The sequence below is a fragment of the Amblyomma americanum genome, chromosome 3 (assembly GCF_052857255.1).
Source record: "Amblyomma americanum isolate KBUSLIRL-KWMA chromosome 3, ASM5285725v1, whole genome shotgun sequence".
Taxonomy (NCBI): Eukaryota; Metazoa; Arthropoda; class Arachnida; order Ixodida; family Ixodidae; genus Amblyomma; species Amblyomma americanum.
The window spans coordinates 42,185,586-42,762,301 of record NC_135499.1 but is presented as its reverse complement, the minus strand read 5'-3'; the positions used below and the strand labels follow the sequence as shown (position 1 = coordinate 42,762,301).

General features: G+C 48.0%; 5 protein-coding genes and 2 pseudogenes across 11 annotated transcripts in view; 4 read left to right on the top strand and 3 right to left on the bottom strand.

The window, feature by feature from the left end:
• Positions 1-28,721: 28,721 nt before the first annotated feature.
• On the bottom strand, positions 28,722-30,719 carry LOC144122931 (uncharacterized; annotated as a pseudogene).
• Positions 30,720-32,073: 1,354 nt separating this feature from the next.
• On the top strand, positions 32,074-56,049 carry LOC144123700 (solute carrier family 28 member 3-like). The gene is made up of 7 exons (XM_077656482.1): positions 32,074-32,082; positions 36,731-36,856; positions 38,334-38,461; positions 43,215-43,296; positions 46,478-46,534; positions 50,911-51,069; positions 55,843-56,049. The coding sequence occupies exons 1-7, from the start codon at positions 32,074-32,076 to the stop codon at positions 56,047-56,049; spliced, it is 768 nt and encodes a 255-aa protein (XP_077512608.1).
• An 83,164-nt stretch (positions 56,050-139,213) lies between these two features.
• On the top strand, positions 139,214-202,793 carry LOC144122930 (uncharacterized). Its single transcript, XM_077655886.1, has 7 exons — positions 139,214-139,335; positions 174,641-174,712; positions 176,267-176,409; positions 190,047-190,140; positions 192,226-192,253; positions 197,412-197,660; positions 201,766-202,793. Exons 1-7 carry the CDS (start codon positions 139,288-139,290, stop codon positions 202,032-202,034), a joined length of 903 nt encoding a protein of 300 aa, XP_077512012.1. The 5' UTR covers positions 139,214-139,287; the 3' UTR covers positions 202,035-202,793.
• Positions 202,794-281,765: 78,972 nt separating this feature from the next.
• faf (ubiquitin carboxyl-terminal hydrolase-like faf) lies at positions 281,766-537,753 on the bottom strand. 6 transcript variants are annotated; one of them, XM_077657295.1, is made up of 41 exons: positions 537,463-537,599; positions 532,121-532,186; positions 530,291-530,395; positions 524,366-524,492; positions 522,596-522,869; positions 521,470-521,582; positions 518,871-518,983; positions 514,168-514,273; positions 510,691-511,058; positions 505,039-505,177; positions 498,935-498,997; positions 486,942-487,388; positions 468,011-468,993; positions 453,387-453,515; positions 453,169-453,192; positions 449,547-449,658; positions 447,562-447,702; positions 445,381-445,501; positions 440,205-440,338; positions 434,052-434,203; positions 423,519-423,747; positions 417,778-417,897; positions 407,786-407,925; positions 404,493-404,601; positions 392,575-392,712; positions 381,947-382,105; positions 372,213-372,551; positions 364,682-364,783; positions 353,894-354,382; positions 348,642-348,949; positions 337,128-337,375; positions 334,148-334,317; positions 330,528-330,619; positions 325,656-325,797; positions 322,929-323,022; positions 318,841-318,989; positions 307,360-307,533; positions 306,551-306,654; positions 304,929-305,361; positions 299,386-299,532; positions 281,766-282,473 (listed from the first exon to the last, which is right to left on the bottom strand). In XM_077657295.1, exons 4-41 carry the CDS (start codon positions 524,435-524,437, stop codon positions 282,168-282,170), a joined length of 7,683 nt encoding a protein of 2,560 aa, XP_077513421.1. In that variant the 5' UTR covers positions 524,438-524,492; positions 530,291-530,395; positions 532,121-532,186; positions 537,463-537,599; the 3' UTR covers positions 281,766-282,167. The 6 variants fall into 6 exon arrangements, with proteins under 6 accessions (XP_077513421.1, XP_077513420.1, XP_077513419.1 ...); XM_077657294.1 differs by having other exon boundaries at positions 530,291-530,382; XM_077657293.1 differs by lacking the exon at positions 530,291-530,395 and having other exon boundaries at positions 537,463-537,749.
• LOC144122929 (uncharacterized) lies at positions 291,266-294,032 on the bottom strand. The gene has a single exon (XM_077655885.1). The coding sequence runs from the start codon at positions 293,870-293,872 to the stop codon at positions 292,637-292,639; it is 1,236 nt and encodes a 411-aa protein (XP_077512011.1). The 5' UTR covers positions 293,873-294,032; the 3' UTR covers positions 291,266-292,636.
• Positions 374,538-379,245, top strand: LOC144124553 (uncharacterized; annotated as a pseudogene).
• Positions 537,754-573,683: 35,930 nt separating the features above from the next.
• Positions 573,684-576,716, top strand: part of LOC144124550 (uncharacterized) — an 8,017-nt gene continuing 4,984 nt past the window's right edge. For both annotated transcript variants that reach the window (XR_013313228.1, XM_077657292.1), the window contains exon 1: positions 573,684-573,987. Coding sequence is in view for 1 of the 2 variants with exons in the window: in XM_077657292.1 (XP_077513418.1) it covers positions 573,717-573,987 (271 nt within the window). In the remaining variant the exon portion in view is untranslated. The remainder of the gene's footprint in view (positions 573,988-576,716) is intronic.

Genomic DNA, 576,716 nt, shown 5'->3' with positions numbered 1-576,716 from the left:
GACATGTGGGCAACTTTTCTTGAGAGCGTTCGAAAAACACAAATTTGCGATGCTGCGCTTCACCAGCTTCGAATGCGCCGATTCATATGGCAAAAGCGACTTTTTAGTCCTGGGCGAATATTTCCAACACACGTGCCCATCGGATAAAAAAGTCAATTCTAAATCAAGGAACCTAATGGTCTTGTCAGATGGAATCTCTTTGGTAAAAGCCAAGTTGTTAGAGCATGCGCTAAAAACCCAGAATCTGACATCCGCGCGACCTGCTCGGCCAGACTAACAACTTGGCTTTTACCAAAGATATTCCATCTGACAAGACCATTAGGTTCCTTGATTTAGAATTGACTTTTTTACCCGATGGGCACGTGTGTTGGAAATATTCGCCCAGGACTAAAAAGTCGCTTTTGCCATATGAATCGGCGCATTCGAAGCTGGTGAAGCGCAGCATCGCAAATTTGTGTTTTTCGAACGCTCTCAAGAAAAGTTGCCCACATGTCATGCAGCAAAGTCTGGCCGAGCAGGTCGCGCGGTTGTCAGATTCTGGGTTTCCCTCGCCGGTTTTGCTTGCAGTGGCTGAATCACTGGGGAATAAGATGAAGAAACTGTCGGCTAAGTCTGCTAGTCCATCGCAAGAGAACAGGAAGAAGATTGAAGTGCTTCCTTACTGCCACAAGACATCGCATGGTCTAAAAAAAGTGGCACAAAAATTCGGTGTCACTGCGGTTTTTTCTGCCCCCGGAAACTATCTGGTTTGTGCGCCCGTATGTCTGGTGGTCCGCAGAAAAAGGGGACCTGTAAAACCAAGCACCAGACGAGGTTCACTTCGTGTGAAGTAGGGGTGGTATATTGCATCCCATTGTCCTGTGGGAAAACCTACATCGGGCAAACCGGAGGGTGCATCAATGAACGTCTGAGGCAGCACCGAACAACGTTCAATTCAGGCACTGGCAGCAATTTAGCCTTGCATGTTAAGGTATGCGAGGGATGTTCTCCTTTGCTTCACCGCACGAGCATTATCGGTCGGGGGAGAACAAGACGAGAGCGTGAAATTCTTGAAGCGTTTCTAATCAGGAAAAACAAGGAAAAGTGTGTCAGCGATCCCTCGGTTTTTATCACGGATAAAGAATATAACTTTCTTTTATCTTAATACAGTTGTTCCCTTCATCCAGAGTGTGCGCTTGCGCAGGGAATCCTTTAAATGTGGTGGTTTTTCTTCGAAATAAATCAGTTGCAAGTCCAGCGGTGTGTGTGTGTACCTCCTTTTCTTGTCCTGCGTCTGTGTTCCGCTGGTTCCACCCTGACAACATTATGAACCAACTAGCCCAGCAATTTACGCTCCTGAACTATTATTCTTCTACTCTGGGCCCTTTTCTTCGTGTTCAAGCATCTTCGGATGTTTTATCTTCCTGCGTCAGCGCCATTGCTCTGACTACATGTAAGGCAAGAATTCTGTCGCATTGTCTAAAAAGCGGATTTCCGCCAGTGGAAGTTTGCCAGCTTTTCGGCGCTCTGCCACCGTCTTCAGGCCACTGGAAGCGTGTCTGTAGAATACTCAAGTCGGAGCTATATCGGCAGGTCAGACACCTGCGGGATTGGCTGCGGCATGCCTGCCTTCAGATCGGGAATCCCTGGGCGGCTTCTAGCAGGCTTCGTGAACAATTTCGCCTAGCATCCATACTTACGGAAACCTACTGGAACGACCTTCGACGACATTTGCCCAAGAAAAAGAGAGAGCCTGAAACAAGGACAGCTGTGACGTACCTAGAAGGAGCCTCCCTTCCATCGGAGTTCGACAACCTACTGAAGCTTGGCCCTAAGTACGCCCTGGAGCCGCAGGTTCGAAAGCATGAACTTCTGGCAACTGTGCACAGTATTGCTGGTAAGGCACCACCTGAGGAGAAGAGTTACTGCGTCTCGGAGGGAGTCGGCTGTCTTGCACGGACTTGGCCCAGCCGACATAAAAGAAGCAAGGATCTTCGCCCCTTGGTCAACCATTTCCAGCAGGAGGGCCTCAGCCTTCTGCAAGCAGATAAGGAAGGTGGGTTCGTGGTTTTGCCTTCTTCACTTTTTAAGACAAAAGCCACCGAGGCTATCGAGAAGAACTTCAGGAACTCAGACTTAAAACCACGAAAGGCTAAGGCTCTGGCATTGGGGCTATTAAATCGGCTGAATTTGCGTCGCCTTGAAGAAGAAGTTCGGAAGAGTGATCAAGACGTCCTGCGGGTGTTCTTCAACGCTAAAACTCATAAGCCTGGTTATCCGTTCAGGGCCATCGTTACAGAAGAAGGCTCTTGGCAGAAAGTGGTCTCCAACTACCTCAAGGTTTCCTTCGATGGTCTGGTGCCGACGGATCCCTTTAGGGTGAAGAGCTCACTGAACCTGGTGGAGTGCCTCTGTTCCGGTTTTCCCGGTGCCGATGCAGCCTTCTCTTTGGACATTGAGGACTTGTTTTACTCTGTTCCGCATGATGAACTCTTTTGTGCTGTGCGCGAATTAATTGAAAAAACGGGGACAATTTCCTTCCAGAACAAGTGTGGCATATCTCTGGAATCTTTCCTTGAGCTGTTGAAGGTGTATTTAAATTCGACAATTGTTCAATATGACAGCAAGTACGTGGTGCAAAACCGAGGTATCTGCATTGGCTCGTGTGTAGCGCCATTTCTGTGCGAAATTTTTTTAGCAAAAATTGACTCGATTCTACAGGATTCCATTCAAGACACACGTGTTATTAGGGTTTTCAGATATGTGGACGATTTTCTAGTCATTTTAAAATTAAACGAAACTGACAAGCTCACTCTTGTGGCAGACCAGCTTTTAAATGTTTTTAGCGCATGCTCTAACAACTTGGCTTTTACCAAAGAGATTCCATCTGACAAGACCATTAGGTTCCTTGATTTAGAATTGACTTTTTTACCCGATGGGCACGTGTGTTGTAAATATTCGCCCAGGACTAGAAAGTCGCTTTTGCCATATGAATCGGCGCATTCGAAGCTGGTGAAACGCAGCATCGCAAATTTGTGTTTTTCGAACGCTCTCAAGAAAAGTTGCCCACATGTCATGCAGCAAAGTCTGGCCGAGCAGGTCGCGCGGTTGTCAGATTCTGGGTTTCCCTCGCCGGTTTTGCTTGCAGTGGCTGAATCACTGGGGAATAAGATGAAGAAACTGTCGGCTAAGTCTGCTAGTCCATCGCAAGAGAACAGGAAGAAGATTGAAGTGCTTCCTTACTGCCACAAGACATCGCATGGTCTAAAAAAAGTGGCACAAAAATTCGGTGTCACTGCGGTTTTTTCTGCCCCCCGGAAACTATCTGGTTTGTGCGCCCGTACGTCTGGTGGTCCGCAGAAGAAGGGGACCTGTAAAACCAAGCACCAGACGAGGTTCACTTCGTGTGAAGTAGGGGTGGTATATTGCATCCCATTGTCCTGTGGGAAAACCTACATCGGGCAAACCGGAGGGTGCATCAATGAACGTCTGAGGCAGCACCGAACAACGTTCAATTCAGGCACTGGCAGCAATTTAGCCTTGCATGTTAAGGTATGCGAGGGATGTTCTCCTTTGCTTCACGTCACGAGCATTATCGGTCGGGGGAGAACAAGACGAGAGCGTGAAATTCTTGAAGCGTTTCTAATCAGGAAAAACAAGGAAAAGTGTGTCAGCGATCCCTCGGTTTTTATCACGGATAAAGAATATAACTTTCTTTTATCTTAATACAGTTGTTCCCTTCATCCAGAGTGTGCGCTTGCGCAGGGAATCCTTTAAATGTGGTGGTTTTTCTTCGAAATAAATCAGTTGCAAGTCCAGCGGTGTGGTGTGTGTACCTCCTTTTCTTGTCCTGCGTCTGTGTTCCGCTGGTTCCACCCTGACAACATTATGAACCAACTAGCCCAGCAATTTACGCCGCTGCTAGTAAGGTCGCCTTTTTTTGATTGTAAAACATTTTATTCGCCGGGAAGAGCTTGGCAAGAGGTCGCGTTAAGTGGTCGAGAATACATAGCCCTCGACGACTTTGTCAGCCCACTCCACCGCCAAAACTTGCGTTCTGGGGTCAGAGCTAGCCAGCACGGTCTCCCACCGCTCGAGAGAAGGAGCTGTAACTAGATCACCCGGAGGTGGCTCTATTTTGCAGTCCCACAGGATGTGATCGTAGGTAGCACGTTGGCCACAGTGTTTGCAGTTTGGGTTGTAAAGATCTGGATAAATCTGGATAGATCTGGATACAGTGAATTAATAGTCACTAAATTTGGTGTACCTCAAGGTTCTTCTCTAGGACCGTTATTATTCAACTTATACGTGAACGACCTCGGATTCCTAAATTTAAACTCCAAGTTGTACCAATTTGCTGACGACACCGCACTGGTAATGGCACATTCCAGTTTGGAAGAAGCCTCATTCGCTCTTCAATCGGATGTTCATAAGTTTATGAACTGGTACAAGAATAATTACATTTTTCCAAATAGCTCAAAAACAAAGCTCATGTGTTTTCACAATCCCCACAAAAAACTGGATGTGCTACAGCCAATATTTCTACACGTTGAAAAATGCCACAACTGTCTATGTGTCCCACTTGAATACAGTAATAATGTCCGTTACTTAGGCATTGAATTTGATCCTACCTTGTCGTGGAGTAGCCATGTGAATTTTATTTGTAAAAAGCTACGAACTGTTGCAGCACAGATGTATCATATAAAAAGCTGCACAACTGTCAACATAAGAAGAATGGTATACCAGTCCTTGGGGGAAGCACAGTTACGGTATGGCATTACACTGTACGGGTTTTGCTCAGAAACACTAAAAAAGAAAATTACCAGCGTAATTTATAAATGTGTTCAAAATGTTTTGTATGGTGTGCTATTAGAGGGTAAAGAGAAAAAAGACCTGTATAGAGCAGGAGACCTACTACCATTTGAAGAATTCAAGAGATATACTATCTATACCAGGTTCTATTACGACAATATGTTTAAGTCAGAGAAGCCTCAAAGCAAGTTCACCTTAAGAAACATAGAACGATTCAGCGTCCCCAGAATTTATACGAATTATGGCAAACGGTGCAGAGCTTACTATGTGCCTGCATTATTCAATAAACTATCCGATGTCGAGATCAGCCATACATCGATAAAAAAGGTAAAGCGAGTACTAAAGGATGTTTTCCTTAAAAATCTATAAAAAGTTTTGCACCTTAACATTACATGCTGTATATGTGTTACGTTGTATATTTCCACATTCACTATTTCATTTTCTTTATTCAAGTGTCTAGATGTGTAATTATATATATTAGCCTTTTTACTTTGTTTTTTTTATGGAATTTCCCCGTGTCGTAGAGAAGATGCAGTATCTGTGTATGCTTGCCCAATTCTTTAGTTACTAACAAAATTCAATCTGTCCACAGACTAACGAAGATGACATGTCGCGCTTGTGTACAAAAACTGTGAATGATCTTGTGCTTTAATCAAAAATTTCCGATGTCCAGATTGCGACGACGGTAACATGTTCTCTTGTTTTTTTGTTGTACTTTGATAAGATTGTCAAGCCAGTGATTTAGTTCTTGAAAGGTACCGAGAAAACATGTGTATTTCGCAGGTTGCCGGCACCGCAGACAAGCACAACAGTGCTTAAGCGGTGCGGGAATGTACGCTTTGTAAACAGTTGGACAAAACAAAACATTATTATTATTATCAAATGTGCGCGAGGAGTGATGGGGTGCGTATCGATCTCGTCTGTAGACGACGCCACGTAACCTCTTGTTCTTTAGTAAGTCTTTTGTCTGGAGGGGGGAAAATTCTCCTCTCTAGTTTAAAATGATTAGTGAGGTCATGATATGTGATCATTGAGTCCTTCGTGAAATTCAGGGAGCCAGACTCATCCACTGCCCGGTCGACGAAACCTCGGGCTTTATTGTGGGCTGCCTCGTTCCCCGGATTCCCCGAATGGGCTGGGACCCATATCAATTCGGAATAATTTGGTGAGAATTTGGTTGCGTTAAGGATTCTAAGGGAGGTGTTTGTAATTCGCCCTTTAGCGAAATTATTGATACCCATTTTGGAATCGCTGAGGATGATGCTCCCTTGGGTATGTGCTAGGGCGAGGGCTATAGCCGCCTCTTCTGCCGTTTCAGAGGATTTCGTTTTGATTGTCGCCGAGAAGATGTGGTCACCATTCTCGTTCACAACCACAACTGCAAAGGCATTGGTATTTTTGTATTCTGCCGCATCTACATAAAGTGTTGCAGCGCACTGTCTGTATTTCTTATGTAAGGCTTTGGCTCGTGCTTGTCTTCTACCCTCATGGTGTAAGGGGTGCATGTTTTTGGGGAGTGGTTTGATTAGTAGGGCCGTCCTATAGGCGCGGGGTAAGTCTACTTTAGCATCGTTATTCGTAGGTTGAAAGTTAATTCCGAGCCTGGTAAGAATACTCCTGCCAGTTCTGGAATTGGCTAATCGCGCTGTTTGAGCCATTAAATGGGCTTCTTTCAGTTCATTGTAGGTGTTATGTATTCCTAACCTCATAAGCCTTTCGGTTGAGGCATTTAGTGGAAGTCCTAACGCAGCCTTATAGGCCTGCCGTATTATGCTATCCAATTTGTCCTTTTCTGCTTTCGAAAATTTCAGATAAGGGGTGGCATAGAGTTCCTGCTCAGCGCAAAGGCCTGCACTAGGCGGCATAAATCTCTTTCCCTCACCCCTTGTCTGCGGTTAGCTATGCGGCGGAGTAATCGCGCCGTCGCTTCTACCGTGCGTTTTAGCTTAGTGAGTGTGTCAGTATTTTTCCATTTGTTTGTAAATACAACCCCAGTATTCTCATGGTCTGTACCTCTTTGACAGATCGTCCATTAACATAGACGTTTATTTGCGGGGGGGATGTCGTGGTACGCCTACCTCTTTGTTTACGACGGATCACGAAGAGTTCAGATTTTTGCTCAGAACAAGTGAGGCCGGAATCCCATGCGCATGCCTCGATGATGTCCACTGCTGCTTGGAGTGTGTCTTGTATGTAGCCTTCGCATCCTTTGGTTACCCGAAGTGTGATGTCATCTGCATAGAACGTGTGATGTAGGTCTGGTATTTGTGCCAGTTTGGGGGGAATTTTGATGAGGGAGAGGTTAAAAAGGAAAGGGGACAGGACGGAGCCCTGTGGCGTTCCTTTACTGCCTAGTTTGATTGGGGCAGACTCTATTGTTCCGACCGTTATCACTGCTGTTCTGTTAGTGAGGAAGGATCGGATGTAGTTGTACGTCCTTTCTCCGGGTTTGATTTCTGACAAGTTTGTCAAGATGGCTTTGTGGGTGACGTTGCCGAAAGCTTTAACAAGGTCTAAACCCAATATTGCTTTCGTTCCTGTTCCCTCGTCAGCTTCAATTATGTCCTTGTTAAGCTGCAAGAGAATGTCCTGGGTAGATAGTTGGGCCCTGAATCCTAACATTGTTTCAGGTAGGAGGTTCATGTCCTCCGCATAGTTTTGGAGCCTATTGAGGATGACATGCTCCATGAGTTTGCCTAGGCATGATGTTAATGAAATTGGGCGTAGATTCTCAGTGCTGAGTTTCTTACCCGCTTTAGGAATAAAAGTGATTTTCGCGTGTTTCCACTCTGGTGGTATGTTGCCTGCATGCCAGTATTTGTTCATAAGGTCTGTAACCGCCGCGATCGACGTTGCGTCTAAGTTCTTGACAGTCTTATTTGTTACTTTGTCTGGTCCTGCCGCAGATGTTGTCCGCAGTTTTCCGATTGCGTACCAGACCTCTGCGTCTGTGATGTCTGCGTCTAAATTTGGATTAGGAGTCCCCCGGTAGTCTGGTTGTGTGGTACTGTCATCCGTGTTTAGATAACGTTCTGCTAGCTCTTTGATTAGGTCTTCAGTTGTACCCTCATATTTATGTATGAGTCTGTACAGTTGACGTTGTTGCACGGGACGTGTTTGTTCTGGATCGAGCAGGTGTCTTAGAAGATGCCATGTCTTCTTATTTCCGAGCTGTCCATTGACGCTTTCACATATTTGGTTCCATTGTTGTGTTTGGAGAGTAAGTGTATGTTCCTCGATTCGCCTCTCGATTTCAGATATCTTTTTGCGTAGTCGCTTGTTGTGTTTTTGCTGCTTCCAGCGTTTTTGGAGGCCTTTTTGTGCCTGCCACAGGTGTAACAGTTCTGAGTCTGCAATCTGCTCCTCCTTCTCAACTGGCACCACAACGCTAGTGGAGCTGACATCCTCATTCAGGGAGATAACCCAGTCGCTAAGGTTAGAGATCTCCTTTGGAGCTGTTTTGTAGCGAAGTTGCCTGAACTTGTTCCAATCCGTGGTTCGTATTTCTTTTGCTTTGTTTTTAAGTTTTGTCGTGGGGAAGGTGATGCTAAGGATGAAGTGATCACTACCAAGGTTTTGCGCGGTGTTGACCCACTTTGCGTCCTTGACGTTTTTAGAGAGGGATAAGTCTGGAGATGTGTGTACACATACACTGTTACCCATGCGTGTGTGGTCGCTCGGGTTGTTTAGCGTTGTGAGCCCTAGTGACTGTATGATTTGCCAGAGCAGGTTCCCTTTCGGAGTTGCTTTGGTATATCCCCATGCTGGGTGTTGAGCGTTGAAGTCTCCCACAATTAATAGTTGAGCCCTAGCAGCCAGCTTTACTGTGTTTATCAACAAGTGTGGGAGTCCATTGCCTTTGTTTCTGGGAGGGTTGTATACATTAAGGATGAAGAGATTTGAGCCTCCTTTTTGCCTTGGTACTATTTCAAGTAGGGTGTAATCTTCTTCCGAATCATTTATAAAATGTTGAATTGCGGTGATATTTCTATGCACCAGAGTGTCTGTGAAGGAGCCGGCTGCGTTACTAGTATCATAATGAGGTGGCAGATATGCTTTATAGCCTGGCAGTGTAGCCCTGCCGCTAGCTTCTTGCAATGCAATCACGTCTGGGGTTGGAACAGACGGTGCTTGTTGGATGTGGAGCTGCAAGTGGGCCCGCTTGCGGCGGAAGCCTCTGCAGTTCCATTGCCAAATTTCAAATTTTTGGCGTGGTGCCATGTTGGGTTATAGATGGTTGTGGCGTCGTGGACAGATCCAAGGTGGGGGGTAGGCGGGCCTCGATAGTTGTAAGCCTATCCATTATTTGCTGCATGCAGGTGGCTATTTGGAATACCTGTCCCTCTAGTGTGGCAAAGCGAATATCTATCTCTGCAAATTTGGTAGTAACGAGGCCTTGGAAGGTTGCTTGTTCTGTTGATATAGCGCTAGTTCTCTCTGACAGAGTATTGATGTCTGCCCTGAGTTTGGTAGGCGCTTTCGACGGCTGCGGGGTGTCGGCTTCCGAAGCCTCGGCCTTTCTTTTGGATTCCTCGCCTTCTTTTGTAGGATGCGGTCTTTTAGTTGCTATTCTGGCGTCTGTGTCCGTCGCGTTATGGGCTGAAGACTGGGACGCGTTGGAGGGAGTGTGACAAATAGCGTCTGTTTCCATCGCATTATTGATCGAATCCTGGGACGCGGCGGGTGGCATTCTAGCCGCAGTGGCATTCTGTACCTGATGCGCTTGTAACAGGCGTTTAATGTCAGCCAACTCTTTTTTAAGGCTGGCAATTTCTCTGTCTCGGGATTGTAGTTGGATCTGAAACTCCTTCTCTCGAGCGTCAATAGATTGGGAGGCCTCTGCTGGCCAGCTCACCTTTTTATTGGAGCGGCTATCGCTGCGTCCGCGGCTTGAGCTTCTCTTGTCGTTCCCTGCAGGGTTCCCCAGGGGCGGGAAAGAGCTGGAGTTGTTCCGGCTGTGGCTTCCTCCTTTTCCGGTAGCACCGTGTTCCTTCTTCCTGGGCCTAGACTGGTGTCCGTGTAGTGATGAGTCGTTGTCCCCTTGCTTGGGTGTCTGGTTGCCATGGGGCGTTCCTTGTTTGTTCTTGTTGATCAGCCGGAATTTGCAGTTCCGGCTGCCTGTGTTGTGGCCCCCGTTGCAGACGATGCATACGGGTTGGCAGGTTGGCTGTTCTCCCTCAGGTGGAGGCGAGTGATTTTCTCCGCAGCGGCGGCAAAGGTTCGTTGTAGGTTTGTAGCAGACATCGGCCCGGTGTCCTACTCTCCTGCAGTTGTAGCATACCTCATGTTGCTCCCTGAAGGGGTGGACCCGAAAGACGCCGCACTGATAGATTACTTGGCTGGGTAGCTTCTTTCCAAAAAAGGTGATTTGTATTGTTCTGGATTTCCCGATCCTTCGGGCATCCACAACTTCTATTCCTTCGTTTCGGTTTCCGAAGCCTTGGCGAACCGCTTCGGGCGAGTCTCCCGCGTAGGCGTTGTAAATGACCCCTTTTACCGAGTCTTCGGGCGCCGCCACGTACGACGTTACGTTGTAGGTTTGATCTTGGAGGTTCAGTTTTTCAATATTGGCGTATGCAGTCGCCCGTTGACGATCGGGCGTGCATAGCGTAAAGGTGTTGTTGGCCGTATTGACTCTGATAATGTCTTCATTCTTCACCGTATCATACGGCAGCCTGGCCACCTCGCAGGCGCAGAAGAGTTGTAGACCGGGCGCAAAGTCCCTCAGATTCCAACCTTGTGGTCGGCAGACGATTTTGTAGTCGTCGGTCGGTAAGCGCGGGAGAAGGGCTTTCTTGCTGAGTGCAAGTAGCTTCTTCCCGTTCTTCCGCGATGGAAAATTGGGATTAGACTTGCCTTGGCCGTGCCCCTGCGCAGGCTCGTCGTCGGTTGATGCGTGCCCTTTATTCTTCAGGCCTCGTTGTCGGTCGCGGAACGAAGAATGGTTTCCCATTTTCCGGCCTCGAGCTCCGACGGTGATATTTTCTCGCCTTCCACGGCGTACTCCATCTGTGCGGGTCCCTGGGCGCTCAGTTCCCGGCGGAGAGGTGACGAGCTAGGTCGAGCTCGATGGCTAGGCCGGCAGTCAGCCGGCAATATGCCTAGGTGTCCGTAGATTGGCAAAATCCGGCTGCAGCAGGCACTGGACAATGGCCCGGATGTCGTCCAAAATATTCGAGCCCGAAGGCTCTAAGGTCGCCTGTCGGCCTGCACACACAAACGCTCAAACGAACCCGTCTTCGCGCGCGGGGGGGGGGGGGGGGGGAAGCACGGCGCAAACCGCAGGGAAGACTGCGGTTGCGTAGGGCACCGCGATCAGCCTCTCCTCTTTAGCCGTCTGGCGGTCTTTGCACATCTGTCTTCTGCATCGGCCGCCGCCTTCCCCACCACCGTCTTCGCCGACATGTCTGGGCCAATAAATTTGAAGGCAGGGAAAATGTCTTGGGCACTGGTCGCCTGGTTAGTTCTTTTTAGCAATGCCGGGGCCTCCCGTATGCGGCCCTTCACACTTTGATTGCAAACAATAAAAAAATAAGTTTCCATGAGCTTTTTTAAACAACTTGGAGGTGGTCGAGCGCTATGTTTGGGTCGTTTTGCATGAAATGACCCAGCAATGATTTTGAACTTGTGACATTATCACAACAAAAAAAAAATACATTTTGCTATATGCAGCCATTTATCGTTAAAATCCACCCTGTAATATAACGACTTGAATTGTGGACAGTTTTTCTGGGGACGAAAATTTTTCAAAGCATGCACGCCTTCTTAACATGGAAACTTGCTGTTTGTTCAATGGACAGGATGAAAATGCACAGAGCCCATTGGGACCTCCGTATTTTTGTCGTGTAATATGTACTGCAATTCGCCCATCTTGACTGTGGTAACCAGATATTATCACACTATGATACTATGAATGCCAGAAGTGTTTGTCGACAAATGCAGACTGAATCGTATGGCTGTTGCACCCTGGAATTGCCATCATACCACTTGTAGCATAGCGTGCAGTTTTTTTGTTTGGCCTTGAATTTCCAGGCACGCCGACTCTCTCCACTTGCACTTTCTGATTGACAAAGCACTTATCTTTCTGATGTCAAAATCATTGGCGCTGAAAGGCTTGGTGACTCGTTTCCTGGCGCACTTTGTTCACTGGACAAATTAAATTAAGCCGCTCGGTTACAGCATAACTTTCTGGTTATAATTTCACAGATGCCTACTCGCGACACTCAGTTAATGTTTCTGAACAGAACATGCGGCAAGAAGAAAAAAAAACTGCTCAAGTTCAAAGCATGTCGGCCAGAAAGAGAACTTAGCAGAGGTGCAAAGGAGGGATCTTCAAGTACAATCCAAGCAGTGAGGAAATTGGTTAAAATTTAATGTGGTCTAAGCCTCGACAGGTCGATGGCTGCACCGGCACTGTAGGACTTTAGAAATAGTTCAACGTAAGCATTGCAGAGCCAACTACAAATCGCGCATAGCACATTTTGTGCAATCAAAAGAAACCTTGTTAATGTGGTTTGGAAATATGCACGAAAATGGCCCTGTCGCGACCTTACGACAAATATGAATGGATAAGTGCCACGAGAAACCTTTATCTGATTATTGTGGAAGGTCCAATATTTAGGCATGCAGCAAATGCAAATGTGGACTAAGGAAACCTTGAAAGCATTCTACATTTCTGACAAATACATTCTGATAGGCCCACCATCGCCTTCACTCAGCAAGAAAATAATGTTCATTGCAGGCAGTCGCAGGTAAATAAACGTAGCAGATGCACGTGTGCATGCATTAGTGTGCTTACACTAGTAAAGCCGAGTTGTCGAGCAGCTCGGTGACAGCAGTGTAATGAATGCAACAAATATGTGATCAGATGCCGATTCAACGAGTACAACGTCTATCCCGCCTGTCATGGCTCATGGGGCACCTCAGTATCGCTGCATTTTACCAATAGCGATGGCAATCAAAATGATGCACTTACTATTGCCAAGCATTTGTCTAAAATCTAACTACACGCTACTAAAAAAATAAAATTTAACCGCAGTAGCTTACTGAAAATACTTTTCGTTTCTAATAACAGTTTCCTATTATGAAAAACTCTATGTTCAGTTCTGATCCAGAACCAAATGGATCGTATTAAGACACAACTGTATATGGGTTGCTTGCTTTGAGAAGCGTAAGCATCTGCTGTAGCCTTTTTTTTTTGCATCACAGCAAATGAAATGTTCATGAAAAAGAGCTGCACTTGTCAGCACATATTAGAGATTTTTGCAGTGTGAAACACCCGTGAATAAGTTCTGACAATAGCTTTTACTCGTACATAAGTGGTCCTGATCGGGTGATATTTTGTCACAACACAATCTTAACACTACTTGATGAGAGTAATAAATTGAGCAGGTTGGTTGCTATTATCAGCACTGCACGGCTCGGAAAAGCAGGCAACCCGAAGGAGACACCACATGCTCTAACTTTCAAATTCAATGGATGTACAATTCTTATACAGAGTTAAAAGTTAGCCGTTGAAAGTTAGCGCATGGGGTGTCTCCATCGTGTTGTCTGTGTATCCGAGCGCTGCAGTCTTCACAACACTACTGCTTTGGTTCAGCCCATGATGGTCACGTCGCACTCGTGGCGGTTCTCTAACACAGTACACACGAAGCACGATCAATATCGGTGATGGCTAAGCCGTAGGAACGACGACTTCGGTTCGCGATCACTGGAACCGCGCTGCAACGAATTCGACTAGCTGTAGAGATCTAAGTTCATTTCGTTGCGTCGCATGCGCGGCAGTTCACAAACAGTGCACCCGCTTGCGCAAGACCTACGACCTCCTTTACAGCTCGAAGCTCATTTCAGCATTCGGAAAACAATTAAGGCGCTCGTGGTGAGTTTTTCAAACGTAATTGTACTTGCAGGCGATGTCACTGACTGACGCAAAAGCACTCGTTCCGACCGTAATCACTTTCACTCCACTCGCACTTGTGCTGTGAAGCTTGCAGCATGCACAGGAAATTCACCCTGGGAAGCTGCTTCTCGCTGCTGCTCGTGGAGATCCTCGCGCGAATAACGAAAACATGTCGCTATAACAAACGGCGCCAAATGAACACTTCGCGACACCGGTGCAGTGTACGTCTTGCATAAACTACAGCGTTATTTTGAAGGCCGCCCAGTCAGCTCAATATAGACGGCGACAAAACAACTTGGGGGAAACTTTCGCTCGCCGCTGTTGCACACGGCGAAGTTCAAAGTCGCTGGCAACACTCGTAATAGTCGCATGCGACAAATATTATATGTTTCCCGGCATCTACTAGACCTTGTTTCTCACTTCGTAGGCGGCCATCATGCACAGGTAAAATTGAGGAGGCTGGGCCTGGCAGTTTACCGGGCCGCAGCCAATAGCCGTGATACGACCATCCGGTCCTGTGTCGGAAAGTTCAAGTTGTCCAAATTGGTGCTCCCAGGTGGATGCGCCCATTGCTCGGCCCGTGCGCAAGGGGGCGTCCGCATGCGGCTCATAAACGATCGTACAGCGGCCCTCGACCCTCTTCCGCGCGCCGCCAGTGTGCACGCGCTGGTTGGTTCCAACGGGGCAGGCGTGCAAACAGCTGGCCGGCTGCTGTCGCCTTGTAGCGCCCTCAGGGCGCTCTGCGTATGCGGAGTGGATCCCCGCGGAAGCGGATCACGCTATGCTAAATCTCTCTAACGGGAGGACGCGCGTCTCCCATGACTTCCGCGGAACGAGTCTGAGCTGACTGCAGCTGCAGCAGCTGCTCTTTTCCACGCGAAATTCAATAAAGAACCGTGACGGCGCGAGCACGAAGAGGAGCCAGCACGAGCACACGGAGATAGGTGACATTTTCCGACGCCTGACGCGGGGTGGCGCAGGACGCGCGGCACATACGCCTAGCAGGTGTCAAGGAGTCACCGCCTAAAAGCAACAGCTGCCTAACGACGCAATCGCTGTTAAGAGCAGCATTTGGGGGCCCCACATATAGGTCTCGTCCTGCACAGATACTTTGGCACTACACGTTGGACTGATTCCCCTATAGATTTTCGATGGTCTTTTTTGCAATAACTCGACGCTGAATCAATAGGCATGCCAAAACGTCAATGCATTCTCTTCTTCTTTCATGTAGTGGACTTGTGTGTTCGGAAAATAGGATTTCAAAAATGCTTATTGCGTCATTAGGCCTGTTTGTGTTCCAAAAGCATTCGTCATATTCGCTTCGAAATTATTTCAAGAAAATTACTGTTCCATTCGAATAAAAAAACCACTATTCGTACATGCCTAGCGAATACGCACATATTTTTGTTTCTTCAAAGAAATCTTCAGTTGGGTTGAGCGCTAATGTTGCCTACCCTCTTCCTCGATCGCCTCTGCGCTGCTCACTTTAGGAATATCGTGCATACCAACTGAGGTGCTGTGGTACTTGTTGTGATATCTACCGTGGCACCTAAGGAAACGCAGCAGAGGAGGTCCGACGAAGCAATGAACCCGTGTGTGGACCGTAGGGTGTCATCGTGAGCGGAGATGTTTAAAGTATCGCCGTGGCTAGAAAGTCAACATGCCACACTCTCGTGCTTGCACTGACGGCGATGAATACCGGCGTGAGGTGGAACGCAGGTCGCTTTAGCACTGGTCGCTACGGGTGGCACCGCCCACCTTAATGCTTGTTCATGAGCATAGAGCAACACTTCTGCGACGTTTGGATTCGCTGACGCTCATGCGGGCGGCGCAGCCTGTTCTGGGTGGCCTCCTTCGGCCTGCTGGTGGCACTGGCGACGGGCAACGACAGCGGCGCCTTCGAGGGACTCACGTGTGCCGTGGGCCAGCTGGTTCTGGTGAGCGCCTGCTGCATCTACTCGCGGCACCCGGAGAGCATCAACTACGACACCGCGCTGAGCGCCCTGCTGCTGCTTCACCTGCTGGCGGTGCTCTTCGTCTACTTCGAGGCCGGCCACGAGGCGCTCGCCTGCCTCTCCTTCCTGGTCGCCAGGTACGCTGATTGCACTAATGTATACGACAACAAGCAAGGAGATGCCACGTGCTGGTCGCGAGGCCGCGCCTTGCTTACAAAATCACCACACCCTTTAAAACCTTTTAGCCTGGAAGCGACTATGTTGCAAATCGTAGCTGCTTCGAATATACGTCCGGTGTCCTATGGCGCCTCGTGCTTAAAGCTGCGCTAGTTTCACCGTACCAAAATGGCGGCGCATGGCTGTAGCCTCGCAGTGGGAAGCATTTTTTTTTTCAGAAGCGCCTATGGGGCTGGCCACACGACCGCCGCCGCCCTCGGTCCACCTCCTCACCTTCCAGAAGCAGCACCCGCCATCAACCCACCTTCTTCCATACAGCCTCCACCAACTACAAGTTAACGCAACAGCCGAACGAAAAAGCGACGAAGACATCGAATCCAAAGAAGTGGGAAAGCCAGCTACCTTCCAGAAGCACCATTCGCCTGCCGCCTGTAGCTCCACCGATCACCACACTCGATCCACGTCCTCACCCTACCATCACCTTCGAGAAAGCTTCTACCGCCTGTTTGAAACCTCGGCTTAGCGTAAGCTCATTCGCTAGAGCAAAAGCATCCAAGAAGTATCAGAGGGCAAATCCAACTGCTTTCACAGAATTGTCACTCATGTACGATCGCCCCGCAATTTTTTAATCATCAACGGAATTTGACCTTTTTCAGTCAGTACGGTCTCGAGAAAATGCGTCTTATTATCCAGTTATTTCCCGGCGCAGGAAGCTAGAGCAGGTTATCAAGCGCACCTGGACAGTTATGATCTTACGACTGAAGAAATATAACAGTGTTCGGGAATCAGTGTACATGTCTAAGAAATCAAGCCATACTCGTAGCGACGATGTGGCGAAGTTTGCCGAAGCGGAAGAAAAATGCTTTTGGTAAGAACCTAAATATACGCGTACGCTATAACCGATCCAACTTCAACGACCCTAGTTAGCCTCTGTTGACATGCCTGTGGCGGTCTTTGAGGCTGCGTCATCTGGGAGTCCCAGAGAGACGTGTCATTCTCTGCGCAGGACAAGCGGCTTCTCGCAGGAAGGCGCCAAGCTCGTCCTGGGCTACATGACCGATGGAAATTTCGTCGATTCGGAATTCTCGGCCCCGCTCGGCTTCGCCTTCATGGTAACGAGCGTCCGTTTCGCGCTCTCCAGCGTCAGAGACCTAACCATCAATGCAGGGTGGGTGTCGCGCTTCCCGCTGTCACCAGCGTCGCGTTGTGCGAGCCGCCATCCTGTTGGGGCCATTGAGTTTACGTGCGCTGAAACGCACACGCTATTGCAAAAAAGCCTTCACTTGGAAGACGTTTCTACTGCTTCATCAACTGTTGCTTCATACTCATGTGTCTAATAATTAGAAAGAAACTGACGGTGGTTTAGCTTTCGTTAAACCTGGAGTGCCGCGATAGCTACAGCTGGCCGAGTGTAACCTGGTCACGTGACCACCACCTGACGAACTACGTGATCAGCCGCGGCACCACGCCGCCGGCAGCTGCTCCGCATCATGTGACCAACCGCTTGACAGCGTGGCGGCGCAGCCACGCTGAAGGCTCGAAATGCTACAGTAATGTAGCTATCACTACAAAACTTAAGAGATAAAGCATCTGCCAGCGTATGTGTCGAGAAGAATAACAACACAACTGATAAGCAAAAATTCACCAAGTTCAACGATGCGAGTATCCATACAAATGGTCATGCACCAAAATTCAGAAGCGTAGTTTTTAAAGCGCGTTTTGAAAGCCTTGTGCTGCTGTGCGTATCAGCTACTAACATCTAAGTGGTTGTGAGCATAAAACACGAGCACTGAAAAAGAAAATGCGTATTTTGAGCGGAGTGGTGTTAATGTACAGGTCGGCGCAAAAGTTTTCGGAGCACGTAAATTAGAAAAAATCCGTAGACTTAAGCTTCGCCATAATGGTATGACGCGATACCGTTAATAGGTACCTTTAGCGGCCAGGGGTCCTCATAAAATATCACTGCGCAGATACGGACACTATTATTTTGTTTCATTATTTTATTCGTTTGATTTGATCTTGATTACGAAATTAAGTTATTTTTTATGTAGTTACCTCAAGATTCGCAATGCCTCTCTATAACCAAGGCAGCCGAATGCTCCTTAGTATATCGCCGAGGGGCAGCGCGCCCGTTTCACGGCCGAAGGGGCTTCGATTCGAGTCCCGGCTCGGAAATTTTCCTTTCCAGCGCAGCTGCTTTTATTTATACAGACACCGCAGTGGTGGCCGAGTGGTTGAGCGTCCACTTCGCATGCAGGAGGTGCGGGGCTCGATCCCCAGTGCCCCCGAGTGCCCACCGGTGACACAATGGGTACAAACTTTCCCCTGGCCTGGTGCTCGGCTTCTTTAGGGTGAAATGCTTGGGAAGTTGATCTTTGACCCTACCTTCAGTAATCGAAAATACCTTGTGCCATGGCGCTCTTTGGCCATAGATGCCGTTGCACCATAAAAATCCATAATCATCGTCATAATCATCTTTACAAAGGCACTACGCAACGGTGGAGGAGTGACGCCACGATTCTGTAGAGCGATGAGGAAGTGTGTAGCGGCGCTATCACTGCTGTACTGTATAATCGTTGTGCGAGGTTTTAATTACCCGCGCTAGGTCATATAGTTGTGACGTAACGACCCTCTCGACCACTCCCAATTTTCTCTACATGCCAACGCCAACTACGACGTCAAGTTCTTAGCGCAATCGCGTTAGTAAAGTGCAATTTCTTACCAGTCTATATATGCATACCGCCCGAAGTGAAGGGTCTGCCTTTTCTTTCCCGGCATAGCTGCACAGCGAACAGCTCAATGCCCGGCCGCGTGGTTACAGCGTTGCGAGAACTCTTGTGGGCACCTCTACCAGTGCGTCATGTGCGCTTTCACATAGACCAGCAAATGCTTCTGGAATAGCCCCAGCCGTTGAAAGGGAGAGGCATCCTGCATAAGGAGAGTGTAACAGTCATAAAGGTGACAGTGTCTCAGAAGGGCGAAAAAGCATACGCCTTTCAATTTCAGGCAAAATGTGCAGTTTGAAGAGGGCGACGAGCAATGTTTGTGGGAGTCCAGACGTCCAAGAGGGCAAATTAGAAGGCAAATTTGGCAGCGGTGCTGCTTTTGCCAGCGGAACGTCCACAAAGTTCAGGAGCAAAAGCGAGGCCTAACAGGCCGAGGTACAGAGAAGGGCAAAACTAATTTGATCGCTTATGCGAGACGCACACATGTCACTGGTGAATTTCTCGCTGCCTGCGCTTTCTGCACCGTGAATGTGGCACCATAGCGCACAGCCAAGCTAGTTGCTGCACACGCTGGCACCGATGAGGCCGTGCTCGATCGATTCCCTCTACCCGAGGGACAATCGAAACCAGATCACTATCACCGCAGGGCCTCGCCAACTATCAGGACAAGCTTTTGCTGCCGACTACATCATGCAGCACTGCATTTCTTAGCGAGTGGCACCTGCGTAAGCGAGGCGGTGCTTCTTTCGAGTGCTATTCATGACAGGCAAAACAGCCTGTAATAACTCTGCAACGGCAGCTTAAGTGTGCCACTGAATGCACTGAATGCAACCGAGCCAATAGGTATTCATCGTTAGCTTTTCGATGAGGCTTTACTTTATAAAATTTCAACCAAATCCTACTACTAGCAACTCTGGAGAGGTCAGCAACGCAATGTTTGACGCCACTCTGACATAGATACCAAGCAAGCTCACATTCCTGGAAAGATTCAGGCAAAAGCAGTTATTCTTCTAAGCTCCATCTATATTAGGCTCCGTTCCTAACTCTCCTGCCAAAGCTGCACCTTGAGCACAGATTCTCACAGTGCCTTGTGGCACTATCCACACCAGTCCTTCTTAGTCCCCTTTCCGCCCTCATGGAGTGCCTGCTTAGCGTGCGCACAAGTGGGGCACAAACTGGTATTGGTTCTTCAAGCCATTTAGATTTTATTGCTTTATTCGTGGCCTGCCACTTTTGTCATCTTTCCATCAATCAGGTTGTCTCTTTGTTGGTACATTCGTCATCTTTCGCGAGTAACCTTTGGATCGAAGGGTAATGACAAACGCTGATGTAGCAAGCCAGCAAATGGGAACGATAAAAGGCAGTTTATTCCAGAGCACCGTAGTATTTATAAAGCTCTTTTAGTACTGACATGCGTAGTGTCGTGCGTATGTGCCACATTTTTCCTTTCCCGAAAAAATAGAAACGTGGAAGAAGGGGAAAATGGTTCCATTCCACAATCTTGCCAGGGTACCGTTGTGGTTCTCTGCGAGGGCTTTTATTCTTGTGAAGCCCGTCTTCAGAGGCTGTCTGAACCGATGTAGAATATGGCGGTGCTGCTTAGGAACGAAAGTGTGTGGGTGCTTCTGTGACTCGTAGGTGCTTCCTTGTGCGCCGTAGCTATTGTACGCTGGCATTATGAATTCTGTTGGAACGTGGCGAATTTGCGGGCTCAACTACGATTGCGGAGCCCAGGCCCTTTTCCCGATGCTGTGCAGTGATTCTGAAGACCCGCTTTGACTTTGATCCCTTGAGGGCTTCATTTAGTACTCTTGCTGCCTGCTACAAATTTCGTAAAGACGGCTGCGGACGGTCTCGGTAGGCGCAGCCTTTAGCTCACAGTCGAGGGCGGGAACCATCGTCCTGGAGTTCTGGCCCATTAGTCTGTTGGCTAGGGACTTAAAATTGTCATCTTTTTATAGGAAATCTGCAATCCAGGAGGACGCAGCTAAATTAAAAGCAGCCATTCGAGCATTTTGAGAGTAACTTTTTTGCTTCCTGAACAGCGCGCTCTGCCAAGCCGTTCTCGCGTGAATAGTTAAGACTGGAGGGGACAAAGCTGATGTAAAAATGATTTTAGAAGCATCTGAACGTCGCATTGTTATTATAGCACATTTTAGAAGGAAGTGTATAAGCCGCGAAAACTTGCATGCATACTTCAATAATCCCTTACGCATTTGTTTGTCGAAGTTGTATCGCGAAAAAAAAGTGTGAGCGTCTACAATGATAACGTATTCATTGCCACCGTCTAAAGCGAAACAAATACATTCCAGCAGCCTGGCACAGAAAACACGGCACCGGATGACTGAGCATTTCAAGCTTTGCATAACAGTTTTATTTTTGGCATATTGAGCAGGACTCTGCGAGGGCATGCACGATATGTCTGAATTCCTGCTCGACCATAAGATTATTTGCCTGGCCTTAGCCTTCATTTGTTTTTCCTTCCTTGGGTTGCGTGAAGCAAGAGTCGGATCATCCGGGCGCTTGGTTTGAGGAATGACCGACTTGTTGCTTCGAATCAGCAGGCCATCCTTGAAATCCAAGACGTTATGGTAGGCACAGAATGGCCGTAGCGCATCCGCTACTTGCAGAGTGTCGTCTAAGGCCACTCTGTGCTTCAATGAAGAGTCAACTGCGACATGAGCGTGACATTCTTGCTTTCGTCGCGAATTCTCTGCAGTGATGGTCTGTGACGGGCAGAGAACAGACATTTACCTCAAACTGCTCCGTATCCTCTTGCGATTGCGCCCTAGAGAGGGCATCATTTGTGCACTGCCCTTTCTCTGATTTGTACTTAACGCTGACTGAAAACTTGTTGAAGCACCGCCCTTATGCGTTGGAGGCGCATTAGGCATTCACACAGGTGCTTCTAAACTATCGTTTCGAGCGGTCTGTGAGCATACTCCACCATTACCTTCGATTGCCCCCATAAGTAATCTTTAAACCTCGTGCAGACATCCACGATTGCTAGGGTATCTTCTTCTGTTTGTGTGTAGCGCTGTTGTGGTGTGGTTAGCGAACGGGACGAGTGAGCGATAGGGTGCCCGTTTTGCACCAACTAGGCACCCCCATTGTACTGGCTGGCGTCATCTGTAAATATCAGGGGTTGGTCTCACTGAAAGTATGTAATGGCTGGTGCTTGCGTAAAACTAGCTCGAAGCTTTTGAAAATATTTTCCTGTTTGTCTGCCCAAACTCGCCCTGTGTCTTTCTTCTACAGCTCTCCAAGCGGCGCAGACATGACAATCTTATTGTGTACAAAGCGTACCACAAATTTAACTATCCCGACAAAACTTCAAGCTGCTGACAATTTTGCGCTAGTGGTACTTGTACTTAAGGAAAAATAGCGCAGATGACGGGGACAAGTGAAGAAAACAACAGGACCAGCGCTGGTCTTGTTGTTTTCTTCACTTGTCCCCGCCTTTTGCGCTATTTTCTCATCAAGTATGTATCACCAACTCGCCCTTCTCGCCATTGCATAGTGCCATTGAGTTGGTACTTGTAAGCCGTCGTCCACTCTCTCGGAGTCGAGGCAGGATCCCTCCGCGGCGAGGACATGGCCCATGTTTCGTACTCGAGGCTGCAAGAAGGGACATTTTTTATTATTTGGCTGAGTTGCGCTCTGCAACGCACTAGTAGCTTCAACAAGTTTTTGTCATGCTCCTTGCGAGTTTTTCCTCAGACTAAAACGTCGTCCATCACAGACTACACCATCCAAGCACTGTGCTACTCCGTGCATGGCTCATTGAAAAACTTCTGGAGCGAAATTAACGCGGAATAGCATACGCAAAAACCTCTGTGTGCCATACGGAGTGCTCATGGTGCACATCGCGGGCTTGGCTCGTAAAACTTGACCTGCCAGAACCTAGGTTATGCGTTTCGGGTGGGAAACACTTCGCACTTGAAAGACGCGGCACTACATCTAACCTTGGCATAGGGTAGAGTTCCTTCAGGAGAGCTTTGTGCAAGTCGGATGGGCCTAAGCATTTCAGCACCTTCTCTTTTTTAACCGCTACTACCCCCATGTGGCTTGACAAGGAAGTTTGTTCAGTTTCATTTCCGAAGAACATTTCTTTTTCCATTCTTCGAAGCTCGGCTGCCTGCCCAGAGCGGGACAGTGCGCACTATTTTGTTTTGCGAAGCCGCATCTCAAGCAGACTTCTTTTGCTTTCATTGCTACTATAGTTGCCAAACCTAATGTACTTGCTCTTTTACCAAGTATTTCAATAAAACATTCCATATCGCGCTCTTCTGCAGGGCAGATTTCAACCAGTTTGGCGTAATGCGGGTTTTCCCAAGAGTAGTTTCTGTTGCAAAGGCTTTGTCTCTAACTTCTACTGTAATCCTGCTGTGTAGGAGCCATCTTCGACCTCGCCAAATTCGCACTGCTTTTCAAGCATCGCAGCGGAGCGAGCCGATATTTTACGACTCACCGTCTTGCTGGTTTCTGGAGCCAAAGCGAAATTTGTTGAATATCGGATTTGCTGCTGGCATGAAGTGCGCTGCAAACGTTTTGGCTATAATCTTGATGTGGTTTTTGGTTCTGAAAGCTGAAAGTGCAGAATACTCATGTTGCTTCTTCATTGAGAGCCATTAAAGGTGCAGCGGCTTGAACCTCGGTTCCTTCTTGAGTAGTGCTGCCGTTGCGAACAAGTCGAACCCCTTCTTCTACACACTCAATGTGCTAAACACGTCTCCCATTATGTCGAGCGGCTTCAGTGGTGGTGACGCCAAGCTTTGCCGTTTTTGGCAGGGCGTTCTTAAATTAAATGATTAGGAGGGCGACACGACGGGCGGCACTGCTGTGTGTTGCACTTCTGCCACCATGTAGCATGCCAGCAGGTGCGAACAATACATATGGTTTATTCCACTGCGCCGTAATATTTATACAGCTCTTGTAGTATATTTTGAAATGCCCAGTGTTTAATTGTGCGCCTATACAAACGACGGTGCACTCGCCCACAACTGCAAGCAGAGTGTCGCCCTCGTAATATGCACTGAATAGCTACGCCTTGTGTGCAGATCGTGCCTCCCCTTCTGTTCCTCGGCTTCCTGGCGAACCTGCTCTTCCACTGCGGCCTGGCGCAGCTCGCTGCCGCCAAGTTTGGTTGGCTGTCGCACAGCGTGCTCGGACTCACCTCCTGCGAGGCCGTCGTCGCCGTGGCGAACGTCTTCATCGGAATGGCGAGTCAGGCACATTTATTTGCACTGGGCGCCACTGCGCACCTCCACGCACGCACCTGTCTCAGTAGGGCCACTTTCCGGTTATGCTTTCGTGGCTTTAACGGGCGACAAATTTCGGCTTGGTTTCGATGCCCGGAGGACTAAAACGCGGCAGACACTTCTCGCAATTTCTGCTGAGCTTCTCCCGACTTTTAACTTCCTTTTAGGCGCTTGTTGAGAGGCAGGATACTGCAGAAAGCTCTTTTTCTATATATGAAAATTATGCCACAACATGGGGCCGCCATCTGCTTCAGCAGGGAAGCGGCTACCATCAAAGGATTGCATGCCAACGGCTAGTTACTACTAAGTCAATTTCCAGTTGCCGGCATTTTCATCGATCACATGTCTGTTACCATCTCGGTAGTTGCTTTTATAATATCCGTAATCGCCCGTATCTACTGTATCACTCGACTAACGGTCGCAACTTTTTTATTTTCATAGTTTTGGTGATTTTGTGGTCTTTACACGAAAGAAGCGATGTTTAGCTGAGTTTTTCAGCTATATTCCGGGAAAACTTCATTATTGTATACACTATGCGGCCTGACACTGTATCGAGCACTTAGTCAGAATACAATACAGTATAATACAAGTATTATGTATGTGGACACATCAAAGTTTTTACATTGGTATTGCTGTCATCACTGCTTGGGTCCGGCTCCTCTCCATCCTCGTAAATGAGGTCATATTACAGCGAAGCTGTATACCTATACCGCCCAAGGTAATATTCGTGTCGTCGTCAGCAAAAACTGCAGGAGTGGAAATGTACCCAATAGTATAGAAATCGTATATAACACTGGTCATAAAGATGTCGTAATATTAAAAAATAAAAAAATAAAAATAATAAAAACAACGCTGCAGCTTCGTCTTTAAGAGCGGGACGCGACAGCATGTTGCAGCGTTGCCAACGGGTTCACGGAACGCCATCGTCCGTTCGGCGCGACGCCTTGCCTGTTGGAAAATTTAAGAAAAGTAAATAACGCCTGTCACTCATATCTTGGTGGACAGCCGAACCGCGCTGTAAGGCAAGGGAAATGAAATGAAAATTAGTTTTACGGGAGGAAAATGACGCCTGTCTGGCATATCTCGGTGGACACCCGAACCGCGCCGTAAGAGAACGAATATTTCAGACGCGCGGTGCCGACACTTACAACTACGCCTTCCGGTAAACATCAAGTTTGCAGCTGCTTCGAGACCCGCCGCGGTGGCTCAGTGGTTAGGGCGCTCGGCTGCTGATCCGGAGTTCCCGGGTTCGAACCCGACCGCGGCGGCTGCGTTTCGATGGCGGCGAAATGCTAAGGCGCCCGTGTGCTGTGCGATGTCAGTGCACGTTAAAGATCTCCAGGTGGTCGAAATTATTTCGGAGGCCTTCACTACGGCACCTCTTCCTACCTTTCTTCTTTTACTCACCCCTTTATCCCTTCCCTTACGGCGCGGTTCAGGTGTCCAACAATATATGAGACAGATACTGCGCCATTTCCTTTCCCCCCAAAAGAATTATTATTATTAGCTGCTTCGAAAGGGGTTGACGTCATTCGAAGCCCTCGTGTGAAGCACAAACCGAATTATGTACGATAATGGCTCCTGCAAACAATACGCAGCCCATTCCTTCTCCCCCCCCCCTCCCCCCGTGCGTTTCCCGGGAAAGAATGCGGTGGTATTTTCGTGTCGTTGTCGTAAGCAAAAAACGCCAGGCTAAATTTTGAATGCAAACAGAATTTTTTTGATGCCACACTGCACACTGGATTCGAAGTTCCTCTATCTTTGAAATTTCTTACAACGTCTGTGGATAACGCACGTCCCGAATTAAAAAAAACTCATTGAAAGGGACACTTAAGCACCGCCTTAAGGGAATGACGTGGTAGCGTTAATGGCTTAATGCCAATATATGCGGGACTGGCCATCGTCAACTTAACATTCAAAGATCCCCTGGAGTTCTCATACCGCTCCAGGCGCAGTGATGCAACGGTTAAGCGATGCGCCACTGCCTTTCTAGGGCAGGTTCAACCACCGGTGGGGCTTGTGCAACCCAGGTTGCTCTCGCCGAACAACATATCGCGTCCAATCATTAATTTAACTGCCAACTGCCACGGGGGTCAGTTCGCTCACTATCTGGTGGGCAGGAAGTGACGACGCTATAAGGTCACATGACCTAGGCCGCCCATCTAGCTTGATTCTCCGGGGACTGATGAAGGGTGGTAATTTGGGCCTGTTGGTTCAGCAGCGCTTTTGTTTGTCTTTCTTCTGTCGTCGGCGCGTTTTTTGTGCTACATATTTTCCTCTTCTCCGGGGAGTTTTCGCTGACAACGACGCCGACGACGACGCCGGAGTTTCTGCAGAACACGAGCCTTAACGCTATCGCGTTAAAATCCTCGACCAGATGAGCTGCAGTGATACTCTTAACCATCCAGTTGGCGTATCTTCACGGTCGGCTGCTGCCTTCCCCTCCAAGTACAGGCTTCTGAAATATCCTTCAATTGCGCACAGCTGCACACCAGAGCCTGCTGAAAAAGGATACAAATTATAGCAATTGTAGTGATCTGGCAGCTCCCCAGGGAGCGTGTCGCGCAAGGAAATTTCTAAACTTGTGAAACGCAGCTGCTTCTTGGTGAATTTTACTGTGTAAGCCCTATCAGTGCCACAATGCGAAATAACCGGCGTCTGGCTGAAGCCCCGGAGAGTGAAACCTCTTCCCTCAGGAAGCCCCAACCAATAGCCACCCTCCTCATTGTCACCCCGTAGCTAGAGAGCTGCCTGCCTATGCAGTCACTGTCACCCTCGACCAAACTACAACCACCTTCACCCCTACAAAAAATTGTCATATTTTTGAAACGTCGAGCTTGAGTAAACGCATTCATTAGAGCAAGAAATGACAGACAATTTAGCTTGGTTAGGCCAAATGCGACGTAGGGTGCGCTAGTACTAGTAGTTGTGCTTAGCTTAACTTATTAAGTTCTCCGCCTTAAGGGAATGACGCGATAGCGTTAATGGGTTAATGCTCATATATGCGTAGTTGGTCATTCTCGTCTTTACATCCATAAATCGCTGGAAGTCCTCATATTAATCCTGGCACAGTGGTGCAGCAGTTATGCGATGCGCCTTATTGGTCTTCGGACCAGTCGTTAATTGAACTCAGCCACGGTGGGCTGCTTGTGATGATGTCACAAGGACACCCGACCATGCTGAGCCACCTGCCAGCGAGGGGGCCACCTATGTTTCAGATGGGCCACCTAGGGCAGGCTGCCCACGACGCGGTGGGCACACAGAGAGATCTCACAGACAACGGCTTAGCGGCTCTAATGCTCTAATGCTCACGCAGTAGAACATCAAAGTAATCAGCGAGGGTAAATCAAACTGATTTCGCAGAACTGTCGCATCATATGTCGGTTCGTCCTGATCTTTACTGACATATAATCTGTAATAACGCACTTCTTTCTTCTTTATGCTTATGTTATCAAGCTCTTTAAAGTGATTACCGATCCTTTCAGGCCTTTCTGACCGGCATAAACGCCTTCGGGAAATTATGCACCAACAACAAACGTCTTTTAAGCACCGCTAAAACGGAAGCGTTAACCTACAACAGGAAAACCCACTATACTTTGAATTCATTTACAGCTCTTCACGTATCTTTGCTTCGTACATCTCATATTGTGGGCCTCGGGGTGATTATCGGTGGCACACTCAGGTTCTCGACTCAAGTTCGGTCTCTTGAACAACGAGCTTTTCGCCGATTTGTTGTCGTCTGTCGTGTATCGGAGAAGAGTAGTTTAGACCGTAGAGGAAACGTTCCATCTACGGTATAAATTCCCCTTCTGTCCGCAGGATAAATTATTGTGGCTTACCTACATTGCGATTTTAAAAGGCCGCAGATAAACTTGTTTGCATAGGTTCTTGTGTTGTCTCCATCACCACCGCCGACGACACGAAGTAGCGGATTTCTTGCAGACAACGCATAGCCTAATAAAGCTACCTTGCTGTCGCTATCTGAACACCGCTTTTGAACTGCCTAACGATCGGCCCATGTAGCTGCGGTGACGACATAATTTCGGTTCCCTACGTCATGCGTACTCAGCCACTGGGATTAAGAAATCGCGACTGTAGTCATGGCACTGTAGACCAATTTTTATTTTTCAGCCGGGCCACACACAGGCTTCTTTGCCGACACAGAGCCCCCTGGAGAGCTCATATGCCTTTAATGTTTTCTGCAGTGCGCTTGTCCGGCAGCATTTGACTCGCGGAAACCGTCGAAAGCATGCCTAGCAGTGTAGTGGCGGTAAGGGGAACCATGGCTCGAGATGCGGCGCTGAACTCCCAATTTTTTTTTTTTTTGCTCGCTAAAAGCAAAGAAGGTTTCAATAAAAATGGCTGAAAGAAGTTTCAATAAGACTAGTTATCAACTAAGCTACGTTTTATATTTTTACAAGGAACGCCTCTGTATGAAACTTATGGCCCAAAGTGGGCACAACGCTCTTTTTTATATGCCCGGTATTTTTTTCTGAAATATTTTGTGTAGTAATACAGCGTAATCCATTTAATGAAGTCGCACATATTATAGAGGAACACCGAAGCATATGATGTTGCCCACCAATGTCACGAAATAATAATAAAATGAAATTGCAATGATGATGTTTCTTGGGAAAAATAAATTAAAACAACACAAAAAATTTGCGCTAAATTTTTTTTTGGTGTGCGATAAAGAACCGCAATGCATATGCATTACCTCTAAAAAGTTTCCGGGAGCAAAAGTTGATTATTTTCTTTCCTTAATTTTTTTTCTGAAACCAACTTTTTCACTCCTCTGAGACACTCGAGGGGTTGTCACATGACCAGGAAACTTTTTTTCCCCCGGATTGGATTGGGTTGGAGCAAACTTTATTTGTGCCTGCAGTTGGGCGCTCGCGTGCCCCGACGAGGGCCTACGTCGTCTACGAGGTTGCCGTTACTCGGCGCGGGTCTCCGCTCGCCGTTGCCGGCTCGCTGGGTCCCTGCCTTTCGAGCGCCCCGAGGACCTGCTAGACGGCCCATAGCTGTTGGTCTTGGTCGTTGCTCTTCGCGGCTGCCGCCAGCCGCGGCGGGATTGTTCTTGATCTTGCTTCCTTTGGATTTTTGATGCAGTCCCACAAGATGTGCGTGTGATCTGCCGTCTCCCTCCGGCAGACTCTACACGTATCGGTCGGGTAGGCCTCGGGGTACATGCGATGCATCAGTACCGGGCTCGGTAGCGACCCAGTCTGGAGCTGTCTCAGTAGTACCGCCTCCGTTCGACTCAGCCTCGGGTGCGGGGTGGGAGAGTCCGGCGAGCCAGGCAGTGGGCCTTCGTGATTTCGCTGTAGTCCGTCATGCGGTCCTTGGCTCCGAACCACGTAGCACGGTGTGTTGCCGGGGCGCGGTTGGTTAGCGCTCGCACCGCTGCGTGTGCCGTCTCATTGTGGTTCTCACTACGTTCCGACGCGTCGCCCACGTGCGCCGGAAACCACTTGATTCTTACTCTTCTGTCTTGCAGTTTGGTCGCTCGTAGTACGCGCTCGGCCTCCCTGCAGACTTGGCCTTTGGCGAAGTTTCGCACCGCCCGTCTCGAGTCACTCAGCACCGTCTAGCAGTCTGCGTCGGCGATGGCCACCTCCTCCACTTGTTCCGCTCCGGCGCTTCTCACGCTCGCTGCCGTCCTCGTGGCGCCGGTCGACGCCTCTATGACGACCGCTGCGAAGGCGTTCCGTTGGTATTCGGCCGCGTCCACGTACCGCGCGTGCTCGTCGTTGGCGTGCAGGTCGATGAGAGCCTTGGCCCTTGCCGCTCTTCTTCCCTTGTTAAACTCGGGGTTCATGTTCTTGGGTATGGGGTCGATTCTGGTCTGGCGTCGGACCTCTTCAGGGACAGGGAGCTTCATCTCCGCCTCGTTCGAGTGTCCTATTCCCAGGTCGTCCAGTATCTTCCTCCCGGCTTTGGTCGTGGACAGCCGCTCCAGTTGAGAGGTCCGTTGCGCTTCGGCTATTTCTTCGAGCGTGTTGTGCCTCCCGAGTTGTAAGAGGCGGGTCGTGCTCGTGGACTCGAACAGGCCCAGCGCCGTCTTGTACGCTCTTCTGATGATTACATTGATTTTGTTGCGTTCGTGTTACAGCAATCTGTGGTAGGCTGCAACGTACGCGACGTGGCTGATGATGAAAGATTGGACGAGCCTGATTAGGCTCTCCTCTCTCATGCCAGCCTTCCGGGAAGTGACTCTTTTGAGGAGTCGCATAGCGTTGGCCGCTTTTGCCGTGAGACGGGCGATGGTTTCGCCGTTTCTTCCGTGCTTTTCGGTGACCATGCCTAGAATCCTGACATTGCTGACCTCGGGATTCACGTTGCCGGACTTGGTTACGATTCTGATTTTTTCGAATTTGCGTTGTCTGGTCTTGCCTCTGCCATTGTTGGTAGGTGGAAGTATGAGGAGCTCGGATTTGCTCGGCGAACATCTCAGTCCGGTGCCTTCCAGCTGGTCTTCTATCACGTCGACGGCGGCTTGCAGCGCGCTCTCGATGAGGGCGTCGCTGCCGCCGGTCACCCACAGTGTGATATCGTCCGCGTAAATGGTGTGCCTGACGTCTTCGATGTCCGCGAGCTTCTCGGCCACTCCGATCATTACCAGGTTGAACAGCATAGGCGAAATGACCGATCCCTGCGGTGTGCCGGTGCTCCCGAGCTTCTTCTCTTGCGTTTGTAGGTCGCCAGCTCGTAGCTCGGCGGTCCTGTCCGTGCGGAAGTCCTTGATGTAGTTGTAGGATCTTTCGCCCATGTTGAGCTTAGAGACTTGGGACAGAATCGCCGAGTGTTTCACATTATTGAAGGCGCTCTTTAGGTCGAGCCCCAGGATTGCCTTGTTGTCGCGGGCGCTGCCGCCATCGTCTATGATTTGGTATTTGAGCTGCAGCATCGCGTCCTGCGTGCTTAGGTGCTGTCTGAAGCCGATCACCGTGGCCGGGTACAGCCCTTCTCGTTCCAGGTAGTCTTGCCACCTGTTGAGCAGGACGTGCTCCAGCACCTTGCCCAAGCAGGACGAGAGCGAGATGGGCCGGAGGTTGTCCGTGTCCGGTGGCTTCCCCGGCTTGGGTACCAGGATAGTCTTGGCTGTCTTCCACTGCTTTGGTAGTGCGGCCGCTCTCCAGCACTTGTTGAAGTATTTTGCGAGGTTCTCAATCGAGCCATCGTCGAGGCTCTTGAGCGCCTTGTTCGTGACGAGGTCCGGGCCAGCTGCCGACCGGCTGTTGAGGTCGTGCATGGCCGCGCGGACCTCCTCGACGTCGATGTCACGATCGAGCTTCGCGTTGGGTAGGCCGCCGTACGGCGCGTGTTGTTCGGTGGGTGTAGTGGGCAGGTATTTGTCATTGATGCGCCTGGTGATTTCGTCGGCGCCGTGTACCGAGACCGCCCGATGTATGAGCTTGGCGAGTCTGTCCCTTTGGTGCGACTTGGTCTTGGTTTCGTCGAGCAGGTGCCGCAGCAGGTTCTACGTCTTCCCGCTATGCAACTGCCCGTCTGCCTCCTTGCAGATCTCGATCCACTGTTGCGTGCATAGCGCGCGGCAGTGCTCCTCGATCACTCGGTTGACCTCCGCCACCTTCTTTCTGTGTCTGTGGTTGAGCCGTTGTGTCTTCCAGCGACTGAGTATCGACTGCTTGGCTTCGATGAGATGCGCTGGCCGGCTGTCTACTTTATCAATCGCCGCGTCCGTTTCAATTTCTTTGGTCGTATCGCGTACGCTCTTGGTGATTTCGGCCGTCCACGATTCTGTATCTTCGATCTCGTCGTCAGCGTCTGTCTTCTGGCTTCTGGCGTCTCGGAAGGCATCCCAGTCTATCCATCTGTGTGTTTTGATGCTGGTGGCGTTGTGTTCCGGTATGCTGATTTCCACGATGGTGTGGTCACTGCCGAGGTCGGTTCCCGTGTTTCTCCAGGTGATCGTGCCCCGGACGTCATTCTTGACGAACGTGAGGTCCGGAGTGGTGTCCCGGGACACAGAGTTATCGATTCTCGTCGAATGCATCGGGTCCGTGATGAGGGTGAATTCGAGTTCCATGGCGTCTTGGTACAGGTCGCGGCCCTTTGCTGTGTACTTGTTGTAGCCCCGGGCTGGGTTCATCGCGTTGAAGTCGCCACAGACGATCAGCGTGTTGCGGCCTGCTGCGGTGCTGGCTCTGTGCAGTATTGTTTTGAATCTCTGTTTTGTCTGCGATGGGTTGCTGTTGATGTTGAGCAGAAATATGCTTCCTTTTCTCTTCTTGCCCGGGATGATTTCGGTGAGTGTGTGCTCGATCTTGATATTGCTTTGCAGCTCGTGCTCAACCCGGGTTTTCCCTCTGGTTATTACGGGCAATCACTTCAAAACTTTCAGTAAAGAGCCTCGAATTTTATGGACAAGGTCGGACGAGACCGAGCGCACACCCTGTTCTGTTTGGAATGGAATGAACCACGTAGATTGTGCACTGACATGACCTAGAGCTATTGGAGCTCTCACGATACACTTTCCGAAATCTATTTGTTTATTTATTTATTTATACAGGTCCCTACATTGCCCTGCGGGGCAATATTGTAGAAGAAATGCATGAAACATGATGAAATATAGGCATTCGGCGTAATATATAAAATACATAGATTATGCAAATGAAACAAACACTGTAGAACTTCCATAATAACGCTATGATGGACAGTACACAGCATGTAAAGTAGATACATAATAAAAGCGGGAAAAAATCCAACAATTCAGTTATGTCACGATCTAAAAATGTGATCATGTAATAATGTTAAAGGGTGGAGAATGTACAGTGAAGACTAAGTCCGGCAAACAGTTCCAGTCGTGTATCGTGCGGGGGAAAAACATTTAGTCGGTAGCTGGACTCTCTTGCTTTCATACTGTTGCCTACGCGGGGACACACGTAAGCGCGCTCCATTAGGTAAGTTTCGCTATTAATTCCAGTTTTATTTTTTCTTATTTTAAAAAGTGATGCTAGTCGTAAATACTAACGCCTATAAAAGAGCAAACACCATCCCAATCGTTTCACAATATTCGATGAGTGTTTCGTGAACTCACAGTCGCCCGTCACAAATCGGGCTGCAGGCTTCTGTATTAGCTCCAGTATATTCTTTTTTATTGCCAAGCCCCATAACCCAATGCGCAATTTGATTTTGGTATTGGTTTCTTAGGGAAAGAAATGGCGCAGTATCAGCCTCACGTATCTCGGTGGACACCTCAACCTCGCCGTAAGGGAAGGGATAAGGAGGGACTGAGACAAGTAAAGAAGAAAGAGGTGCCGTAGTAGAGGCCTCCGTAATAATTTCGACCACCCGGGGATTTTTAACGTGCAGTACTGACATCGCACAGCACACGGGCTCCTTTTGCGTTTCGCCTCCATAGAAACGCGGCGCCGCGGTCGTGTTCCGAGTACCCGGGTTCGAACCCAACCGCAGAGAAACGTAAAAGGCGCCCGTGTGTTGTGCGATGTTCACAATACGCCTCTGACTTGACTGCGTACATTCAAAGCAAAGCCTCTTACCTTCTGATCTGATTCGAAGATGTACCTTCTAATCTAGTTTTATTGCTCTATTGATCTCTGTAATTTTAAAGCGAAAGCTTTACTGGCCGCGAACTTGCGATTTTGCCGTGGCGGTGCTCCGAGGAGGCACATGACGTCACAAAACGCGCCTCGCCGCGGAGCCGAACCGGTCTGGCCGGGCCGGTGGCGGCTGGCGCACTCGGCGCGAAATTGAGACGTGCTCCAAGTCTCCGCCACTGCGGTCAGAGTGCGTCCAAGCCGCCGAACGCGTCGGCGGTCAAGCGCAGTTGGAGTTAGAGGGTCTCGCTTTAGCCGACGTGACGTCGCCATGCAGCGCGCGCGCGCATGATACGCCGGAGTATACACGCGCCTTTACAGACCCTGCGCTTAACCCCTCACCAATGTATTCGGTGGCGGAATCTATGGGAGCCACTGAAACACCCCACGCACTAACTGAATAAAAAATTAAAGTGGATTAGCTCAGCTAATTCAAGATATACAAAGCGAAAGATGTCAGCGTTCACTGTGTTCATTGGCGTTGGCGTTGACAATGCTCTAGGCGGCGATACCTTTGACGATAGGAAGGGCGCATCACTGGCTCCCAGGATATGCGGATGCCTCATTTCTGCTTTGATGCATGTGGCGGTGGTGAGAGAGAGATGTGGCCTTAATGCATTAGCGCTGACAGTGTTGTTGCTGATATGCGGCACTCCAGCAATAGCTAGGCCGCAGCGTTCATTTGGTTATCAATCTCTCGCGATTAAGTGCATGCCGCCTCCCAGGGTGGCAGGGAGGGCGTGCTGCCTATCCAATGTGCGAAAAGCAATCAAAACAGGCTTTTGCAGTTGGACACCGACCGCGGCGGCTGCGTTTTTATGGAGGAAAAACGCTAAGGCGCCCGTGTGCTGTGCGATGTCAGTGCACGTTAAAGATCCCCAGGTGGTCGAAATTATTCCGGAGCCCTCCACTACGGCACGTATTCTTCCTTTCTTCTTTCACTCCCTCCTTTATCCCTTCCCTTACGGCGCGGTTCAGGTGTCCAAAGATATATGAGACAGATACTGCGCCATTTCCTTTCCCCAAAAACCAATTATTATTATTATTATTGGACACCAACGCCACGTACATGAAAGCGATATTGAGGTCTCCACTGACCGACGGAGCCGGTTGCACGCCTTTCCTTTCGCGAAAATGAACGGCCTTTGCAAAGTTGTCAACTCCAATGAACTCTATGAACGCCGTGGGCTCACTTGTTTTGTTTGGTTTTTGAGGAAAGGAAATTGCACAGTAGCCGTCTCACATATCTCGGTGGACACCCGAACCGCGCCTAAAAGAAGGGCTAAAGGAGGGAGGGAAAGAAGAAAGAGAAAACTGAAAATTGAAAGTTGGATTTTGAGGAAAGGCGCGGCGCTGCGCAGCGCTGGAACACCTGTGGCTTGGTGCTACTAGTGGCGCATATGCAGTAGTGACTAGGAGGTGAGAAGGAGAGAAATATCAGCAGCGAGGCACGCATTGTGACGTCATGTGCCTCATCGGAGCACCGCCATGGTGAAATTGCAAGTTCGCGGTCAGTAAAGCTTTCGCTGTAAAAGGAAACCTGTGCCGAAGCTCGTAATCGAACTAGGGCCTTTGGCGTTTGAGGCGGAGACGCTACCACTCCGCCACGACGGCTCAAGCTTTAACCGTGAATAAAGGCGCATCTAGTGAATGCACTCTTTCGATGCAGAAGTCTCCGCGCTTTCGCTACGTACATCCTGGCCTAACAGAGCTAGGCCAGGATGTACGTTTGGAAAAAAATCGATTCCCAGCTAGAATTGAGCGTGCTCGACACGAGGACGACCTCCAAGTTTGGCCCCAGCCACCGCCGAAATATCACCTTGGCCGATTTGGAAAAAAAGTCGATTCCCAACCATAATTGAGCGTGCTCGACATGAGGGCAGCCTCCGAGTTTGGCCTCAGCCACCCCCGAAATTTCAGCTTGGCCGATTTGGAAAAGAAATCGATTCCCAGCCATGAATGAGCGTGCTCGACACGAGGCCGACCTCCAAGTTTGCCCCAGCCACCCCCGAAATTTCACCTTGGTCGATTTGGAAAAAAAATCGATTCCCAACCATAATTGAGCGTGCTCGACATGAGGGCGACCTCCAAGTTTGGCCTCAGCCACCCCCGAAATTTCACCTTGGTCGATTTGGAAAAAAGATCGATTCCAAATCATATTTTCGAGTGCGCGACATGAGGGCGACCTCCAAGTTTAGCCTCAGCCACCCCCGAAATTTTACCTTGGGCGATTCAGAAAAAAAATCGATTCCCAACCATAAATGACCCTGCTCGACACGAGGCCGACCGCCAAGTTTGCCACAGCGACCCCCGAGATTTCACCTTGGCCGATTTGAAAAAAAATTGATTCCCAGCCATTATTGAGCATGCTCGACATGAGGGCGACCTCCAAGTTTGGCCTCAGCCACCCCCGAATTTTCACTTTGGCCGATTTGAAAAAAAATTGATTCCCAACCATAACTGAGCGTGCTCGACACGAGGGCGACCTCCAAGTTTGGCCCCAGCCACCCCCGAAATTTCACCTTGGCCGATTTAGAAAAAAAAATCGATTCCCAACCATAATTGAGCGTGCTCGACATGAGGGCGACCTCCAAGTTTGGCCTCAGCCACCCCCGAAATTTCACCTTGGTCGATTTGGAAAAAAAATCGATTCCAAATCATATTTTCGAGTGCGCGACATGAGGGCGACCTCCAAGTTTAGCCTCAGCCACCCCCGAAATTTTACCTTGGGCGATTCGGAAAAAAGATCGATTCCAAATCATATTTTCGAGTGCGCGACATGAGGGCGACCTCCAAGTTTAGCCTCAGCCACCCCCGAAATTTTACCTTGGGCGATTCAGAAAAAAAATCGATTCCCAACCATAAATGACCCTGCTCGACTCGAGGCCGACCGCCAAGTTTGCCACAGCGGCCCCCGAGATTTCACCTTGGCCGACTTGAAAAAAAAATTTATTCCCAGCCATCATTGAGCATGCTCGACATGAGGGCGACCTCCAAGTTTGGCCTCAGCCACCCCCGAAATTTCACCTTGGCCGATTTAGAAAAAAATCGATTCCCAACCATGATTGAGTGTGCTCGACACGAGGGCGACCTACTAGTTTGGCCCCAACCACCCTCGAAATTTCACCTTGGCCGGTATGGAAAAAAAATCGATTCCCAGCTCATTTATGATTGGGAATCCATTTTTTCTAAATTGACCAAGGTGAAATTTCGGGGGTGTTATAAACCCCGCTTGATAATGTGAAGTGCCGGCATCGTGTCCCAATTTTCTCTAGCATATGTTTGTTACTGCAGTCTTTTTACTTTGCTTCTTTTCCTTTTGGCACCATTCCCACAGAGCGAGGCACCGTTGCTGATTCGTCCGTACGTGCAGCGGCTAACCCTGTCCGAGATGCACTGCATCATGACCGTGGGCTTCGCCAGCGTTTCAGCCGCCATGCTCCCCGTGTACTCCGACCTCGGGGTATGCGAAGCTCTCTGGCGCCGACCGTGGCTACTTTATCTATTTTGTTTCATTCTTTTCGATACGAGCACTTTAGCTCCAATGGCAAGTGCATTCACCCGGCCGGCTTAGTTACCTGCGCAATAAAGAAGAAAATTGGTTTGAAGGGAGAACTACTCTGGAGAGCCTTGACAGACATAGGTGGAAGTTCCCTGCGACAGACTGTCGTGTAGACCACATATATATAGCAGCGCGACGTGTGACTTTGTGACTTCCCTACACGAAGGAAAAGAGCAGGTGACCCTTATTCACAGTAAATTGAGGACTGAAGGCTGTTGTAGCGAGCTTTATGAGCTGGCAAGAGCGCTTAATTGGGAGGGGCCCATAGTCTAACAGTCGTTGTCTGCAAGACGTAAACAAGTTCATTATATCTCCTCGTCTAGTGCTTGCTATGAATATTTCTTTTTGCGTTTCCAGGCAATATAATCTTCTCGCGTTTGGCGAGAAAAAGCAGTTGGCAGCGCGGCGCATGGTTGTCATCAGTTGCTGTCGTCCTGTGTTCACGTGGAGTTCCCACGGCTGTTGTTACAGTTTTCAGGCTGTCATTACGTGCACCCGTACAAATTGTAATCGCAGTACTCTCAACCGCTACCTATGCTTGCTAGTATTCGAAGACGAACGCAGCCGATTCTAGGCGGCACTAAACAGGCGCCAAAAACAACTGCACCGAATTTTCGCTCTTAGTAAAATTCGATTCTTTTGGTTTTTGTGGCTTTGTTTATGTTGATTCCACAGCAAGGGACGCGTTTGTTCCTGTGAAACTTGGACTCTGAAATATTTTTTTTTCTCGGCACTGTACCCAAACTCGTGACGTTGATCATGGAATCGGGACGATCATCAGCTCCGTAATTTCTCATGCGAAGCCAATGGCGCTGCATTCAGGGACTCATAAATTCGCGAAACGTTCTTGGCGTCAATGCAGTTCTTGCAAAAAGCGTATTCTGCGGTGAAGCCAGTATTTCGGCTTCCCGCTTTTTCGACTTCAAAAAAACACCAATTTTAATGAATTTTACTTTTTATAATTAGAATGAGAAATAGAATAGAGATAAACCAATTTCATTACGTCGTGATTGTCCCTTAAATATGAGGCGCAGACAAGGAAAATGGCGGGTAGGCATTATTATTGGCGTGGGAAACTATAAATTGCATCTAGCAATATCAATATTTTTTTCCTTGGAGAGAGGTGCGCAAGATATATATGGTCATTTTTGGCGCTTGAAATGGCTTGACATTGACCATTTGTGTTATGTTCAGCTCATTATTGAGGGAGTTTTATTATGTACTCATAGACCATATAGGCATTTGTGCGGGAAGGCATCGTGCGGTTTCATTCTAAGACCTGCCAGGTGGCGAAGGCGATTTGTTATCTTTTTGTGTCGTTTAAACAAGATGCCTTTCGCTCAAAACCAATTTTTTTCTTCTCGTTTGCGATTGGCAGCTGGACTCTGTCGACGTCATGGTGGCTTCTCTGCTCTCCACAATTGCCGGCATTGTGTCCTCAAAGCTGTTACAGCCGGAGACAGAGCTCACCGCCTTGGCCTACTGCAGCGTCAAAGAACAAGACAGGTAACGGGCGCATGCGAGGTTTTATTTGGAATGGAACAAGAGGAAGAAATCTGTGCAGGGAGGAGTTTAAGGTAAAGGCAAAATGGAGCGTGAAAGATGCACGGTACATCTAATGTAATGACTGTCGTAGCCGCGCGATGCGACAAGGCTGACACACAGGCCCTCGATGCCGAGGGAACTCGTAAGTATGCGTATACACGAACATCGTGTTTACAAACAAAGCGGCGGCATTCGGTAGGCGGATCCGACTGGGATTAAAAGTAGGCTTAGCGCTCATAGGAATACATGGAAGGAGAAAGTTTCAAAGCAGTTTTCTAATCTTGCAATGCACCTATGATGTCGCTCCTTCGGGAAGAACAACGAGATTCATTATAGAACAGGTGCTGAAAGTATGAAGCGTCATTTCGGAGGCGTGCGCATGAGAGTCTCCCGCCGCTTGAGGGTGAGGCGGGAGCGCGACCCATCGAAACAAACTAAGCGAAACTTTATATTCTCGTTTCACCGAGCACCCAATGAGGCTGCCGTACGTAAACAGTTAGCGAGTTCATTACCGGAGGTGGCCGTGGGCATCGTCTGCGGCGCCGTCTGCTATAGTGCGTAGTTCAATTTCGTGCGCTTTTAATGGCACTTTTCAGGTAACGCTGTCTAGGCTGTCTACTTTGAACTACCATATTAATGAGCAAATGAAGCACACGCGGAATTATATCGGATGTAATGTCGGACTACACGAGAAACTTGGGCGATTCGGGGAAACACTCAGCGGATAAAACGCCTTTTTCGGGTATGGCCGGTTTCATAAAAAACGTTTTTCGTGGCGCTTTAAAAATAAACCTTCGCAATGACCATACTTCCTCAGCCTGTTCCTCAAACCACTCGCCAACTGTTAACCAACAGCCGCTTGAATGGCATTCTGGAAAACGAGAAAAATATTTCTCAAAGTTTTGCTTACACGTGTTTAAATCTCCCGTTCCGTAGCCCCAGCCGGCAATCATACCCACGCGCACGTAACACGGTGTTTTAAAGGTACATTTCCATCGAAATGACGCTCCGTCCTTTCTGGACCTGTTCCAGGATGAATTTCGTTGTTGTTCACGAAGAGTGGACATCACAGATGCACTGTGAAATCAGAAAACTTCTTTGTAATCTTTTGCTTCCATGTATTCTTAAAGGCGCTAAGCCTAACTTTCACTTCCAAGTTTTCCTCCAGTCGTTACAATCGGCGACAGTCGCGCCACGACATCTTCTTACGTCCCAGACCGGTGTTGGTGTATACACTTTGGCTGCAGTTGATCGCCTCGAACCGGATCAAGGAAATTCTGGAAGATAGCCTTGCACTGATGAAGGCACCGCAGGTTTGCCAGAGTTAGTCAAGAACGCTGGTGAAGGCGGAACATTCTGAAAGACGTGGTGCCGCAAGCCCGGCTGCCTAAACAATGCAATCCGAAACTACTCTGCCATCTTCGTAGAGATTAATGAGGAGGCGCAGACACGATTAAGAATTCCAAGCTGGTCTAGTTAGTTTGTCATTGCTTTGGTTAATGAACAGCCAAAGCGAGGCTAAGACGGAAGCTTTAAAGGGTCCCTGAAAATGGTGTTTGAGGGTGTTCGAAGTGTAACACGCCGAGTACAGAACCTCAAACGCGAACCGTTCATTCATATTTTTAAAAATTCGCGCTTCCCCCCTTCTGGCGGCCTGCTGTGCTGGGCTTTCGCCCGAACCCACACGCACAGCGTCATGCAGCGCTCGTTACGTCAGCAGCGAAGAGCTGTCATTGGCTCGCCGTAGCGTCTCTTTGTGACGACACGCAGCTACCATAGCCGCGGTCCGAAGCTCCGCCCTATCCCCTCCCACCCGCACGCGTGGGCAGCCGGCAGAAAGACCGAGTGAGTGGGGCCGAATTTAAGCGTGCAAAAATTTACGAGAGGAGAGAGAAAGGCGCGAAGGTGCGTGAATTCAGATTACAGATAACTGAGCTTCCACTAAACTCATCAAAAAAATTTGCTGGAGGATATTTTTGAAGCGGCATTCTTTAACACCACAGGCATACCACAAGATTACTCAGAGCCCCTTTCAGATCCCCTTTAAGAGGGAACAGAAACGATCATAATGAAATGTGCTTAATAGGAAATTGGAGTAAAACGGAGGCCAGATATAACTGTAAATTTCACCTCGTGGCAACTTGCTGTGGTCGCTACAGGTGGATAATGGCTACATGTCCGCTGCGAGCGAACCAGGAGCAGCATGAGCCGTCATGTTAGTCCATGAGTAGTGCCCTAACTTGCCACCGTCTGTCTAGTTTGTAGCAAAGAACCGTGTAATTTGGGATTATAAAAATTAATTAAAAGTGTCCACAACTTGGCACGATACATGTAATGAAGTTTGGAATATACAGAGCGAAATATGGACAACAAATCATAAATTGAAAAGTTCCAGATATTTAAATAGATAAATCTTTTTCAAGGACATGGTATACAATCATAAAAACATCAGAGCAGTTAAAATTTTGTTTTTCCAGCTTAGATATCTTCCCATGATTGCCCTTTACCTTTGTGCCAATTTCGTCAAATTCATAGATTGCCGTTTTCCCTTGCATACGTTTCTCATGCATTTTCCTTGTGTATTTAATTATCGTTTCAGATATACCTTTTTATGTTTAAGTGGGCCTTTGTTTTTGTGCATGTGATCTTCCAACAGAGGCGCTTAATATATGTTGTTGCAATTACTTGAACTTCGTATGCAAAAAACGTCCCAATGTGTTTTTTATATCCTGTTTTTACTTTTGTTCCATTTCACTAGTTTCAGTATTTTTATTTTTATGTGGCCCACAGGCGCTTGCAATGAATAGATTTAGTTATTATTTAATCCAAAATGTGATTTTTCTTTTGTCGCTCCCTCAACTGTCTGCCTTTATTGAATGTAAACGTGCATTTTTTGTGACGGGATTGGGGGTTGGAGGTGGGGGCTTTCGCGAACTAGTCAAGCGGCCTGTTCAGCATTTGTTCCTGAACCTCCCGCATCACCTTGATAGAAATAGAGCTTTTTATTACTGCTGTCGTTCAAAGGCTTAGGGTTTACTATAAAGTCGCTATCAGCGTATGTAGCTTCCACTTCAGCCTATGCGCACTCCAATGCAACCAGCCAACAGAAGCACAATACCGCTTTGATTATGCCCAGCCTACAGGACTTGTAGCAGCATTTTCGAAAGTTCGCAAACCTGACCCCAAGCCGCGTAATGGACAAGCGTCCTGGCCGATTTCAGGTCCAAGAATGTGGCTTCTTTAGGTCCGCCGAAAGAGAATCACAACACACGGGTAAACGGCCCGAACGCCCGGTTGTGTGCTCCAAAGACAATGGAACTGATCTGTAGGCGTTCTTCTGGCCCGTCACCATATGTCACAGTTAAAAAAGCAATGTTTTTGCTTCCTGTAGTGGCAGACGTCAGACATTTCACACCCATGTACAGAGAATACGATCACTTGTGTAGTTTGCGTGAGCCTTGTGTAGAATGCTGTAGCAGGGAAGTTCCCTGCGCATAACACCTCATCGTGGTTTGCAGATTTTACAGCGTACGGTTGCGCGGTAATGGAGCCACGTTTACTTGCAAGCAAGATGGTCGTGAGCACTTCGCCGGGAAACGATGGACTACATTCTAATTTCACTTTTATTGCGCTACCACTTATTGTGGCCATTCCCCGCATTTAGCCGTCAGACAGCATTTAGCTGTCTGTCTGTCTCTCTGTCTGTCTCTGTCTCTGTCTGTCTGTCTCTGTCTGTCTGTCTGTCTCTGTCTGTCTGTCTGTCTGTCTGTCTGTCTCTGTCTCTGTCTGTCTGTCTCTGTCTGTCTGTCTCTGTCTGTCTGTCTCTGTCTGTCTGTCTGTCTGTCTGTCTCTGTCTGTCTCTGTCTGTCTCTGTCTGTCTCTGTCTGTCTGTCTGTCTGTCTGTCTCTGTCTGTCTGTCTGTCTCTGTCTGTCTGTCTGTCTGTCTGTCTGTCTGTCTCTGTCTGTCTGTCTGTCTGTCTCTGTCTGTCTGTCTGTCTGTCTGTCTCTGTCTGTCTGTCTCTGTCTGTCTGTCTGTCTGTCTGTCTGTCTGTCTCTGTCTGTCTTTCTGTCTCTGTCTGTCTGTCTGTCTGTCTGTCTGTCTGTCTGTCTGTCTGTCTGTCTGTCTGTCTGTCTGTCTGTCTGTCTGTCTGTCTGTCTGTCTCTGTCTGTCTGTCTGTCTGTCTGTCTCTGTCTGTCTCTGTCTGTCTGTCTCTGTCTCTGTCTGTCTGTCTCTGTCTCTGTCTGTCTGTCTGTCTCTGTCTGTCTGTCTGTCTGTCTGTCTGTCTGTCTGTCTCTGTCTGTCTGTCTCTGTCTGTCTGTCTCTGTCTGTCTGTCTCTGTCTGTCTGTCTGTCTGTCTCTGTCTGTCTCTGTCTGTCTGTCTCTGTCTGTCTGTCTCTGTCTGTCTGTCTGTCTGTCTGTCTGTCTGTCTGTCTGTCTGTCTGTCTGTCTGTCTGTCTGTCTGTCTGTCCGGATTTGTGGCAGGTTGCTTACCTGCCCACCAAATGTCCGGCAGGTGAGCTGTCTGCCCAACATGTGACACCATGTGACGCTTTTAAGCGTGTCATCAATACAATGCGGTTATTCAAAAACAATTTCGTCGATTAAAAAAACAACCAACAGGCCAGGAAAGGGTCCTAACCAGAGCATAGGAACTCGCCTTCACTTTCTGCCTTAAGCTAACCTCCAATGTGCCATCCTTCGTGTGGGACGCAGCCTCGAAAAGCGGGACCCGGTGACTCTTCAAGACAGCATGACGACCGTGGTGGCTGTGGTTGAGGCCGTCGCTGTCTCCTTGGTGAGCGTTTTATCGGCCGATGCATTTGCTAGGGAGCTGTGTTGGAACGCCACCAAACTCCTGTCCTTGCCGGAACTCACTCCGCATGTGAGTATGCCCGAGGGAATCTGCACTAGTGGCAATTGAGCAGCACGTCCGAACACCACGTGCAATCGTGGCACAAAATATGTCAGAGCTAATAAGACACTACGCTGGAAGTATTGGACAGAAAGATTGCGTGTATACTTCAAAGCCCTCCTCCTCGACTCAACTCATGCGCCCACTCTGTCCATCGTCCGCAGTGTTAACGCTTTGTTAAGAGGGCTCACCAGCTACGAGGCAACAGATTTGAACTTCTTCGGTCGATAGATGGCAGCACTTAACTACCACAAAAAAGGAGGGAAGTTCTATTTCTCCTCCAGGTGTGTAAATTCTACCGCGACACCCCCTTGACCGCTTCACGGAAGTAGTACTTCCGCGAACAAAGTAGGGCCGAGAACTTTCTTTGTATATCCCGCCAAAGCTGGAAATAAGAATAACCCCTCTCAAGGGGTGGTGGTCAGAGAATGGACCTTTTTCCAGTAACCCACCACACAGCTGACACAACGAAAAATACGTTTTTGAGTTTGGGTCCCCCTAAGCTCCCTCGAATCTTTTCTGAGAAAATTGACTTACAATGACAGGTGACAGCTAGGATGGGGTATACAGCCTATGCTGGTTTCCCATAGCCAGAACAGATAAGTTGAGTCATCTTTTGACACACCTTGGGAACACCTCCCCTTCGGCACTTCGGCCGGCTCTTCCGTATTCCGCGTATTCCTCCGTCCCCACACACAATGCAAGCCTAGTGGCCGTGTACGAGTGTGGACGCCGATTCGGCAGCGCGGCCTCAGTGAAAAGCTTTTTGCGCTCTCATTGTTTGCGCTGCCAGTGTTTATTTCGCATTGTCTTTGCTGTTGTTGCCCTTACTTTTCGTTTAACAAGACAACTCTGATTTGAACTTTTTCTGTCGATAGATGGTAGCACTTAAGCACCCCCCAAAAAAGGTGGTAAGTTCTATCCCCCCTCCAGGTATGTAAACTACACAGCGACACGAAAGCATTCGTTCTTGCGCGTTCAAAGAGTAGAGCCCAAAACTCTCTGTAGGTACGCGGCGAAATTTCGGGGGACCGAAGCACAAAAAAGTTAATCCCTCTGAAGCCATTCAGCAAAGAAGGATGTGGGCGTCAGACAGTGGGCCATTTCGCAGTAACCCACCAATTTAGCGTTTCTGGTTTGGGCCGCCTAAGCTACCTCGACTTTTCTGAGAAAATTATTTTACAGTGGTAGGGTGGGGTTTCTGGTTTCGCTTGAGCAGACAGGTGTGCTTGATTAAAATGGCGGAAGAGACTTGGCGCATCCCCAGGACATTACTGGAAAAAGGTCCATTAGGCTGAGCACCTATGTAGCCAGCCCCAAATAAAAGGAAAGAAAGGAGCTCCTAGCACAAGGCCTCATGGCTGGTCTTCTTCCCTTTCCCGCGTAGCCTTCCTTATATAGCTACAGATGGATGTCCTCGAGTGCAGTGACAGCGTGTAGCTTACTTTTCCTAGTCTCGTACGAGCGTTCCCAGCGCCGAACACCCATGTTCCGCTTCTCAGCACCAACAAGACTTGAGTGATTGGCTTGTTCTAACGTTGGTCATCATCTTGTGGCACTTTCGTGCGCCATACTTTTGATCCCTGTCTTGACAGCAGTAGATTTGTCTCAAAGGGCTTGAATACCAGCAGGCAACAAGTCAGCAGAAAATGCCATCAAAGAATTTCAGGCACGGGAAGCGTAAGCGTGCAGGTGCACTGATTGCGAACACCAGAAAGCGGCCAGCTCTCGAAAACGAAGCTCCTACGAGCAAAAGACACTCTTCTCGCTATCGTGATGACCTTGGCCACCCTGCTGAAGGTTATTCGACGCATGAAGTCAACGAGCACAACCCAAGGCCGGCAGACGTTGAAGCCCTCATCAGAGAACCGGAGGTGCCAGGAACTGCCCTGTCATCTTCATCATCTTCAGTGATGACCGCAACAGGGTCGTGCGACGAAGATATTGCTATTGGAGGTTCCGCGACCACCTCAGTAAAGAACGGCAGTGCAAGTGCTGGAATTCAAGGGCGGCGCATTGTTAGCCTTCAGTACCTGTTGAGCAGCTTGCAAAAGACCGCCCTCCATGCTTCCTTCAACTGCACTTTAGCGGATATGGACTGTGAGTCTGAAAGAAAGCAAGGTCTTCGAAGCACGTTGACTCTCGTATGCAGGATGTGCCGAAGGAAGGATGTCATCCACACGGACCCGCCACCTGACGCACAAGCTTCTATCGGCTGCGGTGATGTAAACACATCAGCGGTATGTGGAATAGTGTGAATTGGCTGTGGCTTCTCAAACCTTAACGAACTGCTTGCGTCTATGAACATCCCAAGAATGTCATCGGACACTTGCACAAAAATAGAGGACAACGTTGGCCACATTATCAATCAAGCCGCCTGGGAGGAAATGAAAAGAGCGGGCGCAGAAGAGGCAAGGCTGGCAAGAGAATGTAGCAACATTGACAGTGACGGTACACCCACGATAGCAGTCATCGCAGATGGTGCGTGGTCAAAGAGATCCTACAAGAACAAATATGACGCCTCGTCAGGCGTGGTGAGTGTAAAAATTTATTGAATTGCCAAAGTGGTAAAAATGCTGCATTTTGTACTTGAAATATTTTACACTTGCTCCTTCAGCTAATTGAAGAGATATGGAAAAGGTCCGCGCTTTCATAACAAAGCACTGAAACTAGTTTCAGTGCTAGCATCAACGAAGAGAGAGAGCGTGCAGTGATTAGAACTGTGAACACAAATATGCTGTCAGCGATGTTATGTGTGTTTGAGTTGGTCCTTGTATACGTGCGAACGCACAGTCTTAATAATTATAATTTTTTTCCTGTTGTTCAGTGATTAATATCTTGTGAAAAACAGAGTATTTACATCACACTACGAGCAGGAAGAAAGACTATAGAATAAGCATGACAGCGGGGCTATGTACCGCTGTGATCGAAAGGCATCAATTTGCCTGGAGGTAGTTACAAAGCAGCACTTTAGTCACAAGCATGACAATACCTACATGTTCTAGCGATTAGCAGTGCAGCCAGTATGGCAGCTTCGTGACTAATATTGGTCTTACTCTTTCAGGCTGCCATCGTTGGTCACAGAACTGGAAAAATCCTGTACCTTGGCGTGAAAAACAAGGTATGCGCAATGTGTCGTCGGACTCCACAAGGTGCCACCCCGAAAGAGCATCAGTGCCACAAGAACTGGCAGGGAAGCTCAAAAAGCATGTAGCAAGCTATTGTTGTTGAAGGCTTCAAGAAAAGCGTTGAGCTACATGGCATCAACTATACAAAGCTTATAGCTGATGGTGATTCCAGCACTTACCGATCTATCGTCGCAGAAGCACCGTATGGCAACCAGCGGGTTGAAAAAATTGAGTGCAGGAACCACCTACTTCGAAACTATGCAGCAAAAATAAGAGAGATCGTTCAGAAGAAGCGGCTGGAAAAAAATTCCTCCTAAATTAAAAAAAATTTATTCTCCAAGCAGCCGTGCGCCTACGGCATGGAGTTGCAACAGCAATAAAAGTTAGGAGCAGTGAAGATGCTTCGTTTTTTGAAAAAATAGACCGTCTTGCTCATTACATAAAGGACGGCCCAAATCATGTGTTTGGAGACCACGCCAACTGCGCTGATTACTTCTGTTCCAGAAGCAAAGCGGGAGAAGAAAACATATTTCCTCAAATAGTTCAGAAAGGCAACTTTGAAGAAATTTGTGTTGCCATGAGCAGAGTGGTTGCAAACGCGGCGAGCCTAATAATAGACGTCGATAACAATGCTGCCGAGCATTACAATTCCGTTGTGGCAAAATTTGTAGGTGGAAAGAGGATAAACTATTCCTTGAAAACATCTTACGAGACAAGGTGTTTTGCAGCCTCCTTATCGCTCAACTGCCGAGGAACATACTAGGAAAAAATCGCGCGCAGGATATCGGGAGGGCAGCTTGGAGGATGCACAGCATCATTTGTGAAGGCATTAATTTCTAGGAGAGATTCGAAGCGAAAGCTACCGAAAAAGAAGATATCAATCACTCCACGCTGCCAGCATCGAGAAAAAGAGCGACATATTGGTGCCGATGCTGATTACGGCGTACCAGACATGGAGCCTGATGCTTTTCAATCTGCTTCCGACAACTTCCTGAAATCGCTCTCGCTATCAGCAACCAACATCGAAGACCTGCAGCGAGCAACGTCAAAGCAGAGTGGATCCACTGTGTGGAAACAAGAAAGGCGAAAAAGATTGACGGCATCAGTTTGGTGCTACTTGTAAAATGAAGCCAACGACGGGATGTGGGAGGACAGTTGGTGACATCCTGTACAAAGAAATAACTTCCGAAGCGATTCGGTATGGAAAGAACCACGAGTGCTTAGCACTCAAGCAAATCGAGAATGAGTGCAACGTCGTGGTGAAGGAGTGCTGCCTGTTTGTTGACCAGGAGAGCCCCTTTCTTGGCGCTTCCCCGGACGGACTCATTGGGGAGGACGTTCTTGTTGAAGTCAAGTGTCCGTACTCAGCGAGGGACCTTACTCCACTGGAAGGAGTTCGCGCCAAAAAAATAACGTGCTGTAAGGAAAACAAGAACGGGAGATTGCAGCTGAAGACAAACAGTAATTACTGGTATCAAGTGCAAGGACAGTTGAATATTGCTCGCCGTAGGAAGTGCTTGTTTGTGTTGTGGACCAAAAAAGGCATCAGCACTGAGGTGATATCCAGGAATCAATCGTTTTGGGAGGACGAGATGTTGCCGCGGCTCAAAAAATTTTATATGCACTGCTTGCTGCCTGAGCTCGTGGACCCAAGGAGGAGCCGTGGCCTTCCAATTCGTGAGCCTGATTACATTCTCGAAGCACAAAACACTCGGTCGCTCAAGTGACCATTGAAGGAAACGTCGAAAAACGACGATAACCAAGAAACCACCTAGGACACCCATTGTGACTACAGCGCGTATTTTCCTTCTTTCACTGTGTCCTGCGTGACACACAAACTGCGTTCACTGTGGGGCTAACGCAAGCCATTGTGCGCTACAGTATAGATGCCGTCGGACGACGACTGTGTTTCATCCACAGATGAGCGGCCTCACGCAGGGCTTGAACAAAACCACTGCAGACAAGCTCGCCATGATCGCCGATGCTGAACCTGGGATGTCTTCCTTCCGTACGTCATGTTCGTCTACTACACCGCAGTTGAGATGACCAGTCATATATGACACATTTTAGGCTCATTTACGGCGAAGAAGCAGCGACAACGCTTGACGCCATGCTGCCAAACGTCACCAGTGAGGACAACCTTGACGTCACCGCCTGCTTGCAGCGTGCGGGAGCTCTACGAGTCGCTCGGCTACGCATTACACACCAAGAGCGAACCTACGTCCGACGCTACAATCTCCGCCGTCGCCACGCACAATACAAGCCAAGTGACCGCGTATGGGTGTAGACGCCTATTCTGCAGCAGCCCAATAAAGAGCTTGTTTAAGTACCACGTTAATCTGCTCGTCTGTTTTTTCATGGCATTTTCACCGCCTCGTGACAATATTTATTATAAATTGTAGTAGATTTACTTCCTTGCACACCTCCTTCACTGCTTATAATTTCACAACGAAATAAGTCAAAGTTGGATAAAACTAAAAGGGCGGGAAGCGAGTTCTTGGTTAGCCCCGTTTACATGAACCAATAACGTCTGGTTGAGTAGGGGGTCGGGCTGAGCGAGGTCCACCCAACTCGACCAGTGCGTGTTTAGAGGAACTTGATTTTAGGGAGTCGAGACCGGTTCAACTGCAGCGACACCAAGCGTCGAGCGAGCAAGCAGTGGCAGCCTCCGAAATTAGGGCGGCCATCACTGCATAGGAGGCGCGACGGCGCACGTGATAAGCAAGTGATAACCTAAAGAGCAAACGACGCACTGGGTGTACAACTGTTGCCAGATTATCCTAAAGCGTTTGGCAACGCTGGTCAAACAGGTGTTTCCTCCCGACCCATGACTGTGTGATAGAATGGTGCAGGTGCGGCCCTTTGTCCAATTCCTCAATGGCGTGGGCCGTCTTGCTAACCCCCGTCGATCGCTTTGTCATGGTAGGGAACTCTGTGCAGCTTGTCAAAACAGCGCGCCAGCTCAACGTCACGCAACATAAGCTCGAGCAAAAAAGGAAAGCAGAAATCCTTTCAGAAAACAGCCCAAGCAAGAAAAAAGGGAAGAAAGAGCTCAAGTCCGTCCAAGTTCTGAGTAAAAACCTGCGCGCACGAACACAGACAACCAAGAGGTTGGTGGTAGAGTGTAGTAGCGACAAAAATATGCTGATGCCAGGTGGAGCCACGTCGCAGTGGTTACATATAGCGCGAATTTCAAATCCCCGCAGAAAATACATACACAACTTTCAGAGCCTGTAAAACGCAAACACTAGGCTCGATATGAATGAAAATTGCGGCTTAACAACCAAGAGAGAAAAAGGAAGGAAATGTTGCGGACGAAATTTTGATATCATAGTTTTTTCACAAGATGACATGAAAGACCGACATATCTAAATGTGCAATTTTTCTGAATATTTACCTCTGAATTGTAAAAAAATAAACTTAAAAAATAAAATCTGTCCGCAACATTTCCTCTGTTCACTAAAAAAGAAAACGCTGCCACAAACCTCATGAAAATCTGTCCATTTTAGACACGATACAGCTTCTGAAAGTTCCCATGTATTTCCTATGGACACTCACTGGTGAACCCTCTTAACAGAAACTATTGTGCTAAAACATTTATGGCACAGTCTGTTCACCATTCCATATGTTCCCGCAAGTTCTTTAAGACCAAAATACCGTTACTCCATTCCTCGCTCCTCAATCCGGTACGGAAAGCGCACACGTCAATAATAAGTACCTGCCTGTTTCAATAGTTTGCCGCCTAGTGTATTCCGGACGAAAACTAAATACACCCTGAAAAAAAAATTGCGGAATGTCTCTGCATTGCTTCCTGCCCCATAATTATTTCATCTAATGATACCGCCTTAATTTAAAATTACTGTCATCCCCTTGATGTTGTAATAGTTAGATCTTTATATTTGTCTCTCTGTGTTAAGTTTTTTGTTGTCAAGATCGTTGCAACGTCTCTCTTTTTCCTTTGTTCTGCCAATTTTCGCTGTCTGCCAGGCGCTGCCTCTCAAGCCCTTTGAGGCTTTGGTAGGCCTGATTTATAGTGTATGAATGTTTTTGTTTCCCGCCCGCCAAGACAATGCTATTAGGCCTTTTTGCGTTTTCTTGGCGCAGGCGTTTACCTTTGGAACCGCGAAATGTATGCCTTTTATTCTTTCGCAGCGTTGGAGTCTCTGAAGAAACACGCGTGGGTGTGTGTTCTAAACTGGATAAGCCGCGGGGACTCGATCATGTGAAATTTTTTTAATGCTTGAGCTGCTTGACACGCGAAGCGAAACGCTTTCCAAACTGAAGGACACTGAAGGTGCCTCACACTTAACGCACTCGCTATTCGAGCGCGGCGAGCGTGTCAAGTGGCGCCCTCTGTCGGCTCACGCAGGCATTGCTGACTCCGCTCCTAGAGCCCCTTGTCCTGCTTATGGGTGTGAACGCGGCCGAGGCACACGCGGGCGCCCGGCTGCTGGCCACTGGGCTGCTCGCCAACGAGGTGGTCGCCTACCGGCAGCTGACTGGACCCGCTCTCAGCGCCTCCCTATCGGTGCGGACAGGCACGACACAGTTCCTTTGAAGCTGTAAAAGAGAATCAAAATAGGCGTGATGCAGTTATGAAATCGGGATCAAAGAGTGTCATTCACAGCCGAGCAGTTTTCGAGCTGTCCGTCCTCGGAGCAATGCGCGATACTGCCAAGGACAGCGAGCGAAGGAACGCAGTGGGATTAGCATGAAAGAATGCCTTGAGTAACGCCATGCGTTTCAACGGTACAGAAATCCCTTCGAATGTCCCACCAGCCTTTGAAGAAATTTGGCCCCAGAAGCCCGATGATTAAAGCAGGAAAAGGACTTTTTAAAAGGATTTTGCAGCGTCTGCATTCTTAGCAGCATCCATCCAATGCATCTTTACTGTCCTCTAGAAGCCGTTTTGATGCGCACTCATTTCTCTTTAAAACAACTAACAAAAAGTTTATATGTGGCTCCTGAATATTGATGCACGATATACTCGATCCTGACTTTTAGAACTATGGAACGGTTTAGGTGGCCAGCGTTGCAAAAGAAGATGAAATAGACGCCACGGAATGAGTCAAGACAGCGGGAAAGCGCTTACGCTGGAAACATTAGGCGCCAGCTGCGGTACTGCCAATCGCACCACGTAGCCACTAAGAGAAACATGACGAGTACATTGACCTTGTAGAGAGGAATGTCCTCCCTCTAGAACGTTTTTGCACGCATACTAACAAGAGATGCAAGGTGGGAACATATCCGTTGTCCGTTTTGCGTAATATGGACATATTACAAGCTACACAAACCAACGGCAGCGCTTAGATTCACTGCTTAATCTAACTGACAGCGAACCGAGCGTTGTGCTTTTCGCTCCAATGGGGAAATTCTTAACACTGCAAGTAACCACATGGCCTGCTCCTTCGTTCATTGAAGGAGTACGGGCACCAAATGTTTGTTGCACGTTTTCTTTTCGAAGCTAATAATTTGCACAAATGAATCACTGCTTGCCATTTATTGGCACTCGAGGCCGCCTTGGTGGCTCAGTGGTTATGGCGCTTGGCTGCTGATCCGAAAGACGCGGGTTCGATCCCGGCCGCGGCGGTCGAACTTCGATGGAGACGAAATTCTAGAGGCCGTGTAGTGTGCGATGTCAGTGCACGTTAAAGAACCTCAGGTGCTCGAAATTTCCGGAGCCCTTCACTACGGTGTCCCTCATATCCTGAGTCGCTTTGGTATGTTAAACCCCCCTAAACCAATCACTAGCACTCGTTCAGTACTTTCTAACTTTATTTCTATTTAATGCTTAAAAGGTTTCAATTTCATGCGCTTAACTTTGGCAGTGACGTGTAAGTGCACTTCAGGTAACTTGCGCAAGCAAAAAAACACTGTACTGCGCTTGCCCCTGCTTTCTGGTTTTAATTCACTCCAACTCTTACCCCTGTCAGTCGCAAAGATCCGCAGTCGCAGTAAGAAACAGGGAAATATTAATAAGCAGTTTTTTTTTATTCCTGACTTGGCTTCAAGTTCGCTTACAGGTCACAGCCACCGTTAGGAAGTTCAAGCCGAAACAAAGAACAGAAGAGCCTAGTTGATTGTCCTGGGAGAACTATGCACTGCGAGAGCAGGTAGACTAATTGCGTGTCTGTCGTATGTAGAGAGCTCAAGCACGATAGGATGACGCTCTGCCCGCACAACCTCGGTACGTCCTGGAGCACGCTGTGGCGGAGGCGGTGGTTCATCGCCTGTTACTGAATCCCTCAGTAAAGCCACACTTATCGGGCCTATACTGAGTTGGTTGGCGCCCTTTGTCAAGACTTGCCGGCCTTGGTTGGAACCTTGCGCCAGTCGGCACAGCCAGCTTGACGTGATGGAAATGCTTCACCTCCTCCGTTGTCAGCCAAAGAAGTTGGGAATTGAGGACTAGGGATTTGCCAACAGTTGGGGAAGGGGCATTTTAAGCTTCTTGTGCCATGTGAAGAAAAGATTAAGGGGTGTTTATTTCAAGGGTACGCCTAAACATGAGCACTACCTGGCTCTCGCGATGATTAACGCAATCATGACGCCAGACATAGCGATACAGCGTTTTTTGAAGTTATGAAAGGATTACAATGGGTGTTCTTGGGTCTGAGGAATGCGCCGACACTGAGTTGCGGATCCTCTTCTTTAGCGCGTGTTCGAACACCCTACGGTGCGCGTTCTTTCAGCGTTTTAATTACCACTGTATGCTTAGGTGGTCTTATTCGTGCCACGCCCCGGAAATGCTGCTCCGCCTGGTCCTTACTTGCGTCCATGTCCCTCCTCGCCGGACACGCCGCAGTGGTCCGAACTCCACGTGGTTGAAATCAAGCCGGAATTGTATACGATGTTGTGCCCCGACAACCAGCCCGGACTCCACATTTTCAAGACGCACAACTTCTCCCGCGAACGCCCTTGAACAAGCCCGGTGCTGCGCCGCGAGGCCACAGCGCCCTAGCGCTCCCTTGACAAGCTATGATGCTGCTCCGCTAGGCAGCAGCGCTGTATGGAGAAGCATTGGTGAGCAACATGTCCAAAAGTGTTGCAACATTGCTAGACAGCCAGGTGTCGGTTCCCCTTTCCCCCTGGGAGTCACCGCGCGCAGCAAACTTGAAGCGGGTGGCCAGCGCGGTCTCTGGTTGGACCTCTAGGACGGCTGTCAAGTGCTCGATTTTTATTGGTCCGTTTGTGTGACGACCGTTTCTCGGGGCTATATAAGCCCCAACGCTGCCGGCTGGAGGAGACTCCGGACTCCGATGTTCCGAGTTCGTGCTGAGTGTGCCGCTCCCGAGTGGAGCGTGATGTGTGACGCGTTGGAGCCTCGCCGGACGTCACCGTGCGAGAACTGTCGCGTTTGCTGCTAGCTCTCGGCCCCTGTGCCGATCTCGTCCTGTATAATGCTCTGTACATAATGTATAAAATCCCTTTCGTTGTTCTCACCGACGCCTGACTCGGAGTCTTCGCTACCGACTGAGAGCTGGCGACGCTCTGTCATAAAACGGGTGGCGAGCGCTACGGGACCACCTCAAAGTCACAACAACGACCGCGCCTCTCACAGTCCATGTACCGTTCTGGGATGGCAAACATCATACGCCGTATCATTGTAGCGTGTATCTAACGCATGTTTTGTGCCACGTCGTCTTTCGCTCTGTGATCACTGCGGGGGCCACTACTGCAAGCGGAAAAACGCCTCCTCTGCGCACTGGTGGAGAAAAATGTGGAACGGCTCGCGTCACCCTTCCCTCTGCTGACACACTACTACCTTATCTACGCTACGAAACCGGCGAATGGACACTACAGCTTTCGCTGTAAAATGCAGCCGATCTAGTGTAATTGACTGTACAAGGTCCTAAGCCCGACTAAAGAACTGAATTATGTTTGCTTGATTAGGGCGTAATGAAATTACGTTCTCGCGCCTCTGACACAAGGTACGCTATAAACAGGAAGGAGTAAAAAAGGGAGTAAGCAGTCCTCTAGCGCACTCTCCATTACTATAGGGAGTGCGCTAGAGGCAGCTTGCTCTCTTTTTGCTCCCACATAGGCGTATTCGCGTTTAGAGCGAGAGTATGTGATTGCATAAATTAAAACGTTGTTCTGGTTTGAACCCTTTAAGAATTTGAAAAAGAATAAACAACTATGAAGAGCAGACATTTTTTCCCCGGAAGAAAGCAGGAGAATTTTGCCTGTCCCTTGCCGCATTTAGCAAAGGATCAGCGGCGACAGCCAAGTCGCACCACGTTCTAGTGTACGCTGTGTAGCACATATATATAGACCATACACAGGCACACTTACGGAACACACATTGCAGCGCTCAACAAAATTTATCACTCTACTTAACAGGCATATGATAATCGACGCCTGCCGCCAAGTTTAAACAGTCGACAGTGCGAAGGTCCGGCTTTTGAAACATAGAGCCCAAGAGTACGCGGCAGTTAGTGGTTGGTTTTATGTCAGCGTTATACATAGGATGCCCAAGCTCGCCAATGTCTGTTCAAGCGTCTTCATTCAGCTGAGGGGCACGAGCACGCGGGCTGAAATTCGTCCTGCTCTCCACCATAACAAGACTGGATGAAATCGCCGCCGCGGCGGCAGCGTTTCGATGGCCGCGTTTCAGTGCACGTTAAAGATCCCCAGGTGGTGCAAATTTTTCCGAATCTCTCCACAGCGGCACCTGTTTCTTTTAACGAGATACCAATTGGGTTGTTATGTAGCAAAAACCACCGCGTTTCTCGGTAACGAAATTTATTGGTAGGCAGAAAGCGTCGTGACGTCATCAGCCCTACAAAATTTGAAAATCAGAGGTCTAGAGCGCTCAACTATCTTCCACTGGATTATCATATGGGATTATACTGACTCACCCCACTAACCCATCCCATTAAGCCACCCAATAATCGTAATTAATTAGCTTAATCCGCCCAGCTATTGCACCATAATCCACGCATTAATCATCACTAACCTATCGCAAATCCTTACTAATTCACATTAATCCATCTTATTCTACCCACTAGTCTATTTTTGGGGGGTGGGCCAACTGCCAAATGCTATCGCGTTTTCCTGTTTAAAAATTTGGTTAAGAAGGCCGCCAAGTTTTTTCTTTTACTACCTCATTAATCCCTTCCCTCACGGCGTGGTTGAGGCTTTCACAGAGTAGTGTGACAGTTACTGCGCCTTTCATTTCTTCAAAACCAATTTTTCGACCTAACACTAAGAAGGATATTTTCCCTCTTGGTAACCGCATCCGGATGCCCAGTGCGCCGATGTCGCGCAGTTAACTCTCCTTCGCCGACTTCGCCCGCAGGTGCGCACCCGGCGCGTATTCACGTATGCGCTGTGCGGCTTCACCAACGTGGGCTCCCTGTGCATCACACTGGGCGTGCTGAGCGCGCTCGCACCCAGCCGCTCCGAGGACGTGGTCTCGCTCCTCTTGCGGGCCCTGGTCGCCGGCGCCGTGGCCAACGCCCTCACCGCCTGCGCCGTCGGTAAACCTCTGTCCACGTTTGAGTAACTATAGTTGCCTCGTCGAAAGTGCGCACACACTCGGGCGCTACCATTCGTGAGAACCACGCCTATAATAGCTCGCATCTGACCTGCATAATTCGTTTATTACATAGACGGCATACTTATCTGCTTGTCAGGATCTCTTTTTGAGGCTTAAGTGTCAATGCTCAAGACTGCAGCTTGATAAAGGTAACCACGCGTAGGAAGAAATTGTTATCTATGCCCCACATTTATTCGCTTCATCGGTTCAGTATCATTTTGTGCCATAGCTCAGGTACTTAAGTCCATCACTGCGGTTAATAATGTTTGCCTGCTCAGCGGCCATTGCCTGCGTACCACACTAATGTGGAGAAAAGAGCAGGTGAAGTGTGTTAGCAAAGTTTAAAAGCGTACCTGCAGAGTACGTAGGCGGGTTGGCTGCCTTTTTCTTATGATTGTGGTACGCTAGGGCTGTAGCGAGCATTATCGCCATCATGCGCATCAACATTATCATGCGAGCAGCGTTACAAAGGTGCGCGTGAAGAGGAAGCGAACCGAACGTCGCTTAGACCGACGCTCGCGACACTTCTGCTGATATGGTGACAAAGAGCGTAGTACCTTCCCGCCTATCGCAAAGGACGCAATACGAGGAGAAAATGGCCCTAACTTCTGTTTACAGGGCCGTCCATTATTAGTGCGAACACGCGAGCGCATGGCCCTGCGCTTTGGAAGGCCACCTCGTCCGACATTGCCGCACGTCGAAGCGAAATGACAGATCACGCGAAGCACCACATCCACGTCCATCTTCTCCGCCCTGTTTTGCAGCGATGAGTGGCTGTGTCCCACGCGGTGGACCTCTAAAGAGCTGGGCTACGCGCTCGCTTGTTATCACTAAGAGTGGACGACCCTGTACATTCGAAGATGAGGGATACACTACGCAGACACCCTGCACTGGTGGCACCACATCGCGGTGCATTTAACTTAAGTTCGAGCACATTCTGTGGTGCATGGTAAATTTTTCATTAACAAAAGCTCTTTTAATTACCGTTAATATAACGTGCTCAAATGCGCTAGTGCTATGGTTCAAATGCTAGGGGAGCAGCGATGGCATAGAGGTAGAGCATCCGCCACGCGTGCAAAAGGACAGTGACACGAATAGCGGTTCCGTGCAATTCTCTACCGGATAAAGAGAAAATTCGCGTGTCGATGAAATTTCATAATCAGTCCTGGTGCGAAGCCTGAATTCGGTGATCATTACTGAGGATGCACTCCCTCACCAGAACAGGATTTGGCCCCCCTGGTGTAGTACTTGGCCACAAGCCCCTATATGACTGTCCCAATTAACCGTCAGCCCTCAGCCCCCAGCGACTGCGGGGCAACTGAACAAGGCGGCGATCAGACCAGTGATCCAGTGGAGTGTGCTACGAATCTCTGGCTCCGGACAGGCCGCCATTGGAAACTGAACCTGGCAACGCTTAACGCTAGAACCTCGTCAAGTGAGGCTAGTCTAGCAGTGCTGATCTAGATAATAGCGGGTATTGAATTGCATGTCATAAGTCTTAGTGAGGTTAAAAGGACAGATGAAGCATATAAAGTGCTAAGGGTGGGCACATGCTATGTGGACCGACAAGAAATTGATGTGGGATCCCTGATCAAAAAGGATATAGGTGGCGACATAGATGAATTCGATAGCCTTATTCAGAGGCTGGGAGTTATCGTAAATACGCTTAATACGACTTACGAACTGAGGGGGGTGCAGCGACACGCCTGCACCTAGCCATGATGACCGGATAGTCGAAAGCCTGTGTGCAGACGTGCAGTCGACAATGAGTAAACTAAAAACAGCAAACAATACTGATGGGCAGACCAGGCAGTAGATGACATGGGTTCTAGGAATAGCAGAGGAAAGTTATTAGTAGGGTTCGCAGAAAGCAATTATTTACTGATCATGAACGCCTTCCTTTGCAAACAGGGGAGCCGCTAGCATACGTGGACGAGTTCTAATGACGAGGCTAATATTAGCCCATACTTGAAGTGGGAACGGAAGAAACTGGTGATTTAGAAGCCCATCAAATAGTTAGAGATAAGGAGTAGAGGAATTCGGGATCTGGCTTCAGAATAGATGTTCGGCTTTAATTGAGGGCGACGACCTTCTTGTCCAAACAAAGGAACAAAACATTATACATAGTATAACGGGTAGAAATATATTTACAAAATGGGATTTCAGATATACAGGGTGTCCAGGCTAACTTTAGCCAAAGTTTAAAAAAAGATATTTGAGGTAGGCCAGGGAAACCGCTTACATACACCTACCAACTGGCTTGAACATCAAAGACAATTTTATGTTATGCAATTAATTAGCAATTAAGATGTTTTTCTAAATACCTAAATATCGACTATAGACAGCAAATGTGAATAGCAAAGTTGGAGAGCACGTTCAGAAACCCCCAATCTTTTTATTTGCGATAACGAAAGCCTCACGTGTATCTCTTTTCCGCGCTCCAAAGCAAGCCCGCGCAATAAAAAAAAATCACGTGACTAGCGCATCCACGTGCCACGATTGTGCTGCTCTCAATCCTGGCTTGAGTGAACGGAATCAGCTGCTGATAGGGCGCGACGACCCCGTTGCTCCGGCAGGCCGATATGTCGACGGTGCCTGCGACGCCCGCGCGAGCCAGTCTGCAAGCGTGACGGTGCAACCACCGTCGATATAAAGGCCTGCCGGAGCAACTGGGTCGTCGCGCCATGCCAGCAGCTGATACCGTTCACTCAAGCCAGGATTGAGAGCAGCACAATCGTGGCGCGCGGATGCGCTTGTCACGTGAGTTTTTTGTATTGCGCGGGCTTTCTTTGGAGCTCGGAAAAAAGATACACGTAAGGCTTACGTTATCGCAAATAAGTGGAATGGTTGTTTCTGAAGGTGCTCTCCAACTTTACTATTCACATTTGCAGTCTAAAGTCGATATTTACGCATCTAGAAAAATTATCTTAATTACTACTTAATTAATAGGAATAGAAAAAATTCCCTACATGCGCAAGCCGGCTGGTAGCTGTATGTGAGCGGTTTCCGTGCCTACCTCAAATATCTTATTTTCTATCCCTTGGCAAAAGTTAGACTGGACACCCTGTATACATCAAGCGAGAGACAACCAAGGAGCCGTGCAATAAGGGCCAGTTTCCCAATACACTTCGTACTCCTCGTCAACCACACACAAGCAACATGCTTCGTCATCTTCTTTGTCCAAGCCTGCTGCCGTGACATAATCCTCGCAAGGGTGGTCAAACGGGCTAGTTGGTAGCTCATATTTGGAAAAACAGCGCACCTTTAGACACGGACAGAGGCAGATACAGCGACACAGCGCTGACTTCAACTAGTTCTTTATTGCAGAGTGACACAGTAGATAGGCGAAAAGTGGGCGGGAATACAAGGGAAGCACCTGCTATGTTTGCACGCGACAGAAAGATAACTGAGGTGAAAAGACACGCGGTGATAAAGTGCAACTGGGAGTGTATAAAAGGTAAGGGCTTTTAGAGGATGGCACCGAAAGGCAGTAACAGAATGACAAATGACGATGCGATAACAACATGAAAAATTAAGAAAAAATATATTGAAAGCCAAAAGGGCATTACAAGCAGAATTAAGATAAAATGCATTAAAAGGTCCAAACCAGGCCATTAAAAACAAAGGCAATTAAAATTGACTAAAAGAGCCAAAAAAGACAAAAACAGGAGGAAAAATTCGATGCCAGAAGGGCCAATAAGATCAAAAGGTTGAATTCAGAACCCATCCAATAAAAACGTCGAGGATAGGATGCAGAACCCACACAAAAAGACATCGAGGTTAGGAAACGACTGCCTGATTACTCCAAGGAAACCTGGTTCAAATAATCTAATTCCAGTTTTGTTAGAGCTATCGATGGTGTGCTCACACAGTCTTCTCCTAGGTTTAAAATGTGGGCGGCTTCTATGATTTCACGCGTGAGTGGATGTGCATTCTTCGCGAGAACAGTGCATTCATGAAAAAAGGGCTCACAAGAACGGGAGGGGCATTTTAAGCAGTAGACTCCCAGGTTTCTCTTTGCAGTGTTGTAGACATTATTTGAATGCTCCATAAGACGCTCATTGAGGCTGCACCCGGTTTGGCCCACGTAAACCTTGCCACAGCTCAAACCAATTTTGGACACCACACCAACTTCGCAAGGAACGAAAGGTGCCTGGTGTTTAACTGGGCAGGCTGGCCCTCGCAAGGCTGGGGCATTCACTCCACGACAGAGCTTGGATAGCTTGTCGGGCGCCGAGAAGACAACACGGACACCTGCTTTTTGCCCAATCTTTTTGAGCCTGTGCGAAAGGTTGTGCAGGTAAGGCGCCACAGCAACATTATGCTGGTGGTCTGGGCGAGCACTCCCTACTCTTCCTTTGAGTTTTTTGAAGACGGAGCCAGCTGCTGAGATTAGCAAGTGCTCAGGGTAGTCAGCTTTTGCCAACCGAAGGGTTTGCTCTTTCAAGGTTTGGCACATAGAGTGTGGGCAAGATTTTATAAGGGCATTTGCGAAGCATAGGCTGACGATACCTCGCTTAACGAGCTTTGAGTGAGCCAAACTGTACGGTAACAGGGACTTGTGAGCCCTTTTTTCAATGAATGCACTGTTCTCGCGAAGAATGCACATCAACTCACGCGTGAAATTATAGAAGCCGCCCACATTTTAAAGCTAGGAGAAGTCTATGTGAGCACACCATCGATAGCTCTAACCAAACGGGAATTAGATTATTTGAACCAGGTTTCCCTGGAGTAATTAGGCAGTCCTTTCCTAACCTCGATGTCTTTTTGGGTGGGTTCTGAATCCTATCCTCGACGTTCTTATTGGATCGGTTCTGAATTCAACCTTTTGATCTTGTTGGTTAACGAGAACAGAAAACTGGGCGAGTTGGAATGTATTCATCTTTAAGCAGCGCGAAACACAGGACAAGAGGAAGAAGCATGAGACGACACGAGCGCTTTTGGCCCTTTTGGCATCGAATTTTTCCTCCTGTTTTTGCCTGTTTTTGGCTCTTTTAGTCGATTTTAATTGTCTTTGTTTTTAACGGCCTGGTTTGAACCTTTTAATGCATTTTATCTTCATTCTGCTTGTAATGCCCTTTTGGCTTTTACTATATTTTTTTCTTATTTTTTTCATGTTGTTATTGCATTGTCATTAGTCATTCTGTTACTGCTTTTCGGTGCCATCCTCTACCAGCCCTTACCTTTTATACACTCCCAGTTGCACTTTATCACCTCGTGTCTTTTCACCTCAGTTATCTTTCTGTTGCGTGCAAACATAGCAGCTGCTTCCCTTGTATTCTCGCCCACTTTTCGCATATATATTGTGTCACTCTGCAATAAAGAACTAGTTGAAGTCAGCGCTGTGTCGCTATATCTGCCTCGGTCCGTGTCTAAAGGTGCGCTGTTTTTCCAAATACAAACATAATCCTCGTCGGCAAGAGCACCGTCCCAGTTCTGAGGTATGGTTCAGGCGTGGTATGGTTGAGGCGAGCCACATGAACAATATCAGTCGCTGGACGGATGGATGACGCTGCAGAAGAGACGGGACTAATTTCACGAGTGACATCGGTCGCCTAGCGGTGACCGCCGGTGTGTCAGGGCAGCAGGTTTTCAGACAGTCCAACACGGCGAGAGGGACAGCCCAGGAGGACGAGGGACCCGGGAGAGAAGTGGATGGCCCGATGTCGGTGGTCGTAAATGGTCTTCTGCTTGACTTGAGATGCGGATAGACTAGCATGAGTAATATGGCGCGCCATGTCGGCGCGTGCAATGGCATTATGTGCGTACTCTGTGGGCGTAGAAATGACGGGCGATAACAACGTGTTCAAAGGAAAGCGAAGATGCCGGCCGAAAAAAAGTTTACAAGAAAAAAAGCCTGAAGTGTCATGGCGGGACGAACTATAATCATAATTACAGCCGATGTGATATAAGGCAAAACTTCGTTCCAATCGCGATGGTCGGGAGAGACGTACACAATAACATATATCTGAGTTTGATTCAGGCGTTCGGTAGGTCCACTAGTCTCAGGATGGTAGGCTGTGGAGAGTTTGTGCTGGGTTCTGGGTAGAATAGCACAGAAGGATTTCGTCTGCGACTTTCGACAAGAAATAGCGGCCGCGGTCGGTGAGGAGTTGCCGTGGTGCACCATGGTGAAGGATGATGTCGTGCAGAAGAAAGTCGGCAACATCTGTAGCGAAACTCGTCAGTGACGGACGCGTGATGGGGTGTCTGGTGGCATAGTCTGTGTCGACAGCAATCCACTTATTGCCAGATCTGGTCAGCAGAAAAGGGCCGAGAAGGTCAAGACCGACGCCTTAGAAAGGAGAGGGAAGTATGTCAGTAGGCTGGAGGTGAACAGAAGCCAGCACAGGTGTTTTTTTTCGGCGTTGACAACCGTCGCAGCGGCGACATAGCGACGGACGGCGCGCTATAATCATGGCCAAAAGAAACGGCGGCGGACGCGGTCGTATGTTTGAGACACACCGAGATTTCCGGCGGTTGGCACGTCGTGAAGTTCTGACAAGACAGCTTAAAGCGTAGGCGCTGAGGCACAACAAGCAGCAGATCCCGCCCGTCAGGGTGGAGATTACGCCGGTACAGAATACCCTCTTCTAACACTAAAATATTGGCGGTAGTTTAGCTCTCGTTAAACTTGCAGTTACGCGATAGCTACAGCTGGCCGGGTAGAACTTTCTCAGTTGAATTGCAGAGCCAGTCTTCCGCCGCTTCGTTTCGCTGGCCGGTCCTCCTTCATCTTCGTCCCACTTGACACGGCGCATGCGCACAGCTATTGCAGCTCGGCTTCGCCGGCCACGTGGTTCATCACGTGGCTGGTCACGTGTCCAGCCACTTGACGAAATACGTGATCAGCCACTGCGCCGCGCCGCCGGCAGCTGCTCCGCACCACGTGTCCAACCACGTGACCGCGTGGCGGCGCAGCCACAAGGTGGCGGTGCAGCCACAGGGTGGTGGCGTCGCCACGCTGAAGGCTCGAAATGCTACCGTAATGTTGCTATCGCTACAAAACCGCATTGAGGAATCGGGGCGGGCAGCGGCGAGGCCTTGAATGATTGTGCGTAAACAAGAATCGCTTTGTACTTTGGTGACGACGATCAGCAAGTCGTAAATGGCGACGAGAGAAGGTGCTATGTCGGTGTTATTTTAAGCGGGTGGATCCACAGGGTGACGACATAAGCAATCAGCGTCCTTGTTCAGAGTTCCGGACTTGTACACTACGCTGAACGAGTACTCCTGCAGTCTCACGGACTAACGACCAAGACGTCTCGTGGGGTCCTTGATAGAAGAAAGCCAGCAAAGGACGTGGCGCTTAGCCACGACGGAGAAAGGATGGCCGAAGAGATAAGGGAGATATTTAGCAACTGCCCAAACGGGGAGAGTCAGGCATTCACGCTCAGGGATGGAGTAGTTGCGCTCGGCGGCCTAAAGAAGATGACTGGCGTATTAATGACGCGTTCGTGACCCTTCTGGCGCTGGGCTAACACAGCACCGATCCCGTGTCCACTGGCGTCGGTCCGAACTTCAGTAGGGGCGTACGGGTCAAAATGAGCTCAAGCAGATAGTGTGGTCAGCAAGATGATGAGCGTTGAAAAGGCTTTCACTTGAGCGGGGCCTCAGGTAAAAGGAAAGTCGTTCTTCAGGAGGTCTGCGAGTGGACGGGCGATAGCTGCGAAATTTTGAACAAAGCAATTGAAGTATGAGCAAAGACCAATAAAGCTGCGGATGTTCTTTGGAGACAGGGGAATAGGGAAATCTTTTACAGTGCGGATTTTATTCGCGTCCGGGCGTATACCTACGCATCGACGAGATGGCCGAGGATTATGAGCTGGCGTAGGCCGAACTGACACTCCGAAGAGTTGAGCTGACGCCCGGCTTCGCAAAAAAGAGCAAGGATCACTGAAAGCCTTTGAAAGTGAGTTTCAAAGCACGGCAGAAGATTACAACATCGTCAGGTAACACAGACATGCTCACCATTTGAATCCTCGTAGAAGAGAGTCTCATCCCTTCGAAAGTGGCCGGCTAATTACATAGACAGAACGGCATCACTTTAAACAGCTAGAGGCCTTCGGGCGTAATGACGGCTGTTTTTTCACTGTCCACGTCGTCCACAGTGATCTGCCAAATCCAGAACGAAGATCGATAGATGAGAAATAGTTGGCTCCATGAAGGCAGTCCAGGGCATTGCCTATACGAGGTAACGGGTACACGTCTTTTTGTAATTCGGTTAATGTGGCAGTAATCGACGCAAACTCGCCACGTACCGTCCTTCTTTTCAACTAAGACTACAGGAGAGGCCCACGGACTTGAGAAAGGCTCAACAATGACCTTTTTCAGTATCTCGTCAACTTTCTGTTGGATGACGGTCCGCGTTTGGCCCTGCACGGCCACCGATGAACAGGTGAGGAGTCATGTGTGTTTATTCTATGGTTAACAAAGCACGTTTGTCCCAAACGGTGGTCGTCAGAATCAAAGACGGCATGATGAGGCTCCAAAACCGGTCGAAGATCATGAGCTTTGGCAGGCGGCAGGTCGGGAGCTATCATTTTTGAGTACTCGTCGGCTGCCACGGCTACTGTAAACGACAGGCAACTAGAAGAGGACGGCAGGGACGTGGTGAGAGATGAGATGTGGTGTTTGCATGTTGGGCTAACTGTCGCTCATGCAATACCTTCAGGAAGCGGCTGCCCATAAGCGGCAGAGTTCAAAACTGGAAGATACGTATGGTTCTTGAATATGCGGACGACTGTATGCGGAAGGGCAAGATCTTTAGTCAGGGGAACGTCCTTAATATAAGAAATGATGCAGTCACCGCCAGGGACAGGCGAGGCGTAGAACAAGAACATTTCGGTCGCGGCTTCAGGTGGAAGACGAACACAATCAGCAGTACACAGGCAGTGGAAAATTGGGTTGGCGGGTTCCAGCACAGTAGGCAGGTTTAGCTGGACGACATTTTAGGCGCAATCAATGACGGCGGAATGGTCGGAGAAGTCAACCCCGATGATGAGGTCTTGAGGGAAGTGGACGAGAACAGTAAATGAAACGGAAGTATAATGTCCCATGACGGACACACGGGTAGTGCACATGCCATCTAGAGCAGCTGTTCCGCAATCGGCCACATGGACAACGGCTGAAGCATGGAAGCGACGCTGAAGCATGGAAGACATCACTGACACGTGCGTTCCAGTATTGAAGAAGGATGTTCTGGCGGGCTAGTTGGTTCATAATAAAGCGAATGAGTACGAACTGCGCGAACAAGACGGGACGTAAGGCAAACAAATGAACAGACAAAGCGCAGAGCGGAGTCTTCCGTAAAGCAAGACGACTTACGTTTCGCAGTAGGCAGTTGACAGAGTCTTTAACAGCCCGTTCCCTGAGCTGTTGAGAGGCTAACGTCCCCACACGCCGTACCGTGGCTAGTAGTTCGGAACATCCTGCTGAGGGTTTGAAGCAGAACTTCGGTCCCCTTTGCAGCGTCTTCTTGATGTTTCTTGGAAGGTCGACATTGCCCAGTACCGTTACGGGACCCACTGTAGGTGTTGTCCGGTGTGTGGACGGAAGCATGAGGCGCGCTATCTACTAGAGAAACTCGGTCGTCTGCGCTGAAAGTCGCTTGTATTCTTGAAACCGTCTTGCGGCTACCCATTCGTTAGCTTCCTGGAAGATGATGACCTTCAGCCAGTCTGAGTAGAGCCTCACTCGCCCCCAAGCTTCTGATTTATTGATCTTGAACATCCTGTGAGCGTGCCCCCAGGAAGGACCTAGGACGCCAAAGAGCCCCAGAAGTTGAGGTGGGACCATCTTCCGCTTGAGGTAGTAGGTCAGCACTCGTGACTGGTACGCAAACAGAGCAATTAGGTTCACAAAGAAGAGTGCTGCTTGTTCGCTGTTCTTGACAGGTAGAAAAGAACACAGGGGAGAAGAAATATACTGAAGAAGATCATGAAATCAGAACCTTGGAAGCGAGTGAGGCCCTACTCAGACTGGCGGAAGGTCATCATCATCCAGGAAGCTAACGAATGGGTAGCCGCAACACGGTTTCAAGAATACAAGCGACTTTCAGTGCAGACGACCGAGTTTCTCTAGTAGATAGCGCGCCTCATGCTTCCGTCCACACACCGGACAACACCTACAGTGGGTCCCGTCACGGAACTGGGCAATGTCGACCTTCCAAGAAACATCAAGGAGACGCTGCAAAGGGGACCGAAGTTCTGCTTCGAACCCTCAGCAGGACGTTCCGAACTACTAGCCACGGTACGGCGTGTGGGGACGTTAGCTTCTCTACAGGACAGGGAACAGGCTGTTAACGACTCTGTCAACTGCCTACTGCGAAACGTAAGTCGTCTTGCTTCACGGAAGACTCCGGTCTGCGCTTTGTCTGTCCATTTGTGTGCCTTACGTCCCGTGTTGTTCGCGAAGTTTGTACTCGTTCCGTATTGATCTAGACAGTGACAAGCACACCAGCCACGTACACGCCGATTATGTTACGTTTGGCGCAGAAAGTCAAAGGAGGATTTTCGGGCCGGGTCGTGAGAGGAGCATCACCTCCAGACGCTGCAGCCATCAGCTTTTCAAATGAGATCGGGCTTGCGGGGCAGCGGACGATGGGCGGCGAGGTCAAGGCGATGGACAGCGACGGCTCTGGGGTGACGCCGAGCGGTTGGTGAGAGGTATTTGGCCGTCGGGGCTACAGAAGTGCGGTTGAGACGGCGAAGAAGAGGGGCGGAAATAGATGGAACCCGGATAGCGGTGGTAGATCGATGTTGGAGGGCTTCTGCAGTGTCGAGAGACGTGGCCAACTCGTGTGCAGTTAAAACAGATGGGCCTGTCAGATGTTCTCAAATCATCTTGGTTGTGGCGGTGGCGAGGATAATATGGGAGGGGGGGGGCGAGGATTTCGGACCGTTTAAAGACGCCCGGTATCTTCGGAACTGGTGGAAAGCACTGGTTTCAGACCTCGATTTGCGAATTCTCGCTGGATGATCGCTTGAATTAGGGAGACTCAAGGAGCCTGGTCGGGTACCAGGGCTGGAAAAGCGGCAGATGAGATTGCCTACAGTTCATGACGTACAATCCGCGTCAGGCTGTCAGGTGTTGGCGTGGTGCACGGTGGGGCCGGGTCAAGGCACGATGACGTTGCAGCTGTATTCGGTAGCCGCGTGAACTGGTGGGTGATGCGGTGGCTCTTCGCCTGTTCGAAGCAGCGACATTCCTGGATGATCCCATCAACCGTCGCACAGTACTTATAAACGAAGAGGTTGAACTCGTAATCCACGATGCCCATTTTTTCACTCTCAGGCATCGTGCCGTCGACTTTCAAGCACAGCGCTAATATATCCTGGATGTATGATACGTTACACTCCGTCGGCGGGGTGAGACCCAGCATCTCCACCAATAATGTGACGGGTAGAAATGTATCTACAAAGGGGGATTGCAGATATATACATCAAGAGAGAACCAAGAAGGCATACAATAAGGGCCATACAATATCATTACAGTGTGTGTAATTGAAGTAGTCGATAGGATAGCTAGATGGAATGCCGGTAAGCTCTCTCAGGATACGAAAGATCTGATTAAGAAACACCGGGGCGTAAAAGCCTCTAGCACAACAGACAAAATATAATTGACCGAGCTATAAAAGTTAATCAGTGAGCATGAGGTACCATGGCATAATTGCACAAATGCGAATTGGCGCGAAGACACGAGGACGAACACACAGAGACAGTGCTCGTTAGAACCAACTAGCTCTAACTAAAGTATTGCTAGAACGAAAGGTAACCGACATAAGGAAATATGCGATGGTTGCCCGTAAAATGCGGTCCTAAATTATTTCTCACAATGAAAAACCAGTTTGTTGGCATCGAGTAATAAATTTTTGGAAAGCTTAGACTTTTCCCTATTTTTCGACATTATCGCCGTTGAGATCAAAGCATTTTTGCATGCAGTGTACCATCTTCGTTAAGTTCGAATCGTGAGACTCTCCCGTCTGTGCGTCCGTCTCTGAATTCACTGTACAATTTGCGCACGTTTTGTACGCTCATACACTTTTCTCCGTAGACTTCACACAGCTGGGAATGAATGTCCACCGGCGCAGTGTTTTTTTCACACAAAAAACGAATCACAGAGCGTAACACGAACCCGACGGGAGAGGACAGTTGGAGCTCAATCTCTAATGCCTGCCAAGCCAAGTCTGAGCGTCGCAGACAGCTCGCCGGGGCGGGGACTGAGAGAGGAGGAAACAAGCTACACGCCAGTGTTGCCGGATCCCACGTAACAGCGTACCTCCCGACTGGAGCTCCAGGGGAAGCCCATTTTACGGACAACCCTCACAATATGGAGGGAATCGAGCATGCTCTAACGCTCTAAACGAGAGATGCAGCCCAAAAGTGTTCAAGAGGATATTCATCATAGGCGAAAATCAGACGCATACCTTAACAGACAAGGAGGGCAATGGCAGGACAAAAGCATGAGGGGACAGTTAGGCTCGGCGATAAGGGAATGATGTGATAGCGTTAAAGAGTCCCGTCAGAGGTCCAGGGCACTTTGCGTATCATTTCATAGTCACCGTGTTGTTTCTTTCATCATCACATAACGTTTAATTAACCTACCGTTCAGAGTACAGTACGTGAGCATTAGAGATCCCTCCCGCGCAAGTACTCGTTCTCTGTCGCCTAGGTTCTTCCTACATGGCCACATATGCGAAATTAGTCATTTTCTACTTAACGTTCATAGATCGCGGGCAGTCATATTGCCACTCTGGCGCAGTAGTGCAGCGGTTAAGCGATGCGTCACTGTTCCGGCAGGTGGCTGTTTCAAACGCAATCACCGCTGGGACTCTTGAGGCCCATGTCGGTCTTCGCGAGCAAACTCTCGAGATCAATCATCAATTTAACCGCCACCTAAAACTGTGGGCAGGTTTTGATGACGTCCCAAAGTCACAAGACCTAAGTGGGCCGGCTGCTTTTCTCGGCCCACCTACGCCGCCGACGCGGGGTTGCCACTGAACAGGGCCCTTAAAGCTTTCGCTTTGATATGGATGAGAGTTGAACTATCCGAGGAGTTCTGCACAGGGTCTTTACAGTAGCCAAAGTAATGTGCACGATAATGGGAAAGGCAATAATAGTTCAGAGCAATTGAACATCCAGCCGACAACGAAAGGAGAAGCAATGCAAAGGGGGAAAGAAGCTGGCAAAGATTAGGTAACAGCAAATCTCTTGAAGGACGGTGGGAATATTATGTGAGGAAACTGGCCACCCTGTATACGCAATCCCTCGTGACCTATACCACACTGGAATCTTGAATGAACTCTAACATTATCTTGATAAATTGGAAAGTGGGTATCACTGACTTAAAAAATTACAGACCGCTCCTTTGCTTGAAAGGTATTCACTAAGGTAATTGTTCGCTCTTAGAATCAGGACAACCTTAGACTATAATTAACGAAAAGACCAGGCAGGTTTTCGCAAAAGCTGCTCGACAATAGACCACCTTCACACTATCAATCAGGTGGTGGAGAAATGCGCAGAATATAACCATCCCTAAAAAAATAGCGCCATGACGTTGTCTTCTTTCTGGTGTTTCGTACGTCTTGGCGCTATAATTCTGTTATTATGTCTGACAACCAACTACCCAGGAGCTAACCCTTTTAAAGTATATATATTGCCTTCATAGATTGCAAGAATACATTTGACTGAATCGTAACCTTGGCAGCCATTACGAACTCAGTGCGCAGAAGAGCCACATTTAAAAAAAATACTAGAAGATATCTACAGCTGCTACACAGTCACCACAGTTCTTCATAAATAAAGCAATAAAATTTCAACAAGGAAGGGTGTCCTGCAGGTGGACAACGATCGCTCCAGTGGTATTGAGCGCGTGTGTACAAGACGTATTCAGAGACCTTATGGGGTCACACTGCGTCCAGCCGGCCGGGAAGGCGAGCTTCCGTGCAAGCTACACGCAGGCGTTATTCAAGTACGCAACACGTTTCCCCAACCCGTGGCGCAGAGTCGCAGCCACGGCAGGTCCGGACGAAATAGGCAGCGGCAGGGCCCGCTAGGAAATAGTTTATTATCGTAACGCGAGGTAAAGCACACTACGGAAGAATGTTCTATCCGTAAAATAGATGTTCAGTAGCTCACCAAGTCGTCGACGTCGACCGGCGTTGGTGTTCGGGGGCCGGCGGGCAGCGAAAGGGGTCCGTGGGGCACTTAGGTAAGGTCCGGCAGCGAGAGTCGCTTCCCGCCGCGCGTTCCCCCTTTTATTCCTTCGGGCATTGCCTCCCTGGCAGCAAATCGTTGCCGTCAAGCTTAGGCGTGCCACCCTCTCCGCAGAAGGCAGCGCGCTGCCGTGACGTCACCTCAGTGCTGGGGCGGAAATGAGCAGTCGCGGGGGTGCCTTCTCTCCACATTCCTGGTGGCCAGCGCGCCCGTGTAAGTCACGGTCGCCGCTGGCGCGGGGGACGAGGAGGGGATACCAATGTATCCCACAACCTACATTGGAAATAGTTGGGGATAAGAGCGATTTGCGAATACCTTAGTAACGTGCGAGTTGCTGATGAGACTGCTGTGCAGACTAAACATGAATTACTCTATGAGGAAGTAAGCGGCCTTCCAGCGCGCTCTCTAACAGGGTCACTCAGTGCTTCCCAAGGCCTGGAGTAAATTTCTACCACTAAAGATACCGAGTACTTGCGGTTGGCTACGGAAACAAATTTTTTCTCTTCGAAACATGCGAAGTTCTTGCATTTAACAAGATTTTAACCGAGGTTTAAATCTCTTCCAAATGCCAACCTCAAGATCTCTAATGCCACGTTTAAAGCCCTCTTTTCTTTGCTAGCCATCAAGTTCTTATGCTTTTAGGTGGGAGCATGCCTCCGTGGCCAACAGTAAGCATTCCGCGCATTCAGTGATCGAAATCTACCTTAGTACTACTGCGGAGTACCCCGCCTCTTAGACTGCGCTGGAGGACAGTTCACTGCTCTTGCAATACCTTATATAATATATGCTTACAGTGCGCTAAGTTGCTCAGGGAACGAGTTGCAAAACATAATCAATCGCTTAGACAGGCAAAGCAGAACGGTAGGTCTAAAAATAATAGACAGAAATCTACGGCAATCTTCAGTAGTCTCGGAAGGGAACAGCAGTTTACACTAGACTAACTAATGGTCTTTAAGGGGAATCTGGATTCTATAAGAAGGCAAGGGCTGCAGGAGGCGGCAGGAAGTTAGGTGGGTAGGAAGTTGGGCGGGTTAATGTGGTCACAGCTGGCATAAGTCCGGATTAATTGGAGAGATACGGAAGAAACCTCTCTCCTGCACTGGGAGAGAAGCTGATGATGATGATGATAATGATCAGGCTGGTGATGATGAAGAAATGCGCTGATAGCTCAATCATTCCCCCAGTTATGTCGCCCTTTTCACACGGCGTATACTATGTAAATCCCGACTGACTACATCGACCAGTGCGCGCCTGAGCCAGTACGCATGCGTGAAAACAGCTCTGGGCGTGCATTTGATTTGAGTGCGGGTGTCGCGCCGAAATTAACGCGTGATATGAGAACTCTCAGGGAAGATTGCTTGCCTCGTTTGCACGCCGCGGGCATGCTGTGATAGATGTGTAAGTCGCCATTTGTTTTCTTTGCAGGGGCCATGATCAAGACAAAGGGGAAGCCAGTTCTCACAGTGTTCAATTCAACAGAATTTCTCGACGGCTAGGGCTGCATACGCAGTAGATACGCCTCTCTAAGTAGGCCGTCAGTTTAAGGGTCATACAGTTACTCAGGCTAATTATTCGTGACCTCCTTCCTTGCAGGTCGCAAGCTCAATAGTTTTCGCAAGCTTTGCCATCAGCTGAGCCTGCAGAAAAGATATTTTGTTTATGATTAACCGAAGCACGTTTACGTAAGCACCCGGCTAGTACTACGACAGAACGTGTCTAATCAACACCGCTGCTATTAAACAAAGTTGCTTCCTAACAAGTACATCTCGCGTTTTTGTGAGCACTTCGAAACACGAGGCTCCGAGATAAATATCAGACTTCGCATTACCTAACTTCTCCGAATAAAATAAAGTACACAAAAAATTGTTGTGATGGCGTTGTCTTTTTTTACTTATATACTTCTCTCGCAATATTTTTCAACAGAAAGCCAAACCAGACTTGGTTACTTACATTTTAGGTAGACTGACCTACAGGAGCAGCAATCTACAGGACCTTTAGGTGTGTTCTTGCGTGTACACGGGTCCCCCCCACGCTGCAAGCCATGTACACGGGGTGTTCAGGCTGTTTCAAGTGGAAGTTGTTTCCACTTTTCGCCTGAACCAACTCTCATCATTTTGTGATGAAAATAAAACGATTGATTGATTGGTGGATTGATTGATTGATTGAAGCTAAGTGAAATGGCCAACAGGCCTTCAGCTTATTGACCTGTGAGGGTTTCCAATATGCGGCTCTCTAAAACGGATACTCAAACATGACATTTCCCGCTTTAAGATGATAATCACCGACGAGACGAGTTTTCATCTAAATCTTTACTACAAAATCGATATTCCTTTTTCTTAAATGATGTAAACTTTATTTTTCGAATTTTGGGCTTTACTGAAGAGTGCGAGGTTCATTTTGTGGAGAAAGCGCTAGAATCTACCACAAGCTCTGTTGTGTGCGCAATGAGCAACCCCGATTTTTGCCATGAAAGTGGCGTTCACATCACGATTCTCAGAGACACCTGCTTTTCTTGGCTCCTCCTCAATTCCACAGCAGCCCGGACTCCATAAAGCTGCACGGAAGAACACACAGTTAAAGCAAGCACACAACGAATTCACGCAGTTGCACTCCTATGACGTGAGAAAATATTAAGCTAGCGCTCACTCCTACTAAAAGTCATATAAAATCCAACACTCTCAAAAACGAACGAGGCACAAATGCGGACCAGTTGTTCATCTATGACTAAGAATTGCAGTGCAGCAGCGCTCGTTTGTCAATTGTTCTGCGTACCGTTTTTTTCTGCGTTGCATTGCAATTCTCACATGATGGTTACGAATGTGTAGCGCGACATTCAGCGATAGCTGTTTCGGCATTTAATTTCGGGGATATTTTCCTGCCACACTGGTCACGTGATACACCCGTGCACTGGCAGGCGGCTGTCCCAAACTGAGCCACCCGTAGGCCTATTCACCCAGGTTGACCGGCGCGACCGGTTGGTGGGTTACGCCGACGCAAACCAGGGACGGGTGCCTAACAGCTATCGCTGTAAAACATTGGACATCGATATAGCAAGCCCAGTGAGTTTCACTGTCTGCATCTTGGAAGCCCTATTCTGGAATCTGGTTGAGCCCGTTCGTTGCGACCCTTTCAATTCCTTCAACGGTGTCATATCGGAGGCCTTTGAACGCGCGGTTCACCCTCGAAAACAGGAAGAATTCAAAGGGAGAGAAGTTGGGGCTGTATGGTCTCGTTTTTCCTTGTCCGTACAAAAACTCCTTTACATCTAGCGACGTGTGCGACGGAGTGCATCCCTGGTGCAGAACCTATGATGTCGCAATCTCTCGACGCACGCGCAAGATACGCTGGCTGCGTCTCTGGAGGATTTCCACGAAGAAACGCATGCATCGCAAACCAGGAGGGAAAACAATTCCTTATGAAAGATTCATTTAGTCATGCAACACGATAAACATGAAATCCACTTTGGGATTGGACATCCGCGCCTTCCTCGGATTCCTTGGGGGGGGGGGGGGGGTGGTGTAGATTCACTGGCGTGCCACTCTGAGCTCTGTCTTTTAACGCGATAGTTATAAAGGCCCCGTTCACCGGAAAATAGATATCGGCGATGTCGGCGTTGTGAGCGAAAAATCACGGGCATGAACGGACGGACGGACGGACAGTCGGACGGACGGACGGACGGATGGATGGATGGATGGATGGATGGATGGATGGATGGATGGATGGATGGATGGATGGATGGATGGATGGATGGATGGATGGACGGACGGACGGACGGACGGACGGACGGACGGATGGATGGATGGATGGATGGATGGACGGACGGACGGACGGACGGACGGACGGATGGATGGATGGATGGATGGATGGATGGATGGATGGATGGATGGACGGACGGACGGACGGACGGACGGACGGACGGACGGACGGACGGACGGACGGACGGATGGATGGATGGTGGATGGATGAAGCCCTGCTGATAATTATCAAGTCTTCAGCCGTTTCCTCCTCCTCTCCACAAGCACCGCACAACGTGTCTACCTCGTGGTACCTGACTCTATATGTCTTAGTCCGCAAAACTCCCGTCCTAGCCTCAACCAACAAAGAGAATCCCCTAAAATTACCATAGATATTTTCTTTGGCAATTTCCTGCTTAAGGAACCTGAATATTGCCAGTGCCGATTTCGTCAGCATCCCTGTTTTCCACAGAGCTCTGTTTCTTAAACCTTTTTCTTGACCGATAATTGCTGATTTGCCCCCTACTGCTGTACAGATATTTGCTTGTAAATTTTTTAGTTCGCTTTCTTGTCAATTTTATAGTTCGCTTTCTCCATTTCGTGTCAACATTCCTTATGTAAATGTATCTGAAAACTTTCCTAGCCCAACGCTTTTCCCCCATTTTTCACAATCGCTCTTCAAATGCTATCATAATGCCAGCTTCTCTGCTCTCGAACGACGCCTATCTCATATCACCCTGTACCCTCTGATTTGGTGTACTGCCTTGTGTTCCAAAAGCTAGCCTCCCTAGGCCTCGTTGTTTAATTTCTAACCTTGCTTGATGAAATAACTTTATTTGCACCCGTCAAGGAATCAGAGGGCGAAAAAGACAAGTCTTGACCGCCGTCATCTTCCTCCCCTTTCAGCAGGCTGGGATCCCTTGGGATTCAGCGGTGTCCAGGGCCAGACGGATGACTTCTTTTTGTTCTTCTTCTTTCTGGCTGGCCATTAAAGCCTCCCAGGACTCTATATTCCTGTCTGGTTCGTTGTGGCTAGGGCATGTCCACACCATGTGGATCATGTCTGCTATTTCATTACACTGTTTACACCTGGGGTCTTGGATCGCCGGATGCCATCTGCTTAGTGCGAGTGGGTTCGGAAAAACTCCCGCCTGTAACTTTCTCCATATGACCTCTTCCTTTTTGCTGAGGCCCTTGCATGCTCCAGGTAATGTCTGTCTTCCTAATCTGTAATGGTTAAGAATATCTTGGTACGTGTTCAGCTCCTCGCTCGTCTGAAGGGACTCTCTACTCGACGAGACCGCATTGGGGTCCCGGTGTGTGAGTCCTCGGGCCAATGCGTGCGCTGTCTCGTGGTCTCATGCACAGGACCACATTTCCGAAAGTCAGACTAGGAACCATCAGCCCTTTCCAGATCCCTCTTACCACTTCATACCTATTGTAATTCTACAGTGCCCTATTTTTCATGACAGCTGCATTCCTACTGGCTTTATCCATTACATATTTTTCATATTTTCATATTTTTCATATTTTTTAACGGTCATCACCAGGCCGATGCGGCTGCGCGTTCTGCTCACAACGACGGACTTCCAGTGAGCATTCCAATATCGAGACCTGACTCTGCGTGTGGGCTTCGCCCTTTGGCCCTGGAGCTCACATTTTCAGCGTGGAACACGGGAGAGTTTTGCAACCTCCAACTCAAGGCACTGGACCCTGAACTGCGCCTTCGTCTTCCTCGTAACTTAGAACGTCGCGACGCAACACTGTTATGCCGTTTATGGATCGGTGTTGCATTACCAATTACTAAGCTTTCCGGATGGGGATGGCCGATAGCCCTGCCTGTGAGAGCTGTGGTTGTGAGGGGACCATCGATCATTTTCTCTGTGAGTGCCCTGCATTTGCGAGTGCAAGACAAACACTGTGTTGTGCCCTGGACCGGCTCGATCCTCGCCCATTAACAGAACAAACGATCCTCGGTCCGTGGCCACAGCAGTCGACTGCCCTCAAGGCATACAAGGCACTCTTTGCCTACTTGAGAGCGACTGGACTCAGTGACAAATTGTGACAGCGTTGTGCGTGTGTGTGTGTGCTGTGACTTTTTTCTCTTCTCTCTTCTCCTCCTTTTAGTCCCCTAATCTCTCTTCCCCAGTGCAGGCAGCCAACCGGAACCCCTTTCTGGTTAACATCCTGCGTTTCTATCCATCCATCCATCCATCCATCCATCCATCCATCCATCCATCCATCCATCCATCCATCCATCCATCCATCCATCCATCCATCCATCCATCCATCCATCCATCCATCCATCCATCCATCCATCCATCCATCCATCCATCCATCCATCCATCCATCCATCCATCCATCCATCCATCCATCCATCCATCCATCCATCCATCCATCCATCCATCCATCCATCCATCCATCCATCCATCCATCCATCCATCCATCCATCCATCCATCCATCCATCCATCCATCCATCCATCCATCCATCCATCCATCCATCCATCCATCCATCCATCCATCCATCCATCCATCCATCCATCCATCCATCCATCTATCTATCTATCTATCTATCTATCTATCTATCTATCTATCTATCTATCTATCTATCTATCTATCTATCTATCTATCTATCTATCTATCTATCTATCTATCTATCTATCTATCTATCTATCTATCTATCTGTCTGTCTGTCTGTCTGTCTGTCTGTCTGTCTGTCTGTCTGTCTGTCTGTCTGTCTGTCTGTCTGTCTGTCTGTCTGTCTGTCTGTCTGTCTGTCTGTCTGTCTGTCTGTCTGTCTGTCTGTCTGTCTGTCTGTCTATTTTTCATGCTCTGTCATATACTCAGCACCGTTATTTAACCACACTCCAAGATACATGTATGATGTCCACTACTTCTAGCATGAACTCCTGTATTCTATGCTCGCCACCCTCATCATTAAATATCGTGACTGCAGATTTTTCCTACTAAACTTGAAACCTAATCCATCTCCCTCTGTACGGCAAATGTCTATAAACTTCTGCAAATCTCCCTTGTGGCCAGACATTAGCACTATATCATCCGCGTACATTAGTCCCGATAATGACTGTTTAATCCATTCTTCTTGCTTGAAAAAGAAAGGTTGAAGCCCAGTCCGTTCCTCTCTAGTTCGGTCTCTAACCCTTGATGGTATAACATGAACAACAAAGGAGACAGAGGACATCCTTGCCTAAGCCCCGCTGTATATCTTTAGGCCCTGTTACATTTTTTTCCCATTTTATAAGCACTTTGTTACCTTTATATACATCTTTTAGAAGATTAATTACTCCATCTTCCACATCCAAAGTGCCCAGTATGTACCACAAATCTTCTTGAATAACTTTGTCGTAGGCTCCCCTAATATCCAGAAATGCTAGCCATAGGGGCCTGTGTTCCTTTTCAGCAATCTCTATACACTGCGTCAATGAAAACAGATTGTCCTCTAAGCTCCTTTGTTTTCGGGACCCGTTTTGTAGCTCCCGTAGCCCCTTATGTTCTCCACCCAAGCCTATAGTCTGTCCTTTATAATCTACATCACCACCCTGCAAAACCACAGATGTCACTGTTATGGGACGGTAGTTGCTTATGTTAGCTGTGTTCCCTTTTCCCTTAGATCGACGGACGGATGGACGGATGGACGGATGGATGGATGGATGGATGGACGGATGGATGGATGGATGGATGGATGGATGGAATGGATGGATGGATGGATGGATGGATGGATGGTCGGATGGACGGATGGATGGTCGGATGGACGGATGGATGGGTGGATGGATACGCTGAAGCCTTTAAATCGGGCGGTGGCTCAAGCCACCTAGCCATGACTTATGAAATTTTACGTCTTGATTTTATCCACCAATCAGATAACCTTCGCTTGGCTACTTCCACCCGCTTAAATTCTACTTTCCTCCACTGTCCTTAAACCCCAATGCCTTGGATAAATCAGCCCCACTGCTTTCCACTGTAGGGTGAAAGCCCTTACAGAAAAGTATCAAGTGCTTAGCCGTTTAGTCCTCCTCTCCACACGCAACGCACAACGTGTCTACCTCGTGGTTCCTGACTCTATATGTCTTAGTCCGCAAAACTCCCGTCCTGGCCTCAAACAACAAAGAGCTTCCCCTACAGTTATCATAGATATTTTCTTTCGCAATTTGCTGCTTAAAAATCATGTATGTTCCCAGTGCTGATTTCGTCAGCATCCCTATTTTCCACAGAGCTCTCTATGTTTCTTTAACCTTTTTCTTAACCGATAATTGCGGATTTGCCCCCCCCCCCCCCCCCCCCCGCCAACTGCTGTCCAGATATTTGCTTGTCAATTTTCTAGCCCGCTTCCTCCGTTTCGTGTCAACATTCCTTATATACAGGTATCTGAAAACTTTCCTAGCCAACTGCTTTTCCAAAATTTTTCTCAATCGCTCCTCAAATGCTATCTTACTGCTAGCTTCTCTGCTCTTGAACTACGCCCATCCCATGTCACCTTGTACCTCCTGATTTGGTGTATTGCCATGAGCTCCCAAAGCTAGCCTCCCTACGCCTCGTTGTTTAATTTCTAACCTTGCGTGAACATCTGGTCTCATGCACAGGACCGCATTACCGAAAGTCAGGCTAGGAACCATCACCCCTTTCCAGAGCCCTCTTACCACTTCATACCTGTTGTCATTCCACAGTGCCGCCATTTTCAAGACAGCTGCATTCCTACTAGCTTTATTCATTACATATTTTTCATGCTCTGTCATATACTCAGCACTGTTATTTATCCACACTCCAAGATACATGTATGATGTCCACTACTTCTAGCATGAACTCCTGTATTCTATGCTCGCCACCCTCATCATTAAATATCATGACTGCAGATTTTTCCTACTAAACTTGAAACCTAATCCATATCCCTCTGTACGACAAATGTCTATAAACTTCTGCAAATCTCCCTTGTTGTCAGCCGTTAGCACTATATCATCCGCGTACATTAGTCCCGATAATGACTGTTTAATCCATTCTTCTTGCTTGAAAAAGAAAGGTTGAAGCCCAGTCCGTTCCTCCCTAGTTCGGTCTCTAACCCTTGATGGTATAACATGAACAATAAAGGAGACAGAGGACATCCTTGCCTAAGCCCCGCTTTATCTCTTTAGGCCCTGATACATTTTTTCCATTTTATAAGCACTTTGTTACCTTTATATACATCTTTTAGAAGATTAATTACTCCATCTTCCACATCCAAAGTGCCCAGTATGTACCACAAATCTTCTTTAATAACTTTGTCGTAGGCTCCCCTAATATCCAGAAATGCTAGGCATAGGGGCCTGTGTTCCTTTTCAGCAATCTCTATACACTGCGTCAATGAAAACAGATTGTCCTCTAAGCTCCTTTGTTTCCGGGACCCGTTTTGTAGCTCCCGCAGCACCCTCATGTTCTCCACCCAAGCCTACAGTCTGTCCTTTATAATCTGCATCACCACCCTGCAAAACCATAGATGTCACTGTTATGGGACGGTAGTTGCTTATGTTAGCTGTGTTCCCTTTTCCCTTAGATCGGACGGACGGATGGACGGATGGACGAATGGATGGATGGATGGATGGATGGATGGATGGATGGATGGATGGATGGATGGATGGATGGATGGATGGATGGATGGATGGATGGATGGATGGTCGGATGGATGGATGGATGGATGGATGGATGGATGGATGGATGGATGGATGGATGGATGGATGGATGGATGGATGGATGGATGGATGGATGGATGGATGGATGGATGGATGGATACGGCTGAACCCTTTAAATCGGGCGGTGGCTCAAGCCACCTAGCCATGACTTATGAAATTTTACGTCTTGATTTTATCCACCAATCAGATAACCTTCGCTTGGCTACTTCCACCCGCTTAAATTCTACTTTCCTCCACTGTCCTTAAACCCCAATGCCTTGGATAAATCAGCCCCACTGCTTTCCACTGTAGGGTGAAGCCAGCTACAGAAAAGTATCAAGTGTTCGGCCGTTTCCTCCACCTCTCCGCACGCAACGCACAACGTGTCTGTCTCGTGGTACCTGACTAGATCTATATGTCTTAGTCCGCAAAACTCCCGTCCTGGCCTCAAACAACAAAGAGCTTCCCCTACAATTATCATAGATATTTTCTTTCGCAATTTCCTGCTTAAAAATCATGTATGTTCCCAGTGCTGATTTCGTGAGCATCCCTATTTTCCACAGAGCTCTGTTTCTTTAAGCTTTTTCTTAACCGATAATTGCGGATTTGCCCCCCCCCCCCGCCCACTGCTGTCCAGATAATTGCTTGTGAATTTTCTAGTTCGCTTTCTCCATTTCGTGTCAACATTCCTTATATACAGGTATCTGAAAACTTTCCTAGCTCACTGCTTTTCCCAAATTGTTCTCAATCGCTCCTCAAATGCTATCTTACTGCTAGCTTCTCTGCTCTCGAACTACGGCCATCCCATGTCACCTTTTACCCCCTGATTTGGTGTTGCCATGGGCTCCCAAAGCTAGCCTCTCTACGCCTGGTTGTTTAATTTCTAACCTTGCTTGAACATCTGGTCTCATGCACAGGACCGCATTACCGAAAGTCAGGCTAGGAGCCATCACCCCTTTCCAGATCCATCTTACCACTTCATACCTATCGTAAATCCACAGTGCCCGATTTTTCATCACAGCTGCATTCCTACTAGCTTTATTCATTACATACTTTTCATGATCTGCGAGATACTCAGCACCGTTATTTATCCATGCCCCAAGATACTTGTACTCATCCACTAATTCTTAGATCCCCCCTGAGATCACAGCGCCATCTGTGATAGCAACTAGAAAACAACACATCTCGCATTGAGACTTGTAGCTCCATCTACAATAGCAATGTAGAAACAACCACCTGCCGCCTGCCAATGATGAGAGGTGGAACCATGGAGGAAGAAAAAAACTAGGAGGGAGCATGACGTCACGCGCTCAGCCTCTGCAAGCCAACCTCCTCTGACGCCGCTGCCGAGGGCCCCTTTCCGCACTGACCCTTGGGAAATAGGCCCTCCACAGTTGCCAGACTGCCAACCAGCGCTTGGATTGTGGTACTTTTTAGTCTGACACTACACAGCGAAAGAGCGAAACCGAAATCCGGCGAAGAGCTACCGCTGCCCTGTCACGTGAAGGACTATTTCCCATGATGCTTTCCATTATATTTTTATGACTAGGCTTAAAGATTATTATGTCACGCTCCCTCCTATTTCTTTTTTTTTCCTACATGGGTGAAACTAAGTGAGTATGACGCCAGGCGACGAAATGGCGGCATAGTTTCGGTTTCTCGAATCCAGGATGGCGGCCATTAAAATTGGTTGTGTCCTCTCATCTTTTCGCAGATCAGGACGGAATTACCGTCCTGAGTTGGAGAAAACTATCTCCTTGGGGAGTGGAAAGGACAGATTCGACAGAGAGGTGGGGGGAGCCTATTATATCAGGAAAGAAGGGAGCAGATGCGTCAGCAAGCCATCCATTACGCCTAGGAACGAGGAGTTCACTTTGCTAGAAGGATTTTTGTAGGTTTATCGTTTTGTCGTGCACTCCCTTCGGCATTCGGTGCTATTATTTCTGAGGATGTGCCGTTGGTTGCGCGGATTCCTGTTCGCATTTTACGCCTTTGACGCAGACTGAACCGAGCCGTTTTTCACTTTTTTGTCTTTTTTTTCACGTTTTTTGTTGGTCATCGGATATCATTCATATGGTTGCTGGTTCACCGGTTGCGCTTGTTAAATGTTTTTGGGCTCATCACGCTATAGCCTTTTTTACGTTTGACGCGACCCCTTTGGTCTTAATCTTTCTTCTGCACTTTTTTTCACGTTTTTTGTTGGTCATCTGGTATCACGCCTCATGCGGTTGTATAGTTTTTGGTTGTTAAGGGTTTGCGTGGTCACGATCGTTTGATTTGCATACTTGCGTAGAGCTGTTATATTTTTCTTAGCGTCGTTTGGGTTTTTCTTCCGGATTTCCACGATAAAATAGGTTACGTGGTTACTTATCGTGCTTAAGGTATTAGATCTCTTTCAGTGATCTGTTGTATGGCGTGTGTTGGCTTCGTGACTTTGCGAATGCGTGATTGCACGGTTGTTACGGCGTGTTGATTTTAAAAAAGACTGGTTTTACGCGAAATAAAATTCAGGTGTAAGTTGGCGCTGGTCCTGCCGTGCTTGTTTCTCTTTTGCCACCCTATTTCGCGGCGTTTTCTTTGTGAATCATGAACCAACAAGCCAAAACTAGAGTTCTCCTTGAACATACAGTACAGGCAGGTCTGAAGTGGCAGATTCTACTCGTATACTTAGACGCCATCGTTGTCTTCGCCTCAAACTTTAATGACCACCTGAAAAGGCTTCTAACAGTGCTCGAAGCAAATCAAACCGTCCGGGCTAATCTTGAAAGCAGAGAAGTGCCACTTCGGCTATAAAGAGCTGCTGTTTCTAGGTCACATCGTAATAGGGATGCAGCATGCCCAGAACAATAGAAAACGACCGCTATCGCACAGTTTCAGCCACCGACCTGCAGAGCTGTGCGCAGATTCTTACCCTGTGCGCGTATTACCGACGATCTGCCAAGAACTTTACGCACATGGCCGAGCCTCTGACCCATCTGACAAAAGCAGACTTGCCATTTAAGCGGGAAGTGCCGCAAGCGGAAGCCTTCAAGGAAATTCCGCGTCGTTCACAGCCCCTTCCGGTCCTCGGGCACTTCGATGAAAACGAAGACTGAAATTCCTACCGACGCAAGCCGCGTGGGCTTAGACGCCATCCTCGTTCAGAACGTTCTCTCGCTCAGGGAGAAAATAATCGCATATGTAAGCTGCTGTCTGTCGAAGGCCGAGGCTAGCTATTCGACGACCTAGAAGGAGTGCCTCGCCATTGTGTGGGTACATCGAAATTCCGCCCTATACCTGTACGGACGACCATTGAAGGTGGTCAGCGATCACCACGCTGTGTGTTGACTTGCCAATCTGAAAGACCCTTCCGGCCGCCCTGCTGGGTGGAGCCTGCGCCTACAGGACTTCCACCGCACCGTCGTCTACAAATCTGGACGCAAGCACACCGAAGCGGACTGCTTATCTAGGGCCCCTGGCGACAAGATGCCGAAAGAGGACGATGACGACGCGTTTTTGGGACCGATAAGCACCATCGACTTCGCGTAGCACCAACGCTCGGACCCCGACCGAATGCTTCTCATCCACTATCTGGAAGGCAAGGCTTCTTCACCCCCCCCCCCCCCGCAGCATTCAAGCGTGGTTTGTCCTCTTCCTGTCTGCGAAATGGCATGCTCGCGATAGAGAACTTCAGCCCCAAGAAGACCGCGTAGCACCTCGTGGTTCCGCAGCGCTTACGTGAAGAAATAATGCAGGCTTCGCACGACGAATAAACAGCTGGATACCTCGGGTTTACCCGCACCCTTCACAGCATTCAAGACAAATACTACTGGCCCCGATTATCGCTCGTCCCATGCCCGCCTGCACTTCAATACCTACTGCAATTGCTTTGTGTACAAAAAGAGTCTGAGCTGTCATACATGCGTGTGGTGCCACAATGGTCTAACATTCATGTGGCCACGATGTGACAATACTGCGTGCCTTCCGTGATGCTGCTACTAGGATTCTGTGTGCACTTCTGACTTGGGTCTACTTGTCCTGCCTTATTCTGATCGCTGAAATCACGCCAGAAATGCAGCCTGCATGATTTATGAATACGAGAGATGATATCGTCAAGGATATTAAGTTCAAAGATTAATGTTCCCGTGTCTTACTTCGCAGCCACAGTCGTTGCCATCGTTGCAAAATGGCACTTTCTTTTCCCGCTACGAGTGCGCAACGAAGGTGTCCCTTGTTTGGGCAGATAGCTCTTTTTGAAAGTGGAACTAAATTTGCCACAAGCGTGTTTAAACACGCATGCTGGTTGCAACGCAGCAAGCTGCGAGCACGTGGCTCTCACTCCACGTCCCACAGGCATCAGCCTGCAGAACCAAATCAGTCGACTTTATATAATTTCGTCCCATTAATTCGTGTTTCTTTTCCGGACGCTGTCCATACCCTACATCCGAAAAGGGGAGCTGGAGGGGCGGCAACTGTGGGCCACTGACGGTCCTGGTGCTCGCAACAGCCATGCGCGAAGAGCGCAATTTTTGTCCTTGAATTGTATTTCCATTCCTTGCCGGCAGTCATCAGAACTGCACGGTCGAACAAGCCGGAGGCCCCAAATCAGAATTAATGGCCTTTTCAGCTACCAGCGCATACCGGTCGTGCGGTCACGTCGCCGAAGCGTCCCACCCCGCAATCTCGGGTGATTTACTCAGACGTGCTTTCTAGGGGGAGGGGAAATCATCAGGCCGAGTGCCAGCGGACGTCGTGGCCGTGGAAGCCAATAGACTATGAACTTCCACTTGCGATCCGCGACGGTGCGCAGTGGGCGATTCGTTCCGGCTGGTTACGTCCACCAGCGACAGCTTTCTCGGTCTTCGCCTTTTGTTTTTGTGGGCGTTGAATCACGGTTGCCCACGGCAACTAACCACGCACACGCTTCGATGTCATCGGGAGTCGACTATCTTGAGCAGGGCGCAGTGTTTGTTTGTGGTAGTTGTGTGCAGCCATCGAGGCAAAATGACACAGAAGTTATTTGCCATGCATTGCTATATAGGTTTGGCGTTATAAGCGTTGATTTGAGGTAAAATACAGGGTGTTTAAAAGCCACTGCTTATGACCAAGATTTTCCGATGTATCTCCTATTTGATACTTTACTGGAACACACCAGAGAGCTTTGAGTAGTGTGCCATCTGCAGTCGTGTGACCTTGGTGGTGCCGGAAGAGAATTCCACCGCTGGGGTGCAGCAATCTATCGCTGTCACTGCTACGCTGTGGGGGAATCGCGATAAGTCTGATTGTTTGCTGCTTTCTCTTTCCGTAGCGAAACACCTGCCTTTCACTTCTACATAGTCAGAAGCCCACGTTGGCAAGAGTCTGGAAGATAAAGGTCACAGTTAAGAAAAGCAAGAAGATCAACTCAGAATCATTTGGCAAAGTGACCACCTCACGGCCTGCGCTTTCTTTATCGTTGCAGTAGTCTTGTTACGGGCACAGTTTCCAGACTCAGACAGCTAGTCAGGTAGTCAGCCAATCAATAAACCAATCAATCAGTCTATCAGCATCAAGACATCGAGAAGCATCCTTATGTGCCGTGTTCCATCTGTGAAGGGCTAGTATCATCATCTTTAGGTAACGTCTAGAGCCATTTATCTAACACTCCGGGTTACCTGGTTGTGGCTAGATGATCTACGAGGCCGTTCCCCCTGCAGTTGTTGAGATCATGACAACTGTAGTATCTCATCCGTTGTGTTCGCGTTAATAGCTAAATAAAGCTGACTATGCAAACTATGTCGTGTGAAACGGTCAGAGGCGTAGTAAATTTCGTAGAGGGCAAGAAAACTATGCACATACTTCGTAACAACTTCCAGATGTGGTTGCGCTCCGACTTTGCTCCTTTTGTATGACAACAAAGTATGTGGAATTAGTTCTCTTTTTATTTTATTTCTCGCAGAACACTATTTTGAAGGCGGGAAGGTTGCAGAGAAAGAAAATCTTTTTTTTTTACAGCTGTGGTCTGTTTTCTTTTACGCGCCGTCGTATTTGAAGTGCGAGGGAGGCCTCCACGGAGTGGAACATTCGCATTAGCCTTCGGCAATATGGCTAGGCACTAGCTGTCTTCAGGTACGGGAACCTTACTCATCATGTCAAATGTGGGCAAGAAACTTAAATCTCTTATTTAAGACGTGGGACCCTCATATGTCATTAGGCAGCCAGAATGCCTGAACGCACTGGTGCAGTCTAACTTTCATTTTCACCTTCTCTTGGCAGAAAAAGTGCTTAACCGGACCGACCGCGGTAAACTTTATCCGAAGCCTTGAGCCTGCTGCACGATACTACGATTGTGTGACGAAGCACTGCATGATCGCGCATGGGCCCGTAGTCCCAAACCGACGACGTGCTTCGCAGGAACTGACCTTGGAGGATGCCGTCCCGGTCGCTTTTGGAGATTGGTTCTGGAGCCTCGTGCTTCGTATTCTTCTCGCTCTGTTGGCGCTAACGGCGCTCGCCTGTTGCTACGGCGAAGACCGTCCTTCATCGGCCGCGGCGTCACTGTTGCCCGTCACGTCTGGTGCACTCAGGGCTGCCGACGTGGCAGTGGTCGTCTCGCTTCGGGAACTGCCTTTTGCAGCTGGGGGAGACGGGGTAGAAGAAGGCGCTGTGGACATGAGCCGCTTTTACCTCAGAGCTGAAACTCGCACCATGTACTACCGCTGGAAGATTTGAAACAAAATTAAACAAAACGGTATATTTCTCGTAAATAATACGCGTCTTCTGTGGTACAGATGGAACTAGGAATTACGTAAAAAGAGGTATTTTTGTCATCGAATGCTCAATTCGTGACTGTGGGGTTCCAAGCCGGCTTTAGAGCCGCTTGATGCGGTTTGCTCTGCTGGCAGAAACTGAGTGTTTCTTTTTTTTGTCATTTCCAACTGAGCAGGTCCCATGCGAGATAAAACCATTCTCGAATAATCTTTGCTTTCTCTTAGTTCGCGCCAGCGGCGGCTACACTCCTGCCAAGAACTTTCTTATATCACTCCATAAAACAATCCGCCGACCACAGCTAATCCCTGTCACTCTAAAAGGCCACCGTGTATTAATATTGCGCGCTGTGTGTACTGCTCCGAAAGTCACTTCTACCATAATATTTTTGCGGCAATACGTTGACTCGCGTTCATCCTCTAATGAACGCTGCTTTTTTTTCTGCCACCTAAAGTTACCCTTATTTTCCATTCCACCAGTCGTCACATTTTATCGCTCACAGTTAACGTTTTCTATTTTTTTCTTAATTTTAAGTGTGTAGCATATTAGTGGAAAACTGCCCTTGCTTTAAACATTTTGAGGGATGTCGATAAACACCCCCTTGCAACGAGGGAGCGCGTGAACCTGGAACACCTTTTTATTCCCTCTTAATTTATTTTTCATGGCTTGGATCTGTTTTTTCTTCTGACCTTATCAAGACGGCGCTCTCATTCTCTCAGTATATTAACTTATCTGAAAAAATCACTATCTTCGCCAAACGTTTGAATATTGGTTTCGTTTTCTTCATACAAATGGTATTATGCAAGTTATAAGGGGACGGTTTTAGGGTTGACTTTGCCACTTGCAACAAACATGGCCGATAGCGGGTCTCTTTCAATTCAGCCGCACAAATACCAACAGGCCAGGATTTTCCTTGAACTGAGATGCGCAATAGCGAAAGTGACCGAGGCTAAGGGGATGGTGTCGTCAGCAGTAGCAGAGTTCGCAGCCATTGAAAAGGTTCTTAGACGGCTTTATCTATGTGAACTTCGAAGTGTAGTGATTCTGATTCAAAGACGGGTCTCGAACGTCGCCGACACCCGACGCACTCGGACAAATTCAGCCATGAGTCGACAATCGGGTTTACGAAACTACCACACAATGGCATAAAACGCAAGAGGACGGGGGTCATGACCCCCTCCCCCTTCGCTTAGGGTGGGGGGACACAGCATGACACCGTGCCCCCCTACTACCGTCCCGGGACGAGTATTGCTAAACCATATCTTATAGGCGCACTCGAGCAGACGACCAAGGAGTACAATCACGTGACGTGACGCCGCTTCCGTCGACGGCTGCTTTATGTGGGGTTGCCGGGGCCCCGATATTTTCAAGACATTGTAAACAAGTGGTTTCAAAGGTGTATGCAAGTCGCTTTTTTGGATCCGGAAGGCATAAGTGCGTCGATTCCAAGGGCCTATGTAAACCGCGCCATTGGATGCTCGATATTCATCGTCCAACGGTGATCAAATCGAAGCGGTGGTGATGTCACGAATCGTTTAGAGCAGTTTGTGATTGCTTAAAGCGTATTGCGAAGATCATCGCGGGCAGCGGCGAGTAAGAGCTGCTCACGGCGAATTTAATATGCGTGCATAAACTGCATAGAACAGTAACAAATGCCGGCGTAGAGAAAGTGATTGCAATTGGGCGAGTGCTTTTCCATCCAGGCAGCGAAATGTGCCCCTGCTCACTACGCACGCCGTGCTTTCCGAATGCTGAAATGAACTTGGCGTTGTGCAGCTCGTCGCATTCGTTGCGATGGTTGCAGTGATCGCAACCGTAGCGAGCACATGACGTTGTCTCTGCTACGTATCCATCGCCGATTTTGATCGTGGTTCGTGTGGGTCATGTGCTTGAAAACTGCCGTGTGTGCGACGTGACACGATCTTGGCTGCATGGCCGACGGACTGCTCTCTGCCGCGACAACAGCGGCGTCGCCATCCTTATTGGGCTTGTTGCTCCGTATAGTACATTTTGTGATGAGGGTCGCTCGGGTCACGACTATAGCCGGTGTCACTGTGTAATTTGTGAAAATGGGTATGGGTTTATGATAGTTTAACCTCCCAAAGCGACTCAGGCTATTAGGGACGCCGTAGTGAAGGGCTCCGAAAATTTTGACCACCTAGGGTTGTTTAACGTGCACTGACATCGTACAGTACACAGGCCTCTAGCATTTCACCGCCATCAAAACGTAACCAGTGAAAACATCGGTGTGCAGTGTAAATGTCTCTTCGGGAGCGTCATTTTTTGTATTTCTTGCTGGGTAAGCCGACCTACGTCTCCAAAAAATGCTTGCGTGATGAATTGTTGACTGGAAAAATGTGGCTTTTGCATGATGGTGGGCTCAGCCAAGGGAGTAGTAATCGGTTTCGGTTGTGACAACATCGTATCAGAAGATTAGAAACAAGAATCAATGCAGCAGTTAAATCGCCGCTGCTTCACAGTGAACAAATCCCCAATACGTGCCAACTCATGCATATCTTTTTCATAAGCATTTCACTTGATGTTGTGCGAAAGAAAAAGTATGGCAGCAGCTGATGCTTCTCAGTGCGAGCAACCCATAAAGAGTCGTGTCAATTTGATATGGGCACTTCAGTTTCCCATCAAAGCTGTCCGCCGAGAAAGTTGTACTTAACAAGTGACGAAAAAGAAAGGTTCAATAATTCTTGTGATTCATTCCTTCTTTATTTTTGCATAGCGGTGTTAGGTCAATATTAGACAAATGCTTCGCAATGTGAAGTTGAATTGGGACCTTGGTTTTCAACAGAAAAATCCAGTGATCTTGAAGCGCCTCGTGTGCCATGACATGCTTTGTGCCGATCTAAGTCGTTCTTATGAAACTGAACCAATTTAACGATCCCGTGTTTGTTGTTCATCATTATGCTGGCTGTCCATTTTGTAGCTGGATATCAACAGTATGAAACTGGAGGAAATGTTTAAAATGATATTGTTGCGGAGCTGCTCGCTACCTCGACTTGACTGGCGTTCAGCAGTTGTTCAGCAGCGCTCTCTGGGTCGGCTGCATCAGTTTGTTTAAAGGGACACTGAGGAGAAATTGAAGTTGACTTTTATCGATAGAATACCAGCTCCTGATCACAACAACGCCGCTCTTACTGAAAACAAAGCTCTTGTAAGGTAGAAAATAGCAAGAACCAAAATACAGGTATCGCCACCACAGGCCAATCTCGCAAGTACAAGCGTGGTGACGCCATTGGACAAGAGACGCCACCTTGGAGGAATTTTCCTTCCTACATTGCGCGCGAATCTCTGAGGCTGACAAAAAAAGATTGCGCGGTTCAATATTGAAGTAAGATTTGTTTTAAAGTCGATAGTGCACTTTTATCACACAAAGAAGACAGACAAAAGGCAACCTGAATGTTGGAAGCAAAGAAAATCGATGCTTGGCGGCGCCACAGGCGGCCAAGAGAGTTTCGATTTGTTAAGGCGCTTCGCGTCTATTAGCTTTGCGTGCCCCGTGGTTTTGTTTTTCACGCGCCTCGATTTACAAGCGCCGAACAGCAGAGGAACTCCAAGTGCCGCTTCAAGTGCTAGTTTACCTTTGAAGGAGCCTGTTAAGGCTTGTCAGATGATCGCCACGGTCGATGAAAAACTATGATGGCACGATGGTCGGTAATTGTACAAGGCAGCACTTGTGTATTCGCACGCTTGCCCGGCGAAACATTCCCGGCTGTACCAGTCAACTTCAAACTACTTAACGGAGATCGTTTATTAGGGACGAGAGACAAGGTACAAGGCAGTTCAGAAAAACTGCTGATGGCCTAGCTCTGTTAGGCCAGGATATACGTAGCGAAAGCGCGGAGATTTCTGCATCGGAAGAGTGCATTCACTAGATGCGCCTCTATTGATAATTGCTACTTTAGCTGTCGTGGCGGTGTGGTAGCGTCTCCGCCTGAAACGCAAATGGCCCTCGTTCGATTCGGAACCTCGGCATAGGATTTTTCTTTTATTCAGTGAGTGGGCGGAGGGTTTCAGTGGCTCCCATAGATGCCGCCACCGAATACGTTGGTTAGCGGTTAAGCGCATGCTCTGTTAAGGCGCGTTTATGCTCCGGCGTAACACACGCGCGTGCGCGCTGCACGGCGACGTCACGTCGGCCAAAGCGAGACCCTCAATACTCCAACTGCGCTTGACCGCCGACGCGTTCGGCGGCTTGGGCGCACTCTGACCGCACTGGCGGGGAGACTTGGAGCATGTCTCTATTTCGCGCCGAGTGCGCCAGCCGCCGCCGGCACGGCCAGACTGATGGCGCGTTCACACTTGGACATTCGGCGGCGAGAGGAAGCGGAATCCGCGGCCACCGAAATGCTGTCTCGTTCACACTTCCCGGCCACCGCATCGCCGCTCATCGTGTGTGTGTCGTCTGCTCACGGCGTTCACAGACGTGGCAAGAGGTTAATCGATGCTGTCTACATACCAAAACCTTATGCACGCTTGCGTACGCTAAATGCAGCTATTTTGTCGGACGTTACGACATTTCTAACATTCTCACTTTTTAAACGCCCAGTGGCGCCATTTTGTGTTTAGGACAGGAACCATTGTTGTCAACAACTCGACGCCCCTCTTAAGCCTAAAAGGCGAAGAATCGTCACCCGAAATAAAAATTAAAGCAAATTTATCGCTCCAACGTTTTCTTATGGGCGAGATAAGACAACGCGAAAGACCGCTGGCTCTTTTATGGCCTGTGAACGTGCTGAAAAATGCAGTAACAGCGACGAATCCAGTCCGAAGCGAGGCGTCTTGCATCGAAGGGCGCCGCCATGTTTGTTGCCGCGGGTACTCGCCTTCCTATTGGCTGACGAGATTCGGCGGATTTTTTTCCGGCGGCAGAATTCGGTCCTGGACCGATCGGTCTTTCCGCTGGGTATTTCGGCAGAATCTCTGCCGCGTAAGCGGATTCCGCTCGCTCTCGCCGCCGAATGTCCAAGTGTGAACGCGCCATGAATCGGCCCCGCGGCGAGGTGCGCGTTGCGACGTAATTCAATAACTTCGGCAGCTGGGCGGAGCTGTTCTTTTCGAGCTCTCGGCTAATTTGATCCATTCACGGTACACATCTGAAGGTACATGCAAGTGGGCGAAAGAGCACGATCCAGTGGGTCCCGGACCTCCGGAAACGCGCGGAAGCCGTTGAAGCGTCGTGCGTCGGCTTTACTTTCAAGCCGCCAACTTTAAACGCGAGCGCCCTTGATCACCCACCCGTTTTTGTGGCAAAAAAAATTCCTTATTCCGTAACTTGGAAGGGAGGGCTTTGGAAACCCTACTTGATACTTTTAACGAAGTGTGGCTTTCTGGCGTCATGCCGGGAGACTCGAAGCATTCTATTGTGGTTCCAATCCCCAAGTCAGGTCAGCCTCCAGTATCTCTCTCGGCCCTTCGTCCAATTTCCCTTACCCCTACCATCTGCAAGCTTTAGGAAAACATTCTAGCCGCACGCTTATCATGGTGGCTGGAATCCCATGATTGTTACCCAGATTCCCAAATTGGTTTCCGCCCACAAATTGGAACGGAGGACGGCCTTGCTACTTTGGCTGCTTACGTGCTTGACCACTCTCCACAGAGTCACCTTGTACGAACCGTAATCGCTACAGACATAACAAAGGCATATGATAACATCCTTCACTCTGCCATTCTTGCCTCCCTTCAAACTCTTGGTCTCCCTCACTGGTTCCTCCTCTCCATTCACGCCTTTTTAGCAAATCGAACCTTCAGCGTGCGTGTCCACGGAAAGCCCTTTGGTAATTTCACTTCCAATAGAGGAGTGCCGCAGGGCTCCGTTCTCGCCCCCACATTATTTAATGTGGCTTTAATTCCTCTTGTTCGAGCCCTAGAGACCATCCCTTCTATCCGCGTGCTTGCATATGCCGATGATATGACCTTGTGGTGCTGTCATCCAGATGCGTCTATTCATCAGTCGGTCCTTCAACACGCGCTGGATGTATTGACATCTCGCCTCCCACCTTTGGGTCTACCATTCTCTCCTACTAAATCATGTTTCATTCGAATTGGAAATAAAGCCGCCTTACGGAAAGCTCCCCCTTTAAATTTTACGGTACATAATTCTCTGATTCCTCAGGTAGAAACTGTTCGTATTCTTGGACTTCTCCTCCATACATCTGGGACTGGCACCCCGTGGCTGACAGCCACCCGTAAATCGGCTCACGCTACTCTAGGTCTGATTCGTCGCATAGCTATGCGCTCTGGTGGCGCACGTGCTCATACGGCCCGCCAGCTTGTGCGCTCTATCCTTCAGCCACGGATAGTATATCAGGCTCAATTTCAACGTCTCACCCGCAGACAGTGGGACTCCCTTGAAGCTATCAATCGTGAGGCTATGCGCGTCATAACATATCTGCCTCGTTTAACACCCATACCTGTGCTACAGGAGTTCGCCCAACTTAATACACTCAGTGAAATCATCGGCCAACGGGTGGCAAATAGAGCTCGAAAACAGTCTCTCAAACTTAATCGTTTAAAGACGCTTCCACCGTGGTCCTATTGCCAGCTCACTGACAATCGCCCTACTGTTTCCCCGTCGGTATCAGCAGCGTATCTGCCTGAAGGGGGCATATTATTCACGGATGCATCTCATTCTGCAGAGAGGGGAGTTACTGCTGTGTATAGTCCATCTCATCCGCATCTCAACTCTCGCGCAGCGTATACTGCGGATACGTGCACTCCCCTGGCATTGGAACTTCAAGCCATTTACAATGCCATTGCTTCCCTTCCGCTCGTTCCAACATTCAATACAGTTCACATTTACACCGACTCCCGCGCCGCCCTTAAACAGCTGAAGGCTGTTCGACGAACGTTCCAGATTTCACAATCTATTCATGTGCTCTGCGCAAAGTATCCATGTCCTGTGCGCATACACTGGATTCGCGGCCATGCCCAGGATCCACATAACATTCAAGCGGATGCTATGACTCATCTTCATACATTAGACGATCCGCCACCTTCCCCTCTTCCCCCAGATCCGTTCCTGTCCCACGTTTCCGATTCCGAAGTTCTGCGCCACCGAACACGCGCTCTAATTCCTCCGTGTTCGCACCCTCTCCCCCGTAGTCTTACTCGGCAGGAGGAGGTATCCGTGCGCCGGATTCGGGCAGGGGCGGCTCTGACGCCATCTGTCCGTCATCGGTGGCGTGCCAAAGATCTGCCACTACCTGACAGGTGCCCTCACTGTGGCGCTGCACCGGACATATGTGATGTGCGGCACTTGTTGTGGACGTGCCCAGCGACGGCTGCTATCAGAAAACGGCTCCTCAGGGAGGTGGGCCTGCGGTGGAACCGCGAAAGTGACTTCGTGAAGTGGACAATGGACAACCGTTTCATTAACAACCTCTGCGACTACCTCAGCGCAACGGTTCTTCACTCCTTCTTTTAACTTTCAATCCCGTGCATTCCTTCCCCCCTTTCCTTTTTCAACTTATGCCTGATGGCACACTTCTCGGATAAAAAAAAAACATCGCACGCTCTGTGGGGCTGAGGTCGCTGAAATGCAGGCCGGAAATTTTGCGAGAACTACGTCGTCGGGTTCGGGAACGGGATCCATCGCAACGCTGGCAAGACGCCGGTGCAAACGTAAACAGAGCGACGGTGGCGACCCCCGATAGATGCCTTCAACGTGCGGCGGCGGTAGCTTTCATTTCGGCAGCTGCTATACCGGACCGCTAGCGGCCAGAAATCACGGAGTCTCCGTTTACGTCACGTTCACGTCACTCCGTCCTGTGACGTCATAAGAGTTCTCCGTGTCGTCATAAGAGTTCTCGAGTTTGAATCGCAGCGGCGGGAAAAACTTTTTCAACTTCGAATCCAAATTTCTTTTAAATAAATGCATCTTTCGCTCCCGGACAAGCGACAACAAAGCCATGAAATGCCGAACTATCAGATTTTGCTAAAAAAAAAAATTTGATACGGTTCTCCTCAGTGTCCCTTTAAGCAGACGTTCTTGAAGCCTTCAGAATGAGATGTCACCGATGCACATGCGCACGTCTATCTGCTACCTCCATTTTCCTATGACTGCCTGCTACAAACATGAATACTTGCCTGCTCAGCTACTGCGCTGGTGGGCCGACAACAATCTATATTTCATCAGCATGAAACAATTTCCAGATTTCCTTAATCTTCCAAGTGCCTAAACTCATTTGCTCACACATAGATGCCGATTTGCACCTTCCTCAGTGATCAGCTAGGTTTCTTGGGGCACTTATGCATCCACATTCACAATAGCATCATTCCTGTACACGTTCCCAATCTACACTAACAAGGCTTATTTCAATTCTTTGAAATGTGCTAAGCACTGTCGCATGGCGGTTGGCCCTGCAATGCCGACGTTGGTTCGTTTCTGAATGTCCTGTAATATCAATGGAACCGCTGAGCTGTTGAGGCAGCAACCACATTTAATTTGAACCAGTTTTCTTACTGTTTGGATAGAATCAAATGGTTGTTGCTGCTTGCATTCGCGGATTCCCCGCTTTGCACCAGCGTCAAGTTCTGTTCCAGCCCGTCATGCATGCCTAAAACCGGAGCATTGCATTTTTCCTTTCTTCCGCTTTGTACACTCTGCGTCACCTTTGGGTAGAGAGCTCGGGTGGTGCGCTCCACTGCAAACAATGCGAAACCTCGCCGCATCTGCTAGGTTATAAACACCACCCTGGCCGAAATGTTGAGCCCCATCGACTTTAAAGCGCTGTGGAAAGAGAACTTTCCCCGCAGACCGTCAGGCTACTGCATAATTCCAGCTTTGGTTGTCTGGTGCGCACTCCTTGAGAGCTCTACACAAGGCTGACGCACGCTGTACTGTGTTTAAAAAGCGCTAATTGAGCATTGAGGGCTGTGAAAATGCATCTGTGAAGTTATAGAGGTTATAATGTAAGCAAGCGGCGCTTTTATTCTATCTTAAGCTGCTTAATTTATTTCACGTAGTGAGCAATCTGCCCCAGGATGTGAGTCGCCGATCTGTGGGAATGATTTTAACACCAGAAAGGCAAGTGCCTTGGTAACCAGAAAGTGTGCAAGCAGGAGAAGTCTGTATGCCTGGCATTTCATGGGTTAACACAAAACTTTTTGCACACAGTGTGACAAGCAGTACGATAGCAATTCCAGCGCATAACAAAGGTATACAGGCAGTGTTTGACATGCCATTTTATCGTGCGACATAGCACACAAAAGGAAATCCAATTTTACAAAATCTGCTAGAGATAGGGTTGGCTCGAGAGAACCAGAAAGTATGGTCATCTTATCCTTTTTCTCTGACTATACGAAGTATTCTCTCCCAGCATAAGCCATGAGCCATCAATGTGAACCCTCCAAATTGGTTGTTGCATTTCCTCTACCTGTAATCCAGTTTACTGGCTCCCATATCTCATTATGCTTACATTAGTGAGGACGAAATATGTGAAGGATTTTATGTAATAATAGGCACTCACTTTGTTTTGCATTCACAGGGACATTTGAGAATGCTTTGGAGATGCGTTTCAGTTGCCCACATTATGTCCAAGCTTGTTCTGTACGTACATGTCAGCAATGACTAGCCTTCAGCAGAACTTCCCACACTGCTGCATTATGGCTTGCGCAACTGCAATGTGGGCTCAGGAAAAAAGCTAAATGATAACTGATAGCCTGTTATCGTTGTGCAGAACAAAGTCGTGCACATTATCCGAGTGATGCATGTCTTGTCCACTTTGCAGCCACGCAGTGCTATTTATATTTTGGCTTTGATAAGAGCCTGAAAAACTAGACAAAATAAATCCGTATTACTATTACACTGTCACTGTTCTGTGGAATCCAGAACTGCTTTAGTTACCACTGTTTTTGCATGTTCCAAATAGTTGGAAAATCAAAATTTTCTCATCTGCATTTGCATTCGTATTTGATAGCAGTGTGCTAAAATATGAATTTTAATGCATGCACAATACAGACACACATGCACCTTATACAGTGCATAGATAAACGTATATATTTGGCAAGAACTGTTAGTAGGAAGCCAGGGAGGAGGCCTGTTTACATACTACAGCGACAACCACTGTTCATGGCTTGGGAAACCCTGGAAAACTACTGCAGTGTGCTATTTTGAATAATAATAATAATAATAATAATAATAATAATAATAATAATAATAATAATAATAATAATAATAATAATAATAATAATAATACTTTATTGCTATGAAACAATACAGTACATATTGTACATTCAGGCCTGCCAGAGCCATTGAAGGCTTGAACGCCAGTGCCTGATAGGCAACAAAAGGATACATGGTAATTAACATAACTATAAAGCAGCGAAACGCGAGTACAGGAAACGAACAGAAAGTAAGAGCGTGATTAAAATTTATACAACTTCTATGCAGAGAAACTTCCAATGAGCATAATGAAACCCAGAACAGAGTAAATGTGTACCAGCAAATGACCGTGCCACAGGTAATCGAACACAGGCTTTCCTGGTACAATGGGATTGAGCGTGGACAAGCACAATACAAATAACCAAAGAAGCAAAATACGCCTTTAAAAAGGCGACACGCCTTAGCAGTCTCTTTAACCGGTATTTCGTTTCCATTTCAAAGGTGCTGGGAGGTAATTTATTGAAGCAATTTGGAACATAATGACCACGTGTCCCAGTGTGCCGTATCTTGTGGAACAACGAGGTCTCCAAAAACTGTTTTTTCGGCCTTAAGCAACGGCAGGAAATGTATGGAACTAAAAACTCACTCGACCAAAAATGTTTTAAAACAACCGTATGCATCAAAAGATCAATTAAATTAAGCATCGAAAGTACTTTGAAACGGTCTGCGTCAGCATTCAGGATCATATTATCGATGTTCTTTAAGAGGGAGTGCAATATAGCATTTAATCGGTTTTGCCAGCGAACAGCAGAGTGCCCGTAAACTGTTAATCCATATCACAGTACCCTGTAGCCTAAAGCTTGCGCTATCATTTTCCTTATCGATAAGGGCATGACATATCTTATATTGTACAGTAGACGCGATACGGCGCGAAGTTTTTTAGAAACGTATGCAAGGCAAGAAAGGTCGCTGTCAAGTACAAACCCTGATAATTTACGACAGATAAATACTGTAATTGTCTTTATGAGCAAGATGAAAAATCTGACCAATGCAAAGCGAGAGGATAGTCAAGGAGTACTTTCTTCAAAGGGTTATGGATTATTTGTGTTTTAGATACATTTGCACTAATTAAGTTATTTTGAAATCAGTCTAAAGCTTTTTTTGGCAGCAGACTGAGAAAAGAAATGGCATCATAGTAGCTGCTTGCAGAAGTAAAATCATCGTGTCATCGGCGTATTTATAAAGGGAAGCCGGTATCATGGAGTGGAGCTGATTTACGACAGTATTAAATAATAACTAACCAATGATGTAAAGTTTGTAATCTTAGCCACTTGAAAAATGCGCTTATCCCGGCTATAATTACAGACGGTAGTTAGCAGCCTGTACTGCAGCCTGGCTTGTTCTATTGAGTGTGCTTGGCTCGATAGAGAATTCGGAATAAAAATCGCGCCGTCGTTCTGAAATCTTTCTCTCATGTTTGGGGGCTGCGTAACTTTCAGTGAGTTTTCAAGCACATGACCCACACGAACCGCGATCAAAATCAGCGATGGATACGTAGCAGAAACAACGTAGCGTGCTTGCGTCTTATCGCGATCACTTCAACCATCGCAACGAATGGGACTAGCTGCACAACGCCAATTTCATTTCAGAGTTCGGAAAACGCGGCGTGCGTATTGAGCAGGTGCGCATTTCGCTGCCTTGACGGAAAAGCACTCGCTCCGATCGCAATCACTTTCACTACGGAGACACTTGTTACTGAGCTATGTAGCTTACTCACGCACAGGAAATTCACTGTGAGCAGGCTTCAGTCGCCGCTGTCCGTGATGATCCTCGCAATAATTAGGAAAAGGAACGCTTGCAGCAACCACAATCTGCTCCAAATAAGTGCTTCGTGACATCGCCACCATGTAAATCTTTCGTCGTGGCTTGAAGAGTGTTGGGCGACGCATATAGATCATCCCACGGCGCTGCTTGCATATGTCCTTGGAATGGACGCCGTTTAAGCATTCAGAGGCAAGTATTCAGGATCCAACGAGGCGGCTTCCATGGACCCTTGGAACCACTTGCACTTGTTTACAACCATTTACAACGGCGTGGATGTACTGCTGCCGCACATAGAGCATCCACTTTTGCTGCCGATGGATGTGATGTCAGGTCATGTGATCACACTCCTGGGCATCGTCTTCTCGAGTGCGCCTACGGGACTTGGTTTGGCAATACGCTCCCGGGACTATTCGGCCGGCATCGAGTGATACGAGCAGCACACGCAACACGGAGAACCTCTTCTCTTCCACAGAATGGCTCAGCAAAATCAGTTGTTCACAAAACAGTGCTGTCATAATTACAATATGCAATAATCAAAGAGCATGCGACGACTACGTGTGACTATTTATTTTAGCGACGAGGCTCTGCCTTTATCGAGTCAATTTGTCATTGAAACAGACATGCTAAGGGCGAATCTTTTAAAATAAGCGAGACATGCGCTGACAGATGCGAAATTCGCCTTGGCGGTATGCGTAAAGCTACTTAATCTCAACTGGCCATCTTTATTTGAATAAAGGAAATAAGTAAAACACATTGAGGGATGTCTACCGCCGACACTTTAAGCTGCATAAGATTGCCAACCCGATTAAAAAATTGCGAATGTCCCTTTCACTGTCTTGAATAAACAGCCAATAATAAAGTAATATGAAGGCAATGATTATAGAGCGAGAGAGCAATGCTCGTCAAAGACTCTAAAAATAACACAGCTGTTGAACTGGAAGGCTTAAACGTCAGCACACAGGCTCTAGATTCGAGGAAAGCTACAAAATATAACTTTACTCTCGACGCTAGAGGTCGGCACGGACTGGTATCTAGACTGGCCCCGGCCCTGCTCGCCGCTACTTTGGTCCGGACAGTGGCCCGCTGTCAATTTCTAATGACTGGCCAGGCCCGGCCCGATGCTGACTGGGCCGTGCCCGTGCAGGCCCGTTTGTTTCTGAAATGAAACTCCGCTCTTAAAAAAGGAGTACAATAAGCAGTAAACGGACGTCTGTGTAGCAGCTCAAGAAGATGCAGAAGCAAGAAGCGCGACATAGGGTTCGTACTAGCGACTAGTGGCTACTCAAGCTGGGTACAACCGAAAACACCTGGTTATATTTTAAAACAGATCACTCCATGCCATCATTTTCAGTGGCTCGTGAGGCAACACTTCTGGAGGAAAATTTCTTAAACCGACGACTTTAGCGCATACGTAACCTGTTTAAGCGCACTGGGATGTTTTGCGTCCTAGCGCATTATGAGCGCATTGTTACGGACTTAGCTTTAATTATATGGCGAGGAGTCTTCGCGCAGCAGTGATAAATACGGAATCGTTTCGTTTTGAAATCAAGAGACAGCTTCCCCTCGAGCGCGCCTGATAGCTTTATAAAATCCAAGAACTGTCCACATACCAAGAGAGGGATTCACAACCCCAAGCACCACATCCGCAAGGGTTACACTAAAGTTGTCCAAAAATACCGAGTCAATTGGTCAGCTTTTTGTAGGTCAGGAACGCAGGCGAAGATGCCATTCTACTTGAGTGAAGAGTATCCACCATTAAACAATGTGGCTCCCTGTGCCGCATTTAACTGTGCGCATAGGGTACTATGCAAGGTTTGTAGCTGGACGGTGAGGGCCTTTTGCTAGAGGATGGTTTGAAGCCTTCTTTTGCCGGCTGTCCAATTTGCTTCTCTGTTTCACCCCCGGTCGGTTAGGCTTCTGCAGAAGGCGGTGGCTTTGTCGGTAATTCGGCCTATATCCGTATCTGGGACTTGTTAGGTCGAAAAGGGGGGGGGGGGGGGGGGTAAGTGGAGAGCCGTGAAAATTCCCCCTGAAATTTGCGTGGATTTACGCCACTGGTATACTGCATAAAGGATTCGCGGTGTGTTCTCAGTGGCTCCCCTCTCACATCGCAGTCTTAGGTAACATGGCTGCAGATTCTCTCGCTCAGGCAGCTCGGTCACACGAAGCATCAGTGAGAGCGTAGAAGGCGACGATTTTGCAAATGCAGCTTGCGGCACAACACTTTGTTTCGCTTCGACCGGCTGTACACCTACCTTGTGAAACACGACGTGTCTCACCGATGAACGCCACTCTTCAGCGTCTGCGCACTGACTCTGCCTACACGCCAGCATGGCTGCACAAAATTCGTCCTGTGGAGTAAACTATTAGTGAGTGGTTTACAGAATTTTATGCTGGTGTGCACTCGTTGGGGCGCGAAACTTTTCTGCGCAGCATAAAGAGATGACTGCGCCTCTGGACATGCCTTGCGAGCGTGGTGATCCACGAACTCAGCGGCGCGCAGTGATCAGGCCTCTTGGATGTTCCGAAAACATGCAGGCCTCCTGGGGCAGCGGTAGGCATGCGTGTGTAGGTGTGTGTTCTTTCATTTTTTTGCTAGGTGCCATATGCGAAGCCATTGCAGATGCACCAACGCAACGACCAACCAACCAGGACAACTCAAGCGCTTACCTGCAAGTTCAGTATACTTTTGAGGATAAAGCTTTTAAGAAGGAACTACAGAGGACAACGAGCAAAAAATCTGTTTTTCAGAAAACAAATAACCATCAGTAGCGAAGAAAACAGACGTGCCCAGATTAAGGTCAAATGGCATCTAAGTATTCACTCTCCGTCGTCAAAAGCGTCACAGACTGTTAAGGGCTGATTCAGATATCTGCGTTCTTGTAATGTGGAGCACCTCGATTATCTTTCTCATGAACCGATACGGGTGAAAATAAAATAGCAGCCTCTAATAAGCTCCAATAATGGGTATTAGCGGCCTACTGAGGCCATAGTTTCTGTAGCGACCAAGCTACGACATTATTTTTCTACGGTTTAGACAGCACCCTGCTTGGGACGATCACCAAAGTGGTGTTCGAGTCACTTTTAATGGCGACTCAGCGCCGCGGCGTGCCCGCTCCGGTAGCTGTCGTCCACCGACACCGCTGAGCCATTCGTTGCCTCTCATGTGCGCCTCGCTTAATATTTTTTCTCAGGAAAATGCTAATCGTTCTCTACATAAAAAGGCTCTTTCGTTAATAAACTTCTGCGTGCTATTTGCAGCACAAGAACCACGTTCACATTAGTAAGACATGCGCACACACAGCAGTCCGTGCTTGTGTATGTGTCTTCCAAACCCGAATGTTGTTCTTGCGCTCTTGTTATGCATCAAGTATGCAAACTAGCTCAGAACCTAGTTTTGCTGAAATTGATTCTACTGGGCACAAGTCACCGCAGCGGCGGCCTTGTGGTTTGAGCATCCGTCTCGCATGCGGGAGGTGCGGTGTTGGATCATCAGTGCCGCCGGATACACACCGGTGTACAATGGGTACAAGCTTTCACCTGGCTTGGTGCTCGGCTTATCTCGGGTGAAATGCTTGCAAAATGAGTCTTTGACTCCGCCATGAGTAGAACGAAACATCTTGTGCCATAGCGCTCCTTGGCCAAAAGCCACCCTTGCGTCATAAAAATTCATCGTCACTCTGCACATGTCAGTGTGCTTCGATAACTTTAGTGCTTTTCATAGACATCTCCTAAGCACGTGTTTGAACTCAATGTCGGACGCCAGTGAACAGTGAACCGGGGTAAGGAGCGCTGAAGCAAAAATCAGTGCTTGACCTAAATTTGAAAAAAAAAAGCGGCCAGAATTGACCTAGCATTGCATAGAACCTGAATAGAACCTCGAACCAAAAGTATAAGAGTGCCTAAAATTAAAGAAAAAAATGCTCAATTTACCCAAGACGCAAAAATTTGGTTTAGTATATCTTAGCTTAGTTTAGTTTAGCTTAGTTTACATTCACTTAGTTTAGTCTAGATTAGTTTTATTTCAGTTTTGATTAGCTTAGTTCAGCTTAGCTTACCTTAGTTTAGCTTAGTCTAGTTCAGTTTATGAGGTCTAACGTCCCAAAGAGACTAGGACTATTAGGGGCGCCGTAGCGAAGGGCTGCGGATAATTTCGAACATCTGGGCTTCATTAACGTGCTCTCACGTCGCACAGCACACAGGTATCTATACCATTTTGCCTCCATCGAAATGCGACATCCGCGGCCGGGATCGAACATGCGCCTCTTGGGTCAGCAGCTGAGCACCATACTGACAGAGCCACCGCGGCGGCTAAAGAGGCAGAAGTTCCGACAGCTCTGTGCTGCTGTATGTATCTCAATGCTCACAGCGCCTAGCTGACATTAGTGAAGAAAGGGGGGGGGGGGGGGGGGGGCATTACTAAGAAAAATTTAGATGAACTTTGACGTCTGCAATCATAAGACCCCAATGAAGAGACTAGTTTTGCCATGGTAACATTAAATTGCACAAACTACGAACCGCGAGAATAAACTCTAAGAATAAGAAGCAAGGCAAAATCAATGAAATATACCTCACAGTCTCTACTTACTGCAAAGACATCCGTAAAATCTCCAAATTAAATAAAAATAATTTTCTTATAAGTAAATCGCACAAAATATATACCTTACAGAAGGAATAAAATAACTGAGAAACTGCATTTTAAACGTTAAAGTTTTGCACCTAATATATCTAAATTATTCGCATGATCCCTTCGTGAAGAAATGTATTCGGGAAGAAGATAACTTGTTCTCGTCGTATACATGTTCTGGGATGAGAAATATTTTTTTAAATTTTAACCCATGCTGCTCGTCTGCGTTTCTCTGACGAATACAGGCCAAGAGTTTGCTCAGCACGTGACACACTGAACTGTTGTTTGTAATTCACAAAAATCAATTTAACCGCTAAATTTTGCAGTTCTTCTACTCGTTTACTGTAAGCTTTTAGCCAGGGATACCACGTGGTGCCGGCGCAAGCAAGTACAGACTTTGTTACAAGAGCTGCTTAATTCCTAAAGGAAAACGTTTAGTATTATAACACGGTAAACCTAGCGTCTGATATGCTCTGGCTGCGTTGTGTTCAATACGGTGCTGGCATGACAAACAAGGGCTAAAACCACTCCGAGCTATATCCGAGCTAAATTCGAGCTAAATCTCACAATCCAACCTATGGACCATAGAACGGGTCCACCGGCTTGGTAATTTCAATACTGACAAGAACAGGCCCATTATTGTTAAGTTCGCGAACTTCAAACCAAGGAACTTGTTCTTTCAAACGCAAAACACTTAAAGGGTACTAATCGCAGCGTTTCCGAAGACTACTCCCGTAAACACTCGTATTGCCCATAAAAACCTTATAGAATACGCTAAAGGTCAACAAAAAAAAAATTACCCTCCGACACGACAGGATGGTAATCGGAACCACCACGTACACATTCGATCACGCAGCGCAATCAGTGTTACCCTCGAACACCATAGCTATCATCTAAAAACACCCAAAAAGGCACTCCCAACTCGCTCTCACTCCTTTACACTAACATTAGAAGCCTCCTGCCTAAACGCGATGCTCTATCTAGCCTAATCAATACCACAGAAAGCAACGTAGCCGTACTAACAGAAACATGGTTGAAAGAGAACCATAACGGATAGCGAAGTACAGACCGCATTCCACAACTGTGATGTCTTCCGCTGTGACCGCATAGGTAAACGAGGCGCTGGGCGTCCTAATAGCAGCGCACCGACAGCCTGAAATTCCATGCTATGCCGCTTGACTCTACCATTGAAATATTATTCATCTGTTCTAAAGCCTTATTTCCGCCGACAGTAATATGCACTTGCTATCGTGCTCCAGACAGTGATGCTTCGTTCATTCCTTCCTTCCACAACGCCCTTCATATGATAACTTCTGAACTTCCACACGCCTGTGTCTTTGTCCTAGGTGACTTCAACTTTCCCGAAATTATTTGGCAGAACCCGTCTGACACGACTAATTCTTATGCGCGCGGTTTCTTGAATACTTGTCACACTTTTGGTCTGACCCAACAGGGCAGAACGCTCAATAATCTAACATATTAGACCTGATACTAACGTCACATACAGAAAACTTGATATCACTCTTGAATCTGCCGGGTATCAGTGACCACTCAGTAACACACGCCACGTTTCGCAACCACTTACCGCACCCCAAAAAATAACTAAAATAATCAGACTATGACAAAGGAGACTATGAAAGCATCAACAGTGAACTTGATGCGTTCCAAACCTGTTTTTTAACCGATTTTCATGATCGCACTCCTGAAACTAATTGGCTACTGTTCAAAAACAAAATGCACGCTCTAATTGAAAAAATTATACCTACCATCACCGTAACTGAACGCCATGAATCACCTTGGTTCAATTCCGTGCTAAAACGCATGAATAACAAAATTTTTTTCCCGAATAATAATAATAATAATAATAACTGGTTTTGGGGGGAAAGGAAATGGCGCAGTATCTGTCTCATATTTCGTTGGACACCTGAACCGCGCCGTAAGGGAAGGGATAAAGGAGGGAGTGAAAGAAGAAAGGAAGAAGGGGTGACGTAGTGGAGGGCTCCGGAATAATTTCGACCACCTGGGGATCTTTAACGTGCACTGACATCGCACAGCACACGGGCGCCTTAGCGTTTTTCCTCCATAAAAACGCAGCCGCCGCGGTCGGGTTCAAACCCGGGAACTCCGGATCAGTAGTCGAGCGCCCTAACCACTGAGCCACCGCGGCGGGCTTTTTTTTTCCCAACCTCAAAAAAAAAAAACAATAACCCAAACACGTGGCAAAATTACTACGGAGCAGAAAGATCCTATAACCTACAAGTATACAAAACTAAACACTCATTTTTTTCTTCTACTCTACCCGACATGATTCTACAAACCCACGCCAATCCTAACCCCATCAGAAATGTAACACTGTGTGACGGTGATATTAATCCAATTGTAGACCATGACGTTGCGGAAGTTTTGAATTTATCATTCAGCTCAGTTTTCACTCACGAACCGGATAAAAAATTAACCCGATTTCCCTTCCTTTAACTTTCCACCTATGCCGGACTTGAGCTTCGAACCTGATGGTATTGTCAAATTAATCGACTCTTTGAAATTACCCTCTTCAGCTGGTATTGACGGAATTAATACTAAAGTGTTAAAAAATACAAAACATGCCCCTAGCGCCATATTATCTCATATCTTTCAGCAATCCCTTTCATCAGCCACCATACCCCATGACAGGAAAGTAGGCAGTCATCCCAGTCCCCAAAAAAGGGCCTTCATCTTCTCGCCATAATCATCGACCGATATCTATCACATTCATCACTTCTACACTAATGGAACATATATTTTTCTCTCAAATTATAAAATCTCTAGTGCCCGTCAACTTTTTCCACCGTAACCACTGCAGCATGCCTTTCTAAAAGGTTTATCTTGTTAAACACAATAAGCCCGCTTTATTAACGACCTTAGCTCTAGCATTGATCTTAACAATCCTATTGACGGCCTCTTCCTCGATTTTGAAAAAGCTTTTGACAAAGTTCCCCACAAGCGACTATTCCTAAAACTTGCACGTCTCAATCTTAACGAACATGTTTTTAGCTGGATATGCAGCTTTCTCACTAATCGGCAGCAGTTTGTTTTTGTTAATAAATGCTCCTGTTTTTGTTAATAAATGTTCCATCTTATTCCTTTCTTATATCTGGGGTACCTCAGGGCACCGCCTTGGGCCTCCTTATTTTTCCCATATATATTAATGATTTGCCAGCTAACATATGTTCTAACATTCGCATATGCGCTGATGATTGCGTTATCTACCGGCCTATTACTAACAGCGATTACATTTTGCTTCTTCAATCTGACATTCAGCACGTACTAACCTGGGGTAATACATGGCTAATGTCCTTAAATGTGAAAAAAACATCTCTGCTATCATTTCACCGACGCCATTCACAACCATCTTCAAGATATCCAACCGGGAATGCCGAAATCGCTTCACTATTAGCTTGCAAGTATTTAGGCATATCCATTTGACATCTGATCTAAATTGGTCTTTTCATGTATCTGAGATTATTAACGAGGCAAATCGCGTCCTTGGTTACTTTCGACGAACCCTGCGACTAGCATCCCCATCAGTGAAATCCCTTGCTTACTTAACACTTATTCGTCCCAAATTAGAATATGCATGCGCGATCTGGGACCGTCACCAAAATAACCTTTCCACTACTCCCGAATCTGTACAGAATCGCACAGCTCGTTTCATTGTCTCAGCCTATTCTTATCATGCAAGTGTAACTGAACTAAAACGCAATGCTCATCTCACTACTCTCGCGAACCGCCGAAAAATTTCCAGACTGTGTCTGTTTCATAAGTTCTATCATCATCAACATCTGAACTCCATTATCAGCCCCGCACATCGCATCTCCAGTCGCACAAACCACGGGAAGGCTGTATACCCTCCCCTGCCCGCACGTCTGCGCATCTGTCATCATTTTTCGTTCATACAGCAAGAGACTGGAATGTCCTGCCAAACGCCATCGTTGATCAGATCGACTCATCGTTATTCAGATCGTCCATAGAAGATATGTACTGCTGAAATTCCACCCCCTCATGTAATACCCCTTCAATAAGGCCTTTGACGTACTAATAAATAAACTAAATAGTAAATAAAATAAAATATTTGCTGTCTAGCACGGAAGTAGCTCGGTAGTGTTAATGGAGTAATTGTTGGTTACTCTAGGTTTATGGGGTTTAACGTCCCAAAGCGACTCACAAAATGATGGGTGCAGTACTGTAGGGCTCCTGTTAATTTCGAGCACAAAGTGTTTAGATCAAGAGGAAAGCATCATAGGAATGTTCAGATCTGTATAGCAATAAAATCTGGGATAGTGTGACAAAAACACAAACGTTGATAATGCATAAAAAGAATTATGCGAAAAAAATGGAAGGGAAATCAGAGTGTTATACCACTTAGAGATCATTGCTGTTAAGAATGAACGGCAAATTATAGGACAGCTTTTGTCTACCATAGTTAGTTCGCGTTAGAGATAAAAACCAGTTGTCTCTAGTCGCGTATTGTAGGTAAATTCTTGACATGTTAGTAAATTCAAAGATGGTTCCTTGCGTTTCTTCGGAGGGGCACAGGACCTCTCCAAACGTGAATTCGGCAGTGTTGAAGGAGCAGACGATGATTGATGCCAGATGATAAAGACAAAGAAAATATATTTACAGGATATATATTGGCACACTGCGTTACAAGTTGAGTCACACAGACAGTCGAACTGTAACTTAAAAGAAAGGATCTCACACAGAGAAACTAGACAAGACCTTACTCATCGACCCGAGGTTAGAGTCTAGGTCTGTACAATTACGTGCCACTGCATGGAGCCTCTAGCTCAACTAGACAAGGCTGCCCTCCAATGATTTTACATGCGATTTCAAAGCTTTTGCAAACAAAGAAGTTAGGGCGGTCATATTTCGAGGCTCGCCCTAAGCTTCGATAACCAAAGAAGGTAGCCACAGCCGCTGAAGGTTGGATCTAACTTCGACCCCGGAGCTTGGCTAAAAATAAAAAGAAACACATACAGAAAACATTCTGAAAACCCTCTCCCCGGGGGGGGGGGGGGAGTTCTCGCCCTTATTGCTTGATGCTTTCCCCTTCCCTGCCGCACCCGCGCGTCGCCTCTCGAAGGATGAATTGTGTTTTTTTTTTTCAGCTAATTGGTGGGACCACTAACCCACTGGCTCGCAGCAGGAATGTCAGACGACGGCGACCCGCGACGCTTCGGTTCCATCGAGCATGCCAAGAAAAAAAAGAAAAAAAGGACCCATCGCTAAATGCGAGGTGGATCGCATTCTGCCGCCGTGGGAATGCTGCCTAAAGCCAAGCGGCACCACGTGCTCGTTGCGTGCGCCTCGCATGCTTTATTGCTGCGCTTAACAAAGCCAGGTGTCTTCTGTCGTCACAGCGGTCAAGCAGCCAGTGCCTCCTGCGCCTTTGCCACTGCTTGCGGGGGTAGGGGGGGGGGGGGGGGGGGCACGCAGGTAGGGGGGAGCTCGGAGCTTCACTGACAGCTCTCCACGTAAACCGGAGGCCCGCAGTGACCGCAAGCTAAGGGAATAAAAAAAATGTGCACGTTGATGAAGCGCGGCCTTACAATGTTAGTCGACAAATTAGCGAGAAACGCAGTGCCTTCATTAATGTTCGATTTATGCCTCTTACGCATACGGACAGGGTGGAATTGCGTAATAGGTACAATGCGTAGCGCCTCAAAGACAGGCTTTGTGTGTGCACTATGTGAAATGTTGTTATATACACTGAATTTTGACTCAACAGAACGCACTTTCTTGGGCGGAATGGGAAGTTAAGAACCAGATTATTCTTATTTATCATCTGCACTCAACGTTGCCTCTATCACTTACTAACAAATGCTGCGACCGCAGACACCTCCTCAGGAGAGGCACTGTCAGTGGCACAACAGCCATATTCTTGCATGAGGCAAGCATAGTTGGCATACAGGTAGCCAAGAACGTGGTGGACGTCCCGGTAAAACCGTCACGGCATGTCCCCAGGTTCCTTCTTTGTACCACTCCTTGCCAGTAGCCTAGTATCAAAGAACAAAATGTTGCTGACCACAGGAAGATACACCGAAGGAAAAGAACGAGAATATAATTTATTTGCGGTTATGGCGAGATAAAGCCGTCTGATATCATTAATTCCGTAGCGTAAATGCTGCGAAATAAATTATTCTTGTCCCGCCACGGCTGCATTTCGATGGCGAAGTGCGAAACCTCCATGCGCTGTGCGATATCTGTGCACTTGTTAAAGCGTGCGTGAGTGAGTGAGTGAGTGAGTGAGTGAGTGAGTGAGTGAGTGAGTGAGTGAGTGAGTGAGTGAGTGAGTGAGTGAGTGAGTGAGTGAGTGAGTGAGTGAGTGAGTGAGTGAGTGAGTGAGTGAGTGAGTGAGTGAGTAAACAGCTCATGTTTAGCCTCGGGAGTCACCCCAAATACCAACCAAAGAATAACTGACAACGAAGAAATCAAACGGAACAACTCGACCGCCAAGGCCAAACAAAAGTACAGTGAGGCTTTGAAAAAGACCAGAAATCAGCATTTACCTGTCTTGTTTTTTCTCTGCATACTTGGGAGTCTCCCAGAACCCCACAGCACGAAGCCGTTCAGATGTAGTCATGCAGGCCTTAGGATTCCTTTTTTCTCCACGAATGTCCGGCAAAACGTCCTCCCAGTTATTGTTCAATGCCCGTGTCCCAGTTCAAGTTGCTCGTCCCTTGCTTTGCAGCTTTCTTCCTTCTCCGCTGCCATGTCTGTGACTGACAGGCGCGGAATACACGTCCGCTCCACGGGAGATCTTAACTGACCGATCACTCGGAGCAGGTGGGAACCACGCTGCTAAAAAAAATTAAACAAAACAAGAGTAAGCTGCTCGGCGGAAAGGATGAGTTCGCGGTGATCGGAATGCTGACCACGCCGCACAGACCCTCGACAACACGACCGGCGTGGTCAGCACGTGTTCACCCCACCAGCTAGCTCACAGACTGAATGAAAATGATGTCACCACAGAGGAGCATCGCGCCGCGCGATTTAATTTGCGTGTAGTGCTTTGCTTCTTGCTAGAACAGATAGATTTCTTAAACCTGCTCAACAACTAAAATTGATGCATTAAATTTCGTGCCATTGAAATCGCTGCCGGGGAAGCTACACACTCGGCCAGCATAGTGTGTTCCGTGAACGCACTCCTACCTGGATGCGTTCTTCTGCGAGTGACACGCCTCTTGAAGCGTTTAGGTTTGAAAGGGTGAACTTATGGCGAATGGCATTGCCCGTAAGCGCACTTGAATTGCGCGCTTGACAGGTGCATAAATTTGCCACGTCGGACACCTGTATTACACACACACATCTGATTCCGTAGCTTCTGCAATTCATTTTTTATTGATTTGAAATGCTACGTATACGTCTTAGTGTGGAGACACTGCGAATGAATACGCATCAGTGGGATGCGGATTTGGCAAAGAGTTCTGCACAAATATTTCTTTAGCAGTTCTTTCTACGGCCTGTTATGATTTGGGGGTTGTTTTCAAAACAGCATCTAAATAAAACCTTCCCTACTTATTCACAGTCCTGAAATAAATGGACTACATTCGCATTCATGCCGGTATCAACTTCTACGACTCCTCGTCATGTTACCAGCAAAGCAAGGAGGGTAGCGTACAGTTGGGCGAACTTGATATTCAGTGCAATGGCATCCGGCTGTAGAGACAGATGTGTCTCCCATTTTGCTCATATTCTCTTAATTTATATCGGTCAGAAAAAAGGGCTTGCAGTGGAGAGAGCACTTAACCGAAAATTCACCGTGCTGACGATAGGATACGTATGTCTCTTGAGTCTTTACTACGTAAGATTTTCGGCGATATCGTAGTACAAGGCATGATGCCAGCTTAGCCTGGCGAAATTTGCTCTGTGTTACGATGTGACAGATGAGAAGAAGCCTTCAAGTTTAACAGCAAAAAAAAAAATAAGTTAATAGTAGCTTACATCTGCCTTTCAAACGCGACTCACACAACGAGATGAGAAAATTGAGATGGCGTTTCCTCAATCTATTCTGCTCCCCGAAGTCATCAAGCCAACCCGTATGTGAATGCCTCTCGAATTCTAATTATAACTGACAGCAATATACGACTGCTGGACGGCTGCATTGAGCTGTGGGGACGGCAGTGACCTGGCCGTTAGCTTTGACACACCACCTAGCATTGTCGGCGTGTCTGAAACGTCGCACTGCGAAGAACTAAAAGCCGAAAACTTTCTCAGAATGTTAGGATCTCGCATCGACAATTGTTCCCTTTACTGCAGCGTAGGATGACAGTTTGGATTCCGTTTACATTTATTTCGTAAGAGATTTTCGACAATTCATTACATCTTTCTGCATTGCCTAAAGACTGGAAGGGGGAAAGGCGGTTGCAGTTCATAAATTTGGTCACATTCATTGCTCCAATAATTACCGATAAATTTCATTAACATGCATTCCAAGAAAAATATTAGAGCACGTGTTTATTCAAATATTTGTGAAGAAGTTGATGACCCAGACAAAGCAGATGACTCGTGAAAACGAAGAAGATGGCCCTGCGCGTCAGCCGTATTGCATTCGCCACGTGTGTCTGTGCCCGACCTGGTTGCCCTCGGATTGTTCTCGCCGCTGCTCCCTTCCTCCCAGCTCTTTTAAATATACCCCCGCCTTATATTTGGTGGAGGAGCCGGGTAACAGCCCTGGAATTACGTAACCGTACTTTCCCGCCACCTGCGATGCCTCACGATGTTCAACATCAAGCCGTGCAAGTGGGCCCAGCTGTTACCTGCGCCGGCTCCCTTCGCCAACGGGACCCGGCCATCTTCAGTGGGACCGATGAGCAGGATGTCGAAGATTGGCTCACTTCTTACGAGAGGATGAGCCTTTACAACAAATGGGACGATTCCACAAAACTAAATAACGTAATTTTTATCTCACCGGCGTGGCTAACCTGTGGTATCGGAACCACGAGGTGGACATTCGCACCTGGTCTGCTTTCAAGACAACCTTCTCCGAAGTGTTTGGTCGTTCTGCTGTTCGGAAACTCCGCGCCGAACAACGCTTGCGTGAACGGTCTCAGCAGGTCGGCGAAAGCTTTACCAGTTACATCGAAGACGTCATTGACCTACGCAAGCGTGTCAACCTCAACATGTCAGAAGCTGACAAGATTAAACACATTTTGAAGGGTGCTGACGACGCCGCCTTTCAGATGCTGGTAGCGCACGACTTGCGCAACGTTGCTGAAGTCGTCACCCTCTGCCAAAGCTTCGATGAGCTGCGGAAGCAGAGGCTCCTGACTCGACAGCACCCTCGACAGGTTGAGTCGCTTGCTGGACTGACACCAGCACCTGACACCTCATCGCTGCTGCAACAAATCAAAGACTTTGTTCGGGAAGAAGTGGCGCGTCAGCTTTCTCTTCTGCCGAACCCGACAGGGCAAGCTCCAGATTTGGCTCCGGCCCTTCGACACGCCATCCAAGAGCAGGTTGCCGAGGCTCTTCCGCCCGCCCATCCGCCACCACCTGTCGCCGCTCCGCTGACATACGTGGACGTTGTCGCCCAGACGCCGCCCCCTATGGCCGCCCCGCTGACATACGCGGACGTCGTCGCCAGACCTCGACCGCCTACCTATGCTTTGCCTCCAACACCTGCGCGAGCGGTGGCTCCTTCTCTTCGGCCGGCTCCGCGACTCAGCAATCCCTGGCGCACCATCGACAACCGGCCTATCTGCTACAATTGCGGCTTGCCTGGTCATGTGGCCCGGCTTTGCCGCCGCCGTCTCCCAGTCTACGCGCCACCTCCTCCAGCTCCCGCGTACTGGCCTTTCACGAGTCAGTACTCCGTATCTGCTGAGCCGCCGTCTAGTCGTCCTTTTTCTCCTGACCGTTCAGCCCTTTCTAGACCCCGTTCACCTTCACCGAGGCGCCGCTCCGTTTCTCCTATGCGACGTCACCCCAATCTCCCTCAGGAGGAAAACTAGGTGCCGCAGTTCCTGAGGCGAGAACTGCGTCCCCGTCGAACTTTCCAAGGCCTCACATATCCCCTGCTAATCTGATCGAAATTTCTGCAGAGGGCATTACTGTCTTGGCCCTTGTGGACACCGGTGCTGCGATTTCTGTTATGGCCGACAAGTTTTGTAGTTCGTTGAAGAAGGTAAAGACGCCGATTGCTGGACTGTCGCTGCGTACGGCCAGCGCTGAGCACATCAAGCCGTCCGCAGCGTGTACCGCTCGAGTTGTGATTCAGGACTCCCTCTACACGATAGAATTCGCCGGGCTGCCTTCCTGTTCCCATCCTGTTATTCTGGGCTGGGATTTCCTTTCCGTCCATGAAGCTATCATCTACTGTGCTCGAGCGGAAGTCGGGTTCTCTTCTCTGCCCAATCCTTTTCTGGACGCTACTCAACCTGTTGCCTGTGTTAAAGCCCTCACCGCCGAAGACATCGACATTCCCCCGTGCTCTTCCGTTCTTGTATACTTGTCTTGCGACTCTATCGGTGACGACACTGTCCTCTTTACTCCAGGCCATAGTTTTCTGCACCGCAAGTGTCTCCCTCTGCCATGCGCCGTACTGACTGTGTCCGCTGGCCTTTCGATACTTTTGGTTTCTAGCCCGTTTTCCTCCCCTACCGCTCTGCGCTTTGGTCAATGCCTCGGCAGTGTGCAGCCCATCGCATTTCTGCTCATCCGCGAGGAGACCGACGATACACCGCTCCTCGCCATGAACGCGCTCAGCCCTCCTGCCTCTACCCCAGATCGCTCTTCTACCGAATTGTTCTTGCGCTCCATCGACGCCGATCTTCCCCCGCCGCACAGAACACAGCTTCTCGACCTCCTTCATCAATTTCGCTCCTCCTTCGACGCTCACCAGACTTCCTTGGGCCGAACTTCCACCGTCACCCATCGCATCGACACTGGCGCCCTCGCGCCGCTGCGGCAGCGCCCCTATCATGTGTCTCCGACCGAGCACCAGACTATTACAGAGCAGGTCGACCAAATGCTTCAAAACGGCGTCATTGAGCCCTCAAGTAGTCCTTGGGCATCGCCTGTTGTCCTTGTGAAAAAGAAAGATGGCTCCATACGCTTCTGTGTCGATTACCGCCGCCTCAATAAGATAACGCGCAAGGATGTGTATCCGCTCCCCCGCATAGGTGACGCTCTGGACTGTTTGCAAGGGGCGGAGCTCTTTTCCTTCCTCGATTTACGTTCTGGGTACTGGCAGGTACCCATGGAAGCGGCCGATCGTCCCAAAACTGCTTTTGTGACACCCGACGGATTGTATGAATTTACTGTGATGCCATTCGGCCTTTGTAATGCCCCTGCAACCTTCGAACGGATGATGCACACCATTTTGCGTGGACTCCAGTGGAAAATGTGTCTATGCTATTTCGACGACATTGTCGTCTTTTCCCCCGACTTTGAAACCCATCTATCCCGCCTGAAGCACGTTTTGACCTGCCTTTCTGACGCTGGCCTGCAGCTCAACTTGAAGAAATGCCATTTTGCTGCGCGTCAGCTGACAATTTTAGGACACGTTGTCTCTAAGCAAGGCGTTCGTCCCGACCCAGCTAAACTTCGCGCTGTCGCAGACTTTCCCAAACCCACTTCCATCAAAGACTTGCGCAGCTTCTTAGGTCTGTGCTCTTACTTTCGGAGGTTTATTCGCAACTTTGCTTCGATTGCTGCACCTTTAACACAACTGTCCGGCAGTTCCGACTTATCGATGTGGTCTCCGGCGTGCGACGATGCGTATAACACCTTGCGCCGCCTCCTCACAGCGCCGCCCATACTGCGCCATTTCGACTCGACCGCTCCTACCGAGGTCCACACGGACGCCAGTAGTGTCGGCCTCGGCGCCGTACTCGCCCAGCGCATCTGTGGTTTTGATGAATACGTTGTTGCCTACGCAAGCCGCACACTTACAAAATCTGAAACTAATTACTCTGTCAGTGAAAAAGAGTGTTTGGCCATCGTATGGGCCCTTGCCAAATTCCGCCCGTACCTCTATAGCCGCTCTTTGGACGTTGTGACGGACCATCATGTGCTTTGTTGGCTTTCTTTCTTGAAAGACCCATGCGGCCGCCTTGCCAGGTGGGCTCTTCGTCTGCAAGAATATGACATCCGCGTGGCCTATCGTTCCGGCCGCAAGCATCAAGACGCTGATGCCCTGTCCCGCTGCCCACTTCCAGCCGAGATCGCCAGCCTTTCCGCCTCTGACGTCTCTCCGTCGTCCCTTCACATTAGCGACATGCCCTCAGCGCAACGTACTGACCCCTGGATCGCTTCTCTTCTCGACTTTCTCTCCAACCCCACGGCAGCTTCTCCATCCCGTGCTCTCCGCCGCCATGCTTCCCACTTCGTGATTCGCGATAACCTCCTCTATCGCCGGAACTACAGCACCGACGGCCGCAAGTGGTTACTCGTTATTCCTAGCCACCTGCGCACGAACATATGCGCCTATTTCCACGCTGACCCACAATCCGGTCACGCGGGAGTTTTCAAGGCATACACCCGCATCCGGCTGCGCTATTACTGGCGCGGCATGTACACCTTCGTACTTAAATACGTACGCGCCTGTCTCGCCTGTCAACGTCGCAAGCCATCTCCTCATCGTTCTGCTGGAGAGTTGCAGCCACTCCCTTGCCCACCACGCCCTTTTGACCGCATCGGCATTGATTTCTACGGCCCGCTTCCGTACACTGCAGCCGGCAACCGTTGGGCTATCGTTGCGGTTGATCATCTCACGAGATATGCCGAAACCGCCGCTCTTCCGTCTGCCACAGCGACAGACATTGCCTCCTTCCTTTCGCAACGTTTCGTCCTTCGTCACGGTGCACCTCGTGAACTGCTTAGCGACTGCGGACGCGCCTTTTTGTCCTATGTGGTCACCGCCCTGCTCCGCCAGTGCAACATAATCCATCGTACCACCTCCGCCTATCATCCGCAGACCAACGGCCTCACCGAGCGATTTAACCGCACCCTCGCGGGCATGCTCTCTATGTACGTCGCATCCAACCGCTCGAATTGGGATCTCATCCTCCCTTATGTGACTTTCGCCTACAACACCGCCCAGCAGTCTACTACTGGCTTCTCTCCCTTCTTTCTTCTTTACGGCCGTCATCCATCTGCTGCCATAGACCTCATTCTGCCTTACCAACCTGACGCCTCCGAATATACCCCTGTTTCCGAAGCCGCGCAACACGCAGAAGACTGTCGCCAAATCGCCACGTCACTCACAGCTGACGCCCAGTATCGCCAGAAATTCCGCCACGATACGCTTACACCGCATCGCACTTCTCTCCTGGTACGCTTGTGTGGCTCTGGATACCATCAAGTACTCCTGGACTCTCCTCGAAATTTCTCGCCAAGTATCACGGCCCCTACCATGTCATGGAGCGCACATCTCCCGCTAATTACGTCGTCGAACCGCTCACGCCATCTCCCGATCTCCGCCGCAGCGGCCGCGGGACCGTTCACATCCAGCGTCTCAAGCCTTACTACAACCCCTCCATATTGCAGTCGCCGTAAGTCGCCAGGATGGCTCCTCTTCGCCCCGGGGGTGATTGTGAAGAAGATGATGACCCAGACAAAGCAGATGACTCGTGAAAACGAAGAAGATGGCCCTGCGCGTCAGCCGTATTGCTATCGCCACGTATGTCTGTGCCCGACCTGGTTGCCCTCGGATTGTTCTCGCCGCTGCTCCTTTCGTCCCAGCTCTTTTAAATAAACCCCCGCCTTACATCTTATTCAATTTGTTGGGACCAATTATTTCTTTAGCAATTCCCAGCAAGGCTTTAGAAAATTCTTCTCCTGTGAAACCTCTTTTCTTTCGTGAACGACTTGTTTATTACTGCGGATCAGAAACCTGACACCGACGGCGTATTTCTGGCTTTCTCATGAAATTTCGATTGGGTTTCTCACGACTTCTTGACTTTCAAACTGCTTCCTTTTAATATGGTTCAAAGATTTCTTTCTTTTAGCGGGACCCACTATGTAACCGCTAATAAATATACGTCCAGATCCTGCCCCACAACCTCCGATGTACCACAAAGGTCAGTGCTTAACCCCTCCTTTTCTCACCTAATTCGACAATTGGGCCGTTCACGGAAGACTGTGCCATCTATCGCAGAATAATTAACAACTAAATCCTGTCAGCTTGAAGGCGATCTGGATAATATGTCAAATTCGTGTAACAAATAGCTGATGCAATGTATAACACTACTAAAGGCAACAGTATGCATGTGTATTCTTAATATACCCGTTCCAATATTTAGTCATGTTCTATTACTGCTACTGCATTGACGGTTGTTAGCTCTTATAAGTATCTTGGTCTGCATATATGTAACATTCTGTCATGGTGTATACATGTAGAATACGTTACTAATATTGCTAATCGAATGCTAGGCTATTTAGCCCGCAATTTTATATCAACACCCACCTCACTTCAGCTTGCCCGATATAAAACACTCGTTGGTTCAAAATTAGAATATTCTTGTGTCATTTGGGACCTTGCTCATACCAGTCTCGTCATTCTTCTTACAAGCATTCATACCCGCGCTGCCCGTTTTATTCTCTCTAATTATTCACGTCATTCAAGCATCACGTCCATGAGAGAAATAATCCATCTGCCTGACCTTTCATTATGCCACAAGTACGCTCGCCTCTGTTTCATAAAATACATTACCGTAATCATTTGCTCAAAGAAATTCTTTCACCACATCAGTTACATCTCATCTCACATTGCTCATCGACACAAAGTTAATGTTATTCTTGTCGCCCTAATAAGTGCCATTATTTCATTTTGACAAGAACTGCCACTGAATGGAGCCGCCTTGTGCCTCCACAGCCTCCACTTGTGACGGCATTAACTTCAACAGTGTGGTCCAAAGTGACTTATAGTTTCATTTTTTTTGTTCTTGGCTGTAAAATTGTCTAATTAGATCACCGCTTCTTTTTCTTGCCCATACGGGCTTTAGAACGATCTGTAATAAATAAATAAATAAATAAATAAATAAATAAATAAATAAATAAATAAATAAATAAATAAATAAATAAATAAATAAATAAATAAATAAATAATAAATAACAAGCAGACAATCAAATAGGAGCACTGTGAAACCGCGATACAAGCAACAACAACCAGGTATGCGCGCGCCGTACCAGCGTGTGCACACTAACGGCCAGCAGCCGATGCGAGGAGCGATCCATAGCACTCTTCCACCGTGATCCGTACCAAGGAGGGTTTGCTGCTGCGCCGCAAGGTGGCAACACTGCTCGATCTCGCTGCCGTTTACTGCAGTCTGCATCCAGAAGTGTGAGCTGTCCGAGCGCCAGTAATGAGCATCTGCAGTCGTACACTGTTTCTTAACAGCGAGAGCTGTATCGACGACTTCTTCAGTTTAGTGTTGGTGATGTAATTACTCTGAACGCACTAACAGTATCAGCCCTCTAACGCCTCGGCGCAGAAAACGTCCGACAAAAGTGATGAATTTCCAGGATTTCATCATTTATGGTCCCTTCGCTTCATCGTCATTATCATCAGCCTCACTACGCCCACTGCAGAGCAAAGGCCTCTCCCATTGACTCTCCAATTACAGTACTTTGCCAGCTGCGTCCACCGTAAGCCCGCAAGCTTCTTAAAATCAGAAATGTAAAAGCTGTGAGGTTTATGAGGAAAGATATGATTACAGCGACACTCAAATCAACTAATAATTTTGCCAATTTCTGAATGTCTAAGCCGATAAAACAGCGCGTTGAGCATCCGCCTCGTATGCGGGCTCGATCCTAAGTGCCGCCGAGTATCCAGCGGTGATACAATGAATAAAAGCTTTCCCCTGTCCTGATTCTCGGATTTTTTAAAGCGAAATTACTGAAAAACAGGTCTTTGAAGTTTGATCCCGACTTAGGTATGCGAAATGTCATATGCTTATGCTACTCATTTGCAAAGCTACGCTTCCGACATACAAGCTCATCATCATCAGTACTAGGCTGTCCGCAAATACGAATCGCATGCAGTACATGGAGAACAAAATTAAATTAGCTCCCTCCCCCGCCAGTGCAACAATGCTAGCACAAAACTTTTAAGCTGTTTTTGCCATCTGGGCTAGCCTGTACATGAACTTATCTTCTGAGCAATCTTGCTGCATCTCTGGCAACGGACACTTTGTCCTTGCGTTGATAAATACGCAGAGAAGATGGTCTGCGATTACGTTAGTATTTCGTGTGATCATAAATAAATATTATTAAAAATTTCAAACGATGCAATATAGGCGATATGTCGGACATTAAAGGGTTGAAGGAACAATGAATAGTAGACATACACTATATTCAGTGCAATAGCGGCATTTTAAAATGAAATTCACAACACAAGGCATGGCATGCGTTTTGCAGCCAATGAGTACAGTTCATCGGCAGGAAACTGCTGACATCTTAAAGTGCTCTCAGAATTGGGCAGTTCATGTGCATTCCGTCTGCGTCTCGTAGCCAATGGATACGTTCGACCCGTGTAGACGCGTGAAGACGGTTTCGTGCGGCAACATAAAAAAACGCATAAAAATCGAGGTCGATTTCAATGATTTCAATAGGGCAGGAAATCGAATGCTTACATGTTGCGAAGGAGTTTTCACAGCGCATGCTTCGAGGTCACTGCCTAAAGGTGTCATATCGTTTCAGCAAGGACTACACTTCTAAGATGGCCCCCTTTTTAACGTCGCTCAATAATCAGCGGTTTCACTTGTGCCTCAGTCGTTATCAACTTCCTTCACTGCCCTTAAATACTGTTATTTTATGTTATTCAATGTTGTTCAGTGTTGTTCATTGTTATTCATTACAACCGGTACGATTAGCTTTGATCATCTACAATAAGCGAAAAAAACACGAGAAGACCGGACAGAACAAGAAGTTCATCAAGAGATTAGCCAGAAAGGAAAACAGAGCACTTATAGAAAAAAAAGGTAGAAATGTGGGTCAATACTGCGTCCACGCAGCGTCATGAGGTTTAGCGAGTGCACCCATCCTCTCCGCCTAGATGGCGCTGGCACAACACGTGAACGCGCGGTGCAAAGTGGACGCCGTCCATTGCAATATTTTACGTAGGCGAGACACCCTAGCACCGGATAACCTTGTTGCGCGCTCGTTTTCCCACTATCTCTTCGAGTTTGGACTACGCCAGCGCAAGCCCTCTCTTTTTCTTTTTCAGCAGCACGGCCACGATGCAGGCCCGCTTTTCGCTTTTCTTATCTCTCAGGGCACTAACTAGAAGAGCCCAGTTGTTCACCGTGACCTAGTCTAACCGTTCCTTCACTGAGGGCGAGTCGTTTCCACCGCTAGATGGAGCGGCGCTTCGAGACGTAGTTGCGCAATGACCCGAACGCGTTGTTTGAACTGCACCGGGCGTGCTGGGCGGCTTCGTGACTAATTTGGCGTTTTTTCTGAGCGCACGCGGGCGAATTTATGTACAAATAAACACAACAGCTCACATTCATGGTGCGCTTCTCTTCAGCCGAGACAGGGCCGACCCAGCAGCCGCTCGTGACCGTGACGACACGTGAGCGCGCGTCGCCCAGGAGCTGGCCGCTGGCGACGCAGTAGCGATGTAGTCACGTTTTGCCGGTTTTTTTTTTTCTTTTTTGCTTTCCTGCTCTTTAAACGAAGAGTACCAGAGAATAACCTCATGAATCATCATCGAATGCTGCTCTCTGGCGAACGTTTCGTGCAATGAAACATTGTTCCCGTCCTGACGCTGCGGCCACAGCATGCTTCGCAGCTAACTTAGCTCCGGGTTATTTCGCCAAAGAGGCAGCGCGGAAGTTTTTCCCCAAGTAGGATGTGTTGCCTCCAAGGGTCATAGGAGCCCCCTTGGCTGCCATTACAGCATATGTCGATATGCTCCCATCTACAGCCGACGCCGAGGGAATTGCAAGCCCATTTTCATTGCCCGAGTTTCTTGCAGTAATAGACGAGGCCCGTCGGAAGACTGCGCCCGGTCCGGACTCCATTCCGTACGAGGTATACAATAACTTAAGTTCCGCTCTACTGCCTCAACTCCTCGCCACCATTAACAAGGTATGGATAGAAGGCATGGTACCAGAAACCTGGAAATCGGCTATTGTGATCCCCATACCAAAGCCCGGGAAGCAGCCGACAGACCTCGGAAATTTCCGGCCTATATTGCTTACGCCAACATTATGCAAACTTACTGAAAAAATGCTTGCCACACGACTGTTGTGGTGGCTTGAGCTCCATGGTTTCTACCATCCCGCCCAAATTGGCTTTCGTACGTCCATAGGTACAGAAGATGGACTGGCTGTCTTGGCGTCAGCAGTTCTGGCCTCAACTCGCAGCCACAATGTACGTACTGTACTGGCCATGGACGTTGAAATGGCGTACGATAATATCAGTCATGCTGCCATCCTGGAATCGCTTGACATGCTGCATTTCCCTGTTTGAGTGCGCAATTTTGTTAAATCCTTCTTTGAAGGCCGACACTTTGCCATACGCCTCAGTGGTGAGGCCATCGGATCATTTGTGCCTCTTCGCAGCGTTCCTCAGGGATCGGTTCCTCAGGGACATTATTTAATATTGCTTATATCCCCCTTGCTTGGCGCTTACATGATGTCTCCGAGATTAAGTTCTTATTGTATGCTGATGACAGAACGGTGTGGAGCACTCACAACGACCTGATGACTCAAGTAGCAGGCCTACAATCAGCCATGGACATTACGTCGACTTTTGCTTCTTCAATTGGTTTGCAGCTTTCAGTGAGCAAAACCACGTTCGTGTCAGTCGCCAACCGCTGGGGGCGCCGTAAACTGGCTGCAACACCAATTCGTCTCCATCTATCCGGACCTCAAATTCAAGAAAGTTCGACCGTAAAAATATTGGGCTTGACAATACACGAGTCAGGAGCAGGTACTGCTTTGCTTTCTCGGGCTAAAAAGCAAGCAATTCAGGCGTTGGGTCTGATTAGAAGCATTGCTCCTAAAACAGGCGGAGCCCACTCTCATGTTGCACGACAGTTGGTGCGGGCGGTTGTGCAACCGCGCCTCGTTTACCAAGCCCAATTCCAGCATTTGACGAGGGCTCAATGGAATCGTCTAGAAGCTGTTAATCGAGAGGCAATGAGGGTCATCACTTGCCTTCCTCGCATTACCCCGATCATGGCGCTCCAAGAACATGCGCAGCTGAATACACTAGATGAGCGGAGCAGCATCGACGCGATGCTCGCCGCCTACAATCAAGCCTTACACACACCACGTGTGCACTCAGGGCATATGCTTCATCGCACTCCATTCTACAGCCGCCCCCGCCAGTTCTTCCTCTCTGGCGTTTTGTGCAGCTAAGCGACAACAAGCCAGCTGATCTACGTCGGCCATCATCTACCCGCGCGGCATCGTCGTTTCGCGACCGAATTATAGAGCAAGACACCAATCTGCCGCATGGCTTCATCGTTATGGACGTTGGCGCAAGCATTCAGGCCTGCGAAACAACAACAGCAGTTTACTGTTCTTGCAAGACTGCTCTGAACAAAACATCAAGGTTTCGCCTCTAGAACCTCCTTCCTCCTTCTGTGCGGAGATGCTTACGGTTCAAGAGGCACTTTGCTCTGTGGCCGCCGTTCCCATGCTACCCACGGCCCGCATTGTCATTCGCACCGACGCCCTTCACGTCACACGCCTACTACGACGAGGCAGTCGCACCCCAGAAATCTGCCAAGACATCCATCGTCTAGCGGCACACATCCCGCAGCAAATCCGTATTGAGTGGGTCCCGCGTGACCTCCTGAGCGCACAATGCCGCGCAGATTCTGCGACCCGCCTTTCGACCCCAACCTCGTCTTTGCATCGAGTCCTCACTCTGGGTGACAGCACCCTCTTTTTGACAAGACAGGAACACCTCCGGCGCCACACACGTGCTCTAATCCCTCCGTGTGCGGTAACCCTCCCCCGTGGTCTTACCCGTGCAGAGGAGGTTGCTCTTCGGAGGATACGGATCGGGGTTGCCCTAACTCCAGCGGTGACACGCAAGTGGCCGCATTTCAAAGATTTATATCCCCGCCCCGGGTGTCCAGTCTGCAAGAACAGAGACTATGAGGCGGATATCCACCACCTGTTGTGGGACTGCCCGGCGCTGAAGCCGACGAGAATTCAGCACTTGGCGTCAGTGGAACTCTCACCGGATAATCCGGATTCATATGTTGCATAGATACAGGGTCCATATCATCGTTCACTTCTTGATTTCATCACATAAGCTCAACTTTTTTTATTTATTTAAGCATCTTACTCATCTTTCACTTCATAGTTTTTATGCCCTGAGGCAATAAACATCGCTTCAAAAAAAAAAGCTGAATAAACTGAAACATAAGTTATGGTAAAAGCCATGGCAGTAATATAACAAAAATTAATGTGGATTAGCCCACCTAATCCAGGATATACAAAGCGAAAGTGAGATTGAGGTCTCCACTGACGCACGGTGCCGGTTCTGCGCCTTTACTTTCGTGAAAATGAATGGTCTTTGCAAAGTTGTCAACGCCAATGAACTCTATAAACGCCGTCGGCTCACTTGTTTTGTTTGGTTTTTGACGAAAGGAAATGGCGCAGTAACCGTCTCACATATCTCGGTGGACACCCGAACTGCGCCTAAAGGAACGGAGAAAGGAGAGAGGAAAAGAGGAAACAGAAAATTGAAAGTTGGATTTTGATGAAAGGCGCGGCGCTGTGCAGCGGCAGAACGCTTTTGGCTCGGTGCTACTAGTGGCGCATGCGCTGTAGTGACTAGAGAGCGAGAGAGAGAGAAAATTGACAGTGGCTTAGCTCGACTACGCCAGGATGTACGTAGTGAAAGCTAAGGCATAGCATGGTTAGCCTTGGCTAATCTTGATTGCAAGTCCAGGTTAGTCTGGTTGTCTAGCTGTTTTGTTGTCCAATTAAATACGACACAACTGCAGCTGCGGCGCACGCGAGCTGCTCTTCAATCCCACGACATCTTATCAGTCATGCGACGCAGCTGGCCAAGCGAGCGGAGGCGAGCGCACGACGAGGAACGCGGTGTGACGTCATACCTAACGGCGGCGGCGGCGAGCCGCGCGTTGTTGTTCAGTTTTCTTTTTCTTCTTTCCCTCCCTTATTTATCTCTTCCTTTACGATGCGGTTCGGGTGTCCACCGAGATCTGTGAGACGTTTACTGTGCCATTTCCTTTCCTGAAAAACCAAACAAAACAAGTGAGCCGACGGCGTTTATAGACTTTATTGGCGTTGACAACTTTGGAAAGGCCGTTCATTTTCATGGAAGGAAAGGTGCACAACCGGCTCTGTGGGTCATTGGAGACCTAAATCTTGCTTTCATGTACGTGGCGTTGCTGCCCAACTGCAAAAGCCTGCTTTGATTTCGTTCCGCGCACTGGATAGGCAGCGCGGCCTCCCTGCCTCCCTGAGGGGGCATGCAGTTGATGGTTGATCTTGAGAGATTGATCATTAAATGAACGCTGCTGCCTAGCTATTCCTGCAGTGCCGCATGTCAGCCACAACGCTGTCAGCGCTAATTCATTCTGGCCACATCTCTCTCTCACCACCGCTACATGTATCAAAGCACGAATGAGGCGTCCGCATATCCAGGGAGCCAGTTATGCGCCTTCTTTTGCTCAAAGCCATCGCAGTCTAGAACATTTTCAACGCCAACGCCGATGAACGTAGTGAACGCCGACATCTTTCGCTTTGTATATCCTGGATGAGCTGAGCTAATTCACATTATCTTTTTTTACTCCTGATCGTGTTGTTTGTTGTAATACTGCTTTAGGAAAGTAATCAAAGCGAGTTTTTCCGTAATGTGTTGTTATTCGAGGTATTTAAAAACCAGCATTGGTAATTCTCTACCGATGCGGCGTCGCTGAGGGAAGTCAGTGTTCGCAATGTATTTCGGAACAGTTAATAAAGAAGAGAAAAAGAGGCAAAATCTGTAAGTTTGAAATGTTTAAACCACATAGTAATAATAATAATAATAATAATGGTAATAATAATTGGTTTTTGAGGACAGGAAATGGCGCAGTATCTGTCTCATATATCGTTGGGCACCTGAACCGTGCCGTAAGGGAAGGGATAAAGGAGGGAGTGAAAGAAGAAAGGAAGAGAGGTGCCGTAGTGGAGGGCTCCGGAATAATTTCGACCACCTGGGGATCTTTGACGTGCACTGACATCGCTGAGCACACGGGGGGCGCCTTAGCGTTTTGCCTCCGTAAAAACGCAGCCGCCGCGGTCGGATTCGAACCCGGGAACTCCGGATAAGTAGCCGAGCGCCCTAACCACTGAGCCACCGCGGCGGGTAAACCACATAGTCCCAGACGCAGGGGGATATTGCTCTTATAAACAATACTCTTAAGAATGTTCGTGAGGATTGCATTAAATTTATCTTTCTAAAGCAATGAAGACTAGAAAAAAAACAGGCTGTGCCATATCGGACGACAGGGTATGCTAAGGGATGCAGGATCATGTTTTTTTTTTTCGTTGTGGAACAAGTGATCGCGAACGGTACATTATACAAGCAGTTTGCCGAAGTCGTGTAAAGATAAAAGGCATGTGTTTCCTCCACACCAAGTCTGAATCGAAGTAGACTTCCAGATAATGTACAAAATCAATGTAGTCAACGGGGGGGGGGGGGGGGGGCACGCGTAGGGAGAGTATTTGTGGGAATGAAGATATGAAGATTAATTGATGTTTTTGTACCGACTGTTCGCAGCGGATAGTAATAACAATATTACAAATGTATTGTCTGAGAAACCGGTGCCGGGCGTCACACCCCGGTTCTGCTCACCGTCATTCCCGAGTGCCCTCACGACGTGATCCTAGGTCTGGTCTTCTTAACCACCCAATCTGTCTTTTAAGATCGTTAGCGCTTACTCATCACGTTTCGAGATTTCGTGGGGTCTGCTACCACCCTGAGATCACAGCGCCATCTGTGGCAGCAACTCCTCATCATGTTTCGAGATTTCGTGGGGTCTGCATGGATGGATGGACGGACGGACGGACGGACGGACGGACGGACGGACGGACGGACGGACGGACGGACGGACGGACGGACGGACGGACGGACGGACGGACGGACGGATAGATGGATAAGGCTGAACCCTTTAAATCGGGTGGTGGTTCAAGCCACCTAGCCATGATCGGTGAAATTTTACTCTTGTCTTGACTATAGCCTCCAATCAGGTTTACCCTTTGCTTGGTTACTTCTACCTGCTTAAAATCGCACTTGGCCACCGGCATTTAATCATCTCATTGGCATCAGTCAACCCGTCTCATTTTTCGGCTGGCCGTCACGTAACATTTAGTGTCAAGTGCAGTGTGCATCCCCATCCTGGTCCCGGAGCTTCGGCGCATGCGTCAGCAGTGGTAGTCGGCCATGAGTTCTTGGCCTGCGTCGTCCGGTCGTGCCCCAACCCTTTAGACCGAAACAATGTCGCCGTTGTTCCCCGACCCGTCCACCGCCCAGAGCACTCGACACGACGAACTGAACCTAACGCATGGCCACGACCGGCCGACCCCGCCGACCCGAGACGTTGCCCCCACGTGAAGACACGTTCCCTTGCCCATGCCGTTCCGTGAGTCCTAGGGCCTCGGCTGTCGGCTCCTGGGGCCTCGGCTGTCGGCTCCTGGTCACCTGCGGTCCGGAAGCTCCGCGGACCAGGAGTCATTCATCTCCTTCATCATGGCGGCCTGCACCTCACCACTTTCCCCTTCCTGTCCCACCATCCTCTGAAGCTCAACACCACTTCGCGCGTCTCTTTGTCACCGATCGTGACGATCGCTTGGTGGCACCGGGTAGTGTGACGAAGAAGACGAAGCTGGCAGTGGCGCGGGACGGAGCGCTCACGCTAGGCCAGCTGCCATAAATCATCTCATTGCCATCAGTCAACCCGTCTCATTCTTCGCCTGACCGTCACGTAACAATACTAAGGCTAACGAGCTACGAGTAATGAAGAAATGTTACGTTTTGGGCGAGTTATTTTATGTTTCAGGAAATATTTGCGCACACAACTGACAGGACTTAAAGGGGGACACAAACAAGAAAGAATTCTATTTATTTTGTTGTGATTGCAAATAATATTTATTTCCCAATCAAGACGATCAGTCAGACATGAAAAATACAATATCAAAGCCGCAAATGCCGCAAATCAACCGCTACCCGTTCATTCGATTTCCCCATCCAAGAACTTCAATTATTTCTTCGAGTAAAGCTACTGGTAGAGAACTCACGCAACAAAGGCCATATCTACGAATTTCTCTGGCCTCGACAACCTTTCGGGTCAGCTGATCCTGTGGAAGCACAAAATCCGGCAACCATGAAAGATAAAACTGCACACTTTGCACGAACGACAATGCTCTGCTATGTGTCCTTCAATACCTTGCTCTACCTTGGTGCAATGTTCTCCCAGACACTCCTTTAAACATCGGCCAATTTTCTAGATAGAGTAGCATTTCCCGCATGACATTGGCGCCTTATTCAGTACGCCTTTTTTGCAGTCCGCAAATTTCTTTTCATGTTTTGTCATAAATCTTGCAGCCTCGTGTTTTTCTTTTTTTGGACCACCGTTTCTGCACTGTCTGGCGAGTTTTTTGGGAGCGATAATGCGACTTTAAAAATGGATTGGGATTCTATCCTCCTGAGGTTACTGGGTACTTCCTGGATGAACGGCACGGCACAGGACAGGGTAATTGGAGCGATGTGGACGAAGCATTTGTCCTGCAGTGGGCGCAGTCAGGATGATGATTACGATGATGATGATGATGATGCGACAGCCATGTTTTTCTTTCTTTTGGCTTCGGCTTTTCTTGCAACTTCTGCATATTGTTCTTTTTGTACTCTACCTCAATTCTTCTTTCGTGGTACATCTTTTCAGCGATATAGCTGCAACAATCTGTCATAGAACAGCCCACCCTTTCCAACCGCGTCACGTATGAGTGAAAACTTTCCTGTGCTAAATAATGGCATAATTTTTCAAGCGCTTTCGAGGAACAGGGCAGTGCTAAATTTGTTTTTCTAGCTTTGAATGTGCAGATGCAAATGGCAACAGAGGCTTGTTCTGGGTTTATGCATTTAACAAGAGTGAATTGGTTTGAAAACTCCTATAAAATCAAGAAAATTGATGCTCTTGTGCTCGGGCCCCTCACGAGTTAAGGGCAACAGCGCAACACAGCTTTTGAAACGTGCTAAAATAGGTTCAAACTGTGCGGCAGTTTGCTTATCAGTTCTTTGTAAAACCACTGAAGAGTCATCCACGATACGAAAAGCACCTAGGTCATGTAAGCGTGTAGATGCCGCCCTCTCATAATGCCCTAAAAACAAGTCACTTAATACATGTGCTACACAAAAGCCAATACAAATTCCCTGCTTTTGCGGGTAAGCCCCTTTGTCAAAAGTAACAAAAGTGGAGGTTCATATTACTGTGTGTTTAACTCCTCCCCATGTCTAAGTATACGATGACATCACGCAAGACTGCACAAGGTGGCCAATAAGCAGCACGTCTTGTAAGTAGTACAGTATGTGCGCTTTAGCGTCTCGAAGCTGCATGTGGGCTATGAGCGACGCCGTATATTGAACCGAGCGCAATAAATTTTCTTTGAGTTTTTTTCGCTTGCATGGACATCGCACAACACGCGAGCTTTTGTATTTTACTACATCGAAGTTCCACCAGCGACCTGTACTCGTCAGTAGATCGCCATCGTGGCGTGTAAAGGAAACGAAATGTTACGAATTTGTTGGTGGCGAATCGACGAGAAAAATAAAAACCTGCTCCTAAAGGCTTAAAGTATTTTTAATACTAATAATTGGTTTTTTGGGGGGAAAGGAAATGGCGCAGTATCTGTCTCATATATCGTTGGACACCTGAACCGCGACGTAAGGGAAGGGATAAAGGAGGGAATGAAAGAAGAAAGGAAGAAGAGGTGCCGTAGTGGAGGGCTCCGGAATAATTTCGACCACATGGGGATCTTTAACGTGCACTGACATCGCACAGCACATGGGCGCCTTAGCGTTTTTCCTCCATAAAAACGCAGCCGCCGCGGTCGGGTTCGAACCCGGGAACTCCGGATCAGTATTAAAGTATTTTTAGTAACGCGAATATGAAGAGATATCCCAAGGTATCGCTCGCTTGCAGTCATTTTACAAAACGCACCAATAAAAGTTGCACTGTTGTGAGGTTTGCCAAAGCTGCACATGAGCTATAGGACAGACGCAGCAGTGGAGAGCGCCGGGTTAGTTTCCACTACCTGGAGGTCTTTGCCGTGCGCTTACATCCCAGAGAATGAGGGAGTTTTTGCATTTCACATTGATCGACATGTGGCCACTAAGAGCACGGCCGGGATCTGATCCCGCGACCTTGGACTAAGCAGCCGAACGCCACGGCCGCAAAGCCACCTGGGCGGGTGTAACGAAAGAAGTAGTCGACTTAAGAGGCGCGTACAACTAGCCCATAAAATATCCACATAACAGGCACACTCATAACTCCGTGCATATTTAAAACACACGGAAACCAGAGATTTGTCCTTGTCCCACCAGCAGTCGCATGCCGTGCACACACCGTTCGACCGGTTTCACATGACAAACGCGCATTGCAGCGCATCTGTTACCAGTCGATTAACAATCTTTTTAGAAGTGGATGGCCGGCGATGTAAAACTGACCAGTTCTTCATTTTCTGCCTTGCGTAACCGTTCAGGGTCAGAGTAAAATTGTATTAGCCCACCTGACCAATATCTATCAAAGGTGCGTTGCATAAAAGGCAAAATTGAGATATTTATTCGAATTAAGGCGTTCAGTTTTTGTCAACGCTGAGACTTATAATGAAATTATTCAAAGGGTGATGAAAAGGCGGTCGGAAAATTGCAATTTTTCGTCGAACTACGTGTTTACCATTAAAGCCAGCACATGCCTGCGCATTTACAAAGCCTGCGCATTGCACCACGTACGCAAAGAAACCGTACGTTTTTTTCGTTACCCAAGCTTAAAACGGGTGGCCAGGGGTAGCTATCACTCGTCGCAGGCTTTCAGCCAGGCTTCAGTGGGCCCTAGTTCGCCGGGTTATTTTACCATGAATCGATAGGAAGAGGACAGAATGGGTAAGAGAAAAAACACGGGTTAATGACATCCTAATCGAATTCGAAGGAAGAACTAGGGTTGGGCAGGGCATTTTTACAACCTTGAAAAATTCTTTTTTTCAAGGACGAAGCGAGGCCAACAAATGCTACGTCATTCTCTTCCAGCATTACTAAACAATCTTCACTGCAATCGAATTGATATCAACTGTACTAACATCTCCGAACTTGCGGCTTTCCTTGGGGAGCAAGGATGAAGTCACTGAAATTAAAAACATTGTGAAGACACTACTATTTACTTTTGCCTGAGATGATAAACCTCAGGACCTTGTGCATGTGCTTTGCTGTACTATTGCTGTACTATTTTTTTACTTTCATATTGTACTAGAATTCTACAACCAGAAAAACGACATTATCTAATTTATTTTACTTGGGACTCTCTGTACAGTTTATACTTTTTCCTTTGTTCTGTAAAATATAAATGTCATGTGCCGCGAAAAAAAAAAAGGTGGGGGAGGGGGACTTGAGCGCAATCGAGTGAACTTGCTTCACTGTTTGTTTGAGCCCCTTCGTTGATTTTGACGGAAATAAACTGAATTTGAATTTGAATGTTGTGCGAAGGCAAGATCACAGATGGCCCTTAAGGGTAACGGACCGAATTCCAAGAGAAGGGAAGCGTAGCAGGGGGCGGAAGAATGTTAGGTTCGCAATGGGATTAAGTTTGCGGGGGCACGGTGGCCGCAGCTGGCACAGGACAAGGTTAAATGGAGAGAAGGGTGCATAGTCAGGCTGATGATGATGAGGTATCTCTAGAGAAAGCACCGGTTGTGTGCACCTCGTAGAAACGAATGTACTCCAGATTTGTGATCCTACACCTCCGTTGTGAATATTATTTCCACACTTGACGAAGTCATTAATGTCAGGTGGAAACGACAAACGTCAGAAGCAAGGTGACTAAACGTGAACACTAGCCCCCAAGCAATTATATACATTGAAACTTCGGCCCCATCAGCGCTTAGAATGGCGGATGGTGACAACAAGCCAACGGAAGGGATTTCGAGAGATGTGGATATCAGGCAAGCTTTCGTAAAGGGTACTCGACAATAGACCATAGTCACACCATCAATCAGGTGAAAGAGAAATGTGCACAATATAACCAGTCCCTATATAGAGCCTTCATATATTGCGACAAAGAATTTAGCTCAGTTGAAACCTCAGCAGTGATGCCGGCACTGTAGAATCGGAGTGTATAAGAGCCTGCAAGATGTCTATAACGGCTGCACTGTTGCCATAGCCCTCCATAAAGAAAGTGGTAAATTCCAATAAAGAAAGGGTTACAGGCCGGGAAACACGATCGCGCCAAGGCTATTCATCGCCTATTTACAGGAGGTATTCACAGGCCTTTATGGGGAAAAAGGGATCAGAGTTAATAGAGAATACATAGTAATCCGAGATTCGCTGATGAGATAGATTTGCTAAGTCACTCAGGAGATTATCTGCAAAGCATGATCAATGAGTTAGTCACGCAGAGCAGAACGGTGGGTCTAAAAACGAATTTTCAGAAAACCAAAGTTGTGTTCAACAGTCTCGCAAGAGAACAGCAGTTCACAATTGGTAGCGAGGAGCTGGAAATGGTAAGGGAATACGACTACTTAGGCCAGGCAGTAAACGCAGATCCGAATCACAAAAGCGAAATAACTTGAAGGATAAGAATTGCGCGGAGCACATATGGCAGGTTCTCTCGGTTCATGAATAGCTGTTTAGGAATATCCCTCAAGAGAAAAATGTATGACAGCTGTGTCTAACCGGTACTCACATATGGGGCAGAAACGTGGATGATAACGAAAAGGGTTCAACCTAAACTGAGGGAAACGCAGCGAGCTATGCAAAGGAAATTGACAGGTGTAACGTCAAGGGGCACTTAGTGTTGGGTTAGTTGGTTTTCCATGATCTTTGGTGAACCAAAGCAAAAGTAATACGTCTGTAATGTAATATGTCTCTAAAGTAATACATCTCTAGGGAGACATTGCACCTGCATCCGACCATGGAATTCGTCTCTGCAGAATCCTAAGATATGAGTCTCAACCCCAAGCTCGTCTTCACAAGGACCACCGGCGCCTTCTGTTGATCCCGTCTCCACCAGTAGCCGGCTCAACGAACAGGTTGCGTGAGTTCGCTGGAATAATCAGCAGGACTACTGGAATTTCCTGGCACAAAGTTCTTCCTCAACTGAGAGCACAGGTTCCCAAGAAGAAACCGGTGTTCAGAAGTCCACTGCATCTCGCGGAGAGTGTTCGTCTACCTGAAGATTTGCAGCGCCTGCTCGAAGTTTCCCATTGAGCCAAGACTTTCCGCGCAGAAATTAATGGCTGCGGTCAGGATTGTTTCCACGCTTGCGCCTTAGGCGGAGGTCGATTGGTGCATATATGAAGGAGTCAACATGCTCATCTGGTGTGAAGCTAAAGGCACAAAACTTTGTTTAAAAAGAACAGTAGCCTTTTTTTAAAAGCAAGGAACCTAACTTTACTAACTTCCGACCAAGAAGGAAGCTTCTGTGTTTTTCCCAAATATGTTTACCAGTGTAATGTCCCTGACGCGATAAAATCTTTCTTTTTTTATAAGCGTTGTGTCACTTCAATTTCCAAAGGCAAAAAGAGGTAAAGAAGCTGTGTGAAAACCTGGATTAAAGTGAAGCTAGCTAGTGCAATTAGAGAAACACACAAAAAAACGACCTTAAATATGTTTTTTACGGATAAGGCTCACAAGCCAGGCTGACCCCTCGGGTAAATTGTGTCAAAAACCGGAACTTGGCAAAAATGTGGTTCAACTTTTCTGAAATATCGCTTACAGGATTAACTCTCAAAGATTCTTTCCTAGTAAAGCATGGTGATTAACTGGATAAATTGTAAAAGCACCAACAGCCACCGTGGTGGCTCAGTTGTTGTGGCGCTCGGCTGCTCACCCGAAAGAAGCAGGTTCGATCCCTGCCGCGGCGGTCGAATTTCGATGGAGGCGAAATTCTGGAGGCCCGTGTACAGTGCGATGCAATTTCACGTTAAAGGGATACTGCATTAAATTGCGACTTTCTGTAAAATTGCCGAAATTGTATTGAGAAGGAGCAATTATCTAAAGTTTCAGTCCTTATTTCATTTATTTCTGAACGGATGGCGTTGTTTTGCAGGGTTTGTGCGCGCGCGCCATTTGCCGCCCGCCCAGGCGGGAGGCGTGTATGACGTCACACGTCTCGCGGAGGCCTGCTCCCGTTGCACCGTGCTGACATCGGTTCAGCTGTCGCGCCTGAGACTTAAGAGTTGGGCGCATGGAAACATGAAACAGATCGACAGTTGCAACATGGAATAACTCTAGTTTGGGCTCGTTGATTCATGATTCACAAAGAAAACGGCGCGAAATACGGGGACAAAAGAGAAACAAGCACGACAGGACAAGTGCGAACATACAACTGAAATTTATTACGCGTAAAACCTGCCTTTTTTTAAGTCAGAACGTCGTAACAATTGCACAATCACGCATTCGCAAAGTCACGAAGCCAACACAGGCCGTACAACAGATCACTGAAAGAGATCTAATACATTAAGCACCATAATTAAGTAACCCCGTAACACATTTTATCACGGCCATCCGGAAGAAAAACACAAACGACGTGAAGAAAAATGTAACAAACAGCTCTACACAAGTAGGAAAATCCAACGATCATGACCACGCAAACCCTTAACAACCGAAAACTATACAACTGAATGAGGAGTGACGCCACGTGACCAACAAGAAACGTGGAAAAAAGTGCAGAATGAAGATTTAAGACCACAGCCGCGTCAAAGGTAAGAAAGGCGAAAGGAGTGATGAGTGCAAAAACCTTTAACAACCAGAACCGCTCAACCAGCAACCATATGAATGATATCCGATTACCAAAAATAAACATCGAAAAAGTGAAAAAAGTGGAAAAGTGATAAAAAGGAAAATTAATGGACCCGCTTCTTCGTGCCTGGACTACATAACTCAGCAACACAAGCCTATATCGGCTGAAAAAAATTGTCTCCTCTAATGCGTTGTCGAAGTACGCGTCGATATGTTCACGTCGGACTGACTATGCGCTATCGAAGGGTTAGTAAATGCATAAAACTGGAGAGAGCATTAGACAGAGCAAATACTCTGATCCATAACATAGCTTGAACGCAAAGCACCTGTAAAGTTTCGTGAAAAATCAGCACAGAAAGCGAAATGTGTGCACTGGTCAGCGTGCTAACACATGATACCTCGCGTGACATTTGGTGTTATTAAAACGTTGGCATAGAGTTAAAAAAACATTAAAAAGCGAGATGCTCAATAGTGTCTGGTTCCCGCACGCATCGTACTGTCCTTGCAGAGCGCACAACGTAGCGCAAAACTCCATCAGTATTTCACGTTTCAAATGGAGCGAAACCGTTTCGACCGAACGCTGGCTGGGCAGTGGTTTCGTTTTCTCTACCGAACCAAGATGGCGGGCCTAGTTCTCGGAGCGCCAAGAGATGGCGCTGCGCATTTCGCGTACCACGAGATAGACACTTTGTGCGTTGCGTGTGGGGAGGAGGAGGAAACGGCTGAACACTTGATACTTTTCTGTAAAGGGCTTCACCCTACAGTGGAAAGCAGCGGGGCTGATTTATCCAAGGTATTGGGGTTTAAGGACAGTGAAGGGAAAGTGGATTTTAAGAGGTTAGAAGTAACCAAGCGAAGGTTATCTGATCGGTGGCTAAAATCAAGACAAGAGTAAAAGCAAAAAAGCAGATTTACAGACTGCTTGATAGTGGCGCCCCTTGCTTTGTCACGAAAAAAAAAGAAAAATATTCTGTTTGTCACGCCGTTTTTCTGTTTTTGTGGTAATTCCTGACACGTTTTCAGGATTTTAAAAAAATGCTTCTTACCAAGCTTTCTATGTCACCGGTCTGGACTCGAATTTGTATAGCTACTTTTTCCTCGTTTCTTCTGAAATAATTTTTTTTGTTCAGCGCTTCCGTTCACGTCGTCCTTCTACTTGTCCATTGCCCTTTTGCGCTGGTTCATCAAAGGTTAAAGGAGAGGAAGAGGGAAAAGTGGGTCAAAGAACAAACGGTGCGTTAACGACATCCTGTTCGAAATCAGGAGGAAGAAATGGGCTTTGGACAGGGCATGCAATGCGAAGGAAGGATAACCGATGGTCCTTAAGGGTAACGGAATGGATTCCAAGAGAAGGCAAGCGTATACCAGGAGGCGGCAGAAAATCAGGTGGGCAGATGAGATTAAGAAGTTTGCTGGGATAAAATGGCCGCACTGGCCATTTGGAGAGATACTGGAAAGGCTTTTGCCCTGCAGTGGGCGTAGCCAGGATGATGGTGATTATGATTATTAGATGAGCTTCAGGAGCTTTCCCAGTTCTCTGAGACCTTCATGCACTGGAAACACGCTATGAACAGAAATATGGTGACAGATGTAAGATGGGCTTAACAGTCAGAGGAAATAACGTCCCGTTGCGCCTTGCATTGTAGTTACCGAGCCTGATATGTAGTGTCGAGTATTAATCGCTACAGTGTTAGAGATACCAAAGCCGAGCAGCAAATCTTTCCTCTCAAGAGGCAGTAGGAAACGGGCTTGTAAGCTGTACACCAAGGGAAAACAACACAGATGGACAGGGCGGACATGACGCTGAAAAACCCTTAGCACTGCCTATGTTAAAATTACAGACTATGTTGCTAGCACGAATCAACAGGCCCAACGCGTGTCCTGATTACGAGTGATTTTCTCGACATATGGTCATCTTTTCAAAAGCCCATTTAGGTTATCCCTAAATACTTCAGCGAATCGACCTAAGCGTTTGTGCCGATACCGGAAGGCAACTGACGTCGCGTGATTGACCGTAAAAATAAAAACGCAACACTCGCTAATATATAAAAAAAGCTGTAGGGCAATGAAGACAAACTACGGGTTCAGACATTAGGATTTCTGGAAACAATATTGAAACTGAAGGCCGGCTGAGAAAAGGCAGTGAAATATCGCCTGGCACAGAAATGTGAATATCTTAAAATAATATGTAGAGCAATTTGTAGTTAGATGCATATTCTTTTATTCAGACAACAAGGGCTCGAATACTGGGGCAAAAGGCAGATATGCTCTGCTGACGGGGCTCATGCACCTGGGACACTGTTAGCATGCAGCACAGGAAACAAGAACATCGTACATATCGTTGCAAATAGAATTCATTGTTGTACAAATTAAACAAAAACGTGAAGTGGGCACTTTTGCAATTACAAAGTAATACATTTAATGAATATATGGTACACTTAGAATGAGCAATACAGGAAAATTCACATAAATAACAGCACCAAGAACTTGGACAACTTCTGTATCCACAATGTATTAATCATTGGAAACGTGAGGAGGTAAGCTTCGGCATTATTTTGAAATTGTTCTGGGGACACAAATTTCTACATAATTTATATGCCTGTGTATTTGGTTCCATAGCTGGTGCGCACAAATGGAGTTCTGCAGATGTCGTGCCTTAATTTTTAAGGCGCATTTCTGCTAGAGTGCACTTGAAGATATTTAAAAGGATTAAGGTGGCTTCGTTAACAAATAACTGATTCACTTTTAGAACGGAATGCTCTATAAACTGCAAACGCATGTGATCACTGTATGAAAGGACAACGACCGTCGCAGAGGCGACGACATGCCGGCCGAATCCACGGGGAATTGCGGCGTGTGCGGACCTTGGCATCGTTCTCGCGCCTTTTGTTGGCTTTCATCGCGCTGTCCGCGTTTCCCTAAAGGGGACCAATGTCGCGATAAGTGGAGCAAGCGCCCGACGACCTTCACGGCGACGACATGGGGCCGCGCGTGAGCCAGCATGTGACGCGGGGCACGTCGGCACCATTAGCCACGGCCGCAGCGCGGCTCACTCCAGCACCTGGCGCGTGCCATGCGCAGCTGACCGCGCTCTTACGGCGCCATCGAGATCACTCGCTTCTAGATATCAGCCTGCCCGAGAAATAAAAAACAGAACTCGCGCTTTCCGTCGGCGTTGGCTTAGGAAAGAATCCTGCGAGGAAATTCAAACCAGTAATGGAGGAATGTAAGATTACTCTCACTCGCGCCTAATACTTGCGCGATATTTGTTCTTCGAGGTTAAAATGAAGCCAGCACGTGACTCGAGGTTACAAATACAGGGCGCCGCACTTGACGTTATCCTGAGAAACGGGCGAGAACAGAATCGGAGCACTACAGATAGTAAGGCAATAAATTGAGTGCATGTTTCCTTTGTTAGTGGCTTTACTCGCCACACTTCCGCTTTTTTTATCGCAGTACAAAAGAGAGAAAATCCGTCCAAGGTACCATCCTCTTCCACGCCGGATAGCGACTGGCATAACAGCTTGGGTCCGGCAATAGCAAAGCAACGCTGCGAGAAGCGCAGGGTTTTCAAAGCAGGCGGTGGACAATGACAGAAGACATCCGACCTTACTCGTCTTATGCAGAGCACGGAAAGCCTCAAAGAGAGTACAGTCATCCCGAGCATGGCAACATTTCTGCCTCTGGAAGTTCAACAACTTTGTAAATTCAATATATTGCGTTCCTTCGGCACAGAAAAAATTCCTAACAAACAGAGGTGGAAGGCAAGAATATGCATGTAAATTAATAAGGTAAGCTATTAGGGTAAATCTGTCAGGTTAAACTAAGCGATATTATCAGCTTGGCAGCAGCCTTGCTCGAGTCCAACTTACACGTAGCGCGCCACTTTTATTTTCACAGCCAAAACTAAAGTTTCGTACGGTGCCATGCATATAAGCGCTATTCTTTTCCCGTGAACGAGACGGTTCTCTTAAAGCGTGGCAATGACAGTTACAGTGTATCTCTTTTATGCCCACAAAAAATTAACTGTGTCGTCCTGAATGCAAACAGTAAAAAGAAATCAATTCATTTTCCACTACTGCTGAAGTATAGCTGTTTTATATCTACCTTACGATTACTAGGCTCGCAGGCACTGTGTCAGGACATTCTTCTAACGTAATACTGCGTTCAAAATGAATGGTGATAGCTGGCGCAGCATGCAGATAATAAATACAGCTTGTAATGTCTTTGCAATGCATGGCGAAATATTAAAAGAACTGTCGCTTGTACAAAGCGCCTCACCTTGCGAGGCGTTCAAAATGCCATCTTACAGTGAACGGTTACACATGGTTCGCTTCCCGGTTTTCATGTAACATAATTTTTTGTCTCGTGTTTCGCCACACGAGTGAAACAAAGCGTTAATTAAGGGTTTCTTTTTTCTGAAAGATAAAATGCAAATGCTTATATGTACTGAGTCATTCGTAAACGTTTTCAATGCTCTCACAAAAAGTGGCTGGAAGAAAAGTGAATTAAAGCTTGCTAGAACCTCTTGGGCTTGTTATGAAAACCCGTAAAGGTAGTGAAGTTGTTCACATAACTGTGAAGCTTATAGTTGAAGTTCAACATGAAAAACAGGCCTTCTAGAGCCAGAGCACTGCAGGACGCTGCGTCATTGTCATGCCATCAAAATGTCTGTTGTTACTACTGGTCCCTGGAACATTACCATAACTGATTGCAAAAGCCGCTCAAAGTGGACACATTTGACGTAATAAACAACTCCCACACGAATGAACGGTGCTTCTGTTCCATGGTACGCGACTTCATTGCAGCATGTCGTTTTTCTTCTTTTTCATTACTATCGGTTCTGCGCCGAACACCCTTTACTTAACACGTATCATTTCTCCTCAAAAACGAAAGAGCTGGGCAGCCCGCATCGGGAAAGACCACTTGACTCCGCAGTAGGCATACTGATCCGCACAACGTTCCAAGATCGACCAGTTCTCCAAACAGCGTGTTTTTCCAGTGTAGAGTGTGGCGAGCCCAGCGCGAATCCCGCTGTCTGCGCGACGCCGTCAAGCGTGGCTCCCCTCCCCATGTGCCTCGCCACTCCCCCTATGGCCTGCGGACACGGCCACGTGCTCGTCCAGTCGACGACGCAGTGCGTGTCCTCCGGCGAAGCACGTCATCGACACGGTCCGCCAGGTGCGCGGACGCCAGTTGGACGCCGTGTCCCGACCGCTGCCCGTGGGCCAATGGCGCACTAGCCGTGGGTTGGGAGGGGAGCAGGGTCGGCAGCGAGGAAAAGCACCGTCCAAGACACGAGACGGACTGCAGCTGCCCGTCTTCAGCGTCGTAAGGATGGCGTCTTTCAGGAGTAGGACACCCAGGTATCGTGTCACGAAGCCGGTGAGTATGATACTGAGCGTTTTTGGCGAGTAATAATGGATTCGTGGGAGAACGACATGCTGCTGTGTAAAGTGTTAGTGGTGAAAAGAACATTTACGTAGAATCCAGACGTAGATTTAGCGATTCCTTTCATTGCTGCACCACGGTAGAAGATGCAGTTCCTCTGAACAAAATTGTTATTCTCCGCATATAACGGTTGGGGAACGGCCTGAAACGACAGAGCTTCACCGACTTGTGAATAAAAAACTGGTCTACTAGCCCAGAAGTGCTATGCACCACCAGTGTTACAGCATAAAATTAGGCCGTCAGAACTTCTGGGAGTATGCCAACATCACGCTGTCTAATGGATGTCTTCCTGCATGCCGAACAGCATTCCTATTCTTGCGTTGTGTATGCACAGCCCATTCTGTGTTTTTCCCGTGTGTAAGCATGTACAGTTCACTCTGTCAGCAATATTGGCATTATTTTTGAAAATTTATGAACAAGAATGAAAGCCCATCCTGTCGGCACGTCACTTTACTGACACACCGTCTAAGTTGGCTTTCGGCCAAAAAAAAAACTTTATTCCGCGCAATCCCCGAACAAGAATGCTCTCGACATACCAGCAGATTGGTCATACGGCCACCGAATGGTGCACTTCCAGTTACGGTAAATAAACACCGTAAGGCGTAAACTCATAAGAGAAGGCAGAAAGCATGCGTGATATCCTTATTCGCCCGCGGCCCTCTCTCGGGGATCCCAGCAGTCACAGTCCAGCATCACAGCGATAGTCGTAGACGGGACTTCGTCCGATGCAAAGTCGCCACCTGAAACTCCCGGAAAATATCGTCCGAGTGGGCGCCAGATATGAGGGACATAGGCGACGGTAGGGAGCGCATTTAGGGAGACGGGGCTGAGCAGCGGCACAGCTACGCACCTCACTCCTTTTACCCTGGACGGGGCCCGAAAGTGTGACAGTTGATTTCTTGAGCAGTTTAAACATGGCTCAAGCTCTTTCTCGGACTGTCATTCCCGAGCACAGCCCCGCAGTGCTGTTCGCTATGTTACGAGAATAACAAAGCCCATACGTGTCGGCGGACTCAAGTCAGCCTTAGGTGCACGTGAGAGAGAGCAGGACCGTTTGCTCTCTTCTGTTACATTCGGCTTATTTTGTTCACTCATAGCCTTTCCGTCGCAAATCGAAATTTTCTGGTGGAAAAACTAGGTGAAAATATTTATTGCCCGTCATACATGATTAAAATCATATGCTATTTCGAAGACACTCGCCACTGAAGCCCTTTTCATTTCTCACTGCTCCCACATTTACTCTTTTCCAACTCCGAATGTTTCAATAGCAGAATTGCATCTCTTTTACGAGAATATGCTGCAGCAGCAACGATTTCTTACTTTGCTTGCCAACGCATGAAATATTTCTCCAAACAGTCATATTGGCAACGCGTCCTTCAACACAGTGAATAGACAACTTTTGACTCCCATATCAGTTTCTTCCTGGTTTCTAGTGTGAAATGCATCTTCAGAAAAATATATGTGATCCCACGACACCTCGAGCACATATTCGACAAATGTCAATGTTGCAGTGCTGCAGTTTCCTGCCACTGCGACGCACTGTGCAGAATTTTGAACATGCCTGCCGAAAATTAAGTTTGCTTTTCATATTGAAAACCTCAATCTTCCTTAGGCCTGTGTGTTATACTAGGCAAAAAACTATGTTTATATAAAATTGGCGAGTGACATCTGAAAAAGTTACAAACGTCTCGCTTCAAGTGGAAAAAATGCTTGCAGACTTGAAAAGCGCGAACTTCTGTTTTATATATACATTAAAAAAACAAGAACTGCTCAAAAAACAACAGGGCGTGAGAGCAGCAGCACACAGGGCGGACTAAGGTTTTCGCACACGCGAGGGAAAAGAAAGGACGCGAAATTCTTGAAACCTCGGAAATCGCGAGATTAGGGCCTGAATATATGTTAGCAAGGCGTCCACACACTTGTATCGCAAAGTGTTGAAATATCTCATGTTGATATTATTACACTTATTCGCTTTGTGTGGTTGGTGCGCATGCGCATTGTTGTTGAAGGAAGGAGGAATTGGTGCAATAAGCCAGTTGTTAGTCTACGCTCCTTCCATGTGCTTCTTATCTCTTGTCCCGTCCCTTCTTGCGCAGTTCTTGTTCTTATAATGGCGTACCAACTAGCCCCTCACCGCACTCTTCCGGATTTAATACCTAAAACACTTACACATGTATAAGAAAAGCAACAACGGCTTGAGATGCACGCGATATGCTTATGACGAAATATTCACTGAGTGGAAAACGTGATAAAGTTACGTTGCCAGCCAGGTGCCATCGTCCGCCGAAGAGCACAAGACGTTCTACTTGGTCTCACGTCCGCTGCAACCGCTCTGCGTCATCCGCTACAAGGAACCATTTTCCACGAATGAGTGCAATTCATTCCTAACGTTTCAGATATGTCGAATGAAATGCCACATTTTATATGGCACATCAAAAATTTACTGAAGAGATAACATTACAAATGCATGATTGCACTTGCAGTATAGCACGCTATCAGCAACAGCAACCTAACCACGCCCAGTGTAGGACAAAAGCCTCTGCCATATCTCTCTACTTAAGCTTTCCGTGTACCGACTGGGGCCGCCTTATCGGTGCAAACCTCATAATCTCATCCGCCCACCTAACTTTCTGCCGGCCCCTGCTGCGCTTGCCTTCTCTTGAAATCCACTCCATTACCCTTAAGGACAAGCGGCTATCTTGCCTTCCCATTGTATGCACTGCCGAAGCCTATTTCTTCCTCTTCTACTAGAATAACATTAACGCGCACTTGTGCCCTCACCCACTCTGCTCTCTTATTGTTACACCTACCATTTCCTTTCCATAGCTCGATGCGTTTCCCTTAGCCGAGTCCTTTTCGTTAGCCTCCACGTTTCAGCGCCACGCATGAGTACCCGTAAGATACAGCTGTTGTATACTTTTCTCTTGAGGGACATTGGTAAACTTCCATTCATGATCTGAGAGGACCTGCCATATGCGCTCCACCCCATCTTTATTATCCATGTTATTCCACTCTAGTGGCCCGCACCTGCGGTGATTACCTGCTCTAAGTAGATGTATTCGCTCAAATTTCTGAACGCTTCACTGCCTCTTCTAAACTGCTGTACTCTTCTGAAACTGTGGAACAATCATTTAGTCTTCTGCATATTATGACACGCCTCCAGATGCAAAAAAAAGAAACTTTCACTTGAATTTTAGCGGTTATATTTGTGCCACCTGTTCTACACATTAGGCTGATCTGAACGCCGACCGATCACTCAAGACGAAAACTCTTTCCGGGGAACCTGCATACACGGGAAGCAGACTAAGTGCTGCCTCTTCTCGAAATTCCCTCCAGTGTATGTTTTTTCTACGGGTCCGTCTTTCGTCAACACTGCGTTCAAAGGTTACGACATCTGTATACGTAGAGTACCTAATGACAGTTTTTCGCCTGATAACTATCTTTAAAGTTAGCTATAAATCAACTCTATCTCCTTCAAAACAGCCCCTTGAGAAGTGATAAAGCGCTTAAGTTGTGTCCAGTTTTCATCGTAGTACTGGAAGGCAAAAACCTGAACGGCTTGAACTTGCTCGGTTACAGCCAGTTTCATATTTTTAGTCGTGCCAAAATAATGCCTTCCGAAGTGTTGTTTCTGCCTAGGGAGGCGAAAGTGGTCGCACTGCCTCCTGTCTGGCGAATACAGCTGTTGAAGGACCACAAGGAAATTTCTTCTCGTAAAAGCTTTGTAATCAAAAGCGCCCTGTTACAAGACGCATTGTTCCAGTGCAGCATCCAGGGTTCTTTGATGTTCGGCCTAACGCGACCAACATGTATGTGAAGCCTTTCAAGAACCTGACGGTAATAAAGCTGACTAACAGTCTATCCTATAGGCACGAATTCTTGATGCACGATTCCACTGCTGTAAAACAAAGCAAATCAGCATGAGTGCGATCTTGGAATTGAATTGCTCTTTCTCGCTTTTTTCGACCGTGTGTTCGCAGTGTGCGCCGCTCATGCGTGTGTCCCTTTTTGTGTGCCACAGTTCGTCACTATGGCTTTTTATATTTCTGGATCATACTGAAATATATGTTTCACCACCAGTAACGACGTTTGTGTAAAAAATCCGATGAAAAATGAAGCACAAGAATATTATAAGCTATTATAACACATTTCATCACGACTACAGAGTGAACCCTGGTCAGTTTATTCTTTTAGCGGCTTGGCCATCGTAATTTTTGCTTTGTTCTGTTTCCCAGCTCACCATGCAAGAAATTTTGTGTCAGTAAATGCTGTGTAAGGTCTCTGACTGCTTCGCTCTTAGCTCTCCAGCAGCCCGGTAACTGCACTCTCCTGGCCGCTAAGCGGTCATGCCTGTGGCTACTGGCACCTTAGTCTTGAATACCCGCAACTTCTCCTGAGCAAACTTCGCCTTTTTTGATTATCGTAGCACTGGCCATATGCCTGCACTTGACTACTCCAACGCGGGTCCCTGAAGGCCTCAGTTTTCAATGTAGGATGAATCATTAGCTCTGTAATGTCTCCGCATATTGCGTCTGTGTCAACAGTATCAGAAGCACCTAAAATACTTCTGTAATCAGGTTGTGGTAGCTTCGTAATGGCTGCAGAAACATGGTTCTATGTTTTTAGCTGCCAAATATTGTTTCGAAGAGTTGCATCCTTTTCTTGTATGCAGCTGTTGACATAACTGTGCTCCAATATTGTGTTTTAGCGCAACGGCAGAGGCCTTCCTTAATTTTCGTTGGGCAAAAACAATTTTTTTATTCGTACAAGCAGAGAGTTTAAAAGGCTGTTCTTCTCGATATAAATATAAAGGAAGCCAACAGCCATCAAAACCAAAGAATGCAAAAGGGCATATTTTTTTTTTAATTTGGGATAATGATAAGTGACCCGCCGCGGTGGCTCAGTGGTTAGGGCGCTCGACTACTGATCCGGAGTTCCCGGGTTCGAACCCGACCGCGGCGGCTGCGTTTTTATGGAGGAAAAACGCTAAGGCGCCCGTGTGCTGTGCGATGTCAGTGCACGTTAAAGATCCCCAGGTGGTCGAAATAATTCCGGAGCCCTCCACTACGGAACCTATTATCCTTTCTTCTTTCACTCCCTCCTTTATCCCGTCCCTTACGGCGCGGTTCATGTGTCCAATGATATATGAGACAGATACTGCGCCATTTCCTTTCCCCAAAAACCAATTATTATTATTATAATGATAAGTCGGAACTCAACAGATTAATAGATCACATTAATAAGTTAAGTCCCCTAAGTTTGTCAAGACTGGTTGGCCATTACCGCTCACCGCATACCATTCTTTCAAATTCCAGGGTGTTCAAAGCACCCCTGGCGCGAAAATGTCGCCTTCTTGTATAAGCATGCACTATCAGGGACAAAAGTCGTTTTCCCATCGCCTGCAGCTGAAGTCATCGCCTACGGCAGCAGAGCTGCACGGTATTAAAGAAACCGTCTCCTATATCTCGCGCCGAAGCCCTGGCGTTGGGTAGTCTTCATGGACTCCAAAACAGCGCTACAATCTCTGTTCAGCATATGAAAGAAAAATGATCACCGGCCAGTTTCTTTCGAGATTAATTACCTGCACCACCAGGCCACGGCCGCAGGTCACTCTATTACATTTAAGTGGATTCCAGCTCACTGTGGAATCGCAGCGAACGAAAAAGCGGATGAAGCAGCCCGCAGAGGTTGTCAGCAGCAGAATTACAAGTTGATTTACTTCACGAAGTGTGAGGCATTCCAACTAGCTAAAAAAGGCGTTTACGAAGGAGAAAAAAGACGGCTGTGGAGCACGCCAAAAAATTATCACCAATTTCTGCTCTCCATTGATCCACAACTCATATCATGACAGTCACCCAAGCTAATTCGCCATTTGGAAGCTCTTTATCATCGACATTGTCTAAAAGCTGCATTTACGACCGCCTTTCAGTTCCGTTTAGGTGAAGCGAACACTCCGTGTTGCGAAAAATGTGGCTTAGCAGAAACAGTGGAAAATATTTCGTTATAATGCTCAGCGTATGCTGAGGAGTGTGCACATTATGAACATCTTTTGGAATCACTCATTCAAATGCCTCTAGCACTTGGCTGCGTATTAGGACCCTTAGCCCGCCATAGGCAGCAGAGGCGCGCTATGAACTTTTCACTTGATTATTTATATGACATTGATATTCTAGACAAACGCTCTCCGTTCAGCACTCGCACTGCGCATTCCCTATGCAGTGAACTCTGTCATCGCATTTCGTACACCTCCCTCATTCCATCTTTCTCTCCCCGAATCCCTTCCCCGCGCTGAGTAGCAAGTCAGCGAGTTTAAACCGGCTGAATTCTCTGTTTTTCGATTGAAAAGCTTCTTCCTCTCCACTGATCGACTCCTGCAAGTTCCGAACCGTGCCGTACTGCCTGGCGATGCACTCCTGGTGTCAAGGATGGCGCACTGACCAGGAGTGCATCGTCAGGCGGCGCCCGCATGCGTTGCGGCACGGTTCGGAACATGGAGGGGTGGATCAGTTGCTTTTGTCCCCGGTAGTACCTTTACCAAACAAAGCCTGTCTTCGAAAGGAAGCTCAACGCTGCTTTCTATGAGCATTCCAACTTTGAAGCTCTTCCTTCACAAGATCGCAGGTATATGAATATTTATTGGTTTTGTTTGGCCAGTACAGAGACTGCAAACAAGGGAGAGCAAGCTAAAGGCGCCTAGTAGCGCCTGACAGAGGCCTGCCCTCCCCATGTAAAAAAAAAACAAATAAAGTGGCGCTTGGCAATGGTACAAAATTTCCATAAGTAACAGAAACTAGAAAAGCAGCGGATATATTGACAACGAAACAGAAATCAGTCATGCATAGAGCTAAGCACAACAAAACTAAGAGCAAAACATAACAAAGACAAAAACTGATTAGGTAAAAACACACCACAACTAGCTATAACAAAAATATTCATGAACAGATTTCCTAAATCTGACCTCAGACATATTTTGTACTGACAATTCTGTTAAGTATGGATAGGTGTTTAATGTATGAGGAATTATGTGAGTTAGTTTCTGGAACCCATAGTTTGTACGGGATTTTGATGCATGGTATTGAGGGTGCCTTAGACTGTAAGCTGTTTGGGCAATTAAATATGTGCTCTCGAAAGTCTGCCAGTTTGCTTTCATAAGGTTTCTGATATAAACAGCAAGCTTCTTGTGGTAAGCGGCCATGATGGTTAGCAGTCTATGGTTGAGGAAGGAAGGACCCGTGCTCTCACTGTAATGTAAATTATCAATCGCTCGTACAGCTCTTTTTTGTAAAGTAAGTACTTTCACAAGATTGGTTGAGGCAGTCGTTCCCCAGATCAACAAACAATATTGTACATGCGAAAAGACTAGAGAGAAATAAATTTGTAGTTTGAATTTTCGAGGCAGTATTGTGCGAAATTTATTTAGGATACCAACAGAGCGAGCCATTTTAGTGCAAACGTAGTTTACATGATCTGTCCAGAGTAAGTGTTCTTCAAAAATGACTCCAAGGAACATTGTAGAGCTGACACGGGTTATAGGAGCTTGTTCGAAGTGAATTTGGAAGTTGTTCGGAACTTCCTTATTTTTGGCTCTAAACAGTATGTACTTTGTTTTCCTGACATTAAGTTCTAACCTATTTGATTTTAACCAAACAGACAATTGGGATAACCAACTATTGGAGGCTGCTTGCAAAATATTACTATCTTGCCCTGAAAAAAATACGTTAGTATCGTCTGCATAGATTATAATGTTGTCTGCTGGACGAAGGTTGACGATATCATTAATATATAATAAGAACAACGTTGGTCCTAGAACGGAGCCCTAGTGGCACACCAGACACAATCTGACCAATCCCAGATGAAATACCGTTAATGATAGTTGTTTGAGATCGGTTGTCAAGGTAGCTAGCAAATAAGGTTAAAGGAACGCCTCGTATTCCATAACACTGCATTTTTTCAAGCAATATCTTATGGTTAACCGAGTCAAACGCTTTCCTCATATCAAGGAATATGCCGACTGTTAGCAGTTTATTTTCTATGTTTCCAATTAGCTTTTCTTTGATTTCCAGTAAGGCGGCCTCAGTTGTTTTTTTTTTTTGAAATCCGTACTGTTGCTTGGAGATGACATGGTTTTTGTCGAGATATTGAGAAAGACGTGTGTTGATTGCAAGTTCCGCAATCTTAGAGAAAACTGAAAGAATGGAGATCGGCCGATAATTATTTAAATCATTAATGTCACCTCCTTTATGACTGGCAGTGACACGAGCTATTTTCAACTGATGTGGAAATGTGCCTGTCGTGAACATTAGGTTGACTATATGTGCTAATGGTATCGCAATGACATCTGCTACTTTCTTGATCGGGACTGGAGCTATGCCATCTACACCTGGAGCACTATTACTGCGTAAGGAATGAATAATGGTAATTATTTCTGAGTCAATGCATGGTAACAAAAACATGGAATTACTTTGTTTACTGGTTATATAGACTGAGGCATCTTGATGTGGACCATCAGTTGATTTTCGTGGAAAAACAGATAAGAAATGCCCATTAAATTCATTCGCTAGGTCAGCGCCATCATAGTTCGCACCATGAATGTGGAGTGAGACGGGTGCGTTGGTTCTGTTTTTACCTAGAAGATCGTTAAGTGTATTCCATGTTCCCTTCGAGCCATCAGACATGGAGAACTTTCTCGCGTAATAATCACTTCTTGCTTTTTTAATGTCAGCGCCTAACTTATTGCGGAACGTTTTGAATTGACGGAGAATGTCAGTGTCTCTTGTTCTCACAAAACGAGAAAAAAGTCTGTTCTTTTCCAGTATGCGGTCATATAGTTGTTTTGAAATCCACGGCTTTCTTGATTTTCTATGAGTTCTGTGCGTTGCTTGCGGAAATGCAGTATTATAGTGTTCTTGAATAGTAGATATAAAATTTGTGTACGATTGGCATGCATCCTCCTATCTTAAAATATTACTCCATTCTGTGCTAGCACAAAGACGTCGAAACTCTGCTAAGCTGTTTTCATCAATTCTTCTAAATGTAGAAGTTTCCGGTTTACTCCTGTGTTGTTTTGGTTGACTCGGAACTATACAGAATATAGGCATATGGTCACTAATGCTTAATGTCAAAACGCCAGCCGGGACAACACTAGTGCAAATATTCGTAAAGCACACATCAATAAGCGTTTCAGAGTTATCAGTAACTCGTGTTGGTGAAAAAATTAAGTTCACAAATCCATAGCTGTTGTACAAATCTAGCAGATTTCTCGTAACGGACGTTTGACCCAGAATATCAACATTTATATCACCAAGAAAAACCACTCCATAATTATTAAGAGAGACATATTCCAAAGTTTTTTCAACAAAGTTACAAAACGCAGATACCGAACCTGAAGGCGCTCTGTATATACCTATAACAACAATTTTTCCGCAGCACAAAGACAAAGCTTCTACATCTTCATTCATTTCACAGCATTCAGGTAAACAGTGATAGCCGATTTCATTCCTCAAATAAATTGATAAGCCCCCTCCTCTTTTCTGTTGTCGAGCCAAAGATACGCATTTATAATTATCAATGTTACGAGCATCATTATCATTGCTAAACCAGGTTTCAGAAAATACTAATACATCCCACTTTAACCTCAAAGTTGACAGCAAGACAACCATTTCATCTATTTTGTTTTGCAGACTTCGTGCGTTTAAATGAAAAAAAAAACTGAGAGAATTGTTGAGAGACTTTCCAGAATTCAGCATGTACTTATTGAAAGAATCAATATCAAAATAGGTCATGATAGGTTTCTTTTTTCCCGCAGAAGATCAGCGCGCATGAAAACCTAAGGCTACCGAATGTTTACCAAGTCGTCTTCGCAAGCAATGCAGATTGCATTCTCTCCGGTTCTGTTCCTGACAAATATTTTGCCACTTCTCTGCCAGGTATACTGGTAGCCACACTGCTTTGCCTTTGAACGTGCCAGCCACAAGAGTCGCCTGTTGAAGGCTGTCAGGTTGTCAAAAAGGCGTGTGTCAGATTGCTTAGCTTTCAGATCTTTTACTTTTGCTAGCCATTGATCTTTTGTTTTCCGGCTGACAAAGCGGATCAGCACAGGAGGCGTTTTGTCCTCATTTTTCCTGTGAGGAAGTCTGTGCACACCTTCAATTTCACTCTCAGTGACCGGTTCAAGGCTCAAAGACAATGCAAGGTCGTTCACAACAGCTAACACGTTTTCGTTCTCAGTGTATTTCAGACCATGGATCTCAAGATTCTGGCGTCGTCCATACTGTTCAAGGTCATTTATTTGCCTTTTCAATCGACCCACCTCAGCCTCAGATCCCACCGATTCTACGACTTCAAGCCGTTTGTTCAGATTTTGTATTTCCGTATCGTGTCGTTTTTGCGTTTCTAGAAGCTCGTCATACTTGGCTGACATCATCTGCACTGACTGTTCAAGACTTTCTATAACTTCTTTCAAGCTACTTAGAGCGTCGACTTTCTATTTCATCTGCGAGAGAACAGTTAACTTGGCGTTGATTTGCGATAGTTCAGCCTTGTGCTCACATGCCTGTTCATTTTTCGACTTTTCATTCGACTTTCCCCCTCTGGTTCTGACAAGTATGCAAGTCGGACACTTCCAAGTGGCCTTGGAGGCTTTCCCCTTTGTACTTTTTACATAACCTCCAGAACAGTTTCCATTGTGGTAACTGCAACTGCATTCGTCACAAGTGATACACTCGTCGCCATCATCAAGGTTCTCTTTACATGCAATACAAATAGTATTCTCCGGCATTGCACGGGACTACAACAGAGGATATAGTACTAAAGGCAACGAAGTAAGGTGACACTCGCACTACAGAATCATGGCAGCGGCAGCAGCAGCAAAGACGAAAACTATAGGTAGCCTTAACAGTGATAAGTATAAATGCCCACCAACCTGTAAAGTAGACGAACTCGGTCACGGAATGTCGGTACGCCGCCGCTGCCACTGCCAAATTGACTGCAGTGCACTGGAAAACGAACGCCCCCCTGATGAAGCCGATAAGCAGCACACGAAGCTCAATTCAGTGAAGACAGATGGCAGCAGGGGAGAATCCGGCCAGGACTTGAAATACGGTTGCTCTGAACGCTTGGAACAGCGATGTAGCCGATGAGTAGGCTCCGCGGTCGTTTCCAAAGCTCGGGCAGCGCTCCTGTAAAGTAGACGAACTCGGTCACGGAATGTCTGTACGCCGCCGCTGCCACTGCCAAAGTGGCAGATACCTTAAATACAGCACCCTTAAGGAATAACTGGGCAGAACGCGACAAAATTTGCAAATTGTCGGCCTTGCTTAACAATCACAGATATCGAGAAACAAATATCGCCGAATTATATGCTTCCATCCCTGACGTCACGCTCAGCAGGCCAGCTAAAGGGGGAACATAGTGAAATTCAATTGCATGAATTACCCCGCAGGACAACATGAGACAGTGCATGAGGCAAAATGAGACTGCCTTCCAAAATCAAGATATTACTCTTCCTAGCATTGAATACACACGAAGTTGAATTAATGTACCCTGGACAATATTTGCGAGCCTGTTCGCATGAAATACAATGTACCCTGACCGGCCCCGGCCCTGTTTTCTTCCACGGCCTACTACTGTCAGTGCAGTTCCACAGTGGGCTCTGCGTGTATAGTCTGTCTATGCGATGTTATATTTTTCAATTTCGTGCCTTTATCGCAACTTTTCTCTCTTTTTTCAGTGTACAGCTATTGCTCTTCCGCTCAACCCTGTTGAATGGACATGCGATATGGTTCGATTCGAAGCACGTGCATTCAAGTTTTTGAATGTGATAGTATGAGAGACCGATCAGAGAGCTTGCGCCATAACCAGAATTTGTTGTGCAGGTGGCTTTTCTTTTATTTATTACCGGGTTTAGGCATAGCACAACCTTTTCTTGCCAGCAGGACAAAGAAGAAAAGCTTTTATGCACAGAAAATGCGACACTGATGTTCGCAAGGCTTTAGTGGAGTTCCTGCCTCTAATACTTTCTCACATTCTCTGCTGTTATTTGGCGGGCTCCTTTGTGAATAGCAAAACGCTTGACAGCACCGGCGCTGCTTCTGTCTCTCTATAGAGCTTTCTTCATGTTTCTAAGCGTTAGTCGGCATTCATTGTTTTGCTTTTGGATTTCCATACCATCCCAGAGAGCGAAAAAACACAGGCAGAGAAAACAATAAGACCATTATATTTTATTTAGTCTCGGCATAACAGCACAGTCTCACGTTTTGCTCCACCTGTAGGCTGGCGCTGAAATAATTTTAGAATGAATTTTTTGCATAAAATAAGGCCAATATCTAATTCTAATCACTAACCATTTATCCTTCAACGCCCGGGCAGCAGAGCTGCACAATTGTGAACAATGTGGCATGCAGAATTTCGCGCCTTTTCGACCACTTCATGGCTGCAACGGTTCACGTCGCAAATTTTTGCTCGGAATAAAAGCAGGCAATCTTGGCAAATTTAAGCTGAATCGCAGACGGTGAGGTTATACGAGCTAAATAATAATCGCACATTTAACAGTTAAGGAACGCTAAGCATAAAAAAGTTGTGTTTTGCTCCGTGATGTGATTCGCCCCGCTCTCCCTTCCTTCACACTCGTTACAACGGATCGTTTTAGCAGCATTACAGCTGGTTTGAGTGCCTTTTTATATCTTCGAGCAGCAGTCAAGTCGTACAGACATTTTACTTGTGTTTCGAGATAGGTTAATTTATCCAGAAGCTTGCGCCATTTGCTTTAAACTCTGCTGATGCAATTTTTTTTTAAACTAAACAGTTTGCACCCAATGCTTTAACGATCATTTTTCATTCATTTTGGATGGCACACGGTCATTCCATGCAATATGATGAATGAAATACTTGCATTCATTTCATCATAGAGTGTAATAAACACTGGTTCCTTAATGCAGGTACATGCTACTGCTAGAACACCGCAACTTAACACACTGCTCCCATTTTTTTCGTGCCTCATTTCTTGTAGAATGTGACGCTTCAGCCAGTCCTCCTTATGTGACCGCAACGTTTATAAGATTTCCGCTTTCAAAGAAAAGCTTGTTGCTAGAATACAGTCTTGCTTTGTTTGTTTTTCGTCGTATTTCTGCGGGCGAACTTTACTGCCTTCATCCGCGACGCGCGTGGTCTGGTCAAGATGAGTGAGTAAACTTTTATTGAGGAGGAAGGTGAGGTAGACAAGCAGTTACATACAGCTCACCCAGCTTCACATCTAAGTACGAGTTGTTCTGCAGAAAAGACTATTTCTGTGCTTAGCTTTGCTATTGCGACACCACTAGAGATGTCGTCACACCAAAACCCTGCCGAAGTCCGGTGTCACGAAATGCGCTGACAGCCTGCCCTGCCATGACAACCTGCCCTGATGGACCACTTTGTTTGGGGCGAGAGAAGTAACGTGACTATGTGTCGTAAACGCAATCTGCCCACCGAGTGGTGAGCAACCTAGTTTCTAGACACCAACCTAATAGAGAACGAGGTATAAAATATACTCAGAAAAAAAATGTCATATGACTGCTTTCTAATCAATTATATTTAAATAATTCCCATGCTAATGTCCCTTTAATGAACACGATGAATTAAAGGGGAAAAAACACAACCTTATGCGCCTTGGTTTCGGAGACTGTTGTCTACCTCTTTTCTTTTCCCTTGTCTGCTCTACCCCTAAGCATGTCCTATTACTGGCAGTTGTTCCTGATACCCAGACATCTTCTTTGCAAGTTGACTTCATTCTTTGCCAATTTGTTCCTTGATGTTTCAGCATACCTACTCCTTCTCCCTTCCTCTCCGTTGCTGTTCTGTTGCTCCCTTTCCAGACGTAGCCGTCAATAAACGGTGGATCTTCTATAGTCGGGTACAACTTTAGAAGGCAGCGGCATTTGCCCCTCAAAGGCGGATGCACACGAGCCTCATGAGCCGGACGGCCGGTGACCCCGCCGACGGAGAACATGCCTAACATGGCCGCCCTCGCTTCGAACTGGCCGAGTCGCGTCAGCTGTGTGCGTCTCCCTTCGTCAGAGTGAATTCGAATTGTTTGTGGGCGTCTGTCATGCCGCAAATATTATTGCAAGCTTACGGTGCACAACTTGTGCCGCGTGCGTTTGTTCTGAGCCGTGAGGCGACGAAAAAAGGTTACAGTGAACATCGGTGATTGCGCTGCGCTTCGTCTGGAAACAGGATCCCGCTGCGGCACACCGCTGCAAACAAACATCGTGCGTGTTTGTTCTATGGTGTTTTGTTTTGCTCCTAAGTGAAGTTACGACGAGGAGAATTTGCCAAAGTCTGGTACCTACTGTGAGCGGCGGGTGTGTTTGTGTACTGTGCCCCTGCGTTTCACGTCGGACGTGGCGAAGTGATGGAGCAAAACCATTCTCAGGATAAATGAGAAGAGCGTGCGCGGATGAAACCAACCTACGAGTTCCTCGACCGAAAAGATTTGCGGAAGCAACCTCCAACGCAAAGATTTGTTGCTGCCAACTCAGCGCGCAAACGATCGATCGTTGGCAGCAGTATGATAAGATAGCCGAGCGTCTAGCAGGGCGTCGTTCGAGTGTTGTGTAGCACCGTCGATTGAGCACTTTCCACCAGTGCTAACAATCAGTGACTAACACGGGCTGCTTGAGCGAATGTCATTGGATTATTAAAGGCCAGGCGTGTGGGAGCGGTGTTTGTTTCCTTAATGTCAGCCTTAGTACTAATATAAAATTATGAACGATAAACTGGTGCCTTTACAAGGGAGCTTGGCATGAATTCGCGTCTCTGTATGGCTTAGAATTATTCACTCACTGCACGCGCCAGCTGTAGAATGCCTGCTGTGACACAATCGCATATCAGTTGTGCTGCCAGCGCTCGACTTGCTTTCCCACAACACAGCTTTGCACTGCATTTCGATTGTTATGATATGTTGCTACTAAAAAAAATCCAAGGCAGTGAAGGCAACAGAGCCATTATGTACATCAAATAAAAGTACGACAAAGTAGGCACAGCTGCTTGTGAACTGACTCCTAATACCTCTACTCGCGTCTGCATTAAATGTGTGTGCCTGTTTTCTTGCGTGTTTGTTTATATTTGTTATTTCCCCCTTTGTTGCATTTTAAATCTTAGTTTTCGCGCTCGCGTTTGTGTGCATGTGTGTGAATATATGAGTGCTTCTGTGCGTGTATGTGTTTATTATTCCTATTTCTTTCCTTTTATTTTTGTGTTTGTTCTTGTAAGCATGCTGCATCCACCTCTTCCTTTACAATTTCATTAACTCGTCTCATTCAAAGCACCAAGTCCTGTGAATAGCAGGGCTTGCCTCTTCGGTGTCATTAAATCCTTACACTCTTGTCTACCTTGCCTCCTCAGTCTGCCATCTTGCTGTGCTTTCTCCTACTATTCTGACCTTGCGTCTTGTGCTGTTGTCGCAACGTGATTAACCAACTTGCACTAAAGAAACTTCTATCAGCTGGGACGACAGAAACATTGACCGATACAAAATGTTAAAAGCATCACGTGGCTTGCGCAATAACTTCGTCTCTTACCCCTGTTAATGTGTTTATGCATCAGTGCATACGGCAGCTCGCCAGGAGTGCACATGAAAGGGTGCCATATTGTGCAACAGCATCTTGCGATGTTGTTGCATTCAGTCTTAATAAATAGATGGTTTCGCTGCCCGTCACATGTGGGGGTACACATAACATTGTGCAGTGGATTATCATTTCCTGTCTTGACGCTTTCATTATTACAAATGCAGTTTTCTAGTGAATGGAGTCCAGCAAAGCAGTGCTGTGAGAGCTTTTTCAGCTTTCACCATTTATTACCTCACCAATATCACTGTCTCAATCTGGCCGTCATTTTGCCTACGGCTTGTAATGAACAAAGTGACTCACTAAAACACGTTCAACCTTGCTGAGCATTTTTCCGGTACGTAAATATGACCAAAAAAATGCTAGCAAAGTTATTCACGTTAATAATTGTGCTAGCATTCGCGTTAATGCCAGAGTCAGATAAATAAATTAAAAATTGGCTATGACAAGGCTGCGCTTTTCAGTGCATACTGCTAACAGAGCCACAAAGCGTGCTCTGACTACTGTTATTTCAACATGGGGCCCGTCAAACTCGACGATGGCTGCCTGAATGAGCATTTTGGGCCTCAATAAGCTAATGATGCTTTATATTTATTCTCTTATTCTCATTACTTGTGTGAGCCAGATAACCAAAATAAACAATGCAACCACATGAATGTGCTTTGGCGTGCAAGCTGCTAACAGTGGCTGTCAGTTTCGTGTTGACTACTGGTATCGCAGCAGCACTGGCTATTACATGACTGCGATTTCCAGTGCAGACTGCTAACAGAGCTATAAAGCGTGCCTTGAATACTGTTATTTCAACATGGGGCCCGTAAAACTAGATGGTGGCTGCCTGAATGAGCATTTTGAGCCCGCCAAAGATAATCAGAGTTAACAGTTGTGTTTCAATTCAGATATACCAGCATTTAAACATGTTTCTATGCCACTTCTTAAATCGAGCACAATGTGTTCAGGACGCTGCTTATCAGAATTGAGCTTCTATTATAAGGAATACGCCATAAATGGAACTGCTCATTTATTTCAGAGGTCACGTAATGGATGGTTGTCTGTTGCGAACCAACGGGAAAAATTTTGGTAGCCCTAATAAAGGCTGTTCTTTCGTTAAAAGAAGCCGTTATGCTTCGTCGAGTGGCTCAATGCCAAACAGCTCGCAGTCGGAGTCGCTTTCTTCAGTGTCATCTTCACCCAGCTGGATGATGATGGGTTGAATGTGCTCACTCCCAGACGTGTCAAGTCTGAACTTAGCCTCCAAGTCCATCACGTGCTGAATGCTCTTCGCCCAGTCTTCCGCCGCTACATGCTTGATTTTCTCCCTCAATATGGCGTCGACTGTGGACAGCTTGAAGTCTCTGTTGTCCGCAGCGATGCCATTTTTGACCTTGGCCCACACAAGCTCAATGGGATTAAATTCGCAGTGGTACGGCGGGAGCCTGAGTACAATGCAACCGGCGCTTACAGCTGCATTGTCTACGATGTAGCTCAGAAAACGTGACTTTACAGATGCCACCAGCTCAAGCAGCAGCTTCTTTATCATCCTGTCAGCGTAGGTGATCTTCTTGCTTGTGAGCCACTTTTGTATCTTCTCCTTCTTCCAGGCCGTCGTTGGCAATTTCTCTTCTCGCCGGCTATGGTAAGGTGCATTCTCTAAAACAATGACGCTACCAGCTGGCAACTTCTGCAGAACGTCATTAAACCAGCCCTCAAAGCGATTGCCGTCCATTTCCTCGTTGTAGTCGCCTGTCTTTTGACCTCGGAATGCATCCAAGCAGCCGTCGACGAAGCCATCCTCGCTGCCGATGTGCGTGACGATCAGGCGCTGACCTTTCCCAGAAGGTTGTTTTAGACCCGTCGTTAGGCCATTTGCTCGAGCGAACAGGCGTCCGCGCTTCTGCACCACGGTGTCTGTCCACACGATCGACCGAGTGTGTCCCGTCGTCACCCATGTCTCGTCCAGGTAGAAGATCTTTCGGCCTTCCGCTCGGTAGCGCTCCACGTCACGGAGGTAGCGATTCCGCCAATCGGTGATGTCATCCCGGTCGATAAGCAGCGATTTGCGGCTTCTCTTTTCGTGCTTGAAGCCGATCTCGGCAAGCAGGCGACGCACAGTACACCGCCTTAGTGATGGGAGTTCCATACGTTCCGAGAACTCGTTAGTGATCTTCTCGACCGTCGGTATCTCGTTGCGGCGAAAGAAATCGTGCACACATGACCTCAGCGCGCACAACGTGAAGCTGTCAAACTTCGCGCTTCGTCTTCTCCGCATTGCGTGGGCGCTTTCGGGACGGCGTCGTCAGTTTTCCACCCGAAAAATGCGAAGCTTTAACTTCCTCCCTCACCCTGAACACAGTCCTTTCGCTGACACCGAGCATGTCAGCGACAAACTTGCTCGTCTCCTCTACGCTGCGTTCAGGCTCCCTGTTACGCCAAAACGTGTAACAGTGGAGGATCATGTTGCGTGAATCGCTGTTCAGGATGCGGCCGCTCTTGCTCTTGCCGAGGCTCCTTGGTGGTGTGATCATCGATGCGACACAAGGCTCGTTCGGCAACAAAGGCTCGCGCTCCGATGTCACCTCGCTGGGCTCCATGGCGGAAAAGAGGTACGAAATGCCGTGCGCGAACGTGCGTGAACTCACGAGATTGTAGGTTCGCAACCGCAAAAAAAAGAAACAAGTAGCAATTGAAAAATAAGCCTCACACATTAAAAAATAAGCTTCTGAAAACACACAAAAAGTACATATGAATCCTATGCTATTGAGCCAGACTGTTTTGTAATTACACGCCCGGTGCCGTCGATCTCGCTCCGTAGCAGACGACGCACAGCGTTGTAGAAGGCACGGAGTTATTTTTCTCTCGCGATCCGGCATGTGCTGAAGCATTTACATCATGATAGTTTTACTAAACCACTCATCAAGATACACAAATCTTATTTACACAGAGAAATACGCGTTTTAGAAGCAGTCAATTTTTTGAGCGGGACTATTTCTTTAGTCGCAGAGGCAATTGGCTGCTGCGCTTCGGTCATCTGGGCGGGGCCTCTCCTGTCTTCTAAAGTTGTACCCGACTATAGACATCTGATATGTGCCTCGCACAGAGAGTACACAACTATTACATCGTCCTTTAACTGCTGTTCCATTTCTAACCACTTTGCTCTCTATTTACCCCCTTGCATGTTGATGTCACTGATAATGGTGTTATATTTCTTTTTTTTTGTAGTTTTCTTTCTGAAATTTCTATTGGTCATTTCCTTCGACTCAGCCTCCATTATTACGCTTTCTTCTTCGCTTCCACTTACCCGTACATCCGGAGCCACCGTGGACCCCATAAAAAAGCTACTGCCCAGCCCGCCAGGCGCCAGCCGATCTATGCTGCTCTCCGTCCACTAAATTGGGTGGCCTTTTGTGCAAACCCTCTGCCAACGCCTACTCCACGCACTTCCCTGTTTGTTTCTGCCAGTTTAAAGCCTTTCTCCGTCATTAACTTCCTCCCAATTAACAGTCATCACGTCCTTGTCAACCTCTCCGTTCTGTCCTAGCAAGTCTGGTACTGTGCACATCACGATCTGCACTTGCCTCCATATAATAATAATAATAATAATAATTGGTTTTTACGGGAAAGGAAATGGCGCAGTATCTGTCTCATATATCGTTGGACACCTGAACCGCGCCGTAAGGGAAGGGATAAAGGAGGGAGTGAAAGAAGAAAGGAAGAAGAGGTGCCGTAGTGGAGGGCTCCGGAATAATTTCGACCACCTGGGGATCTTTAACGTGCACTGACATCGCACAGCACACGGGCGCCTTAGCGTTTGTCAATTCCTTGAGCTAGGCTCTCCACCGCTTGTGCAGTCACCATTCAGGACATCATTTAGCCCCGCAGCTACCACTGTAAAACCGTGCCCTGCAACTTTCTCAAAAAGTTTGCTTTTCGTCTCTCTCAGCACCGCGTCCATTGTCCTCCCTGGAAAGTCCCAGTTGGTACTCGGCTACCATCCTTTACACCTTCCATTATAGCTCCTTGCACCTCCTCATGTTTGAACACTGGCGATAAACTCCTAGGTATTCTCTCCCTCCCTCCTAACTTCATTTTATCAGTGAGTGACCTTACTTCTAGGATTAACCTTGTTACCTTCTCCTCCCTCGCCTCCATACTTCCTAGCTGCCACCTGTGAATAAGTGTCCCTTTCTAAATCTGTTTGACCTACTGTCCAATCGCTGCTCATAGCAGTGCAGGCCCCATTCACGTGACTCGCGCTGAAATGTCCGCGAATATGGCTTCCGATGGCGACGTCAGTCATTTTTGCTTCCATTTGACCAAGCTGTTCATGCTTTCGCTTCTCTGCCTTCTCTACCTCTAGTTCTCTTTATGCAGCATCCGTACGTGACGCTAGTTTGGTGTCCTCTTGGTCAACCGTGTCCAGGCGGGCGCATAATATGCAACATTTGAACATAAATTCCGCACCTTCGCCCCCCTTTGCTGATTCTAATCGAGTTTCCTTCAAATTCACCGACACCTCATATTCCTTGCATTTAACCTTCATTTGCTTGATCATCTGATCACTACCCGGTTATTGCTATCACAAAATGCACAGAATATGCACCGGCTCATAAAGAAACATTTGCAAACATGTATTCAAGTAGAATTCTGCCTACTGCAAATGTCCTTCACCTAGAAAAGGAAAAAGTTGGCAGATACACTTGACACTAATTACGTGTGAGAAAGCGTAACACTGCCTCCTCACTTTGTGAACGCAGTCACCGCGCGCTGCGGCATTATGTAATCCGATGCCACGCAGCTGGTTATCCGCCGCCGCTACCCACCGCACCTCTTCTGATATGTGCGCTAACTTAGGGAAGGCAGTCGCCGCCCTACCGCGACCCGCCCTCAGCCTTAAGGGCATGGCGCGACAGCTAATGGGTTAATGTCCATATATGCGGAATTGGTCTTTCTCCACTTAACATTCATAGATCCATGGTAGTCCTCATACCACTCCTGGCGCAGTGTCGCCCAGGCATGGCAGACGCTGCCACCGGTGGAATTTGAGCGATCCAGGTTGCTCGCGCCGAGAAACCTGGCACGACCGAGCATTAAATTAACCGCCACCCACGAGGTTATGTGGACGCCATCTTTTATGGGCACCATCGAGTGTCACAACACACACACAGATTATAGCTTATTGGGGGCAAGTAAGCCTTACGCCTTAATAACTACCTTTGTAAAACAACAAATATGCTAATAAAACAATTAGCTCATGCATGAGCGCTGAAAATTCTAGCTGCCGGTACGAATAAACCTTGGTTGCTAGTGTGATGACCCCCATAATGCGCAGGTCCACACGGGACGGAGAGGCAAAGAGACACCGTATGGCTCAGTTTAAACAAACAGGTATATTCAATAATTACACATGATTAAGGTTATACATCAGAGGCTGGGGCGTCCGAGCTTACGTGCCGACGACTTCATGGGGGCGATGGAGTGGCTCCGGAGTTGGGCTCGAGCGGTTGCTGGCAGAAGCTGCACGCCGTCGGGCTTCGGCGCTGAAGGCTCTCTTGGCGAACGATGTCGTCCTGAGCGTGTATGCAGTAGAATTTCAGTAGTCGTCCGTTTCTTCGAGGATGGTTCACAAACCCTCCCTCTAGTGTCGTTCGGCTTGGAAGATGAACAGGAGGCGAGCTTGTAGATGATGACAGCAGAGCATAATTTTACAACATACATATACAGAGAGTTAAACTGGAAAAAGCAGAACTGAATTTTCAAAAGAACAAACTTTGCACTACTTTACTCATCGACCGGGCAGGTTAGTGCCTAAGTAGCATCACATTACATGCTAAGCATGGAGCCCCAGCTCAGACTGGACTGCATCCGTTTACATGTGCTTTTAAGCACTTGATTAACAAAGGACTAAGGGCGGTCATTTCCAGTGGCCCGCCCAAAGCATCAATTCTCCAATCTAAAATAACATGCGAGATGGGGACAACCCCCTTGGGTTGGGCTTAGCCTCGAACCCAGAGTCTGTTAACAATACAAACTAAATAAACAACAAAAACGCCACCACTCTCTCTCAAGTGAGAGTATACACAGGCTCTCTCTTCGGAGCTAATTCACTAGCGCCTGTCTTTCCACATTCTTGGCGAGTACTGCCTGTCCGCCATGACAGGTGTCCGTCACGGCCCTTCTGGGAAGCTGTGGGTGCCTTCCCGGCGATAGCCCACGACAAAGGGGGGGGAGGGAAAGAATGTTGTCTTCGCGGCAGCGCATAGCGTCGGCTGTGGTACGGCGCGCTCTGGCCGGCTGACAGCTCCCTTGTCCTGGAATGTGCCCGGAAATTGGGGAGGACAAAGCCTGTTTCCCCGGGGCGGCGGCGGGTCCGGTTGTTCTGGTCGTCACTCAAAGAGTATGGCTGGGTAATTGATGATGCCGCTGTCACGGGTCTCCGTCCACGCCGCGCCGTCGAACGTGGATCCCCGCAGCACACACGGAATGTCACACTAGGACACTGAACTAAATTCTGCTCTATAGCCTGCACCTACCTAACTAGCCTCAATCTAAATGCACCTTAATGTCCAAATATTAAAGGAAAGAACTTTGTCGCTGTCACGTCGCTCGCGCAGTCGTCCGTCCGTCCAGTCCCGGTCGCTACGTGCCGAAACATGCGTCCGCACCGCTCGGCTGTCAAGCTGTGCATGGAATCAAGCCAATGCCAGACCCGAGCGCCGCCTATCAGATGCTCCACCAAGCTTTTTAAAGCGACAGGTTTACGAGCCTTGTCCAGCCAAAGTTATTTGCGCGGTACATTTGGCCATCAAGTGGAGGACTAGCAATGTGTCAGCCACGAAACTCGCCGCCACTGCGCCGACCGCCGCCTCGCCAGCTGTGTCCACGTGGCTATAACCACGTGACTCGCCATTCGCCTGAGAGGGTGACGGCGCCGCTCTCGCGTGCATGCACACTGCCGCCTCGCAGTTTTGGCCGGGGCCGTCTACGCCGTCGGGACGGTCTCGTACACGATAGGCTAAGGCTGATCGTCCGGTTGATGTTGCCAATAAGGCTAAGTATTTAGCTAGAGGTAGGGAAGTTAAACGTACCAAGCTAGCGACCGATGAAGAACGGGAGCGTCGACTGGCTCCTTCGAGGATGTCGAAAGGCGGCAGCGAAGAGCTTTGGAGGCTGCTGCCTCCGCCACGGCTTCGGCGACGGACGAAGAGGTTGAGTCTAACCTGGCTTTGCAACACAGCAAAACCACGCATAACAAAGCTTTCGCTTGCATAACAGGGCTTAGCCGAGCTAAGCTGCAGCCATTTCTTCAATGTAGCAAAATTGATCCTATCTTATCAGTGTAGTCGGCGCTCCTATCTCACTCCGTCGTTGGGAGTGACAGGATCAACCACCACTTACTTCACTATGCGCATGAGATATTCCTGCTTCATCAGTCTATCTTCCCAGCCTCAGCATTTACTGTGCCAACCGCGCCACCGCCATTATCCCTTGCGTAATCGTTTTCGAGCACATGAGGTTGGCAGAATAGAAATAATCATTTGTTCAGCATGTTTTCAGTTTCCTCACTCCGGTATCGGCAGTTTGAACAATGATAAGAGGGCAAACCGAAGCGCTTGAGGAAAGGCACCAGCTTCCGCCTTTTCATCTACAAGTGACACTGACGCTCAGTTGTATGCCTTGTTCACTTTCTAGAGTTGTTCTGAGAAAGCTATTAATGCGAAAGCATTTCTTGTCTCTAGAGTGGCGTGTACAGTATCTGTCAGCAGAGCGTGTCCGCCCGAAAATGACCACTCGAAAAAAAAAATTCGCTGGCATTTGCAACCCAGGCTCCCAGTGTGCCGGGCGGGCACGTAACCATACACCACGAAGGGTCGTTGGTTCAAGCGTGTTAGAGGGGCACGACGTGAACGTGTTGTGGTGTGTACGACGGTAAACTGTGTTGGGGATGTGTACTGATGTTAGACAACGATGACTTCCAACAAAGTTGCTGACGTCATCCAAAGGTCACGTGTTAAGTGTCAGGGGACAATGATGGCTTACAAAAAAAGGTTGCTGAAGTTCAAACGCAAATGCGCATTTCTTCAATGCATCGGACTGCAGTGCTCTCCAGTTTCTTTCTACGAAGTCCATAGACCAGAATCAAGAGCAGCTCTCGGGCGCGGCCATTTTCCGCCGACTGGCGCGCCGCGGTGCCGACGTTTCACTGGGGACTGCGGGTCTGCGGCAGCTCCGCGGGCCGCGCCTGCATATAGCCGTGAATTACTGCTCTGCGGGCGCTATAAAAACCTTGCCCAGCATAGTTCCACAGCGTGGTTGTATTGCAAGGTCTTGGCGTTATCAAAAGTATAAAAATTGATGACATTTAGTTCGGCATTCACGATAATTGTGCAGGCGCTTAGCACGCGCTAGCGCTTATATCGCTACCGTCTTGGTGCTGCATCACAAAGAAAAATTTTTTTGGTCAGTATCAAGCATTATGTGCGCGGCCAGCATGCAATTTCAGCTCTAATGCGCTCTTAATCCTTCCTGCCGGCCATAAAGCACCCACCACAAATAGGGCTTTCTTGTCGCCAGCTACGTGGTGCGCCAGTTACATCAGCAATTTATTGTTGTGAGCTCAACTGACTGGCAGGGCTAACAGAATACAGTTTTAGTCATAATTTATGTTATCTGGCGGACAAAAACGTATTTTTAATCAATATTGAATTAATTGAATTAGTATTGAAAGACTGAATCAATATCGGCAGGGATGCCAACTTTCAATAATTCTGCGGCCTGGAGTCGCGTTTATTTTATTCGGAAGCTCTCGGCGCGTGTGACAGCGTCGCGTAGCCGCTAGGCCAAGTGTCACACAATGTAATAAAATCGTGCATATATTGCTGTGGTTCAAGCAGGTACCAACAGCAGAGAGATACTATGGTCCGCCCTTTACCCACCGATCCCTCTGAGATATCTGTGGAAATAGCAACTTAAATTGGTAGCGGTCGTGCTTACATCCCCGTGCACGAAATGTGCTTAACGGAAACAAGAGCAAGCTCAGCGCACGGATGTCGAAGACGTACTGCTGATTGAAAACACGGACTTCGCCTGGACAAAACCTTCGGACTGCAGCTGGCCGATCCCGTTACAGCTTGCACAACACTGCACCATCGAGTCAAATCAATAAATATACATCCTGGTGCATAAAATTCTCACAGATGGAAGCGTACGTAAAACACGGCGACAAACGACACGCCAGCGCGAAATGTGCTTGTAAGTACCTGTTTCGAATCCGCACCCTACTGGTTGACTACCCTCGGATATGTGTGTAACAATGTGTGTCAGATAAGCGTAGAACGGCCTGGGGAAATCTGAGTAGTGATGCACAGCACACATCCACATACGTCAGGTGATAGAGCGCATCACCGACGGAAGCGAAGAACACGTAAACACGCATTCTACGCGCCGCCGGCGCGACCCGCCCGCAGTCCAACGTTCCGCGCGCGCCGACAGATGGCGACTGGTGTCGAGAGTAGGAGCGCTCCGGCAGCCTGCGTGCGAGGGCAAAAAAATTAGGTCTATATAGCTCAAAAATCACCGCCTGACTGACTGTTTCTTCAGTGTGCTGTTAGAGCAAAGCCAAGTTAGCGCTACATTCGCGTGCTGACCTTTGACGGACGGACGGACGGACGGACGGGTGGATGAATGGACGGACTGGTGGATGAATGGACGGATGGATGGATGGATGGATGGATGGATGGATGGATGGATGGATGGATGGATGGATGGATGGATGGACGGACGGACGGACGGACGGACGGTCGGACGGACCGACGCATGAATGGATGGATGGACGGACGGACGGATGGACGCATGAATGGAATGGATGGACGGACGGACGCATGAATAGAATGGATGGACGGACGGACGGACGGACGGACGGGAGCGTCTCCTTTGAAACAGGGTGGGGGCAGTTGCCACGATGCTCGGCATTATTTCATTCATTTTTATTGCGAAGCAATACTAGTTTAGGTCGCACTTCAGCCCGTTCCGTGGCGAGGCGGTGGTAGGCACCATTGACCTTTAGCGTGACCTTGCTGCGTGACGTCACACCAGCTGTGTAAAAACGGGGCCCCATCTCACGCCGTCGCGAGGCGAGGCGATAGCCACCAACGGCGGCCTAACTCCCGCTCCTCTCACCAGGGGCGCTATGGTCGGTGTGACGTCACACCAGCTGTGTAAAAACGGGGCCTCATCTCACGCCGTCGCGAGGCAAGGCGGTAGCCACCAACGGCGGCCTAACTCCCGCTCCTCACACCAGGGGCGTTACGGTCAGAGTGACGTCACACCAGCTGTATAAAACAGCTCCGCTCCTCTCGCCAAGGCAGTCAAACAGCCAGATGATACGATGGTGCCTACGAACAAGGCAGCTCGGCAGAATGCAAAGAAGAAGCATCAGCGAGCTACAGAGACGGAAGAAGAACGAGAAGAACGACTTTCTAAGCGGCGTGCCCAGTATGCAGCTCAGCGACAACGTGCAACTTCCTCTGTGGAAACAGCAGAAGCAAAGGAATAAATTATTAGTTTGCCCGACAGTGAGTCTCCTTCTACGCAAGATGGGTCTACCGCCGGACCCCGGGGCAACCAGCGACACGCCGGACACGCAGATGCACAAGTGGGGCAAACTTAAGATGACCGACGAAAGATGGGGGTGTTATGCAGACAACTTGGCCATCTACAACGTGGCCGAAACATACAAGCTACCGCTAATGCATCGTGAAGACGACGAGGAGACGTACAACAAACTGTATCGCATTTTAAACGGGGACAATAACCCCAACATTTATTACGGCGTAACGCTACCGTACTTTAACGAACGCTACTGCAAGCACCGAGTGGGCATATCGTACGACGCGGAGAAAATGGAGTGTTACCGCACCGTCGGCCGATCGATACTGGAAGATTTTGTAATGGGCACCCTGGTGAGGGAAATGTTTGTCGGCATACACGGATTCGACGGATGACTTCCTCTTAGATGATTCACTGTAAGCCGTAACACTAGCATAACCCAAGACTACCACCAGCCATACTACAAGCTGATCCGATAATAACACACTATTGCTTCGCAATCACCAGGCTTAACCAAGCTAAGCCACGGCCGTTTTTTTTCTTTATATTCCTCTAAAGGTGTTATATACCACTCTATATATTCGACATTTTCTTTGAATACATTCTTAATCCTACACTTATTAACCTTAATCCTAACCTCTCTCCTTTTGGACAACCAATGTTCCAATCGCTTTCTGCTAACTGCCACCGCAGATTCATTCACATGACCGTTGTTATCTCTTAACCTTAGGGCCCCAGGGAGAGCGACTGTGCCTGCATCGACATCCGGATAGAAAGCATCACCTTCGAGAATAATAATTGTTTCTACAGGTTTACCACACACTGCACATGCACATCTCTTGGTCCGACGGCAGAGTGCCGTCCGGCGGCAGCATGCATTGCCATCACCCCAGTACACCGCCGCGCCTCCCACAAGCCACCTTCTCTACGGCCTGGGGCCAGCGTCCCAAAAACGCGCTAATTCTTTTGTTACAGTATACCATAAGCTCTTGGACAAAAGAATGTAAAAGTAATCGTCTTTGAGGATCGCTGACCCGCTCAGAATTGCTGGTAGAAGTGATAGCTGCGATAAAATTGTGTGCACAGCCGCAGATATATCAGCTGCCGCCAGCGCCAGGTTGCTTGCACGCTAGCTCCAGTGCTAAAGCTTCGCTAAAATCGATCATATCTTCCTTTTAATATGAGACGTTCGCATTGTCTGTAAGACGGGGCCATGAGCAGACCAATTACTGCAGCTATAGCGCTGTACGATTCCAAAGCGCCGTCCGCTGTGGCTTCGATGCGAAACACACTAGGCTTAGCGATGACCAGGGAGTAACGTACTGCCCCAGCGACTTCGTCCGTCGCGCTCGCGGGCGCACCGCTGCAGTCAGTGCGGGGAATTAGGGCTGCGAGCGTTGCAAACTTGTCGCTTATACTTTCGTGATGCGGCAGGGACCGCGCTTTTTGAAGCTTCACTGCGCTAGGTAACGCCGATTTCGCCGTGCGTTGCCGGTTGACCTTCAAGTGAGCCAGAGGTCAAGTGGGGCTATAGGCCTTACGATATGTGCATGGTCCACTGTGGTTTCGCACCACTTGACCTTTCACCTTTGGATTCTCCGGTAGAGGGAGGTAGAATAGGCCGCAGTGTTCATTGGGTGACCAGCCTCCCGCTATCAACCTTAAACTACTTCCTGCCAGGTGGCAGGGTGGGCGCGCTGCCTATCCAGTGTCCGGAACGCACTCAACGTTACAGACGCCAAGCCGCGTCTACTTGCCCAACGCACCACAGCTTTCGCTCTCTAACCAGGTTCAGCCGTAGTTAAACCACAGTTAATTTTTTCGTTGTGGAGTTGCTTGAGTACCGTGGCGGACGCTGCTCAAGCGGCGCAGCAACAGCGCTTCGCGTCCAGCCGTGAGCTCACTCCAGCTCACCCAGTTTAGCTTTCTCTTGCAGTTCATAATGACCTGAGGGTTTAAGTATATAAGCACCTAACTATAAATAAATTAACATAGAAATTAATTATTTCACCTGCGCATTTCTTGCAAGCATGCCGGCGATTTGAATTCGATCACGTTTACAAGAACTTGCTGCTTCGGCTTTTTTTGCTGCAGCGAGTGCACAATAGCGCCTCGACACGATTTCCTTTTCTTTTATATCCTGTCACTTGCACATGCACCTGCACAAAACATGTGCGAACCATCTAAGATTTCCGACACGCGCAAATGTGGCAACTTCGGTTTCGCTGTCGACGCATTCCACAGTGCCGTTGATGGCTCGAACATGTACGGAAAGAGTTCAAGCTGTTCGACACTGCTTGAATAATCCATATTTTTTCTAAATCGAGTTGTCAAGCCTCTTGAAGCAACGCGCTACGCAGCAACACAGTCGGCTCCGGCCACAGATCCCGCGGACGATGTCAGGACGGTCCCGGCCAGCCACGGGCAACAGCGGTGTTTGCTCGATGTCCTGAGGCGCTGGTGAGCGTTTTCTTGTAAAAGACGGCTGTTTCCGTTTATTTCGGCCTTTTTTAAACTAGGTATTCGTGTTAAACGGATAGAAGTCTATAAAGTAAGGCAGAGAAGTGAATGTTTTCGAAAAGTGTTTCGACTTCCCTTTAAGACTGCTTACCTGTGGGAACGCGAAAACATTAATGTCTCTGGTTTCATTGCTTACGCGTAATGTTTGCACATGCATTCAAGTTCTTCCTACTAATTTATGCGATTGCGCATTGGTTGCGCACCAAACCACAAACGTTTCTCGCTGCACGGCGATGGGGTTGACCGAGTTTGTTTGTCGTGGACGCAAGACATTGACTTTAGGTTGTTAGGAAAACACAGACGCGTAGGACACCACCCGGAACGCTGTACCACGTACGGTTGCGTCACAATTTCGGTAGCAATATTGTAGGAAAAACTGGCACCACAGTGAGGTCGGCCAGTGGAGGGCGTGTATAGACTAACGGCATATATATGATTGCCTGAAATGGCGGTGCTCTGCTTGCTGTGTGGGTCATACGGCCGTTGGATGACGTCACCGTAGTTGTCATGCTATCGCTGAGATTTTCTCCGCCATCTGCGTGTACACAGACGCACACACGCCGCCAGTTCTTCTGGTAATGGCATTAGTAATGCTTTCACAATAAATTACAAAAAAGCAAGATACTGCACCAAAGCACTGCGGCGAGGCACTTGTCGCCATTGACCCAAGAACTGACGCCATTCGCTTCCAGCAGAAATTCCTCGCTAGAAAGTGGAGAGAAGTCGGAAGCAAACAGTATGCATCTGGAGTACAGCTGCTTAACCTCTCTTTGTAACATAGTTCAATTTCAAAAATTTCAATCTACTATGATATTTTTTGTTGCTGTATCGCGCTTTCTCGGATTATGACTTTACTCCGCATTTTTATTCCGTTCCTTCAGATATTTCCCCCCAATATGCTTTCTACTAACCTCAATCACCAGCGCATATTCTTCTCTTACGCTCACATTTTTATAACTTTCTATGCTGTGATGTAAACATTCTTTTGGGTGTCACTACAGGAGGTCTCAGTACAGTCCGCGGAATAGGGAGCCTCCTCCTGTATACCCACCGAGATATATGTTCTACCTCTATATACATTGAACCCCGCTTTGCTGCATGAAATTCAAACAATATACGCTCTGAATCGCTCGAGCTGCTCTCGGAGGGATCTATTGTGAAATTACTCGCGATCTTCCTCAGTGACTGAGAAAAAACTTTTAATGCATGGAATAAATCGCGGTTAGTTAGATGGGACATCATTCCAGGATCCCATTGGTTTTTGCTGCCGCTCTTGCCCGGTCCACCAGCCAAGGCTGTTCTTCTGGATGTGAGATTGACAGCGCCTCCTCTTAGTACTCATTTGTTGGGTTATTAATTCTCGCAATAACTAGATTGATTTGTGCTGCCCATACCATGCGGTATAAGTTAGCCAATTCACTGCCGAAGGCGCAATGAGGATCGTAATAATTTAGAAACATGCAGCTGAATTTGACTGGGTTGATATAAGTAACTGACTGCAATTTCCTGCAATATCAAATGTTGGAGTAAATCCCTGTAGCTTAATAGCGGTTCAGAATAATTATGTTCCTGTGAGTGTTGGGGGACCCGGACTAATGCGCGCGGGCAGCGGCGTGAGCGCCTACGTTTTCAACATCCGCAGTGTGTCCTGCGGTCCGTATGACTGTGCACATTAAATCTTAGTCTTTTCTACTTTGGAGTATTCTTTTTGCGTGTTTGCGAATCCTTCCTCTGGCATAGGTTCCACATGGGAGTCCGTAATTACACATGAGCGCTCCAAGAAACCGTTGCCAAAGCAGCCTTCCTGCTCTGAATAATTTTGTATGCAGCTGTTTTTCGTTGGGCGCAAAAGTGGTAATTTTATAGCAGTAAATGCAGCTATTACAGACTAGACCTACCTTAAGATAAAAAGATAGTCGGGGTTTAACTCCGCTTAAACCGATTTGTGACATGCGCAAGCGCGATGATGTAAATGGTGACGCCAGAAGTGACGCCATAGCAACGAGATTTTAGAAGCTCTGAACTACTTCTCCGGGGTGACCGGACCAAATTTTGGGAAATGACCCGGGTCAAATTTGGAGGTTGCTATCGTGCCTGGCATGGTCAGTTATGGTTGGACATCAATTTTGGTCCAAATTGGCCAAGGTCAAATTTAGGGGGTGGCACGGGGCGAAAATCTTGTCACTTGGCGTCACAGTTGCTATGGCAACGAGCGATGCACAAGCAAGATATTTGCTGATTTCTGACGATCGTATGAGTACTTTCGCAATAAATTTCCGCAGGCCTTAGAAACGCGCTCATATGTGTTGCAGGGCAGTTTTCGAGCGCCTTGCTTTTGTCTTCTTCCAATTTGCCTCGCCTTGTTTTCACACCCTTTCAACGAAGTGTGGCACTCTGGCCTCATGCCGAGAGTGTGGAAACATTCTAATGTGGTCATTGGTCAATACACAAGTTAGGTCAGCCTTCAGTATCTCTCTCGACCTTTCGATTTCTTGGTCTTCCTCACGTTTTTCTCATCTCCATTCACGATTTTTAAACAAATCGAACCTTCAGTGTGCGTGTCCACGGAAAGCCCTTTGGTAACTTCACTTCCAACAGAGGAGTGCCCCATGGCTCCGTTCTCCCCCCCCCCTCCCACATTATTTATTGTGGCTTTTATTCCTCTTGTTCGAGCCCTATAGAGTTCGTCCCTTATATCTGTGTGCTTGCGTAGGCCAATGATATCACTTTTTGGTGCTGTCACCCAGATGCGTTTCTCTACCAGCCGGTCCTCCAACATGCGCCTCCCACCTGTGGGTCTAACCCTCTCGCCTACTTAATCATGTTTCATTTGCATTCTAAAAATCTCCCGCTTTAAATTTTACGATAGATAATTCTCCGATTCCTACGGTAGAAACTGTTCGTATTCTTGGTCTCCTCCTCCATACATCTGGGACTGGCACCCCGTGGCTGACAGGCGCCCGTAAATCGGCTCACGGTACCCTAGGTATAATTCGCCGCATAGCTATGCTCTCTGGTGGCGCGCGTGCTCATACGGCCCGCCAGAGAGAGAGAGAGAGAAATAACATTTATTAGCACCCGTCAAAAGAATGATGGGTATCCGAGGCGCCGCTCGGTCCCAGTCATGTCCTCCCCCTCAGCTGTCGACAGGGATCTCTTGGATCTCAGCAGCGGCAAGGGCGAGACGGATGACTTCTCGTTGTTGATTGTCGTCCTCGTTGTGAAGCAGTGCCTCCCAGGACTCATTCGTTCTGTCAAGTTGTCCAAAGCTCGGACATGTCCATACCATATGGATCATGTCCGCTGTGCCGTCGCAACGTTTGCACCTGGGGCTGAAAATCTCAGGGTGCCACTTGCTATAAAGCTGAGGGTTAGGGAATACTCCGGTTTGGAGCTTGCGCCACACAACCTCTTCGTTTTTGGTTAGCTGCTTACTTGCTTTTGGAAGTACCGCTCGGCCTAATTTGTAATGGTTTAGGGTTTCCTGATACGTGTTAAGGTCGTCATCGAACTGTAGAAGCTCCTCATCGCGCGAGGGGGACGGGGTTGTGCACAAGACGCCATTGGGATCCCGGAAAGTAGCTAATCCTCGGGACAGTGCGTGCGCTTTCTCGTTTTCCCTCAACCCTTGGTGCGCGGGTGTCCAAATGAGCGCTACCAGTTCTGCCGGTGGTGGACTGCCGGCCAACAGTCGGGCTGCTGTAGCTGAAATGCAGCCCGCGTCAAAGTTTCTAATCGCTGATTTTGAGTCACTCACGATAATTTTAACCTGTTGTTGAGTTAGAGCCAGCGCAATGGCCAACTCTTCCGCCTCCGTTACTGTCGAGTGTCTGGTGCTGCAGCACGCTACCGGGCATCCGTTTTCCCTAGTGGCTACCGAAATGTGCCCCGAACTGTTTGTGCATTGTGCGGCATCCGTATATAAGACATCCTGTCTGCCCTGAAAGCGGGCTTGCAACGCTACTGCTCTTTCCTTCCTCCAGCTCTCATGGTAGATGGGATGCATGTTTTTGGGGAGTGGGGGTATCTTTAATTTGTCCCTATCCTGTCTAGGAACCGGGTCCGTACGTCTCGAGCACGCTCGAGGCTCGTGCCCCAGCTTCTCCAGAATGCTGCGACCAGTACGACTGCGTAAAAGTCTCTGATACTGCGAGGTCCTTGCAGCCTCAATGAGCTCTTCGAGGGTATTCGAAACCCCTAGACTCAAAATCTTGTTTGTTGGCGCACAGGGTGGTAAACCTAGTGCTGTTTTTATCACTTTACGGATTAAAGCATCCAGTTTGTCCTTTTCCGCCTGGTAAAGCCGCAGATAAGGTGCCACGTAGAATATCCTGCTGATTATAAAAGATTGCACTAGCCTAAGGAGGTTAGCTTCTTTCATACCCGCATGTTTGTTAGCGATTCGTTTTAGGAGTCGGCAAGTTTGACTGGTGCTAGCCTCTAGTCTCTGAATCGTTTCCGAGTTCCTGCCGTTCGCCTGAATTCGTAATCCTAGAACCCTAATGCATTCCACCGCTGGAATTACGTTACCGTTCACCCTGAGTGTGATTCCCGCGTTATACGGTCCGTCCTGCTGTATGCGCCGACGCTGTGGCGACCGCATGGGCGCGAGAAATAGCGCTTCCGATTTCTCGCCCGAGCACCTGAGACCGATTGGTTCCAAGTATTTTTCTGTTACATCTATAGCTCTTTGAAGCGTCAGTTCAATTTGGCTATCACTGCCCCTGCACATCCGCAGAGTCAGGTCATCTGCGTACAACATATGGTTCAGCCCCGAAATTTTGTCCAGTTGTGCGGGGAGGCCAAGCATGGCGATATTAAACAGGGTCGGGCACAACACCGATCCCTGCGGTGTGCCCTTGTTGCCCAGTCGAATACCCGTCAGTGTGTTACCCCCCATGCTTATAGATGCCGTTCTGTTTGTAAGGAAATCTCGTATGTAGTCGTAGGTACGAACACCCACGTCTAACGCAGCCAGACCCTCCAGAATGGCCGAGTGCTTTACGTTGTCGAAAGCTTTCGACACGTCTAGACCGACGATCACCCTGGTGTCTAGCGTTCAATTTTCTATTATCTGTTCTTTTAGTTGCAGCATGATAGCTTGTGTGCTCTATCCTTCAGCCACTGATAATATATAAGACACAATTTCAACGTCTCGCCTGCACATAGTAAGACCCCCTTGAAGCTATCAATCGTAAGGCTATGCGCACCATAACATATCTGCCCTGTTTAACATCCATACCCATGCTTCAGGAGTTCACCCAGCTTAGTACACTCAGTGAACTCATCGACCAACGAGTGGCAAACAGAGCTCGCAAACAGTCCCTACAACTTCATCGTTTTAAGACACTCCCTCTGTGGTCGTACTGTCAGCTCACAGACAATCGCCCCACTGCTTCCACGTCGGTATCAGTCGCGTATCTGCCTAAAGGTTGCATATTGTGCACCGTTGCATCACATACCACGTACCTGGGAGTTACTGCAGTGGAGGTATACACCCTCTCATCAGCTACTCAACTCTAGCACGACATATACCGCGGATACGTTCACCCCCTGGCATTGGAACTTCAAGCCATTAGCAATGCCATTGCTTCCCTTCCGCTCGTTTCCACTTTCAATACAGTTCATCTTTACACTGACTCCCTCGCTGCCCATATACAGCTTAAACGCACACGCCAGATTACACAACCGATTCATCTGCTCTGCGCAAAGTAACCATGTCCTGTGCACATACAATGGATTCGCGGCCATGCTCACGATCCACATAACATTCAAGCGGATGCTATGACTCATCTTCATACGTCAGATGACCCACCACCTTCCCTTCTTCCCTCAGATCCGTTCCTGTACCGCGTTTCTGATTCCCAAGTTCTGCGCCAGCGAACACGCGCTCTAATTCCTCCGTGTTCGCACCCTCTCCCCCGTAGTCTTACTCGGCAAGAGCAGGTATCCGTGCGTCGGATTCCGGCAGGGGTGGCACTGACGCCATCTGTCCGTCATCGGTGGCGTGAAAAACAATTGCCAGCAACTGACAGGTGCCCGCACTGTAGCGCTGCACCGGACATTTGTGATGTGTGGCACTGGTTCTGGACGTGTCCAGCGGCGGCTCCTATTAGAAAACGGTTCCTCAGGGAGGTGGGCCTGCGGTTGAACCGCCAATGTGACTGTGTGAAGTGGAGCCTGGACAGCCACTCCACCGGCGACCTCTGCGACTACCTCAGAGAAACTGGTCTTCACTCCTTCTTTTAACTTTATATCTCCTGCTTTCCATTCTACATTTCTCAACTTATGCCTCATGGCTCACTTCTCGAATAAAAAAATATAGCACACTTTAATCAAATGCAAATAAACCGGAACGTGTGCCTGCATCTGCTAAGCTGTTTTCAACTACAATCTATGCCTGAACAAAAAACAATAACATCGAAAGCCGTAGCGCAAGCCTCAAGCTGTAGTACGCTGTCCGTTCAAGTCTTAAAAAAAAATTAATGTGCTTGCTTTCACCTCGCAAACCGCAGGTCGGCAGCTGTTGTTCTCCGGAATTTCTGCTGAAGTGCGCCATCGCGACTGCAGTCATGGTCGCCTACTTTGTGAGTACTCCTCGTGTTCACACCCTGTTTTCTCTCGTTAAGTGCAGTGAACAAGGGGAATAGAAGAGGCGATTAAAAGAGATTAACTTAGAGAGATATCTTTTAATCGCCGAGTGCAGAGCTGAGAGGAGATGCAGGGGTTTTATGTGAAGCTTCAGTGGATTGTCTCCACCACGGTACTCCTCCTGTACCTCCACTATGAAGCAGGGCATCAGGATAGAGGAATTGGAGACCGCAGGGTGGACCATCACACCGGGTACAGCCGGCCCTAGTGACCCCACCACACTGGCTGCACGAGTTACTGGAAAGATGCGCTTGAGGCGCAGGGGTCCTGTTTCCAGATGGCAGAAAATCACCGCGCCAACGACGGACGGCTCCTGCCGTTCTTCGCGACGAGAGGGAAAAGAGTGCAGTGCTCGTGCCTTCATCACAAAAATGATTAGTGCATAGTCCCGTGAAAAGATGCCAACGTGGCAGGTCACTCGACATGATAACCATGATCAAGTAATATTTGTGCATTTATCTGGATATAGCTATCATCTAACACCCTTGTAGATTCTTTAATGAGCTTTATAGAGCGAATTGGTCAGCACAGCACTTGTAATTACCAATGATATTTGTAATTTACCTACTGTAGGCTATGTATTGTTTCTTGCGAAGCTTGGAAGCGTAATAACTTGTTAACGCAGGACTCCTGTTTGCAACAATCACCATTAGTGTCCGCCTTTCAATAGCATTAGCATGTTGTGAAAACATGCCCAGAGCCGTTCTTCGCAGCAACGTATCGTGATCGGCCTATGCCCGCGTGCAGCCAATCCTAAATTAACAAAGGAAACGACTTATGGCGATATAAACTTAGGGGCCTACGTGATTAGTGGAATCATCTACTTTCCTGACTTAAATCAGCACACACGCCTATAAACTAGAAGCATGTAGCACTAGTCATGGGAGATTCTAGCAATATCGCCAATGATGAGGCACACTCATACGGTCCGATGCTGCGTTGCTGCCGCCGCTAAACACGAGTTACGGTCGCCAATAGCGTTGGTTGTAGTTTTCGTCATTAGAGGCAGTTATTGTCCATGCAACCAGTTTTGCGCCTTTAAAACGTTATTATTAGTAGTAGTATTGTATTATAAAGACTTTTTTAAGCCTGACAGCAGCAATCTCTCCAGAAATCGTCAAAAAATTGGTGATTTTGGTAAAGCTTTTGTGGAATCAATTTGGCGATTATGGAGTTAAACAATTTGTGGTTCATTTATTTGTCAAAGGTAAATAACTGCTACATATGATTCGATCTAGAGGAGGGTGTCCGGGCTAATATAAACCACCCCGGAGATTTTAAACGTACACCTGCGTCTCAGTGTTAGGACATTTGGCGTTTCGTCATCGAAACGTGGCCGCCTCATTCGGTATCGAACCCGCGGCATTGGGCTAACCGTCAGAACGCCGTACCCCCAGAGCCACCTCCCCGACTACTACACGGTGATGTGTGTTAAAGGCTCGACCTGAAAGAAACGTGTGCGGTTACTTATTTTGGGAACACCTTGGCAGGCGAGCAGCGTCCTGGGCGAGGGCTACATGACCACGGCCGGTACCATCCGGCATGACAAGAAGGCAGGCCGCCTGCCCGACCGGCACAAGGTCTACGACTGCCTCAACAAGTGCGACAAGAACCCGCCCTGCGCCTGCGTCAGGTAAGTGGAACCGCGTCACGGTGCGCGCAGACACTGTCCTCTGGGCAGAAAGTGAGCGGTGTATCATCGTGGGTTATGCAAATGGAAAGGCGTCGTACAGTGGTTTATAGTTCGCAGTTACGTCAAATCAAATGACATAGAAAGTACATATCAGAAAAATGTATACGGTGCTGTCACCATGCTCAGCCTGGTCATTTGCACCTGGGGGACCGCAGCCCCGGCGTTACGTGCAGCGAAATCCGTGTGATAATTTCTCAAGGACACCAGTCTTATACGCAACCTGCCAAAATCCTGCATGCGTGAGTGTGTGCGCGAAAGCTTTCCATGAATGTGTTTCGCTTCATCTTTATCACTCTCACCTTGAGTGGTACTACGAGGTTAACATCTCCAGTAATCATGCAAGACTTTCTTCTCTTCCTAGTGATGTGGCTGGATATGGTGGCATGAAGCGTGACAAGGCAAAGCATCTCAAGTGCTGGCTCTAGACTTTCACGTTCAGGCTCCAGGCACCGTTTATGTCAAAGCTCTAGAAGCACAGGTTTCTAGGATCCCGTCTTGTTATAGCATATTTCTGACAGGAAGGGCAGCTACGACACCTTTGTTTGTTGGTGGTTGTAACAGTCTGCAGTTCTATTGTACGAATTTCTATCGCCTGAAAGCGCTAACGTTGTCGACAGAGTTCAAGATCTGCAAGGATTTTCCTAAAGCGGTTTGCCGAGGGTAGAATGCTCTCTGGAACCGCTTTATTTGCACCCATTGAGCCGTAATAAACCCAAGGTTATCTGCGTGATATGAGTGAGGCCTTCCAACGAATCGAGTAGGAATATTCATTGAATGATTCATTCATCGTTCATTAATGGATTCACTGACTGACTGACTGACTGACTGACTGACTGACTGACTGACTGACTGACTGACTGACTGACTGACTGACTGACTGACTGACTGACTGACTGACTGACTGACTGACTGACTGACTGACTGACTGACTGACTGACTGACTCACTCACTCACTCACTCACTGATTGATTCATTCATTCATTCTTTCGTTATTGGTTGAGAAATCGATCGATTGAATGAAAGCACATTAATTAAATTTGTCATCATCATTTACTCTGTCCTTAAAGACCCCTAGTGGAGCATTACATAAGCGGGGGGAGGGGAGTACACAAAAAGTAACACTGATGAGTGGGCAAACAAAATAAATAATCAAAACTGCGCAGACAACTACAGAGGAAATAGAAAGGACAATGTCATGAAAAGGAAAAGTAAACAAATCATACAGCAAGATAGGTCATCAGGCGTTCTTTAAACCTTACGGGATCACGTTCAATGACAACGAAGTCCGAAAGATGATTCCATTCTTGTATTGCGATTGGCAAAAAATATATGTTAAGGCATTAGTTGATCCATATAGAAGTTGGAAGCTCATGGAATTAAATAAACGGGAGGACGCGTGCACGGTTGCCACTGTAGATGTGACTCGCGTAGATTATGAAAGTTGTAGTATAATTTGTGGAACAGGCATAAGCGAGAAACTTTGCGTCTAAGCGCTCCCGGGTGGATAGCAAGAAATCATACTGCGTATGCTGTGATGAAAATCATAATCCGAAGTTATAAAACGTGCTGCACGATTCAGGATGGACTCAATGGTATTCATTAAGTATGTCTGATGAAGAAACCAAATTGCTGATGCGTACTCGAGTTTGGTGCCAATTAAAGTCTCGAATGCAAGTTTACGGATCGATGGCGTAGATAAGGAAAGCGACCATCTAGTGAAGCCTAGTGTTCTTGCAGTGTCAGTGGGCAGTTGATTGATGTGCTCATGCAACGTGAGTTTGCTGCTTATTGGGACACCTAGGTACTTATATGATTCAACCTGTGATATGGCAGTTCACTTCGGACGATAACGATATGTAGTATTAGAATGCTTGCGTGAAATTTGCATGGACTTGCACTTAGTGATATTAAGCTCCATCATCCATTCAGAACACCAATATACGATTATTTGTAAGTCATTTTGTAAGGTTAGCTGTTCATCATGCGAAGAAATGCGATTGTATAAAACACAGTCGGGAGACAGCGAAGAGACGAATGGATGATGGTATTCCCCAAGAAAGATCATCGCTAAAAATAATGAAAAGAGCGTTTCAAGGGCAGAACCTTACGGCACGCCTCACATTACTTCGTGAGTGGCTGAATGACACCCCTCAATCACGGTGATAATAATAATTAATAATTGTTTTTTGGGGAAAGGAAATGGCGCAGTATCTGTCTCATATATCGTTGGACACCTGAACCGCGCCGTAAGGGAAGGGATGAAGGAGGGAGTGAAAGAAGAAAGGAAGAATAGTTACCGTAGTGGAGGGCTCCGGAATAATTTCGACCACCTGGGGATCTTTAACGTGCACTGACATCGCACAGCACACGGGCGCCTTAGCGTTTTTCCTCCATAAAAACGCGGCCGCCGCGGTCGGGTTCGAACCCGGGAACTCCGGATCAGTAGCCGAGCGCCCTAACCACTGAGCCACCGCGGCGGGCCAATCACGGTGAACTGAAATCGCTTCGAGAGGAAACAGTTAATCCAGTATAATGCCAGAGGATTGAAATTGAGGCATCATTGTTTAAACACGAGACGTCGGTGCGCGGCGCCATCAAACACTTTGGAAAAAGTCCAGAAATATGACATTAGTTTGAAATAAAGATTCCAAATAAAAATGAAGGTCAGTATTGAATTAAAATGTTGCGTCTCGAATGAAAGACCAGGGTGGAACCCATGCTGTTGTGAAAAGAACATTGAGTTATTTTGAAGGCGGCTCGCGACGTGGGGCTATGTAATGTGTTCCATGTGCTTACAGGAAATGCACATACTATTACCCGCCGTGGTGGCTCAGTGGTTAGGGCGCTCGACTACTGGTTCGGAGTTCCCGGGCTCGAACCCGACCGCGGCGGCTGCGTTTTTATGGAGGCAAAACGCTAAGGCGCCCGTGTTCTGTGCGATGTCAGTGCACGTTAAAGATCCCCAGGTGGTCGAAATTATGCCGGAGCCCTCCACTACGGCAACTATTTCTGTTTCTTCTTTCACTCCCTCCTTCATCCCTTCCCTTATGGCGCGGTTCAGGTGTCCAACGATATATGAGACAGATACTGCGCCATTTCGTTTCCCCCCAAAAAAACAATTATTATTATACTGCCTCTAGAGAGTGGAAGAAAGCCGACGCGCTAGATATTTACCGCTGGTTAACAACGAGCGTACATAGCTAGTGCCTTTAATTCTGGCCGCAACTGTAGCTCCGCGGGAGCTCAGTATTCCCCAACCGCAGAGTCTGGCTCCTAAAATTGGTTTTTGAGGAAAGGAAATCGCACAATACCTGTCTCACTTATCTCGGTGGGCACCCGAACCGCACCGTAAGGGAAGAGAGGAAGGTGGGAAAGAAGAAAGAGAGAAAGCCGTAGCGGAGGAAACTGAAAATGATATATAATTATAATTGGTTTTGGGGGGATAGGAAATGGCGCAGTATCTGTCTCCCATATCGTTGGGCACCTGAACCGCGCCGTAAGGGAAGGTATAAAGGAGTAATAATAATAATTGGTTTTTGGGGAAAGGAAATGGCGCAGTATCTGTCTCATATATCTTTGGACACCGGAACCGCGCCGTAAGGGAAGGGATAAAGGAGAGAGTGAAAGAAGAAAGGAAGAATAGGTGCCGTAGTGGAGGGCTCCGGAATAATTTCGACCACCTGGGGATCTTTAACGTGCACTGACATCGCACAGCACACGGGCGCCTTAGCGTTTTTCCTCCATAAAAACGCAGCCGCCGCGGTCGGGTTCGAACCCGGGAACTGCGGATCAGTAGTCGAGCGCCCTAACCACAGAGCCACCGCGGCGGGGTGGGAGTGAAAGAAGAAAGGAAGAACGAGGTGCCGTAGTGGAGGGCTCCGGAATAATTTCGACTACCTGGGGATCTATAACGTGCACTGACATCGCACAGGACACGGGCGTCTTAGCGTTCTTCCTCCATAAAAACGCGGCCGCCACGGTCGGGTTCGAACCCGGGAACTCCGGATCCGTAGCCGAGCGCCCTAACCACTGAGCCACCGCGGAAATATGTTTTCAGAAAAATTGGTTTTGAAGGGAAGAGCTTCACTATACGCTAGGTAAAGCAGTCTTCGGGTAGGCAGCACAACGACCTTGAACGATCTTCAGCAGAACCAAGGATAGCCGTGTATATGCCGTGACCATATGTGGTACAATTATGGTTTCCAACCTTTGACCCATGACCTTTAGTTGACCTTTGACAGTGGGTGACCTTTGGGAGGACATTTGACCTTAAGAACATCTGACGTTGTGGTGTGAAGCCACGTGATGACCTCCGATGAGGGTGTCGTAAGACCATGTGATACCACGTCATAGCCACGTGGTCGTGTGGGTATATATAGAACGGCTGTCGCGAGCGTATAGCGGAGATGCCATGGACGAGCCTCAAACGCTTACTGAGCGTGCTTGCTTTTCGCTGAATTCCAGGGTTAGGCAAAGTTAAGCCACTGCCAATTTTGAGGAATAAAAATGGTGCAGTAATTGTCTCACATATCTCTGGGCACCCGAACCACGCCATATATAAGGGAAGGGTTGAAAGTGGGAGTGCAAGAAGAAAGAGAGAAAGACGAGCCGTAGTGGAGGGCTCCGGAAAAATTGCGACCACCTAGAGATTGGATTTGTTCGCATTTATTCGGCGACAGAAAGTGGTTTAAGGTGAGGTCTTGGTCGCGCTAGATGGCCATCAGCCCGTGGTGGTGGCGGTGGTAAAAACATTTATTATGTCAGAGGTGTTTGGGGCACACAGGTCCCTGGGCCCCCGCATGACCGCACTGCACTCAAACGTTCATGTTCCTACTGGTCATGACGTCGGCAGCCCGGTCTGTGGCGGTCTTCTCCCGGACCGGGTTCTCAGAGCACAGCAGAGACTCCCAGTCCTACAAGCTGGTGAGGGGCTCCAGGCCCCTCGGGAGAGGATCCGTGGGGCATTGGAATAGAATGTGGGCGAGGGTGGCGGTGGGGTGGTGGCAGAGGGGGCAAGAAGAGTTGGTGAGCGTTTGGTGGTTACGGGAGCTAGTATAAGGTGATGGGAGGGTTCGTGTCTGCAGGCGACGCCTAAGGGTTTGGTGGTAATTATCAAGTGAGTGGTGTGGTGGCGGGTAGAGCTGCCTCTCAACTCGGTGAGCCTGAGTAACCTCACTAAATGTGTGCATGCGCTCCCGGGAGAACTCCGACGCGGGGACCGCCTGTGCCCGGTGTACCAGGCCTCGGGTTAAGCTATCGGCGGCCCCGTTACCGGGGTTCCCCGAGTGCGCAGGAACCCAGAGCAGCTCCACGTGGCGCGGCGGGATGGCATCGGGCGAGGTCAGTATGCAAAAAGCAGGGACATGAAGTCACCCGCGCACGAAATTATGTAGTGCAGCTTTTGAATCTGTGAGAATATACGGACTTCTGTGTGGGCGATCACAAGGACACAGGCTGCCTCCTCAGCCACTTTCTGAGGAGGAAATTGACAGAGGGGAGAGGGAGAGTAGCAAGGGATTGAAGGGTATGGTCCACCACGGTTGCCGCCACTTCCTCGCCCGAACGTGCGGCGTCCACCCACACGCCATACTCCTCGGAGCCGGGATATTTGTGTACAGCCTTTGCCTTGCCTCGGTGGCGGGGCCCGTGGTGTTGCGGATGGGTGTTTTTGGGAAGGGGTTTTACGAGGAGGCTGGAGTGGATAGGGCGTGGGATGGAGAGAAAAGTGGGGTCGTTAATCGGGATGTGAATGCCGAGAGTGTTGAGGATGTGGCGTCCGGTGGTAGTCCGTGTTAATCGGATGTACTGGGCCTCCACAAGCTCCCCAATAGTATTGTGAAGTCTCAGCTGGACTTTTTCTGCGGAAGTATTGAGGGGTAGGTGGAGGGCTGTGGAGGTGGAGATCTCTTCACCCCTAAGTTTGAGGCACGCGAGCGCGTATAGGAATCGGCTGAGGACAAAGGCGTGAATGAGGCGACATAGCTCGTGTTCCTTCATGCCCTTATGGTGGCCCGAAACCCTGCGTATGAGGTGCGAGATCGCACCTGTCATCTGCTTAAGTTTCCTTATGGTAAGGCCTTTCTACTGTCATTTTTGATATGAAGGTCCAGAACCTCGAGAGAGTCTACCTCCGGGATGGGGCGATCGTCCACAGCAACGGTTATGGGCGTGGTGGGACAGTTACGGGTGGTGGGACGGAGGATAAGTAGCTCGGAGTTGTCTAGAGAGCATGAGTGTACGATGCTTCGGGTGAGTTCTTACGGCGACCTCACTGGCTCGCTCCACTCCCAAAGTTGGGTCACCTGGTCGGAGCTGAGAAGCACGGCCTCCCACTGCTCGGAACTTGGAGCTGAATTAGGTCCGGAGGAGGCGGATCCTCCGGACAGTTCCACAGAGTATGGTTTAGTGTGGCTCTGTCGCCGCACTTGTAACATTTGGGGGAGTATTGTCCGGGTTACATGTGCGAAAGTACCGCCGGGTTGGGGTGGGAATGGGTTTTCAAGCGACGCCAGGTGGTCTCCTGAGTCTTTGTGAGCGATTTATGCGGCGGAGGAAAGGTGCGTCTTTCGAGGCGAAAGTGGTGTGTTACGTCGGGACACGAGTTCAGGCCATCCTTTGTGGGGATTTGCCCTGCAGCCCCCTGTGTTTGCTTTCCCGCGAGGCACCGTGCAGCAGCAGTCTCACCCCGAGGATGAACGCATTTCCTTGTCAGTTACATTAACTGACAAGAGAGGGCGCCAGCGTCACTGCGCGGGAGACTGCTGAAGCCCGCGTGCGGGAGATGGCTGGGATCGTCGGCGCAAGCGGACGTGTCGCGCGCGGCTCCGCTCTTCCCCGGTGGTGCGAGGAAGCGGCGGTGAGACTGGCTCCCGTACTCGTCCCGCCCAAGGGCGCGGAGGATCCCTTGCCCTAGCGCAGGCGAATATTCGCTCGGAACCTTGCTGGTGAGTCGGACGACCTTGATTCATTAGTGTACCTTGTTGCTAGCTGGCATTATTGTTTCTGTAGCAATAAATGCCTGTTTGTGTCAGCCAATGTGTCGTCCCTTTGTTCCCTCAGAGCAAGGGCCGCCGTGGTTGGCGTGCGCTCGGTAGCGTACGCAATCACGGGGTGGGGTCCGGGCGGCTTTGAACCGTGTCAGCCGCGATTGAGTGGGGAGAACGTATTTATCTCCCCAAGCCAAACCCACATCTGGCAGCCCAACGTGGGGCCCGCTCCTGGAACATTGGACGACTGTCGGTTTGCTTCGAGGAACGCTCTTTGTCCGGACTTGACAAGTGCTAGGCCTAGAGTGAATTTTGATCTCTAGGACCTGCGGCATGCTTTCTTGAGTGCGAGGTGTATTGCGCTGCAGCATGTTTGAACTTTTCGACATGCTCAGCACATTTTTAATTAATATTTCCCTGGAGTTTCTTTATGAGAATCACTTGGTCCGCATCGAGGGAGCGCGAGGCTTAGCGCCCGCGGAGTCGCCGAGCCCGAAGCGAGTGAGTACGGAAGCCGCGTGGGTGGTCCGAGTTCCTGTATATATTTTCTCTGCTGTCTCTTTTTCGACTCTGGGAGTCGCGGCTCCGGGAGCCTGGGGCCACGGGTCCGCTACGAGCTCGCTGGTATTGCAGCTCGGCACCGGGCGCTCCGACACCGTCCGATACGGTGGGCGCCGACCGCTCAGAAGCTGCTTTGTGCAGTGAGCGGGGTAGGACCACCGCACAAAGCTGATGTCTCCTCGCGGCTGCTTGCGCGTAACCCGTTTGGGGTCTTTGTTGTGTTCACGGTCGTTGTAGGAGTGGTAGTTAGGCCTAATGCTTTTCGGAGCTGCCACTCCACTTCAGAAGAGGCACGACCACCGGACCGTGGTGTTGAAGGGGGGCGCACTGTGCTGCCCGCCCGTTTTTTTTTTGTAACCTCGCACGAACTGAGCAGCCTCGTTCAACTCAAGAAAGGGCTTTGTTCACTCGAACTTTGCGTTTGCAGAGCCGCCGACACGTTTCGCTAGCGAGTTAGGCAATGTGCCACGAGGCCCTTGCGGATGCCGTTTCCCCTCCCGTGACCTACATTAGAGGCACGCCGAGAGCGTTTCGGCTATTTTGCAGATCCGGTGGAGCCACCCAGGCTTGCTGTCCGGTGCACATCGTCTCGCTGCCACTTGCTGCGACGGTGCGGCCTGTATCCTGTTCGCCGCATCCATCCGGGGCAGCTGTGGCGAGACCAGTCAGCAGACACCCCCGGCTGCTGCTGCCCTGGCGACTACTGCAGAATCCTGGCCTGCAGTTTTCCCACCGGCCTTCTATTCGCGCCCCTGCGGACACGGTAGTCCGCGGGCCATGCGAGTCGTCTCAGCGGAGACCTTCACGCCGCCTTCGGAACACCGCGGAAGACTGCGTGGACGCTGTCGGCGTGACCTCCGCTGCAAGACGTGCCTCAAGGACACGAAGACCAGGAGACTCCTCCATAGCATGTACTTTCAGGCGCGTGGGTCTATTTAAGGTTGGGGGGATGTGGGGACCTGCCCTGCAGCAACAGTCTCACCCCGAGGATGAACGCATTCCCTTGTCAGTTACATTACTGGCAAGAGAGGGCGCCAGCGTCGCTGCTCGGGAGACTGCTGAGGCCCGCGCGCGAGAGATGGCTGGGATCGTCGGCGCGAGCGGACGTGTCGCTCGCGGCTGCGCTCTTCCCCGGTGGGGCGAGGAAGCGGCGGTGAGACTGGCTCCCGTACTCATCCCACCCAAGGGCGCGGAGGATCCCTTGCCCTAGCGCGGGCGAACATTCGCTCGGAACCTTGCTGGTGAGTCGGACGACCTTGATTCATTAGCGTACCTTGTTGCTAGCTGGCGTTATTGTTTCCGTAGCAATAAATGCCTGTTTGTGTCAGCCAATGCGTCGTTCCTTTGTTCCCTCAGAGCAAGGCCCGCCGTGGTTGGCGTGCGCTCGGTAGCGTACGCGATCACGGGGTGGGTCCGGGCCGCTTTGAACCGCGTCATCCGCGATTTAGTGGGGAGAACGTACTTATCTCCCCAATTCAACCCCACACCTTCGAGAAACTCGGGTCAGAGCCCACTGCCCGGCCGACGAAACCTCGGGCGCAATCGTGGGCTGCCTCGTTCCCCGGGTTGTTCGAGTGGGCCGGAACCCATAACAGCTCGATCTCTCTAAAAGGGGGGGGGGGGGTGCTTCTGTGGATTTGGAATAAGATGTTGAAGACGCGGCCCTTCGCAAAGTTGCGAATTGCTGCAGCTGAGGTGTTGGCTATGGCTAATGCAATTGCCGCTTCCTCCGCCGTCATGGAGGAGGGGGTGTATATCGTGGCAGCTGTTAGGGGCGAACCTGCCGCGGTCACTGCGCCTGTCGCGTACGCTTTGTACGGCGTTTGATATTCCGCCGCGTCCTTGTAAGCGGCAGCAGGGTTAACTCTGTATTTGGTGTGCAAGGCGCGGGCGGGCGGTGGTGGTGAAAAACTTTTATTGAAGTAAAGGTCTAATAACGAAAATTACGCAGCAGCGTTGCAGGCGGCCTTCAGGCTGCCGGCTGTGGCGTCCAGGCGTTGCCTAGTCGCAATGTCCTCTGCCCAGTTCACCAGCCGAAGTTGGAGATCCGGCTCGATGCCGGACAAAGCTGCCTCCCACTGCTGCAGACTAGTTAGGTGCCAAGAGGCAGGGCGGAAGTGGGCTGGGCAGACTAATCTATGAGCGTAGTGGGCTCTTGACCTGTCACATAAGCGGCAGGCCGGCGAGGACGTTCCAAGGTGGAGGAGAACAAGACGTGCGGGAGTAACAAAGGTGGGCTCGAAGGTGGCGCCACAAGCGTTGGTGGTGTTGGGAAAGGGATTTGTGCGGAGGGAGGAAAGTGTTCCGAGAGAGGCGGTAGTGCAATGTAATATCACGGTACGTGAGGAGCGCGTCGCGCGTATCCATTGCCGGCGTGGGCGGGCTTGCTCGGTCAGTCGATTCGCGAGCGATGGAATTAGCCGCCTCGTTGCCAGGACGGGCCGCGTGAGCGGGCGCCCAGAAGATTTCGATGGGGCGAGAGAGGACGGTGCCAGAACGTAAGGTGCCGCTGGCCGGGGGTGCCACCCGTCCAACCGCGTAGTTGCAGACCGCAGGCTTCGAATTCGAGTCACTGAAAATGTATTCCGCGGAGGTTTGCCGGATGGCAAGTGCAGTAGCTGCCTCCTCGGCGTCTGCAGTGTAGACTGAGACAGTAAGAATGGGTCGGAGAGAGTTGTCAGGGACTGCAAGGTTGTGGCCGAGTAACGGCGGTGAGAGGGGCGGTCGGCATCCACGTAAGCAACGGCAGCCTTCCATCCGTACTCACGCCAGAGCGCGGAGGCTCGCGGTGCTCTGCGGAGGGGTGGTGTTCAAGATGCATATTCTTAGAGAGGGGGTGAACTGTTAGGAGGGAAGAGACGTGGGAAGGGATGGGAAATGATGTGGGTAGGGGGATAAGAGGGGACAGCTTAAGGGTGGAGACAAGTGCGCGGCCCGGGCGGGTGCTGGAGAGACGGAGGAGCTGGGCCGCGCGATGGGCCTCCGCCAGCTCCGTAAAAGAGTTGTGGACGCCCACCAACAGTAGCCGAGCCGCCGAGGTTGATGTGGGGGGAAGGGATAGGGCCGACTTATACGCCTGTGTTATGAGGCTGTTGCCTTTGTCCTCCTCGGTGCAAGAAAGGAAGAGAATAGATGAGGCGGCTTAGAACAAAGGCCTGGACCACGCGGCGGAGGTCGTGTTCGCGCATGCCGTGGTGGCGACTGGCAATGCGGCGTCTTAGGCGGATGCTCTGGTGTACAGTGTTCGTGAGTCGAGTGATGAGGACGGTGTGCAAGGCGCGGTTGCTTTTTCTTTGAGAATTTTTAACTAGATAATTTTTAACCTACACTGACATCGCACAGCAAACGGTTGCTTTGCGTATCGCCTCCATCGAAACGCGGTTGCTGCGGCTGGGCTCGAATCTGGGCACTCCGTGGACTCTTTGGGTTTTCAGGAAAGGAAACTGCCTGGCTTTGTAGGTAGACACTTGAACCGCGCGGTGAGAAAATTGCGCTTTGCCCGCAACTGTTACAGCATCCACGAGGCTTTCACTGTTTCCTAACTCTCACCTGTCGCCGTGCTGCAGGATTTGTTCCTGCACAGAGTATAACGCGCGATGCTGCATGGTGTATGCTTTGCAATGTCAGTGTTAAAGATTCCCCAGGCGGTCGAAATTATTACGGAGCCCTCCACTATGGTACATCTTTTTTCTTTCCCTCCCAGCTCTCTCCCTTCCCACGCGGCGCGGTTGAGGTGTCCACCGAGATGTGGGGGTTAGTTACTCCGCCATTTCGTTTCCTCAAAAATCAATTTACTGTGTGAAATTGACCCTGTCATTGTAGCCCCTATGTTTGGCTCTGATTAAGATAATGCAGCTTTCGCTGCAATAAAGAATAAGTGTTATCATAGAGATAAAGCCGCTTTCGCTGTAATAGAGAATAAGTGTTTGTTTTCATATTTGCCGTGCATAAAAATGCGCCTCTTGTATAAGCATCCGCGATGCGTTCAGTAATCTGCATACGTACACGAGCCTCATTTTAGGAAACCTACGTGCGCGCATGCATGAATGAGAATTCACCCATATATGACGAAAGTTCAGAAATTTGAAGAAAAAAATATTCCGATATCAAACGTTTATTTCCCTTCACAGTACAGAATAACTCTTTTAAAATCACATTTTTCATCACTTGCGGTGGTTTTCTTTAGACAATGCGCATTTTTTTGTTTTTCTTTTCACAGTTACAATGTAGTCGATGGCGTCAAATTTCAAAATTGCGTCCAGAGAAGACCGGCGGATCTTTCTAAACGCATACAACGCATAAACCTTAACGCACACAACAGAAACCTTGCGCAGGAAAATTTTAGACCCTCTTGAACCTACGCTAGTGGGCGCAAGATTTTATGCAATAAACATTTAGAGTTACTGCGCAAAAAAGCGGTGTCCTACATGGAGGACACTAGACATGTATGGATTAAGTATATGGATGGATGCATTTACACGCGGCTTTGCACTCGGCCCTCATGCTTCACCATGAAATAATCACGCGCGCAACCTGTGTATATTTATTATTGCGCAAATAGTTTTTGTGTATATTGCATCTCCCCCCCCCCCCGCCCATCCTCTCTTCCTGTCCCCTCGCCTTTTTCACTTCATTTCTGCATTCTGCCTGCTATCCTTTATTTCCGCTGCCCCAGCTAAGGTACTTCAGTATCGATGGCAGATGCCGGGACTGGCAAAAATCTTTTCCTTCCCTTTTATCATTATTTTAAAAAAAAGCACTTACTACTACTACTACTCTGCCCTCAGCTCTACATTATCGAGCGAACAAGGTAGCTCGCAAACTAAACAAGATGAGAGAGAGAAGGTCACATAGGTTTTGCTGCAGACAGAACCAATCGGCGACCGGCCCATAGGAAGAAGAAATGAGAGCAAAGACGTAGATGGGCCGTAGTATGCCGACCTAGTATGGGACCCGCATACGAAAACGGATGCCACAAGTATAGAGCGTACCCAAAGAAGAGCACTACGTTTCATTTTCAACGCCTACGGAACACAGGCATCGATATCTGATCTTCTTAGCCGTTCCGGTTTACCCACCTTGGAATCTGGTCGCAAAATGCGTCGCTTGAAAATGTCTTTTGACATCGTCAATAATGACAACAGAATAGACTTTCAAACTTACATGCAGTATAACAGAACACGACAAACTCGGCACAAACACGATAAAACAACTGTAGTGCCCAAATGCAGAACCACTGCATACAAGCTGTCGTTCATCCCAAGAACGATAGCCGATTGGAATGCGTTAGCTCGCGAAGTGGTCACCTTTCTTCAACCGAAACAATTTTATCTGCAATCAACCCCAGCCGGTCAAGTTAAGGTGTTTGGTTCAATTCTCGATTGTTGCCCTTGTCGCGCTTTGTTTTTAATTTTAATGTAGAGTGTTTGTTAGTCGTCCATTATTTGAGTTGTGCACAGCAATTTTGTTGCCTACCGGCAGGCCTTTTTTCCCCTTTTGTGCAATTGTATCCCCACACCTGCCTTGGCCACCAAAAGGTGGCTGGCAGTATTGAATAAATAAATAAATAAATAAATAAATAAAGTCTTTATTCCAAAAGCGGGTATGATGAGTGAATTGAATATAACCGTAGGCGGTAACTTCCAACTGATTTTCAGAGCGCTACCTACTGTCCATTGGCCTCAAGCGCGACTCGGCACTAGTTTGTGCAAGCGCTGTATTAAGACAAGTGCGGTGCATCACATTCCGTTCAAAATGCCACGCGCACGTATCGGTTCAACGTTCAACGTACCGGCCAGTCCGCCAATCACGCCATGGAGCCGACTCATCGCGCTACGACGGGATCGCATCGGTTGGGCGTTTTGAGGAGGCGGAGCGTTTTCGAGTGCGCGATGAAGGGCGGCGTACTGGTCCGAACGGACAAAACGCGCACGCAGATTCCGCGTGATGACGAGTCCCTGCTGCTGAATTCCAATCTTTTTCGCACAGCAAAGCACTGATGCACAAAGCGATGTGTGTCCTCTTGCGCAGGGTAACCAACACCAAGAAGTACGCGTGTGACCTGATGACGCCGTTCCCGCACGGCAAGCCCCTCACGAGCAAAGGTTACGTCTACTACGCCGCGGTAAGTGGGGCCGACTTCGACCTCTTGTCCAGAACAAAGTTGCTTTCTGAGGCCGGCACAGAACACGACGGCGACAGAAGCATGCTGCATACTGTCATGCCGTTTACGCAGCTTCATTGCTGCTTTTCCGATAGCGCAGCAATGCTTTAATGGTGGCAGACAATTAAAAAAATTTTAGACCTATTTTTTATTACGAGAATTCTCTTCTAACCAACACTTGTATAACTGTGACATAAAGTGAACGAAGCACTGTGACACGCGCTACTTTTTCTGGAAGGTTGCCCCTCAAAATGTCGTCATTTTATGCTATACTTTTATACACACTCTGCAGCTCTGAACTCAAAGCGCTCAGCGAACGAGCAGATGTCACCTATAGTTCTGGGATAGAATTTTATTCCCAAGAGAACGGAATGACCGCTCCCACCCACTCGAATAAGGTCAGTAATCTCGTTGGTTGCAAAAATGTTTCTCCCCCTTTTCGGCTTCGACACAAAAAATTACATTTTGTATTTCAAAGATTTATTTATTTATTTATTTATTTATTTATTTATTTATTTATTTACTTATTACCTTACTTAACATCAGACTTTCGTGAAAACCCAACGTTCTCTCTCCCTTACTCAATGCATGCTGTGTCAGCGAAAACGTTGTCAAGTATTTGCCTCACTGCGGCAGCAGTTCAATTCCATCAATTTAATGTCAGTTTTACTTACTTTGGAACATACGTATATAAAAAGCGGGCGACGAAAGCATCTGAGCCCTTAGCAAGGCAAGAAACAACTCAGGCCCCGCATCGATTTAAGCGCAGGTAATCAGGTTCAGTGCAAAGGCTACAATAGGTATAGAAGTATGCGACTGCTGAATCTGCACTATTCGCTTGACATTCACCTTTAAGTTTCTCTGAACTCTCATGCTCACAAAAGAAACAAGTCTGCGAACCATTGCGAAACTGCAGGTGAGGATCAGCTCAATCAGGCGCCAAGGCACTCGAACATAGCAGTGGTCTCCGAAACACAGTTAACAGATTTAACATACAAGAGCCTTACGAGCGTGCCGTGCGTCCACACATGGGCACTGTGAAGTCCTTAGACAAGTGAAGACTTACACGGGCCACTGCATTAAAGTGTAAAATTGCGTGTAGTTTTGTTCTTTTTTTTAAACGAACTTTATTGCCACAGGGCATCAATGATGGGTGAAGGTGTGATGAATGATGTAGTAGAGATTAAATGAATGGAAAAGGATAGCTGATTTGATGAAGTCCAGTAGAGAACGATGGTGCGGTCCCTGCGTCCAGGCAATGTAAGAGCAGGGTTGCTTGGCGAAAGACCTGCTACCATCAGGTGCCGGATCCTTGTAGGCTTGAGAGCTGGGCAGTCCCACCGTAAGTGATGAATGTCGGCCTCAATGTCCTCGTGTCTACATATCGGACACCCTGGCCGAGGAAAGAATTCTTGGTACTGAGGCCACTTCCGAGTGATGGCTGGTGTGAGGGCAACCCCGACCCGGATCCTCCTAAGCGCAACCTCCTCTGCACGGGTAACACCGAGGAGGAGGGTTACCGCACACGGTGGGATGAGAGCACGTGTGCGTCGCCGGAGGAGTTCCTTTCTTGATGAAAGGAGGGTAAAATGGTCCAAATGAAGGAGCCGAGGCGGTGATGAGTTTGTATTCGCAAGGCGGGTCGCTAAATCTGCCTGGCTTTGATAGGTCAGCAGATCCCGTGGGACCCACTCAATACAAAGTTCAATACTCAGTTTTGTTCTTGCGTCCCATATGCCTGAATACCACTTTCTGCCCTCTGTGCAACTTCGACGTCTGCATGGCCAAACTAATGAAGCTACTTTGGAGTCGTCATTTGTCGCCTTTTTTATTCACACCTTCGACAAAGCTTGCAAGTAGTTACAGAAAGTAAATTGAAGGTTTCAAACTTTTAAATTCAAATCAAATTGTCATTGCCTCATTTTCTTATTACGGGATTTAAAGCTTGGCGATCACCCTTGCACAGCAATGGAGTGTCAGCATGAGTCAACGCAGAATTATGCCAATGTTGGTCTCTTTTCGTCCCTTGCTGAATGACGCTTCCAGAATCGCTACAAAGACACACTCTACAATGGTGAGTATCCTGCATGCTTTGCCCATCACTTACGCAAGCATCATTTCCATAACCACCTTGCTGAAGACGTGGAGGTGGAGGAACAGAAAGATGCAGTCCTCCCCAACAATCACATATTTAAGTGAGAAATGAAATGAACGTCAAAAAATTCTTACGTTTGGGAAACAAAGAAGTTCACGGGAAAAATAAGGCAGTACAATGCATACGTCAGAAAAATTAACGAAGTGAAGCGTTGTGGCGGAGCGCTGCGAGGCTTGTGGACACAGGAATGACTTTGACGAAATTACTGCGCCGATGGCGGAGCAAAACCCGCGCAGAAGGCTGCTGCTGCTTTAGTCACGGAGCATTCAGCAGACACGAGGAATTATTAATCGCTCCCTCGAAACCTTTCTCTCTTCCTACACCGGCAATTTAAGTTCAGTGACCCGACAGTCGGCTATGCATGTGTTTAAAGTTAGGCCGACACTCTCTCGCAGTGAGGCCTTGTTGAAGAAACCGAGTGGATTTAGAAACCTGTGTTTTCTTACAAGGATTTCGTTGGAGTTCATTTCATTTCTAACTTAAATGTTCAATTGGACAGAAATCTGTCAAATGTGTCCTCTGAACAATTAGATTGTCTAGTCAGCTAAGCTGGTTTCACAGGCAAATGTGGCTGCAAACAAGGCTCCCCTCTATGACTCTGCCACACAGAACGGACCTTTTAGCGCTGCCGTAGCATGTGAATGTCGTCATCATCCTCGGCCGGATTACGTTCACGGCAGGACAAATGCATCTCCCACTGTTCTCCAGTTACATTTTTCCTCCGGAAGCCTCGTCCACCCTACGACAGCAAATTTTCTTTTCACATCCCTGCAAATGGCTTTCGGCCGTCCCCGGCTGGAATCCACTCTGTTGCGCTAACCCACCATCAGATATTTGTCTGCCGCATTGCATGCTCGCTCAAGCCCATTTTTACTTTTAATTTTCGTTCGGACATTATTCTTAGTAGTTTGTTATACAACCTTGGTCTCATGTGTAGGTAAACCCTCCAAGGTGGAGTAATTTTTTAATAATGTAGTAATTACTCATTAGCATCAGCACAAGCTAGTCGTTCGGCTACGAAGGAATGCTATACAGCTTCCATAAAAACTTCGTAGCTAAAGAAAAAATCGTCCTGGTATGGCATTCGAACCCGGGACCGCTGCCTCAACGGGGCAGGCGCTCTACCAACTGAGCTAACCGGGACGGCTAGCATACGGTAGGGCCAGAGCGAATTGATCAACAACTCGAACTGGGAACGGTGTTGGTCTAATCTACTAACTCCACCTTGTATGATTTCCCTAAATATTGGCAAAATATAAAGTAGCAGCATAAATAACGGCGCAAACAGTCCGGAATACTGCAAAAATAAATGAAAAACAACTTCTCGGAACACTGCTGACGGCCAACAGGTCAAAGTGCCACATTTAGTTTTTGCCAATGAGTATTAACGGTGAAATTCATCAAAATTAGAAATTTCAAACAAATAATTTCAGAGCCATCGTTAGCACAAATGCAAGGCACTCGCCTGTCGTCCATGCTTCGCGTTGGCTCAGACAATTTCTGGAATGTAAATTAGCTGACTCATTGAAAAAAGGAACATTTGTACTGTTTTTTTTTTCATAATGGCAGTTCAGTTTTGTGAACGCTGTAATGTGAGAACTAGAGATTGTGCATATCTATGACAAATACCGCTTGCGACGATGCTGGTGGTTGTTCAAGTAATGTTCGATAATGTTGTTTCCACACCAAATCGCAATAAGAAGAACGCGTTTTAATATCGCCCGAGTACTCATCACTGCAGAATCCATTTATATGTTTGTCGAACCGAGTCCAGTTACGAGCAATGGTTTCTGCGAGTTATTGTCATTTTTCGTCTAAAAATAACGCTTTCAGAAACTGCACGCATTATTCGAAAAGCGCACGACTTTGGAATTACGTGTTAAATTGGCAGAATCCGTAGCCCTAAGGGCTCATTCATACTTGAGAGTCGCAGAAGTCGCACGACCAGCAGTCGCCTTCGACTACATCGCAGTTCGACAACACCAATGTTCACACTTCCAAGGGCGACCTGTGGGTCGCCTTCTCGTTCGATTCTCGTTTGAAATGAGAACTCTTGGGAATGGCGCCGTTCGCGCGCTTTCGAGAGTTTCGTCTGCTTTGGCCGCGTCTTCTGCGCTCGCGCTTGGCCCTCGAAAGTGATCTGGTCCCTCGATATTAGCAATGTACTGCGACGACCTGAGCGAAGAGGAAGATATAGCGGCAATGTGCACCGCGGTCGTACAAGCTTCCTGCCAGCTAACCTGGATGCCGGGCGCTAGCGTCCGAAAAATGCGCTAGTATGTTGTTTGTTCCCGTTCATGCCATGCACTGGGAAGTCGAAAATCAAAATGTAATCAGTTTTGAGCGTCGTTGGCCAATACCGAGCTGCTGGATACAAGCAAATTTCTTCTCCTAGCCGCTTTGCTGCTGTTGCCCAAAGCGGCTCGATCGCCTGGAGTCTGCTTTCTCCGCTGCTGAAGGCGTCGCGGAAATCGAGCATATTTTTATATTATCATGATACGGGGTTTACAATAAAGCCGTAACAAAAGTAGCATCTTGGTTACAGCGCTGGTCAGTTCCGAAACACCCGCAGCTGCGAGATCGATGGGAAACCGGCTAGACTTAGCGACGACTACGGCAGCCAAGGAGCAGATAGCGCAAAAGCTCGGCTCGCTCGCTGATTGGTTCAGCGGTTTGCGACTCGCAGTCGCGAGGCTGCAAAATCGAACAGCGAGCGACTGGCCCGCGACGGTCGCTTTTCGACCAAAACAGTGGCGCGACCTCTGCGACTCTCAACTATGAATGAGCCCTAACGCTAATGCACAGAGTGCAGTGCCCGTTATCAAAATTCCAGAAATTAATATGTCTATTACTAACAGTCAGTTACGATATCTTTTTACAGCCAGGCTCCAAACTGTATTAGTTAAGAAGTTAATTATTAGAATTACGTTAATGATCGGGCTAGTTGACACCATTTACATGTTTCCTTATGTGGGCCAATGCTGGCGCTACTGTGTCACAAGATAGAACTTTTTGTGCTCGGAAAGCGCTTTTTCCTTTCAAGACTGGCGTGCTTCGCTGAAACACCCGGTCAGTACGCCTCATATGGTCCAGAGCCACCGAGGTGACATTCTCTGCAAATAGCAGGTGAACGCGGGAATTCTCGGCTGACGCGGAGCAGTCGAATCCGGAGAGAGTAGCCTATACCTCGCTGTAAAACAAATATATTGTCACATGCTAAGCGGAAAAATATATGCTGTTACAAATGTGAACAGACTTGTATGCATCTCCTGCTCCGCACTAACCTGTGCGTTGAACACGTTTCATTTGAGTCAGGGAACGCGCCTAGCGAGTGCCATATCAACTACTTGCCAAAGAAGAAGCAGTGCGCATGAAAGCCTTTTTTTATCCTTTTTCGTGAACTAATAGAAGTTGAATTTTCTGCCTTAGTTGTTGTAATAGTAAATAGTAGCCGTATAGTTTGGCTTTAGTGACGCATTGACAGCTGAGGCCATTGTACGCCGGTCGTGATGAAGCACTGAGACATTAGTATTTGAGATTTTTGAGAATATAGCCCGCGAAACTCTAATTTTACCGTATGAAGTTGGTTTGGCTTGTTTTATGTGGGTTTAACATCCCAAAGCGACTCAGGCTACGAGGGACGCCGTAGGGAAGGGCTCCGGACATTTCGACCACCTGGGATTCTTTAAGGTGCACTAACATCCCAGTTTGATTCCTTAAGTGCTGTGTTGGCTGTGTCTTGTACGCATTACAGAAAATGAGTAAGCGATTACAATTACCTCACCTGAAATGTAACTAATTACAGTGGTGAATTGCAGCTCGAGAGAAGTAACTGATCAATTTAAAAATCTAATCGATTACTATTGCGTTATTTTCTTGCCAAATCTCATTGTCATAAGACAAGCTTACTCAGACTGCAATCAACTACCGCGGCTTGCTTGACATTTTGTTACACGGTAATTTCCAAGAGGAGCTGTTTTTCGAAGGTGTCGCTAATTTCCCCACATTTCCTTGTGAAGAGATCAGCAGCTACTTTAAACACTCAGTGTTTTCGCTGGCGGCAAGGGCGTTATTATAACGTATGAACAGCTTGAGCACCAGCTTGTAGCTGCGCAATGCTTCGACGCTAGTGTCCAAGTCCTCTATGAAGCGCCGGGCTTCGTTGTTGTTCCATCCTTTGTCTGGAAGCCTCCGAGTTCCGTACAGTGCTAGGGAAGTTGCGGCGCCATTTCAAAGAACGGGGGGGTCTCTACAGAATGGTCACGTGACATTTATCCGGACGAAAACTGGCGTAGAAGAGGGCGGTGACCCAGACCTGAAAGACGCGGGTTTGATCCCGACCACGGCGGTCGAATTTCGATGGAGGCGAAATTGTAGAGGCCTGTGTACTGTGTGAAGCCAGTGCACGTTAAATAACCCCAGGTGGTCGAAATTACCGAAGCCCTTCACTAAGGCATCCCTCATAGCCTGGGTCGTTTTGGGACATTAATCCCCTATAAACTAAACCAAACCCAGTTGTGCTCTGCACATGACAGTGCGCGACGCTTCTCCACAGGCCGCGTTTTACCGCACTGTCACTAAGCAAAACATCCTCGCCAGCAAAGTGTTTGCAATCAGTTGAGGTTCTCAAAGCTGTACCGTTGGTTACAGCTTGGTTTTGAAAAAAGAGTAACTGATTACCATTAACTGATTACAGAAAAAAGGAATTTAATTAGCCGGAGCGTTATCGTTTGAAAAAAGTAATTGATTTGTTACACAATGACACGAAAATGCAATTGATTGCAAGCAATAAGTCACTTGGGACACGTTACGTATAACTCTGGGGGACTTCTTATAGGTAAATTCAATCTGATACAAATATCTTACAGAGATGTTTGTATTGTGCAGGATTGACAAACATGGTTGCTCTTGTTGTTTGCGTAATTTCTGCTTACCCCATGTCGTCTGCGTTTTTTCATTTGAGCTTGTTTCTTTGTTCCCTCCTTCTCCTACGCTCCTTCCAATGTAATTCCAGCAATAGTGTGGAGGGTATACTGATAAATAAATAAATAGCATCGTTCTCGCGGCACAAACGCAGAGACCGGGACGGGCATCAACTACGCCTACAAGAAGAAGACACAGCAGAGCTCGACTTACGAGCTGTACGGCATCCAGTACACGTCAGACAAGGCGGTGGACGGTTCGCACAACACCGACGGCCTCAAGCCGCCCTACTTCGCGCACACGCTGGATTCCTACTGGAACGAGCTGTTCCCCTGGTGGATGGTCGACCTGGCGCAGGACATCACCGTCACCGGCATCCGCATTCGCAACCGCAAGGAGTGGGGTACGTGCGACGCGTGTTTTCCCGCATTATCTTCCGTGTGTGGCCCAGATCTCATGTGCATGCTGCTCACACGCATGTAGCCAGAGCTTGGGGAGGTATATTAGAGCGCTTAACTAATATCAGTTGCCAGACGCTGCATTGGGCCATGTATCGAAATTCGCCAGTCCCACTGGTCCCTACGAAAGTTATGGACCATATGAAGAAAAGTAAACACCTCCTCTTTGCTTATTAAGATGTTAGATTACAGTACCTGTGTAAGATTTTTACTATATTATGCTTCGCCTGTATGGAACCCGTACACAAAAAAGGACACCATGCATGCAGCTTCAAAGTGCGAATAAGAAAGCAGTTAGGTTTATATGTGGTAAATATAAAACATCAGATCCCCGATCTCAGTTAATACGCCTAAATAAGGTACAAATTGTAATACGCAGAAAAAAAATTGATATCTATTGCATTTCATAACAATAACTGCAATAGCATATCTGGGAAAATAAATGAAGGCATCCACAGGAGTGTATTGAGGAGTCGTAAAGTACTTGAATGTTCACTTGTTCCCATTTTCAATGCAACTAACAGATCTATGCGCAGTTTTTCTCCGAAACAGCGGAAGATTAGTATCGAAGAAAATAATTTATTTCAGCACAATGGTAGTACACGCAACACGAGTTCCATTTTAAGTCAATACTGGTAATATACAACCTTTTTCTGTAAAGTTCCGAGACTGAGTCTACTAAAAAAATGCGTTTAACATTGAAATCGGTTGTCCAGCACCCCTTCAAAATAGTTTCCCTTGCAGTCTATACACAGCTTCCAACGCTTCTTGAGGTCTTGGAAAGAGTTGGAAAACGCTTCTTTTGGCAGGGCTGTCAGCTCCCTTATCGTGGCGCCTTGAATGGCCTCCACGCTCCCCATCCAGTGACCTTTTAGGGCTCTCTTACACAAGAAAACAGGAAAGACCGCATAAGGAGAGGTCAGCCGAGCATGGCGGATGGGGAAGTACGGTAATGCTGTGTTTGGCGAGAAATTTTGTCACGCTGAGAGCAGTGTGCGGCCTTGCGTTATCGTGGAGAAGGCGTCATTGTTCAGATGCCCATAAGTCAGGGCGACGGCTTCGCAGTGCATCACGCATATGTTGGAGCACACGGATATAAAACTCCTGATTCACCGTCTGCCCTTGTGGGACGAACTCGTGGTGTATGGCATCTCTGGTATCGAACAAAAAACTATCAGCATCGTCTTTGTTTTGGCCTTCTGTCGCCGCACCTTTCTCGACGCCGGAGAGCTTGTGGACCGCCATTCGGCGCTCTGCCTCTTTGTTTGACGATCGTATTGAAAATACCATGTTTCGTCTTAAGCAATGATGCTTCCGACGAATGCAGCATCTTTCTCTGCCTCGGAGAGCAAATCAGCACTCCCTCACTAATGCCCGTGTGTCCTTCTGGTCCCGTGTGAGAGAGTGCGGCTCAAGTCTGGTATTCAGCTTTCGTTTCCCCAAGTTCTCACGCAAAATTTGGTGGCATGTTGCCTTATTAATGTCGAGAGCATCTGATAGCATGCGGACTGTAATTGTGCGGTCTTGCTGTTCGATTTCCCTGATCCGAGCCTCGTTGTTTTCATTCCATGAGGTTGAAGGGCGCCCCTGCCTTGTGTCGTCTTCCCCCGAAGTTCTCCCCGAAACGAGCCTCTTGGACCACTCGAAAACTCGCACCCGCGATAATGTCTCGGTGCCGTACGCGTCACGATGGAGCTCATACGTCTGTGTGGTCGTCATGCCAAGCTTCACGCAGAATTTTATGTTTACACGCTGTTAGAGGTGGACGTCCGTCTCTCCACATTCACTCACAGTAGAATGCGCAGACGGTTAGTGACAACGTAATTTTCTCATGTAGTTCCATCTAGCGGCTGCCATAGCAATTAACATATATAGCTAAGGTCAGCCCGAAAAGATGGCGCTACACATATGCACCAACATTTCTTTTGGGGAATCATTTCTGCAGAACATAAATCAGTCTCGAAACTTTACGGACAAAGGTTGTCTGCTGATGTACCCGAGACAAAAGGTGCCTATATGACACCGCTCAGGTGGAAAACAACGCGGCAAAGGACAGTAATGACCTTTTTCTGAACGCTTTCTTATTTTCCTCCTTAATCAGAGAAAGACAAAATTCGTAACAATGGTTCCAAGAATAACAACGTAACGCTGAAAACACAGCTCGACAAACCGCCAGTACATCAACGTAGAGATGAAGCAGAAGATCCAAACCCCACACTTGCTTTGAACAAAAATAAGCAAGCAAGGAAATATTACAAATTAAACAGAACACCAGCAAGAAACGCCAGCAATCAATAAACACATTTTCTATAATTTTTTCCACAGAGTCCGCAGGGTGCATTGATAGAAAAGAAAAAACTACAAAATGTGCCAGGTGTGGCACTGCACAATGAAATATGCAAAGGACAGCGATTACTGATAATGGACTTCCCTGCTGAAGAAAAGCTGTGTTATGCAATAACCTCATACATGTTTTGTCATACAGATGTCATACAAGCTGTATAATATTGTATAATATTGAATGAGCCACCGCGATGGCTCAGTGGTTATAGCGCTCGGCTGCTGACCTGAATGACGCGTGTCCTCGGCGGTCGAATTTCGATGGAGGCGAAATTCTAGATAGAGGTCCTTGTACCGTGCGATGTCACTGCATGTTAAGAACACCAGGTGGTCTAAAGTTCCGCAGCCCTTCACTAAGGCATCCCTCACAGCCTGTGTCGCTTTGTGACGTTAAACCCCCATAAACCAAGCCAATATCGAATAAATTTGTATGACTTATGTATGAATTTGTAAGAATATATGACACTCGCAAAGCATTGGTATGATCATTGTATGACATGTGTATGACAAACGTGTATCAGGTTATTGCATCATAGAGTTTTCTTCACTAGGGTTAGACAGCATGCATATCCAAGCAATCACTGTAGTCACTATTGAAAGGCGTGGTTGTTACGTAAAACTTACGCAAATCAACTGGTTTTGATTGCTTTCTATACAAACACGCCTATACAGAAGCAAAACGGCAGTAACCGGTCCTGCAGGGCACTACCTTTATAAAAGAGAGCGCGCTGGAGGACAGCTTGCTCCTCTTTGCTTCTTACTGTTTAGAGTGTAAAAAGAGCCATAGATGCTGCTAGCCGCACTCTGAATTGGTTCTGGCCGGGCCGCGTTTGCCAGCCTTTCTTCTTTAGCCTTAGCAACGCGTTCGGCCGCGTTCTCGCATTTCTGGGCAGCTGCATAAAGATGGCGTTGCCTATCAGAAGAGTTGTTTTTGGGCTCCGGAGTCAAACCTGCGCTCGTTCCTGATTTTGAAGACATCAGCTGTACCTCAAAGCTTCCAGCACTGTCACCCGGTTGCATAAATAACTCGCTAAAGTTGTACGGTGTGCCAAAACAGCACTAATGTCGTGGACCACGGTGTCTAGTGCAGCGAATGGCAGGCCAAACTTTCACTATGACCTAGAAAATGGCGGCGCCTCTACATGCAACACCTGGGCTGTGCACCCTTCGACTGTGCCAAGCGCACAAGCATCGACAGTGACGGCGAAACTTATTAACCGTGGGAGGGAAATTTGGCGTCGATAAGGCACCACAGGAAATGCAAAAAAAATAGTGTCACCATTACAGCAGAATTCAACGCAGGACCGCCTTCGGGTGAAGGACCCCAATTGGTGATCTTTCTGCTCGAGGCCGTCCATGTAAAAGCAAGTTCACTTGAGTACTGACCATTTAGAAAAAGAAAACTCTGCGAAGTAAAAATCTATTCTTAATATTTTATTGTATTTCTGCATTTTGCTATTTGTACACAGTATAAAAACAGAATAAAGGCATAAAAATAGAAAGCTACAATGAAAAATGCTGCGAATTCTAGTGGCCTCATTATGACGTTAATAATGGGCCGGGAGGAGAATGCTTACAGTTACCACAGGATTCGCGGTATCTTTGAGAGTCCGTCGTAGACGGAACGCGCACAGCCGAACGGTTTGGTGATGAATTGGCGCACAAACGCCCGCGCACAGACTCTCAGCGACAACTGCGTCTTCCTCGCAGGGGACAGGCTGCACGACTTTGACGTGCGCGTGGGGCCTCTGCCCATCACCTCCGAGTTCAACGACGTGCCTTTCAAGGGCAACACGCGGTGCCACTACCACGAGAAAGGCGGCATCGAGGAAGAGGCGCTCGCGTTCATCGAGTGCAAGCCATGCCCAGTGCGCGGCCGCTATGTCTCCATACAGATCACCCAGAACTGCACCGACTGCCAGGAGCCACTCAAGAACGTCCTGCAGCTAGCCGAGGTCGAGGTGTTTGGCCTGCCTTAGGCGGCGCTGGTCGTCCGCCGCGGGCTATACTTACAGGCGTTGGCCCTTCAGAGTCAGGTGCCCAGCAGTGACAAGGAAACCGAAAGGCATTTGCTGATTGGCCCAAGGTCAGCAATCGGCTAGCGTGCCCGACCTTGAATCCGTCCAGCGGACTTGGCCAGACTCAACTCTGGTGGCATCTGGGATCCTTCAAGTTGCAAGACAACGCAAATTAGCTTAGATGCGAAGGTGCCGAGGTGTGACCGGCCGTGTCGATAATCTGTTTCACTCAGGTCTAGCTTGTCAGGTCACAGCACTCCATTGTAATAGCATAAAGATGACAGCCTTGATTAGATCAAAGTCCTATACCTGAGTCCCAATACACCCTGAATGGGCCTTGAACTCGGCGCCAGAGTACGCTTACATTTTTCAGTGTGTCGAAAGCTTCAATTAGAGCCACAAAAATAAAATGTATTATTTTTTGGTAACCAGTTAGCAAGGGCCGTTTAGAAATATTTTAACAGTACAAACTTTAAATAAGATCTTAGCAGACGTGCGCCAGGAATAATCTGGCAAATGACCCAGCGCTAAAATCAAACCAGACAGGATTGGCGGTATTTTATCCCTAACGCCACAAGAAAATTAACTCGGACTAAACTGCGTCACACTCCTCCGAAACGTTTGGAATAAAATGCGCTGACATTCGGAGACTCAAGGCCATATAATTAATGGCACCTTCATTGCGGATGTTCCTCTGTATGGATGGGATGGACAATTAAATCAGCGAAGTATTTGAGATGACAACGCTCTTGCTTTTTACATGTCTCTGGGATCAGTGTACAGGTCTCTCTAATCACAAACAACCAGGTTGCACAAAAAGACTAACTTTTTAAAGTTATATTTCGTTAGTTATTTTTTAAATATAAAGTTGCCTTTTGGGTGTTGAAAGCAAGGAGGAAAACCAGTCAAAAAAACAGAAAAAGTACGCTTCATAACATACTTATGAATTACTGTATAGCATATTTAAGGAGTGATCCTTATTTAACCCTCAAACTTCGTTCCTTTTAAAAGGAGGGACCGGTGCCTTAAGACAGCTGGCGCTTTAGCATTGCTAAGCACGAAACATTGAAAAGTGAAAAAAAAAATTTCAGGAAAGCAAATGATTCAGTAATTCTCTCATATAGCTCAGTGGACACCCGAACCGCCCCGTAAGGAGAAGGAAGAAAGGTGGGAGTGAAAAATGAAAGAGAGAAAGAGGTACTGTATAGTGGTGGTCTCCGGAATAATTTCGGTCACTTGGGGATCATTAACGTGCACTGATATGCACAGCAGATGGGCGCCTTTGCGTTTCGCCTCCATCGAAACGCGGCTGCCGCGGTCGGGATCGAACCCGGCTCAGTAGCTGGCTCAGTAGCCGGAATACCCAGGTATAAACCACTGAACCACGGCCGCGGGGAAAAAAGCACGTTTCTTTCACGTGTACACCAACGTCGCGCACCTGAAAGCGCGATTGAGGTGTCCACTGACCCAAGGAGCCAGTACACTTGTTTTTTGAGGAAAGGAAACGACGCAGTAAATGTCTCACATATCTCGGTGACACCCAAACCGCACCGCAAGTGAAGGGATAAAAGAAGGAGTGAAAGAAGAAAGGAAGAGGGATTGTAGTGGAGGGCTCCGGGGTAATTTCGACCACCTGGGGATCTTTAACGTGCACTGACATTGCGCAGCACACGGGCACCTTTTGCGTTTCGCCTCCATCGAAATGCGACCACTGCGGTCGGGTCCGAATCCGAGTACTCCGGCTAGGCTTCACACAGGCCCGCTGAAACTCTGGGAGTGTGGCTAGAAGTGACTTCTCACTAAAAGATCCTCCCGGACCCCGGACGATCAGGCGCCTAACCCTGCGCAAGAGGCCCCATCGGTCCTTTCTACATATCATCAAATCACCGCATTCTACAAACTCAGCCGCATGACATTGCCACCGCTCCACACTACCCTGTCGCCCTTATCCAGCACAACATGGCGACAATTACAGACGGGCTGCTTTATTTCACCCTACCGTCTCTCATGCTTTCACCCCACCTTTCATCCTCATTGTTAGAGTCGAGACGGCCGGTGGAAACAGGTTTATTGCCGACGGCTTGTCGGTACACTCACAGAACATGAACAACACGCCCCCCTGCCAGGGCCGTGGCCCCCTGCTGGTTATAATATGCAACACATCCCCCCACCCCCTCTTATTTTGGATCGCTACCAAGCGATCAATCGTACCCATACCTTTCGGGCACTCGCCGGGTCCTAGTGGTTCGCCGCAAGGGCACTGGTCCTACTGGCTGTTGTGTGGAAGTCTGCTCGCTTACTGACCCCTCTCCTAAGGGCCCCGACGCCTGCACGGACGTGCCGACGTTTAATGTACCTTTACTCGGTGAAATTTCGGGTAGCGCCTCGCTTTGAGGCTCTGTATTCTCCGACAGCGGCATCTCGGACCAGAGAATCCTGGACGATTCCACTTCACATCTTATGTGATCTGCATGACAAAACCGAAGAATCCCGCCTACACGTACCAGGAACGTCACTTTTGACACCTTCTTAACAGTTTTTCCAAGCCACCAGTTCACCCTTTCGTTGCGAACGGTGCGGACATATACCTCTTCGCCTGGCTTAAACTCGCGGCTGTTTCCCCTTCTCGCATCTGCCGTGAGCTTATTTTTCTCACTTCTGTTTTTCAACACCCTCATTCTGCATAGTTTCAGCACGGACAGTCTGGTCCGAATTTTTCGTCCGAGAAACAGTTCGCAGGGCGCTGATTCTGTGAATGAATGAGGTGTCGGCCTGTTTGAAAACAGAAAATTATCGATGCGGGGCTGTAAGAACCGCCTTCGACTGGCTCTCATCTTCGTGGTGCAATTTCAACATACTTCTCTTTGTGGTCTGCACAAGTCTTTCTACTGCCCCGTTGGACTGAGGGTGATATCGTGGCGTGAAAATTGGCTTAACACCATTTTGCTCCAAGAAGTGTTGAAATTCACTGGATCTGAATTGTGGGCCGTTGTCTGTCACCATAACACCGGGTAGGCCATACGCCGCAAAACTGCTCCTTACCGCCCCCACCGTGACGAAGGCTGATGTGTCATGCATTACTCTTATCTCGAGCCATTTTGAGTAGGCGTCTCGGGCACGACACCGCATCGAGTATGCAGCGTACTCAGCTACTGCTATTGCAGGTGACCGTCACTTGGGCCGTTTGCTCAGCACTTCCCGGCACGTGCAGACTGCGCACCGATGATGCGACACCACCTCGGCATGCCTTGGTAATCACGGCGACGAATCAAGACCAGACTTTAGCGCACATCTGGCAACGGCGATTGGGAACTACAACGGACACCACCGAAAGAGGATTTAAAAGCCAGCCAGCAAGCGTCCACTTCGGGCACGACACCGCATCGAGTATGCAGCGTACTCAGCTACTGCTATTGCAGGTGACCGTCACTTGGGCCGTTTGCTCAGCACTTCCCGGCGCGTGCAGACTGCGCACCGATGATGCGACACCACCTCGGCATGCCTTGGTAATCACGGCGCCGAATCCAGACCAGACTTTAGCGCACATCTGGCAACGGCGATTGGGAACTACAACGGACACCACCGAAAGAGGATTTAAAAGCCAGCCAGCAAGCGTCCACTTCGGGCACGACACCGCATCGAGTATGCAGCGTACTCAGCTACTGCTATTGCAGGTGACCGTCACTTGGGCCGTTTGCTCGGCACTTCCCGGCACGTGCAGACTGCGCACCGATGATGCGACACCACCTCGGCATGCCTTGGTAATCACGGCGCCGAATCGAGACCAGACTTTAGCGCACATCTGGCAACGGCGATTGGGGACTACAACGGACACCACCGAAAGAGGATTTAAAAGCCAGCCAGCAAGCGTCCACTTCGGGCACGACACCGCATCGAGTATGCAGCGTACTCAGCTACTGCTATTGCAGGTGACCGTCACTTGGGCCGTTTGCTCAGCACTTCCCGGCGCGTGCAGACTGCGCACCGATGATGCGACACCACCTCGGCATGCCTTGGTAATCACGGCGCCGAATCCAGACCAGACTTTAGCGCACATCTGGCAACGGCGATTGGGGACTACAACGGACACCACCGAAAGAGGATTTAAAAGCCAGCCAGCAAGCGTCCACTTCGGGCACGACACCGCATCGAGTATGCAGCGTACTCAGCTACTGCTATTGCAGGTGACCGTCACTTGGGCCGTTTGCTCAGCCCTTCCCGGCACGTACAGACTGCGCTCCGATGATGCGACACCACCTCGGCATGCCTTGGTAATCACGGCGCCGAATCCAGACCAGACTTTAGCGCACATCTGGCAACGGCGATTGGGGACTACAACGGACACCACCGAAAGAGGATTTAAAAGCCAGCCAGCAAGCGTCCACTTCGGGCACGACACCGCATCGAGTATGCAGCGTACTCAGCTACTGCTATTGCAGGTTAGTTACGTACGGTGTGCTTCATGCTTTAGGAGTAACAACTGCTGTTTGATCGCGATGTCGTGCCCGCTTGAGTGGATTGATGTCTTAAAGCGTTCTAATTTACTTCTGTGTTCGCTCTACTCTGCAATGTTTGATTTGCTCCTCTTGCTTTGTGGCGACGTTGAGACGAACCCAGGTCCAATGTCAAAAGCTGAGACAGATGCGTTTGCCTCGGCTCTTGAGTCGATACAGAAACTAGAGGCCGCACAACAGGCGCTCTTGACAGAATTAAAAAGCGCAAAGGACAAACAAGCTGCCACTGATAATGAACTCATCATTCTAACAGCCAAGGTTGCGGCGCTTGAGTTGGCCACTTCCTCAGAAAACGCTGCAGATTCGAGCGTGAAGGAAAAAGGAATCAAAACTTTAAGTGATGTCTCAGATCAGCTGCAAACAATAACTTCAAGATGTGAGGACGCAGAAAACAGGCTCAAACGAAGTAATTTGCTGTTTTTCGGGATAGAAGATGACTCTGATGAGGACTGGGCTACCCCTGAAAAGGAAGTCATAAAATTCTGCTCTGAAAAACTGCAAACTGAAACAATCAGTTCGCAATTCGAACGCGCACATAGGCTTGGGAAATACCAAGAAGGAAAGAACAGACCTATAATAGCTAAAGTAACTTTTTTTAAAGACAAGCAACGCATCTTGTCATCTGCACACAAATTAAAAGGCTTAAAATATTCAATCGGTGAAGATTTGTCCGCAGCTACGCGACAAGCTAGAAAGAAGCTACTTGACTTCGCCAAACCTCAAAAAGTTCCTTTTAAACTGTCAGTAGATCGGCTGTTTATAATAAATCAGACTTACACGTACGACAAAAACACTGATACCATTGTCATGTCGCAAAGATAGCTAGACATAAGCACTTGCTCACGGGCTCTTCCACAGTCAAAGCTACCTATCAATGGGTCTTTGTTGACATTATCTTACGCAAACATACGAAGCATCATGCCCAAGCGCGAATTAGTTTGCTCTCTGCTTGACGATAACGAATCTAACATTCTTGTTCTTACCGAAACATGGCTAAATCCTGACATTACTGACGACGAAATTCTTCCTGATAACCATTCTTATAATATTTACCGCAAAGATCGAACTAGCAAGCGAGGCGGGGGCGTTCTTCTTGGTGTTAAAAAGTCATTATCTTCACTTATTATCGACTCGAACTCATCTCTTGAGATTGTGTGGGTTGAAGTAATAATAAATACGACCAAACTACTGGTAGGTGCTTGCTACCGTCCACCTGACTACAGCACTTCCTTCGTTACAGAACTACGCAATAGCATAACAACGGCCCTCCAGCTCTGTCCTGCGCGTTCTGCTTACTTATTCGGTGATTTTAACTTTCCGCTCATAAATTGGCGTAATCTATCATCATCTTGTCGAACATCTGTGGATTTTCTTAACTTAACTTTAGATCTTAACCTGTTCCAGGTCGTTAACAAACCAACCCGCGGTACTAACATTCTAGACCTTATACTCACCAACACCCCCGAAAAAATTGAATCTGTAGTTCATCTAAACGGCTTTAGCGATCACGACCTTCTTCAGGTAACAATCAGTGTTCCACTACGCTTTTCAGGGATCTCAAAGAAAATAATACGTGATTATAATAAAGCAAACTACTCTAAAATAAACGATGAACTTGAAGTATTTTTCAACCGCACGCTACTTCCTTCTTTTTATAATCACTCGGTGGAAGATAACTGGGTATGTTTCAAGAATAAAATGTCTACTCTAATTAACAAATATATCCCGTTGATCTCGATAACAAATGACAAAACAAATCCTTGGTTTACTAATGCCCTACGTAAGCTCAGGAATAAAAAGAAACGTCAGTACAGTACCGCTGAACGCGTCAATAATGCTCCTTCGTGGGAAAGGTACAGCCTTTGCTTAAAAACGTACTGTTCTGCCTTAGCTGCAGCTAAAAATAAATATTTCTCCAAAGATTTACCTTCTCTCTTAAATTCGAATCCAAAAAAGTTTTGGCGAGTTATATCACCTGACCGTGACTCTAACCAGATAGCCTTGCATAGCGATACAAATACTCCCCTCCCTGACAATGTGTGCCCCTTTGCGTTTAATACGTTTTTTTCATCGATTTTCAGCCGCGAGGATCGTACCAATGTACCTGATGTTGCTGATTTTGACTGGCAATTCATGGAAAGTATTGAAATCTCGGTGGAGGGAATTGCATGTCTTATTAATAATTTGAAGTTTTCTACTTCATCTGGTATTGACAATATTAGTTCCAAGATATTAAAAAATACCATTTCTATATCCAGTAACATTCTGTACCATATATTCAAGCAGTGTTTGTCATCGGGACAGCTGCCCAATGACTGGAAAATGGTCAAAATCATACCCATATTTAAAACTGCATGGTAATAAACACTCCCCGGAAAATTACCGTCCAATTTCATTGACCTGCATTTGCTGCAAGATGCTCCAACATATAATTGCTACTCATATTTATAATCACCTTGAGTCCAATAATTTCTTTTTTCGCCATCAACATGGTTTCAGGAAAGGATTATCATGTGAGACACAGTTACTCGAATTCACGACTGATCTGCACCTTAACATGAACAATAACCAGCAGACCGATTGCATTTTCCTTGACTTTTCCAAAGCATTTGATCGTGTAGCTCATTGTCGCCTTATTGCTAAATTAACTGCACTTCGAATTGACTCCTTCACTCTAACATGGCTTCGTAATTTTCTTTCGAATCGTCAACAGTTCACAGTAGTTAATAATATTACTTCTGGTGTGCCTCAGGGCAGTGTTTTGGGCCCTTTACTCTTCCTAATTTACATAAATGATTTGCCACTTAATGTTTCTTCTCGCTTACGTATTTTCGCTAACGACTGCATTATTTACAGATCAATTAACAGTACTGACGACCACCTGGCCCTTCAAAATGACCTTAGCCGAATTCATAGTTGGTGTAACATCTGGTTAATGGCTTTAAATGTGTCAAAATGTCAGGTAATTTCTTTTAGTCGTAAGCGTGACAACTCACATTTTTTATACAACGTCAATAATAACGAATTGTTACATACAGTATCGTATAAATATTTGGGTGTTCACCTAACCGATAATCTCTCCTGGACAGACCATATTACAGCCGTTTGCGCAAAAACTTCAAGGACATTAGGTTACCTACGTCGTAATCTGAGTAATTCACCTTCCCACATCCGCAAATTGGCCTATCAGACATTTGTTCGTCCTCAGCTCGAGTATGCATCATCCATTTGGTCCCCACATCCTACATACTTAATCGACATGCTTGAATCAGTCCAGAACCGAGCTGCTCGTTTCATTTCACGTAATTATAGCCATCACTCCAGCGTAACGCAAATGAAACTCGATCATTCCATACAGCCTTTAGTTCTTCGCCATAATATCGCTCTGTTATCCTTGTTTCACAAATATGTTTATAATGCCACACAATCCACACTACATATCCAGACCGCCTCGAACACGTCTCATCGTTTAAATAACCACTTAAGTTTTGCACGCATGTACGGTACGACACATGCTTTTAACTTTTCCGCACTCCCTACCGCCATTCGCTTGTGGAATAATCTGCCTGATCACATTGCTTCCGAGTCAGATCAAGAAAAATTTGTCATCTCCTACACGAGCATTGTTCATAATAGCACTTACAAATAACTTTATCTTGTTTCTTACACTTGGCAATCTGCTTCGAACTTCTTTTTATATTTGTGATGCATTGCTATCTCTCTCCTGTGAATTGCTATTTTATGCTGCGTCGTGTGTTCACTTGTATGACCTGTATATATTATTGCTTTTTTGCGCCTTTTTCCCTGAAAATCACTTCAAGAATGGTACTCCCTGATATGTTCATTCTTTGTGTATTTTACTCTCTAGTATTAATGCCTTACGTTAAGTTTTACTCATGTTATTTCCTTAAGTGTACCTTTGTGGCATTTCATTACTACAGTTGTTCCTGTTTCATGTTTTTATCTTGGTAGTAATGTTGATGAGCCCTGTATTGAGGTGTATCTTTTGTATACCACTTTAGAAGGCTGCTTACTCTGTAACCCCCCTTACACAATGCCCCCATGGGGCCTGTAAGGTAAAAAAAAAACAGCAACGATTTTCCTTCTACTTCCGCAAAATCCAAATGAACCCTTTCCCACGGGTTTGTAGCTATTGACCAAGGTTGAATCGGTATTTACTGAGCAGAATTCCGCACACTTTGACAGACCTCACATGTTCGTACTATGTTCTCTAGATCTGTGTCCAGATTTGGCCACCAAATCCAACTTCGGGCTAGCATTTTGAGTTTCGTCCTTCCTGGGTGGCTCTCATGCATTAAGGACAGAACACTTGGCCTGAGAGCTGTCGGAATAACAACCCGATTGTTCCACAACAAACAACCCTGCTCTATCGACAGCTCATGTCGACGATTAAAATACGGACGATATTGCTCTTCTGTTTCTCGCGGCCAACCTCACCACGTCATGTCGACTACTGCTCTCAAAACCTCATATCTGCTTGTTTCTTCGGCTACTTCTTCGGCTGTGAAGGGAACCTCCGATAATGACGAAAAAAATTTAATGCCCTGTTCGTCGCCAACAGTTGTTTCCAACGGGAGCCTTGATAAACCGTCTGCGTGGCCTACTTGTTGACCCTTCTTGTACTTGATGACATACTGATAAGAGGCTAAGAAATTTTTCCATTGCTGCACTTTTGCAATCGCTACTTGACTGTCGTGTCTCTTCGGATCGAACAACTGCGTCAGCGGCTGATGATCAGTCACTATTTCGAACTGCCTACCGAGCAAGTACTTGTTTAAAATTTTTTATGCCAAAGATTATGGCTAGACTTCGCGCTCAATTTGGTTTAGTTTCTTTGGGCCGCTGTAAGCGTGCGGGATGGGAAAGCGATGGGCCTCTTTGTGACCCTCAGTATGTGCGAGCACCGCTTCGAGGCCATATGCCGATGCGTCACACGTCAGGCGGAGCGGTTTGTTTCCGTCGTACAAAGCTAGCACTGAGTCCTCACTTTGAAGCAACCTGCACTTCTGAAAGCTGCTCTCGCACTCTTTTTTCCATTCCCACGGACAATCTTTTCTGCGCAGCTTGTAGAGTGGTTCTAAGGTTGTTGCTGTTTGGGAAAGGAACCTAGCGTAAAAATTCACCAGTCCTAAGAACGCCTTCAGCTCGGAGACGCTAGTCGGGGTTGTAGCCCTCAATATGGCTTCCACTTAATCTCTCGTGGGATAAATGCCGCCTGCGTCAATTTCGTGACCTAGGTAGCGGACGCGGTGTTTCAGAAATTGACATTTATCGGCGTTGGCACGTATGGCATGCTTCCGTAGTCTCTGTAGCACCTGTTTTGTACGTCTCAGGCACTCGTGTTCGGTCTTTCCTGTGATGAGAACATCATCGAGATAGCACACTGTGCCCTCCAAGCCACCCAATATCCGATCCATTACCGATTGGAAAATGGCAGGGGCGCTCGCGACACCAAACGGTAAACACGTGAAGCGAAAAAGGCCGAGGTGTGTGTTTATCGTTAGCAACTCTTGCGAATGGCTATCCATTTGAAGTTGCAAGTGCGCCTTCGATAAATCAAGTACACTGAAACAAGTCCCCCCTGCCAATGACGCAAACACATCTTCCGGCAATGGCAGTGGGTAATGACCTACCGTTATAAAGGGGTTTAGGGACACATAGTAGTCGCCACATAGCCGGACGGCTTCTCCGTCACTATTCAGAACTGCTACAACAGGCGTTGCCCATTGGCTTCCGCGTACCGGATACTACACACCGGCCGCTTCCAATTCCTACAACTCATTTTCAACCTTTACTTTCAGGGCGTACGGCACTAGCCTGGCTTTACAGAATACAGTTTGTGCTCCCTGCTTCAAAACAATAGAACCCTCGAACCCCTTTATAGTTCCAATTGGGCCCGTGAATACGTCCATGTACTTATCTAGCAGCCCATCCTGTTTAGTGATTGCATTCGCTCTGAAGACCTGCGACCAGTTTAGGCGAATGTGCTTCCACCAGTCTCGGCCAAGCAATGCCGGTACCGTGCGCCCTTGTTCATTCGTAGCTACCACTAGCGGCAGTGTAAAAGAAGCGCCTTCATGAGTTAGTTACAGTGACACGGCCGTTCAACGGCACACTTGAGCCATTGTATGTCCGTAAGCGAAATGTTATGCACTGATATGGCAGATGTCCAAAATGCTTATAATAATGACAATAATAATGATATTGGTTTTTGGGGAAAAGGAAGTGACACAGTATCTGTCTCATATATCGTTGGACGTCTGAACCACGCCGTAAGGGAAGGGATAAGGAGAGAGTGAAAGAAGAAAGGAAGAAATAGGAGCCATAGTGGAGGGCTCCGGAACAATTTCAACCACCTGGGGATCTTTAACGTTCCCTGACATCGCACAGCACACGGGCGCCTTAGCGTTTTGCCTCCATAAAAACGCAGCGGCCGCGGTCGGGTTCAAACCCGGGAACTCCGGATCAGTAGTCGAGCGCCCTAACCACTGAGCCACCGCGGCGGGGTCCAGATGAAAGGGATTGCGAAAAAATAGCGGACAAGATGCGATCGATGCCTTCAGATGAGTTCTTGAGTATTTTGTTATTAAAACCAAGGTGATCAGACGCTGATGTCGTTTTAAGTTTCCTTAGTAAAGATAAGATACCTGTCTCGCTAAAACTATTTCGGACATTGAGGTATTTCGGACATTGAGGTATTGAGAATGATTCGTAGTAGCAGGGACTGAATAAACCTCTTCTCGGGTAACGACTGATGTTAATGCGTCTTTAAGAACTTGTGCGCATTCAGCCACAGTAAAGCTGCCCCCATCGGCATTCGTAAGAGTCATATCAGGATGATTCGAAGGGTTGATCGTCTGCCAGAACTTACGAGGGTTGTTCTTTAACACTGATGATAAATCGTGGGTGAAGAAATGGCGACTAGACGATATAAGCGCCGTCTGATAATCTGTATCGCACTTTTTGTACCTTTTCCAAGAATTAGAATGAATGTTTTTGTCGGTCTGTCTGTAAAGACGCTTTTTCTTATTATTCAGGCGACGCATGTGTCTATTAAACCAGGGCGCGGTGTTAGTGTGTGGTATACTGATAACAGATATATATCTGTCGATAATTGCAGCAAGTTTGTTGCTGAAAAGGTTCCAGTTGTCCTCCACTGAACGTGTTAAGAAATCGAAAAGGAAGTCCTCAGCAAAAACTGTCAGCTCAGCGTTAATTTCATCGAAGTTTGCTCGGTTGTAGTACCTGATTTGTTTCTTGCGAGTTATTTTTTATATGGAGCGTGAAATTAATCTTTCCGGTGATTATGGAATGGTCCGGAAGTCCTTCTAAGAGCGTAATATCAGAACAAAGATAAGGATTATTGGTTAAGACAACATCCAGAACATTTGCAGAAGTGGCGGAACAACGGGTGAGTTCAGATATTAGTTGCTGCAATGAGAAGTCCAGGCAAGACTGGAGGAAAGCCCAAGCTTCCGGATCATTAGTTGGAGCAAATAGTGAGGACCAGTTAATTGTCGGAAAGTTAAAATCACCTAGCAACAGGAAGGTTGACTTCAGAAACCGAACAGCAAGTTTGCTTAATATTCAATAAAATTCACTTAAGAATGAAGTGCTCATTTCAGGAGGCCGGTAAACTACACCAATAATGATAACAGAAGTGCCACATTGCAAGCGAACCCACACTGACTCCAGGCACGACGCGACGTCAATAAGCAAAGCGGTGATCTAACTGCTAGAAGTACACCACCACCCCTACGGCCCACGCGGTCATAACGAAATATAAATTCACAATCGCAGGTGAAAAGGACATTGTCAGGAATCGTGCTATTTAACCAAGTCTCGGTAAGCGCGATAATCGACGAACAGCATGAATCGATTAGTGAAGAAAGAGCCACGTCTTTAGAAAGAACACCTCTTATGTTGGTGCAGAGCAAGTTCGTACCCAAAACAGCGCAGCGCTGTGCAAGTGACCGCAAGGGTGGTATGTCTGCCAATTTATGAGGACTGGAAGGTCTGCGTCACTCTTGAGACACCCACACTGCACGATTGGCTTCGTTATCCCAGAAGTAAGACAAACTATTGATATACAGTTTATCAAAAACCAAACGCACTTTGTCATCTTCTTATTTTACTGATTTTGCATACGTGAGTAGTTGGCGGCGTTTATTGCGAACAATTTGAGAGTAATCCCGTGAAATACTGAAATTCGTATTCTTGAGCTTGTAGCCCTTAATCATGACAGATTCAACTTCGTTGAACAACTTAGCAATAATAGGCCGGGTTTTGTCGTCTGAAAAGGGGCCTATGCGCTGAGCCCGGGATAATGAAGATACAGTAACAAGTCTTTCAGAACAAAATTCGTTAACAAGACGTTCGGAGTCTTCCCAAGTTTCAGCCTTATCCTTGTCAGGAACGCCATAGAAAAGAATGTTGGATCGACATGATCGCTTTTCCAGATCATCAGTTTTAACATGAATGTTAGACACATAGTGAGGGCAACTCGAGGAAGCCTCCGATGAACGTGCTGACTGATTCTTAAGTTCAAGTTCTTCCACACGTTTAGCTATAGACTTAAATTCATTTAGCAGGTCTGAACTTGTCTGGTTTTGGAGTTCAAGTTCATGTACACGTTTAGTTACAGACTGCATATCCTTTTGCAAGTCGATATGAATGGTTAGGATCTTATTAACACTTTAAAGGATGTTCGCGTGGCTAGCCTCGAGCCTTTGAACAGCGTCGTAAACAAGCTCATGCTTTTCCTCCTGAGCCTTTGTCATAGGACCCGGGTTCATTTCAATGCCCCCTCCCAGAACCAAAAGGCATCATAAATACGTTGCCATTGTGCGAAAACGGTTCAGGACTTGGGGGGGGCACGACACCGCTAAAAGGCAGACATCGTCATCATGGCGGCTGCGTTTTTATGGAGGAAGAACGCTAAGGCGCCCGTGTGCTGTGCGATGTCAGTGCACGTTAAAGATTCCCAGGTGGTCGAAATTATTCCGGAGCCCTCCACTACGGCACCTCTCTTCCTTTCTTCTTTCACTCCCTCCTTTATCCCTTCCCTTACGGCACGGTTCAGGTGTCGAACGATATATGAGACAGATACTGCCTCATTTCCTTTCCCCAAAAGCCAATTATTATTGTCATCACGGTAACAGGAATATTCGTAATAACTAACCTGAAACAGCATGAACGGTGAGTGGCATGGCATTTCGTCACCGACCCAAAGGGACGGTGAAAACCACACGCCTTATGTAAATGTCCTGATCAGCTGATATTGTTGCGTGCTGCCAGGTCAGAAGGTTAGACGCCTCCAAAAACGGCTACGGTGCGCACAGGTAATCTGTACAACGGTTGCAGATGTCAAGAATCCAGTCAGCGGCGGCAGCTTGCGGATCCGGTAGGCATCTCGGTGAAACGGGTGGCTGATAGTAGAATCCGGTCAGCAGCAGCGCCTGAAGCAGCATGGACGGTGAGCGGCGTGGCATTTCGTTAGCAGTGCCGTGGCCCAACAGGGGCATAAACACAAATCGCCACTGTACATCTAAAATTGCAAGGTCGCAGCATATATGTCGCCCGTCATACTAACCTATGCGATACGTCACGGCAGTAATCCTCGCTGTGTTGACCAGAAATAGCATGCACCGCCCAGATAAGCCTCTCTAATGGTAACTACTGAATTCTAGAAAAAAGTCTCATCAGAGGACAGCTTGGTTTTCTGTGTGGTTGCAACATTGAAACTGCATTTTGTTTAAAAGATTTCGTAACGGATGTCTTTGATTACGCGAACCCCTAACGTTAAGGGTAGCGACCTAAAAGGCTGCGACGCTCGCCGTATTCTTAATGAACGCCATCCCCTGAAATGGGTTGGCCCGCCTGCAATTCGACGGCCTATAGGGCAGACATTGCTATTCTGTTCGAAGTTGCCCCCCCCCCCCCCATTTCCACTACATCGGATGCCTTCTGCTCATCGCCACCGACACACAACTCCTCACCTGCAGGACGCTTCAAAGGTGGGCTGTTATCTTTGGCGTCTTCTGAGACAGCCAAGGCTTTGTTTGCCCCATGAGCTGCGTCGCTCGCAGCCACGCTGACAGCCGACGGGGCACCAGACACGCTAGAGGCTGAGACCTCGCTCGGCACACTGCTGAACTCCGGCGACAAAGGGGCATCATCGGTGGAGCAAGCTTGTCGCACATACATTGGTTGTAGCGCCTCCACTGCCTCCACAGAAAGGGTGTCCCGCTGGTGTGATCCCCGGCTGACAGATAGTTCCTTGGCAGCAAGCACAGGACTCCGAGTAGCACGCTCAGTCAGACCCGGATTCAGTGACTTCGGGCCTAGAGACAAAGGTCCGATGGTCAGTCCTTGCAGGCTGTCCCTTGCTGCTATTAGGTGCAGAAGACTTGGGTCTCCCTTCTGCTGGGACCTCATGACTGAGCTAACCATTGGCGTCCTCGAGGACGCCAATGGTGAGCTCAATGGATGTGACGCCAATGGATGTGACGAGTATTTATCAACACTCGTCACATCCATAATGTGCTCCGACACTGTTTCATATGTAGTTTTGTTCTTGTTTCAGTTTAGGAGATTCTCTTGTGACTTGTCTGTGTCAATGAGTACTTCATAATATGATTAATAGTGTCACGTAATTGAAGTATATATATATATATATATATATATATATATATATATATATATATATATATATATATATATATATTGTAAGATGGGGGTCTGTTTAAAAGGACTTGGACGGTGGGAGCAACGGCGGAAACACACCGAGATAATCCAGGTCAAGCACCGACGCACACGGCGATAGCAATGCTGCTGAAGCGCATGCCGCCCGTCAGCTGACCATGTGAGGCCACGTCGTCTCCAACGAAGGCGTTTCGCCCGAACTGGCGAAGCTTTGTGCGGTGGCTGCCTTTCCCAAACCTAACTCCATCAAAGACTTGCACAGCTTCTTTGGTCTGTGCTCTTACTTTCGCCGGTTTACTCACAACTTTACTTCTGTTGCTGCGCCCTTAACAGAACTTCTGTCTGGCAGTTCCATTTCATTGATATGGTCTCCAGCGTGCGACGACCCTTACAACACCTTGCGCCGCCTCCTCACATGACCACCCATAAAGCGTCATTTGGACTCGACCGCTCCTACCGAGGTCCACACAGACACCAAGGGTGTTGGCCTCGGCGCAGTAATCGCCCATCGCGTGTCTGGCTTCGATGAATACGTCGTTACCGATGCAAGCCGCACAGTCACGAAGGCTGAATCCAATTACTCTATAATTGAAAGAGTTTGGCCATCGTATGGGCTCTTGCCAAATTCCGGCCTTACCTACATGGCCGCACTTTTGCAGCCGTGACGAACCACCATGCGCTTTGTTCGTTTTCTTCCTTGAAAACCCCATCCGGCCGCTTTGCCAGATGGAATCTTCGTCTGCAAGAATACGACATCCGCGCGTCGTCTATCGCTTCGGCCACAAGCATCAATGCTCTGATACCCGGTCCGGCTGCTCACTTCCACCTGAGATTGCCAGCCTTTCCATCTCTGACTACTCCCTGCCGTCGCTTCACATCAGCGGCATGCCTTCAGCGCAACGTACAGACCCCTGGACCGCTTCTCTTTCGACTTTCTGTCCAATGCAATGGCTGATTCTGCTTCACGTGCTACCCGCCGCTATGCTTATCACTACGCGATTGGTGAAAATATTGTCTATCGCCGAAACTACAGCTCCGACGGACTCAGATGGTTACTCGTTATTCCGCGCCACTTGCGCACGCAAATATGCGCCCATTTCCGCACTGACCTACAATGTGGTCACGCGGGACTTTTGTTCAAGATTTAAGCCCGCATCGGGCAGAGCTACTACTGGCGCAGCAGGTACACATTCGTCCTCAAATACGTGCGCATCTGCCTCGCCTGTCAACGTCGCAAGACATCTCCTCACCTTTCTGCTGGAAAGATCCAGCCGCTCCCTTGCTCACCCCGCCCTTTTGACCGCATCGGCATTGATTTTTACGGCCCGCTTCCGTACACTGCGGCACATAACCATTGGGCTATCGTTGCTCTTGTTCATCTGACTAGATATGCCAAAACCGCCGCCCTTACGGCAGCCACAGCGGCAGAAGTCGCCAACTTCCATTTACAGCGCTTCGTCCTTCGTCACGGTGCACCGCGTGAACGGCTTAGTAATCGAGGCCGCGATTCATTGTCCAATTTTGTCAAAACCTTACTCACCCAGTGGAACAGAATTCATCGAAGCACCTATGCCTATCATCTTTGTTGACCTCAACCTCCATCGAAGGAAAATCTATCCAGGTACCGAAATCCGCCTGGTGCGTCCCTTGGGGTAGAGCATCAGCCTCGCTTTCGAGAGGTGCTGTGTTCGATTAACAGTGCCGCCGGGTACCCAGAGGTTTTTCAATGGGCACAAGATTTCCCCCAGCCGGGCGCTCGGCACTTCTGGGGTGAGTACTGGAAAAAGGGTCTTCGCTGACCTGAACGTACATCGAAGGAGAATCTATCTACGAGGAACCGAAATCCACCTCCTGCAGGTAAAGCCCACTGTGGCCTTTATTACCGAAGTGGTAGCCTTGTGGTAGACATTACGCCTCGCATTCCGGAGGCGCTGTGCTCGATTGCCAGTGCAGCCGGGTACCCACAGGTTTGTTAATGGGTATACGATTTCTCCCGGCGGGGCGCTCCGCTCTTCTGGGCTGAATGCTGGAAAAGCTGTCTTTGTTGACTTCAACCTCCATCGAAGGAAAATCTATCCGCGAGGGACCGAAATCCGCCTCGTGCGGTAAATTCTATGGCCTTGCAGTCAATTCCATGGCCTTGCGGTAGAGCATCCGCCTCATATTCTGGAGTAATTGCTGGGTTCTATTCCCAGCGCAACCGGGTATCCGCAGTTTTTCTAATAGACACAAGAATTCATCCAGCCAGGTGCTCGCTCTTCTGGGATGAGTGCTGCAAAAATTATCTTTGTTGGCCTCAACCTTCACCGAAGGAAGATTTTTTCTCTAGGGACCTTAATCGGCCTGGTCCGCTAAAGCCCATTCTGGCCTTTTTTCCCGAAGCGGTGGCCTTGTAGTAGACAATCCGCCTCGCATTTTGGACGTGCTGGGTTCGATTCCTAGTGCCGCCGGGTACCCAGAGGTTTTCCGATGGGGACTAGATTTCCCCCGGCCTGGTTTTCGGCTCCTCTGGGCTGAGTGCTGGAAAATCGGTCATTGTCGACATCAACCTCCATCGAAGGAAAATCTATCCATGAGGGACCGAAGTACACCTGTTACGACAAATCCCATTGATACCTTTTTTACCGAAGCGGCGGCCTTGTGGTAGTGCATCTAGCTCGCACTCGGGAGGTGCTGGGCTCGATTCCCTGTGCCACCGGGTACCGACAATTTTCTAATGGGAACAAGATTTCTCACGGCCTGGACCTCGACTCTTCTGGCGTGACTGCAGGAAAAGTGTGTTGACCGCAACCTCCATCGAAGGAAAATCTATCCGCGAGGTACCGAAATCCACCTGCAGCAGGTAGAGCCCATTGTGGCCTTTTTACCGAAGTGCGTCCTTGTGGTGGTGCATCCGCCTCGCATTCGGGAAGGGCTGCGTTCGATTCCCAGTGCCACCTGTTACCCACAGTTTTCTAATGGATCAAGACTTCCCCGGCCTGGTGCTCAGCTCTTTTGGGATGAATGTTTGAGAAGCGGTCTTTGTTGACCTCAACCTCCATTGATGGAAACTTTTTTCACGAGGGACTGAAATCTGCCTGGTGCAGAAAATCCCATTCTGGCCTTTTTTTACCGAAGCGGTGGCCTTGCGGTACTGCATCCACCTCACATTTGGGAGGTGCTAGGTTTAATGCCCGGTGCTGCCGGGTACCCACAGGTTTTCCAATGAGCACAAGATTTCGTCCGGGCTCCTCGGCTCTTCTGGGGTGACTGCTGGAAAACGGGTCTTCATTGACCTCGACCTCCATCGACGGAAAACCTATCCGTGAGGGAACGATATCCTCCTGGCGCGGTAATGCTCACTATGGCCTCTTTTACCGAAGAGGTGGCCTTGAGCAGACAATCCGCCTAGCATTGCAGAGGTACTAGGCTCAGTTCCCAACGCCGCAGGGTACCCACAGTTTTCTAATGGGAACAAGATTTCTCCATACCTGGTTCATGGCTCTCCTGAATGAATGATCGAAAAAGGGTCTTTATTGACCTAAACCTCCATCGTAGGAAAATCTATCCGTGAAAGACCGAAATCCGCCAGGTGTGGCAAACCCCGCTGCGGTATTTTTATCCTAGCGTTGGCCTTTCGGTAGTAATTCAAATTCGAGAGGTGTGGGGCTCGATTCTTAGTGCAGTCGCGTGCCCACAGTTTTCTACTGAGAAGAAGCTTTCGCCCGGCCTGGTACTCGGCTCGTCGGGGGTGACTGCTGGAAAAGCGATCTTTGTAGACCTCAACCTCCATCGAAGAAAAATGTATCCACGAGGGACCGAAATCCGCCTGGTGCGCAAATCCCACTGTGGTCTTTCTTACTGAAGCGGTGGCCTTGTGGTAGAGCATCCGCCTCGCATTCGGAAGGTGCCGTGTTCCTTTCCCAGTGCCGCCGGGTACCCACAGGTTTTTAATTGGCACAAGATCTCCCCCGACCAGGTTTTCGGCTCTTCTGGGATGGGCGCTGGAAATACCGTCTTTGTTAACCTCAACCTCCATCGAAGGAAAGTCTATCCACGCAGGACCGCAAACCTGCTGGTGCGTCAAATCCCACTGTGGCCTTTTTTACCGAAGTGGTGGCCTTGAGGTAGAGCATCCGCCTTACATTCCCGAGATGTTGTGCTCGATTGCCAGTGCAGCCGGATACCCACAGGTTTGTTAATAGGCACAAGATTTTCCCCGGACGGGCGCTCGGCTTTCTTGGGATGTGAACTGAAAAAGGGTCTTTGTTGGTCCAGTAAATATGTAGGCTCTTCTTCTTCTTCACCCAGGCTCGCGCTGGCTTCTTCATCGTCCTTGCACCAGTGGTGCCCACCGTCAGAGACGGTTGGTCGATTTTACTGACTGAAGGCTTTTTTCGCATCAGGGGTGCCCCGTCAGAGACGGTCTTGCGGCGGATTAAGGTGCAGGGATTAAGGAAGTATGACTTGTAGTTTTATGTACAAAAATTTGCATTACGTGCAATTAAGTTAATGCACAAGAGACAATTAAAGCTAAAGCGTCAAAAAGGTTAAACAACAAATGCTGAAACGGACTAATACTAGGGGAGGTCTCTACTCGGCACAGCCAAGGATGCATTACATATGACTAGCCCAGAACGCTTTTCCCGAGCTCCGGGGCTATTTTTTTAAAGGACCTACGGCCCGGCCCATATTCGGTAGCACCCATTCATGATATACTAACACATGGTTTTTTTGCAACCTGCATGGCACGCCTTCCAGTTCTGCAATGTTCAAAACCCTCTCACTAAAATACACAACATGAAAAGAACAACAAACTTGCTTTAAGAAAATGGCATTCCTGGAATGAGCCTCAAAACGATTGGCCCACTAGGTTTACTTTCCACGCCCCATACTTCCACAAAAGTACTCAAACTCTCTCTCCCTTACCAAGTAAAAAGAGAAATACATGAAAATACGCCAGAACCACTCTCACGTGTCGCGGGCCTCATCGAAACCCGTGACCCTGGCGGCTCCCAGCGTTAAGGCAATTATCGATCTCACCCGAGCCGCCACCACCGCTGGTAACAAACTACTCGTCTTCGCGACGACTTTTGACAGGCGTCCCCCAAAATATGAGAAGGGCGCCAAGGATGCCATTGCTGCCTTTGAACATGCGGCAGCATCCCTTTTGCCCGGCTACGTTTCGTTAAGCCGGCCCGTTCTCCCAAACTCTGTTGGCATACACCATCCCTGCGCGTCGGAGTCACCGTGGCGCTTGCTAGTTGCGTCCGCACCTGAAGCACGCTACGCTTAATTGCTCTCGGTCAAGCGCGACCGTCCGGACATGTCTCACGCGGCGGTGATGACCCTTCCAACCTAATAGTCTTTGTTAGGACGAGGAGGGTGGGGGCGGCCGGCGTATGGCGGCTTCGGTGGCGCCGCTAAACGCGCCCCTTCCTTCCCCTTACGTGTCTTGTGGCCCTTTCTGGTCACAGTCCGTCTACCTCACCTTGCCCGCTTCTTGCCGGCAGACCGACGGGGATTAGCAAGGAGAAACCGCCGCTTCACGGCGCCGAGCCAGCAACAAAAGCACGGATGGTTCCCACAAAGCCGTGAGCATCCACAGATACCTCACGCGCCTTCCCAAGATTCTACCAGGGGCCCAAATGGCACCTGTATAATTATAACCAAGAAGAGATTGGTCCAATTCACGAAAACCCCCTGAGGGCGACGTACGTAGCGCAGGCACGTGTACTGTGCTTCAGCGCGGGCATCAACAAAACATAAGCAAAATGCACACATTCAAAAACACGTTTTTGCATGCATGATGAGCGCCTTGACCAAAGTCCAAGTTGTCGCGCTGTGACTAGTTCATATATGCACGCACAGCTTCGTCCGGATCTCGAGCACACACACATACACACGCACTCGCAACCAGAGCGTTCACTAGCACCCATGTGAAGTCCGCGAGTTCCCACGTGAGCCTCCTCAGTCGCACTGACCGCCCACGTGTGCGTCCGAGCCACGACGTGTGTCAGTCGACACTATTAACGCCTGACGATCCCAGCTCAGACCGGGGCCACAACAGGGTGACCACTCAGCAGCTGGTGCACCCCGGGATCAAAAATGTCCGGGTCCTCAATAGGTCGAAACACCTGAACACGCGACGCCCTGGGGGGCGCGCTCTCTACGTCGAGCCTCGACAACTCCTCGTGACGAGTACGGAGAATTACCCTTGCACTGTCTAACCAGAATAGTGCGGCTGGTTTTGCTACTCTTGATCTCGCTTGACTCGACTTTGCCTTGTGGCAAGTCGCCACGCATTGCCATGTTCGCGAACGACATGGTTGGACACCCCTGGAGTTCAATAAATGTGTGGCACTCTATCCGGTCGGAGCAACTGGCCTACCTCCGTTCTCTGCCTCGGATGGAACGTTTCAGCCTTCAGAAACGCTACAGGACGCTTCATACCATCTGTCCAACACAGTGCGCAGTTGCGAAGCATTGGGTTTCCTTCTGTCACTATATTCGCCCATCGGGCGTCTTTCGTCACTGACCGTTTCATGCTGAACGAAATTCCCTTTTTCGCAGCTTGCTTGAGGCCACACTTTTGGAAAGGTCGGTCTAAATTCCAACATTTCTGTACTCGGGTCCTCGTACCTGGTCCCAGCTGGGGTACAACGAACCTGAACAGCTAGACCGGCGGAGTGCGCGATGGCAGCATCTAATACTGTGGCGCGGTGTTCCATCCGGATAATTTCTTCAGCTGAGATTCCAGTTTCGCGGAAACCTGGCTCACTTTTTAATATTGCCTGGCTGCTTTTCTTTTGCTCTTGTGACGTGCAGAAGCTCACCAACACGGTCATCGAGCCTGCTAGAATTTGACCGCTGTCCTGTTTGTTATCTGGCAATTTTGTCTCGATTGCCCTAAAGTCATCAGAAATGTTCTGCTCATTTTCACTGCTTGCCTCCTGCGGCGGCGGAAAAATTTTGATATTTTCGCGTCCTTCAGGAGCCTTGTTTTAACTTCCTGCGCTTTCTGCAGCCCTTTCTAACGAACAGGATTTCGCACTCACCGGCTGGTTGCTTACAGCTACCTGACTGCTGTTGCATTGACCTGTGCTTGGCAAGCATAAGCTTTTGCCCTCCATCACAGGTGTCCTTTCCTGCTCTCGGGACTGAGAGCATTTCACCCTCTCCAGTTCAAAACTCCTTGAGCTTAGCGAGCTCGAGCTCTAGCTGCTGTTGTTTTGCTACTGCCACCCTCAAGGCGTACTTAAAATCCTGAAATTTTTCCTCGCACGGCAGCAGCTTTCCACCATTCAGCTTTCCCAGCTGAGCCTGAAGTTCCGCTAAGCGCGCCTTCTTTAATTTCAATTTACACTCTATATCGAGTGTGGGTCGGCATAGATAACTCTCTAAGCCGCCTTGCGTACCCCTCGACTATCCAACTGGCTCGAACACATGAACCGGGGCGCGAACAGTGAGACTGAGGAAACTCAGTTTCGATGCGTCGGTCCGCATTGTCAGCTCCTTGGTGCCAGCGTTCATTGTCACTTTCAGCGCACGCTGCGATGAGCTGTCGCACGCCGCTGGTCCTATACCAGTTGCCGTCACCATGCTTCGGCCCGTCGGTGACCGTCGAGTTTCCACCTCGACGTGCTGCTTTTCCTGACCGCCTGCAGTCTCGCGTCGCTGGCCCTCTACCGTGGTCATTCCGCCGTCTCTCCGCAGGTCCTTCCTCGAACGCTGCTGCTCCCTCCTGCACCTGGCCTTTCCGAACTGCCGATGGCTGGCTGTTCCGGCCCCGTCGCCCCTTCCTTGCCATCAGTCTTCCTCCTGTGCTGTCTTCCGATAGCGACAGGATCCTTGCCGATTGCGCCAGTAAAGTCGTCTGGACTCTGCTGGCTTTTTATCTTCTCTATTAGAAAAATGGGGTCCCTGGGCTAATGCGCATGCAGGCGCCCTTTCCCTATACTTACCCCCTCCCTGTCGCCTGCTACGCTACTGGAAATATGCCCATGTTTCATTTTAACTCCACCAAATTAAAAAGAACCAAGTTCGATCAATGGGTATTGTTGTTATTATTATAAGGAAAACAACAAAACTTGCTTTAAACGCGTGCTGTTGTAAACACCAACACATATATTCACTTTGTGATTGATCTGCATTCTGTTTTCAGCAAAAGCTAGGCGTTAAGGAAAAGTTTAGTGCACTCAAGACGAACAAGAACGTAGAAAAGACAACGCAGCTCAGATGTCGATCCTTTGAAGCTAAGCTTTGTTTGCATCACTGGGTTTACTCCCGATGAAACAATAAAGAAACTGGAACGATATGCAGGGCAAGTAACTGGAATATTCAGAAGAATAGCGCTCAAAGGGAGAGGACTCAAAGAAAGGAGCCTAATAAAATTGGTGCAAGCATACATATCAGTCGACTCAGCTACGCTACACCATACCTTAACATCCGGGCCCCAGAAAGAGATAAGTTGGACTCAATAATTAGGAGGGGCTACAAACGAGCGTTAGGAATACCCATAAGCACCTCAACGGAGAGACTCCTAGCTATGGGGATACACAACACGAGGAAGGAAACGGCCGAGGCGGTCAGAACAGCTCAGCAGGAAAGACTTAAGGGCGGTTCACATGCAAGCGAATTGGCGAAGAGAGCGAACAGCGGCGCGGCGCTGCGAAGCGGTTCGCGAGCTTTCGTTGCACATGCATCGCCGCTGCGCGTTTCCCACCGCTGCGAAAACCAACGTTGCTGGCAAAAGATATGCGCCTGCAACCGGTTTTGGTGGCCTGCAACCAGTTTTGTTGGCCTGCAAACACAAAAAAAAGCGTAATATAAAAGCATTATTTTGTCAATTCTTTTCACAGTTTCTTTAAATAAATATAATTCTTGCGTTTTAAGCATTAAACAGCACTTTATACAATTTATTTTTTAAACAAAAGTTCGTACGTGCGGCGTACAAACTCGCGTGGCAACGCCGGGCCGTCATTGGTTGAGATGCGGTGCTGCCGCGTCGCCGCCGCGAAAATTTCCAACTTGCCCGAACCTCGCCGCTCCAGCCTCTGGGGCTTTCTCCGCCGCTTGAGAGAGGGTGTACTCGCCGCCGCGGCGGAGTTCGCGAGCGGTTCGCTTGCATGTGAAACGGGCTTTAGCCAGACATATACAGGCAGAGCCATTTTAGGCATGGTAGGATTGCAGGCAGACAGATGCATGCAGAAAAAAACAAGACATTCCGAAGGAGGTCAGGGAACATCTCAGAATAGACCCACTTCCGAGAAACATGCACCCCACCTTCAACAGTGAGAGGAGGGAAAAGAGAGCCGAAGCCCTCGTGAGACGCTTCAACGAAATGAATAAGGAGTCGGTAGCATTCACGGATGCGGCGAGCGGTAGACTGGGAGCAGCTGTAGCCTCATTGGTGGATGGCAAGGGTACAGCAATATCAGGAGCTACGATACGCAGCCGCAATTCGGAAGTAGCAGAAGAGGTAGCAATAGCGCTTGCTTGCGTGGGAACAGAGGCAAACTATATAATAAGTGACAGTAAAACAGCCATCTACAATTATGGAAGAGGTAGAGTCGCATCAGACGCGGTGCGGATTCTAACGGGGAAAAAGATGCATTGAAAAATTAGCCTAATATGGGCACCAGCTCATACGTCAGTACCAGGCAATGAAGCGGCGCACCTTCTAGCTCGAGATCTCTACCTCCGAGCAGAAGCGGAAGCGCCAGATTGCAAGGAACTAGACGAGAGACTACAAACATACACAGAAATCATAGAGAATTACAGACTGCAGAGAATAACTGTCCCTCCTCCGGACAAGGAGCTCGGGAACAGAGAGGCAGTAACCTGGAGAAGGCTACAGGCCGGAAATTTCATAAACCCAGTATGGGCGTCACACGTCCTACAAGACGAGGACATAGAAGATAAATGTAAAAAAATGTGGAGAGTGGGGGGCCCTCGACCATATAATTTGGCAGTGTGCACACTCCCCAGGGGTGAGTGAAGGAATAGATAGTAGAGAAGCCTTGGAAACCCTTCTGCAAAGCGCGGACCCCGCGACTCTGAAGAAAGCCATCCATCTGGCGGCAGAGGCCGCGAAGAGCCAACAACTCTTTGCCTGCATCTAGTCGCGGAGGCCCTGGCCTCTGCCCCTAGGCCTGCGCGCCAGGGGTAGGGAGTAGAGGGACTCCATTTCTGATGGAAATAAAAGTTTTTGGAACTGGAACTGGAACTCCCGTGAGTAGACGCATGGTTGTATCCAAAACATTCTTAAAATTCAAGCATCAGACCGCAACAGTCGTTATACAGGTTACTCTATAAATATGCAAGAGGTATATACAATACTTAAGGCAATACAAACACCATAAAAAAGCACTAGAATAGAGATGAAAATTACCAACTGTAATTACAAAACATTATTTTAAAATATTTTCGTTAAAGGTAACACAAGCAAGGACGACACCAAATAAACGTGGCACTATCAAAAACAACAAAAATGCAGTTCTTTATAAACACGCTAAATATCACAAGAAGAACAAACAAGAGACGAAAAACGAAGATTTGCATATCTCGAATTACCCTGCTCAGCGTTTCATTGGCAACGTGGAGGCTGGGAGGCGACACAACGAACTTATTGGAACTATTCATGTATAGCGCAAACAGCCCTCTTTTAAAATGGCATCTTTCGCGCCTTCGCTTTCGCGAAATCAGATATAATCTGTTCGAAGGATAGATCGCGGAGGAAGTCACTTTCAATGGACATGATAGCAAGCGAGTTCACCTTGTCGTCAAGGAGGCTGGAACGAAAGCGATTATTTATCAGCGACAACTTGGAAAACGATCGTTCGGTCTCACAGTTTGACACGGGTATGATTAAGTACATTCACAAAGCAATATAAAGGTCCGGAAACACATCAATAAGCTTTCTTTCGTGCAGCAGCTTCATTATTCCCAGGGGACTGTGTCCTGGCACACAGAGTTGTGCAGAAAGTTCGCAAACTGAACCATTGAAGCGGAAAATGCTGGATCCAAATCATTTTTGTGGGTTTTCACCCAACTTCTCAGCCTGCTGTGCCAGAGAGGCCTCGCTCCCCACTTCTGTCAGCAATTTTAGGAATCTGAACCTTTTGTAGAGCTCAGTGTCGGCAGCCTTTCGCACTCGCAAAGCAGAGCCTAGACTGTCAAGTACAACATTGTAGGTCTCTACGATAAACTTTTTTTCTACCTTGTACCACACTATCGCTTTTTCCGTCCGGGTGCTTACTCAAAACGATGCGTTTGCCCTCGTCCTGATAACATTGATTGGTACTTAGCGTGCGTGATCTCTCTTCGAAGGTATCAAAGAAAGGTAGCAAAGAATTAACAAAGCCTTCTAGAGAGCTCAGCAGGTCTACACCAGTTGATATGTCTAGGCCGGGTTTCAGAAGTGCTACGCTCGTTTTGTCAAATCGCTCCAAGATTTAACTCCAGAAAATCGCCATGAATGCAGTCTCTAGTTTTGTCATTTTCTTGAAGAGAGAGTGCGCTTCGTTCCCAGTGTCACCGTTTTCTTCCTCGTTCTTCGATATAGCTTCAATGCAACACAAGACTGCATTGAATTTTTTCAGATTGGCCTTACATGATTCAGCGTGTCTTGACCACCTGGTCTCAGAGAGAATTTTCAAAACAAGCTGCTGGCCAGTTCCACCCATGCTGTCCAAAAGATACCTCCATCGCTTAGGTGAGGCAGCAAAGAACACATACAGTCTCTGAATTACAGTGAAAATTTGGCTGCCTCAAGGCAACTGTCAACGCTACACGCGCCAACTAAGTTCAGTGAATGACCAGCACACGGGACGTCGACTGCCAATTCGTTCATGTGTTTGATTCGAGCTCGCAGTTCTTTGTATTTTCCTGACACTTTACTCGCATTATCATAAGCTTGGCCCCTACAATCATCAATTGAGATGTCATTGGTCGTCAAGAGGGACATCACGGTATCGAAAAGATACAAGCCGGCATGCGATTCGATTGGAACAAATCCAAGGAAGCGTTCGTACACTTTCCCATTTAAATAGTATCGTAAAACAACTGACACCTGATCAACGTGAGTAAGGTCTGGAGTCGAATCAACAATTAAAGAGACATATTTTGCGTGTTTCACTTCGTCAATAAGACGTTCCTTGACAGCATTTGCCATATATGCTCGATGAATTCTTCACAAATGGTTTTTGACAGGCGCGATGGGTGACCTTTTCCTTTGTTCCCACAGCGTTTGATGTGCTGCTCTAGAAAGGGATCAAACTCGGCAATGGCCTCAAGCACTCCCATATAATTGTCATTTCTCGGTGAACCAAACATCTCCTCACTGCCCCTAAACGATAGGTTGCGCTCACCTTGAAGCTCAACTACAACGACTACGCTTTTCAACACCTCTGTGCAGTAAGCGGTCTCAGTGACAAGATGCTTAGCCAGCTCCTTGTCAATTGTGCTGCTTGAGTTAGAGCGGGCGAGCCATGCTGCCACGCAGTTCCGGTGCTCGACGCTATTTTCATGTTCGTAAACTTTTTCTTCTGCTCTTTTCCAATCAGAAAAACCGTGTGTGGTGAAAGCACTGGGGTTGCTTGAAATCGAAAATAGTTTGCACATGAAACAGTAAACGGAACCTTTGGACTCCGAGTACATTAACTAGCGTCGCTCGTACGCCTCCCCATTTACAGCCTCTTGCACGATAAGATGAGGTGACATAAAGCGTTTCTGAGTTTTGTATTGCCTTTTGGAAGACGGAAAATTTTCTGCCCGATTTGAAAATACAATGGCCCTTTCTCAAGGCATACACTCCGAAAGTTGTCAGTAATAACGTCCGGCCATTTAGCACGGTCACATCGGAGAATCTCGCAACGTACCCCTTGCTGCGGGGGTGCCTGTACTTCTCTGTTGCCGCAACGAGAAGCCGTCTGATTCGTCCTTTAGAGGCACACTTTGTTGGTGGGAACATGATTATTTGAAGTCAAACTGACAGGAAACAAGTGAGTCAGTTTTTGGAGTGTTGTTTCCTGGCGCTCGTCAGTAGAAGGAGGCTCATCGGGGAGGTTTGGCACCTGTTGATCAGCAGTAGTAGAAATCGGGCGTGGCGGACTGGAAACCTGGAGCTCTGTGGCAGGGGTCCGGCCGAGTAGCATAGACGTTGCTGACTCAGGAACACAACAGGCCTCGATTTGCGTCGGCTGCTCAGAAATATCGACGACCGAGGTTAGCACCGCTTTCACAGGATCCAGACAACCAAGACGAGTCAAACCTTGCTTCTTGCCAGGAAACCATAGTGATGGAGTTGGAAAGTCCTCCACACAAGCACAGTCGGTACTATTGGGAGTTTGACACGAATTCTGGGTAGAGCGATCATACTGCTCCGCGGAAGCTGCATTCAGTAGGTACTTAGTCATCTTTGGCAGCTTCTTTTCACGCTCTTCTCTTTCTAACTTCGCCTTTGGTTTAGACGCACCACTTTGATGCTTCCGACCGAGCATTTTCATATGAATAGATGCTAATTGTTCACCGCATCGGGCACTTCGTCAATTCGACGCGACCGCAGGTGTCCAACGGTGACCGTCCCGATGACTGGCGCACGTTGCCTGGATGGTCCGTGGCTGGCCGAGTGGTGTGTCCACCGGGAGCTCCTCAGCGGACGGGCTTATGCAAGCTTAACCGGCAGCTCGGGGTTGAATCGCAGACCGCGATCAACTTCCTTTCATAGACGCGCGCCGTGTCTGTCTGTTACTAGCGCCAACGCAGGCGTTCACATACGCATAGAGTTCCTTGTACAAATTCCCTCATTCTCCGTACAAACTCACTCCTCCTCCCGTTCCGGTCTCGTCTTCTTAGTGGCTAGGAGCAATCGTCTGTTCTTGGAGGTTCTCGATTTTTCTTTCGCCCCGTCGACGCCAAGCGCGAGAACGAAGTGGAGAGGGCGACTCCCAACGCGGGCGAAGTTACGCGCCCTCCGTCGCCTCTGAGTATCTTTTTCTACTTCTTTCTGGAAAGTTCGGCGGCGGCCAGTCTGACCTACTTTTTCCGTCGAGCGCGCGCGAGGATGCGCAGCCACTAGGCAGGAATGGGCCCTGGAGACAGGCCTTTGTGTCCAGCTCTCCAACTTCTCCCTTCACTCTTCTACAACCCTAGCCCGAACAGTGAACATTCCATGCCCCACGGCACGCGGACAAAAGCACGTGTGACGTCTTCTTTCCTTTCCTGCCTAGCCTCTGCCATCAGACTCATCATTATCTGCTATCGGACCCGTTTGTCCTCCCCCGCCCAAATTACCATCACGGTAAAGAAAACTCCACTGTTGGGTACTGCAGCACATCCTTTCTATGAGAAGGAAAGCGGCGGAACTATTTGAGACGTGGAGGGTGGCGTGGTGGTGACGAGGGGCAAGGGAGAATTAGGTCCTCACCCCACATTAAATGTTTTAGGTGTTTCCCCTGGCCCCTCCTCTCCAGACTGCGCTGGGCAGACGGACTGACAGGAAACCACGAAAACTCTTCCAAGCAAACGCACCTCGCTTCGTAAGAAAGAGGGCCCCGGAGGGGTGGCGAGGATTCCTGTTTTTTGCGGCTCGTCAAGCTCTCCCCAAATGATCAGGCTACACGCATGATGTTACATCAGGCTGGGGGCCCCGTCTGCTCGTTCTGGTTTTCTCGCTTCATACATGTCGCTCGAAGTCCCGTTGCTCATGGTTTCATATACTATAAGCAGGTTAGAAAAAATGGGCCCCCTTCTCCTTCTGTCCGAGGTGAGGCCCTGGGCTGCAGCCTCCTTAGCCCCCCCCCCTCCCTTAATCCAGCGCTGTTCCACCAGGGGTGCCCACCGCCAGAGACCGTTGGTTGATTAGACTGACTGAAGGCTTTCATCGCACCAGGGGTGCTCCGTCAGAGAAGGTCTTGCGACGAATTAAGATGCAGATATTAAGGGAGTACGACTTCAAGTTTCATGCACAAAAATTTACATCACATACAAGTTGATTCACAAGACACGGTTTAAGCGGAAAAAAGGTTGAACAACAATATGTGGAACTGGCTAATACTAGGGGAGGCCCCTACTCGGCATAGCCGAAGATGCATTACATCTGACTGCAGCCCAGAACGCTTTTCCAGGGCTCCGGAGCCCTGTTTTAAAGACCTAAAGGCCCGGCCTACATTCGGTAGCATCCAATCATGACATACTAACACATGGTTGGTTTACAAACTGCATGGCACGCCTTCCAGTTCTACAATGTTCAAAACACTCTCCCTAAAATACAAAACACCAAAAGAACATCAAAGTTGCTTTAAGAACATGACATTCCGGGAATGAACCATCAAAATAATTGGCCCACTAGGTTTACGTGCCACGCCCCATACTTTCCCAGTATTACTCAAACTCTCCCTTACCAAGTAAAAAGAGAAATGCATGAAAATACGTCAGAACCATTCTCACGTGTCGCCGGCCTCATCGGAACCCGTGACCCTGGCGGCTCCCAGCGTTATTGCAATTATCGATCTCACCCGAGCCGCCACCACCACTGGTAACAAACTACTCGTCTTCGCGACGACTTTTGACTGGCGTCCCCCAATATATGAGAAGGGGCGCCAACGATGCCATTGCTGTCTTTGAACATACAGCAGCACCCCTTTTGTCCGGCTACGTTTCGTTAAGCCGGCCCGTTCCCCCAAAATCTGTTGGCATACACCGTCCCTGCGCGTCGGAGTCGCCGTGGCCCCTGCTAGCCACGTCTGCACCTGACGTCATCATCATCAACCTGACTACACCCATTGCAGGGCAAAGGCCTCTCCAATTAACCCTGTCCATTGCCAGCTGCGCCCACCCTATGCCTGCAAACTTCCTAATTTCATCCGCTCACCTAACCTTCTGCCGCCCCCTGCTACGCTTGCCTAAACTTGGAATCCACTCCGTTACCCTTAAGGACCAGCGGTTATCTTGCCGTCGCATTACGTGCATGCCCAAGACCATTTCTTCCTCTTGATATGGACAAAAATGTCGTTAACACGCGTTTGTTCCCTCTCCCGCTCTTCCCGCTTCCGGTCTCTTAATCTCACATCATTTTTATTTCCATAGCTCGGTGTGTTTTCCTTAACGTAAGCTTAACCCTTTTCGTTAGCCTCCACGTTTCTGCCCGGTAGGTGAGTACTGGTAAGATACAGCTATTGTACACATTCCTCTTGAGGGATATTGCTAACCTGCTATTCATGATCCGAGAGAACCTGCCATATGTGCTGCACCCCATTGCTATCCTTGCAGTTATTTCCCTCCCATGATCCGGATCAGCTGTCACTACCCGCCCTAAGTAGACGTATTCTTTTACCACTTCGAGCACCTCGCTGCCAATTGTGAAATGCTGTTCCCTTGCTAGACTGTTGAACATTCCTTTGGTTTTCTGCATGTTAATTTTTAGACCCACCGTTCTGCTGTGTCTGTCTAACTCATTGATCATGATTTGCAATTCACCTTCTGACTGACTCAGCAAGGCAATCTCAATCAGCGAATCGCAGATTATTTAGGCATTCTCCATTAACTCTTATTCCCAACTGTTCCCAATTCAGGAGTCGGAACACCTGCTGTAAACAGGCGGTGAATATTATTGGTGAGATCGTATCTCCCTGCCTGACATCATTTCTTATTGGAATTTCATTGCTTACTTTATGGAGGACAATGGCAACTGTGCAGTTCCTATACATATCTTTCAGTATTTTGGCATACGGCTCATATACACCCTGATTCCGCAATGCCTGTATGTCTGCAGAGGTTTCCACTCAGACAAATGCTTTCTCGTAATCCATGAAGGCTATATATAGTGGTCGGTTATATTCTGCGCATTTCTCTATCGCCTGATTGATAGTGTGAATATGATCTATTGTGAAATATTGTTTACGAAATCCTGCCTCATCATTCGGTTGATTAAAGTCTAAGGTTGCCCTGACTCTATAAGCAATTACTCAATATCGTGCAGGCAACGGACAGTGAGCTGATCCGTCTGTAATTTTTCAAGTCCTTGGCATCTCATTTCTTATGAATTAAGATTATAATTGCGTTCTTCCAAGCTTCTGATACGGTCGAGGTCATAAGGCATTGCGTATACAGGGTGGCTAGTTTTTCTACCACAATCTGCCCTCCATCCTTCACAGATCTGCTGTTACATCATCCTCACCAGCTGATTTTCCCCTTTCCATTGCTCCTAAGGCTTTCTTTACTTCCTCTTTCGTTACTGGCGGGGTGACGCATTGCTTTGAGCTACTAGAGAGATTTAGCTCTACCGTAAGGTAAACCCGGTAACTACGGCAATTGCTACCGTACGGTAAATGTGCCTTGGCAAGCCTGGCAACGGTAGCTACGGCAACGCGTTACCGTACTTGCCGGCGTACGGCTAACCGGCTGCGCCAAAGCTCTCTACTGTCTCTCTGGTTAACGTTCCGGTTACATTTGCTACTGTACAGATTTCTGTAGAACTCTTCGGCTACTTTAACTATCTTATCCATATCTAATGACATTGCTCTCCTTGTCTCTTAATGTATACATCTGGTTTTTACCTATGCCTAGTTTCCTCTGCACCGCTTTTGGACTACCCCCATTCTTCAGAGCATGCTCGATTACCTCCATATTAAACTCCCTTATGTCGGCTCTACTGCGCTTATTTATTAACTTCTATAGCTCTGTCAGTTCTATTCTATCGGTAGGGTTAGACGCCCTCATGCTTTGGCGCTTCTTAATCAGATCTTTCGTCTCCTGAGATAGCTTGCCGGTATCCTCTCGAACCGTACCCCCGCCTACTGGGCACTCCGTAATGATAGCTGTCAGATTATCGTTCATGGTTAGATTATCAAGATCTCCTTCCTCAGTTAAAGCTGAATACCTGTTCTGCAGCGATATCCTGAACTGCTCTATTTTCGCTCCTACTTCTAACTTGTTAAGGGCCGGCCTTCCTCTTCACTAGCTTCTTCCGTTCCCTCTTCAAGTCACATCTAATTCGAGACCTTTCCATACTGTGGTCGCTACAGCACACCTTTCCGAGGACGTCCACATCGTGAACGATGCCAGGTTCAGCGCATAGCATGAAGCAGATTTCATTTTTAGTCTGACCATTGCAGCTCTTGGCCCACTTCCTGTTCTCTTGTTTGCGGAAGAAGGTATTCATGATCCGTTAATTATTTCTTTCTGCGAATTCTACTAATAATGGAACCTGTATACGAGGGACTATAGTCCGCCAGGTGCGGCAAAGCCCACTGTGCTCTTTTATACCGAAGCGGTGGACTTGTGGTAGTGCATCCACCTCGCATTCGGGAGGTGCTGGGCTCGATTCCCAGTGCCGCTGGGTACCGACAGGTTTTTTAATGGGCACAAGATTTCCCCTGGCCTGGCGGTCGTCTCTTCTGGGGGTGAATGATGGAAAAGTCTTTCTTGACCTCAACCTCCATCGAAGGAAAATCTATCCGCGACGGACCGGAACCGCCTGCTACAGTTAGAGCCCATTGTGGCCTATTTACCGAAGCGGAGGCCATGCGGTAAAGCATCCACCTCATATTCGGGAGGTGCTGGGTTCGATTCCCAGCGCCACCGGGCACAAACAGTTTTCTAATATGGAAACAAGGTTTCCCCGGACGGGTACTCGGTTCTGCTCGGGTGAATGCTGGACAAAGAGTCTTCGTTGACCTCAACCTCCATCGAATGAAAATGTGTCCACGAGAGGCCGAAATCCCCCTGGTGCTGATAATCCCACTGTGGCCTTTTTTTACCGAAGCGGTCGCCTTGCGGTATAAAATCCGCCCCGCATTCGGGAAGTTCTGCGTTCAATTCCCAGTGCTGCTGGGAACATACATGTTTATTATGGGCACAATATTTCCTCCGGCAGGGTGCTCGGGTCTTCTGGGGAGAATGCTGAAATAACGGTCTCTGTCGGCCTCGACCTCCATCGAAGTAGAATCTCTCTACGAGGGATCGAAATCCCCCAGGTCTGGTGAAGCCAACTGTGGCCTTTTTTACCGAAGCGGTGGCCTTGTGGTAGTGCATCCACCTGGCATTCGGGAGGTGCTGACTTCGATTCCCAGTGCCGCCGGGTGCCCACAGTTTTCTAATGGGAACAAGATCTCTCCTGGAATGGTGCTAAGGTATTCTGGGGTCAATGCTTAAAAAAGTGTTTTGACATAAACCTCATTCGGAAGAACACCTCTTCGCGAGGGACCAAAATCCGCCTGCTGCAGGTAAAGTCCATTGGGGTCTTTTATACTTAAGCGGTGGCATTGCGGTAGAGCGTCGGCCTCATATTATGGAGGTGCTGGGTTCAATTCCCAGTGCAACCGGGTATGCACAAGTTTTCTAATAGACACAAGATTTCCCCCAGCCAGGTGATCGGCTCTTCTGGGCTGAGTGCTGCAAAAATTCTTTGTTGACCTCAGCCTTCACCGAAGGAACGTCTTTTCTCGAGGGACCACAATCCGCCTGGTGCGGCCAATCCCACTGTGGCCTTTTTCCTTTTTACCGAAGCGGAGTCCTTGTGGTAGAGCATCCCCTCGCATTCGGGATATGCTGTGTTCGATTCCGTGCCACCGGGTACACACAGGTTTTATTGCGAAAGCAATACTGCTCGCAGTTTCGGCCCATCGGTGGTCGTGGCGCCTCCTTACACAGCTGCGCGTCACGTGACCGTGTGACGTCACGCCAGACCGAGAGACGGGGCCCCAGCTCGCGGCATCGATGGTGGAGGCGAAGCCTTGCGCGCCGCTACTGCGGCGCTACCGAGAGAGGGCACTCGCTGGTGTGACGTCATGCCAGACCGAGAGACGGGGCCCCAGCTCGCGGCATCGATGGTGGAGGCGAAGCCTTGCGCGCCGCTGCTGCGGCGCTACCGAGAGAGGGTGCTCCCTGGTGTGACGTCACGCCAGACCGAGAGACGGGGCCCCAGCCAACCCCAGCTCGCGGCAACGATGGTGGAGGCGAAGCCTTGCGCGCCGCCGCTGCGGCGCTACCGAGAGAGGGCGCTCGCTGGTGTGACGTCACGTTAGGAGGATAAATGGGGCTACAGCTCGGCTCCTCGCAGTGGTCGGCGCGCTGTCTTGCGCTATGTCGGATGATGTGTACAAGGCGAGGCTGGAACGATCTGCTGCGGCCAAGCGACGGCGCCGTGCTGAAGAAACAGAAGGATAACGAGAAGAACGGCGAGCTAAACAACGTGCGTATGCAGCAGCGTGGCGAGCACGCCGATCAACATCGCTTGATGCGGGTGCATCTACAAGTTCTGGGCCAAGGATATCAATAGCAGAAACCAAGCAAAACAATGTATAGCCATAAGTTTAAAAGAGGGCAACCATGTCCACACTATCAACCGAACCAAGGCGCAGCCAAGGGTATTGCTTTCGCAATCTTCTAGGCTTAACCAAGCTAAGCCTTCAGCCAATTTTTTTAATGGGCAAAAGATTTCCTTCGGCCGGGCGCTAGGCTCTTCTGGGGTGCGTACTGGAAAAGGGTCTGTTTTCCTCAACCTCCATCGAAGGAAAATCTATCCGCGATGGATCGAAATCTTCCTGGTGCGGTAAATCCCATTGTGGCCTATTTTTACCGAAGCAGTGGCCTTGTAGTACAGCATCCACCTCGCATTCTCGGGGTGCTGGGTTCGATTATCAGTGCCGCCAGGTACCCACAGGTTTTCTTACGGGCACAATATTTTCCCTGGCCTGGTGCTTTTTTGTTCGTCGGTGAATTCTGGATAAGCGGGGTTTGTTGACCTTAACCTCCATCGAAAAAAAACTGTCCACGAGGGACCGAAATCAGCCTGGTGTGGAAAATCCCATTTAGGACTTTTTCACCAACGTGGTGGCCTTGCGGTAGTGCATCCTCCTTGCATTCAGGAGGTGCTATCCGCACCTCCCGCGAGGCTGCCTAGTTAACCTCCCTGCCTTTCTCTCTCTCTCTCTCTCTCTACCCGCGAGGGACCGAAATCCACCTGGCGCGGTAAAGCCCACTGTGGCCATTTTACCGAAGCGATGGCCTTGTGGTAGTGCATCCGTCTCGCATTCTGGAGTTGTTGGGCTCGTTTCCCAGTACCGCCAGTTACCCACAGTTTTCTAATGGGAACAAGGTTTTCCCCTGGCCTGGTGCTAGGCTCTTCTGGGGTGAATGCTGGAAAAAGGGTCTTTATTGACCTCAACCTCCATCGAAGCAAACTCTATCCGCGGGGGACCGGAATCCGCCTGCTGTGGGTAAAGCCCACTGTGGCCTTTTTGGCGAAAGCAGTGGCCTTGAGGTAGAGGATTCACCTCGCATTCGGGAGGTGCTAGCTTTGATACCCATTGCCGCCGGGTACCCACAGGCTTTCTAAAAGGCACGAGATTTCCCCCTGCCTTGTGCTCATCTATTGGTTTCTCTTTTCTTGAAATTCATCGACTAGCTGCTTGGATTTAATTATCCTCGCCTGGGCCTCTATTGAACGTCCGTTAACATTGTGTTTATGAAGAAAATTACTTATATGTTAATGTTTATTCACCATTTGGATAACACGTGATATTGCCTATGCGCCAAGGCAAAGGAAGGTGATTATTAGTTCTCAAGGGGCGCTGGCCCTTTTGAACGCAACATCAGTAGTATTCAATACACGATAAATGCCCTAGAATGCCTCCAGTAGTTCCCTTGCCCTAGAATGCCTCCAGTAGTTCCCTTGCCCTAGAATCTAGGGCAAGGGAACTACTGGAGGCATTTCATGTAAGGAAGAGAGGTGTATATAGTGTTAGCGATACGTCTGTGAATCTATACAAATCGGAGATGGCATATCTTGAACGATTCTGTTGATAGTAGTGTGGTGAACTGGTATCTGCACGTGATCGGGTTTTTTCTGTTTATTTGCTGCGCTGCTAGCGAATAAAGTTAGATGAAGTTTAGCGTTAGTCCTGTGTGCCCTTTCTTGTGTTCGTCTTGGTTGCGCTACTGTTCTTTTGTTACAAAATGCACCATCTAGCCCAACAAAAAGAGTTCTAAACTACCATGCTAAAGCTCTGAGGCAAACGGCAGAGACACTGCCGTACACTCTGCGAAAATCAACATGTTTTCTGTTTAGCACCAAGTCAGGAGCACGCGTGTTTACTAGGAAAAAAATGAAAAATCAACGTCGACGATGCAAGCATATTTCGCGGAAACCCACACTGAGATTCAGAAATTAAAGTGGCTATAATAGGCGCAATTCGCATGCCAACAGACCCGAATAGAACACACAGAACAATGCAATCAAATGGAAAGATTAGCGTGTCAGACGACGCACGATGATGAGCGAATGAGGCAATATTATCAGCTTCCTGATGATCTCACAAAAGGTTTTGACCATGCTTACTAGGTTAGGTACCAAGAAATGCAGAGGAAATCGCCGAGGACGGTGTGCTTTGTGGGAACAAAGTCCTTAAAGGCGATGTTGTGGGTCTTCGGCTGATGTCATTTTTTCCTCGAGCAATCGCGAACAGCACGACGTCATTTTCACACCAGCTTGTGCGCTGAAATGCGCCGCAATCGGACATAACGTGGCACTAAAAGTTGAGTTCGAATTGTCAGCGCGTAATTCAACGGAGCTGGACCCGCAGCGAGGCAAACGGCCTGCACATGGCGCCGACGGAAGAAGAAAACACAAGAAAACGATCCTTTCCAGCGCGTTGCCTGGGTGACGGCCGGGAGGGCCAATCTTCTTTCAGAAAAGCGCCGAGCAGAGAGTCGGGCAAGGAGGATGTGCGAGAGTCGAGGCGCGGCGGCAAAGTTCACAGAAATGCGCGACTTTCAATATTAAGGGGTTTTAGGAGGCGTTAGTGTTCCTGTATATGCTACCGCCCCACGTGGGAGCATATAGAGGAACACTAGGAGGCGCTGGCGTCTCGCGCCATCTGTTGGGGCAGTGGCGTACATTGCGACGAGGAGGATGAGGAGGGATTTTTCGCTCACGGCTAACGCCGCCGACGACGACACCGGCTTTTCTGGGACACGGGGCCCTTAACGTTGTCGCGTTAAAAGGCCACAGTGGGCTTTACCACACCAGACAGATTTCGGTCCCTCGCGGATATATTTTCCTTCGATGGATGTCAAGGTCAACAAAGACCCGCTTCCAGCATTTACCCCAGAAGAGCCGGTGAGGGCAGATAGTGCACAGTCATGTCGAAGCGCGACGCGGTGCATTTACTCAGCATTTTTTCGAACTACGCTGATACAGTGTAACTACGATGCGAAAACTTGCCGTATACGTGCAACAGAGAACATTTATCGTGTACTGAATACTACTGATGTTGCGTTCAAAAGGGCCAGCGCCCCTTGAGGAGAACTAATAATCACCTTCCTTTGCCTTGGCGCATAGGCAATATCACGTGTTATCCAAATGGTGAATAAACATTAACATATAAGTAATTTTCTTCATAAACACAATGTTAACGGAAGTTCAATAGAGGCCCAGGCGAGGATAATTAAATCCAAGCAGCTAGTCGATGAATTTCAAGATAAGAGAAACCAATAGATGAGCACAAGGCAGGGGAAAATCTCGTGCCTTTTAGAAAGCCTGTGGGTACCCGGCGGCAATGGGTATCAAAGCTAGCACCTCCCGAATGCGAGGTGAATCCTCTACCTCAAGGCCACTGCTTTCGCCAAAAAGGCCACAGTGGGCTTTACCTACAGCAGGCTGATTCCGGTCCCCCGCGGATAGAGTTTGCTTCGATGGAGGTTGAGGTCAATAAAGACCCTTTTTCAGCATTCACCCCAGAAGAGCCTAGCACCAGGCCAGGGGAAAACCTTGTTCCCATTAGAAAACTGTGGGTAACTGGCGGTACTGGGAAACGAGCCCCAACAACTCAGAATGCGAGACGGATGCACTACCACAAGGCCATCGCTTCGGTAAAATGGCCACCAGTGGGCTTTACCGCGCCAGGTGGATTTCGGTCCCTCGCGGGTAGAGAGAGAGAGGAGAAAGGCAGGAAGGGTTAACTAGGCAGCCTCGCGGGAGGTGCGGATAGCACCTCCTGAATGCAAGGAGGATGCACTACCGCAAGGCCACCACGTTGGTGAAAAAGTCCTAAATGGGATTTTCCACACCAGGCTGATTCGGTCCCTCGTGGACAAGTTTTCTTTCGATGGAGGTTAAGGTCAACAAACCCCGCTTATCCAGCATTCACCGACGAACAAAAAAGCACCAGGCCAGGAAAATCTTGTGCCCGTAAGAAAACTTGTGGGTACCTGGCGGCACTGATTAATCGAACCCAGCACCCCGAGAATGCGAGGCGGATGCTGTACTACAAGGCCACTGCTTCGGTAAAAATAGGCCACAATGGGATTTACCGCACCAGAGAAGATTTCGATCCATCGCGGATAGATTTTCCTTCGATGGAGGTTGAGGAAAACAGACCGTTTTCCAGTACGCACCCCAGAAGAGCCTAGCGCCCGGCCGAAGGAAATCTTTTGCCATTAAAAAAATGGCTGAAGGCTTAGCTTGGTTAAGCCTAGGAAGGATTGCGAAAGCAATACCCTTGGCTGCGCCTTGGTTCGGTTGATAGTGTGGACATGGTTGCCCCCTTTTAACTATGGCTATACATTGTTTTGCTTGGTTTCTGCTATTGATATCCTTGGCCCAGACTTGTAGATGCACCCGCATCAAGCGATGTTGATCGGCGTGCTCGCCACGCTGCTGCATACGCACGTTGTTTAGCTCGCCGTTCTTCTCGTTATCCTTCTGTTTCTTCAGCACGGCGCCGTCGCTTGGCCGCAGCAGATCGTTCCAACCTCGCCTTGCACACATCATCCGACATAGCGCAAGACAGCGCGCCGACCACTGCGAGGAGCCGAGCTGTAGCCCCATTTATCCTCCTAGCGTGACGTCACACCAGCGAGCGCCCTCTCTCGGTAGCGCCGCAGCGGCGGCGCGCAAGGCTTCGCCTCCACCATCGATGCCGCGAGCTGGGGTTGGCTGGGGCCCCGTCTCTCGGTCTGGTGTGACGTCACACCAGGGAGCACCCTCTCTCGGTAGCGCCGCAGCAGCGGCGCGCAAGGCTTCGCCTCCACCATCGATGCCGCGAGCTGGGGCCCCGTCTCTCGGTCTGGCGTGACGTCACACGGTCACGTGACGCGCAGCTGTGTAAGGAGGCGCCACGACCACCGATGGGCCGAAACTGCGAGCAGTATTGCTTTCGCAATAAAACCTGTGTGTACCCGGTGGCACGGAATCGAACACAGCATATCCCGAATGCGAGGGGATGCTCTACCACAAGGACTCCGCTTCGGTAAAAAGGAAAAAGGCCACAGTGGGATCGGCCGCACCAGGCGGATTGCGGTCCCTCGAGAAAAGACGTTCCTTCGGTGAATGCTGAGGTCAACAAAGAATTTTTGCAGCACTCAGCCCAGAAGAGCCAATCACCTGGCTGGGGGAAATCTTGTGTCTATTAGAAAACTTGTGCATACCCGGTTGCACTGGGAATTGAACCCAACACCTCCATAATATGAGGCCGACGCTCTACCGCAATGCCACCGCTTAAGTATAAAAGACCCCAATGGACTTTACCTGCAGCAGGCGGATTTTGGTCCCTCGCGAAGAGGTGTTCTTCCGAATGAGGTTTATGTCAAAACACTTTTTTAAGCATTGACCCCAGAATACCTTAGCACCATTCCAGGAGAGATCTTGTTCCCATTAGAAAACTGTGGGCACCCGGCGGCACTGGGAATCGAAGTCAGCACCTCCCGAATGCCAGGTGGATGCACTACCACAAGGCCACCGCTTCGGTAAAAAAGGCCACAGTTCGCTTCACCAGACCTGGGGGATTTCGATCCCTCGTAGAGAGATTCTACTTCGATGGAGGTCGAGGCCGACAGAGACCGTTATTTCAGCATTCTCCCCAGAAGACCCGAGCACCCTGCCGGAGGAAATATTGTGCCCATAATAAACATGTATGTTCCCAGCAGCACTGGGAATTGAACGCAGAACTTCCCGAATGCGGGGCGGATTTTATACCGCAAGGCGACCGCTTCGGTAAAAAAAAGGCCACAGTGGGATTATCAGCACCAGGGGGATTTCGGCCTCTCGTGGACACATTTTCATTCGATGGAGGTTGAGGTCAACGAAGACTCTTTGTCCAGCATTCACCCGAGAAGAACCGAGTACCCGACCGGGGAAACCTTGTTTCCATATTAGAAAACTGTTTGTGCCCGGTGGCACTGGGAATCGAACCCAGCACCTCCCGAATATGAGGTGGATGCTTTACCGCATGGCCTCCGCTTCGGTAAAAAGGCCACAATGGGCTCTAACTGTAGCAGGCGGTTCCGGTCCGTCGCGGATAGATTTTCCTTCGATGGAGGTTGAGGTCAAGAAAGACTTTTCCATCATTCACCCCCAGAAGAGACGACCGCCAGGGTAGGGGAAATCTTGTGCCCATTAAAAAACCTGTCGGTACCCAGCGGCTCTGGGAATCGAGCCCAGCACCTCCCGAATGCGAGGTGGATGCACTACCACAAGTCCACCGCTTCGGTATAAAAGAGCACAGTGGGCTTTGCCGCACCTGGCGGACTTTAGTCCCTCGTATACAGGTTCCATTATTAGTAGAATTCGCAGAAAGAAATAATTAACGGATCATGAATACCTTCTTCCGCAAACAAGAGAACAGGAAGTGGGCCAAGAGCTGCAATGGTCAGACTAAAAATGAAATCTGCTTCATGCTATGCGCTGAACCTGGCATCGTTCACGATGTGGACGTCCTCGGAAAGGTGTGCTGTAGCGACCACAGTATGGAAAGGTCTCGAATTAGATGTGACTTGAAGAGGGAACGGAAGAAGCTAGTGAAGAGGAAGGCCGGCCCTTAACAAGTTAGAAGTAGGAGCGAAAATAGAGCAGTTCAGGATATCGCTGCAGAACAGGTATTCAGCTTTAACTGAGGAAGGAGATCTTGATAATCTAACCATGAACGATAATCTGACAGCTATCATTACGGAGTGCCCAGTAGGCGGGGGTACGGTTCGAGAGGATACCGGCAAGCTATCTCAGGAGACGAAAGATCTGATTAAGAAGCGCCAAAGCATGAGGGCGTCTAACCCTACCGATAGAATAGAACTGACAGAGCTATCGAAGTTAATAAATAAGCGCAGGGTAGCCGACATAAGGGAGTTTAATATGGAGGTAATCGAGCATGCTCTGAAGAATGGAGGTAGTCCAAAAGCGGTGCAGAGGAAACTAGGCATAGGTAAAAACCAGATGTATACGTTAAGAGACAAGGAGAGCAATGTCATTAAATATGGATAAGATAGTTAAAATAGCCGAAAGAGGTTCTACAGAAATCTGTACAGTAGCAAATGTAACCGGAACGTTAACCAGAGAGACAGTAGAGAGAGCTTTAGCGTAGCCGGTTAGCCGTACGCCGGCAAGTACGGTAACGCGTTGCCGTAGCTACCGTTGCCAGGCTTGCCAAGGCACATTTACCGTACGGTAGCAATTGCCGTAGTTACCGTGTTTACCTTACGGTAGAGCTAAATCTCTCTAGTAGCTCAAAGCAATGCGTCACCCCCGCCAGTAACGAAAGAGGAAGTAAAGAAAGCCTTAGGAGCAATGGAAAGGGGAAAATCAGCTGGTAGAGGATGATGTAACAGCAGATCTGTGAAGGATGGAGGGCAGATTGTGCTAGAAAATCTAGCCACCCTGTATACGCAATGCCTTATGACCTCGACCGTATCAGAAGCTTGGAAGAACGCAATTATAATCTAATTCATAAGAAAGGAGATGCCAAGGACTTGAAAAATTACAGACGGATCAGCTCACTGTCCGTTGCCTGCACGATATTGAGTAATTGCTTATAGAGTCAGGGCAACCTTAGACTTTAATCAACCGAATGATGAGACAGGATTTCGTAAACGATATTTCACAATAGAATTATATTCACACTATCAATCAGGCGATAGAGAAATGCGCAGAATATAACCGACCACTATATATAGCCTTCATGGATTACGAGAAAGCATTTGTCTGAGTGGAAACCTCTGCAGACATACAGGCATTGCGGAATCAGGGTGTATATGAGCCTTATGTCAAAATACTAAAAGATATGTATAGGAACTGCACAGTTGCCATTGTCCTCCATAAAGTAAGCAATGAAATTCCAATAAGAAATGATGTCAGGCAGGGAGATACGATCTCACCAATAATATTCACCGCCTGTTTACAGCAGGTGTTCAGACTCCTGAATTGGGAACAGTTGGGAATAAGAGTTAATGGAGAATGCCTAAATAATCTGATTCGCTGATTGAGATTGCCTTGCTGAGTCAGTCAGAAGGTGAATTGCAAATCATGATCAATGAGTTAGACAGACACAGCAGAACGGTGGGTCTAAAAATTAACATGCAGAAAACCAAAGGAATGTTCGACAGTCTAGCAAGGGAACAGCAGTTCACAATTGGCAGCGAGGTGCTGGAAGTGGTAAAAGAATACGTCTACTTAGGGCGGGTAGTGACAGCTGATCCGGATCATGGGAGGGAAATAACTGCAAGGATAGCAGTGGGGTGCAGTACATATGGCAGGTTCTCTCGGATCATGAATAGCAGGTTAGCAATATCCCTCAAGAGGAATGTGTACAATAGCTGTATCTTACCGGTACTCACCTACCGGGCAGAAACGTGGAGGCTAACGAAAAGGGTTAAGCTTACGTTAAGGAAAACACACCGAGCTATGGAAATAAAAATGATGTGAGATTAAGAGACCGGAAGCGGGAAGAGCGGGAGAGGGAACAAACGCGTGTTAACGACATTTTTGTCCAAATCAAGAGGAAGAAATGGTCTTGGGCATGCACGTAATGCGACGGCAAGATAACCGCTGGTCCTTAAGGGTAACGGAGTGGATTCCAAGTTTAGGCAAGCGTAGCAGGGGGCGGCAGAAGGTTAGGTGAGCGGATGAAATTAGGAAGTTTGCAGGCATAGGGTGGGCGCAGCTGGCAATGGACAGGGTTAATTGGAGAGGCCTTTGCCCTGCAATGGGTGTAGTCAGGTTCATCATCATTATCATTTATTGTCCCTTAAAGGCCCCTGTCGGGGTATTACATAAGGGGGGAGCGTATACAAGGTTGATGTGGAAAAACAAAGGTCACAAAAATATAACAATGCAATAACATAAAGAGAAGCAAGGAACGCGAATAGTTAGAACGGTGCATGTAAAAAATGCCTTTAGGCCACAAGCACCACACACGTCGGCGAGAGGTTAGGGCAAAAAAAAAAAACATGTCAACCCAGGTGATCTAACAACATCGCCTTAAACCTTGTCGCATCGTGCACATTTGTTAGTGAGTCGGGCAGAAGGTTCCATTCTTCAATTGCGGTCGGAAAGAAGGACTTGTTGAAAGCATTGGTGGAGCCATGAAGTCGTTGGACGCTATTTGAATTAAAAAGGCGGCGCGATGTACGAAAGGGAGGAGATATGAGGGAACCACGGAGATAGGGGAAATTGAAGTATAACTTATGGAACAAGCAAAGGCGCGCAACTTTTCGTCTGAGAGCTAAGGAAGTGAGGTCAAGTGATGATTTAATGGAACTTACGCTGGAATGAAAGTCATATGTTGACGATATGAAGCGTGCTGCACGGTTCTGGACGGCTTCGAGCATGTTAATTAGGTAGGACTGATGAGGACTCCAGATCGCGGATGCATACTCCAGCCTACTGCGGACAAAAGTTTCATATGCCAGTTTACGTATGTTAGCGGGGGAAGAGGGAAGTGATCTTCTAATAAAACCAAGTGTACGTGAAGCGTCGGCCGTGATTTTTGTAATATGATCAACCCAAGTTAATTTGCTATTGATTGTGATGCCAAGGTAACGATAAGATTCAACTTGCAATAGGTCCTCAGAAAATAAAAAGTAAGGATAAGTTAAATTGGAGCGTTTCCGAGAAATTTGCATAAAACTGCACTTCCTAATGTTCAGTTCCATCATCCACAAAGAGCACCAATTTTCGATGAGCTTCAGATCGTTTTGGAGGGCAGCTTGATCGTCTTTAGTATTTATACGGCGGTAGATAAGGCAGTCATCTGCGAAAAGACGGATGGTGGATGAGATTTTGTGTGGGAGGTCGTTAATAAATATTAAGAAGAGAAGCGGACCCAACACAGACCCCTGTGGTACTCCGGAGGAGACGGAAGTAGAATTTGAAGGAAGTCCGCCTATTACGGTGAACTGAGAGCGAGCTGTGAGAAAATTGTGAATCCAGTCTAAAACAAGTGGGTGAAGGTGAAGACCTGAAAGTTTGAACATAAGACGTTGATGTGGGACACGGTCGAATGCTTTGGAAAAATCAAGATAGATGACATCGGTTTGGAACAAAGAATCAAGGTTTAAGTGAAGGTCCATGGTAAACTCAAATAACTGTGATTCACATGAATAGCCGTGACGAAAGCCATGCTGATTTTTGAAGAAAAAGGAGTTGGAATTGAGGTGGGATGCAATATGCGAGTATATAATATGCTCAAGAAATTTACATGGTATGCAAGTTAATGAAATAGGACGATAATTCGACGGGTCGCTCCGGCTGCCAGCCTTGAACACAGGAATGACTGTTAATTTTCCAGTCACTAGGTATGGAACTGTTCGCAAGAGATTGATCAAAGATTATTTTTAGAAAATGAGAAGATACATTTTTTGTAGCTTTTAATATTTTGGCAGTGAGGTTGTCAGGCCCGGCAGCACTGGATAACTTTAGTTTGTCTATCAGAGCACAAATGCCAGCAGTAGTGATGTTGATAGGTGCCATCGCAGAAAAGTTTAAAAAATCTTTGTGTGATGTATTCCAGGCAGGTTCATGTGTGAAGACTGATGTAAAATAAGAGTTCATGACGTCAGATCGAAGATCTGGAGGCACCTGTGAACCATCAGGATACAAAAGGGTAATGCAATGAGTGTTGCCTGATTTGGGTGATAACATCCGCCAGAATTTCTTTGGGTTTGTTAGTAGAATGCCATACAGATCATTGTGGAAAAACTTTCTTTTTGTACACCTTAGGAGACGCGTGTAATCCTGCAGGCACGAGAAATATTTTGTCCATTTATAAGCCAGTGCAGTTCTGTTAGCTTCACGAAAAAGACGCTTTTTCTTTTGAGAAAGCCTCCTTAAGGAGTTAGAGTACCAGGGCTTGTTGGAGTCACGGCGAATGCATATCAGCGGAACATAGGTTTCGACCAGATTTGAAAGTTTGTTTTTGAAAGTTAGCCAGTTTTCTTCGACAGACCTATTAGATGCAGACTGCTTGAAATGAAGAAAAAAGTTCTCAAGCTCCGAGTTGATACAGGCGAAGTCTCCCCTTTTATAATCGCGAATGAACTTAACAGAGCGCTGCCGTTGGGGAAACGGGAGTGATAGGTTGAAAATAACTGTGTTGTGGTCACTGAAACCGTCAGTGCTCGATATGTATTGGATGAGTTCGGGGCTAGATGCAAAGACTAAGTCAAGGGTGTTACTGCCACGTGTAGGGAAGTTTACTGCTTGGGTGAGGTTAAATGTCATGACAACGTCAAGGAAATCTTTCGCTTGACGAGAAGATGTGCTCAAGTTTCCCCAATCGATGTCAGGGAAATTAAAGTCACCGCAGAGGATGTAATTGGCTTTAGGAAAACGGGTATTAAGAACGAGCAGAACCGAGTAAAAATCGGCAATAAAGGAACTGTCACTGTCAGGAGGGCGATAACATGCAATAACTATGCATGTGCTTGTGGAAAGGGTAATTCTGATACAAAGAATTTCCTGGCAGGGATGAGTCATGAGAAGAGAAGAATTAAGACTGGTTTTAATAAAGACTAAAACACCCCCACCCCTGCGCGAGGCCCTATCACGTCTGTAGAGGAAAAACGGTTTATTGTTGTCAAGCAGTTCCTCGTCTGAGATATTATCGGAGAGCCACGATTCTGTAAATATGGCAATATCGGTGCCGTGATCGTCAAGAAAGGCTTCCACTGACTCTCTCTTCGGAAGATAGCTACGAATGTTTGCTAAAACAAAAGCCATAGTTTCACAAACATGTGAAGGTGACGGAGGCAAAAGTGGCTGATGGTGGGAGGGGAGCCTTGAAACAGACAGTGACCGCTATGACCGATGCTCTACCACGGAATCTGTATCCGCATCGTAGACGAACTGCTTATCGCCCATGGCTAACCTGTCATATCTTACTTTGTATTTTAAACCACTTTCCTTGCCGAACGCACGAAGTTTCTTTTGAGCTGTACGCACGCGCACTGAAAAATCTTCACAGATTGAAAAGTCAGTTTCCTTGAGCTTAGGGCCAGCAGAAAGGATTTTGCATTTATCTTTAAAATGCGAGAATTTGACCATTATTGGCCGTTGTTTCCCTTGCTCGAAGCGGCCTAAGCGATGCGCTCTTTCAATGTTGGCGGAATCGATTGATGTGCTTAACTTATCTATGCAGAAAGAAATCACGACCGTTTCAGATTGCTCCCATGTTTCATCCGCCGTATCAGGTAGTCCGAAGAACAGCAGATTATTTCGGCGAAGTCGGTTTTCCGAGTCGTCACATTTTTCTTTGAGGATTCGAATTTCAGATGAAAGGCTGTGAATAGCCGGGTTTGAATTAGGCGTTGGACTGACATCGTTGCACTGACTTGTTGCGACAATTTTTTCGAGTGCATCGACGCGCGATGAGAGGCTACTGACCAAGCTTTGGAAATTCGACTGGGAAGCACGAATCACTGCAAGTTCAGACAGAACGGAATTTTGTGCAAGTTCTAAGCGTGACAAACTTTCAGCAATAGAATCAAGAGACGGAGGAGGACCAGGATTTAACTCGATGTCGCCTGACAGGATAAGAAGCAAGGAGACAAAGTGAGCATGTACGGCGAGGGAAAGTAAGCATCGACACAAAAACGCTTGGCAACGCTTGACTGTGTCTGAGGGGCACGACACCGCAAATAAGCATGGATCGCTAGAGCGAGTACAAGATGCGCATGGCAAATAACCAACCTGCAGCAAGAAGAAGGGCATTCTCGTGACCATGCTCGTAGCGGTGCGGTGCCCCAAGTGGTCCGTGAAGGGTGGGTGGCTTTGTAGTAGAGCACCCGCGCAGATAGTGGCCTGGGGTTGCCAGGCGAAGATCCGGTCAAGAGCTGGAAAAGGCGATGACGGTCGAACGATGCTTTCATGCTGATTCCAGCCGGGCTCTTCGCAAATTCCCGCATCAGTGGTGACGTTGCAGCCAAGGCAGGATAACATCGGCAAGAGTTGCGACAGCAGGAAGGCCTGCAGCAAGAAGAAGGGCATTCTCGTGACCATGCTCGTAGCGGTGCGGTGCTGATGACGTCAGGTGCAGACGCGGCTAGCAGGGGCCACGGCGACTCCGACGCGCAGGGACGGTGTATGCCAACAGATTTTGGGGGAACGGGCCGGCTTAACGAAACGTAGCCGGACAAAAGGGGTGCTGCTGTATGTTCAAAGACAGCAATGGCATCGTTGGCGCCCCTTCTCATATTTTGGGGGACGCCAGTCAAAAGTCGTCGCGAAGACGAGTAGTTTGTTACCAGTGGTGGTGGCGGCTCGGGTGAGATCGATAATTGCAATAACGCTGGGAGCCGCCAGGGTCACGGGTTCCGATGAGGCCGGCGACACGTGAGAATGGTTCTGACGTATTTTCATGTATTTCTCTTTTTACTTGGTAAGGGAGAGTTTGAGTAATACTGGGAAAGTATGGGGCGTGGCACGTAAACCTAGTGGGCCAATTATTTTAATGGTTCATTCCCGGAATGTCATGTTCTTAAAGCAACTTTGATGTTCTTTTGGTGTTTTGTATTTTAGGGAGAGTGTTTTGAACATTGTAGAACTGGAAGGCGTGCCATGCAGTTTGTAAACCAACCATGTGTTAGTATGTCATGATTGGATGCTACCGAATGTAGGCCGGGCATTTAGGTCTTTAAAACAGGGCTCCGGAGCCCTGGAAAAGCGTTCTGGGCTGCAGTCAGATGTAATGCATCTTCGGCTATGCCGAGTAGGGGCCTCCCCTAGTATTAGCCAGTTCCACATATTGTTGTTCAACCTTTTTTCCGCTTAAACCGTGTCTTGTGAATCAACTTGTATGTGATGTAAATTTTTGTGCATGAAACTTGAAGTCGTACTCCATTAATATCTGCAACTTAATTCGTCGCAAGACCGTCTCTGACGGAGCACCCCTGGTGCGATGAAAGCCTTCACTCAGTCTAATCAACCAACGGTCTCTGGCGGTGGGCACCCCTGGTGGAACAGCGCTGGATTAAGGGAGGGGGGGGGGGGCTAAGGAGGCTGCAGCCCAGGACCTCACCTCGGACAGAAGGAGAAGGGGGCCCATTTTTTCTAACCTGCTTATAGTATATGAAACCATGAGCAACGGGACTTCGAGCGACATGTATGAAGCGAGAAAACCAGAACGAGCAGACGGGGCCCCCAGCCTGACGTAACATCATGCGTGTAGCCTGATCATTTGGGGAGAGCTTGACGAGCCGCAAAAAACAGGAATCCTCGCCACCCCTCCGGGGCCCTCTTTCTTACGAAGCGAGGTGCGTTTGCTTGGAAGAGTTTTCGTGGTTTCCTGTCAGTCCGTCTGCCCAGCGCAGTCTGGAGAGGAGGGGCCAGGGGAAACACCTAAAACATTTAATGTGGGGTGAGGACCTAATTCTCCCTTGCCCCTCGTCACCACCACGCCACCCTCCACGTCTCAAATAGTTCCGCCGCTTTCCTTCTCATAGAAAGGATGTGCTGCAGTACCCAACAGTGGAGTTTTCTTTACCGTGATGGTAATTTGGGCGGGGGAGGACAAACGGGTCCGATAGCAGATAATGATGAGTCTGATGGCAGAGGCTAGGCAGGAAAGAAAAGAAGACGTCACACGTGCTTTTGTCCGCGTGCCGTGGGGCATGGAATGTTCACTGTTCGGGCTAGGGTTGTAGAAGAGTGAAGGGAGAAGTTGGAGAGCTGGACACAAAGGCCTGTCTCCAGGGCCCATTCCTGCCTTGTGGCTGCACATCCTCGCACGCGCTCGACGGAAAAAGTAGGTCAGACTGGCCGCCGCCGAACTTTCCAGAAAGAAGTAGAAAAAGATACTCAGAGGTGACGGAGGGCGCGTAACTTCGCCCGCGTTGGGAGTCGCCCTCTCCACTTCGTTCTCGCGCTTGGCGTCGACGGGGCGCAAGAAAAATCGAGAACCTCCCAGAACAGACGATTGCTCCTAGCCACTAAGAAGACGAGACCGGAACGGGAGGAGGAGTGAGTTTGTACGGAGAATGAGGGAATTTGTACAAGGAACTCTATGCGTATGTGAACGCCTGCGTTGGCGCTAGTAACAGACAGACGCGGCGCGCGTCTATGAAAGGAAGTTGATCGCGGGCTGCGATTCAACCCCGAGCTGTCGGTTAAGCTTGCATAAGCCCGTCCGCTGAGGAGCTCCCGGTGGACACACCACTCGTCCAGCCACGGACCATCCAGGCAACGTGCGCCAGTCATCGGGACGGCCACCGTTGGACACCTGCGGTCGCGTCGAATTGACGAAGTGCCCGATGCGGTGAACAATTAGCATCCATTCATATGAAAATGCTCGGTCGGAAGCATCAAAGTGGTGCGTCTAAACCAAAGGCGAAGTTAGAAAGAGAAGAGCGTGAAAAGAAGCTGCCAAAGATGACTAAGTACCTAGTGAATGCAGCTTCCGCGGAGCAGTATGATCGCTCTACCCAAAATTCGTGTCAAACTCCCAATAGCACCGACTGTGCTTGTGTGGAGGACTTTCCAACTCCATCACTATGGTTTCCTGGCAAGAAGCAAGGTTTGACTCGTCTTGGTTGTCTGGATCCTGTGAAAGCGGTGCCAACCTCGGTCGTCGATATTTCTGAGCAACCGACGCAAATCGAGGCCTGTTGTGTTCCTGAGTCAGCAACGTCTATGCTACTCGGCCGGACCCCTGCCACAGAGCTCCAGGTGTCCAGTCCGCCACGCCCGATTTCTACTACTTATTTATTTATTTCTGATACCCTCATGGCCCACAGGGCATTGTTGAGGGGAGTGGTACATAGATATAAAATGAAACTCTTACAAAAAGGGGGTTAACGCATACATAGGCATGCCTACAAAAAAAAGAAGCTAGCTGCAAGAAAATACATGATTCAAAAAGCGAAACAATACAATAATTAGGAATACCAACACCAAGACGAATAAATTCACAAAAATTCACTACTGCTGATCAACAGGTGCCAAACCTCCCCGATGAGCCTCCTTCTACTGACGAGCGCCAGGAAACAACACTCCAAAAACTGACTCACTTGTTTCCTGTCAGTTTGACTTCAAATAATCATGTTCCCACCAACAAAGTGTGCCTCTAAAGGACGAATCAGACGGCTTCTCGTTGCGGCAACAGAGAAGTACAGGCACCCCCGCAGCAAGGGGTACGTTGCGAGATTCTCCGATGTGACCCTGCTAAATGGCCGGACCTTATTACTGACAACTTTCGGAGTGTATGCCTTGTGAAAGGGCCATTGTATTTTCAAATCGGGCAGAAAATTTTCCGTCTTCCAAAAGGCAATACAAAACTCAGAAACGCTATATGTCACCTCATCTTATCGTGCAAGAGGCTGTAAATGGGGAGGCGTACGAGCGACGCTAGTTAATGTACTCGGAGTCCAAAGGTTCCGTTTACTGTTTCATGTGCAAACTATTTTCGATTTCAAGCAACCCCAGTGCTTTCACCACACACGGTTTTTCTAATTGGAAAAGAGCAGAAGAAAAAGTTTGCGAACATGAAAACAGCGTCGAGCACCGGAACTGCGTGGCAGCATGGCTCGCCCGCTCTAACTCAAGCAGCACAATTGACAAGGAGCTGGCTAAGCATCTTGTCACTGAGACCGCTTACTGCACAGAGGTGTTGAAAAGCGTAGTCGTTGTAGTTGAGCTTCAAGGTGAGCGCAACCTATCGTTTAGGGGCAGTGAGGAGATGTTTGGTTCACCGAGAAATGACAATTATATGGGAGTGCTTGAGGCCATTGCCGAGTTTGATCCCTTTCTAGAGCAGCACATCAAACGCTGTGGGAACAAAGGAAAAGGTCACCCATCGCGCCTGTCAAAAACCATTTGTGATGAATTCATCGAGCATATATGGCAAATGCTGTCAAGGAACGTCTTATTGACGAAGTGAAACACGCAAAATACGTCTCTTTAATTGTTGATTCGACTCCAGACCTTACTCACGTTGATCAGGTGTCAGTTGTTTTACGATACTATTTAAATGGGAAAGTGTACGAACGCTTCCTTGGATTTGTTCCAATCGAATCGCATGCCGGCTTGTATCTTTTCGATACCGTGATGTCCCTCTTGACGACCAATGACATCTCAATTGATGATTGTAGGGGCCAAGCTTATGATAATGCGAGTAAAATGTCAGGAAAATACAAAGAACTGCGAGCTCGAATCAAACACATGAACGAATTGGCAGTCGACGTCCCGTGTGCTGGTCATTCACTGAACTTAGTTGGCGCGTGTAGCGTTGACAGTTGCCTTGAGGCAGCCAAATTTTCACTGTAATTCAGAGACTGTATGTGTTCTTTGCTGCCTCACCTAAGCGATGGAGGTATCTTTTGGACAGCATGGGTGGAACTGGCCAGCAGCTTGTTTTGAAAATTCTCTCTGAGACCAGGTGGTCAAGACACGCTGAATCATGTAAGGCCAATCTGAAAAAATTCAATGCAGTCTTGTGTTGCATTGAAGCTATATCGAAGAACGAGGAAGAAAACGGTGACACTGGGAACGAAGCGCACTCTCTCTTCAAGAAAATGACAAAACTAGAGGCTGCATTCATGGCGATTTTCTGGAGTTAAATCTTGGAGCGATTTGACAAAACGAGCGTAGCACTTCTGAAACCCGGCCTAGACATATCAACTGGTGTAGACCTGCTGAGCTCTCTAGAAGGCTTTGTTAATTCTTTGCTACCTTTCTTTGATACCTTCGAAGAGAGAGCACGCACGCTAAGTACCAATCAATGTTATCAGGACGAGGGCAAACGCATCGTTTTGAGTAAGCACCCGGACGGAAAAAGCGATAGTGTGGTACAAGGTAGAAAAAAAGTTTATCGTAGAGACCTACAATGTTGTACTTGACAGTCTAGGCTCTGCTTTGCGAGTGCGAAAGGCTGCCGACACTGAGCTCTACAAAAGGTTCAGATTCCTAAAATTGCTGACAGAAGTGGGGAGCGAGGCCTCTCTGGCACAGCAGGCTGAGAAGTTGGGTGAAAACCCACAAAAATGATTTGGATCCAGTATTTTCCGCTGCAATGGTTCAGTTTGCGAACTTTCTGCACAACTCTGTGTGCCAGGACACAGTCCCCTGGGAATAATGAAGTTGCTGCACGAAAGAAAGCTTATTGATGTGTTTCCGGACCTTTATATTGCTTTGTGAATGTACTTAATCATACCCGTGTCAAACTGTGAGACCGAACGATCGTTTTCCAAGTTGTCGCTGATAAATAATCGCTTTCGTTCCAGCCTCCTTGACGACAAGGTGAACTCGCTTGCTATCATGTCCATTGAAAGTGACTTCCTCCGCGATCTATCCTTCGAACAGATTATATCTGATTTCGCGAAAGCGAAGGCGCGAAAGATGCCATTTTAAAAGAGGGCTGTTTGCGCTATACATGAATAGTTCCAATAAGTTCATTGTGTCGCCTCCCAGCCTCCACGTTGCCAATGAAACGCTGAGCAGGGTAATTCGAGATATGCAAATCTTCGTTTTTCGTCTCTTGTTTGTTCTTCTTGTGATATTTAGCGTGTTTATAAAGAACTGCATTTTTGTTGTTTTTGATAGTGCCACGTTTATTTGGTGTCGTCCTTGCTTGTGTTACCTTTAACGAAAATATTTTAAAATAATGTTTTGTAATTACAGTTGGTAATTTTCATCTCTATTCTAGTGCATTTTTATGGTGTTTGTATTGCCTTAAGTATTGTATATATCTCTTGCATATTTATAGAGTAACCTGTATAACGACTGTTGCGGTCTGATGCTTGAATTTTAAGAATGTTTTGGATACAACCATGCGTCTACTCACGGGAGTTCCAGTTCCAGTTCCAAAAACTTTTATTTCCATCAGAAATGGAGGCCCTCTACTCCCTACCCCTGGCGCGCAGGCCTAGGGGCAGAGGCCAGGGCCTCCGCGACTAGATGCAGGCAAAGAGTTGTTGGCTCTTCGCGGCCTCTGCCGCCAGATGGATGGCTTTCTTCAGGGTCGCGGGGTCCGCGCTTTGCAGAAGGGTTTCCAAGGCCTCTCTACTATCTATTCCTTCCCTCACCCCTGGGGAGTGTGCACACTGCCAAATTATATGGTCGAGGGTCCCCCACTCTCCACATTTTTTTACATTTATCTTCTATGTCCTCGTCTTGAAGGACGTGTGACGCCCATACTGGGTTTATGAAATTTCCGGCCTGTAGCCTTCTCCAGGTTACTGCCTCTCTGTTCCCGAGCTCCTTGTCCGGAGGAGGGACAGTTCTTCTCTGCAGTCTGTAATTCTCTATGATTTCCGTGTATGTTTGTAGTCTCTCGTCTAGTTCCTTGCAATCTGGCGCTTCCGCTTCTGTTCGGAGGTAGAGATCTCGAGCTAGAAGGTGCGCCGCTTCATTGCCTGGTACTGACGAATGAGCTGGTGCCCATATTAGGCTAATTTTTCTATGCATCTTTTCCCCCGTTAGAATCCGCACCGCGTCTGATGCGACTCTGCCTCTTCCATAATTGTAGATGGCTGTTTTACTGTCACTTATTATATAGTTTGCCTCTGTTCCCACGCAAGCAAGCGCTATTGCTACCTCTTCTGCTACTTCCGAATTGCGGCTGCGTATCGTAGCTCCTGATATTGCTGTACCCTTGCCATCCACCAATGAGGCTACAGCTGCTCCCAGTCTACCGCTCGCCGCATCCGTGAATGCTACCGACTCCTTATTCATTTCGTTGAAGCGTCTCACGAGGGCTTCGGCTCTCTTTTCCCTCCTCTAACTGTTGAAGGTGGGGTGCATGTTTCTCGGAAGTGGGTCTATTCTGAGATGTTCCCTGACCTCCTTCGGAATGTCTTGTTTTTTTCTGCATGCCTCTGTCTGCCTGCAATCCTACCATGCCTAAAATGGCTCTGCCTGTATATGTCTGGCTAAGTCTTTCCTGCTGAGCTGTTCTGACCGCCTCGGCCGTTTCCTTCCTCGTGTTGTGTATCCCCATAGCTAGGAGTCTCTCCGTTGAGGTGCTTATGGGTATTCCTAACGCTCGTTTGTAGCCCCTCCTAATTATTGAGTCCAACTTATCTCTTTCTGGGGCCCGGATGTTAAGGTATGGTGTAGCGTAGCTGAGTCGACTGATATGTATGCTTGCACCAATTTTATTAGGCTCCTTTCTTTGAGTCCTCTCCCTTTGAGCGCTATTCTTCTGAATATTCCAGTTACTTGCCCTGCATATCGTTCCAGTTTCTTTATTGTTTCATCGGGAGTAAACCCAGTGATGCAAACAAAGCTTAGCTTCAAAGGATCGACATCTGAGCTGCGTTGTCTTTTCTACGTTCTTGTTCATCTTGAGTGCACTAAACTTTTCCTTAACGCCTAGCTTTTGCTGAAAACAGAATGCAGATCAATCACAAAGTGAATATATGTGTTGGTGTTTACAACAGCACGCGTTTAAAGCAAGTTTTGTTGTTTTCCTTATAATAATAACAACAATACCCATTGATCGAACTTGGTTCTTTTTAATTTGGTGGAGTTAAAATGAAACATGGGCATATTTCCAGTAGCGTAGCAGGCGACAGGGAGGGGGTAAGTATAGGGAAAGGGCGCCTGCATGCGCATTAGCCCAGGGACCCCATTTTTCTAATAGAGAAGATAAAAAAGCCAGCAGAGTCCAGACGACTTTACTGGCGCAATCGGCAAGGATCCTGTCGCTATCGGAAGACAGCACAGGAGGAAGACTGATGGCAAGGAAGGGGCGACGGGGCCGGAACAGCCAGCCATCGGCAGTTCGGAAAGGCCAGGTGCAGGAGGGAGCAGCAGCGTTCGAGGAAGGACCTGCGGAGAGACGGCGGAAAGACCACGGCAGAAGGCCAGCGACGCGAGACTGCATGCGGTCAGGAAAAGCAGCACGTCGAGGTGGAAACTCGACGGTCACCGACGGGCCGAAGCATGGTGACGGCAACTGGTATAGGACCAGCGGCGTGCGACAGCTCATCGCAGCGTGCGCTGAAAGTGACAATGAACGCTGGCACCAAGGAGCTGACAATGCGGACCGACGCATCGAAACTGTGAGTTTCCTCAGTCTCACTGTTCGCGCCCCGGTTCATGTGTTCGAGCCAGTAGGATAGTCGAGGGGTACGCAAGGCGGCTTGGAGAGTTATCTATGCCGACCCACACTCGATATAGAGTGTAAATTGAAATTAAAGAAGGCGCGCTTAGCGGAACTTCAGGCTCAGCTGGGAAAGCTGAATGGTGGAAAGCTGCTGCCGTGCGAGGAAAAATTTCAGGATTTTAAGTACGCCTTGAGGGTGGCAGTAGCAAAACGACAGCAGCTAGAGCTCGAGCTCGCTAAGCTCAAGGAGTTTTGAACTGGAGAGGGTGAAATGCTCTCAGTCCCGAGAGCAGGAAAGGACACCTGTGATGGAGGGCAAAAGCTTATGCTTGCCAAGCACAGGTCAATGCAACAGCAGTCAGGTAGCTGTAAGCAACCAGCCGGTGAGTGCGAAATCCTGTTCGTTAGAAAGGGCTGCAGAAAGCGCAGGAAGTTAAAACAAGGCTCCTGAAGGACGCGAAAATATCAAAATTTTTCCGCCGCCGCAGGAGGCAAGCAGTGAAAATGAGCAGAACATTTCTGATGACTTTAGGGCAATCGAGACAAAATTGCCAGATAACAAACAGGACAGCGGTCAAATTCTAGCAGGCTCGATGACCGTGTTGGTGAGCTTCTGCACGTCACAAGAGCAAAAGAAAAGCAGCCAGGCAATATTAAAAAGTGAGCCAGGTTTCCGCGAAACTGGAATCTCAGCTGAAGAAATTATCCGGATGGAACACCGCGCCACAGTATTAGATGCTGCCATCGCGCACTCCGCCGGTCTAGCTGTTCAGGTTCGTTGTACCCCAGCTGGGACCAGATACGAGGACCCGAGTACAAAAATGTTGGAATTTAGACCGACCTTTCCAAAAGTGTGGCCTCAAGCAAGCTGCAAAAAATGGAATTTCGTTAAGCATGAAACGGTCAGTGACGAAAGACGCCCGATGGGCGAATATAGTGACAGAAGGAAACCCAATGCTTCGCAACGGCGCACTGTGTTGGACAGATGGTATGAAGCGTCCTGTAGCGTTTCTGACGGCTGAAACGTTCCATCCGAGGCAGAGAACGGAGGTAGGCCAGTTGCTCCGACCGGATAGAGTGCCACACATTTATTGAACTCCAGGGGTGTCCAACCATGTCGTTCGCGAACATGGCAATGCGTGGCGACTTGCCACAAGGCAAAGTCGAGTCAAGCGAGATCAAGAGTAGCAAAACCAGCCGCACTATTCTGGTTAGACAGTGCAAGGGTAATTCTCCGTACTCGTCACGAGGAGTTGTCGAGGCTCGACGTAGAGAGCGCGCCCCCCAGGGCGTCGCGTGTTCAGGTGTTTCGACCTATTGAGGACCCGGACATTTTTTATCCCGGGGTGCACCAGCTGCTGAGTGGTCACCCTGTTGTGGCCCCGGTCTGAGCTGGGATCGTCAGGCGTTAATAGTGTCGACTGACACACGTCGTGGCTCGGACGCACACGTGGGCGGTCAGTGCGACTGAGGAGGCTCACGTGGGCACTCGCGGACTTCACATGGGTGCTAGTGAACGCTCTGGTTGCGAGTGCGTGTGTATGTGTGTGTGCTCGAGATCCGGACGAAGCTGTGCGTGCATATATGAACTAGTCACAGCGCGACAACTTGGACTTTGGTCAAGGCGCTCATCATGCATGCAAAAACGTGTTTTTGAATGTGTGCATTTTGCTTATGTTTTGTTGATGCCCGCGCTGAAGCACAGTACACGTGCCTGCGCTACGTACGTCGCCCTCAGGGGTTTTTCGTGAATTGGACCAATCTCTTCTTGGTTATAATTATACAGGTGCCATTTGGGCCCCTGGTAGAATCTTGGGAAGGCGCGTGAGGTATCTGTGGATGCTCACGGCTTTGTGGGAACCATCCGTGCTTTTGTTGCTGGCTCGGCGCCGTGAAGCGGCGGTTTCTCCTCGCTAATCCCCGTCGGTCTGCCGGCAAGAAGCGGGCAAGGTGAGGTAGACGGACTGTGACCAGAAAGGGCCACAAGACACGTAAGGGGAAGGAAGGGGCGCGTTTAGCGGCGCCACCGAAGCCGCCATACGCCGGCCGCCCCCACCCTCCTCGTCCTAACAAAGACTATTAGGTTGGAAGGGTCATCACCGCCGCGTGAGACATGTCCGGACGGTCGCGCTTGACCGAGAGCAATTAAGCGTAGCGTGCTTCAGGTGCGGACGCAACTAGCAGGCGCCACGGTGACTCCGACGCGCAGGGACGGTGTATGCCAACAGATTTTGGGAGAACGGGCCGGCTTAACGAAACGTAGCCGGGCAAAAGGGATGCTGCCGCATGTTCAAAGGCAGCAATGGCATCGTTGGCGCCCTTCTCATATTTTGGGGGACGCCTGTCAAAAGTCGTCGCGAAGACGAGTAGTTTGTTACCAGCGGTGGTGGCGGCTCGGGTGAGATCGAGAATTGCCTTAACGCTGGGAGCCGCCAGGGTCACGGGTTTCGATGAGGCCGGCGACACGTGAGAGTGGTTCTGACGTATTTTCATGTATTTCTCTTTTTACTTGGTAAGGGAGAGAGAGTTTGAGTACTTTTGTGGAAGTATGGGGCGTGGCAAGTAAACCTAGTGGGCCAATCGTTTTGAGGCTCATTCCAGGAATGCCATTTTCTTAAAGCAAGTTTGTTGTTCTTTTCATGTTGTGTATTTTAGTGAGAGGGTTTTGAACATTGCAGAACTGGAAGGCGTGCCATGCAGGTTGCAAAAAAACCATGTGTTAGTATATCATGAATGGGTGCTACCGAATATGGGCCGGGCCGTAGGTCCTTTAAAAAAAATAGCGCCGGAGCTCGGGAAAAGCGTTCTGGGCTAGTCATATGTAATGCATCCTTGGCTGTGCCGAGTAGAGACCTCCCCTAGTATTAGTCCGTTTCAGCATTTGTTGTTTAACCTTTTTGCCGCTTTAGCTTTAATTGTCTCTTGTGCATTAACTTAATTGCACGTAATGCAAATTTTTGTACATAAAACTACAAGTCATACTTCCTTAATCCCTGCACCTTAATCCGTCGCAAGACCGTCTCTGACGGGCACCCCTGATGCGAAAAAAGCCTTCAGTCAGTAAAATCGACCAACCGTCTCTGACGGTGGGCACCGCTCGTGCAAGGACGATGAAGAAGCCAGCGCGAGCCTGGGTGAAGAAGAAGAAGAGCCTACAAATTTACTGGACCAACAAAGACCCTTTTTCAGTTCACATCCCAAGAAAGCCGAGCGCCCGTCCGGTTAAAATCTTGTGCCTATTAACAAACCTGTGGGTACCCGGCTGCACTGGCAATCGAGCACAACATCTCGGGAATGTAAGGCGGATGCTCTACCTCAAGGCCACCACTTCGGTAAAAAAAGGCCACAGTGGGATTTGACGCACCAGCAGGATTGCGGTCCTGCGTGGATAGACTTTCCTTCGATGGAGGTTGAGGTTAACAAAGACGGTATTTCAAGCGCCCATCCCAGAAGAGCCGAAAACCTGGTCGGGGGAGATCTTGTGCCAATTAAAAACCTGTGGGTACCCGGCGGCGCTGGGAAAGGAACACGGCACCTTCCGAATGCGAGGCGGATGCTGTACCACAAGGCCACCGCTTCAGTAAGAAAGACCACAGTGGGATTTGCGCACCAGGCGGATTTCGGTCCCTCGTGGATACATTTTTCTTCGATGGAGGTTGAGGTCTACAAAGATCGCTTTTCCAGCAGTCACCCCCGAAGAGCCGAGTACCAGGCCGGGCGAAAGCTTCTTCTCAGTAGAAAACTGTGGGCACGCGACGGCACTAAATATCGAGCCCCACACCTCTCGAACTTGAATTACTACCGAAAGGCCAACGCTAGGATAAAAATACCGCAGCGGGGTTTGCCACACCTGGCGGATTTCGGTCTTTCACGGATAGATTTTCCTACGATGGAGATTTAGGTCAATAAAGACCCTTTTTCGATCATTCATTCAGGAGAGCCATGAACCAGGCATGGAGAAATCTTGTTCCCATTAGAAAACTGTGGGTACCCTGCGGCGTTGGGAACTGAGCCTAGTACCTCTCGAATGCTAGGCGGATTGTCTGCTACAAGGCCACCTCTTCGGTAAAAGAGGCCTTAGTGAGCTTTACCGCGCCAGGAGGATATCGTTCCCTCACGGATAGGTTTTCCGTCGATGGAGGTCGAGGTCAATGAAGACCCGTTTTCCAGCAGTCACCCCAGAAGATCCGAGGAGCCCGGGCGAAATCTTGTGCTCATTGGAAAACCTGTGGGTACCCGGCAGCACCGGGCATTAAACCTAGCACCTCCCAAATGTGAGGTGGATGCAGTACCGCAAGGCCACCGCTTCGGTAAAAAAGGCCAGAATGGGATTTTCTGCACCAGGCAGATTTCAGTCCCTCGTGAAAAAAGTTTCCATCAATGGAGGTTGAGGTCAACAAAGACCTCTTCTCAAACATTCATCCCAAAAGAGCTGAGCACCAGGCCGGGGAAGTCTTGTTCCATTAGAAAACTGTGGGTAACAGGTGGCACTGGGAATCGAACCCAGCCCTTCCCGAATTCGAGGCGGATGCACCACCACAAGGACACACTTCGGTAAAAAGGCCACAATGGGCTCTACCTGCTGCAGGTGGATTTCGGTACCTCGCGGATAGACTTTCCTTCGATGGAGGTTGCGGTCAACACACTTTTCCTGCATTCACGCCAGAAGAGTCAAGGTCCAGGCCGGAAGAAATCTTGTTCCCATTAGAAAATTGTCGGTACCCGGTGGCACAGGGAATCGAGCCCAGCACCTCCCGAGTGCGAGCTAGATGCACTACCACAAGGCCGCCGCTTCGGTAAAAAAGGTATCAATGGGATTTGTCGTAACAGGTGTACTTCGGTCCCTCCTGGATAGATTTTCCTTCGATGGAGGTTGATGTCGACAATGACCGATTTTCCAGCACTCAGCCCAGAGGAGCCGAAAACCAGGCCGGGGGAAATCTAGTCCCCATCGGAAAACCTCTGGGTACCCGGCGGCACTGGGAATCGAACCCAGCACGTCCAAAATGCGAGGCGGATTGTCTACTACAAGGCCACCGCTTCGGGAAAAAAGGCCAGAATGGGCTTTAGCGGACCAGACCGATTAAGGTCCCTAGAGAAAAATCTTCCTTCGGTGAAGGTTGAGGCCAACAAAGATAATTTTTGCAGCACTCATCCCAGAAGAGCGAGCACCTGGCTGGATGAATTCTTGTGTCTATTAGAAAAACTGTGGATACCCGGTTGCGCTGGGAATAGAACCCAGCAATCACTCCAGAATATGAGGCTGATGCTCTACCGCAAGGCCATGGAATTGACTGCAAGGCCATGGAATTTACCGCACGAGGCGGATTTCGGTTCCTCGCGGATAGATTTTCCTTCGATGGAGGTTCAAGTCAACAAAGACAGCTTTTCCAGCATTCAGCCCAGAAGAGCGGAGCGCCCCGCCGGGGGAAATCGTATACCCATTAACAAACCTGTGGGTACCCGGCTGCACTGGCAATCGAGCACAGCGCCTCCGGAATGCGAGGCGTAATGTCTACCACAAGGCTACCACTTCGGTAATAAAGACCACAGTGGGCTTTACCTGCAGGAGGTGGATTTCGGTTCCTCGTAGATAGATTCTCCTTCGATGTACGTTCAGGTCAGCGAAGACCCTTTTTCCAGTACTCACCCCAGAAGTGCCGAGCGCCCGGCTGGGGGAAATCTTGTGCCCATTGAAAAACCTCTGGGTACCCGGCGGCACTGTTAATCGAACACAGCACCTCTCGAAAGCGAGGCTGATGCTCTACCCCAAGGGACGCACCAGGCGGATTTCGGTACCTGGATAGATTTTCCTTCGATGGAGGTTGAGGTCAACAAAGATGATAGGCATAGGTGCTTCGATGAATTCTGTTCCACTGGGTGAGTAGGGTTTTGACAAAATTGGACAATGAATCGCGGCCTCGATTACTAAGCCGTTCACGCGGTGCACCGTGACGAAGGACGAAGCGCTGTAAATGGAAGTTGGCGACTTCTGCCGCTGTGGCTGCCGTAAGGGCGGCGGTTTTGGCATATCTAGTCAGATGAACAAGAGCAACGATAGCCCAATGGTTATGTGCCGCAGTGTACGGAAGCGGGCCGTAAAAATCAATGCCGATGCGGTCAAAAGGGCGGGGTGAGCAAGGGAGCGGCTGGATCTTTCCAGCAGAAAGGTGAGGAGATGTCTTGCGACGTTGACAGGCGAGGCAGATGCGCACGTATTTGAGGACGAATGTGTACCTGCTGCGCCAGTAGTAGCTCTGCCCGATGCGGGCTTAAATCTTGAACAAAAGTCCCGCGTGACCACATTGTAGGTCAGTGCGGAAATGGGCGCATATTTGCGTGCGCAAGTGGCGCGGAATAACGAGTAACCATCTGAGTCCGTCGGAGCTGTAGTTTCGGCGATAGACAATATTTTCACCAATCGCGTAGTGATAAGCATAGCGGCGGGTAGCACGTGAAGCAGAATCAGCCATTGCATTGGACAGAAAGTCGAAAGAGAAGCGGTCCAGGGGTCTGTACGTTGCGCTGAAGGCATGCCGCTGATGTGAAGCGACGGCAGGGAGTAGTCAGAGATGGAAAGGCTGGCAATCTCAGGTGGAAGTGAGCAGCCGGACCGGGTATCAGAGCATTGATGCTTGTGGCCGAAGCGATAGACGACGCGCGGATGTCGTATTCTTGCAGACGAAGATTCCATCTGGCAAAGCGGCCGGATGGGGTTTTCAAGGAAGAAAACGAACAAAGCGCATGGTGGTTCGTCACGGCTGCAAAAGTGCGGCCATGTAGGTAAGGCCGGAATTTGGCAAGAGCCCATACGATGGCCAAACTCTTTCAATTATAGAGTAATTGGATTCAGCCTTCGTGACTGTGCGGCTTGCATCGGTAACGACGTATTCATCGAAGCCAGACACGCGATGGGCGATTACTGCGCCGAGGCCAACACCCTTGGTGTCTGTGTGGACCTCGGTAGGAGCGGTCGAGTCCAAATGACGCTTTATGGGTGGTCATGTGAGGAGGCGGCGCAAGGTGTTGTAAGGGTCGTCGCACGCTGGAGACCATATCAATGAAATGGAACTGCCAGACAGAAGTTCTGTTAAGGGCGCAGCAACAGAAGTAAAGTTGTGAGTAAACCGGCGAAAGTAAGAGCACAGACCAAAGAAGCTGTGCAAGTCTTTGATGGAGTTTTTTATTTATTTTTTTATTTATTTCAATACCCTAAAGGCCCAATGCGGGCATTACATAGGGGGGGATTCATCAAGGAAAACTTAAATATACAACACAAAACATAAACGGCTGAACACAGAAATAAACAAGTTAAGAAGTAGGGTACAAGTTAATAGGAAAAAGTGGCTATGAACAGATGCTTGGAAAAATGCACATGTAACAAATCCCACAAATCAAAATAACAAAAATTACACCTTCTGAAGTTACAAAGGATGGCATCTAACATTTCGAGGAACGTTTGGGCCGACACGCACACACTGAAGCAAACAAAACGCACAAAACTAGAAACGCACATCATTCTACATTGGAATTTTCTAAGTATGACCAAAGAGCTGTTTGAAATGACGATGTTCCAGTGATATTCGCAATGCTAGACGGAAGCGAATTCCACTCTTCAATAGCCAGGGCCAAAGGTGAGTACTTGTATCGTTCTGTCCGAGCGAAAATGGGTTTAGTCTTCTTGATATGGTCTACACGAGCCGATGTGTGCGGTGCCGGGAGAAGATGTGAACTTGCAAATGGTGTGTTGCTGTGGTAAAGAGTGTGGAAAAAAGATAAGCGGCTGAATTTTCTGCGCATGACCAGAGGCGGGAGATGGAGCGATGTTTTCAGTGCTGTTACACTTTGGTATCTAGAGTAACGGGAAAGGATGAATCGAGCAGCCTTATTTTGTATGGATTCCAACATGTTAATAAGATAGGTATGATGAGGGTTCCAGATCACTGACGCGTATTCGATCGCAGGCCTGATTAGCATGTTGAATGCATTCAGTTTTGTGTCCTGGTTGCCTAGGTGTAGTCGGCGTTTAAGGAGACCAAGTTTTTTTAAGGCTTTGGCAGTGATCAGTTCAATGTGAGTGTTCCAGGATAAATTAGAGTTAAAATTTACACCGAGGTATTTTACCGACGCTGCAGTTTCAATGATAGTATTATTAACTGTGTAGGCATTAGGACTCGGGCTAGCAGTGAAAGTAAACTTAATATGTTTAGTTTTATCTGCGTTAATTACCATTTGCCACCTGTCGCACCAATGAGTTAGCTCGTCAAGATCAGTCTGGAGAGCAACGATGTCGCAAGGGCTCGATATTGCTCGGTAAATCACACAGTCGTCTGCAAATAATCGTATTGTGGATGTTATGTTCGACGTGATGTCATTAATATATATTAAGAAAAGCAGTGGACCCAGCACCGTACCCTGGGGAACTCCTGAATCAACACCTGTACGTCTTGATGAGAAGCTCCCTAACTTAACTGACTGAAAGCGATTTGTTAGAAATGCGTTAATCCACTGCGTGGTATGTTGGTCCAGCTGCAGGTTTCGTATTTTTATCATCAGGCGGTTATGAGGCACGCGATCAAAGGCTTTAGAGAAGTCAATGAAGATGGAGTCAATGTAGAGGGAAGAGTCGATTGCTTGATGAAGGTCCGTTATTAACTCAAATAACTGTGTCTGACACGATAAATGTTTGCGGAAGCCATGCTGGTTGTTATGAAGCAAGTTGTTCTGGTTAAGATGAGTCATAATGTTAGTGTATATTATGTGTTCGAGTACGTTGCAACATATCGAGGTTAGTGAAATCGGCCTGTAATTATTAGGAACGGACCTGTCTCCAGATTTAAATACCGGGATTACATAAGCGGACCTCCAATCTTCTGGCACACATGTCGTATCGAGTGACTGCTGGAAAATGAGAGATAGCAGGAAAGCTGTGTGCTGGCAGGTTATCTGTGCTGGCAGGTTTGGGAAAGGCAGCCACCGCACAAAGCTTCGCCAGTTCGGGCGAAACGCCTTCGTTGGAGACGACGTGGCCTCACATGGTCAGCTGACGGGCGGCATGCGCTTCAGCAGCATTGCTATCGCCGTGTGCGTCGGTGCTTGACCTGGATTATCTCGGTGTGTTTCCGCCGTTGCTCCCACCGTCCAAGTCCTTTTAAACAGACCCCCATCTTACAATATATATATATATATATATATATATATATATATATATATATATATATATATATATATATATATATATATATATATATATACTTCAATTACGTGACACTATTAATCATATTATGAAGTACTCATTGACACAGACAAGTCACAAGAGAATCTCCTAAACTGAAACAAGAACAAAACTACATATAAAACAGTGTCGGAGCACATTATGGATGTGACGAGTGTTGATAAATACTCGTCACATCCATTGGCGTCACATCCATTGAGCTCACCATTGGCGTCCTCGAGGACGCCAATGGTTAGCTCAGTCATGAGGTCCCAGCAGAAGGGAGACCCAAGTCTTCTGCCCCTAATAGCAGCAAGGGACAGCCTGCAAGGACTGACCATCGGACCTTTGTCTCTAGGCCCGAAGTCACTGAATCCGGGTCTGACTGAGCGTGCTACTCGGAGTCCTGTGCTTGCTGCCAAGCAACTATCTGTCAGCCGGGGTCACACCAGCGGGACACCCTTTCTGTGGAGGCAGTGGAGGCGCTACAACCAATGTATGTGCGACAAGCTTGCTCCACCGATGATGCCCCTTTGTCGCCGGAGTTCAGCAGTGTGCCGAGCGAGGTCTCAGCCTCTAGCGTGTCTGGTGCCCCGTCGGCTGTCAGCGTGGCTGCGAGCGACGCAGCTCATGGGGCAAACAATGCCTTGGCTGTCTCAGAAGACGCCAAAGATAACAGCCCACCTTTGAAGCGTCCTGCAGGTGAGGAGTTGTGTGTCGGTGGCGATGAGCAGAACGCATCCGATGTAGTGGAAATGGGGGGGGGGGGGGGGGCAACTTCGAACAGAATAGCAATGTCTGCCCTATAGGCCGTCGAATTGCAGGCGGGCCAACCCATTTCAGGGGATGGCGTTCATTAAGAATACGGCGAGCGTCACAGCCTTTTAGGTCGCTACCCTTAACGTTAGGGGTTCGCGTAATCAAAGACATCCGTTACGAAATCTTTTAAACAAAATGCAGTTTCAATGTTGCAACCACACAGAAAACCAAGCTGTCCTCTGATGAGGAGACTTTTTTCTAGAATTCAGTAGTTACCATTAGAGAGGCTTATCTGGGCGGTGCATGCTATTTCTGGTCAACACAGCGAGGATTACTGCCGTGACGTATCGCATAGGTTAGTATGACGGGCGACATATATGCTGCGACCTTGCAATTTTAGATGTACAGTGGCGATTTGTGTTTATGCCCCTGTTGGGCCACGGCACTGCTAACGAAATGCCACGCCGCTCACCGTCCATGCTGCTTCAGGCGCTGCTGCTGACCGGATTCTACTATCAGCCACCCGTTTCACCGAGATGCCTACCGGATCCGCAAGCTGCCGCCGCTGACTGGATTCTTGACATCTGCAACCGTTGTAAAGACTACCTGTGCGCACCGTAGCCGTTTTTGGAGGCGTCTAACCTTCTGACCTGGCAGCACGCAACAATATCAGCTGATCAGGACATTTACATAAGGCGTGTGGTTTTCACCGTCCCCTTGGGCCGGTGACGAAATGCCATGCCACTCACCGTTCATGCTGTTTCAGGTTAGTTATTACGAATATTCCTGTTACCGTGATGACAATAATAATTGGCTTTTGGGGAAAGGAAATGAGGCACTATCTGTCTCATATATCGTTCGACACCTGAACCGTGCCGTAAGGAAAGGGATAAAGGAGGGAGTGAAAGAAGAAAGGAAGAGAGGTGCCGTAGTGGAGGGCTCCGGAATAATTTCGACCACCTGGGGATCTTTAACGTGCACTGACATCGCACAGCACACCACTGACATCGCACAGCACACGGGCGCCTTAGCGTTCTTCCTCCATAAAAACGCAGCCGCCATGATGACGATGTCTGCCTTTTAGCGGTGTCGTGCCCCCCCCCCCCCCCCCCCCCCCCAAGTCCTGAACCGTTTTCGCACAATGGCAACGTATTTATGATGCCTTTTGGTTCTGGGAGGGGGCATTGAAATGAACCCGGGTCCTATGACAAAGGCTCAGGAGGAAAAGCATGAGCTTGTTTACGACGCTGTTCAAAGGCTCGAGGCTAGCCACGCGAACATCCTTGAAAGTGTTAATAAGATCCTCACCATTCATATCGACTTGCAAAAGGATATGCAGTCTGTAACTAAACGTGTACATGAACTTGAACTCCAAAACCAGACAAGTTCAGACCTGCTAAATGAATTTAAGTCTATAGCTAAACGTGTGGAAGAACTTGAACTTAAGAATCAGTCAGCACGTTCATCGGAGGCTTCCTCGAGTTGCCCTCACTATGTGTCTAACATTCATGTTAAAACTGATGATCTGGAAAAGCGATCGTGTCGATCCAACATTCTTTTCTATGGCGTTCCTGACAAGGATAAGGGTGAAACTTGAGAAGACTCCGAACGTCTTGTTAACGAATTTTGTTCTGAAAAACTTGTTACTGTATCTTCATTATCCCGGGCTCAGCACATAGGCCCCTTTTCAGACGACAAAACCCAGCCTATTATTGCTGAGTTGTTCAAGGAAGTTGAATCTGTCATGATTAAGGGCTACAAGCTCAAGAATACGAATTTCAGTATTTCACGGGATTACTCTCAAATTGTTCGCAATAAACGCCGCCAACTACTCACGTATGCAAAATCAGTAAAATAAGAAGATGACAAAGTGCGTTTGGTTTTTGATAAACTGTATATCAATAGTTTGTCTTACTTCTGGGATAACGAAGCCAATCGTGCAGTGTGGGTGTCTCAAGAGTGACGCAGACCTTCCAGTCCTCATAAATTGGCAGACATACCACCCTTGCGGTCACTTGCACAGCGCTGCGCTGTTTTGGGTACGAACTTGCTCTGCACCAACATAAGAGGTGTTCTTTCTAAAGACGTGGCTCTTTCTTCACTAATCGATTCATGCTGTTCGTCGATTATCGCGCTTACCGAGACTTGGTTAAATAGCATGATTCCTGACAATGTCCTTTTCACCTGTGATTCTGAATTTATATTTCGTTATGACCGCGTGGGCCGTAGGGGTGGTGGTGTACTTCTAGCAGTTAAGAGATCACCGCTTTGCTTATTGACGTCGCGTCGTGCCTGGAGTCAGTGTGGGTTCGCTTGCAATGTGGCCCTTCTGTTATCATTATTGGTGTAGTTTACCGGCCTCCTGAAATGAGCACTTCATTCTTAAGTGAATTTTATCGAATATTAAGCAAATTTGCGGTTCGGTTTCCGAAGTCAACCTTCCTGTTGCTAGGTGATTTTAACTTTCCGACAATTAACTGGTCCTCACTATTTGCTCCAACTAATGATCCGGAAGCTTGGGCTTTCCTCCAGTCTTGCCTGGACTTCTCATTGCAGCAACTAATATCTGAACTCACCCGTTGTTCCGCCACTTCTGCAAATGTTCTGGATGTTGTCTTAACCAATAATCCTTATCTTTGTTCTGATATTACGCTCTTAGAAGGACTTCCGGACCATTCCATAATCACCGGAAAGATTAATTTCACGCTCCATATAAAAAATAACTCGCAAGAAACAAATCAGGTGCTACAACCGAGCAAACTTCGATGAAATTAACGCTGAGCTGACAGTTTTTGCTGAGGACTTCCTTTTCGATTTCTTAACACGTTCAGTGGAGGACAACTGGAACCTTTTCAGCAACAAACTTGCTGCAATTATCGACAGATATATATCTGTTATCAGTATACCACACACTAACACCGCGCCCTGGTTTAATAGACACCTGCGTCGCCTGAATAATAAGAAAAAGCGTCTTTACAGACAGACCGACAAAAACAGGCATTCTAATTCTTGGAAAAGATACAAAAAGTGCGATACAGATTATCAGACGGCGCTTATATCGTCTAGTCGCCATTTCTTCACCCACGATTTATCATCAGTGTTAAAGAACAACCCTCGTAAGTTCTGGCAGACGATCAACCCTTCGAATCATCCTGATATGACTCTTACCAATGCCGATGGGGGCAGCTTTACTGTGGCTGAATGCACACAAGTTCTTAAAGACGCATTAACATCAGTCGTTACCCGAGAAGAGGTTTATTCAGTCCCTGCTACTACGAATCATTCTCAATACCTCAATGTCCGAAATAGTTTTAGCGAGACAGGTATCTTATCTTTACTAAGGAAACTTAAAACGACATCAGCGTCTGATCACCTTGGTTTTAATAACAAAATACTCAAGAACTCATCTGAAGGCATCGATCGCATCTTGTCCGCTATTTTTTCGCAATCCCTTTCATCTGGACCCCGCCGCGGTGGCTCAGTGGTTAGGGCGCTCGACTACTGATCCGGAGTTCCCGGGTTCGAACCCGACCGCGCGCGGCCGCTGCGTTTTTATGGAGGCAAAACGCTAAGGCGCCCGTGTGCTGTGCGATGTCAGGGAACGTTAAAGATCCCCAGGTGGTTGAAATTGTTCCGGAGCCCTCCACTATGGCTCCTATTTCTTCCTTTCTTCTTTCACTCTCTCCTTATCCCTTCCCTTACGGCGTGGTTCAGGCGTCCAACGATATATGAGACAGATACTGTGTCACTTCCTTTTCCCCAAAAACCAATATCATTGTTATTGTCATTATTATAAGCATTTTGGACATCTGCCATATCAGTGTATGACATTTCGCTTACGGACATACAATGGCTCAAGTGTGCCGTTGAACGGCCGTGTCACTGTAACTAACTCATGAAGGCGCTTCTTTTACACTGCCGCTAGTGGTAGCTACGAATGAACAAGGGCGCACGGTACCGGCATTGCTTTGCCGAGACTGGTGGAAGCACATTCGCCTAAACTGGTCGCAGGTCTTCAGAGCGAATGCAATCACTAAACAGGATGGGCTGCTAGATAAGTACATGGACGTATTCACGGGCCCAATTGGAACTATAAAGGGGTTCGAGGGTTCTATTGTTTTGAAGCAGGGAGCACAAACTGTATTCTGTAAAGCCAGGCTAGTGCCGTACGCCCTGAAAGATAAGGTTGAAAATGAGTTGAAGGAATTGGAAGCGGCCGGTGTGTAGTATCCGGTACGCGGAAGCCAATGGGCAACGCCTGTTGTAGCAGTTCTGAATAGTGACGGAGAAGCCGTCCGGCTATGTGGCGACTACTATGTGTCCCTAAACCCCTGTATAACGGTAGGTCATTACCCACTGCCATAGCCGGAAGATGTGTTTGCGTCATTGGCAGGGGGGACTTGTTTCAGTGTACTTGATTTATCGAAGGCGCACTTGCAACTTCAAATGGATAGCCATTCGCAAGAGTTGCTAACGATAAACACACACCTCGGCCTTTTTCGCTTCACGTGTTTACCGTTTGGTGTCGCGAGCGCCCCTGCCATTTTCCAATCGGTAATGGATCGGATATTGGGTGGCTTGGAGGGCACAGTGTGCTATCTCGATGATGTTCTCATCACAGGAAAGACCGAACACGAGTGCCTGAGACGTACAAAACAGGTGCTACAGAGACTACGGAAGCATGCCATACGTGCCAACGCCGATAAATGTCAATTTCTGAAACACCGCGTCCGCTACCTAGGTCACGAAATTGACGCAGGCGGCATTTATCCCACGAGAGATTAAGTGGAAGCCATATTGAGGGCTACAACCCCGACTAGCGTCTCCGAGCTGAAGGCGTTCTTAGGACTGGTGAATTTTTACGCTAGGTTCCTTTCCCAAACAGCAACAACCTTAGAACCACTCTACAAGCTGCGCAGAAAAGATTGTCCGTGGGAATGGAAAAAAGAGTGCGAGAGCAGCTTTCAGAAGTGCAGGTTGCTTCAAAGTGAGGACTCAGTGCTAGCTTTGTACGACGGAAACAAACCGCTCCGCCTGACGTGTGACGCATCGGCATATGGCCTCGAAGCGGTGCTCGCACATACTGAGGGTCACAAAGAGGCCCATCGCTTTCCCATCCCGCACGCTTACAGCGGCCCAAAGAAACTAAACCAAATTGAGCGCGAAGTCTAGCCATAATCTTTGGCATAAAAAATTTTAAACAAGTACTTGCTCGGTAGGCAGTTCGAAATAGTGACTGATCATCAGCCGCTGACGCAGTTGTTCGATCCGAAGAGACACGACAGTCAAGTAGCGATTGCAAAAGTGCAGCAATGGAAAAATTTCTTAGCCTCTTATCAGTATGTCATCAAGTACAAGAAGGGTCAACAAGTAGGCCACGCAGACGGTTTATCAAGGCTCCCGTTGGAAACAACTGTTGGCGACGAACAGGGCATTAAATTTTTTTCGTCATTATCGGAGGTTCCCTTCACAGCCGAAGAAGTAGCCGAAGAAACAAGCAGATATGAGGTTTTGAGAGCAGTAGTCGACATGACGTGGTGAGGTTGGCCGCGAGAAACAGAAGAGCAATATCGTCCGTATTTTAATCGTCGACATGAGCTGTCGATAGAGCAGGGTTGTTTGTTGTGGAACAATCGGGTTGTTATTCCGACAGCTCTCAGGCCAAGTGTTCTGTCCTTAATGCATGAGAGCCACCCAGGAAGGACGAAACTCAAAATGCTAGCCCGAAGTTGGATTTGGTGGCCAAATCTGGACACAGATCTAGAGAACATAGTACGAACATGTGAGGTCTGTCAAAGTGTGCGGAATTCTGCTCAGTAAATACCGATTCAACCTTGGTCAATAGCTACAAACCCGTGGGAAAGGGTTCATTTGGATTTTGCGGAAGTAGAAGGAAAATCGTTGCTGTTTTTTTTTTTACCTTACAGGCCCCATGGGGGCATTGTGTAAGGGGGGTTACAGAGTAAGCAGCCTTCTAAAGTGGTATACAAAAGATACACCTCAATACAGGGCTCATCAACATTACTACCAAGATAAAAACATGAAACAGGAACAACTGTAGTAATGAAAGGCCACAAAGGTACACTTAAGGAAATAACATGAGTAAAACTTAACGTAAGGCATTAATACTAGAGAGTAAAATACACAAAGAATGAACATATCAGGGAGTACCATTCTTGAAGTGATTTTCAGGGAAAAAGACGCAAAAAAGCAATAATATATACAGGTCATACAAGTGAACACACGACTCAGCATAAAATAGCAATTCACAGGAGCGAGATAGCAATGCATCACAAATATCACAAGAAGTTCGAAGCAGATTGCCAAGTGTAAGAAACAAGATTAAGTTATTTGTAAGTGCTATTATGAACAATGCTCGTGTAGGAGATGACAAATTTTTCTTGATCTGACTCGGAAGCAATGTGATCAGGCAGATTATTCCACAAGCGAATGGCGGTAGGGAGTGCGGAAAAGTTAAAAGCATGTGTCGTACCGTACATGCGTGCAAAACTTAAGTGGTTATTTAAACGATGAGACGTGTTCGAGGCGGTCTGGATATGTAGTGTGGATTGTGTGGCATTATAAACATATTTGTGAAACAAGGATAACAGAGCGATATTACGGCGAAGAACTAAAGGCTGTATGGAATGATCGAGTTTCATTTGCGTTACGCTGGAGTGATGGCTATAATTACGTGAAATGAAACGAGCAGCTCGGTTCTGGACTGATTCAAGCATGTCGATTAAGTATGTAGGATGTGGGGACCAAATGGATGATGCATACTCGAGCTGAGGACGAACAAATGTCTGATAGGCCAATTTGCGGATGTGGGAAGGTGAATTACTCAGATTACGACGTAGGTAACCTAATGTCCTTGAAGTTTTTGCGCAAACGGCTGTAATATGGTCTGTCCAGGAGAGGTTATCGGTTAGGTGAACACCCAAATATTTATACGATACTGTATGTAACAATTCGTTATTATTGACGTTGTATAAAAAATGTGAGTTGTCACGCTTACGACTAAAAGAAATTACCTGACATTTTGACACATTTAAAGCCATTAACCAGGTGTTACACCAACTATGAATTCGGGTAAGGTCATTTTGAAGGGCCAGGTGGTCGTCAGTACTGTTAATTGATCTGTAAATAATGCAGTCGTTAGCGAAAATACGTAAGCGAGAAGAAACATTAAGTGGCAAATCATTTATGTAAATTAGGAAGAGTAAAGGGCCCAAAAAACTGCCCTGAGGCACACCAGGAGTAATATTATTAACTACTGTGAACTGTTGACGATTCGAAAGAAAATTACGAAGCCATGTTAGAGTGAAGGAGTCAATTCGAAGTGCAGTTAATTTAGCAATAAGGCGACAATGAGCTACACGATCAAATGCTTTGGAAAAGTCACGGAAAATGCAATCGGTCTGCTGGTTATTGTTCATGTTAAGGTGCAGATCAGTCGTGAATTCGAGTAACTGTGTCTCACATGATAATCCTTTCCTGAAACCATGTTGATGGCGAAAAATGAAATCATTGGACTCAAGGTGATTATAAATATGAGTAGCAATTATATGTTGGAGCATCTTGCAGCAAATGCAGGTCAATGAAATTGGACGGTAATTTTCCGGGGAGTGTTTATTACCATGCAGTTTTAAATATGGGTATGATTTTGACCATTTTCCAGTCATTGGGCAGCTGTCCCGATGACAAACACTGCTTGAATATATGGTACAGAATGTTACTGGATATAGAAATGGTATTTTTTAATATCTTGGAACTAATATTGTCAATACCAGATGAAGTAGAAAACTTCAAATTATTAATAAGACATGCAATTCCCTCCACCGAGATTTCAATACTTTCCATGAATTGCCAGTCAAAATCAGCAACATCAGGTACATTGGCACGATCCTCGCGGCTGAAAATCGATGAAAAAAACGTATTAAACGCAAAGGGGCACACATTGTCAGGGAGGGGAGTATTTGTATCGCTATGCAAGGCTATCTGGTTAGAGTCACGGTCAGGTGATATAACTCGCCAAAACCTTTTTGGATTCGAATTTAAGAGAGAAGGTAAATCTGTGGAGAAATATTTATTTTTAGCTGCAGCTAAGGCAGAACAGTACGTTATTATCATTCTTCTGAGCTCTGGCGTGATCCATGGTTCTTATTCGTTTAGACTGCTTAATGTTCTTTATATATTTCTACAAAAGCCTTGATAAACGCTGAATATGCATTATTTGAGTCCTATATAGAATAACTAGGACTCCCACCCAAAACCCACCCAAATTAACCGAGAGCTCGAAAAGAACAGCTCCGCACAACTGCCGAAGCTTTTGAATTACGTCACAACGCGAACCTCGCCGCGGAGCCGAATCGGTGTGGCCGGGTCGGCGGCAGCTGGCGCGCTCGGCCATTAGCGCCTGAACAGCTTTCGTAATGGCTCGGCGCGAAATAGAGACATGCTCTAAGTCTCCGCCAGTGCGGTCAGTGCGCCGAAGCCACCGAATGCGTCGGCGGTCAAGCGCAGTTGGAATATCGAGGGTCTCGCTTTGGCCGACGTGACGTCGCCGTGCAACGTGCGCGCGCGTTACGCTTGAGTATGTAGGCGCCTTAACAGAGCCGTTCGAACCCGACCGCGGCGGCTGCGTTTTTATGGAGGAAAAACGCTAAGACGCCCGTGTGCTGTGCGATGTCAGTGCACGTTAAAGATCCCCAGGTGGTCGAGATTATTCCGGAGCCCTCCACTACGGCACCTCTCTTTCTTCTTTCACTCCCTCATTTACCCTTTCCTTACGGCGCGGTTCAGGTGTCCAACGATATATGAGACAGATACTGCGCCATTTCCTTTCCCCCCCAAAACCAATTATTATTATTATTAACAGAGCCTGCGGTTAACCGCTAACAAACGTATTTTGTGGCGCCATCTATGGGAGCCACTGAAACCCCCCGCCTACTCACTGAATAAAAAAAAAACCTGTGCCAAGGCTCGGAATCGAACAAGGGCCTTTGCCGTTTGAGACGGAGGCGCTACCACTCCGCCACGACGGCGTAAGGCGAAATCATCCATAAAGGCTCACCTAGTGAATGCACTATTCTGATGCAGAAGAGAGTGCGCTTTCGCTACGTATATCCTGGCCTAACAGAGCTAGGCCATCAGCAATTTTTTTAACTGCCTTGTACCTTGTCTCCCGTCCTTAATAAACGATTTCCGATAAGTAGTTGAAGTTAACTGACAAAGAGCCGGGAATGTTTCGCCGGGCGAGCGTGCGAAGACACAAGTGCTCTTTATACTGCTCTTTTACTCTATACTTGTACTATCACCGACCATCGTGCCATCATAGTTTTTCATCGACCGTGGTGATCATCTGACCAGACTTAACAGGCTCCTTCATAGGTTAACTAGCACTTGGAGTTCCTGTGCTGTTCGGCGCTGGTAAATCGAGGCGCATCAAAAACAAAACCACGGGGCACGCAAAACTCATAGACGCGAAGCGCCACAACAAATCGAAACTCGAAAGGGGAATGGATTAAACAGACATTACCGGGACTAATATACGCGGACATACATAATGATAACGGCTGACAACAAGGAAGACCTGCAGAAGTTGTTAGACATATGCAGTACAGAGGGAGATAGATTAGGCTTCAAGTAAAGTAAGGAAAAATCTGCAGTCGTGATATTTAATGAAGAGGGCGGCGAGCATAGAATACAGGCGTTCGTGCGCGTCAGTGGTAACTGTCAAGCCTTTATATTTTGCCCTTTACGCAAAGACTGCGTAGTCAGCCCCTTTCCCATGGGCGAAATCTGAAACAACGGATTAACGTTTGCGCGCTCACTCCTTGAGCCGGACTGTGTATGGTCGAACGTATGCTTCGAGCACAAACGTCAACAGGTTCCACCCTTATATTTGGCTAAAAAGCAAGGCTTTTAGCTTCTATAGTTCGTCTTCCGGCAGGTTATTTAGGAGTGTGTAGAATGATATGCGGCATGTAATACTTGGATGGCGAGTTTCAAAGAGTAAAGGATTCTGCAGAGCAAATATAGCTGCTGAAATTTCAAGTTTGCACAACAGCGGCATTAGCAAGAATTCATGGTGCTACCCAGGAAAACGCGTTATGTCATTCGCGAAAGGAACGGTTATAGACGGAACCCAACCCTGGCTACTGGAGCAGAGCACGCTGCACGCACGCGACGTCCAAGATTTCCTCTTGGAAAGGCATTTTGAAGTTTGGCGGCGTCTCACGACCGCCCATCCCACCACATGACAATGCGAAAATTAAGTCACTTGTTTACAGTAACTGCAAGCATGAACTAACTGCCAGCAAAGCAAAATTAGGAACTGCGCTCTGCCTGAATAAAATCGGCCTTTACGAGCGAGCAAACTTATCTGGGAGGCGATGACTACCAGCTTGGCATTATTCTCCTGCATATCTGTAGGCTCGTCCTTGCTTTCGATAAACCTCCCATGAGCATGAACTTTCCTCACGTCATTCAGGAAACAAAGTAGCACCACAAAAAAGAAGTTTTCCGCAACTTAACGGTGCTCCACTAAACCTCACAGCAATGCGCGTTATACCAGCTGGCTTGGCTTATAATGTAAGGAACAGAAAATGAACATTTGCAGTACTTACATGTTAGTAAAAACCACTGAATTTAAGAAAATTGAGGGCATTTGGCATTCAAGTCTATAACCTGATGTCTTTTACAATGATATTTAAACCAAATATTCTAGGAAGTTTCAGGACACGCCGCAGGCTGAATATACGTGGAGAACAAAAAATGGCGCTCTTCATGGTAGCTGAAGTCCCTTATTGGACATACATACTTACTGAATTTGCAATACTCAGTACATGTCAATATCTGTGGCAGCATACGCAGCTTGTACTGATTGGTTCTGTATGTTCCATTAATGTTAGTCAGGCCAGAATGACGGCAAGGAAGCTTGCGTCCAACTAGAAAATTGTTTATTGGGGCTAACTCGTGTCCTCAAACATAAAGCATGCAGTTCAGCGGCGTAGCGATTAAACAAGTGCTCGGTCAATGAAGGTCAGAATGACGGTCGCTCTCGGCCTTGCACAATTTAAAGGTGACCAGGAACTTGAAACATTAGACGCCTAATGCGCTTACGACCATTTTGAATATGAAGAGAGACTTGCACGCGGCTACAGACATTCCAGAGGGATCTGGTGGCTTCTTGTTTGACAACAAAAGCAGAAAGGCCGCGGGCCATTGGCTTTGAGCAGATTAAAATTCATTACAATGCTTTTTGACACTTGCTCGCACTTTAGTAATTAGCATTCTTTTGAGATATCAATACAGGCCTCTCGTTTAAGGAAGTTGTGACGTATAAGAGGGTGAAAATAAGTTCATTCAGGACTTGCGAAAAGCGATACTGGCGTAATTGAGTACTATATACACCTCCCAGCAATCTTGCAATTTATTTGACAGTTCAACGACTCAAGTATCGTCTCAAGCCACCAGCTACGGCGCTATAGAATTTATGGCTCAAGCGTCTTAGAGAATTTTTTCCCCGATATAGTACATTTTTATGGGACGAGCACAAAACGTTCATTCTCATTATCTTCCTCTTAGCACTAACTTGTCATATAATCATGGACCATGATATATAAGAGAGGAAGTGATCACAGTATTTCCTTCTGGATTGAAAACCAGAAATGCTTGACATAGTTCTGAGGAATGGCTCCCCGCCACCGCAGATGCAGGCGGGGAGCGAGCGGTGGGGTCGTCGTGCCTCTAGCAGCGGCGGGCGGCGTAACTCCTGGAGAAAAACTCGCTTTGCTTCTGTGGCGAATGCGAAGGCCGTATGAGAGCGCGCGCGCCCCCCCTCGAGACCGGCTGTGATTCAGGTTGTCTTTTGTCTGTCTTCCTTGTATGATAAAAGTGCGCTATCGGTTTTAAAACAAAACCTACTTCAATATTGAACAGCTCAACTTTCCTTAGCCAGCCTCAGAGATTCTTGATCCCATGTAGGAAAGAAAATTCCTCCAAGGTGGCGTCTCTTGTCCTATGACGTCTTCACGCTTGTACTTGCGAGATTGGCCAGTGGCGGCGATAGCTGTATTTTGGTTCTTGCTATTTCCTACGTTACAAGAGCTTTGTTTTCAGTAAGAGTGGCATTTTTGTGATCAGGATCTGGTATTCTATCGATACAAGCCAACATCAATTTCTCCTCAGTGTCCCTTTAAAGATGGGGTAAAGAGTTGACGCTTGCCACCGCCAAATTTTGATTTGCACAGCAGAGCATAAGCGTAACGAATTTGTGTGCAAGAGAGCTGTGGAAAAGCTTCTCAGACAAGCATGACGCGCACAGTCAACGCGTCGTCTGTGCCCTTTAGAGGCCTGGTCGTCAAAACGAAACGTTTCAATGTCTCTCAACCGCGCCAGCAATGCCTCCTGACCACCGGTGATCGTCATTGACAGCCTTTAAACAAGCTGTTGTTCTAACCGTGACGCTGTCGAAAAATTGCACAGCCGCAAGGTAGTTTCTTGTTATTTATCCCATTAGTAGTCCCACCACAAAGGTAGTTTCTTGTTATTTATCCCATTAGTAGTCCCACCACTCACTTTGAATTGTTGAGGTCTTCAATCATGCGCTGCCATTACCATGTTACTTAGAAGGGCAATGTCATGACAAATAGAGGTTACTATGGTGGTATAACTTTAGTCTGCGAAGAACTTCCACCCAAATTCACGAGCACTGTGCACAATTCCTCCACAGCAAGAAAATAGATGGTTGTTAAAGGTTCTCTTGTTTCCTGATGAAGCAGCTAATCATAAGACGACACCATAAGAGCAAGAATTTTAATGCTTCTGGCCTGTTTAATATAGTCCAGCATTAAAAACGTTTCTGTTACTGTTGTGTTCGGTCAGTGGAGTAATACAACACCCAGTGGGACATGGTGCATTGTTGCCACCTACTGTTCATTTTTATTTTATAAGTTGTATGTTATTCTACGACGTTCACTGACTTCCACCCCCATCTCTTCCCTATCAGGCCCTCTGAACACCTCCCGTAAACATGTGGTGAACAGATGCAGAGAGATTGTGTCACTTCACCTGACACCCTCCACTTTACTCTCTACACCTGTTGCAAAGTACCGATAAGATATAAGAAGCCAGGCATGAATAGCATGTCCTGTATTTGCATAATGCCTCAAAGTACTCAGCACTGTTTAGCGGACGTAAATAACAATTTTCTTCACTTTTATTCAGAAACAAGACGAAAAACAGGCGAGCAGAAGGCGAGTCAATCCATCCAAACTTGAGAGGTCTTGTCTCTGCAGTCACACCACGGCCCACTCCTTTGTCGCTCTATCACATCAGGTGGTGCACACGAGGGCCCAACTCGCAGTCAGTCACACCAATGGGTTTTGCCTAGCATCAACAGAACTGTTCGTAAAAAAAAAAAAAAACAGAACACAAGGAGCCCAGTAGCAGCGGCAGGAGGGGGCATCACAAAGTCCACCCCTCAGAGAAAGCGTGCGCCAGAAAGTAAGGGAACACACTGTCCAGCTACAAAGAGTCGGCGTCTAAAAAAATAACAATATTCCCGCTCCGTGTCCGCACGACGCCCTCAGGTGTCGTCAGTGGCCGACGAAGGCCTCCGCGGCAGCGGCTCCAGGGGCGCGCCGCCGGGTGCCGCCGTCGAGGTGCACTCCTTGTTCTGCTCCACCTGCTCCAGGTAGCGCAGCAGGCTCGGGTTGGGCGGCGGGAATGGGCCTGCCCCACCGCCGCCTGCTGGGCTGCCACTGGCAGCCGGCGCAGCGAAAGCGTGGTGCGGGGCCCCTGCGGCCAAAGGCACCGCTGCTGCAGGCGCACCGCCCACAGAGGAGCTGCCACTCCCCTCGCCGTCCTCCGGTAGCTCGTGCTCCTCGGGCTCCTGCGAAGAGGTCAAAGCCAGAAACACCTCAGCAGCTATTCTTAGCCCAGTCACCCGTGCTGCCCTCGTATTCTGGCTCTACTTCTTTTATCTCCTCTTTTTTCCTTTTTGTCTCTTATTTCTTAAATTCTCTCCTGATTCCTACACCAACCACTTATGTTTTCACTGGTATCGTTCAGTTGCAACAGCTGGCTGGTGCAGGTTGAGGCAACTGCATAGCATCAGCGAATGAACAAGACATACGCTCGTCAAAAAATAAATATGGTTTTAATAATGTTTTGAGACCCACGTGGGCCCCTTGATGACAATGGAGATGGATGGTATAGGGCCGCTTCTCGTAAGTGTGCACAATAGCGCACTGAGTGAATTTAGACATCAGCATAAGTTCACAAAAACCGCAGAGATGCACTCGAATAGTTAAGTGGTGCGCACTGGAAACTGAGGGTCGACCAGACGCAGCACACCACCTAGCTAGTCTCGTGAACAATATTCATTAGCTTTCAGTGTTTAGTCAAGTGATAAGCAGTTTCAGTACCTGGGTAAAGTGTGTCACCCGCCGCGGTGGCTCAGTGGTTAGGGCGCTCGACTACTGATCCGGAGTTCCCGGGTTCGAACCCGACCGCGGCGGCTGCGTTTTTATGGAGGAAAAATGCTAAGGCGCCCGTGTGCTGTGCGATGTCAGTGGTGTGCTGTGCGATGTCAGTGCACGTTAAAGATCCCCAGGTGGTCGAAATTATTCCGGAGCCCTCCACTACGGCACCTCTTCTTCCTTTCTTCTTTCACTCCCTCCTTTATCCCTTCCCTTACGGCCTGGTGTCCAACAATATATGAGACAGATACTGCGCCATTTCCTTTCCCCCAAAACCAATTATTATTATTATTAAATTGTGTATGCAAAACAGTACGTTTTTAACCAATCCAGGCCCTCACATGGCATAGTGCGGCAATCAATTTGTTAATCTTGGTCGACTGACATGGTAGGCACCGGCGCGTCCAAGCACGCACATCAGCGTTGATTCCGGGCCAAACATAGCGCTGGGTGAGAAGGCGCTGAGTAGCCCGAATGCCTGGGTGGCATATGTCATGGAGAGAATGGAAGATAGGGCGACATAGTGAAGCTGGAACAAAAGGGCGCGGAAAGTCCGTTGAAACATCGCACCACAAGGGCTCAGGCGAGCAAGGATGGGGCACAAGCCGTAATCGGAGAGAACGAGGGTTCGCTCGAAAAGCGGCGAGCTCATCGTCATTCTGCTGGGCAGAAGAGAATGCAGACCAGTCGACGGTGGAAGATGGAACGTCTACCGCGACTATACGAGAGAGGGCGTCAGCGGTGGTGTTGGCTGCACCTTTCACATGCCGGATGTCGGTAGTAAACTCCGAGATATAAGCGAGCTGACGGAGTTCACGTGACACGTACTTCGATGAGTTGGTCCGGAACACATATGCTAGCTGTTTATGATCTGTTAGCACGTGAAACTTGCATCCTGCTGCAAAATGCCGAAAGTGCTGGATAGCGGAGTAGATGGCTAGGAGCTCTCGACCGAAGACGGCGAGCTCATCGTCATTCTGCTGGGCAGAAGAGAATGCAGACCAGTCGACGGTGGAAGATGGAGCGTCTACCGCGACTATACGAGAGAGGGCGTCAGCGGTGGTGTTGGCTGCACCTTTCACATGCCGGATGTCGGTAGTAAACTCCGAGATATAAGCGAGCTGACGGAGTTCACGTGACACGTACTTCGATGAGTTGGTCCGGAACACATATGCCAGCGGTTTATGATCTGTTAGCACGTGAAACTTGCATCCTGCTGCAAAATGCCGAAAGTGCTGGATAGCGGAGTAGATGGCTAGGAGCTCTCGACCGAAGACGGCGAGCTCATCGTCATTCTGCTGGGCAGAAGAGAATGCAGACCAGTCGACGGTGGAAGATGGAGCGTCTACCGCGACTATACGAGAGAGGGCGTCAGCGGTGGTGTTGGCTGCACCTTTCACATGCCGGATGTCGGTAGTAAACTCCGAGATATAAGCGAGCTGACGGAGTTCACGTGACACGTACTTCGATGAGTTGGTCCGGAACACATATGCCAGCGGTTTATGATCTGTTAGCACGTGAAACTTGCATCCTGCTGCAAAATGCCGAAAGTGCTGGATAGCGGAGTAGATAGCTAGGAGCTCTCGACCGAAGACGGCGAGCTCATCGTCATTCTGCTGGGCAGAAGAGAATGCAGACCAGTCGACGGTGGAAGATGGAGCGTCTACCGCGACTATACGAGAGAGGGCGTCAGCGGTGGTGTTGGCTGCACCTTTCACATGCCGGATGTCGGTAGTAAATTCCGAGATATAAGCGAGCTGACGAAGTTCACGTGACACGTACTTCGATGAGTTGGTCCGGAACACATATGCCAGCGGTTTATGATCTGTTAGCACGTGAAACTTGCATCCTGCTGCAAAATGCCGAAAGTGCTGGATAGCGGAGTAGATAGCTAGGAGCTCTCGACCGAAGACGGCGAGCTCATCGTCATTCTGCTGGGCAGAAGAGAATGCAGACCAGTCGACGGTGGAAGATGGAGCGTCTACCGCGACTATACGAGAGAGGGCGTCAGCGGTGGTGTTGGCTGCACCTTTCACATGCCGGATGTCGGTAGTAAATTCCGAGATATAAGCGAGCTGACGGAGTTCACGTGACACGTACTTCGATGAGTTGGTCCGGAACACATATGCCAGCGGTTTATGATCTGTTAGCACGTGAAACTTGCATCCTGCTGCAAAATGCCGAAAGTGCTGGATAGCGGAGTAGATGGCTAGGAGCTCTCGACCGAAGACGGCGAGCTCATCGTCATTCTGCTGGGCAGAAGAGAATGCAGACCAGTCGACGGTGGAAGATGGAGCGTCTACCGCGACTATACGAGAGAGGGCGTCAGCGGTGGTGTTGGCTGCACCTTTCACATGCCGGATGTCGGTAGTAAACTCCGAGATATAAGCGAGCTGACGGAGTTCACGTGACACGTACTTCGATGAGTTGGTCCGGAACACATATGCCAGCGGTTTATGATCTGTTAGCACGTGAAACTTGCATCCTGCTGCAAAATGCCGAAAGTGCTGGATAGCGGAGTAGATGGCTAGGAGCTCTCGACCGAAGACGGCGAGCTCATCGTCATTCTGCTGGGCAGAAGAGAATGCAGACCAGTCGACGGTGGAAGATGGAGCGTCTACCGCGACTATACGAGAGGGGGCGTCAGCGGTGGTGTTGGCTGCACCTTTCACATGCCGGATGTCGGTAGTAAACTCCGAGATATAAGCGAGCTGACGGAGTTCACGTGACACGTACTTCGATGAGTTGGTCCGGAACACATATGCCAGCGGTTTATGATCTGTTAGCACGTGAAACTTCATCCTGCTGCAAAATGCCGAAAGTGCTGGATAGCGGAGTAGATGGCTAGGAGCTCTCGACCGAAGACGGCGAGCTCATCGTCATTCTGCTGGGCAGAAGAGAATGCAGACCAGTCGACGGTAGAAGATGGAGCGTCTACCGCGACTATACGAGAGAGGGCGTCAGCGGTGGTGTTGGCTGCACCTTTCACATGCCGGATGTCGGTAGTAAACTCCGAGATATAAGCGAGCTGACGGAGTTCACGTGACACGTACTTCGATGAGTTGGTCCGGAACACATATGCCAGCGGTTTATGATCTGTTAGCACGTGAAACTTGCATCCTGCTACAAAATGCCGAAAGTGCTGGATAGCGGAGTAGATGGCTAGAAGCTCTCGACCGAAGGCGCTGTAGCGGGTCTCAGCAGGAAGTAGCTTCCGAGAGTAAAAAGACAATGGTCTCCACTCGGAGTTAATGTACTGCTGTAAGACGGCTCCGATGGCCACGCTGGAGGCATCCACCATCAATCTCGTAGGGGCGTCGTTGCGCAGATGGACTAGAAGCACGGCGTTAGCGACTGCTTGCTTCGCGGCAGTAAAGGCGGCCTGGGCTTCTGATGACCAAGAGATTGCGGAGGACGGACCAGCGGTTGACCGGAGGAGGTCGGTGAGCGGGCGAAGTAGCTCTGCACAGTGCGGGATAAAGCGGCGGGAGAAATTCACCAGCCCCAGGAATTGTCGCAGGAGGCGCAGGGTTGTGGGCAGGGGAAAATTCTCGATCGTCTGGACGTGGGATGCGAGAGGGCGGATACCCACTGAGGATATGTGATGACCCAAAAACTCGAGCTCAGAAGCACCGAAAACACACTTGGAGGCATTCACAACCAACCAGGCCGTAGTGTTGTAGACGATTGAACAAAGCACGTAGGTCTTGCTCATGATCATGAGGTGTAGGGCTGGCGATGAGGACATCGTCAAGGTACGCGAATACACTCGGTAGGCCCCGCGTGACCTCAGCCATGAACCGCTGGAAGGTTTGAGCCGAATTGCGTATTCCAAAAGGCATCCGGACGCACTCAAACAAACCAAAGGGCGTAGTGATGGCGGTCTTAGGTATGTCGGCGGGTTCAATGGCAATTTGGTGATACGCCTTAACCAGGTCAACTTTGCTAAAAATGGCACAGCCAGCGAGGCGCGATGTAAAGTCCTGGATGTGGGGCAGCGGATAGCTGTCGTGGACAGTGTTGGCATTCAATGTCCGATAGTCGCCGCAGGGACGCCAGTCTCTGGGATCACGCTTGGGCACTAGATGCAGCGGAGATGCCCACGCGCTGGACGACGGGCGTATAATGCCGAGCTCCAGCATGTGGTCAAACTCACGTTTGGCGATAGCTAGACGGTCTCCAAACAAGCGGCGCGGTCGAGCAGCTGCGGGTGGACCCCGGGTGACGATGTGGTGTGTCACAGTATGTTTAGGCGCCTGAGCGAGGTTGCATGGCTTAGTGAGCTCCGGGAAATCCGCCAACACTTTTTCGAACTGAGAGGAAGGTATCAGCGTGCGAATGCCCATGGGAGCAAGGTCGGACGAGACTCCCGAGATGGAGAGATGAGTCAGACCGTTGGTAAGGCGACGATGCCGCAAGCTGACGTCTAAGTCGAAGTAGGAGAGGAAGTCTGAGCCGATGATCGGGCGAACCATGTCTGCGATGACGAAGACCCATAAAAAAGTGCGGCGTAGGCCGAAGTCAAGGGTGAGAGATCGTAGCCCATACGTGGGTATAGACGAGGCGTTGGCAGCACGGAGCGACAGTCCTGATGGCTTGGAACGATCTGCCTTAGTCGGTGGAACCACGCTGATTTCCGCGCCCATGTCGATAAGAAACCGGGTGCCGGAGAGCTTGTCAGTGACCATGAACAGGCGGCTCGAATGACTGGGGGAACCACACGCCGCCGTTAGTGATCCCGGCGGGCGTTTCCCGGCCACGAACAGGGCGATGTACACTTTGTGGCCTGGTGGCGAAAACGCCTGTGGTACCAGCAGAGAGATGTAGGGCTGGGACCCCGAGCTTGACGTGAGCGCGAAAGAGCGCGATGATCAAGACGAGACGGACGTGTCTCCAGAGGTCGGCTCCGGAGTGCGGCGACTGAGGCGGCAAGCTCCTCGAGACGGGCCTCAAGGCGCGAAATCGCTGGGTCTCTTGGCGGCAAAACAGCAGTGACGGACAAGGAGGTGGCCTCATGAACGTTATCTGCGAGCTCAGCCAGGCGGTCAAGGGTGACGTCACCGGCCGCCGCAAGGACGAGGCGGATGGGCTGGGGAAGGCATTGGAGGAAAAGCTCTCGAAGCAACGCTGAGTGGTTGGGGATGTCGCGCTCCCCGAGAAGCTGTTGCATGCGGCGCAGAAGCTGGGAGGGGCGCCGGTCGCCAAGGTCTTCCCCGGTAAGGAGCTGCTGGAGGCGGGTGCGGTCCGACGGCATAAATCTCTCCAGCACCTTGGTTTTCAGGTGCTGATATGGTGTAGCACCCATGGGTGCGGAGAGAACGTCGGAGAGCTCACTGGCAACGTCAGGAGGCAGGCTTGAGGCAACATGGTAGTAGCGCCTCAACCTGGTGGAACCAAACTTGCGGGTTCTGGGGCCAGAAAGGTGGAAGGCGAACCCGCAGCGACGAGACGTCCTGCGGATGCGAATCCTGCTGCGTGGATGTTGCTGGATCGGTCATTGCTCGTCCTAGGTCACCAATGTAGGCTTAACGCCTCAGGAGCGAAGGAAACGAGACCTCTGCTACGAGCCGACACCAGAACAGAACTGCCAGCCGTGGCTGCACGAGCCACGACCAGGTGTCGTCTTTATTCTCTTCACAGGGTGGCGCGCGCTAGCCAGGTTGTCGGTGCAGCCCAGGAGAGGGTGCTACAAGATCATTTAAAATATGGCAAATCATTCGGGCCATAAAAACATGCCACACAGCCTCCAAGAATGTCTTCACGGCACTTCCAACATGCCTGAACCTTACACAGATGGAGATTGTGTTGCATAAGTGCCCTGTCTCTTCAGCCGGGCTCGGTTGGCATGAGCCTGTAAAGCAAGCCCAAGGCTGGCTGAGATTGGGTTCCCAAGAACAAGGGTGAGCTCTTACCCAAGGCGACCCTATTGAAAATAGAGCTAATCTGTGCTCCCTAAGGAGGGCACGGCACCTCGGGGCTGATGGTTACTTGGAAGTGATAAACTGCGGCCCCAACTAGACACAGTCGAAGTCTGTGACAGGGGCTGTGGAGTCCTAGGTTTGCTCCCAGGACGACTAACACTGGGAGGGGCAGCGTCCTCCTGTAACCTAGCGGGGAGCGGGCACCGGCAATGAAGGCCCTAGGTATAACGGTAGGAGTAGTTGCGTGCTCCAATAATCCAGTGAATGGGAGGCAACGCTTATGATGAACCTGTGAAGGGCTGGTGGCAACCCATTCCCATGACCTGAAGTGAGACAGTTCATACGCCATGGCAGCCTAGGGATAGGCTGCTGCGACTAAGTCTCAAGCAGAATCGTTGCAGGGAAATCCCCACTGACTAAATCATCAGGAGTAGGGGCGTCCCTGCGTAACCGAGCCCTTTGATCACTTCGGAGCGCTGCTTGGGTCTGTCCTCGTTCCCCCTTCGGGTAAAACCAGGGCCATCTCCGGGAAACGCTGAGGCCTGTGGGCATCTCGGTAGGCTAAGAGAGTGAGGGCAAAGGGAAAGCAGAACTGGCGCTTGCATCCCTTGAGAGTCTGTGGTAGTACCACTGTGAGACCAAAGGGGTGTGGGTTGAAGCCCACACTCGTGCTTCCGGTACGTAGGCAGTAGGTCCCGACTTAGTACACCAGGGCCGGCGTAAAATCTAAGACGCTTAAGAAAACTTGGTAGGATCGGGCTCTCGCTTGAAGTGCAGCACGAAGAGGCTACCCAAAGTCAAGGGCGCCTCGGCGTCTGGCAGGAGTGTGCAGCACGGAAGTGTACCATGGGTAGTAGCGACTCCGCCTGTCTGAAGCTCGTGGATTGGACCCACGCATGACTAACGAGGTGGCAGTAGTTGAATAGTCCGCCATGCTCGGTGGGAGGGCGTTCGAGCCCGAGGATGAGAAAACCTAAATTGGAACAAGAGCATTCTCTGGTGTGGGGGTCCACCAGTTATAGGGACTCGCTCTCGGGAAGTGGTCTGGCCCTAGCCTATTCCGTGTATGGCTGGGGGAAACTCTTTTGGCAGACGGAAAATTTCTTACTGAAGTGGTGGCCTTGTGGCAGAGCATCCGCCACGCATTAGGGAGGTGCTGGGTTCGATTTCCTGCCGCCGGGCGCCCACTAGGGATTGAACCCAGCACCTCCTGAATGCAAGGTGGATGCTCTACGACACGGCCACAATTCGGCTGAAAACCGGAACCGCAGGCAACGCTGGGCCAATAGGCCCAAACAGTTGCAAGGTAGAGCATCGCAAGGCACTGTTAAATGCTTTAGGACTCCGTCAGGACACCTCCGTGCACCTGGAGCATGTCCTTGCACCATGGAGTGATGCAGCTGTGTGTGCGCACGGGGCAAAAGCATTACATTTTAGTTTTTCTTAGAGACATGGGTTTGGTGGACACTCTTTGATAATCATTTGTGTTTGTGAGTGTTCAGTATGTTTGATTTCACCCCTTCTTTTCCACCTTGTTTTATCTTCTTCTCTTCTTTTAACCTCACTTGAAGTAGCATGCTAGGCTAACAACCAGCCAGACCTCTCCTGTATTCATTAAGGTCTCTCCTCCTCCTCCTAGTAGTAGTAAAATCTCTGAAATGGCTGAAGTACACAGCACCAAAGTTGGCTATCCGATAAACTGCTGCCGGGCACTGACGAGCAGTGCATCTGGCTATTAATAATGAGAAAGTATGATGTCAGGAAGACAGTGTCAGCTACTTAAGAACAATCATTTAAGAGTGAGGAATTAAGCACAAAAAGAAGAAAGTTGCAAAAACCATGACCTAATATAAATGAGCACAACCTCAAGAGTCTTTAATATAGGTGTACGAATACCAAATTTTTGGTTGCAAAGCGAATGCAAATAATAAATTTCACAGAGACACCTAATTCCATTGTGTGTTGGCCATGCGACAGCATCAGCAGCTGTCGATGCTTTTACCAAAAAAGATCCTGTTGGGTGACGTCACTTCCCTCCAGCCAATGGGCAAATTTTATGAGCGATGAGGCATTTTAGCCCCATGGGGCTTCCAATACCATCGCATTAAATTTGGTCGCAAAGCAAACACAGTCGAGCCCACTCATAACAAACCTCACGGTCAAGGGAATTGCATCCGTTGTATCCAAAGTTTGTAGTAAGCGGACTTGTCATACTCAAGCAAAAGTGGCATTAAATTTTTAAAAAAGTCTCTTGTGCGCGTATTTTTCTTCAAACCAGACCCTATCAAGAAGTTCTAAGCTCTCCATCGCAGTCACTGCGCTCCTGGATGAGACCCTTGCTGCGCACCAGCAGCTTTCTGGGCGCAATAATACTGATAGCAATTGAGGCTTTCAGGCACCTGGTGATAGGTCGCCATACTTGCCTTAAATCCTTCAGAAAGTTGCAAGAATGCAGCGACAAACCTACCGCTGCGCATGTGCGCGCAGAATGCATAGTTTGCACCCGCTTATGTAAACAGCTCGAGCAGAGCATTCGGCTTCACATCACCTTGCAGCAGATCGTCACTTTTTGAAGCAAGAAGCAAGGTGCAAAACCCTAGAAGCCAGGTGGGAACTATTTAAGTGCAATTTCAATGCCGCTGTTATTATTGTTTTTGGGGTTTGACACTATTTCTGAAGGGATCACGGAGGCTGGAACACGCTGTTCGGTCAATGTGCTATGGGGAAAGTCTGCCTTTTTTGTCTTCGGAGGCGAGTTTATGGCGCCTACTCATTCTTTATAATCGAGTGATGCGGCCATACGATATTCAATGCCATAGCCCTAATACATAATTTGATGGTAGCTCCACCCTCGTTCGTAATAAGCAAGTGTTCATTATAACTGTGGCTGTTATGAGTGGACTCAACTGAAGAATATCTGAATAATTTCGAATGGAATATCAGCACAGGCAGTTCAATCTAAAGACAAATGTTTTTCTACACAAAACACTGCCATGAAAAGAAACCGAGCAGTGGTAAACAAATTTTAGTTTAAGGGGAGATGCTACTCAGAAAAACCTTTTCTTTAATTTCTGTCACATCTCAACGAAACTTGCACCATTTAAAGAGTTTGAGCTGCTCTTTTCAAATATGCTCTTGGTTTTTTGATAGCTCATTTGGTTCATTTCTTGCAAACCATACAATGCTAGAAACAATGCATGTTTGTGCACACTTGGGTGATTGCAGGAAGCACAGCAGAACACTAAAATTTAGCTCATATTGCCCCCAGTGAACAGTAGAATTCAATAAAGCATAAAAATACAGTCTTCCCTTGCTGTTCTCTTCTAGAAAAAATTTCAAATGTGGAGTTTCAGTTTTACCATTCCCAACAAAGAAACTTGAAATTATCTTACTGAACATGTTTGGTAAAAGCTGTGAAAGTAGTTTCTTTGAATTCAGGACATGCTAAAGCATAACCATGCCAATTTTCATTGTGATTGGACTACAAAAAGTGCTCAAAGTTTGGTGCACAAGCTCTAAAAATGGGACAAAATGAGGAACAGAGAAAAACGCGTTTGAAAGTTAAAAAACATGTTTACTAGTTTACTACTCATTCAATATTGGTTAAATTTGCACAGAGCGTTAGCAAGACTGTCTCAGAAGAGGGCACAAAGCTAGAAAGCACCAGCCCCATACGTTGGCCCCTCACAGTGTCTGCGGGCCGACTCCTCCAGAAGGCCCTTCTTCGTTACGTTGCGGCGATGGGCCCTAGCCTCTGCAGTTGCCTTTGTGGACATGCTTGATATGCGACTCTTGTCCACCTCCTTGCTTAGAGAAAGCAGTGCTTTTGATGGTAGAATGCCAAGCTCCTGTAGCACCTCCTTGAATCCTGTGTGCCCTTCATTGAACCAAAGGACGGCAATTGCCGTCGCTGTCTCAACCACAGTTCGTGTTGCGAATTTCGTCTTGGGGCACAGCAGCCAGATTTTGCTATTGAGCGACTCTGCTGCATTTTGTGTTTGTCCTTTCACACAGCGCTGCAGCAGCTTCTCATCAGTCAATCTCTTATAGATTGGCAGCACAGCCTTGCCTTGGGAAACACTCAGGATGGGAGTGTGGACTGGTGCTGGCTGACCCAAAGCTAGTGCCCGCTTGTGCTTGCACCAAGACATCTCTCCATCTCGACAAAATTTGTGGCTGCTGGCACCATCCCTTGAACAGGAATGGAAGTAGGATGCCCAGACAGCGCAGTTCATATCTCTTACATTTCCTCGGTTGCTGGTGATAGCAACTTCGAAATAACCTTGCAGTTTGGCAATTGTTTTATCTTTGAGCTTCTCTCCTCTTGTGAACTTTGCCTTCCGGAGTGCAGTGCCAAGTCTCTTTGCGACGTGGTTTGTGCAGTCTTCTTTTTGCACAGGAACACTCCCGTAGATGTCCAGCTCTGCCACGGCAGCATAGGCTTTGCTGTCCCCGTCCGACAGGAACGTTGTATACTTGAGAGGTGTGGCATACAGGTCTGTCCTCTTCCAGATTCTTAGGGCAGCCTCAGTCTCCATTGCGTGTGCCGAGCAGGTTGCGTTCTTCTCACACACAGGTGTGTGAAAGGCCTGCCAGATTTGTTCTTCTCCATCCTCTAGTGCCTTGTGCCTGCTACAGCTAAGGCAGTAGTTGGAAAGAACTTCAAAGTCTAGGCACAGCCCTGTCAGAAGAGAGATGGCTGTGCCCACACCATTGTGGCTTTTGTGGCCTCTTTTCTGCCACGTTCCATCGAACATGACTGCGACGTTCGTGGATCCTGCCTCGGCTGCAGTCAGCTGTCTGGCTTGTTCAAGGTTTTCGGCGGCAGCATGCAATTTTTTTCCAATAGCAGCAAAAGCCCTGTGGTGCACCGGTTTCGCAAAACCCATAATCGCACAAAACCGCAAAAGCTGTTCATGTCCGACGCCGATCGCACGCGCAGCGACCACGGACTTCACGTTCACGGCGAAGGCATCCCATGCACTGCCGCGGGCGGAGGTCTCGTCACTGCCTTTGCATGATCGAGATATGCGGCTCGACGAATATGTTGATGAAAGAACGGCTGTCGGACACGCGTCATTTTGGAAACTCTACACGCAGTAGAGTTCCAAGAATTCTGCGAGTCCTTTCCGTTTTGCGGCCGATTCTCTGACAGAGATTGCATCGTCCGCAGGCGGAGCACGCCGCGCCGCTGACGAGGTTGTTCAACATGCCGATCTCACAGATAAATGTGCTTCCGCGCTCGTTTTCACCCTTGTTATGGTCGTTGAACATCTTTAACTTTCGCTCAGATGCACTCACGAAGTCATCGATGCTCCGCAAGAAGAGTGAATGATCCAAATCGGGTGCATCGCCGTTGCCGCGGTTAGGCCTAACAGCAGACGAACGTCCCGCCACCGGAGCTCTACGCTTGCGCTTGGGGCGTCTTCCTTTATATTGATGCCTCGTCAGGAACTTGCGTGAACGAAAATCTCGTTTTTCGATCACATCCATGGTGTATGAAGGAGAAAAAGCCGGGCAGAAGCGTTGGTTCACGTCTCGGTGGCGGCAGAAAGAAGAGCTTCTGCGTCTGACTGCCGTGCGTTGAAATCTTCGCAGCCAATTGTAGGGCTCCGATCATGCCACGTGATTTAAAAGGCCAGTCGCGACGCTCGACTCGGACGAGAAACGATCTTTTTTTTTCGTATTTTTATCAAGAATGCGCCGCTACCGAAGTGGCTTCTGGTAGAATAGGCGCCCGTCCTGTTGTGTTCGTGCCTCTTTGTCTTTGTCGTTTTAGCGCCGTCCTAACTTCTTTCAAGATATGAACCAACTAGCCCAAATCAAAGTACTTCTTGGGTAGAATAGGGTTGGGCCTACTTCCCCGCGAAAATTCAAGAGCGGACGACGCTGTGGCGCGAAATGCCGCGTTCCCGAAATTCAGTCAAATTCACACTTTCACGAGCCGCCGCGAGTGCTTTAATTGCATTTTTTATTAACTTCCAATTGATTATCGGTGCTGATTTTTTTATACATAGAAGAAGAGGCTTGGAGGAATACAAAACACAAGAAAACACAAAATTGACTTTTTCCGAAAAAATCGCGTTTTTTTCAGTCGCATCTCCCCTTTTAACCCATCATCAGCATAATTTATTATTCTTGCAAGGCTGGCTAGGTATTAATAAAGAAAGGGGAATCATGTAGCAGCAATAGTAGCGAACGTTTTTATTTTAGCCTAAGACCTTGGATACAATTCTCTGAACAACAACTGAAAAAGCAGTCTCAATGATGTTGGCATGAAGCACTGTATGGTGGCCATGCAGATACCTCCTTGCAGGAAGAGTCATGTCAGTGCGCAACGAGACGGCTAGCAACACTGATGTGATGTAAGAGCAGCAGCCCGCGCTGCAAAGCAAGCAGGATTATCCCTTCCACGCTCCCTCGCGACACCTCAAGACAAAGTGGTGGCTGTGGAATGCTGCCCTAACCGCAGTGTTCACGATGACCACTATACCGCTTAGCCCTCGCATGCCGCTTTTTTGCCAGACCGCAAGCACCATGATGGGGCCAAATGCTGTCACGAGTGAAGGTGCGAAAATGCAACCATTCTGTTATACCCCTGTCACACGGGACGTTTAATGTCATTCGCTGCATTCACAACGAATGTCATTGCCTGCTGGCGTTCCCGTTCTACACGGGTACACAAAATGGCATTTGCAAATGATGGCGATGTCCATCGGCTAACTGCTACGACAGCAGAACGTTACAAATCATGTTTTTCATACACATATTTTATGTTTATTGCTAGTATCACACTGTTACACATTAATACACTCTTTAAAAATTTTTTGCAACGCCTTGCGGCAGCAATAGTCAACAAGCAATCCACTGAAATATCCAAAGCAAGACAGGCTCAAAGCCGCTCACGATCCCTCCCGTACATGCCGCCCGCACTTCCTCCCGAATTCTTGACGTTTCGTCGTCAGTCCAACACGCCTTCTGCTGGGCTGGCGAAGCTGCAGAGTTGTTTTCCATTGCGAGCACTGAAGGCAAATGGAGTGACGACCACGCTACTCAGGCAAGATGGAGGACGGCTTGTAAACAAACGCGGCCGTCTCTACAGTAACTGGCGGCAACTGGGAACAAGAGTGTAGTTGCGCAAATCGCTTCAAATACCTTATTTTACGTCAAAAATGATTCAAAAGTTCATTGCAGCAATTAAAATAAAGTTTTCTTTGAATACGTTTTGTTCTCGCTAATCAGTTTTGTAATTTTTCGCCAAGCCGCTGTCGTCGAGATTACACAGGTCGCGCGTGCATGAGTTCGGGAAACTCATTCAATGGGCGAATGTCGTTAGCTGTGAATGTCATTGACTGTGCCCGTGTAGCAGCGAAAAAAACGCCATTCAAACGTAATGTCATTCGCTGCGAATGACATTCAACGTCCCGTGTGACAGGGGTATTAGATGCCCCAGTACACAGGCCGTGCTGTACATCCCTACATGCTTCTGTTGTAACCCTTTCTCTTGTCCTCTGTGGCCTAACATGCGGAGTTTCTAGACCCTAACCAGCGAAGTGGTTGCCACGAAACAAAGACAGCAGCACACCCTTCCGCTGTGCGCCACACACTGGACCACTTTTGTGCATGCTGAATCTCCTAATGCAGTGATCTGAAATGAGAGGACTGCTGCTAGTCAGGATCACAGACCATTATCGATGTCCCACATAGTGCTGCGCTTGGTTTGCGACCTGCGGCCATGCGATGCGATGTTTGCTCTCGGTGGCTGTCAGCACATTGATTTTATGTCTCTTGCTGTGTGCTGGTAGTTAACTCTATGAGGAAAGAGCAAGGTAACTCATGCGACAAGTGCAAGATGCTCCCATTTGGAAATGTTGCAGCGTTTCGCCACAAGTTTAGACAAACAGGAGATTCAACAGATGCTATTCACAAATTATTTAAAGTGCCAAATACTCGCACAGCCCCTAGTCTTTAGCCGTTAGAAGATTCTTATTTACCACTGCCAAAACGTGCACACTGTTGAGCATTTTCCAAAAGTGAGAAATGCGACTAGCTGCTAAGATATGGGCAAATAGGCATGCTACAAAGGCACAATCAAACATGCCTGCTGCCTGCCACAAAAGCAAGAAGGAGGCACTTACTGCAGTGGGGAATACTGATCTGGGTTTCATGGCAAATGTGAAATAGAGTGGTCACATATTAGTAGTGGTGAGCAAACATTCGAAATTTTCTAATGGAGAATCGAATATCCTGCTACTGGATTCACTAAAAGAATCAAATAGTGAGTGTTGAAAATTGTTCAATACAAATCAGACCCGTTCTCAAGTTTTCAATACTTTTCAAATAACTGGCATGAAATTCGAACAAGGCAAGCTGTTGTTTTCTTTAACATCTGTTTCAACAACATGGCCCACTACACCACCAGACCGCATGCTGACGAGCTCGGTCTGTACAGGGAAGAGGATTTAGCTCTGTGCCAGGGTCCAATTGGGAAGCATCGTTTTTAATGCTCATGCATATGGCCTTCAGGATTGGGCAAAGGGATAGCTCACTCAGCCAAGTTTAGTAAACCCTGCCTCCATGCCCAACAGCGGAGGCCATGGCTCCAATTTTAATCCCTCTCATCAACTGAGATGTGGAGCTAGTTTACTGCCATCATCAGCAGTAATAGGTCATTTCTTCAAGCGCATGACATGGCGGTCACAGAGCTAATATACTAAGTTCATGTTTTGTACACTCTATCAGATATGATTAGTGTTGCATTTTTTGGCAGCTACAACTCCATGACTCATAGCGCCGCCGCTAGTGCTGCAGTGTTTCGCAATATTCGTTTTATATGAATATTCGCACAAGTAGCGACTAATCCCAAAAATATTCCATTCATATTTGATGCGTATTTGCTTTCATTTTTTCACTATGCGATTAGTATTCAGCTGGGTTTTTTCTATTCTTTGGTTCAATTCCTTGCATTCGATCGAGTAGCGAAGCTAGCCTAATCATATTCAATTCGGCTAAAAAAAAGTACCACCTCGCACACCCCTACATATCAGTGACAAAATCATTTTCAACTTGCTGCTGCTGTCTGCAAAGCTTTCATTTTTGGGGATATAAAGGGAGGGGGGGCGGCATTCCCCCAAGTCGGAACACAAACCTGGGTCCTGGACTGTGACCTGATGTCAAAGGGTGGTGGCAGCATTAGGAAATGCTTGCCAGAAATAAAAATGCTGCCTCTGACCAGTATTGTCACTACTGGAGTTCAGGGGAGACGCGGGTCTTAGAATGATTAAAACTGCAAAAATTCCGATTTTGCAAAAATGGCATATTCAGGATCAATACACTCTAATGTACTGCCTAAAAAGTTTCAAGGTGTAAATTTGACCTCCAACTACCAAGTTATCTATATATTTCGCACCTATGAAGCCTGGAAATGGAGATTTCGGAGCAAAATGCGGCAGGACTTCGCATTCATCGCTTCTCGTCATGTCCCCGATGGTCGCCATTCTGACTTTGTTTGAAAGCTGGGACCTTTCCCCACTACCTGGTATTACATACTACTGAGATATGTTTGAAACGTCCACATTCCGCAGTTTTTTGAGCCCTCTAAACAACCCCTGAATGGCTCGCGAGCGCACTTCAAATGCAATTTTCTCAGTTTTGCGTGTTTTGCCAACGTCCGTAGCCTTACAGAAGTTTTTATTATGTTCTTCAGGTGCAATTTAAATTATTCTTATACCACTGAATTCAGAAAGAACTAAACTGCGGAGCTATGCTGTTTCTATTTGGCTGGGTCAAATATTTCAAATGTTGTGAACCATAATGTCACCCAACTATACTTCATAATTATTGTGCTCGAACAAAATTTAACATTTTTATATGGTGATGTACTTCAACAATATAGTTAGCATAGCTCCAGATGGCAGGTCTTTGGCTACAACCCCATATCAATCGAAAACAACAAATGCAGAAAGAAAGTGTCCTAACTACCCATACGAATTTAACCATATAGGCTTGAGTTATTTCCCATAACAAAGGAACTAATTGAGACATGTAGAAAGGAAGTGTCTTAACTACCCTGGTAATTAACTATATAGGCTTGAGTTATTTTCCATAATATGGGTATGAACTAATTGAGATATTCTGAAACATTTTTGAAAACAGGAAGAAGAAACTCGCATGCACCCCTAATTTCAGTGTTAATACGTAATAGAAATGTTCATTTTAGGGCCTGCATCTCCCCTTAACTAAGAATACCAACTGGCATGTAGTAAGCTGCTCTTGCGTATGCTAGTCAAGAATGTATGTGCTAACACATTGGACTTCCATCTTCTCATACCCCACTGACAAGAAGTGTTCCCACGAAAAACCACCAGGTCCCCAAAGGAGAGGGGTGCACTGCAAGTCTCACCTCTTCAGGGCAGAGCTGGATGGCCCGCGACAGAGTGAGCCGGGCACTGTGAGATCGCTCGAGAAAGTAGCCATTAGACGTCTCATTGGATTGGGCCGGTGGCGACCACTGGCTGTAGCCATACTGACTGCCAGCTCCGTATGGACGCTGAAAGAGAAATGGGGTTGCACCTATGAGATCTTGCATCAACAACAAGCTGCTGCACAATGCGTGGACCCCGAGCGCACTCTGTTATCTTGGTCTGCAATCAGAGCAGAGTACTGGGCTCATCTCTTCTCTTTATTTTCTAGCAACAGCAGCGAAGCTGGTTGACTGCAGCAGCCGTGCTTGCTTCCGAGTCTGCATTCCCAGTTGTGAATACTTACACACCCCTAAGAGGTGCACCACCGTGGTGGCTCAGTAGTTGTGGTGCTCAGCTACTAACCCAAAAGACATCGGTTTGATCCTGGCGACGGCGGTTGCATTTCAAAGGAGGCGAAATTCTAGAGGCCCATGTACTGTGTGCCATCAGTGCACATTAAAGAACCTCAGGTGGATGAATTATCTGGACTCCTCAGGCACTATGGCGTCCCTCACAGCCCGAGTCACTTTGGGATGTTAAACTCCATAAACCAAACCCCATGAGGTGCATGATGATTCCTCAGTCAAGTGAAAAATATTGCATGTCATAAAAATTGGGTCCAAAAAATCAGCTGGAAGCTTTGAATAGCAAATATCACTCATGCAAATGATCCAGAGAAAAATGAGTGAGTTTTTAAGCCTATCTAAGTAAAGTGATTTTCTTGAACTTCATGAACTTCCGCAACTGTTAGATTGCTTGAGTCACTTTCCAGAAGCTGCCAAGCCCAAAAAATTCGCTACCAAATAACCTTAACACATATTGTAATCTGAAAGCACACCTGAAAACTTTATAAAACTGTCTAACAATATTGCTGCGCTAAGACATACCGTATAAACGCGTGTAAGGGCCGCACCCGTGTAAGGGCCGCACCCCGTATTCCCAAAGAAAATATTTGAAAAAAAAAAAAAAACATCTGTGTAAGGGCTGCACCCAAACTTTCCAGGAAACACGCAAGAATAGCCTTCGAAATACATGCACACAGGAGCTTCGAGGTGCCGCCCATGGATGGCGCCCGAGGCCGCGGGTCATCATCATCATCTTTTCTTCTGCCGCGAGCTTCTGCTACTGTACTTCCGCTATCCATATCAGCATTGGTATCGCCAGGTCTAACTTTGTTCTGTTCTGGCTGTCAAAGCATGCGTTTTTTGGTGGTTGTGTTAGGGTGGTCGCTCGGAATAGTTGTTGCTCTCGTGCGCTGTCGTTCTTCACTTTTTCATGAACTGCCTCCGAGCATTGTCACTGTTGCACGATGGGCAAGCACCTCAACAGCTACCCGGCGGGCTTTAAACTGAAAGTAGTGGAGTTCGCTCTCGAACACGGCAAGCGTGCCACGGGCAGAAAATTTGACGTGGACGAGAAGTGTGTCCGACGGTGGAGCGGACAAAGGGATTCGTTGAAGAATACCAGCTCCAAAAAGCGCGCTTTCCGAGGCAAGCCATGCAAATTTCCTGAGCTAGAAGAAGAGCTGCTATGCTATTCAATGGAAGTGCGGAACAACGGCTACGCGTTGACAACGGACATGCTGCGCGTGAGGGCACAAGCCTTGGCGCGTGCTAAAAGCATACCGCACAAGGACTTCAAGGCTAGTGCCGGCTCGGTACGAAGATTTCTGAAGAGGAAGGGCCTATCATTTCGGCGAAGGACCACGCTGTGCCAGCGGCTGCCCCCCGACTACACCGACAAGGTGCTCAGCTTTCAGAAGTATGTCATCGGTCTGCGTCGTGAGCACAACTATATATTTTCGCAAATAGCGAACGCCGACCAGACCCCCGTGTGGTCCGACTGCCCCGAGAGCTGCACAGTTGAACTGAAAGGAAAGAAGAGTGTTTTCGTGCGGACAACCGGCGCGGAGCGCCAACGGTGTACCGTTATGCTGTGCGTCACCGCGGACGGGCGGAAGCTGCCCCCCTATGTCATCCTGAAAAGAAAAACGATTCCTAAAGGCGTTTTCTTCAAGGGAATTGTAGTTCGCGCCCAAGAAAAGGGCTGGATGGACGATGAGCTTGTGCTCGACTGGGTAAAAAGCGTTTGGGAGAAGCGCCCAGGCGCCATGCTGGCCCGACGATCGCTCCTCGCCTTGGACAGCTTCCGCGGTCACTTGACGGATAGGGTTAAGGAACGCCTGCGCGGTATCCGCACAGACATGGCCGTGATACCGGGCGGCCTCACCGGAAAGCTGCAACCCCTGGATGTAAGCGTCAATCGGCCTTTCAAGGTTGAATTTCGAAGGCAGTATTCGGAATGGATGGCCAATGGCAATCACGACGAGACGCCGACAGGGCGGCTTAAGAGGGCACCGCTCGCGACTGTGCTTGGATGGATTTTGTCCGCGTGGAATTCAGTGTCGACCGACATTGTAACCCGGAGTTTCAAAGTGACCGGAATTTCAAACAGTTTAGATGGGACCGAAGACGACTTTTATGTGGGCTGAACATTTACCTAAACACAGCACCAGCTCGGAGTCTGAAGACTCCGTGAGTGATGCCTGAACGGTAAATAAAATGCATTCCAGACTGGTTTGTTCTCACTTGAAAAAAATTTTTTTTTTTCGAAAATCGCGTGTATGGGCCGCACCCCGAAATTTGCCCCCCGAATCTGGGAAAAAAAGTGCGGCCCTTACACGCGTTTATACGGTAAGTGCCACCGCCAAAAGCTCCACACAAGCTACCACTTTCATGCAGCCTTTTGATGTGGTAGTAGAAGAGGGTTAGTTTTCTTTTTGATGTCAACAAGTTGTAAGCAGCAGTTACCGTATTTACACGATTGTAAGTCGACCCCCCCAAATCACATGTCCGAAAAAAAAAAAAAGTTGACGCGAATGTAAGTCAAACCCCCAATCGCATGTCTGAGAAAAAAAAAACACCGGTGGAGCGCTTCAAAAACGAAAATTTATTGCATAGATGGGCTATTCATCCTCACTTGAGTCATCTTCAGTGGTACTGCTGTCGTCGTCGTAGTCGTCGCTGCTGCGATCCCACAGCACATCGTCCTCCATGGAAAGCCCGCACTTCCTAAATGACGTCACCACGACATCGCGTGGAACGGCCGCCCAAGCGGAAATCACCCACCCGCACACAGCCGCCAGGGAGGCTCTCTTCATGCGCCCCGTTGGCGTAAGTTCCCGCCCTTCTGCCGCCAGCCACTCGTACTCACGCCGGAGCAAGTCCTTGAATGGCTTGTTAATGCCAACGTCTAGCGGCTGCAGCTGCCCCGTCAGACCGCCGGGAATCACCACCACATCTGTACCGGTATCTTCTTTTCGGAGCTCTGCCTTCACTTTCGCGGTAAGGTGGCCGCGAAATGAGTCCAGCACGAGGAGGTTCGGATTGCGATTTTTGAGGGATGCCCCTGGCCTCAAAAGCCACACCCGATGGTACCAATCAATAACTAAGTCGTCCGTTATAAAGCCTTTTTCGTTCACTCGCACAATCGCACCTTTCGGGAACATTTCCTTTGGCATAGTTTTTCTTTTGAAGACGATGTACGGTCGGAGCTTTGTGCCATCTGCCAAGCATGATAGCATAACAGTGAACCGAAGTTTCTCGTTTCCTGTCGTGAGAAGCTTAACCTCGCGAGCTCCCCTCACGCTCACTGTTGTGTTGCTCGTCATGTCGAAGTAGACGGGAGTCTGGTCTGCATTGCCGATTTGGCCGAGCAGGTATTGCCGCGAGTAGCGGAGCTTGAGGTAGTGCCTATGGAAGGCGAGAACTTTCTCCTCTTAAGCAGCAGGCAGCTTCTGGCATACACTAGTACGCCGACTAAGAAAGAAGCCAGCCCTCTTCATAAATTTCGAAGCCCAAGCCCTGCTGGCTTTGAAGTCTGTTCGGAGTATTCCAGCTTCCACAGCAAAGACCCGGGCTTGTTGCGTGATCATTTCGCATGTCACTGGAAGGGACCGATCACGTATTTCGGTGACATAAGCTGCAAGCTTGACCTCCAGCTCCAGAAAGCGTCCCGACTTCGGCCCGTGGAAACCTCTTCGCTTGGAGTCGCAATAGAAAATTTTGTCTCGCTGCTTCCGCCACTCCCGCACCAACCGTTCAGAAACGTCGAACTTGCGGCCCGCCGTGCAGTTGGTTTCTTCGGCGTAAATGATGGCCTCCCTCTTGAACACTGCAGTGAATGAGCACCGAATGCTTTTTGAACCTGGAGAGCTCATAGCGAAGCACGCGGCCGGCAGTCGAGTCAAAAGCACCAACTCCAAGCACCACCAAACAAAGAGTGATCGGTGTCGGGGCGTCGGCTCTTCCAGCAAACATCGGCATTCCCCAGAAGCGCCGCTGTTACGTATTGCGCAACCAACTGAAATAGCGGCTCTTCCATCAGCTAGCGACACTCCCGGGCGCTGGCGCAGACTCCGCGATTGGAACAGCGGGACAGCGGCCCTTTCCGCGAGTGAAATGAAATGAAATTGGTTTTGGGGGAAAGGAAGTGGCGCAGTATTTGTCTAAAATGTCGGCGGAAACCCAGTTGTAAGGGAAGAGATAAAGGAGGGAGTGAAAGAAGAAAGGAAGAACGAGGTGCCGCAGTGAATTGCTCCCGAATAATTTCGACCACCTGGGGATCTTTAACCTGCTGCACTGACATCGCACAGCACACGGGCGCCTTTGTGTTTCGCTTCCATCGAAACGCTGCCGCCGCGGTCGGCTTCTAATCCGGGTATCCTGTTCAGTAGCACTGAACCATCGCGGTAGGTAACGGTGTGCGCAGTAAAAATAAAAAATGAAAAATCCTGGCCAAAAAGCCCGCGGAATACCTGAATGCTACGCTTGGAGCCGTAGAGCAAACAAAAACTTCTAGCATCGCAGTAGCGTCCCTGTTAGATTGTTTTTCTTGCTTTTATTGGCAGTTCAAGGTTTCGTTTCGATTGTAAGTCGACCCCCCCCCCCTTCGGAATTTTAAATTTCAAAAAAAGGGTCGACTTACAATCGTGTAAATACGGTAATAGTAGCATCCTAACCATGGCGCTAGCTTTTTTTTCTTAACAACTGAAATGCCTTCCACAAGGCCAATACAGTCCTCATATTGTGGGCTTTGCACCTGAAAAGACTTGGCGCTTTTATTCTGAGATGCACCGCCACTACAGCTGTCTTTGTCAAAAGAAACTTCCTCCATTCATGCGGTTTGGCTACCTTCAACAAATTTCAGACGTGACAAGCTAGCTGAAGATAGGTAAGGCACTGCAAGTGTAACTAAAGTGAAGTGCTGCAAAGGATGCAATGGGACATAGCAGGGGTCTAAATCTAGACTCCACGCCTGTGAGCCATGGCCTGTATGCAAAGTATGAGATTGCAAGTTGGAGGCCCCGAATCGAAAAGTCACACAACACCCTTCGATGTTGGCACATTCGCGAGTGAAGGATACAGAGTTTGTTCACAACTTGCGCAGCACCCAAACCCACTCGAGCCTCCCTCCTCCTTACCCGCTCGAGCTCGTCGTTGAGCCAGTCGACGGCGGCAGCCCACTTGCGCTTCAGCTCGCCACTCGTATGCAGCATGTGGGCGGCCGCAGGGCATGAATCGAACAGCGCCACCAGGCACTTGACACATTGGTAGGCCCGCTTCTGGTAGTGGTTCTTGGAACGCTGGATAGTGTCGAAGAGGCCCTCGCGGTCGTCAGGGATGCCCCGCAGTGCATTGTGGATGCGATGCACCTGCCACGAGTCCTCCAGAAGCAGCACCCCTAGCAAGAGGTCGACAAATGGCCGCAGCTCATAGGTGTACGTGTAGGCTACCTGCCACAGCAGTTCACCCAGCACCGCCGATGAGAACTGCGGGTTTTCCCACGAGCAGAACTGCAGCAGCTTCAGAGTCTCTTCCGAGGCACTTGCATCCTCAATGACCTTCTTCACGTAGCTGCACCATAGAGAACGACATCGCCACAGGTCACTCACACACCTGGTAACACAAGTGACTGGAACTAGAAACACGTGGACAATAGAGGACAAGAAGGTAGGGTTCTTGATAACACAAAATAAAATAAACAAAGATGGAATTGCAACCAATTGCAGACCAATTGCAACGCGGAAGTGTTCTGAACATCGACATTTTGGCCCATTGTACACAATGCAATCTGGGTGGGGAATTTTATAAAATCATATCATCACACTGAAATTCTTATCAGCCAGGTTCGTATCACTGTGATTCTACTGTATAATGAATGCCAGTACTGTAAAATTTCCGCCACAACGTCGTATTTCAGATTCCTCATTAGCAAACCATACAAGACAAGGCAATTATTTCCCCAGAAAACAATTTTGGAAGTGAGGTTGTGCTTCAATTAATTGTTTCCAAGTAAGCAGCCGATTTTTTGTGTGTGTGTGTTGTGTGTGCATCATATGCCCATATGTCATTAGGTTTTACCAAAAACAGCTGCGAAGTCAGTTTGCACTTTCAATAGCACAGATGAAAAGCTGACACTCCCTGTGGAATCAGAATTATTGCGCAGACAAGTGCACATAAAGATGCAATGCAGTGGGCGGCTGCTTGTGATGGCTTTGTTAATGGCTTGGGTCGCACTTTGCCCTTGCAAGCTGTAGCCGTTGGCGTGAGGTGGCTTTCGGCTTTTTCACTAGCTTTGATGGCGAAGGCATAATGAAAGTCAGTTGTGCGTTTATTTCAGTGCGAAGTTAATGCATCGATGGGAACCAGAGAAAACGCTAAAAGTTTTATAATAAAGCGGTGGTGTTCCAAAGCACTTGTTCTCAAGTTTCACTGTGGAATACAATAGCCCTGCCGACACCGAGCAAGTGGCGCGCAACAATCCGCTGTTGCCTGACCTGCTGGTGGGCGGCATGTCATTGCAAGAAGCCTGACGCTGGCTAGGGCATGAAAATTGCACCAATATATCAATGTCGTGGTGCAATTTCATGACAATGTTTCGACTTGAGTGAAAATTTTCGTGGGTCCCATGAATTTCGCTGTAGGGGGATTCGTCTGCACTCTGCACCTATGCTGCCCAAGTGTGTCACATGACGCAATGGCAAAAAACAAAGGCCTTGGGCCCAGCAGTGCTGAAAAAAAGAAAAGAAAGGGAACACGGTACCTGGTCTTGTTGTACAGGCAGGCGGCCACCTGAGGCTGGATGGCCATCAGGTACTCCTGGCAGAGGTGGTCCCCCATGTGCGGGTTGGGTAGGGGAACCCCGTTCTGCACACACAGTCATCACAACATGAGCTCGACACTATCAGCAAGAAATTACATGCGCATAACACGACTGAAACAGGAATAGCAAAACAACATGTTAGATGAGGAAGACTGAGAGCATTTGATTTTATTTGATGGTGTGCCGACTGCTTTGTGGAAGTGTTAATACACCACACCTGTACTACTCCTCCAGCCGCTAATGCTTTCATATTCAAATCTGCACGCACACATAGTACGTGCAGCAGTACCCCAGCAGGATATTTTCTCTCCCTTTGTGCCATGAGGCTTCAGACTTCAGGAGCCAAGTAAAGAACAATTCCATCCAATTTTCGTTCTTTGTAAAAAAAAAAAAAAAAATCAACCCTATGGCTCTTTTATGCTATGCTGTTTCTTTGGCTGCAAAAGGTGGATTTATTCGTCAGAAAGCTGGAATTTGAAATGTAGCCTCTTCTTCCTGCCCCTCAATTCAAACTTGTGGCATCAAGACAAAAAATAAACTGTGTGATCCCTGTTTGATCAAGAAGTATTTTTTTCCCTTACGGACATCACACGTTTGACTGGAGTCCATTTGAGTATTCATACACTTGCCAGCCTTCAGAATCCTGCCACTGGGGCACGCTCTACAAGTGCTCTGAGGTACTTGGGCAGTGAGCTGCTCAGTTCCTGGCACAAGGACTCTGTCCGTGAGGAAGGGGGGAAGGGCCTCACAGGCAGACAGGAGTGTGTCTTGGAAGAGACGTCGCAGCAGCGGACCAAGAGGGAGACCAGCTGGTACAGCTTGCTCAAGTCGGCATACTGGTACTTGATGGGTGGCCCCGGTCCCTCGTCCAGCGCCACCAGCATCAGGGTGCCCAGCACATTGAGCCGCAGCAGCTGCAGGCGCTGCAGGGACAAAGACGACGACAGTGGCTCCCTTCCCACTTTCTTGCTATGTGGTGCTTACTGATGGGCAGTTACCCCAACTGCTACAATATTGCAGTGAAAGCACTAGATCAACTTTTGTGCACTGTTGAAACTGCTGATAAATAAAAAGATCAGAAATACCATATATGCACGAATATTATGCAACTTTCTTTCCTTAGTTCATCCATCTAAGAACGCATCTCGCGTTATATTCGAAATCAAGGTACGAATACTGTACATACTCCCACCCCCCACTTTTGTCCGTAAAAATTGACACTTTTTTTTTAATAGTTAGCTTTTGGTACCACGTTCCTCACTTTTCAATTTGCCGCCGCCGCCGGCTATCACAATATCATCGGATTGCAGTGTGATACAACAAACACCTTAACAGTGAACGATGCAAAACACCACCGACACGAATGCGTCTTACCACGTCATTCTATTGATGATGGATGGACGGACAGAATATGGACGTATGGACTATCGGCGCATGATGAAATTTCGACTCTCCGAAAAAAATCTGTTAAAACAATTTTTCCGCGTAATGGACCCTTCCCCAAATTGATGCCAACACTTTAGAAAATAAAGTGGGTTCATTACGACAGTATATACGGCATAATGCACTTTGTTTTTTGCCACTGCTCCTCAAGATAGCTACAGCAAGCTGCTTCACCACCTGACTCTCAATCTGGTAGGAAAAACTAACTTTCTTGAAGAATTTCGAAAACACGATTACCCTTGGCACTGTGGCTCGACAAAATTTGGCTTTTTTTTTACTAGTTGCATGCACTGGAAAGGTTGTTCATTTGCCTGCATGCTTTTCGAAAGCACATGCATTTTGGCATAATGTAGCCAAATTTTGTCGAGAATAATGGCGTTTTCGAAATTATAAAAACTAAAATGGCTAATACTAACGACCGGCGACAAATCTCTAATTATAACTAGGTGCCTAACTCTACTAGTTAAAAAGTTAATTATTAAAAATTTGTTAACCAGCTTACTACTTAAGACAATTCAGCGGGTTCTCTGGTGTCTGCCAACACTGGTAATACTAAGCTGCAAAAGCCATATTTTTGCACCAGAAAGCCTATTTTTGAAAATTACTTAAAGCCTTCCCTGAAACACCTGGTATACATGAACACTGCGACGCACAGCATCTTGGCACTCTGTTAAGTTTGCGGAGTACGCCACCCACACCGGAGCTCTCATCAAAAGCTAACCATATCATGACGTTATCTGTGCACAGCACCCGTGCTGCAAACGGTGCGATACTGAGGAATGTGCTAAGAAAAGCCAATGCTTAAAAAAGTACAGTCGCCGACCGATTTTTGGAACCAGCAAGGGCTGGAAAATGGTCTGATGTCCGAAAAATCCACGAACTTCAAAAAAATAACTTTTCTGAAAAAGAAAAAAAAGACGGTTTTCAAAATGGCGAAATTCACCACTCCCCATTCTGCTTGCAAGCAATAATACCAGACCTGTATCTGAGCCACAGTCATGCTTTCGTCATGTCCACACCACCTCAAGTCACGATATGAGACAATGCGCTAAGACACTGAACTTACCGTGAAAGGGCTGTGATGCAAGCTCAAACCTTCAATAACTTTGCATGCAGAGTGGACTCGCAAAGAATTTTTTCCCTTCGAGACTAATACACAGAGTGAGCATTATTTCACATGGTCGTTGTTATAATGCAAAACAATATTTCACGATCAAAGTTTGGTTTGGTAAAGCAAACCGAACCGAATAAATAGAGGTGTGCGAATATTCGAAATTTCGAATACGAATCGAATATGTTTGACATTCGATTCGTATTCGTATTCGAAAATTGATATTTGCGAATTTCCGAATATTCGAAAATTCCCGAATACTCGCCAGCGATCGTATACTGCGCATACTTTCATAAATTAGACCATGGCAAAACCGCAGTATCTGAGAAAATTAGCCGATGATCCAGTTAAAGATTCCAGGAAAACAATACAGAGGTCCTATCCACTTCCTTCTCCGCCGTTTATCACGCGGACCGACCGCACCCCGACGCCGCAAGGCTTCACCTCGTGAGGATTTCCCCCAAGTGGGCTTTCCCTCATATCACCCGTGCTGCGAACAAGATGGCCGACGGCCCGTTTCGAGCAATAGAAACGCGAAATCGCGCTTGTTTTTTAATCCTTCCGTAATACGTTACATTTTTAATGCCCACATCCGAAGAATGCATCCTGTCGCCTTCATAACTTTCCAAGCGTGACTTCTGCCATCCCGTTTTGTAAATTACGCTATGCGGGAACGTCGCCTTGCGGAATGCCGCGGGATCCTCCTGAAGGGGCGCGTCGAGTAGTCACAATAGGGCAAGCGATCCTGTTAAAATCCCGCCTGTTGCATGGTGCATTGTAACCTGCACACCTCTTTAGCGGGCGTAACGGCAGGCGTGGCAACAATCGGAAGGCCTCTGTCGCTAGGGCAAGAAAATAGCCTGGCTGCGTAGTTTCGGTTTCTGAGCTTCACTGCTGCCCCGCGGCAACTTCAAATGTCGGCCCGTGCAGTCGCCGATAGTCCAATCCCAGCTCCGCGCGGCTTATATCTTTTTCCTTTTTATAAGCCGCCTCGCCGCTCCGACGCCGGTGTGTGTTCCCCAGCCCCTTGCTTGCATTTGTGTTGTTCTTCCAGCACTCCAAAACGGGTGGCTTGTCACGGGCTTACATGCACTAGTGCGATGGAGCCGCCTCATAAGGCCTTACAGCGTCTTTAGCATTTTCGGGAGCATTTTTTTTTTTTCGGGGGTGGGGCACGGGTAATTTTATTAACAGAGGCCTTCAAATGAACTGGGCATTTCTTCCGGTCCCTTGAACTCCGAATGAATGAGGTTTAATAGTCATCGTGTTATTTTTTTGTTGCCAGTCTTGTAATTTTATGGATTTTGTTTTGCATGACCTCATTATAGTTTGGATACTGTTATGCTGTCTAATCAAGTAGTATACATTTCTGTGCACATCATGTTTTTTATATGGTACTGAAGCAGTCTAGTTTTGTTTATTTTAGTTGCAAAAACCATACACTATTTTGAAAAAAAAATAAGGGCAACAACGTTTGCTTGCTCATCGTTTTCTGAAATTTTTTTTGTACTGAACAGATATTCGATATTCGAAGCCATTTTTTCTTCATATTCGTATTCAATTCGTATTCGAAAATTTCAATATTCGCACACCCCTACGAATAATCAAAGTGCACATGTTGCCATTGCCAATATGAGAGAACAAACTGAGACACTGAAATGTATTAAAATATACCCAATGCAAGCTTGGCTAGTGATCTAAAGCAGAGCACAGAATAGGCGGCAACAGGTGAATGCAGCTTTTTCTTGTTATGCCTCAACTCAGTGTACATGGAATCCCAAGCTGAAAAACGCAAACCATGTGGGCATTTTTGTGTTCCCCTTTTAGAGCGCAGCTCTGCAGCGTCCGTTTCTGGGTTGAATGGTGTCCCTCACTGGCGCTGTCAGCCTTGGCGTAATTGGCAGAGCGAGCGAGCAGCACAGCAAAGGATGAAAGACAGCGAACACGGAATGCAGCAAAAGATATACAGGTGAACCTCGATATAACGAACCTCGATAGAACGAAGTTCACGATTGAACAAACTTTTTTTGTTTCAGTTTCTTGCTTCCATTGAAATGCATGTTTTTTCGTCGATTTAACGAAGTGGTTCCGTGCTGCAGTTTCGATGCAACGAAGTTTTTGGGAGCACAGAAAAACTATTTTGGAAAAACTCCGCCACTTTATGAAGTACTATATTCAAATTTTATTTTGTAAGAAACATGTTAGTAGAGGAAAATGTTACACCACTGCAGCGCCCCGGGCGCACAGACGTTTAAATAGTGCCCTCTCTGACGTTTCGAAGTCTAGAGCAACATTGTCAATCCAATCCAATCAAAACCTAGAGCGTCTCTCGTTCGTTGGCACAGGAAGGCACGCTGCCACAAGAAGTCATTTCTTTCTCTGATTGTGGTGCTCTTTTGTGCAACAATAAGTGGTGCGCCCCGGAAGAGAAAAGTGCTGCCTCTTGATCTCAAAGAGAAAATGATCAAAGAAGTAGCCGCCGGCGAGAAGGAGAAGAAAGTGGCGAACAGGTACGATATAACGCTGAGTACCCTTTCGACCATTTTAAGGGCGAAGGACAACATATTGTGCGTTGTCAGCGACAGCGGCCTGAGTGGGACAAGGAAGAAGCTGAAAGCGACTACGTACCACGACGTGGAGAAAGCCACATTCATGTGGTTCATGGAAATGCGCGCAAAGAACATGCTTCTGAGTGGTGCCATACTTCAACAGAAAGACCTGGACTTTGCAAGTGTGCTTGGGTGTGACGAATTCAAGGCTAGCAGCGGGTGGCTACAACGTTTTAAAGAGCGCCACAATATCATTGGCAAAGTAATGAGCGGTGAAAGTGCGGAAGTGAATGCCATTGGAGCTGCTGGTTGGCTTCGTGACCACGTTCCAGGCATTCTCGCCCGCTATGACATCGCGGACATTTATAACGCCGATGAAACGGCATTATTCTATCGCCTTTTGCCGAAGAAGACCCTGGCTCTGAAAAATGAACGTTGCCATGGCGGCAAGCAGAGCAAGCAACGACTAACTGTGTTGCTATGTGCGAACATGGATGGAACGGATAAACGCAAGCTGCAGGTCATCGGAGTTAGTGGAAGTCCACGTTGTTTCATTGGATGGTCGATGCCCGTCAAGTACGTCAGCAACGCAAAGGCTTGGATGACACGAGCCCTGTTCAGCGACTGGCTTAAAGAGCTGGATAAGGAAATGGGGCAGCAGAAGGGAAAAATCTGCCTTCTGGACAACTGTTCAGCGCACTACATTGACGTGGAGCTGTCAAACGTCGAGCTGAAATTTCTTCCCGCAAGTTGCACATCCCTAATCCAGCCATTGGATCAAGGTGTAATAAACAGCGTAAAGTGTGCTTACAAGAAGCGCATGATCGAGAGGATTTTGCTCAACATGCGCCTTAAGGGAAAAAGAGGGTCTTAGAGAAAAATTTTTTTAATATTGGACTTAGCATAATGAAAGCTTCAGCTATTATGTATATAAGTGTGCTGATTTCAAATATGGTGTCCATTTTTGTGTATATTATGTCATTTATTATTAATTCAGGAATTTCTGTAAAATTATTCTGACAACTTTTTGAAAAAATTGGCTACTCAGATTCAAATAATTTTTATACCAGTGGATTCTACTATTATTAATGCTTGCAATAACGTTACTTTTGGTGTTTTAACCATTCTGTAACCAAAGTTACAATGTTTTGAATTTCACATAAAAGTGGCGAGGAAAAAGGTGATTTTTATTTATGCCGTTTAATATTTTCACATTTTATTAAAAGTGCTGTTAATGGTTTTATTGCAAGGTCCAATCATTCAGCCTTCAAATAAAACAAGAATGGTGAAAATCGCGCGAACCAAAGCCAGGAAAAGCTTGTCAGCAGTGTGTAGGGTGGTGCAGAAAATGAAACTGAGAATAACGCAAAAAACGAAATCAAACATTTTGAAGCTGTGTAAGCACATTACAGTGCTTAATTTTACAAAACAAACAGCTTAGAAGGCGCATAGTGAATAGTCTGAATCACATTTTTGCCGTTGCCGCCGCTTAGCAAGCTGCAAAAATGATTTCGAGGGTGCACACTGTATTGTGAAGCAGTCTGTCGATCGCCACCAAATCTACGACCACATCGGTAGCTCCGCAGGCAATGGAGGGTTGGCGTCTACACGCTCGTTCGCTAGCGTCCACATCTTGCGCTAGGTTGCAGAAATTGCTGCCAAACTGGCGATTTTATCATCGGCGTGCTTCGCAATCCTCGCGATCAGCGCTGGGCAGAAATCTGTCTAATCTGACCCGCTGCTGCCAATCTCACCCAAGCCCGCAATTTGCTCCGTGTCGAAGGCGGATGCCGAAGCTGGTAAACAAGTGCTTATCACGACCGCCGAATTGCACTCCTGTGCCTCGTTATTCCCTTATCTCTCTTCCGATCACTTTTAAGTAAAACCATCCTCCAGCTCTCCGTCATCCTCTGCAGCCGCGACATGCACCGCGCTCGGGACGAACGCCGGAACGGCTGCCAAGGTCGCGTTATCCGCCAGTTCACGCTCAGGCGCTCCGCTGCTGCTGGTTGACATCACTGCCGACGAACTTGTGTCTTCCGCTTGCTTTCTGCGGCCTTTTTTACGTTTTTTCCCAAAGTTATGCGCGCTACGAACTTCCGATACGGTTTCAAGCCACGGTGGTCTTTTTCAAAATGGCGTCACAGGACAAACGCGGAGCGTTCAAAAAAATGGCGCCGGCCAATGAGGCGCTTGAATTTCACCACATGGTGCCCAACAGCCAATAGCATTGCCGCATTTTATATTTTGTTTTCTGTCTTTTTCTCGGTGACCAATTGCAGTAGACCTTTCATTCTGGCGGGAAAGAAAGCTGAGGAGTTGCTCTTTCAAACGAGTCCAAAATCGCCTAGCTGCGCCGGCCACATTTGACGCGACACGCAACGCAAAACGGGCATTTTCTAACCTATTTTCGCGAGCTCTCTTGTCAAAATTGCATCTTTGCGTGTCAATTTCTCGTAAACTATGCGGTATTCAGCCATGAAACTTGAAATTAAGATGGAAAATGATGAGACTTATCCAACTATGACCAAATTGAAAAGTCGATTTTTTCGCGATTTTTTGGTCCCAAAGACCCGCGTCCCCCCTTAAACACGACACCAAGATTGACGTGTTTATGGGCATAGAAATGCTATCTGCGTCCTGGCAGTCTACGAGCAAGGAAACTATTGTAAACTGCTTTAGAAAGGCTGGCATAAAAGCTGTGTGCGACTCATTGGATGCGGCAGACAACGATGAAGCGAGCGAAGGAGAGGCGCCTGCACAGTAAGATTTCACTGATGCATGGCAGCAGCTGAGCGAGGAAGGCGGCATTCCCGAGGATGTAAGCCTTACAGACTTCATCACCAGTGATGAATATGCTGTCACAACAGAAGAATTGGACGACACCACAGTAATTGAAAGCGTTCAAGAAAAAACCGTTGTAGAGGACGGTGACGACACCGAGGAGGCAACGCAGACGCCTACAGTAACAGAAGTGCTCAATTCCTTTGACATTTTGCGGAGTTAGGCCGGCGTGCAAGAACATGAACAAGCATTGGTAGCGGTAGCCGCCTACGAACACCTCATTACGCCGACGCTCATGAGCAAACGTCAGGCAAAAATAACTGACTTCATGACTGCATCATGAAGTGATTTGATGCAGTCATGAAGTCACTTGCCTTTTGCAAAGATTTGAGAATAAAGGTTCTTCGTTTTTGAGCTATGCTTACTTTCTGAACTCGCGTCAATCTCGCCCGGTCGCGGTGGCTTGGTGGTCACGGCGCTGGACTGCTGATCCAGATAACGCGGCGGCTGCGTTTCGATGGAGGCGAAATGCAAGGCGCCTGTGTACTGCGTGAAGCAGCGCCGGTTAAACCCCATGTGGCCGTAATTTTCGGAGCCCTCCGCTACGCCCCGTCCTGTGAAGTTCCAGGTGACAGTAAATCACGTCCCGCCCCGCATGCGGTGCACAAAGCCAGCCTAACTACTTACGCTATTTTGCGGGGCCTCCTACTTGCACGTCCCATTCCCATCAGTCCGTGAGAGCATGTGATGGAGTGCAGTGTTGCTTGACGCCATTAATAGATTTCCGCGCCGCTTGGTTTCGTTTTCAGTGATGCCACACGCTTCGTGGCACGTCTTCGCAGCAACACGTGAAGCTCGCTTTAATTTTTCACTTGCGGCATTATCTCCATATCTCATTCAAGATTTTGAGATACCCGCAATTCGCTGAGAAAATACTGTAACGTAATGGGCAACAAAATGCACGGCGCCGCGGGCAGCAGCTCGACTCTACAGAAAATTTCAACTAAGGCAATAATTTGAGATGTGCTATTTCGAGATAACGAAGCTTGACTGAACTACTCTTGCCGCTCTATTTGCTTGTCATTTCTTCTAAAATCGGTTGTAATATCGTCACAAACGCACGTGAGCGGAATAAAACAGAACAACGATTGTTGTTTGAATGTACAATTTCATTAACGGCACTGGAAGACAAAAACCTTGTTAAAACGAAGGTCGTGATATAACGAAATTTTTCCCCGAAAAGTACTACTTCGTTATATTGAGGTTCAACTGTATATATATACAGCGATAGCGAAGAGAGTGCAAGGAAGAAAGTATGGTGGCAGTCAGAAGACTAGCTCTGCAGCTACAGCCAGAGTAACGCACACCGTCATCCGTTTGCACGAGGAGAGGTTTGTGCTGTGCCCAAGCCGAAACCCAGAGCCACCTCCCTTTGGCGCTGAATGTTCCGCATGTTCCTTGTCGCCTTTGCTTCAAATACTGCAGCCGGGAAGTGTAATCGTCGACCAATTTTTTCTCGACACTCTCTTCAACTGGCCTGATTGAAATCATCATGAATACAGTCGAACACGGATATATCGAACTCTAAGGGGATCGCGAATTAATTCGATATATTAAAAATTCGATATAAAAAAATACAGGCCCAGAGACTTTACCTGTGGCGGACGATGACCTACCGATCGGAGCATTCAAGAATGACAACTATTTCCGCACACACGGCGCAACGTAATGCTTTATTTACGTGAAAAAAAAAATCGCTTATGTTGGTCTGCTTCTTCGCCTTGCAAATGAAATTAAAGACGCCAACCTCGATCTTATCGAGGCTGTTCAGGTGCGAAAGCCCGGTTCCTTCCATGTCGCCGCAACAACGGCGAATCAAGCTGAATGCGGCCGCCACTTCAGTGGTGGAGTACGAGCGTGTAGCCGCCCCCTCGTCCGGACGATCTTTGTCGCCACTCGAGCTGTCGGCCTGGGTCCCTGCGACTGCAGCTACAATGTCCTCGTCGGCGAGGCTCGCAACAGCCTGAACACTGCTGTCAACGTTCACAAAATCGTCAGCAGACACTTCGGCTGGAACAGCAGCCGGGAAAAGGGACGACAACTCGCGGAACGCGTCATCCATGCGCTCGTTGTCGCCGTCGCAGTCTTCGCAGGTTTCGGGAAGTTTGGCCGTCACGAGGCCTGCCTTCCGGAAGCAGTTGGCCACGGTATCCTGCTTCACGTCTCTCCAGGCGCCCGTCATCATTTGAATGGCCCCCAGCAGGTCAACCTTAAGCTCGGTGCCCATGCGGAGGTTCACCAAAAGCCTATCAATGAGTCGCCTCCTGTAGCCGACTTTGAACGACTTAATGATGCCCTGGTCGAGCGGCTGCAACTTCGTTGTCGTGTTCGCCGGCAGCAACTTGAGCGCGATGTTTTCGAGCTCGCAGGTGGTGTGATGGGCCGAGCAATTATCGACGAGAAGGCAAGCGTGACGCCCCGACTTGCCCAGTTCGGCGTCCCACGCTTGCAGCCATTCTGTAAACAGCTGACGCGTCATCCACGCCTTCTTATTGAAGGCGTAGCGAACGGGGAGCTGCTTACAGTTTTTGAAGCAGCGCGGTGCCCTTGCTTTGCCGATCACAAAGGGCTGGAGCTTTTGAGAGCCATCCATGTTAGCAGCGAGCAGAACGCTCACGCGGACTTTGCTCATTTTGCCCCCGTGACACGTGCTGCCCCGGACGTCGAGCGTCTTGCTGGGCAGCATCTGCCAAAACAACCCGGTCTCGTCGGCGTTGAAGATTTGCGCGGGTGAAAACTTCGCGCAAATTTCCGGCCATTCCTTCGAAATCCACTGCTGGATATCCTGGCTGATGACGGCTCCGCTTTCCCCAGAAATGGTTTTGCCAACTATCTTATGGCGGTTCTTAAACCTCTGCAGCCACCCTGTGTTGTCGGCGAAGTTGTCATCACCGAGTGCAGCGGCAAACCATTTGGCTTTAGCCATTAGCATTGGGCCATCCACCGGAATGTTCTTAGCCCGCACCTCTAAAAACCACGCATAGAGAGCCTTTTCAACTTTCTCGTGGGCAGGAGCACGCACACGACAAGCTCCCGACGTTCGTTGCTCCGCCGCTTTCGCCTTTATGCCCGCCTTGTTTTTTAACAAAGTGCTTAGAGTGCTCACAGGAATCCCGAAGTCGTCTGCCACCGTCGCACTTTTCTCGCCCGCCTCAACACACTGAATGGCTTTCAGCTTTGTCACAAAATACAGGTTGTTGCGCTTCGCTTCTTGACGCTGCTTGTGCTTGCTGCGGCCATTGCTTCCGCGTCAGCTCACCACGATCCAGTCACACGTGTCGCGAGACGCACGCAAAACAATACTGAACACGAAACACAAGAACGTGCGCAGCCTCCGCCAACAAAGCGCTCGCGATGGCCACCTCCGAGGGCGACAGCGACGTACGAAAGGCACGAGCTGTGGTTGGCTCAGCAAAACTCGTGAAAAAGCAACAAGAAAAAAAAAAGGCAAAAGGAGGAGGCCGCCGGAGCCTTCGTTCCTGGCTACCTTTTCCGAGCCGATCACTAGGGTTACGCGGGGGAAGGATGAGAGACATTGGGAGAGAGAAAAAAAAAGCTGTTCCACAAGTCGGAGAGCGTGCACAGCGGGAGTACAGTCCGAGCCTCCCTCCCCCTCGCTCTCACATTTTCCGAGCCTTTTGGGGGAGGTGCGGAGCTCGCGGGTGCAGCGAGTGCAGAGATCGCGCGGCGTTCTATATATCCAATGGCGGGTAAAAATATCGTTCGATAATATAAACGTACGAATTTCTATACTTTTACACAGAATTTTCAGGGGGATAATTTACGAGTTCAATACAGACAATAATTCGATATATGTGGGTTCGATATATCCGTGTTCGAGTGTATAATGTCAAATAAAAGTGTGCTAAGCACAAATAATTCAATTTGCATACAATGGTTAGTATGCCCAACTCAACAAGTCTTGCCAGCCTGGAGAAGAAATGGTGTACTGCAAGCGCCTGTGCATGAGACACATAATTCGTAACACTGCCGTTAAGGTGTGATGGCTGTTTTCTCAGCACACAAAATGTTGTCGGGAGTACAGAGCAAGCCCAGCTCAGAGGTAAAATGATTAGCTGTTGCGGGGATGGCCCAAGACCATTCACTCGTTGATTATTGATGTGTGGCGGCATTCTAACAGTGCTTCTAATAAGTCACAATACTGAAAAGGAGCCGATTTCAAAGGCATGAAAACTGATTGGTACCCTAGGCTGCCAATTTCAGCACGCGACCCTGGGTTCCTGTGCTCACAGTGCGAGGGCGGGAGAAGGTTGCGCGCGTACCTCAGCCACTCCGTAGCAGGCGTACATGTAGAAAAAGCCAAAGTACTGGGCCAAGTGTCGGCCATGCTCGGACACCTCCTTGTTGACCAGGGAGAGCACCGCCACCAGTAGGTGGTCCGACAGGGTGGCGTTGGGGCTCGACAGCAGGCCTGCAACAGGGGCAACGCCACTGTCACACCAGAGACACCACAATCGTGTGGGCTTTGGTGCGCCACCACCAAAAATAAAACTCGTGCACGAGTTTTTCAAGCTCTCGAGAAAAAAGTAGAACAGAAAAATGGACAGTCACTTCACAGTACCTCAGTACCGTACACACTTGTGTAAGGGTCGCACTTTTTTTGCCATGTTTCTATGGTGTGTGTGTGTGGCCCTTGAAGGAAAACAGCCTTTGTCCACCACATACTTCTCAACTACGGTAGAACCTGCTTATGTGCCCCCCCCCCCCCCCCCCCCCCCCCCCCCCCCCGACGACCAGTGTTCTAAGACTGTCTAGTGTGGGCCTATGGGACACTTTGTGGGGCTAATGCATTGAAATTTAGGATGACACGACTACCGTATTTACTCGCGTAATCCTCGCACTTTTTTTCCCTGAAAATCAACGCAAAGTTTGGGGGTGCGATAATTATGCGGGGAAAATTTTCAAGCAAATGTTTCGGAGTGTTAAATGCAAAGATGAATGGGTGCAAGATCAGGATTGTCAGGTCCGCAATTGTAAATATAATGAAAACATTACTTTCAAGCGTAACTTACCTTCATTATGAAAGTACAAGGTGAACGTAAGCTCAAGCTGCTAAAGCACTTTATTTGCCGCGCGCAACCTCCCCGTCACTACTCGCGTTGCGTACGTCCTGCAGGCAATTCTACTCTTCATCAGAGTCCGTGTCGACACTGAAATCGATGGTTTCTTCATCTTCCGATGCTTCTTCGTCGTCCCACACCAGGTGGTCCTCGGTCGCATCCAGGGCGTTCGAAATTCCAGTTTTCTTGAAGCTTCTGGCCACCATGTTTACGTCAATCATCCCCCATGCCTCTGATACCCAGCTGCACAACAGCTCCACGGACGGTCTTTTGATCTTGCCGCCCGGCGTCAGAGCATGTTCACCTTCGGCCATCCATTCTGCGTACAGCCTCCGGACGTTATCTTTAAATGGCTTGTTCAAAGATACGTCAAGAGGCTGTAGCATTGATGTGAGGCCGCCGGGTATAACAGCTAGGTCCGTGCGCAGTTCCTTGAACTTCGCCCGAACTAACTCTTGAAGATGGCCCCGAAAGCTATCAAGCACGAGGAGCGACGGAAAAAGAAGCGCTCCCGGTCGCCAACCCCACACAGTCTTCACCCAGTCCACCATAAGGTCTGCGGTCATCCACCCCTTTTCTTGGACGCGCACGTGTATACCAGGGGGGAGCTTTCCTTTCGGGAGGGTCTTCCGCTTGAATATGACGTACGGTGGGAGCTTCCGCCCGTCCGCCGTCACGCCTAGCATGACCGTGCACCTCTGTTTTTCGGCACCTGTAGTCCTGACGTGCACAGTCCGAGCGCCTGTCTGTTCGACTGTCCTGCTGCTGGGCATATCGAAATTCAGCGGAGTTTGGTCCGCGTTCCCTATCTGGGAGAGCAAGAAGTTTTTCTCCTGCCGGATCCTGATAACAAATCGATGGAAGTCCACTATTTTCTCTTCATAGGCTGCGGGCAGGCGCTGGCAAAGCGTCGTTCGCCTCCTGAGCGAGAGTCCATTGCGCCGCATAAATCGTGTGGCCCACCCGTTACTAGCGCGGAAGTCTTGCACCGGGATGCCCTCCTTTCTTGCGATTACGAGTGCCTGGTTCCGTATCAAATCAATCGACACAGCACACCCATCCGCTCGTCGAGCCTTGATATATTCCAGTAAAGAGGATTCAACGGCAGGAAATTTCCCAGTCTTCGGTCCACGGAAGGCCCGGCGCGTCTTACCAGTCGTCTTGAGTTCGTCGTGCCGCCGTCTCCAATACCGGACGCAAAACTCGTTGATGCCGAAGTGTCTGCTGGCGGCGCAGTTGCCATGTTCCAACGCATACTCAATAGCTTTTAGCTTAAAAGCAGCTGTGTAGCTTGCGTAGCGTCCCATGGCGAAGCGGCACAAAGAGCACGGTGCAACACGCAAACAAGGCAAACGAGGCCTACGAGACACCGGAGAGCTGGAGACACCATCGCAAAATGGCGTAGCGGTGGTGAGTGAATGAGCGGTAGCGGCGGTGGCAGCGGATGATAGCACAGTACCGCCGCCTAGTAGCACGCGCGCCCAACCATGGCAGTTAGTTGTGGCCGCAGTCAATAGATAGCTATCGCTACGACAAGCAGACGGCTCGCGGCAGTAATTTTGGGGGTGCGATGATTATGCGGGGAAAAAAAAATTTTGCAATTTTTGATAGCCAATGTGGGGGGTGCGAGCATTACGCGAGTGCAAGCATTATGCGAGTAAATACGGTACTAGCAGGAACCGCTCCCTATAAGTCAAGCTAGTAGATCAAGTGTAACACCACCCAGAGTTGCTCTGAATATGAATGAACGTGGACAGAAATGAATTTAAGGGGGGAATTTAGCACGGTTTCGTTGGCAGTTTGAAATGGTGCTTCGCACGCGAGACCCACGGCTGTCAATACAAGGCCCTTTGCCTGCTTTTCTGCTCACATAACTGTTGTAAGGTTTACAGAAAACGACTGTACTTTCATATTACAGTCAATTACTGAACCCATGCTAGAGACAAGCTTCTTGAAGCAAGATACCACCTGCCGGTGTAGTGGCAGTGCACCAGTCGTGTCTCTAGGCCTAGTCTGCATTGCATCTTTGGAGTCATTGCCTACTGTAAGAGGTCTAATCCTGTTACCAGTACACCACACACAGAATAACCCCATTCAAATTACAGCACAGCTGGCTGCTGCTGCGTGGGGAGCTGCGTGCATTAAAGTACTTTGGTTCCCTCTACTTTGGCACACGCATCCAAAGCAGTGCCTCGTAAATGAAGTCGACCATGTGTTCACCTCTTCTATATCTCTGCGTGCCATCTGCGTTCCTTTGGAGGACCCTCGGCCTATTGTTGGTGTAAATAGTTTGAGATTGCATTATAACTGCAATAACATTTTAAAATTCTCCTCATTTCTCAAACTTCTATCTCGCGCTATATTCATATAAATAAGCTAAAATGGTAATTTTTCCATCATAATGCTGCTCCGTCTATTATAGCAATGGCATGAAAAATGAGAAAGTGACTGTTAACACATAATTCCAAAAAGATACCTAAATCCGTGATTTTGAAATCTCGGGAAACTAGGGGGCCTCAGTTATGATGTTAGGTTAATGTGCTGTTTGTAGCTCCCTGTCGAACATGTTCGGTGAGGATAATTATAGACGTGAAATGCAATTGATTGTAAACATTTAAAGGTGCCAAAAAACACATATGCACAAGAGAAGACAGAGACACCTGTTGCTTTTAAATATTTACAATGACCAGCTACCAAGTTGCCCAACAAAAAGTTCTCTTATGAAACACACTTGCCTTTCGCTGACCTTAAGCATTATGTTCTTAGCTCGTTCCTCACGTCTGCGCTCTTGTCAACGTCTGCAGCATAGAGTGCCTGATACAATGGGCAACCTTGGCAGCACGCCACACACTGTCATGTCAGTAGCAGCACGGAGTGTTTATGCTTCGGTGAGAGCCACAGCTGCAATGACTCGCCTGGTGAGCATGACAGTGCACCAAGATGTTGTGGGGCAATTAGCAGGCTGGCGTGTTTTTGAAAAATTCTTTGCTTTCACACCTCAACTAATGTTCAAACATTTGCATTACCAACTCATAAACATCCTGAAAGTTTTTTTTTTTATTTTCGGGTGGAAAGTTGTGGAGAGCGACCCTTACACGATCACTGCCTTTGTTTGAGTGTATACGGTAGTCTGAACTCAAAGGAAACTGAAAAATTGCTCGAGCTATGAATTAGACACAGTTTAAATCAAGGATGCACTTGAACCGAAAGCAGCTTTGAATTTGGTGACTTTGCAGACCACTGCACTGTCGCAGCCAGTTGAGGCACTGGCTGTTGTGCAGGGTACTCACTGGAGGAAGCGCAAGGGAAGAGTGGGGTGTACGGTCCGTCCCTCGCCGAGGCATGAGCCAGGAACACCACGATTTTGGCGAAGGCACTCCGAACCTGGGTGGTGACAGGACGGATGAGTGTGGGTGGATAGAAGAGCTTAAAATGCAAGACAAAAAGAAATGCACGGGTGAACATACGATGTGCCAAATTTGAATCACCAGAATTAGTTGTTGCACATTTTGCTTTTACATTCACTGCCTTCCCATTGTGGCTTTCAATGTGATTCTGCTGCTGCGTAGGCTTCTGATGGGAGGACACTTGTAGGTAGGAGATCCGCTCAATCCGCAAGGCACTCTAGGGTGGGCGCACACACAGTGGCATTTACAGCCATAAGAGCTATAAACACAGTAGAACAAAACATTTTGGCGTTGGTTCATGGCCACCGAATCAAGAAACCACGAAAAAAGTGGGGTACAAGTACGCCACAGTGTATGTGTGTGCTTTGCCTCACTTTGTTCTTAGTGAAGTTTTATTATTAGGGCCAAAAATAAAGATAGGCAACAAGCACACTGCCAAATCCTCCTAGCAGTCCCAAGCTCTTCTTATTGCCAGATGAGCCCCAAATGAGTACAGGCAAAGAGAAAAATGTGTGCAAAAAGCAATTTTAAGCCAAAGCATGGCTGCTTAACAACTGTGTCAACATGTGCTTCTGCTGCACACCGATTAGGGAATGCTGTTTGTCAAGACTTTGTAGGAGGGCTGAGGTGTCCGTTGAGTTTGAAGTGCAGGCTGGCAATCTAACTCTGCCCCCTGCTACTCGGCACGTGCCTGTCCTTTCAAACCGAGCCCTCACCCTGCCCCGCACCCTACCTCTACCAATCTCTGCAGAGATGTGAGCCTGCACAGATGAGCCCAGTGCAACAGCAATGCCCTTTCATTTCCAGTATGCAGAGTTTCCCCTCTCAGCACTGCCAGTTACTACCGATGAGCTTCCCGCAGGCAGCAGAAATGGGCTACAACTCTGCTGTGAGTGCAGACGCTACCAGCGTCCACTCGGACGATCAGTGCTGCTGAATGAAAGCACACATGGTTTCTCAGTTGACCTTGTGAACTTCCCACTACTGGCAATTTTCATGCCCCGCGCCACCACTGCCGCAAGCTAGTAGAAGAAAGATCGGCGCATGCGAAAAAGCGCCATTTTCTCTGTTGGCTGAGTGGTTTACCAGCATATCAAATGTTGCTGTCACAGTTTTCCTATGAAAATGTATCTTAGAAGCTCTGTTACATGGATATTTGCAGGATAACGAGGCAAAAGAGCTTTTAAGTTCGGGCTTACGGGGGTTTACCGTCACAGAGATACTCCGGCTAAGAGGGACGCCGTAGTGAAGGGTTCTGAAAATTTCGACCACCTGGGGTTCTTTAAAGCACACTGACATCACAAAATACACAGGCCACTAGAATTTCGCCTCCATCGAAATTCGACTGCCGCAGCCGGGATCAAACCTACTTTTAAGTGTCATCAGCTTGAGTGTGATGGTTGTAGCAATCCACAAAAAAATAAATAAAATATCATGGGAATAGGAAGTTCCCATTCTGTAGTGAAATGCTGGCAGGACACTGACAGTGTACAGTCAAACCTCACTACAGCGAACAGGTAAAAAAATATAAAATAGTTCAATATGGTTGAAATTCGTAATATACAATTTCGTCAAAAACACATGCAAGCCAGCACAGTTCAGTCAGTGAAGGGAATCCTTATAAGAGAAACCAAGAGACCTTTTCACAGGCACTTGCAGCAATTCTGGGGCACCAGTTATGTTGGCTTTCCCGCAAAGCACCGCAAGAGCACAATGTTAACCAGTTAAGTGCCAGCTAGGGTGCCCTTCACACATTATAGCGGTATGTCAGAGCATGTAAGGGCTGCACATGGGTGCAGCGCTTACATGAGATTATACTGTATAAAAGATGATTTGCCTGGACTAGAACTGCCTCTGTAAATCCATGGCACTGTTTGTCTTCAAACAGTCGTGTGCTCAGTGCACTACAAACAGGCACATTTCAAGTGTAATGTGTATTTCGCAAGAGTGTCTGGAATTTTCATTCAAATTCCATTTCATTCTGATTCTTCTGGCCCTAAACTGCCCCATGCCCTTGCTATTGCTGGAATGAGTCAAACTGATGGGCAGAGGGCAACGAGAGAATAGAATTGAACATTTGCACCATAGTGGCCTGACATTCACTGCATATATGTTCCATCCACTGATTCAAACAAACTGAGTACAAGGCATGGTTAATTGCTCCTAGAAGACAGTGCACCGAAAAAGGTGACCTTACTGTTCTTGCTTTCTACCTGCACGCACGACTACAAATCTACACTATTCACATTTATGTAGCACATGGCTAGCTATATTTATGGGCACAGAAAAGTGCAAACGGGCAAAGCTTAATAAGCTATCAATCCATCGGAATCTCTGCCACCCTTAATCATGCTTTTTTTCAGAACCCACTCTCCTGCACCTCTTACCAGCACTGTGCGGAAAAATTCGATGTGTCCTGAATTTCTACCACGCAACAAAACTACTAAGTCGAGTGAATTTTTACTTCAAAAGCGAGTTCCAGGGTGTTTTATGAGCGAAGTGAGGCTCAGCTTGGAAGCTGTCCCCATCTCCAGCAACCGACTGGATTTTCGACCTTACCCCCCTGCAACTGGAAGGAAGAAGCCGTTAGGCATGAGAAACGGGGCCCACCTCATTGGTAGGGCACTCAAGCAGGTACTCAGCCAGCCGGTGTGGGTGAGCAAACAGCACCTGGTTCGCAAACCAGAGCCGCACATTGCGAGAGTGCCGCAGGTGCACACACAGCACCTCATACCAGTCCGAGGCCGAGCCCCTGCATCAAAGGAAGGGTGCTGTTGGACATTGTTCCTACTTCCAGGCACACTGGGCTTACTTGAAATGTAAGCACCAAAAGAGGGTCGCCATTCAAAACCAAGGGAGCACAACAGCAGAGAAACACACTGTGTATTCATAGTGCTGGCAACTTCACTGCTACAGATGCCCATCTATGAGAGGGCGCAACAGCAGCGGGTAACTGCAAAAAGTAACCACAAAGAGGAATTCTGTCACGTAACAATCAGCTTGGATGCCATTTCGCTCACTTATCTGAACAGAGCTACAGCGGTCAATCCTCCTTGCAAAAAGGCACCCAGTACGTGCTTAGTGTCAATGCTCACATTACGAAACCTTCATTTTTTTTTTTGTTCAACCCTCATGCAAAGGCTATGCTGCTGTTCCATGTTATGCAGTCACTGTCTCGACTTTCAAGCTTTTCTGCAGAGTAATTGAAAGCACCATTGCTCTTGTCAGCTTTTACTAGGCACATGACATTACTACTTAAGCCCTGGCTTGCCTGCCACTTAAACTGATTTTGCATGTGACAAGAGTTCTTGTTTGGTTTGCTGGAAATAAACCAAAACCTGGAAGGGGTGGGGTTATAACATTAAACAACACCAACTAGTAGAAATAAAAATAAAGGACATGCTGCAACTTTTAGAACAAGGCACTACAGTGTTTATACACACAGAGGTTTACTGTGATGAATTTTGACTATACCTGGAACATGAATGACAAATTGTTCTCCTCAAACTTGACAGCTGCCACGCCACTTTTGACTGACTGCTCAAATTGTCTTCTTGCTCGGTTAAATGTGCTATTTTTCCCTGAACGCTTCAACCACTACAGCGTTTAATTACAAGTAGGGGTGCGCAAATATTGAAATTTCCGAATACGAATATGAAGAAAAAATGGCTTCGAATATCAAATATCTGGTCAGCACAAAAAATAAATTCAGAAAAGATAAACAAGCGAACATTGCTGCTCATATATTTTCCAAAATAGTGTATGGCCTTTGCAACTGAAATAAACGAAACTAGACTGCCTGAGCACCGTATAAAAAGAAATCATGATGTGCGCAGAAATGTATACTACTTAATTGAACAGCATAACAGTATCTGACCTGCAATGTGGTCAGGCAAAATGAAATCCATAACATGACAAGACTGGAAACAAAAATAACATGATGGCTAGTAAAACCTCATTAATTCGGAGTTCAAAAAACCGACAGAAATATCCGGGTTATTCGAAGGTCGATCTATAAAATGCCCCGCGGCCACGAAAAAACAAAAAACTACCGAAAATGCAGTAGTCTTATGAGGCGGCTCTATCGTGCAAGCACCTGCAATCATGTGACGAGCACAGAGTTTCGGCGTGCTGGAAGACATCGCGAACGTAAGCGATATGGGAACGCACATTGACGTCGGAATGACGAGACTGCTTCTAAAAAGGAAAAAAAAATTGACCAGCGACGCGTCAGTCAGCGTCTGAAAGCGGCACAGTGCTGATATTGAACTACGGGCGAATGCGCGGGCCGAAAGTTGCCATTGCCACGCACGAGTGGTGAAGCTCAGAAACCAAAACTACGTGGCTAGGTTATTTTCTTTTTTTTATCTAGTGACAGGGGCCCTCGGAACGTTGTCACGCCTGCTGTTACGCCCACTTAAGAGGAGCATGGGTTACAGTGCACCATGCAATAAATAGGCGGGATCTTTACAGGATTGCTTGCCCTATTGTGACACCTCGACTCGCCCCTTCGGAAGCCTCACGCGAAATTCCGCAAGTAGGCTTTACCGCATATGGGCCTGTCACACTAGGCCAACAGTCGGCCGATTCGGTCTGCCAAAACCATGTCGTCGTGATGTCTGGCTCTATGTCACACTGCGCCGACGAAAACAGTCGGCCGACTGTCGGCGTCGGCGCCAGGTCTCCCACAAGACGGCAGTTGGCCGATGGTCCGCCAACTCCCATGTCACACTAGCGAGACAGCGTGCGAGACCTCCCGCCGACTTGGCCCTTTCTCGTTCTCACTCTTGTTTTGTCATTTCCTGCTATGCGAATTCATGGGCCGGGACGCTTCATTTTTCACTCTTAAATAAATCCCACCATAGTAAATTAAACTCAACACTCCTGATTATGAACCTAGATTGAGTGCAGCCCATACTTATTGCTGGAACTTATTGCTGGGTCAGAAAGGCATGGCTCGAAAAATAAATCCAGTCGCTCGCGGGTAAACAAGACGGGAGAGATTATTTAAAACTAAAATAATAAAAAGAAGAAATTCTCGACCACGTGGATTCGAACTAGGAACCTCTGGAATGCGAAGCTAATGCTATACCCACGACGGCATGAACAAAGCGTGTCACTGTTTTCTGAGGTGCTGATAAGGAGCACTCAGCAGTGTGACACTCGCGACAGAAGTAAAAAGCAGGCGACCCATGTGCGAAAACTCGGCCGGCGCGCTGCACCGGTCGCTGCTTGCGAATTGCAGCCCCACTGCAAGCAGGGGCACACAGAGCAGCAAGCATCGCTGCGCCGCTCGACTCATGCACTCGAGCTCAAAGCGTACGCTTTGCCACTCGCAGCGGTCTGATTACTGCTTGGCTTGGTGTTGAAGTTCGCACCATAAAAGACAAAATAGCCGTATTATCAGAAAGACCACCTGCTATACACGAGCAGCGACAAAGCATGCTTGCGCTAGTAGCGAGATTTCGGCAACGGCACCGCCTGCGGTCGCGCCAGGCGACGAACTGCGCTGCTGCCTGGCGCAGCACACGCCGCTTCGCGAGTAGCCTGCGCTATAATATCTCTTAATATCGCTTTGCTGTTAGCACTATAATCGCATCATAAACTAAAATTATGGTCAATTTCCGCGACACCTTTGGCTGCGAAGCTAGCGGACTGCTTGGGCGACAGGCGAGCCGGACCGCAACGGCGGGCCAGCGGCACCTTGTGAGGCGATTCTGGCGAGAAGTTTTGCTCGTATCAAAGTTGCTGCTTTTACCAGCAACTCGGTGTTGATCAACGATCCTCAGAAATGATACATTTGTCACATTTTTATGTCTCAACATTTATTGCTTACGTCAAAAACAATCTTAAGCTGATTTTTATTACAGCCGCGGATGGGATCCAGGCTGGCCTGCCGGCGAGCAGGCTCGGTTTACTTCACATACGTTCGCACCAAAAAAGACAAAACAGCCATGCTATCAGAAAGGCCGCCTGTTATATGCGAGCAACGACAGCATGCCTGCGCAACAGCCGCGCTTTCGGCAACGACGCCGAATGTGGGAGCGCAAGGGCGACGAACTGCGCTGCTTCCCGGCTGCCGTACTCGTCGCTAAGCCTAGCTGGTTTCGCATCGATGCCGCAGCTCAGGGCGCTTTGGAACTAGCCAGCGCAGTAATAAAGGAACTTTTCTAGTCACCCCTTTACTGCCATCCTGTCCCATAATAAAATAAAGTTATGCTCGATTTCCTCGACGGCTTCAGCAGCGAATCTAGCAGACGTCAGGCGAGCCGCACAAAGCAGCAGCAGGCGGCTATAGGATGAAATTTGCCTGTATCGTAGTTATCACTTCAACCAGCACCTTGGCATTGGCCAACGATACTCAGTAGTGATACCTTTTTGGACATTCATCTATCCCATAGCTTGTTATGAACGTAAACAAACAGTACTATAGCAGCGGAATCGTGTTCGTGTCTCAAGAATGTTTTAGCTTGGCGACCGATCTCGCGTCGACACGGTCGGCAGACTGTGTTTGTCGGCGTCGCAGGCGTCAAAGCATGTCACACTACGAAGACATCTGGTCGTCAAACGTGTTGGTGTCGTTGTCGGCCTAGTGTGACAGCTTGGTCTGCCACAGACAAGGTCTGCCGACCGGGTTGGCCGATCTTTGGTGTCTTTGTCGGGTCGGCGTCGGCGGCGTGTCGGGCTAGTGTGACAGGGCCCATAGCATAGTTGACCAAAACAAAATGGTGGTGGTCACACTCAGAGAGTTGAGGTGGCAGAACAAATGTCATGGGTGTGAGCATTAATTAGATAACATATTACAGAAGGATAAAAAAATAAACTCGCTTTCGCGCTGCAATTGTTAGAAGCGGGTCGTCCCCCATCTTGTTCGCCGCACGTGTGGTATGTGGGAAAGCCCACTTGCGAAATTGCGCACAAGGTCAAGCCTAGCTGCCTCGGAATGCGATCGGTCCACGCGGTAAACGGTGGAGAAGAAAGAGAACAGGGCCTTTATATTGTTTTCCTAGAACTTTAAAATTTATATTCAGATAATCTGCCCAAATATTTCGCTTTTGCCACAATCAAATTTACGAAATTCGGCACGGTATACGATCGCTGCCGAGTATTTGGGAATTTTCGAATATTCGGAAATTCACGAATATCATTTCTCGAAATTGAATATGAACCGAATATGAAACAAATTCGATTCGTATTCGAAATTTTGAATATCAAACACCCCTAATTACAAGCCTTAGGAAATGTTCTTGAGCATTACAAACTGCACCACAAAGATGGCCCGACAGAGCAATGCATGCAGGCATACTCTTCCACAGAGCTTTCCCTATTGCCAGTGCCATGGTTTAAAGCAGACAAGAAAGATTATAGTTTCTGCAATGCGGCAGCATCCAATGACAACGGAATTTCAAAGAACTGCCACGTCTTTGCGGGAAGTCACCGTGCACGATAGCAATGCCCAAAGAGAGAGCTGGAGCTTCTTACCTAAGAGACTTTTTGGTATGGAAAGCAGTCTGAAATAGGAACTTGGATGCCAGCTGTACGCTCACCATGGCCAGGTCTTCTGCTTCGGGCGTCTGCACATGTGAAACAGCATGCCATGAGCGGCAGCACCCTCTCGACATCTGTGCCCTCTCACACAATCTTCACAAAACATTGAAAATTTGATGTTTGCCTAGACACTTCATGTTGCTTCAAAAATTGAGGCACAAGAAACTGAACAAGTCAGCCACGCACAAAGTGCTTTCATTCACAATATTTACAATATCCTAAGCTACCAAGGAAGGCAGACCGCAGTTACCAAGGGCATTTGACAACTCTAAGCAGTTTCTTTACTACGAAGTAAAACCCTCATTACTACGAACCTCACATTAACGGTTTTATCAGACTTACGAAATTTAAAAAACTCCTGCCAGGATGCCTATACTTTAAACATAAAAATATTTCACTAGAAAGAATTTCAAAATACTGAGCATTTCAGAATAACGTGCCCAATTTATTTGCTTACCCACAGTAAAAGCACCTCGTTATTACTGACTTGCTCCAGATTTACAGCACCGAAAACTCTACCGGCGTTCTCAATTTATGGCGTGGCTCTGTTGACAGTTGCCATCACCACGTCCCTCACTGGAAGCTGGGTACAGAACTGCCGATGGCGTGACACCAAGCCATGTGACTTCAGCCATGTTCTTTTTCTTTTAGGACATGGTTCTGCAGATGAGGCCTCACTGCCTCATTTTTGTTTAATATTTTGTAATTTTGTCATCGCTAAAAATATATGGTGTTCTATGACGCACAGTTATGAATACTGCAGTACTTCGTGACACTGAAGTTGCACTAATAAACTTTGACCACCTGGGGTTCTTTAACATGCACTAATAAACTTTGTTGAGTAGATGATAATGCGGGTATAATTCTATTAACGTCATATCTGCACTCAGTGAAAAAAAGAAATCTAATACGACAGTGCTATTATGACAAAGCAGCCTCATGAATGCTGTCATGATGCAGTGTAAGATCATCAAATACTGCATAGCTGGAGGATTGACGTCAGCAATTGATCAGCGGAAGGACCAACTACAAGGCACTGCTGGCCGAACGTAACATGGTGGCTCGAAAAAAGAACATCAGGGGCAGCTTGAGCTACAAAGTAAGCAGGAGCATCCTTCCCATGCTGCCTTGCTACTCCTAAATGCAGATCACCAGCAGTGGAATGCTGCCCCAAACGCAGTGTTTATGAACACACTAGCCTGCTTGGCTTTTGCATGTCAGTTTCATCGGACTGCAAGCCCAGTGATGAGCCTGAAAGACGTCACAAACAGGAGGTGCAAAAACAAAACTACGGTGCTAGATGTATCCAACAGCAAGGTAAGCATGCCCCCGTGCAGGCTGGTTTCAAGGTTTACGTTTCTGTCATGATTTTTCTTTGCCTCTTGTGGCCTAAGATACGCAGTTGGTAGAATCTAATGGACGAAAAATAAGTACAAAAGAGGTCACCATGAAACAACTGCAGCAGGGCACATGCAACGCAGCTTTGCCTGTTCCACTTTAACCCTGCAAGCCTCGCTTTCGTGTGCGCTGCCTCTTACCACAGAGATCAAAAAGGACAGGACAGCCGGTGCTGGTTCACTTTCGTTGCTGGTGCATTCACAGCCAGTCATAGATTGCTTTGTTAGAGTGATACGCTCACAATTCGTACGATTTTCTGGTTCATATGATCCAAATCATGAGCCATTAAAATCTTCCACAGAGATATTCTTTTTCTTCTGGCTATTAAGTTTCTGAATAATGCTATTTCCCAGCAAGCACATTCAAATTCCGTTAAAATTCTGATCACACGATACTTTAACGAGCAATAGAAGGCACGCTAACATACAGAAAGCTATGCCTAGGGGGCCTCCCTCTAATGCATAAATGCGATAAGGCAAAACATATGAACACCAATACATATACGGAATGGTCTGAGCTTGGGGACGCACGACATGAGCACGAGTACCTTTACACGATTGTAAGTTGACCCCCCCCCCCCCCCCCCCCCAACATTACATTTAAAAAAAAAACTAAAAAAACTTGGAGGTCGTTTACACTTGGGTCTTTAATAACAGAACACGACAGCACTACCCTGCGCCCTCCACTTATCGCCAGCTATTGGCTGCAGCACGCGGGAGCGCCCGTGGGCACATTCCAAAACGAAACTGTATCAGTCACTGGACTACTTGTTCACAATTGCACCATCGTCCTCACTAACGCTGCTGTCATGATCGCTGCTGCAGTTCCACAGCTCATTTTCTAAGGTTGTCGTGCAGCGAGATCCCCCAATTCGCAAACAGCCACATCATGACATCGCGTGGAACAGCTGAAAATTTTGCCTCCCTGCAGCTGCCACACCTGTATCACCCATTGCGAACGTCAAACTTGCGGCCCGGCGCGCAGTTGTTCGCTTCTTTGGCGTAAAGAATGACAGCCATCTTGAATGTAGCCGTGAACGCGTGCCGGTCGCTTGCCGGACCTGGAGCACAAATGATGACTGACGAAGCACTACATAGAAAACTTGTGAAACACGGCCGGCAGTAGTCAAATGCGTCAGAGCCAAAGAGAAACTACGCGTGAGCGGCGTCGGCTCTTTCTTCACCTACCCACACTCCCCAGCGGCGCTGCGGTTCCGAGTGGTGGTGCCAACTCCATTGGAACAGCGGCCTTTCCATCAACTATCAATGCTCCCTTGAGCGCCGAGTGCGCGGTTGAAAGTAAACAAAAAAAACTTGGACAAGGCCTTTTAAGTGTAGAACACAAATGCGTTATTGGGCCGTAGCTGCTTATCAGTAGACGCAATCTGCAGCCATGTGTTGGGAGTGGGCTGGTGCTGGTTTGCTGCTTATCAACAGCCACCATCGGCCGCCGCGCGCGGGGTGGGGATGCCGGTAATGCGCGTTGACATAGCAGCTGCTCAAGGCCAGCACCAAGAGTGATGCGACAGAGCCATGCAGCAAAAATGTAACTACGCTGTAACATGCCTGATATCTGATCTGTCTCGCCTTTATTTATGGTGGGATACCTTGGTTTCGATTTTAAGTCGAAACCCCCCCCCCCTCGGATTTTCAAATTTTGAAAAATAGGTCGACTTACAATCGTGTAAATACAGTAGATGCATGCAGTCAGCTGCCACAGTGGCTTCCCCATGAAGCACACTGAAGCATAACTGATGCGACAAAGGATTCAAAAATGACAACAGTGACAACCAAGATGATCTGGCTACTTTCAGCTTTGCCACTGCCATATGAGATACAATTTTAAGTCTCTTTTGCACTACGGGCAATGCCAATGAGGACAGGAGTCCCCAAGCAGTAGAAAAACTCTTAAGGCATTGAGTCAACAAGTGCTGACTGACCTTTTCTGGTAAGTGAGAGTATCAATAAATGCTTTGTATTAAATCACAATTTTTTAAATCTCAACGGTTTTGGATGATACGCTTTCCTAGATAGTGTGCGTTTTTTCCCCCCATGTATAAAAAAAAAATCGATGAAGTTCTACTGTATTAAGTTAGTTTCCAGCAACAACCACCGATGTTTAGAGGGAGCAAAGGCCCGACCACCACAGGCACTGACCAGCCGATCCTGGTCCGGCGCCAGTGCCACAAAGGGCGTGTTGCAGCTGACCAGCTTCTTGGTGAACTGGAAGTACTCGTGGCTGAACTGGTTGCGCGTGTGCAAAAACTTGATGTTCTGCCTCCAAACACTACGCTCGATGGCTGCTGGCATTCGGGGTACAGCACCCACTGCAAAGACAAATCGAAGGACCACTGCAGCAAACTTCTTTGCAACTGCTCATGTCTCAATGTCTATAGACCTTGCCTCAACAAAAAGAAATGGTGCCATTTAAGAAGAACATGCGAGGGATAAAAAAGGACTCCACTGTTCAAAAGAATATTAACCCATTCTGTTCCAATGATAACGATTCGCCATACTCGCTTTAAGATATTTTTGGTTTGGTTTTGGTTTACGGGGGGTTCGACGTCCCAAAGTGACTCAGGCTATGAGGGACACCGTAGTGAAGGGTTCCGGAAATTTCGCTCAACATTGGTTCTTTAATGCGCACTGACATCGCACTGTACAGCCCAAGGGGTCTACTTCTGAGCCCTGCAGCGCAGCTCCTTGTGCATACTCAGGGGCCCTAATCTCATGAAGGCGGGAGGAACGTCTTCAAGCCTCCCAAGCTTAGGACTGTCAAATGTGCTTAAATAGCCCCGCTACACGGTTTGGAAGCCAACCCCTTGGGCTGCATATATTTGAAAAGGACTACACGTGGGCCTCTAACATTTCGCCTCCGTCGAAATGCGACTGTCGAGGCCAGGATCGAACCCGCGTCTTTCTGGTCCATAGCCACTGTGGGGGCTTAGTGAGGGAATGAAACAGTCATGTTTTCCTGCTTGGGAACAGCAATGGGCTGGTTTTCTTTGTTCACTGTCTCTTTTTCACTCTCTTTTCCAAAGTGACTGCTATTTGTGTTTTTTATCCAATATGATTTTTGAGGCTACGAGTAAACTGAAGGTGCCCAGCTGGGTAGCCGTGCAGCTCTCTTGTAGCAGCGTAGGTGTGTAGCACTGCAGCTGTTATAAACTCTACGAGCAGGTGCACCATGAGCCCTTCAGTCCCCTGCAGTCAATAACCACGAGGGGCCGACATATCGCCATTTGTACGCTGCTATAACATGTATTGCAATTCCCTGTCAGCTGATAATTCAGCTCCCAACTGTTCAAGAGCCAAATCAACAATTGGGTGCATTCTATGTCTAGGCAGTGTTCAGTCCACCGGAGGCAACACGTGGCATGTGAAGTGCACACGATAGCAAGGGCTGCCATCTCTGTGCCAGGCATAGGCAGGAGCAAAGTTGCTCTAGCGCCTTTATCATACCGAAGAGTAAGCTTCCCTGCACCATTGCGTAATGTTGCACAGAAGCTAACTTGTCAAGGTGTGCTTTCTTCTGTGGAAGCGTTTCATATATTTTTCCTTCACTCGCCAATAACACACAGACATCCCAACCAAGAGTGCTGTTGTGCGGTGTTGCCGGGGTTCACAGTCGCTGTGAAAGTTTGTCTAAACTGAAGTACGTGCAAAACAGTTTTTAAGCATTTTTTTAATACTGAATTCTATGAAAAACCAAACAAATGTCTTACTATGCTCATCTCATCTGAGAAATCCTGTTAACTGAGTTTGTCTAAACGGGATTGGGTCTATCGTATTAAATTTTCTTTCTTTCTGCATCCAAATTTTTATTTCCACTTAACAAAGGTCACCACCACTACTGTCGCCATGGTGACAACTAGCAGAGCTGGATCCCCAAGCCACCCTGCACGAGTGTCAATACCGAGATGGGGTGAGAACCACCCAGCATAGTACTCTTGGCAACACTGCAAATACACTGGCTGCAACTGACATTAAAATTGTGCAGCATATAAGTCCCCTGCATTTGTGATGCACTCAACACAATTTAAATTGCATTTTGTTCCACCAAGTGCTTGCAGTAGCTCTTTACAAAACGTGGCGCAGAATTTTCCACAAACAATGGTTAGTTCATCACAATGTCGTCTACAGTGTGTGTCTGGCTGCTAAGTTGTGAATGTAGTTCAATTCACAATAGCATATTGTCACCAGAGAAGAGAAGTCCAAGGTGCACAAGATCTGCTAGCATGACAAAGCACCAGCAGTGAAACTGAGTCCACAGAAGACTGCAGAAGGTACTGCGGGATATTCTTTGAGGCCTACAAGTAGTATTCGACCCGAAAATCACATCGCTAGTGATTCTAGACGAGCCTCGCGCCACAAGCATACCCTTAGCCTGGAACCTATTTTTGCACGCACAAATACGTACAAGTTTTCTTTTTTTTTTTCCAAGAACAGTTTCTGAATGGAATGCCCTACCACAGAACTCTCCGTTGCTTTCTAATCATTCTTGATATCTTCACTGCTGCATTCGTAGCCTCACTGTAACTGCATTTTTATGTGTGTTTTTGCATTGTCTATTTTGTGGCAACTATATTGTTTGGTACTTGCTTTGCTTTTCCCCTGTATGTATTTCCCTCTCCTGCTTGGACATACAGCATGTCCGCAGTATTCAATAAATAAATAAATAAATAAAAATAAACACACAAGACATGTCACCCCTCATTTGTGGTTTTGCACAGGGAACCTGTCAGTAAATAACCAAAGCAATAACTACTGAGCAGGATAGCTTACCACAGGAGATAATCAGTACTGTCTGCGGAAATATCGCTGCGAGTTCATCAACCACAGGATGCAAGCCTCTCCCATCGGCTTCCAATTGTCCTGCAGTAACTGTGGGCACTGTATCCCAGTAAATTCACCACTTTCACCTCCCCACATAGCTCAGTGCCCCTACCCAGCTATATTCTCCCTGTCCCAGAGCATCCTGCCTCTCATCATGACAGACCATCGGTGAATCTGTTCTAAGCATGACATGCGACGGTGGGCTCAGTTGTCAGCAGGGACAGCCCTACCCTCCCAAGCAGGACGTTTAGCCCCAATGCCCCTCTGATTATTGAGCATAGGGTTGGTGGTGGCAGCTCACCCTTGGTCTGCTGCATGCTGAGGGCAGCCATGGCGTCAGCGAGGGGTGTTCTCTGGTAGAACAGGATGTAGGCATTCCACCAACGTTTTTGCCGCCGGTACGACATGCGCTTGAGCATGTGGTCGAACACCTCGCCCATGTACTCTCCCCCAAAGCACTGGTTCTTCATCTCTTCCTCCTCGTCCATGCGGCACTCGGACACCTCGCCATCGTCAAACTTGTACCACCGGTAAGCTCCACCAGGGGGCCTGCATTGTGCCAGAAGGCAGTCATGGTGATCAGTGAGGCAAGGTTTGCACAAAGCAAGAAAATGGTATATGGGGATTCAGTGGCCCCCTGAAACTCGAGGTGGGCTATGAAACCCCCCAAGGTGGAGGGCTCCGAGCTGATTAAAAATACTGACTGATAAATTAGGGACAGGCAAATAACATGAATGAAAGAACAACAAAAGAAACCCGCTGCAAACCAAAAAGTGAACTTTGGGGCAACAAGAATGGCCAATACAGCTGCGTTTCAGAAATGCGCATTTCTCAAAATTTAACTCTAAAATTTACTGCCTAAATGTCAGTGCACGTTAAAGAACCCCAGGCAGTCGAAATTTCCAGAGCCCTTCATTACGGCTTCCCTCATAGCCCGAGATGCTTTGGGACGTTAAACCCCCTGTTACATTCGGGCGCTCGCCCATCTGTGTTGGCAGCATCGTCAGCGAAGCTCACCTGCTGGAAGCCGGCACTAAGCTTCTTCGGTATGGTTCCGAGACACGCGATAAGAATCGCTCCCACATTCGAGACCCGAGTACAGACACCGTCGCCAAGATTCCGGGAACCAAGCAAAGGGAGCGAGGGCCTGCGGAACGCCGCCGCAGCGAGCGTCGAGCACCTGACAGCACCGAGTGCTGCTATACTGGACAGACTCTTGGCGAAGCAGAGATGCCGCCACAGGGATCGAGCGGCAGCTAATCCCCTATGGCCATGACTAAGCCGAGGGGACCAATGTGGCCTCATTCCCGGAATACGGCAGCGAGCTGGCGGTCGTCGTCCACTAATCTTCGCAGGCATGGCAAATGACGAAGCGACTCCTTTTGGCTACTAGACCTGACCCTGCGTTCTTGTCCGAGCATCTGACTGACATCTAAAGAACAGGTGTCGGCGATGCGTGGAATCTTTCGGCTGGGTACGAGATCACCCCCCTCCACTGTCGATGTGGACACAAGGGCATCCTCCTCTCTCCCTGGCTCGACACGTGACGAGGGCGTGTCCCTATGTACGTTAGTGCGTGTTTGTGCATGCTAATACAAGATAGGCCACTCCCACCCTGGCGGAGACGTCCTCAGCCTGGGGAATCTGGGGAACAAGAACTGTATAAAACTGGACAGCGAGTGAAGTGAAAGTCGTGCTCCTCCGGTGTGCTCCTCTTCTGTGCTCCCATGTAATGCTCAGTCGTGTTCCCTTTTGGGTGCTCCTATTGTGCGCTCCATTTAGGGATCATGCTCCCTTTTAAGGCTCCTTAAGCCTCCTTTTAAGATCCTCTCTTCGGAGAGAAGTTCCTTTTGACCTCTATGTAAATAATGTAAATAAACCCTCCAGTAAACTTCCTTCCATCATCCAACTCCTTTAACTCGTTGGCAGTCCTGTCCTGGTAGTGGTGGTGGCGGTCGGAGCAAGTGTTGTCCCGTGACAGTGGTTCTGTCGGGAGCGACTCCGAACCCCTATCCAACACCCCACAAACATATTGGCTAAACAAGGCAACAGCTCAGTTAACAGATATGGTGGGAGCTGTCATTAGTCACAAATCTTACACCTACCTGACTGCTTAGCACTCAGGCTTCCTACTCTCACTGCTGCATGGCCTTCCTAGCAAGAACCTTAGGGTCAGCTCCGACTCGAGGGTACAACTCCGGGCCGTTGAGCGGGCCAAAGAGGTTGCAAAGAGCCAGGGGCTTCCAGCCACCTAGTGCGACCAGCAACCCTTGGCGATGAATAAAGTTCTTCCTCCTTCGGCGAAGAAGCCATGGTCTTCGAGTGCTTGCACGTGCACGTATGCGGGGCCCCAGAAAGTACCTCCTCTGTAGGATGCACTGGTGGGTGTGCCAAATTCTTTAAATTTCAGCCATGCAGAGGCCCAGATTGGGCTCTGCATAAAGGCTCTCATTGTAAAATATTTCAAATCACCATTCACGAAGCGCCAAAGTTGAATGCACTTGGTCGGGTGAAAACTATGCTCCCACGCAAAGCCGCAGACTATAAAAATGCAGCAAAAAAAATGCTGAAGTAGAAGCCCAATAAAAGAGTCATTTTCCATACACTTGGCTGACAACCCTCTCTCCCCCATTAAAGAGGCCTATCTTGTAAGAGACCTCAGTTATAGAAGGCATTCGGTAATAATGGACAATTAATCTGGATTTTTCAAGAACCTTGCTTATAGTACAGCCGACACTCATTAATTCAAATTTCAAGGGACAAGAGATTTTTGTTTGAATTATCAGAAGTGCACCTTACAATGATCCCTGATTAAATGTGGTTTACTCTATGGATAGTCTATGCATACAAAATGTACTTTGGAACCTTTTTTTCGGGAAAACATTACTACAAACAAGCACAACATAGGCTATGGGTGGAAGACACTGATACTGATATGCTCACTCAACCAGCCGTCACCAAATGGTTCTGTGGTTGAGGAAATTACCAATAGTGCACTGGTTTCCAAATAAAATAAAACCACATTAATGGGACCTCAAGGGACTGGAAATAAGAGTTTGAATTATCCAAAGGTTGAATAATAAGAATAAGAAGAAATAAGAAATCAGAAGGTTGAATCATCGAATGACTAAAAAAATGTTTTGCACCACAAAAAAATGAACTGATGAAAAAAATTGGCAACAGTCGTCTGCTTCTAAGTGAAAACTGCACGATGACTACTTTTCGCAACTCCCTCATGCTGTACTGCATGTCAATTGTCGGGAATATCAGAGCAGAACTACAAAACAGTAAGGCTTTCTGCTGCCTCCTGCACACATGCGACACAGTAGCAGTAGAGCTTCCTCACAAGCTGTGGCGCCCACGTAAGGATGGCTTCACCACACAAAAGCAGCTCGTGAGGAGCACGCACTTCCGGAGCACTGGAAGAATCATGTGGACGGAAGCGTGGGGAACGCACATTTGCGCCTGAACGGCAAGACACCTTCTCAAAAGAAAAAAGAATAGCGATGCGCAAATTAGCATCTGAACCGGCGTGGAGCTGGGCTTGGCTTGGTGAAGCGCGGCAAACAGCCATAATCAACTTGGGATGGTATCAAAGCTAACAAAAATTGGAGGATGCTTAAGCTTCTTCTTTAAGAGTGCAACGCGACAGCGTGTTGCAGCACTGCCAGGGAGTCCACGGAACGCCACCGCCCGTTCGGCACGGTGCCTTGCCCGTTAAGACAAATCGCTCTGCTATCATCGGTGAAGCGGACGCACGGAGCGGCAAACCATGTAGAAACGCTGCCAGGTGCATTGCTGAAATGCGCGGGACTCAAGTTGTAGTCGTAGTTCGTCGGCACATCGTTCTAAACAAACTCGATGCCACTAACGCCAGCATAGCTTCCGCACCGAATGAACAGGCAGCAAGCCGGAAGCTTTGTGGTGAACGCGCTTTGGATTTGCGCTGCATTGTTCGCTGCTCACCGCGCGATTCGTGCGTCCCCGCACGGCCCCACTGCGCCCTAACCAGACAAGCGGGAGTCACTGCCGTCGCGCGCTATCTGTTGGGGCAGTGGGGTACATTGTGACGAGGAGGAGGAGGAGGAGGAGGAGGAGGAGGAGGAGGAGGAGGAGGAGGAGGAGGAGGAGGAGGAGGGGGGGGGGAGTGGTTTTAGTGGGCGCCGCCTGATGGCACTACGTGCGCGCTTCTGGGATGCTTCGCTCACAGCCAACGCTGCCAACGCTGGCGACACCAGCTTCTCTGCGACACGGGGCCCTTAAAGGGACTATGCAATAAATTAATTGAGATTACATAAAGCAGACGAGAGATAGGCATTTCATCATTCGTAACTCCAACGCAAGAATTTTCAAGCTAGCATCAATAACAACGAAGATATAGACGATTAAAAATTACGTTCCTCCTCTCCCCCCTCGACTCTTACACGCGGGGCACCAGACAAAAATAAAGAAAACAGGTCTGGGACTGGGCCCCGCCTTTGAATACGTCATCAGATGACGTTCGCTTTGCAACTTCCGGTTGTCGCTCCTAGCCCCCCAGCAGCAGCGTCGGCGGCGTGGCAGCACCTCTCCGGTCTCTCTTCGCCTTCCTGGATTGCGGCGCGCGTCGGGTTTCTTTGCTTGTCGTCTGTTGTAGTTAGCAGTAATAAAGCCGAACCTCGAGGTGCGACAGCTCGCACTTACGGCCGTGATGGGCATCGAGCCCTATGTGTGCCCACGAAGAGCCGTGCGAGTGGTTCCGGAACTCCCGACAGAAGGAGGCGGCAGAGGAAAATTGAAACCATATGCGCGAAGGCAATGCCCTGGCCCGCGCTTGCCCGAGACGGTCGCGCGGTGGCACGAGTAGACGATTTTCACGGCTACCGGAAGTGTGCCCATGACGTCGTGGCTGCCGTGGCTCCAGCGAATGACAGCGTGTGGTGGCCTGGCGACATCATGGTACAGTGACGTCTTTGTTCCACGATTTTAGTTCCAAAATCGGTCACTACGAGCACACCAATCGGCCCGCGAATTTTTAAAAAACACGTTTTTTTTTTTAATTTATAATAAATTGCCGGCTCAGTTCCGAAGACTTATGCTTGGTGTGAATGCTCATTAGCATCATTTCTAAACATAGAAAACATTTACAAGCAACTTTGAATTCTTTGCATAGTCCCTTTAACACTGTCGCGTTAAAACGAAACTACGCAGCGACGGGGCTACTCTGATCAACACGACCCTCCTTCGGACCGCGTCTGAGTTCAGGTGGGGTGAGACCGTTTTGTCAAAAGTTTGATTTTGAGATTTTTATTTATTGTACCCTCAGGGCCAAAGGCATTACAGAGGGGAGTGGGTTAATTAGGATAAACAACAATGAAATACAATACAGTGAAAATAGGTATTACAGAATAAATTTCCTCCAGAATAAAACAAATAACAACATCCAGAAAACGTAACTAGTATAGAAACAATGTATACAATACAGAGGAAGCAGATAAAACACACAATCAACTTTATTCAGAATAAACAATATTAGCTGCAGCGTCATGAAAGATTTTATTATCAGGAATGGCTGCAATATCGGGGGGAAGGCACTTCCATTCCAGAGATGTGCGGGGAAGATATGACTGAAAAGAAGATTTGGTGTGGCATGTTGGGATGCCAACCTTGTGGCGGTGATCGATGCGATGTTCTCTGAGAGAATTTCTTTATCTTTCAACAAATATGTTACACCTGGGCAGTTGCAATTTCAAAAATGATTTTTTGTCTTTTTTCATCGTCATGTAGAACAGAAAAGTGGGTGTTTTCAGAGATTTTATGGGAATTTTTCTCAAAACTATATCTTTGGAGGTTTGTGTACCTTTTTCTCGGGAACTCTATGGTATAAGCACATGAAATTTCTCACAGTTGTTAATCAATGCCATTTACATAACTGCCATCAGAATTAACAGCTTAAAGGGGCCATGGCAGACTATATTCACGCATACCCTGCTTATCGCCTTTAATTCCCAACAGGTTAAATTACAATTCCTCGAATTTTCAGTCGATTCTGTGCAGTAAATATTTTTAAAGAAACTTTTTTCATTTCTTCTGCAAACTGCTTGCTGGTCTGGCAACCTCCGATCGCTGACATCACAAGGGCATACAGCCCCGCGTCTTCTGCTGCGCACTCTTGGTTGAGTTGAGATGTTTGCATACACACCGTGGACGGCGGTCGTTCGGAAAGTTTTTTTTTTAGCTTAGCGAAATAAAATACATTTTCCGTATGCTCTTTTCGGGAGCCTTCAACTTAGTACGTGAGTTGGGTGATCCTTGGGAAAGCGGACTTGCTCGTGACAACCGTTTTCGGATTGTTGAGGAAACAGAAATCAATGGACCCCTGCCTTATTATTTACGCTTAGAAGCATGCTGTTCGTATGTCATGAGTGTGGTTTCATTTGAGCAGTCAAATGCTCCTGTATGTGAAAAGCAGCACATGCCGTGCATGCCTTCGCCGATGAGCGCCGTGAAAGCCATGGCGTTTGTAGCTGGCTACCAAGTTCTTGTCCGCTATTCATCGGCTCGATAATTAAACTCAAATTATCAACCGTTGGCACTAGAGTAACTTTGAGGCACGAAAGGAGCAGAGAAAAGTGCCGAGTGCGACGACTTCCCCGCTGCATGCACGTGTTTGTAAATTGAACATACATTTCCTTCGACTCGTAGAACCGTTTTGAAGGAACCAAGCCGCTTGCAAAACCCAACGCGACTCGAATGCTTTCACTGCCCTCACCGATGCATAGTCGCAGCCGTCTGTATGAGTGCTTCAAAATAATAGCAGATCATTTAGCATTTTGCTGTGCATGCGCATTGTGCCCCAAGAGTGAGACGAAACGACAACTGCAGCCCCGCGCTGAGGTTCTTCACATGGCTGTGCGCAAACAGTACTGCTCGTTTGCGTGGCATAAAACGCCAGGTGGGTTATCCTTATCTTACGTACTCTATATTACGTACTCTTGCTCACAAATTGCACTTTTACTCATTTACACACCATGATAACACTGCAATAAGCGCTGATGGTGCTATATCGCCTGCTTGGGAAACGCTTCGCGTAGGATACCGACGCTTTCTGCTAATTGTGTCTGCTTTCTCTTATGTCACCAAAATTTAATTTTAGATCGGTTTAGCTGAAAATATGTTCGGACGTTACTTGAATTAATGAAAACAACCAGATTTGTTTTCCACAGTCGACGCTGACGGCTGCTGCCGGCTGCCTTCTGCACATGCTATGCAGACCGGGCCACATATTGGCACTTCCCCTTTATTGTACTCGCATCCTGCGATGTAGGCAGTCGTCGCTCTGAGGGCACTGTAGCCAAAACTACGCTCGACAGCTATTTGCCGGCGCTAAACTTGCGAATTCGCTCTCTGCAATCGCCGAAATCGCACACACGAATCCTGCTTACTCGCTAGGCCTCGTCACGAAAGGTGCCGGTAGTCCACTGTTGACCGAAATTCAAGAATACAGCAAAAGTTCCTCACTGATTAGTATATAAGTGTGAAGATATATGTAGCCGATCGTTTTACTTTTTTTGATACGGATAAGGTACACAAGCGCAGTTTTTCCGGCCGTCGCCTCACCGGGCGTGAAGCTTTCGCTCGGCTGCACAAGCCCAGGCGACGGCGGCAAGCAACGAGCGGCACCGTGTGCGATACCGTCGTGCGGCGTTTTCTGCCCATGTCGCTTGCCTCGCCGATCGGTTCTATGCGCAGGCACCGATTGAAAGCATATCTTCACTGGTGCACGCACATCGCGTATGTTGCTGTGGCTAGCACTAGGTCCAATGAGTTTTAAAATTCTTACCGTAAAAACAGGGCTATAGGTCGGACCGAAATATAGGTCGACCCCCTAACTAACCAATTCTAAAATGAAAAAAATCTTTTTCAATAGAAAAAGTACCGAAAGACACCCTTACCTTGAAACAAATGCGCCTCGACAGGTTGCACAATGGTGACAGTATTTCATTTAAATGCTGCTCATGTGTACACCTGGCAAATTTTTTAACAATATCGCACACCCATCGACCTGCATGTTTGTTTCTGGCACATGCAAGTACGGCGCCGTATAGCAAAGCCCTTCCTCTTCATGAATAGCTGCACCCAGGATGGTGAGCCTTTGAATTGCGCCCTCGTGAGTCTAGAGGCACGCGCGATCTCTACTACTTTCACGCGGATGCATTCGGCAGACACAGGCAGCGATCTTGTACGCAGCGCAACCTTTCCTTCCAATTCCGGATACAGTGCGGTCCGCCCACGAAATGATGTTTTCTTCTGGTTGCTGCAAGTTGTAATACGCAGCCAGTACTGAATGCTCTTTTCAGACACTCCAAATTCACGCTGTGCCGCCAGTTTCCCATGAGCTTCTGCGTACTCAATCGCGTTTTTCTTGAAGGCGACGGTAAATTGCCGTTGGCTTCCGCTTTGCACCTACGGAAACGCAAAATGGCGGCACTGCTGCTGATGGCAATGGTGATGGAGGCTGTTGCCTACAGCCGCCATTGTTGCAAGAGTTCCGTAGTTTTTGGGGCAGCCAACTTTTCACCATGGTCTTTTGAAAAAAAGTTCGACCTATATTCCGGTTTTTACGGTAAGTTTATAGAATGTCATACCAACTAGTCCCCTACCACACTCTTCTGGTTCCCACTAAGCTCACTCTTAACACTACTACGATACGCGGTCGTTGATCGTGCTGGCGTCGGCATTGATCTAGCGTGACAGACCGGTGCATCAGCGACGGCATTTGCGTACCTGCCAACCCACCGACCGTCGATCGCCGTTGCACCGGCCTAGTGTGACAGGACCTTACCTATACTGAAGAAAAACTGCGTTACTGTTGTTATCACTTTTGCGGCACCAGTCACTCATATATGGGGGACGACTGCTACTTCGATCGGCCATGAAAGTACAGGGAGGAATGAGACGTCGCTGCGCATACTGCAGCAATGAGAGCAGACGACATTGCTCCTTGTATGCCCTAGTGACGTCACGAGAGCTTTCAATATGGCGGTTGCTGCCGGTGGAAGGAGTCTCCCGGTCTCAATTTCGATCCCATTTTTTTTAATATACAGCGCGTCCAGGGCAGCCATATTTCAGAAATCGAACCATAGGCTCTTGTATTAGTTACTGAAGCACAGAACTGCAATATGAAGAACGACCATGTCATGGCCCCTTTAATTTCATCTGTATTTTTCTAAAATCACTCATGGGTGGCAAGTTTATTGCATCGCCAAGAAAAAAAAGCAAAATAAATCTAGTTTTTGTTTGGAGCACTGGTTGCTACTCTCATAAAAAATTTCAACACTCTGCGGATAGATTGTTTGAAGAAGGTACATTAGTAGAATAGAAATAAAAACAAAAAACTAAGGGTTTGCGAGTATTCAAAATTTTGAACACGAATCGATTTTGTTTGATATCCGATTTGTATTCGTATGCGAGAATTCCCGAACACTCACCATATACCACGCAGGCTTTCATTAATCTGACTGAGGCAAATTCACAATATCTGGGCAAATTATTCGATGATCCTGTTCCCTCTCTTCCTGGTCGTTTATTACATGGACCGATCGCATTCCGATGCTGCTAGGCTTGACCTCACACAAAATCCCGCAAGGGGGCTGCGAACAAGATGGCCAACAACTCGCTTCGAACAATCGCAACGTAAAAGCACGCTTTTTCTTTTTTATCCTTCCGTAATATGTTACATACTTACTGCCCACACACATGGCATTCGTCCTGTCGCCTTCATAACTTTGAGTGTGACCTTAGCCTTCTAGTTTTGGTCAACTATGAAATGGGGGAAAGCCTACTTGCAGAATATCGCGTGAAGCTCCTGAAGGGACGAGTCGAGGTATCGTAACAGGGCAGGCAGTCCTGTAAAAATCCTGCCTACTACATGGTGCATTGTAACCCCTGCACTAAGTGGGCATAACGGCTGGCGTGAAAACAATCAGAGGGCCCCTGTTGCTAGGCAAAAAATTAGCCTGGCCACACAGTTTCAGTTTCTGACTTCGCTGCTCGACCACGACGACACCATCCATCGCCCCGCGCATTCGCCAGTTGTCCGAACCCAGCTCTGCGCCGATTTCAGACGCCGACTGGCGCGCCACTGGTCATTTCCTTTTCCTTTTTGGAAGCAGTCTCGCCGTTCCGACGCCAATGTGCGTTCCCTCTCTTGCATTTGCATTGTTCTTCAAGCACTCCTAAACTGGCCGCTCATCACGGTCTTATAGGCGATGCACTGTGGAGTCGCCTCATAAGGCTTTACTGCATTTTCGGTATTTTTTTGGGGCGGGGGGGCACAGTGCATTTTAGAAATCTACCTTCGATAACCTGGGCATATCTTCCAGTCCCTTGAAATCCGAGTTAACGAGTTTTTACTTGGAATCATTTTATATTTTGTTGCAGTCTTGCCATTTCATGGTTCTCATTTTGCATCACCATATAACAGGTTGGATATTGTTATCCTATCTAATCAAGTAATGTACATTTCTGTGCACATATTTTTTTTATACGTTGCTGGGTCAGTCTAGTTTTGTTTATTTCAACTGCAAAGACCATAAACTATTTTGTAGAAAATATGGGCAACATTTGCTTTTATCATTTTTGAGATATTTTTTTGCACTGATCAGATATTCGACTTTCGATATTTGAAGCCATTTTTATCTTCATAATTGCATTTGATTCGAATACCGGACACCCGTACAAAAATACTAACAAAATTTCAATCTAGTTTTGAGCTCTAATGCGAGATGCATCAATCTAAGATTCCTTGCAGATTTTATAGCCATAGCTTTTATTACAAATGCAGTACAGCCTACTTTTGAAAATCGAAGTCTCACCCAAGCTTAACAGGTTGGAGGGGCCAAATTTTCAGCTCACGTAGCACTGCAAACCTGACCTCGATCACTGCTCTTTTGCGCGCCACGAGCGTTGGAGCAGGACAAAAAGTTTGAATTAACTGAATTCAAGAGAAATCATTGTACAAATTAAGCAGCTTTAAAATGCATTGAAAATATAGCCAGCCTACCAAAATTTTGAAATTTGTTTGAATTGACCGAAAGTACGATATATCAGAGCTTGAATTATTGTGAGTCTACTGAAGCCTATTCCAACATTACTAGTCGGGGCTTGCCCAACTTCACAATATGTGGCCATGTCTGTGCTCGAGAAAGACAGAAAGGTGCAATCACTAAACCGGTATTTATTACAACCGCAACTAAACCAGAGTGGTCTGGGCAGCTACAAAGCATTGACAAGGGGCCATCAACTGCACATGCTGTATAGAGAAAACTTACTGGCGGTTGAAAGGGGCAAATGTGCGGGGCATCTGCCTGCATTGAAAATGGCGGGCAGACTCTGCAGACTCGTTTTTGTGAAAGTGAGTTTGCATGACGTTATTGGGATTCCTAGAGCAGCAAGGCAACTACTTTGCTGAAGGTCTGCAGCTACGCAGTAGAGATGCAGTGAAAAGTTACTCCAGGTTCTTGGACAATTAAGGTACTTCTTCACCACCAAGTTCTTTTCAAAACAACGAATAAAGCTGCTGCCTAACAAAAGGAACATTTATCATTGTTCCATAACCTTGTTTCGTACAGACTGTACTCAGAACACAACGAAGGGTTTTTTCTGAGTCACGAAGATTCCATTCTAATGAATTTTGACTCTATAGAAGATGAACAAATTTTCACAGTTCCTTCTAGTTTGCCTTAATGGGAGCCTTAATGACTATGCCCATGAAGGCATCATAATGGTTGCTGGGACGTGTGTGCCAGCAACTGTGTGACTGCAGTCTGCTCACCTGGTGAGAATGTAGGAGTAGTAGTGGCCCCCAGAGGCCTGCCCACTGTGGACCACAATGCCCGTGAGGCGATAGTGGGTACCCCCGAGCTCATCCGCTTCCGCCGCCTCCTCATCATCCATGAGCTCGCCCTCCATGCGAGCCAAACCCCGCACCGTATATGGCTCCATGTCCAGTTCCCGGGGAAACTCGAAGTAGTCGTTGAATTTTATGGCACACTCACGCTCCCAGTCGTAATCAAAACGCTTCAACTGGATGGCCAGGATGGGCGGCAACTTCTTGATGCACAACCGCTTCACCGTGTCCACCTGCGTGCACACAGGCACTACGTATCAACTTGTGGGCGTCGGGGTGTCAGTCTCTGGCACATGGTGCGAGCAGCACAGCATTCAACAACCCTAAACTGGTTCAATGGTTCAAGGTGCTGCACTCCTTACGCCTGTCATAACTATCTCTTATCCTGTGCAGCAATACCTTTCTGTGGCTCTCAGATGTTCTGACATTAAGGGGGGACTTGGGGATCAAATTACGAAATCGAATTTAAGAAAACACCAGATTTGGTAACTATAAAGTCTTTTTAATTATGCCCCGTAAAATCCCCCCCTCCCCACAAAAAGCCCAGAAGTGACTTTAAGAAATGTTTTTACGACCGTAAGTAGGAAAAAGTGGGCGGAAGTTTCCATGAAAATGCCAGTTTCCTCAAAGCATTGTTTGGCATGACTACCCTCCTTGCAGAAAGCATAGCATGACAATGGCTTCATAGATTTTCATGTGGCTTGTTGCACTGTTTTTTTTATAAATTCTTTATACAGTGCTGTTTCTACCTTTCCCATTTTTTCACTCTGTCAGTAATTCAAAACGATGATAATGAGTGCATTATGCAAGAATGAATATAACATTCTATGTAGAGAAAAATCACAGACTGCTAAAAATATTTGGAGAATGTCCCTGCATCAACCATTTATTCAGATAAAACTTAACAGTGACTGCAGGCTCCTACCATGTTCTCCTACCATGTCAACCTTTCTGCAAGTTTGGTATAACAATGAACCATACAAAAATTTATAATGTCAAAACTACTTCAGATAGTTCAGTGAAAATTTAAACATTTAGTGGACTTCCCAATAAGCATGCCAAATTTCAATGAAACACCAAAAATTTAAAAATTTCCCCACCAATCCCCGCGTTCCCCTTAACCCTTTAAAACCACAATTATGAAATTTTCAGGGAACATATATTTTTGCACTTATTCCAGATATTAACTTAATTTTATGTAAAACAAGCCCTTGTCTACTTATTTAAGATAAGTTAAGTAACTTTTTGCTGAGAGCTTTCAAGAAATTTTGCTGCAGGAAACTTACCAGATTGCATGCGACTGGCTTCTCCTGACACCAAGGACTGCAATAAGGGTAAAATAATCATCCTTCCTAGCATTGAAGTTAAAGCGTTTTGAAGTTGCCACTTGCGAAACAGGAAGAAAAATTTGTGTTCCTGTTTCTGAAGCGACAACCTCAAGCCCTTTAACTCAGCTTCAGTGATAGGCAGGATAATAATTTTATCCTTATTGCTTTCCTTGGTGTCAAGAGAAACCAGTCGCATGCAATCTGGCAAGTTTCCTGCAGCAAAATTTCTTGAAAGCTCTCAGAAAAAACTTACCTAGCACACTACATAACTGCACAGGGACTTGTTTTACATAAAATTGAATTACGTATTTGGAATCAGCACGCAAAAATGCATGTTCTCCGATGATTTCACAATTGTCCCTCCGTTAATAAACAATTTCTTTAAAGACCTTCTTTCCCGCCTTAGCAGCCAAATTAATTCCCAAAAAACATACCAGAATCGGCAAATTTTGACGGAGATTTTTGCCGAAATTTACTGTTATCAGGCTTCAAACACGCACTAAAGACGCATAACGCATTGCATGACCTACTGCCCTTGCTGCACCTGGCTACAGATGGCCCACTGCGAGCTTCTAAAGCGTCACGTGCAGTGTGGCTTCAGTTAGCTAGGTTGTCCTTGGTCTACACGCTGGCATGCAAAGCTGTTTGCGTGCAGCAGGGTCGGCTAAAGTCACCTACGGCTGTAACGAAGCAATGACTATAACGAAGAAATTGCGGGGCCCCTCCAATTTCAATTTAAAGTGACACTAAAGGGAAATATGAAAATAGGCAAGATGAATAGATCATTCCTTGGGAACACTACCAACGCCTTTTTATGTGGAAAAGTGGCTGCGTTGCTGAGAAAATTGCAAGTGAAAGTCCCGAAACCCCTCCATATTCAAATCATCACCTGCAAAAAATGAGCACAGTTACATAATTTCTCTGATGCATTCGCAATGCCACTTTCCGACTAATCAGAGCAGCTACTTCCAAAGAGCGGAAACATGGCTAGAAACCAGAGAAATGCAACGTGCCTCAGCACCAATAACCAACCACCCACTGAAAGGAAAATGTTCTTTTCTGAATCGCATGCAACTGCATCTTGTTGCAACCCACATGTACGGTAGGAATAAACTCCACGGGTACAAAAGAAACTAAACAAGGTTATCCGAGGGCCGATGTGGACTGCACAACAAACTGGTGATTGCACTCACTCACATTTACATCGGCAACGATGAAGCGAACAGGTGGCCTGTGATGCATTATGTGCTGTCGAGAAGTGTGCACCTAAGCTTTCAGGCTTCCTCAAAAGAATGCAAGCAGCAGTCGCACTCTAATATACCCTATTTACATGATTGAAGTCGACCCCCCCTTATCAAATTAAAAAAAAAAAAAACAACTTGGAGGTCATTTAAGTTTGGCCTTTAATAATAGAACGCAATACACGATAGCATTATCCTGTGGCTGCCGCTTATCACCACCCGCTATCGGCTGCCACACGCGGGCATGCCCGTGGGCACATTCCAAAATGAAAATGTATTAGTCACTGGACTACTTGCCCACACTTGCGCCATTGTCCTCACTAGCGCTGCCGTCGTGATAGCTGCTGCGGTCCCACAGCATGTCGTTCTAATGTCGTCATGCAGCGAAATCCCGCACTTCGCAAACAGCCACATCACGACATCGCGTGAACAGCTGAAAATTTTGCCTCGCTGCAGCTGCCACACCAGTATCACCCGTTGCGCACGTCGAACTTTCGCCCCAGCACGAAGCTGTTCGTTTCTTCAGCGTAAAGAACAACAGCAATCTTGAATGTAGCCATGAACGAGCGCTGGTCGCTTAAAGGACCAGGAGCACAAATGACGGCTGATGAAGCACTACACTAATACACTAAGAACTTATGGAGCACGGCCGGCAGTAGTCAAATGCGTCACAGCCAGAGAAACGACGCATCAGCAGCGGCGGCTACCGACACTCCCCGGTGCTGCTGTCCTTAGAGTGGCAGTGCCACCACGACTGGAACAGTGGCCCTTCCATCAACTATCGACGCTCCCTTGAGCGCTAAGTGTGGAGTTGAAAGTAAAAAAAGAAACTTGGAGAAACTAAGAGTAGAATGCAAATGCGTTAATGCATTATCGGGCCACTGCCGCTTATCAGCAGCCACAATCTACAGCCATGAGTGGGGAGTGGGGGAGGGGTCGGCTTGCTGCTTATCAACATCTGCCCTCGGCCGCCACGCGCGCGGGAGGGGATGCCAGCTTTGCGTACTCACACAGCAGCTGCTCAAGGCCAGCACCAAAAGCGATGCAACAGAGCCGTGCAGCAAAAATGCAACTGTGCTGTAACATGTCTGATATCTCGTCTCTCATGCCTATATTTATGGTGCCATGCTTTGGTTTCAATTGCAAGTCGACCCCTCCACTTCGGATTTTCAAATTTTGAAAAATAGGTAGGCTTACAATCGTGTAAACACGGTATTTTATCTGAGTGCAAAATTGCACACACACTGCTCATCAAACGGTGCGCTGTGCTGTTGATTACTGCTTGTCTATTGAGTAACTACACAGTGAGTATGATCACAGGTGACCCTTATGGTCAGCTCTGCTGTGATCGTTACAATTCTTATGTTTGTGAATTGCTTTTTGTGAGCTGTAAGCGCAAAAGAATCAGGGTATGTTCCAACCAACTGTAGCCTGCTGCCGGCTGGCTATAGCTGCTGGCAGGGATAGCATGCATAATCTTGACACACAAACATCAGCTGATTGAGCGTTTCTCTCACAGAAGTGTATAGTACCAATTCAGCTGCATATCACATCTGTATGCCACAGCTTTGCTGTAGAGAAAAAGCACTTCAACAAAAGGTGTGCAAAATACCGCTTTGCGTATCAGCACCTCATATACTGCATGCATGACGGCCTGCACTGGAAACTTTTTTCTTTAATGAGCCAAATGAGTGTGAGTGCATACATGCGATACTTCTCACACATTTTTCGGCATACCTCTTAGCTCTTTCGACAGCGCAGAAAACATGCGCTTGCATTGCACTTCATACACTGACGCCATGCATGTATGTATGCATGTCTGCATGAATGCCTATTAAGAAAACAAAAGGACAGCAATTTCGGAATGCTCGGAGCCTGCACAAAGTAACAGATTTGACAGCTGAAGTGAGAAAGAAGCCACTTCACCGGCCATCTAACAAGGAAAACCGAATGTGAATGCCACTGAGCGCTTGCAGTTTAGAATCTGCCGTGTACAACGGCCACATGGAGCCTGAGTGCACAGAATGCGAGGCGAAGGATTTAGAGCTCATTTTTGCATCTAGCCTTTAACTCTCTCCATCATGTTTTGTGCTCTTCTAATATAAGACGCTTTGCATTCTTAGATATGCTCGCTGCACTGCTCTCTTCAACAGCAACTGCCCATTGACAGCGTAAATACGTCAGCAGTCGCAAGCAATGGCACAAATCCCTGTGTGGCAGTACCATGTGTACTTCGCGTTTACGTCATTTTCTGGCTTATAAAAGCTTCGTTCCCAGTAAAATTGACATATCTGTTGTCACGCGATGCTAAGCAACCAGTGTAGCCTGACTCAGTAGTTCTTTTTTCCCTTTCGTGCTCCTTTAACTAGGTTCACCTGTAAATCCAATTTATGGCCCCACACGTTCAGTATAGAAAGTAAAAATTGCAAGTGTTTGTCCAGAAACGTTTGATACTGCCAATAATTAGTCATACTGTATTTTGAACAATTAAACAAGAGAACACGGAGATGGGCTCCATGCTAGTGATGCATACTTAGTGTGCTCAAATATTCAGTGCAAAATGGCAGAAAAGAAAAAAACCTGCCAACTGAAGGCAGCCCATTCTGACCTTCTTGTTGCACTTGTCACAGTGGTAGGCGTTGGCACCTTCCAGGAGGTCCCCCTTAACATACTGCTCGAGGGAGTCCAGGAGGTTGCTGTGGTTGCGAATGTCAATGTTGAGCGTTGTGAACGACTCTTCACGTGAGTACCGGTGCGGGCAGCCACGGCAGATCTTCTGGTCAGCGAAGGTGCCCCCAAGGGCCTTGGCCAGCAGGCAGGGGGCGCCAAGCGCCTTGAGGGCCTCGTCCAGCGAGTCCACTAGGGAGTTGAAGAACTCGAGCGCGTCATGCTGCTCGCGCAGGTTGACTGGCTCGCCCCAGAGCTTGAAGTGGCGCCAGAAGCCCCGTGGCACGTAGTACTGCAGCTGCGAGGCCGCCAGGTGCCCAAACACGGCCTGCACCTGCTTCAGCACACCCAGGTGGTAGTCTCGCCGTTGCTCCTCCTTGCCCGCCATGCCGTCCTCCTCTGTGACAGGTCGCATGCACGCCTCGCCACCCTGCACGCACAGTCCATACTGCACCTCATGGGGCCAAGCTGCCAGGCTTTGTGTGTCAACAGCCCCAACAGTGCCACCAAATCCACAGGGCATAACTAAGGCTCCAGAGAAAGCACGCATCGAAGTTATTTAGCTTCACGCCGTCCACCATGCAAACCATGACAATGCACCAAGATCCTGCACACTGATAACGGGGATGACATGCTTGGCGAACTAGGCTGAGTGCCAAGATACTGTGCACCCTTGACAGGAATGCCAGCGGTGGCGATTTGCTCGGCTCACTGCTGAACGCCGGCTGTGCCAGTGCATGCATAGAAAGCCAGCGAGTGCTCGAGCATCTGAGAGGAGCGCAGCAGCTCAAACCATAACACTATAAAACATCCTCTACACTGAAATGCTATAGAAGAAGCAGGGCCCTCACACCCCCAAGCGATTGGTGAGAGGGAGATTGGGAGTGAAAATGCCTAATCCCTCTCGCACCACAACTAACGCTTAAACATTCTCATTACACACTCGTAAAGGCCTCACGTAAAGCATGCACACCTGACCTTCAGGGCCAGCATTCAGCATGTTCGCTTTATCTCGCCTCAACTGGCTGCACCGTTGACTATCATGAATTCGTTGGATCGAGCTGTGATACAGATAAATCTGGTTATAACGAAATTAAAAAAACTCCGAGATTTTTTGCTAAATTCAGGCTTTCATTAAATGCAGTTACCGCGAGAAGAGTTGAAAGGACACAGCAGAACAGAAACCAAAATAAGAAATAAATGTAGGTGAAATAACCTTGAAAATGTGTACAGAAAACAGCGTTACTCAATGTCATAAACGCGGAGAAACGTTCTGAGATTGCGCTATCAGTGTGACTGCGCTTCCTTCCGAAAAAGCGCGCAGAATAGCCAAATGCTACTGGGTAGAGCCGTAGAATGAACAAAATTGCAAACATACTGTAGCATCGCTGATATCTCGTTTGTCTCGCCTTTATTCATGGTGCTATGCTTTGGTTTCGACTGTAAGTCGACCGCCAACTTCGGATTTACAAATTTAAAGAAACAGGTTAACTTACAATCATGTAAATACGTATTAACGCTTTGTCGCGATACAACCAAGCAGCTCAAGCAAAAGTCTTGCTGGCAACTCAAGAAATACCCGAAATCAATCAATAACGAGTGGCTGTATAGTGATACAGTCTGCAATGAAAAACTAGAGTGCGATTAGTTCCAAAATAAAGGTGGGTAAATGAAAGGTGGGGATTGAGTAATGCATGGATTAAAGTGCACGGGCAACCCAAAAAAGTGCTCAGCGAAATCCTGGGTTTCCGCAAAACAGAGTCCGGAATAAGAACTAAATGCATTCGCCAAATTTTTTATGAGACAGATATATATACAATAATTTGCTATAATATTTGTGTTTGATATGCTGAGGTTCAACTGCATTTCTTTTCCTTTATTTTTTATTTCGTAGCAAGTGCAAAAGGCTGCACACAAGGGCCTTTGAAAGGTCAATCATCATATGCAAACCGCCCCCGAATTGATCCAAAACAAGTTCTTTGGCCACTGAAAAACTCTGCGTGGTACTGGCTGACCCCTTCAAGTTTGATGGCCATTTATTTCACAAGTGGCCGCCATAGTGGCTCAGTGGCTATAGTGATCGGCTGCTGACCTGAAAGACGCGTGTTTGATCCCAGCTGGAGCAGTCGAATTTCGATGGAGGCGAAATTCTAGAGGCCCGTGTACTGTGCGATGTCAGCACACGTTAAAGAAGCCCAGGTGGTCGAAATTTCCGGAGCCCTTCACTACGGCATCCCTCATAGCCTGAGTCGCTTTGGGACGTTAAAAGCCCTATAAAGCATAAACTTATTTCACGAGTACTGAGACTGCTTTTGCAATGGGTGTACAGTCAATCCCCACTACAAGGAACGCAGCTACAGTGAAATTTCCGCCACAACGCAAAGCAGCGTCCGCACAGGAAAACTCAGGTGGTGAGTTCGCGTTCTCAGAATGGCCTGAGTCGATGTTTCCAGCAACAGTTGCAGTCGTAGTATCAGGTGACAGTACACCCTCTTCAACAGCAACAACACTGCCAGCCAGAGTGCTTGGAAAAACCGCATGCGGTGCTACTCGTACACGATCGTGGAGCCTCGTCCGCAGGCGGCCATCCGGAAGTCTCACCACTGCTGCAAACCCTTGGTCCAACTCCATCGCTGCCGGCACCCATCTCGGCCCAGGTCGGAAATTCCGCACGAATATACCTGTTTTCCTGGTTCCAGGTTAGTCACCCTGAATGACATCCAGTTCCTGCGAACATTTTCGTTTAGCTGCTTCACCATGACTGCCTTCCGGAGATCTGGCTGAAGTAAGTCGAGGGCTGTTTTCAGCTTCCTGCCCAGTAACAGCTCAGCAAGGTAGCAGCCAGTTACCTCGTGCGGTGTGGTCCTGTATGCTAGTAGGATTCTAGCCAGCTGTATATGAATATCTCCTGATCCAGCCTTCTTCAGTTCCTGCTTGATGGTCTGCACTGTCCGCTCCGCTGCGCCGTTGGACGCTGGGTGGTACGGTGGCACCAGTATCTGTTGGATGCCGTTCTTCTGTAAAACTCTTCACACGCAAACGCCGGGCCGTTGTCCGACATGACGACGTCTGGCAAGCCCTGACCTGCAAAGATCTGTCTCAGACGCTGGATTGTAATTGCTGCGGATTGAGTCGTCACCCGACAGACCTCTATCCATTTCGAAAATGCGCCCACCACGATGAACAAATGGACATTTCGCACCGGACCAGTGAAATCTACATGCAAACAAGACCACAGCTTCCCGGGAAAAGGCCATGGCCTAACAGGCGCTGGCCCAGGCATCTGCTGGTTCTCCTAACAAACACAGCATGCCTGGACCGCTGCGTAATGTCTCCATCCAGTCCCGGCCACCAAACATGGCTGCAGGCAACCGCTTTCATTTTCTTGACATCCCGGGATGACTTTCATGTAGAAGATGGGAGTACTTCAGCCTGTAGCGATGCAAAGATCACCACTCTGTTCCCTAATAAAATGCAGTTACTCTGGACACTGAGCTCCGGGAACCGAGCTTCAAATGTTTTCCAAGGCTCTCCCTAGAGAGGCCCTCTACACGCCCACAACGCTTCTCGCAACTGCACCAAACATGGGTCTTTGTTAGTGGCCGCTGCCATGACTGATGCTGATAGCACCCTTGGATAACAACCCTGGAGCATGACAACTTCTGGAGGGCATTCAACGTTAGCCTCCCTCACGGCCAAGAGACCCAACAGCGGCTTATGATCAGTCATAACTTCAAATCTACGACCCCAAGGTACTGCTTGAAGCACGTAACTCCGAATACAACACTGAGTGCCTCTTTGTCAAGCTGACTGTAGTTCCTTTCCGCCGAGGCTAGGCTTTGCGACGCAAAAGCTATCGGTTGCACCACTCCGTCTGCTCCCCTCCGGGCGAGAGCCACGCCAAGGCCATAGGGCGACGCATCCGTGGCCAACACTGTAGCCTTCCCCAGATCGAAATGTGCCAACATCGATGCTGATGCCAGTAATGCCTTACTTTGGCGGAATGCATCTTCCTGAGCTGTCTCCCAAGACCACGGTGTGCCTTTACTCAGCAGGTGATTGAGCGGGTGAAGCACTGTTGAAAGCTGGGGAATGAATTTCCTGTAGAAATAATGAGGCCGATGTAGCTTTGAAGCGTCTTGCAATCTCGTGGTTTTGAAGCCAAAAGGACCGCTTCAATGTTCTTAGGGCTCGGCTGCAGGCCTTTGCTTGTAATGACTTGGCCCAAGTACTCAACTGTCTCCTTCACGAACTCGCACTTGGACACTTTCAGGCGGAGCCTTGCTTCCTGCAGGCATCCAAGGACACTGCACACATTCTTCCAGTGATCCTCATCGATCCGGTTAGTCACCAAAATGTCATCGAAGTAAACCGCAACGTGCGGCAGATCACCCAGCAAGTTGTCCATTTCGCGCTGAAGCAACGCGGGCGCTGACATTACGCCGAATGGAAGCCTTGTGAATTGGAAAAGGCCTTTCAGCGTATTGATTGTCACCAATTCCTGTGACTCTGGTTCCAACTGTACTTGTTTATGCGCATCTTTTAGGTCAAGCTTGGTGAACTTGACACCGCCACTCAGTTTCGTTAACAGTTCTTCAATTCCGGGAATCGGATAGCTTTCGCTGACCATTACTGGTTTAATGGTGACCTTAAAATCACCACAAATGCGTACTCTGCCGTCTTGTTTGACCACAGGCACAACAGGTGCGGCCCACCTTGACATCAGGACAGGGCGTACGATGCCTCCTCTTTGCATGCGTTGCAGTTCTTCTATTACGTTCTCTCAGAGTGCATATGGCACCTGCCTCACTTTAAAAAACTTTGGTTTTGCCCTTTCCTGAAGTGAAATCTTGGCCTGTACGCCTTTTAACGTACCAAGCGACTCTGAGAAAACGTCTACAAATTCCTTGACAAGGCTTGTCGCGGAACAGACTGCATTAAGCTCCTTCGGTTTCGTTATGGTAACTGCGAACGCTCCCATCCAGTCTCTCCCTAACAACATCGGACATGGTCCTTCCACAACGAACAGTGGCAGCGTTCTCGCGGGCTACTAACTTTGCAACAGCCGTAATTTTCCCAAAGACTGCAGAGAGCTGCCCTGAATAACTTTTCAATTTGATGTCAGAGTGCTCTAACTGCGCTCCAGGAAACATGACGTTGAACTTATCCTTACCTATGATGGAGACGCTGGCTCCAGTGTCCAATTCCATCACCAGTGGTACACCATTAACGAAGACTTGGACCTTCATGGGCTCGGGTCCGGCCACTCGTAACTTCCACATGTCGTAAGGTGCATCTGTGCCGTGCGTCTGTGGCTCGGGAATCTCGTCCATTTTGTGCACTGAACGTGGTCTCATCTGGTCAACCGCCGGGCTGCTGCAGACAGACCTTTGCAAGGTGCCCTTGCTGCCCACACTTGAAACAAACACTAGTGCTGTGCCGGCACCACGTCGCAGAGTGTTTGCATGCAACCCCGCCGCTCAACCGCAACTCTTCTCGGCGGTCGTTCCACGATATTGGCCGTCCCCATCTCGCTTGTCGACGCTGCTGGCGTGCACCATACGTTTGCATCCTTCCTCACAGCTTCAATGACAGTCACCAACTGCTTGGCCGATTCCAAGGTTAAATTTTCCGCTTCCAAGAGGTGTGTCTGCATTCCTGTATCATTGATACCACAGACAATCTGATCCTTCATCATGCGGTCACGCGACACCTGTCCAAAATTGCTGTCATCCACAAGTCTGTTAAGTGCCGCAACGTAGTCGCTAACAGACTCACTTTCATGCCTCTGCCTCGAGAAAAATTTGAAACTTGCGACGACTTCAGACACCTTCGGCTTGAAGAGGGAAATCAAAACTTGAAAATTGACGTGAGCATCACATCCGCAGGCTTCGTAGGCACACGCAAGCTTCTCTGCAGTGAATATGTTGTCGGCCCGCAGGTTGTCAGGAATACCGCTTTCCGCTTTTCTTCGGTGACATTGTTGGCAGCGAAGTCAGCTGAGCGCGCTCCTGGTACTCCGCCTACTCGGTTGTGTCTGTGTCGAACAGTTCCAGCTTTCCGGTGGTCATCTTCACCTGTTAATGGCTCGTGCTTGCTCCGCAGCACACTAAACCAGTTTGTCATTGGATCCCATCTTTACGTCCAAGGAATGACACGGCAATGTCTGCTGTTCAGTGCAGGCACCCGACTGACTAGGCCGGCCGCAACACGTTTATTAATAGCCGCCAAAAACAATAGCCGTCATAAACGCCCCCTGCAGGATTGGCAGGTTGTCATAATACAACAAGCGGGGTTCCCAATACATTGGATCCCATGGGGGCTATGCTGGGACCGGATGAAAACGATGTAAGAGACGGGAAAACACAGCAGTGAGTAACGTAACAACAGGGTTCTGCTGTATTCCCCCATAACACACAATTTGTTCAAGTGAGGTTCTGCTTCAATGAATTTCTTCCGAGTAAACAACACATCTTTCTTTTTTTACACAGCCACGTATACAGTAATCCCTCGTTATAACAAAGTCAGCGGGATGGTGACAAAATTCGTTAAAAGTGGTAATTCAATATAAGCAACCACCTGAGAAAATTTGAAGCAGTCGAGCTTTTGTGCCGCAACTTCAAGGAAGTCAAAATACAATGTATTCAGTGAAGCAAAACTATATTCAGGTGCAAAAAAAGGCAGTGAGCTTTGGCTGTTTCAACTTCTTACAGGGCGCGTGCAACCCCTTCACTATAATCTGCCTAAGCATTGCATGAGGCCGCCGTCGCCGCCCATGCATTCAGCCTTCGGGGTATTTAGAATCGCGAAGGCCGCTTTTATGGGAGGGGGTCATGGAAGACTACAAGAGTATCGCGCCAGAAAGCGCCGCGAATGGCATGGCTCGAGTCTGAGGCTGTGTTCGTTGTGCTCAAAAAACGATTAACCGCTCATTGTGGGTACGGAGCGCGATCGTGAAAACTGAACGGTTTTGCACCAGGGGCTTTGCATGATTACTGGGCAATTTTTTCCTGAGGTGTGCAGCCATGAAGTCTGCAAAACGAGTTTTTCGGCGCATCGTTGAAGACACTGTGCTAATTCTACGGTTCAAGTGTCGGTGTTTGCACTGTGTCGCGTCCGCGCCGTTGACAAATGTTTAGGAACAAAATTCAACAACCCTAACACGCATTTAGGCCATTTGTCTAGCCGGATGGCGCGAATCGAGCATGACTGGTCCGAGAAAATCGCCGAGGAAACACCATGATTGTGTTGACCTGCCATGTTGACAGCCAGGCTCACCATTAGCGAAGCTCGCATTTTTTGTATTTTCGGCAAGTTATCGGTCGATTTGCACTATCAAAAGTGCAACGAAGCTAGAGGAGAAGTTTTATTGCAATGCCGGCCACTTATGGCGAGCGGCGAGCAAATTTCTAGACAGGCTTCCCCGAAGTCGTCTTCCCAATTTGTTAACGTAGCTCGTCGCGTCAAACATGGCAAAGGGCTTGCGAACAGAGAGCAGATCAACAACACCGTTGATCACACTTGCAAGAGTGACTTGTGCGTCGCCTTCTCGTCTGAAGCGAAAACTCTCAGCAATGACGTTGTTCGCACGCTGTTGAGAGTTTCATTTGCTTTGGCCGATGTGAAATGGTTAGGCTTAAGGACGACTACGGCAACCAGGGAGCAGCTCAGTTCGTTGCCCGCCGCGTCTGTGGTCGGAGTCATTGCCGAAAGCTCGGTTCACTCACTCATAGGTTCAGCGGTTTGAGACTCGCAGTCGCAATGATGGAAAATCGAGCAGTGAGCGACTGGCCTGTAACTGTCACTTTTCAAAAAATTGAAATTCTGTCGCTTTTCGACCAAAACAGTCACACAGCTTGTGCGACTTGCAAGTGTGAATGGGGCCATAATTGGAGGGACCCTTCTTTTGTGCTGTTTGGCATGTTTCAGCGCAAGAAGTGCTCTTTAGAGAGGTACAATTTTGCTCATCAAGCGCACCCCATGGAATGCTACAGCACAAGTCTGCCCGTGGTCTTCTGGCCACTTTTCGGTATCCAAGAGGCTGCAGTTTTCTGGCATCGCAAAGCGTCAGGAAAACTTTATTTTCGTGTGGATTCTGTCACAGGGGACACTAGCGGTGTGATTGCGACTGAGACTAACGGTTCGGGCAAGCTTCACCATGGAGTTTGACAGCTTCCGTTCGTTCTGCTGTAAACAGCTGAGGGTACTCGACACTCGCTTGGCACCCGTTACTAGGCGGGTCATTGGTCGTAGGTTTGGTACTTTTGTGGCCTGTTCTGTGCCCGCATGAGACTAATTCGTCGGCAGTATTAATTTGACACTACATGTGCAAAAGGGTCGCCACCGCTAGGCAGCAGCAATGCCTCCGCTCGCCACTTCGCTCTAAGCGGGTCAAGCTCTTCGTGCGCTTCGAGCAATGCAGCTTAAAGGGCGGTTCACATGCAAGCGAACTGGCGAACAGAGCGAACAGCGATGCGGCGCTGCGAAGCGGTTCGCGAGTTTTCGTTTAACATGCATCGCCGCTCCGTGTTTCCCACCGCTGCGAAAACCAATGTTGCTGGCAAAAGATATGCGCCTTCAACCGGTTTTGGTGGCCTGCAAACACGATAAAGCATGCTATATAAGCATTATTTTGTCATTTATTTAAATCAATATAATTATTGCGTATTAAGCATTAAACAGCACTTTATACAATTTCTTTCCTAAACAAAAGTTCGTACGTGCGGCGTACAAACTCGCATGGCAACGCCGGGCCGTCATTGGTTGAGATGCAGTGCTGCCGCGTCGCCGCCGTGAAAATTTCCAACTTGCCCGAACCTCGCCGCTCCAGCCGCTGGGGCTTCCTCCGCCGTTTGAGAGAGGGTGTATGCGCCATGGCGGAGGAGTTCGCGAGCGGTTCGCTTGCATGTGAAACAGGCTTAAAATGCATGCGTTTGAGTCGGGACTGGAAGAAATTTCTAATAAAACGATATTTCGAGTAAAGCGATTTCGTTACAACGAAGGATTACTGTATTTCACTTGGTTTCACAAAAATGGCTGCCGAAATCAGTTTGCACATTCAATGGAGCAGTGTCGAGTAAAGCGATTTCGTTACAACGAAGGATTACTGTATTTCACTTGGTTTCACAAAAATGGCTGCCGAAATCAGTTTGCACATTCAATGAAGCAGTGTCGAGTAAAGCGATTTCGTTACAACGAAGCATTACTGTATTTCACTTGGTTTCACAAAAATGGCTGCCGAAATCAGTTTGCACATTCAATGGAGCAGTGTCGAGTAAAGCGATTTCGTTACAACGAAGGATTACTGTATTTCACTTGGTTTCACAAAAATGGCTGCCGAAATCAGTTTGCACATTCAATGGAGCAGTGTCAAGTAAAGCGATTTCGTTACAACGAAGGATTACTGTATTTCACTTGGTTTCACAAAAATGGCTGCCGAAATCAGTTTGCACATTCAATGGAGCAGTGTCGAGTAAAGCGATTTCGTTACAACGAAGGATTACTGTATTTCACTTGGTTTCACAAAAATGGCTGCCGAAATCAGTTTGCACATTCAATGGAGCAGTGTCGAGTAAAGCGATTTCGTTACAACGAAGGATTACTGTATTTCACTTGGTTTCACAAAAATGGCTGCCGAAATCAGTTTGCACATTCAATGGAGCAGTGTCAAGTAAAGCGATTTCGTTACAACGAAGGATTACTGTATTTCACTTGGTTTCACAAAAATGGCTGCCGAAATCAGTTTGCACATTCAATGGAGCAGTGTCGAGTAAAGCGATTTCGTTACAACGAAGGATTACTGTATTTCACTTGGTTTCACAAAAATGGCTGCCGAAATCAGTTTGCACATTCAATGGAGCAGTGTCGAGTAAAGCGATTTCGTTACAACGAAGGATTACTGTATTTCACTTGGTTTCACAAAAATGGCTGCCGAAATCAGTTTGCACATTCAATGGAGCAGTGTCAAGTAAAGCGATTTCGTTACAACGAAGCATTACTGTATTTCACTTGGTTTCACAAAAATGGCTGCCGAAATCAGTTTGCACATTCAATGGAGCAGTGTCGAGTAAAGCGATTTCGTTACAACGAAGGATTACTGTATTTCACTTGGTTTCACAAAAATGGCTGCCGAAATCAGTTTGCACATTCAATGGAGCAGTGTCGAGTAAAGCGATTTCGTTACAACGAAGGATTACTGTATTTCACTTGGTTTCACAAAAATGGCTGCCGAAATCAGTTTGCACATTCAATGGAGCAGCTTACACTCCCTGCGGAATCGCAGTCAATGTGTAGACATGTGCGCATAAAGATCCTATCCAGCACATGACAGCCTGCGGCGGTTTTGCCGACAGCTCGCACTCCGCACTTACAACCGCAGCCATTGGTGCAAGGCAGCTTTCAGCTCTTCCACTCACTTACTGATGAAGGCATGGTCACTAGCACTTTGGTCACTAGTTATCTTAATCACAAAATTATGATCAGGAATTTAACTGATGTTTCCTTTCAATCTGCCTCTCATGACACAGCTGTTGCAATTATGGAGAGCACTATTTGCAGTACTACCACCTTTGATTTCTACTGTCCATAAGTGCTGAAGAACCTCTTCAGCTTCGTCAGTCAGTCAGCTGCATTCTGCTGTTCATTTTGTCCCACAAGGCCTCCTTCTCTGCAGCTTGTTTCTCAACGTTGGCCTACAGCTGGTGCATCTATTTCAATGCTAAGCACCCACCTCATGCTCAGGTCGCTCTTCCCCCGAGAAGTCCTCATTTGGGTCGGTGGCTGCCCCTTCCACAGCCAGGATGCCCTCCCGTATGCTGTCGATCATGTACAGCTGGAAGAGCACGCACACAAGTGAGATACACATGCACGTACGCATGCACATGCGCAGGCTCACACACACAGAAAGACACATACACACCATCTGCTTCGTAAAAATTGTTTTAAGACACTGCTAGACATGGCCATGCTTGTTAGCCTTGAGTCCGCACAAGCAGTGGCCCTATACAGTAAAACCTCGCTGATATGTTCCCGGTTCGTTCGCTCAAAATCGCGGACATTAAAAATGTCCCATAGAGTTAACTATTTTTTCCCGGTTAATACATTCCCGGAAAACACGATTTCCCGGCTAATACATTTAAAATTTCGACAACTTGTGGTAATATAATACGTTTATTGACCAACCACACATGTGCAAACACACATGTGGGCCAAGTGAGAGGGCACGTGACGTTTTTTGCGGCAGTCACCCGTCGTCGTGGCTTCTCTGCACTGCCTCGATGCAATGAGGCGAAGCACCACCACCACCACCACCAAAACAAAAAAAAAACTGCGCACTAGCATTCGCGACAGCCGTTTCTGCGGGGACGCGGTATGAAAAGGAGAAGCGCTGAAGTTTCTTCACGGTGAATAAGGGAAAGGAGGCGAAGCTTCTATGAACTGCAACGATGCGCTTATGTACGAACAGGCCAGGTCTGGGAAATCAGAAACACTGCAACAATCAGCCACCGCGGTGGCTTTCCCCCCGTACTTGTGTGCAAAGGGGCGAAGCATCCGAAAATGAAGAGGAAGAGATTTTGATGTACTTTCCTTACTCCCATCGACAAACCAGATGCGTTACGAATTTCCTTCCGCACTAAAAACAGCGCGAACGCGGACACAATTCAGTGAGCACTGGAATAGGATCTGTTCAGCTGTTATGCCAAGAAGTGCCAATCGGCATTTTTATAAAGTGAAATTATCAATAAATGTCTTTCAACAGTCACATTCGAAATCAGGCACTGTGGATCATACGTTTTCTCGGATAACACGTTTTCTCCCGCAATGAAAAAAAATGCATCGATAAGGTTTCACTGTATTCCATCTCACAAGCCGTCTGGAGCAACGTGACGGCTGCGGCAATCTATGCCAATCAGAACGATGCGCGCAGCAAAATGTGCTCCTCCCTGCCCCTCGTTCCGCGACTGGTGACTCCATCACTGGGAAGGAAAGTGCACCAGTGTCCAGCTGCTACGTGCAATGGGCTTGGCCAACTTGGTGGACACCATGTTTACGTATGGCGGCACACCACTTCGCAGCAAGCCTTTGCAGTGCCGTGTTCGTGCAGACTTTCTCAGCTGATTTAACCAGTGAATGAAATGCTCACTGAAATTTCAAAATGCCATCCTGAACAACCATTTTAAATTAGCACAGTAACTATTTTAAAAATAGTCACAACACTGGTAAAAAATTCGTACTGTTGTGGTCTTTCTTCGCCCCAATTATAAGAGAGAGCTCTACCTTTCACAGTGCTGCAAAACTGCTTGAAATGAAGTATAGCTAGAGGCTTGGATCAGAATAAGCTCGTGCTCAGACTGAATGAAAAGACTAAAGAAATTTGTGCAGCCTGGGCTTGTGGACATACTGCTGCACACAGATGGATGTGAGTGGGAAGGTGTGCTATCAACATGCAATAATGCTTACTCTTTTCACACATGGCAAACAGTGCAGTGTTAAGGTGCAACACACAGACTACAGTTAAAACCTTGGCTTAATGAAGTCAGTAAAATCGGCAGTTTGCTTTATAATACTGAAATATCGCTACATTGAAATTCATCTCCTATCATGCTAAGAATCCGCCATAAAACGTGCTGCAGATAACACATGGAAAAAACTTTATTTGTGATTAAAGTGGTCCTTTCCTTCTGTCTTTTCATCACAAGCAACAATGAATGATGTTACGCACGTCTTGCTTATGTTGTGAACTCGTGAGCTGCCTCAGCACATCTAACGCACCAACCGCCTCATGGATGACAGGAACAACGCGCTCGTCTAAGTTTTAGTTTTGTTGTCATCATTATCCTCTTGTACAGTCACCTCCCGATAATTCGAAGCCACCTAATTGGAATTTTCAGTTAATTAGAAGTGAAGAGCTGGTCCCGTCAGTCTTGCATGTAATCCTATGGAAGAAATCGCTCAATAATTCGAAGTCCTCATCCAGTAATATTGTTTAATTGGAAGTTAATTTTCAGCCAGGATCCTCGAGATGACCGTCATTATTTGGTAGAATGTGCAATTCTTCAAATGCTACAATAGCTTCGTGCTCCGCATTGGTGTCATCGGCATCACAGCTGTCCGCAGCGCCGCCACTCTTGCAGCGGCACGATTATTCATTGCTACGGCTGCCGTGGTCTCCGTGATCAGCTCCGGCAGGAGGCGAAGCGGCTACCGCGTGTGGCCGGAGCTGATCGCGGAGGGCATGCGGGTGTCATAGGTGCATCAGCGCTGAATACTGGCAGTGGCGAGATTGTGCGAGATTAGGCTTGCAGCATGCGCAACGTATGTCGAGGCGTGTGTTGGTCGAGCACCTTTGTTGCATTGTGCGGGCAGCTTGTTGGCTAGGTTGTTCCGCGGGTGATCCTACGCTTCCGAATTGATTGTACGTAGTTGCACCGTTGATAGCCATGGCAAACCGTGGCTCTTATCGCACACTCGACCTGGCAACAAAAGTCGAGGTGTTGAAGGAAGTTGAGAATGGAGGTGCCGCCAAACAAGACATTGCGCGGAAGTACGGAATCAAGCCGAACACGCTCTCAAACTTCATCAAGAACAACCGCACAATAATGAATGCATTTGAGAACGACAAGTTCAAGACGTCGCGGAAGCGAATGCGCACCGGTGCTTACCCAGAGTTGGAGAAGGCTCTGCTGGTTTGGATTAGGGAGGCCCGAAGCAACGAACCTCTCAGCGGAGACATCGTTGTGATGAAAGCCCGAACGCTTGCAGCAATGTTGGGGATCGATGACTTCGTTTCATCAGATGGATGGCCGACGCGCTTCAAACATCGCCATGACCTCATTTTTAAGAGCGTGTGTGGTGAAAAAGCATCTGTTAACCAGGAAACATGCGCCACGTGGAAGGACGAAAAGCAGCGTGAATATCTCACTGAATACAAGCCAGAAGACATCTTCAATGCAGATGAGACTGCACTCTTCTATCGGCTTCTACCAGAGAAGACCCTGACATTGAAGGATGACGACTGTGCTGGGGGCAAACGCAGCAAGGAGAGGGTGTCGGTGCTGATCGCGGCTAACATGACTGGCACGGAACGATGTCGCTTCCTTGTCATCGGGAAAGCCGCCAAGCCGAGATGCTTTAAAGGTGTAAAGACGCTGCCTGTGGACTATGAGTCGAACAAGAAAGCGTGGATGACGACCGAAATCTTCAAGAGCTGGATAACCAAATTGGACCGCAAGTTTGCTTCCTCGAATCGCAAGGTGTTGTTCCTTGTGGATCACTGCAGTGCTCACGTGGATATGCTAGCCTTGAGTGCAATACGCCTCGAATTTTGCCTGAAAACACAACATCTGTTTTGCAGCCAATGGACCAAGGCATTATCAAAAATGTTAAGGTCCTGTACAGGCGGCACCTCCTCAAGCGCATGATTTTGTGTATGGACAACTCCACAAAATACGAGGTGAGCCTGCTCAGTGCCATCCACATGTTAGCGCGAGCATGGGATCGTGTGAAGCGAGAAACGATCGCAAACTGCTTCAGGGCTTGCGGTTTCGTGGCAGCTTTTGCGGAGGATGCCTCTGCAATTTCATCGGAGGAAGTGTCAACAAGCGAGCTTGACGGCACTGATTTTGGTGATGCTCTCAGTGACGTCAATTTTGAAGATTACGTCACCGTAGACAAAGTGGTTGAAACGTGCGGTGCATCGACAGATAACAAGATTGTGGAGATTATTCGGCCCCAGGAAGCGACCCAGGAAAGCGGCGATGACGCTGAAGACGAGCCGCAACCTAAGGCTGCCGATGCAGCTGCGGGCCTTGCTCTCGTGGAGCGCTTCTTTGCCGCTGAAGGCAACGCGGAAGTGTTCCGCCACATCTACAGCCTGCAGAACTTGCTTTCAGCAGCGCGATTCGGCAAGAAGAAGCAGAAGAAGATGACCGACTATTTTTCTTAGAGAAAATACTCGATTTCGCTGCTCATAAAGTGCTGTTTTTGTGTTTTTTGCTTAATTGAAAGTTCGTTTAATTCGAAGTTTTTTGCGGTCCCCGCGAACTTCATATTAACGGGAGTCGACTGTAAGTGCCTGAAGCACACCGCTGACACGAAGGCATGTTCCGCCGCTGCGACCTTGTAATAAGCCACATCGTTAGCCCCTCTTCCCCTTATTCTCCTTTCTTTCTCGATGCCAATCCTTTTACCAAGCTTTGGGCATCTGTAAATGCAATAAACAAAGCATGCTACCTTTGACCACAGGCAGCGCGTCTCATTTCACGCCGATTTTAGGCGAGATAGCGAGAGCCATGGGCTGACCTGGCAGGCTGCCACGGCTGTGCAGACGCTCATGCCAGACTCGCCCGTACTACCCCTGGTGGCGCGGCCAGTGGCATGCTTGTACAGTAAAATCTCGTTACTACGAACATCAGATTAACGAAATTTTCAAATTTACGAATTTTTTTTAAATCCCCGCCAAAATGCCTATACTTTCAATGTAAAAAACTCAGTACTACGAATTTCAAATTACCGAATATTTCAGAATAACGTATGTAATTTAATCTCGCATTCGTTGCAAGATGCTTCGTTATTACGAAGTTCTGTCGAAGTTCCGTACCAAATCCCCGATGCTGACGCCTGTCATCATCATCCGAAGCATCAGCTATGCGCTGGGGAACTCGTTGCAACGGATACAGCCTCAGCGGTATCGCCATCACGCGAGTGTCGCGTTGAATGAATATAGGCTAGGCGGCGCAAGCTGCCGCCCGATACAAAGGGTAAGGCCATTATCATCCATCCAGCGTGTGGTCACATACTGCGCAGTAGTCTTATACCCCTGTCACACGGCCAGTTTCAATGCCGATCGAGTCGAGGGTCTTCAAGATTCTCAATCACCATCGAACTCGAAGGAGTTGTGTCGCTGCTACACGGCAAATCTCAATAGCCATTGAAATGGTTCTCGTGTCTCACGCTACGCTTGTGTGGCGCCACAATCGCTACTTTAGATTTTACAAAAATAACAAAAATATTTGATAAATGTATATGAAATGCTTAAATATACACATGCGCGCATGTCGTTTAAAACCCTTTTAATTGCACGCACGTGACGGACAGATGCAGACACTGCTGTAGCCACTCTAATACAAGACGAGCCAAAACCAAGCCAGTCCAACTGCGTCGGAGCGTTGCTTCGTCAGGCTTAACACATGGGAAGTCGCCTTGATATCTGAAAAACAAATGCTATTTGACTCTTGAAACTTTATGCGAGGGTAAGAATGGGCAAATCGAAGGCGAATACAACAGCTTAGAACACGATATTGCTTTGAGGGATTAGCGGCGAAGCTGTTATCGCTGCGAAGCGGGCGGACAGTGCGCCGCCATGTTGTCAACGCAAAGTACGCAAACAACGCAAAGACCGCAACGCCAAATTAATGCGCTTAATGCGCTTAAAACCAGTCGGATACAATTTTAGAATTATTATACAGACTGCTAGCATTAAAGTCTAGGCGACTAATGTTTGTTCATGCTTTTGTACCATGAATATGTCGTGTATGAAAGTGCGCTTGGCGCCGCTCGAAGCAACGCTAGCAACCTTGGGCAGCGCTCGAAGACCCTCGAAATCTCGATGGAGTTCCGTGCTGCTCCGTTGACTCGATAGGCTATTGACTCGATCGCTATTGAAGCTGCCCGTGTAGCAGCGCTCGAGCGCCTTTGAGTCGATAGACTATCGGTTCGAGGGTCCTCGAAATGCCCGTGTGACAGGGGTATTAAGCCTATTCAGCGCAGTGTCACCACGTCGACAGCGAACGTTAGGATCTGCAAAGTTATCGGCGCTGTGATTGTGTTGTGCATTAGCTTTGCTGACAATGAGTTCTCCTGGCCCCCGCGTTAAAAAGAAGCGACGCCAGTTTTCGCTTAAAGAAAAAGCGGACATTCTGTCGCAGCTGCTGGAAAAAAGCAAGCGGACTTGTGCAGGGAGCTTGACATTACGCTTTCAACAATGGCAACGATGCTCAAAGATCGGGAAAAGATCATAAAACTACATCGAGTCGCAGCTGGCTCCCTCAAAAAAAACGTCTGTGGCTGGGCAACTACCGTGGACAGCGACTTCCGAATTATGTGGATAGCGACAGCGCGGCAGCTACATCCGCGGAGCTCACCACCGAAGACATCGTGAATCAAGTGCGTGAGCAAGAAGAATGTAGTAGCGACGAAGACGATGCCGACACTGGATCAGCGCACGAAGAGGAAGGGATTGTTTCCGGCTCGGATGTCCTAGTCTTTCTAGAGAAGACCCGATCATTCCTCGGGCGCTGCAAAGATGTCCTCGATGGCGTGCACAGGAAGGTAGAGGATCTGGAGGCATTCGTCCTGCAGCGCTTGTCGTCTACTCGCCAGAAGAAGATAACAGACTTCTTCAAGCAATAAATTGTAGTTAAACTGTGCCCAGCGTTATCGTTTAGTATTTACTTACCAAAACATAAATCTACTGCAAAGGTACGTAATTTTAGTTCTTGTGATGCATTACTGACATGAAAATAATGGTTTTTCAGTACTACGATATTTCAAAATAACGATTTAAATTCGGCGGTCCCGTGAAGTTCGCTGTAACGAGATTCTACTGTATGCATTCGCCACTACAATCGTCGTCATATTTGTGTCTGCCTATGGTCTCTGCATGAGAAAGCCGAGAGCCGACCATGGTACCATACTATGAACGCACTCCGATGCACGCTTCGTCAGGCACTCTGCTCAAGCACTTGCGCCCGTGATAGTTTTCTTCCCCAGCAATGAAATTTCGTTACATTGAAAGTGCAGCAAAATTATTTCCTTATACTGAATCTAAAAAATGCATGCTGTTCTATGGATGCAAAGTTACGAAAACAGGAATGTTTCATGAATGTCACTAATAACTTAAACCTTGTTAGCCGTTTGCCATGACTGGAACCAACCACACAAAGAATGCCGGTTTTCAGCTATGAACACTACAAGCACAAAGTGCTGTGCCTGGCACTGTGGTTGGTCTTCAGCATCTTATCACCTAGAAAAGTGGGTGAGCTTGTCCATATATTTAATACAGAAATGCATGGCAAGTAATGAAGCAAAAAGACAGCTCTTGCATTGACATTCCTTCCGTCATTTCATCTTTCTCTGTGCTGTGAAAACAAGAGAACCACTCGTAGAGCACAGCTGTCGCATGATTACTTTTGGGGGTAGGCCGATGGTGCAACTTGTGCCCCCTCGTCACCCCCCCTTCCCCCCCTTTCCCCTGAACCCACCTGCTGGAGGACAGAGTTCATGTAGCAGGTGGCGCCGGCATTCTTGAGGCCCACAAAGCCACCCCGGGGTCGAGGTCCCACGGGGGGCAGGTACTCCCACTCCTGCAGCGGGGGCTGCCCCTCCGCATAGAACATGTCTGACAGAAGGGCAGCGCACGCTGCGAGGTTCTCAGGGCTCTGCGTGCAAAGGGCCACCAGCAGGTCGAGCGCCGCACGCAGCGCATCAGGGCCCGGGCACACGGCCACGGCTGAAGCCGAGCCACCCCCATCGCCTGCTGCACCGCTTCTCAGCTGCGCCTCTACCCGAGATGCTGGAAATGCAAAGTCTTCCAGCAGCTCCTGCAACCCAAGGGGAGAGGGACAGGCTTCAGTACAACAGAGACTCCCCAATGCTTGAAAGTGGGAGGAATATCACACAAACCAGAACACGAGTTGAGATTTCTATTGGAAAACAATAAGCTGCAGTCAGCACTAGTCTTATGGACCTTAGCAAACTGTAAATTTTCCAGGAATATGCATGAGGTGTCAGCCATGCCAAGTAAAATGGCCACCCCTAGAGCTCAAATCAACAACCTTCCACTTGCAAGAATGCAAGCATGAGAGCACAGCAGAGCAGAATCCTGATGATATGAACCTCACAAGGCATCAAAAAATACTTGTATCATCCATATCCATACTCGAATCAGCACGCAGAAGCTCGGGAAATGCACTCATGCAGATTTGTTTGTGGCTGATGGGATTTATTTATGGATGTGTGCCACTGCTCACAGGGTGTATCGTATATCACGAGACTGGTGATTGCACCCTCAACAATGTGCGGGCAGCGCTTAAAACACAATCACGACTGTGAGTAACGGGCGTCATAAAACTGCTTTCGGTCGGTTTTTACGATTCCAGCTTTCCCAAGGCTCTGGTGCTGTAATGAATCGACCGAAACCAGTTGCATGATGTCCGCAACTCGCGTGTGTGAATGTGCTACTAGCGCTCAGGGGTGTGGTCGCAGCTCGCACATTTGTATATCCACAGTGCTCGCAGAAGAGCATTCTAAACATCCAAATTCTTCACACTGTATATAATTCACTTTGGCCAGGGAATTTACAGATTCATAACATCCTGAAATTAGCATCAGCCATGATCTAATCATCAGAGATTCTACTGCATTACGGCAGAATGTCGATGATACGAATCTCATGGCACTGCAGAAAACATTCGTGTCAACCGAAATTGATAACACAAAAAAACGAGCAAAATTCGCATGATAGAACATAGAAAATGCATTCACAGAAATCTGCTCACGGTTGACATATGATAATTTGCAGTTAAAGGGGCTCTGAAACACCTTCCAAGGAGAGGATATCAACTTGCTCAATTACTACACTGTGTTGTCATGAAAACCTGAGCCAAATAATACACTTCTACAAGCAGCAGAGAACCCACAATCAGGCGTCAAAGTTGGCGAGCCCTTCCTGGCAACATTTTCATGCTCGCACCCTGCTCCGTCGCTCGCATCTACGTATACATGTTGAGAGGTGGCTACTGGCTAGATTCTTTCAGACATCAGGCAGCTACCGTGGCCGCAGCCAATAAGCTGCGTAGCACCGACAGGTCAGGAAGCTTTGCCCACAGAGGTGAGGCCAGCAGAGGAGCGCCAACCTTCCAGCGTGCAAAAACTGACGAGAGGAGAGGGAAAGGCGCGAAGACGCTGAGATTCGAATTTTGACTACGGATAACTCTGTTTCTACAAAGCGCATTAAAAAATTATTCCTGGACAATATTCGTGAGCGGCGTGCTTTAACATCCCCGGCATACCGCAACTTTATTAGAGCCCCTTTCAGACATCCTTTTAAGGGGGGACACGGCTCTCTGAGACGAAAAAGTCACGAAAAAAATCGATTTTTTGAAACTTACTTTTTCGAAATCTACAGCTAATAATCCCTAAATTCACTAGGTTTCCAGTCACATAGTTAGTATTTTGAGCGCACGATCAATTTATAACATCCCTGTGAGCTGAATTCTACGCAAAAACAACGCTTTTTGTCGCGACGCGTAGCTCTTTTTCCACGCGCGCGATCGCAGCCATACTGGTCTTGTTGGAAAGAGCGGATTTTTTTCTTCAATTTGCCGCCACAAACGGCTCCGACCGTTCGCTGGTGACGTCGAAATCCGCGCACAAAGAGCAGTCCCACCACGCGGCCCTATTCGTCGAGCTAGCGCACGTGACCAAAAAGCGTGCTGTGATTGGCTGCGCGAGGTTCCCTTCGGCTGCTCTACTCCGCAGGCAACACGATGACTCGTCTCTTCGTTCTTTGTGACAAGTGTGCAACGATGTCCGATCCAACGGGAAAGTTCACCACACGGCACAAGTTCGGCAGAAGAAAGAAGCGATCTCATTATAACTTCCAGAAGCGTGCCATTCCTTCGGAGGGTATCGAGAACAGTCTGCCGCCACCAGCAAGCGATGCCGAAGCTGCGGACAGTGCTGAAGTAGGCCTAGCCAGCTCGTCGACGAGTTCAAGTGTTGTGGACAGCGGCCGCATTCAGCGTGACACTGCAATGTTACAGCGTGTGGATTTGGTGCAGAGAGAGTTTGAAACACAAGAAAAACTTTAAGTTCTTGCTTCAACGCCTGCAACAATGCAAAAGCTGGATTTTCTCACTCGCGCTGACGACGATGCGGTCGCGCCAGTTGACATTGAGCCGGGCTTTGTTATCGTCAACTTGAACTCCGTGAACGCGATGATGTCGTGCGTGAAGAGCAAAGTGTGCGGCAGTAGTGTCACTGTAGGCAGAGGCGAACGAGAGTATGGCCTCGCCATAAAGATTGTTATCAGGTGTGCTTGCTGCGGTGATGTTGCGTCGGCGTGGAGTTCGCCCCGCATGTACGGCAACCAGAAGGCCAACCCTTTCGTTGTGAACATTTTTGCTGCGCGCGCGATGCAAGCCACTGGGAATCGGCAAACGGCGCTAAACAATGATTTTGCCACGATGAACATTTCACACCGCGGCCTTCACACCAAAACAAGGCAGAGGTATGTGATGACGAAGTTGGCACCCGCGGCTCTTGCTGCCGAGAAGCAGACGACGCAGTGCGCGCAATCAGTTCGGGAGCTGTACGACGACTTGAAGCTTGGGAATCCCGGAAACATTGCCGTGTCATACGATGGTTCCTGGCTGACGCGCGGCCACTTGTCGCACATTGGTGTCAGCACGGTCATCGAGCTCTTCACAGGGCTAGTTCTCGATTTTGTTGTGCTCAGCAACTTCTGTGCTGGTTGTGAGCATGGGCCAAGGGAAGATGATCAGATGTACAAGGCTTGGAAGGAGAGCCACGCCTGCCAGAAAAACACCACTAAGAAGGCTGGTGAAATGGAAGTTGAAGCCGCCCTCATCCTTTTCCAGAGGTCACTACAACGACATAACCTGAGGTACACCACCCTACTCTCAGATGGTGACAGCCGCGTTTTCCTTGCGCTGCAGGAAGCCAAAGTGTATGGTTACATTTCGGTGGAAAAAGAAGATTGTACCAACCACGTACAGAAACAGATGGGCACAAGCTTGCGAAACCTCATCACAAAACATAAAGGACCTGGCCTTGGCGGTAAAGCCTGCTGACCTAGTTGAAAAGCTAACGCGGTACAGTAAAACCTCGTTAATTCGAAATCGCTTAATTCGAACTGACGGCCGGGTCCCGGCAAAGCCCTGTGTATTTCAATGGGTCAAAACTCCTGATAATTCGAATATGCCGGTATCCACGTCGGTTAATTCGAACTAGGCGCCGATGGCTGGCATTGCTCCTCGCATATAGAAGTCACCTCGTAGCAAATACAATGCGCTGAAAATTAAAAAAAAATGCAGAATGATGAGAAAAAAAATAAGCCAGCACGCACGAGGTGAGACGTGAATTTCGTTGCCCGAACCAACCCTCCGGTGCATGCTGTAGCAGGTTTTCGCTGCCGGAGCGTCGAAGCATTGGCTTGTCTATTTTTGGCTGACGCGCGGTCACGCGGGTAGCCACCCTACCGCGGGCGCCGCCTATGCTCCGGCCACGGTGGCTCCGGCGCAAGCCGTTGCAGGTTTCCACTGCGCCGAGGCGGTCGTGACCATTGGAGACGCACACGACCATGGAGGAAGGAAGTACTCGGGAGAGGCGGTTACGTCACATTTTTTTGAAGCCGCGCTTTTTTTCTGACGGAAATAAACGTTTCAATCAAGCGGGCCTCCCCTCCCCGTTCCCCCGCTTCCCTCTACTTGGGCGCCGTCCCAGCGCGCCTGCCCATGCAGCAGACGACGCCGCTGCGCCCAGCGTTCTATTGGCTGCGCCGTCGGCTAAACTCTCCCAGTAGCCCTTGCGAGAACGCGTGACTTCCGGTACCCTTTTATTGTGCAGCTCGGGAAGCGAAGACTCTTTCCTTTCCTTCATCCTGCACGCAGCACCCGGCCCCTCTTGCGCCTAGTCTTTGTTGCCGCGGTGTCTAGTGAAGTATGTGTTGCGTGATATTCCTCGTTTGTTTGGTATCTCGCTGGTGACGTCTCATCGACTGTGGCAATCATGGCAAACCGAGGAAAGTACTCCGCAAAGGATTTGAAGACGAAGGTGGAGATATTAGAGGAGGTCGAACGTGGTCTCCTAACAAAGACAGCGATCGCAGAGAAGTTTGCAGTCAAGAAAAGCACGCTGTCCGCATACCTCAAGAACAAGGACTCGATCTTCACTGCGTATCAAAAGGAGATGGAGCCCTCGTGGAAACGACTAAGAACATCGGCTCATCCAGAGATGGAGGATGCTGTAATGGCATGGATTAAGGACGTTCGCAGCAGGAACATTCCGCTAAGTGGACCAATAATTGCCGCAAAGGCAGTGGACTTCGCCAGCCAGATGGGCATAAGTGACTTCAGCGCGTCGGAAGGCTGGCTGTCGCGTTTCAAGGCCCGTCACGGACTTACGTTTAAAAGCGTTTGTGGAGAGGCAGCCGCAGTCGATGAAGAAATGTGTCAAAATTGGATCTCAGGTCAACTAAAGGACTACCTTGCCGATTACTCGCTCAGCAATGTGTTCAATGCAGATGAAACCGCGCTTTATTTTAAGTTGCTGCCGAACAAGACTGTCAGTTACAAAGAAGAGAAGCAAGGAAAGAGTGACGGTGTTGGTGTGCGCAAACGCGACTGGCACGGAACGGTGCCGCTTGCTAGTTATAGGCAAAGCAGCGAAGCCTCGCTGCTTTAAAGGGCTAAAAACTCTCCCTGTTGATTATACTTTCAACAGAAAGTCGTGGATGACGCGAGCAATTTTCACGGATTGGCTGCGCACACTCGACAGGAAGTTCGCGGCACAGAACAGGAATGTTCTGTTGTTCGTCGACAACTGTTCAGCCCATTGCGACATCAGCGAACTGAAGGCGATCCGTCTGGCATTTCTGCCGAAAAACACTACGGCTGTGCTGCAGCCTATGGACCTTGGGGTTATTAAAAACCTCAAAACACTGTACAGGCGCCACCTCCTAGAGCGGATTCTTGTGTGTATGGACAGCGGCAAATCGTACGACGTCAATCTCCTCGGAGCCTGCCACATCCTGGCAACATCGTGGAATGCTGTCATGGCGGACACAGTCGCGAACTGTTATCGAAAGTGCGGCTTCATTGAAGGCCCAGAAGCCTGCAGCATGGCAGAGCTGGATGCTCAGTGTGATGACGCCGTCGCGCTGCACCCTGCCTACGCTGCTTTATCGGAGGGTGTTGACTTCCAGAGCTTCGTAGACGTTGACAGCGGCGTGGAGACATCGGGGCCGTTAAGCGATGCCGAGATTATTGAAGCGGCCTGCGGTGACCAGATGACCAGATGCCGCGCAACTCGGGCGCGGCGAGCACAGCTAACAGCGACGACGAGTCCGACGGAGGCGACGATCCATTGCCACCCCCGAGTGCATGTGAAACAGCGTCAGCACTCGATCTGGCTGCGCACTACTTCTCCGCCGATGATAATTCGGACGCTGCGTTGGAGCTGTTGGGCAAGTTGCAGACGATGCTTGTCGAGTCACGGCAAAGAAAACGAAAACAAATGCGCATCACCGATTATTTTTCTCTTTGATATGCTTTGCCAATCTGCTGTTAATAAACATGTTTTTGAAGCATAGTGCCATATTTAATCATTAAGCTTGCTGCTTACGCAAATGCATTTTGATGTTAGCTCCAACCGCATAAACAAATTAACTTTATTTCCTTCGACATTCGGGCTCTATGATTTTAATTCGCGCAATCGCCCGCCGCAAATGTGTAGTAGCGCGTAGTAAGAGATAACGATCTCAGATATGCCTGTTTTAGCTTCGGCCCGTGCTGCCGGGCGTGATGGCCACTTTTTTTAGCGCCCGCTCGTTAATTCAAACAATTTTCCGGTCCCCCTCGAGTTCGAATTAACGAGGTTTTACTGTACTATGGCTGGGCCCTGAAGACTCACAAGGGTGATGTGCAGGCAATGAAGAAAGCAGTGATGGCCACTTATCATCACACAACGTCAAATGACCTGGTGTCAGACCACAGCCATTGCCCACCAGGACCGAGCTCATGGTGCCGCCAAAATGCAGCAAATGCTAAGGGCGAGACAGCTCCTAAGCACCGCTACAATCTGCCTCCATACATTTGTGAGGCCCTGTTGCCCATTTATGAGCGCCTTTACGACGAGAGACTTCCTGAGCGATGCCAAAGGGGCAGTACTCAGAACAGCAATGAGTCCCTTCACTCCTTGATATGGGCATTGGCTCCGAAGGAAAAGCATGCCTTCCTGTTCACTGTACAAGCTGCAGTGGCTGAGGCTGTGATGAAATTCAATGCTGGCTTTGAGAGGACATCCGCAGCAATACTGAAAGAGCTGCACCTCAACCCTGGAGCACTGAGCACGAAGCGCATGGCGGAGAAAGACCACCGCCGAGCAGTGGCATCTGCAAAGAAGCGCAAAACCACTTTGGATATGCAGCATGCTTTCAAAAAGCGTCATTTGGGTGGCTGCAGTCAGACTGACTACATTCCTGGTGGCTTTTAGCTACATAGGATGCAATATATGGCACTATTTTTTCTGCATTTTTGATTAAAAGTGGGTTTATTTCTTTTTTCTCGTTTTCTCAAAACACACATTTTTGACTTCTTGCTCATTTGCGGAAGCGATATCTCGGCCTTCAAGGCAGGTAGAACCATAATTTTTGTTGTGGAATGTAGCTAAGAGTGCAGAGCACACAATGTTAGGAGCAGATTTTGGAATTTCGGTTTTAAAACTTAGCAGTTCTGCTCTATATCAGACAATAGGGTACCCACGTTTTGAACAGTGAACTTTGGATTGCTCTAGCATCGCTAATATTTGTTACATCAAAAAAGTACTAACATTGTATTCCCTATGCTTTCTAGTACCTGGCCATATGTTTACTATCAATTTCTGTAGTGCGGTTATATTTTCATTGTTTCTGCAAATTATGAACCATTAATTTCATATATCTTTGTAAGTAATTGACCTATTGAAAAACAAATTAGATATTTGAAATCAGTGCAAGAAATTGAATAAGACTGGCAAATTTATTCATATTTGGCCAGAAAATAAAAAAAAATAGCTTTAAGAGCCATGTCCCCCCTTAATCAAATTTGGCCAGAAAATAAAAAAAAAATAGCTTTAAGAGCAATGTCCCCCCTTAAACCTGTAAATAACGGAAGTGACAAAAGTCCCGAACTCTTCCTTAGAAGTTATCGTTACATAGAGTTTTCGTGTGAACATTCAAAAGTACTCAGCAGAACTCTAGCAAATGCTCACAATAAATTCCCCTTACTCAAAATCATAAACACGGAGAGATATTTCGCAATTATGTTGATAACGCGAGTGTGACAGCGGCTGGCACTGTCTCCGCCACCCACCTCTTTCTGCAAGCTCGTATCTCAGTCTGGCCATCCACCATTGCATTCTGAAAGTGAGTTTTCGCCTCACGTCACCGGTGTTCTCTGACATCTGCTGTTGGCACCTAAACTGCGCGAGCAACAGAGTGGTGGCGATGGGCATACACTGCTCGTCTCGTGCCTTCTTTATTGCGCTGTGTTGTTCTGGGCTGCTTTTAGACATCATGTGATGCTACAAAAGATTAAGCTGCGTAGTCCGTTGTGTTAGCCACGAAGAGGCGCCGACTGAGCTGGAGCACGGCGTGTTGTGTGAATCGTGTTCACTCGTTGCATTCGTAGACGTTCTTCTCACGATGGTTCGGGTCTTACTGTCAAGAAACTTTTGCGAGATTAGGCAATATTTCAAGCAATGCAGCACTAGTTACCATATTTACATGATTGAAAGCCGACCTACTTTATAAATTTGAAAATCCGAAGTTGAGGAGTCGACTTACAATCGAAACCAAAGCATGGCACCATCAATAAAGACGAGACAAATGAGATCAGGAGAGCTACGGCGTGCTTGCAATTTATGTTTGCTTTACGGCATTTGGCTATTCTGAGTGCTTGTTCTTTTTTTTTTTTTATCTTTTAACTGCACACTCGGTGATCATGGGAGTGTTGACAGTTGATGAAAGGGCCACTGTTCCAATCGAGGCAGCACCACCGATTGGAATGGCAGCACTTCCAGAGAGCGTCGGTGGCCGATGGAAGGGCCGACGCCACTCTCACGTAGTTTCTCTTTGGCTGTTTGATGCGTTTGACTTGACTGCCAGCCACGTTTGACGAGTTTTTACTGTTGTGCTTCGTCAATAGTTTTTAGTGCTCTGTGTCCAGTAAGCATTCTGTGCTCAATCATGGCTACATTCAAGATGACTGTCATTTTTTCCGCCACAGAAATGATCTGCGTGCTGGGCCACAAGTTCGACTTGTCGGGACCAGTGATCCCGGTGCAGCCGCTGCAGCGAGGCAACACCGTGGCTGTTCCACGCGATGCCGTGGTGTGGTTGTTTGCGAAGTGCGGGATTGCGTGAGACGAAGGAGTACTGTGGTTAGCAACGTGCGGGATTTCACTGCACAACTTTAGAACGGCAAACTGTGGGACCATGGCAGTGATGAAGACGGCAGCATTAATGAGGATGATGGCGCAAGTGTGCATGAATAGACTAGTGACTAATACATTTTTGTTGTGGAATGTGCCCTCAGGCACACCCTTCCCTTTTTTTTTCCTTACATATGATGGGGGGGGTCGACTTATATTAGAGTCGACATACAATCGTGTAAGTACAATGACAGACAGTTGGCATGGAGATGATGAGTTCATTGCATCAAGGTGAGCACCACCACAACACATTTGATAGATAAAGTTCGCAAACACGCACGTTTCAAGGGGGGCTGTTCTTGAGAATTGAGAAACTTCATATTATCGAGGAATTCGCTACATGGAGGTTCTTTATATCTAGGTTTAAATGTACTGACGACTGTATACTGCACGATTGGCAATCGTGATGTTGGAGATGTGAGGGCACTGCTTATAGTTCGCGAGTGCATTCATAGCTTGTGCATTAGTATCACACCCAGAGCTCTGGATGTGTGTTCGGATCACCTGAGATTCTGTACACAGCACAAATGCACTTCAGCGATGAAATTTTACAAATTCATATCATACTGAAATTCGTATCATCGGGACTGTACTGCAGTATGCCTTCATTGCTGTGCACCTAAACCAGCGCACATGGCTACCTGTGTGCATTCCCCTCTCTGCAATGTGACTGATCAATGCAGGGGCCAATGAACGCAGACAAGCAGGCTGTGTCCAGGCTCACCTTAACAAGGTTCCCCCGCACCGTGTTGCCAGGGTCTGAGCCAATGTGGTGTTTGTCGGTCGGCGAGAGTAGCGACACGAGCTCTCGCGCCACACCAAGGTGCCCCTCCAGCAGGGACTCCTCAGCAGCAGACAGGCCGCCAGTCTCTTGTACTTTTTCCTAGAAAGCAACAAGCGCCATTGGTTACCACGGCCAACGAGACTGGGCACAATGTTACAGAGCAGTTCTACTTGCACTGAAAACTTAAATAACTAAACAAAAAAAAAATAAGTCCCACATATTTCTGCATATACTAATACAAAGTTTTCGCATGAAAGCGACCATCTGAAATTCCAGAGTTGACCTATACGTGGAGCCAACCTATTAGCGGAGTCTAAGGTAGTTTCTGCTGGGCCGCAGGTAGTATGCACCCCGTACCGGCACCTATTCCAAGCAGGATGCATGCAAGCTGCAGCTTTGTGTGTTAAAAAAAATTGTTCATTCGTACACAAATCAAAGCTGCTAACAAAAATTCAGACTGCACGTTGTTTACCTGGCTCACTTGCACTGACAGCCACATTCCCAAATGAGGGGTAGAAAGAACCTTTTTAAGACATTTTCTTGTTAATAGGCCAGTGAAGTTGGCGAATTGGTGGGGGTCAACATGTATGCAGCAATACAGTAAAACTTCTAATTCGAACTTCAAGGTACTGGGGAAAATTGAAAATTTCTTTTTGAGAAAAGGAAATGGCACAGAAATTGTCTATTCTCCATGGACACTTGAACCGCACCTTAAAGGGAATATGCAATAAATTGAGATTACGTACAGCAGACGAGAGATAGGCATTTAATCACTCGTCACCCCAACGCAAGAATTTTTAAGCTAGCATCAATAACAACGAAGATATAGACGATTAAAAATTACGCTCCTTCTCTCCGCCCTCAACTCGTACACGCGGGGCACCAGACAAAAATAAAGAAAACAGGTCTGGGACTGGGCCCCGCCTTTGAATACGTCATCAGACGATGTTCGCTTTGCAACTTCCGGTTGTTGCTCCCAGCACCCCACCAGCAGCGTCGGCGGCGTGAAGGCATCTCTCCGGTCTCTCTTCGCCTTCCTGGATTGCGGCGCGCGTCGGGTTTCTTTGCTTGTCGTCTGTTGTAGTTAGCAATAATAAACCCTGACCTCGAGGAGCGACTGCTCACTCTTACGGCCGCGATGGGCATCGAGCCCTATGCGTGCCCACGAAGAGCCGTGCGAGTGGCTCCGGAACTCCCGACAGAAGGAGGCGGCAGAGGAAAATTGAAACCATATGCGCGAAGGCAATGCCCTGGCCCGCGCTTGCCCGAGAGGGTCGCGCGGCGGCACGAGCAGACGATTTTCACGGCTACCGGAAGTGTGCCCGTGACGTCGTGGCTTCCATGGCTCCAGCTAATGACAGCGTGTGGTGGCCTGGCGCAACATGGGTAGTGTGACGTCTTTGTTCCACGATTTTAGTTCCACAATCGGTCACTACGAGCACACCAATCGGACCGCGAATTTTAAAAAACGTTTTTTTTTTTAATTTATAATAAATTGCCGGCTCAGTTCTGAAGACTTATGCTTGGTGTGAATGCTCATTAGCAACATTTCTAAACATAGAAAACATTTACAAGCGACTTTGAATTCTTTGCATAGTCCCTTTTAAGGGAAGGGAGGAAGGTGGAAGTGAAAGAAGAGAGGAAGAGGCACCGTAGTGGAGGGCTCCGGAATACTGTATAAACTGGTGTAGTGTGTAAGGGCTGCAATGGGCTGCACCCATGTATGGGCCACACCCTGTTTTTCCAAAGGAAATATTAAAAAAATAATATCCGCCCTTCCAAACTTTCCACACCCACACAAGAATAGCCTTCAAAATGCATGCGCCATGGCCTCCGTGATCAGCTCCGGCTGCGAGCCACGGTGCACTTGATCAGGGAAGCAAAGCATGCGCACAGGAGCTTCCAGGTGCCGCTCACGGATGGCGCCCAAGGCCGCGGCTCATCACCATCATCATCGTCAACTTTTTCCTCCGCCGCGAGCTCCTGCTATCCATATCGGCATCAGTATCACCAGCTCCAGAGTTGTGGTAGCGTTAGCGTATTCGTTCACCAACCGTAGTTGTGGCTTTCGTGCGCTGCCATCGGGCGTTACAGTTTTAGCACGATGAGCAAGCACCTTAATAGTTACACGGCTGGAAGTTTGCTGTCGAGCACGGCAAGTGCGACAATGGTGCAACCAAAAAGGATGCATTGAGGAACACAAGCTGCAAAAAGCACGCTTTCCGAGGCAAGCCCTGCAAGTTTCCCGAACTGGAAGAAGAGCTGCTCTGGTATGTGATGGAAGCGCGGAACAATGGCTACGCATTGACAGCGGACGTGCTGCGCGACTTCTGGTGGGATGAGCGTGCACCAGAGCGCACCACCAGCTTTGGAGTCTGAATACACACCCCGAGTGATGATTAAACATATAATAAATGCCACTCATTCTCTGACTGGTGTGTTTTTACATCAAAAAAAAAATTTCGCACGTCACATATATAGGCCGCAGCCCAAAAATTGCCTCTCGAATCTGGAAAAAAAATTGCAACCCTTACAATCACTTATATAGTAGCACTTTAGGAAAACTGAGAGCACCCTACAAGTAATGGAACTGACCCAATCGGGTGTGCGCACCTCGATGCCTCCAAGCTAAGCACACAGCTAATAAGCATTCCTTTAAAAATAAAAAACAGCTGCCCCTGCTTGAGGAGCAGCTGTGGTTCCTTACCCCTTCAAGAACCTGAAAGAAACACAGAAAAGATAGAAGATGGTGCAACCAAAAGGATGCATTGAGAAACACAAGCTGCAAAAAGCACGCTTTCCGAGGCAAGCCGTGCAAGTTTCCAGAACTGGAAGAAGAGCTGCTCTGGTATGTGATGGAAGTGCGGAACAAACAGCTAAGAGTCGACAGCGGACTTGCTGCGCAAGTTCTTGTGGGATGAGCACGCCCCAGAGCACACCACCAGCTCGGAGTCTGAATACTCCGCAAGTGATGATTCAATGTAGTAATAGAATAAATGCTGCTCATTTGCTAATTGGTGTGTTTTTGCTTTAAACAAATTTTTTCCGCACATCGCGTGCATAGGCCGTGCCCCGAAAATTGGCCCTCAAACCAGGAAAAAAAAGTGCAGCTCTTACACACGTGTATACATTAATTTTAACCACCTGGAGATGTTTAACGTGCATTGACATTGCACAGCATACGAACACCATTGCATTTCTCCTCCAGCGAAATGCAGCCGTTGTTCGAACCCGGGAACTCCGTCTTAGAAGCCGAGCGCCCTACCCACTCAGCCACCGTGGCCGGTTAACCACTGAGCTCTTAAATTATTCGAATGCACCCCCCAAAATTTCCAACAACCGTCAGCATTATATAGCAAATTTATTTTGTGCAAACCTGCGCAGTGGTCGTCTGCTTTTGAGATAGAAACTGCACAGTTCACTCAGATGCATTACTGCTTGCATGCTGCCTGGATTTAAAAAGCCGAGGTACTCCAAGACAGCAAAGGCCTCGATGGCATCCATCACGATGTAATGCGGTGGCTGTGGAGTGTCTTCACAAGAGGAGTCGTTGCATGAAGACCATCACACCTCGTCACGTAATCTCCCTTTCTTCCACCATGATTGATACGCAAGAAATGCCATGCCGCCATTTCGTGATGCCAATGACTACAAGGTTTGCTTATACAGTTTCATTTTTGTACTTGATAACAGCATGCACTTCATTTTTAGATAATTTTTTCCGGAAAAATGGTGTGCATTGTAATCAAGTAAATATGGTAGTCTAATCACGCAACTTCAATGTGTGATCCACTTGCTTATGTCCACTTTGGTCTTCTCAAGCTCAAACTGCGTGCTCGTCATGGGCTTTTCGCTACAGTCAAATCTCGATATAGTAACAGATTTTAAGGGACCACCGAAAACCATTCATTATTTTGAAATATCGTTAAAGTGAAAATTGCGTAGAGTAGCGCCAATAATTAGAGATCACCTACCTCAGCTCTACAGCAGCGGGTACGCTTGGAAATAGTCATTTCCGGACAATAAATACACACGGTTGAACACACCGCATTTATTTGAACAAAACAGTGACCTTTTTCTGCTTCGTGGAGGACAAACGGTGCAAGACAAACGACTCGATGTTGTCGACTTTCTTGTGTACCACCTCGGGCACACTGACAGAAGCTCCAAGGAAGACATGCACCTTCCCAATGGCATTCAAGACATCAGAGCTTGAGACGCAGTCATCCGGATGATCAGCGATCGCCGAACGCTGCTCACAATGTCCTCGGTTGTTAGCTCCGCCGCAGTCCACGCAGCCGCATCGCACTTGACGTAATCCTCGAATGTCGCCGAAGGGTCTACGGAGAGCTTTTCTTGCGCCTCCTCCCACAACTCGCTTCCGTTGTCGTCGTTTTCGCATTCGCGATCTTGCGGATGGGCTGGCGTTTTCAGTAAACCTGCCTTCCTCCAGAAGTTTCGAATGGTGGTAGGAATGACCTTCCACCACGACCCGGTGAACATCCCTGTGGCCTGCTTGACGTTTATTGCTGTCGGCCAGTTCATTCGAAGGCTAGTCAGCAGCCGCTGAACTAGGCGCCTTCGAAATTCTGTCTTCATGCTATTGATTATCCCGTGATCCAGAGGCTGGAGTAGTGAAGTGCAATTCGGGGGCAGGAGCTCGAAGCGCACATTTGTCAAGCGAATGTTCACAAGATACGCCGAGCAGTTGTCAACAATCATCAGGATTTTCCTGCCTTCCTTCTTCATTTCGCTGTCAACATTGAGGAGCCACTCAGAGGAGATATCGCGCGTCATCCAAGCACGGCTGTTGGCTCGGTAGTCACACGGCAGCGACACTACATTTTTCGTGCAACGAGGTTTTAAAGATTTCCCGATGACGAGAGGCCTGAGCTTCTTCATATTAGTTGCATTACAGGTGAAAAGCACGGAAATGCGAACCTTCGATTTCTTCCCGCCTTTGCACTTCATGAACTTAAAATGCATTGTTTTCTCCTCTCCCGTAGATAATGATGCATTCTATCCGGGATTCTATCCGGGAGGATAGAATGCATCTATGCTTCTATCCGGGAAGCACGCGGTCTCATCGGCGTTAAAAATATCATCCTCGGAATAAGACTGCATGATTTCTTGAAAGTGGCCATTCGTCCATGCAGCTGCACCCTTCGCGTCCGCTGCTTTTGTAGCGATAGCTACATTACCGTAGCATTTCGAGCCTTCAGCGTGGCGGCGCCGCCACGCTGTCACGTGGTGTGGAGCAGCTGCCGGCGGCGCGGCGCCGTAGCCGATCACGTGGCTCATCACGTGACCAAGTTCCACTCAGCTAGCTGTAGCTACCGCGTCGCTCAAGGTTTAACCAAAGCTAAATCACCGCCAATTTTTCTTATCTGGAGGCCGTCTGCCAGGTGATATCATTTCTCTGACAAAAACGGTAGAGCCACCCGGCAATTGCTTCAAAACCAGCGACTTCAATCGCTGGCCCCGACACAGCATCGGCCCCGACACTGGCACACTTTGCAATCGGGCATCCTTGAACCACGTCAACATTGCTTGATCCACATTTTGAAAATTCCCGAGCAGCAGCCGTTTCCTGCTTGGAGCAAGCTGAGACCTCCGGTGAGGCTCAAATATTTTCGCACGATCCTTCCAAGATGGTCGCAATGGTCGACGGCACCACTCCAAGCTCTTTGCTGACGTCGATCTGCCTTTTCCCGGCATCAATGCCCCGAAGAATGGCGACTTTATCCTGTAGCGAAAACTGCTTTGGCTTCTCTTTGGCGGACACCGCAGAATTCAACGTCATCCGAGGGGCACAGTGATCGCGCGGCAGCCGAATATCAACACGTTCTCAACAACCTGAGAGAGAGAACGGCGCGGGCGTTCCGCAGGCTCATATGATTAGTGTGCGACACAAAGTAGGCCTAGTTATGCGTTTGACCTGCACGTTGGATTTGGATTTGGCGGCGAAACCCGTACCTCGTTTCCCCGGACATAGCCTCCGCGATTGGCTCCGGCAGCACTGCCGGAGCTGATCGCAGAGGCCACGCCCTCGTTCAGTTCAGAACTTGCCGCTTTTCTTTCTGCAGTGGATGTAAATTCATAGTAATGAGGTATTTAACTTGCGTGACAGCGATAAAATTTCAGTCGTTATTCTGAATTATTCGGTATTTTGAAATTCGTAGTACTGAAAAATTTTTTACATCGAAAGCATAGGCCTTCTGAAGGGGATTTTTGAAATGTTCATAATTCTGAAAAAATCGTTAACCTGAGGTTCGCTGTAACGAGATTTGACTGTATTTGTGTGGTGCAGCCCCCGCACAAAGCTTCATCACATTTTCGCATATTTGATTTTTTTTTGCATCGGGAAAGAGGTATCTAATAACCCGACCTTCAGATAATTAGGGCACTTCCTCCCATCCCCTAAGTCCAAATTAATGATGCTTTACTATTCATCATGTCACTTTTAGCTGCCAGTTTGTGGTAAGCCATGCATTTCATTTTTTCAGTGATTTTGCGTAACCAAATACGAGGTAACACACTGTGTTATGCAGCATGATCAGTATGATATGCAGTGTGGTCTTTTTCTTTTCTTCAGTGGTGTAATGAGAGTCTAATTTTGTTTAATTTTGGTTTCAAGGACCCTTTCAGGGGGGAAAAAAATATAAAGACAACAACATATGCCATTTTTTTCATTCCATGTTGAACAGATATTGGACTTTATATTTGAGGCCATTTTTTTTTTTCATGTTAATATTCGATTTGCACTTTTAAATTTTCAATATTCGCACACCCCCTATTGTAGGATACAACTAACAAAAAACACTGCAGTTGGCAAAACTGGATAATGGCATCCTTCTAGGCTAGTTGGTATGATTTCATCTGTGGGCCAGCGTGAACTTTGGGACGCAGGGACGTAGAGAGACATGCTGAAACACGGAACACAGCGCTGACTAACACCATGTATGAAAAAGAGCGAAACGGGCAGAATTATATGCAGTGGGTAGAGGTGGAGAGAAGGATGGAGAGAGGGCAATGCGCATGGAAAACGCGGCCGCAGCAGAAACAAAAACAACAACAAAACCTTGGAAAAGATGACAGAACAGCCGTCAATGGGAACGCGAAACCAGTGAAACCACACAATCTGAGGCCGCATTACAATACTGTGTGCGTGTGTGCTGATAACCGAAAAGCAGTCCTGAGAGGAGTGACAACATGAGAACTAGGCCACAAACCAGACACTGAAAGAACCGATAGCTGCGTCATAAAAACAAAAAAAAAGCTTGAAAGCATTGTTTCCGCGCGCTTTTGCCAGTGCTGTTCTTTTTTTTTTATGACGCGGCTATCGGTTCTTTCAGTGTCTGGTTTGTGGCCTAGATCTCATGTTGTGACTGCTCTCTGGACTGATTTTCGGTTATCAGCACACGTGCGCATAGAATTGTTATGCAGCCTGACTGTTTAGTTTCACTGGCTTCGTGTTCCCGTTGACGGCTGTTCTGTCATCTTTTCCAAGGTATTGTTGTTGTTTTTGCTCTTGTTGCGGCCCTATTTGCCATGCGCTTTGCCCTCTCTCCATCCTTCTCTCCGCCTTTACCCACTGTATATTTATTGTTTATTTATTAATACAGTGGAATCTCGTTGATACGATTCTCACGGGCACCGAAAATAAAAACGTATTATTCAAAAATCATATTATCCAAAACGGACTCCAAAAGATCGCGAATAATACATACTTGTCACAGAACTTGCTTTTATTAAAGCACTTTGAAATAATCTGTCACTTTGCGCTGCACTTTTTGCTTTTCGAGGTCCTGCAGCAAGCTTTTTTGGAACTCGTAAAAACGAGTAGCAGTTTCCTCACTGAGCTCCGCAGACGCGACAAAGCCACGAAGCCCGTCCAAAGCTTCGAGTGCACCGTCAGTATTTAATGGCCGACGATCGCTGCTGCAATCTCTGGCGTCTTGGTTGTCATCGTCGTCGCCCTCCTCTTCAGCGGTAACATCTGCAATGATGTCTTGGACGGTGCACAATTCACATGTCGCCAGTTGGTCGTCCGCCGATACAAACTCTTCCGGAGATGCGTCGACATTGAGGTCACCCCAGTCCGGGATGTCAATCTCTGCGCCGTCATCTCCATGTTCCTCAGTATCGCCAGGTGCACAAAAAAAGCCACACTTCTTGAAGCAGTTGGCGATGGTGTCGGGTTTGACGCGATACCATGACATCGCCAGAAAATGGATGGCATCAAGAAGATCCACCTTCAAGCTGGCATCTTTCCGGTCAATCTTGGCCAAAAAGCGTCTGACCAACAAGCTCCTAAAGTGAAATTTCACGTTTCTAATGATTCCTGCATCTAGGGGCTGCAAGTGGCTGGTGCAGTTGGGCGGCAGGAAAATTACTTTTACGTTTTGCAGCCACGAAGTATCGAGGGCACAATTGTCGAGAAATAGAAGAATTCTACGGTTCGCGGCACGCATCCGGGCATCCAGAAGGGTGAGGAACTCTGTGAAAAGGGCTCCGGTCATCCATGCCTTCTTATTCGCTTTGTAAATGACAGGAAGGCGTGGGTTACGCAAAAAGCAGCGTGGCTTCCAGTATTTGCCAATGACAGTAGGCTTGAGCTTCTCGGTTCCATCAGCGTTGCAGCACAACAATACGGTGACTCTTTGCTTTTTTTTTTCCGCCTTGACACGTCTCACCTTTTATGCTGAGACTTTTCTCGGGCTGAAGGTTGATGAACAACCCAGCTTCATCTGCGTTGAACACGTCCCTTGGCTGGTACTGAGCAATCACCGCCGGCAGAGTCGGAAGCCAGTTGGAGACCTGATCTTGGTTGGCAGACTTCCCTTCGCCGGAAACGGTTTTATACGACAGGCCATGCCGTGTTTTAAAACGATGGAGCCACCCGCCCGAAGCTTTAAAATCTTAGATGCCCAACGAGAGTGCTATCTCATCAGCTTTCTCGCGAACAACTGTCCCGTCCACGTTCACGCCCGCCGCCCTTACTTCCCTGAACCATGCCAGAAGAAGCTCTTCCATCTTGCCATGCTGGGCGCCCCTTGTTTGCTTCACGCCGGCGCCGAAGACTTGAATATTCTTCTGAATTTCTTCTCGCTTGCCGACGATCGTGTTCAGCGTGGAGACAGGCAAACAAAGTTCGCGTGCCAGGTCGACACGTTTCTTCTGCGGATTTTCGTCGACTTTTGCGAGGATGTCGAGTTTTTCTTTCAGCGATAACGCTTTACGCTTTCTAGACATGGTGAAGCGCACGGGTGAAACGCGGCACCAAAACAGAAGAAACGATAAGGGCGAAGTGCAAGCTGAACGCTCGAAACACCAAAATGGCAACGAGAAATGGCAAGCACAAAGCCAACAAAGCCTACAGCATCGTCAATGCATGCGCCAATCACTGCTTCTTGGTGACGTGATTTTACCGTGAGTACTATGTCTTAGGATAGATGGCGCTAAAAACCTTCGGTGCGCTTCGGTGCGTTTGGTGTGCGAGCTTGCGAAAATTGCTCCCAGAGGCCGCCACACTGCTGCAGGCGCTGTGCAGAGGCACGGCCGGACTCTAGCCGAGCCGAGCCAGGCTGAGCCTCGAGCATACAAAGCGCGCGTCGCCGCGTCTTTAGTCCGCCGTGCCTGTCGTTTCGCTCGATGTTAATTTCAGTAGCTTTGCCCACCCGCTGCAAAAGACTGGTTCTGATGTCATCATCATACAGAAGACGTTTCCGGGATCGTATTATCCAAACCGACGTGGAAATACGATCGTATTAGCCGTACAAAAATGCATTTACCTCTATAGGGCATCGGCCGGGAAAGAAAAAAAAAACGTATTATGCCGAAAAACGTATTTAGCCGAATCGTATCAACGAGATTTCACTGTACTGCAGGCCAACATACTGGCCCATGCAGGAGGAGCAATACAGTTGAGAAAGTACGGACAATGCAACAAGGGTGACAAAAAAAAAGCATATATAAACAGTGCATGACAATGATGCATGTATATAATTCCGCCCGCTTTGCTCTTTTTCACTGAAGGTGTTAGTCGGCACCGTGTTCCGTGTTTCAATGCGTCTCTCTACATCCCTGCATTACAAAGTTCACGCTGGCCCACAGGTGGCAAAATTGGACCACAGTCCACGGTGTCCTGTATTATTCAATCAGAACAGTAGATAAAACCAAGTTTTTTTAGTGCCTGACTGCATTAAACAAGCCAGAGGCATCCAAATTCTTGAGCTTATAATTTTGTCTGGTAATTAGAGTCAAAACCAAGTTTTTTTAGTGCCTGACTGCATTAAACAAGCCAGAGGCATCCAAATTCTGGAGCTTATAATTTTGTCTGGTAATTAGAGTCTTGTTTAGGCAACAAGAAAAGTTTTCACAGCGGACTACTTTTTTGTCATGGAGGAATTCTGCGCGGCGGTTCTGAATGTGGGTGGAGCTTCACTGCAGACTTAAGTTGTGTGTGACTAGAGAATGTAGGTTTCCTGTCAAGACACAGAGGTAAGCAGCTGTTTCGTGGCAAGGCTATGTACCTTTTCATTCCTCAGAAGCAAGGAAGGACGTACCCGTATCCTCTTGAGCCAGGCGATCTCGTCTTCCAGCAGCTGCTGCAGGGCCGGCAGGGGGCAGCGGCAGGCGGCTCCCAGCAGCCGACACAGCAGCCCAAACAGCTCCTGGCAGCTGCCTGCAAGTTCCTCCAGGTGCTGCCAGCAGAGAACACAGCACACAGAGTCAGGGCCCCACCATCCGATCCAGAGAGAGAGGCTCTCTCCTTTCTAAGCCAGCAGGTGTGCATTGTCAAGAATGTGCCCAGTGTGTGGTCATCAATGCTTCATCTACACAGGGAATGCTAAGAAGCAGCGCAAGCTTAGTATATGGCTTGACTAGCATTTAGCCCAAAACATGCACTGCTGTAGAAGTAAGGATGCATCTCAATTCAGACACGACACATATTTAGCTCATTATATATTTAAGACAATATTGATTAAAATCCAGAAATTATGAGCCTGCAATAGTAGGCAATCAAAAAGCCCCTGAAATATCCATGTGACTTCCTAAATCTGACAGAAAGGCAAAGCTCCGTTCCCACTCTGTGCACTAAATTTTTAAATCATACATTTCTCAGGTTTAATGCATTTTGTGCAACTCAGTACACAGTTTGTGGTGAACATTTGCAACAGACTCCATAGACTGTTTCTTGCCGATGCCCTGTGCCTTGTAATCTTTGCTGCTGGCTCTACTGTACAGGTGCCCACAAAAGTTTTCGGAATGCCGAAAACACATAAAAGCTGAATTTCCTTGCTACGTAGAGGCATAGCCAGGCATTCAGAAGTGCATTCTTCAGATAGTGCAGCACATCCTTCAGTTCGTGACTGCATGCTGATACTGGCCAGAAAGTAGTAAGCCTTCTTGTAATTTTCGTGCTCCGAAACGTGTTGTGGGCACCTGTACACTCGTCTACAGACCTGTCTAGCGAGCTAGAACAAAGCACCGGAGATTACACAGGCGTCATTTATGAGCGTCCTCTCACTGCACATGCACATTCTCATGGACCATGTTTAACTGTTCACGTCTTTAAAAGACCTATTGGGCGCGCCAGGCTCTGGCACCTTTTATAAATGCACAGCAGAGCATGCCGTCTAAGTGCTCTAGGCAGGTGCGTGGACTCTACAGCAAACTTCCTTTAAGACGGTCTTGAAGAGACCATGAAAATTTGTTCATCTTATCCGACTTTCGTCTAAACAGAAGTGCCCCCAATAAAGACATACATGAGCATGCCAAGTGTGTGCAAATATATGCTACATTGAAAGAATGAATAAAATGATCTTACAGTGATAAAATAATGGCAAAGAGAATATTACATATAAAGTTAGCTGACGAGTGGAGAGTATGAAAAAGCAAACGTTACCCTACTTGAAGACAGTACTGGACCAGTTTTTCTGCTGTCTTTTTTCTTCTCCCTTCTGCAGTGACCACTATTTGTGTGCTTATTCAGTTTTTTGCACTTTCCAACGTCTCCAAGTGCACCTAAAGTGCCCAGCTTGCTAGTCATGTGGTACATGTTCTGAAAGCGAACGACCATCTCTCTTATTCCATTCCTTCTGTAGCACGGATGTTAACAAATACCGTATTTATTCAAATCTAGGCCAATAGTTTTTTTCAAATAATCATATTCCAAACTCAAGGGTCGGCTTAGATTCGACGATTTTAAAAAACGTGCCAGTTTTTCATTGAAACTGCTAAATATGGTGCATAGCTAGCGCCATCTAGAAAAGTCAGTATCGCAGCCGCTACTAGCTGTGCCAGTAGCCAACCGTACACAAGCGAGGTTGCCATTTTGACCTGTGTCGTGTCGGCCGTATCGGTGTGCAGCATGGTGTTATCGCGATGGCACCAAGCAGGAGATGCCACTACAGTGCCGCTTTCAAGCGAAAAGTTGATAGCCGCAGAGGCATTGTCGAACCTTCAAGCCGGGCGGGATTTCGGCGTCGACGTCCGTCGTTGGAGGGGACGACAGCAGCTTTTTGCGTGTGCCGCAACGAGGATGGCATTTAGCGGACCAAAGAAAGGCCATCACCACGAAGTGGAGACAGTTGTGGCCGACTTTGTTCAAACGCAGAGAGCAGCTGCCCTTCCAGTGACAACAGAAGTGCTCCAAGCGAAAGCTGAGGAACTTTCGAGGGAGCAAGGCCTAACGCCAAAGGATTGCAAAGCCAGCCGGGGCTGGCTTCAGAAATTCATGAAGCGCTTCGGCTTCATCCTCCGACGTCGCACTTCGATCACCCAGAAGCTGCCAAGCGATTTCGAAGAAAAACCGGTAGCTTTTCAGTGCTATGTGCTGCGAAAGAGAGAAGCGGCAGGCTACAACCTTGGGCAAATCGGCAATGCCGACCAGACGGCTGTGTATTTCGATATACCAGTGGCGTGCACCGTGAATGAAAAGGGTGCCAAGGAGGTAAAGGTGCACTCTGCGGGCTACAAGAAGCAGCGCGCAACTGTGATGCTGTGCTGCACAGCTGATGGACATCAACTCCCTCCTTATATGATATTTAAAAGGAAGACACTGCCTGCTCGAGAAACTTTCCCAAGAAATGTCATTGTGCGGGAAAATGAGAACGGGTAGATGACGGCTGCGATAGTGGAAGAGTGGGTTACCACTTGCCGGTACCAAAGATAGTGCACTGTTTGAAGGTGACGGTGACAAGGAACACAGCGACGAGCCTAGCAGTGACGACGACGTTGAATGAGCTCTACACATTCAGATTCAATAAATGCTGTTTGCATTTTGTGAACGCTGTCCTTGCTTTTCTTAATCGGCCAACATTCGGGGTAATATTTTTTCTTTTTGTTGTTGGCTTCGGACTTTAGGGGGTCGGCTTAGAATCGGGGTCGCCTAGATTCGAGTAAATATGGTATGCCAGCAGGAGCACCCCGTGTCCTTCTGTCTGCCACAAACTAAACGAACTGGGCACATCTATATGGCCATGTCAGATCTCTGTGCTGCAAAAACACACGCTGCTGTGCCGCACCAATTACAAATTCGGCTAGATTTCGTCTACCGAAGGCAACACATGGCACTTGAAGCGCGTGTAACAGTTAAGTCTGGCTATGTCACATCGCTGCGCCGCGCGCAGGCTGGTGCGAAAGGAGCCCTGCCTTCCTTCCCCGCTCCCAAAAGGTAGCTCCTCTGTACCTTTGCAAAAGAAGGTGGGAAAGCTATCTTGCGGGACTGAACTACGGATGTGGGGAAGCTCTCTTGCGAGGTACATTACTGACAAGGAAGCAATTTTTTTTTTTTTTTTTCAGTTTGCTTTCAGAGTGCCTCACAGGCGCTTTGTGAGAACCATTGCACGGGGTTGCCATGGGTTACGGTCGCTGCGAAAGTTCATCTTAACCTAAGGACACGAGAACTAAGCAAATTTTTTTTTATCATTGGCGCTTGGATCATTCCTCGGGATTCCACCACTGTTGCCAACGGCGTCCATGGCACTGTGCACAGAGCATACTGTAAGAAAAACAATGAAGACTAAGCGCTAGCTACACTTCTTCTTTGCTCATTGCCCATGCGTGCAGGAGTCTCCTGCTTGAGCTGTCCGCACCCGTTGGTGGTTCCTGCCAGATCAGTCTTAGCTACTCCATGTGATTGACGTCACTTCATTTTTTAGTTGTAGCGCCGCCCAATGCAAAGACCCTGGCATTGCGCCAAGAAGCTGAACTGCACGGCATGCTTATATTTCGATGGGATCGCCGGCGGAGGTGGCTCACTCTGCGAAATTGGCAGCGTGCCAGGGTGCTGATGCAAGCTGATGCAAGCTGTTAAGAGAGCGGAAGAGACTGTGCGAAAGGGGCATAGCGCACAAGGCAACAAATGTTGTAGTACATGAAGTCAAGCATCGGAGAGGGCCCAGTGGCTTAGGCCACAACACTATGAAAATTCTTTGTTCTCACAGCACAGCCAACACTAAAATATTCACGCTACACATTCGTAACCGTCCTGTGAGATTTTTTGCGCCAAGTCTGTGAGAAACCAAACAAATGTTCTCATAGTGGTGGTCTTATCTGAGAATTCACCTTACCCGAGTTTGTCTTAATGGGAGTATAATGAATTTTGAAACTTTGATACAGCTGAACCTTGATATAACTAAGGTCCCTAATTTTCCGCCGTGTAAATTTCTAAATTTCGTGCATGTAGAATGTTCTCTCTACAGACAGACAGACACAATCGCTAAATACGGGGAATGGCCACTATAAGTGCTAGTGCACTGAAATGAGGATTCGGTTGGCAACACAAAATTTCATAAAAAATGCTTAAATCCGTCATTTTTTGCACAATCACGGGAATCTAGGCACCTTAGATGAAACCAACACAGGTATTATGAATTATTGGCCATGTAAAAAGATACCTGACGCTTGAAGCAAGAGTCACAGATGCAAACGGAAAAGGAACATCTAAATGAAAACGAAGCTTGGGCTTGCTCTCAGAAATGCTGGCCAACGGAGCATCCTGCCGTGATGGCTGTCATGGAGATGGTGAACGTGGTGATTGTTTTCGCGTACCATTTTTCACGCGACACAGCTGGAATGTGGAGAAGATGGCCAAGCTAGTGCCTGACCTGCCGCTGTTATGTGCTGACAGTGCTATGCGGGGAAGCCAACCCAACTGACGCACAGTTTATTGCAGAGTCCAAAATCACAGTGAGTGCCTTTGAAACAATGGTTAAGCTTTGGAAAAAGTCTTCGCAATTTTCTCGTATGAGTCGCCCAAGCTGCTGTCTCCCCACTGATTACCGTATTTACTCGCATAATGCTTGCACTCGCGTAATGCTCGCACCCCCCACATTGGCTATCAAAAATTGGAAAATTTTTTTTTCCCCGCATAATCATCGCACCCCCAAAATTACTGCCGCGAGCCATCTGCTTGTCGTAGCGATCGCTATCTATTGACTGCGGCCACAACTAACTGCCATGGTTGGGCGCGCGTGCTACTAGGCGGCGGTACTGTGCTATCATCCGCTGCCACCGCCGCTACCGCTCATTCACTCACCACCGCTACGCCATTTTGCGATGGTGTCTCCAGCTCTCCGGTGTCTCGTAGGCCTCGTTTGCCTTGTTTGCGTGTTGCACCGTGCTCTTTGTGCCGCTTCGCCATGGGACGCTACGCAAGCTACACAGCTGCTTTTAAGCTAAAAGCTATTGAGTATGCGTTGGAACATGGCAACTGCGCCGCCAGCAGACACTTCGGCATCAACGAGTTTTGCGTCCGGTATTGGAGATGGCAGCACGACGAACTCAAGACGACTGGTAAGACGCGCCGGGCCTTCCGTGGACCGAAGACTGGGAAATTTCCTGCCGTCGAATCCTCTTTACTGGAATATATCAAGGCTCGACGAGCGGATGGGTGTGCTGTGTCGATTGATTTGATACGGAACCAGGCACTCGTAATCGCAAGAAAGGAGGGCATCCCGGTGCAAGACTTCCGCGCTAGTAACGGGTGGGCCACACGATTTATGCGGCGCAATGGACTCTCGCTCAGGAGGCGAACGACGCTTTGCCAGCGCCTGCCCGCAGCCTATGAAGAGAAAATAGTGGACTTCCATCGATTTGTTATCAGGATCCGGCAGGAGAAAAACTTCTTGCTCTCCCAGATAAGGAACACGGACCAAACTCCGCTGAATTTCGATATGCCCAGCAGCAGGACAGTCGAACAGACAGGCGCTCGGACTGTGCACGTCAGGACTACAGGTGCCGAAAAACAGAGGTGCACGGTCATGCTAGGCGTGACGGCGGACGGGCGGAAGCTCCCACCGTACGTCATATTCAAGCGGAAGACCCTCCCGAAAGGAAAGCTCCCCCCTGGTATACACGTGCGCGTCCAAGAAAAGGGGTGGATGACCGCGGACCTTATGGTGGACTGGGTGAAGACTGTGGGGGGTTGGCGACCGGGAGCGCTTCTTTTTCCGTCGCTCCTCGTGCTTGATAGCTTTCGGGGCCATCTTCAAGAGTCGGTTCGGGCGAAGTTCAAGGAACTGCGCACGGACCTAGCTGTTATACCCGGCGGCCTCACATCAATGCTCCAGCCTCTTGACGTATCTTTGAACATGCCATTTAAAGATAACGTCCGGAGGCTGTACGCAGAATGGATGGCCGAAGGTGAACATGCTCTGACGCCGGGCGGCAAGATCAAAAGACCGTCCGTGGAGCTGTTGTGCAGCTGGGTATCAGAGGCATGGGGGATGATTGACGTAAACATGGTGGCCAGAAGCTTCAAGAAAACAGGAATTTCGAACGCCCTGGATGCGACCGAGGACCACCTGGTGTGGGACGACGAAGAAGCATCGGAAGATGAAGAAACCATCGATTCCAGTGTCGACACGGACTCTGATGAAGAGTAGAATTGCCTGCAGGACGTACGCAACGCGAGTAGTGACGGGGAGGTTGCGCGCGGCAAATAAAGTGCTTTAGCAGCTTGAGCTTACGTTCACCCTGTACTTTCATAACGAAGGTAAGTTACGCTTGAAAGTAATGTTTTCATTAAATTTACAATTGCGGACCTGACAATCCTGATCTTGCACCCATTCATCATTGCATTTAACACTCCGAAACATTTGCTTGAAAATTTTCCCCGCATAATTATCACACCCCCAAACTTCGCGTTGATTTTCAGGGAAAAAAAGTGCAAGGATTACGCGAGTAAATACGGTAAACTGCGCCACTCTGCGTGCATTCTTGAAGAAATCTTATACTGCAAATTTCGTCTGAACCAAACCATTTTATGATTTTTCACCTCTTTGCTATAAGAGGTTCGACTACATTGCTGTTATTTTGTTGCTGTTGTTTGTTGGTGGTTCCTGCCAGGTCAGTCTTAGCTACTCCATGTGATTGACGTCACTTCCTCCTCCTGCATTGTGTTTAGTGTTGTGCTGTTATACACACCAGCTTCCACTTCATGCAATGCATTAAAGCCTTCAATGTGGATACAACTGAAACAAAATGAAATGAGGCACTTAAGGGGGGACACGGCTCTTTCGGACCAAAAATTCACGAAAAAATGGTTTTTTTTAAGGGGGGAGACGGCTTCTGGGGGCAAAAAAAATTGCAAAAAAATCGATTTTTCAGGAAAAGAATTTTTGAAATCTGCAGCTGTTTTTCTACTAGTCTGTGAAATTCCAGAACTCCAGAGTCAATATTTCGACTGTAATACGATTAAAAAACGCAGATCCACGGACACTTGGGACAGATTTTGACACGAAAACCACGGTCTTTCCGCGACACGCAGCCGTCATTCTCCGGCAGTGATCGCCACCATCTTGGTCTCATTCGAAAGAGCAGCTTTTCGTGTTCAATTTCGCACCATTGCTGTGCTTTTACGCTTATTGGTTGCGGGAAAAAAAGGCGCCAAAAAAAAGTCTCAACGTGCGCTGCTATTCGCTAGTCAGCGCACGTGACTGAGACATGTCATCCGATTGGCTGACAAGCTTCCCATCGTCTGCTTGGCGCGTCCGTGGCCGGCCGTGAGCTCAAGCGGGAGCCACTTTGTGTATCGTTCTTAGTGCGCTTTGCAGCAATGTCAGCACCTAAGTTCCGCATGGCGCACAAGTTCGGAAAAAAGATTAACAAAACGCTGACTGACAACTTCAAGAAGAAAAGCACTGCGGAGACCGCAAGCATCACATCTGAATCGCAGCGCGATGTGGAGACCGTGTTAGGCCTAGGCCTAACGGCGACTGCGGACATTGGAACATCGGACAGCAGTCGCGTTCGGCGAGACACCCCGATGCTGCAACCTTCCGAGATAGGAGCAATTACAAGGAAAGCCCATGGGAAACTGCAGCAGATGGCATCGACTCCTGCAACGGAGCGCAAAGCTGCTTTTTTCGGTGCAACCGCAGACGCCGCGACTACTACTGCCGAACCGCTCGGCGACGCGACTGACGCAACCTTCACGATTGTTAGTTTGGAGTCTGTGAATGCGCTACTAGCGTGTGTGAAGTGCAAAGTGTGCTGCGGTAATGTGAACATCGGCAAATGTGACGAGTACGGCCTTGCTGTGAAATTGATGGTTTCGTGCGTAAATTGCAGCGACGTTTCTTCCGAATAGAGTTTGCCGCGTATGATCAGTGGTCAAAAAAAGAATCCGTTCATTGTGAACATTCTTGCCGCACGTGCCATGCAAGCAACCGGAAATCAGCGTGCTGCACTAAATGATATATTCTCGGCAATGAATATATATCATAAGGGTTTGCACACGAAAACGTGGCAAAAGTATGTCAAAGAAAAGTTGACGCCCGCGGTGGACCGTGCATCCCTGAGGATGACAGCTGACTGTGCACGATGCGTTCGGGAGGGGTACTCGGAGCTAAATCTCGGACACCCAGGTAACATCGCAGTCTCATTTGACGGCTTGTGGATGACACGCGGGCATTCCTAGCACATTGGAAGGGGGACAGTTATTGAGCTCTTTACTGGACTTGTGCTCGATTACGTCGTGCTCAGTAATTTTTGCGCCGCGTGCGAACGGGGCCCGAAAGATGATGACCCGACGTACTAAGCGTGGAAAGCAAGCCACATATGCCAGAAGAACACCAACAAGAAGGCTGGTGAAATGGAGGTAGAGGCTGCACTCATCTTATTCAAGCGGTCTCTAGAACTGCACAACCTCCGGTACACAACCATACTGTCCGATTGGGAAAGCTGCACTTTCCTTGCATTGCAAGAAGTAGTAGTCTATGGGCACATTCCAATTACCAAAGAAGACTGCATAAATCATGTGCAGAAGCGCATGGGAACCGCTCTGCGCAAAGTGGTCTCAAAACAGAGAGGTTCTAGTGGAGAATCCCTTGGTGAGAAAGGAAAGCTTATGGCAGATTTAATTTCTAAATTAAGTTCATACTATGCATGGGCTCTGAAATCACACATTGCTGATGTGGAGGCCACACATAGGGCTGTGATGGCCACCTATCATCATGTCACTTCTAATGACGTCACCGCCAACCACAGCTTCTGTCCAACAGGCCCCGAGTCTTGGTGCAGACAGAATGCTGCAGAGGCCTGAGGTGACACCATGAGACGTCACAGACACAACCTGCCTCCTCATGTCTGCAACGCATTGCTGCCTGTATATGAAAGACTTTCTAACAAGGGGCTTCTTGAGCGTGTCCAACGAGGCAAAACTCAGAACAATAATGAATCCTTACGCTCAATGATATGGGCACTTGCCTGAACGGAGCGCCACGCCTCACTCTATACCGTTCAGGCTGCTGTGGCTGTTTAATGCAGGAAATGAAAGAACTGCTGCATGCATTCTGAAGGAGCTGCACCTGACCTCCAGACCCCAGGCAACCAAGCGCATGCTAGAGAAAGACAAGCAAAGGAAAGCTGCAGGTGCACACATCAACAGAAAATGTGCAGCGCATGCTGAACAAGCGCCACTTCAATGATAGCAAGCAATCAGACTACATTCCGGGAGGCTATTAGGAATTGCCCAAGGCCACTGGACCAATAATTTTGAATTTTTCTTCAATAAACAGCACTCTGATTGCTTTTCTCATTTTTCTCAGAATGCAAATTTTGGTCTCTGAGCAAATTTCTAAGTGGCATATCTCAGCATCCATAGATGACAGAACCATAATTTTTTTTTTTTTTTAGTGTGTACCTAGGTGATCTGAGCATGCAATGTTGGAAGCAGATTTTTCAATTAAGCCTCAGAACACTTTTTAATGATCTAGTTTCTGATTGCATGTTAGCCACAGTTTATTGCATCAATTTCATTGTACTGTGAAATCACTAATTATGGCAAAATTAGAAAACTGTCTCCAACATTACATTCCATTTTCTTTCTGAAGTCTAACAATGTGCCGTTTTTGACCTTTTATGCTTTACTTTTCTCTCAATGTTCTGGTGAACAATGGGGGGTTAATTAATTATATCTTGAGAACTAATTAACCTACCAATAATGTAATTGCATTCTTGAAATCAGCACGAGGAGTTGGTGAAGATATGCAATTTCATTAAGTTTGGTGGAGAAATAAATAATTTTCCTCCAGAAGCAGTCTTCCCCCTTAATTTTGTCATATTCGGATTCACGAGGTCATTTTGCACCTGACATCGAATTTTTAGAAAGGAATAGCCAGTATTTGCTTAGTAATAGCCATTTAAATTTCCAAAAGCGCACGATTTGCCTTTAAAATTGAAGTCAAATCATGCCTCGCCGTCGCTCGGTACCTACGCGCTCCCATGACGCCACTTTGGTCTCGTTCGAAAGCTCTCACCTCCAGCTTTTTTTTTTTTAATCGGTAAGCAACGCTGGAATTTTTCCGTTCGCGGACAAAATAACAGCAAAGAAAACGTACGTGCCGCGTTGTCATTGGTTAGAAAAGCCATGCGATAGAAATGGCGCTCTGTGATTGGGTAGGCTTCGGGTTAGGCTTGGCTGCTCCAGAAGCGCGGCGCCATTTTGAGAGAGTCTGCCGCGCGGCGCGTGTGGATGAAGTATCACTCTTTTCATCGGTTCGGCGCCCAGAAACAGCAAAAACGCAAAAGGCACAAGGAGCCTGGATTATCGCAGCCTCCGCGGAGCGAAGGTCAAAATGCGGATGGCGCGCTGCCAACCCCACCGTGAATGACCCTGAAGCGCGTTGCAGACCCGCGCCGTCAACAACGACGCATCACTAGTGCTGTTACCTGCTCCGCTCCCTAGCAAAAACGAAGAAAACGCAGCCTCAGCAGGGCGAAGGTGGAAGTGTTGTTGCAACGCTGCCAAGCGCATTGTGAACAGCCGTGAAAGTACGTTGCGGACCCGCGCTGTCAACAACGACGCATCGCCAGTGCCGTCGCTGGCTCCGCTCCCGAGCAAAAACGATGAAAACGCAGTTCGAGTCGAAGCTGCAGTTGACCCAGCCTCTGCAGGGCGAAGATCAAAGTGTAGTTGGCGCGTTGCCAACCACGTCGTGAACAACCGCGAAGCGCGTCGCGGACCCACGCCGTGGACGACCCTGCTCCCGGGCAAGAATGATGCGCAGCTCGAGTTACGCCAGCCGCGTATGCATCAATGCTGGAATTATGACCGAGGGCGATGTGGTCGAAACTAGTGACCGTGAACGAGTGATACTTCGTCTTGAATTGACGCTAGTGACAACGCGCAAGGCGAGCATTTCATCGCGTCTGTTTCTGAGGCCCCACCAAGAGGCAAAAGCTACCTGTGGTCATCATTATGATGGCAAAAAGGCGGCAGAGAGATGAAATGCATCCTGATTATGCCCCTGGTGCATTCCTATGAGTTTGAAGTTGTTCCTGTCGCATAAAGATGGTTGGAAACGTATTTTGTCGTTTTCTCAAAACACCAGTTTTGATACATTTGCAATAGTGCAGAGATGATATCTCTGATTCTAGGTGGGCTAGCCTCATAATTCCTTTTTTTTTTTTGGAAAGATGAATTCACAGAGTGAAATAAGACTAAATCAAGACCAGTTGCCAATCAGCATAATTTTAAAACAATACATTTCGTCTGAGCCGCCTATTGAATTTTCCCTGGTAAAGTTTAATGTGCTGTAACTTCTGTTCAAATGGGCCTAAAACATTCATATTACCTCATTTCAAACAGTGGACATTCCAGAGCATGCCTGTATGCTAAACTTCACTGCGGCCTTTACTGTTACATAATTAAGTTACCTGCAAGTTTCAAACAAAGATTACACAATATTTTGAGAACAACTTGTTTCACAGAAGTACTAAAAGCATATTTGAAATCAGCACATTGAAATACATAAACGTGGCAAGTTTCATGAATATTTATCAAGAAATAAGAAAAATAGTTCAAAGAGGGGTGTCCCCCTTAAGCTTGGCTATTCAGTCCGCCTTTGAATATCCACATACAGCTACGAACTGCATGAACCTCCATGATCCGACACTGATCAACTTCTTTGTAAAAACAAAAAACAAGCATGGCCAGAAGGGCATAACATGAACAGGGGTGTGGCTCTCTCACAGGCAGCTGGGCAAACAGCAGGTCAACCAGGAACAGCAAGCACTGCTGGCTGGTGCTGCACTTGGTCGCTATCAGGCACAGCTGGTCAGCCGCACACTGCCGTATGGACCTGCACAATACAGCCATGTCCCCACAATGAGACCGTATTCAGCAGATACGTAAAAACTGGACACTGTTTTGCTGCTTCCATTTGTGCCTTGCAATGCGACAGTCCCCAATCCCCAACGTAGATACGGACCGCCAGATACAGTGAGCCCTCATTAACACGCATAACAACTGACAAAAATTGTGAGGTAATGGAGCTTAAAGTAAGGCAGGTACCAAAAATTTTCTTATCGATGTACTTATAATAGTATGCCATTCAGCATTTATCCAAATTGTGCCATAATCCCCAGGGACGTGCCGATGTCGATGACTACCACAGGAATGCATTACATAGCTTTGAGTACAAAACAGATACTGTTTGTTTACATAGCTTAAAATTAGAGGTGTGCGAATATTCGAAATTTATTTGTAATCGATTCGTATTCGAGAATTTCCAAATATTCGGAAATTCCTGAATACTCACCAGTGATCATATACTGTGCAGACTTTCATAAATTCGACAGTGGAAAAACCACAATATCTGGTCAAATTAGCCGATGATCCAGTTAAAGATTCCAGGAAAACGATACAGAGGTCCTATTCCCTTCCTTTTGCGTCGTTTATCACGCGGTCCGATCGCATTCCTACGCCGCTAGGCTTCACCTCGTGCGAAATTCCGCAAGTGGGCTTTTCCACATATCACCCGTGCTGCGAACAAGTTGGCCGACGGCCTGCTTCGAACAACCGCAACGCGAAATCGTGCTTTTTTTTAATCCTTCCGTAATACGTTACACATTGAATGCCCACATCCGAAGAATGCGTCCTGTGGCCTTCATAACCCTCCGAGCGTGACCTCCGCCATCCCGTTTTGTAAACTACGCTATGCGGGAAAGCCTACTTGCGGAATTTCGCGGGAGCCTCCTGAAAGGGTGCGTCAGGTTGTCACAATAAAACAAGCCATCCTGTAAAAATCTCGCCTATTGCGTGGTGCACTGTAACCCGCGCACCTCTTTAGTGGGCGTAACGGCAGGCGTGACAATGTTCGGAAGGCCCCTGTCACGAGGTAAAAAATAGCCTGGCCGCGTAGTTTTGGTTTCTGAGCTTCGCCGCTGCCCCGCAGCAACTGCAACTGTCGGCCCGCGCATTAGCCGGTAGTCCAGTCCCAGCTCCGCACAGCTTTTGGACGCCGACTGGCGCGTGGCAGGTGATTTATATTTTCTTTTTAGAAGCCGTCTCGCCGTTCTGACGCCAGTGTGTGTTCCCCAGCCCCTTGCTTCCATTTGTGTTCTTCTCCAGAACGGGCGGCTCGTCACAGGCTTACAGGTGTTAGCGCGATGGAGCTACCTCATAAGGCCTTACTGCACCTTCGCATTTTCAGCAGGTTTTTTTTTTTCGGGGGTGCGGGGAAGTTTAGAAACCTAGGCCTTTGGATAAAGTGGGCATTTCTTCCGGTCCCTTGAACTAAGAATGAATGAGGTTTTACTAGCCATCATGCTATTTTTTGTTGCCAGTCTTGTAATTTTATGATTTTTGTTTTGCATGACCTCATTACAGTTTGGTTACTGTTATCCGGTGATCCATAACCAACTCGCCCAACAACTGGGTTTGATTTTGGATACTGTTATGCTGTCTCATCAATAGCATATATTTCTGTGCACGTTTTTTTATACAGTACTGAGGCACTCTAGTTGTGTTTATTTTAGTTGCAAAGACCATACACTATTCTGAAAAAAATAACGGCAACAACAATTGCTTGTTTATCATTTTCTCAAATTTTTTTTGTACTGAACAGATATTCGATTCTATATTCGAAGCCATTTTTTTTTTTCATATTTGTATTCGACTCGTAATTGAAAATTTCAATATTCGCACACCCGTACTTAAAATGCAAGCTGAGCTCTCCTTATGTTAAATGTTCTTTTATCTCCTGCGCTAGTTGTCGTTATACCTGTTTTGCACAGTAGAAAACCAGAAATGCATTCAGCGACCATATACATTAATTAAAACAGCATAATTTTTCGTCCACAAGTGTTGCTGATAACAGCTGCCGAACCCTTTCAGCACTGCTCGGGAAATCAGGTCACCTTCCCTCTAATTGTATTCACATAATGCAATGTAAACAATCATCAATTTCAGGTCACTGTTGCCGGCACTACACTGAATAGCCATTTGTATTTGCTAAATCTTGTGAATTAACTCTCCATAATCGCTGAATCAGGCTCACAAGTCCTGTGCACTCGCTAGGTCTACTTGTCACAGAAAAGCGTCTGTGTCGGCTATTTTGAAGTGTGAGAATATAAAATGCTTTTCAAAAGCATGCACACATTTCGAGATGGACATGAAACTGCCTGTTTCTTGTCGCCTCCTGCCCACTTAGTTTTCCTCAGTAGCTGCGTTTCATCAAGGAGGGAAACAACGAGCTAGACTTTTTCGGTCATGCCCCTGTAGCCGGAACAGCATACTGACACGTAGCAAGTGCTTGACAAGGTCCCATGCACACAAGTTGCAGTACCTGAACAAACAAAAGCACGGTAAACATCGAATATCCCCATAACACCAACAGCGGAGGGGCTTCTGCCTCGGTCACAGCAGCGCCGAGCTTCTCTGATAATGCATTTCTGCAGACGGTGGCGCCGTATAGCGGTAGCCACGAGCAGCATATGAAGCTCCCCTAAAGCATTACGGAGAAGTTGTGTGACCAGAAAGCATTGAATGACTCTGCTGTGACTCTCGCATGGCGCACTTCCCTTGCTTCGCTGCAGAAGGCATTGCAGAAACCAACTGTGCCTGCATAGAAATGCGACCACTGTGGCCGGAATCGAACCCGCACCTTTAGGATCAGCAGCCGAGCACCATAACCACTGAGCCACCATGGCAATGATAAGCATCTTCTGGCGTCACAAACATTTGCATGACCCAAAATTCATATAATCCAAAATGATTAACATTTGCATATAGAAAGAGAGGAAATGAATTTAAAAACACCTGTGTATGGCTGACAAGGTTTCTAACAGCCGTCCGCCACTGCTGACTGCTTGCGGAGCATACTGCACAACCGGTGATCACGACGTCGCCAACGTAGAGGCCACCGCTCACTCATGACATTGGCGATGTGCAGGCTGCACACTAGTGATGCTGGCGATAGATATATATATTTGCTGTCTGCTGAAACCAACAGTCACTCATTTGAGAGCCTCATCCTTACTAACCTATGTGGGCAATGCAGTAGCAGGTCGAGCACGAACCGTGCCCATGCAGGGTCGGCCAGCAGCTGGGAGAGGGCCGTCGGCTGCAAGCTCAGGGCCAGCGTCAACACCTCCAGCGCCTCCTGGCACAGCTCCTCATCCGCCTGGGATATGCGAAGGGAGGCGAGTCTACACAGGCACGCTCTGCTCATCAGCAAAATGAGTGCCTCTCAAAGAAAGCCACTGTCTGCTGGCAGCTGGAAGCCACTTCCAAGCGCAAAGCTCACATGCAGCACCGAATATGTTACACAAGCATCTGCTTTGGGTCAATTCATTTGCAGCTAGTAAACTGAATGCACTCCAAGAAGAGGAAATATGGGTAAAAAAAATATGGTGTCTGGCATTCAGAGACACTAGGAAAAAAACTCCATCAAACATTTTTTATTAGTAGAAATTAGCAGTGAGCGAACATTCGAAATTTCAAACATGAATCGAATAGGCTCGTTGAATTATTAAATTCATACCAATTTGAGAAATTGATATTAGAAAATTTCTGAATTTTGGCAGTGATCGAACAGTGTGTTGACTTTAATAAATCTAACTCTGGCAAAAGCAGAATATCTGGCCAAATTATTCGAATGTCAGGAAAACAATGCAAAGGCGTCCTCACTGCTCTCTTCTATCATTTACCGAAAGGGCTGGTCACATTTACAGGTTTGAACCTCTTGTGAAATTCCTCAAGTGGGCTTTATCACGTATCACACATGGTGCGAACAAGATGGCTGACGACCAATTTCAAACAACAGCAACGCGAAAGCAAGTGTTTTTTTTTTAATCATTCCATAATGCGTTACATACCTAATGCCTACAGCCATGGCATTCGTTCTGTAGCCGCCACCTAGTTTTGGTGAGCTATGATATGTGGGAAAGCCCACTTGCAGAATTTTGTATGGGGCTCCCAAGGGGGCCAGGTTAATGCACCACTGGCAGGGCAAGTGACCATGCAAAAATCCCGCCTACTGCATGGTACAGTGTAATTACGGGTTAGACTTTTCAGTTTACATTTTTCAAAGATTTTCTCGGTATCTATTTCGGAGAGGAAGTTTCGGTTCTTTTCGGTGAATACTATTTTCGACGAATGAATTACTCATTTTTTCAGTGATTTAATGTGGCAATTCTGTGTGGTCAAAAGTCACTTAGAGTCAACCTCAACATTTTTGTCAGCATGAACAGTTTGTTTGCCAGTAATTAACATAACTTACAAGTAACCTTGCACTGAGAAATGAGCTTGTAGAAGGAATTGCTCTTGTCATTTAAAAAATAACGCAAGTTCAATGAGACAGCTGGAAGAGAAAAAAACAACACAAGTGATGGCGTGCCGTCGGTTGAAGCAATGGCTTGTTCAGCCAGAAGGGTCTCAAACTCGTCAAGTCACGCTCATTTCCCACGTGGTTAAAGCTTTCTTCCGGTCACACAGTCGTCAGCCTCTACAGACACCCACCATCACACAACGTGCACACCTGACTTCTCCCGCTTCTCTCGTCCAACCCGCTGAGCACTTCCCACACAGCGCCACGCTGCCCACACATCTTCGGCGTGCCTTACAACTTCTAGAAACTTTGTTGACAAGTTTTCTTTGAGTTGTCGCACTGGGTTGAGTGAGAGGGTGAGGCATCACGTGGTCTACGTGTTGATGACAGCGATGAAACAGGGGCTCAATTGTCGCAGTAGCCCGAACGCGACACTTTACATAACGACCATGCACTGTTTCGGGTCAGTATCCTAAATACAGCTGATGAACCTACTTAACCGCTAGATGTTCTAAGCGGGTGATGGTAGTGAACAAATAGTGCTTAAAGCTAGCAGGCAGTCAGGGGGCGGTGCTCCCCGGCCTGTACAGGCGAGTAAGCAAGTGCAAAAATTCCTCAAAACACACAACTGCACAGTTCATCCAACAATATCGCCGACTCATCGTGCACCCGAATTCCTTACTTAGTTAATTTCCAACTGACTGAATCTGACTCGTACTCAACAGCCACCTAGATATGCCTTGCACGCCAAGAATACTGACCTTTTTTTCAGTTAAAACCGAATTTCAAAAACTAAATTCGGCATACTTTTATCGATATTTTTTGGTTCAAATCAAAAGTCCGACCACTAACTGTAACCCGCGCAATGCCTGACTACCTCTAACGCGCGCGTGATGGCAGACAGGATCACAATCACAGGCACTTGTTGATAGGTAAAAAAATAGGCTGGCCACATACCGTATAAACGCCTGTGAGGGCCGCACCCGTGTAAGGGCCGCACTCCATATTTCCAAAGAAAATATTTGAAAAAAAAAAAATCCGTGTAAGGGCCGCACCCAAACGTTCCAGGAAACACGCAAGAATAGCCTTCGAAATACATGCGCACAGGAGCTTCGAGGTGCCGCCCATGGATGGCGCCCGAGGCCGCGGGTCATCATCATCATCTTTTCTTCTCCCGCGAGCTTCTGCTACTGTACTTCCGCTATCCGTATCGGCATCGGTATCGCCAGGTCTAACTTTGTTCTGTTCTGGCTGTCAAAGCATGCGTTTTTTGGTGGTTGTGTTAGCGTGGTCGTTCGACATAGTTGTTGCTCTCGTGCGCTGTCGTTCTTCACTTTTTCATGAACTGCCTCCGAGCATTGTCACTGTTGCACGATGGGCAAGCACCTCAACAGCTACCCGGCGGGCTTTAAACTGAAAGTAGTGGAGTTCGCTCTCGAACACGGCAAGCGTGCCGCGGGCAGAAAATTTGACGTGGACGAGAAGTGTGTCTGACGGTGGAGCGGACAAAGGGATGCGTTGAAGAATACCAGCTCCAAAAAGCGCGCTTTCCGAGGCAAGCCATGCAAATTTCCTGAGCTAGAAGAAGAGCTGCTATGCTATTCAATGGAAGTGCGGAACAACGGCTACGCGTTGACAACGGACATGCTGCGCGTGAGGGCACAAGCCTTGGCGCGTGCTAAAAGCATACCGCACGAGGACTTCAAGGCTATTGCCGGCTGGGCACGAAGATTTCTGAAGAGGAAGGGCCTATCATTTCGGCGAAGGACCACGCTGTGCCAGCGGCTGCCCCCCGACTACACCGACAAGGTGCTCAGCTTTCAGAAGTATGTCATCGGTCTGCGTCGTGAGCACAACTATATATTTTCGCAGATAGCGAACGCCGACCAGACCCCCATGTGGTTCGACTGTCCCGAGAGCTGCACAGTTGAACTGAAAGGAAAGAAGAGTGTTTTCGTGCGGACAACCGGCGCGGAGCGCCAACGGTGTACCGTTATGCTGTGCGTCGCCGCGGACGGGCGGAAGCTGCCCCCCATGTCATCCTGAAAAGAAAAACGATTCCTAAAGGCGTTTTCCCCAAGGGAATTGTAGTTCGCGCCCAAGAAAAGGGCTGGATGGACGATGAGCTTGTGCTCAACTGGGTAAAAAGCGTTTGGGAGAAGCGCCGAGGCGCCATGCTGGCCCGACGATCGCTCCTCGCCTTGGACAGCTTCCGCGGTCACTTGACGGATAGGGTTAAGGAACGCCTGCGCGGTATCCGCACAGACATGGCCGTGATACCGGGCGGCCACACCGGCAAGCTGCAACCCCTGGATGTAAGCGTCAATCAGCCTTTTAAGGTTGAATTTCGAAGGCAGTATTCGGAATGGATGGCCAATGGCAATCACGACGAGACGCCGACAGGGCGGCTTAAGAGGGCACCGCTCGCGACTGTGCTTGGATGGATTTTGTTTGCGTGGAATTCAGTGTCGACCGACATTGTAACCCGGAGTTTCAAAGTGACCGGAATTTCAAACAGTTTAGACGGGACCGAAGACGACTTTCTGTGGGCTGAACATTTACCTGAACACAGCACCAGCTCGGAGTCTGAAGACTCCGTGAGTGATGCCTGAACGGTAAATAAATGCCGCGCATTCCAGATTGGTTTGCTTTCACTTGAAAAAAAAAAAAATTTTTTTTCGAAAATCGCGTGTATGGGCCGCATTCCGAAATTTGCCCCCCGAATCTGGGAAAAAAAGTGCGGCCCATACACGCGCTTATACGGTAGTTTCGGTTTCTGAACTTCACCCCTAGCCCACGGTGACTATTAGCCGTGCATTCGCCATTCATCCAAAGCCAGCTGCGAGCCGCTTTCGGATGCTGACTGGGAAGTCAATGATCTTTTTTTTTTTTTTTGAAGCAGTCTCGCCATTCCAACGCCAATGCACGTTCCCGTCACTTCCCGCAAAAACTGCACGCTCATCACGGCCATTTCACACAATCAACGACCGAATTTTCGGATGCCCAAATTTTCGGACATGCCCGATATTTCGGACGTCTTCGCGACACCACCACGAGCCCCATAGAATCAGTGTATAAGGTCATCTGAAATTTCAGACGCTCGAACCACCCGTCGTCCAATTTTCCGGACTTTTTGATGCGATGGAAGGTGCTCGGAAGTTCCTTTGGCTCCTCACGCAGCGCTCTTGCGAAGGAAATCAACTTGCAGCTGAAGCGTATCACCGCTTTGAACCACAACTAGCCGAACCTAGCCGTCACACACCAATTTAATCTGGCCACGTTGGCTATGTTCACCAGCGCCTCCTCCAGAGTTTCCGGAGGTGCTGCTGCGCCGTTTCATTTGCGCAGACCACATGGTATATTTGGCTAGCCTGGTGCGTGGTTGTGCTATTATGTCAAGTGTGCTCTGCAACGCTAGGCCTAGCTGTATCGATGCTCGTCAGCAAACTCCACTGTTCACAATGTGAGGATTTCGCTTGCTTGCGATGGCCTCAACTCTGTCTTCGTTGTCCTCACCGATGGCATCGAAGCGCGGAAAAAAGTACAGTCTGTTAACGATGGAGAAGAAAGCCGCCATTATTAAGGAAAGCATGTGCAGCCGATTGCAGGCTGACGTGGGCAAGGAGTTCGGCATTTCTAGGCAAACAGTTTCGGATTTCCTCAAGAACAAGAGCAAGATCTTGAAAGCGGCCGAAAAACTGCTGGGGTTTTCACACCCACGGAAATAACTTTTGAACGGTTCGTCGACACTAACAACAAGCTCGACTTCTGCGCAGAACTAACTGACGACGAAATAGTCCGTCAGGTTGTGGGGGATTCGGAAGACTATGATGAAAATAAGGAGCAAGCATTGTTGACGCAAGCATTGTTGACGCTTTCATCTGTGTACAGTGCTGACATGACCCTTGCTCAGATCGAGGCTAATATGATCGCACGCAAGCAGAACACCGTCCAAAAAACGATCAACAAGTTCTTCAAGCCACTGCAGCAATAACACCAGCTGCCCTGACGACACATACTGTATAAACGCCTGCAAGGGCCGTGCCCATGTATAGGCCGCACCATGTTTTCCACAAGGAAATATTAAAAAAAATATATCCCTGTAAGGGCCACACACAAACTTTCAACACGACCCAGGAGAGAATAGCCTTAGAAATGCACGAGCCGTGGCCTCCACGATCAGCTCCGGCTGCGAGCAACAGCGCGCTTGATCGTGGAGGCGCCGCATGCGCAGAGCTTCCAGGTGCTGCCCACAGATGGCGCCAGAGGCCACCATCCCGCTAGTTCACCCTAGAAATAGTGGATGAGTACAAGTATCTTGGGGTGTGGATAAATAACAGTGCTGAGTGTCTGACAGAGCAAAAAAAATATGTAATGAATAAAGCTAGCAGGAATGCAGCTGTCATTAAAAATGGGGCAATGTGGAATTACAAAAGGTATGAAGTGGTAAGAGGGATCTGGAAAGGGGTGATGGTTCCTAGCTTGACTTTCGGTAATGCGGTCCTGTGCATGAGACCAGATGTTCAAGCAAGGTTAGAAATTAAACAACGTGGTGTAGGGAGGCTAGCTTTGGGAGCACATGGCAATACACCAAATCAGGGGGTACCAGGTGATATGGGATGGGCGTCGTTCGAGAGCAGAGAGGCTAGCAGTAAGATAGCATTTGAGAAGCGATTGAGAATTGGGGAAAAGCAGTGGGCTAGGAAAGTTTTCAGATACCTGTATATAAGGAATGTTGACACGAAACGGAGGAAGCGGGCTAGAAAATTGACAAGCAAATATCTGGACAGCAGTAAGGGGGCAAATCAGCAATTATTGGTTAAGAAAAAGGTTAAAGAAACAGAGAGAGCTCTGTGGAAAACAGGGATGCTGACAAGAGAATCTTCACAAGTCATGGCTAGGTGGCTTGAACCACCTCCCGCCCGCCCGCCCGCCCGCCCGCCCGCCCGAATGCTTCAGCCCCTGCTGAATGCTTCAGCCGCATGACCCCCCCCGATTCTCAGCCATCAGTGGCTGGTCTGACTCAACACTGAGGATGGAGAGAAAGGGGTGTGCATGGGCAGACCACAACACAGTTGGCCATGCATGTGCAGTCCACCTAACATTGGATGCAGTGCATGCGGCATAGGAGAGGAGGATAGCCTGGTGCCAGGAGAAGGCGGCTGGTCCGCAGCTGTATATGCGAGGTTGTGAAGAGGATAACCTATCCGGGAATTTCCAAACAGTTGCTGCCCTGCATTTGCACAGTGTTGTAGCGTTCAGTCCATTGCTGCTTAGCAATCGGTTTGCCATGGATTGTGTACAGGATAATGAGGCTGTGACATTGCAGCAATTACAGCTTGTGCATCGCGAAGCTCAACGAGCGTATATATATTTCGCAAGCTTAACCTTCAAGATACTTTTTTGTTACTAAATAGGCATTTGATATTAGATCTGAAAGCAGGTTTGTGTGCAAATAAAACAGGGGATGGAGTTCACGACGGGCGACACAAAACAGCGAGCAGAATGGTGGGCAGTGCAGAAGACAGCCAGTCCAACTGAAGCGATCTCGTGCAGCGCGGCGGTGCTTCGTCTTTCATCAGCGCTTCATTTTCATCAGTGCTTGGTCAGTGATCTGCCTAGGCGGCATCAGGCGCGGCCGTCACGGTTCGCTACAATTGCCCCGGGAACGAAGAGGAGCCACCCTGGCAACCTATGGCGAGGGCAAGAGCAGCAGGTCCTAGTAGGTCTTCAAGCAGCTGACGTGGACAGTTTCTCGGCCCTGATGGCGCAAGTCCAAAGAGAAGTTGAGCGGCTCCACGATGTAATTGACAGGCGACGTTTGCTGGACAACGTGATAAGGGCTGTGGTATCCTGAGCAAAGTTTTGACGATAATCCTGGTGGTGTGCCTGGAACCCAGAGCCAAACTAGGGTTACTATCGGAAAAATGTGTTGCCTGCTATCGTTATCATGACGATGCTTTTGGCGGCCATGGGATTCCGAGGTAAAAGAGTGCACCAACTGGTGGCATTCCTCTGTATGCTTTGTGACTTCAGAAAGGGGCGTCCACTCGGAAGAGTCAAAAGTATATGGTAAGATGGTGTCCATCATGGACGACGGCTCCCGCCAATACAGCAGGAAGAAAGGGGTAAAACCGGTGGTTGACTGCGTGGCAGTGTTGTACGCGTGCATCACGAAAGGAAGGGCAGCGTCCCAGTTGGTCTGATCTGCTGCGACGTACATCGTGATCATGTCCCTGAGAGTATGATTGAAGCGCTCGGTCAGCCTATCAGTTTGAGGATGGTAGGCTATGGTGGTACGATGTACGATGCGACATTTGGTAAGCACAGCTTCAACGACATGGGAAAGGAAGACGCGGCGAGAAGTACGGGGATCTTTACCCCGCACCTCCACCAAGTGAAAGGGGGTTTGTGTGCAAATAGAACAGGGGATGAAGTTCACGGCGGGCAGAATGGCAGGCAGCGCAGAAGACGGCCAGTCCAACCGAAGCAATCTCGTGCAGCACGGCGGCGCTTCATCTTTCATTGGCGCTTCGTCTTCATCAGTGATCTGCCTAGGCAGCATCAGGCATGGCCGTCATGGTTCGCTACAGATTCAATATTCAAAAGCAATTTTCTTTAGATTTGTATTTATTTCATACTAAAAAATTTCAATATTTGCGCACCCCAGGCAAAAATCAATTCTGTGGATCTTTCAGGTAACGCAAGTTAAAGATGCATTTATTACCAAGAAAACTGAATTTATATTTTCATGTCACTCAATTCAAACTCGTGATGTCTACACCAAAAGGTGTTCTGTAATAACCTTTTTAAATCAGTGTGGGCACCCCCCACTCAAAGGATCCAAGCACAAAAATCTGTCTTGATACACTGCTGTTCGCAAGCAGGAACAGCTGGTGGTGGCGACACCTGTATTTCAATTCTCAATCTTTTCAAGCTTACAGGAGGTTCATTTTAAGCAGTAGTAAAATGTTTTTTCAAGAAAACACAAGAAAACGAATGCAGGGCAACCTCAATTTGGCCACAGTGTTCGTTAACATATCGAAGCTGCACACAGGCCACGAGAAATGCCATAGCAGAAGCCTACAGAATAATTTCAGTCATCTGGGTTTGTTAACATGCACATTAAATACCACTGCCATACACCTATATTTCATGGCTGGAAGGGTGCCAATACTCATAGGGACATTAAAGGAAATACTACCATGGGAAACAAGAAGCTTTGCTGGGCTGGTAGACTACCTACCCTTTGGGAACAACATTACCAGCATTTCTTTTCTGTGCAAAATGCAACTGCCTAGAAATCTCAAACGAAGTTCCCATATTTCTCCCCCCTTTTCAACTCTACAAAACGTGGATGGCATTACATCACTTTTATGGTGTGTGTGTCCCTGCAGCAAATCCAAGAACAGGGGAAACCTTATAGAGCCTAACGTGACTATGGGCAGATGACTGGCACCTGCAATCTTGTGGCCAATCCAGACCTGACGGAGGCTGCGTTTATGGATTGCAGTAATGACAGCAGATGTGCTAAACAAACTTTTCACCAAGAGGCCTCCCCTATATGCAGCAGCCCAAAGCAGGGTGGAACTGCCACGACAGCATGTGCAAACATTCACTGCTAACTGCAATTTGCTTATTTTATGACGACGCAAACCATGGGCAACATGTTACAACAAAGAAATGTCACGTGACATTCATGCTCCTCATAAGTGCCCTCAACTGCATGCGCAGTAAAGCCTCATTATTTGGGACTTCAAGAGAGAGGAAAAATACGTCCAAGTTATTCGAATGTCGACTAATCAAATGGGCCCCAAATGTTACCAAAAACTGTTTGCATGAAAGCGCAGTTTATTTGGTGAAAATCTGGAAAAAGGTCATCTCCTTGATGCAAGCTGTGCAACAATGGAGATTTTTCACAGTTCCATCTAATGCTTTAATTTGTGCACACTATCGAAAGAACTAATGGTAACGGTCTCCGAGGCTCCTTAGTGTGCTACACAGCAGCGCTGGAGCTTGACTGCATGAGGCGTTGCAAGGGAGGATGCTTCACCGCACAAATCGTGAGCAGCACGAACAGAAAGGACACATGAACGGAAGCAAGGTAGGCGCACAGTGATGCTAAAGCAGCAAGATGCCTTTGAAAATCAGTAACAAAAAAATCTGCGACACGGCAATCGTCCTTATAAATGGCCTGCAGCTGCTATGTGCAGGAGATAGCTACCATCACTACAGACTGGGCGGCCAGACTGTCTCTCAATCAGCTTATCGCTGGGCGGCTGCAGATGGTCAACACAGCACCTGCCAATGCGCATATGCTACAGGGGTGAGAGATACAATGTAATGTGAAGTTCAGGCCTGAGGATGTTTGGACGATCACTTGTCAAGCAGGCCATACTTCAACATGGCACCGCTCAGGGAACTAGTCCAAACTGTCCAATGCTCGTCGCAAAGCATCCAAATAAACGAGCTTCCGACACCATAGACTTACATGGGCATTTGGCGGGACTATGGGGCCAGTTTGAATTATCCAAATTTCCAAATTAATGGGGGCCGAATTATTAAAGTTTTACTGTAATGAGTGCAGAGTAACTGCACCGTCACTCTGATGCTATAGGCATCCTTCAAAAAGCAGGACAATGACCACTAAACTATAGCAGACAGTGCACTACAGTAGACAGCAGCGCAACTTGCAGGACCACTCACCAGGCCAGAGACTTCTGAGCTGCCTTCAACTGTAGTACCATTAGGCACAAGGCCAGCAGATGCCCAGGCCAATTTGATGACCGCCTGAATGGTGTTCAAGTCTGGTAGGTGAACAGTGCCCTGCAAAAGGTGGTTAATTGTCACACCACACACACATCCCCTAAGCTTTCGCACGACCCACAAGGTAACAGCAGCAGACGCAGAAGCCATAGCAGCACATGCAACCTGATGCAGCAGCAGCTACTGATGACATGATGTACCAAACACGTACTGTGCAAACAATCTAAACCACCATTTTTGCTTTGTCGGGAAGTGGCAAGAACGTGTGCATCCATAGAACACGAGACTTTTCACCCTCCCACGGGATGAAGAGGTGAGAGCAATTGCCATAACCACAGTGCATGCGCGCCTATAAGAATGTGCCCTACATGATAATGCAATGCTTCTAGTGCCTGAAATCAACAAACACGTAAGCCAAGGCTGTCGGTGTCACAAAAGGGTTATAAAACATTGCAGTTTTTACACTACGCTAAGAAAAGGATAACAGTCCTTCACATTATTTAAAAGGCACAGGTGATTTTTGCCACTGAAATCTAAAGGTTTGCCTCAAGAACATGGTTATTCTATCTATGAAATTAGCAGCGGGGCTACCGCCAAAACATGATTTGCAGCAATTTTTGGAGCATCCAAAAACAAATTCTGGAGCACTTTGGAGCAGCTATAAAGTTACCTTGCAGCAGATTGGAGCAGCTATGCTTCATTCCTAGATTTGGCTTGTCTATCAAGCTGGCAATTTTGAAACATATAGGTAAAAGGACTGTGAGGAAATTCAATCCTCGCTAACATCTAAACACCGCACAGAAATCCACTATCTGGGTATCTTGTTTTTGTTTTTGAAATAGAAATCCAGCACTATATATTAAGACGAGGACACAGAAAGAACGACAGAACGGGCGCTGAAGCGGTGAAATGTTACACTTATATAAAATGAAGATACTGAGCGCATGCGCATTCATGACGATAGGAAAAAAAAATATTGTGTAAAGTAAAGATATTTTCAGGGCTCTTACAAACATTTTCACCTGGCAAAAGCTACTGGTAATCAAAATGCCGAGGCATGCCTGATTACCCACAGTGTGCTTTTCACTTAAAAAAGTGTTCTTAGCCAGCATTTCCATGTCAGGCACAGCAAAAAACACACCAGCAGAGAGAACTGGGGGTATTTCTTGCCAAGTTGTTAGACATAAGGACTGAAGTTCACTACACTAGAGCCCCGTTGTTGCATTCCTGGGTACTGCACTTTCCTGGCAGCTCTATCATCGCAGGCAGGTCCAAGTGCAGCTTCGATAGAAGTTTCACACCAAAAGACACACAGAAAGGGCCAAAACCCTCACCAAGAGCTGCACCACGGTGAAGGAATAGCACCGTTTTTACTCTAATGTAAAGCGACACGAATGTAACATGAAGGGCCACATTACATATTGCCCAGTGGGAAAAAATTAAACCACGAATGTAACTCGAGATCAACAGATGCATAAAAATCTACCTTTAATAAACATCGTGGCCAACACTCGCCCTCTTTTTGAAAATATTCACTGTTCCTCATTTTCGGAGGCCGAGTTTTCGGAAACTGAGTCGTCCTCCTTGCTGTCAACCTTCCAGACAATGTCATCCTGGGTGCCGTCAAGGTCATTCAATATGCAGCATTTCTTGAATGAGCTAACGACAATGTCATGAGGAAGGCTGTACCAAATGGCAGACAACGACTTGGCGACCTGCGATGCAGACGGTCGCTTGGTTCTTCTCAAAGGAAGTCAGGGCCTGATCCTCGCAAATCCAATTGGTGTACAGGTTCCGCACTCTGTCCTTAACGGTTTATTTAGGTAGATGTCCAGTGGCTGCAGCACAGATGTCATCCACCCGGAAATAACAACAAGGAGCAGTTTTGTATCCTCCAGCTTCTGTACCTTAGGGGTCAGGTGTCCACAAAACAAATCCTACACCAGGACTAATGCAGGGTGAAGAAAATGAGTGTCGCGCTGAGCACGTGTTGCCATCGTGTGGACTGCAGCAAGTATCACAGTTGAAACAACTGCAGCGCGAACAACACCACGACGCGAGTGGCACGGGACACCAATCAACACAAAGAGCGACTTAATGTGGATTGTAATTTGGCTTCCATGGTACTCATATTGCCAACATAATATCACAAAACTGCGGAAACCAAAACCGAGACATGACTGCTTCGAAGTGGCTGCCCCGTGTTACTGCTTTAGGGAAATCTAATCACGGTATTCAATTACAGTGTGAGGGTAGAGTTTAAAGAGACAAAAATTTGGAAAAAAATTTGCATTACATTTGAGTGAATACAGTACAGTACATGGATGCAGTACAGTACATGGATGCAGCACAATACCCTGTCTCCAATCCCCCGTCATGGTGACTCAGTGCTTAGGGCACTCGGCTACTGAGCCGGATCTCCCAGCTTCGATCCCGGCTGCGCCAGTCATGTTTCGATGGGGGCAAAGGCTCTTGTGTGCTGGGTGATGTCAGTGCATGTTAATGACCCCCAAATAGTCGAAATTATTTCGGAGCCCTCCACTATGGCACCTCTTTCTCTCTTTCACTCTCACCTACCTTCCTTCCCTTGTGGTGTGGTTTGGGTGTCCACCGAGATGTGCAACAATTACTGCGCCATTTCCTTTCTTTAAAAAAAATCACAAGGCAATTGCAGTAATCAACAACATGAACCTGATAATAGTGGAGACCTCGATCCAAGCCAAAATCTTGAAGCTGCACAAGCGGCTGTCATTGCTCTCGCCATTGCCTCTGCAGAAGCCAATACAGCATAGACTGCTTATAATAACGCATACCGTGGGAGTCGGGAAAATCTGCATTATAAGCGGTACTGCGCTGCAAAAAGTATTTTTTCCATGCATTCGCGTTTTCAGAATGGCCGGCCTACCTTTCACAGTGCACCTGACAACGCATCAGATGCACAACACTGCAATCACAGGCAACGAAGAAATTTATTTGATCTTTTGTTGAAGTGTCGTAATGAATGAAAGAACGCCATTATTTTAGTCTGGCGCTGCGATTAACTGCGTAGCTAATGACGTCATCTTCAAAAACAGTGAGGCACTTGAGCGCTTGCTCGCTGAGGTTTGTCTGAAAGCAGTAGAGGCGCAGTTTGTTGCAACAGTCGAGCGCGTCTTTGCACAAAACTCCTGCTGCACTTTCCCTCACTTCGTCGGGCTCGTTTCCTGGCTTTCGGAGGAGCAGATGCCATCGGAACTGAAGACAGCCGAGGCTGGTAGACTTGCTCACGTTGTCAGCTGACTTGCCTACGTTGCCAACTTTTCGCTACAGGCAACGACACATATCTTGCTCATGGGCTCAGGCATGAGAAGATGCTGCTGCACGCACGCGTAGTACGAGCAGTGCTCGCCGCCGCTTCAGCATGTTTGTCAGGCCGTGCTATCACATGCTTTCAAGTTTTTTTCAATCAGTGTGCCCAATAGAGGCGCATCAGTGAGTGAGAGGAAAAACACCTGCTTTGCCAATTCTATTTTTTCCCCCATCCTCTCCTGCCTTGAGCCTTGCTTTGAACCACGCTGACAACGCTCCCCCGCCCCGCCTGTTGCCCCCTTCTTGCGCAATCTGGGAAGCACACTCGTCGCGCCCGCCGGTACGCTGGCCACCAGGCTTTCCAGAAACCGCACTATACGCGGTCTCCGGTTACACGCTGCCGCACATTAAGCGGTACACCAATACATTGAACTCTATGGGAAGCGAAGCGATTGTCACAAAAGGCCGCATATCATCCGGTCCCGCGTTATAAGCGGTTACGTTATAAATGGTCTGAGCTAAGCTATACCATAAATAGCAATTCCAAAGCAGCAGGAAGAAACCACTCAAAGGGCAATCTCACCAAAAACCAAATCATATACACACAGAAGAACCCCAGAACAACAAAGCTAATCTCGGCACCCGCTCATTCCTACGCTCACTCCCACACTACACAGCGTGCTAATTCCCTGCCCATATGTTCTCTCAGTACCACAAAGCCCATGCAGTGACACTTACCACTGCCCCTATCTAGCCTGCATACACACATCTACATAACAGGGCTCCCAAGATACATTTTTACATTAAAACTCTAACAACAATGTTCGAGCATGCAGGAAAACACACACATACAATGGAGCAAACAGCACGGTTCCATGTGTCAGTTCTTCTCAGACTGTGCAACTGCCAGTCTTGCGTTGATTTCCTGACAACTACCAACAGATTAAAAGGCGGTGTTTCTGAATTCTAATAGACAAGACCTGCGACCGCGAAAACGGCTAGCAGCGTATATGTGTGCACACCTTCAATTGATCCCTTCGTGTCCCCTAGCCGTCGAACTCTTCTACTGAAATCTACTTCAGCTAATGGATAGCAATTGCAGGGCCTTCTGCGCATTCAGGATGATTGCAGGTGATGATCGAGAGAGTCACAAAACTTGCAAACGCATGTTGCACTTGGGGGACATGAAAGCAAAAAAACGACAATCAATGTACACTTTTTTTTCACACACTGTGACAAATGATTTTGTCGTTAGTAGAACTTTCCAATGCCCTAATGTGTTCTGCACAAGTAAAACCGACACAACTAAAATTCTGGAACCATAGTTGCTCAAGACCATCACTGTGGCCACTTTGGTGCAATTTTGTTCATTTTTATCAAGATGGAGCAGCAAATCTCGTCTGGTGCAGAAGTGCTGCTTTGGAAGGTGGCAGCATCAGGCCAGCACAAATGCCCCATTTTTTTTTTTCTTTATTGCCTGGCTTTGGCTCATAACATTTAACCAAAAAAACATTCAACAAAAAACACACAAAACACTATGTACATAAGACACTGTCGTGGTTAGCCAGCATGAGTCTGGCTTCGTCATTCTAAAATTCACGAAGCATACAGAGCAGCTCTAGCCTCGAGAGCCACTCGGGAGGCTCCGCAGCTGCTTTCTGGATGGCCAGAAAGCAGTCCATTCTTTCCCGAAAATAAATTCGGGCAGGTCGTGCGTCTTTGTCACAATAATAGCCTGCCATTCTGGAGCGCCATATACAGTGGAGGCCCAAGAGCATTATGAGATCAAATGGTACCCCATCCTCATTGTCTGTGCTTAAATAACGAATTCCCTGCGCGTCAAGTGGTAGCTCTTTCTTTATTGTCCTTTGTAACACATCCCAAAAATAAACCCCTTCCCAGCAATGCAAAAAAACATGGTCTATTGTTTCGGGCTGTTTACAAATTAGGCAGTTCGATCCCCACGGTAAAAAGAAATCCTTTCCTTCCAAAAACTTTTTAACTGGGAGTGTCCCAGTGTGTAATTTAAAAAAGAAGGTCTTTACACCTGGTGGCACCTGCATTTTCTTTACCCTTTTTAAAACATCAGCTCCAGGACCTCCACTGTACAAGGCCCTGTACATAAGCTCTGGGAAAACAATATCACAAAGATCATGGTACAACTTCTTCCTTTTGGTTTTATACAAATAATCGCTAGAAAAACGCGTTGAAAGAAACCTAACACTTGCTACAATCTCTTTGTAGTAACCAAAAATTCCACCCGAGAGCTCTTCTGTGGTAACAACAAACTCGGGCAGCAATCGCCGCAGCCTCACCTGGCCCCATTCTGTAATACCTTGGAAGAGCCCCACCACCGCAAACTTCCTGAATGGAGTGCAAAGTGCCCTACCCACCTGATGTCGGAGCAGGGGCGCCAGGCGCACGCCCACCGAGTGGAGCGTCCCCTCAGGGCCCATGCTGGGCACATGCTTCAGCGCCTGGGCCAGGCCCTCGGGCGTCTGCTGCTGTGTCTGCGGGGGTGGGCCCTGCTGCAGGGCCTGAGTCTGCTGCTGGTGGGCCAGGCAGTGGCCCACTACCGTCAGCAGCAGCTTGCTCAGCTTCAGCAAGAGCAGCGAGCCCCGCCTGCAGGGGCAGAGAGGAGGGGATTGCCCAACACTCTTTCCCTCCTCTTCCAGTGGCAGCAGCACTGCTTGTACAGAGGGTGCTCCATTCGAGAGAAAAGATTAAGACATGCCCCCCCATGTTGACTGTCACTCCACAGGAAATGCCTAAGACTGCTGAAAAAAACCAATTAGATACGGTGGAAGAAAGAAAAATCTGCACAGAGCTGCCACCAATATCTGATTCACCACAGGCAATGCCTCCATCTATCCGCCCGCCTCCAGAGACTATCCACAGGACACACATGAATTTTCATTCAGTTCTTTCAAAGCAACTGTTCACAGCGGCAAAAACAGCGACTGCTGCACCACGAAGGCTGAAGCTCCAAGTGGTATCATAGCCTTTTTTTCCTTCCTAAGCTAGAATCCTGATTCTGCAGAAAGGTGCATAGTCAAATCTTGTTATAAAAAACACTGACAGAGCAAATTCTAGGATTAATCATCAGCATCATAAGCACGACTACGCCCACTGCAGGACAAAGGCCTCTCCCATATCTCTCCAGTTAACCCTGACCCGTGCCAGCTACGGCCGCCCTATGACTGCAAACTTCTTTTGCGATTTTTTGGGGGGGGGATTAAATGAAGCAAAAGCAACAGTTTGCTGCTTCATGCTTTATTCAGATTAGAGCTCAATTTCAATCATTAATTCCTTTATTTTTCCCTCACTATAGAGTGAATAACGAAACAGAAAACGTAAGCTTTGGCATGATATCAGTTACAGCAAAACAGTTCTTTGTATCTGCACAGTCCGAGATAAGTTAATGAACAGAGAAAATCCTAAAGAAATGCAATCTTTCGATGATTAGAGCTATCCACTCCAAAAAAATAATTCAAATCATCTGCACTTGCTGCATGCTGCCTACAGGCAGCAAAAGAAACTGGCACCACCTGCCGACCGGCATATGATCGAACTGCTGCCTGTCACCCTGTCAACTTCGCACACTGGTACACGAAAGGGTATATCCACGCAGGCTCCAAGTGAGAACTTCATTTTCAAGAGAGAAAACACTCGTTTTAGTAACACTGAGCGACAATACGGTATGACTTCACAAGGACCACTCTTGTTCATGTCTGCTGCTCCCTGTGGAAGCCCCATGCAAGCGATGGCAGCACGGACAGCGCAATGCAATGCAGGCCACGTGCATTTTTTTTTTTTCAGAAATCAGCACACTAACTCAGTAAACAATATTGCAATCTGTTACAGTGGCCAGCTTGTAAGCATGGTATTGCCAGCCTCTGTGCCGCAAATATCTGTCCTGCAAGCAGCGGCTGTGTCGGATTGTGTGGAAAAGTTGATACTGCCCCAAAGTGCCAGCAAATTAGGGTGCCATTTCTAAAGTTAACTGGATGGCACACTTGGCCACTATCATTGCAAGGTAAGGTTTCACATGCTTATAATAAGCAAATGGATTCAAGGTGGAGGTGAAAGCCTTAGTGCATCATCGTGAGCGTTCGATCTGGACGCAGGTTGCGCACTGAGAAATGAAACGAAAATGCGCCTCCGAATATTGTCACTACCCAGACACTAAGTTCGAATACCTCTTGCAAGCTAGCCTCCAATCTGGCTAAGAGACATACGCAATATGGAACCAGAAACTGTGGGACACCACTGGTGTACAATGAACGTTTGCATCACATTTTTAATACAAAAATTGGGTTTTGAGGAAAGGAAATGGCGCAGCAACTATCTGGGTGGACACTCAGCCCCATCTTAAGGGAAGTGGTAAAGTCTGGGAAAGCATAAAATTGAAGTGGCATATGTCGTCGGTTCGAATCCCTGTCACAAGCTAGCCCCCAACTTGACTAGTACATTTAGTCTATATGCAAAGAGAAATCGTATGACCCCATCCAGAATGCTGCTGTACGACGAATAGTTCCTCACAATTTTGGTATGAATGTAGTTGGGAATACTGATCCCACTGAGGTCAGCCAGTTATGAATATATAACACAAATCAAATTTGTATGACTGTCTGAAATTGTGGCACTCTGCTTGCTGTGTGCATCCCATGGCCACTTGATGAGGTCACCCTTCCATCGCTGTGATTTTCTCTACCATCTGCGAGTACACACTAACACATAAAGCTAGTGAGGCTTTTGCCTTAAAAGCACTTTTTTGTACCTTTACTTTCTCTATGCGCCGAGTGCCTGCAGATTTGCTTAAGGGGGACACCCCTCTTAGAACTATTTTCTTTACTTATGGACAGATTTACACCAAACTTTCACTGTTTGCACATTTCCATGTGCTGATTCCAAAACTGCAAACACTTTTCTCCTGCAGTAGATAGCTTTAGATTTATCATGGAAAGTATGCCTTTTGTTTGGAGGAAGCTTGGTTAATAAACATAAGACCTTGAGGAGTACATTTAGATTTATAAATGATCTAGAGTCACCAGGGAGTGCAGTAAAGCATACATGAGCATTCTAGGACGACTTCGACGAAAGTTACAGCTGGTCAAACTTGAGAGAGAAAAAGCTCATTATGATGACTGAGACAAAGGATTTATTTTGAAAATTCTCCTAAGGAAGCAGTTGTTTAAAATTAGCATTACTACACAACCTGTGCATTTATCTTTCTAGCACAAAAAGAATTGTAGTAATAGCTGATATAGAACTGGAGATATCGGTTCTCCAAAATTCTGAATGTGCCAAAAATGCAGTTTTGAGAAATTGGGGAAAAACGTATTGTGGCATATTTTTGCGGTGCCAAGGCTAACTAGAAATGACTGAAGCGTGCTCTGGCTGGTTTCTGATGTAGAAGTACCATTTCCGGTCGGCATTATTGTGCTTGCAACAAGGAAATTGCCGGAGAACAGAAGGCACGGTGTGGAGACTGGAACCCGAGCCGAGTGCCTTTGCACTGTGACCTCCCCGAAGTTGCGGCGTGCGATTGTATCTCACAACGGCACTGTGATCTCAGTCAGCCCCTAACAAATGATACGCGCTCGTTTGCTCATCTTGCCCCTCAAAACATTCAGAAGCAAGTTTATTTCGTCAAGGTTTCCGATAATGAACGTTGCAGGACGCCGTTTCGTGACCGCCACCGGCGCCGCGCTACCAGCGTTACCGGAAAGTTGATCTATCGCGCCGTAGCCGGATGTCCACAAAAACTGCTTAGGTATCGCTTCTTCATCTGCACAATCATGATTCCGCTGTCTGTACACTGTCTGTACACGGCAGGAATTGCCCTGATCACACCTCGCGCATCACCGATTGTAAATAAAGGGATGCGATGATGCAGCGTACCCATATCTCTACCTTTCACTCCCTCGGGATCACTCCTCCCTGTAGCGCTAAGCACCGCCAGTTACGGCGTTATCAGGCCATCGCTGAGAGTTGCCGCTAATCGTAGAAACCAGAATGCGATGATGCAGCGTACCCATATCTCTACCTTTCACTCCCTCGGGATCACTCCTCCCTGTAGCGCTAAGCACCGCCAGTTACGGCGTTATCAGGCCATCGCAGAGAGTCGTCGCTAATTGTAGAAACCAGAATGCGATGATGCAGCGCACCCATATCTCTACCTTTCACTCCCTCGAGATCACTCCTCCCTGTAGCGCTAAGCACCGCCAGTTACGGCGTTATCGGGCCATCGCAGAGAGTCGTCGCTAATTGTAGAAACCAGAATGCGATGATGCAGCGTACCCATATCTCTACCTTTCACTCCCTCGGGATCACTCCTCCCTGTGGCGCTAAGCACCGCCAGTTACGGCGTTATCAGGCCATCGCTGAGAGTTGTCGCTAATTGTAGAAACCAGAATGCGATGATGCAGCATACCCATATCTCTACCTTTCACTCCCTCGGGATCACTCCTCCCTGTAGCGCTAAGCACCGCCAGTTACGGCGTTATCAGGCCATCGCAGAGAGTCGTCGCTAATTGTAGAAACCAGAATGCGATGATGCAGCGTACCCAAATCTCTACCTTTCACTCCCTCGTGATCACTCCTCCCTGTAGCGCTAAGCACCGCCAGTTACGGCGTTATCAGGCCATCGCAGAGAGTCGTCGCTAATTGTAGAAACCAGAATGCGATGATGCAGCGTACCCATATCTGCAGCGTACCCATATCTCTACCTTTCACTCCCTCGGGATCACTCCTCCCTGTAGCGCTAAGCAACGCCAGTTACGGCGTTATCAGGCCATCGCAGAGAGTCGTCGCTAATTGTAGAAACCAGAATGCGATGATGCAGCGTACCCATATCTCTACCTTTCACTCCCTCGGGATCACTCCTCCCTGTAGCGCTAAGCACCGCCAGTTACGGCGTTATCAGGCCATCGCTGAGAGTTGTCGCTAATTGTAGAAACCAGAATGCGATGATGCAGCGTACCCATATCTCTACCTTTCACTCCCTCGGGATCACTCCTCCCTGTAGCGCTAAGCACCGCCAGTTACGGCGTTATCAGGCCATCGCTGAGAGTTGTCGCTAATTGTAGAAACCAGAATGCGATGATGCAGCGTACCCATATCTCTACCTTTCACTCCCTCGGGATCACTCCTCCCTGTAGCGCTAAGCACCGCCAGTTACGGCGTTATCGGGCCATCGCAGAGAGTCGTCGCTAATTGTAGAAACCAGAATGCGATGATGCAGCGTACCCATATCTCTACCTTTCACTCCCTCGAGATCACTCCTCCCTGTAGCGCTAAGCACCGCCAGTTACGGCGTTATCAGGCCATCGCTGAGAGTCGTCGCTAATTGTAGAAACCAGAATGCAATGATGCAGCGTACCCATATCTCTACCTTTCACTCCCTCGAGATCACTCCTCCCTGTAGCGCTAAGCACCGCCAGTTACGGCGTTATCAGGCCATCGCAGAGAGTTGTCGCTAATTGTAGAAACCAGAATGCGATGATGAAGCGTACCCATATCTCTACCTTTCACTCCCTCGGGATCACTCCTCCCTGTAGCGCTAAGCACCGCCAGTTACGGCGTTATCAGGCCATCGCTGAGAGTCGTCGCTAATTGTAGAAACCAGAATGCGATGATGCAGCGTACCCATATCTCTACCTTTCACTCCCTCGAGATCACTCCTCCCTGTAGCGCTAAGCACCGCCAGTTACGGCGTTATCAGGCCATCGCTGAGAGTCGTCGCTAATTGTAGAAACCAGAATGCAATGATGCAGCGTACCCATATCTCTACCTTTCACTCCCTCGGGATCACTCCTCCCTGTAGCGCTAAGCACCGCCAGTTACGGCTTTATCAGGCCATCGCTGAGAGTCGTCGCTAATTGTAGAAACCAGAATGCGATGATGAAGCGTACCCATATCTCTACCTTTCACTCCCTCGGGATCACTCCTCCCTGTAGCGCTAAGCACCGCCAGTTACGGCGTTATCAGGCCATCGCTGAGAGTCGTCGCTAATTGTAGAAACCAGAATGCGATGATGCAGCGTACCCATATCTCTACCTTTCACTCCCTCGGGATCACTCCTCCCTGTAGCGCTAAGCACCGCCAGTTACGGCGTTATCAGGCCATCGCAGAGAGTCGTCGCTAATTGTAGAAACCAGAATGCGATGATGCAGCGTACCCATATCTCTACCTTTCACTCCCTCGGGATCACTCCTCCCTGTAGCGCTAAGCACCGCCAGTTACGGCGTTATCAGGCCATCGCAGAGAGTCGTCGCTAATTGTAGAAACCAGAATGCGATGATGCAGCGCACCCATATCTCTACCTTTCACTCCCTCGAGATCACTCCTCCCTGTAGCGCTAAGCACCGCCAGTTACGGCGTTATCGGGCCATCGCAGAGAGTCGTCGCTAATTGTAGAAACCAGAATGCGATGATGCAGCGTACCCATATCTCTACTTTTCACTCCCTCGAGATCACTCCTCCCTGTAGCGCTAAGCACCGCCAGTTACGGCTTTATCAGGCCATCGCTGAGAGTCGTCGCTAATTGTAGAAACCAGAATGCGATGATGCAGCGTACCCATATCTCTACCTTTCACTCCCTCGGGATCACTCCTCCCTGTAGCGCTAAGCACCGCCAGTTACGGCGTTATCAGGCCATCGCAGAGAGTCGTCGCTAATTGTAGAAACCAGAATGCGATGATGCAGCGTACCCATATCTCTACCTTTCACTCCCTCGGGATCACTCCTCCCTGTAGCGCTAAGCACCGCCAGTTACGGCGTTATCAGGCCATCGCAGAGAGTCGTCGCTAATTGTAGAAACCAGAATGCGATGATGCAGCGCACCCATATCTCTACCTTTCACTCCCTCGAGATCACTCCTCCCTGTAGCGCTAAGCACCGCCAGTTACGGCGTTATCGGGCCATCGCAGAGAGTCGTCGCTAATTGTAGAAACCAGAATGCGATGATGCAGCGTACCCATATCTCTACTTTTCACTCCCTCGAGATCACTCCTCCCTGTAGCGCTAAGCACCGCCAGTTACGGCGTTATCGGGCCATCGCAGAGAGTCGTCGCTAATTGTAGAAACCAGAATGCGATGATGCAGCGTACCCATATCTCTACCTTTCACTCCCTCGAGATCACTCCTCCCTGTAGCGCTAAGCACCGCCAGTTACGGCGTTATCGGGCCATCGCAGAGAGTCGTCGCTAATTGTAGAAACCAGAATGCGATGATGCAGCGTACCCATATCTCTACTTTTCACTCCCTCGAGATCACTCCTCCCTGTAGCGCTAAGCACCGCCAGTTACGGCGTTATCAGGCCATCGCAGAGAGTCGTCGCTAATTGTAGAAACCAGAATGCGATGATGCAGCGTACCCATATCTCTACTTTTCACTCCCTCGAGATCACTCCTCCCTGTAGCGCTAAGCACCGCCAGTTACGGCGTTATCGGGCCATCGCAGAGAGTCGTCGCTAATTGTAGAAACCAGAATGCGATGATGCAGCGTACCCATATCTCTACTTTTCACTCCCTCGAGATCACTCCTCCCTGTAGCGCTAAGCACCGCCAGTTACGGCGTTATCGGGCCATCGCAGAGAGTCGTCGCTAATTGTAGAAACCAGAATGCGATGATGCAGCGTACCCATATCTCTACTTTTCACTCCCTCGAGATCACTCCTCCCTGTAGCGCTAAGCACCGCCAGTTACGGCGTTATCGGGCCATCGCAGAGAGTCGTCGCTAATTGTAGAAACCAGAATGCGATGATGCAGCGTACCCATATCTCTACCTTTCACTCCCTCGGGATCACTCCTCCCTGTAGCGCTAAGCACCGCCAGTTACGGCGTTATCAGGCCATCGCAGAGAGTCGTCGCTAATTGTAGAAACCAGAATGCGAAGATGCAGCGTACCCATATCTCTACCTTTCACTCCCTCGAGATCACTCCTCCCTGTAGCGCTAAGCACCGCCAGTTACGGCGTTATCAGGCCATCGCAGAGCGTTGTCGCTGATTGTAGAAACCAGAATGCGATGATGCAGTGTACCCAGCGCGCTTCGGATCTCTATCTTTCGCTCCCTTTTAGTGCTTTCAGCCTAAGGCTTGCGCAAATCAAAATAGTTTGCACTTAGCGGCCAAAGAACCTCACTTGGCCGCAGCAGAGGGACTGCGCAACTCACTCAAAATGGCGCGAGGCAGCAAGCGGTAGACGCCGCCAGCCAACCAAAAGTTGTCATTTTGGTCACGTGATTTGGAAAACGAATAGCAGTGCACATTTTATTCAATTTTGTTTGCTTATCTATTGCTTCCTGGGCTTGCTCATAGTTGCCAACGGGAATATGTGGACAGCCTGAATCGCGACCTTTCAAACGAAACCAAAGAGGTGCCAGCGGAGCGCATATATCTCGAACTGCGGGCGATCAAAATTTAGTGCGATTAGACCTCAATTTAAAGGGCCGTGCGCACAGTTTCACATCTTTGGAACGCTATAACGAATGAATTAGGCAGTATTTTTCAACGAAAATTCGTAGATAACTGCGCAATGACCTCAGGATCGCGAAAATGAAAAGATAAAAAATCCGACTTTTTGACCAATTTTCAGCCGCAGAGTGCCGTGTCCCCTTAAGCAAATTCAGGTGCCCAATTTAGGACAAATACCGTATAAACGCGTGTGAGGGCCGCACCCCGTATTCCCAAAGGAAATATTTGAAAAAAAAAAAAAAATCCGTGTAAGGGCCGCACCCAAACTTTCCAGGAAGCACGCAAGAATAGCCTTCGAAATACATGCGCACAGGAGCGTCGAGGTGCCGCCCATGGATGGCGCCCGAAGCCGCGGGTCATCATCATCATCTTTTCTTCTGCCGCGAGCTTCTGCTACTGTACTTCCGCTATCCGTATCGGCATCGGTATCGCCAGGTCTAACTTTGTTCTGTTCTGGCTGTCAAAGCATGCGTTTTTTGGTGGTTGTGTTAGCGTGGTCGTTCGACATAGTTGTTGCTCTCGTGCACTGTCGTTCACTTTTTCATGAACTGCCTCCGAGCATTGTCACTGTTGCACGATGGGCAAGCACCTCAACAGCTACACGGCGGGCTTTAAACTGAAAGTAGTGGAGTTCGCTCTCGAACACGGCAAGCGTGCCGCGGGCAGAAAATTTGACATGGACGAGAAGTGTGTCCAACGGTGGTGCGGACAAAGGGATGCGTTGAAGAATACCAGCTCCAAAAAGCGCGCTTTCCGAGGCAAGCCATGCAAATTTCCTGAGCTAGAAGAAGAGCTGCTATGCTATTCAATGGAAGTGCGGAACAACGGCTATGCGTTGACAACGGACATGCTGCGCGTGAGGGCACAAGCCTTGGCGCGTGCTAAAAGCATACCGCACGAGGACTTCAAGGCTAGTGCCGGCTGGGTACGAAGATTTCTGAAGAGGAAGGGCCTATCATTTTGGCGAAGGACCACGCTGTGCCAGCGGCTGCCCCCCCGACTACACCGAAAAGGTGCTCAGCTTTCAGAAGTATGTCATCGGTCTGCATCGTGAGCACAACAATATATTTTCGCAGATAGCGAACGCCGACCAGACCCCCGTGTGGTTCGACTGTCCCGAGAGCTGCACAGTTGAACTGAAAGGAAAGAAGAGTGTTTTCGTGCGGACAACTGGCGCAGAGCGCCAACGGTGTACCGTTATGCTGTGCGTCGCCGCGGACGGGCGGAAGCTGCCTCCCATGTCATCCTGAAAAGAAAAACGATTCCTAAAGGCGTTTTCCCCAAGGGAATTGTAGTTCGCGCCCAAGAAAAGGGCTGGATGGACGATGAGCTTGTGCTCGACTGGGTAAAAAGCGTCTGGGAGAAGCGCCGAGGCACCATGCTGGCCCGACGATCGCTCCTCGCCTTGGACAGCTTCCGCGGTCACTTGACGGATAGGGTTAAGGACCGCCTGCCCGGTATCCGCACAGACATGGCCGTGATACCGGGCGGCCTCACCGGCATGCTGCAACCCCTGGATGTAAGCGTCAATCGGCCTTTTAAGGTTGAATTTTGAAGGCAGTATTCGGAATGGATGGCCAATGGCAATCCCGACGAGACGCCGACAGGGCGGCTTAAGAGGGCACCACTCGCGACTGTGCTTGGATGGATTTTGTGCGCGTGAAATTCCGTGTCGACCGACATTGTAACCCGGAGTTTCAAAGTGACCGGAATTTCAAACAGGTTAGACGGGACCGAAGACTACTTTCTGTAGGCTGGACATTTACCTGAACACAGCACCAGCTCGGAGTCTGAAGGCTCCGTGAGTGATGCCTGAACGGTAAATAAATGCCGCGCATTCCAGATTGGTTTGCTTTCACTTGAAAAAAAAATTTTTTTTTCGAAAATCGCGTGTATGGGCCGCACCCCGAAATTTGCCCCCCGAATCTGGGAAAAAAAGTGTGGCCCTTCCACGCGTTTATACGGTATACAATATAATACCCTAGCCTTTGCTTTAAACTTTACTTCGCTACAGTGAGGCGTAACTAACACAAACTACCAGTGAACAAACTACAAACCTCACTATAGGTGTTTTTTTTTTTTAGCAATAGTTGTCAGGCCAGTTGATTATTGTTTTGTAAATCCTTAAGAAAATGCACAAATAAATGGCAGAAAGAAAGACCCACAGACAGGGCAAGCAAGTTTTTGTTTTTCTTTCTTCAATACAACATCTATCTTTGTAAAACATATTCAAGACCCTGCATGTAAAACGGAACACAAGTGCAAATGCAGTTTTAAAACACTCCCTGAAACAAGCGCCTCTGAAAACGCACACCCAGAACCAAGTCATTTTTTGAAATAAAGGCTGAGTTCTGGTACAAACTCTCATCTCCCGCCTTGTCTTAGCCCCACACGTCGATTCCCAAGAGTGACAGGTAGAGAGGGGGGGGGAGAAGAGAGGGTGCGCACCCGCGGCTGGTGGGGTCGAAGCAGCAGCTGTCCTGGCGGCCAAGCATGCGCAGCACCACAGCCACGCCCCCGCTTCGCACGAATCCCGCCTGGAATTCCTGGGCTTCCTTTGAGAATGGCGACAGCGCGGGGAGCAGCAACGAGTATGCCACCTGCACAGCCACCAAGTGCCCCATCGCTGCCACAGCTGCCATCATGCAGAGCGCCCCCTCCCGGCACCAGCAGGCATGCCGACAAAGACGAGGGGGAAGAGGCCCAACAGCAGCCAGTGGCATCAGATAAACAAGCTCCTCGCACTCTGTGGCAACATTAATAACAACTGAGTGTAATTAACAATGCCTTCATGCCACTAAATACGTTCATTGCCCCTTTTGTGAGTGTGTGAGAACAGGGGGGTGGAATGCAAGCCATGTGCTAAACTTCCGCCTACACCAAGCAGTGAAGTTTTCCTCTCCAACACGTCCTTGCCGCGCACAATAACAGGCAGCCCACAGTGCCAACTGGTTAGCTTCAGTAATTGGCCAGACCCAACTAACATGAAGAATGAAGCCCAAACTTCCATGGTCACAAACAGTAGCAGACTGAACTGAAAGGGCATGAACATCACTTATTTTCACAGGTGACTGAGCTTTGAATGCCTTCACTGTTTCAACGTCTTAGTGCAATTATAAATCCCAGTAATCAGCTTCAACGAGACCTCGTCACAAGCTCCAGTGAAACTCCCACCACTTCTGGCCCCACAAGAGACTCTTGCCGAGCTAACGAATGCACTTTTTTCCCAAAAGGATACAGTAAAACCTCACTGATGCATTCCAGGTTCATATGATCTCCCAGTTCACACACTCAACATCACACGCACTACAGTCGAACCCGGATATATCGAATTCGACGGGGATCGGAAAATAGTTCGATATAGCGAAAATTCGATATACAGATATAGGCCAAAAAAGCACTCGCAATCATAAAAAATTGTGGCTTACCAATTAGAACAGCCGCGAATCACATAGCATGTGCACACAATATGAAAGCGCTTTATTTCACGGAAAAAAAATCCCTAATTTTGGGCTGCTTTTTCCTCTGGGAAATGAAGTTTAAGACACTAGTTTCAATCTTCTCGAGACTGTCTAGGTGCGAGAGCCCAGTGCCTTCCATTTCGCCGCAACAGCGCCGAATCAGGCTGAACGCTGACGCCAGTTCAGTGGCTGTGCACGGACGCGTTTCTTCGAAAACACAGTTTCCCTCGTTGTCGCTGGAATCTCTGTCTTGAACGCCAGCTATTCCGGCCACAATGTCCTCATCAGCGAGGTCGGCTACCGCTTGAACTTCGCTGTCAGCGTTAATGAAGTCATCAACAGTAACTTCGGGCGGGTCGGTGCCGGAAAAATTGGACAAGTCGCGGAACGCGTCCTCCAAGCACTCATCGTCATCTAAAGCTTCCCGACATTCATCTCTGGCCACTTCAAGGCCTGCCTTGCCAAAACAGTTGGCTACTGTGGCCTGCTTCACGTCGCCCCAAGCGCCGGTAATCATCTGGATCGCGCCAAGCAGGTCAATCTTGAGATCGGTTCCCATGCGGAGGTTTATGAGGAGCCGTTGAATAAGTCGCTTCCGATAGCCTACCTTGAATGCCTTTATGATACCCTGGTCGAGGGGCTGCAGTCTCGCTGTGGTGTTCGGCGGGAGAAACTTCAATTCGATGTGCTGCAGCTTGCAAGTTGTTTGATGGGCCGAACAGTTGTCTACCAGAAGGCAAACTCGGCGGCCCGACTTGCCCAACTCAGCGTCCCAAGCCTGCAGCCATTCAACAAAAAGTTGACGTGTCATCCAGGCCTTCCTATTACAGCCGTAGCGGATGGGAAGCTGTTTACAGTTATTGAAGCAGCGCGGTGACTTGCTCTTCCCGATCACGAATGGCCGTAGCTTGCACGAGCCGTCCATGTTGGCTGCAAGCAGCACCGACACACGCACTTTGCTCATTTTACCACCGTGGCATGTGGTTCCACGAAGAGCGAGTGTCTTATTCGGCAACATTTGCCAAAAGAGACCAGTTTTGTCTGCATTGAAGATTTCTGCAGGCGAAAACTTCTCGGTGATCTTCGGCCACTCCTCAGAAAGCCACTGCTGCATCTCCTGGCTGCTGACAGCCCCACTTTCGCCTGAAATGGCCTTTCCTATAATGCCGTGGCGGTTTTTAAACCGTTGCAGCCATCCAGTGCCACCGCAAAAGTTCTCTTCGCCACGAGCCGTAGCAAACCAATTGGCCTTTTCGATTAAGGTCGGGCCATCCACGGGAATATTTTTCGCTCGGATTTCAAGAAACCCCGTGTGGAGTGCCTTCTCCACTTTGTCAAAAGCAGCAGGGCGCACACGACACGCTCCCGAGCGACTTTCCTCACCTGCTTTAAGCTTGATGTCCTGCTTGTTTTTTAACAACGTACTTAAAGTATTCCGCGGAATGCTGAATGCGTCTGCCACGGAGGACTTCTTTTCTCCATTCTCGACACGCCGGATTACTTCAAGCTTTCTTGCAAAGTCCAGATTCTTCCTCTTTTTTATGTCCACGGATGCTATAGCTCACCAGATGACTGCAATCACACACGCTACACACGGCACGTTGAAACAGAGGTGCGCACAGCAACACGCACGATGTGCAGATGGAGCAGTCCGAGCGAAGCCTGTTCGAGCGACAGTCAACGGGGCTGCGAAGGAACGACAAAGGGAAAAGAAAGAAGAGAGCGGGGAAAAAGACCGGCGGAATATGCCGTCGAAGGCGCTATGTTCGTTTTTTGAGCCCTCTCTGGCTCTCTCGTCTCCCCTGGCCCACGAGCGCCACGAGCGACCGTGCCGACCCTTCACTCTCTCTCTCTCCCTTTTCCCAGGAAGCGTGGCTTGGAAATGTCGCCGCGTCTCCATGCCGCGCACTCTCTTCGATCAGCTCCAATGCCCTTACCCAATGCATACGCCGGGGGTAGAGCGACGGCCGCGCATGCGCAGAGGAGGAGCCTGCTGACTGACTATGCGGAAAAGTTTACCTCTGAGGGCCGGACACGAATGTCTTTGGGAAAAGCGCACCTTCCAGGGGCGCGGCGCAGCGCGCCGTTCGATATATCGAATGTCCAACGAAAATGGAATTCGATATACTACGCAATTGTCCTATACTTTTACATAGTATTTTCAAGGGGGTAATCTGTGTGTTCGATATAGCCAATAATTCGAAATATGCGGGTTCGATATATCCAAGTTCGACTGTATAAACATTTTATAGAGTTACAGTATTTTGCTTCCAATTAACATGTTCCCAGATAACACGATTTCTTGGCTATAATGCTCAATATTTCAACCAATCCTGGTTGGATGATAAGCTTAGTGACGAACTGAACCCACACGAAAATGCAAGTGGGCAAAGCCTAAAGGAGAACGGGCGCACGCACACCACGAAGACTTCTCTGCAGTGCCTTGTTGCAAAGGGGCGAAGCTTAAGTAGTGCATTTACATAGGAGCAGCCGATCCTGCGAGAAACAGCATGAAGAGGAGAACTGCAGTGGCCTCCTTGAAGAGCCTTAGGGGGCGAAGCATCTAAGGGCAATGTGGATGCGCTTACACACGAGCCGGCTGGGCCTGGCGACCACAAAGAACACTGCAGCTTCCCCGCAGTGCATTCATGCAAGGGGTCAAAACATCCATAAATAAGGAAGAGACTGCTAATTTTGCCATTGCTGTAAGTGGACCAGATGTGTCGTAAAGTTGTTTCCACACCAAGAGCAATTCAAATGTAGACTCAATACTGTCAGCGTTAAAGGAGCTGCCCAGACCTTCGTCTCTAGTCTTGAGAGCCACTAGGAAAGCAAACTTTATATGCTCTTGGGGCTAAGTGTGCGGTGTGGAAGCACAAAGGAGAAGGTGGCTATGGGTATAGAAAGGAGGCTAAGTTTGCTAGGCAACAGAAAGCACTGAAAGAGTTGGGTGGGATACGGAAAGCAAAGAAGGGCAAATGGGCGCAGGACTGGTCAGCTCGAAACAACAAGTAGCGGGGACACAAGGGTGATGACGGCTGCCAATGTATGGAAGGCTGCATGCATTAAAGTGTCGGAGGCTTGGCTTCGCTTTAAGTGCTGCCTCGATGTATCCACTGTTTCCAAATTTTACCGTGCTTTCTGTGTTGTTGTTTTCTTGTACACAGAACCTTGTTTCCATAATTTTATGTACAGTCTGTGTTGTTGTTTTTTTTGTGTGTGGAACCTCAGCTATTGTGGGCCCAGCATAGTCTTGAGATTACATTATTATCATAGTAAAACAGTCGAATCCCACTTCAACAGAATTCTCGAGATCCACGAATAAGTTCTTTGAAGCAGAAGCTTCATTGTCGTGAAATCAGGCCAGAACATTGACAGATTGGAGTGCACAGTCCAATTTTTTTTATAGTCCACATTTATTTTTCAAAAATCCGTCAACTTCGGTCTTTTGCCGCTTTAAAATCGGTGCCATGGCACAATTTTCTTCGTACTTGCAAAATCTCTGACAATGGTTGTGTTCGCGTAATAAATGCACCTGCTACATTTGCTGTCAAAACTATTTTCTCTGCACATTTTAAAATCGTCCCTGCTTTCATCGAGCGAGAACCGTACCGAGACCACGCTGCCTGGAGGCATTTCAGCATGAACTAGGTGCGTGCGCACCCCCGTCACTGTGCATTGAGTAGCTGTCACATGCACCACGAAATCAAAGCTTTAGATGACATGCCAGAAATGCGGTTGCTCCAATTCTTCAAAGACGTTTAGCGATAAACTGGTGGAGCATCACGAGTTTCCGCCTAGAACCACCGCCACACACAGTGCCCGTACTAGGTCAGCGCCCACCAGACAGAAAAAAAAAAATAGGTAAAACGTTACCACAATGCTCGCCTGTGGTGCAAAAGGCAGACCAGAGTGTACCCTGGCTGGCTGCAGGCATCTAGCTACGACATGCCGCCTGCCAGCCGGCATGTCGGCTGACAGCAGATCGCTGTGCACCACTTGCTCGGTTGCTAGGCACAACATGCTCTGCAATGAAGCTTCGAAAAAGGCGCTTTAGAACTAGCCACCACTTTTCATAAAACATTTAACGTTGTCGCCAGTTTCCATTGACACAATAGCTTCACACTGAAGCGAATGCTTCCGTTATGTCTTGTTCAGTGAAACGAGCGAAAAAGTCGAAAACTGCCTTGAACCAACAACTGCTGTTCGCAAGTGAAGAGTAGAGAAAACCGCCACAAGCAGCCATGCGCAGCATCACACCTTTATGCGCACATTTTTGCATATTACTTCCAATTCCTCGGGGAGTATCAGCTGCGCTATTGAGAGTTCAAATTGTATTTGGCAGCTGTTTTTGGTGAAACCCAACAAGATATACGCATATGTGGATGCCCCAAGAAAAAGCATAAAAAATCAGCCGCTCACTCGGAAAATTTTGTTGAAGCGGAACCTTGCTCCAAAAACTCTTCACTGTGGGGAAAAATTATTGCATAGCCTTGTATAGTTTGTTGTTGTGGCATTCGTTGTAGCGGGGTTTGGCTGTATTTCTTATAAAATTCTCCCAAATTCTGAAACCTCCTCTCACATTATAACTGTGCAAATACGGTAAAAAAGTAATTTTTCTATCACAGTGCTGTTTCTACTAATGTCCATTACAATTCGAAAAAAAAAAAAGAGGAGGACATGGCTGCTAACCCACAACTGCGTGAAAAACGCTAAGCCCTGCGATTTTTCGCGGAAATGTGAGAAACTAGGGGCCTTGCCAATCAGCACAGCTTGACCTAGACTATTACCCTTTAGGGTCCCTTTAAAATGCACTGATGCGAGTGCATGTACACATCACTTACACCGAAATGCCTCCCAGCAGTATGGTCTCAGCATAAACACTCACTCACTCACAAACACTCAAATGGGGGTGTCTTTATTAAAAAAATAGAGAAAATACGTCAAGAGCCCAAATGGTGGATGTGCTCATTATGCAAGTGTCAATTATTTGAGCAACACAGTACAGCCGACACCAGCACCTAGCATTAGTATTACATGAGGATTTACATGAATTACAGGATTACACTGGGATCTGATGGGGATATACCATGGAGACTGCTCAAGAAGAAACGGGCAGCCAGAAAAAAACAGTTCGTACCTCCAGATGGTACAGCAGCTCGGTCGGTGAGAGAGACTGGAAAAGGCCCTCTAAGGCAGCCCCCGTTGGATCACCCTCCCCCTGGTGGGCACTCATCTCACACAGCTCCCGCAACCGCTCCACTGTCTTCACATCTGCGCAGCATGCACAGGGAGGAGGAGACAGCAATAGCAACCACATGTTAGGAAAACACTGAAAATTGCTAAAATAGGCACATGCAGAAATGCCACATGGCAGTCAGCTAGCCTGCAGTAGCGTCCGGTTAACTGGTGCTCAAGGCAAAAACATCACATGAACAGAATGAGCAGCGAAGAGCAGCAGCTGCCACATACATAACCTCATTTTTCAGTCAACATAACAGTACAGCTAGCAGAACACAACAAGCAATGAAAACATCGAAACTGACAGCACATACTGCATGATGCAAAAGCAAGGCACAGTGTATGTGAAAAATATTCCCAGGGCTGGAAAGTTGCCTTCATGAGGTATTTCCATCTGTGAGAAGTGCTAGCTAATGATAAGACTTATGAAGAGATGAAAGATGGAACCTTCACCAATTTATATTTCATTTACAATACTATAAGATCTACGAGGCTGTTAGAGAGGGGGAAAGTGCAGGGTCATAAAAGGTACATTATTTAGGAAAACAAAATTTATTTGTTTTTTAGAGCGATTTACAGATTTGGTGCAGTCAGTTACAGGCAGATCAAGATTGTTCCACTCAATAACGGTCTGCAGAAGAAACGAGAATTTAAGTACTTCAATTCATGATGTTTTGGGGGAGAGAGGAGTAGCAATGTCAAGCTCCTGGGGGCGAGGCTTGGGCATAAGACAGAGGAGCCATGATGGCATCAGGATGCAGATGCGATAGGTGGCGAGCGCAGTGGGAAAGCCCAACAGGCAGTGGAGCGAAGATGCTTGAAGTATGCATACGGTAAAAGCTTGTCAATTCAAACTTCAAGTGACTGGAGGAAATGTCTATCATCTAAAGTTTCAATTATCAAATGGTCGCAAAAAAAGAACACACAACAACCCCTTGCATCACAGTAAATTTATCTGGTGAAAGAGAGCACATTGATCTTCTACTTTTGAGACCAGAAGTGCGTGACAGTGATTTTCACATTTTCAGCATTGCTCTTTCGTGTGCACACTGTCAGGAGCATGGAAGCAGAACAGCCACAAAATGAAAAGGGCCGCTACAGCATCCTTCAAGGTGCGACAGGGTAGTGTCGTGAGCAATCTTCACCGCACTAAGCGCAAATGGCATTTGACAAGCGCTCAGCTTCGATGCATTAGAAGAATCACGCAGATAGAGGTGAGAGAAACGCCAATAAGCGCTCTAAGCAGTGCACAGCTGAACTCTGTTAGCTAGAGCCGTCCAATAAGCAAGCGTCCGATACAATAGACTTACATGGGTGTTGGCCAGGACCACACCTGCTGTTCCAAGTATCCGGATTTCCGAATTAACAGCAGCTGAATTAACGAGCTCTCACTGTAACTGTTTTGTGCTGTGAAAATTGCATATACAGTAAAACCTCGTTAATTCGAACTCTGTTTATTCGAAATCCCACGTAATTCGAAGGTTTTCGGCGGTCCCAACAGTTTGCATGCAAATTTTGCCGGATAATTTGAACAGCCAGCGCGCCCTCATCCGGATAATACGTCAATTTAAGCCATGGCCTCCGTGATTTTTCAATAGTGCCAGTCTCTGAGGCCAGTATAGTTGCCGGAGTGGAAGCCAGGCGGCACTTTAAATCAACTTCCTGTTTCCGGTGGTTTGTTGTGCCTCGGTGATCTGCACCGGTTTTGGAGGCTAGCTTTAGTTGACAAAGCAACAAGCAGGTGCCACTAGGTCAAAATTTTTCTGGTTCCGTTTCCGTTTTTGTTGTTTGTCAAGGTTTGTCTCGCTTGTGGCAGGCACTACTCGTTGTTCTTTATTGTTCGGTGCCGCGACCAGGCGAGTACTGTGCTCTGCTAGTTCTTGACCACGTGCGCGGTGTTGGTGTTAAGAAAATGCCGAAGTACAGAACTCTGACTCTCTGCCAGAAAGTGTGCCTAATTGAGGAGGCTGAAAAATGGACGAGCTCCAAAACGCAGTTGGCGGAAAAGCACAAGGTGCCTTTATCGACCCTTTCGACTATATTGAAAAATAAGACGAAGATCCTCGAGGCCTACGGGAAGACGCATTCGACGAAGCGGACAAGGATTCGTTTTCCTACGTATCCGGACGTTGAAGACGCCTTGATAAAGTGGCTTCAGCATGCAAATGCAGCACACCTGCCTGTGAACGGCACGCTGCTGCGCGAAAAGGCCGATGAGCTTGCACTGCGGCTGGGCCATGAAGCATTTAAGTGCAGCAACGGCTGGTTGTCCAGATTTAAAGACCTCAATAACCTCAAATTCGTGACAGTGTGCGGCGAAAGCGGGAGCGTCGACCCAAATGTTGTCGAGAATTGGAAAAGGCATACATTGGCTCCGCTGCTTCAGCAGTACGCGGAGGACGATGTTTACAACATGGACGAGGCCGCATTGTTCTACAAAATGCTGCCTACGAAGACGTTTGCCCCAAAGGATGCGGTAGTCACGGGAAAAAAACAAACCAAGGACAGAATAACCATTCTGTTTGGTGCGAATATGTCCGGCAGTCACAAACTGCCGCTGCTGATCATAGGAAAAGTGGAGAAGCCTCGGTGCTTCAAGAACGCACGACTTCCGCCTAAAGATGACGTGCTGTACAGAAGCAAAAAAAAGGCTTGGATGATGGCAGCGCTGTTCGAGGAGTACGTGAGGCACCTTGACCGTAAGTTTGCTGCCGCGGGACGAAAAGTTGTTTTTGTTGTTGACAACTGCCCAGCCCACGCCGACATCCAGAACTTGACAGCAGTTAGGCTTGTCTTCCTGCCGCCGAATGTTACAGCTGTGTCGCAGCCTATGGACCAAGGCGTTATTCTGCAAGCGAGGAAGATTTATCGCTGCCATTTACTTAAAAGGATCTTGTTGTGCTACGACAACGGTAAGCAATATTCCGTGGACCTACTGGGTGCCATTTCCCTAATCGTGTACACCTGGAAGCAGGTGGAGGGAGATATGATCAGGCGTTGCTTTATGCACGCCGGTTTTTCCAAGCAACAAGATGTCAGTCCCGAGGATGCATCTGATGCCAGCTGCACACTGGATGATGAAGGAGAGTTATTGTGTGCGCGCATGACCGACTTCGACGAAGAAAGCGGCGACAGGAGCAACGGATTGACCTTTGCGGACTATTTGAGCGCCGAACTTGATGTTCAAACGTCTTATGCCGACTTGGAAGGAGAAATATGTGACAACGGGCCTTCCAGCGAAGTTGATGGCGATGTTGAGCCCGCCTGAGCACCAGCTTTAGCTGCAGTCGTCAAGTCGCTGAACGTTGTGCGCAGTTTTGTGGAGTGTAGCGGCGGTAACAGCGAATTGCTGCGCACTGTAAGCAGACTGGAGGACGCAGCCTACGGTGCGGCCAACTACCGCGCCAAGCAGTCGCGCATCGATGACTACTTCAAGTGACCGTTTTTCAGGCGAAATAAAGGTGCAGTGTTCATACAGCCACGGTTCGTACGTTTATTTCTCGTTTTTCGTCCATTTTTGATAATTCGAAAACCCGGTTAATTCGTTGATTTTTCGCGGTCCGACGGACTTAGAATTAACGAGGTTCCACTGTATTACTAGAATAAACAAATTCCATCCATAGGCCTGATAGGCTTTTGATGTGCATGGCATAACAGCAAAAGAGTGACTGGTGTGGGTGGATATTGTAACGGCTAAAGAGGACGAAGAGGCCGCACTACAGGAAAGGCATGAAAACGAAGCGCATGAATGCAAGAACGTGAAACAGAAGGACTGTTAGTCGGCGGTTTGCCGGAGAATCATGAGTTCATGTCCTCCTGCACCATCCCACACCATAACACGCATCGGCAGTGATGCACAGCATCAACGTGCACCGTTGCAGTTATGCACCGGTTGTATGCACCAAAGATGCTTTTTGCGCCTTTAAAATCAACAGTGCTATTTTCTGGTATACCGAACTAGACAGGCGTCTGATCTACATTCCCTATCTGAGGCCGTGCTCCCTTCGAAGGCTGTTAACAAAACAGTGGAACTTAAACGGTTTGTCCTCGTATTCATTGCGTAGCTTTTGGCACAATGAAGTCCTGCACCGAATGGAGAGCGCGTGCCGGTTCATAAAGCGCTGAAGCCATCCCCTACTTGCTTTGAAATTCGCAAGCGGAATGCCCATGTCATGAGCAATGGCAACGGCTTTCACGAGGATCATCTCCGTCGACACTGCATAGTCATTTTTTCTCGTCATTGTGACGTACTCCACAAGTTCCTTTTTAAGCTCTGGAAACTTGCACTGCTTCCTGCGGAATGCTTTCCGGTTGTGGTTCGTACCAGTGAGCTGTTCTTCCTGGTTGCAGTACCAACGCACACACTTCTCATTGATGTTGAACTTGCTTTCAGCCGCCCGCTTGCAGTGTTCTTCGGCGTAAACGATGACTTTCAGCTTGAAGGCCATGGTGCACGAAATCAAATCTCTGCTTATCGTCACCAAGCGGCAAACATAGGCCACGATCCACTGAACAGCGCTGCACACAGCAGCCACAACCAAACCAACATACTGCCCAAAACCGCAGCCCCAACAAAGAAAAATGGCTCCCAGAGCGAAACGGTTGCAAAAACAAGACCGCATCCCCATGTGATCTCAAAGCACTGATGATGATAGGGGGTTGAAAGCATCTAGTAGCGACTCGTGAAGCTTAACTTTTGCTGGGCCCGAATTTTCACGTTTGGCGGCCAAAATAATTTTTTTTTTTTTTCAAAATTTCAGCTCCAAAGCTGGGGGTGTGGCCCTTACATGAGTACATGCAGTAAATGCTAGAACATATTCTAACGTACGCTAATAAGACATTCATGAAAAACTCTGAACATTTAGATGCATAAATACTGCCCGAAATATAACGGCAGCCGGAGTCCTGTGGCAGCTCGATGCACTTCTGCAAACGGTGGTGCCTCAAGCAGCTGGCGCTGACCCTATATGCAACTCCAGCGGGAGTTTCGTGACCAGGAAAACATTGCAGGACTCTGGCCCTGCTTTCAATCGGTTACCATGGGTCAATGTGGCACACCAGCCACTCACACTTACCTGCGGGCAATATCTTGAGGAGTCCCAGAGCACTGTCTCTCAGCTCGGGCATGGGCAGTGCACTGCCCAGGTCAGCAAGCTTGAATAGAAACTGGCTGTACCGGTGCTGCTTTGACATCAGCTGCAAAGCAGTACCACACTGGTCACTAACTGCAGCACAGGCACCACTACTGGCAAAGAACAGAGGTGGTAAGGTGGCCTGAGGCACGATTTACATAGTGCACGACTATGTGCCAGCAATCTTTTCACAAGGCCTGTTTGTGGCATAGTTTGCCCAAGAGCACGAGAAAACTCAATCTAAACGATCATACCACCGCAAAACACAGGCAGGGCACACGAGATGAGACGGTCGGATTCAGGGTGTAAAGGGTTGGTAACACCATCTTTCAGAAGCTTATAAATGCGATAGCATTTAGGTTGCCATCTCACAAAAATTTCCAGGTTCTCTGTTACGAAATCCCCAATTGGTCGAGAGGGTCGTAACGTCATCAGCCCCACCAAATTTGAAAATCGAAGGACCAGAATGTTCCAGTGCCTTCCATTGGACTATCATATGGGATTATGCTAACCCCACCCATTAATCGACCTTGATCCACCTTAATCAACCTTAATCCCACAGGCTTCACTGCAAAACAGCGAACAGCTCGTGACGAGCGCGGCGCGGAGTATTGGCGCGCCTGAAGAATGGAAATACCACATGGATGGAAACGAGTGAAGTGTGCATTGGAGACGGAGCGGCAAGACTCCTTCGAAAAACAAGCAAAAAACTGGAGCGAACACACAAGCTCCACTTTAAGGGTGTGACGCAATAGACTAATGGGTAAATTCCTTATATACATTATGTATTGCACGTTATGACTTTACAAGTTTTTTATGACGCGTTCACATACCCTGAAAACCTGCATATAATTCGAGGTTTTTTTTTTTTTTTTCAGATTTTTAGCACGTCACATTTCCACCTCGTATTATATGCGGATCCGAACAATTTTCGGCCAAAATCTGCAGTCCCGGTTTCATCAGCATCGAGTGCGATCACCATCATGGGTCCAGCGAAAGGAGGTGCTATCTAGCGGCAGCGTAGGTCCGCAGTTTCGATTTCCACGCAATTTCCCTACGCTGACCAGAGCGATCGCACCTCGCGTGGTATGGGGACCGTGAAAGAAGCACACAGCTGCTTTTAAAAGAAAAGCAGTCGTTGTTGCCGAAAGCATCAGCACTGTGTCAAGCATTGCTACATCTTCTGGATGAGGCACGGAGAACCTGCTTGGGCCAGCATTCCCTAGGAGCTCGCCGGTTATCTCATAAAAATGCGGGATATCGAACGTGGTCAACGGTGCCAAAGATGTGTTTCTATGGAAAGATAACTCTGACAGAAGATTCTTGGAAGACAGTACACATGACAACGACAATCACTAAAGCTCCGATTACCGACATTTCCAAAGAGTGCGCACTAGCGCCTATGCCGCCAACTGCAGTCTGCATGTGCTCGTGGCACATAACGTAAGTAGGCTCAAGCGCAGCGCCTCTATACCTGCTGTTTGCGTTACACGCGCGTCGTATCCAGTGGGCGGGCGCACCTAGTCGGAGGGCATTCGGACTTCCGGAATGTCTTTGCTCTGACTGCCCTTTCTTACTCTCATTATAAGCGGATGAAAACTTTTCCGTTTTTGCTATCCCCAAAATACACCTCGTATTATATGCAGGTCCGTGTATGATACGTGGGTTTTTATGGTAATTTTTGCGTAATCTACACGCCCCCTTTCTGAAGCCTTAATTAAAAGAAAAAAGTGTGCGCAAATTACACGAGTAATTACAGCACATGGAGCTGCACGGTTGCTTCTCTGCCCAACTAGTGGTTTTGTCTGTCAATCTGCTACTCTGTTCACTTCTCTGCAAAAGCATTGTCAAAGTGAACAGCAGCATCTAAAGTGATTGGAGAGAATCCAGGCAATTGCCAATGCAAAAGTACTTCTCAAGAAATATATATAACAATATGCTACTTTGTGTTTGCTATTTAGGACTGAATAGTGCAGTAGTTTGGACACAAACTTTTTACACCTTTCAGCCAAACATGAAAAACTAAGTAAGGCACAGCGCAGCCGGAAGGAGAGATTCCACCTTCCCGCCCTGCTTTCAATGCCAGCTCCACAATCCTCGGAGAGAGCAGAAATGGCCACTGACCACTCCAGGCAGGCAGGCCTCAGCATCTGCGGCATGTGGTCCGTCGTACTGGTGCTGCGGTGAGCCCACAGAGCTGTCGGAGCTGGATTCTGGGGATGAGGGCAGCTGGGCGTTCAGCTGGCTCAGCTTTGCTGACAGCACCTGCACACCACCGACGCAGCATTTGCACCAAATTAACCCCTTTGCGCATGCCAACCTGCAACAATGGTCATGCACAATGCAGAGTGTATAACACAGGGTGTACAGGTGGTGCACAAGGGGAAGAGCCAAAAAAAATTTGCTGTTGTTTAACTACTGCTGATCCTAGTTAGAGACCGAAAGCTGTGGTGTATCGGGCAACTAGATGTGGCCTGGCGTCTTTTAACGTTGAGTGCGTTCCAGACACTAGATAGGCAGTGTGCCCACCCTGCCACCCTGACAGGTGGCTTGGTTTATGGTTTATGGGGGTTTAATGTCCAAAAGCGACTCAGGCTATGAGGGAAATTGACAGGTGGCAGTTAAATTAATGGTTGATCACGAGAGGTTGCTCACCTAATGAACACTGAGGACTATTGATGCAGTGCCGCGTGCCTGCCACAACGTTGTCAGCCTCGGCCTATAGCTCCAATGCCGCATTTGTGCAGCAATGCTGTCAGTCTGAACGCATGCAGCGCACATCTGTCACTACTTCCCCCCATAGCTTGAAGCACGACTGAGGTGTCCGCTGTTCCAGGGGCCAGTTATGCACCTTTCCTTTGCTTTCGAAGCTCCCGCACTTCATCGGTTTCAGCAAAGCGCCAGAGCGGCAGAAGGTCGCTGAAGGTCAAAGTGACGGAGTCTGCGAAACTCGCGGAACATGGCATAGTAAAGCTTTCGCTTTAAAATGGAGGCAGATAAAATGAGGCGTATCTGTGCCAATTAACAGTGACAGCTGAGAGAGACCTTCCCTGCGGCTAAAGCTGTCCCAGTGGCAGTATGTCGCGCAGCCCGAGACTCCCACATTCCCTGGGTTGCCAGTGAGAACAGTAGCGAGGAGGGCCTGGGCCAGAAGGCTATGAGGAGTAGGCACACTATAGCAGGCACTTCCAAACCTGGTTATGAGGAACCCCTTGGCTCCTCCAAGAACCCAACTCATGCATGCCCTCCCCCCAAATTTCTCCACCCACTTTATATTAAGACAACTCTACACACTGTAACTGTTGGCAGATAGGTCATTAACTGCAATGGCCACTCGTTATCAGCTAAATATGGACAGTTGTCGAGAGGACGCACATCTGCATAGGCTTTTCTGCAAGCATACCTGGCGGGAAATGCAGCGAAAATGCACGGTTGCCTTGGCACTTTTCTGAAGCTAGTGAGGTTGTCAGTGGTGCTTGAAACCACTCGATCACATAAACGTCATGTGATATCTGACCTGTGCGGGCTTGGGAGCTAGCACTTACATATGGGGTGCAGCAACGTCATCACTGTCATCTCTTCGCCTCAGAAGACGAGCGAAATGCCTGGCAATTTTTTCCGTGGCATCTGCACTTCTAACACAAGACAGAAGTCCATGGCATCCACATCTGCCTTCGTAACTATAGCAACAGCTTTTACTACAAAAAAAAAAAGCGAAGGAAAAGGAGTTTTTTTCACTTTCTACCTGGGTAGATAAGTGATAGCAACAGTTGTAATGGAGAAATGCTGGCTACAAAAGGTTCAAGATTGTTGCTTTATCTGCAGTGTTCATTTAGCTGATTACACTAACTTCTTTTCAGAGCAGTTCATAATAAACACCAGATGTCTAGCACAGTTTGTTTATAGTACAACAGCTGTAAGGCATCTGCCAAACAAGGCGAGAAAAAAAGTGTACTGTCAAAAAGGTTTACCCTGAAGCACATCCAAGTCTTGCTATCAGAGTACTTGATGTGACAGTCACTTTATGTCCTGCATGAACATCATCTTCCAGCAACTGTATGCCAAACTAATAGTTCTCTCGGACAAGACTCGGGCAGGAAGGTACCAACCGCTTTGTCCTTGATAGGCAGCTGCCCGATGAGCTTCTTGTCTTCTGCAGGATCCAGAAGTTCCGTGTTGAGGAACAGGTCCACCTTCATGCTGGCATTGTTCACCTTTACCCTGGGAGAAGGCAGGGAACAGCAACTACCTCAACACGGCCGCACAACATGTTGAGGAATGAACGTGAGCATGCTCCAAGTCGGGAGACATTGGTTCATTTTTTCCCAAACACAGCCACATGTAACCTAAGCTAGTGACAGAGCTGGAAATATGGTGGCAAAAAGATGGATAAGCCAGCTTCTTAAAGCCCTTGGTGTATATAGCCTAAAATTTAACAGTTATATCAGTTATACTACCTGAGCTATATGAACTGATCATTAATAACTTCAAAGCCAGATTACAGGCTCCAGAACTGAAAATCCTAATGGACTCACAATGCTAAATCTGCACAACTGCATGGCTCCTACATGAATATAGAAGTAAGCAAAATGAAGAGGGCACAACACAAGCACTGTATTATGCAGTCTTCAATCCATTTTTGTCTATGTCTGTGTGCTGTTACTTCTACATTAGACTTGACCCCACTCTAATTTGGAAATCCGGATAATTCAGACTGCCATCATAGTCCCAACAACTGCCCGTGCAGGCCTATGACATTGGGTGCTCGTTAATTCAGAGACAGCTGGAGATTCACGCCGGTTAATTTCAATGGGCTTCTGATGGGAGACATGCCAGCTTAATTAGAGATCATCTAGAAGTCATTCCTCCAGCTTGAACTGCATGGTGCATAGCTGCCCGCGAACATCTGACATGCACCCAGTGGCAGGTACGATGATGATGATCAGAGTGCCCTGTCTGCAAAAATGATCCAGCAGCATAGTTTCAGTATCACTTTCCTGAGCTACATACCAGCCCACAGTGACAGAGGTTATTGGCTGCGCATCAGCCTTAAAGCCAAGCAAAGCTGTGCACTGCTTGGACAATGACTGGTGAGTTGCTGGTCATTTTTTTCCTCTTAGAAGGTGTCCAATTGTTCCAGTGCTGACACGATTCCCTTGCTTCGACCTGTGTGGTAATTCCAGTGTGCTGAAACTGCACCTTGTCATGTGCTGTTTGCAGTTCGTGCGGTGGAGCCTGCTCACACGTGACCAGCAACAGTGCGGAGGGGAGGCGAGCAGTAGTGGCCACCACCCCAAAAATTTACTGGGCACTCCGTTCAGTCCCTGACGAGGCGATTTTATTCACTAACAACTGACTTAAATGTCCCTAATTCAGGCATTCATGTGTAGCTGATAGGTGAATGTGCTAAGCCCTCAATTTTATGAGCAGCAATGCATGAAGGCTTTCAGTTGACCAAAAATTTTACTACCTAATAGGTATGTCAGCAAAGCGCCTCTGAAGGACACATTCACTCGACACACACGGCTTAGGATGCTGATCAGCCCGTCTAGATCAATGCATGTGGAGTTTGCTGTTTTTAAGCCAAGAGAGAAACAAACAGCGGCGTGAAAACGTGACATCTAGCGTTAAAGCATCCATGGGCTGACAGTTGTGCAAGCATATGGTGTAAAAAGCACGCCATTCCCGGGTTTGAACCAGACCGCGGCGGCTGCATTTTGATGCACTTTTGATGCACTTTTGATGCACAGCTTTTATGCACGGCTTTGCACCACTGTCTCGGAAGCGCGACGGCACAAGCGAAAAACAGGTTCGCTTTATAGTCTCCCCTCCCACTAACTAGACCGTTCGACCAGATCCGGTTGACATGCTCTCTTCCGTTGGGGTCAAGCGAGTCAACCCCACCCCTTGCAGCAGAGTTGACTGGACTCACTCCCTCGACTCCAGGACCCAACTCTGTAGTGTTTACATGAACCCTGTAACCTTTTTTCCACTCAAATTCTCAACTCAACCCCATCATGTAAACACCCAGTTAGTCCCCCCTTTATCCCTTCCCTTACAGCACAGTTCAGGTGTCCGCTGATATGTGAGACAGATACTCCACCATTTCCTTTCCCCAATAAAACCAATTTTCAACCAATTTAAAATCTGCCCTATGGGACATTAGAAACCCACTGTTACATTCCCAGGTGCTGAGTTTTGCCAGCTTCTACGTTTTCGTGAGCCAGTCAGGTCTAGGCTCCCATAGAAATCCATACAATACAAACATCTGTCACGTCACGAGTCAGCTTTCGAACAGGCTACGTCGTGAATGTCACTTTGCGAAAGTGGTTCACCCCGTGCCAGCATTTTGAAAGCATACATTTAGCACATGCGGAATGGCGGCGCGGCCAAAGCGGAACTCTAGCCTCTGTAGGCGCATTGCAGCCGCCATGTATGGTGCCTTTGTTGCACAGGTGGCATGAATCTTGTTGCAGTTGTTAGAGGAGTTTCATCACCGCTGTGGTACAAGCGCAAACGATCGAAGGTGCGAAAACAAAACCATCTCATAGAAAATGCCATGCACGCAGCACTGTACTAGATGCAGCTATGTGGGTTGGCTACAAGACATGTTTCTGTCATCCACGTTTTCCCTGGCTGCTTAAAAATGTAATTTCTAGTTTCTAAAAGACGAGGACTGTGTAGGGTTGAAAGCGGCCACACGGAAACTAGTTCACAAGTGCGCACGCGTGCCCAAACTTCGCCCACTCCGTGCACTCACCCTCTTCGATATTGCCGCCCTTCCACCAACAGCTCCTCAGGCAGACCGAGAGCCATCGCAGGGCGTTAATGACTCTCTGTGCATGCGTACGATTGCAACAGTCACAAAGCCTAGAAAATTCTAGAGAAGCAGCATTCCCCTTATTGGAAGAAAAGCAAAAAAATGGCAGGCAAATATAAATTTTTTTTTATGCATGCTTTCCGACTGTTACGTTTCCCGGCTGGTACGTTTTTTTTCCCACGGCCTGGTAGTTTTTTTCTCGCGGCCCCGTGGGTCACATAACAATGAGGTTTGACTGCATTTTTATTTCTAAACTAGTGCAATACTGCAAACTTCAGAATATAACATGATGCTAGTGGTGAACTCTAAATGAAGATAATATTTGTTATGAATGAGCTTTGCACAGACCTTTCCTTTTTGCTATGTCTGGTAACAACTCAGGTTAAGCCTGGCTACAATAACTGGCAGGAATTATGCAATACTAAAGCAATCAAATCAAACCTGTTTGTCGCATTACTCCCATATTTCATTACAAATGTGCAGCAAATCTGGTTTGGTGCAGCTGGTGCATGGCTGGAACCATTGGAGTCACATGTAGAAAGCTTCACAGAGCTCACGTGCCCTTGCTGAAATCATGCTCTTTTTTTTTTCTTAAAAACTACGAACATGGAGACGCCTAGCAAAACTGACATCTGAGCAAGCACAACAATTTATGTCTCATGAAGGTGGCATGATGTCACCAGTGAAGCCATGTCATAGGGGCAGCAAGGCCAGAGCTACTGAACCCACACCTATCTCCTCCTATCATGTGCATTCATAAGCATAACAACCGAGTGCATTCCATATGAGCTGCCAATGTCAAGAAAGATCAAAGACCAAATAGTCTTATGGCATCTTTGCAGCACAACGAATCAAAATTCCCTGTTGCCTGTTTGTCCATTAAATGCAATTATTTTTTTTCTCATACTTACATGCACATATCACCAACCTCAGGGCTAGAAAAAAAAAGAAAAAAGACGAATCTTTAGTTTAGTGTGGACCTTTCCATTCCAATCATTTCCCAGCTGAACGTCACTGCAACAAGATTTCGGAAACAGTGCAAGACTAACGGGATGTGACAGCATGCCAGTCCCGAGCATAGTCAGAATGGTCACTTCCCACATGCCAGACTGGACAGGGACTCACTGACCTCGAGTAGATCTGCCGCCGGATGGCACCCAATGTATCATTGGTGTGAGCGACCAACTCGACATCTTCCACTTGTCGCCCCTGGCTTGGAAAGCGCACTGTCAGCACCACCTGCCGGCCACGGTGTGCCCTGCGAGCACACAAGATGGCAACAATGCCACTCAGCACACCGCTCATGGCCCCACAGTCACTCGCAGACCAGTCATTCACCATAACTCATGTCTCGTATGCATAACACGGGTGACACAAAAAAGAACACTGACCAGACTATTACTAGTGCGCCACATGCTAGAAGATTTGTAGTAATAACACTGCAAGAGTCAGGAGTAGTACAACCTATGCGACACTCGAAACATTAGCGAAAAGCCATATTTTTGTCCTATGCTAGGGTTATTTATTCTCTTCCACACTGCACCATGTCACCACGTTGGACCACTCTCGATATGGAATATCTCAGCTCTTAAGGATAAAAGCCAGGCTGAATGAGGAAAAAAAAGCCTGAAATCAGTCACTATAACTTTTTGCAAATAAATCAAACTTTTGCTAGCGTTTTGCAGAAAGCAAGCTATACTTCGGAAAACTGATGCACATTGTACTTTGAAAAGTTGCAGAGCAATGTCATAAACATGGCTATTCCCCTTCCAGAAAGCTCATAAGAAGCTTGATTGCACACATCACCTAAAAACTAACAGCCCAGTTAGAGAGCAAATAGAACTATTTTGTTTTACCTGGCTGTACAATGGCCACTGACACTGCCTCCATTTGAAGCTTCTGTTGAGCAAGCTGAGAAACCCTTTCTGGCACTTTTTTTTTTTCCTTTGAAAAGAAATATTTTGCCACCTAAACAGTGTAGCCAAGCCTTAAAAAATACAATTCATTAGTTTCCAAGCTAGTTAGTTTCCAAGTTAATTTTTTGCACGGTGTGCAAAGTTTCATACAAAGTGGTGGAAAATTGGTGAAAATAGTGACATTGAAATGCTGTGGCTCATCAAGTAAACACCTGAACAATCCTGGAAATAACTTCTATTTTAAAAGTGCACATTACGCTTGAAACTGCGAGAAAAAAAAACTGATGTTACCACCGGTGGTAAAATATGTCTGCACAAAAACGGCAGGCAACGTGGTACCCTGGTCACTGTTTCGTGAAGTATTATTTGCCACGTTCGCTATAGGGCTTAAAAGACTACTTTATTTGCAACATGAAGGATTCAAAATTCACCTGAAGCAAAGAATTCACTGCTAGGTGCAGCACACATTCAGAAAAAGCTGAGAGTTCGCTTTGTGCACAATCTTGCACATAGTATGCCAAAGGGTACGCTAGGTGGCCTCCCAACAGAAGCTAAAGGGACCTTGAGGATGGCAAGCATGCTTTGGCACACTGAATGGCAGCAATGCATGCCAGCTCTTCTCCGTCTCCTTAAACTACATCCCTGTTCCTATTTCCACGTGGCAGTGATGGTGGCCACAGTAATACAAGTCAACTAAACCGATGCTCTTTTCTCTTCATTTCTCTGCAGCCACTTTAAAATGACAAATAAGATTATTTTTACAACTCTTTATCACTATTCAATTTTGTTTTCCAGGAACAATTCTAAGCTTGTTCACGTCACTCAATGCAAAGCATGACGTTCATGGTAGTGCAAGTTTTCAGCGCACATTTACAACTAAAAAGCCAGGCAGTGCACACATTCAGACTGCAATGTGCAGACAAGTGAAGAGTGCAAATACATCTAATCAAAGGTCCCTATTAGTGCTAAAGGCGGCCAGCATTGTAAAATTTTGATGAAATATCCCCCGCTGCAGTGCTGCTTGAAATGAGTTGCTACACATTTAAAAAGACAGTTACACTGAGGCACAAGTTTGAGCATTGACTGAGCTAGTGAGAATAAGGTTTTACAGTGACAGCCACTAATTTTGGGAACTCCCATTTCCACAACATTTTTGTAGACATCTTGCACAGAGAAGGGGTGGGGGTGTGAGGGGGAGAAGAGGAGGGGAGGAAATAGGAGGTGCAACACAGCGGTGGGCAGAGGACTGCAGCATGTAGCAGCAAGAGCAAGAGAAGCACTGCACTCTGGAGGTGCAGCGCAGAGGGCAAGGAATCTCGGAGCTGTGGCGCAGTGCAGCAGGAGGTAGTGCCAGGTATGGTGCTGCACAGCGAGGTTGAGGGGGATAGAGAGTTGCAGCATGCTGAAGAGAATGAGCTGCTGCAGCATGACGCAAGATGGAACTGCACTGGTGGCGCAGTGCAGAAGGGGGACGCGGACAGTGCTGCACATTGAGAGCTGTCACTGGTTTTTCATTACGCAGCACAATATAATTTTGGGCCTTTCCAAGAGATAGATAGGAACCCTTATGAGCATAACCAGACTGCCCTTTCGACAGTGCACAACTCTGATTGATCAAACAGACCTTCTAAGCCACTGAAGCCTTTCTAGATGGCCTCAGGAAACATCCATGAACAATGGAGTAAAACAACGTCAGCTGCAAGAATTAGCAGCACGAGAGAAACTCCAGCTGATGGCGGCCATCGAGCAACCGCTTCCAGCTGGCATGGGTCATTGCAAAGGGTAGCCGAACTCCGACTTCACAGCTTTGTTTGTATTCCAAGCCGCATCAGAAAGCCAGGCAATTTGTCCCTCCTCCATCTTGCCGCAAATTGTTTTTTGCTCAAATGCTGACATTTCAACTTGCATGCCTCGCATTAGGTAATACCATGCAACACCACGAGGAGTTCCTCCTTGCGTGCACCTCCCAACTGGGTGGTCCTTAGCACATGAACATGAGTTAACAAATCCTTAAAACAGGTGGTGTGGGAGCAAATGCCAAAAGGTGGCCATTGACCTCTTCAAAGCCTATTAAACGCAATGTGGGGGACAACAAGCCTCAGCAAATGTAACGCTACCATGCAGCCAATATCGATACACACTGCATCAATTACCATAATATTTTCAGGGCCACTTATGTATGGCGCTGCCAGACATCAAATTTCAATGTCCATTAAAAAATGCACGAACTGATCTCTATTGAGTTCGACAACCACCGACTCAAGGGGCAATGAAATCATCCATGTGTAACTGCAGATAGAAAGTTAAGCAGTCTTCTATGCAGAATTACATGACAGCGACACTCAGTGGTTCAGGAGAGGGGCAGGGTTCTTAAACCTAAGTGGGCTGCCCTAGAAAGCCACAATAGCTTTTGCACAGGTCTAGCCCAGAGAGTCTCGCACATGACACATGCAGCACCTCACACTGCATATGATACTCCCAGCCTTTCACCAAGCCATGATGGCTCAGTGGTTCAAGCATTCGGCAGCTCAGTCCAAGTTTCCATGATCAAGTTCGGACATGACGGCCACAATTCGAAGGAGGCAAAATGCACAGAAACCAGTGTGCTCTGCAAAGTCAGTGCATGTTAAAGAACCCCAGGTGAGGTTGAAATCAATCAGGAGCACTTCACCACTGCTTCTCTCAAAGCCTACACCTCACTTTGAAACATTCACCTCGCATACTGTGCCATCCTCCCTTGTGGCACCAGCGGCCACAGTATGTGACCATGCACAAAGCAGCAGCCCGGTCAAGGTGCTGTTCCTGTAGACAGTACAACGGCCATTGCAAGATCGAAAGATGAAGGCTATGGTTGTGCTGACAGCATTCCTGAGAATGTAGTGTCTCGACATGTTTCTCAATTGTGGTGTGCAGTAGCAGTGAACAAAGCAGGCACATTATCTACAAAGGCTCAAAAAGCTTGGCATGGTATTGTCGCTACGGCATCATAACAATGAGGCAGCTTAACAACTGTGTGCGAACTGTGTAGTGGCAAAATACCTTACTTTGTGAAAATAATTCCTATGGTGCCCATTAAATGGGCCTATTAAAAGGCGCACAGTGACAGCAATAGACAGCATCAGCAAGCAAGGTTTTCCTGTAGTGTATGTAGACGTGCTCAAATGCTAGGCTGGCAAACTTCAACAGCGTGCTGGCCAAAATTATTCGGCACAGACTGCTTTAAGAATTGAACACAGGTGTACTTTTTGCCAACAAAATCTCGTCATTTTGCTGACAAATTGATACGATGTCAAAGAAAAAGAATGAACTGAACACTGCAACGTACGGGTGCTAACCAGTACGCTTTGGCACAGTTCTCTTTTCATCACAACATTGCTCTCAAAATGGCTCGCATGTTTATCTCGATGATGCCTCCTCTCACACGGAGTAAAAGAACTGAAGTGATACAAGAATAGGCACCAGTGGAATGCGGCACTGGCAACAAACCATGGCAAGGCACAGAGCAATTTGGCCCATGTGCTGTTAGGGACTGTTGCCACTAATTAAAGTGACAATGAGAAGCAGCTGCAAGGGATGCAGTTGCCAGCCAAATACGTCCTCTACTCCATCTCACAAGTCGTTTGCAACGCTCTGAAAGGTAGAGCTCTCTCGTTCAATCAGGGCCAAGAAAGACAACAAATAGTGGCAAATATTTGAGCAGTGTTGCAATTACTTTTAAACAATTACTGCAGTAATTTAAAGGGTAGTTAGGCGTTTTGAAAGCACAGCGAGCATTTCATTCGCTGGTTAAATCCGCAGAGAAAGTCTTGGAGAACAAAGCACTGCGGAGGCCTGCTGCAAAGTAGTGCGTCGCCTTTCGTAAACATGGCATCCGCCGAGTTGGCCGAGCCCGCTGCGCGCAGCAGCTGGGCACTGGAGCTCTTTCCTACTCAGTGAACAAGCTACAAGTCGTAGGTTGAGGGGCCCAGAGGAATGCGTTTTGCAGTGCACGCCATTCTGATTGGCTCAGATTGCCGCAGCCTTCACACCATTGCAAATGACTTGTGAGATCGAGCATACGTTACCGAGGCCCTAAACCATAAGTGCTAGGCAGGCAGTGCAGCGTGAAAGTAGTGTTTCACCACGAGACACACCATGCCCGAGCACCACTCGTGGCCCTTACTCAACAGCCGCCAAGGATTGCAAAAATAAGCAAGCAGCAGCTTGCTCAAGATGCTGCTCACAACTCATACAGCACTGACCTCAAGATGGAAAGGCTTGCCAAATAGGCTTTTCACGACTTCCGAGTCATAATGCACCACAGCAAGGGATGCAGTGGTGCATCAGCAGTGCCGATCATGGCTTTTAGACAACAAAGCCAGCTAGGTGTGAGGAAAGGCAACAGCTTCTGCTTGATCGAGCCACCATCTAAGGGACTGACCAAAGCACCCAAAGGGACTCATGACCAAGGCATGCCACAAGAGTACGGCTAAAATCAAAGGGTCACGCTTTTTACTGATAAAATCAGGCACAATATTATTAGTTAAACAGGGAATTCGTGGAACCAGAATGCCCATCTTTGGCATGTTGCGCCAGTCGGGCCAGTGCAGCCACACTTCACTCGTGTTGGTTTTGGTTTTATAATGTTTAACGTCCCAAAACGACTCGGGCTATGGGGGACACCATTGTGGAGGGCTCCGGACAATTCCAGCCACCTGGCGTTCTTTAATGTACACTGACATCGCACAGTACACCACCCTCTAGCATATCGCTACCATTGGAATGCTAAAGCCGCGGCCAGGATCGAACCCGTGTCTTTTCGGCCAGCAGCCGAGCACAATAATCACAGAGCTACAGCGGCAGCTGCTTCACTTGTGTGGTGTATTCTGCTGCCATCAGCAACTTCATATGGTTTTTGTTATCTTCGTATATGCGCAATGGCAGCCGCAAAACATCAGAACCGCCTCTTTTCTAAGAAACTAGAAATTATCAAGTGACCTTGTTAAATTGAGAGGAAATCAATATTTGCCACCGGGTACAGGGTTCCAAGAAGTATGCCAAGTACCATTTTAGACAAGGCTGATATTAGAGCTAAGGCAGCGAAGAAGCCCAGTACTTGCTATGCCAAACACGTAAGCAAAGTTGCATATGAAGATATGGAGATGGTTGCATAAAAATGGTTCCTCAACTTTCAATAACAAAACATTCCCGTTTCTGGACCTATGACTAAACAGAAAGCAAAAGACTTTGCTTTTATTCTCAATAGATGCAACTTTTACAGTGGCTCCGGTTGCCTGCAGCCCTTTTAAAGAGTGGTGCTATGAAGCAGTGGAAGAAAAAACTTGGGGCAGCATCACAAAAAGGCACTGCTCCTGTGACATTTTCAACAAAGATGAAACTGTGTTGTTGTGGCAGGTGCTTCTGAACAAGGAACTGGTGCATCATGACAAGTACCATGGTGGAAAAGTGAATGAGGCTGTAATTGGTGTTACTCCCCACCAACATGGATGAACCAACAAAGCTATGACCACTCGTGGTCAGAGAAAGAGTCTCTGTGATGCTTTCAAAACGCACTTTCGGTTCCGGTTAAACACAGGTCCATTAAGAAAGCATGGATAACCTGTGCACTTTTTGGTAAGTAGCTGAAGTCTCGGAACCATGACATGGTAGCCCAAGGTTGCAATGTCTGCCTTCTCACCAGCAACTGTTCCTTCCGCCTAATACTGCGGTGTGTTTCAGGAACACTGAACTCCGCTTCCTATTACTGAAAGCTATAACAGTGCTCCAACCTTTGCCACAATATTACACACGCACTGAAAACCGGTCATAAAAAGAGCCTGCTGGATACAGAGAAGAACCCGAGGACTGGAACAGAACTGAAATTCATTCTAGTCACCCACTAAATGTAAGTGAATCGCAGAACGAAATCAAAAAGGAGGCTATCCAGAACTGCTTTAGACATTCTAGTCATTGCTTTCCCAGAGAAAATGGTGCAAATTTTTTATCGGTTGAGTTCGACCAAACCTTTGCAGGTTCTGATGGTCTGCAGAATCGGTTGTCCAAATTTCCTGATGCTTTGTGTGGTGGGAGAGCAGTTGTTTAGCCATGTCCGCAGGCAACACTGAGACCACAATGGTACTTGCAGACAAGGAAATTGCTGATGTCGCAGATAACCAGGATACCAATAGTGCAAACTGTTACAAGGACTTGAAAAAAAAAAAACTGCTCTCGTGTGCCTCAACATTCTCTGCATGCTCAGCATGGTTCACTGCCATGGCACAACTATAGAAGACTGTGCCTTCAACCATTTGCACTGCATCAACAGCACTGAAAAATATTTCATTCCAAAACAATGAGTGTGAAGGATACGAATAAAAACATTAGTATTTCCCTCAGTGATCTACATGTAGCAAGGAGCTGTCAGATAAAAACTTTTCCCTCTCAATGTGTTTGCATGTCATCAAACATACTGAAAAACATAAAAGCTCATTGATTTAAACTGGAGGGGCATGCCAATACAGTGAAATTCCATTTCTGTCCTTTCTGCCCAAACTGCTGCCAACGCCGTTGCTTGTGTGCACTGTTTTGTTGCATTTGAGATGGGTGAATGTACTGAACTTAGGAAGGAAATGCGCGAATTTCAAGCAAAACTTGAACGGGATCTAAGAAAAGAGCTAAGGGAAGTAAAAGCAAGTCTCGAATTTTTCAACAAAGAATTCGAGGACAGCAAGAAAGAACGTGATGAGCTCACAAAAGTAAACAAAGAGCTCCAAGCGGCTAATGAAAAACTATTAAAAGACTGCGAAGCGCTCAAAACGCAAGTTTTACAGCTCGAGGATCGAGTGACTTTCTCGGAGCAGTATTCAAGGAATCGGAACCTTGAGATTAAAGGGATACCTTTCTCTGAAGATGAAAACCTTCCTGATGCTCTTGATAAAATAGGGGAGGTTTTAAAGGAGCCTATTGCGAAAGGCGACATTGAAATTTGTCATCGCGTTCCTACAAAAAGCCCCCACACTGTACCGAATATCGTTGTGCAGTTCAAAAGCCGTCCCAAGCGAGACGCTGTGCTCCAAAAAGCACGTAAAATGCGCTTGTCAACTAAGGACCTGGGTTTTTCACCGAGCTCGCCCCTTTTCATCAACGAGCATCTTTGTCCAGCGCTAAAGCGAGTACTTGGCATGGCTATTGAACAAAAGAAAGCAAACGGGTGGAAATTTGTCTGGACAAGCAATGGTAGGGTTCTTGCTAGGAAGGAAGAGTCGTCATCGATTCTGTACCTTTGCAATGCTCAGGACGTGGAAAAAATGGTTTAAGCGTCTTCACTTGTTTACATTTGGCATCTCGCCTGTAAAATGGCAGTCTCCATTCGACGTAAACACCACGTTTAATACATCGAGAAAAATTGGCTTGAGTTCCTTTCATCTGAACATTAGATCAGCAAGGCATAAAGAAGATGAGCTTACTATCCTTCTAAATGAATTTGTTTTTGACTTCGACGTAATAATGTTGACAGAAACATGGTATTCAACGGATACAGAGGTTTACAGGCGTGATGGATATAATAGTTTCTTCCTAAACAGACCTAATAAACAAGGTGGGGGGATTGAAATCCTTAGCGAAAATAATCTAGAATGTGAAATAATTCCTGAACTGTCTCTGTTGACTGAAGATTTTGAATGCCTATGCTTGAAATCGAGAAACTACATTTACTGCGTGATCTACCGACCACCAAACGGTCATTTCAATAATTTCATTTCCCACATCGAATTGCTATTCAACTACGTGAATGTAAATGATTTGGAATTATTACTTGCGGGTGATTTCAACGTTGATGTGCTAAAATCTTGCCCTGCGCAGGAGACCTTTCTTTTGACAGTAGAAGCAAATGGTCATGCTATCTTTACTAAAACTGCAACACGTGTTACAATGTACACAGAAACTTTGATAGACCTTTTTATCACTAACATTGATGCAAAAAAAGTAATATCAGGAGTTGTATGTAACGACATGAGCGACCACTTTCCCATATACCTTTTTGTTGAATGTGAAGACAAAAGAACGCATGCGCAAACTTCGACGACAGTAATTGTCCAGAACATCACCCCTGTAACCTTGGAATCTTTCTACTCGAGTCTTGTGAATGAAAACTGGGATGTTGTATTCCACTGTGACACTGCAGATGAGGCGTATGAAACATTCATATGCATTTTTAAGCGAATTTACTGTGAACATTTTAGAGAAATTATTTTAAAGCCACATCATAACAACCGAAAGCCCTGGATCAGCCGTGAATGTTTAAGACGAATAAAAAAGAAGGCTAGATTATATAAAAAGTTTGTCAAAACGAGGTCACATTTAGATTTAAAAATATTTAAGCAATATAGAAATAAGCTGAATTCCTTCCTGAGAAATGAAAAGAGGCGTTTCTTGCAGCATCAGTTCCAACAGGAATCCTGTAAAGATAGTGCAGACGTATGGAAAAAACTAAACAAGTTGCTAAACAGAACACCATCGTCGCCAGTTATCAAAGATCTCGTTTTTCAGGGCCGCCGCATACATGGTAGAGAACTTGCCGAAGAATTTAACAAATTTTTTAAAGATGTTGTCAGCAGTTCTCAAAACCCTCAATCTCTGAGCAGCACAATTCCTAGGAATAGCCGCAGCATTTATTTTGATCCGACAGATGAATGCGAGGTATGTAATATATACAACTCGTTGCAAAATAGCAAATCACGTGATATTGATGGCATACAAATTATTCCAGTTAAATATGTGCTGAACGTAATTGCCCCCCTAATGACTTATATATATAATCTGGCGTTATCAACAGGTTGCTTTCCCAAATTAATGCAGATCTCCAGAGTGATTGTACTTTTCAAGAGTGGCGATAAAAACGATATGTCCAACTATCGACCGATTTCTATTCTGCCGATTTTTTCTAAGGGCCTAGAAAGAGTAATTCATAAAAGACTCATGAACTTTTGCAATAAACTTACCCTCATTAATCCGTCACAGCATGGTTTCCGCCCAAACAGGTCTACTGAAACAGCCTTACTAATGCAAAAAGAGATAATCCTGGAGGCACTTGAAAAAAGGAAGATGTGCATAGGTGTTTTTGTGGATTTCTCGAAGGCTTTTGATCGTCTAAACCATCAAATACTACTCAACAAGCTAGAAAAATATGGAATCCGTGGCACTGCAGCTTGTCTACTAAAGTCCTACCTACAGCATCGATATCAATGTGTAACAATAAATCAGCATGTTTCAACTCTTCAACCTATAACCACTGGAGTTCCACAAGGAAGCATTTTAGGACCACTACTGTTTATTGTATACATAAACGACATAACAAATATCAGTAACCTTCCAAAATATGTTCTGTATGCAGACGATACCAGTCTCTTATTTAGTGGCAATAATATTCCATTGCTCATTTCAAACACAAACAGTGTGTTAGAAAAGTTGAAATCGTGGAGCGCAGCAAATTCCTTGATAATAAATAGTAAAAAAACAAAAGCGGTACTTTTTCATTACCGGCAGAGTGCCGTTACATCAGATCTTAGGCTAAAAATAGACAACTCTATTATAGAGGTGGTTGACACAGTAAAAACACTAGGAATTTTCTTTAACAAGAACATGAGCTGGGACCCTCACATTAGCTTCTCTTTAACCAATTTATCAAAGTGCGTCGGAATTCTCGCGAAATTTCGCTCCTATCTACCCGTATCGATTAAATTAATAATATACAACACATTATTCATGTCGTATGTTAACTACTGTTTCCTTGTCTGGGGCTCTACTACTCAAACTAACCTGCACAAGATATACATGCTGCAAAAGAAAGCAGTACGTTATATAGCAAATGTTGACTACCTCACACGTACCGAAGAACTGTCTAAGAGATTCAAAATCATACCCGCTCATAAGCTATACGAATTTTTCTTAGCCATAAGATATAAAAAATCCATTTCTCACGGTGACAATTTCTTGACAGCATTGTCATCCCTCGAAACAAACTCAACACCATACTCGTTTCGAAAACACGAACGTTGGACCATTCCCTTTTGCCGTACAGAACATGGTCGACAGATGATGCGTCATGCAGTTCCAAGGTTACTAAACAAATTCATCTTTGAACGTTTTTCTCTTGAAACATCTAGTACACAAACTCTAAGAAATCATTTTTTGTAAGCCACTGTATTCCCTTTGTGTGAAAAGTGTGACACGAATGACTTTTGCATCTATGTTAACACCAATGTATTGCGTATTAATGAACATGTACCAAGAGTTTATATCGATTGTTCTGAAATTCCTGTATTATATTCTGTTAGGTAGCGTGTGTGGATTTTGTACTTTTAAAAAAAAAAAAATTTTGCCCTTGCTGTACGCCATGTAGGGGGGCTCGGGCTCCCTCAAGCGAAAATCGTTCGCTTTTTGCCTGAGCCTGCCCACATCATAATGATGTAAATAAAACTGACTTGACTTGACTTGACTTCGAATTAAGTGAAGTTTGAACTAACGAAAGTGAGCAGAAAATGCAGTACACTGCAATCGGGAAGTTGCGCGATGGTGAGATTACCCTGTTTTATTAATCTAAACCTGCTTCCCCCTCCTTAACTTGTCCTCTCCAGCCTCGCACACAGTTTTCACATTCTAAACATCTCCTCTGAAGAGGTGGCACAGCCTTGCGGGTGAGCTGCTTGGTTAACTAAACACCCAGACCACCAGGCGCGGCGGCAATACAGACTATTGGTGGCGGAACCAATTCATGTACTAACGGGCTATGTTTTCGTAAACTTAAATCAAGCAGGACCAGACCAAGTCATGCAGTTCAAATTATCCAGAAATTCTAATAACTGAAGCTTAAGTTAACGAGCTTTCACTGTTCAGTAAAAGCTTATTAATTTGAATTTCAAGGAACAGGAAAAAATGTTCGAAATATCCGAAAGGTCGACTTCGAATGACCTCAACTGACAAAAACCACTTACCGTATTTACACAATTGTAAGTCGACCAATTTTCAAAATTTGGAATTCCAAAGTGGGAGGGGTCGACTTAAAATAGAAACCAAAGCATCGAACCATAAATAAAGGCGAGACAAACGAGATATCAGGCATGCTACAGCGTGGCTGCATTTTTGCTGCGCGGCGTTGTGCTCGCGCTTCCTTCCTGCTGTGGAATTCGGCGAAGTGGGGCATGGGGAGGATTCCCTGAAGACCACCGTGAGGGTGGGCGAGCCCTCTGGGGGAGACGTGACTGCAGGACTGCCAGAGGGAACGACGACAATAGCGTCCCCACGTGTTCTAACAGGAATGCCAGAAGCAGCGACGATAGCGTTCAACAGGAATGCCGGAAGCAGCGACGATAGCGCTCAACAGGAATGCCAGCGAAGACCATAAGCGTATTCGTTCCGGTCCTCACCACGACGAAGTGCGGTATCAGTGTGGTCCCCTTCAGTCACGCTGGATTTGAACAATTGCCCGAGTGCCGCACTACGACAGAGCTTCTGCGTTCCGGTCACCAGTGCAAGCTCTTTCGACACCTGCGGGGGAGACAGCCTGCATTCCTGTGTCATGCAGGTGCCCACCGGACGCACGTGAACGGCAACCTGGAAGCCGTGGGGACGACAACGTGACCGGGTCCTGTTCCCTTTCCCTCGACCGAGCTGCGAAGAAACATCAGGACCGCCCTGCCGTGGGTGGTACCCTCAGTGCCATTGTGTGATTGGACATCATTCTTCGAACTGTATTCCCCAGCTAGGTATCTGGGGAATACAAAGCTGGGGAATACAAACAGTATTTAAGGAGCTGCTGGTTTGATGCCAGAAGGAGCCCCCTTCTTGAGAGGTATCAGAGACTCCCGACTCCTAAGAAGCTCTCTTTACTGAGAAGCACTCTCAGTTGCCCGTACTAGTACATAATGTAAATAGTCCTTGCATAAAGTTTTCCAAGTTTTCTTCCTCCTATCGTCCTCGTATCTTCTCCGGCCCAGTCATGCTACCTGAATCCCAACAGCGGTTCCGTCACATCACTCCTGGTGCTCGCCTTGAGCAGCTGCTATGTCAACGCGCATTACCGGCATCCCCACCGTGCACGCGGTGGCCGATGGTGGCTGTTGATTAGCAGCAAACCAGCACCAGCCCACTCCCCACACCTGGTCGCAGATTGCGTCTGCTGATGAGCGGTGGCGGCCTGATAACGCATTCGCATTCTACTCTTAACAGGCGTCGTCCAAGTTTTCTTTTGTTGACTTTCAACCATGCACTCAGCGCTCAAGGGAGTGTCGACAGTTGATGGAAGGGCCGCTGTTCCAATCATGGCGTCACCGCCACTCGGAACCGCAGCAGCACTGGGGAGTGTCGGTAGCCCTGACACATTTCACTACTGCCGGCTGCGTTTCACAAGATTTTAATATAGTGCTTCGTCACTCGTCATTTGTGCTCCAGGTCCAGTAAGCAACCGGCGCTCGTTCACGGCTACATTCAAGATGGCTGTCATTCTTTACGCCGGAACTGCACGCTGGGCCACAAGTTCAACATTGGCAGCGAAGCAAAATTTTCAGGTGTTCCACGCGATGTCGTGATGTGGCTGTTTGCAAAGTGCAGGATTTTGCTGCACAATGATGTTAGAACGACGAGCTGTGGGACCGCAGCAGCGATCACGACAGCAGCGCTAGTGAGGACGATGGCGCAAGTGTGGACGAGTAGTCCAGTGAATAATACATTTTCGTTCTGGAATGTGCCCATGGGCACTCCCGCGCACAGCAGCCGGTAGCACCTGGCAATAAGCGGAGGCCGCAGAGTAGTGCTATCACGTTCTATTATTAAAGGCCAACTGCAAACAACCTCCAAGTCTTTTTTTTATTTTTCAGAAATGTAATGTGGGGGGGGGTCGACTTACAATCGTGTAAATACGGTATATCACAGTAAATTTATTTGGTGATAGACTGCGCAATGGTTGCCTGATTTTGAGTGAGAACAGCATGACAGTGACTTTCTCACATTTCCATCAATGGTTTATCGTGCACAGTGTCAAGAGCTTCGAAGCAGAACAGCTCTAAAATGGCTCGGAGCCTCCAGACACCCTTCACGGTGCGATGCAGGGTGAGAGAGCTTCGCTGCATTAAGAGCGCATGCCACATAAGAAGTGCGCAGTTTCAGCGCACCGGAAGAACCACGAAAACAGAAGCGTGAGAAACGTGCAGCGGAGTCAATCAGCGCTCTAAACTACACGCAGCTGGGCTCTATTGGCTGGCTGATGCGTGACCAATAGCTGCCATCGCCGCGTGCTGGCACGAAGCTCACGAAAGCGAAACCGAAACAAAGCGGTTGGACTGTTCCTGGAGACAGGGCCATCTGTTTTTCATCATACCAACCACACTGTGCGCCTGTCAAAGGTGCGCGGGCAGCTCTGCAGCACAGAATTCAGGCTTGAGAAGGGCTATTTTGACAATCGCTTGCCGTGCCAGTTATACCTGGATGCGGCCGTTCAAATAAACCAATGCGAGACGCATAGCGTCCAAATAAGCGAGCATCAGATGCCGCAGATTTACATGAGTGTTTGCTGGGACTGCGCTGGCTGTTCAAATTATCATGATTTCCAAAGTAACGAGGTCGAGTTAATGACATTTTACTGTACTTGTGTATCGAATTAAACATTTGACTGAACTCATAGGTGTATTTTTGCGAGTTCAACATCGGAGGTTCCACTGTACCAAACATAAGCAGCAATTCACACACATTAGGGACATTGAGTAGCCATTTCTACAAGGAAAGAAAGAGCAATAAGCTATATTCTGGTGATCAGAGTACTTGCAGCAAACAGTTCCAGCCATTCCAAAGAAGAGGCACAACTCACCTCGCCATGGGTAAGATGGCTCTGTCATGGGGGAAATCGCCATCACACTGGGCCACATACTCGGAAAGCACCCGCAAGACGCGCACCATGCGGGTGGCACTCTCCCGGCGAGCCACCTCGTCGCCCCCCTGGAGTGCACACACAGTGTCGTAGGCTGCCTTGAGCCGGTCCATGCAGGACTGCACCAGGTCCTCATGGATGTCGGTGCGCGATCCCTGCAGTCGCGGCCCCAGGTGAGTGTACGTCTCCCTCAGCAGGTCAATGGCCCGGTCGGCCACGCCATCCTGCGCGTGCAGCACCACGCGCCACAGGTAGTCCGCGCCAAGCAGCTCGGGGTCCTCGAGCAGGTGAGTCCGCCGCCGGAGCAGCAGCCGCCCCTGGCGGCAGTTGACAGCTCGAAAGAAGCGCTCGAAGCAGCGCAGCCCGCTCTCGGTGAGCAGCGCAGGGTCCAGTTGGAGCACATTCTGCTCAAAGAAGTCCTGGTTGATCTCGGGGTCCAGGTCGGGCTCCTCACCCATAAGCTTAGAGAACCACTTGAAGCAGGCCTCGCGGTCCGTCGGGTAGACGGCGTTCTCGGCCAAGCAGTGCCAGATCTGCTTGGCCTGCGCGGCGCACAGCCACAGTTGGCCGTCCTTCAGCAGGAAGCGCAGGAACTTGAGCCGCTCCTGTACCTGCTGCACGTGGCTATAGCGGCTGTCGCCGTACACCTGCGTCGGGTCGGGCCGTTCATGGACCAGCCGCTGGGCCTGCGCCATGTAGGCAGACAGCCCATCGGCCACCAGCACAACCAGCGAGTGCTGCTGCTGGAGTCGGTTGATGACCTCGTGCCGGTACAAGGCCTGGGCGCCGGGAGCCGAAGAGGCACCCCCGCCGGCCCGCCCGCCACCGGCTGCAGGCCCCAGGGGTGCCTCAGAGTACAGGCCGGCCACCTCCTGCATGTGCCGCAGTGCCGGCAGCGCCCATTGCGGGTCCTGACGCAGCTCCTGCAGGCAGTGGCAAAGGAATGTTCACAATAAGTGGTCGTGGTGGCCACTCTGCAAAAGGCATTCGCAGACTGCAGCTAATAAGGAAGAAATGCACACGCCATACCCAGGAAAGAAAACCGGTTTAAACCTCTAAAAACTTCGAATAGTTTTCTAATAGTTTTTGCTATTCAATCCAATTCCCACTGCACACTCACCAATCAAAACTCCTAAACATTCAGAAATCACAAATTCTTGTTCATCTCAACTCGCAACGAAATATCGCAGCCTTTCCAAATGGCAGTATCTTGCTCTGGCCACATTAATGAACTTGCTTCTTCCTCACAGAATCGAATGCCAGGACGCGGCAAAAGCTCGCGCGCGGTAACGCAAAGCTTTCCATAAAATCAATACACCAACAACCATCAAGAGACTCCGCAGCACGACTGCTGCATGCTCACAGCTCGGAAAATGAAGTGCAGTGCCACATGGCACATCATCGCGTCTCGCCACGATGCATTAGACAGCTGGCTGTAAACATGACTGGCAGTGGTCTTCTCGTTATAGATCACTGTACAATAAGAGACAAAGCAGCCACAGAAGCGGCCCGGTTTGTGGAGGATAGAGGAAGTGCCAAAGGTGTGGCCTGTGAGCACTGCTGCGGCTGTTTGGTGGCAATCCCTTTTATCATTCTCAGTTTTCACTAATAAGAGCGTAAAAGCAGCGTATCTTAAGCCACAAAGAACAAAAAATGTAAAAACATATACAACAGAAACATCAGCCTCAAAGCCAGCCAGTGCAACCACACGGTGTACAGCATGGTTCGCGTGCCGAGGCATCTAACGGTGTGGTTTCGTTTTGCGCACCTTCAGTTAGCAACACCGTTTGGAGCCATCACAAGGATTTCAGTCCGGCGAAACCAATATGCAAGGGCTAAGCGAGCTATGAGTCGTTGTGAACCCTGTGCTTCGGGTGGCATTCCACAACCACCGCCTGATCTTCATGCGCGAGGAAGCATGAAAGAGATCATCCCACACATGCTATAACTCAGGTTGCTGCTGTTCTGTCTGTTTCTTGAGCCATCTTGTTGCATTTTGCTAGCTGTGCCCCGCGTCTTGCTCCTGCGTTAATAGACCACTGATATCACTCCTCCGGTAAGGTGGTGTCTGGCCACCTTTACATCACTTCATGACAACATTCAGTAAGATAATGTCATGTCAGCATTACATTAAACTGTGACATTTACTCTCTTTTTTCACTGGATTCAACTGTTATACAAAGAACTGGAGATGAGTTTTAACAGTGCAAGGGCAGCTTTCTCCAAGGAGTGACAAGGTGTTTTTCATCTACACAATGTGGGGTCAGAGGCCCATTTTGCGACCATTTCACGCAAGAGAATCCAAGCATCAGGCCAGTGGAAGGCTTACAACCACTGGAAACCGTTGGGTACCAGTAGGCCTCCCACATGAGTTGGATACTCAAAGCACTAGGCCACCCGCTGCGGTGTTTAAAAATTGTAAACAAAGTATTTATTTATTTATTTCACAGTATCCTAAGGGCCCAGCAGAACATTATATGGGAGGGGGGGGGGGGGAGGGGGGGGGGGGACTGATGAAAAAGCAGGAAAAGGAAGTCTACAATATAAAGTTGGTTATAAATACTAATGTATGTTGTGTTAGGTTTTACGTCGCATATGCAACTAAGGCCATTATGTGCCAAATGCTCTACATGATTCTGCCCTCCCTTACCATATTTATTCTAATATAAGCCTGTGGTTTTTTAAAAACACGAGGTGCGAAACTCCTACGTCAGCTTAGAATCGAGGATTTTGTCGCATTCATAATGCACTTTTTGCTTGCGCTGCAACGAAGAAGGCCTTCATGGGCCCAAAGAAAGGCTGCCATCCTGAAGTGGAATCAGTACAGCCAGATTTCATGAAATCGCGGGTCAGCGGCATTTCCAGTCACCACAGAAGGGCTACAGGCCAAGAAGGTTGTAGCTAGCTTAATCACTGCAACCTGGGATGACATCCCAGAAAGCTTGGTTGTGCGCTCATTGCAAAAGTGCAGCATTTGCAATGCACTTGATGGCACAGAATATTGTGCACTGCACGAAGAGGACAGTGATCAGGAGGTCAGCGATGACGAGTGAGCGGGGGCAGGTTCGTGGAAATAAATGCAGTTTGCATGTTGTCCCTACTGTTGCTCTCAATCATTTTTTTGGCTGGCTTACATTCAAGGAGGAGGAGGAGGAGAAAACATTCATTGCTGCACTGTACTAGATTGTGAATGGGAGGTGGGGATGGTTGTTGCGCTGGGTGACAGCCTCTATTCTGGGATGCCATTGGCCGCCGCTGCTGCTCGTGCTCTCTGGACCAGGACCCGCTGGGTCTCCAGGTCCGAGCTGGACAGGGCCCCCTCCCAGCCCTCCCTAGTTGGCCGACTTATAACGGCTATATGTGCATTGTACTGGCAGGCCCACACCATGTGGTATAGGTCAGCATACTGCCCGCACAATTTGCATCTGCCCGTTAATATAGTGTCCACGTGCTTTAATATTGCGGGATTTCAGAAAGACCCGTTTTGGAGCCGTCTAAGGTGGCACTCCTCAGTTCTGTCAAGAGCCTTGGCGGGTACCAGGAGTACCCTCCTGCAGAGGCGTAGATAGTTTGTAAAAATTGTGCTTACAGTTGTTTGTGAATCTTAAATGCTGGAGACACTGGAGGGCGTTTGGGAGGCATTCGTCTGATTTGACGCCTTTCTGCAAACACTCTCCAGCGTCCTAGACAAGGAGAACTACATATGCATTGGCAGGAAGTAGCTTAGTCGTTACCATGCTCGGCTGCGGAACGGAAGGATGGTGCTTCGAGTTTCATCGTGCACAAAGATTTTCTTATCGAGCTGAAGAGCGTAACGGACAGACAGACGGACGCGAGCATGAGCCATTAAAGGCTTTCGCCTTAATAAATGCGCAAGAGATTAGCGGGATTGGTATGATTGCCATGGCAGAACCGGGGGATTGAGTGGAACCTAGCAGCAGGTCTGCCTGTGCGAGGTAGGATAGTGCCACTCGCCCGCAGAATACTATTGGCAGTTTAGAGTAATTCGGATTCAGCGAATAGTAAAAATCAAATAGTATGGGTGTCCGGTCACCAGGGGGTTGGGGGGAACAAGGCCCGAGCTATTCGGCCTTCAACTTTCGAGTGTCAGCTTAGAATCGAGGCTGACGTAGATTCGAGTAAATATGGTATTTAATGCCTGGTAGGCCTTGCAGGTAAATTATGCTGGAAGGGTGAAAACAAGTTAGCAGCCTCTCTTTCTTTTCACGGGTGTGTTTTGCAGCAAAGCATTTGTATTTATCCTCAACTGCAAGTACTGATAGTTGAAAACAGGTATTAAGCTCTCAATCGAAAATAAAGTGACCAAAAGAGGCTGGCAGCTGTTTGTACACTCTGTGACAACTTTTCTAGGCAACACAGCAAAAACTACAGAGAGAAACATACCCTCCCTCCCCTCGGTTACAGTCAATGTGTTGTGTTGTGTTGGGTTTAATGGCACATAAGCAGCTAAGGCCATCATGCACCAAGCACAAGGTATATAAAAGGTTTCTGCAGAATTGTATAAAAAATGTGGAAAGTGACCAGTGGTGTAGACAGCCTAAAATGTGGGTTTTACTACCTAGTGATGCCGAAGACAAGACCTTTTAAAAATGGACATTAGTGAAAGCTGTACAGAAAGTCAGGTAACCTCTGTAGCCATCCTTGCCTGCGCAAGGATGTCGAGGCTCCAAACCAATCATTAGTTAGTTAGTTATATTGATTTTAATGGCGCAAAAGCAACTGAGGCTATGATGAGCCAAACACACGGTTAGAGCTTTTCTTAAAGGTTACGCTTTTCATATCTAAAGTTTGTATAAAACATTGGCTTCTCTGAGAAACTTAAAAATGCTTGAAAAATCAACCAGTGCTTGATCTCCTAAAAGTAACATGGGGTGTAGAGGGATGTATTCATTGTACAATGTTGTGAAATATTTTTTCCTCAGTTGTTCCAGTTTTTTGTATACAATTAAAATGTGGTTTACCGTGAGTTCATCGCCACACATTTCGCAGAGAGGTTTGCTTTTTTTGTCAGTAAGAAGTTGTGAGTAAGGTGTGTGTGTCCAATGCGTAGTCGACACAAAATAACTTCTATGAAACGCTCCTGATGTTTACATGATCTCCATTCTCCCAAAACAGGTTTTATAGAATGTAGTTTGTTGTTTGTCTGTTCGTCCCATGCAATCTGCCACTTATTCCTGAGTTTACTGTGCAGTAATTTAGAAAAATCCCTCTGTGGTATGTTAACTTGTTTTATAAGGCCAATTCTAGCTTGTGCTGCGCAAGCATCTGCTCTCTCATTACCTAAAATTCCAACATGGCTAGGGACCCAGCAGAATATAATGTTATGTTTTTGCTTTGTAATTTTAACTATGTTATGTATGATTTTTCCTATTATGGGTTCAGCAGCATTTGTAGAATGCAGCGCTTTGAGCATACTCAGTGAATCGGTGTAAATGATGCTATTTTTTATGTTTTGTTCTACTATTTGTTCTACAGCTACAAAGACGGCATAACACTCCGCAGTAAATACCGATGCATACTGTGGCAATCGTATTTTTTCATTTGTTCCTTGAATTACTGCACTTCCGACATGACTTTGTTTTTGAGCCATCAGTGTAAAATTCAGTGTAAGTGTCATATTTTTCTTGTAGTGCAAAGAACTCTTGCAGTATGTGCTCGTGTGGCATTTTCTCTTTGTTTACGTGTGTCAGTGTGAAGTCACACACCGAAGGAAGGCTGTACCATGGTGGTAGATATTCATGTCTTTGTGCAATATTCGGTAGGGCATCCAGCACTGCTAAGTCCTCACATTTATCTTCAAAGCGCATTATTAGTGGCCTTATAAAATGTGGTTTATTATTGAATAATCTCCTAAATGGGCACTTGGTAACAATGGGATAGCAGAGATGTTTAGGGAGAGAACGGGCTTTTAGGATGTACGTGCATGTTAGTGTGACTCTTCTATCCTCTGGTGTGGGCTCATTAGCTTCAACGTAAAGACTATTTACCGGGGATGTTCTATATGCTCCAGTTGATAGGCGCAGGCCAAGATTATGAACAGGGTCCAGTCGTTTCAAGTAGGATGCTCTTGCCGAACCATATTGCCACCTAGTGTTGCCAGGTGGCGCAAGCTGTCCGCGAAGACGATGAGGTTGCGATCGTGCTATCGTGGATCGGCCGCCATTACCGTCTCCTCTTGCCGACTCCAGCTGTTGAAGCGCCTCTCCGTGAGAACTCCGTGACAATTTGGTGGAGCCTGCTGGGTACGAGTATCCCATGCAAGAAACCCCTCCAGGGAGCCATGCCGCCAGCCCTGCGCCGATTGACACCCCGGTACACCGCTTCAGCCGGAGGCTGCAGGGACTTTCACCGGAGCTTGGACCACTCGCGACAGTCATGATACCAGCCACCGGTATTCTCACGCAAGCTGCCGGTGCTACACCTGCCCACTATACCTTGCAGACCCCGCGGGTTCCCAAGGCCTTCCACGGGGACCTTTTCGAAGACGTGGAGGACTGGTTCCTTCACTTCGAGCGTGTGGCTGCTTATAACCAGTGGGACGACGCCGCGAAACTAAGAAACGTCTACTTTAGCCTAGAGGATGGCGCCCGCACGTGGTTTGAGAACCGTGAGGAAGTTCTAACTTCCTGGCGAGAGTTTCGCCGTCGCCTGCTGGAGGCCTACACCAGCGCGGATCGCCGCGAAAGAGCGGAGCGGGCAATCCAGTCCCGCGTCCAGCTACCGAACGAAAGCGTACAAATGTACGTCGAGGACATGACGCGGCTCTTCAGGAGAGCTGATCCTGCCATGCCTGAAGAGAAGAAACTTCGGCACTTAATGAGAGGCGTCAAAGAGCAGCTGTTCGCAGGCCTCGTGCGCAGCCCACCATCTACAGTTGCTGCATTTCTTTCGGAAGCCACAACGATGGAGAAGGTCCTGCAACAGCGTTGCGCCAGTTACGACCGGCCCGTGCATGCTGCTGCAGTCACATCATCGTTTGCCACCATCGGACAGCATCCTGATGATTTGCGGGAACTTATTCGCACAATCGTGCGTGAGGAGCTTCACAAATTTTGTAGCCCGTCGCAGCCTGCGCTCGGTTCCATCTCCGCTCTTGTACGAGAGGAGGTGCAACAGGCGTTCCGGGGCCCTGTTCCTGTGGTCGACGTACCACCTCTGCCTGGGGACTACCACCGTCCGACGTACGCCGAAGTTGCAAGGCGTCCGGCTCCCGCTTCGCCGCCACCAATTCACGCCACGCCTCAAGCCCCGCGGCCCTCTGTGCAACCGGTGCAGTACTTCGAGGATCGTCGAGCACCCCTCCGAAAGGCCGACGTTTGGCGTACACCTAACCGACGACCGCTCTGTTTTCACTGCGGAGAGCCAGGTCATCTTTATCGAAATTGTTATTACCGACGCATCGGCATCCAAGGCTTCCGCACCGACTCACCGAGACCCCGTCAAGGTGAACGACCCCCTGAAATTGAAGAATTCCTTGCGGACCAGCGCAATCCATCCCGAGCGCAGCGGCAGTCGCGCTCACCCTCACCGAGGCGCTCTTCCCCGACACCTCCCGGCTTCTCGCGAGCGGCACCGGGCCGATCGCCAAGTCCTCGTCGGGAAAACTGAAACCCGCGACCTTCGGGGGCGAGGTCGCTGGGGGGCGCTGTGCTGAAGACCTCCCGTCGTCGCCGCTACAATCCGACAAAAACCCGCCGACGCCATCACCAGAGTTAAAAAACCGCGTTTCTTTAGAAATACCCGTTCTTATCGATGGTCGCAGAGTAAGCGCATTAGTTGATACCGGGGCCGATTATTCGATCTTAAGTGGACAACTGGCGACCATTCTGAAAAAAGTGATTACCCCTTGGCCTGGCGCGCACCTTCGAACTGCCGGCGGTCATCTGGTTACGCCCAAGGGTATGTGCACTGCTCGCGTTCAGATCAGCAAGTCCACGTTCGTCGTCAGCTGCATCGTCCTGGGCGAGTGTTCTCGGGACCTAATCCTCGGCATCGACTTTCTGCGGGAGTATGGAGCAATTATCGATCTGCGCAACCGAATCGTCATGTTTTCCACAGAGCAAGCCGCCGAACTCGACAACTCCTGCCAACGCAGTGCCGCACTTCGCGTTTTCGCCGACAGCGTCACACTTCCGCCCCGTAGCAGTGTTTTGATTGAAGTCGCCTGTGCTGAGTTGCACGACGCTGAAGCAGTCGCCGAGGCTAATCATTCGCTCCTCCTGACTCAAGGCATCTGCGCCGCTCGAAGCTTACTAACAATTCGCGCTGGCCGGTCTGCGATCCTTGTTACAAATTTTTCTCCAGAGCACCGGCACCTTTTCTCTGGAACTGCGATCGCTACCGCTGAAGCGGTTGTGGATGTTCCGGTCTGCTTTGCGTTCGCGGCAGCGGCCCCTGACGACCAATCATCGCGCGCCACTGACGACCAATCTGTTCCGAATGTCGACATCAACTGCAACCTCCCCGAAGGAAAGCGCCTGGCCTTAGAGCACTTGCTATTGGAGTATAAACAGTGTTTCGCTTCTTCGTCGAAAGTTCGTCAAACGCCCCTAACGCAACACCGGATCATTACGTATGACGACGCTCGCCCTATCCGCCAGCAGCCTTATCGTGTTTCCGCCAAAGAACGGGAAGTAATCCAAAAGCAAGTTCAGGAGATGATTGACGACGGTGTAGTTCAACCTTCCCAAAGCCCGTGGTCTTCGCCTGTTGTCCTTGTTAAAAAGAAGGATGGAACACTTCGATTCTGCGTGGACTACCGTAAATTAAACAATGTGACTAAAAAGGACGTCTACCCGTTGCCCCGCATTGATGACTCCCTGGACAGATTACGGCGTGCTAAGTACTTTTCATCCATTGACCTGAAGAGCGGTTATTGGCAAATTGAAGTGGACGAACGGGACCGCGAAAAAACTGCCTTCGTTACACCAGATGGCCTCTATGAATTCAAAGTGCTGCCTTTTGGCTTGTGCTCTGCGCCAGCGACGTTTCAACGGATGATGGACACTGTCCTCACCGGCCTCAAGTGGCAAAGTTGTCTTGTATACCTGGACGACGTTGTCGTTTTTTCAGAAACTTTTGAACAGCATCTCGTGCGCCTGCGAACTGTCCTCAGAGCCCTCCATTCCGCTGACCTTACGCTGAAGCCCCAGAAGTGCCACTTCGGTTACACAGAGCTCAGGTTCCTCGGTCACGTTGTGAGCGCCGACGGAGTTCGACCCGACCCCGACAAGACAGCCGCCGTCGCCAATTTTCCTACTCCGACTGACAAGAAAGCTGTCCAGCGTTTTCTGGGTCTCTGTGCATATTACCGACGGTTTATTGCGGACTTCGCAAAGATTGCAGAGCCGTTGACGCGCCTCACCAGGAGCAACACCTCCTTCGTTTGGACAATAGACCAAGAGACGGCTTTCTCTTCGCTCCGCCAACGCCTTCAGACATCTCCCGTTCTTGCACACTTCGACGAAGAGGCCGACACCGAGATCCACACCGACGCCAGCAATATCGGTCTTGGAGCTGTCCTTGTCCAACACCAAGAGGGCATTGAGAGAGTTATAGCCTATGCTAGCCGTACTCTCTCCCGCGCCGAACGCAATTACTCTACGTCAGAGAAGGAATGCCTTGCTGTCGTATGGGCCACCATGAAATTTCGCCCTTACCTTTACGGCCGCGCATTCAAAGTCGTAACCGACCACCACTGCCTATGCTGGCTGGCTAATTTGCGAGACCCGTCTGGACGATTGGCCCGCTGGAGTTTACGGCTCCAAGAATTCGACATTACCATCGTATATAAGTCGGGCCGTAAACACGAAGACGCCGACACGCTGTCGCGTGCACCACTCGACTCTTCCGGTCCCGAAATCGACGACGACAGCGGTTTCCTCGGTATACTTAATGCATCGGACATAATAGCCCGGCAGCGGGCTGACACGGACCTCCGACCGCTGATTGACAACCTTGAAGGTCACGCCATGCCTCTACCACGACACTTCGCTCGACGTCTCGGCTCTTTCTGTTTGCGCGAAGGTATCTTATACAAGAAGAACTCGAGAGGCCAAGAAAGAGCTTACCTTCTGGTACTTCCGGCCGATCTTCGCGCCGACATTTTATTGGCATGCCACGACGAGCCCACTTCAGGCCATCTGGGTTTTTCCCGGACGCTCGCCAGGATACGCAACATGTACTACTGGCCCGGACTCTCGGACGATGTCCAAAGGTACGTAAAAAGCTGCCGTGAATGCCAGCGCCGGAAGACGCCACCGCTTAAGCCGGCGGGTTTTCTCAAGCCCGTTACTACACCCCGCTCTCCGTTCGATCAAATAGGAATGGACCTTCTCGGTCCTTTTCCGTTGTCACTCTCAGGAAACAAGTGGATCATAGTCGCTACTGACTATTTGACTCGCTACGCCGAGACCAAGGCGATACCCTGTGCCACAGCTTCAGAGGTCGCCGACTTTTTCATGCAAAACATCGTCTTGCGGCACGGAGCCCCTTCGTGCGTTATTACCGACAGAGGCACAGCGTTTACAGCGCAGCTAATCGACCATATATTTACGTTGAGCTGCACTAGCCATCGCAAGACCACAGCTTATCATCCGCAGAGCAATGGGCTAACCGAACGCTTAAACAAGACCATTGCGGACATGCTGTCAATGTACGTAGACGTTCAGCACAAAACTTGGGATGAGGTGCTACCGTACGTCACATTTGCGTACAACACGGCCCTCCAGGAGACTACACGCTTTACTCCCTTTCGTCTTGTATATGGACGTGAAGTCCAGAGCATGCTTGACGCGATGCTACCATGCCTCGATGACGACCAACTCGCACCCGATGTTCATGAAATTGCCCAACGCGCTGAAGAAGCCCGTCAGCTTGCCCGCGTACACATCGGCCAGCAGCAGGGCACTGATGCGCGCCGTTACAACCTTCGACACCGACAGGTCGACTACAATCCCGGTGAACAAGTTTGGGTGTGGACACCTGTCCGCCGCCAGGGCTTGTCCGAGAAACTACTCTGCCGGTACTTTGGCCCCTATAAAGTGCTACGGCGTATCAGTGATGTTACCTATGAAGTGGTTCCCGACGGTGCCGCGCAACCGAGACGTCGACAGCCCAACAGCTCTGACATTGTGCACGTTGTGCGGCTTAAGCCGTACTATGCCCGATAACGGCTTAGCGGCCCTCCGTTGTGACTCTGTGTGTGCTCCGTTTTCCTCGCGTTCTTCTCTGTTTCCCTTCTGAACCTTAGCGCGCCTACGCTGCTGTCGGCCCCACTGCGATGCCCTTCTTTTTCGGAGGGGGGAATAATGCCACCTAGTGTTGCCAGGTGGCGCAAGCTGTCCGCGAAGACGATGAGGTTGCGATCGTGCTATCGTGGATCGGCCGCCATTACCGTCTCCTCTTGCCGACTCCAGCTGTTGAAGCGTCTCTCCGTGAGAACTCCGTGACAATATACTATGCACCCGTAGTCCAGCTTGGAGCGCACTAAAGAGCGATATATTTGTAATAGGCATGCTCTACGGACCCCCACCGTTTTCGCGAGAGTACCTTTAATACATTGAGGGCTTGGGATGCTTTCTTTTTCAGGTTGTTAATGTGTGGTAGAAATGTAAGTTTCTTGTCAAAAGTGACGCCTAAAAATTTATGTTCCTGTTTGACTGGCAGTGTGGTTTGATTCAAGCACAGATTGGGATCGACCTGTAGGCCTCGTCGTAATGAGAACAAAACAGCTACTGTTTTTTGAGGGGAGAACTTGAATCCATTTTTCTCTGCCCAAGCAAGCAGTTTATTTAGTGTGATTTGTATTTGTCTCTCGCAGGACAGTATGTTGGAAGAAGTGTATGCTATCTGTATGTCAACTACATAAACTGAATACATTACGGACATAGGTATTACTTTGGCCAAAAAATTCATTTTTACTATAAAGAGTGTCGTACTTAAAATGCATCCCTGGGGTACGCCATTCTCTTGGGTGAATGTCATTGATAGAGTTGCTCCTAGACGGACTCTGAATGTGCGGTTAGTCAGGAAGTCGTTCAAGCAGTTCAGCATCCTGCCGCGGATCCCTAGCTCTGCTAGGTCATGGAGGATGCCGATCTTCCACGCGGTATCATAGGCCTTCTCCAAATCAAAGAAGACCCCGATACAGTGCTGTTTGTGGATGAACGCCTCTCGGATGGTGTTTTCTAGGTGGACAAGGTGATCTGTGGTCGAGCATGCTTTCTTAAATCCACATTGATGTAAATCTAAGAGTCGACGAGATTCAAGTGTGAAGGTCAGTCTAATGCTTATTATGCTTTCGAAAGATTTAGCGATGCAGCTGGTGAGGGCTATCGGTCTGTAATTGTTAGGACTTGTTGGTTGTTTTCCGGGTTTCAGAAAAGGTACTATTATTGCTTTCTTCCACTCCTCAGGTATATTCCCAGTTGTCCATATTTTGTTAAAGAATTTCAACAATGCCTGCACGGCAGCCTCAGAGAGATGGGCAAGCATAGCGTAATGCACATTGTCTGGGCCTGGTGCTGTCTTTTTACCAGAAGATAACACCCTATTCAATACCTGCTGCAAATGGAAGTTTTTGTTTTTCTGCTATTGCTTTGTGCTTCTGGAACGTGTTTGTGTAATGGGACGAACTGGAAACTTCAGCAAAATGCTCACCTAGTATGTTGGCCTGTTCTTCTAATGATGCTTGTGTCCCGGGTGTAGTCAATAGAGGAAGTGTGAAAGAGGTATGGTCACTACTGAATCTACGAACCTTTTCCCACATTTTTTTTTTAGGCTATTGAGCTGTTTATTGAGGACACATATTTCTGCCACGAGGATTTCTCGTCATTTCTCCAAATGAATCGCGTTCTGGCCTTGGCCCTCTTAAAGGCAATCAAGTTCGTCGCTGTGGGACACCGACGCAGAGATCCCCAAGCTTTATTTTGTTGTTTTTTTGCCAATGTGCATTCTTGTGTCCACCATACTTTATGTTTTTTGTGTACGAGTCCTGTTGTTTGTGGTATGGCTAGTGTAGCGGCTGATATTATGCATGTAGTAAACCTTTCGTTAATTTCGTCTATGGTGAGGTCTTCACAAAATTCCTTTTCTAGTGTGGCATTAGCTGTAAAAAGTGACCAGTCGGCGAGGTGAAGTTTCCAGCGCCGTGGTCTTGTGGGGATAACTGCAGTAGACAATGAGAGGCTGATGATAATAGGTAGGTGATCACTTCCCAGAGGATCATTTAAAACATCCCATTTAAAATCGTTAAAAAGCGATGGTGATGCGAAAGCTAAATCGAGGAAGCTCATTTTTGCCGAGCTTGGGCAACAATAAGTGGCTTTTCCCGTATTTAAAAGACAGATAACATTTGAGAGGATAAAATCTTCGATTATTTGTCCCCTTGAGTCACATTGTTCGCTTCCCCAGAAAGGGGAGTGAGCGTTAAAATCTCCAACTACCAGATATGGCTCTGGAAGTTCATCTATTAGTTCTTGTAGGTCACGGACTTTTAAAGTAAAGTGTGGAGGAATGTACACGGAACAGATTGTTAGCGTTTTGTAGCTGACAATGCTGACTGCTGCAGCCTCAAGTTTTGTTTTGAGCTTGATTTCTTGAGCTGGGATGCCACGTTGGACAACAATCGCGACGCCTCCCGAGAGTCGATTTGCCTGATCTCGATCACGTCTATAAGTTTTATAATGTTTTAGGATGTGCACATGTTGTGGACCAAGATTGGTCTCCTGAAGACATAAAACTGTAGGTAACAGTGACCCTAAAATATGTGTTATGTTACTGTAGTTCCGCATAAGTCCTCTGCAATTCCACTGAATTAAAAAAGCCATGTTTATGTTTTTGAGAAGAAATGAAGCGGGGTTTACTTATGTGGTGGGCCCGTTATGAGGGGCCTGTCTTTTTTCCGCTCAAGAGAGCTGTTCCGCCTCTGTAGTGGAGGCGGAGTGGGTGCTGTATCCATCACCTCAACCGAGGTGCTGGAGGACCGCGGAGGGGCCGCGGTTGTGTTAGTTTCAGGCCTCTCCCGACGGGGGGAGGTCCTGCGGGGTGCCGACTTATGGACCGGCGCTCCCTGCTTTGAGGGTGGCAGAGCAGCCTTCGCTGTCCCTGCCTGGGGCGTGGATGGCCCTGCCACTGGCTCTGTGAAAGCAGCCTCGGCAGGTGCCGTAGTGCTGTCTACGCCCCCGCGCACCACATCAGCGAAGTTGGGTTTCGCTGTGAAAGAGAATGTGTTCGTAAGCGCAAAACGCCTCCTTGCTTCTTTGAAGAAATGTTTTCTTTTGTCTTTATGGTAATTATTTCCTTTTCTTTTTTCCAGGACGGACATGCCCTGGAGTACGCTGCATGGTCTCCTTCGCAGTTTGCGCAGCGCAGTGCTGCGTCACATTCTTCAGAATGCTGGTCTTTCGAAGCGCATTTCGTGCAGGTTTTGCGGCCGCGGCAACTTTGTGAGCCGTGGCCAAACTTTTGACAGTTGAAACATCGGCGGGGATTGGGTATATAATGTCTGACGTTGACTTTCAAGTATCCAACTTCGATTGTTTCGGGCAAGGTACTGGTGTTAAATGTGAGGACCATGTGTTTGGTATCTATTTCTTTGTTATCCCTGCGGATCTTGATTCGGTGAACGTCGATTACATTCTGGTCGGTAAGCCCTTCAAGCATTTCAGCTTCTGTGATATCGATAAAGTCTGATTCAGAGATTACACCTCAGACTGTGTTTAGAGATCGGTGGGGGGTTACAGATACAGAGATGTCCCCTATAGATGCAATGTTGGAGAATTTGGAACACTGGATGCTGTCGCGCAGCTCAAGAAGTAAGTCGCCGCTGGACATTTTTGAGACCTTGTAGCCAGGGCCCAAGGTATCGGTTAAGCATTTTGACACAAGGAATGGGGATATTATTCTTGCCTGTATTCCGTCACTTTCACTGTGGATTGCGTGGAACTTTGAAAATGTTTGTCACTTTTTTGAGAAAAAATCAGCTGCTTCGTTCCGCCCTCTTTTTAGAGAGCGATCAGGTTTGGATAAGGGTGGAGCCATGAAAAAATTTAGTTTTTCGGTCATGGTGCCAGCCACCCACCACGGAGTCCAACAAGGGGACGGGACAGTAACTTGAAAGCAAGTCCTGCCCACGCCAGCTGTACACCTCAACTATAACCAAATATGACTCAACTCAGGGTAGTTGGTCACACAAGGTTAACCCTCGTCGCCAGGAAAACAGGAAAAACCAAGAAGTGAGTAGGATATAGGAGAGCTGTGAGACAGAGATAGGAAAGTGAAAGATGGAGAGGAGGATAGGAAAAGGCGACTGCCGATTCCCCTCTGTCGGGTCAGGCCGGAGGTGCCGTCTCCAGGAAGCTGGGGCCAAAGTGGTGTGTTGCCTCCGCCAAGGGCCCTTAAGGGTCCAAACGTTCGGCATCGGCTCAACCACCAGGATCCCCTTTTCCCCGGACACGGCGATGCCACGCACGGCGAGGCGCGGTTGCTCGGGTCCGTGGTGATGCACAGTTCACCATCATCCCCTTGCGGGGATGTCCCTGCGGATGCTCGGGAACCCGCGGTGTCGCCACTCACCGTCGCGACGCCAAACCAATAGAATAAAGAGCTCAGCCATCTTCTCACGAATGAGAAATTGGCTGAGGTGTGGTTAAAAAGTACATTTCAAAGCACTTCAAAGCACAATCATGAATCAGAATTCAAAATTTGTACACCATTTCTAAAAAACATATAGACACTTAGCTCAAATCATTGCACATTCGCAGTCTCCACAACATCTCTTGGCAGTTTGTTCCATAGTTCCATAGTTTGAAGGCCTCTCCCATGTCTCTCCATTTAACCCTGTCCTTTGCCAGCTGCGCCCACCCTAAATGCCCGCAATCTTCTTAATCTCATCCGCCCACCTAACCTTCTGCCGCCCCCTGCTACGCTTACCTTCTCCTGGAATCCACTCCGTTACCCTTAAGGACCAGCGGTTGTCTTGCCTTCGCATTACATGCCCTGCCCAAGCCCATTTCTTTCTCTTGATTTCGACTAGGATGTCATTAACCCCCGTTTGTTCCTTCACCCACTCTGCCCGCTTCCGGTCTCTTAACGTTACACCTATCCTTTTTCTTTCCATGGCTCGCTGCGTTGTCCTTAACTTAAGCTGAACTCTTCGTTACCCTCCACGTTTCAGCCCCGTAGGTGAGTACCGGTAAGATACAGCTGTTGTGCACTTTTCTCTTGAGGGAAATTGGTAAACTGCCATTCATGATCTGAGAGAACCTGTTATATGCGCTCCACCCCATTCTTATCCTTCTAGTTATTTCCCTCTCATGATCCGGATCAGCTGTCAAAACCTGCCCTAAGTAGTCCTTTACCACTTCCAGCACCTCGCTTACAATTGTGAACTGCTGTTCCCTGGCTAGACTGTTGAACATTAGTTTGGTTTTCTACATGTTAATTTTTAGGCCCACCATTCTGCTCTGCCTGTTTAAATCATTGATCATGCTTTGCAATTCATCTCCTGAGTGACTCAGCAAGGCAATGTCATCAGCGAATCACAGACTATTTAAGTATTCTCCAGTAACTCTTATCCTCAACTGTTCCCAATTCAGGCCTCGGAATACCTCCTGCAAACAGGCGGTGAACAGCATTGGCGAGATCGTGTCTCCTTGTCCGACACCCTTCCTTATTAGAATTTTATTGCCGACATTATGGAGGACTACGGCAGCTGTGCAGTTGCTATATATATCTTCCAGTATTTCGACGTAAGGCTCTTCTACACCCCGATTCCGCAATTCCTGTATGACTGCTGAGGTTTCCACTGAGAAATGCTTACGATACACACGCAAGCGAAGATTACAGATTTTCTTACTGGTAAATAAATTTGTAGTCACCTGAGGTCCTTCTTGTTGCGATAATAATTTTTGTTCCTTTTCATATGTGCTAGCGGTGTCGGTCGTTTCCACGGGCCACAGTTTCATTTTCGGCATATTTACACTTCGCAAATATGACGCTGCGGTAGCTTTCTGGATGCTGCTGCATTATATAATCGATTGTTTCAAATTAAGTGACCGAGAAATGCATCACTCGATTTAACAATGTCCCCGATTTGAAGAAAAAATTTGCCGCTCCCCTCAACTTCGCTAAATTGAGTTTTAACTGTACGCGTGAGCGGTGTCGGCACATCAACTACCCATACTCCCTGGAAGCGTTGCCGTTCCAAGTGGTGGTGCCACCGCGATTACAACAGTGGCCCCTTCCATCAAGTATAGACACTCCCATGAGCGCCGAATGCGCAGCTAAAATTGTTTTAAATTGAAAATTCTTCCAAACAAGCGCACAGAATAGCCCAATGCTACTGGATAACCGTAGAGGAAACATAAAATTGCAACCACACCGCAGCGTCCTCGATATCTTGCCTGTCTCACTTTTAGTGATGGTGCCATGTTTTGGTTTCGAATGTAAGTCGACCCCCCCCGACTTTGGATTTTCAAATTTATAAAGATAGGCACATTCACAATCGTGTAAATAAAGCGGCTTCTGCCCACTTTCCTGAACCAGTACAAACAACTGCAGTTCACTCACCTGCTCTTTTCATTGTCTTTTATTAATATGCCTTAGTGACATATGCTCCGGTTGTAGAACACTATCCTAGCAGAGATCAAAGGTCAAATGACGCCAAGGACAACTTCATCCAATCTGCCTTTTTCACATGGTCACTCCGTGCATGTGCGCCCCTCCTCCTCGAGCTCCACTGGTTGAAAACTGCCAGCTCCTACAGTGCATGCGATGGGCAAAGCCATCCACTTTCGCTTCTGAACCGATTTTGTTTGGGATGAGCGCTCTCCGGCTGCCTTTCTTCTCGCGATTAAGAGATGCTTTGCAGCCTTTATGCTCATGATTATTGCCCCCTTGGTACAGTTTTTGCGCACTCCCCAGAAGGCACCACATCTTGGATAAAGTCGTACTCAGTAAGAATAGGCCCTCCAACTCTTTTTAGCTATCTTGGCACTTGTCTGGCATTAAAATATTCAATTACTGGCAGAAAAAATCGGTTTTAAAAATTCTCCTCACAAGTTGATTCAAACTCGTGGCGGCCTTACAGAAAAAGATAGGTTGCCACCGCTTTTGAACTGAACTATGGTGCACTCTACCTTTCGGGATCGGCGCCCAAAAAACATTTTATTTGCAAAATGGCTCCATGATGGCGACACCTGTATTTTTTTTTTTTTTTTCTAGGTAATAGATGCTCCGTTTTCGGTGAAAGTGGTCTGTTTATGAATAGAGCATGGTACCCTACAGATACACCCACACTTCTATTTGTCCTCGGTGTTCCTTCAACGTCCAAACGGGCACATAATGTTCTAAAATGGTACTAAAATGATCCTTTAGTATGCTGTGCTGCCATCTGCCAGCAAACCAAAAATTTGCGGTGGTTTAGCTCTGGTTAAACCTGGAGTGATGCGATAGCTACAGCTGGCCGAGTGGAACTTGGTCACGTGACCAACCACGTGACGAACCACATGATCATCCACGGCACCGCGCCGCCGGCAGCTGCTCCGCACCACGTGACCAACCACGTGATAGCATGGCGGCACAGCCACAGGGTGGTGGTGCCACCATGCTGAAGGCTCGAAATACTACCGTAATGTAGCTATCGCTACAAAAAAGCACTTTGGACAAGCCCTACTCTCTTTAAACCAGACGCAGCGGGCCAGAAAACACACAACAAGCTGGACTTGTCATGAGCCTCAAATGACAGTCAGCTTATGACAAGCCTAACTTGTCCAAGTCAGCCGGGGGTTAAGCTATCAACTTGGTCTGCAAGCAAGGCTGCAAGAATGGGAGGGTGCTAAGCCATTACCTGGACACATCGGTCAAGCCAGAGGGTCTTCTGGGCATCGCGGTCCTGTGAGCAACTATAATCGAGGATCTTGACATGAAAGCTCAGGGCCAGCTCCATCGTGTCCGTGGGCACCTCCCGGCTGTGGGCCAGGTTCCAGAGGAGCTGCAGCACCTTGTGGGCCATCAGGCCTTCCTTGTCATCCTCCGCCAGCCGGCGGATCAGCTCGAGCAGCTTCTCACGCTGCCGCTTGGCCGCACTTGCCCAGCTCGCCTGGAAGCAGCCAAACAGGTGGTCCAGCTGCTCGGGGGAGAAGTCCCAGGCCAGCTTTGCCAACAGGTCATGCACGTTCTGCACAATGGCCTCGTGCTTGCCACTCTGTGCCGCCCACAGGTCGTCCAGGTCGGCCAGCGTCAGAGCCTTCTCCTTGATCACAAAGCGCACAATTTTCTCCAGCTTCTCCACATACTGCGCAACGCAAGAGAACAAGCCACACCTATCTTTCATATTCAAAAAACACAATTCACAGTCAGTATTTTATGTAGCTTCAACATTTTATTATCTGTATGAGAGAGGCTGACCACTTTCACAATGTTTGGCACTCACACAAGTGCAAATGTGCACTGAATAAACACTAAACACAGGTTCAGAGCAGATGTAGGACTGATCTCTGAGCCTCCCTCCCTCAAAGCTCACATAATTCCCTAACTTGGTGCCACTACAGCATTCTTCCGTATTACCCCCAACTCTGCCATGGCTGGTCGGTTGATAGCATAGCAGCCTATGACCATGCTGTCACACAGGCCTGAAGCAGCCGGACCTCATTTTTGCGGTCAGCTGGTAATTTTCTTTTTTTTACTGCTGTGCCCTTGCAAGCACCTCACTAGGAGTGTGTAAATTTCAAATACTTAGTTGCAAAGCAACAACTAATAGTGAAAGTTGGTTGTCCACTGAACCGAATATAATTCAATCACGAATAAGCACAGTTCAAAATTAAAAGAAAGGAAACTTCTTTTTCCACAGAACACAGCAATGAAAACTAACATATTCACTGCCCACGAATATCTTACTCATTGCTGATCTCATCAGTGCCATTTATTAGGGGTGTGAGAATTTTGGGCTTTTGGTTTGAAGCGAATAGTAATTTTCTGCAAATAATTTCGATGTGAATATTTCGAAAATTTCCAGCACACAAAGAGGTTAAACGGCATAATAAGCATTTTTCAGAATAGTATTTTTCTACCATATAAGTCCACTAAATGATAAAAACAGTGCATTGCAACATTTTCAAACTCACTGCAGCTGTGATGACTTTCCGCAAAAATGGCCACCGGGGAAACTGGGGGAGCCAATCTGCACACAGTGCCAACGTATCTCTCGGATGCGAGACCTTTATGTGTGGCCTCCAAATGCTAGTCTTAATTGCGATTGCATTGTTGCAGAGCTGTTGCAGTTCAGCGGCGACTCTGTGGTTGCCTGCTACGCATACACATGGCCACCCTGTGTCAGGCATCAGAAAGAGGCAGCCATTTCCACATGTCTCGTGCTAGCTCCCCTTCGTGCTCGCACCGTCGCGCATGATTAGTGAAGTATTTCCTATTGCGTGAGTTCGTTCATAGTTTTAAATTTACAACAAATTGCGCTAACAGAAAAGACAGACACAGGAGACGAGGCTGACGGGAGTGGCATAAACTTGCAACTGATTTTACTGCCCTGAAAGCAAAACCTTTTATAGGCAATGAGAAATAAAAAACACCCCGAAAAGAAAGGGACAAGAGTTAAGCCAGTCCGCATGTCATTGGAAATGCTGCAGAAATTTTCCTTCCAGATTATACGCAGGCATCATCAGTTCTACCTATGTGGTATGCTTCCAGCATCTCACGTCCTACTGTGCTCCTGCCTATAATCTTTATATTCTCAAGCCTTGGCTCAGAACCTTTGCATGCAATGCAGTAAGCAAGCAAGTCCCCACCTTATTTATTTTTAAACAATAGTGCATGCTCTCTTGTGCAGTAATTAACACAGCGTACCATCTGCCCCATGTAGACTCGTCCACACATAAGCGGAATTAGGTAGACGACAACCGCGACACATCTCACAAACTTCCTGGCATGCTTCATTCCACATCCACTTGGCCAAGCTCCTTCACCACTGATCCTGGGGCACAGGCAGGAAGCTTGCTTGATTAGCCAATTTCATGCGAAGAAGTGTGGCTGCAGCAGCTGCAGTCAGATAAGACTCGTCCCGTGGGAGTCGGAGCCGCGCATCCTTCAATCGATGCACACAGGCATGCCAGTCCCGGCGCATGTGCACAAGTAATGCAGGTGCAGACACCTGGCAAGTGCAAACCGGGGTGCTAGCTATACTTGCGCCTGCTCGTGTCTGCTGCCACCCACTTGCACAGACTGGTTCCAGCATACATGTGGGTGCGCAGGCACGAGGCGTGTAAGCCTGGCTGCTGTCCATGGAGTTGGGGGCTTCGGCTGCGCATATGCTGCAGTGCCATCGGAGGTGGCCACCAAAACCACAACAAAGGCGAGCGTGCCAGAAACGTTATTCACTAGGCACGAATGCTTCAAGATTTCGAATACCAAACATTCGGATCGAAACAAATATCAAACACTTTACTATTTGACCAAATACAGTATGTACTCGCATAATGCTCGCACCCCCCACATTGGCTATCAAAAATTGGAAAAAATTAATCCCCGCATAATCATCGCACGTCCAAAATTACTGCCGCGAATCGTCTGCTCGTTGTAGCGAGCGCCATCTATTCACCGCGGCCACAACAAATTGCATTGGTTGGGCGCGCACTACTAGGCAACAGTACTGTGCTATCATCCTGATACCGTGGAGAAGGAAAGTGACACCACCGCGCGCCACCGCTACGCCATTTTGCGAAGGTGTCTCTTAGGCCTCGTTGGCCTTGTTTGCATGTGGCACCGTGCTCTTTGTGCCGCTTCGCCATGGGGCGCTATGCAAGCCACACAGCTCCTTCTAAGCTAGAAGCTATTGAGTACGTTTTAGAACATGGCAATCACGTCGCCAGCAGACACTTCGGCGTCAACGAGTTTTGCGTCCGGTATTGGAGACGATGATGAGGATGAATTTTTATGGTGCAACGGCAACTTTGGCCAAAGAGCGCCATGGCACAAGGTAGCTTTCATTTCGCAAGGTGGGGTCAAAGACCCATTTCCCAAACATTTCACCTTAAGAAGCCGAGCACCAGGCAGGGGAGAGCTTCTACCCATTGTATCACCGGTGGGTACCCGGCGACACTGGGAATCGAACCCTGCACCTCCCGCATACGAGGCGGATGCTCAAACCACTAGGCCACCGCTGCGGTTGGTATTGGAGACGGCAGCACGAACAACTCAAAACGGCTTTTTCCTCGTTGGCGTTCCATAACCCTCCTCGCTGCGCCGCCCCTCCTCCTCCTCTAAGCCCACCCCTCCTCTTGTATTCGTCCTCCACTTACTGTGTCGTGTGACCCCGCCTCAAAAGGGAACCCTCCAACGAATGTAGAGAAGAAGGGTGAAAGAAAATAAGAAGAGTAAACAAGAACGGGCCACCAATTCGTGTGAAGACAATTGTGACGTGTCCTAGAAAGTACATAACAGTGTACAGTCGAACCTCGATATAACGAACCTCAATTTAACGAAACTCTCGAAATAGCGCACTTTTTATTTTTCCCAATCTCTGCCTCATTGAAAACCATGTATTTTTTTTCGCGATTTAACGAGGTCATTTTATACTGTACTTCCGATTTAACGAAGTCCTCGCGCATCGCACGCACGTACCAGGAGCCTCCTTGACAGGCAAACGAAAACTTTAGCTGGGCATACAGCGATTTGCATGCGCCCTTTAATGCTCAAATCTTCCTGGCGCGCTTCAATACATGCAGCAGAACGTGCCACTGTGCCATCTATCATGTACGTATGAAACCCACAGCGGACGCGCTCCTGTAGTGCTAGCCGAAGTGCTTCAGAAGTTCCAGAACGCGTCACAATATGACGTCACCGGCCTCTTGGAACGGGAAAGCGCAAACCGGAAGTAGGTTTACGAACAGCAGTGGGCACGTTTTCTCAGTTGGTTATTTGATCTCGTCGGGCCTAGGCCGTCGTCCTATTCACGATGAGTGGTGCACCTCACAAGAGAAAAGTTTTGAGCCTTGATGTGAAGGCCAAAATTATCACCGAAGTGATGAGCGGCGAAAAGAAGGCGGCTGTTGCTGAAAGGTATGAAATTTCATCGAGCTCGCTTTCAACAATTTTGAAACTGAAGGACAGTATCATGAGTGCCATCAGTGCTGGTGGTTCAGGCCAACAAAGAAAGAAGATAAAGGAAGCAGCTTACATCGACCTCGAAAAACCTCTTTTCTCATGGTTCCTCGATATGCGCGCAAAAAACATGCCGTTGAGCGGGGCCATTCTTCCACAAAAGGCCCTTAACTTTGCTTGTATCCTTGGGCACAACGACTTCAAAGCCAGCAGCGGGTGGCTGCAACGATTCAAGGAATGGCATAGTATTGTTGGGAAGGTGGCCAGCGGAGAATCAGCCGAGGCGAACTCAATTGGAGGAGCGGACTGGTTGCGTGATCGTGTTCCCGACATTCTATCACGTTACAACATCTCCGACATATATAATGCCAATGAGACCGCATTTTCCAACTGGCTATTGCCAAGGAAGACGTTGGCTTTGAGAAATGAAAAGTGCCATGGTGGAAAACATAGTAAACAGCGTCTCACTGTTCTGTTGTGCGTGAACATGGACGGCAGCGATAAGCGTGTGCCATTCGTAATTGGCACAAGCGAGAAGCCGCATTGCTTCAGAGGAAAAAGGAGCATGCCAGTCAAGTACGCCGCAAACACAAAGGCGTGGATAACAAGGGATTTGTTCAGCAACTGGCTGAAGGATCTGGATGCTGAAATGCACAAAAGGGGTCGAAACATTTGCCTCCTTCTGGACAATTGCTCAGCGCATCACGTTCAAGATTGCGCGCTTACCAACATTGAGCTTGAATATTTCCCTGCCAACTGCACCTCCCTGATACAACCACTCGACCAGGGAATAATAAACAGCGTCAAGTGTGCATACCGCAAGCGGGTCGTCGAAAGGCTTCTGCTGAACATCGAGCTCTGCAGAGACATGAAAATCGACGTGTTCATGGCCTTGGAGATGCCTTCGCGGTCGTGGGAGGCAACGAATAGGGAGATCGAAGCCAAGTGCTTCAGGAAGGCAGGATTGAACGAGAGCGTTTCTTTGAATGAAGAAGCGGTGTGCAGAGCAAATGACAGTGACGAAAGTATGGCGTACACAACAGATGTCGTTGACTCGTGGCAGCTGCTCTGCGACCAGGGAGGTGCTCCAAGCGACGTGACACTCGAGGACTTTGTCTTCAGCGATGTTTGCGCTGTGACAACTGAAGAGCTGGTCGATGACGCAATAATCCAGAGCGTCACAGATACAGAAATGCAGGACGACGACTCGGACGAAGAACTCCAGGTGGCAAGCAGCATAGCTGCACCGAAGCAAGTCATGGATGCGCTGGATCTCTTACGCACGTATGCGGACGCACACTCCCAAGAGCAAGCCTTAGCAGCCCTGTCAACCTACGAGAACCCCGACACTTATTAAAAAGCGGCAGACGAAGCTGACGGAGTTCTTTGCTTCCCCCCGAGTTGCATAGAATTGCTCTGCGGGAAGTTAAACAAATATTCCAGCGTTCATGAATCAACATCGTCATTTCTTTACTGAGCGCGGTATCATCCGATGGCTGCGAGCATTAAGCGCTCTAATGGTAAGTGGTGGCCTCATGGATCCACCAAGTTAATACTACTTCCAATTTTCTTCGAAACAATATTCATGTTAACAGCGCTGGTATGTGCATAATTTTTTTTTTCTTTGCGCCACGGGTTGCCAGGTCTTTGTGAAAGGAAATTTTATTTTTTTTAGTGATGACAAATCATGATGATGATGGTACTGATGGCCACATCTAGTGGCAGCTATGAGCACTAGGTGTGGCGCTTGCTGCAGACCTGCTCTTCACTGTACGCGTAATGGGGAAAAATGCGTTTGTACCCGCTGGCTATCGGGCATCACGCTCTTGGTTGTGTTATTAGTTCCGGGATTTATTGGTTATCTTTGTAATTTTGCTATCTACAAGGTGCCATACGCTAGGAGTGTTCCAAGAACCCGCATCTTTATTTAGACTGCTGAAACATGCGAACCCCGACTTAACTCGCGATTTAACGAAATTTTCGGCTGCAAATTGGACTTTGTTATATCGAGGTTCAACAACAACATTGGTGCAGTCGTTCGTATACTTGCTAGAGCTCTCAAACCACACGCTCTGTAGTGCATTTATGAAAATCGCTGCTGACCAGCAGGCCTGATTCAGCTTTTAAGGACATCAGGTGTTGAACATGACCCATGGGAATGCATATGCATGCATGAAATTTATATTGCAGGCAGTTGTTTTACACAAAGCAAAAAGAGCGGTGCATTATGTGATTCCACTGATGTAGCAGGGCCAAGTGGAGCAGAAAACAGCGAGCAGTGGATGTAGTTAGGCTGATGACCATGATTAAAACCTTAGGTGGAAGTCTTTTAAGGTACAATGTTTGGTTAGTTGGTGGGCTCTCATATCACGATATGACCGCAAACACACCCACATGAGGCATGTTGTTTTTATTTATATCTATTTTTAACTTTTATTTCATTTTCATTTTTCTTTTTGTTATTTCATTTCTATGTATTTTTTAAGTAAGCCTTCTCACACATTTACATTGCTTTTCATCGCATCAGTAATACAAACCCTGCTTCAAGCACGGCATTTATTTTCATTATTGCAACTAATTAACTGATCACAATTCATCAACGAAACTTTTCCGAGTTCAAGATCTACTCACGCACTATCAAAATTGTCTTTGCTCGAAAAAACCGTAATGCGCGTGCTCCATGGCCAGAAATACACGCACAATCGCGTCTTTGCTTGAAAAACCCGCAATGTATGTGTATAATACAGCACAGGACGCGAAGGACCACAATTAGAACGTGTTTCACTAGCATAAATACGTGCACAATTGCTTTCTTTGCACGACGCAACAGCGAGGCACGAAAGAACAGCAATTCACATGCATAATTGAGCACAGGACACGAGGGACCACAATTAGTTCGTGGTTTCTTGCGTTGCTGCGCACGGAAATACGTGCGCAATCACTTTCTTTGCACGACGCAGCAGCGAGGCCGAAATGGCACCGTGGCGACGCGCGTGCACGTGGAAGCTGGCGAAGGGGCGAACAATAAGGCAGTAACGTGCGCAGAAGCTGGCGAAGGGGGAACAAAATGGCAGGAAAGCTGCATTGCTCAGAGGAATGGAGCGAAGAGTTGTGAAAGAAAATAAGAGAAGGAGGGAGAATAGATGAGGAGGTGGAGGAGCAGAGGAGGAGGAGGGATAATAAAAGAGGGGGAGGGGTGTGTCAATAGAACTGATACGGAACCAGGCGCACGTGATCACAAGAAAGGAGGGCATCCCGGTGCAAGTCTTCCGCACTAGTAACCGCACTAGTAACGGGTGGGCCACACGATATATGCGGTGCAATGGACCCTCGCTAAGGAGGCAAACGACGCTTTGCCAGCACTTGCCCGCAGCCTATGAAGAAAAAATCGTCGACTTCCATCAAATCATCATCAGGATCCGGCATGACAAAAACTTCTTGCTCTCCCAGATAGAGAATGCGGACCAAACTCGGCTGAATTTTGACATGCCCAGCAGCAGGACAGTAGAACAGACATGTAAGCAGACTGTACATATCAGGAATACAGGTGTCGAAAAACAGAGGTGCACGGTCATGCTAGGTGTGACAGCGGACGGATGGAAGCTCCCACCGTACACCATTTTCAAGCGGAAGACCCTCCCGAAAGGAAAGCTCCCCCCTGGTGTACACGTGCGCATCCAAGAAAAGGGGTGAATGACCACGGACCTTAGGATAGACTGGATTAAGACTGTGTGGGGGCGGCGACCGGGAGCGCTTCTTTTTCCATCGCTCCTCGTGGTTGTCACGTTCGAGCGAAGTTGAGAGAACTGCGCAAGAACCTGGCTGTTATACCCAGCGGATTCACATCAATGCTACAGCCTCTTGATGTATCTTTGAACAAGCTATTTAAGGATAACGTCCGGAGGCTGCATGCAGAATGGATGGCCAAAGGTCAACATGCTCTGACGCCGGGTGGCAAGATCAGAAGACCGTCCGTGGAGATGCTGTGCAGCTGGGTATCGGAGGCATGGAGCATGATTGCCGCAGACATGGTGGTGAGAAGCTGCAAAAAAATGGGAATTTCGAACGCCCTGGACATGACCGAAGACCACCTGGTGTGGGACGACGACTAAGCATCAAAAGCTGAATAAACCGATGCCGCAGCGGCCACCGATTCCAGTGTCAACATGGACTCTGATCACGACTCTGATCAAGAGTAGAATTGCCTGCAGGACGTTATACGACGCAACGCGAGTAGTGACGGTGAGGTTGCGTGCGGCAAATGATGTGCTTTAGCAGCTTGAGCTTACCCTTGTCAGTTACATTAACTGGCGGGGGAGGGCACCAGCGTCGCTGCACGTGAGACTGCTGAAGCCCGCGCGCGGGAGAGGGGGTATGGGGCTCTTCAGCGAAGAGCGGAGCCGCAAGCGACACGTCCGCTCGCGGCTCCACTCTTCGCCGGCGGGGCAAGGAAGTGACGGGGAGACCCGCTCTCGTACTCGTCCCGTCCGGCCTTCGGAATATCTCTTGCCCTAGCGTGGGCGAACATTTGCTCAGAACCTTGCTTGTGAGTCGGACGACTTCAATTCATTAGCGTACGTTGTTGCTAGCTGGCGTTATTGTTGCTGCTAGCAATAAATGCCTGTTTGTGTCAGCCAATGTGTCGTTCCTTTGTTCCCTCAGAGCAATGCCCGCTGTGGTCGGTGAGCGCTCGGTAGCGTACGCAATCACGGGGTGGGGTCCGGGCAGCTTTGAACCGTGTCAGCCGCGATTGAGTGGGGAGAACGCATTACTTATCTCTCCCCAGTAAGCCCAACAATTAACAATAGGTGACCTGACAATCCCGATCTCACACCCATTCAACTTTGCATTTAGCACTCCGAAACATTTGCTTGAAAATTTTCCCCGCATAATTACCGCACCCCCAAACTTTGCATTCATTTTCAGGGAAAAAAAGTTCGAGGATTACTCGAGTAAACACGGTAGTCGAAATAATCGAATATCCGCACACCGCTATCGTTTATTGTAACCCTAAGGCAGGTGTGTTGAACATGCAGCTGCATGCGACCTGTGATGCCTTGTCGTTGCGTTCTGTTGGTTCTAAAGATTTCTGCCTCTGTTCCGGAAGAACCTCATTCATTCCCCAACATCCAGCCACCCTTACCTTTTTAATTAGGTAACTTTTCATGGAGGGTATAAAATTTTCAACGTGACAAAAAAAAATTGCAGACACATATGCAAAATGCTTGGTGTAACTGCGGCAGAAGAGCATTCCTAATTGCCCACAGAAGCACCTGGATTCTATAACACTATCTTCTTCTTCGGCTTCTGCCTCTGCCTCACCTCCAGCTTCTTCCAAGCTCGCCTGGGTAATCTGGACACCCCATTGTCCTGCCCATGCTTATTTAGCCACGTACGCAGCATGTAGCATGGACCTTTAAAGATGTGGGGGGTCTCCACTGTTATCCAGGTGACGTTGGGCCTGGGTTGTTACCCAGGTTAGCTGTGCAGTGCATGCACAGAAGTTTCGCGGCCAAGCGCAGATGCACAAGTGATGCTGCGAAATGTGGACACAAACTTGGGAAATGCGACACCAAAACTTGGTGGTTAATCATATGCTCAACAGAAGGCCACACTACTCATTTGATGAGCGACTAGACACAGTATGTGGCAAATTCCAGTGCCATTTCTCCTGAAACACTTCCCAAAACGAGTGAACTCTTTTCAAAATGCAATAAATAAGGCTACTTCCCTTTACGGACCTCACTGAGTGCCTGTTATGTTCCTTACGCTACCAACCCGAGCCAGAGCTACCACCTTAAGCCCCACATTTATAGTGTGGTTGGTGTGCACCCAGCAGCACGTAAATTAATGAGACAACCGACGGCCCTTAAAGGTAACAGACTGAATCATGAGGGAAGGGAAGCGTACCTGGGGGCGGCAGAAATTAGATGGGCGGGTGAGGTTAGGAAGCTTGCGGGAATAGGGTGGCCACAGCTGGCACAGGTTGGGGTTAATTGGACAGATATGGGAGAGGCCTCTGTCCTGCAGTGGACATAGTCAGACTGTTGCTGCTGCTGATGATGATGATGATGATGTATATATTTACATGGGCACTGGCTGGGACAATAACAACAATTACTGTAACTGCTGATTAGCATCCACCCAACCACGGCCATAGGGCTGTGCACAGACACACTTCCTCAAATACAGTGAACAAAAATAAAACTACTACAGTAAAACCTCGTTAATTCGAAATCGCTTAATTCGAACTGCCGGTTAAATCGAACTGACTGCCGGGTCCCGGCAAAGCCCTGTGTATTTCAATGGGTCAAAACTCCCGATAATTCGAATATGCCGGTATCCACGTCGGTTAATTCGAACTAGGCGCCGATGGCTGGCATTGCTCCTCGCATATAGAAGTCACCTCGTAGCAAATACAATGCGCTGAAAATTGAAAAAAAATGCAGAATGATGAGAAAAAAAATAAGCCAGCACGCATGTCAGCACGCACGAGGTGAGACGTGAATTTCGTTGCCCGAACCAACCCTCCGGTGCATGCCGTAGCAGGTTTTCGCTGCCGGAGCGTCGAAGCATTGGCTTGTCTATTTTTGGCTGACGCGCGGTCACGCGGGTAGCCACCCTACCGCGGGCGCCGCCTATGCTCCGGCCACGGTGGCTCCGGCGCAAGCCGTTGCAGCAGGTCAACTATAGGACTACCTTGCCGATTACTCGCTCAGCGATATGTTCAATGCAGATGAAACCGCGCTTTATTTTAAGTTGCTGCCGAACAAGACTGTCAGTTACAAAGACGACAAGTGTTCAGGCGGGAAGAGAAGCAAGGAAAGAGTGACGGTGTTGGTGTGCGCAAACGCGACTGGCACGGAACGGTGCCGCTTGCTTTTGGCAAAGCAGCGAAGTTAAGCGATGCCGAGATTATTGAAGCGGCCTGCGGTGACCAGATGCCGCACAACTCGGGCGCGGCGAGCACAGCTGACAGCGACGACGAGTCCGACGGAGGCGACGATCCATTGCCACCCCCGAGTGCATGTGAAACAGCGTCAGCACTCGATCTGGCTGCGCGCTACTTCTCCGCCGATGATAATTCGGACGCTGCGTTGGAGCTGTTGGGCAAGTTGCAGACGATGCTTGTCGAGTCACGGCAAAGGAAACGAAAACAAATGCGCATCACCGATTATTTTTCTCTTTGATATGCTTTGCCAATCTGCTGTTAATAAACATGTTTTTGAAGCATAGTGTCATATTTAATCATTAAGCTTGCTGCTTACGCGAATGCATTTTGATGTTAGCTCCAACCGCATAAACAAATTAACTTTATTTCCTTCGACATTCGGGCTCTATGATTTTAATTCGCGCAATCGCCCGCCGCAAATGTGTAGTAGCGCGTAGTAAGAGATAACGATCTCAGATATGCCTGTTTTAGCTTCGGCCCGTGCTGCCGGGCGTGATGGCCGCTTTTTTTAGCGCCCGCTCGTTAATTCAAACTCCGCTTAATTCGAACAATTTTCCGGTCCCCCTCGAGTTCGAATTAACAAGGTTTTACTGTATGTGCCGAAACTACTACGTTCAAAAAATAAGTGCCAAATTTGAGCTTACAAAGTAACTTTGTGCTGAATACCAGTTAAGTGTTCATCTTACAATTCAATCAAATGCTGCACAAGTACGGCCCTGCTTTTCAGTATCAATTATAAAAGAACACCACTGCACTAAACATAACAATGAAAAGCCCACCTGCGGTTGATGTAGGCTGTCACGCAGAACAATCTGCAGCACACGATTCTCCTTGATCCACTCCTGCAAGAAGACAAACAATCAGGAGCTTAACAACAAGAACAAGAAAGCCATCACCATTCAGACAGACTAATGAAGTGCCCCTATGAGTATCCTGAAGAAATGGGACCAGCAGGTATCGGAAGGTAGCACAAATGTCTTGGCCAAGCACTGGCATTATGGTTAAGGACCCTAGTCTCCCGTGATTCTGTGGCATCTGAGCAAGAGGCGATGAGAAGCAAGGTGCATGCCAGGTGAGCATCCTTTTGCCCTTGCTTGGCTAAAACCAAGCTTAGCAGCAAGTCATTGTTGTCAACTGCGTGCCAGCCTTACTGCTACAGCAGGCGTTAGTGAAGGAGTTCGGTGAAGCTGAGTGAGGTGCCAATGAGTAATTACTTTCTCATTACACATTTACTCCACCTTGGGGATTCCCTTAAAGATTTGACAAACACTGTTCCCACTTCCGAGTTATTGATCAATTCACTCTTGCACTACCATAAGCTTGCCGTCCCCGTTAGCTCAGTTGGTAGAGCGACTGCTCCGGTGAAGCGGAGGTCCCGGGTCGAACCCCGGACCAGGACGAATTTTTATTTAACTGCGAAGTTTCTGAGAAAGCTGTATAGCTTTCCTTTGCAGCCGTTTGGCTGCGCTCGGGTGGATGGCAATGAGAAATTACTTCCTTATTACAAATTTACTCCACCTTGAGGGCTTTCCCTAGCAAGTTAAAACGTGGGGCTGCAGATATGTCACATTATTTAAGAAGTGCTTGTGACTGATCTAGTTGGAACTTCATTTTACCAAGAGGTGTGCTGCTTATATTAACACGAACAGGGTTAAACGAAGCCATACACTTTGTTAATTCTGTCGATATACAGCTAAACCTGGAGGCAAAGAACTTCCATATAACAAATTCCTCGATATTAAGAAGCGTCTCAATTCCCCAAAGCCGCCCCCATTGAAGCGCATGTATTTGAGACCTCCATGTATCAAAGGTGTTGTGGCAATTGACCTTGGTTAACAAACTCGCTACGCCGACTATCTGTTAGCTTGTGCTGGGTTAAGAAATTTGGTGGAGAAATTTCATGGTGTTAAAGCATAAACTGACATGAGAGGAACGCCTATGCTCGCAATGAGCAGCCGCAGTTGACACAATGCACCATGCTGCAGTGCCATTGGCGTATTTCAGCTGTTTTCTCCTTTGGAATGTTATGCCACATGGCACTGCAACAGTTCACGCTCAAAAGCAGTGATTAAACTGGCAGTGACTTAGCTCGGCTATACCAGGTTATACGTAGAGAGAAATTGATCTTTTGTCGATACTGCCGCTGAACAGCGGCCGCACTCTCCTCGCCACCCATGCAAAACGACTGTGATATGGCCACCGTGTCACCTCCGCATTTTATACATGCAGCTGTGCATGCGCAGTAATGTGCATAGCTAGCACGTGGCATCCACTCTCCCCGAGTACGAGTAGTAAGGTACAGCAATCGTCACTTGTGTTTCCAGCTGATGGCGAAAAACGTGGCAGCTTGTTTCGTGTGTATGTCGAAAGCATTCCAGCGGAAGATGAGAAAAACCAATAAAGCCCCCCCCAAAAAAATTGGCAGTGGCTTAGCTCGGCTATGCCAGGATATACTGCCAGGATATACTGCCAGGATATATGCCAGGATATGCCAGGATATGCCAGGACGCACTAATCGAACATTACATCAAATGAAAAAAACAACCTCATGCTTTGATTTTTACCATTTATTTTTTCTTGTTACTATTCCCTATTTAGCCTATCCGCCACCATGTATTGATTAGAACTGCATTTTAACATTTCACAGTGTATTCCAGATCCTTTTTGCATTGTGTTGTATTTTACTGTATTAACATTGTTATTCTCTTTACTTTGTATTTCAACTGTTCCCCCCCCCCTATGTAATGCCCGAAAAGGGCCTTTAAGGGTACAATAAATGAATGAATGAATGAATGAATGAATACGTAGCGAAAGCTAAGGCATAGCTTGGTTAGCCTTGGTTAATCTTGACTGCAAGTCCAGGTTAGTCTGGTTGTTTGGCTAGTTGTCACGTGGTTCATCACACGGTTGGTCACGTGACCTGTCATGTGGTTGGTCACATGGTGCGGTGCGACCACGGTGGGAATGCGAGCACCGCAAAACTGCAAGTTCGTGGCCAATGTAGCTTTTGCTACAAAAGCTAGCGTCACCTAGCAGCTCTCAAGACTGGTGTTGCAGGTGGCTTTAGATAATTTTCACAATATACTCGTACTTTGGCTCAAAATATGTAACGCGAAGTTGCATTCAAAAGCATTGCTCGATCTCTCCAGCAGAAGCTTGTAGACCCTTCGTTCTGTTCAGTTCGCAGAATGAAAAATTTTCCACCACAGAAAGTTAGGGGCCTTAATTATAACATGAGCTTGGTTTCAATTGAGCAAAGCTAGTGACGATTAACCTCGGGTAACCGATTATAGCAGGATCCCTTTCTGATAAAGTTGCTCGGACAAGCAAAACTCTTTACTCCTTTTACTCCTCTCCAATAACCAACTTATTTCACTAATGATTTATTTTAAACTATATCCCATTTCTAACCACTTTTTCAATCTCATCGCCATCTTGTGGAAGTACTGCAGTATGGCTTAATACACCGCCCTCTGCTAGCATGCTACCATTAAAACATTCAGAGGGCCACTTTGTTGACCTAAAGTGCGGTGAGGCGAAAGCCTTTAGCGCAGTGTTGCTGCTTGTGTCATTGGTGTGTGGTTAAAGATGTTAAGTACATCATTGTTTGTGAATCTTAAATGCTGGAGACACTGCAGGGCGTTTGGGAGGCGTCCGTCTGATTCGACGCCTTTCTGTAAACACTCTCCAACGTCCTAGACAAGGAGAACTACAGTGGACGCCCAATAAACGAAACTCGGTTAAATGAAACTTACGGACAAACAAAATTAAGCAGGATTACTTGTTTGGTTTCGTATATCTGCCGCAGTAAAATTCTTCGGTTAATTGGAACACCACTAACGTGTTACCCTCGGCTAAATGGCACAAAAGGTAAAAATTTGGAATCCTCCCGAGCGTATTTGTGCTCGCATATGTCAGCGGCAGTCTCGCAACCATGATCAAATTCTTCGCAGCCAACGCTATAGCCGGGACAAGCAAATCCAGTAAGTCGCTTGATCAATTTTGTTTTTGTTGTCGTTCTGCGTTAGGCCTACGTGCGATCGGTGTTGTCGGTGTGTCGACGTGATGGAGAGCGTTAAGAAATGGCCGCACAAAGCGCTCTCGCTTGAAAAGAAGTTACAAATTCTGCAGGAGCTTGAGCGAAGTTCCCTTTCAAAAACAGAAGTCGCGAAGAAGTTCGACATCCCGAAGTCAACGCTTTGGCGGATCATGAAAAACAAAGACGCCATTCAAGGAGCTGTCGAAGTCTGGGACCTTCGCTTCCAACCGGATGCGTATGAGGACGATGCCATATGAAGAACTTGAAAAGGTTCTTTTTCTGTGGTTTAAGCATGCGCGGAGTGCCAGTTTTCCCATAAGTGGACCCATTTTGGAGCAGAAGGCGCGGGAGATAGCCCTGCAAATGGGGGTTGAGAATTTCTGCGTCAGTGAGCAGATTTAAAAAGCGCCATGGCCGAGTCTTCAAAACCATCTCGGGTGAAAGTGCTGCAGTGAATAGAGAAGTCTGCGCTGACTGGCAACGCGGACGGCTGCAGGAGATTGTAAACAGCTATGAGCCACGATGGGCCTCTTCTACAAGGAGCTTCCATCGAAGACTCTCGCCTACAGAGGCGAAGCCTGTACAGGTGGGAAGCGCAGCAAGGAGCGCATTACCACGCTGGTGGGCGCTAACCTGGCAGGCGATGAAAAGTTAAAGCTGCGGGTGGTAGGAAAATCGAGACACCCATGTTGCTTCAGGGGCATTCGAAATCCACCTGTGGTGTAGACTGTGAATGGGAGAGCGTGGATGACAACAGCAATTTTCGAAAATTGGCTGCGGGAGGAGGACGCAAGGTTTACGAGGCAGGGCAGGAAAGTTGTCTTCATTGTAGATAATTTCCCTGCCCAAGGCCAGGTGGAAGGGCTGAAGGCCTTGAATTCCTCCCTGCCAATGCAACTGCTGTCATCCAACCAATGGACCAAGGAGTCCCCCAGAATGTCAAGGTCCACTACCGCCGCCAACTGCTTCACCGCATGCTGCTTTGTGCTGACAGTGGAAAGGATTATGTCATTGACTTGCTGTCTGCTATCCACATATTGGCCTGTGCCTGGGAACAAGTTCAGGCAACAACAGTGCAGAGGTGCTTCCACCATGCAGGCTGCGAAGCACACGATCTAATACCCCATGAAGAGGCAGGTAGTGCTGATGAAGAAGCAGACACTATATTTAATCAAATAGTGCCCTCTGCCCCTTTCTCACGACAGGACTATGAGGACATGGATGCGAGGAAAGCCTCAAAGAAATTATTGCAGAAGTGCAAGCCGAGGACCACGCTTCCTCCAGTGATGAGTGCGAGGACCCAGTGCGGTGCCAGACAGTGCAGCTAGGGATGCAGTTGCACTTTTGCAACAGTACTTTGAACGTGAAGGGAGCACAAAAGTTTTGCAAAGCCTTTCAAATATGCATGGTTACTTTGTTAAAAAGCACGCCCACATCTGTAAGGGCTGGTGCAATGTAAGTAAATATTTCTTTATGAAATATGTGTGCTTTGCTTAAATGAAACTTCTGATAAATGGAACACTTCTTGAATCCCCTTCAATTTCCATTGAAGAGGAGTCCACTGTACATATGCATTGGCAGGAAGAAGCGCCGTCGTTAGCACGCTCGGCTGCGCAACAGAAGGATGGCAGTTCGAATCCAATTGTGCACAAATATTTTTTTTCTTATCAAGTTGCTGGACGTAATGGATGCTGGACGGATGGGAAAATGAGCAATTAAAGGCTTTTGCCTTAAAAAAAGTCTGCAGTACCTAATTCGCTTGAGGTGCTCTTCCTGAGTACAACTTACACCGAGAGCTGCTCTGTGAGTGTACTGAACAGTAACAACTTGAGGCTTGCTTGTTGGCTCAAATGGAAAGCGGCTGCTGCTTTTCAAGCAGTGTCAACACTGTGCTTTGGCATCTCATGGACGCAAAATGGAACCCGCTTAAAACTCCAATCGTGTGAACAGGGTGGCAACATGACAATGATTTCCTGCGATATGCTGCTAATAAAGAACTGCTAAGGTGGTTTCATTTTCAATAACTGTTTGCGAAAACGCACCATAAAAAGAGTGAAAACTCGTTAATTCGAACTTTACTGATTTGAAGCTCTGGACTATTCAAAATATGCACCACAGTGGCACCAGAATGAGGCTCCTTGCATAAAACAAAAGTTGAACTGCTCGCAAGTAAGGCACAAATGACTCAAATTGTACACACTAAAGTCACTTTCCAGTCCAAGTGTAAGATGTGCCAAACGCACATTGAATACCATCATCACCCGATTCTGACCTGCCCCTGATTCTAACATGCACCCATTCGTTTTTATGTTCACGAAAACGGAAAAGCATCATATGTGCAAAAGGTTGAAGCAACGTTAACATCTTCCACGTTACTCCTCATTGCTCTCTTGACGGCTCTTAGTCATGGTGAGCGCACTTCAAAGCAACAGATATGTAACAACGCAATTGCAAGGCTAGCAGCTGAAGACAAACAGACAGTAATAACACAGCACACCTTAACAAAGAGCTTCCCATCTTTCTGCACGCGCATGTGGTCCGGCTGACAAGCCTGGCAGGCAGTAAACCGGACAGCCAACAGTCCTGCATACTGTGATGGCAATGACGCTGGGGCTGTTCGTAGCTTGGCTTTAGTTTTTCACCTAACACTCATGCCATTTCTAGGATCAATTATCGTCAAAAAAAGTGCGCGTTAGAATTGGATAAACATGGCACTTTGGATTCGTGTGGCTCCAAGCCAGTTATGAAACCACTGAGCCAACAGTAACGAAGATTAAAACAATCTTCTTGCCCCATGCAAGACATCCAGAAGTGGGGAGGTGGGTGTCAGAAAGGAGCACTGACCGCCATGCGCTCAGCTGTTAGCCACTCTTCTTCATCTGTGCCCGTGTGCCGGTGGGCATAGTAGGACACGTTGGCTATCACCTTGTTCACCTCGTTGAGCGCGTTCATCTTGCCATTGAATGACGAGATTTGTAGCAACCTGCAAAGGAACATGCACACACACACACATGTATGCACAGTCAAAACATGCCGATTTCACAGCAGCAAATATGTGTTTTGTTGTGGAATTCAAACACATGTCCAGTCATTCCTGACATGTGTTAGAATCCATGTCAACAAAAGCAAGTGTCATCATTAACCAAGCAATTGTATTGGCAAAGGTCAAGGCTGTTGACCTCCCTGCTTATGCAAGCAACTACAGCAAATAAAAATCACATACTAGCAATAGAGAAACAACAAACTGCAAAAAAAAAGCACAAAAACACCAACTGCACTGCCTACTAATGGGGACATGGTGTTTAGGAACTCCCTGCTGAGCTTTAAATGAACACACACTTTTACAGTAGAATGACAACGATACAAATCTCAAGGGGTTACGTCAAATATTCGTACCATCCAAAATTCATACCATCCATGTGTCTGGATCTGTTTACGGCTGACTCCATTTACTTACTGCCATGTGCCATTGCTCACTACTCGTGGTGCATACCATGCAGCTTGTCATCACGATGTCGGCAATGTGCGGGTCCTGGATACTGTGCGACTAATTTCAGCCCATTATTTTTGACACCAGATTCCTACGAAAGCAGACAAACCATAAGAAATCAACCAAAACCAGTCGGGTGACATCTGCACCTCACAGATGTGAATGTACCCTTGAGAGTGTTCAGAACATCCATGATTACCGTATTTACTAGCGTAATTTGCCCCCGCGCATAATTTTCGCAACCCCAAACTTTTACCCCGATTTTTTAAAAGAACTTTTACTCGCATATTTTGCACTCCCTGCTGCGGAAGCACACCAGCATGCATGTGCACACGGCAAGTTTCGGAAGATCAGCGCAGCCGTGTCGCTGCGTGCAGCTGTGAAAGGTGAGTAATTCGTTTGTAAATTGCTTCTCGTAAGAAAAGTCAATTGCGCACCATTTGTACAGCTCGCTCACACCAGCGGTCACTTTCCTGTAGGAGCAAGTACGAGAGCAAACTTCTCGTGACCTCTGAACTACGCGTCGCACCAGAATTTGAAACTACCAAACCATTGGCTATTGTGCATGCCGCTACTCAGCCAGGCCACATACGAGGGCATGGTTTTATCACCTTGTATCTCCATTTGCCTCTGGCTGCTGGCTTCGCAATTGCATCGTTGCATGTTTATTGCTCTGCACTGCGCAAGTGCCATCAGGCCGTCACGCGAGGAACCACATAACATGGGGCCGGGAAGGTGGCGGGCACGAGGCGGTGGGGGAGAGGGGGGGTGCGGGCATCTGTCGGCTCATATTTGGAGCCAACTTTTTTTTGGCCAACGAGGGGGCGAGAGTTGCGCAGTCAACTTGCATGCGGCAATATACCGTATACATTCCGCATTAGACTTTTCTAGAGTTTTTTAAGACGTGTTCATGAAATCTCCGCGTCATTTGCACACCCCCTACTTGAATCCTTAATTTTACGAAAAAAGCGCACAAATTATGCGAGTACATATGGTATTCACATTGTACACTATGCACTGTAGCCATGAAATTTTATAAATTCGTATCAACCGTGATCATACCATTGAGATTCTACTGTATTTATACCACACTTTTTTACCTCTCCTCTGGGACTAAGTGGCAGCTAAAGAGGTCATGCTGATCATCTTGAAACAAGTGTAGCCTAGGGCTCCTGCTAAACGTAAACCTTATGTAGCGACAGAACAGAAGATTCTTGAACCAGGGCAGCAACAGCTGAAATAACATTTGGAGCAATTTTTGGAACAGAAAAATCTTAGTTTTGGAGCAGGTTATGGGGGGAAAAACTCCATTTTTGAAACACCAAATTTCAAATTTGGAGCAGTTTAATGGGGAAGGAAGCTTCTTTTGGAACCAAAAACAAAAAGATGTGAATTATTAGAGCAGCTGTTTAGAATTAACATAAAAACCGGAATATAGGTTTAATTTTTTTTTCAAAATAAACCATGGCGAAAACTCGACCCTCATCTTACATACCTGTCATTGGCAGAAAAACTACGGAAGTCTTGCAACAATGGGTGGCTGAAGTCAACAGCCTCCATCACCATCGCCATCAGCAGCAGCGCGGCGTGGTGACCAACGTTTTTAGATACGGGCAGTTGGAAAACTTTCCTATAACTTTCCCCTGGAAATCAGCCCCACTTCCGTTGCTGCTTTAATCTCAAAGAGACGCGAGAGCCATCTCTAGGGTTTTGACAGTGCCACGTTAGTTTTGTTTGTTTTATCCAACGCTATCTAAAAACATTGCTCAACGTTTTTAGATAAGGGCAGCCGGGCCCAGAGCGGACCCAAAATGGGTGCCGCCTAGGCGGTGGCGCTGCAGTCACTTTGTGATGGGTGCATCGTCTGCTAATTCCAGCTTCAGAAATGTCAGCAGACGATGACTCACGTGCATATGGAAACGTATTTATAATGAATACAAACATAAGTTTCGCCTTCATCTTTTTTGTAGTAATGGAACAAGACAGCTTAGTAGCATTTGTAACCATAACCATAGCCTGGCGCGTTGAAGACACGTCGGCAAACAGCTTATTACATGCGTATTAGATATGCATTCAAGAAGTAAAGCTACCGTGCTCCCAGTATCGATCACTTTACTTATTGAAAATGCCTCTACCACCTTATAGTTTCACCTCGAGGCATTAAAACAAAGGAAGTGGCTGAAGAAAAAATGAAAAGTGCGTATACCGTAAGAAAAAAGGAAAAGCATTTTGTGTCTTTATAAGGTTTTTCCAGGTTTTATTTACAGACACTCAACTTTCAGTGACGTAATAAATAAAGGAAAGTTTACAGCTTTTCACATTAGTTTTGCATTTTTTCTGGTAGATGCAACCCCTTCAGAAACGCTGAGCTTCTTGCAAGCATCTTTAGTAGCAAAGTGCATGCGTAGTAGTATGTAAGAATGCAGAAGCTCTGCAGTTGTAATATCCTTGTGTGTGCGGCAGCCAACGCTTGTCTACAGCCAAAAACTCAACCTCGAGCACCCTGGCCTTTCGTACCGCAGGCGTAGCGCACAAGCGAACTTTCAAATACGTAGACGAGCGTGGCTTGAAGGAGCCGTGCCCGGTGGAGACGATACGAGGCGTGAGCCAGCGTAGACCGGTTATGCTGCAAACTGTGCACACGACTAAGCGCAGCCAATGGGCGTAGCGGTGGCAAAGAGAAAAACCAAGAAAACTAGCGCGCTACTGTCAAAACACTAGAGATAGCGCTCGCGTCTGAGATTAAAGCGGCAACGGAAGTGGGGCAGATTCCCGGGAGCAAGTTTTCCAACTGTCCTTATCTAAAAATGTTGGTGGCAACATTGTCACACCGCCATTTTGCGTTTTTCTGTCGTTGCAAAGCTATTTTGTTAAAAGGCTACTTTTTCACATTTTGTTTCAAAATGAGTGGAAGCCGACGGCCATTCACCATCGCCTTCAAGAAAAACGCGACCGAGTACGCGGGAGCTCACAGCAACCTAGCGGCAAGGTGCAAATTTGGAGTATCCGAAAAGAGCATTCAGTACTGGCGGAGGCAGAAGCTGCATATTACAACTTGCAGCAACCAGAAGAAAACATCAATTCGTGGGCGGACCGCAGCGTACCCAGAATTCGAAGGAAAGGTTGCGCTGCGTGCAAGATCGCTGCCTGTGACTGCTGAATGCATCCACATGAATGCGGTAGAGATCGCGCGTGCCTCTAGACTCACGAGGGCGCAATTCAAGGGCTCGCCGTCCTGGGTGTGGCGATTCATGAAGAGGATGGGCTTTGCTCTACGGCACCGTACTTCTGTGTGCCAGAAACAAATACGCGGGTCGATGGGGCGCACGATACTGCTAAAAAATTGGCCGGGTGTACATACGAGCAGCATTTAAATGAAAATAAATACTGTCACCGTTGCGCAACCTGTCGAGTCGCATTTGTTTCTAGGTAAGGGTGTCTTTCGGTACTTTTTCTATTGAAAAATATTTTTTTTTTCATTTTTAGAATTGGTTACACCCGTGTCACACGGGCATTTCGAAGGCCCTCGAACCGATAGCCTATCAACTCAAAGGCGATCGAGCGCTGCTACACGGGCAGTTTCAATGGCCATCGAGTCAATAGTCTATCGAGTCAAAGGAGCAGCGCGGAACTCCATCAAGATTTCGAGGGCCTTCGAGCGCTGCCCAAGGTTGCTAGCGTTTCTTCTAGCGGCGCCAAGCGCACTTTCATACTCGACACATTCACGGTACAAAAGCATGAACAAACATTATTCGCCTAAGATTTAATGCAAGCAGTCTGTACAATAATTTTAAAATTGTATAAGACTGGATTTAAACGCATTAAGCGCACTAATTTTGTGTTGCAATCTTTGCGTTGCTTGCGTACTTAGCGTTGACAACATGGCGGCCCCTTGCCCACCCGCTTCACAGCGATAACAGCTTCGCCGCTAATCCCTCAAAACAATATCGTGTTCTAAGCTGTTGTATTCGCCTTCGATTTGCCCATTCTTACCCTTGCATAAAGTTTAAAGAGACAAATAGCTCTTGCTTTTCAGATATCAAGGCGAATTCCCACGTCTTAAGCCTGGCGAAGCAGCGCTCCGACGCAGTTGGACTGGCTTGGTTTTGGCTTGTCTTGTATTAGAGTGGCTACAGGAGTGTCTGCATCTGTCCGTCGCGTACGTGCAATTAAAAGGGTTTTAAACGACATGCGTGTATGCGTGTATTTCAGCACTTAGTATACATTTATCAAATATTTTTGTTATTTTTGCAAAATCCAAAGTAGCGATTGTGGCGCCACACAAGCTTGGTGTAAGACACGAGAACCATTTCAATGGCCATTGAGGTTTACCGTGTAGCAGCGACACAACTCCTTCGAGTTCGATGGCGACTGAGAATTTCGAAGACTCGCCGTGTGACAGGGGTATTAGTTAGGGGGTCGACCTATATTCCAGTCCAACCTATAGTCCGGTTTTTACGGTAGCTGGAGTAATGTAACAGAACTACAATTCGTAAAACTAGCTTCAGTGCAATCATGCTTTAGCATCAGAGGGCAAGGTTCTGCAAACCAATGACGAGTGAAATCTGCTGCAACCCGCAAGACAGAAGAAAATTTATACCACGCCATGCATGCCCATGCACAGTACTGTAGCAACCGGCAGCAAAAAGCAACTTCAGACAAAATAAAAGTCCGACCAAAACAAGCGTCTCTGTGCGTCCAACACCAAGCACACCTGAGCTACCTGTGCCTTTCCGTTGTTGCATTTCCGGCAAAGAATTGGTTTGGCAACATCTTAATTTCTGCCAAAACCAGCACGACCATGAACTTTTACTGCTAGTCTGGGCATTTTGGCACAGTGTGGCGCGATCTCAACAAATTTCACGACTTTGATACAGAAATATGCAACTGTATCGAAATGACTGTTCTGTCAACCAGTTCAATTCAAAAACCATTGTTCCTGGTGGCTAACCAGATGCGGTCCGGTGTCCCCAAGAGGGATGAGGCAGGCCCACTGCTGTGCTCACCTGAGGATCATGCGCAGCCGGAACATCTCGAGCGAGCGCACGGTCTCCTCCTGGCGGGGCACCATGGCAGCCAGGGAGCGGAGGGCACGCACAATGGCCGCCAGCGCATCGTTCTTGCTCTCGTTCTTGGCCTCCCGCTTGAGCTCCTCGTCGGAGAGGCGCTCCAGGAAAGCCGGCACCATGTGCACAATGGGCATGAGGTAGCGCTCAACCGTGCCAACCGTGAGTAATGAGTGGCACAGGCCAAACGGACGCACCAGCGCTGCAATGACAGCCACCGAGAGCGGTGGCCCAGTCCGGAATCGCTCCAGCAGAATGGAGAAGCCACCCAGGGAGCCAAAGCGGTTGATCAGGTCCACCACCCAGCCCTGTTCACACATACCAAAGGAAGGGGGGGCATACTTTCACACATTTATGCTGTAATGCTTCAGCAGTGATGCAACACGCAACTCCAACACGCGTGCCCCAATGCCTGCAACCTTTATGATGCGGAAGCATTAGATGGCTCATCGACATGAAAACCAGGCATTGCTAACAAAAGTGGCAGCGCTGCAAAACTCACAATTGGTCGAAACAGTGTGACATCATCAAAGGTGGGAAAATATGAAACGTTAACCAGTAATAGTCTGTACTATGTAGTAGTACTTACAACCGCACCAACCATGAAGAAATGAACTAAAATTAGAACAGAACTGGAAGAGAAATGGAACAGATTAGGAAAGCTTTTGCATTACTCGTGCCTAAGTTCCCTAAGTGCTCTCGGTTATTTTCTTTCCTCTGCCTTACCGTCCAGTCTGTCTGGCCCATGCCACCCTGCACCAAGCGTTCATCCGCGTGTTCATTCTCACAACTGCAAGGCACACGGCACCCTCCCATGGTATACAGTGGAATCCACTTATAACGATACCAGATATAATGATATATTGCTTATAACGATCAAATTCTTTACATTTGTCAATTCTCTCATTGCCCCTATGTAAAAATGAACCGTATACAACGATACAATTATTGGCGAAATAACAGATACAGCGATAGGATTCTGGCCCCCGGAAGGTGTTTATGACCATAATTTGCCTGAAACTTGCGGTTAAATCTGTGTGGAAGCATTGCCTACGGCCTTGGGAACCAAGCACTATCAGCTATCATCGTCACAATCGCTGGAGGGAGCAGCTTGCTTTGCTGGTTGCAGCACTTGTGCTTGTGTTTCTTCTGTCATCCGTGCATTATTTTTTTGTGCTGCAAATTTCCTCTTCTATGAAGGGTGAAAAGTTAAGTCAAGAAGGCGCAAGGTGATATCTCGGAACCCCTCCCCCTTGCCCCATTTTTGTTGTTGAGATGGTTGAGAATTTACTTTTTTTTTAAGCACTAGCTTTTCTTGATGATTTGCCCCATTTCACGCCGTTGCTCTGTTTCACGCCATGCGGGGCGCAGACCTTGCAGCGCGCCAAGAAGCTACAGTAAAAGCTCAATAATTCGAACTTCAAGGGCCATAAAAAAAATGTTCAAATATCGAATTACCCTGGAAAGACTAACAAGAACTGTTTGAATCATGGTAAAATTATTTGGTAAACGACTGGGAAATGGTTGCTTTGAGATGAGAATGACAATCACTACTTTTAGCAGTGCAGCCCGATCGTTACTGCATCGCACACTTCACAAGCAACAGCATTGCATGTGAGGAAGCTTCACTGCACATATTTCGAATGGCACATGATGAGTGTGCTGTTCCGGTGCACTGGAAGAGCGGAAGAACCACGCAGATGGAAACTCTCAGCGGCACCGAAACGTTGATAAAAAAAAAAGAGACAGAAAAGACTAGTGAGACATGCCAATCAGCACCCGAACAGCGTGTTAGCCGCTAGGCTTGGTTGGCTGGCTGATGCGGGCTGATGCAAAGCTCAGAAAAGTGAAAACGAAACTATGCTGTGTGACTGCTGTTAAGAGACAGGGCCATCAGTTCTTTGACACACCTGCCATTTAGCACATGTCAAAGGTCGATGAGCCACTCTGCAGCATCACCATCATCAACTTTTTCCTCCGCCGCAAGTTCCCGCCGGCTACCGCTATCCATATCGGGATCAGTATCACCAGCTCCAGCGTTTTGTGGCAGTCAAAGGCACGGTAGTTGTGGTTCACCGTAATTGTGGCTCTCGCGTGCTGCTGCCGAGCGTTGTAGTTTTAGCAGTTTTAACACGATGGGCAAGCACCTTAATAGCTACAAGGCTGGGAGTTTTTGTGGCAGGAACAGCGCAGCACGAGACAAAGAAGGGACAGGCGGGACACGACGCAAAGGGACAGGCGGGACACAACGCGTCGTGTCCCGCCTGTCTCTTCTTTGTCTCGTGCTGCGCTGTTCCTGCCACAAGAGCATGCACCAACCAGCCGAACTTTTCACCTTGCTGGGAGTCTGCTGTTGAACACGGCAAGAGCGTGGCGGGCAAGAAATTCGACGTGGCCGAGAAGTGTGCGTCCGACAATGCTGCAACCAAAAGGGCGCATTGGGGAACACAAGCTGCAAAAAATGTGCCTTCCGAGGCAAGCCCTGCAAGTTTTCCAAACTGGAAGAAGAGCTGCTCTGCTGTGTGATGGAAGTGCGGAACAATGGCTACGCATTGACAGCGGACGTGCTGCGCGACTTCTGGTGGGATGAGCGTGCACCAGAGCACTGCACCAGCTTGGAGTCTGAATACACACCCCGAGTGGTGATTGAATGTAGAATAAACACCGCTGGCTTCCTGATTGGTGTGTTTTTAGTTTAAAAAAACATTTTTTTTCGCAAATCGCGTGTATGGGCAAAAATTGGCCCGCAAATCTAGAAAAAAAAAGTGCGGCCCTTACACCCGTTTATACGGTATTTGGACGATCACTCGCAGCACTGCTCATACCTGGAAGCGGCCTCCCTTTAGGAGCCCATTCGAAATAACCACTGTGAGAACCACAGCATCCGAATTAGCAAGCATGCGACGCCCTTGACTTATATGGGTGTTTACCAGGATCGCGCCGGCAGTTAGAATAATCGGGATAACAAAGTTCGCATTAATGACCTTTTACTGTGTTTGCATTGTAAAAATGCAATGCAAGTTAAACAGACAAGCAGAAGGTTGAACATAACATGGAAGCTCCAGGTCCATGGAAGCAATGCCTGAAAAACACATTTTCATTCCATCAGAACAATTTGCAGCAAGCAAACTCTAGTCCTATTGAAAAGCTGCTGGTTCCTGTTAAAGGTCTGAAAAATTGAATAAGTCTGATTTTTATGAGTACAAGAAACTGGGCTGCATAGGTAAAAGGATAAATGCATTAATAATCACCTGGCATTTAGAAGATCAAAAAACTATTTCGGCAATACCTTTGTATTACTGCGACTATGCCGACTATGTGGTACTGTCACCAGTTTCCAAACTGTCAGCCGTGTTACTTCACGGTCCCATTACACACACTCAAGGCACAATCCTAAGAAAATAAGCCAGTGCACACCTTGGGTGTCCTGGTGTCAGTGGGGCGGGCATATATCTCGTCGTCAGGAATCTGAGAGCCTGGAGGAACAGTGTCCGAGGGACGCGTGCCGTTGTACGAGTGGAACCTGCAACACCACCACACAGACAGGTCAGCTGCTGCTGGCAACCGACATGGCTGAGAATCACCGCATTTGGATGATAACACAATCCTCTATTAGCGAAGTATTTTAGTTTTTACAACTTTGTGTCACTAAAACACCATGTATTTTTTTTGCTTCAATATAGAGAAGCAAATTTCGCCCCACTTTCAATGTTTTGCAACTTTGCATCCATACATCATGTATTTCTAACTTCAATATAAAAAAAAGTAAATTTTGATACACCTTCAACGTAACAACATTTCACTGCTGTCAAAAAAAAAACCTGACTGAAAATTGTACCTTGCACTCGAGTGCTTCATTGGCAGACGGAAAGCAAATAGGCAGATGGAAATGCCATGGTCAGAGCGGCGAGGACACCATCTGCCAAGCCATCTTGGAGAGTACGGGCGTAGGCATGTGCAATGGAACAGCCAGCCAGGCTAGCCCAAAGCTTTCGCTGTCTTGCACAAAGTGAAGAGCCAATGTGGTGCGCTGCATGCGCTGAAAGGTAGCACGCTGCATTTTTACCATGTCTGTTAATTCCCGAAGCTCAATAAAAAATTGGCAGACGATCTCATTCTGACTGATGCAGCAGCAGAGTCTGTGCAAGCAGTGCGATAGACTCATGTTGACTTTTGCCAAACCCATGCACTTGGTGGCACGGTCACCATCCTCCTCTCCACTCTACTTCTCTCCATGCTTTCCTCCTATCTACCATACTTAGATGATTGTAAGTTGGCCTATTATTTTTTAATTTGAAAATCTGAAGTGGAGGAGTCGACTTACCATTGAAACAAAAGCATGGCACCATAAATAAAGGTGAGATAAACGAGATATCGGGGATGCTACAGTGTGGTTGCAATTTTATGTTTGCTCTACGACTCTACCCAGGAGCATCTGGCTATTCTGTGCACTTTATCGAACGCATTTTTCTTTTTTTATTTACTTACAACTGCGCACTCAGCACTCAAAAAAGTGTTGACAGTTGATGGAAGGGCCGCTGTTCCAATTGTGGCGGCACCACCACTCGGAATGGTAGCACTTCCGGGGAGTGTCAGTAGCTGATGGAAGAGTCAGCGACGCTCACGCATAGTTTCTCTGTGGCTTTGTTTGACGCGTTTGATGACTGCCACCAATATTTTACCACTTTTCAATGAAGTGCTTTGTCAATAGTAATTTGTGCTCTTTGTCCGGTAAGCGTTCATAATTACATTCAAGATGGCTGTACTTCTTCATGCCGAAGAAACGAACAACTGTATACCTGATGTAACGAGCATGTATACCTGATGACTGGAAGGTTGGGAAGGTGATTCCCTTGCATAAATCTGGTGATCAACATTCCCCGCATAATTACCGACCCATCTCACTTACCAGCATTCCGTGTAAAATCATAGAGCATGTTATTTACTCTCACCTTGCATCGTTCCTTGATTCTAATGCCTTTTTTACGGACAGTCAACATCGATTTCGGAAGTGGTTTTCTTGCGAAACACAGCTTTTAACCTTCACACATGATCTAAACTCATTCCTCGACAGGGGTTCCGTTGTCGACTGCATATTCCTCGATTTCTCAAAGGCGTTTGACAAGGTCTCTCATCAACTGCTTTTTTTTTAAACTTAGTAAACTTAACCTCGACCCTAACGTTCTTAGGTGGCTGCATTCGTTTCTCACTAATCGTTCACAATTTGTCACCGCTAATAATGTTTCTTCCTTCACTTCTCGAGTTGGATCTGGAGTACCACAAGGCTCTGTTCTAGGGCCTCTGCTTTTTCTTATATATATCAATGACTTACCTGACAATCTATGTTCAACAATAAATCTTTTTGCTGATGACTGCGTCATATACCGCGAAATTAACAGTGACTCTGATATAGCTCTTCTTCAATCGGATATTGATCATGCTCTTGAATGGACTAACAAATGGAACATGGAACTAAACATAAAAAAGTGCAAGTACATGCGGGTTTCTCGTCGTAACACCACATTGCCTTCATATCGTCTTAATAATTGCAGCATTGAGCCTGTGCCTTTTTACAAATACTTAGGTGTCTTCATTTCCCATAATCTTCCTTGGAAAGTACACATAGACTATGCAAGCAATAACGCTAACCGCATGCTGGGCTACATACGCCATAACTTTAATCTTTCTTATAGCTCCGTAAAACTGCTTCTCTACAAGTCGTTGGTTCGTAGTAAACTAGAATATGCTGCATCTATCTGAGACCCCTATCAAGAGACACTAATATACCAACTCGAATCTATACAGAACCGTGCGGCCCGTTTCATTCTCTCGAATTAACACCGTAACTCTAGTGTCAGTGCCATGAAATCAAGCTTATCACTCCCACTACTGTCGCAACGTAGAAATATATCCCGCCTTTGTCTATTCCATAAGATTTACTACGATAACCCGATCCTTAAGAGAAAATTTATAACGCCACCTTGCTACGTTTCAGCTCGGATCGATCATCGTCATAAAGTTGGTATTCTTTCATGCCAAACAAACCACTTTTACAACTCATTCATCCCCAGCACATCGGCAAAATGGAATCACCTTCCCCGATCGGTCGTCGAAATAAGTGACCATTCTGTGTTTAAATTGGCTTTAACTAACTTGATGGTAGCATAGTACATGCAATTCTTGCGCCCTGCCGTTTATTCTTTTCAGCTTATGTGGTAGTTAAAACAGACCTGGACTGCGTGGTATGCTTGTTTGCGTGGTATGCTTACTTTTATGCTTACCTTTATTCTTTGCTCATAATTTCGTGTTAAATGACTGTTAATTTGTTTGTATTTGCTGTAACCTACTGATTTGCGCGAGCCATATTCTTGTTCACATTTTTGTGTTACTTGGGACTGCTGTTCCTTTGCTATTTTGTCTATTGTACCCCACTCCCCTCTGTAATGCCCTCGGGCACTGAGGGTACTGAAATAAAATAAAATAAAATAAAACTGCGCACGGAACGCAAGTTCGACGTCTCAGAACGAGTGATACAGGCGGGTGTGGCGGCTGCAGCGAGGCAAAATTTTCAGCTGTTCCACACGATGTCGTGAAGCAGTTGTTTTGCGAAGTGTGGAATTTCAAGGGACATATGACATGCTGTGGCTGTTTGCGAAGTGGGGGATTTCGCAGGACGACACTGTTAGAAAGACATGCTGTGGGGCCGCAGCAGCGACGATGAAGGCAGTGCTAGTGAGGACGATGGCATAGGTGTTGATGAATAGTCCCGTGGCTACCGTAAAAACCAGAATATAGGTTGAAGTTTTGTTCAAAAAACCATGGCGAGAAGTCAACCCCCGTCTTATATACCAGGCATTGGCGGAAAAACTACGGAAGTCTTGCAACAATGGGCGGCTGAAGTCAACAGTCTTTATCACTATCGCCATCAACAGCAGTGCGGCGTGACGACGTTGTCGCACCACCATTTTGCGTTTCCGTTGTTTGGTTAAAGGCTGCGATTTCACATTTTGTTTCAAAATGAGTGGAAGCCGGTGGCAATTTTCTCCGTCGCCTTCAAGAAAAGCACGATTGAGTACGCGGAAGCTCACGGCAACATGGCGGCACAGCGCGAATTGGGAGTATCCGAAAAGAGAATTCAGTACTGGCGGAGGCAGAAGCTGCGTATTACAAATTGCAGTAACCAGAAGAAAACATCAATTCATGGGCGGACCGCAGCATATCCAGAAATGGAAGGAAAGGTTGCGCTGCGTGCAAGGTCACTGGCTGCGACTGCATCCACGTGAAAGCAGTAGAGATCGCGCCTACCTCTAGACTCACGAGGGCGCAATTCAAGGGCTCGCCATCCTGGGTGCGGCAATTCATGAAGAGGAAGGGCTTTGCTCTACGGCACCGTACTTCTGTGTGCCCGAAACAAACACACGGGTCAATGGGCGCGCGGTACTGTTAAAAAATTGGCCAGGTGTATATACGAGAAGCATTTAAATGAAAATAAATGCTGTCACCACTGTGCAAACTGTCGAGTCGCATTTGTTTCAAGGTAAGGGTGTCTTTTGGTACTTTTTCCATTGAAAAAGATTTTTTTCATTTCTAGAATTGGTTAGTTGGGGGGTCGACCTATATTCCGGTCTGACCTATAGTCCGGTTTTTACGGTAATACATTTTTGCTTTGGAAATGAGCTCGCGGGCATGCCCGCACGGCTGCCAATAATGGCTGACGATAAGCGGTGGAGGCCAGATAACGCGATAACTCAAAGGCGAAACTTAAGCGACCTCCAAGTTTGTTTGTTTTTTCCTGACATACGATAAGGGGTAAGTCAATTGCGCAAATATGGTACATTCCTTACCAGGTTTGTTTCCACTCTGTCAACAACCAGCTATGCAGTAGCGACAGCCCCAACGCAACATTCTGTTGAGTGCCTCAGACCATCTTAATACGTGGCAGGTACCACAGGCAGAATGCATTTCATCTTTTACCAGTACTATTACTATTAAAATGAACAGGCAAATTATATGCCGAGCAGCTTATTAAAGCCCAGGCATAAAAAACTATCTCCTTTGCGTCAGTTGCTCGCACAGCTAAACATCTCTGCTCCTGCGGCCGAGTCAAGAAGAAGGCTCACTTGTTGTGAGGGTTGAGCACCATGGCCAGGAGCTCGAGTAGAGGGAACCAGTCCTGGTGCAGCTTGGTGACGCACAGTTCAACCAGCCGTTCACAGTTCTTCATGATGCAGCGCTGCAGCCAAAGAGGAGGAGAAAGCATATGCCTCATTCCACATGGTCACACCTCTCCGAGATGCTCAGCTATTCGTCACTTGAGGACTTAATTACACCGATGCATACACAACTTGCAGTTGTTGTAAATAAAATTTTACATTCCCAAATCAAGTAGATTAATGTCAATGGAGATTTCAGGATAAAATTTTGAGAGCAGTTCTAGTGTCGTAATGACCACACAAATGAGCTCTTCCTCGATACACAGTAAAACCTCGATAATTCGAACTCTGTTCATTCAAAATCCCGGATAATTCAAAGAATTTCTTCGGTCCCGTACTTTCTAATGCAAATTTGACTGGATAATTCAAGTGGCGACCTGCACCAGCCCAGTTAATTTGAAGATCTGGCGTGCTACGTGGGCATCCCCGATCCCGATTTTGCCACAAACCGGCGAAGCGACGGCCTCCAGGAGCTGCGAGCCAGCGCCACAGGGTGATACCGGTGTTTGAAACGCAAAGTACCATAGCGCCAATACTCCCAGCACAAGAACCAGCCCATGGCATGGCTTGTGGACCGCCGAAACGCGCGCCTGCGCTTGTCCAGCGACACGATCCTAGCTCCGCATGTAGTCGACTTGTCGCAAAATAACAATGGGTTGGCCTGAGGATTTTTTGGACGAGCAGCGGGTAGTGCGTGCCCCGTGCCAGCATCCATTTACAGCAGAATGCGCAGGACTCCAGGCATAAAAAAGTCATTAATTTGCTTGCAAATCAGTGCTACTAAAGAACATTTGAATTACGCGCCATCTATGTGGTTCGTCTGCACCGGCGGTCAATTTCTCAGACAAGTGATCAGTAGCGCGAGAGCGAACTTCCGATAATCTCCGAGGCATGTTTCACACTGGGATCCGAAACTGCAGGACTGTTTGCAGTGTGGTTTGCCGTTATAGTGAGTTGGACCGCACAGGATCGAGAGTCATTTTTTCGCTTTTGATCTCAACTGGCATCAGACTGCTGTCCTTGTGATTGCATCGTTAAGCGTTTATTGCTTTGAGTTGTGCACGCGTCGTGATTCCATCCCACGGGAAACTAGAAAACAAAGTGCGGTGGCAGGACGATGCAGGAGAAGAGACGGGGAGGTGGTTGCATGTATTTGATACTTGCATTTCGAGTCAACTTTTTTTTTTTTTTTGGCCAGCTGGGAAAATGTGTTGGGGGGTAGACTTTCATGCGGCAGTATATGGCAGTCGTAGAGTCTGTTCAATCCGTTTCCGCAACGAAATTTTTGGCCTAGCTCCCATATTTTGCTGTGCTCAGTTAACTCGAAAACATGGTTAATTGAAACATTTTTCATGATTCCAATGACTTCGAACTAACGAGGTTTTACTGCAGTGTGAACGAAAGAAACATCCCTGAAGCGGCACCGTGGTATAAACACATGGCATCCAATGTTTACGAGTCAGCAAAGTGGCTCGTGTTTCGCAGGTTCAGGCAACTGTGTGCCCACATGATGTGAGCCACACAAATATACTTGTGAAGATGGTGGGAAGTCACCCTTAAGGAAACAAAGCAATGAAGCTTCCTGATTCGTACCGCATTAATTCTAATATCCGGATAATCCGAACTGCCAGCGTAGTCCTGGCCATGTAAGTCTAAGGCGTTGCACGCTCGCTAATGTGGGCACTACGGGTCTTGCACTGGCTCATTCGAATGAGCTTCTGAGGGGAGGGCATGCCCAGTGCAGCCAGCAATCACCCAAATAACCTTACTCAAACCTGAACTTCATGCTGCAGAGCCGCTCACGCACCTCTCACATGCGAGCAATGGTCAGCTCCCCGACAAATGAACAGGCCGGTCCCTACGAACACTCACCCTGCATAGTTTCGGTTTCACTTTTCAGAGCTCCACGCCAGCCCGCACAAGCCAGCCAACCAAGCCCAGTTACGCGCCGTTTGGGCACTGATTGGAGCATCTCAATAGTATTTTCTATCCCCCCTCCCCCCCTTTTTTTTCCTCGCCGACTGGATGCCACTGAACGTTTCCATCCGCATGGTTCTTTCGTTCTTCCAGTGTGACGAAACTGCGCGCTTACCACGTGCCATTTGCAATTCATGCAGTGAAACCTCCTTACATGCAATGCTACCACTTATAAGGTGTGTGACACAGATGCAGTGGAGCTCCATCGCTGAAAGTAGTCGTTTTTATGCCGCTCTCATCTCAACAGCAAGCAACAACTTCCCAGTGTTTCGCCAAATAAATTTACCAAGATACAAGCGGTTCTTGTTACTTTTTTCAGAGTCATTCAATAATTCGAGGTTTTGGATAATTCTAACATTTTTTTTTCAGTCACTTGAAGTTTGTATCAACAAGCTTTTACTGTTATTCACTTAGAGCACTACACATCTGCCATGCCGCCCCAGGGTGCCACTGAAGGCTGTTCTCTTGTAGTGTTCAGCTACATCTCACCACAACTGCCGAAGAAAAGACTTTTCCCGACATAACTTACATGGATCTCGAACTTCCAGCCACTGACCGCTTCGTCGGTGAGAATCTTGGTGAATGAGATGGTGAGCCCTTCCCGAAAAAATCGCTGGCATGGCTCACTGTTTACATCGCGCCCTGCAAGCAATGCAGTGCACACACATCACACGCTGAACAGCCCTGTATATTCCCAACAACCATCACAGGAAACTACAAACACCGTCCCTGAAGAGAACATGTGAAAAGGAAGAAGACACACACACAAGCACTTGTAAGATTCACAACTTCACAAGAGGTCCTTCTGCACCCCTTGTGATGTTGAGAACCACGGCTAAGAATGATAGCTGACAGCCACTGTTGAGTTGAGAACCAGTGTTTTTACCATTTCTCATATAGTATATCAACGGCCGAGAATCCTGCAGTAGGACTACTGGCTCGAAAGGTTTCAAAACGTCACAGCAACATGACTTTTCAGAGACTGCAGTAAACATGAAACAGAAAACGAGCCACTTCACTCAGGCACAATTTCGAGGAGCATTGCAGTTTCATTTCTAAGATAGGCATGCCTTGAACTGCTTCATCAGTGATACGGATATACTGTCGCCAGAACTGTGTCCAGAGTTTTTATTCGTCACTGCCCTGTCCAAACCTACGCATACCTTATAACCATAGAAGGTATGAAGGCTGTGCAATAAAATGGTATAGGATTCCCGTCGTTCTGGTAAGAATAGGTGTAATTCACACAATTTTTTATGAAAATAGATTGAATTTCTGTGTGCTAAAATTGTCTCCAAGCTTAGGTGCTTCTGGTGTCACTGGAAAGTAGATAAGGAGAGAAACTGAATGGTACAGGTTTCATATCGATACAACAATATCTGGCAATATGTAAACAATTTGAGAACCACTGCAGCAGCCATCCATCAAAAGCGTGCTCTACAGCCGGCGCTGTCAAAGGAAACAGGTCAAGCATGGTGAGATTCTTTCCGAGGGCTCAAACAAAACTACACTGTTTTGCCAGTGTGCTGCCTTCAAGGCATGCCTGCCGCAGTTCCATTCAACACAATCAAGGAAACACAGCAACTTTCTGTTCTGTCTGCTCCACCACCAACAGGGGAGGCAGGGTGAGAGAGATCACCAAGAGGTGGACCCACCCTGCCTGCAGAGGCGGATGGCAGCCTCGAGCAGCACCTCCAGCTCTCCTTTGGCCAGCACAGGCACCACCCAGCGTGGCCGGTTGATCATCTCGTCAAGGCGCACCAGCTCTGCCAAGGGGAACTCCTCCTCTTCAACCACCAGTGGCTGCTGCTGTTCCTCGGACACCACTGTTGGGAGTGGCTCAGCGAGGAGGGGGCCACCGCTTTCCTCAACATGCTGCTGCTGCTGTTGCTGAGGCTGCTGCTGCTGCTGCTGCTGCTGCTGCTCCTCCTACGAGGTGCCACAGCAAAGATCCCCACATGCAAAATAAGCTAGAGAATAAACCCCACTGTACCCTTCTATACACTATTTTGTACAAAGCAGTCAACTCTGCCAAAGCTAGTGCGCCAGCTCGCACAGGCCAAGATTACACCCAAAAAGTAGTATGCCATACAGCCAAAGTGAACACAGGCATATTTCACTGCGACAAATCTCAATTACCGTGATTGGCAACCTCCAGCACTTCATTTTACCTCTTGGCACATTTTCATCCAACTCATCGAGACTTCGAGAAGTCAGATTGACATGCAGCGGTACGATACGCAGCTGGTAAGGTGAATCACTCAGACTACATCCACATCTAAAAAGTAGGCATGTACAAATCGTAGCCGTTTTTTGGCTCGAAGCGAATTCAAAGTGAATAATTTTCTTTGAATAATTTCAAAGCGAATATTTTGAATACTTATGGCACAAAAAAACGTTGAACGGCACAATGGGCATTTTCGAAATCATGTATTTTTTAACCGACAAGGGTATTACGTGAAAAAGAGAGAGAATGCATTGAAGCTTTGTCACACTCATTGCAGCTATGTCAACTTTCTGCAAAAATGGCCATCAAAAATTGGTGCAGCCAACCTATATGCTGTGCCGATGTATCTGTGCGGTGCGAGACTTACCGTATAAACGCATGTAAGGGCCGCCCCTGTGTATGGGCTGCACCCTGTTTTCCGGAAGGAAATATTTTTAAAAAATAATATCCGTGTAAGGGCTGCACCAAAACTTTCCACAACCCACACGGGAATAGCCTTCGAAATGCATGCGCCATTGCCTCCGCGATCAGCTCCGACTGTCAGCAACGGTGCGCTTCATCGCGGAGGCGACGCATGATACACACACGAGCTTCCATGTGCCGCCCACAGATGGCGCCCGAGGCCACGACTCGTCATCATCATTGTCAACTTTTTCCTCCGCCGCAAGCACCTGTTATCCATATCAGTATCAGTACCACGAATTCCAGCCTTTTGTGGCTGTCAAAGGCACAACTTCCGTGCCTTTCCACCAACTAGCCCCCATTGCTGCCTTGAATGTTTTTAAGCCAGTCCCAGTGGTGAGCACCCCGGCCCCTCTTCCCTCTGCTTGTAAATCTACCACTAGTACCACAAAGAGCATCAAAATGCTCCTGAAATGCAGTGTGAGCCTTGTTTTCTACACATGCCTTCTCAAGGCTATAAGAACCACAACCAGCAGGTCCTTCCATTACCAATTTACTCCAATATCTGTCCCAATGTGATGCAAACAGTTGCCCATAGAACCAACAGTGCCCTGTTTAAGATTTCTGCAAGTCAAAAGCAATACGAGCAAGGAGACACCTAATGCAACACTAGATGTAGAACAGAAAATTGGCAAGTTGCAAAGCATTCACGTTCTCACGAGCACGAATGACAAAGAAGTAGGAAGGAAGGACCACAAAACATGAGCATTGTGCCCATTCCACTGGTGCTCCTCACCTCTTGGTTGGTGGCGGGGGGCGGGTCCTGGTCCCCCCCGCCACCACCTAGGGGGTTGCCTCGGGCAGTCATAGCCGCGGCGGGTGCCCCATCTGGCTGCACCAAGGGGGGGGACGGCTGCCCACCTCTGTACAAACAAAAACATTTCGCACACATTCACCACAACAGCGGTGGCAGAGACAAACCACAGATGGCGACACCACAAATTTGACCCTGGAACGGGAAGCTGGGCCAGCTTCATATCTTGTTTACCCTTTCTGACACTGTACACTATTGTGTACAAAAGCAAACGCAGCTTTTTCCGACTGCGCGCTACTCCTACCAGTGATTTCTATGTCCCAGATAAATCAGCACTCTTTTTATCTCAGTTGGGGTGCTTTTTTATCTGATCTAGCAAACACAGTAAATACCCCACATTGGCACGAATATGTCGACCTTTTTTTTTTTTTTCAGAACTGACGATCTGAAATTTGTGGTAGGGGTGTCAACCTATATGCAGAGCCGACCTATTTGCGGGACCTATTTGCGGGACCTAAGGCAGTTTAGGCCTCACTGCGAACAGGCCGCGCCCCACGCCAGTGTTCTGCACCAGTGCCCCTTCTCGGAAGGAAGCATGGATGGAGCCCCATGGGTTGTTAAATGACATGCAAATTGACTTCACAAGCAAATATTCGAACTGTGCTCCGTTCACTAATCTCCCTCATGCTGATGGTGACTTTCCCAGACGAGTGGTACGTAGTGTGCATCCGGAGAGTGCATTATGCCCAAATCCAAAAACAAAAAACCGTTAGCAGTTTGGTTTGCTGCTTACCGCGCCAGTCAGGACGCGTGCGAGTACAGAAAGCATGAAAGGTGCACCGTTTTATCGAAATTTGGTAGCCACTAGCCAGACTACTGGCCTTGCAATTGTGTCATTACGCTTCTTTTTTTGCTTTGACCTACGCACGAGCCGTGATTCTATCTCACAAAAACCTAAACAACAAAGGGTGCGCTACAGACATACATCATCCCCCTCCTTTCACTAGCCAGAAAGGAGGCAGTGGGGGCATCAGCTCACATTTGGAATCGATTTTATTCCCATATACAGCAATATTTGTCATAACAACAGTGAGCTTGATGACAAGTCAGCTGACACAAACAGGTAAACGAATTTGATAACCCGTAATCGTATCAGTTTACTCAGTGCTTCTACCATCGCAAGCACCTTTAGAAAAAAAAAGAAAAAGTGATTGATCGATTTCTCTATGGCTACATGACTAACCTTAGTGATTTCGAACTGCTGTGATGCTTTGGATACAGGTTTGTACATACCTCTAAAAATAGTGTCTTGTGCAGCAAAAACGACTGGTTATAATCTTTTCAAATCTGCCCTCCCAAGAGCTGCCATACTGCCACTGGGCTGTGGCAGCAGCTTACTGGGCATGTATAGCATGGCCCAAAATGCACATGTGTTCAGTCCAGCTATGAGTGAAAAGGTCTATTAATGTAGGACTGCATAAACAACTATTTCAATGCAAATCGCATGCCAACGACATAAGTACTAGTCCCCTTGGCTAACTGACCTGACACAATAACTCTGGCAGCCCAGACAGAAAGGGATAAAAAACACCTAGGAGAGCAGAAAGTTGGGCGAGTTGGTTGAAATGCATACTGAAGAAGTTGGCGCGGAAAAACGAGGACAAGCGAGACAAACAAAGACGAGCGCTACTCACAACTGAAGGTTTATTCCAGACAATGCTCGAATAAATAGTGAAACCAACAAGAACAAAAACAAACAAACGTCATGAACACCACAAGTTACCCCGTGAATCCCAATGATTTGGTTAGGAACAGATACTCCCTATCAGAGAAGCGGACGGAAGTCTGACTAATGCACTTATCGCCACTGATGCGCATATGAAAGGCTTCCATGAGCTCCCGCGTGAGTTGCTCCCTGTGCCTGAATAGGATGGTCGTTTTTTCAAAAAGCGGTTTACACTGGATTTTCTTTTCCTTGTCGTTTGTAATGCACGTGCGGCAATGTTTAGGGAGGTTATCAAGAGAATCTCCCCCAAGCAATCTTCAGTGCTCTCCTAATCTCTCGTTGACGCATCGTCCAGTTTGGCCGATGTATAGAGCGCCACACGACAACGGCAATCTGTACACAACCCCCCTGGCACAGGTAACGAACGGGGCTTTGTGTTTGATGTTGCATTCATTTCTTGTTTTTCTTGTTTTTCGTACCGTTCTTTCGCCTCCTTCTTCCATCCGTTTGTGCACCTGTGAACAGATTGCTCCCAACTTCCGAGGGGCGGAAAACACAATCAGAATTTGATAACGCCCTGCAACATTTTTCAGTCCATGCGCCAATCTGTGCACATATGGTATGACTGCAAAATTTTTTTGACGCTCTTTTTCCCGGAGTTTAGGTCGCGACCCATCCTTGACCCACCTTACCAATCTTCCACTAGCTTCCACAATTATATGCTGAGGGTACCCGCTTTCTTTCAGCCTCTTCACCTGGAACTCGACGCTTTCCTTGATAGCATGTGAGCAAGACTTGGTGATGGCCGCTTTTAGACAGGAAGTGACTATCCCGTTCTTTATGACTTTGGAGTGACCGGATGAATAATCAAGCAACGCTTTTTTGGCCCTAGGGTGGTATGCCCAACAAACATGTTTGGGGCGAAAATGCAAAGACAGGTCTAGGAACTGGAGCCTTCCATCTCTTGGTACTTCTACTGTGAAATTGAGACCAGGGCCGCACTCCTTAAAAAGTTTAAGCACATTGACGACGGTGCGTTGCAGGTTGGATTCAGAAGACAACACTAAGTAGTCATCAACATACCTACATGCCTTCCAAATTATCCCTCCTGATTTCTTTTCTATGGCTCTGTCCACCTTAGCCAGAAAAATGTTGCTAAGGATGGGGGCTATGCGAGACCCGATACAAACACCAGTTCCGTCCGCTTCTCTGATAGGGAGTATCTGTTCCTAACCAAATCATTGGGATTCACGGGGTAACTTGTGGTGTTCATGACGTTTGTTTGTTTTTGTTCTTGTTGGTTTCACTATTTATTCGAGCATTGTCTGGAATAAACCTTCAGTTGTGAGTAGCGCTCGTCTTTGTTTGTCTCGCTTGTCCTCGTTTTTCCGCGCCAACTTCTTCAGTATAAAAAACACCAGTGCCTGATCTCCCAAAGCCCTAGCAGAGTCCTGGCACAACATATGCACACACTATGAACCCACAACCATGCAAAGTGAATTCGCTACCTCAAGAACAAAAGCCGCCACCGAACTCAACCAAGCTGGATTCCAAGCCAGCAGCTCAAGTTTTAGCCTATGATTGCGTCAAAGTTCGAGTTTTGCACAGTTGCATGCCAGGAGCTTATGCGCATGCACTGTAAACACATTCTGTTAACAATCACATGAAGACTAGCCCACTATTCGTTCGTACTGTAACAACGAAGAAGTGTCCGCGCGGCAGCCGGACTGCTCTCAGCGGGCGCGTGCTTTGTGTTGATGCTGCTGGAACTGCTGACTGTCTGTGAACGCCGTTCTGCACTTTGTGCTTTGTGCCGTGCTGCGCTTTGTGCCCAAAAAACCCATTGTAAGTGGTGGAGGTGCTTTTTTCTTTCATGTTGCTGTGCTTCCACTCCGCTTGAACCATCCACGCCTCGACAATTGCTATTAACAACGCATACCGTTAAAAAGTAAATACACGTCTCTTTGTAGGGAGTAAAAACTTGTTTCTCAATCTTGAGCGGGAGGGCCACGGCAATCGCACAAGCACTGTGAAAAATGGCCAGTGGCCACACAAGCATCGGACCCTAACCTTAACAGCTTCTTTTCACTGCAGAATTACCTCAAGTGCTGGACATTTCATTTCTGCAGCAATCAAAAACATCTGGTTTTCCACAGCCCTCTGTTAAATCTCTGAAAGATTTTCCTCATGCCACCTATTCGAAGTGCCACTGTCATTGTAAGAATGAACACTAAGGGCGATAGCAAATCTCAGTTAAAGGGACACTGAGGAGAACCCTATCAAAATTTTTTTGTTTGCAATATCTGATAGTTCGGCATTTCATGGCTTTGTTGACGCTTGTCCGGGAGCGAAAGATGCATTTATTTCAAAGAAATTTGGATACGAAGTTGAAAAATTTTTTCCCGCCGCTCCGATTCAAACTCGAGAACTCTTATGACGACACGGAGAACTCTTATGATGACACAGAACGGAGTGACATAAAACGTGATGTAAACGGAAACTCCGTGATTTCTGGCGGCTAGCGGTGCGGTCTAGCAGCTGCCGAAATGAAAGCTACCACCGCCGCACGTTGAAGGCATCTATCGGGGGTCGCCACCGTCGGTTCGTTTACGTTTGCACCGGCGTCTTGCCAGCGTTACGATGGATCCCGTTCCCGAACCCGACGACGTAGTTCTGGCAAAAACTCTGGCCTGCATTTCAGCGACCTCAGCCCCAGAGAGCGTGCGATGCTTTTGAGGGAGCACGGTTAGGTTAGGCGCCGGCGGGTGGTTTCCCCCTTCCTCAGAGAGCAGCCGTTGCAAACTAAATATCATAACCACAGTGCGGGGAGTTGCGAGGGGTGCGTTGCGCCCATCGGAGGCTGGCCGGGGCTTTGGGGCCAATGGATTGTGATTCCTTGAACGGAGCGGTTGCACGGCGCAGCAGGCAGCGTCGAGGTCTCCTACGGTTGCAAGGGCCAAGTTATTTATTTTTTTGCCACAAAAAACAAATGGGTGCTCGAGGGCGGTCGCGTTTAAAGTCGGCGGCTTGAAACCAAAGCCGGCGCAAGACGCTTCAACGGCTTCCGCTAGGTCCAACGGGTCCACCGGATCTGGCTCTCTCGCCAACTTGCATGTGCCTTCAGATATGCACTGTGAATGGATTAAAATAGCCGAGCTCGAAAAGAACAGCTCCGCCGAACTGCCGCAGCTATTGAATATAACGCGCATCTCGCTGCGGAGCCAAATCAGTCTGGCCGGGCCGGCGGCAGCTGGCGCACTCGGCGCGAAATAGATACATGCTCTAATCTCCCCGCAATGCAGTCAGAGTGCGCCGAAGAAACCGAACGCGTCGGCAGTCAAGCGCAGTTGGTGTATAGAGGGGGTCTTGCTTTGACCAACATGACTTCGCCGTGCAGGGCGCGCGCGCCTTAACAGAGCCTGCGGTTAACCGCTAACCAACGTATCCAGCGGTGGCATCCATGGGAGCCACTGAAACCCCCCCGCCCACTCACTAAATAAAAGAAAAGAAGTCCGGTGCCGAGGTTCGGAATCGAACTAAGGCCTTCGGCGTACAAGAAGGAGACGCTACCGCTCCGCCACGACGGCTCAAGGTACAGCCATCAATAAAGGCGCATCTAGTGAATGCACTCTTCTGATGCAGAAATCTCCGCGCTTTCGCTAGGTATATCCTGGCTTCACAGAGCTAGGCCATCAGCAATTTTCCTTAACTGCCTTGTACCTTGTCTCCCGTCCCTAATAAACGATTTCCGTTAAGTAGTTTGAAGTTGACTGGCACAGCCGGGAATGTTTCGCCGGGCAAGCGTGCGAATACACAAGTGCTGCCTTGTACGATCACCGACCATCGTGCCATCATAGCTTTTCATCAACCGTGGCGATCATCTAACAAGCCTTAACAGGCTCCTTCAAAGGTTAGCACTTGAAGCGGCACTTGGAGTTCCTCTGCTGTTCGGCGCTTGTAAATCGAAGCGCGTCAAAAACAAAAACACGGGGCACGCAAAGCTCATAGATGCGAAGCGCCATAACAAATCAAAACTCTCCTGGCTGCCTGTGGCGCCGCCAAGCATCCGTTTTCATTGCTTTCAACATTCAGGTTGTCTTTTGCCTGCCTTCCTTGTGTGATAAAAGTGCACTATTGGTTTTAAAACAAAGCTTACTTCAATATTGATCTGCGCAACCTACCTTTGCCAGCCTCAGAGATTCGCGAAACCAAGTAGGATGGAAAATTCCTCCAAGGTGGCGTCTCTTGTCCTATGGCGTCACCACGCTTGTACCTGCGAGATTGGCCTGTGGTGGCGATACCTGTATTTTGGTTCTTGCTATTTTCTACCTTACAAGAGCTTTGTTTTCAGTAAGAGCGACGTTTTTGTGATCAAGAGCTGGTATTCTATCGATACAAGCCAACTTCAATTTCTCCTCAGTGTCCCTTTAACTACTGTCAAGTGCAGGCTTACTTCCTGTGTAAGCCATGCCCGCATGCCACGTTGCCATTTGCCATCTGCACATGCTTGCTTAAGCAAATGCACTGTGCCGCACATCCAAACCTGCACAAGCACAATTGTGTTCCTTGACCCCACCACGGCAGCGACCCAAAGGCCGAAGAGAGCAGCAAAGCGAAGACTAGCTTAGATAAGTGACAACATCAGGAGATTAAGCTATGAAGTTAATGGATGACAAAGGGAGGAAGGAAGGAGGTTGGTTTGCTAAAATTTTTAATATACACCAATTGCAATCAGCTAGGCCCTAATGTTGCTTTGTGTACAAAATAAATTCACAGCTTCTTCTCAGACTGTGATGAAGCTGGCAAGGATGTGTGTGTTTTTAGGTGAAAATAGTGCCCTTCTTGCGGTAAACCGAGTGGTTCTTTATGCCATCTAGCAAAGGCAGTAAATATAATGCTTGCCAAAACAGTGAGCCTGGTGGCATATTGTCTGCATTTTCATGCAGAAAAATTTTTGCCACAGGTTGCTATCAATATTTTTTACTCGATTTCCAACAACAGGCAATGTGCATCTTTGACAGAGGAGGTGGTTCCACTTCCTCTTCCACTTGTTTATTTGACAAATCCTGGCATTTCTATGTTCGAAGTTTCAACCACTATGGCACTTAGTACTAAATATCACACCTGCCTGTAAAAAAATCACCCGTTGGTGTTTTAAATATGAAATTAATGAATTGGCCTTCTTGAGGCTTGGCTATACTATCTAGGTGAAAAGATGTTCAATTTCAATGGGAAGCAGTTTAGCATTGTGTCTATCTTGCATTAACCACAGCAAACAAGTCAACCCAGAATTCAGTGTGCCCCCATCAGACTGCTCAGATGCACTGCATGCACTCCATTCTCAGCGGCTGCTCCAGCACATACAGAGCTACAGGAGGAACTGCTCTGAATTTCGCCACAGCTAGCGTGCTAATCACAGGATGTATTAGCCAAACACATTGACAATGAGCCCTGGCCTGAGTGCTATGAAGTAAAACTAATTTAAAAATGAACTACAGCCATCTTACTGTCACATGGTAGTGACAGCAGCAGGCAGTCTATAAAAGAGACTGAAAGAGTCGCCTCAAACTTGGAAACTCCTAATTTGAGCAACATGAGCTCGGAGGCAGCGATAGCAGCGAGCGCTATCGTCAAACAATCACAATGCCAGCTGCTCTCGGCCACACTCAATTTAAAGTTGACGACCCTTTCAAGATAAGGAGTGGTTGAAAGCACCGACAATGATCTCGAAAATTGCAGGAACTGTTGCAAGCAGTTGCATCCTTTCAGAGAAATCTGGTCGTATCTCGCATGGCAAGAAAAGGTGATAAGGCCATGTGCTGGCACTGAGCAAGAGAGGGTACAGCGATACAAACTTCGAGGCAATATATTCGATTTCACCTGACATTGCTTGCATGACCGTCACTGACCCTATTTATCTTGCCCGCCACAATGAAGCTTCAAAAAAAGCCACCACATTTTCAATCAAAGACTCTGAGGCCAGCTTGAGAAGGACTGGAAAGAGAACTCACTTGTGCGTTGTGGTGCAGTCCTCAGCTGCCAGTCATGGTTGTCCTTTGTAATGAGCACATACCCACCTGCGCAGATTGAAAAAGTTGCAGTCGCACTCATTGCAAAAAAACCTTTCAACCTTTCAACCTGGTGGTTCAACACCAGGTTGAAAGAGCACAGTAATAACTTAGGAAAAATAATGAATCCTGGAAACCCCCCATTGCGCAAATCATAAATGTTCACCATACTTTGATCAGACAACAATTTTAGCTCTGGCAAAGGAAAAGAAAGAACGGGAAATAAAAGAAGCCTTTGAGATATTGGAGGCCGGTGAAGATGAGTGCATAAGCACACCCTCGGTGATGTTATCAAGTGAGGAGGTGCATCTAATCAAGAAACGAAGGAGTGTGCGACACAGCTGTTGGTAATGAATTGATTGTTTCAGCATGTTCGTGAAATGTATTTATGTACCCTCGTACCAGAATAAATTTTAGTTGTTAGTGCGCGCTTGTCCTGTGTCCTCCGTTCCAGTTGTCGTTTTGTTAGTGTGTAGCGTGTTATTCAAAGCAAATCGTATAATGATCCATGTATATTAATGTTTCACACATCATTTGAAAGAAGGAAATGTGCAAGCAAAAATTTGGTGTCTATAGTCCTTTAAGAATGGTACCGCATTGTCCTGTCTTGAGGCAGCTGTTACAAAATCCTGTGTTCATTCCATGCAAGATAGGCAGGCAGGCTGATGTGCAGGCTGATAGGCTCAAGGGCAGTGGCTACCCCATGCATGCCATCTTGATAACTTGTGATAAGCTTGTGGGCCCGATTAAGACTGCATGAAAATCAAGAAATGCTGACCAACAGCACCAGAAGGTTTGTGTCATGCCTGACCACTTGAGAAAAAGAAGCATTCATACCCACTTCTTCCCTTTTGTGTGGGTGTGTGCACAAACTACTACTGTCATGCAGAGCATCGCATGTAGTGCAAACAAGGCGATGCTTTAATGTGAGGCAGGGTGAACACCTGGCTTTACTCAAGGACCAGCATGGTAATCTTCCTGAGCACTGCATGTTAGAGAAGAAAAGGAACAGAAAATAAAGTGTACACCTCTGTTTCGCAACCAGCTGACCCGAGAAATCATGGAGGCATATCACATATGAAACTGTTAATATCCACCTATCAGCCAGCCATCAGTCACTGTGACAGATTGCGAATTTGATTTCTTGGCTTCCGCCCTGCACTTCTGCCAATGAAGGATTTTTTGTTATGTTAATTCTACCTTTCCCACACGATGAGTGACACATGCTGCAATGCGATGCATTTCACCCTTGGACTACAGCTTTCGTGAAAAGCCTGCTTGCTTTGTTTTTACATATAATGAACACTGAAGCGCTGGCAGACGACGAACGAAGGGAAGACGAGACACACAGTGCGCTGAACCAAGCTAATGTCAAACCAATTCACGCAGCAACACACTCTGCTCAAGTTTATTTTCAGTACAATGGGCCCTTTCTCTTCGTTCTGTATCGATCAGTGCTGTTCTGCGACCCTCATCTCAACAGCAGCATGCAAGGCTAGGATTCTAGGGTTCTGCATCCGGCATCGGTTCTTGCCCCCCCGATGTTTTAGGCCTGCTTGGTTCAGCGCACTGTGTGTCTCGTCCTCCCTTCATCCGTCGTCTGCCAGCGCTTCAGTGTTCAGAATGTCAAACCAACTCGCCCAGAAACACACTCTGATCACATATAAATTACCTGTCTTCCACAATAAACCCCAATTTTAAGTTAGCGCATGTCTGCACAGTCCTGTCTGTCTTCCCTTGATGCTATTTTGTAGCGATAGTTTAATTACGGTCGCATTTCAGGCCTTCAGCTTGAAAGCTTGAAACATTCAGGGCGCCGCCACTCCGTGGCTGCGCAGCCACGCTGTCACATGGTGCGGAGCAGCTGCCGGCGGCGTGGCGCCGTGGCTGATCAAGTGGTTTGTCGCCTGGCCGAGTTGCCACAGCTGTGCGCAGTGAAACGGAGCGGCGAAAGACTGACTTTGCAATTCAACTGAGCAAGTTCCACTGGGCCAGCTGTAACCATCGCGTCACTCCAGGTCTATTTCATCATGCGTCTTAAGAACATCAGGTGGTCTAAATCAATCCACAGCCCTCCACTACGGTGTCCCTCACAGACCATGTGTCACGTCAGGACATTAAAGCACATTCCCACTTTCGAATCGCGAAGGGTGTGAGACTGTCTGTCACTTGCAACTAGCGAGCATCTCGACAGTACCTATCTTCACATTCGCGAAGGCAACCTACAACCTGCAGGTTGCCTTCCCGAATGGCATCTTCGGAAAACTTTGACCAGTGCCCCGAAACCAGTGTGATGCACAAAGGCCCAGCTGGTAATGAAGCCCTATGTGCTAAAGTGCAATTTATCAAAGATAACACAGTGGTGCATACTGGGGCGCACAGAGACGTAGCAGTGCACATCTTGCACATCAGTGTTGTTTATTGATGATCTGTAACAAGAGTTGTCAGTCTTGACTGTTACGGGCAACAAGGAGTTGGAAGTGGAACAAGCTGTTCTGTTCACTTCCGAGACGCCGCTGAATGGTTAGTGGTTCTTGCAACTCGCAGTCGCAAAAGAAAGAAAGCAGTAAGGTTTATATATAACACTTACGGACAAGTATTAGTCAGTGACCTCACAAAAAAAAAAAACGGCTTACCCTCTATTCCTAACAGAAATCACATATGTCGCTTGAAGTTTTTCTTTCAATTAATAATAATTTCGAAGTTGACACCTCCAATATCCTTACTTGTTCCTCGGGGTACCAAACTAGATATTGCCATCCTCTTTCCATAACACAATTAAATTCGCAAGTTAACTGTTTTGTTCTTTTTTTCCAAGGACCATCACTGATTGGAATAACCTCACGGATGATGTTGCCAGGCAGACATCATTGCATTTGTTAGAAGAGCACTTGAAATGATTGTGTCGATGACCTTGCCACGGTATTTTCTTTCCAACTTTCTATGTGCAATTCTGTTTTGTTTGTATGTGTTTCTATTTTTGTATCTTAACACAATGTTTCCCACCTGCTATGATCTTGTGTACAAGATCACAGTAGCCATAAATAAATAAATAAAGCTAGAAACTCCAGCAGCATACAACTGGCCTGCGCCTGTCACTTTTGAACAACGCAGCCATTTGCAACTGTTGCTTTCGACCAGAACAGTCACATAACTTCTACGACTTGCAAGCATGAATGGGCCTTTAAATCCCGCAATTCAGTATGTGAGCCTGCGAAGCACTCGTTGCTGCATTTTGTTTATTTTATTTATGAGCAGCAATGCCACAGAGGCATCATGCCTACACGAACTCGTGCACCCCCCTCCCTCCTCACCTTCTCTGTACGACCTCACTACTGACATCCTGGCGCCATCACCTTCTAACCTCCTCTCAAGACTTTCAAACTGCGGGGCTCAGAAGTCAGAGAAAGTATCACAGCACTGTGTACATGCACGGGTGTGTAAAACATCCTTGATACAAATACGAAAATCCTGTTTTAAGAACTTCTAAAACCCCTTTGGCTACCTGTAGACCAAATGCCGTAAAAATAATTCACACCATTAAAAACAGATTACTTCAGGAGAAGGAAGAAGAGGAAGGGCAGGGAGGTTAACCAGAAGAATAATCGGTTTGCTACTTTACTCATGCAGGGGAAAGGGGTGAAGGGATAAAAAATGAAAGAGAAAGGAGAGTCACTATGAAAATTCAGTGCTCCTTAAAATCACAGCCTATAGCAGGCCAGAAGTACGCAACAAGCAGAGCAGTGCCTTGGAGGCCTTCACCACTGACAATCGCCACGGCCTGTGGGCGCCGAGCAGCAGCAACACTAGCAGCCAACACTGCGATTACTTCAAGTGCAACATAAAGCACATAAAGGTAGACGGTGCCGTGCGTTACGCTATGAGGTAATTAGTCTTCAATTATAAGCCAACTTAAGCAAACAATGCTAGATTTCACATGCACAGGTACACCAAAGAACATGGCGTGTATGTGCCATCATGTGTCCTTTTCTCCGGATGTCCATACATTGTCCCAGACATTAAAACAAGGAAGACCTGAATTTGAGCTGGTCAACACACTTATTTAAACAAAGTTAAACAATTCTTGTTTATTTCATGGGTACCTTTGGATGGATGTTCATTAAAGCCTAATATAGTGGTGATATTTAGAGTAAAGAAAAAGGGCCTATTAAATGCAGTGCAATAGTCCTCTTTAAAACACATACAAACTACCAGAAAAGCATGCTAAAGAACAATGTGTGCCCATGAAACAACATGCACAGCACTCTTAAAAAATATGGCACTACAAAAGCTTACTGAAGATGCAGCAAACATCGCTAAAGCCTGTTCAGGCCTGCTTTTAGTTCGCAGTCAACCAAATACCATTTTTTCAATCAGTATCTTAAATGCTTCCTGAGGTATTACTGAGATCACAAGTTTGCACTGGCGATGAAACATACTAAATGCAGCTTGCACCGACTGGCTGCTCGGATCGCCAGCTAGACGCAAGGAGCTTGGGACTAGTGAATGCAGATCAGCTAAGGGACGCTAAAGCAAGTGCACCGCGAAGGGCATGACTGCACGCCAGCGATGCAGGTTCACACGTAATCAATATCGCACGCTCTATGCCACATTCGGTGAGCAAACAAGAGCGCACGTCATCTTCGCCGTGTAGTCCCCAATTCTGACAGCGTGCGGGAGGTTGGGCCGCTATCACAACACACTGCCCTGGGAGCTGCCGCTGCGGCTGGGTGGCGATCCCAGCAGCAGCAGCAGCCACACTAGCAGCCAACACTGCGATCGGGCAGCCAGCGGCGAAAGCCCTGGCCCACTGCAGCCTGTCTAGACAGAAGAGCGAACCTGCGCCGCACATCCAGGGCCAAAACATCGTCCAGCCTTGGGCCAGAGCACCACTCGAGGTCTACGACGCCCCCGCGCCGGCGTTACGCCCGTCTGGGTAATAACGCGATTAGGGCCTGGTCAGCGGCGTTACCGGTTCCCGAAATCGCCGGCACACGCGCCCAACATTTCGATGACTTTGGCGACTCTCGATGGCTGTCGCCAGAGCGGCAGTGCCGCGTATGCTAGCAGTGGTGAACTTGGTGAACGCGGAGGCCTGCATCGGTCAACCGACGAACCGCTGACGAACGCTGACAAGCTGATGATGTAGAGGCGGTGGAGACAGACGACAGGTTCCTCGAAGGGTGCGTTCAAAGTAGACGCGTCTTCGCACGGGGACGGACTACTCAACTGCTGTGCTCAGCCACGGGGACGCCGGACACGACCGAGCGATAGAAAAAGCTTACCAGCAGTGTGGACTATCAGCTGCCTGTCAGCGTCGCGGTGCCGTCAGCAGAGGAGGCGCCGCCGCTCGATCGCGGCCCCTACGGCCGGTCGCCCGTTCGTCTCGCGGCTTGAGCGCGGCGAGCTCGCTGACACTGGCGGTCGCGCGCTCTGGGCCCTCCTCTGAGGAACACTCGCGGACACAACGCGCAAAGAAGCCGGGCACGGCACGTAGGCCTGATCGGAAATTCCAGATCTCGCCGAGTATCGTTGCCGTTGCCCGTTGCACGGAGAAGACTGACGGCCCCTTGTAGCCAGACGACGGCGGAGAAAAGGCTGTCGGGTACAGTACGTCTACTTCTCGCGCTGGCTTTTCGTATGTTCTACGATGCCAATTTTGAACTACCGCAGTGTCCTACATTAAAAGTAAGTGCCAATATTTTGCTTTCCAGACTACAAAAAATATATTGCACCTTTCAATGTATTGCGCTGCTATCGACTGATTTTGTTTTTATGTTTCGCATAACACAGTTATAACACAATGGCCCAAGGCTTTGATGCGAAGCCGCCGCTTTCTCTGTTTTACGCCTTTCACATCCTCTCCACAGTGAGACAGCTGCCTCCCAACTCCTTTTGTGATTGGTCTGGTCATAACTGGTGTTAAGCTAGACACCCAAGTTAAGCAATGCATAGGGTGGAGATGCCGGCATAGTATGAACAAGTTCAATTGAGTGAACCAGTTCCATCAACAACGCGTGATCTCCAATTGCTTATGTTTTCGAATTCACCGCAAGAGGCAGCACATTTCGCAAAAAAAAAAAAAAACGAGATGCGGCGGCGCTCGCATCAGCACTGACTGCCTTATGAGCCAGCGCCGCTTTCAGCCTTCAGTAGAGATGGGCAAAACGGCTCACTTCAGTGAGCGGCTCCAGTGAGCGGCTCCGCTCACTGAAGTGAGCCGGATCATTTGAACGGCTCACCGGCTCACTTGGGTCGCTCAGGAAAGAGACGGGTCTTTTGAGCAACTTCTTTAAAGAGCGAGTGAGCCGTGGTTCTTTCCTTTCCACTCCCTCTCTCCACAAGTGCGGCGCAGGAACCATCACTTTTTTTTTTTCTTTTCCTTCCGCATGCTACCGGCTCCTTCAAGCGCGTCTCTATTCTTGATGGCGCCGAGGCGTCGCGGGCCTCCGCTATCTGATATTTCTGGGACGAGCCAGTGGGTTAGTGGCACCGCCAGTTAGCTGAGAAAAAAAAAGAAAGAAAACTTGTCATCCTTCGAGAGGCGACGCGCAGGTGGGGCGGGGAAGGAAAAGAGCATCACGCAATAAGGGTAAGGGCTCCCGTAATAATAGGTTTTTCGGAAATTTTCGTTATGTGTTTTTCTTTTATCCAAGCCCTGGGCTCGAGGTTGTGTCACACTTCAGGGCTGTAGGTGGCTACCTTCATTGGTTATCGAAACTTAGGACGGGCCTCGAAATACGGCCGCCCTAACTTCTTTGTTTATAAAACTTACAAAAACGCAAGCAAATGCATTAAAAATCACAAGTCGGTATTGCGTAGTTTAGCTAGAGGCTCCGTGCAGTGGCTTGTAATTCTGCAAATATACCTAGGCTTTAACACGTGGGTCGATAAGTAAGGTCTTGTAGTGTATGTTCTCTGTGTGAGAATTACCTTTTTTTTTAGTTACAGTTAGTTCGGCCGTCTGTATGAGATCTGCTTCTGTAACTCAATTTGCCTTTGTACATTTATGTAGATATATTTCCTCTCTTCATCATCTGCATTCGACAATCGTCCCCATCTTCAAACACTGCCTGGAGAGGCCCTGTTCCTCTCTAAAGAAAAAGAAGAGACCATGGCTGAATTTACTACACGGCTAGTTTACGGATGCATATATTGTTTTGTTTTCATGAAAGCCAAATAACTAGCAGGTTACACTGTAACCTCTGCTATAGAGTTTAGTTATTTGGCTTTAAAAAAAACGATATGTGCATTAGTAGCATAACCGTCTTATAGGTATTTTTACTAATACCTTCGAAATGTTACACCAGCTCACGATGCAAGATCGGTGGGAGTCGTGAGACATCGCTCGAACAACAGCTGTCAACGAACGGCGCCATCATTTGCCAATGATTTGCCAGAAGACACGTTCTCGAGCGAAACAGCGCTCGCAGACAACGGACGACAACAAGGAAGACACAACACAAAGCGAGGACAAGCTCTGCGAGCGCTCTTTTGCTCGGAATGTGTTGTGTCTGCACTTCATTTATTGCACAACTAAGAACATGATACAATACTGACACACAACATGGAAGCCATGCCGCCGGCACCACCGCACACACAGCGTCAATGGCTGCGTTCCAATAGTCCCAAGTAGACGGCTACTTAGACGTCTAGCCGGACAGCCATCTTGGGACGCGTTCCATTTCTCGGCGAAGCAGTCTCATAAGACTGCTTCGCCGAAGTCCACATCGATGCAGGCTAACTTGCTGTCTAAAGATGGCGGAGCTGATGTACGCGGATGAGCGAGTCGTGCTCTTGCGGGCGCCGGAGTGTACACGGAGTATAGGAAAGGAAAATGTCACTCCATTATGTTATTTGGTACGCAAACTAGTGGCTAATTAATCTTCGTGGGCATGCGATTCCTAGCAGTGAATCACGCAGGAGAAAATCGTGCAGTTGAGAGCTTTGCTACAGCAGCGGACGCTGTAGGTCTGTTTATATGTGATCTGGCATCTGACGATGCCGGATCTTAATTAGCACCTTGATTTTAGAGAATACTCGTCGCTATCGTTGGTTTCCTCGACGGGCGTTAAGACGGCTGGCGTGACGGTTAATAAATGTGTTCTGTTGCTGTATTAGTTGCATCAACTCTTTCGCGTGCATTCCTTTTTATCTCTACACTCTCAGAACAAATACACCGGCATGTTGCGAATTGATTTTAGTCTTTGCAGGATTAAAGATCGCTGCTGTATTTAGGTCTCTCGCTGTCTCCGAGTGCCACGTACGGCAGACAGCAGGTTTAATGTCACGTATGTGTTTTCCTGTTACAGTGTTTATTAGCCGTATCGCATTTCGCGCATACTGATTACAGTCTTTCGTATTCTTTCTTATGTTTACAGGACCGTCTGGACGAGCACGTTCGAGGAGCATGTACAGTTTAGCATCAATAATAAAATAATAATCGCATATCTCTTTAGCGTCGTCTTCGGAGAGCGGCCCCGTCTGCTACAAGTAGACTGACCGATAGGCACATCCACCAGTCCGGTTTACGCGCAAAGTCATTGCAGAAGAAATGTGTAAACTTGTTGAAAACACGTTTTTAATTATCGTTATTGCTCAGTTTGTGAAAAATAGTAGTACAACTGTTCATAAGCTTTAGTTACATTATTATGCCGCGAGGCGGCGTGAGCAGTAGACAAGTTCCAATACATGGACATGTAGACTGCTTCCTAGACGTCACACTAGACATCTTGTTAGACGTCTAGAGTATTGGAACGCAGCCAATACACACCATGCAGCTTGTGTCCACAGTTGCCAACACACGCATGGTACGCCGCTGCTTTTGGCACACAACACTTCCTCCCTTGTAATTTTTTTTACAAGTCCAGTTTCGATGGTGGTCGACGTACCCTCACTGGGCGACCTGTGATAGGATCAGGGAGGCTCACGGGAACTGCTACCCGAGGAGTATTAAGTTTGTCTTCTGGTGCACTCACACATGGATCACGTCGAGGTGATGCAGATTTGTTTTCATCTGGAACACAAGCAGGTGATGTCTCGCTGTCCGGGGAGGTTTGCATACTGGGTAGGAATTCAGGTTCCGAATCCAGATGGCGTTTGTCTTCGGTGTAACCCTTGCGCAGTTGATCAGTGTGACGTTTCCAGGTTGTTCCTCCAACTTCCACTTCATATGATAGAGGCCCTGTTCTGGTTGCGATTGTTCCGGGCACCCATTTACTTGTACCCCTATAGGAGCGCACAGAAACTTCTTCCCCCTCAGAAAAGGAGCGCTGAGGCTTACTTGGTTGAGATGACCCTTGTTTCTCATACGTACGTCCACCGGGTTGTGGGCGTAATAGTGCCAGTCGAGTGCCAGTCGAGTGCGTAGTTCGCGCCCGAGATAAAGGTTTGCTGGTGTCTCACCAGTAGCACAGTGGGGTGTCGTACGGTATGCCAAAAGGAAGTTTGTCAACTTCTTGATGATGGATCCCTCTCCTTTCATGGCCTTCATACTGTGCTTGAAGGACTGCACGAACCTTTCTGCAAGACCGTTCGTCGCCGGGTGATATGGCGCGCTAAATGTGTGTCGCACACCATTCTGCATGAGAAAGGTCCGAAGCTCTTCCGATGTGAATTGAGGACCATTGTCCGTGACAATGCGTTCTGGAATGCCGTGAGATGCAAACATAACGCGCAGTGCATCCACGGTGCACTCTGCCGTAGTTGAACTCATCACATGTATTTCAGGCCATTTTGAGAATGAGTCAACAGCGATAAGAAACATTTTGCCCAGGAATGGCCCTGCAAAGTCTAAATGAACTCGGCGCCATGGTCCACTCGGCACTTCCCACGGGTGCAGAGAGACTTTTGGTGGCATGTTGCTCTCGCTGGAGCACCCTGCACATTTCTTAGTGATGGCTTCGATATCGGTGTCAACAGATGGCCACCACACAAACGAACGTGCAAGCGCTTTCATTTTCACAGTGCCTTGATGTCCAGAGTGCAGGTCGTTGAGGACTGTTTCTCGCAATACAGCTGGAATGACAGTTCTTATGCCCCAAACAATGATGCCGTGGTGTAAAGAGAGGTCTTCTTTACGCCTGTAGAATGGAAGGATTTCGTTGTCTTGTTTGCACGAGTCCCACCCGTTCAAAACATGGTAGCGGACTCTCGATAGCAGACGGTCACGCTCTGTGGCTTGTCTGACTTGTTGAGCTGTTACAGGTAGTTGCTCCATTTGGTTCAGGTAGAAAAGTTCGGCTTCATCTGGTTTATCTTCAGGACTGTCTGGAAGAGGAAGGCGTGACAATGTATCTGCATTGGCATTATCCGATGACTTGCGGTACTGTATCTCGTAGTCGAGCCCAGCTAGAAACAAGGCATAACGTTGAATGCGTGCAGCTTGCATCGCAGGAACACTGCTGGTTGGGCCAAAGATACGTGTCAGGGGCTGATGATCTGTGATCAGCTTGAAGTGTCTTCCATACAGGTATGCATAGAACTTTTGTATACCCCAGACAATGGCTAGTGCTTCTTTATCTATCTGAGAGTACTGCTTTTCCGAAGCCTTCAAGGTTCGAGATGCAAATGCGATGGGTCTTTCACTCCCATTAGGCATTTTGTGCGAAAGGACTGCTCCGAGTCCGTGGGGGCCAGCATCACATGCTAGACGTACTTCCAGGTTCGGGTTGTAGTACACAAGGACAGTTTCTGAGGCTATAATCTTCTTTGCTTGCTGAAATGCCACCTCACATTCTTTTGTCCACTTCCATGGTGATGATTTCTCCAGAAGTGCATGCAGTGGTCTGAGAAGATTAGCACTGTCTGGAATAAACTTTCTGTAATAGTTCACAAGGCCAAGGAATGACCTCAACTCAGACGTGGACTTGGGTGTAGGGGCACGCATCACTGCCTTGATCTTGTCCTCTGTCTTGTGTAACCTGGTTCCATCGAGCTTGTAACCACAGTATGTTACGGAGTCTTCAAAGAACGAACATTTCTGGAGGTTAGCTCTGAGCCCATACTCTTGCAGTCTTCTGAGCACTAGCTCTAGGTTCTTGAGATGAGAACCTTCTGACTCACCAGTGACAAGAATGTCATCTTGAGTAGCATGGCACATTGGGATTCCCTGCAGGATTTGATCTATTGTTCTCTGCCACACAGCTGGCGCAGAAGAGATGCCAAAAATCATTCTGTTGTACTGATACAGCCCTTTTTCTGTGTTGATGGTCAAGAGCGGCTTGGACTCGTCTACTTCCATTTGTAGGTAGGCTTGTCTCAGATCTATCTTTGAAAACTTCTGTCCTCCTGCTAACTTTGCAAAGATGTCCTCAATGCGGGGTAAGGGATACTGGTCCACCACCAAGTGAGGGTTGATTGTGGTTTTGAAGTCTCCACATATGCGGACAGTTCCATTTGCTTTCACTACAGGCACTATGGGCGTGGCCCAATCACTGTGATTCACTTTTGTCAGGATGCCGACTGCTTCCAACCGTTCAAGCTCAGTGTTCACTTTCTCCTTCAAGGCATAGGGCACCTGTCGTGGCCTGCAGAACTTCGTTTGTGCACCACTTTGAAGACGCAGTTTCAGTTTGATGTGCTTGAGTTTTCCAATGCTATCATCGAAGACGTCCCTGTGTTCTGCGAGGATCTTGTTCAGTTGATCTGCACGTGGCCCCAGTTGGTTGTCGATCCTCAATACGCTGCTCAGCTCGATAAGGTTGAAACGATTAATCCAGTCTCTTCCAAAGAGCGGAGGTCCTGGAGTGTCGACTACAAAGAACTGCACGCGTTGCGTTGACTTCCCAAACGTGACATTGGCTGTTGCCACACCGTTAGGGCTGAAAGCTTGACCAGTCAGCGTCTTGAACCGTACTGAAGTTCCCTCCAGAGGCAGATGAGAGAGATGCGCTTCGTACGTGGTTCTTGGCACAAGAGAATACTTGGATCCAGTGTCCACCTCCATTTCCAATGTGTACCCTTCGATCTGTGGCTTCAGCCAGATCGGACTGCTTTTGTTCCCATCGTCGACATGTGCCAGAAGTTCAAATGCATCACTGTCTTGTTCAATGGCATGCACTTGACTTTTTGAAGCCTGCCTATTCTTGTAAGTAAGGCTTGACCGGCGTGGTGCTCTATTGGCGTCGCTTGACTTGCTTTTACACGCGTTACTAATGTGGCCAACCTTATTGCACTTGTGGCAAACACTTGTGAGAAACTTGCATTTCGACGGTGGATGCCCCTTGCGGTCACACCTGTAACATCGTCGTGCTTCCTTCTCGACATGAGCCACGGAAGCCGGCACTTCTTCCCTGCTTTTGAATTCGGCGATGTCCTTCACGGCAAGTTCATGTGCTACTGCTTCGTCAAGGGCGTGCTCTAGCGTAACCTTTTTTGCGGTTAGCAATCTCTGCTGGACTTGCACGTAGCGAAGACCGCACACAAATTTATCCCGCAGTGCCTGGTCCAAAAATGACCCAAAGTTGCAGTTCTGTGAAAGCCGCCGCAGTTCTGCCATATATTCGTTAGCAGACTCGCCTTCTCTCTGAAGTCTCTTGTAGAACCGATGTCGCTCGGACATTTCAAGAGGCACAGGTGAAAAGTAGTCTCCCAGGTACTTTTTAATGTCTGCGTACGTTTTCTCTGAGGGTTTGTTCGGCGTGGTCAGCTTGCGAAGGATAGCGTAAGTTTTCGCTCCCATGCTTGTAATTATAGCCGCTACCTTCTTCTCTTCCGGTAAGCTGTTGAGCGCGAAGTATTCGTCCGCCCTTTCTATATACGACGACCAGTCTTCAACAGTGTCATCGAAACTGTCGAGCTTACCGATTAGCGCTGCTTGAGCTGCCATTGTTCTCCCCCCCAGCGTAGGGCTCGCAGAGTTAGGCCTGACACTTCGTGTTTGTCAATGCTCTTCTTGCGGCTGCCAGTTACTGTCGCTTGATGTGGTGATCTTCAGGCCGTTCTTGGAGCGTTCTTGATCCGGTCCTCGTCGCCATTTGTTGTGTCTGCACTTCATTTATTGCACAACTAAGAACATGATACAATACTGACACACAACATGGAAGCCATGCCGCCGGCACCACCGCACACACAGCGTCAATACACACCATGCAGCTTGTGTCCACAGTTGCCAACACACGCATGGTACGCCGCTGCTTTTGGCACACAACAGAATGTATCTCAACCAACTTGCCCAGAAATACGCACTTTGCCAGAAGACCCGGCTCTGATTGAACGGTTCTTCGAACGGCTCACTGAACGAGAGAGAAGCGCCCCTTCAAAACAGCCGCACGGCTCACTGAACGAGAGAGAAGCGGATCTCCAAAAGAGCCGCACGGCTCACTGAACGAGAGAAGCGCCTCTCCAAAAGAGCCGCACGGCTCACTGCACGAGAGAAGCAGTTCACCAAAAGAGCCAAACGGCTCACTGAACGAGAGAATCGGTTCACCAGAAGAGCGGCTCTCCAAAAGAGCCAAACGGCTCACTGAGCCAAAGACCCGGCTCTTCAAAAGATCCGGATCTCCAAAGGAGCCAAACGGCTCACTGAGCCAAAGACCCGGCTCTTCAAAAGATCCGGGTCTTCGGCTCAGTGAGCCGAATGGCTCCTTTGGAAATCCGGATCTCTCGTTCGGCGAGCGGGCGACCCGTTCACTCAACCAGCTTTCTCGCACTGCTAATAGATGGCGCGCAAATCGCACCCAGCAGCTCTGACGGACGGTTCGACACGGCTAACTGAACGACAAACCAGCTTTCTCGCGCTGCTAACAGATGGCGCGAAAATCGCACCCGGCAGAAGACCCAACGACACAGCCCATTGGCTCTACGGGAATGTCACACCCTTGACACAGCTCTGACGGAACACAGTTCGCCGTTCGGCACGGATCACTACGCTGGACTACGGTACTATGGATCAGTGAGCCGGATCTCCAAAAGAACCGCCGCTCACTTTTACTGAGCCACGGCTCACCCGCTCTTTTAAAAGAGCGGCTCAGAAGATCCGGCTCACTCCTGAGCGACCCATCTCTAGCCTTCAGGTAAGGTGGCTAGATTGGAAAGGTGTGAAGAGCGCGGCGCTTTCTGTCGGCCGAGCGTGACCCCTCTGCGCACCGATGCCGCCAGGAGGAATGTGGCGCTGCTAGTAGCGGCGCGGTAAACTCAGCCGCGTCGGCCTTGCGCACCCCGTAGCAGTTCAATTCGTTTCGTCACCTGTATTGGAGTGTCTGTAGCAGCGTTTTCTCATCTGAGGGCGAGATGCCTTCAACAACAAAAAAGAAGACGGAGCGTTGGTGCTTTGCGCCTGGGTGTGACACGGGATACAGAAGAACATAAAAAAAACTTTCTGTTCCGTGCCCTTGTCTGCCAGGGAATGTTTGCCAAATGGTCTCGAGCGATCCCAAGTGTCAAGGCCGTCAGTATCATTTTACAGTCTTGTCACCATCCTAGAAAACGAACTTGCACATGCGTTCAGCCGAACGCGCTTGCATGTCGAAGCTGCGGAAGAGGTATTCTGCAGTCAATTAGTGATACGTGCCAAAAATTAGTCGTTTTTAGCATTCTGTTGCGCTGACAGCATCAGTTGCACGTTTTTATTGCCTCACAAGGATTTTTTTTCCCTTAAGGGTATAAATCAGGAGGATGGTGATAAGAAACGGAAACCACTGAAGCTTTGTGTGTTGTAGATAAAATTCTGAAAATTTTTTTCCTTCACTTGTAAATAAACGATTTCATGGCCAGATGTGCTGCTTCATTGCTTACATGAGCGTCAAGATATGGCATACATGCTACAGGTTCGCAGGCGGCAACAAAAACCGATTTGTGCGTTGGGGCACCTGGTTTGTGCTTTGGGGCGCCTTCATTCTACCCGTCGCGGTGGCTACTAATGGTTATGGCGCTTGGCTACTGATCCGGAGTACCCGCGGGTTCGAACCCGACCGCGGCGGCCGCGTTTCGATGGAGGCGAAACGCTAAGGCGCCCATGTGCTGCGCGATGTCAGTGCACGTTAAAGATACCCAGGTGGTCGAAATTATTCCGGGGCCCTCCACTACGGCCACTCTTTCTTCTCTTAGTCCCTCCTTCATAATTCCTTCCCTTACGGCGCGGTTCAGGTGTCCACCGATATATGTGAGACAGATACTGCGATATTTCCTTTCCCTAAAAACGAGTTTTAATTTTCGCCTTCAGCCATGCGACTGCAGTTTTGAGGTCCTACGGCACGCATTACAACCTGCTCTTCTCGCCGTACGTACGTGTAGTGGCTGCGTTTCGGTGGCGGCGCAACGCAGAGAGTCAGTGCACGTTGAAACCCAGGTCATTTAAATTATTCCACAACCTTCCGCTGCGGCATTAACAGCGTCCCTCACATCTTGGGCAGCGTCTCGAAATGTGCATGCACAAAACGCGCATCAGTTCAGCTATGCAATGCAAACTCGGCTTGTGAAGCAGCATATTTCAAGGGAATAATGATGCGAGTTTATGAAACACTATTTTATGATAAATATTCATTCTTTGACACTAGCAGAAAACGCGCGACAAGCAAAACGGGCTTATTTTCGCTTCAGTGGTTAAATTTAGCCTAGGCGATGCGCTCATTTTGGCTGCGCGCCTCTGCCGTCAGCGCCGCCACGTGGCATCGGCGCGCTGTGGGGCCATGTTTCCCTGCCGGTTTTCACACCTTTCCAATCTAGCCACCATACTTCAGGGAAGACAAGGCGGACCTTGGGGAAGACAGCGCTCCCGGTGGGATACATGTTCGGTTTCACTCTCCCGTTCAGTTGCATTGAGCGCAATGCGGCGGCGCGCCGTTTCGAAGAAAAAACTGCAGCTGCCGCGAGGAATGCGGAAAATTTGGTGTTCTACCTTGACAGAGTGGTACCAGAGATAGTTTAGTCAGTGAATCAGAGGCAGTTACTTTCGCAGCTAACCTGCCGATAAAGTCGGCGCCTTATGAACAGTCGTGCGCAGTACGTGTTCCTTCATAACAGCTTCCTTACAACTTGTGTAGCATATTCCAGTGCAACCTTTTGACCCGAATACTCTACATTTCAATTACATTTCCAACAATCAGGATTACTTACTTCGAGCTGCAGTTGCATATTGGTCACGGAGCAAGACTATATAGGAGGTGAAACTCCCGTCAGCGCGAGCGAGCGCAGGCGACCAGGTAAAGTCACAATTGTATGCGCCTACGGGGTCGCAAGCAGTGGTGGCGCCATGCGGCGCGTCGTAGAAGCAGCAGCGAAAAGAAAAAATGCTGCGCCCGGGCAGGCGGCTCCGGCGCGCGCTCCTCAAAACCCCCGGGAAAACAACAGGCCCTCATAACTTGGTCTCTGACTGCTACATATCACGCACAACACGAGCTCACTTCAAGCAAAGGGGCGTGGCCCGTTTTCGCCTCGGTTTTGCAAGTTTTGTGTGTTTTCCGCCGCCTTTCTTCTTCCGATTAGAAGCACGTCGTTACGCGTCGCGGCCTTTCTTCTCCCGATTACAGCCGCCTCGGTACATATCGCACGTTCTGCACCACGCTGCCAAAAGTCGCATGTTTTGACCACCAGACCACAAGCTCTTGCACTGATGACGTAGGCCAAGAAAGCTGAAAGGCGAGTGCTAAAACCTGCCAGGCCACGTCAAAAGTTGCCGAGCGGCTTTGGCTTCACAACCTGATCACAAAGGCGTTTCGCAATAAGGCAGCCGTATTATTTATGCGCTCTTGCGAGTACGTGAAGTTCTCGTCGCAGCTTTTTGTTCAGTTCAATTTTTGTTTTATCTTAATGCCATGAAGGCACGAATGCCCTCCCCTCTCCTTCTTTGCGCCAGCTCACTACGAATATCCTGGCGCCAAACCTATCTTCTGTGCGTCAGTAATCAAAGAAGCCGTGGCTGCGTGACGCGAACGCAAGGCGGCTTTTTTCTCCAGTAACGGTTTATTTTCGTGTCATTTATAAAGAAACCACAACTGGGAAAAAAAGGCTCTTTTCATTGCCCTCATGCAGCCACGTCAGTAAAATTCGTCACGCGTGTTGCTGGGCAACCATATCCTATAGATTACTTTTTTTCCCTCTTTCGATGACAGCAGTAGCAGGGATGGGCGAAACGCAAAGGCGCCCGTGTGCTGTGCGATGTCAGTGAATATTAAAGGGGCTGTGAAGGGGGCTTTAATAAAGTTGCGGCATGCATGGGATATTGAGCACGCCGCTTCACGAATAGTGTCCAGCAAGGATTTTTTTAAATGCGCTTTGTAGAAGCTGAGTTATTTGTAGTTAAAATTTGAATTTCAGCGTCTTCGCACCTTTCCCTCTCCTCTCGTCACTTTTTGCACGCTGGAAGGAAGGCGCTTCTTCGCCAACCCCCCTCTGGGAGCGGAGCTTCCCGACCCGCCGGAGCTAAGATGCTTATTGACCACGGTAGCTGCCTGACGTCTGAAAGAATCTAACCAATGGCCACCTCTCACCTTGTCTACGCAGATGCGGGGGACGGAGGAGGGTGCGAGCATGAAAAAGTCGCCGGGAAGAGCTCGCCAACTTTGACGCGTGATTGTGGGTCGTCTGCTGCGTGTAGGAGAGTATTATTTGGCTCTGGTTTTTATGGCAACACAGTGCAGTGATTAAGAGAGTTAATGTGATCTCCTCAGAAGGCGTTTCAGAGCCCCTTTAAACGTCCCCAGAGGGTCGAAATTATTGGGGAGGCCTCCACTACGGCACCTTTTTTCTCCCTTCTTTTACTCCCACCTTCCTCCCTTCGCTTAGGGCAGATATGTGAGATAATTACTGTGCCATTTCCTTTCCTCGAAAACCAATTTTCAATTTTTTCCTTAGTTGCTCCGGCTCCTCTTTCTTAGTTTACCCTGGCAGAGACAATGGTATTGAAAATAAATAGTTATCAGGGGCTGATTTTTTGAGGCCTCTTTTTGCTTCAGTCGCTTTTGATGATCTTTCTTCATGTTTTGAAAGTAAAAAGAAATTGTTTAGTAAAATTTGTCCTCGAATAAAGCGACTTAATCACTGCGAATTAGGAAGATGTCATCGCATCGCATCATCAGTTTACGTGTAGTCAACGCCATCCAGAGGGAAACGCAACCATTTGCATTGTTTTGTTGCAGTGCAAGCCACTAAGGAAAGCAGTTAAGAAAATATGACCATTTGGCTTCAGACATGTCCTCAGCTTTCTACTCCCAATCAGTGAGTTGACAAATTACTTGGAAGAGAAATTTGACATTATTACGTGGAATTTTACACATACGGTGCAGCAACAAGACAAAGGCACTTCAGAAAATGTTGGAAAGTGAATGTTGACTACGCAAAAATATTATATTTGGCAGGACATGCATGCTCCGCGCTGCTTGTATACAAGGGAAACTTGGGGCCTTGGGAACAGTCTTTACGTTCAAAACAACAAAGACAGCATAATTATATGGAATTCGGTGACCCTAAAATAGTCCATATTATCCTATCAAGGAAAGCCAAATAATTTCTGTCCTTTTAAAGTGCAGCCGTTGACTTAAAAACACAGCAGTCCGTCATAACTTTCCGTTAGTCGTAGAGTCAGAGCGAATGCATCATGCATAAAATACGCTCAAAACTGCCAAAACATTACTGCCACGAGTGAAACAAGTATATACTGTCTATTTCCAGATCAGTAGCATTACACAGTCGCCACGCAACTGCACAGAAACCGTGCAATACGCACAGCGCACTGCACGCAACTGGCGTGTGAGACCCAACATGCCGCTGCGAGGGGAAACGGCGGCGCGTGGTAGTACAAAAGGTGTCCCACCCTGAAAGCGGAGGCGAGCGGGCATCCAGGCACCCTGCACTGACTGACACTCTTCTCCGCACGACGCTTTCCTCCTCGTTTCCTACCATCACCCCGTTTTGAAGGGGATGCTCCTACCTTACACCCATCATCCTCGCACGCCAGCTCCCAACGATGCACACGGCACGCTTTTTCGTCCAAGCGCCCGTAGGCCGTCCGCATCATTGAATTCCATGACTGCAGCGCAACGAGCGGGACGTAGGACACAACACAGCGCTATGTTGCGTCAATGCCTGTGTCCTTTCTGCGTCCCGTTCGTTGATGGAATATCGAAACCCACTCGCCCAATAACTTGCCTCATCGAACATCATTGAATGCTGGCGCGTGTTTTAGGGCTGGCTGGGGGCCTCACTGAGTTAGCATATCTTGATAGATGGAGGTAAAAGCATTGGTAACGCTGAAGTACTTTGTGGGCAGTTTTGGTTTCTGTGTATGCCGTCTGACGTTCTTAAGCGGAACAAATTTTTGTGTGGACTTGAAGCTTCATAAACTTCCTATGCGACGAAATAAGATGTTGAAGTGCGTTTATCGAACTTAGTATTGTCGTTGGCAATAGCCATCTGTGCTACGGTTTGTGCAGTCCGTGCGCGCATGTAAAGCGCTTGTATTATGTTTGGCAGGCTAACTTTATCATAAAATAGTCGCGAGTGCAGAATGACAAGTATTCCCAATGTGACCGTGGCTTTAGTGAATTAATTCACTAGAGCCACTATAATCGCATCTGAACCATATGACAAGAGTGCCGTATAAGACAGTGTCAACGACGCTGGCAACCGCACTCATCGACCGCAATAATAGGAGCTGGCACACATCACCTGATGAATTTTATCGCAAAATCGTTATTTCCGCTGCCCCAGCTCAGATGCTTCAGTATCGATAGCAGATGCAAAAGCAGATGCAGATGCTACCAGATGCTAGCAAAAATCTTTTCCTTCCTTTTTATCATTATTTTAATAAAACCGCTTACTACTACTGCTACTATACTATACTACTACCATTGAGTGAAAAAAGCGGCTCCGTGCCACGATGGCGTTGTTTGAGTGCAGTGGTACTGTACTGAGTATGGTGTGATGCATAGGAGAGAAGCATAAGAGCAGTACTGATTAACCGTGCATGGGTAATGAGTCAATGAGTATGTAGACACTTCTAATTTCTCAATAGTTATTGGTGAATAAAAACGGCCAGAATGCCAAAAATGCACTGGATGTAAATGAAATTGTTAGCATTTGAGTTGGAGACGTCAAAGTTGTACCCCTAATTTGTGAATAAAACGGCTAAAAATGCTGCGTAATAAAGGACCAAATGGTACTACATAATTACTGACCGCAGTTTACTGAAGAGTAATTATAGTAAATGTCGAAAATGCTCCGAATGTAATGAAATGAACAGTACCTGAACTGGAGGTTGTAGATGAGTAAATAACGACATCTAATTACCGACCACTAATTAGTGAATAAAACTGCTAAAAATGCTCCGAATGTAATCAAACGAACGGTACTTCGCCTGGAGGTTGTAAAAGAGTCAATGGCGACTGCTAGTTAGTGGATCTTCATTAATCAGAAATAATTATCCAATTAAATTACCAAAAAGCTCCAAATGTAATGACAGTACTTGAACTCGATGTAACAATTTACTGAATAGTAGTATCTAATTAGTGAATAGTAGTTAGTGACTTAAATAACCCAAATTCTCTTAATGTAATCAAATTACCAGTACTTGAACTGGAGGCAGTAGTGGACTACGTATACTTGTATTGAATAAAATTGATATACTTATATCAGTTTTGGTCCAGTTTAGCCAAGGTTAATTTTTGGTGAACCATACCGATATTTGGGAGTCGCCCGGGCTACCAAAGTCCAAGTTCAAATGGTGGTCGAGTCATGACTGACCCTGGTTATGCAGCTACTTCGCAAGTAAGCAAGACAAGATTTTGCTCGGGGAAGGAGTATCCGGATTAGTGCATTCGCACTAAAAAAATGGCGGTGGTTTAGCTCTGGTTAAACCTGGAGTGACGTACGCGATAGCTACATCTGGCCGAGTGGAACTTGCTCACTTGAATTGCAAAGTCAGTCTTTCGCCGCTGCGTTGATGATGATGATGATGGCCTCTGGCTGAATGGCACGTACCCACGGTGGGAGATTGGCCAGGGTACATTGTTGATACAAACGCACACATGGGTAAGGAGTGGAGTAATTGGATAATTTTGTGAAGACGCAAATTTGGATGAAAAAAGGTGAAAACAAAGGAAATGAAAAAGTTGTGAATTCACATTTTAGCATAAGAATCGACCTGGTGCAATTATATACCCGTGAATAAAATCTCACACAGGTTTCAAGGCATATCCCTTGGCGCTTGCCCAAAAAGAGAGTAGGATCGGAATAGATAGAGGGAGCCCCAGTCGAGCGAGGGGGATCTCGTATGTTCTACGGAGAGAAGCGAGCCGCCGGCAAAAGAGGAAAAATTGATCTATTGACTCTATTTCGCCACAAGACTCACAAAGGTTGGTCAGCGATAACCCTGATCGACATAAATAGAGATTTAGTCGCGGTATTCTGCAACGCAAGAGGGTCATGGACACCTCACATTTACTCGAACTGCACATCCGCACACTCCAAGGAAACGCCAGGTGTTGAAAATCTGCAACACCAAGGAGAGGCTCATGCCTCAAGCAGTGGAGGCGCTGGAACCGTTGGAAGCGTGCTGCAGTCAAGAAGACAGTATTAGGAACGAATGGGACATTAGGTCCCCCAAAGGCGGACTAAGCTAAAAAATCAGCCCTCTCATTATAAACAATGCCAAAATGCCCAGGGACCCAGTGAAAACAAACTTCGGTAATATGTGCTGGAAGAAAAAATCGAAGGGAACGGCTCATGGGGGTATCCCTCGATTTTTCGAGCGCTGTCAAGACGGAAAGGCTGTCTGAAGGTATATTAACCTGAGAGATATTGCAGGGAATCCTGATTAAGGCCAACTCAATGGCCAGAAACTCGGCGACAAAAATAGGGGCATAGTCAGGGGCCCTAAATGAACAACTCCAATCAAGAGCCATTGAGTAAATGCCAATGGCTGGCTTTTCATTTTGCTGGGAGGCGTCTGTAAAAACGGCAATATGGTCAGGAAAATTATTCAGATACTCCTCAATAAGCCCTTTAATACACTGGGAGGCAGATCTTTCGCATTCGCTGGGAGGGTGTCATCGAAGGAGACCACAGTGTCAGCGCGGCGGGGGATATCTGGTACTACAGAATTTATTGATACAGAAATTTTTGACAGCAGGGAATTAGTCAACACAACCTGAGGAAGCTTGTACCTATAGGCCAAAAAGTACAAAAGAATAGAGATGGGTTCGTTGTGAAAATGGGGTTAGCCAATGCAGGAACACGCTCCAAAGACCTTAAAAACGTCCGCACAGTAAGAAGCCGAAACCTCGAATTAAGATCAGGTATCTGCGCCTCCAAGTACAGCACAGCATTCGCCACTTATTTAGGCAGACCTAAGCAAAGGCGCAGAGCGCGGCGTTCCATAACAAACAGGGGTTCAAGCTTGTTCAAGCTTGTCCGTTTCGCTGGGCGTTCCTTCTTCATCTTCGTCCCACTTGACACGGCGCATGCGCACATCTGTGACAGCTCGGTTCCGCCGGCGCGCCGCGCCGCTGGCAGCATCAGCTGCTCTGCACCACGTGGCTGGTCGCGTGACCAACCACGTGACCAGCCACGGCGCCGGCAGCAGCTGCTCCGCACCACGTGACAACGTGGCGGCGCCGCCACGCTGAAGGTTCAAAATGCTACCGTAATATAGTTATCGCTACAAAAGGGACAGAAATGCATTCACAACCTGAGCGGAAGGCTCCCGGCCTCTGCTTAGTAGTAGATATCAACTTGAGGCATCCGCGATCACGTTGTTGAGTCAGCAGAGTCTGCCAAAAGCAAACCGCTATCACCGCCGACTAATGCATGGCCGCGTATTCAAAGCAAATACAACGTCGACTAGCTAGCGCTGATCATCCCTTTACTTCACGTGAGGGGTGCAGAGAGCAAGCTTAAATAACAGCTCCTCTGTTAGGCACTCTTTAGGCTTCTAACACATTCGGGGCAGGTGTATTCAAATGCATGCTGTTCAGAGAACAGATAAGAATCTACGGTGCTGCTATACTAAATGATTAAACGCGAGGCGAGGAAGACCCAGAAATGATTCATCAAACCACTGCAGTGGCTCAGTGGTTAGGGCACTCGGCTACTGATCCGGAGTTGCCGGATTCGAACCCGACCTCGGCGGCTGCGTTTCGATAGAAGCGAAACGCTCAGCGCCCGTGCGGTGTGCGATGTCAGTGCACGTTAAAGGCCCCCACGTGGTCGAAATTATTCCGGAGCCCTCCACTACGGCACCTCTTTCTTGCTCTCTTCTTTCATTCCCTCCTTTGTCCCTTCTCTTAGGGCGCGGTCCAGGTTTCCGCCTATATGTGAGACAGATGTACCGCGCCATTTCAATTCCCCAAAAACCAATTTTCAATTTTCATCTGAGCGCAAGGCAATTTTTTACATAACGTATGCACAAATTAAAATCGCGGTAGCGCAGGAATAATGAGCATCACGAACGACATAAACATGCACCATTAAGGCGACGCGTTGAAGCTGAAAAATAAAGGCGCCTCGCCTCTACAAACAACGCTGCTCCATGTCGGAACGAAGTCCTTTTTGCCAATGTTGTGAAGCCATCGCGCTTTTGCAGGATCAATAAGCCATCCTAACGCCTCTTACTGCGCGCAGCAGCCCTGCATAACGTGAGCACAGAAAACAATGCGTTTAGGTCCGCTGTGCCCAGGAAAGGCGAAAAATGGCGTGAACCGAAAAGAAAACGACAAGCAAAAACACAACCAAAAACACGTTTCCATGGGCAACGGCAGGGAGACCAATCGGCGCTCAGCCAATGCCTGCGGCCCGGCATGGCGGCGACGAGGAGGAAGCGAGGAGGTCGTGCGAGAGTGGCGGTACTTTTAAATTATCAAGGGACTTTAATTAGTGGCTTCAGCCCTTTCTACAGTGAACTGCTAGATACTTCTAGTTATCTGTAGTCCTTTCGCTGTGTAGGCAAAGGGAACCTACATGAACCGCCTTGCTTAGGGTGGGGACATACTTTGGGGTACCCCTTGCCAAGGCCGGCTAAATTTCAGTGTTGCATACTTATCGCTGTGCTCTCCCTTTCACCTCCGCCGGCTGCATTGCCGTGGACATTCTTCTCTTTCACTTTTTTTAAATAAACCATTGCCACCACCACCATTTCCGGGGTTTTTGTGGAAACCTCACCATTTTCGATCCGAACTACAACAGCCAAGTGAGCTGTTTTGTATAGGATGCCTACAGGTGCATCTACTTTTGTGTACCTTGGGGATGAGGGTTGTGTTGCAAATGGGTTGCAAGCCCCAAGGGTAGCGTTGGCCTGGCGGCCTGGGGCACAGCTGGAAACATCCGAAGGTCCTGGCAAAGGATGAGTCGACTGGCAACAGAACAACTTGTTTATTCTGGCATCGCAAACGAGCAGCCGGTCAGGGCGACCACGTTACTCGAAGGAAGAAATCGTAGTCTCTCTTTGGCGTCCGGAGCAGCTGCTTTTTATACCCTCGGAGTCGAGGGCAAGAAGGAACGGCTCGGGATGAGTCGCACGAGACGGCGACGCACGGACATGTTGAGACGTGAAGTGACGCGTCCGCCGGGCCGGCGCAACACCCTCTCAATGCTAAGGCCTCTCCACCGGCCGCGTGACGTCACGCCAAGGGACCGTGCAGGCCCCGCGCTCCGCGATTTCAGCGCGCCGCGCCCGTCTGCACTATTCGGGTACTGCCGTACGTAGCTGCCTTATAAGTGATTCCTTCATTTTCATTTTTGTCGTTGCTGCAGAAAAGAAATTCGCTAGTTTGTGCGCGCCTTAGGCTATCATTTTATCTGCTTTATATATTTTTTTTATTGCAGAACACCTTATTGTCAAGAAAGTTCGAGCTGCTAATACAGTTTTTTATAATAAACAATTTAGCATACGGCCGCCAATTTCGCATTATTGGTCATTATAATAAAAAATTGATTAGTTAATTTCAATTAATCATCTAATTATTAGGTTCTATCACGTACATGATGTCTGCCGTGCGGTAAAATCCATCCGCACAGACCGCACATGCGTATATCTAGTTGTTAAAGTAGAAGTTCGTGAACATTGAAAAAAAAAACACCGTCTACTGCGCATTGTGTTAGTTTTATTCTGTATTGTGTTTTGCTTAAAGCTTTCACACACAGCAATAATGACACTCACAATAATGTTGCGCTGTTGAGTATTTGTACAGCTAATCTGACCCTTACAATAAAAAACGACGAGACACCAGCAATGAAGTGTGCGCAAAGCATTTTTATTGCTTGGGAATAAAACTTACTTCTTCTTAAGCGTTGCTGCTTTCCGGGCTGCGGCCTTCTGCTGCGCATTGTCTTGTATGGCATCATTTCTTAGTTTGCAAAAGTTGTTTAGAACAACGTTGGTTGCAACGCGTACTACCAAGCGCAGGAGAGTTTGTGCAGTGTGGCCATTTTCACATGTCTCAATGTCGTGTTCGTCCAGGAGGGAAATCGTCTGTGAAATCACGACACCACGTTGATTTCTACAGGAGAGAAAATCTTCCGCGGTTGCTCCAAAAGACAACTTCTCTGCAACTAGTTTAGTCATCAGTACCATGTGAACTGTGCATGGCTGGGGAAACTTCAGCCCTCCTCTCGACAGGTTAGCTATCATGGCAGTATTTTCCGCTTCGATCTCTCGATTTTCAATCACCAATGTGCTGAAGCAAGCAGAACATGAAAGCTTCTTTAAAGCAGCATGAGCAGCGTATCCTGCAATGTAGACAATAGCATCCATGTCAGAGTGGGCGTGTGTAATATCGTCGTCGCTGACAGCCACAGAAAAGTTGCATGGGACAAGATCCTCACTTACGTCTTCAAACTCTGTTTCCTCGCGTGGAAATGTCAAAAGTTTTTGAAGACGAAGCTTCTTCTCACATTCGTAGAGCTGACGCACGGAAATGTGGTACTGTGATCCTGCCAGCTGGCGGTAACGGCCGAACCGGTCTTCTAGCGCATCCGTCTGAAATTTGCCCAGCAGTACGTACTTGAAGTGAAGTTCTTCTAAGCAGTAGCGCGAGAGTTCTACCAGAGAATAGCATGTCAGTCGCAAAGCACTGTGAGTCTCTTTCGTCAGCGAGCCACTGGTGATGTTTATTCTTGCCCAAGCGTCCAACCAGTCCACAACGCCGCTCAGGAAAGCTAACTGTGTGTCATCAACAGACCTTACAGGGTCTTGCATGCTGTCCCTTAGCCTCTGGCCTTTGCAAGGGGTCTTAACATTGACTATTTGCCACCATGTGAGGATAACGTCAATGAAAAGAGCAGTCGACTCAGCTTGAGGAATCTTGAACGCGGAACCATGTGTCCTGAGGGCATTTGAAACAAACTGATTAATGACGTCGAGAGCGAGCTTTACATTTTGCCGCTCCATTGAGGTTGGATTCACGGCTTTTGCGTTCAGTCTGTAAGCAGCCTTCACAAGCGACGTCTTCTCTGAAGAATAAAGCTGCCGCACAGCTGCGAAAGAAGCAGCTTTCATACGAGGAGGCCCTTCGGGCATTGCTCCACTCAAGTCCATTTCAGGGAAATAGAGGCATGTTCCAGGGTTTTTCTGGTTAATCCAATTGTTCCTAATGCACTTCAAGAGATGCACAGGATCGACCACGTAGAAAAGAGGGCGAGCGTTATCGGCTGGATGGGGATAGACAATGCTCACCTGAGGACTTGTAGCAAATAACGACATCATCTTGCGGTTCAGAGCATTGTTGTCCGTTATCACAGCGATAATTTTGAGCCCCATTTTCTCAACATTAATGATTATGTTCTTAGCATGCTCGTGCAAAATTTCTGCGCTCAGTTTGCTCACAGGTAATATGTGAATGACGTCCTTGTTTGCAGAAAGGAGTGATTGTACCATGAACACATGGGCTGTTGTTGCTGGTTCCGTTGAATGAACCGACGATCCTACTATTGTGCCCCCTTTGTAGTCGAAGTATGGTTTTATGTGGATCTCATCGATCATCAGGGTCACTGTCTTCTCGTGGTCTTTCATTGATTTGACTCGTTCTCGGATGTAGGAGAGACAGTGCGGTTGATTTTGCTCCACAAGAGGGTCAGCTTTGTAATTTGAGCAAACACGGCGCAGTGTGGAAGGATGGGGCAGAATGATTCTTGATGCAGCTCTTGTGAAGTGATATGCGTGAGGAGAAATTGAATTCAAAATACTGGCGAATACCAGCAGCTCTGCGCTATACACATGCTGTTTCGCGAGGAGAAGCTCTATCTGCTCAACCAGAAATTTCAGCAAAGAAGACTGTTCTTTCGTCGTATCACTGTCCTCAATGAGGTCTGCAAGCAGTGAACCGACAAACTGCAATACTTTAGTATGTTTCGACTCTTTCGTCACCTCAGGTATATTATGCAAGCCTATCTCGAGTTCTTCTAGCAGCAAGGACAGGCTGGAGGTGTCGCATACTTGAGCTGGCAGAATCCTGCCTGAAGGAAGCGACAGAAGCTTCACTCCATTCAAGAAAACAGAAAGTGACAGATCAGGGAGAACTACCAAGGCGCATTTCACATTAGGTGAAGGATCATTCTCGATGAGAAGGAACCTAACGCACTGCTCATCGACAGAAACGGTCCAGAATTTCGTGTTGCAGATTCCAGGCAACTTAGATTTGAACTCCTCGTAAGATGAAACTTTGTTTCTTTTCTGTTCAAGCTCATTAGACTGAAGTGACTTCCTCATAGCCTCCTGCAAAGCAGCGTTTTCCCTTCTTGCTTTTTTCGTCTCTGGCGATTCACTCCGTCCAGGCGTTGAGGACAAGTATTTTGGGCAGTTTGGAAAAACAGAAGGCGCAGCATCAATCTTCAACTGTAGCCTGTCACGCTTCACCTCTATTATTTTCCCTGTCAGTTCATCTTGGTGTGACAACGTCGTAATGAAGTCGCCTGCGTGGAAGTGCAGTTCACACACCTGCACGAGAAAATGAAGCAAGGCCATTCGCCATGACTCTCCATTGCCTAAAACACTAAGTAAAAAGAGTCTGAATAGTGAACAGCTTTTACATATTTACACAGCTTTTACACAAGCCTTATGCACATCCACAGAACTAAATGCTTCCTGGACAATTCATACATAAGTGTAAGAAGTGATATCATTGCCTACAAAGACAGCATGCCTTTCCGGGAGCAACAGCTCACAACTAAGATAATTACCAGCGCCTATTAAGCAATATTTCAGAGTCTTACCCTCGAATGCTCTGTAGGTGTGAAATCCTTCCGTGGAATGGCTCGCAACCAGGCTTTTCTTCGTACTTCGTCTCTTGGGAAGCAATAAACACGTACTTTGGGACCATTCTGGTAGTTCCCGCGGCACCCGGGAACACAGCACCGGCCCATGTTTCACGAAGTTGCACTCGCTACACGGCAGGCAATCAGTTTCCCATTCGTGCGCTAGCACAGGTACGCACGCCACACAAGAAACGGCCACACGAAACAGACACAGCCGTGCGAGGAGCGAACGGAAATGCACCCAACGCCAGGCTGAAAGACTCAAGCAGCAGCTAGACGCTCACTGCAAGACTGCGTTCGTGTCTGTGCTTGCCCGGGCAAGCGCGAGCACATCGAGGGAGACAACCGAGCGGAGCGGAGCCGCGCTTGGTGAGCAGCCTGACCGGACACTTGGCGTGACGTAGCGCGTGTGGAAAGGAGGGCCTGGAGAGGCCTGAAGAAAGTATTTAGAGGGTGTTGGCCGGCGCCGGTCAGACCTCCTCGCCTCCCAGTTGGGGAGCTCCTCTCCCCGGCTGCCGCGCTTTGACAAGCGTGGGCACCAACATGCACACACACACACACGCACACACGACGACACGTGGCATTGAAACCTGCCTGGACGCGCTTGGCGGGAGGCGTTACGGCAGCACTGAACGGGCCCAAAATGACCGCCACTTTGAACGAAGCCCCGGCGTCCGTTGCATCCGCGCCGGCTATACCGCGCGTCGTAGGCGAAACGTAACTGTTGGAAGAAAAAGGGGCTGATCGCTGGTCGGCTGCCACCAGTTTTTGACATCGCGTGCAGTTTTTGACATCGCGGTAGTTAGAAAGGGCACAATGCCCCTTTTTCGAAGGGTCAGTGGCAATGTAGCGAGGGGAAGGGAGTATGAAAGCTGTTACCGCTCTGATGTCATAGTGTAACACCATTAGGTACGCAGGAATTACTCAGTGCAGGGGCACAGATACAAATACCATTCTCTTTCCCTTCCCCCTGCATAACTTCCACTGCAGAACTAGGAGTTCTTACTGATCTGTAAATTAGTGAATTCCCCCTTCAGTCTCACCCGGAGCCCTCCACTACGGCACCTTTCTTCTTTCACTCCCTCCTTTATCCCATCCCTTACGGCGCGGTTCAGGTGTCCAACGATATATGAGACAGATACTGCGCCATTTCCTTTCCCCCAAAACCAATTATTATTATTATTATTATTATTATTATTATTATCATTATTCAGCTTCAGATATTTCTGCTTTTTTTTTCTGGGAACAGGGTCGTCCATACAATGCTCTCAAGCCAATCCTCCAGCCTTGGCTACCCTGCCAATAATATACCAGGTGTTGGACCACAAAATGGCGGCCAGAAACACGGCTTTTCTCGAGTCAAACCTCGAAGAAATGCTGCGAAAGTTTTCATACCAGCGTGACACCGAACTTGCGTTAACTCTATCTGACAAGTGGAAGACGTGGTATTGAAATTGCACACAAAGAGCATCGCGGCGCAGCCACCAATTTTGAGGTGCAATCGTTTTCGGCCAAACACGAAACCTCGTCTTCCCGGCATTCTCGCGGTGTATTAGGTGCTTTTTCAGAAACTCGCATAGACGAAGGTACCAACGTTCCCTTTAAGAAATATTTATAAACGATATGGGCAAAAGTGGAACAAGGCGGCAGCATTCGGTGTGCCACGCTTGCGTGCTTTTGAACAAAATTTGCGATACGCCGCCATTGGTTGAGCCGCAGCGCACAAGAAAGGAAGCGGCGTAGTTTTCACAAGTTTATTTGATTTTTGAGGAAAGGATGGTTCAGTATAACTGTCACATCTCGGTGAACACCTCAAGCACGCCGTGACAAATTTGCCAAGTGTAGGAAGAGAGAACGAGGAGGGCGCGAGGCGCGCGTAGTGGAGGGCTCCAGAATAATTTCGACCATGGATGGAATAAACTTTAATGTCCAACGAATAAGGTGATCTACCCACCCCTCAACACGCAGGTCAAGGGGCGGGTGCCGCAGCAGCCTCTTCAGCCAGTTGGACGAGCAGGATCGAGCGGCGCGGTAGGGTTTCCCAGGTGTCTCTATACTGTCCCCCCAGGAGAGTACGGGTCACTCCCATATTATGTGGTCGAGGGTCCCTCTCGCCCCACAAAGATTACACCTATCGCTCCTGGCCTCGGGAAACATGCGCTTCGCCATAACCGGATGCGGATACGTATAGGTTTGCAGGCGCCTCTGTTGTTTAATTTCGTGTCTGGTGGGGGCACCAAATTCGATCCAGCCTATGATGCTGCGTGATCTCCCCATATTTTAGCACGCGCTCTCCGCTATCCCTCGGTCAACGAGGGGCACTGTAGCGGCTCGATCTCGAGCCAGCTCGTGGGCCGCCTCGTTTCCGGGTACGGCTGCGTGCGCCGGAGTCCGAATTATTTTAATTTTTCTATCCATCTTTCTCTGGCCCAGGATTCTGGCCTCTAAGCCCTTGCTAAAATTTTGGATTGCAGTCTTGCTGTCACTGACGGCAAATTTCGCTTCAGTTACAACGCAAGCTAACGCGATCGCGATTTCCTCGGCAGCTTCTATGCTACGCCCGCACAAAGTGGCAGCTGTCACGGGGTTGCCCCGGCCGCTGACGAACGTTGCCACTGTAAAACCACCACCACCTCCCGCCGCGTCTACCTAGGCCACTTCATGTTCCGGAATTTTGCCGAATCTAATTTCTAATGCCTCGGCTCGTTTTCGCCCTGCGGTTGTTATATTCCGGGTGCATGTTTTTATCAAAGGGGAAATCATCATATTTTGTCTGACTTCCCTATCTACCTCCACCTTTTGTATGGGACTGGTTTTATCCGGTTTTATTCCAACTTTAGTCAGAATGGCTCTTCCTGTCCTCGTGGTGCTAAGTCTCTCAATTTGAGAGGTTCGCACCGCCTCCGCCAATTCTGCCCATGCGTTGTGTACCCCTGGAGCCATCAGTTTCTCTGTGGATGTTCATATGGGCAGACCCGGCGCCCTTTTTACGCATTTTCTCATTAAAAAGTCAATCTTTTCTTTTTTCACCACTTTCAAATATATAGATACGGCGTCGCGTAGCTCACCTGGCTGAAGATGTACGCCTGTACCAGTTTCATCATTTTTTTTTCCTTTAACCCTCGGCCCCTTCTGGCCACCCGCCTAATTAGGCTCAGGGTCTACATAGCGTGATTCTCCAGCCTTCTGATAGTCTCGCCATTATGCCCGTGTGACTGGAGAATCAGACCCAAGATTCTTATTTGCTCGACTATTGGTGATCCTACCCGCCACTTTAATTTTGATCTCCGACGGTGGCTTGCACCTTAAAGGCGCCCCAAAACACACAATCAGTACATTGTTTTGCCTCTTGGTTGCATAGAATGAGTTATAGTGATGCTATTAGCGTCGGTCGTAGCGCGTATACTCCGTTTTTCTTAATATTTTATTTAGCTCGCAACAAAAAATTCATGGCGCTGATGGTGTGACCATACAGTGGCGGTTTTTAGCAGTGGATATGACATCACTGGGTGAGAGCTTGTCAATTCTGTCAATAAATAGAGATCCGTTTTTTTTTTTCAAGTTTTTGAGTTTTATATTACAATAACAAAGCAAACTTGTTTGTCTTAAATAAAAGCGCTGTAAGTAAGTAAAGCAAAAATACACCATCAGAGGCTCTAGCTACTTTTTTCATCGAAGGAGTTTGCGCATCTCTGTACACATCCTGCGACCTAGCACACAACACTTATGGCTACTGTCTATGTATCTGAGAGCGGCTTTGCGGAATCGATCCCATCGAGCCATTGCACTCTGCAAGCATTCGTTTCGCTCCCAAGGAAGGATGCAAAGAAAAAATCCATTCGTTTCACATTTAGCAGTGCGCATCGTCAGCTTGTGGAGGATCATCGGGCGGCGGCGCCATAGGGTGCCACGTTCCCGTCATCAGCGCACGCGTCTTGCTCGCTGTGACCAACCCGCGCATTCCTATCGGTGGGCCATGGTAGGCGGTATGCAGTAGCGGTGCGCACTACGCTAAATGTATCTAGTACCTTGCGCAGGCCGTCACTGCGTCGCAGTATCTCGCGCTCGAGTTCGGATCCACAAGTCAGGGAACGTCAGTGATCAGTGCTCCCATCTGCGCCGTCGACGTGACGGTGAAGCATCGCTGGGTCAACTGGGCGTTCAAGTGGTTGTTGTAACCATACAAACGGCGCTGCCAGCCTTGGCATGAACGAGTTACAGCGATTAGGCAACCATGATGTGCAAACTTCCGCTACGTGCTCAGATAGGCTGTGTTGATTGGTCCCGCCCCGTGCCGTCTTAGGGAGAGTGAAATGGTAATGGGAAGGCGCGCGAAAATCGAGTTGAGGGAAGCATTTTGTTTGCTTGTATTTTGAAATTTCTTCATTGAATAACTCCCGTTCCTATGCATCGATTCCTGCAATTCTTATTGAGTCAGCATCGGTGTGGCATAAAGAACCCATCTGAAGTATAGCCGGCATCCGTTCAATCAGTGTTTCGCAACCCCTTTAAGTGCTTCGCATTATTCTAAATAATTCTGGTTTCTGCTGCGAGCACGCTAGGCCTCCCTGGGCCGCGTACTCGACTATGATGTCGGTGGCGTCCTGGAGCAGGTTTTCGACGGCCGAATAACTTCCCCGGTTGACGTAAAGTCGTCGTCCCTGCAAGGCTTGTTCTCAAAACAAAAGGTCCCGAACCCAGATGACACACATATACAAATTCTTCAAGCGGATGAAAACTTGTGGGAGGCTCGTCGTAGTCTCGTCCGCAGATGGAAGAAGCAAAAGTTAAACCGCAGACTCCGACTTAGGATATCAGCACTTTCCGGACAAGCCCAGGAGTACGCAACGCAACTCGCTCAGCAAAACTGGATAGATTTTTGTGCCTCCCTCAAAGGCACACTCAGCACCTCTCAAACTTGGACCCTGCTAAGAAGCTTAATTGATCCGAGCAAGACCAAAACCACAGTCAATCGCACGTTGCAAGAAATTGCTTACAAATTTCAAGGAACAGATCAGGAATTGAAACAAGCCCTACAAGACCAGTACATTGGCACTCAAACAATCCCGCCATGCAATCTTCAATACACAGGAGCTCTGAACACTGATCTAGACGAGCCCATCACGGTGGCTGAAGTATATGCGGCAGCAAGAGCCGCCAAACGCAATACGGCCGCAGGAGCAGACAAAGTGACCAACGCAATGATAAGAAACCTTAGCTCAAAACATATTGAGCAAATGACCGACTACCTTAATGGCCTGTCGGAGGAAGGACGAGTCCCAAACGAGTGGCGACATGCAGAGATTATCACAATTCCTAAGGCCGGAAAGCGGCCCACCCTTGAAACATTAAGACCTATCTCCCTTACATCCTGTCTCGGGAAGCTCTATGAGCGAGTTATCCAAACACGCCTCGTGAATTTCGCTGAGGACAGGGATCTCTTTCCACAGTCCATGATTGGCTGCAGGCGCGGTCTCTCAACCCAGGACCCCTTTCTCTTGCTTAAGGAGGAAGTTCTTACAGGCATCCCGTGAGGAAGCGAGCATCTGATCCTGGCGCTTGACCTTAAGGGAGCTTTTGACAATGTCTCACACGAAGCTATCCTCCGCGAACTGAACTCCCTGGGATGTGGATAGAGGATCTTTAACTACATTAGAGCTTTCCTCACGGACCGCACTGCAACGATTGGAATTGGAAATACCAGATAAGATACCATACCAATGCCAAACAAGGGCAGTACTCCGCAGGGATCAATCATCTCTCCCCTCTTATTAAATATTGCCATGACAGGATTGGCTCGTCGGCTGCAGGAATTACCCGATATAGGATTTACACTGTATGCAGACGATATCACTATCTGGACGACTAAGGGATCCATTGCACAGAAGGAAGAAGCCCTACAGGAAGCGGCATCGATTGTCGAAACATTTGCCGCTAGTAGTGGCCTTCGCTGTGCACCGGATAAGTCAGAAGTAATCAGGGTACACGGTCAAAATTACAAAAACTCTGGACCAATAGATCTCTATGTAGAAGGCCAACCGATTCGAGAGGTCTCGGTCATTAGAATTCTCGGCTTTTGGATTCAAATTAACCTACGCTCTGGACATACCATAAAAACTCTCAAAACAACCACCCACCAAATTACACGTATGATTCGTCGTATAACACGCCACAAGAAAGGCATGCGCGAGGAAGACACTCTTCGTCTTGTACAGCCCTTGGTTATCTGCAGAATAGCATACGGCCTTCCGTATCATCATCTCACAAAGGGAGAACTTAAGCAGGCCGACACTGTCATTCGCAGCGCGTACAAAACAGCTCTCGGCCTTCCTCCAAGCACCTCGACCGAACGTCTAATCAAGCTTGGAGTCCACAACACCTTTGAGGAGATCAGAGATGCGATCTTAGCATCGCAGAGAGCCCGACTCCAACAGACCACCACCGGAAGAGCCATTCTTCAGCGCATTGGTACACCACGAGATCTACAAGAGCTCTGGCGACACACTTCCCTACCTGCAAACATAAGAAGACAGAACTCGGTGGCTCCGCTACCAAAACACATGCATCCAGAAATCCACAAAGGCAGACGGGAGGCTAGGGTCACTCATCTACGCCGGCGTCTAGAGTAAGATCACAAAGCAGTCTGTGTAGACGTGGCGGCGTACACTGAACCGAGCATCTTTGTTGCAGTCGCCCTTGACCACAATTTTCAACTACTTACGAGTGTTTCACTCCGGGCTGAGGATCCTGCCGCGACGGAAGCCTCCGCCATCGCCCTTGCCATAAGGCATTGTGATTTGGCGGACAAATCAGCTCACATAATAACTGACTCGAAGCGAGCCTGTCAATATTACATTACAGGGAGAGTCCCAAAAATGACAGCGGCTCTACTCATACCGTCGGGCCTCTCACCTACACTTCAACGCCCCCATAACATTACTTGGACCCCGGGCCATTCAGGTCTTGAAGGCAACGAGGCGGCAAACGATCTAGCTCGTGAGCTAACAAATCGAGCGGATCCTTGCCCGTACCTCACCCCTCTACCATCAAACTATGGGGAACGGCTGGAGATGCTTAGATTAGATCGTAGAATATATCCCCCTCCCCGTATTAAACTCACCACAGAAGAAGCCACAGTTTGGAGGCGAATACAAACGAATACCTTCCCTAACCTGTACTTGTACAGCTTTATTCACCCTTCCAAATACCGCCCCTTCTGTCCATGGTGCGGCGATAAGCCTACGCTGTTTCACATTTCCTGGAATTGTCCCCAAAAACCACCTCATCTAAAAACATTACAGACATCATACGAGCAGTGGGAGGCAGCCCTGACCAGCAATGGTCTGGAGGACCAGTGTCGCATCATCAGACTGGTCCAGGCATCCGCCCAAGCCACCGGAGTCCGCCTACCGGACTCGCAGAACACTTCAATGAAATAATAAATGTTTTATCTCTCTCTCTCTCTCTCCGGATGGTAGCACTCTGCCTGCAGCAGTCTAGGCAGTAAAATGAGGGAGACGTCCTTCGTCACAGTGCTGTGGGGAGTGGGTTGTTCCGAAATGGGGGGGGGGGGGGGAGGAAGTGAGAGGTACGGTGCTGTCCAGCAGAAAATTTATTGAAAGTTAAGTGTGATGTAGCCCACTTCTGCATTGCCGCCACAGGAACAAAGGCCCATTTCCTTCTTTTTCCTGCCTATCCTGTACTGTGCCACAGAAGGTTGACTGCAATAATTGTACGCTTTCGGCGGCTCTCTCGGGGTCATCTCGAAGTAAACTGGCGACATTCCTGAGTTTACTCAGAAGGGGGAACTTGACTCTTTTCGTTTCCACAAAGAATGCGAGAGCGTCGTCTGGGAACGACACCTTTTGGTTGGAAAACAAGCCTTGCGGAGAAGCTCACCTACAGATTTCTGCAAATGGTCGTCTGTAGTAAAGGTCTAACCGCAAGAAAGTTCTGAAAGAACCAAGGGTCTCTCTCTCCCTTTTGAATTTCCGAACGGTGCAGCCGTTGCAACCGCCGCGCATACTTACTGTGTTTCGGGAACTCCGTCACAGTGGCCTACCTCGGGCGCGCGTCGGTCACAAACACTTAATTTCACGTCATGTTCCTTCATGTGATGTCGGTGCTTTGACGACTACTGCGGTGTTTGGTTTTGTGCTCGTGACCTTCGAAATTGCGAAGGGCGCAGCGAGACCCGCACGGACACGACGGGAAGTGTTACCTGCGCTCGCTTTCTCGAGAGCACCCAGGGCCGGATTAAGAAAAATGGGGGCCCTCCATGGGCTAATGCGCACGCAGGCCCCCTTTCCCTATACTGACACCCCCCTGTCGCCTGCTACGCTACTGGAAATATGCCATGTTTCATTTTAATTCCACCAAATTAAAAAGAACGAAGGGCGATCAACGGGATTATTATTATCGTTATTATTATAAGGAAAACAACAAAACTTGCTTGAAACGCGTGCTGTTGTTAACACCAACACTTATGTTGATTAATCTGCATTCTGTGTTCAGCAAAAGCTAGGCTTTAAGGAAAAGTTTAGTGCACTCAAGACGAACAAGAACGTAGAAAAGACAACACAGCTCAGTGGTCGATCCTTATGAAGCTAGGCTTTGTTTGCATCACTAACTTTAATCCCGTGAGGAGACGCATGGTTGTATCCAAAACATTCTTTATTAAAATTCAGGCTTCAGACTGCAGTAATCGGCATACATGTTACTCTATAAATATGCAATAGATATATACAATACTTGAGGCAATACAAACACCATAAAATGCACTAGAATACAGATGAAAATTACCAACTGCAATTACAAAACATTATTTGAAAATATTTTCGTTAAAGGTGAAATAAGCAAGGACGACACCAAATATACGTGGCACTATCAAAAACATTAAAAATGCAGTTCTTTATAAGCACGCTAAATATCACAAGAAGAACAAGCAAGAGACGAACAACGAAGGTTTCAATATCTTGAATTACACTGCTCAGCGTTTCATTGGCAACGTGAAGGCTGGGAGGCGACACAACGAACTTATTGGAACTATTCATGTATATCGCAAACAGTCCTCTTTCAAAATGGCATCTTTCGCGCCTTCGCTTTGGCGAAGTCAGATATAGTCTGTTCGAAGGATAGATCGCGGAGGAGGTCACATTCAGTGCCCATGATAGCAAGCGTGTTCACCTTGTCGTCGAGGGGGCTCGAACGAAGGCGATTTTTTATCAGCGACAACTTGGAAAATCATCGTTCGGGCTCACAGTTTGCCACGGGTATGCTTAACGGTACATTCTGAAAGCAATAGAAAGGTTCGTAAACACATCAATAAGCTTTCTTTCGTGCAGCAACTTCATTATATCCCAGGGACTCGTGTCCTGGCACACAGAGTTGTGCAGAGCGTTCGCATACTGAACGATCTCAGCGGAAAATGCTGGCTACAAATCATTTTTGTAGGTTTTCACCAATTTCTAAGCCTGCTGTGCCAGAGTGGTCTCACTCCAAACTTCTGTCAGCAATTTTGAGAATCCGAACCTTTCGCGGAGTTCAGTGTAGGCAGCCTTCCGCACTCGCAAAGCAGAGCTTAAACTGTCAAGTACAACATTGTAGGTCTCTATATACTATAAACTTTCTTTCTACCTTGTAGCGCACTATCGATTTTTCCGTCCGGGTGCTTACTCAAAACGATGCGTTGGTCCTCATCCTGATAACATTGATTGGTACTTAGCGTGCGCGTGCTCTCTCTTCGAAGGTGTCAAAGAGAGGTCGCAAAGAATTAACAAAGCCTTCTAGAGAGCTCAGCAGGTCTACAGCAGTTGAAATGTCGAGGCCTGGTTTCTGAAGTGCGACGCTCGTTTTGTTAAAGCGCTCCAAGATTTAACTCCAGAAAACCGCCATGAATGCAGTCTCTAGTTTTGTCATTTTCTTGAAGAGAGAGTGCGCTTCGTTCCCAGTGTCACCGTTTTCTTCCTCGTTCTTCGATATAGCTTCAATGCAACACAAGACTGCATTGAATTTTTTCAGATTGGCCTTACATGATTCAGCGTGTCTTGACCACCTGGTCTCAGAGAGAATTTTCAAAACAAGCTGCTGGCCAGTTCCACCCATGCTGTCCAAAAGATACCTCCATCGCTTAGGTGAGGCAGCAAAGAACACATACAGTCTCTGAATTACAGTGAAAATTTGGCTGCCTCAAGGCAACTGTCAACGCTACACGCGCCAATTAAGTTCAGTGAATGACCAGCACACGGGACGTCGACTGCCAATTCGTTCAGGTGTTTGATTCGAGCTTGCAGTCCTTTGTATTTTCCTGACATTTTACTCGCATTATCATAAGCTTGGCCCCTACAATGATCAATTGAGGTGCCATTGGTCGTCAAGAGGGACATCACGGTATCGAAAATATACTAGCCGATATGCGATTCGATTGGAACAAATCCAATAAAGCGTTCGTACACTTTCCCATTTAAATAGTATCGTAAAACAACTGACAGCTGATCAACGTAAGGTCTGGAGTCGAATCAACAATTAAAGAGAAGTATTTTGCCCGCTTCACTTCGTCAACGAGACGTTCCTTGACAGCCTTTGCCATATGCTCGATAAATTCATCACAAATGGTTTTTGACAGGCGCGATGGGTGACCTTTTCCTTTGTTCCCGTAGCGTTTGATGTGCTCCTCTAGGAAGGGGTCAAACTTGGCAATGGCCTCAAGCACTCTCATATAATTACCATTTCTCGGTGAACCAAAAATCTCCTCACTGCCCCTAAACGCTAATCTGCGCTCAACTAGATGCTTAACTACAACCGCTACGCGCTTCAACACTTCTCTCCTGTAAGCGGTCTCAATGACAAGATGCTTAGCCAGCTCCTTGTCAATTGTGCTGCTTGATTTAGAGCGGGCGAGCCATGCTGCCACGCAGTTCCGGTGCTCGACGCTATTTTCATGTTCGCAAACTTTTTCTTCTGCTCTTTTCCAATCAGAAAAGCCGTGCGTGGTGAAAGAACTGGGGTTGCTTGAAATCGAAAATAGTTTGCACATGAAACAGTAAACGGAACCTTTGGACTCCGAGTACATTAACCAGTGTCGCTCGTGCGCCTCCCCATTTACAGCCTTTCGCACGAAAAGATGAAGTGACAATAGCGTGTCTGAGTTTTGTATTACCTTTCGGAAGACGGAAAATTTTCTGCCCGATTTTGAAAATACAACGGCCCTTTCTCAAGGCATACACTCCGAAAGTTGTCAGTAATAACGTCCAGCCACTTAGCAGGGTCACCTCGTTGAATCACGCAACGTACCTCTTGCTGCGGTGGTGTCTGTACTTCTCTGTTGCCGCAACGAGAAGCCGTCTGATTCGTCCTTTAGAGGCACACTTTGTAGTTAGAAACATGAATATTTGACGCCAGACTAACAGGAAACAAGAGAGTCGGTTGTTGGAGTGTTGTTTCCTGGCGCTCGTCAGTAGAAGGACGCTCATCGGGGAGGTTTGGCGCCTGTTGATCAGCAGTATAGTATACTCCGTTTCATACATCAGGTGCAACGCTGCGAAAGGTACGGAAGTAGTCCGGACAGGAAAATAAAGGGAGGCGTGTTACTCCTGCTCTTGTTCTGTGCCCGAGTGGTCTATAGCACGAGGAAGCGGCAGCGTTTTGTCAGCAATAACCATGCATTTAATCAAGATCATGACAAATGCGTCATGTGGTAAGCCTGCAGGGAAAGCATTTACTGTTTCACTCACCACAAATAACGCACTACTTTTTGGTCGCGGATGCAGGCAGCGCAAAGAAGAGCGCTAGCTTTGACAGCGTTGCACATGATTGTTTGAAAAGGAGTATAGAAATGGGGCGTGGCAGACCGGACACCTGGAGCTCTGTGGCAGGGGCCCGGCCGAGTAGCATAGAGGTTGCTGACTCAGGAACAGGACAGGGCTCGGTCGGTTGCTCAGAAATATGGACGACCGAGGTTGGCACCGTTTTCACAGGATCCAGACAACCAAGATGAGTCAAACCTTGCTTCTTGTCAGAAAACCGTGGTGATGGAGTTGGCAAGTCCTCCACAGAAGCATTTTCGGCACTATTGGGGTTTGACACGGACTCTGGATAGAGCGATCATACTGCTCCGCGGAAGCTGCATTCAGTAGGTACTTTGTCATCTCTGGTAGCTTATTGTCACGCTCTTCTCTTTCTAACTAAGCCTTTCATTTAGACGCACCACTTTGATGCTTCCGACCGAGAATTTTCGCATGAATGGATGCTAATTGTTGACTGCATCGGGCACTTCGTCAGTCCGACGCGACCGCAGGTGTCCAACGGTGGCCGTCCTGATGGCTGGCGCACGCTGCTTGGATGGTCCGTGGCTGACCGAGAGTGGTGCGTCCCCCGGGAGCTCCTCAGCGGGTGGGCTTATGCAAGCTTAACCGGCGGCGCGGTGCTGAATCGCAGCCCGCGATCAACTTCCTTTCATAGATGTGCGCCGCGTCTGTCTGTTACTAGCGCCAAAACAGGCGTTCACATACGCATAGAGTTCCTTGTACAAATTCCCTCCTCCTCCGTACAAACTCACTCCTTCTCGCGTTCCGGTCTCGTCTTCCTATTGGCGAGGAGCAATCGTCTGTTCTGGGAGGTTCTCGATTTTTCCTTCGCCCCGTCGACGCCAAGCGCGAGAACGAAGGGGAGAGGGCGACTCCCAACGCGGGCGAAGTTACGCGCCCTCCGTCGCCTCTGAGTATCTTTTATGCGAAGCATATTAACGTAGGTTTCGGGCCTTCGCGCGACGCCCGGCGGTGGCCACCATTGACCCTGAAGTGGGGTCACGTGACATGACGTCACGTGATGACGTCACGTGATGACGTCTCACAGGCTGCAGATGGGGCCTCATATCGCGCCGTCGGTCGCCTCCCGGCGGTGGCCACCATTGACCTTCAAGTGACCTTCAAGTAGGTCACGTGACATGACGTCACGTGATGACGTCACACCGGCTGCAGATGGGGCCTCATATCGCGCCGTCGGTCGCCTCCCGGCGGTGGCCACCATTGACCCTGAAGTGAGATCACATGATGTGACGTCACGTGATGACGTCACACCGGCTGCAGATGGGGCCTCATATCGCGCCGTCGGGAGACAAGGGTTTCGGTGCAGGCGGGCTGGAAACGCTGATTGGTCAAACAAAATGTGACGTCACGCATAAAACGTCACGTGACGTCATAATTACGTGACTTTTAATGACGTCGTGTTCGGTTAGGAAGAGACATATTTTCCCTAGGTTTTTCTCGGAATTCCCCACGTTTTTGACAGCGCGCGCGGGTTCAAAAAGCGCACCTGATGCGCCGCGCTTTCACACACTGCATGCGCGTTTCTGTCCAGAATGGCGTCAGTGTTTCCAAACCAGAGTGAACGTCAACCTGAGCACGGTGATCATGATCGACGTTGCGGCGTCTGCGACAAAGTCTTCACTCAGCGGAAAAACATGCTGCAGCATATGAGGATGGTGCACAAGTTGGAGACGAAAGGAGCCTTTCTCCACTGCGACCAGTGCAGCAGCCTGCTATCAACACTCGAAAATTTGGTTCATCACTACAACGTGGCGCACAAATTCCCAGCCGAAAATCTGCAACTGTCCTTTGGGAACGACAAAGGTAAGGAGACATGTTTGCAACGCGACGTGCATGAATTTTCCTGCGCTGCCTCTTTGGCTTTTTTTTTGTTTGTTTTGCTTTAACGTTCTTAGCAAGTCTGTGCGAATGCATCTATATATGTGCGCAGCGGGCGAATTTACAGCTTTTTGCAGCGAGCTAAATCCCGCATTTTATTTTTATTATATATGATATCCTTGAACTGCTGGTGTATTATTTTAGTGCGCTCGAACGGCGCGCTTCGTTGTGCATTTATTATAATCGCCACTGCCTGGCGGACCCGATACAGCTTTTGCAGACCTGAGAGGTTAAACACGTACTATCCATGCAAAGCCACGCAAATGCGCCTACGGGTGACCACGCCCGTCTATCAGCGCTCCGTCGAGTGCCTGCATTTACAATCGAGTGCTGTAGGACTATGAACCTGACCTAGAGCATGCATATTATAATTTTTCCTTGTATTCTACATTCTCTACATGCAGGAGACTACACTCATAGCTTTCGTTAGTGCAGAAATTTCGTACAACCGTGTCAAAATTTGGCGGTCCGGTTTTGTTCTACACGACGTTTTGGAGGAGAAAAGCATTGGGTCTTTGAAGGACGACAGTCTATATAAACTCCTATTCACTGTGTCGTCGTACCTATCGTAATTAATGACGACATAAAAGGCTTTTGATACAACTCTCGTGATTTAAAACAAAACTGTTCGTTTCACTAACCCGCGAAAAAATATTGCGCGCAATCATTCGCCACAGCCCGTTGCTGCGTAATTTTTGTTTTGTGCGGATTTTCTTTTATAATATGACAGCTGCACGCGATAGCTTATATATATAGTTGCGCAGCCGACCACTGCAGGTACCAGTAAACACGTACCCCGTTTAGAATGAATTTAAAAACGCGGTCGGGAGTTGGAATTATTTGTCCGGGACGCTGCGGTCAAAGTTCGCAGTTTTGAAAATTGAAACACGGAAATTTTTGCGCATAGCTAGTCACTCTTGCATAAGTAAATATCTTATTCCTACCCATCATCCCTTTGTCAGAACACATATATTAATGAGAAAAACGACCCATTTGATGCAATTAAGTTCACAGTCCTACAGGGTGGGTTCCACAACAAAGAGAGCAACGGGAGTCGTACTTTATTTACAAATTTGTAACAATTCCTCACGGCATTAATGAAAGTCCGGGTTTATTGACCTCCATCGCCCCTTTCAGAGCCAGTGCTGACCTTAGGAGTGCCGGCGCGTCAAACCTCGGTCGTTTGCCGCCAGCGGCATCTTTTTCAAGCTTCGCTGCCCGTCCGCTTACACAAAGCTCATAATTCATCCCCCACCCCTGTCTTCCCAGTTCGACGTACCACCTTGTCGAGCGGGGTGCAATTGAAGAACCAAGAACCCTTGATTAAATGCTCCTGCCATTCACCTTTACCCCCCCCACAGGACACTTTCGCGAACTCGTATGTTTTGCCGCCTTTTTTTTTTCTTTTGTGTGTGTGTTTCATGCACAGTGCACGTGTGTGTAGTTAAGCTAACTGCGCCGCTGATTCCGCCTTCACTATTCGTACCGAAGACGCTCCTGGAACGTCTCCTGCCCTGTCTGAATTTATTGTTTATTTGTTTGCTCGTTTTGGCCGGCGGCACGGGCAGTACATGCATCTATGATTCTTATCTGCTCCGGGACTCCGCCAAAGTCTGTCATTGTTGCTTTGAGGGCCCGGATGCCCTCCCTCCCCTCGTTATTCCTTTTTTCCCCCGTGCTGGCCTCCCGCGCAAGCTCGCTGGGCGGCAGGGGACAAAGCGTTTTTCTTTTTCTCTTTATTTCTTTCTCCTTTTTCTAGTATTTTTCTTTTGTGCCCATCAAGGGTTCTTGGTTCTTCAATTGCACCCCGCTCGGCAAGGTGGTGCGTCGAACTGGCAAGACAGGGGTGGGGGATGAATTCAGAGCTTTGTGTAAGCGGGCAGCGAAGCTTGAAAAAGATGCCGCTGGCGACAAACGACCGAGGTTTGTCGCGCCGGAATTCCTAAGGTCAGCATTGGCTCTGCAAGGGGCGATGGAGGTCAATACACCCGGACTTTCATTAATGCCGTGAGGAATTGTTATTAAATTTGTAAATAAAGTACGACTCGCGTTGCTCGAGATCTCTTTGTTGTGGAACCCACCCTGTAGGACTGTTAACTTAATTGCATCAAATGGGTCGTTTTTCTCATTAATATATGTGTTTTAACAAGGGGAGGTAGGGATAAAATATGCGCGCGGTGGTTATTAAAGCGAATTCTTATAAAGTTAACGGCCTGCCCAATGTACTGCGTACTGCACACACTGCATCCTAGGAGGTATATTACGTTGCAGAAATCCCAATCAGAGTTGTCATTAATTTTCCATTTGAATCCTGAAGCTGTCCTTATTTCACAGCTTGATGTTTGTAATGTGTTTGCAGACGTGGAATCTACTTTTTCCACAAGGTCGACACCCCAAAACCGGCTCTTTATGTGACTGAGTGTATTAGAATGTTTCGAATGTTTTTCGGTCGTCTGTAGACTGCATGAGGGAGAGCAGTGAAAATTTTGGCGAGGCGCTAGCTCGCTTTGTTTGAGAATGTTGAAATGTTTTTTTGAAGATTTTGTTTACGTACGTTAGGCGGCTGGGTTACTGGTGAAGGGAAGTACGAGATTTGCCTGATGGTCTGTTTGCTCGCTGTATCGACGTCACTCCAGTATTTGCTCTCGGTTGGG

Bases quoted from the DNA above. Each gene is read 5' to 3' on its own strand.
- LOC144123700 (XM_077656482.1), top strand. The intron at 36,857-38,333 runs GTATGCGAAGCT...TGCGATTGGCAG, and splicing joins CCGTGTACTCCGACCTCGGG to CTGGACTCTGTCGACGTCAT. The intron at 51,070-55,842 runs GTGCGGACAGGC...CTTCGCCCGCAG, and splicing joins CTCTCAGCGCCTCCCTATCG to GTGCGCACCCGGCGCGTATT.
- faf (XM_077657293.1), bottom strand. From the start codon at position 524,437: ATGACTGCCCGAGGCAACCCCCTAGGTGGTGGCGGGGGGGACCAGGAC. The intron at 468,994-486,941 runs GTAATGGCTTAG...CACTGCCTGCAG, and splicing joins GGCTTGACCGATGTGTCCAG to GAGCTGCGTCAGGACCCGCA. The intron at 417,898-423,518 runs GTGGGTAGGGCA...CACCTTTTGCAG, and splicing joins CGCCCCTGCTCCGACATCAG to GGCACTGTTCACCTACCAGA.
- LOC144122930 (XM_077655886.1), top strand. From the start codon at position 139,288: ATGGCGTCTTTCAGGAGTAGGACACCCAGGTATCGTGTCACGAAGCCG. The intron at 139,336-174,640 runs GTGAGTATGATA...CGCAAACCGCAG, and splicing joins GGTATCGTGTCACGAAGCCG to GTCGGCAGCTGTTGTTCTCC. The intron at 192,254-197,411 runs GTGAGTATCCTG...GCACAAACGCAG, and splicing joins CAAAGACACACTCTACAATG to AGACCGGGACGGGCATCAAC.
- LOC144122929 (XM_077655885.1), bottom strand. From the start codon at position 293,872: ATGGGTTTTGCGAAACCGGTGCACCACAGGGCTTTTGCTGCTATTGGA.